At 42.1% G+C, this 576,716-nt stretch overlaps 12 protein-coding genes, 1 non-coding gene and 3 pseudogenes across 45 annotated transcripts in view; 7 read left to right on the forward strand and 9 right to left on the reverse strand.

Annotated features, from left to right (window-relative positions):
* Positions 1 to 20,741: 20,741 nt before the first annotated feature.
* Positions 20,742 to 92,470, reverse strand: PTPN11 (protein tyrosine phosphatase non-receptor type 11). 3 transcript variants are annotated; one of them, XM_019734066.2, is made up of 16 exons: positions 92,254 to 92,470; positions 75,122 to 75,244; positions 69,799 to 69,993; positions 67,649 to 67,841; positions 64,742 to 64,858; positions 63,986 to 64,099; positions 49,720 to 49,816; positions 47,340 to 47,419; positions 47,057 to 47,215; positions 43,121 to 43,252; positions 38,979 to 39,133; positions 37,967 to 38,034; positions 37,302 to 37,453; positions 27,404 to 27,516; positions 25,506 to 25,607; positions 20,742 to 24,782 (listed from the first exon to the last, which is right to left on the reverse strand). In XM_019734066.2, exons 1-15 carry the CDS (start codon positions 92,265 to 92,267, stop codon positions 25,538 to 25,540), a joined length of 1,782 nt encoding a protein of 593 aa, XP_019589625.1. In that variant the 5' UTR covers positions 92,268 to 92,470; the 3' UTR covers positions 20,742 to 24,782; positions 25,506 to 25,537. The 3 variants fall into 3 exon arrangements, with proteins under 3 accessions (XP_019589625.1, XP_074177727.1, XP_074177728.1); XM_074321626.1 differs by having other exon boundaries at positions 38,979 to 39,144; positions 43,120 to 43,252; XM_074321627.1 differs by lacking the exon at positions 92,254 to 92,470 and adding an exon at positions 91,555 to 92,200.
* Positions 92,471 to 92,539: 69 nt separating this feature from the next.
* RPL6 (ribosomal protein L6) lies at positions 92,540 to 104,251 on the forward strand. The gene is made up of 8 exons (XM_074321629.1): positions 92,540 to 92,852; positions 99,529 to 99,681; positions 100,612 to 100,848; positions 100,939 to 101,037; positions 102,109 to 102,252; positions 102,803 to 102,851; positions 103,431 to 103,615; positions 104,061 to 104,251. Exons 3-8 carry the CDS (start codon positions 100,612 to 100,614, stop codon positions 104,211 to 104,213), a joined length of 867 nt encoding a protein of 288 aa, XP_074177730.1. The 5' UTR covers positions 92,540 to 92,852; positions 99,529 to 99,681; the 3' UTR covers positions 104,214 to 104,251.
* An 8,814-nt stretch (positions 104,252 to 113,065) lies between these two features.
* HECTD4 (HECT domain E3 ubiquitin protein ligase 4) lies at positions 113,066 to 280,663 on the forward strand. 4 transcript variants are annotated; one of them, XM_074321579.1, is made up of 76 exons: positions 113,066 to 113,513; positions 158,355 to 158,872; positions 162,288 to 162,377; positions 163,112 to 163,242; positions 165,072 to 165,180; positions 165,812 to 165,950; positions 168,408 to 168,578; positions 180,182 to 180,374; positions 183,664 to 183,822; positions 187,763 to 187,876; positions 188,601 to 188,741; positions 193,009 to 193,241; positions 193,612 to 193,757; positions 195,190 to 195,260; positions 195,872 to 195,977; positions 196,542 to 196,662; positions 197,331 to 197,459; positions 199,395 to 199,519; positions 201,030 to 201,183; positions 201,688 to 201,788; positions 203,431 to 203,629; positions 205,824 to 205,970; positions 207,109 to 207,213; positions 208,306 to 208,469; positions 209,046 to 209,279; positions 210,291 to 210,483; positions 210,688 to 210,792; positions 211,313 to 211,401; positions 211,803 to 211,978; positions 213,671 to 213,806; positions 213,892 to 214,033; positions 214,141 to 214,307; positions 216,424 to 216,570; positions 217,505 to 217,689; positions 219,391 to 219,544; positions 220,444 to 220,724; positions 220,936 to 221,125; positions 222,304 to 222,385; positions 223,492 to 223,694; positions 224,369 to 224,504; positions 225,299 to 225,481; positions 225,928 to 226,092; positions 226,461 to 226,630; positions 227,567 to 227,682; positions 234,189 to 234,292; positions 236,121 to 236,282; positions 236,402 to 236,550; positions 236,799 to 236,878; positions 239,135 to 239,298; positions 239,882 to 240,119; positions 241,413 to 241,549; positions 242,007 to 242,133; positions 246,286 to 246,423; positions 248,340 to 248,476; positions 249,935 to 250,095; positions 253,911 to 254,092; positions 254,717 to 254,922; positions 255,201 to 255,331; positions 255,621 to 255,826; positions 257,670 to 257,849; positions 259,640 to 260,946; positions 261,952 to 262,159; positions 264,666 to 264,889; positions 264,977 to 265,128; positions 266,416 to 266,522; positions 267,223 to 267,346; positions 269,626 to 269,816; positions 270,563 to 270,709; positions 271,640 to 271,759; positions 272,446 to 272,601; positions 274,193 to 274,296; positions 274,470 to 274,691; positions 276,703 to 276,869; positions 277,177 to 277,372; positions 277,727 to 277,949; positions 278,481 to 280,663. In XM_074321579.1, exons 1-76 carry the CDS (start codon positions 113,337 to 113,339, stop codon positions 278,615 to 278,617), a joined length of 13,284 nt encoding a protein of 4,427 aa, XP_074177680.1. In that variant the 5' UTR covers positions 113,066 to 113,336; the 3' UTR covers positions 278,618 to 280,663. The 4 variants fall into 4 exon arrangements, with proteins under 4 accessions (XP_074177680.1, XP_074177682.1, XP_074177681.1 ...); XM_074321581.1 differs by having other exon boundaries at positions 205,851 to 205,970; XM_074321580.1 differs by having other exon boundaries at positions 197,331 to 197,453.
* An 8,928-nt stretch (positions 280,664 to 289,591) lies between these two features.
* On the reverse strand, positions 289,592 to 310,854 carry TRAFD1 (TRAF-type zinc finger domain containing 1). Of its 3 annotated transcripts, none has more exons than XR_012492552.1 (12): positions 310,710 to 310,854; positions 308,247 to 308,312; positions 302,140 to 302,275; positions 301,974 to 302,027; positions 299,348 to 299,750; positions 298,489 to 298,695; positions 294,793 to 294,869; positions 293,129 to 293,359; positions 291,998 to 292,147; positions 291,006 to 291,345; positions 290,685 to 290,757; positions 289,592 to 290,481 (listed from the first exon to the last, which is right to left on the reverse strand). XR_012492552.1 is itself a non-coding variant. In XM_019734094.2 (12 exons), the coding sequence occupies exons 2-12, from the start codon at positions 308,291 to 308,293 to the stop codon at positions 290,428 to 290,430; spliced, it is 1,743 nt and encodes a 580-aa protein (XP_019589653.1). In that variant the 5' UTR covers positions 308,294 to 308,312; positions 310,710 to 310,854; the 3' UTR covers positions 289,592 to 290,427. The 3 variants fall into 3 exon arrangements, 2 of the variants coding, with proteins under 2 accessions (XP_019589653.1, XP_019589654.1); XM_019734094.2 differs by having other exon boundaries at positions 292,027 to 292,147; XM_019734095.2 differs by lacking the exon at positions 308,247 to 308,312 and having other exon boundaries at positions 292,027 to 292,147; positions 310,710 to 310,837.
* LOC109448593 (protein YIPF5) lies at positions 302,723 to 303,527 on the forward strand (annotated as a pseudogene).
* A 107-nt stretch (positions 310,855 to 310,961) lies between the features above and the next one.
* On the forward strand, positions 310,962 to 388,405 carry NAA25 (N-alpha-acetyltransferase 25, NatB auxiliary subunit). 5 transcript variants are annotated; one of them, XM_074321048.1, is made up of 25 exons: positions 310,963 to 311,038; positions 313,653 to 313,776; positions 339,314 to 339,399; positions 339,841 to 339,979; positions 341,547 to 341,665; positions 345,764 to 345,838; positions 346,960 to 347,067; positions 347,439 to 347,517; positions 349,584 to 349,695; positions 350,241 to 350,330; positions 350,757 to 350,926; positions 352,862 to 352,974; positions 359,159 to 359,366; positions 360,257 to 360,346; positions 364,395 to 364,575; positions 365,409 to 365,508; positions 370,110 to 370,261; positions 370,770 to 370,895; positions 372,977 to 373,220; positions 374,549 to 374,672; positions 375,405 to 375,470; positions 376,824 to 376,921; positions 378,217 to 378,327; positions 381,527 to 381,673; positions 385,434 to 388,405. In XM_074321048.1, the coding sequence occupies exons 1-25, from the start codon at positions 311,030 to 311,032 to the stop codon at positions 385,554 to 385,556; spliced, it is 2,994 nt and encodes a 997-aa protein (XP_074177149.1). In that variant the 5' UTR covers positions 310,963 to 311,029; the 3' UTR covers positions 385,557 to 388,405. The 5 variants fall into 5 exon arrangements, with proteins under 5 accessions (XP_074177150.1, XP_074177149.1, XP_019589637.1 ...); XM_074321049.1 differs by lacking the exon at positions 345,764 to 345,838 and having other exon boundaries at positions 310,962 to 311,038; XM_019734078.2 differs by lacking the exons at positions 310,963 to 311,038; positions 313,653 to 313,776 and adding an exon at positions 331,396 to 331,536.
* Positions 388,406 to 390,918: 2,513 nt separating this feature from the next.
* ERP29 (endoplasmic reticulum protein 29) lies at positions 390,919 to 398,414 on the reverse strand. Its single transcript, XM_019734104.2, has 3 exons — positions 398,180 to 398,414; positions 393,898 to 394,036; positions 390,919 to 392,388 (listed from the first exon to the last, which is right to left on the reverse strand). Exons 1-3 carry the CDS (start codon positions 398,321 to 398,323, stop codon positions 391,886 to 391,888), a joined length of 786 nt encoding a protein of 261 aa, XP_019589663.1. The 5' UTR covers positions 398,324 to 398,414; the 3' UTR covers positions 390,919 to 391,885.
* A 150-nt stretch (positions 398,415 to 398,564) lies between these two features.
* TMEM116 (transmembrane protein 116) overlaps positions 398,565 to 576,716 on the forward strand; it is a 197,491-nt gene continuing 19,339 nt past the window's right edge. Inside the window, exons 1-14 of one of the 8 annotated variants that reach the window (XR_012492553.1) lie at positions 407,299 to 407,428; positions 408,016 to 408,062; positions 408,534 to 408,597; positions 415,020 to 415,151; positions 440,889 to 440,993; positions 443,608 to 443,657; positions 444,536 to 444,619; positions 445,412 to 445,550; positions 447,247 to 447,391; positions 447,987 to 448,060; positions 493,085 to 493,187; positions 512,509 to 512,908; positions 513,779 to 514,044; positions 525,307 to 525,400. Coding sequence is in view for 6 of the 8 variants with exons in the window: in XM_019733889.2 (XP_019589448.1) it covers positions 407,381 to 407,428; positions 408,016 to 408,062; positions 408,534 to 408,597; positions 415,020 to 415,151; positions 440,889 to 440,993; positions 443,608 to 443,657; positions 444,536 to 444,619; positions 445,412 to 445,550; positions 447,247 to 447,391; positions 447,987 to 448,060; positions 448,824 to 449,030 (1,095 nt within the window). In the remaining 2 variants the exon portion in view is untranslated. The other 7 variants (XR_012492554.1, XM_019733890.2, XM_074321059.1 and 4 more) reach the window with 7 other exon arrangements.
* On the forward strand, positions 408,317 to 408,412 carry LOC141569302 (U6 spliceosomal RNA; annotated as a pseudogene).
* On the reverse strand, positions 409,095 to 513,782 carry MAPKAPK5 (MAPK activated protein kinase 5). 9 transcript variants are annotated; one of them, XM_074321057.1, is made up of 15 exons: positions 513,112 to 513,673; positions 506,375 to 506,448; positions 505,793 to 505,868; positions 504,915 to 505,012; positions 503,350 to 503,458; positions 501,857 to 501,946; positions 501,048 to 501,143; positions 496,215 to 496,295; positions 493,760 to 493,947; positions 491,894 to 492,014; positions 489,476 to 489,606; positions 489,098 to 489,219; positions 488,015 to 488,119; positions 414,877 to 414,943; positions 409,095 to 410,610 (listed from the first exon to the last, which is right to left on the reverse strand). In XM_074321057.1, exons 1-15 carry the CDS (start codon positions 513,145 to 513,147, stop codon positions 410,568 to 410,570), a joined length of 1,437 nt encoding a protein of 478 aa, XP_074177158.1. In that variant the 5' UTR covers positions 513,148 to 513,673; the 3' UTR covers positions 409,095 to 410,567. The 9 variants fall into 9 exon arrangements, with proteins under 9 accessions (XP_074177158.1, XP_074177156.1, XP_074177157.1 ...); XM_074321055.1 differs by lacking the exon at positions 409,095 to 410,610 and adding an exon at positions 410,807 to 410,876 and having other exon boundaries at positions 513,112 to 513,674; XM_074321056.1 differs by lacking the exon at positions 409,095 to 410,610 and adding an exon at positions 410,807 to 410,876 and having other exon boundaries at positions 489,104 to 489,219; positions 513,112 to 513,667.
* LOC109448492 (disintegrin and metalloproteinase domain-containing protein 1a) lies at positions 463,494 to 468,279 on the reverse strand. Its single transcript, XM_074321052.1, has one exon. It carries the CDS (start codon positions 466,615 to 466,617, stop codon positions 464,026 to 464,028), a length of 2,592 nt encoding a protein of 863 aa, XP_074177153.1. The 5' UTR covers positions 466,618 to 468,279; the 3' UTR covers positions 463,494 to 464,025.
* On the reverse strand, positions 478,364 to 485,566 carry LOC141569138 (disintegrin and metalloproteinase domain-containing protein 1a-like). Its single transcript, XM_074321051.1, is given in 4 exon segments — positions 478,364 to 480,799; positions 480,802 to 481,097; positions 481,099 to 484,079; positions 484,545 to 485,566. Coding segments are annotated over 3 exon segments (2,772 nt in total). The 5' UTR covers positions 481,635 to 484,079; positions 484,545 to 485,566; the 3' UTR covers positions 478,364 to 478,859.
* LOC141569260 (small ribosomal subunit protein uS5 pseudogene) lies at positions 496,487 to 499,427 on the forward strand (annotated as a pseudogene).
* Positions 525,413 to 554,015, reverse strand: ALDH2 (aldehyde dehydrogenase 2 family member). 3 transcript variants are annotated; one of them, XM_074321053.1, is made up of 14 exons: positions 553,818 to 554,015; positions 542,915 to 543,019; positions 541,666 to 541,806; positions 540,491 to 540,570; positions 538,288 to 538,399; positions 537,658 to 537,786; positions 537,124 to 537,237; positions 535,010 to 535,112; positions 534,285 to 534,469; positions 532,311 to 532,475; positions 530,445 to 530,602; positions 528,939 to 529,053; positions 526,770 to 526,837; positions 525,413 to 525,754 (listed from the first exon to the last, which is right to left on the reverse strand). In XM_074321053.1, the coding sequence occupies exons 1-13, from the start codon at positions 553,941 to 553,943 to the stop codon at positions 526,805 to 526,807; spliced, it is 1,566 nt and encodes a 521-aa protein (XP_074177154.1). In that variant the 5' UTR covers positions 553,944 to 554,015; the 3' UTR covers positions 525,413 to 525,754; positions 526,770 to 526,804. The 3 variants fall into 3 exon arrangements, with proteins under 3 accessions (XP_074177154.1, XP_019589447.1, XP_019589446.1); XM_019733888.2 differs by lacking the exon at positions 525,413 to 525,754 and adding an exon at positions 526,397 to 526,556; XM_019733887.2 differs by lacking the exon at positions 525,413 to 525,754 and having other exon boundaries at positions 526,397 to 526,837.
* Positions 549,711 to 549,812, reverse strand: LOC141569297 (U6 spliceosomal RNA). Its single transcript, XR_012492803.1, has one exon. It is a non-coding gene; the product is annotated as a U6 spliceosomal RNA (small nuclear RNA).
* ACAD10 (acyl-CoA dehydrogenase family member 10) overlaps positions 564,274 to 576,716 on the reverse strand; it is a 40,791-nt gene continuing 28,348 nt past the window's right edge. For 4 of the 5 annotated variants that reach the window (XM_019733875.2, XM_019733873.2, XM_074321047.1 and 1 more), the window contains exons 13-21: positions 575,046 to 575,446; positions 571,487 to 571,627; positions 570,963 to 571,100; positions 570,758 to 570,848; positions 569,805 to 569,963; positions 568,988 to 569,160; positions 566,749 to 566,892; positions 565,645 to 565,722; positions 564,274 to 565,072 (exon numbers count right to left, since the gene is read on the reverse strand). In XM_019733875.2, the coding sequence (XP_019589434.2) occupies positions 564,932 to 565,072; positions 565,645 to 565,722; positions 566,749 to 566,892; positions 568,988 to 569,160; positions 569,805 to 569,963; positions 570,758 to 570,848; positions 570,963 to 571,100; positions 571,487 to 571,627; positions 575,046 to 575,446 (1,466 nt within the window). In that variant the 3' untranslated portion in view covers positions 564,274 to 564,931. Of the gene's footprint in view, positions 565,073 to 565,643; positions 565,723 to 566,748; positions 566,893 to 568,987; positions 569,161 to 569,804; positions 569,964 to 570,757; positions 570,849 to 570,962; positions 571,101 to 571,486; positions 571,628 to 575,045; positions 575,447 to 576,716 lie in introns of those variants that run through there. The other variant, XR_002137526.2, reaches the window with a different exon arrangement.

Consider the following 576,716-nt stretch of genomic DNA (forward strand, 5'->3'; position numbering starts at 1 on the left):
GAGTCCCTTCAGCTTTCCTTACATGTAAAATGAAGAAAACTTGGGCTCAGTGGTTGCTAAGATCCCTGCTCTAAATGACAGGAATTCTGGGGTCCACAGAGGACCCCAAACATAAGTCCCGAGGACCCCACACATCACTTTTCTGGTGACACCACCTTCACCTCGGTGAGCATTTGAGAGCGCATAAAGCAGCAAATGCTTAGTTGGGCGATGGAGATTAATCTGTATTCCAAGCACTGCAAATAAATATTCTTAAGCCAGTGGAGAGCCGTCTCCCAAACATGCAAAATTAGACTTAATTACTTTTAAAACAATGCTTTTCTTAATTTGCAAATGAGAATGGAATGCTAAGCAGAGTCTTATTTTGGATGCGAACTACAGTAGCTTTTCAATGGAAGGTTCTCATACTCTCTCCTCACACTTCCTCTCAATTGTTTATTAATAACTCTGCATTTTCCTTGGGTTTAAATTGTCCCTAAATATTAAACCTGGTGTACAGAGCGGTTGCCAACTTCTGTTTTCCATGAGTCACTTATCTTATTAGAATCCAAAACCAAGACCCATTTCCCATTTTCTCAAGAAATGCCTGGAGATGGTCTACTTGGGAGCTCTGGACTTCCAGCGCCCCTTAGACATGTCAACCCCTGAACGCCCAGGCATATCAAGAAATGCACATGAAAACCATGATGAGATACTATTTTATACCCACACAGTGGAGAACATTGAAATGTCAGATTATAGCAAGTGTTGGCAAGAATGTGGAATTCCTATAGAGAAGAAGGCAGTCCAGAAAGCGAAGCTTCATGGAGGCCCCTGGGGGTCACAGGGCCACGTTCTAATATGGAAAAGAAACATAAATGGGCTTGACCAGAGTGGACCCTAAAAAGCGGATGTCACCTGAACAACATAGAAACATGATGGGGTGCAGGCACAGCAGTGGTCTGACCAACAGAAGACCTGTTCTCAGCCAGAGACCAGGAGAATTCCCCTCCTTCCCTCTCTCCAGCCTCCGTCCGCCTCTCTCTCTGCCTCTGCCCGTCTCGTCTCCCCCTCCATTCACTGCAGCCTCTTGTTCTCCGTGGAGAAGGTTGGGGCTGCCTCTGATGGCCTTTCTGCACACTGAAGATGTGGAAAAAACAACATAATTACGCCCTGCCTTTCCTGGTATCTTTCAGCTGGAGACCCAAAGTGCTTTTCCAACCTTAATGAGACCACAGAGGCTCCCAGCAGCTGAGCACAGGGGAGGGGGGGAAGAATTGTCACGGACAGAGCCAGGGACAGGGCTGGCAGGGTCTCTTTCTGCCGCCTTGAGAGCCCTCTTGGAGGAATCTGAGCTAATTCAGAGGAATGTTCATCCGGATCTAAAAAGACGGGTGAATCTGCCCTTTGGGTCATTTCTTCAAAAAAAAAAAAAAAAAGGTAAAATTCAACACAGAAAAAGGAAGCCAGAAAACCTTTAAAATGTTTGTGGACGAAATCTTATGTAACTCACACTGATTACCAACAATCAACTTATCTGCTTCTGCCATAACCAAGCTGGACACCAGAGTAACATCATTAAGCCGATCAACAAACATTCCATGTCATTTCATGCCACTCAGACAAGCTTTTTCTGACCTCTGTATTTAAAATCGTTTAGAGCAGCCTCAGGCCAAATCTGGTTTGCTAATGGGATTTATTGGGTCCACACCATGCTTTAAAATCTTTACTTAATTAATTGCCAGTGTGTTTAAATCTTGAAATCTCATATTTGCAAAATCTGGGTTACCTGCTGCTCTTCAAAACTCAGAGCACCTGCCAATACGAGCCCACACCCCTATATGGCAGTTGTTGGCCAGAGCTAGGTTGCTCCCGTCTTTAAAAGGGGTCTGCACACTCCTCTCTGCCCACGTCCCATGACCCTTTGCTTCCCAACACTAAAAGCAGGCGTCCATCAGCCTGCACCATCACGCCTGGGTTATTATTTGCCTTACAAGAGGGAAATGTACTTTACCCACTGTCCCCCTTCCCCACCCTGCTTGTCACCCTGGAGGCTGCGCCTGTGGATGGCACCCATGGGCTTCTGTGCCCTCTGGATTTCAGTTGGGTTTGGCCAAATGAGGTGCCAGAGGAATCAGAGGGCAGGAAGAGTGTGCCGTTGGCTGTCTCCCTGTGGGGTTGCTCAGGGCTGACTCTAACCTCCACTGAAGGTCACGATTCCTGCTCATATAGTCCTCTCTATACCACCGGCTGTTCCCAGATTCCAGAGCCACTGTCCCCCAATCTTTTGGGGGTAGGAGCCATTACAGCTCTGCCACTGCTAGCCCTGGGGCGCCACACTAGCCCTCATGGTTTCCTACAGCCCCCACATCTTTGTAATAGTCCATTCATTAAACCTTCCTCCAAGTATCCAAACGAGGGTCTGCCATCGCCTGATGCACCCTGACTGATACGCTGCGTGTCTATCAAGAGTGAGGATATGAGAGGTGGACCGAGAAAGCCATTGCTCCCCTTCACACCACCTGCCTGACCCCTGAAGAGCCTGCGTTTGAGACCCCAGTGTAGTGTATCTTTTGGGTCCTGGAGCTAGAAAGGACATACAGCTATTGTGTTGTTAGGTGCATGGAAAGCGGAGAGAGACAGAGACAGAACAGGCTGCCCTGGTCCTCGGCAGCTTCCTGTTCTGGCTCCTGCCCCTGGAGAGGACTGGCCACATTCTCCAGCCTTCTGGGTCTGCCAGTCACCCATGGATGCCACCATCCCCACAGAGCCCTGCTTGTACTTCAGCTAGGCTGGGAGTGGGTTTCTTTTTTGCTACCAAAAGATCTGTAACTGCAGGAGAGGCTGGCAGAGACTTGGGTGGAGTGGACACTTGTCCTCTGCTTGCTGCCCAGCATCCATTTCCCTTTTGATTTGGGGGATCACCTCACCCCTCTAACATACAATCAAGGAAGCTGTGGATTTAGGTGCCACGCCACCCTGCCCTGGGGACTGCTCTAGTCCTCTGTTCACACCCCGCCCCATGCGTGAAGTTTGTGGGGACACGGGGAGGTGCCCACCCCGAGTTCACGCTCCTCCTTCCAGACCTCATTCCAGGTGCCCTGGACTCCCATTTCCAGGGCCTGCCTGGGCCTCTTTCCTGGCTTGTCCTCCCAAGCATGAACCATGCCACCCCTGTGGGCATCTTGAGGCCTGAGGCGGCCATGGGGCAGCTGTTGGGTGAAGGACAGAAAACAGAGCTTGGACATATAGGCTGGTGACCTACCTGAGGTGCAGGACAGAGCCAAGGGTTAGAAGAGAAAGGAGAGTGGGCCACGGGCCACGGGCCAGCTCTTCCCGGGGCACCACCTTCTGGCCCATCTGAGGAATCCAAGATTCTGACCTCAAACCTGGCCGTCCAGGTCTTTCTCCAGGTCCTCCTATATGTGCCAAGATAGGAGGATAGATCTTATTTCACTTCAGTTTGTTTGCTTGATTTGTAATTTTCAAATATGTCAACAAATGGTGTATGGGCCTCTCTCTGTACTCTGACCTTGGGGACTGCAAATGTCAGGGGTGGGCCTGCAAGGTGGCCCTGTCACCCCAAGCCAGGAAGTGGGCAAGGAGCCCAAGCCGGGCCGATTGGACGCCCCCTCCCCCCAGTCTGCACCCTGAGCCTTCTCACTGATGCCTTTGACTTAACTAAGCCCGGGTGGGTTTCTGTTGCTTGCAACCAAAGACCTCTGACAGCTACAGCGGGTGTGCCCAACCCCAAGTCCATTGTTCTTTCCACTGGAAAAGGATGTAAATACGCACCAAGCCACACAGAGGATCTAGAGAAGGAGGACGTGGAGGGTGGGAGGGCATCCTAACCGTACGTCTCACAAGACTACCCAGAGACTGAGGTGGACCCAAAGCTTGCTGACACACTCCTCCCTCCCTCCCTTTAGACCTAACTCTTAGGCCCCCCCCCCCACTGAGTCAGGGCGAACTGGACCTTAAGATTCACTGAGCCTCAGCAAAAGCTTCTGCTTTCCGCTCCAGCCCACACCCTCAAAATATCAAACAAAACCAAAAAAATAATCAAAGCCTCCACACTTGATTCTCTGTCTTGAAGTATGTCAGCCCCCAAAAGTGATCTCACTGAATGGATGAATAATCATCTAGAGAAAGGACTGAGGAAATTTACATCATTCGAATGAGAGCCTTTATTATGCAAAATTATTATTCAAATTATGCAAACATCCTCTCAACGGGTTGAACTTGCTCCAGCTGGGGGCAGACCACTCTTTGCGGGGTGGCGGGAACCGGGAAGAGAGATAATTAGGATGCTGAGAAGGTACTAAAACCTGGGGATGGTCCATGGCGCATGGGTCCTTGCACACTCTTTGCTGGTGCAACCCTCTCTCACTTAACAAACACAAAATTCTGAGTCATTCGCCTCACAAATCACAGGAAATGAACCCCTCAGAGGCTGTGGCTGTAGATCGAGGCTGCTGTAACAGCACCTCCAAATATTCCCAAATACGGGAAGGACAAAATCCCCTCCCATCAGGGTGTCTTGTAAAGATGAGACAACCTGGGGAAAAAAGTTAGCGTTCAGGGTAAAGGGGAAAAGGACAGAATGCTTGCTGTAACAGAGACCAGTATCCCCTATTTTTACTGTGGATATTGATATGATTCAAAGGAACCCCATTCGCTTGCCAGAGTTGTTTTTTTCTTTTCTTTTTTAAGGAAATTGGATGGTGACCTTGCCCTGCTTCCCATTCCACTCATCACACTGAGACCTGAGCTCCCTTCACAACCTGACTCTTACTTTTCAGGTTTTCCCAGGCCACTGGCCTCCTACAGCCACGCCTTTAGCTCCTGGAGTGCGCACAGCTTCCTGCCCCTGCCGTTTTCTCTGCCAGAACGCTGTTCTCCCTGCTCTCTGACTGGCTGCTTCCTTCTCATCCTCCAGGTCTCATCCTGCGCGTCCTCTGCTCAGAGAAGCCCCCACTGACATCCTAAAACAGGTGCCATCCGCCCCACACCCCTTAAGTATTGTCTGTCACTGCTGGGCGCACATGTCTCCTCTCCCCGCCTCCACCATTTTCTCCTTCACAAGATGCAGTGATATCCTTCTTTGTGTCTTGACTGATTTTTTCGTCTGTCTCTCCTACCAGGTGGTCAATTCCAACAAGACAGGGATGGTCTTGTTCACAGCCAAATTTCTGGCACCTAGCACAGTGCCTGGTACATAGCAAACAGGCAATACATAATGAATTAACTAGTTGATTAATAATCAATTCATTGGTGGGGCACACTGTAATTTCCAAAGCACTGTTGCAATGCTCTTGAACTTCGCAACAACGCTGTGCGATAAGCCAGGCAGCTCTAAATTGCTCCCATTTTGCGGATAGACACTTGAGGCCCAGACTTGCCCATGTGAATATGAGCACAAGGTAGGACTCAGACCTTCTGACCGATTCAAAATCCAGGGTCCCTTCTGCAGGCTACATTCTGGGCAAGTTCCACTGAAATCTAGTAAACCTTTTCTTCCGTCAGAGTTCAGATTAGTATTTGTAAATAAGATTGGAAACATTTTGAGGAATGGCGTGTTTTCAAAGGCCCTCAAGCACTTCAGAAGCATTCATTCATGCATCCATTCATCCATTCATTCAAGATTTGATGATCTCCAGTCTGTGCCAGGCACTGTGCCCAGGGCTCTAGATCTGAGCAACTGCCTGGTTGGTCCCGAAGTGCAGCCAAATCCCCCCTTTACACATTGGGAAACTGAGGCCCAAACAGGAGGAGAAGGAGGCTCTGTGCCCCAGGCCCCTCACATATGTGATTCTCACAACCACAGCGAGATGTCGGCATCACCATGTTACAGGTGGGAGGGACGAGACTTGTCCAAGGTCACGGAGTTAGTTAGTGGGGAGTAGGGGTGATGATCATCCATTGTCCCAAATTGAAGCCCCCAGAAAACCCAGTCTGAGACAGAGTTTAGCTCACAGGCTGCCCATTAAGGAGGCCCCGTGGGATAGATCTCTGTGGAAGGTGGGGGAAGGAAGCAGGAGTGAACAGAGGGGAAGCTGAGCTGTGACGCAGGCCCGACCACCTCCCCCGCCTACTCCCAGGGAGTCCTGAGCTAATTTGGTGATGTTCCAATTTGGGTCCAGATGGCCAGGCCTTTGTACTTCACCTTGGTGGGGCTTGAGCTGTGGGCTGACTTGGAAAGTTCGAGCAAGGTGAGTCTGCAGCTGAGGGATCTCTGAAGGGGTTAATAGGCGAGGGTCCATCTGATGTCTGCACCCCCAGTCGCTGGGGCAACAGGTCTTCCTTGTAGGGGGATCTGGGTGGCACATGGAACTGAGATTCGATGTGCTTATGAAACTTGCCTAACGTTTCATAGACAAAAGGCAGCGGAGTCAGGATTTGAACCCAGGCCTGTCTGATGCTGACATTTCCCCACCCCCTCCTTAACCCCCTACCTTATTTTTCACCACTAGTCTAGACTACTTAATAAAAGGCGGGGGGAAAAAACAAAATAATAGACTTTATAACTACTTGGCTAGAAGGAATAAAAGAGAAAATATTCAAAGACTTGACAGCCTGGGAGCCGGAATATGATGTCACCCCTGACAAATGGGAAAGTTGGGATGTGGAGTCACAGGAGGGAAGAGAGATGGCAGGTTCAGATCTGACCAAACTGCCTGTGGCAGAGATTGCTAGAAATGAAAACGTGCATTCAGGGAAAGATGACAAAACCACCCGTTTTTGAACTCTCAGAGATGGCAAAGGGCCAGGAAAGATAATCCAGCGTTTGTTTGGAGCGTTGCATGATGGGAAATGCTATTAACACTTGGAAAAGATGAAACGCAGGCAGAGAGATTAAAGAACACCACTGCACTTTCTTCCAGGGACTGTGAGGACTCGGGCTTGTCCCCAGAGAGAGGTAGCAATTGAAGACAGTTTCACAGATGATGACAAAATAGAAAAAGCACGCAATGAAGAAACTGGAGATCTGAAGTCCAGCCCTGGCATTGCACTGACAAATATGCTGTGTATCCTTGAGCAAGCCGCTCGCCCTCTCTGAGCCTCCACGAGAGAGTTACAGTGAGTACAGTGAGTTCGGCCTTACAGAAGCCAGACATAACGTAGAGCAAAATCAATTAGGTTTTGCTTCCTAACACTGTCTTAGATTATATTCTCTTGTCACAGGCACACTTTGTTTGCCCACTAAAACCCTTAGGAACAGCATTATTTCCACACAGAAAAATGTTCCTTCTTCCCCTGCTTCTAAGACAAAGCCCTCCCAGTCTACCCACGGTTCTTCTTCTTTTGAAGGGACATTCAAGAAAAGAAAGGTTTCCCTTTCCTCTTAACTCTGCTGTAACATGGATATGCGCTTATACATGGCAACTGGTGACACTCAGCCTCCTGGTGACACTCAGCCTCCCTGTTGCAGAGGCAATAGGCAGGGCAGGGTCTAAGAGCCCTACCTAGGGCAGGAGGCAGCGGCAGGGTGTTTCCTCCCCACCCCTCCCTGCTCTGATAACCAGGAGCTCCTATCATGGCCCCCTCCGTGTCACCTGTCACTGGGCACCCCCCACTCCCTTCCCTCCCTTCGCCCCCGAGGTAGTACTGTGCCAGGCCCTCGGGGCCTCCCTATACCCCCTTGGTTCCCTTGACCACACCCCATCATTATGAACAGTCCTTTAACTCAAGCCTCCTCGATTCCCCTGTGAAAGTAAGTGCGCTTTCTCTGTCCTGCTGGAACCAGGGTAGGTGCTCAATAAACATGGGTGAAAAAATGAATAAGTAGATAAATGAGTGGATGAAAATGGTAACTGTGAGGTGATGGGTGTGTTCACTAACTGGGGTGGCCATCATTTCACGGCGTATATCAAGTCATCACGGTGTACACCTTAAAGATACCTAACTTTTGTGAACTACCTCAGTCAAGCTGGGGGAGAAATGAGTGGATAAAGGGGAGCAATAGAAGATTCGGGTAAGGATTAGGGTCAAGGTTAGGATGAGAGTGTGGTTAAGGGACAAGTGAGGATTGGGGACGAGTTAGGGTTAGGATATGGACTTGGGTTAGGTTAAAGGTTAAGGTCAAGGTTAGGGTTGAGGCAGGGATTAGGGTAAGGAGTTTGTTTGCAAAGCGGAGGGAGATGGGACGACATAGAGGGCAAGGTGAGCTGCCCACAGCTGTCTCTGGCGCTGCATGCAAACTCCCCATCCTGTCTCTGTCACCCCAGGGGACAGGAGGTGACTGTACTGTGCAAAATGCCCATTAATTACTTTGGCCAAAGGTCAGCCGGCACACCGAAACTCATCCCACAGACAGTACATTAAACCACCTGCTAAATGAAGGCCCTTTGGGAGGTGACCAGCCCCTCAACTAAAGGACCTCAGCCTCCAGCAAGGTCAGCTGGAAGGAGTCCAGCATGCCGGGCGCCCTGAAAGGAAGTTATAGCCTCGGTGCTATGAAGGAAGACATTTCTCATTCTAGACAAGCAATTTTATAAGCTACCAGTGCTGTGGCTTCGAAGATACTCAGGAGCCCCTACCTGGCTTCATCTCATGCCCAATGCAGGCCTTTTCCTCATTTACAGAATTCTTGATCTCTAGAGTGTCCCAATATTTCCCAAGTTTCAGTTATTCGAAACCACTGTCACCATTTTGCTATATCCCTGTCATGCATGCTTTGTTCTTTATTTAACGTTTCCCTTTAAATTGACTCTCACCCAGTCCTCCCCCCCTTTTTTTCTTCAAGATGTTTTTAAAGGAAAATTATATCATGCCTCAGCAAAGTAGAATGGGGACGGGCACAGGCTCTGGAGGCCGACTTCCTGGGTTCAAATTCCACCTCTGGTACCGATTAGCTGTGTGACCTTGGCCAAGTGCTTTAACCTCTCTGTGATTTGGTTTTCTCATCTATAAAACAGAATAATAATAGTATCTTATCTCTTAAGAAAATTAAACGAGTTATTCATATAAAACCTTTAGAAAAGTACCCAGAATTGGTAAGCACTGCGTAAGTATGTGATGGTGTTGTTGTTATAAATGAAAAACTATGTAACATTGCTATCATGCAGGGTCTCAGCTCCCGCTCCCCGAACAAGAACGCAGGACATGGTGAGGCCAAAAAGGAACACCCACGGAGCAACAGATAGGGGAGTCATACCACTATATTCTCAATGGCGGCTGGTCGAGACACAAAAGTAGGATCCACACGATCCGCAATCCTCAACCCGCTTGCTAACCGCACTTGCTAGCCACAATCCACCATCCGCTTCTCTGCCAACCAACCCACCCCCCTTGCCTGTATAGCCACGGCAGCCATACTCGTGGCTAATGGCTAACCGGTAACAGCTGACGGCCATCTACTACCCGAGCCAGCACCTTTCCACGTGAGGCCGAGAGCCTGGAAATTGCTCTCTGGGACTCTGTCCCCAGAGTTGCCCAAATAAGGAGAAGGTAAGGGGGAACCATAAATACAAAATAAAAAAACAATGCTATTAAATTTTCTTTGTTAGAGAGATTAGCAAATGTGTTAAAGCCATATTAGCGGAAATTGTCTTCATAGGGAAATCAGAAGGATTGAAAGAGATTGAACAAGGAGGTATGTTTTAACCAAACGGTTCCATTTCAAGCGTCATCCTTCTATCATCTAAAGTCATCCTTGGTGTTATACACCCGAAACTAATATAATACTGTATGTCACCCGTATATTGAAAAATGTTTAAAAATCTATTTTAAAAAATTAAATAAATAAAACCATCTCTGTAGCACACACTGTGTCCCACTCTGGTCTCCTCACCAATTACAGGGGCAAACAGAGGTTCAAAAAAAGGAAGAGCCTGCCCAAGGTCACAAATTAATACAGAGGTCATTCGCAGCCTAGCTGGAGATTCTCTGGACAAAAGGACTCCTGGATCTCTCCTGGACATGAACGAGAGCCCAGCCCAGTTCTGTGAAATGGGTTCATATCTTTAGACATCTGACATGGAAAGCCCTGGGATGTAAACGAAGGCTTTTATACAATTCCATAAATACTTGAGAAGCAGTCAACGGCCGTTGTACAAAATGATTTGCAGAGAGGCCTCAAATACTTTCACCTTTGCCAAATTGCCTTTTTGAAAACGACAACCCTGTAAGTGAAGCCTTCAGCAGCCCTCCCAGGGGTGGTGAACACCGGCATATTGCAATCAGGGTTGCTGTTGGCCTCGGGAAACTCAATTGCTTTTGCCACTAAAAATGCCTGCGATGTTCCCCTTTGGTTTTCAAAATTAATTCACATGTGCCTTCCCCAAGACAAAGGAAAAGTTACAAATAAAATAAAATAAAAATGCCGTGCTGCAAGGATTTGTTACTGTGGGAGGGTGGGCCAATTATTTCTCCTCTTTCAGGGTTCCTCACCTAAAAATAAAAAAATAGGGAATTAAAACTAATGGTCTCTAAGCATGTACCACCTGCACCTCCTACACACACACACACACACACACACACACACACACACACACACACGGCTCTAAGGATCAAACTACCTGCTCCTCCCTCCCTCCCAGCCCTTCCCCACATAATTCTTAGTTTAAGGCAGACCATCCGCCCGTGACCCAGACTCCAGACTTGACCTCCAAGCTCCTTGTCTCCTTCAGCATACACATCCCAGGATGACGCCAAATACTGCTGACTCTCATTTTGTGACTTCTTTTTGCTTTTATTTATACGTGCTTATCTTGCAGAACAATGGACTAGGGGTACTGCTAGCACTATCTCCTTAAATCCTTACCACAGTCAGTACTGGGCATCTTTTATTTTGCTGCCCAGCACCCAAACCCACACCCCTTCTTCTGGTAACAGGACTGAGAGTGGGAAAAGCCAACACACATCCCTTCTAAGGGGTAACCACAAGACCATCTTCTTGGCCATAAGGACAAGCTCAGGAAAGGGCTTGTGACCTGTGGTAACCTAATTAAAGCCAATCTCATAATTTTTATAAGAACTATTAGAAAAAGGTTACTGTCTTTACACAGGAGTTGCTGAGGAGGTAGGAAGTGAGCCTGGCGATACTGGCAGCCGTCTTGCCACGATGAGGAAAGAAACAGCCCAAATAAAGCCAACACTGAGTCAAGAGATAGATGCCTAGTAACTTTATTGGAGCCTCTGGATCCAGCCATACCTGAAATTAGCTCAGTCTCTAGTGAGAATACAATACAAGTAGTTACCTTAGTGGGAGAATGAAGAAGAATCTTAGGTAGAAGAACAGTAAAGCATATGCAAAGGCCCTGAGGCAGAAGCATTTTGGTGAAACAGAAAGAAAGCCACTGTGGCTGGGGTTCAGAGACCACAGAGTGGAAGAATCTAAGGCAAGAGTAGAAGAAAACGAGGTCTGAGAGAAAGGTAGGAGCGAGACCATCCATGCAGGGTAGGCCAGAGAAAGTATTTAGATATTTATTCTAAGGACAGTATGCCAAGTTGCGAGAAAAAGAGGGTGACTAATCTGATTTGAATTTTGAAAAGTTCCCTGAGGCTGTTTTATGGAGACTGGACTGGGCTAAGGAAATGAGCAGGGTAGATGTTGGAGGGACCATTAGAAGGCTGTTGTAATCAGCAGGTGAGAGAAAGGGTGGCCTGGAACACAGTGGCATGTGTCCAAACTGCTGTCCTTGGAAAGACCATAGAGAGGAGGCCAGGCTGGCCACGTGCCATGTGTTTGCAGCTACACGATGTGAAAACTAATGCAAGTGTCAAGGCGAGATTTGCCGCCCCCTGCAGCCCGCCCGAACCACCAAATCATGGAGAGTAACACAATCATTGATCTACAGTGGCCGAGGAAGAGCATTGCTCCGTATACATATGCGATGTAACCACGAAGCCAGGGGCCGTGAGCTGCTTCTCCAGTTGAATTCAGTCACTCTGAAGCTTGTAAGAACCTGGAAGCTGGGCAAACAGCGTGTGCCAGACAGAACCCCTCGTACCTGTTTGTCTTCTCCTGTTTACACTCTTCAGTGACTTCTTCTCCTGAATGGTATTTCCCTTCACCACACAATCGAGGTTAACATCATCAATAATGGGACAAGTGATACCTCGTGCCTCCTGATGGGACCCACCGAGGACACACCACCAACCATATAGTATTTTTGGCAAAAATGTTTAAACTGAATCCAATCACAAGAAGCAATCAAACAAATTACGAATTGACACTTTGTACAAAACAAACAGCCCGCGCTTTTCAGATAGCAATGCCAGGAAGACAGAAAGAGGCAAGGGGACTATTCTGGATTCCAGGAGACGGAATTCAAAGGACAGCTCAATGCCATGCTGAGTGAGTGAGGGACTAGGAGCCAGGGAATTCCTGCCAAGCCATTTGGATCTCGGTTCAAAAACCAAACCAAACGAAAAACCCCCACACACAGCTCTAAAAGACATTCGGGGACAATTGGGGAAATTAAAATATTGACTGTATGTTAGGCAATCAACGCATCCATGTTATGTTTCGTGAGTGTGGGCCCCGTATCGTGGTTGTGAAGAAGGATGTCTGTTCTTAGGATGGTGCACACCGTGTTTAGGGGTAAAGTGTCATGCTGTCTGCACCTGGTTCTTCGGAAAATAAGGAGGGATGGATGGATGGATGGATGGATGGATGGATGGATGGATGGATGGATGGACGTGGCACATGTCAAAAATGGCTCCACCAAGGTGACAAGTATGTGAGTGTTCCTTGTCTTACTGTTCTTGCAACTCTTTTGCAGGCTTGAAATATTTCTAATTAAAAGCTGTGGGGGGGAAAATTAGTAACTTTGTTCAACACTCATGCACACGTGCGTGAGCACACACACACACACACACACACACACACGCCGATGTCCTGCTGTCATGATGGTGATGAATCATGTCCTTGGTGTGGAACACTGGAAGAACCATGCGTCCTGGTTTGCCTGGGACAGCCCCAGTGTGTACCTATAGTCCCAACAGTGTTGTTAATAGTACCCCTTAAAAAAAAGTGCTCACCTAGTTACGCCCAGGGTGGTGGCCTAAAGTGGAAGGAAAACGTCACCATCGTAGGACTTCTGAGACATCAGCTCATATTCCCTCATTCATTCATCAAGTGTGTACTAAGCACCTGGTATGTGCCAGAGGTTGATATATGATGCTGAACAAAGACAAGTTTCCTGCACCCATGGAACCGACGATCTAAAGCCACCCTTGGCAAATGACAGCCCACGGGACAGATCCAGGCCCGCTGCCTATTTTTTTTATGACCTGTGAGCTAAGAAAATGTTTACATTTTTTAATGGTTGGAAAAAGTCAAAAGGAAAATGATATCTTGTGACAGGAGAAAATTCAATGAAATGTAAAACCAGTGCCCATCCATAAAGTTTTATTGGCACACTGCCCCACGATTTCATTTATGCAAGATCCCTGGCTGCTGTCACACCCCAAGGGCAGACTTGAGCCATCATGACAAAGATCGTAGGGCTCACAGAGCATGAAATATTTACTCTCTGGCCCTGCAGGGAAAATGTTCACCGACCCCTGGTTGAAAGTTGTGTTTTCAGTGTAGTTCCCAGGGTTGCTGGAAGATGAAATGAGATAATGCAAGTATAACACTGCAGTACCTGGCACTTAAGGTGTGTTGGCTAGCTGCCTCAATTTACTCATCTGTAAAAGTGAAGATAATAATACCTGGTCTGGCGGTTGTGTGGATGTAATAAGGGAATTCCTGCCAAGCACTGTAGGATGGTGCCATCTCGTCATCATTCAAATTAATGGTAACACTGGCTGTTGCACAAGCTGACTCCAGCAACCCGCCTTCTATTTACAAGGTGATTGGCACATTGATTCTCTTAGTTAATCTTTTTAATGTTTCGTCCTGAACTATTTCAAATGTTCAACATTATATGTGGAACATATAACTTCTCCTCTAAACAGATTACAAAATGTTATAAAATCCATAAAAATATATGGAACTCATCTTATCATGTACATATATTACCTTATATAATTAGATATACAAATAACATGGAAAAATTAGCTAAAATAAGCATTTTTGAAGCCAGTGGAACCCCACTCGTCCTTCTCTGACCTAAGCTTACCATCCTCTTCCCTTCCTCACGCCATAGGAATAACTTTGGAAAGTGGTGGTTATCTTTCCCATACTTTCCTTTATAGTTTTACTACCAACGATTTTTTTCTCCAAACGTTGTACTTTTTTATTTTAAACTTTTATTCATTTAAGGGTGTTTTTCCAGGATGCATCAGCTCCAAGACACCTAGTTGTTTCAATCTAGTTGTGGAGGGTGCAGCTCACAGTGGACCATGTAGGGATCGAACCGGCAACCTTGTTGTTAAGAGCACCGTGCTCTAACCACCTGAGCTAACCGGCTGCCCCCAAACATTGTATTATTTGTTTTTGTATGTTGCTGAACATGCAAAATAACTCGTCTGATTCTGTTCATATTCTCCCAGGATTTGCTTGTCCCTTTGTTTGTACAATTCATCCCTGTTGACTTGACTCTGTCCCTCCGCTGTACCTCCGAAGCCCTACAATTGATTCCATCCATTCTTCTGTGGAGAGGCATTTGGGGGTCTTCATTTCATCCTCACAGCGGCAAGGCAATATACATGATTGTCGGCCCCACTCTTCAGGAAGGAAACTGAGGCACCAGAAGCTTAAGTTATTCACCAAAGTCACAGAGGCAAGACTGTGACCAGGTTTTTGTTCTCTGCCTCCCCCATTTCATCTTTGTCAAATCATCCCCTTCCTGAATGGCGGCACCTTCCCCTGATCCCAAGCGGAGGATATAACCAACCTATTTCTGTTCCCAGGATTAAAAACCAGTCGCAAATAAAAATACGTTTGCACTTCCCAAGTGTGTCTGAATTAAGTTTTGCATTTCATACCAGGGAGGAAAGCTAACTGAGGATTTCCAATACTAACTGTAATAAAAGTAAAAGGTTTTTGCTCAACAATTACCTCTTGGAAGGGCTGTGTAAACTCTAATGCAGTTCATGAATTTTATTCACATCTTCCCTGCTATGTGCCATCAACTGGTAAATTCATATAACACGGGAACAGGCTATATCAAGTGCCTGGAAGACATTCCTAAGACCTATAGGAAGAAATAGGTGTTCATTGAGCACCTACTATGTGCCAGGTCATCCACTGCCATTACACTTCTCAAAAACTCTTCACAACAAGGTAGGTACCACTAATTACCTCCATTTTCCTACAGAGAAATCTGAGGGTCAAAGACCTTCACTGACTTTTCCAAGGTCACACAGTTAGTTAAGTGGCAAAACCAGGAAACAAACCCAAGCCTGTGGGGTCCCAAAGCCCTGATTTCCTACTAAATCAACATGCCTAGAACAGAATACTCCATCTCCGCCTGAAGCCTAGGACTCAAACGTTATTTAACACCTTAAACTAAAACATATATTTTAACTTACTCTTAGCAGAAACCTGATGGTTTATTATTAACTCTAGAGGTAGGAATTCTATGGTCCCAAGCAAGGATTTCAGTCCATTTTCAAATGTGGAAAAGATATTAAACACAATAAATCAATTCACAACAGGGCACTGCTGGAGGATTATTTGTGTGGCTGAGACGTTTTTTGTCTGCAACTCAAACCTTTGTTGGATATTTTCTAAAGCTTTCATACAAAGTAACACTTGGAGGAATCAACCCTTTAGAAAGAAGGAAATTAATTTTAGTATGAGAAAAAAATAACGGTAACACCGAAAGCAACCATCAGAAGTATATGAAGATGAAAAAAGACAAAACTTTTTACGAGTCTAGAAATCTATCAAGACCCAGACATCTGTCACCTCCTGAACAGACTTTAATTTCAGAGTTTGCTTCCTTTAATTTTTTGCCTCTTCTCTTCCATCATTGGAGGGATCTAACATATGCTTGGGATATTACACACTTGGTTTTGGTAGGTGTGATGTCTAAGAATATCCAAAGCTGTTTTCAAGACACTGAGTGGTGACGTTTGCCTTGTTGAGATCCATTCTGGATTTTTCTTACTCTTTGTCTGTAGACATGAACTGACCCAGCAGCAGGGGTATGATTTCCAATGACCTTTATATCTCCACATGGAAACCCTTCAGTACAGCCCGTCACAAAGTACAAATGTACCTATGCATCTCTTGGTGACCCCATAAAAAATGCAGAATCCCCTTCAGTGGGGCTGAAGTGGGAGCTGAGACTCTGCATTCCCAAGAATCCCAGGTGATGCTGGTGGTGCTGGTCTGCAGACAGCACCTTGAGTAGCGAGGAGCCACTGGGCTTGTTCTTCATTTGCCCCAGCCCTTCCCCAGATCCATTCTCTGCCCTGTGGGCTGCAGCACCTGGACTTTGCAGATGTGATTAGGGTCTGGAGATGGGGAGATTATTCTGGATTATCTGGTTGGATCCAATATAATCATCAGGGTCTTTATAAGTGAAATAAGGAAGCAAGAGTGTCAGAATTAGAGTGATACCTGAGGAATGTCAGTGTCAGACTTGACCAGCCATTGCAGGCTTTGAAAATCGAGGAAGGGCCAGGAAGCCAAGAATGTGGGAAGTTCTTAGAACTAGGAAAGGCAAGAGAATACATTCTCCCCTAGAACCTCCGAAAGGAATGCATCCCCGCTAACACCTTGACTGTAGCCCATTGAAACCCATTTCAAATTTCTTAATAAGTGTGTATTAATTTGTTAGAGCAACAGTAGGAGACTAACACAAGTGCTGATGTGTTTCCTACTAACGCAGGCCCCTGGCAGTGAACAGGACAGACAGGACTCCCGGTCCCTACCTTGCAGGTTGAGAAATAAACTGTATGAACCTTCCAATAACGTTTGGCACGTAACTGTCATTTAGTGACTGGTGTATTATTGTCATTTCTTTGTTCTCTTGATCCAGGCCTCATCCATAGCTGTTTTATTTTCCATCTCGTATTCAGCTTGGGTTTCTCCTTTCCCTAAATGGGCCATAAAGTCCTTTAAGACAGGGATTAAGAGAGATATTTGTTTTGTATTCCCCGCAGCACCTTGGCCGAGGCTTGAGTCCTTGTACTCATTAAAAAGTGGTTGAATGGATGCATGCATGCATACTGTTTGGCATATTTGAATCTGAAAGAACATCCAAAGTAATTCTCAACTCACTAGTCAGTATAATTACGACTGGACTCACGTGCTGGCGTCAGCACCCTGGGCCCCCAAGAATGCGTTTCCCAGCCAGTTCTGACCCCACTGAGAATTACAATCACAGCAAGGCCAAAACCACAACTCACGGACAGGTGTGTTCCACAGGCACCAAGAGGAGTGTTTTATAGAAATTGATCCTGGTGACTCAGTTATTCCGGTCACATCTGTCGGACAGAATTAACTATTTTCATTCCTAAACTTCAAACAAGACAGATCCAGAACTCAACAGAAACAAATGTCAAGAGACCTCAAGAGTCCACAGAAAGGCGTGTACAGAGCAACTGAAAAGAGGCTCACCTCGTTTTTAAGAGGAATGCAAACTTAATTACATTGAACTATCATCTTTCATCTATCAGACCCACAAGGGTGAAAGTGTGACAGCACGATAATCTGATAAAGGTGTGGAAAAACAGGCAGAGAACTAGGTTCAGCCTCATAGGAGACCATGTGGTATTACCTAGCCGAGTGACAAATGTAAAGCCCTTGGAACCAGCACTTCTACAGCGGGGAGAAAAGTGCAAAGTTCAAAGTCACTTGTGGTCCTTGGGGTATAACGGGAAACAGTGTTCAGGGCATGGTGGAGAGATTTCCCACTGTACGCTGTTTTGAACCTTTTTATAAATTTTGTTCTAAGCGAATCTATTACCTATTCAAAAAATACACAAAAATTTCAAATTCAGAAGACCTTTAAACCTAAGCGGGTGAGGGGTGGCTTTTAAAACAAAGACAAATTGGTTAATAGATACAGTTTCCGTTGTAATGATGAAATAGTTCAGAAGATGGGTGGTGGTGATGGTTGTACAGCAATGTGAATGGACTTAATGCCACTGAACTCCACACTTAAAAACGGTTAAGGGCGGCTGGTTGGCTCAGTTGGATTGAGCGAGTGCTCATAACATCAAGGTCGCCGGTTCAATTCCAGTGGCTGGTGGCTAGTGTGAGTGGCCGGCAGCCAGCATGAGCGGCCGTGGGCTGCTGTGAGCGGCTGACCGATGACCGGTGACCGACTGCCTCAGCCGGGGGCAGCGCAAGGCTCATCACACCAGCATGGGCCAGGGAGCTGTGTCCTACACAACTAGACTGAGAAACAATGGCTTGAATCAGATTGGGGAGGGGGGCGTGGGGGTAGGCAGAAGGGAAAAAAGAAGGAAATGAACTATGAAAGACAACTGATTACTTATAAAACCAAATTGCAATTTAATTCTATTGACTTTGTGAATTTGTACAAAAACACAATGCAGTAAAAAAATCTTTTGCCCTACGACGTAAACTTGATTTTCCCCTTAAAAAAAAAAGATTACATTCAGAACGAAATGGCTCATTCCAAAGCATGCTGCATACTCTAAATTATACTAGGAAGCCCTAGGGAAACTGGCCTAGGTGACCCAAAATAGTGAATTTAGTGAACGAATTCCTGCAAGAACTGAATGGTTAAACATGCAGTGGCCAGGTGCATGGAGAATGGAAACACTAAGATATGTACTCTATTTTGTTGCAAAATGCATCCAAGAGCGCTAGAAAGGCCATCAATGTAGATCATGGTGAAGAGCATTATTCTCCATTGTTCGGAGATGAATGGAGAAGCAAGCACTGAACAGAGAAACAGGGACAGGCCTTGTTATGATCATTTCTAGGAAGAGATTCAGAGAAGAAACTGGCTTTGACTGAACCCATACACATACATTCCCCACTGGTCAAGAATAAGCTGGTGACCCCCCCAGGTGAATTCTAACTCCCGCATAATTCACTCCTCTATGTAACCATCAATTTCAGTTATACCCTGATTATTGTCTACTCCAATCAAATTATAACTATCTGTATCTACATCTGTCTCCCTGACGAAACTGAGCTTCTCAAAGGCAGGAACTGTTTTACTCCCCTGTGCCTACACCCTCGTGAGGATTTAATCTTTGCTGAACCCCCAATTCTTGCCAGTGGAGTGTAACTAGCTCGGTACAGATGACAAGTCTGAGCCGCACATGCAATTCCTTTGTCGGTAAACTGCCCATAGGATTTGCAGTATTGTACTGCTCTCTTATAATCTTTATTTTAGTAGCTATATTTTACATCGATTTAAATTGCCTGACATCAAATGACATGAATATCAACTCATTGGTAATTGTTGCTATTGATAAAATAGCAGATTTCTGTTCCTGGCTCATTACCATTTTGCAAATTCAGTGCTTGGAAGCTTAGCTAGTTCCTAGGGGGAAAAGACAACACCTGCAATAGCACGATTCACTGGAGGTCACAGCCCCTTTTTCACGACACCTAAAAGGGATGGGTGGATGCAAAGCATACGTGCAATGTGATCCAATACTAAGTAGGGGCTTTCTTCTGACTCTCTCCTTTACAAGATAGCCAAGCTGAATAAGCCCTTGGCTCTTTGTCCACAACTGATCTGTTATGGGGATTCTGCTTTGTCTTTAATCCACACATTTTGGGGAGGGGGGGTTCTTGTGAGTAGGAACTACAGAACTAGGTTTTTTTCATGATATGTCCAAGGCAAGATGTGGCCACGGCCCTCCACTGTCCAAGAGTTCAGGAAGGATTACGGGGGACAAGGCATCTCCGGGCCAAAGGTGTCCACAGCATGTCTTCTGAAATCCTAGAGAGTAACCACCACAGTATGTCGGTCTGAAAACCCAGCAGACATTCTCCATCTGTAGAAAGTTCCGTTCTCCGGTGACACATCCCCTCAGCCCCCCTTCAGCATCCTCATGCCATCTGGAATTGGTTGTCTAATTTTGGTCTTTCCTGCGTTGTCTTGGCACCCGGCCTCTTCAACAGTATAGCTCAGTAGTATAATATCCCAAGTATAATTAACTGCCTCCTGACTTGTACAAGGCCTAGCTCCCTGGTAGAATGTCACCACCATGACGACAGCCACCACGTCTGTATTGGTCACTGCTTTCCCCCAGTGTCCAGCATAGGTACACTGAGTGCCTTGCATTCTGAAGGTGCTCAGTAATTTTCTGAACGGATAGGTGACTGGTATAAACAACTAAACAGCTGCATCTGATTAGATGCATCAAGTAACAGCTGAGGCTGAAAGGAGGGAGATAGCGTTTTGTGGTGTAAATAATACAAATCACTCCTGAGATTCACAATAGGAAACAACTACCTTTTACTTAGAAAATGAATTCTTTCTGCCCGTGTTAACGCAGTGCTGTCATCAGAAGAAGCAAAGGGCCGTGTTCATGTGGCCTAAACCTACTGGAAAGGGAAGAGCTGACATCCTAGAGCACAGAATTCAGTCCTACAAGCTTCCCCATCGTATCTTCACATCATACCCCCACCCAATACTATTCACATTCAGGTCTGTAAGCAATCATTTCCTGCATATTTTACACAGACACACTTTTCATTCGACACTTGTAAGTTCTTCCAAAAAGAATTCCCTGTCTATCTCCCAAAGCTATTCATAGAGGAGGCACTCAACAAATGCTGGAGGAACTGATTCATTCATTCCGTGTTCCAAGTCCTCCTCTAGAGAAGAGCTGCTAGCTGTCAGCACTTTGCCAGGTAGGAGATTGAGTGACCTAGAATCCCCATTTTTCCTGTACATTTCTGATGAAGTAAATGACAAATACCATAATATAAGAAAATGGTTTTATTCCTAATTTTTAGTTCCCATACAGTTCACAAATACACTTTTCTCTGATAATAGGGCTTTGCAACTAGCAAAGCAGTTGAACTAACACCCATAAATACAGGTCAGGAGACAAGTAACATCCACTAATGTTTCTCTACATAAACTATTCTTTTAATGTCACTTTTTTAAAACAATGGCAAGTAGACTACACAATATACGTGGGCAAAAAGGCAATTAAGTGAATCTCTTGAAACACTAAATGTATAATAAACAGTGCATATTATCAACATTTACATGATTCACATCAAAATGATGACATCCTAAAATGTATTCCTTTTAAAGGATAGATTTATCAATAAAATATTACATATCTTTTAATACTCTGGTACAATACTTCATATACTGCAGGAAAATTAAATGTAGGTCTAGTCATCAGCTTAATAAAGGATCCTTTTCCATTAGCTTTTATTAATAAAAGAATCACAATTAGGTCATAAATAAACAGGCAAATTATTAATTACATGATTTGAGGTTTAGGATGAAAACTTGTAAGAATTAGTTTGATATACAGCAAAGTTATACAACACACTAAAACCAACTGTTAAATATTTTTGCCTTGTTTGAACTGCCCATAGTGAAAAAGGAACAAACTTTTTAATGATGGAAGGTACAATAAACTATATTTTGGAACTTATGTTTTCAAGAAGAAGAGGGAAAAAGATTTTGACACAATTAAGGGCTACTACAGATCCTAATAAAGGCATCGTGAAATCAGGGAGGCCATGTGCTTGCAATAGAAAACTTTATTCCCCCAACAATATACAGAAAACAAAAACTGCGCTGGGTTTGTACTGCACGTCTACAGTCTAAGTTTCCCGTATGGATTAATAAGCTACAACAAAACACTTCACAATTGCATACCTTTTTCCACATTCCCCTGAACTAGAAATAACCCAAGACCTTATATTAGTTCTTAAAATCCCCAGTAAAATAACCCCTAAAAAGAATCTTGATGATTTCCTTGGCTGTTCCAAAGCAACTGGGCTCTGTCAAGAATGCAAAACACCAAGAAAGTTGTACAAATATTTTCTCATCCCTATTTAGCCACGTTTGAAGAGTCATTGATTTCCATGCAACAGATGACCATAATTTTCAGGAGGGTCACACACTAGATATGAGGTGTCTTTTTATTTATTTTTTACAAAAGCTATTAAAACAGAAATTTGGCTTAAAAAAAATCCAATATCATGTGCCAGATAATTTCTTCACCCCCAAATATAAAATCCTATGTTTATAATTTTAAAATACTCAACCAGCTATGGGAGATTGTGCAAATTTCATTTCTGCCAGCACCCCGGAAGCAGACTGTGTACATGTGTCTACCACACCTATTTTCCAGGTAACCTGCTTCACTATTACTGACTGCTCTGGCCCTGGGCCCTTTGACTTCCTCAGACACCATCTCTTTGGAACTTTCATTCCCACAATTGTTTCAAACCCACATCTCAAGCTCCCCATCTTTACCGCCCCTCGGCCTGATTCCATCCCACAGAGAAATTTCATCTGAAAAACCTGCAATCACCTTTTATTAAACACACAACAAACTTTAGCAACCTAGGGACTCCTCTTATCCTGTCTTGGCCTAAGTTTACCTAACATGACAGCTTGCTGACTTCGTGGAGGGAAATCTAAGTAAGATCAATGTCCTATAACGAACAGAGCTAACTAACAAGGTCAGGTGTTCCCCTCCCCCAAGTGTAAAAACCACTGATCCCAAGCTCCAGGCAGAGATATAACGCAGCCGGTATGTTTGTACAATCAAACCCTTGTATGCTGGTGAAAGACTTTGGCCCCCGAGTCCAGTCAAAACAATTCCACAAAACCCAGGCAAAACGGAGAACCATTCAATGTGACAATGCAATAAAAAGAACAGGATTAAAGATCCTTGTTGCAAATACTGAACTGGAGTCTCTTTCTTTACAGGCTTGGCAAGAAGGCAGTAGTCATTTACATTCCTCTTATAAGGTAATGACCTTCAGGCCACACTTGTGTCTGAAGCAATTCTAAGTTCAAGAGATCGGGGACGTGGGGTAGCGGGGACACTGTACATTTTCTCGGTGACAATGGCAGCCACTGCTCTCCCCAACTGACCTCAGGGTTTTAAGGGCGGTGAAGACCTTAGGAGGGAGGGAACTACGACCAGGGCTGACTCTAGTCCTTCCTTTCAGGAGCAAAAGCAAGAATTCCAGAAGGGAGACCATGACTTAATGACAAAGCGGCCGTAGCATTTTATTACCTTCACAAAGTCAGCCGATGATATTTTAATTGAAATACACTCACCGAATGATGATTCAACACACGGGGCAAAGAGGGATGGTTTTGAAGGCACTTCAGGTAGGATGTTAGCAAATCTCACTGCTTGGTTAAAATAAAAATGAGCTACTGCTACTTCAATCTGATTAGCAGCCTCGTCAGGGCTGCTCCTCCTCACCGCGCGCGGCCTGGCTGTGCGCATGCATGGTGGCCCGACTGCGCGCATGCATTTAGAAAGCACCACATGCGCCCCCCTCTGTGGGTGCCGTGGTAAAGGGGTGGTCCTGCTTTTAGATGCTCTGCCTGCCCTAAACACATCCATCCTTACGAGACCAGTTTTCCCAAGTGATGGTTCAGAAAACAAGCTCCGAGCTGGCAGAACTGGTGCAGGAAGGCCCTCTCTTTCTCAGTCTGACTTCAGCTTCCCAAGGTCACTAGCAGCTTGTCTCCTTTGCTAGCAATAGTTGTCTTTCCATGGTATACTGGTTCTGACAGTCTGCTCCCTGGGGACTCCCAGTGAGCCACAACCACACCTCCACTCCATGCCCCCCTGTGTCCCCTCTTCCTGAATCTGGGCTGGGCCTGTGACTGGCTCTCATCAATAGAGGGCAGGAGAAGTGATGCTGTGACAGTCCCGGGTTTAAGTCTTAAGAAGGCCTGGCCACTACTGCTTTCTACTGTTGGGAGCTCTGAGCTGCCATGTGAGGGGTAATGCACCCTGCTGGTGAGGCCACTTGGAGAGATCCCATGGAAGAGGAGACCTGAGGACTCCATGCAGAGAGAGCGGCTCAGCCATCCCAGTGTCTCAGCCAAGCTGCCGACCAGCAAGAGTGGCACCGGTAAGTGACACCAGCAAGACAAGCAGAGGAACAGCTCAACTGAGCCCAGCCCAGGTAGAAGAATAGTGAGGGAAGAAGAAAAAGAGAATTGTCATTTTAAGCCACTATGTTTGGGGATGGTTTGTCAGCAGCAATTGATAACCAAAATACTGGTTATCCACAGATGTCCTTTTTTTCTAAATACAAGACAGTTATTCAAATGACAAGAAAACATGGCAAACATTTCCCCACCACAATCTTCTCGGTCAACAGGCTGATTGGCAACTGACAATCTGCTAAGAAGAAAACATGCCCTTTCTCCGAAGTTCCCATGATTTTTCCCCATGATTTTTTAATGGCAATGCAAAGGAAGATAGTCAACTTCTGACAGTCCGGGGCACTGACTTCATTATCATTTAGCCAAGAAAAAGAGGCCATCAAAATGAATTATCCACTACTGGATAAGTGATGATAAATGAAATTGTTCTAAAGGATGTGGTCACTTAATTTTCCCCGTTTTCCCTCTAACAAGTGCCCTATCATCCCCCACAAAGAGAGAAAAACATTAGATTTGTTAAGGTTATAAAAAGAAAAACATGCTAGAATTTGAATCACCACCTTCTGTAAAATATGGAGCACACTTTAACTGCTTCCTCAATTTAAAATAAAATTCTATAAAATATAACACTGTGTACATTGTAGAGATGATTTCTTCTTATCTGAGGAAATGAGTAACTGGAAATTGGGTATTGTTGAGTTAGAATACAGTGGTCTTTAAATGGTTTCAAATTTTGCTTATCCAAAGGTAGTCAGTTAACCACAACGCAAGCCTTCGAAATTCAAGTTCATTCTTCACCTAAACTTTCCTGCATCTGTTCTTGATCTTTTCTGGAGAGGGTGAAGTCCACATCTGAGAAAGAAATACATTAGAATTTTTAAGGAGTACACGTCTAAAAGTTTGACAAGGCTTTAAACCATTTTAAAGTAGATTTAAAGCTTTTAAATATACTAACTGGAATGAGAATTTCAACACGACATGCTGAAGCTATGAGTTTCTAACTTATCATTAAAACATAATCACACATGGGTCACTGTCTAAGAAGATGATTGACAGGGAGGAGATGTACATAGGAGATGAATTTCTCGCAATAGAGCTGGAAGGAATGTGGAGTGGAGCCTGCTGGAGGCTCGGGTTGTCAATGCCGTGTCACATAGCCAGTCAGAGGCCACCTGGGATGAGAAGTCAGGCATCCTGACTCCAACCATCCAGTGCTGTGCTTCCAGGTTTCCCGGATCCCTACAGATCATCTCCCAGCACAGCCTGGGTTAACCAATGCTAATAAAAATTGCAGGAATGGGGATATCTGGTGTTCTATCACCAATATCAACTATTTCTCCACAACAAGTGCTAACCTTGCCCTTCACAGTTAATTCTTCATTTGGTTTTGATGCTTAATGAACTGTTAAATAAATCCAGTTTGGAAAAAAGAAGTTTAGAGACACGGAAAAGGAAGCTGATTTGTAAAACTCAATTATGATACATTTTGCTGAAACACTCACAAATTATGGGCCTGCTTAAAAATACCACAAATGCTATAAACAATTAACCGATACAGAACTTCCATTTAAATACCTATTTCTGTGTCGAAGTCTCTGCGGGTCTTCTCATCTGAAACTTTTCTGCTGCTGCATCAGACCCACGTTTTCATAGACTCGAGCATTATCTTCTCTCATTCTGAAAAGAAAAGAAGGAAGATGATGTTAAAACTGCAGACCATGCTGCTTAAGCTTACGTATCTGTAAGGCACATACTACATATATTCTTTGGGGACCAGCTATGGTGCAGACATAGTTCCTGCCCCAGGAGCTGGCATTCTAAGACAGGATATAAGACATAAACCTACAGCAATGTAATTGTGAAGCTAACAGTGACAGTAGATCCTTGGGCCCCTCTGCTCTCTGGGATTTAGAGGAAAATGAGTTGTTTTCCAGGTGGGCAGAGCAAGGGAGGCCTGTACGATGCGACTTCTGAGTGACACCTTGAAGGAGGGGGGAACATGTACATATAGAAAGGAACAGTATTCATTTCAAGCAGAAAGATCTGCATGGGCAAGGGTTCTAAGAAGGGAAAGTATCTAGGAGCAGTCAGGCCCTGAATCCAGCCACGTAAAGGGGACCAGGGAACGTGAAGCTCAAGGTGGGTTTAGAGCCCTGAGATGGAGGGTCAGTGCATCAGAGCCCAGACTCTGTCTGCTGCACAGGGAGGGAGTAGTGAGCACAGCAGTCCGGGAGAACAAGGAACCCAGCAGCTATGGGTGCCAGCCTGAGAGGAGCGAGAAGAAACAAGCAAAAGGGGCTGGGGGTCCGGCGTATCCTGTGTCTGCACCCTACAAGGGGGCTGACAGGAACAGAGAGGCAGAGAACCTGTTAGTCACAGGCGCACGGGTAACAAGGGAGTCATTAGAGCTGTTGTGCCACATGTGGGGAAAGCCTTCTGGCAAGGACCCAGACAAGCTGGTTCCACTGCAAATTACTGCAGATAGCAATTTAAAATATCAACTTTCCCTGTCAGTCCACTGGGAAAGAAAACAGCAGGCAGAAGAGGAAGAGGCAGCTTGGTGGAGCGAACACTTTTGTTGTATAATTTCATTTCAATGTTAAATAGAAAGCAATTATAAATACAAGCCTCATATATGTATCTAAAATGTTTACATAGAGTATTAAAGTCAGCAGGGGTGTAAAAATCCACATCAGAAGCAAACAGAGATAAGATTGTTGGGGGCGGGGGAGACAAATGTTATACCACAGAATGACTTTAGAACATAAAAAATGACTTACAATTGCCATTCACATAATTGATTTAACAAATATTTTTCCTATCACATTGTAGTTTAAACAAAGAATCAGCAAAGTTTTTCTATAAAGAACCACAGGGTAAATAATTTAGTCTCTGCAGACTGTGCATAGTCTCTGTCATATGTTATTCTTCGTGTATGCGTGCGTGTGCGTGCGTGTGCGTGCGTGTGTGTGTTTAATAACCCTTTAAAAACCATTTGTGAGCTGCACAAAAACAGGCTGCGGCCAGGACTTGGCCTAGGGGACTGTAATTTGATGGCTCCTAGTTTAAACCCCAAAGTAGATTTCTGTTGACTGTGGGAAATTCGCAGATCGTAATTGTGCTGACACATTAATGGTCAATTTATTTGCTTTTACTTAGAAAAGAGTCTTAACACCTCAAAAGGGGGTCATCTACCTCTGCAACAAATCTCACCCCGTTGAAAGAAAAATGACGATTCCTCTTGGAGAACCACCACTTGATATACGTAGAGCCTCATATAATCCTAGCTTGTACAGCAATTGGCTTTCAGTGTAAGTAAATTAAAATTTAGTTTAGATAGCCACAGATACACTCACTCATCAGTTGGGAGACAATTATGTGCACCAATGAAAGGTGTGTGCTACAGACTTGTTTTTTAAGCTTTTCTAGAGGAGTATGTTCAGGTAAAAAGAATTTCCTTCATTACTACTTACTCTGCACAGGACGGTGTTGGGGTACAAGGCGGGAGGGGACTCTGATCTCCACTTGTCTGGTCCGTTAGGGAATACTTAATATTTGTATATTCGTGCCCTTTCCTCTTGCTTTTCTGAAAGATGAAGATTGCATATATGAGGAACTGTGACTTTTTTAAAGGAATAAAAGAATCAAAAAAAAGCATTTCACTAAAGAGGGAGAAAAAGAGAGAGACAGACAGACAGATAGGCAGACAGACAGATTGGACCCTGATTTAACACTAAAATACTGCCCACCTCCTCATATGGGCGAAAACTACTTTTGAACCATACAATTCATAAGCACAGAGAGTCATGCATGAACAACTTACTGTATTAAACTAAATGTACCTGTTTCTGGGCTAAGAGAGAAATCACACTTTCTTTGCCACATTAGCATCTAATCATTTCACAGTTCACTTGCAACATATGTAATAATTTTCAGGTAAACAACTGGGAAAAGAGTTCCATAAATACATTCGCTCCAAGTGAAAAATGGCACACAGGCACGAAGACGGTAGTGCTCTTATCAGAAATAATAATACACTTTATCGTATCTCTCCTGCCACCCCCATCTCACCCCAAAAGAGACCCTAGCACCTTTAAAACTTTATTTTCAGCTCTAGGTACTCGGGGCGGGGTGGGGGGGGGGCGGCAAAGAAATCTAATAGAATGTAATCTCATCTCAGATGCAGACTGAACTGTATTTGGTAGGACTCCTGTTAGATGATTTATCACTCTTCTCGACTCCTAAATTCACCTAGAAATAACCAATGCGGGAAATCCAATCCATCCAACTGCCATTATTATAATAACATTACATTCACTTCAGAGTTACTCAGGAAACAGCACCTATTAGAACGGGTACCCAAAACTAATACAGACATACATGTGGGGGACTTTCATTTACGGCAGGTAAGAGGGTAAATGGGTACCACCACGTGGGTCTGCAATTAGTCAGTACCGGCAGTCCTAACTACTTAGTATCTAGTACTAATGAAAAGGCATTATATCCTACAGCCATGAACATTTGCTTCTTGACAAATTCATGCACGTAAGCCTAAAAGAGCGGTGTACGGATGTCCAGGGACATGCTAGCCTTAATAATGGCCATCAAGAGGACAAATGAATGCGATGTATTCTTATCATGAAATAACACGCAACAGTGAAGAGGAACAACAAAAACTGTGTGTGTGTGTGTGTGTGTGTGTGTGTGTGTACGCACCAAAACAGATGTCATAAACAATATTAACTGGAAAAACACGAACTGCAAAACGATAAAACAGCGTGATACCATTTGGCTAAACATCCTAAACATAGAAAACAATGTTACATATTGTGTATGGATATCTGTACTTGTATTTTAAAATATAAAGAGACTGCAAGGCTAGTGATTGCCTGGGGTTCCGAGGGTGGGGGTGAGGGGTGAACCCGGGGGTGGTGAGCAAAGGGAACCTCATCTGAACCTCCTACACTTTGTTCCTTTTATGAAAGGAAAAAGACGTGAAAGAAATGTGACGAAACCACATGGTCAATTATAGGTGTGGTACTGTATTTTTTTAATTTTTCAAAATGAAAGATAAAGCATTAAAAAAAAAAATTTAAACCTACTGAAGTTTATTTCTTCTCACCAAAAACAAGAGTTAATAAAAAGTGAAAAATCTTATTACACATAAAATAAAGGAATGTTACAACTGCAATATACAAACCCTGAAGCATCTTAGCTGTAATACTGTGAAAGCTGGGGTCCAATCAGGAGGAAGCTGAGAACTGACACACATCCACTCAAACTGCAGCAAGACGAAGAAACCCCTGAATGTCCCTGTCACAGAAGCAAAAGGCCAGGCGGGAGCAGCAGGCCCAGAAGAGGTGGGGAAAGCCCATGAGAGAGCGGTTCTGCTGTCCGCCACCACCCTCCTAGCTGAGGCAGACTGGAAGTGGGCAGGGCTAGGAGGGAGAATTATTAACCCCCTGGCTACAAAGGCTTTGCCAGGAGTCACAGTGTCCCCTGAACACCAATACATGAATGTGTTCTCAGGGCAAAGGTGACAGGGCATCTGAGACAAAAAATGCAAATCAAAGCCATGGACCTCCTCAGCCACCCGCCCCCCCTCACTCTGGACCTACTCAATAATGGAAGGGTCAGCACAGGACCTATATAAATGGGGGATGGGGAAAGGTACAAAAGGGAGAATGAGGATAATAAGCAAAGGGCAGATGGAGAAAACACCTCACAAAAGAAACTAAACGAAGAAAGAAGAGATAAAGACAAATAGTTCTACATTAATATCGCACTTTACAGACATGTGCTTTCTTAAGAGATTATAAGATAACAGAGGCAATGAAAAGAAAACTGGCAAAGCAACAGAAACAGAAGAAGAAAAAAAACAAGAAATATTAGAAATTCAAATCCAATTAAAGGCAGTAAAAAATAAAATAACTAAAAACATAGAATGGGACATTGTAGACAGGTTACTGGAAAACATACTAAAAAACTATTAATAAAATACATAAAAATGACGGAAAAAGCAAATAAGAGATTTGGTATACATAGGGGAATTCTTGAAGACAGGAACAAATAGAACAGAAAAAATATTCTAACACATAATGCAAGAAAATGTTCCTGAAATTTAAAACAAACGGAAAAAAACTGAACCTGCATTTTAAAAGGACATATAACACAGGAAAAACTTCACAATCTCCCAAAACATCAACCATAAAGAATCTTCCTGGATTGGCTCTCCAGGTGGAAAAAGTCAGTCACATATAAAGTGGGACAACTGAATTGACTTTAGACTTATATAATATAGAATATAGTCATATAATTCTAAAAAATCTTGGGGTAGAAGGGGGGAAGATTATACCCTGAATCTTAAAGATTATACCCAAGAATCTTATACCCTGCTAAGCTATCCTTTAGCTATAAAACCAATATTCAGACATTTTCAAGCATGCAAAAACTTAGAATACAATATCTTTTTAAAACAACCACTAGATAACGAAATCTAGTCAACAGAGACACTAAACCAAAATCAAAATAAAGAATTCAGAGAAATAAAAATCATGATAAAAGGATTAGAGCTTTGATTTATATACTGTGCTAACACTAAACAACTGTGGCAATTATAAGTATAAATGTTATAAACCATGTCAAAACTCAGGAGGTAAAAGAAAAATGTGCTGTCTTTCACAAATGGAGTTAAATGTCAATTATTACAATAATAATAGAGCCAGTTAACATTTTCTAAACACTTATTTTGTGCTGGCACTATTTTGAATATATTGTCTCATTTTAATCCTCATAACAACCTTTTGAAAGAGATACTATTATTAATTCTATTTTACAGATGAGGAAGTGTGCAATTTCTATGCCATGTAAGACCTTAAAATGGGTTGGCAAACTAATGGCCTGTGGGATAAATCTAGTCCGAGGCCTTTTCATAATGCTGTGAGATAAGAACAGTAATCTACCTTACAAGTTTAACAGTTTTTAAAGGGTTGTAAGAAAAAAAAAAGATATGCAACAGGGACCTTATGCAACCTACAAAGCCTGTAAGATTCACTGTCTGACTCTTTACAGAAAAAACCTGACTCCCACATTAACAGGCAGCTTCTTGCCCTCCACTTTCTCCTGCAATCTGGGACCATGTGGAAAAGGAAACATCCTACAGGACAGTAGAACAACAAGAAAGAATGTACCTGGGTCCCTGGATGACACCATGGAGCAGAGCGGCCCTCTCTATACCCCCTCAACCCCAAATCACCTGCCAAATCACTTTTGTGTAGGAGAGAAATAAGCTTCTAGATCTTGTTTAAGCCACTATTATTTAGCCTCTGTCAAAGCAGCCAAACCAATTTCTTAACTGATAGAGCAGTCGTTACAGAACTTAGTCTCAGGGAACAGTTGCACAAAAGAAATCCAAGGAGAAATTGTGTTGTTTCGTCTATATAGTATTTAAATTTTGTGAATTGCTTTCAAAAATCTAAGGGCCTTATGAATAATCACCTCTGAGTAGAAGCCACACATTTTTTAGCACTGAAATATTGACTTACATAAGCAATTTTAAAAAATGATACAGTATAACTTAAAATGAGATATTAAATGGGAGAACTGGCAGAGAACGGTACTTTTTAAAAAATCTATTTTATTTTAAAGTTTAAAAAGCCTAACTCATTTTTTTAGAATAAAAATTAAAAATATAAAATAAAAACTGAAGCATAAACTTGCTTTCTACGCAATACTTCTTTTTACAATTTTGGTAGAAAAACACACAACACGAGATATGCTCTCAACAAAACTTTAAGTGTACACAATATTGTTAACTATGTGCCATTGCTGAACAGCACGTTTCTAGGACGTTTTCATCTTGCATGACTGAAACTATACCCATTGAACAGCAACTCCCCATTTCTCCCTCCCTACTAAGTACTTTCTTAAAATTCAAAATCAATATTTTACATACAGTGATTATGAAAGAATTTTCTAATGAGGAACAATTAACACAAATGGGACAGGAATTATTTCAATGAATCAAGGTAGCTCAAGGAAAAGTATAAAAAATGCTGGAGCTTTTTAGCTTACCTAGGAAGGAGAAGAGCTGAAACTGATCCAGTAATCAGACAAGTTTGGTTCTCCATACTGTGACAGCCCCGGCTATCTCACAGACCAGAAAAATTCTCCAGGGATAAGGGTTGTTTTATTTTGTTTTGTTTTGTGGGGATGGAGGGAAATTTGTGAAAGAGGCCTGAAAAATGATCTGAAATTGATCTGTCCTCCAACCGAATTCAATGACACAGCAGTTCCCAAGCCTTTTGCGATGTTTATAATAAATCTTATGGCCTTGCCAATTGACAAGGTTAAGAGGAGGGACCAATCACGAGGCTCTAAAATCATCTGGTATTAAATATCTTTCCATGTGAAGGAACTCCAGTTACATTCTTGAACTGTAAATTGCAAAAAAAGCCCCAACCGCCAACAGGAAGAGAGGGTAAACTGCAAATGCTCTTGTCCGGGTTATGAAGCAACAAGGCAACTCACCCAGTGTGCTCTAGGTTCAAATGTCAGGATTACAATCACCTTGATGCCTTCCACATCAATCACAAAATCTTCCTGGTTCTTCTCTCCGTGCTCACTATTGGCCCTGCCCACCCTGTCCAAGCCATCGTCAGTTGTCACCTACACTGGTTTCCCCTGCAGCTGCTCAAGCCTAGAACCCACCCATTCTTTCCTGTTAAGCCAGGGCCCTCTTTTTCAAATGAGATTGTTTTACGTCACTCCCTGCAAGCTCTGCCCCCTCAAAAATCTGATCTCTGCTTACTTTTCGAATCCCACCCATCACACCCCATACTTCCCTCCCCCTCTAATTCCTTCTACTCCAACCCTAGAGAGCCTGGCACATAGTACAACCCTACTTTAACTAATGCAGGAATGAATAACCAAATGAACAATCGTGAAAATAAAGGCCTTTTGTATTGGCTGGAGAAGATTAAGGAAGATATGTAAAGAAGCACAAGTCTAGGGAAACAAATAAAGGAGGACAAACGGGGGCATGCCTGATGTTAACTCAAACTTTCCATCGAGTGAAACTCAAGTGTCATAAGACAACAACCACGTCTGTCTTATTCTGTTATATCCTCAGCATCTAATCAGTGTCTAGAACAGAAAAGGCACCCAAATATTTCTTAAAGGAATAATACCCAACAAAATGTTGAATAGAATATAACAAGCTGAATGGTAATTGCCAAGCCAATTAAGTCTTGACGGCGACAACTGAAATTCAGCCTGCACGACTGCGTTTCTGTCCTGACTCAGTTGTGATTACAGAATTTTTAAAGGTAACTTGTGTCCTATAACATGGTTCACGCAGAGAGAATCCTGTCCAGGTCTCTATACACTGCAGCCTAAAGACACTCCCTATGGGATGCAGAATTTTGCCTTCAAAGGAGAGTTGCCTAGTGGGTAAATTCAATTCCCACAGGGGTATAGGTCAGCAATTCTGAAAGTAACTACTTTACATGTATATTAGGGTTGAGTAGATCATGGAAGCCAGGTTTCTCCCAGTTACAAACAAGCAAGTGGAGCATTCTACAAGCTATCTGGGCGAGTACTCTTCACAAGTATCACGGTCATGAAAACTAGCAAAGACTAAGAAACTATCAAAGGTCCGAAGAAACACATGGGGGATCCTGGACCAAATCATAGGCCAGAAAAAGGGAATCAGTGAAAAACTGGTGAAATCCAAATAAACTGTAGAGCTTAAGTAATAGATCTACTATCTATCTATCTATCTATCTATCTATCTATCTATCTATCTAATCGGTGTTAATTTTTTCATTTTGATAAATGTACCATGGTCATATAACATTAGGGGAAACTGGGTGAAGGAAGGGCATACAGGAACTCTCTACACTACCTCTGCAAGTTTTTTGTGAATCTAAAAATTATTCCAAAATAAAACATTTACTTTAAAAAAACCTATTGGAGGGGGGGAAGAAGTCTTGCCTATACATGGGAGGTTATAGAGAGAGAACTGGACTAGAGCAGAAATTCACTAGCTAATTACCAATCCAAAAAATATTATACCAGCACACACAAGCACATCCAGTGCCCAGATCTTGGGCTCCAAATACCAACTCTTCGGTAAAAAGAAACAGGACTCCTTTGAAAAATGGCTGGGAAAGCACAAGGTGAACTTGGATCATCTTCTGCTGTCAGAAAGTGTATGGAAGTGCTCGAAGTTGGGAATGTTATCAGAAGGACACAGGAACCAGCTTGAAAAGGTTCCCACTTGCCAAATTTGGGACAATTTAAGCAACAAAATAATACTAATAGATTACAATCCATTCTGACATGAACAAACAAATGAGTAACTAAGGGAGAAGGGAAAGCTTCAAACTCATCAACGAACAGGGAGGGATGGAAAGAGAAAATCACCACTGGCCAGATATCACCGGAGTCATTTTTCCAGGCAGTGAATGAATGAGTGTTAAGTTAGTACCAAAAAGTATGATGAAAAATTGGTTATGTATTGGCTACATTCTCCTGTAGCCACCTGTCAGACATTAATTAAAATAGGAAAAATAAGTAAGTTCACAGTGGGGCCATCTAACCGACACCTTCATCGAGTGATCAAAGTTAACATCGCCAGTAATGACACAAATCAACAGACCGGGCCCCTCATGTGAGGGACCCCCCCACTTCTGTGATAGTCCTGTCAAAAATGCATGACCTGAATCTAATCAAGACAGCATGCCCGACAAATCCAAACCGAGGGGCATTCGACCAAATGACTGGCTGTAACGCTTCAAAAATGTCGGGGTCACGAAAGATACAGACTGAGAAACTGTTCCAGAATAAAGGAGACTAAAGATACATGACAATTAAATGCACTGTATGAGCCTGGACCACATAAAGGATATTAGTAGGACAAATTGGCAAGTTTTGAATATGGGCTGTAGATTAGAAATTAGTATTACATCAATGTTAATGTCCTGATTTTGATCGTTTTACTGTGGTTATATAAGAGAATATCCTTATTTCTAAGAAATACACATCAGAGTATTTAGAGGCAAAGGGGCAATAATGCAACCTACAAAAATTTCATTTAAAAAATTATATCGATATATGGGGGGGGGGAGAGAGAGAGAGAGAGAGAGAGAGAGAGAGAGAGAGAGAGAGAGAAATTGGGGCGAATATGAATGAATAATAAAGTAAGTGTGTTAAAATGTTAACAGGAAGGCTGGGTGAAGGGAATTCCACATACTGATGTTTGCAAATAAAAAATTTTTTTTTAAATACTGTACATGGAAGTCAACAAGGACATCTACTTCCAAGTAAAGGCAGAGTGTGAGAACCATTTATGTAAACTTGAGAATTTTCTCAGTTTTGCTTCATTTGCATTTTCCCCTGGGTCCCCACCTCTGTTCCTGCATTTCCTCCTTCCCAGTGTTGTCTCTATTTCTCTACTTCCTTCCCCATTACTCTCCACCCATGACTCATTTTCTTTTTTTCTTTTTGCAAATTCTTGCACTCCCAAAGGTTCCTAATGCTTCACAATTTTGGAAATGACTTTATTTCAGTATAATCACTATTCACCTCAATGAGTTTTGTTCTTTTGCTTCATTTAAAAACCAGGTGGGTTTTGTGGTTTTAAGCCTTCTTTTAACCTTTTGCTAGTTGAAGGTACTTCTTTACTACGAAATCAGGTAGCAAGTTCCTACACTGAATCAAACAATACAATGCAGAAAACTACATAGTATAAGGATCCCATTTTATCTAATACTATAACATTTCTTTTTTGAAATACGAAGGCTCATATATCATACACTAGTTAAGGTACTTAGTACAGTGCGGGTACATATTGGCACCAAAAAAGTATTGGCTGAATGAATGCATGCACGCATCCAAGCTCTCTTGGGGTGGGGGTTACCAGGGACGTTTAGTTTCTATATTCTATATTCCGTAATACTTCGATATTTGCTTTTGTCTATTACCCGCACCCAAAGAAAAAGGGCAGTGACAAAATACATATTTTTTTTAGTTCCTAAATCCAAATTAGAACCTCAGATTGAGGGTCAGAGAGACCACATATGGTAATGAAAAGATCTGAAGTGCTACAAAAGCTGGGAGGGGAAGTCCCTAAACTCTCCGAAACAAGGATAAAAACCAACGCCTCTGAATGACAGAGAGAGTTTTCCCCCAGCTTTTCCTGCCAAGACCACATTATCTGCTTCAAGATTCCTGAATAGTTTCCAATTTGTACCACCCGTGCAGTAGCATTTTCTGTACTTTTTATGAATTCTTCTTTTTGGGCAACTATTCCTGGCCTAAATTAAGTATAACTGGAAGACAAATATACAATAGCCTAGAGTAACCACCTAAATATTTCATAGCACTCAGAATAACACAAAGTCCGATTTAAAGCATGGCAGCTCAAAAGCAGTAGCTTGTTCATTATCTGACCTTACGTTTCTACACATACACTGTTTCTAAAGATGCTCTGGTACAATGGAACAATCCAGTGAGTATTCTGGTGTGGACTGAGAACCCACTAAACTGATTAACACTGGCTGACCAAGCTCTGGGATGATGTGGCTGCTATTCTGCTAGGCTACAAATCTTTCAGTTAGGCGGCAGGTCCCATTTTGAGAAGAGCTTAGTCCCCTTTTGAGAATCCGAGTTTGCTGGGAGGCAATAAACAGGGTAAAGCAGGCAAATATCACTGATGATTAGACACAATTCTGTCTGCAGCACAGCAGTGAGGCTGGAGTGGGGGTGGGGAGATAAGCACAGCTTCCCAAAAGGGCCGTCTCCGCATTTCCCTCGTCTCAGCTTATTCCTAATTAACTCAGCTTTGTGTCTGCTGTGAATAGCTTCACATGGAAAGGCTCCAACTCCACATTCTTCCCCATTATGCATGCTTATTAAAATTGAAATTTCACTGTTTCCAACTCGACCAAATTGGTGGTTCAAACCACCGTATGCTATTAAGAGTGAAGCACTTGTTTAAGGGATGGAATCAGGATAAATATGGACTGGATCAAAACTGGAACGGGCTGGAAACTTTGAGGCTTTGAGTTCTGATCGTGCTGTGTGAGCTGGGAAAATCCTACCCTTTCTGTGTGGCCGATCCCCCATCGGTCAGGCCAGGATGACTGACAGCATGGGGCCCCTCCCTAAGCTCCTCCAGACTGAAAAATCAGAGCTCTGAAGTAGGGGCTAGTTTTCGGAGAGGCCCTTCCTGGTGGGGAACTCGTTCTCCATCCCGAAATAAAGCCAGTCACCTCTCAGAGCCTGTCCTGCTCCAAAGGAGAGCATTTGCAAGCTGCTCAGAAAAGAAAATTAAAATCCTCAGGCCCGCCGTCCCGGCTTGCTTGGTACCTGCTCTTCTTCAATCCTGCGCTGTAGTGTTTCGATATAATGCTGGACGGCCATATAGATGAACCGGTACTGGGCTTCCGTCTGCACCATCCCCGACCTCTGAGACCGCACCATCTGAATCGTTTTGGGAACGTCAATATCACAGTCGACGCCTACAAAGCAAGCAGCGTGGAGCCTCAGGAGAACATGCAGAGCCAGAGAAAAGGGGTGGAACGCACAACTTTCAGCAGACTCACAGGTAAGGCACATTTAGTGTGGAACGTTCTGGCCCAACATGTTCCACGGGCTACGGCCCTGGCGTGCTGACCGTTACCGGTGCTCGCAGACCGCACGATAAAGCGGCGGAGGTCGGGAGTCCCTCCTTTCCCGACAGCACCCACCCCATCCCGTCAGCAAGGAGGAGGTGCTGCGTGGAGACCCCCACTGTGCATTCAGCAAAAGGCCCCAGCCGTGGGACGGACAGAGCCTAGGCTTCATTTTAATCAAAAGCTCAAACAGCGTCACGTCTGTTCTCTGGCAAACGTACTGAAAGTTGGAGTCTTCAGCCCAGATTTTGTGCAAGTTTTTTAGCATTCAAATTTCCTTCCCCCGGCTGTTTGCACTAGCACTTTCCTTCCATAAACTGAAAACAGGAACTGTAGCTGCTTGCCCTCCAGATGACCTACCTTTCTCTCTGATGATGTCGATGAGGATATCAATCACGATGAATGTCCCTGTCCGGCCAATTCCAGCACTGTGGGCAGAAGGACAAAAAGCAATGACAACAGAATCATTCACGGGGCTTTTATGCTCAAAACCAAGCTATTAATTTCTACAGAGCCACTGTCTGCTCTTGGGAGTATTTATAAGACTGTCTATTTATATTTGAAAATATAATTGCTAAGAGCACAGGGCTCTGGAGTCAGGCCCACCTGCACTTGGAGCCCAGTTTGTCCAGTACGGTGTGCCTGAGGCAAGTCCCTTAACCTCTCTGACCCTCAGTTTCCTCATCCGTGAAATGGGGATGACAGTACATACCGTAGAGGGTTATTGTGAGGATCAAATGTGAATCATGTATGAAAAAACACTGGGCTCAGAGGTAACATAGAGCAAGTACTTAATAAACAGTAGCTTTTAAAAAATTGTTGAACAAATAAAGTTTCACACACATCTACTTGCCCAATATATGAACGAGATTTAGGAAACAAAACTTGCCCCAGTATAATTGTGAAGCCCAAACTTGGGCACCAGCAGCCTGTAAACTCTCAGGTGGAGGCCACGAGCATGGCTTCCAGAGGCCTGGGTGGGGAACAGTCCAAATCTTTTGAAGCAAACAAGTGTATTGTCAGGGGGAAAAAAACTGTATTATTTCTATGGTAGAAGAGAATAGAATCACAATCAAAGAGGTGGACCCTACATTACAAAAGAAAACTGAGCAAACATTACTAGATGAGGGGCTCCTTAAAGATAAGGACTGTGTCACCACCCCTATCTGCCACCCCCAGTACCTGGCAGTTCTGTAGGATCCATGAGAAACATACTTTGGGGTCAAACTGTCCCTTCATCAAGTTTATCCAGGCCTCAAATAGAAACTAAATTTATCTCACAGTTAAAAGAGGTGGGGGTGGGTAGGTAAAAGGAAGCCCTGAGCGTTAGGGTCCGGGACAGGCTGTGGCCTAGCGGCGGGACGGCCGTCACCTGCAGTGAACCACCACTGGTCCTGCATCCACGATGTTCTCCTGCTTATGATGGACCTCCTCCAGGAAGTCCAGCACGCCCCCGGGGTCACTGGGCACTCCGTGATCCGGCCAGGTCCGAAAGTGGTATTGCCAGACCGTTCTCTCCGTATTCCCCTGGAGTAGAGCCAAGAAAAACCAGAAAAGAATTAAATAAATCAAGGGGTTGAGGCATTGCCCGGTTTCGCTTTCTCAGCTCCTACGTGAGCCAAAGGAGCAGGCTGGCACCGAGGCACCTCACGCTCCATTTACAGGTCCTCTTATGAGTTCCCCAGATCGTGTCTCCTCTCAGACCTGGCGGAGCCATCCCGGAGGCAACTCTTTACCGCTGCCATAAGAACCCCGATGTCTAGCGTGGCAATCTGTTCTTCGGGAAAGGCCAACCTGAATCAGCCCTCTGAATCATGCGCAGCAGGGAACGTTCTCGAGCCTCCTCGTCCACGTGCACCTCAACTCAGGAGGCAGCTGCGGCGTCCGGGACCCGGGGCTGTCCCCCCACCAGACCAGAAAACAGGTATTCCCTCAAGTCACTCGTTCTTCCTGGTCCTTTCTATACCCAAACCTTCTCCCCTCCTCCAGCTGCACACTTTTATTCTAATATCCTATTTTAAACTTCTGTTGAGTGAAAAGTAGATAAGAAGACAAGCTTTGCAATCAGATGGCCGGATTTAGGCCCAGATCCCACCATGCACACTCACGGTGGTGCCTGGACATCGCTTGGCCTCAGTTTCTTCATTTGCAAATGGGAATAATAATCTGTCTCTCACAAAACCATGGCGGGGATTAAACAAGAGCAATTCAACACAGAGCCACTGCTCCGCAGACAGGAAGAGACTCAGCACACTGGTTCCTCTGAGGAGACTGGACACTCATAAAGGTCAACAATGGTCCCAAGACCACAAAGACCCAAAAGCACTGAGTTCTGGGTCCACCAGGTGAGGTCACTGAGTATCATTACTCATCGCTACATCTCCCAGTATATCTGGAGATAATCCAAGCTAAGAGAGATTTTTAAACAGGATTTTTTTTTTAAAAAAAAAAAAAAGGAGAGAAAAAGAGTAATTAGACCAGTGTCCACCACCAGTGCCCTTCAAGCCAGCCAAGGAATCTGAACCACAATTATCTTTTCTTGACTTGTTTGCTGATGTCATGAAAAAGATTTTTCTGGCTATTACCAGTGAGCTAATATCAAGGGGCGACAGTCACAGAAAGGCAGTCGGAGAATGAGACAGACCCAGTTGCCCTGTATATCCTTCCATGCCCCTTTCTCCTCGATAAAAGGTCACTGAGATCGCTGCCCCAACTCCTCCTTCCCAGGCAGTTACGAGGTGTAAATGAAATCATGTGATAGCACCTTAGCAAAAATGTAACCTGTTATAGAAAAAGCAAATAATATGGGACCAGCAATTCTGGAGAAATGACAGGTCCCATATCAGCAATTGCATCTGAGGATACAAAACAAAAAACCAAATGTAGACATTTCCCGTACCTGCTACTTAAAATTATCTGATAACGAGAAGATGGATGGTTTATCACTAAAACTGAAGAAAAATCCACCTGCTACTCAGAAACATCTGATAACGAAAAGATGGGTAGTTTAGCACTAAAACTGAAGAAAACCCTCTCTAGAATCTTTGACAACGTCCTCTAAATCGCTCGCATTTCTGCTCAACAGCTACGTTTTTTCCAGCTCCTCTCACAGTCTCTGCATTAGATTGAACCCAATCTTGTCCGCACCATCAGTAGAACTGCAGCCCACTGACACCAGAAGTTCCAGGATCTCACCCTGGCCCACGACCGTGGGGGTTTCCAGCTCTTTAGTCCCACCCCTCCACCACCCCTTTATCCAGCTCAGTCCCTCCCACTCTCCTGGCAATTGCTGCCCATCACACGCCTCCACCCCCTCAGCCCTCTCTCCTTGCGCTGCAGCCCAGGCCTGGAAGAACCCAACCACCCATTTTCTGTTGTGTACAGGAGGAACAGAGCAGAGTATCCATGGAATAAAATCACCCAGCAGGTGATCGGTGGCACTAAATACTCATGTTCACCCCCTCCATCGGGCACTCAGCTCTGCCCAGAAATTTACTGCATTTCTTGCCCTTTCTACACAATTAGTATTTCATACTTTTCCCACTTTCATCCAAAATTTCATCTCTTCTTAGTCCCTTCGAATGGCCTTGTCCCCTGCCTGATAAAGCATACAGAGAAAATCCATTTCGGCTCCCCTGCCTGCGTCGGTGCCCTTTCTCCTCTGCCCCCCGTTGCCACAGAAGAACTAGCCCTCCCCTGATCGTAACCGACCCTTCCATGATGCTCCGGAGCCCACCTCCCGTCCTGCCCAACCGCCATCCCTGCATCCTCTCCCTGGTATCTTCACTTTGATGTCTCAAAGGCATCTCAAACTTTACATGTCTGGGGGTTATTCTTCATCCTCCCCGCTCCTCAGATCCACGCCACCTGCCCCATTTCTCAAGCTAGAAAACTGCGGTCCCACTGAACGCCACCCTCACCCCCTATTTGTTCCATCCTCAAATCCCCTGTCTACCTCCCAATTACTTCGTCGGTCCTCGTTTTCCCGCCGCCCTGCCACCACCGTGCCAACTTGCACCTCCACAATTCCAGCCACACCATCGCATACATCGTCTTCCAGCTTTTCTGACCTCTGCCACAGCGCCACCATCCACTCAGGCCCAAAACCCTCAGATGTCTTTAATGCCCCCTCCTTGCCCTCCAATAGCCAGACTATCCCTTCATCTTGCTGTCGTCAACCCAGGGTATCTCTCATACCCATCACTTCTCTTCTAGAATTTATTCTGACATTTTAACATAATATTTATTTCCAAAGGGAGGACTAAGAAGTAAAACCAAACAAAATAAAACAAATGGCTGGAGTCTCTGTGATACGTGGAAAGGAGACGGTCAGACCTAGACCACCGTAGGGACTCCAAACAGGCCCCCCAGCCACCAGGGTCCCCCATCCCCATCCACCCCACCCCGGGTTGGGCTGTCAGACAGGTTCCCAGCACACAGTTCTGCGTGTGTGTTCATTTGGCACAAGAACCATTACGGGTGTCATGCTAACTAATACATCAAGTTCATATTTCTTAACATGACAGTTGGGACTCTTCCTGACTTGGTCTCAGCCTCCAGCCACGTTTATTCCCTAGATTCACCACTGGCTGTCAGTCCCTGTAAATCCCACTTCCCTACACTTTGCACTTGCGTATGGAGGCTCACAGTGACACCTCCATGTGGGATGCCCTGTCTCCACCATCTTCCCCCACAGAATCCCCATCCTTAAGGGCCCAGCCTCTTGGGAGACGGTCTCTCTGATGCCCCAGCTGGAAGGAAGCCCAGCCTTTGCAGCACCACAGCCCTTTAGACGTGAGCTGTAGCCCTCATCCACTCTGGAGCACAGCTATTTGTGTATGTGGCTTCTCGCGGCTACAGGATAGCATCCTTGAAGACAAAGGCTGTCTTATTAATCTTTGTATCCCCAAAAGACCTGAACAAGTAAGCCCCTCTCTAACCACGAAATTAAATGAATCCAAATGTAACCCTGCTTTGTAAAGTTAGTCACCCCAGAAGCAAACCTGAACGACAAACCTGAACGACATGCAATTAAGTTCCGAGGCCATGGAATGTGAGCACTAAATAAACCGTAGAGTCTTTGCACTTGCTGTGGCCTCTGCTTAGGATACTCTTCTCCTGACTCTGCAGATGCCTAGCTCCTCCACCCAGGTCTCAGCTCAGGTGACACTCCCTGAGAGACGCCCTCCCTGTCCCCCGCCCCTCAAGTACCCCATCCCTCTCTCTATTATCCTGTTGCCTCCACAGACAGCATGGTCAGAAAGCCGCGCCAGCCGTGCACTTTTTCACCTGTCTCCCTAGGCTCTGTGAGCGCAGAGGCTGGCCCTGTCTTGTCCGCAATGGACCAGTAGTGCCCCGACTGTACTGGCACACAGAAGGCACCCAATAACGGCCACTGAATCAGTGAGCGAACGAATGCCATGAATGTACGCAAGCCCCAGGGACTGCACAACCCTGGGTCACTGCGTACCGTGAACAGTTCCCACAGTCTCTAAAATACGACAATATACTTACTTGTCCAACCTTTGAAAGTTTAAGTTCTCTTAACGTATAGTCGTGGGCGGCACTTTCTTTGACGTTCCTAACACGCATGACCCCGTATTCTTTCAGAGCGTACTCGTCGGGCCAGTATTTGACACATTTACTCTGGAAGGGATCAGAGAAAGACAGTTAATCTCTGTGAACTCGGAAATAAAAGCCTAAACCTCTAGAAGACAAATGTTCAAGTCTTGCTTAGCGATCACTAACACGGAAAAATGGCCTCTCTAGCATTTAACTGTCAGATTTTCAAAGACAAGAAAAGAAGCGTTCATATAAGAAGAGAGGTGCTTGGAGAATCAGGGAGAAGGCGGATGAAAAGGCTGCCTTTGCGGAGTTGTCGGATCCAAGACACACGTCAAAGGAGCGTCACTGCCTGTATATTTATCTCTGAAGAATCAAAGGTGCAAAGAGAGGGACTGGCCAGCTGGAGAGTGCTGTCTAGCAACGACTGAGTTTTGAATTCTAGAGCTCTGCCAGTCACTCTGCAGGGAAGGCAAGCAAGGACTCTGGAGGTGGCTGCCCAACCAGCCAGACTGTCTGGTTCATTTCCGCCCCAGTGTAGGACGACACCGCGCCTGATCTAACCCAAGTGTGAATACCTCCAGCACAGAAAGGCAGCCGAGGAGGTTCTGAACCAGCTGCTTTTTCTATATCCAGATCCACTTGATACCTACTGCACACGTGACCTTCGCTTCACTGGGTGCCTGGGAATGCCAAGCCCGCAAGAGCTGCGGGCTTCAGAGCTGGCGGAGGGGAGAATATGGCACCAAGAAAATCATGCTTGCTGCCAAGGAGGAAGAGATTCCACTCAATGAGAGACGAGTCTGTACATATTTGGTGATGTGTCCTGGGCAAAGAATGATTTTGTGTTTGGTTTTTCTTTTTTTCTAGCCACAGTCACCTACACCCCTCGCTTTCCACAACCGAGACACAAATATCAGCAAGAGACATTGTCCTTGTATATTAGGAAGACAGAGAAATTCAGTTATAAAACTGGAAATAAAAGAGCAGCTGCAGACTATCCCCATAGTCAATGATAAAAAAACAAAAAAACAAAAAACAAACAAACCAGGGTAGGAGGAAAGTTCAACAGAAGGATATAATGAATGGTTTGACTTTTTTGCTTGGCACAGTTTGGGGGCTTTTAACTTATTATTATCTTGAATTCAGCTTTCCCTCCAGTATTTTGTAGATCCAAATGCCTCTTTGACAGCTTTGATACCATTTTTCCTCCCAAATAAACACTTTTAATATTAACTGCACTCCATGCTGTTATTGGCTAATCAACTCTAAGCACTGCTATCACTTAAGAGGACACAAAATTAAATCACAACTCTGAAACAGTTGAGCTGACCTTACACATCTGCAAACTACTGCAGCCCGCCTCCTACTTTACACTCTGATGGAAACCTTGACAAATTCTAAAAGGTGAGAACTAATACTTTGGCTTTTAAATTAAATCCCAGCAAACAAAGGGAACCTAGAGTGTGGGTTTTCTTCTGTGCAACGGCGGGGATACTGATACTGAGAGAGCAGGGTGTCAGAAAGGCCTGTGGAGGGAATAAAAGCCCATCATGTCATCCTCTCCACCCACCGAGTGAAGAGGAAGAGCAGGAAAGCAGGCACAGACTGGGATGTGAAAGTGAGGGGTGCGGTAGAGTGATTTAGCCCAATGTCTGTCTGTTCCAGGAGCTCCCAGCAGCTCTTCTGAAAGGGACCGATACTGATTCCTCTAAAGTGACACGAGCACCCTCTCTTCACAGCCCCCAAGTCCTCTGAGAACAGGTGGCTTCCTGGCACTACAATCAGGCAACATGCAGGGCAGAGGGTTCAGTTTTCCTTTCCATTCTTAGGGCAGGTGACACTCGCCTGAAGTGGAAACTATGAAGACATCTTAACTTGTCCATCAATTCAAGAACTAATGTTACTGCAGGCAGATATATACTGCAGGAGGCCTTTGTGCCACAGTGACAAGATCCGGCCTCAGAGGTATTCAGAAATGTACCAACCAGTAGCACAACTACGAAAATCTTATAAAATCACAGTGCCCCTCACAACTGATATGAAAATTACACTAGGAGGACTAAAATCTAATCCAAAGTCACCCATCCGTCTTAGGTTTAACATATATGTACAACTGCCATAGTCCACACAACTTTTATATAAACCAATTAAAGTACATCTAAAGAAAACTCCAACTAGAACACAAACCAAAACACTGAACTTTTCCATATTAAAAAATCCACGTGGATGACTCGCTTTGGGATAACACATAGAGCTATCACTCAGTGAGATTCATCTGCTTGTTTGTAAGTGTGAAATGTTACAATTTTTAAAACCTGAGGTATCATGAAGAATGTGGGGAGATGGGTACTAGGCATACGCTGCTGGGGGAGTGTACATGGGACAACGTGGAAGGTAGTTTATCAGAACTTCTATAAATTTACAACACGCACACCCTATGACCTAGCAATTTTTGACATCTAACCTAGAGAAACACTTGCCACATACACAAAAAAGCAAGAACAAGACTGTTCACTTCAGCACTGTTTAGAAAAGCAAAAGCTAAAACACTTAAATGCCCCAAACACAATGGTTCAATTATGGTACATCCATACCATAGGGTATCATGCAATTACTAAAAAGAATGAGATAGGCCAATATGTACTAGCAAACAGAAGAAGTGAGAACAGATATTTAGTGAGTGGAGAAAAACCAAAGCTACACAATAAAGTCACAGTATGAAAGCACTTTTTCATGTTTTTTCCCAGAAAATAGTACTATATATTTTACAGGTACATATATGTATATAAATATGTGTATATATGTAAATGTAAGTATGTCAGGCCCATCATAATGCCTATAATACATGCACATATGTACTAAATGCCAAGAAAACAGCGTAGAAGAATACATAGCAAACTGATAACAGGGTTTATGTTGGAGGAGGGGACTAAAATGGGTGGAAAACAGATGGTGACAAAAGCAAATTTAACTACCAGATGTTTGAATATTGACTATATTGTTTAGGTAATTCAAATTAATTTTTAAATGCTTAAAAGTCACGACAAGTACAGGTTATATGACCAGTGAAATCACTGTTTGTTTATTTGTACTCTAATCGCCTGAAAGCACTGGACAAGTCTTCTTACAACGCCCCTTTTTGACCAATGCTTCTGGATACAGTGAGTTAACAGGACTAGTTTACCTTCTCACCTTAAATGACTGAAAAACTGGAAAAATAAAATGACGCATGTAATAGGATTAGTAACAAGGACATTAAAATAGTCATTACAAATATATCCCATTATGTTCAAAAGGTACAAGAAATGATGCACATGTGAAAAAGAGATAGAAAGTATTAAAAAGACTCAAATAGAACTTCTAGAGATGAAAAGTGCAGTGTCCACCATGAGGAAAAAAACAAACAAAAAAACACTGAATAGGACTAACAGCAGATTAAATGCTGCAGAAGAAAAGGATTAACTTAAAGACGTACAGCAAAAGAAATACCAAAATCAAACACAAAGAGAAAAAACAGAACTGAAAAAAAATGAACAAAGCCTCCGTGAGCCGTAGGACAACTCCAAACAGCCTAATATACGTGTGATTGGTATCCCAGGACAGGGTGGGGTGGGGGTACATATTTGAAGAAATAGTGAACATTATCCAAATTTGAAAAACAAAACAAAACTGTAAATCCGCAGATCCAAGAAGTTCAATGAACCCCAAGCAGAAGAAATATAAAGAAAACTGCACTAAGGCACATGATAATCAAGTCTGTTCTGCTCCCTTTATGCCAGAGGGTCAGTTAGAGTAAGCTTAATTTGTTTAGTCAGTTCTTAACATGGTCAACCTGACGTGTCTGATACTTTAAACATTTCTATCAAAAGAGTATATATAGTATACCTTTCCTCTCTCCACTTCTTTTGTTGTCATGACAATCACTCGGGAGTTCTCCTGAAACACCATCCGCCAAAAGTCATTCACCGTATTTTGCAGACAGCCTTGTGTGGCAATATAACTCTTTTTGGGCTTTGAATTGTTGCACTTGGTTTCAAATTCAGGCTAGAAATTTAGGAAGAAAACCCTTCAGACATTTGAAAGTTGCTTTCAGGACACAAGGAACGATTTAAGATACAAAAACAGGCTAGCAATGAATGGTCAGAAAACACTGAAAAGCTAAGTTTACCATGATGATATTGGCATTGATGTAATCTGATACGGGCTCATTGGGATCACCGTCATGCAGAACAACCCTGGTATGGTCAACTGGAAGAAAAAGAGACCAAAGTCACAAAAATACTGAGACCTTTTCAGGACAAATCAGTTCAAATCAGTTTGTCCTCAACCTGGTGCAAGTTTTAATGATAAGACCACATAAAACATTAAATCCCAAATAAGCACCACAATAATCTGAACACTGGCTGATGCCTCATAATGCTTTCTTCAAGAAGAATAAAGTAGCAGTGTCACTTTCCCGGTTTTGATAATATACTACGGAATATATAAAATACTATAATCATTGGGAAAAGCGGGGTAAAGGGTGCATCCGTTCTATGTATTTTTGTCACTTTTTGTGAATCTAAAATTATTCAAAACAAAAAAGTTTGTTTGTTTTGTTTAAAGGGAAGAGTCAAATACAGATAAATGACATGATGTCTAAGATTTGCTTCAAAATAACCTATGGAGAGAGGAGTAGATCAGAGTATAGATGAAACAAGATTGGGCATGAGTCGACAATTGCTGAAGCTGGGTGGGTGACGGTACGTGTGGGTTCTTTATACCATTCTGTCTGCTTTGAAACACATCTGAACTTTCCATAATAAAAACGGTTTTATATGGTTTTTTTTCATGAAGCAGAATGAAATACAAGACTACCTAGAAGACAAGATTCCGATGGTATCAACTGACTAAATTGTGAACAAAAAGTATAGTAGCGGCATACAAATCTGAGTGGCTACCTAAGGACACATTTTACAATGGGAATTAGTAATACAGTTGCATGTCTTAATAGAATAATGTTCTTTTGCCTCAGACGCCGCATCTTTAAAGAAGTAAGATATTAATCAGAGGAAATGTCCGACTGGGATCTCAAAGGGAGGAAAGGACAATCATATTTTACTTAGAAACTGCATACTTCTTTTTTCTTCATCTTTCCCCATCTCCCGACGTCTCACTAATGAGCACCATTAGACTCCTGAGCAGAAATGAAAACTTCCACATGAAAAGGATGAGGCTGTTCCACGGTCATTAGGACCACGCTGGGGCTCAAACTGACTTCCCACAAATGCCGCACTGCCCTTTCCCAGTGTTATCCACTTTTTCCCATCCTCACCTACACACATTACAAATAATCCATATGGATGTGATCTACATATACACCATATACCATATCTGACAAAATGGCTTTGACCTGACGAGACATTACAACAATGCTCGTCTAATTTAATCATGCACCCCACTATACTTTAATAATAAAGTTTTTGAACACTGAAATATATACATATATATACAATTATATATACGAACAAGCCTTATTTTTAAGTTGGGTCAATACTTTATGCATGCACTGCCATCAATCTGTACCTCGGACTTAATTTTTTCTTTTCCTTTTTTTTTTTAAATAAAGGCTATAAATCCAGAGAAGTTCTAAATGTTCCTTCCCTTCCGCACAGTGGATTGCCCTGCAGGCCCACGCTGCAGACCGTGCATTAGAGTGTGGTGCTAAGAGCAGCGACCTAGGGGGCTCCAGTACTGGTTCTCCCACTTCCCCCTACTTGCGACCTTAATAAAATAGTCTATAAAATGGGGATAGTAAGAACACCTGCTTCATGTGCATGTGCTGTGGATGGAGATACAGACACAGAGAGTTGGGTACACAGTCAGCCCTCAGGAAAGGAAAGCTATGACAACTGTTTAGTGTCACTTCTGGGATCCTCGTCCAAGGCATACGTCCTTCCAGGCCTCTTTCCCCCCAAGGTTCAATCTGGGCTCTACCTGGCAGCATAGGGGTGTTAAAGGAGGTACTGCTTTATCACATGGTCCTCTTCTGAGCAAAGTGCGGTATGTGCCCAAATCTCCTGTCACTGGAGCTCAGGGCATCAGGGAGCAGAACAGTTGGAAGAGCCTCCAGGAGAAGCTTGTGTTCCCCGGATGAAGGAACAGAGTCTCAGAAGGAGGCGTGCCTTTCCCAAGACCCATAGGCCAGGTACTGCCTAGCAAGGACACAGGTCTGGGACCCCTGTGGCTCCGGGTGTGGCCGGACACTGGGAGATGGCAAGCCTTGAAAGGATCGCTCATAGGCAGACAAAATTAATTAACAGGAGGACACAGCCACACTCCAAACCTCCCAGTGGCAATTTCACTCAGTAACAGCACCATAGGAACTCAGGGAATGAGGCCATCAGTCGCCACCACAGTTAATTGTTTTGAAAACTGCTCACAATTAAAAGAGATGAAGGCCTCAGGTCTGCTGAGAAGGGCTCATGGCCCTCAGGAAAAGTTACAGGGATGCTGGGAATCAGAAATCTCCACGAGTGACTGTCACCGAGCAGAATATTGCTACTTACAGGGCAGGATGTTTTTATATCTATTTTTATTCTTATTTTCTTGCCTCTGACCCTCTTTACGGCTGTAGAGAAGTTTGCACTCTTGTTGTTGTAGTGTCTAGAGAGAAACAAAAATAAAATATTATTAAAAGTCTCAAAAAAAAAAGAAAGCTTGGCTTAGCATTTCTGCTTTAAGGAATTTATCCTAAGAAATATTCACAGTCATGTGCAATAGCTACAAGAATGCTCATCTTGATTGTAGCAACAGTGGCAAAACCATGAGAAACAACATAAATGTCCAACCAGCAAGAGCTGCCTAATGACACTATTGCTCATTCATACAAAAGAATGTCCTGCAGCCATTTAAAAGATGTTCTAGGAGGATATTTCGTGCCTTGGAAAGATGAGCAGAATAAATGTCAAGTGAAAAGAACATCAAACTTCCAAAACAATGTATGATGTAAGCCATATATTTGCATTCGCCTGTGTATATAAGAAATGGCAGAAAGAGATATACTAAAAAAGTGATGGGGATTTTTTTTCAGGGTAGTGGGATTATAAAGGCCTTCTTCTTTTTCTTCTTCTTCTCCTTTTAAAAATTCTCTTTTGCTTAAATTTTCTACAATGAGGAACTATTTCCAAACAGAGAAACCTTTTAACAATTATTAAGAATGAAAGCCGAAGGGAGGAAGAAGAGGGTAAAGGGGATCAAATATATGGTGACAGAAAGAGGCTAGACGTTCAGGTGGTGACCCCACAATAGAATACACAGCTGAATTATAAAGTTATACATCCAAAGTGTATAATGTTATTAACCAATGTTACCCCAATAAATTTAATTAAAAAACAACAAATGAGAGCCAGTGGGTACCGGTGTACGGTATACAAATAAAGATGCGACCCATGGACTTGAGGCGTTTAAGATCTGCCTCCTACTGTTGTTTAATTCAGAACAAGCTGGATGTCAATGCTCAGACCTGGAAATGAGGGGACAGTAGAAGTGGTCTGGGTACCACTGGATGGTGAGCATGCCAGCTTTGTTAGCCGAACAAAGTCCTCCTATGCCAGAAACCCAGGTCAGTGCCCCCGGCAGCCAGCCTTCGTCTACACAGGCACCCTCCTCCCCCAGGCTCTCCCTGGCCAGAGTGAGGACGAGAAGCCGGCCTCCAGAAGCAAGTGGTCAGGAAGGACGGCTCCGCGGGGAAGTTGCTGGGGCACGCCATCGGCGACAGACGAGACTCAGCCAGGCAGCCACGGCGGGACCGGCCCCACGGGAAGGGGGGATGTGGGGAAGTGGAGGAGGACCCGCTGCAGAAAGAGACAGGAAGGTGGGCAGGCCAGGCTGACGCTGAAGGGCAGGTTTCATTTTCAAAATTATAAAATGGTCCCTTAGTGTCAAACAAGGGACCATTAGTTTCAAATAAGCCTAATCAGTAATGGGAAATCGCACATGGGCAAATCAAGAAAGTGAAAGGCAGGCTAAAAAGAAAAAAAGAATGTGTGTGTTACATATATTATATATGACAATATTATACATCTAACAATATATGTGTGTTGTGTGTGTGTGTGCGTGTGTGTACATATGCCAAAATGGTTACTCCTTAAAGATTTCACAAGGAGTGACAGAGTCGATGTTTTCTAACACAGCAGCCCTGTTATATTTCCATTCCATTTATCTGAATTTCACAGATAGGTATGAAAGTCAGGATTTTAAATTGTTATTTGACTCTCAGTTTCAAAATGTAATATTCAGCCTTGACCCACAGCTCATAACAAAAGTGTTTGGCTAGCTGAAATCTGGGCAGAAATAAAATACAATGTATGCAGAACTCCGACAACGAAACAGTCATTCCAATTTTTTAAGTGAGTCCAGACTAATTCAAGCCATTTGCCTTGTGTGAGCTGGCATTTCCTTTCCATTGTGAGCCAGTCTCATAGAGCAGCATCTGCTGTGTTAGGACGAAGGTTCAATCCTGATTTGTAAACATTAAGGTAAAGGCTCAAAGTGAAGTTCAACCATTTGAACTGACTCAACCGTTTAAAAATCCACCAAGAGAAACAACATCAACAACAGCTACAATGGTGGGGGAGCTAGGAAAGAATTAGCTGCTTGATTCAAAACACACGACAGTAAAGCAAAGACGTGCTCACTTAGGACACACACGCCACATGACGCGTCACTTGTGGAGGGTGCATGGCCAGAACAAGCTCTACAAAAGCATATTTCATCCAGGCCCTCCGTTTCGTCATCTTCATTTTCTCCCTCTGCCTTCAAGATAAAGGCCAAGCTTTTCAGAACAACTCACAAGGCCTCCTCTTCTCTGAGCTAATGGTGGCCTGCCTCTCACTTCCGCTTCCGCTTTGCTAAGTTACTAGTATCCTGTCTGTGCCTCAGTTTCCTCAAGGGTACAGTGGGGATAATCCTAACTACCGCCCCCCTGGGGCTGGTGTAAGAGTTCAACGGGATTACTAGGCAAAGTGCAAAAACGTGCCTGGAGTACAAGGAAGCAGGCAGGCAGATGCCGGCCGCCGCAGTCGAATTATTATCGTTCCATACCCAGCTACTCCACGTGTGGTCCGCAGACCAGCAGCAGGTAGCACTGCCTGGGAGCTACGCAGAGTCAGTCTCAGCTCCTGCCCCAGATCTACTCAATCAAAATCTGCACTCCAACAAGAGTCCCAAGCGATTCACACGCACGCTCAAGTGCGAGATGCACTGCCTGTGCTCCAGCCATACTAAAATATACATAAGGGCCTCGCAGTCACTATTTCTTCAGGCTTTCATGCTCTGTACATGCTGTCCCCTCGGCCTAGAACGCCCTCTCTCTGCCTTGAGCACCTATGCATAGTTATGTTTTATTTATTCTTTAAGACCCACCTCGAATACTTCCTCCTCTGGGAAGCTTTCCCGTCCCGCTCAGCAGTGATGGGCATGGCTTCCTGGGCCCTGCAGTCATTACTCAGTGCACTGTCTGCAGTACCTCCCCTGCCGGGAAAATTTCCCGGGGTGTACTGGAACCGACCTCCAAAGGAGGGTGCGGCCAAGACTCAGAAGAAAGAGGCTGACACCTCCAGAATTAAACAGTTTATTAAAGGAGCTTATGGACAGAAGCAGAGTCTTGGGTGGCAGCAAGATGGTGGGTCTTCCCACCAGAAAGGGGATGGGGGCTTGATACACACACACACACACACACACCTACCAAGAACACAGGTGGCCTGTAGCCAAGTGGCATGTGCATGTTAAGAGCTGTATATTATAAGGCAGTAAGCAACTTAATGAGCCTACTTATCTACGTAAGAACATTCCTTTTAGGTGATATAAGCCTAACCCTCAGGCAGTCACTGAAAGCAACCTGCTTCTCAAGATGGCATCAGTCATGCCAAGCACTAAAAACCATTTTGCCTACACCCTCCAGAGTACACCTGTCACACGGAGTCCCACCTATGTCCTTCCAATCTGTCTCCTCTACTATAGAGTAGGGACCGCCTTGCTATGCCTGCAACCAGGATGGCATGAGGCACACAGGAGACACTCAGAATGTGTTTGCTGAATAAGCACATAAAGGGGAAGGAGGGAGGAGACAGACAAACCACAGATCTGCACGAGTGATGCCTCGGCCCCCCAGGCCCCACACTTACACTCCCATCCCGACCCTGCTGGCCTGGACTGCAACATAAAGGAAAACCAATGCAGGCAACACCCTAGCACATTTGCCAATCTCTAGTCACCTGAAAAGCATCTTTAAGATGCTTTGCCACCCTGGCACAGCACCTGTTATCAGTTGTTTTCTTAAATTCTCCTCCTTTTCCCCTTTCATAAAATATATTTCAAAGGACACCTCCTATTACGAGCACATATGTAAAGCAGTGTCACTTGCCATATATAGAAGGTAACCAGAGAAAGAAATACAATAAAAATAAAACGATCACATTCTACCTGGCTGCTGTAGCATGCCTGAGGCTTTGTCAGAAACGGACACTGGCAGGTATCAGAGGTAGATGTTAAGACATGTTAATACCCCACCAACACGTCTCCGAAGCCTCGCCAAAAGGATTGGATACGGTTAAAAGAGAAAACCTCTCTCATCCTCTCATTCAATGTTATTGCTGTAATGGGGTACAACCAAAAATCATCTCCCAGGGCAACCGGATGGCTCAGTTGGTTAGAGCGCAAGCTCTCAACAAGCTTGCCGGTTCAATTCTCACATGGGATGGTGCAGGCTGTGCCCCCGCAACTAAGATTGAAAACGGTGACTGGACTTGGAACTGAGCTGCGCCATCCACAACTAGATTGAAGGACACGACTTGGAGCTGATGGGCCCTGAAGAAACACACTGTCCCCCAATATTCTCCAGTTAAAAACAAAAATCATCTAGCCAGATGACATTCATGCGTACCCACGGCTTGTTGGCTGGACCGTCTGCTGGACCGTCTACTCAGGTCAGCCAGAGCCTCCCCCATCCTGCATTAAGTTCCCAATCACCTCTTCCACGTGGATTTGGGGTTTGAACAGCACACAAGAAAGAAGAGGCACAGAGGCCCTGCGTCCCAGGCACAGTCGGGTGCTAACTGCCTGCGGCTGGCAGCTGTCACAGATTAATAATGACTAACAGTGTGTCTGTCCCCCCCAGCTCCTTCCTCAGTGCCATTAGCCCTTTCTCATCTGAGCCTGGGGCCCACGTTGCCTGAACACATTTCATTTCCCGCAGTGGAAGGCTGCCATCCATCTACACTGAGACTGAAAATAAAAAGAACTCCGAAGTTGTGAGTCCGCAGAGGCTCCCCGACTATAATCAGCAACCACCTGCTAAGGGCTCGCCCTCCCCAGCACCAGGCTGATGGCAGGAAGAGGCAGAGAGCGCCCAAGGAGCCCTGCCTCCAGGAGGTTACAATTCCTTTCTTGGTTTATCTTCCACAATCTCCGTCTCACCAGCAGCCCCTGGGGCACCAAAAGCTGCAAATGACCTGTCAAGCTGAATGTCACTGTGTCTGCATCAATGATAAGGCTGGGACAAACAGCAAAAGGCTGTGTAAAGCTGGGACACAGGCTGCACGACACCCGGCTTTCCCAAGAAATAAACACAGCCCAAGGGTTTGCACCAAATGATGAACCCTCAGAAAGGGCCAGAGCTACTTACAGTCACCTGACTGCACCCGTCAAAGCAGACCTGGAGCCAAAGGGACTATATCAAACTATTAAACCTTAAAAGGCATCAAGAGAAAGTCAATCCCGACCCACCGTGTCCCTTTCAGAGTTCCAGCAGCATGCCCACCCGACTGTGGATGGGACACGTGTCCGCTGCGCACGACCTGCCCTTACATTTATGGCCAGTGAACATCCCTGCTCCCCACCCCAGGCCACTGCCCGCCCAATGCCAGCAGCAGCATCCCCAGTCACTGTGATGACCTAAAGAGACCCCACAGGCTTCCAAAGCCCTGACTGAGCACCATGAACCTGGCTCTTGACCAGAATGTCACGAATGCCAGTGGAGGAACAGGATCAAGCAGAGGCAGGCTGACAGAACAAGGTGGCAGAGCCAGGCATGCCCAAGCACCATGACAATGGCCCAATGACCATTTCGCCTGCACTGCTCTGAGCCACAGGCACGAATCACTCGGGGGAAGTAACACCACTAACCACGAGGCCCAGACGATGCTGTACAATCACTTTACCTTTAAAAACAAAGCTACGAGGGTATGTACATTGGATGGGGTAGGAGGGGTGGAGACGGAGGAAACAAGATTAACGAAATGTTGAGAAGTGTTCAACCTGGGTGTCGGGACAAAGGAGGTTCATCATATAACTTTCTCTACTTTTGGGTGTTTGAAAGCTTCAATAATAAAAAGCTTTTAGATATGAATTAATAATAAATAAAAAAGTAAAAGCTTCTACTAACTCCCTCCTCGCGCCCCCCCCCCCCCCCCCCCCCATGGCTGTGGCCTCCTGAAGGAGAGAAACGGAGCTGAGAAGGCTGTCAGACAGATGGCCTCTCTGGTTTGGATGCCATGAATAATTCTCCAGACAGCAGTAACCACCAAACCAGGCCCTCTACCGGGTCTGAATAAACTCCTGTTTTCCTTTGGCATCTGTCTCTGCAGAAAACACTGCCATTTCTCATTCCGTTCTCTTTACGGCGAACTCTGCAGTGTGACCAGGTACCACAGGCAGGTGAAAGCCCCCACTTCCTGACGCTGCATTGCACAGCCTGTCACCACTTCTCCGCCGTCGTCCTGACCAAGCCCCCAGCACCAATCAGGAATGAAGGGGCAGCTGGTGACTCTCCTCACCAGAGAAAGTCCCACCTGATGGACAAGCCCTGCCAAAGCACCATGGGGGCAAAAACCACCCGAGATTCGGTCCTTTCTTGGTGCTTGTAAACCAAGTTACCTCCCTCCTCTGATAAGGTGGAGTAGAAGCAGAAAAACAAATTAAAAGGCATGGTCCCTGGAGAACAGGTTCTGACACAGGAAACAGCGGCAAACAGCACGAGACGAATCTATCATTAAGTGTGGGATTAATTATGTGGTGTGGAATTTAGGGCATGAGATCCATGAAAACGAACTAAAGCAGGTCTCTGGAAGGAACAGGAGGATTTAGATGGGTGCAAGTAAGAAAGGAACACGTCCTGGCAAATTAAGGAATATAAGCTAACATGGCTAAGAGGCCAGAGTTTGTGGGAGGGGGAAGGAGACTGGCCGATGAGTCTGGAAGCTGTGTGATAACAAGTGGTGGGAAACGCGGTTAGGTGGGGAGAGTAAGAACATTGACGGAGGGCCTCGAGAATTGGAGAGAAGACCTTCAAAAGCTGAGGGAAAGGAAGCATGGTGTCAGAAGTCCCGGAAATTCAAACCACAGACAACCATTTGCCAGGCACTTTCTTGGGGGCAACCTTCTCATTTCTTCTGGGTTGCAGTCTCTTTATCTTCAAAATGAAATTGCTATAGGGAACCACTGAGACAGTTTGAGCAGAAGAGAGGTGACAGGAGAAATGCTGAGAGCCGATTAGCACAAAGGGTGACTGGAGGGCCAAAGGCAGAGAAGTAGAGTAAATGAGCAGCTCGTGTCTTCTGGGGTGATGACAGCCTGCACCCCGGAATCAGGCGAGACTCCCGATTCTGCTGCTGCCCACCTGGGCAGTCCTGGGCAGGCACCTTGATCGCTCAGAGCATCCTGGGCTCACTCTCCCTACCTCACAGGACTGGACAGTCACTGAGATGACGTGCCTGGCCCAAGATGCAGCAGCAAGCAGACAATAAAGGCTACTGTCCTGCCTGCCTCTGAGACCAGAGAGACATCAGGAAGGAAACCCAGCCGGGCTTGGTGAATGGCAAGGGATGGAAGAAAGAGCAAGATGAGTTAGGGGATGTTCCGAGGATTCCAGCCTACCGGGCCAAGGAATAAGCAGTACGACCACCAGAGACAGACCCATAAAAGGGGACATCTAGTTTGAAAGGGAAACAACAGGCCCTGTTTTGAATGCTCAAGTTTGAAGAGCTATGACAGCCAAGAAGAAAAGTGGAAGACACAATCCAAAAGATAAAACCAGAACTAGAAGCGACAGACACTTAGGGGTAACCGGACTAGGATGAGCATGGGTGTGCCCCCCAAGGAAGAGCGAACTTAAAGCACGATGAGAAGACGGCCCAGATCACGGACCTTGGAGAAGAACCACCAGAGTTAGCTGGTTGGGAGAAGAAAAGGCAACCAACAGCAAGACAGGCACAAGGGAGGGGAAGAAGGACTAAACCAGGCGCATGCAGAGAAACCAAGACGACGCGGGGAAGGGGAGCTGGACAGCTGTCTCAAGAGCAGCCTAAGGAAGGAAGAGGCTAAAGAAAAGCCTGTTCACAATAAGCAAGCCATGGGTGTTTTCTGGAAGTGGGATCCCAGTAATCGGGGGAAGTCGCATCCCGAGTTGTTAAAGAAGGAAGGAGCTAAGAAGAGACAGAGGCCACAGCACAAGCCCACTCGATGAGAAAGGCAGAAGGACAATGACGGACGCAGCAAGTACTAGCAGGGACATACATTTAAAGGCAAAGGGAAAAGGTGAGGCAGAGATACTGAGGCACCCTCGGTTCTTAAATTCTCTGTAATGAAGCCAAGCAGCTCCAGCATATAAAAACAACTCTGAAGAGAAAAGCTTGACGCTGGAGGAGCAAAAAACGAGGAGGGAGAGAGAGAACGAGAAAGAGCCCAAAGGAAACAAAGGCATGTCTCCAGGATGGAGCTTTTGGAAGAAAACCTCTACCCACCAGTGGGGAGCAGCCCTTCTATTAAGTGACTGGGAGCTCAGGCCTAGATGGAAATGCTGGTTACAGCTCCCGCTGCCATCCTGGAGCACTTTAAAGCCCAAGGCCATTCAAGGTGGCACGGCTTAGTCACCAAGGAGAAGATTTCCACTAGAGAACACCAGCAAGAATTATTATTCTACACCCAACTTTGGGGTGCAGTTAAAGTCCTGTTTCCATAAAGCCTAAGCACCTTGAAGTAGAATTTATAGCTCCCCTGAGCCGGACACAATCACTGGGAAGAAAGCAAACTGGACTGTGGGCTTGAAGACCGGCCCCAGCTCCTCCTGGAGACATGTCACTTGGCAGAGCTGCTGGTGGGAATCAGGACATCTGGGCAGCTGTCACGAAAGGACTTGATGCCTATGCGAACTGAAAACAGCTTCGACCATGCAGGAGAATGGCTTGCGTAACGGAAGAAGGCTGGGCATTAAAAACAAATCAAATTATCAAGGGAAACAAGCTTTAAGGTGCTGGAGGAAAATAACCCATTAATAAGGTGCTGTGTGGGGTCTGTGTGTGTGTATGTGGTGTGTTTGTTTTTGTTTTTTTAATCAGAAACAGAAGGTTCGAAACTAAAATCTTTCTGAAATTCACCACTGCGACTCTCCTCCTGGGCAAGTGGGTACAGGGGTGTCAAAGACTAAAATGTGTGTCCATCAAGCCTCAAACAGGGGCTGCTGATGAAAACAAACTAGATGGGAGCAGAGGAACATCTCAAAGCAAAGCCTGGAACATTCCTCCACCATTTAAGCATCGGAAAGCTGTCCTCTCTTGAAATATACACAAAGGGTCTGAAGCCAGTACAAGTCTAGCTACTGAAAGCGGCTCAGATTCAACACTCAGTACAAATATTTATTTGTACCTTCTGTGTCAGGCTTTCTGGATAATGGGGCTCCGGTGAACAAAACAGGACCAGCAGTCCTTGTGGGACCCACGGACTGCTCTGGGTTATTTTCTTAGATGACATAAAAGGCATAAAAGAGCAGGATAAAAGCGTATCCATCTCTTTCTTTGTTCCCCATCAGTTTCATTTTGAGCAAAAACATTTCTTTACTCCAACAGACCTAGTCAAGTTTTCTGCTTCTATGGATTCACAGTACAAGAGACAAACATTAAACCAATAACCACGCAAATTATTCATGAATTCCAAGGATGGTAAGTCCTGTACAGGAATGGATTTGCTGCTATGTATGTGCACATGTAACGGGAAGAACCAACCCAGGCCCGGGCACAGGGATCAAGGAAGGTTTCCCTGAGAAAAAGACCCTGAGGCTGGGAACTAAAGAGGGAAGAGATGCTAGCAAGGTGAAGAAGTGAGGAAGGAAGAACATTCTAGTACAATCCCGCCTGTAACACCATAGAATTAGTTGAAGAATCACAGTCCAATTACATGTCCAGTAGGCAGTGCAAACTTGAACGTGTCCAAAATGAAAGCTGATCACCTGCCCCCAAACCTGTTCCTCCCAGCCTTCCCCATCTAGGTTAAGTGGTAACTCCATCCTACCAATTGCTCAAGCCAGAAACTTCTCTTATCCTTGCCTCAGTTGTCTTCTCTTACCACACAATCTGCCAGCAACACTGCCTTCAATCCTGACAATTCTACCTCCAAAATATCTCCAGGACCCAGCCACCTCCACCGCTCAGCTCTGGTGCAAGCAACGGTCGTTCCTCTGCTTGGATGATTGCGTCTGCCTCCTTACGCGTCTCCCTGCTCTGTCCTTTCCTTACAGAATGCTCCACGCAGCAGCCACAGTGACACGTCTTCCCTGTGCTCAAAACTCCCGGAGACTCTACTTCCCCCAAGTAGAGGCCAATGGCCTTCCACTGACCCACAGTGCCCTGTGTGACCTGACCCCTCCATGGTCGCCTCTACATTTCCTCTTGTCCACTCCTCTCCAACTGTACTGGCCCGTGTGCTGATCGGGCCACATGTGAAGGGCATTCCCACGTGAAGGCCTCTGCGCTTGCTGTTCCCTTTCCCTGGAACGCTCTTCCTGAGCTTATCTGCATGGCTTGCTCCTTATTGCCCGCAGGTCTCTGTGTGTGCAAATGCCACAGAGATCTACGTAAAACGGTAATCCTCAGCGGCACACACCTTTATCTTGCCCTGCTGTATGTTTTCCCCCTCCCCCTCCCACCCCCCACCACTCCAGTTCAAGCCGTTGTTTCTCAGTTTAGTTGTGTAGGACACAGCTCCCTGGCCCGTGCTGGTATTGTGAGCCTTGCGCTCCCCCCAGCTGAGGCAGTCGGTTGCCTGACTGCCGGCCACTCACTCTGGCCACCGGCTGCTCCTGGCAGCACATGGCAGCTCACACCAGGCCACGGCGGCCTCAAGCTACTCATGGTGTTCCAGCTCCAGGGAGAGCCATTGTTCACTCTTAGCTGTAGAGGGCGCAGCTCACTGGCCCACGTGGAAATCGAACCCTTGGCGTTCGGAGCTCGGTGCTCCAACCACCTGAGCCACCAGGCCGGCCTGCCCTACTGTATTTTTTCCATAGCACTTATCACCATCTCACGTATTGAATATTTACTTGTTTCTTTGTTTAGTGTCTGTCTCTCCTAATTGACTATAAATTTCATAGGGACAGACTTTGATTTGTTCCCTGCTACATCCCCAGAACCTAGAACAGAGACTCCAGCACACAGACTGTGCTTAATAAATATTTGTTGAGTGAATCATAAACCATCGGTGTCTACTGTTTGTGGCAGATATTTGGGGAACATTTATTTACCCAACTCCCTACAACCCTCATCTCTGACAACTATTTTTCCCCAGACAGGGTGGTCCATGCAGACATATCTGTCCTCTCTGTGATCATGTCCTTGGCATTGCTCCTTGGACCAAAGATGGATGGCCTCTGAGCCGATGAGACTGAGACTTTGACGCAAAGACTGAAACTTGCTAGCTGCAATATCTGAAAGGGGCTACAACTAAGGTCTGTAAGTCAAGAAGCAGAGAAATCTGCTGAAGGAAAAGAAGGATGAAGCAGGGATGTGGAGAACGGGGCTACTGGAAACAGAGAGGGCAGAGAAATGGAGGAAGAAGGTGAGGGAAAGGAAGAGTGGGGCCCAGGGGCTGTCAGTGGCAAGATTTCCATCCTCGACTTGGGTCTTACAGTCAGATGCAGTGTCCAGACTCAGTCCACCATGCGCCCTGGCAGCTCAGGCCTGGAGGACTCAAAACGGAGGAACAGGCACAGAGAGGGGGCAGACTCTGTAATGCAGCCATGCACTGTGCACCTCGTCAGGATGAGCAGGTCTGACTTCAGGTTTCCGGTAACCGGCACATCCCAGACACACAATTACAGGACCGTAAACTGCCTTTCACTTAGTTGGTGTCAGTCTCGTGTTAGCAGAATTCCACTGCCTTTCGATAAATCTAGAAATATTAGCTGCCTCTTTACATTCAGGAGCAGAGGGACACAAGATGTTTACACATCAGAAACAGGAAAACAAATCAAAGACTTGGGTTCATAATGTCTCGGGCATACAATGTATCCGAGAAGAAAATCATCAACCTGAATTTATTTCAGCAGCAAAGGAGAAAAGAAGCAGAGCTTCACAAGAGACTTTGTATTTTAAGATGCGTCATAAGTGAAAGTAATTTATAAATGTCTTCTAGCAAAACAGACCTGAAGGACATACAGAGTTTTACAGATAAACAGGAGTTGGGCATACAGACAAACAAAACATAGCCGTCAGAATTAAATCACCAGTGGCACTGCAATTTAGAGCTATGGTTCACGTTAAAGACTCTCAGAGCACACAGTAAGATGGACCTGATCCTAAATTTACCACCTTCCAGGAAACAGCTAAGGTACAACAGCTCAGATAAGAATGCCTTGCTATTGTGAACAAACCCCAGTTTCAGAGGACTTAGGTTATAATGAATGTCTGCTTCCACGTATCTAATTTTTTCTATAATGGTTTGTTCTGTTTTCAGACTTATTCTACTGACCGCAACCTTAAAGGGCAATTTTTTTACATGGCCTGGATTTGAGAAGCAGGTACATAAGAGATCTAGAAAGCAGGCCATCTGCTATTTAGATCTAGCTCCAGTTTAAATGAAAGTTAATGCCCTGATTTAGTGCATGATAACTTACGACCTTGGCCTGACCTCTATGGAGAACTTGTCGAGTACAGAGGTGTGCTCTTATTTTTTTTCATTTCCCCCAAAAGCCAACTCAATCCCCACCCCCACCTTTTTTGTTAACAATGTATGAAAGATGACCTGACTTTGAGATGTCACAGAGTGCTCGCTTCGGCAGCACATATACTAAAATTGGAGATGTCACAGAGTGAAACCATCAGGCCAATGTTCTTTTTCCATGGCCAGAAAAGTCAGGCTAGGACTTCCTTCCAAGTTTGTATCTTGACCCCCACCAATGGAATCTCGAAAACACCTCTATTGTCACAAGCTCTTTGGGAAGGTTTGGCTTTGTTTCCCTAAGCATCGCAATATTCACTATTATTGTTAATAGTTTTAGCTGTGATAATATTCTGGTTACAATTTTTGAAATGAAAGTTAAAGATGAAATGACATCTGGGATTTGCAATAAGCCAAGGCTGGGGGAGTAACGGGTGCAGTTAAAAAGACTGCCATATATCAACAATTGCTAATGCTGAGTGACAGGCATACTGCTGTGATTATCCTATTCTCTCGGCTTTGGTATACATTTGAAATTTTACATAATAAACACTTTTGAAAAACAGGGTTTTCATTCAAATTTTATGTAAGGCTTCTACAATTTCTGTACTTATCCACCTACCTCATGAGGCTTTATAAAGACTAAATGAAATGAAGTAAATGTAATACAAGGAATGCTGAAATGCTGCCTTTTGTTATGGAGGCTGGCAGGATACAATCAAGAGAATCCTGAGCTTGACATTTTTAAATTCTGACTTATTCAGTTTGTCATCACTTTTTCGGCGGTGATGCTTTTCATCACTGCCTCCCGTCTCTCCATTGGAAGGGCCTTAAAGACAGAAGCAGCCCTGTCCATCTCGTCTGCCATGTATCCTCGGTGACTAACCCAATGCCTGGTGTGAGAATAAACCTGAGTCAAGTCCCTGTTCGGCAACGTTGAGCAAGAGCTGTGAATGTTCTATTCTGCACACATCCCCACTGCCACAAGGCAATCAATACTTGTGGGGAGGCAATTTACTTCACCTTCCTGAGCCTCAGGCTCCTCCTCTGTGAAACAGACACAACAGTTATCTCAGTAAGTTGACCTGACGTACTGTGGCTAAAATCACTTCATCTGGCCCTTCACTCATTCATTCCACAAATATGCATAAATTCTAAAGTCCTACAAAAGTTTGGAATCATGAACCATTTATGGAGTTTCTGTTTTTTGTACGAGGCTCTGCGCCGCGTGCTAGGGGTAATGATGAAGGTAAATATGGCACAATCCTTGTTTTTGAGGAAGTTTTCTGTCAAATGGATGAGAAGAACAGGAATGAGATTATATGATGGTAAGTGACATATCAGAGTACAACAGGAACAGCACATTCCCAGTGGGGACATTCTCCTACCTGAGCTGGTTTCAGGAAAGAAATCATTTCACTTAACTTCCCAAAGTTATAAATTTCAACGCCAAATTGAAGCCACCATGAGGTACTTCACTTTTACTTACTTATTCACTGCAATAAGGCTACAGATTATTTCTGTAGACCCCGGCCAATGCTGGAACTCTTCCAAAGGAATTAGATCCTTTTGTTTTTCTGGGTTTCTGCCAGCAAACCCAAAGAGCCAAATGCAGCTACTGGCTCATCCATTTCATATTAACTGCCAACTCCTTTCTCCAGAACACAGTGCCCTTCTATTGCAAAGAAGCCCCCTCAGCAACGTGTTCCATGCCAATCAATGGCCGAATTCAGAAAGGACACGGATTCAAGTTTTTCATATCCCACTGTGAACCTGAGACCAACTTTTCTTCCATTAAAAGCAGAACTTCATAACTCATGGGGGAAAAAAACTTTTTTAATAACTTACCTCAAATTCTTCCCAAAAGCCTTGTTTGACTTTATCTGTGGTCTCGGCTAATTTGCTTAGTTCTCGAACCCGGCTTTCTATTTCAGCAGCATTGATACGAGTTGTGTTGAGGGGCTTATGAAATTCAGCAGTTGGTGTGAAATGAAGAAAGTATTACAGAAGAAAGTGTTAACGCAAAAAAAAAAAAAAAAAAAACACAACCAAACTTCTATTTCGGTATTTATAAAAGCAAGGACAGGAAGTTCACAGGACCTAGTAATTCACAATAAACATTTTTCAAATAGTTTCACTTTCTCTTCTGTTCTACCAGGAAATATATCTTTTTCCACTCTCCACACACCCTTAACTCTGCTGCTATAAATTCAACCTATTCTTCTTGATAAACAGACTGCAACCCAGAGGGGTAACATCATTTGCCACTAAGTGATCAGAGTGAACTTTGAAATAGCAATAACTCCAATATGAGTCAGTATGATCACCCAAAGGTGCTTTAAAAACTCTGTGGCCTTTGGGAGATCCAAATGGAGAGTCATGGAAATGATGTAAATCTGGAATTTGTTTCCACATACCAGGAGGAGGGCAGTGAGTAGCGTAACAATTGAAATAAGATTTGATGCCGTGATGGTAACTGAAGCTGGGTGATGGGTACATGGACGTGCCTGATACTATTCTACTTCCGTGTTTTTGGACTATTTTATATTAGGATGTTTTCCACTCTGTAAGGAGATAAGAGCTTTAGCTTTCCAATACGCTCACCTGCTTGAGTTGTAGCACTGTACCCAATGTTTCTACCATGGGGTTCTTCTTGTAATGCTCCACGAGATCGGTCAGAGAGTCAAACCGTTCTCCTCCACCAACATCGTATTTCAGTTCCTTTCAAGACAAAAAAATATATATATGTTTATTACCTTGATGCTAAATTACTGTTTTTCCAACAGCTGTAGTAGCACAAAGGAAAGGATGCCACAGGATAATGAAAATGAAACGGCTGAGCCAACGTGAGAGAGTGCGTCAGAGGGAGAGAGGCTCTAAATAAGCATCCAGCATCAACTAGGCCACAAGAAAGTTTCTCCTTCGTAAGTTCACTAAATAGTTAAAGAAACGAAAAACAGTATTCTTTACTATTTTGTATTACTCTAGGTTAAGTGACTATACATAAGGCCGTTGAATAGAAGGTAAACAACTCTTTCTCTCTAAAACACAACAAGCTCCAAGGCTGGTGAGGCAGCACTGAAGCCCAACATACATGCCTTTACTTTCATCTTCTAATAAAAATTATAAACAGAGACCAGGAAATCTTTTCTGCTCCTCATATCAGAATAGGCTACTTAAGGGAAACAACAGGAAAACAGTTAAACTCAGAAAATACAAAACCCTAGAGATAACATATATGAAGATATGTGGGTACAATCTTTTATTCAAAAATAAAATTTTCAGAATGACAAAGTAAAGACCTCTGAAAAAATCTCCTCTTCCATAAAAGCAACAACAACACTGGCAAAAATTGCCATCCACTTTGTCAGAACTCTGAAAATTAAACAAGAACTTGCAATAGTCAAGGGAGGATTTATTCAAGAAAAATGGTAGCTCTTGGTAAAAACAGCAAACTGTGGTGTTTTCACTTGCCCTCCTCCCTCTCTCCTCTCCCCAGCTCCTCAGTCGATTTGAAAACCAAGAGCCTCGTGACCACAGTAGCTATGAAAACAAGCAACCGAACACAACGAGAGGGGATGGAGGGGATTTGGAGCTCTAGCAAAAGACCTGTCCCCAGAGAATAATCACTATTTGGCCTGTTTAGCAGCTTCCTGGAAAAGCCCTGTTTTCCGAACTTGTCTTCATTTGACTTTATTATCAGAGCTCACTCAGCCCTGTCTTCAGCGGATCTGCCAGAAACAATCAGCAGCAACTGCTTAATATCACAGCTGCCTGAGGTAGCAATACCAGTTGGGGTAAATAAGAGACTGACTAAAAACTTAAAAGGAAAATCTAGGCAATGGCCATAGGGGGCTCTGAAAACCTCCAACATATTCTTGAGAATCTAGAAGACCTTGTGCATGTAGAGGGCTGTGTGAAGTCCAAGAAAGATCTGAGAAGGCCCCAATCTTCACCTATGGCTGAACTTTCGGTTCTGCACAAGCAGGAAATGAAGGCTAAGGCGGAGTTTTAAGCTGCCAGAGAGTTAAAGGCATACCCTAACACATAACCCTTTGGCAAAGATTAGGAGACTTAATGGTTCAAGGCATGTGAGGAAATCTCTGTCCAATAACCAACTGACCACTAACTAACCAAAGACTTCAGTTGGCCACACATGACAAAGAATACAGACTTTACAGAGTTGCTCCAGGAAAGTCACTAAACACCCAAGCAGCAAAAATTATAGCAACACTAAAAAGTAGCAATAAAAACCCTGGGAAAGGAGGGTATCTGATTTCCAGAGTCACCATGTTATATTATTTAAAATGTCTAGCTTCCAACAAAAAGTATGAGACATACAAAGAACAGGAAAGTATGGCCCATACATAGGAGGAACAAAGCATTCAATAGAAAAGCCCAGACACAGACAATAAATCAGCTAATATAAGTATGTTCAAAGAATTAAAAGAAAATACACTTCACAAACTAGAAGAAAATATGAGCAGGATGTCTCATCAAATAGTAAATATTACAAAAACTTGTACACAAATGTTCTTGGCAGCATTATTCATAATTGCCAAAATGACTGTTACTTTTTAAAGGGTAAACAAAATGTGGTATATAATCCATACAACAGAATATCTGACAATAGTTTACTGACACAGGCTACAACATGGATAAACTTTGAAAACATTATGCTAAGTAAAAGAAGCCACGTATTATATGGTTCTAGCTATATGAAATGTCCAAAATAGGCAAATCCATAGAAACAAAAAGTGGACTAGTGGTTGCCAAGAGCTGGAGGGAGGGACAAAATGGGGAGTGACTGGTAACGGACACAGGGTTTCTTTCTGGGATGATGAAAATGTTCTGGAATTACATAGTGTTTGTGGTTGCATAATTGTAAATACACTAAAAACCACTAAATGGTCCACTCTAAAAGGGTGAATTGTACAATGTGTGGATTATGTCTCATTAAGCTGGGTGCTTTTTTTCGTTTGTTTTTTTCAATTTAAAAACTGAGGCAATAGTGAATGGACCGTTCCTATTTAGGAAACGATGCCAACACAAAGTTAACCAAGAATCAACCTACTTGGCCCCGTCACCACTTAAAAACAAGAACTAGCGAGTTCAATTCTCCCGTCCTTACTACAGGGTTTCTGTAACATGCAGGCGACTGCAGTCGCAGGCTAGACCGGGACAGTCCTAAGAAGGAGCTGAGGCCGTCACTTTAGAAACAGAGACGGAGGCCGACTCCGGGGGCCGATGAGCAGAAACAGATTAGATGCTGCAGGGCAGAAGGTGACACTGAGGCATGACTGAATGTGTCAGAGACTGGAAGTAAATCATTTACTACAGTTCTGAAATGATGAAGCGATGATAATGAACAATGTACTAAAAGTGGAGAAGCTCCTGACCACATGAGCGAAGAAAATCTGACTTTGGAAATAACGGCATCTGTCTGCTTCCAGCAGAAAAATCACCCCAAGATGACATTTTGCCAGACCCATAGTTCAACGGAGGCTTTACCTGGCAGCGGATCATGACATGGGTCACTTTGGACTTGCCGTCACTGCTTTCCCCCTTGTCATCACCAGTTCGGACAGAGAGAACAAAATCTCCAGGGTGGCTCTGGCTCTCTCGTACCAGAAAGCTCCCGTGTTTTCCTTTCTCGGTTAGTAACTTCTCTGCTTCTTTCCCAGAGAGGTGTCCATGAAACCACCTACGTTGTTTTTAATGAAAAGAAATTGAGTTCGGCCATGGGTTCACAACATTCTTTCACAAAACTACCATATAGAGTCAGCTCTCCTAAACACAATTAAAACACAGACACGTCCCCTCCAAGAGACTGAGTGATCCCGCAGAAGACAGAATTTGCAACCCAAGCAGACAGGAAAAATGACAAAGATGTCAAGAACGACTATTAAACTTCTTAAATGAGCCCAGTCATTTGGAGACAACTGTCCTCCATGTTTCCTACTTCTTTTACACCTCCCATCTTTTAAAAACATAATTTATCATTTCTCCACACCCAACACTAAAAGGACTAACTGTTTAATCACAGCCATTTAAAGAGATTATAATAGAAAGTTATGGTAGAGACAGAATCATTTGGAAGTTTGCCCTTGCTCTGGCATGTGAACCAAACTTACAAAGGATCTTCATTATAAATCAATTCAAGCATTTCCAATTTTTCCATATTTCCAACCTCTACTTGGACAGTCTCCAAGTTTGCTGTCAACATCTTTGGCCTGAACACTGGGTTATCATTTCAAAATGTAATGCATATAAGACTTGGAGCAGGGGTGAGGGATTTTGCTAAAAAGGTGAATTCCCATTGCTCACAATACGCTAATTCTGAATGGGGCCCAGCAATCTGCATGTTTAACCAGCACACCAGAGTCCCGCATAGGCCGCCGTCCAAGGACAAACTCTAAGACGTTACTTTAAGTTACTACAAAAACATCTTCACATAGTTATATTAATAATGTGGCCTTTTCCCTCGGGGTCTCGGTGAGAAAACAAGCACTGTCACGGCTGCTCATGCTGTGGCTCCTCACGACAGAGGTATACTTGTATACTTGGAGTCATTTTTCATCCACCCTCAACTAAACAGAGTAAAATTTAGAAATAAACTGCAGAGAGCTGGCAGATAGCCTTTTGCTTGAAGCTACAGTGGTGGCTGGAGAAACAAATTATCAGCATGTAATAGCACAGACATAGAGGTGCAAGTTGGAGAAAACTACCTGAAGACACAAAATATACAAACCTAATTAAGAGACCCTGCATTTGTACTGAGTCAGAGGAGACTGGAAATGGAGAAAAGCAGTAAAATCAATACAAATTAAGTCAAGCCCCAGCTTACCTCAGCTTAGATCTAATGGGCGGAGGGGGAAGAGCTCTGAAATAATATGATTCCCTCTAAGCAAGGTCATTCTCATACATTTGTGGATAACAGAAAAGAGCTGATGAAAACTCAGACCCTCGGGGTTCTCTGCTCTTCCACTTCTGAGCTTAAACTGACATCTGTTGGTGGCACTGCTGAATAACGGGTCGGGAGCTACTGCACAGAACTGCTGAGACTGGTGTCTCCAGCATCATTGGTTTTCCTCTCATAACTCTCCAAGATTATCAGCTGAAGCTCAACAATCTTAACATTACGGCTTGTACTAAGAATATACAGGAATAGTCTGAGAACCCTGTAGAATGAGCGTAAGTAACAGTGATGAAAGCTTTTGCAAGAAAAGGACACTGAGAATAACCTGATCCTGTTACTCTTTAGTAAAACTTTAAAGACTGAAGCTTGGGGTGGAAAAAGCAAAGGGATTAAGAAATACAGATTGGCGGTCACAAAAGTCATGGGGATGTAAAGAGCAGCTTTGGGAACATGGTCAATAATGTTGTAATAACTATATAGGGTGTCAGGTGGGCGCAAGATTGACCAGGGGGATCACTTCCTAAGTTACATAAATGTCTCATCGCTATGCTGTACACCTGAACCTAATATAGTGAATGTCAAGTATAATTGGGGAAAAAATTTTAATTAAAAGCAAAACAAAACAAAACAAAAAAAAGATTGCAACTCGAGAAAGATATAAGCCAAACCCCCATAATGCACTCACATAACAGCTCAGGCATGGGAGACACTCAGACTCTGCTGTTCCTCAAACGTCACTGACCTTTCAGAGGTAGGATCTGCACAGTTCAGAGGGTATTTGAGCTCAATAACGTCTCCATTCTTCTCTTTCAATTGCCCATGATGTTCCATGTAATACTGAACCAACTCAGCCAAAGTGGCAAACTTCTCCCCTCCATACAAGTCATAGTAATCACCAGTGTTCTGAATCTTGATGTGGGTGACAGCGCCATTTCTTCTAAAATAGTCCATTAGAAAGGCGGGGGGGAAAAATAAATAAAGAGCTATGCTGGTAAACATGGATCTCATATTCATTATCAGATTTCACCTAAACATTAATACAAACCCAAGGATGGAGTTTACAATTTCCCTGTAAGAAATGCAATGAGTGAAATAACCACACAATGATTTCAACAAAAAGAACTGTGCTTATTAGTTTCCTTCCCTTGTACTTCTACTTTGAAAGTCAGACCTATTAAACTGCACATATCATATGACAATGATTTTTCTCATCATTAATCAAGACATATAATCAAAGTGAAACAAACATATATCTACTGTATAATCCAGTAAATCCACTCCTAAGTGGATTTGGGCAAATCCTTGCCCCAAAGAAATGAAACTGCATGGCTACCAAATGACTTGTATAAGAATATTCATTGCAGCCTTATTTATAATAGAAAAAAACTGAAAACTCAAACATTTATCACCAAAATGGATAAGCAAATAATTGCATACTCATACAAGAGAATACCACACATCAATTTAAAAAAATCACTGATACATCAACATGGATGAATCTCAAAAATATTATGTTAAGAGAAAGAAGCCAGACAAAAAAGAACATATGACTTCATTTATATGAAATTGTAGAATAAGCAAAATTAGTCGATGGAGGTAGAAATAAAAATAGTGGTTGCCTCTTTGAAGGAGGGAGAGTAAAAAGGGGGCACAAGTAACTTTCTAGGGTGATAAAAAAAACTCCGTATTTTGACTGGGGTGTTGGTTACATGAATATATACATTTGCCAAAATTCATCTCACTGTACACTTAAGATGCTGTATATAATTGTATCTTAAAAATCATTTTAAGGACACATATAATTGACAGTTTTCCAGCATAAGATGACTAATGATTCCACTGAGTCAACATAACACTGGCCAAAAGTTTCTAAAACTTGATATTTTAATTAGCCTAGGCAGTCTTTGATTCCTACTTGGTTTTCTGAACTACTAAACACATCTCAAAGACACCCATTTATCACCTAGGTGAACCCAAGGGGTCTGGCAACCCCCAACATATATTTATTACCATCACCGACATATACGTATTTTTAGTCTGACCCTGTATCATTACTGATGAAGCCTCTGGGAAACATAAACACATTTCTGCTAAAGAAAAGGAAGATGGGAACTAAGGAATGTAAGAAAAATCATCCCCTTAAATGTTAGTGACAAGATCTACTTCTGATTTTTGGTGACAACCTTTTTCAGTGGGTAAAAAGGCACTGCAGGCCACTCTCCTCCAGCTCGCCTCACTCTATTTTAACACCTGAGCTTTTAATGTCTAGCCTTTACTTAATGACATAACACAAAGACATTCAGGTATGGACAAATCAATATACAGCGATACAGAAGGATCTCGAAGGCATCATGCTGCATGAAAGAGGCACAATGCAGAACGATATGCTTAGCACGGACCATTTATGAAAACTGAACACACACAAGTAATACTATACATTGGTCACGATACAGACATACATACACATATATGTATATTTTATTATACATCATGTATATAGTATATTATTTATTATATTATAAATATGTGGACTGTTTTTTAAGGAACTAGGCAGAAACTTATGATAATAGCCTCATCTGGGACAAAGGGAAAAACAGGATCAAGGGTAATAAGGGAAGTTTTGCTTTATTTTATATTTTATTTTGAAGAAAAAAATGACTGGCAATAAATATAACATGGGTGATTGTCCATACATTTTTGTATTTTTCTGTATTTTTTTCTCAAAATTAAAAAAGGATGATCTTCTGTGACTAACTGAATAGACAGCAACATAATCACCAATTTTTCAGCATGGGCACACAACAAAAAGGTTAGATCGCCTGCAGAGAACCAGAACAATAAACACACACACACACACACACACACACACACACACACACACACACTACAGTATGTATAACATATATCATATGTAAGGAACCATAAAAAGTAAAACTTCGTAATATTGCAGAGTTGTTAAAAGTACTAGTTCTAAGACAGTTCATGAAAAAGATATTACAAGTGGCCTTTTAACTTGATGAAAAGATGTTCAGCTTCAATTACAGGAGAAATGAAAACTAAAATTCACTGAGACAGCATTTCTCACCTATCATGTTGGTGAAAATGGAAAACTAGATAATACTCAACTAGTGACACTGTGGAAAAACAGGTACTGTACTTTCATACACCGCTGGTGGGAGTACAAATGATCCAGTCATGATACCACTGCGGGCACTACAGAGGGGTATGTGGAAAAACCACGCTACGTGTACTTTTACTCTCTGCCCCAGTCATCTCACTCCTGGCAATTCAACTTGAAAATACATTTCCGGAAGCACAAAACATATGCAAAAGTTTATTATATTCATTGTGGCTTTATATACCATTGTAAAGCATTGGAAACAAATTCCCATCTGTAGGAAATTGTATAAAGGTATATGCTATACAACTGATTAAAACAATGAGGAAGCGTACTAAAAGATTAATGTAAGTGAAAAGAGTAAACTACAAACAAATGTATTCAGTGTTCTACTTCGTGTGTAGAAAGAAACACAGAAGGATAAGTCAGATAACAGAAATGGTTACCCACAGGGACAGAGTGGAAATGAGGTACGAGGGGTAGGGATAAGAATGGTATTTCTGAGAATATGCCTTTTTATATAGTTTCCTTTTACATCTTGTAAATGTTTCACACAGTCAAAAAATAAAATTAAACCAACAAAGACCAAAAAAACTGAATACATAAGAAAAAGACTGAATACAAAATGAAAGAAATGAATCCAACTTTGTAGTAAGTTCATTAACTTCACAGAAAATGATGAATTCCTGTAACTTCTGAACATAGCGCTGATTGAAAACCCTAAGTGGGATATATTCAAAGAACAAAAAGACTCCAAAGAAATCCTGAGCTACACTTAATGGGTTTGTAATTAGAAATGATAATGGTACAGTGATTCTGAGTCTCTGTTTGTATTACAGGATTGGGCAAATGAGGTCATATATTGACAGGAGAAGAGAAACACAAACATGGAATGGAAAAAGGTGAGGAAGCTGCGTTGAACTGGAACTATCAGTATGAACACTTGGTTTTAAATATGTAAATATTTATTTCCCAGCTCTGTCTGCTGTAAGGGCCTAGAAGCAATGAGCCTCCAAGAGCATAAACACTAAAAGATGGGGCAAACAGATACTATGTGCTTCCTGATGGGAAATAACGGGATGGCTTCAAAAGCCTTTATTGCAGTAGTGAGGGAAATTTGAAAATGACTACACATTAGATAATATCATTGAATCAATGTTCAACTTTCTTTTATATAATGATATTGTAGTTATAGAGGAGAATGTCCTCATTGATAAGACATGCACTCTGCAAGTATTTAGAGGTAAAAATGAATGTCCTGATATCTGCAACTTATTTTCAAAAGGTTCAGGAGAAAAAAAGTATGTAACACAGACACACTCATAAAGAGAAAGAGCAAATATGGCAAAATGTTTACAGGTAAAGGGAGGGTAGGTGTTCACTGTATTTCCTCCTTCAACTTTTCCATAGGTCTGAAATTCCTCAGAATAAAAAGTTGAAGGAAAAAACCTCCACCATTTCCATAATCTTGGGTCTGCTGCTTAGTGTGTTTCCCTGAAAATAAGACCTAACTGGAAAATAAGCCTGAGCAGGATTTTTCAGGATGACATCCCCTGAACATAAGCCCTAATGCGTCTTTTGGAGCCAAAATTAATAGAAGACCCGGTCTTATTTTGGGGGAAACATGGTAGTAGCTATGAGACCAGCTTACTAACTTAACCTCTGTGTCTCCGCTTACTCACATGTAAGATAAAAGTAATAGTGGTTCTTATTTACAGGTTGTTGGGGAAATTAAATACAATGATGAGTATAGAGCACTTAGCACGTCAGCCTGGAGTACGTCAAGTCCTCAACAATGTTTGCTATCATCTTCATCATCATCATCGTCATTTAATCTCCATCCAAACTCTTACAGATCAAATGTCCCATAACTTTAGGTTAGAAGTCTGTACTGCCAAAAGCCCAGAAAATTCCTCCAAAAACTAATCTACACCAAAAAGGGACTTCCCAAGTCCCAAAGGGCTCCTAAATAAATCCTGAAAAACGCATTTTACTTACATCTTTATTTAAAAATAATAATAAAAGTGAATTCACAAAGCAGTTCATTTCTAGCCCTTGGAATGAGCTGGAGTAAGGAGACTGAGTATATAAGTGTAAGTCAATTTCTAGAAAACTCTTCCACACCTTCTCTAAGAGACATGTAAGAAGATGTTGGCTGTGCTGTTCAGAGAAATTGAAAGCAACCCAACATCCAGCAACAGGGGACGGGATCCACTGTGGGACATTCACACCATTCAAATATTATATAGCCATTAAAATTAATAATTAGACCTGTATGTACCAGCACAGAACTTAAAAAACATTAAAGGAAGTTACAGAATAATAACATACTTTATAAAGCCATGGATGTGAATTCTAAAAACACACAAACCAACTTGACATTGTTCCTACACCGTCCGAGTATGAAAACATGTTCAGGAAGGATATATGCCAACCTCTCGATGGCGGTTTCCTCTGGGGAAAGAAGGGAGGGGAATGGGACTGGGCAGGGGAACACACAGGACCACAACTTCCTCAGTGATGTTTTATGTCTTGAAAAAGACAAGGGATCTGAAGAAACTCTTTAGAAGTATTTTTCCCACTAAGAGATCAATAGAAGGGAAGGAAACATGCAGGACACCAGGGGTCAGGATGCGTGGAACCAGGAGAGGGAATCGAGCTTAGGAATCTGTTATACCCGGCTCCTACCCATCCTCAGCGTCAGGGGAGAAGAAATGCCCACCATCACCCCCTTCGGCTGAATTTCCAAGCCTCTCAGTCGCAGGAGTCCCCGTCCTGAGCCCCATAAGCAGGCTTGAATCACGTCTGATCTGTGGGCCAGGCCTCACCACAGGGCAGCGGGCAGGCCTGCAAACTCTAAAGGAGGGCAGCAAGTTGTCCACGCGGGGTTTGAACGTTTCCTACCTGGAAAACACTCTCAGGAGTCTCTCTTGGTCTTCCAACTTACCTAACGGAAAGTGTGAAGTCTCCAGGGTTACTTTTACTGGGCCTTGCCAAAAAACTGCCATCAACTCCTCTTGTCAACAGTAGGTTTTCGGCCTCCACGCCAGTGATATTTGGGTGAAACCATCTTGAGAGAGAGAGAGAAACAAAAAGCAAAGGATTCTGTCAGCACTAGTTTCCACACCATCACAGCTGAAACGCCTATGAGTAGAGCAGCTAATAAAAATACAAATCAAGACCCTTCTGCCCTCCTGCCTCCTCTCCTTGGTCACAGCCACAGTCACCCCCACCCCCTCGCCTTCCAGTGGTAGAGGCCTGGGATCCTGCCAACACAGCTGCTGGGGCTGGGGGCAGGGTCAGTGGGACTGGGGCTGGGGGTATGGGCATTAAGCCAGGCACTTGGTTGGCCAAGCCCAAAAAGACAGTCCACAGGGTCGGGAGACCGAATGCATGGAGTGGGATTGAACAAATAACTAAGTAAACATATTGAGGATAATGGGAGCCAGGCTTCGCACGTTTGGAGGAGATACAAACACGGAATAAACCCTGTGGTGGTAGATTCGAATTGGAGGTGTCATCACAAACTCTAGTTTTCAATACACATATGGAGATAGACATGCAGATGTAGAAGTACACATGTATGTTTCTGTGTATGTATATGTACTGTATACACACACACATGCATACATATTTTCCTGGCTCCTCTGAAAGGGCCTAGAAGCAGTGACACCCCAGTATCCATCAGCACACCTAGTACCCTTATCTTGGTTTCTAAATACCATTCTCCAATGAAAGGAACTGGGCTCCTTGGAGAAACAGCTGGTTCCAGGGCTGGGCAGTAATAGGAAGGTGAGCCTGAAACGTCTCATGGTGCCACAGTACGAAAGCGCTCCAATGAGAACATGTCAAAAGGATACAGGGCGGCCTCCCACTGGCAAATCAGAGATATTTGTACCTCAAAGTAAGCAATGATAAAACTAACTATAACCCATTGAATAAAATAGGAAACCAAGAGTCCACACAGAAATTAATTTAAAAAAACTACGGTTCCTCAAAAAATTAAGCATAAAATTACCGTATGATCCAGAAATTCTACTTCTGGGTGTATCCCCAAAAGAACTGAAAGCAAGGACTCAGACATTTGCACACCCACGTTCATAGCAGCATTATCCATAATAGCCAAAAGGTAAAAGTAACCCAAGTGTCCATCAACATTTGAATGAAGAAACAAAACATGATTATACACATTGATAGAATATTATTCAGTCTTAAAAAGGAAATCCTGTCACGTGCTACAACATGGGTGAACCTTAAAGACATTATGCTAAGTGAAATACACCCGTCACAAAAGGGCAAATACTATATGATCCTACTTAGCTGAGGCACCTGGAGTAGTCAAATTCATAGAGACAGATAACGGAATGGTGGTTGCCAGGGTGGGGGAGAAGGGGGAAAGGAGAGTTATTGTTTATGGGGACAGTGTCAGTTGGGAAGATGGAAATGTTCTTGAGACGGATGGTGGTGGTGGCTGCCAACAATGTGAATGGAATTAATGTCACAGAACTGCACACTTAAATACGGTTAAAATGATTTTGTGTTATGTACATTTAACCACAATTGAAAAAAAAAAAAAAAAAACGCATGAGGAGAAAGGGAAAGCCCTCTCCAGGAGAATCACAAAGAATCACATATAATAATTATAGAAAAAAAATAACAGAAAATCACCATTTGGTAACAAGCATATTAGTAGTTCTGGCAAGAATCATCAATGGATGGTAAACCTAGTGGGTGACCATTTCAGGGAGGACAGCATATTGACAGCAACTCAAAGCACCTCTCCAGAAAATGCTTAGTAATTACTTTTTACTTAACAAGCAAACACTACTAACTGAAGTTCACACCGGAGAATTTGACAGATACTATCTTAACCAACTGGTGAAAGTGAACATGACCAGTTATGGGTGAAACTGACATCATGTGCCTCCTGACGTCATGCGCTGAGAAGAACAGTGTTATTTCTGTGATACGCCTGCCAAAATGCACTGCCTAATCTAATTATGAGGAACATCAGACAAACCCTAAGTGAGTGACATTCAACTAAGTGGCATGAACACTTCAAAATTTGTGAAAACCGTGAAAGCGGGGGCAGGGAGGGGGGTTATCAAAGAACTATACAGATTACATGCCAGTAGCAAGACACAAGTAATACAACGCATGATGCTTTCTGTACTGTATGTATCATGGACCACAGGGAAGAGAGACAAAGGGAAGAGAAGGGCTTTTGTTACTTGTTTTGCCTTTTGCTATAAAGGACAGTAAAGAAACAATTTGAAAGAGGGATAGGAATTCAATGATGGCACTATCATAATGTAAATTTCCCTGATTTTGCTGAGGGTACTGTGATTATGTGTGTGAGTGGCCTGGTTTTTAGGAAAAACACACGGAAGTATTTTGGAGTGATAAGGCATCATGTCTGTAACTGCCTCTCAAACAGTTCAGAATAAAATTATATATACTGTGTGTGGGGGGAGGCATATGTGGTAGAACGTTAACTGATATATCTGGGTGAAAAGTAAACAGTTCTTTGTACTACTCTTGCAACATTTGTGTAAATTTGAAATTATTTCAAAATAAAAAGTTTTAAAAACACACTAATAATGAAATCCACCGTGGGTAGCATCTGCTTCAACAAATTCCTCTCTAGCAGTCTCAGAACTGTTCGTCTCAATTGGCCATTTAAGTTTAATAGTAAAAGACTGGTTAACGATTACAATGCATCCTTATACCTTCAGAAAGAAAGGAGAATATTTTGTGGACCATTTGGTTTATTTTTTTTGTATGGCAGTTTTTAAAATCAGTACTTTTAATGGAAACAACACGACAAAAAAATCTGTCCCAGAATTGTGAGACCCATTAAAACAACGTTTCATGAGGGGAAAAAAAAAAAATTCCTCTAGTTTCCAGCAAGATTTCCCTCATGAATTCCAAGTCACCATTTGTGGGAAGAAGAGTCATCTCTAAAGTCAAATTATCCTGGACCTTTAGAGGCTAATTCAATGCTCCCGGGAACATTAAGTCAATATTAAAAGTGGAGTCCTGGGACTGACAATCAAATGAACTTTTAAGAGACTGCTCAACAAATATTGGCCCAATTAAAGTGTTTTACAGCAGTGAAGCAGAAAGACAGCGCAAGGGAGAAGGGACCGCTGTCATAAACCGTGTGTTAAGGACAGAGTCCGACAGCGTTCTGATTAGAGCTCCGATCACACAGACCTACCGGTATGTGTACACCTGAGCTCTACCACTTACTAGCTCTGGGACCTGGGCAAGTTCTTTCCACCTCAGATTTTCTCATCTGCAAAATGGAAATGATACTTCTTAGGTTCATTTTAAGAATAAAATGAGTGGAGTCCCGTTGGCTCAGTTGGTTAGAGTGCAGTGCTCATAACACCAAGGTCACTGGTTCGATTCCCACATAGGCCAGTGTGCTGTGCCCTCCACAACTAGATTGAAAACAACGACTTGACTTGGAGCTGATGGGTCCTGGAAAAACACACTGTTCCCCAATATCCCCCCAATAAAAATTGGAAAAAAACAAAGAATGAAATGAGAATCCATACAATTGAACATTATTCAGCCATTAAGAGGAATGAAGTACTGATAAATGCTACAATTTGGGTGAACCTCAAAAACATGCTAAATAAGGCAGACACAAGAAGCCACATGTCACATGATCCCATTGATACGAAATGTCCAGAATAAGCGAGTCCATAGAAACAGAAAGTAGATTAGTGCTTACTTAAAGGGAGAGGAGGATAGCTAACAGGTACAGGGTTTCTTTTTGAGATAAAGAAAATGTCCTACAATCGTACTGATCCTTGCAGTATGTGGATATATTAAAAACCACTGAACTATGTACTTTAAATGGGTGAAATGTATGGCATGTGAATTATGTCTCATTAAAGCTTTTTTTAAAGCATGAACTGTGATAATAAAAGAGAAAGCTTATTACATTCATTCGTTCAGTAAACACTAAGCCCTATCCCAGGCAAGGCATCTAGGCACTGAGAACACCACAGTTAATAGAATAACATCCCTGTCCTCAAGAAGCTTTCTTTATGATGGAGGAGACAGACAATAAAGAATAGTATAAAAATAAATAAAATGCCAGATGGTGATAAATGCCACAAAGAGGAATAAAGCAGTGAGAAGGGAACAGAGACAGAGTGAGGTAGATGTTATTTAGATAGGGTGGCTGGGCAGGGCCTCAGCGCTAAAGTAACATTGGATCAGACCTGGCAGAAGTGAGGCAGCAATGTGCAGATATACAGGAGACAGGCATACGAGGTAAGGGAAGGAGCAAGATCAAGGGCGCAGGGGCGGACTGTATTTGATATGCCCAGGTACGCAAGAGACCAGTGTGACTGGAACAGAACGGGTAAGGGACAGGACATGAGGCCAATGAGATAATAAAAAGTCAATGATGTATGGCCTCGAGGTCCCCGTAAATCTTCAGCCTTTATTTTTGGGGAGGGTTTTAGGCAGGGGAGTGACATGATCTGACTTAAAATTTTAAATCATCTTTCAAGTTAGTGTGCAAGGAAAGCACACATATGGGTTAAGAAAGCTACTGTGATAAACCAGGCGAGAAATGACACAAGGACCACGGTGGCAGCAGTAGTAGTAATAGCCCAACTCGGAATCTTTTAAGCGCAGACAATGGAATTTCCTAATCAATTACACCTGGGATGGGAAAGAAAGAAAAAAAGTAGCAACGACTCCTAGGTTTTTGGCCTAGTCAACTAGAAGGATGGAAGTACTGTGCATGGAAATATGGAAGGGATATGGAAAGGAAAAACAAATGTTGGATTCTGTACGTGTTAAATTTGAGACGCTCAGTCGTCTAAGTATCTCGTACCTACTAAGCACTAAATGTCAGACATTATTATTGACAACCAGAATAATAAATATAAAACTGATTCTGACAAGAAATCAGAAAAAACAAGAATCCAGATGTTGTCTATTGACATCCCTATTGTTTATATTAACTGAAATTTATTTTACTTTTAAGTTTTCTTATGGCATCTTACTAGAGTTTGGGGGGGGGGGATCTAAACATCATTCTGATTGTCCTACAGAAAAATCACAAGGCTGATATCAAAAGGAAAAAAATTTATTAATTTGCTTTTTACTCCCTCGGAGAGCTTGTGAGAAGACAGAATTTCACCCAGGGAAAACTGAACCTCCACTTATATGATACCTATCATATCACTCCAGCATCCAACACATTTGCATTCAGTACGATCACTTACACTATCCATTATTTTTAAATCTTGTCCACAGCTTCTTTGATTTATGGTTCCCACCTAGGTCCCCACAGCCCTAGGGAATCAGAAATGAGTTAACAGAAAGCTTCCAGTTATTTATAACTTTTCAAAAAGTACAATGGAAATCTTACATTAACCCTCAATTTGTCTACCTATATCAGCTAATTAAAATGTCAAATCCCTTTTGCTTTTGGCTGCAAAACAATTGTTACTTGGTGGGGTAGTCTGAAGCTGAGTGGCATATACATCTTCCTCTACCAAGGGGAAAAAAAGGGGGGGAACTATTACATAATACAGTTTTGGAAACATTTTTCTTTTCAGAATATTAGGTTTATAGTTTAAAGAAAGAGAGAAAGAGAGACCCCTTGAGGTGACAAGGCTGGGAATCGTATGTGGCATGTGGTGGCAAAGCCTTCCTGGTAAGAGCATGGACTCTGGAGCCAGACTGCTTTGGTTCGAATCCCAGCCCTGATGTGAATCTACATATTTCCTGGGGAAATTAACCCAGAACAATCATCCTGACACATAATCTAATGAAACTATTAGACTTCAAGAGAAAGGGAAAAAAATCCTCAAGGCCTCCAGGAAAAACAATTAAATAAGTTACTACAGGAAACAAATTAGGCTAGCACCAGACTTTTCAAAGCCAGCACACACAGCAAGTTGACAAGTGGACCAGCGTTTTTTAAAAGCTTCATGAACGAAAGTGTAAACCAAGAATTTTATATGCAGCCAAATTATCCTTCAACTATCAAAGATATAAAAAAACAGGTTTCAACGTACAAGAACTAAAGGAATGTTGTACTTGTCAGCCTTTCCTAACTTATCTACTAGAGGACAAGCTTCATCTAACCAAATGATAACAAGCCACATCCACAAAATAATTGATGGTGAGCATTTAAGAATCTATAAAAGTATGTGTTAAGACTAAAATGAAGATGCAAATGAGGGTAGAAAACTAATGAACACGGTTATATATCGTAAGTAGAAATCCTGCAACTAGAAAATGGGAAAAGGAAAAGGTAAAGAGAGAAGAACTTGTACAGGCCACAGGCAATGGATGGGTGTTAAAGGATAAAGAAAAAATCTGATACAAGTCACACAATAAAAATTAGATAAGACAGAAGACTAAGCACATTCCAAAAGTGTAAGGACAAAGGTGACCAATAGAACAAAAATACAAGCCTTCTTACATACCCCCTGAAAAACTGTTTTCGACAAGCATAAAGAATGAACATGTCTTAAAAAAAATACATACATCTTGTATATATAAAAACACATTACATATAGTTATAAAATATTATGCTAGAGTTGAAACCAAACCTATCAGTCCTAACAGTGTGAGTTTGTTCTCTATTAAAACAAATCAACAACCCATAATGAAGATAGAACACTATAATTATCTATGTACCAAATAACACAGTAATCACCTTTGTAAAGCAAAAACTGCACCCTACTCCTAATTCTAATAAGATTCTAATTATTATTAAAATAAAATGATGGTTATATTGTAGTATTTCAAAAATACCCTTGAACCTACAATTATCAGGTTAATGAAATGAATAAAAGGAAAATAATTTTACCTCCCCCTTATGGAAGGTGAAAGGTTGTTGTTCTCTCCCAACATCTTACTCCATTATTAGTCTTCATTAAATGAAATACTGCAGGCTCGGCAGTTGCTTCGTTCTTAAACACTGGTCATCCAGCCTGGGCCCCACTATCTATTTGCTGATCTGTTCCCTTACTGCCATCACTGTCATCTCTTTTTTAAAAATAGGTTCTAAAAGAATTTCTCAGGTTTGTGCGCTACCACGGTGACGGCAGCCTCGAGCGCAATATTTACTGCTTCCATCAAGATCTTTTTATTCGGTTATCCTGATTTTCATCCCCATTTAATCTTTCCTTATCTTAGCCAGCTACTTTGGGCTCCTCTAATTTTTTTTATAGAGTCAATGTCCTTTTGGATCTTGCTGAGAACAAAAACACACACTTTCTAAAATCTTTTTAATTCATGTATTGTAATAGCACAGATAGGTATAAAATTCAAAAGAAAAGGCCTAAGCTTCTCTCGGGCTCCCAGTTGCACTCTTCAGAACTATAGTTAGCAGTTTCTTAATCTTTCAAGAAATGTCTCATGCATACACATATACTTACTTATCTACGTGTGCATATGTGCAAACACACTACTGCCTCCATGCCCGCCTGTGTAAAATACACATCCACACAGAATCTTCCTATTTTTTTCACTTACTTGGACCTGAAGATCTTTCAATATCAGTATATTCTTTTTAGCCTTACTGCTACACAATAGTCCATTCATAATTTATTCCCTATTCTAGGACATTGATACTATTTCTAAGTTTTTGTTATTACAAATAATGCAGGAGAATATATCCTTTACAACCATCTTTACACACTTTTATAAGCACATGTATAAATTAAATTTTTAGAAATAAAATTGCTTTGTCAAGTTTTTTTTTTTACTTTGACAAATTTGCCAAATTGCACTAAAAAAAAGGACCAGTTTCAACTTCCACAAACTGAGTGTGAAAGTCCCTGTTTTCTCTCACTTTTGCCAATAGTACATATATTAACAAACTTTTTCATCTTTGTCTATCTGATTAACGGAAAATTGTACCATTCTAGTTTGCATTTCTATGTGAAACTAAGCACTTTTTCATGTTTTCAGACCACTTTTTTTTTCTTTTCTGTGAGTTGCCCGTTTGTCATTGCTCATTTTTTTAGATGTTTTTTTCTTACTGACTTAGAGGAGCTCTTAATACAACCAAAAAATAACTCTTTATTCTATGCGTGACAAATATGTGACTTAGCTTTATTCCCGTTTTACTCTGTTTGTGATGGGTTCCCCCCCCCCAACAGAAACGAATCTGGGCCTGATTAAATTTATCAGATTTTTCTTTTATGGCTTCTGGGTTTCTTGCTATGTTTGCTATGCTTAGAAAATACTTAACTCTCAGTATTGTTGTGAGACAGAAATAAACTAATAAACTAATACACATAAAATGCTTAGCACAGACCAGTCTGCAGAGTTTCACCTTTGGAACTAGAAATTTAGTTTTCAGTCAGAATAAAATACAATAGTCACTGATGTTAACAAGACCCTGCGAGGTGTGGCCCCTACTTGACTCTCGTGTTCTGGTGACCTCTCTGTCTACTTCAAATGTATCACATGTGGCTTTTGCACTTGCTTTTCTCCACATTCAGATCCGACCTTCTCAATGAACCACATACTCCCTGTGGGTGATGCCAACACGGTTCTAATCACACATTTCTACAATTGCCAGGTTGCAGACTAGCCTGGCAGCTCTGTGACAGGGCAGAGAAGCTACCTATTTCTTCCCCAACGTGTACCTCCAGCGCCTAGCAACAGGCTAACACGTTATGCCTTAGGAAACACTTGTGGCTGAAAGGGAAGGAAGAGGGCAGCGCTGGGGTGAGCTTCCATCACTGCTCCCTCCCACATCCACGGTCCCCCGTCTGACCTAGGTGGTGTCACAGAAGGCTGTCAAAGATGACTCCCACACGCACGGTCAGGAAGAGGCACAGACGTCAGCTGGCTAAGGCTCTTGGTTAAAAAATCTGGTGTTTCCAAATGCATGAGGAAAGAGCCTTTGGGACAAGTTTTGGCTTATGCACAGGTGCCCAAGACATTCACTTTGGAAATTCTGATTAAAATGACTGCCATAGCACACAGATAGGGGAATATCTCCTCCTCAGCACCACACACGGTGTAAGAATTGACTGAGTACCAGAAATGACAATTGCTGGAGGTGAGGCTAGCTAAAGACCACCAAGACCCATTAGGTATACTGGCAACAGGAGATCGGGCAGGTGGCGGTCTCTCTACCCCTTTATTAAATAAACTCTATTATTCCATCTATGACTTATAATTATACCTATCATGTTATTCAGAGTGAACAGAGGTGAGCGATGTTTACAGGGAAAGCTCAGTAACCAGCACTTAGCACAAAGGCTGGACAGGATAAGGAAGGGCTTAGTAAACATTTGTTATCACTGTTGTTATCATTATTATTAGTAGTGGAAGATATGCAGGCAAGATTCTTCTCCTGCGTAATTATGTTAGTTTCACACAGGCCATTTTGACGTAAGTGTCATTTGTGTTACACGGCCTTGTCATAAACTTAACTTCACGGCTCAGGGGCTGTCCCTACATTATTTCAAAGAGCACATAATTAGAAATTAAATGTTTTTCTCCAGAACCCAGGTACTTGAATTTTGATATACTGTAAACTCTCCTTCCTTAGCTATTTTCTTCAAAAAGCATTTGTAATTACCAAAAACTCTTTCCCAATTATATGTGTAATATTTGTGTCCAATCACCGACAATTCTGTGATTTACAGTATGCTTGTCATTAACAGCAACAGTTAGAGCTCATTCAACCCGAGAGCTTAGTGAGGGTAAAGAGCAATGGAATTAACAGAATTAATATTATGTTATAGGGCTGGCCTCAAGGATTATAAACTTGTAACATTGGGAACCAAGGCCATACATCTCTAAGCCCGCCCCCGCCCCCAGTAAGAATGCAAACAGTGGAGGTTACTTCACACACAAAAAAGTTATGTAGATGCACCTATATTACCTAAAAGGAGGGGGAAAGGCAAATTAGCATGATCCCACCTGAATTTATCAACAAGGTGATTAATATAGTGGGTCCAGACAGGATGAGAAGAAACAGTCGCTCCCATGTATACAGTAGGCATTTGATGAATGGCTGTTGAATGAATGAATTTGAGGGAGGTGAAGAAAAACCAGGGAGGATAAAATACGGACAGGAGGGGGAAAGGAGGGACGCAGAGAAAAAGTCACATGGGGGAGGAAAGGGGCAGAAAAGTGTCCTCCTCTTGCTCATTCTTAGTATCTGCAAACCTGCCAGCCCCTGACAATCTCTTCTAATCAGTCACGCTCTGGGCATTGTCTATTATTCACTAAGGACGTCAGGTCATAACATGGTCCAGGTGGGTACCACTCATTTCATAGAAAAAGCTGAAAATGTGCGCGCACACACACACAAACACACACACACACACACACACACACCCCACCATCACCACCACAAACAACAACAAACACTTGTGAAGAGCCTCAAGTCAATGTCAAAAACAAAATAAATGTCTCAAACACATGAGCCCTGTGCTGAGGGGGCCGGAAGAAACGAAAGACAGAACCCTGCCTGCAAGCCAAACTATTTGCCAGGAAGTCACACCAGAAATCGAATTCTCTCACTGGTGAACGCAAATTCTGCAAAGGCTTAGCTCTCTGAGGCTAGGAACTGACTTATGTCAAGTGAGTCTTAAAAAAAAGTGCTGATGAACCAAAAAGAGAATACACTGATGCTGAATATTTTGTTTTATCTATGCACCCCTTTCCTTTCCCCCGTGATGTGGGGAAAGTCAAGCCGGCCAACAGTTTTAGGAACTTATTCTCAAGGCGGCTATGCTAAAAAGGGAGTTTAAACTGGGGATCCAAAGTCTAATTTCAGTTTATTGCCTAAATGTAAAATGATACTGGGTTATCCCTCTGCTCCAGAAAAATCATTATCTTTGTCCTTGGGGAAAAAGTTTATGGTTTGGTACTTTCTGCAGATTATAAGAATTTTCCATTTTCTAATTAAATTTTAATATTCTATAGGAAAAGGATAAGTCATGGAGAAGGGGCAGTCGATAGGGACAAGCATTCTAAGTAACAGAGGCTAGAAAAACGTTCTGGCAGCTTTTTCATGGTAGTGGATACCTATGTCCTTATAAATCACTACCTTCTCATGGAGTTTCATCGGTCAGCATCTGTGCCCTGATGACACGGCAATAGAAGGAAACTGCCTCCAAAAGTCTTTCCATGAATGGCTTCTACCCTAGTTCAGAGCGTTCCCTCGCTTGTTTGCTCTCGCTGACTCCATGCCTGACTCCGACTATCCTTCCTTCACAGGAGCCAGAGGGATATTTTTAAACAGATCAGCTCATGCCACTGCCCTGATCACGTCCTTCTATGGTTTGGCGCTGCTCTTAAAAATACAACCCCAACTCCTCTCCATGGCCCTGAGGGCCTTCCACATCCCTGGGTGTTCTAGTCCCCCCGACACCCCCAGTCCCAGAGCGCCCCCTCATGCTCCCTTCTGTTCTTCAAGCAGTCCAGAAACTTCCCCCACAGCAGCGCTTTCACACCTGCTGCTTCCTAAAACCAGGAACACCCAATGCCTCAGCACGTTGCCTGGTACCTAGCAATCTCACCGTAAACAGTTCTTGAATGGATCCATGTTCCATTACGAGAGTGTCGATGGGATGATGAAGAGGTGGCTCTATAGCCCATTATCTTTTAAATAAACATATCGCATGTGTGTATAAACAGACATAGACAGATGTGTACATATGTGTGTATCAGGTACGAGCATATATATAAACAGTACATTCTATAATGACAGATTTCCATTTCAGTTTGTACTACCTTCATCAAACTCATTTGAGGCTGGCGTACAAGTCTGTCTCCCTCTCTAAATTCAATGCTCTTTGCAAACACGAACAGCATCTTTCATATTTCAGTGTTGCCAAGGACCATTGAACACACCAGTCTGCTGAATGCACACAAGCTTCCGACACTCAGTAATGAACTGGGCAGCATTTTGGGATGTTTGAATCCATTTCAGGGGTCTCAAACCCTTGGTGGCAGTCTATAACTCCCACAGAACCTGTCAAACATCAGTATTCGCCTTTGTGTATCACGTGTTGTTGAGTGGACGCCAACTCCTGGCGACCCTGTGAAATGACTGATGTCCACAACGCCCTGTCCTCAGCAGCCCTGCTCGGCTCCTGTAGGCGCGTGTCTATGGCTTCTTTTAGGGAGCCCATCCTCTCACATCTGGGCCTCCTCCTTCCCTGCTGCCTTCTATTTTTCCCAGCATTATTGTCTTGTCCCAAAAGCCCTGCTTTCTCACGAGGTCCCGGAAGTCGGATGGCTTCAGTTTTGTCATGTTTGCCTCCAGGGATGTTTCAGGCTTAATTTGCTCTGGGACCCACTTGTCCGTCTTTCTGGCGGCCCAGAGTATCCCTAGAGTTCTCCTCCAACACCATCCTGCAAACAAACCCATTTTTTTTTCCTATCAGCCTTTCCTTTCCTTATTTGCCTTTCCTTTCCTTGAAAAGGTCAGCATTGAAAGGCAAGCGCTGTCTGCGCTCCCCAAGGGAAAGAGGAATAAGCACAGTGTCCGCTATTGTTCTGCAGAGAAACAAATACAAACACGAGTCGGCTCTGTTTTTCCAGGATCTTGATGCGACTCACTAACAGTCTCCACATTGACCATGTGCGAGAAGGGTAAGTAACCTTAGCCGTGGCCCCTGCACTTGAGCAGCTCTGGCCAAAAACCCAAGCTGACATTGGGACATGACATTAATAAAGACATCCCAGTTTCAACTGCAAAGACATAGAACTGTCATTTTTCAGCAAGGCAAGTTTATTTACTCCCACAGGAGATAAACAAACATGGCCACCAGGGAGAGCCTGGGACAAAATGTACTTGACCTGTCATAGATAAACCAAAAGCCAAGAGTCTCAGAAGCAGGGGGAGGGGTTGCCTCTCCTCTCAGCTCAAGACACCGCACAGTGTCTTTCAGAGGAACAAAAGCAAATGTAAAGGATGTGCCATCGGCTGAAGGAAGACGGAAAATACAGCCAGCTTTGCCAGCTGAACAAGGCAGAGGAAGGCAGACGAGCAATCTCAAAATCTAAATTCAGTACTCCCACCGCTCAATTACCTGGAGAAATGTCATTTAATTAAATGCCTTCCTTTCCCTCCCGATGAGGTAGAGAAGTATGAGTACACTGAACACACTGACATTTTAATTACCGAATGCACACAAAAGCTAAACCCTAACACATGAACCAAAAATAATTATTTTGATAATGAAGCAAAACAAAACTCACAATAGTACTTGTCATTCAGGAGTTGGCTCACATGATCACCTCTTCAGAGACTTTTCCTAAATCCCTTATCAAAACTAACCACATTCTTGGAGCTCCATGCTCCTAACTCCGAAGACAGCCAGTTCGATTCCCACATGGGCCAGTGGGCTCTCAACCACAAGGTTGCCAATTCGATTCCTCGAGTCCCGCAAGGGATGGTGGGCTGTGCCCCCTGCAACTAGAAAACAGCAACTGGACCTGGAGCTGAGCTGCGCCCTCCACAACTAAGATTGAAAGGACAACAACTTGACTAGGAAAAAAAAAAAAGGCCTGGAAGTACACTGTTCCCCAATAAAGTCCTGTTCCCCTTCCCCAATAAAATCTTAAAAAAAAAAAAAAACACATTCTCCCCATTTGGTTTTTTTCCCTCCCAGCAGTTACAGCTTATTACCTAAAATTGTCTTATTTATTCATGTGTTTGTCTAATCTCTCAGCCATAAGAACAGCAATCTTTGCCCATCTTACTGCTTTTTATCCTGCCTGGTTCAATAACTACTGGTTGAATGAATGAATACTGAGGTTAAAAATAATTTGAAAAAGAAGAATAAAGGTGGAAGACTAACACTATCTGATTTCAAGACTTGTTATAAAGCTCCAATAATCAAGACCATGTGGTACTAAGAAAAGGATAGACAAACGGATCAGTGGAACAGAAAAAGTCCAGAAATGGACCCACATATAAACGGACAACTGATTTTCAACAAAGGTGCAAATTCAATAAAGAAGGAGGGTCTTTTCAACAAATCTTGCTGAAACAATTGGACATCCAAATGTCAAAAAGAGAATATGTATCTACACCTCATACCATACACAAAAATTAACTCAAAGTGGATCAGAAACCTAAAACTATAAAACTTGGAGAAAACATTTGAGACCTTGGGTTAAGCAAAGACTTCTTAGGAATGACACCAAAAGCATTATCCATTAAAAAAAATTGGTAAACTGGACTTCGTCCAAATTAAAAATCTCTGTTCTTTAAAAGACATTGTTAAAAAAATGAAAAGACAGAAAAATTCAGACTAAAACTTTGAACTTTTAGTTAAAAAAAAGAAAGAAAGAAAAGACATGCCACAGACTAAAATAAAATATTTGCAATTCTGATAAAGGACTAGTATCTAGAATTAAGAACTCTCAAATTTCAATAATAAAACAAACAACTAAATAAAAAAGAGGGAAAATATTGTATCAAATACTAGCTATGTCGCCAAAGAAGATATACAGACAGTAAATAAGCACATGAAAAGATGGTCTACATGATTAGTCCCCAGGGAAAATATATATTAAAACTACAATGAAAATGAGATACCACGACACACCCACTACAATGGCTAAAATTTAAAAACTGACCACACCATCTGCGGTGGGAATGCAAATGCTGTAACCACTCTGAAAAACAATGTTGCAATTTCTGAAAAAGTTAAAAATACATCTACTATATGATCCAGCCATACCACTGATAGGTTTACGGAAAAGAAAAGAAAGCGTACATCTATACAAACACTTGTACCTAAACATTCAGAGCAGTTTTATTTGTGATAGCGAAACTCTGGAAACAACACAAATGTCCATCAACAGGTGGATGGATCAACAACTGGCAGTACATCCATGCAATGGAGTATTACTAAGCAATAAAGAGGAATGAACTATTTGACATATACTACACCATGGATAAATCTCAACATAATTATGCTGAGCATAAGAAGCCAGCCTTAAAATTCCATTTAGATAAAATTCTAGGAAATGCAAACTAATGTATGGGGACACAGAGCAGAGCAGAGCAGTGGTTGCCTGAAAAATAAGGGATTATGAAGGACACAAGGAACCATCTCAAGCAGTGATGGACATGTTTCTTATCTTGATTGTGGTGATGATTTCACGGGTATATACATATATCAAAACTTATCAAATTGTACACTTAAATATATGTAATGTATTGCGTGTCATTTATACCTCAATAAAGTGGTTAAAAATAATAAAACAGACCTACAACCTGAAAAATAATAATTCCCAATTATGTGTGTTACGTTCATAACTTGACTTTTTTGGTGGCACACATTTCTTTGTTATAATAGGTGAGTCAGGGAGGGCTGGAGGAGAGGAGGAATTACTCCATTTCAAACTGTCATGTTTACCACTTGCTGGTTGGATATCCCCACACTTCCCTGCTTCTAGACGAACAAGCTGGACAATGTAGGGTCTATTACTACCCAACCCCTTACCCACCGCCAGCCCCATCTTTTGTCTCCAAAAGCAGCAGATCCTTACTTGTCTGGAAGAGCAGACACAAGGAACAAAAGGCTCAATGACTATTTGACAGATTAAAGAATAGACAACTGTTTTATTTAAAAGCTCCCTAAAGAATTACATTTGAGGCTATACACTGCCCTGTTGAAATGCAATTATGTATTACCCAGATCTGCAAGCACTTGCCAACAGACCTGTCCAAGTCCCTCACTTCCTAAGTTTCCAGTTTTCTTTTTTTCTCACTCTTTTCCTTCCAGATCTGTGAATAAGTATTGTGCAGGTGTATTTTGAGACGACATTCTAGTATTTTGAAGTCTCTCATTCAAATAACCCCAACAGGCTAAACAGTTTTTCAAATGTCTAAGACAGTGACCACAACAGGGCAACCAAAGAAAGGACTAAACAATGAGCCTTGTATGTGAAGGGTATATAGAGTGACTATACAAAAAAGCAGATCACCATCTGAAAACAACAGATCACCCTACTGTTTAATAACAAAATTAAGACCTAAAAATGATTAGCAAGTTATAAAATAATAGCAGCATAGTGATTAATAGTGGAAATTCTGGCTCTCCCATGTGTTGGTTGAGTGACCTTACGCAAGTTGTCTAACTTCTGAAACTCAGTTTACCCATCTTTAGAAAGGGGATAACAGTACCCTACCTCGTAGGGTTATAGTGAAGATTAAATGTTTGGCTTACAGTAACAGCTTAATAAATGTCAGCTATTAGTATTATTATCCTGAACTTTCAAAGGACCTCATTAATTCGCTAATCCTCCTTCTGACTCTCGGGTACAAATCCTGTCATTTACTAGCTTGTTACTTCGGAGCCTCAGTTTCCACATCCGTAAAAAGAAGGTCATTAACGTTACCTGACTTTCCGGGTTGTGGTGAAGGATTAAATAACGAGAAGAGACACAACTCCCTTCCCTCCCATCTCTCAAAGCGAATATTGCAGAGGAAGGAAATACTTCTAATAGCTGCAGATACAGTCAGTTTTTCCATTTCTGGCACGTGAAGGGTGGGGTGGGGGGAAAAGGAGATGCAAAGACGCCGACAAAGGGGTCAGGGGTCCCGAGTGAAGCCCCCAAAAGCGCGCGACAGGCAGAGCGACCTCGAGCAGCTCCACCGTCGGGGACCCAGCCCGGAGCAACTCCCTCCGCTTCCCTCCCGCGTCGCGGGCCCAAGGAGCCTCCCCAAGCGAGCGGGGTTATTTCGGAATCACCATGAGGCAATTCTCATGAGGCAATGGGTCAGGAATGCGGCGCCGAGCCGGGCCGCCGGCGTCCGCGGTCCCCGCGGCGGCTCTACCTGCCCCCGTCCCGACGGGCATCCCCCAGGCTGCGGGAGCCGGAACTCCGGGAGGCAGGAAATGAATGGAGACCCGAGGGGTGGGAGCGAGGTGGGACCGGACCCCGGCCCCGGGAAGGCGAGGAGTGTGGGGGGGAGCCTGTCCCCCGACCCCAGGCGGACGACCGAAGTCCGCCCGACGCGCCCCCTCCCGGGCGAGGCTGACCGAACACGACGGGGGCCGGGCCGAGGCCCGCGCCGGGCCCCTCCGGGCTCCTCACCTCCGCGATGTCATGTTCCTCCCGCCCTCCGGCTCCGCGACGGACCCGCTCCTCGCTCAGGCTCCGCTGGGCCTGGTCACATCGGGATGGCCCGAGGGAGGCCCGCTCGGGACCGGACGCGGGGCAGAGCCAGCCGGCCGCGCGCAGACCCCCCTCCAGGCCTGGGGATCCCGGAGACTGTGCAGCCGCCCCCCAAGCCCGGTTCGCTCCTCCTTCGCCCCCGCCCTTCGCCGCCGGCGCCATCGTGACGTCACCGCGCGCGACGCCCCCCGCCACTTCCTGCTTCCAGGCGGCGGGACACCGGCCGCGGCTGGTAATGGCTCGTGGGGGCCGCCGCCTCGCAGTTCCCAATGTACCTCCATGTCCTCCTTTAGACGTCGGCTGCCGGGCCTGAGCTGCCGCTCCGTGTTGTACGCGCTGCCACAGACCGATAGTTCCCGTTCCCACCGTGTCAGTTTTCATTCCTGCGCTGACGGCCAAATCGAATCTCATTCATTTCATTCCTCACATCGCCGCTCCCCGTACCGAGCTGTATAACCTTGGGGAAGTTGCTTAATTTCTCTGAGCCTCAGTGTCCTCCATTCCTTCGTATCCGTAAGGTAAAGAGAGTCATTGTATTTTCCTCGTGGGATTATTGTGAGGCGTGAACATGTAAAATGCTTAGCGCTAAGCCTGGCCTATTTAGTGTTTTGTAATTGTTCGCTGTGTCATCAATGTAATTAAACATAGGTTGAGGGTTTTCTGTCTGCTAGGCACTGTTTTAGACCACGGGGACACAACAGGGAAGTGAAAAGACAAAAATGCCTGCGTTCTGGGAGGAGCTACGGTCATCAAGATAAGTAAAATACATACTCATGGTAATATTCCCATCCTTCCTTCTTGTCTTTTCCAAACAGCCCTTTAGAGTATCCTTTGAAATAGAGTAGTTAGGGAAGGTTTCCCTGAGGACTCGAGTGAAAATCAGATGCAGGAGCAGTCAGTGGAAGTAAGTGAGGGGAGCAGCATTTCAAGCATCTGAGGTAGGAGGCTGCCTCCCATTGAAAAACAAGAAAGAAGTCTCCAGTTGGTGGTGAAAGGAGAGTAGCAGGAGGTGAGAAAGAGATAGAAATGGTAGAGGATCCTGTAGGTTATTTAAATGAACAGTGAAAGGGAGAGCCCTTGAAAGATTTTTCGGCAGAGGAGGAATAGAATGTGTTTTTAAAGTATTACTTTGGGTTCCCTGTGAGGAATTGGATCAAGAGGGCAAGGCCAGTAACAGAAAGACCAGAATATAACATACTGTGGTATTCAAGGCTGTAGGTGATGGTAATTCGGAGCACGAGAAGGTAGAGTTTTTACCTAATGAATGCACGTGACTCGTTGAAGGCCACGGATCTAGTGAGTGAATTCAGCCCACATTAGGTAGCTCCAAAATCCTCCCAGTGATCCCCACTCACTCCTATACAAAGAACTTTCACACAGTGTGCTAACTGCGTCAGCATTAATGTGCTCCTTACAAAAAAATTGTCTTTAATATATGCAAATTTAATTTAGGTAATAGCATTCAGCAAGAAGTTGCTCAACCTGTTTCTTTCCATATTCTCCCTAAATCTTAGCCACCTGGACAACTCAGACAACATCCTAATTGATCTCGGGCCTGCAGGCTTTCCCTGTCCCATCCCTTCAGCACATAATATCGACAGTAATCTAAAATGCAAATCTAGTCACTCCCTAACTTGGAGTACTTCAAAGTTTTCTCACTGCTTTTAGGGTGAAGCAAAAAGGGAACAACAAAAATTTAACACCCTCCTGATCTGATCCCTGCTCACTTCACCAGCCCTACCTGTCCCCACCACTCACCTCGTTCCCCATGACCCGGTCGTGCTGAATGACTTTCATTTCCCCTCCCAGCTGAGATGCTCCCTCTCCCTGGAGGGTTCTTCCTGACCCCTCTTCCCCATGAACTCTAGTTTATGCCTCAAATCTCAGACTCGAAGTCATCTCCTCTGGGTTAGGAAGCCCGCTGTGATTCTCCCAGACCAGGTTATGTGGTCCCCAAGACACCTCTCCTATCTTAGAACCAAACATACTCCATTATAATTCGAAGACACAGTATAATACGGGGGATTAAATTCTTGATATACAAGCTCAGCCTGTCTGCCTGGGTGTCCTATGTTAGGTTACTTGACTCTGTCTCAGTTTCCTTCTCTGTAAAATGGAGAGATCAAAATACCACACACCCCATAGGATAGGTTCCAAAGAATAAAAGGTTAATGTTAAAAAAAAAAGTTAATGTTTGTGGAGTACAGTAAGTCCTCACTTAATGTCGTCAGTTCATTCTTGGAAACTTCGACTTTAATACAAATGACCTATAACAAAGCCAATTTTATCATAGGCTAATTGATAGAAACAAGAGTTAAGTTCCGAGAGAATATTTCTGGTCCCAAAAACATCACCACACGTCTAAATAAAGACCCAAAATACTTCTAATATTAAACATTGAAATAAATGTGAGCTATACATACATTTAAGAAAAGATTAATAAAAACAAGTGCGGTCATTATTTTGTAACCCACTTATTCCAGGTCAGGGCTGAGCACAGCTGAAGCCTATCCTGGCAGCTCAGGGTGCAAAGTGGGAACCAACCTTAGACAGGAGGCCCTTCCATCACAGGGTGCAGGGCACATCACACACACACACACACACACACACACACACACACCCCTACACCCACTCAGACTGGGCTAACAGAGAGGCCAGATCCCTTAACACGCACATCCGTGGGATGTGGGAGGAAACCAGACTACCTGGAGAAAACCCACGCAGACATGGGGAGAACGTGAAAACTCCACCCAGACAGTGGATGTGATTGGGAATGGACTTTTTATTCTCAGGAACATTAGGAAAAGAGTGAACGAAATGACGTTATTTTAGGATCTGCTGTACCCAGAACAGTTCCTGGCAAAGTAAGCACTTGATAAATGCTGTTTATCATATGTCTCTTCCAAAGTAAACTAAGCTCTTTGAGCACAGAAACCCTTGCTTCCCCAGTCTTTCTTATGCTTTGTACACTCTGCAGCAAGAAGGATCTTTCTAGAATACAAATCTAATCATGTCATTCTCTGCTTCTATGAGGGAGGTTCAAAGTCTTTAGCACTAAATTAAAATCCTCCCATTAGACTCAAAACCTTTCTAGATATGGAATATACCCACACAGTTTCATTCACCCCCACTCTTTTGCATAATCTGACCGTTTTCAAAGGCCTCTTGCTATTTCTTGCATCTCTGTCTTCCAAAAGTTAGTTTCTTCTGTCTGGAATACCCTTCAAACCCTTCTTCATCTGGAAAACTAAGTGTCAAGCAAGATTCAGTTCCGACTCAATCAGCTCCTCCACAAAACATTCTCTGTCCACACCCCTTGACCACATCCTAAGAATAAAATAGAGACCCCCCTCCCCACTATGCCTCCGGGCTGCCTGTCTATCCTCTCACAGCCCCCAACATCGTTCAAGGTCATTGTTGATTGAGTCTTTTGCCTCTTTCCCTAGATTACAAGCTCCTCTTAAAACAGTCATTATCTTCATATGCCCAGAGCCTACACAGTAGTACCTGGCATATAACAAGCTTAAGAAATTCATTTACAGATGTTTTATTTTTATTTATTTCTTAACTACAAAAGCAATACAAGTGTGTTGCAACAATCCCAATAAGAACAGTAGTTTCCCCTGCTCCTTAGTGGCTACATCCTCCCTATGGCAACCCCAGCAGGGTTAATGGCTTGGTGTGTACCCTGCCACACTTTTTTCTATACCTACACACACACACACACACACACACTCTCTCTCTCTCTCTCTCTCTCTCACACACACACAGTCACTCACATAACATATGTAGGAATTTTTTTCTATTTTTTTAATGAATTCATAATATGTGTATATATTTGTAGGTTTGTAATGTGTATATATTTATATATACACACATTTGTGTATATGTATGTATATCTATGTATGTACATACAGATATATATAGAAATAGATAAAATATATATAGAGAGAAATAGACACAAATATATATCTTTGTGATTTAATGTTTTCTCTTAATGTAAAATGGACATCCGGCTAAATCAGCACTGATTGTCCAATGCAAATATAATGTGAGCAAATATACGTGTAATTTTAAAGTTTCTAATATTCACATTTAAAAAGTAAAAAGAAACTGGTGAAATTAATTTGAATATGTTTATTTAACCCAATATATCAAAATATCATTCAACATATAACCAGTAAATATAAACAATTATTAATGAGATATTTTATATATTTTTTTCTTATGCTTTTAAAGTCCAGTGTGTGTTTTACACTCATGACACATCTCAATGTGAACTGGCTACTTTTCCAGTGGTCTATAGATACATTTGGCTAGTGGCTACCATGCTAGACAGCACACTTGGATGAAAGTCATTCATTTTCATACCTGCATAATATTCCATAGTGTGGATGTACATGGTTTGGTCAATTCCTGTGTTGATGGACATTCAAATTATTTCAAGGGCTTTGTTTTGTTTTGTACTAATATAGTGCTGCCATGAACTTTTTCGTGAGAAAATTCTTGAGTGAGTGAGTGAATCACCATGTTGACCTTAACACTAACATTTAAGAAAGTATTATCAATATTGTCAATATCATCCCCATTTTATAAGTAAGAAAACTCATGTGCAGAGACTTATCATAAGATCATATAGCAAGTGATCCCCCGGTTACAAGGACAGTACCCTTTCTGCAGCACAACTGCCTACTGGGTTTCTGTCTTTCTGTGACACAAAGAGACATGAGTCAATGTAAGCATATGTGTGACCTTGGATAAGTCGTTTATTGTAGTTGAGCCTCAGTTTTCACCTTAAACTAATACCTCACATGGATGTTGCTTTGAGACTTACAATAAAATGATTTAGTGTCTGCAAAAATGTCTGCTTTATAATTAATAAAGAACTGCACAAAGTTAAGAGTATTTTATATATGGCAGAACCAAGCACCTACTGTTTACTTTATAACTAATACTTACAGAATATTGATACAGTATATTTTGCCCAATTAATGAATGGTAAGTTTGACAATACCACAACATAACACAAGAGGGAGTACATTGATGTTTTTATTTCAATGACAGGTCATTTCACAGATACTTTGTGGCATTTACTAGGTGAAAGTCTCTGAGGTTGTCAGCATTTTTGAGCGGGTTCAAGTAAGCAATTCTGCACTTCATTCGTTCTTACACATTTTCTGAAGTAGCAATATCAAGAGGTGCTTTGATCAGAAAGCTAAACAAATAAAGCTGCTGACATTCCCATTCTCAAAAGAGAGCAGTGCCCAAACTCGTCCTTGAGAATATTACATGTCTGGACAGTGAATAATTTTTTATTTTACTTTATTGGGGAATATTGGGAAACAGTGTGTTTCTCCAGGGCCCATCAGCTCCAAGTCGTTGTCCTTCAATCTAGTTGTGGAGGGCACAGCTCAGCTCCAAGTTTTCAAGCTTTATTTTATTTTTTCCAAGTTTTCAAGCTTTAGTTGCAAGGGACGCAGCCCACCATCCCATGTGGGAATTGAACCGGCAACCTTGTTGTTGAGAGCTCGCGCTCTAACCAACTGAGCCATCGGTCTGCCCCGGATAGTAAATAATCTTGAACTGGTATAAAATACAGTCTTTTCAGATCACATTCATCCTTAATATGCATGGAAGGCAGACAAGCTTAGAAGCCTCATGTTTTAGCAGGCATGGCAACTCTGCATTCACTGTAGTCTGAAGGGTTTCACTGAAATTCCTGAGGCCTTCAGAGGCATCTGACCCCTGTATTTGCATCCTCAGTCAACCAGAACCAGAAAAGGGCTACATGATATCCAGGGACATAGCCACAAAGCAGGTGGTTTGAACCTGAAGAAAATTGAGGTGACAAGCTCTAGCCAGCACAACAAGAAAGTGGAAGAGAATGGAAAATTCAAGCCAAAACCTATCACAAAGTGTACCTATTTCCTTAAAGACTTTGATGCAGTAAAAATGTATAAGATATACTATGTTGTTTATTTTTAATTTTATTTTTTTACTGGTTTTTATTTTATTTATTTTAACATATTTTTTTAGTAGTTTCAGGTGCACAAAACAATGTAATAGACATTTATCATTTATATGCCTCACACAGTGACAACCTCCCTCCCCCTGTTGTTTATTTATTTTTAATTATTATTCTTATTTTTAATTCTAACACGAGCAAAGATCTCTCTTATTCATCTTCATTCGTCATCTCTTCAGTCTTTACAGACTGATGGTTAAGAGGGCATGCTTTGAAATCAGATCCATGTTGTGAACAAGTTACTTAACCTCTTTAAGGCCCAGATTCCTCACAATAGTATCCTTCACAGGTTGTTGAAAGGATTAAATGAGATAAAGCAAGGCACACAGCACAGTTCTAGGTGCATAGCATACAATGTTTCTCTTATTATCCCTGGTGCATAAACTTTAACAGAATACTTGGCACATAGCAAGATCTCATTAGCAACTATGATGTTGATGATGGTGGTGGTGATAACAAGAACTAATATTTACCTGGCACTTACCATGCATCAGATACTGTTCTTAATGATTATCTTTATATTAACTCATTTAATCTTCCCTAAAACCCTGTGAGGTAGGGATTATTGTTACCCTCACTTTAGAAATAAAGAAACAGACTACAAAGTAGCCAAAAATGCTTGGAGATGTGATGAACAAGCATGCCTCCGTGCCTCTTGCATTTGTTGTCCCAATTGCCACTTTCATCTGTCAGATTTGTAATTATCCTTCCAAATCCTACACAAAACGCACCTCAAAACGATCCCAAATCTCCCAGAAGAAATAACTTACAATTTTTCATTTTTCTGTTTGTTTTTCCCTTGAATATGTGTTCTTTGAGAACAGGAGTATATTTTATTCATTTTAAACTTTAGTTTTTCTGACACTCCGCCATTGAGCATGGTCTATAGTCTGATTAGGGAATATAAGCATTAAGGCAACTGTGGAGAAAATGTCCGTGTAAGTTTCCCAACTAGCCTTTCATAGGAAAGATTTCAATTTATTGGGGATTAGATCCTTCATCCATCTATTTTCTTAGATTGAAAATAGTAGTGTTTTCTAATGTCCTTAGTAAACAAAATAAAAGGTTGCAACTTTATGTTCGTTCCCAAAAGTACTTTGAAAATTTTACTGGTTTATAAAATGAAACATTATCAGACAAAATGTTCTTCCCTTTCGCTTTTTATAAAGAAAAATAGCTCTCCAAAGTACAGTACTTTCAAAAGAGAAAAAACCTACATTTCCCATGATGCCTCAGATCCGGAAGGAACTGAGACTCGACTCCTCCCATGATTGCTTATAGACCGGAAGCCGGGGCCTTAGTTCTCTTTCCCAACTTGCAAGGTAAGAATGGTGGCGCTTCTCTGCAAGACTTGGTTTCAGAACCCCAATCCTTCTCCATCCGAACCTGGAGGGTATCAAGTCGACACCTGTAAGGGTCGGACATGCTCGCGACCAACTGAGAGGGTTCCCAGACGCTTCATTTCTCTCGCTTGGGTTTGCTGTGGGGCACGAAGTGGGTGAGATGGAATGCCCAAGAGGCTTCGGGGTTCCGGCTGGTCGCGACCCGCCTGGGCTGGAGGAACGGGGTCCCTCCGGGGATCCGTAGCAGGCCAGTGGAACCGCAGGGACCAGGGCGACGATTCCCGCTCTGGAATATCTTGCCCGGTTTCCAGAAGACGCCGCTGAGCTTGTCTCAGCCACGTTGGGATTTGAGGCTGAGGCCAATTGCTGTTTTCCCGACTCCCCTACGTCCACGACCGGAAGTCGCCTCTTGGGCTTTTGGGCTTTTTTTCAGTCTGGCCTGAGTTTGGGCTAATTGTATGTTCTCGCCTCCTAAGCCGAATTTCTTGAATGAGACAGTAAGTAGGCAATGTGAAGAGAGCAAAAGCCCTAGAAGCAACCGGTTTCACATTTCAGCCTCTCTGCTTCCCAGCTATGGAGATTTGTAAGGCTCTGTGTCTTAAGACTTCCAATTATCAAAACAGGAAAAATGGAATTAGGACTTTTGACCACTAAATGTTTAGCAAACACCTAAAAGTTAAGATATCTTCCAAGCCTCAAAGACTTCATAGTGTGTTGGGGAGACAACCCCAAATTAACCATTATGAGGGTGTTTGCACGTTTGGGGTTTAGAGGAGGGCCTATAGGTTATAAGGGGAGGGATGAAAAGAGGGTGAGGGCTTGTCTGGGAAACCCATTTTTGTACAGTTAGGTAGTGTTTTGTTATGTGATAATTGGTGAATGCCTTTCTTAAAATACGTGTATTGATAGATGGCGGGTGAAAAAGCTGGGAAGCCGGACACTAAGGAAAAGAAACCTGAAGCCAAGAAGGCTGATGCTGGTGGCAAGGTTAAGAAGGCGAACCTCAAGGCCAAAACGCCTAAGAAGGGGAAGCCGCACTGTAGCCGAAACCCTGTCCTGGTCAGAGGAATCGGCAGGTATTCCCGATCAGCTATGTATTCCCGAAAGGCCATGTACAAGAGGAAGTACTCAGCAGCTAAATCCAGGGTAAGGGGTGAAGGGAACCACTGGCCGTTATGTCTTAACCTTCCATTTTTTGTCTGCCTCTGACTTTTTGTGACGTTTGTGTCCTGATAGATTGAAAAGAAAAAGAAGGAGAAGGTTCTTGCTACTGTCACAAAACCAGTTGGTGGCGACAAGAATGGTGGCACCCGAGTGGTTAAACTTCGCAAGATGGTAAGTTTTGGAGGAGAGACTGACTGTAAGTCGGAGTTTTAGTTGAAGCTTGAGTAATACTGTGAGGATTTTGTGTGTGTGCGCTCAGATCGTGTTTACCAGAGAATTACCGCCAATGGAACATAATGGCTTCTGGGTTTGCAACTTGGCTTTGTCATTTACTGTTTTCATCTTAAGTGTAGTTGCTTTTCTGTGCTTTTGTTTCTTCCCTAAGGCAGGAGTAAAGGTTTGCCGAACAGGGTGGTGGTGAGAGTTAAATAAATGATGCATAGAGCCTAGGATACTGTCAGGCCTGTAGAACGTTTGTCTCCTATAACTGTTTGAAAATTTGTCCTCTAGAGCAGTGTTTCTTGGCTCCTCTTTACCACACATAAGACCCAACATTTTCTTAAGGTTTTCTCTGTAATTTCCATTATAGAAATACCCCCAGATTTATTATACCCTTCACAGTTGAAGATGATTGTACCAGAGGGAAAATGGTACTTGGATTCCTTGTCACACGGGTGGTATGAGCTGGTTTTGCTATCAGGTATTAATGTATAGTAAATGAACTGGCAGTCCTGATTGAAACAGTTTTGTATAATTCGTTTTTCTTTGTGGATAAAATGGGAGAGATTATGTTAATACGAAGGGTACAAACACTATTTGAGCTGGAAAATAAGCCATGCCTCCTGTATAACGTGCAAAATGTTTGTCAGACATGTTTTTCTGGAGAAGTATAATTTACATTAAAGATCAGACCCCCGAAGAGCTTGAGAATCAACTGTTACACGACATTGTATAATGCTAGCTTGCCATGTGATCCCTAAAGTTTGGTTTAATCACCAGTTTACAAAGGTAATTTGCTTGGTGTTTTCTGTCTTTGCTTGAACACACAGTCTCCTTCAGTTAAATGGATTCCATGCTATGTTTTGCATGTGAAGGATAAAGTGTTGACTTTTTCCGAATTAAAAGTCTACTTAGGAGAAGTGAAAATGCAATAGTGCAAATAAAGTGTTTGAAGTAATGTAAAATGGCTGTAGGTAGCAAAATTTTGACTGACAATAAGTTGGGCCTATGGACTCTCTCCAGCCTAGATACTATCCTACTGAAGATGTGCCTCGAAAGCTGTTGAGCCATGGCAAGAAACCCTTCAGTCAGCACGTGAGAAAACTGCGGGCCAGCATCACTCCCGGGACCATTCTGATCATCCTCACTGGGCGCCATAGAGGCAAGGTGAGCAGAGCACCTCGGCTTACGGAGCTTCTCTGGTATCTGAGGTGCTTAATCATAACGTATGTGCGTTCCGGGTAGGATTTCTTTCTTTACCTGTGTCAACTACAGTCTGCAGGGGGGAGGTCAGTAGCCCAGCGACTAGCGTAACATGTTTGGCTCATACTACACAATAATTTATACTATTTCCTGGAGTTGGTAATATTACTTGTTTCAGATGATTCAGATATCCCTGTACCCAAAAGTGTTTCTGTATTTGAGTTATTTCCTTAGGATAGATTTGCAGGGATGGAATTACTGAGTTAAAGGACTTTGTTGTTGTTATTGAAAGTAATGGGTGCTCATTAAAAACAAAAAAAACAAGTACATAAAAGTATTGTTCCTATCCTAGTGTCACCCTGTTAGTAGGTTGGTATAATGGCTTCCAGAACTGCTGTGCCAGAATATATGTGCGTAAGAATTTCCTTTACCAAATTTAGAAACCTGTGATTTGACTAATTCAGAAGTCAGTTTCTAATTGCATAAATGTCCAACATTTTTGTTTAATTTACAGAGGGTGGTTTTCCTGAAGCAGCTGGGCAGTGGCTTGCTACTTGTGACTGGTAAGGAAATCCTTGGATTCTGTAGTCTCTGAAACTTTTTAAAAAACTGGCAACAATACACTTTTGCTCCCACCTACTTGGAAGTTTTAATGCCATGAGTTTCGGGGCCCCATTTCATTGCTCTATGTACACATGAGTTCTAATGAAGCAGGTATTTAAATTTTATGTGTTTGTATATCACCATAACTGTCACCTACAATGCAGAATGGTTGGCTGCTAGCCCCAAGGAATGAGTCCTGCATAGGATTGTAATTGGTCAGCCAGTTGGTTCTAGGATAGAGTCCCTGAACAGGTGAGACGTGACCTGATCACTTGGAAAGCAGTGCTCAATCTAAATTTGTCATCAGGCACCTGTGATTTTGACCAACCTGTATAGGTGACTTAAGGTTTAAAGGGGAAAAACCTTGGACAGACAGATCTTGAAAAGGTCTTGATGCTGGCAGTCGAAAGAGCAGTTTGGAATTTCTTCAGATCCAGAGAAAAGTTAGCAATTCAAATCACCAGATTTTTCCAAATCTAAAGTCAGTTCTTAAATCTTTGCTTCTGCTTTCCCTCATTTATATCCTTTTTTTTCCTTAGGACCTCTGTCCCTCAATCGAGTTCCTCTGCGTAGAACACACCAGAAATTTGTCATCGCCACCTCCACCAAAATTGATATCAGTGGTGTGAAAATCCCCAAACATCTCACGGATGCTTATTTCAAGAAGAAGAAGCTGCGTAAGCCCCGGCACCAGGAGGGGGAGATCTTCAACACAGAGAAGGAGGTGAGCTTCTGTTTCTCACTTTGCCTCTGGTAGCACTGCCGCCCCGATTCAGGAGCGAAAATAAACAAGTCTAAGAACCCTTAAAAAAAAAGTTAAAGTTGTAAGTAATGAGGAATATCTGGCGAGTAATACTGCTCCAGGATATGTTAAGAAACAGTGGTTCTTAATGGCAGGTGGGAGCCTAACTCAGAATCTTGAGGTTTTGATGGAACTCTGAATTCCTGCTACTGTTCTGTTGGGAATTCACCCTGATTTATCCTTGACGTGTGTTGTTCAAGTAGACAAAAGGATAAGAGCGGCTCCTTTTATTACATTAAAAACGGATTATATTTCACAGCCCTCCAAGGAAAGGGTTATCAAAATTGCCTACTAAATATTCCTGAGGTTGAGTACTTGTGCCCTACTTTTAAATGATTTTCTCTCTCTCTCTTTTTTTTTTTTTTAGAAATACGAAATTACAGAGCAGCGCAAAATTGACCAGAAAGCCGTGGACTCGCAAATTCTGCCAAAAATCAAAGCTGTTCCTCAGCTCCAGGGCTACCTCCGCTCTGTGTTTGCTCTCACAAATGGGGTTTATCCTCACAAACTCGTGTTCTAAATTAATTACGAAGAACCTAATTAAATGCCTGAACTATTTCCTTTGTCTTTTTTTTTGAACATCTACCTGGATATGTGGTTTGACTTGGGCAGTTTAACAGCATGTTCGCTTCTAAGAGGAGTGAGACTACAGGGCTGTCACAGCTGTGTGGCGCCTCTTTAGATCAGCAGTCTTAGCTTCCGTACTGTATGACTTGTCAGCTTCTTCACTTCACACCTACCAATATAAAAGAGCGTGTTTCTCAGTCATCACTGAACGAACCTGTACTAAACATGTGGATAAGAAATGACTTCAGGCCACAGACTTTCCTCCCTTTCAATGATTTAATATCTGTGTCTCCCCATCTGTCTTAATTCTCAGCTTCTCCCCCATAATCGTTAGTTTCATACACAGCAAATGAGGATAGTTATTTACCCTCCCATTTTAATGGAAAACTTAGTCCACTCTACATACTGTTACATAGGCAGCACTGTATTTTGATCATTCCATAAGAAGTGTCCATCTTTCCTGCTTAGTGTAGTTGTCCCCTCTTCTCCACAGGGGATGTGGTCCAAGACGCCCAGTGGCTGCCTGAAATCGTGGATACTACCAAACGCTGTGTGTACTTTTCCTATCCATACATACCTATGGTAAAGTTTATAAATTGGGCGCAGTAGGTCAATAATGGGATAATTCTGTAATGAAAGTTGATGTGGTCTCATACTGGACTGAACCTTTGTGATGAGGTGAGATGGTAAAACCCTGTGTGTGAGGTGAAGTAGGCGTTGGGATGAAGCGTTAGGCTATTGACCCGGCAGCTATCAGCTGTGTCATCTGCTTCAGGTCCTGAATCACTTGAGTCGTGAAGGGTCAATGGCTGGAGATCCTCTACAGTTGGTTTTTTTTTAACTAGCCTGCTGGGTAACAGCATGGATACGCCAGACGGGTAATTCGCATCTTGGGCAGGAAGAGCAAGACTGCGAGATTTCATCACATTACTCAGAATGGTGCATAATTTAAAACTTAGGAAATGTTGATTTCTGGAATTTTCCATTTAATGTTTTCAGACCATGGTTGACTAGGTAACCGAAACCACGGGAAACAAAACCATGGATAAGGGCTACTGTATAATCTACGGATATTTGGGTTTCTATCACTTATAATTATACACAATGTAGTAACTATGCATATAGATGAGCAAGTATCTACTTTTTGGTGTGTGAAGGATTTATATGCCTATTAATTTTGATAGGTGGTGCCAAACTGCACTCAGAGGTAACCAGTTTATACTTGTGTGCAAGAGTGCCTGTTTCCCCACAGGCTCCCTAAATAATGGGTCGTCGAAGTTGGGGTTTTGGGCACTAGAGAGGCGAAAAATGGCTCTGATTTTTTTTAACTGGTTTTATTGATGCATAATTTACATTTGGTGAAATTTAGTGTGCAGTTCTGTGACATCTGTACAGTTTGGTAAGCACCGCCATCACCCCAATTCCTGTATGCTGTTTTAAAATACACTTTGTTCTCCCATGCCTTACTCCCCATGCCCTTTGACCTCAATCAGCTCGCTCTATCTGGGTCTTTTTTTTTTTTTTTCTTTCCTAGGTTCCACACAAAAGTGAAATCTTACGGTATTTGCACGCTCTTTTCAAGTCTGTTCCCACTCCAGGCAACCACTGATAGAATTTCTATTCCTGTAGTTTTGCCTTTTCCAGAACATACAACCTGCTAAGTCTTAGCATATCTTTGAGATTGGTTCATGTTCATGGTTCAGTAGGTGTTTTTGTCTGTCAGTATTGCATTACATCAATGTATCACTATTCTCATTCACCCACTGAAAGACATTTGGGTTGTTTACAGTTATTGGAGATTATGAGTAAAGCCACTAAACATTTGCGTACAGATTTTTGTGTGGATGTTTGTTTTCATTTCTCTTGGGTGATGATAAACTATAGTCATCGTGCTGTACATTCCATCCCCATGTTGTCTTTCTAAACTTCTGGCCAATCCAATAGGTATGTAGTGATAGTCTCGGGTGTATTTTTGAAACAAATCCAAATGTCACTTCCAACTATGGCCCTTCAATGGCTCCGTATCACATAGTTTCCGTGCCACAATTATGGCCACAAAGCTTTTAGATGGACCCATTTCTCCAGCCTACTCCTCCACTCTGCTCCTCACCACATTGTTTCTTTTAATTCTTCGCATTGGGATGATTTTTCCTGCTTCAGAGCTTTTGCACGTGCCGCGTGCTCCACTGGACTGCCCTTCCCACATGGGACTGCCCCCTACTATGTTAACTAATAATGCTAATTTGACTTCCTGGGTACCCTACCCAGGAGCAAGAAAACATTGCTCAGGACAGTGTAGGCACCCGCCCCACTTGGCAGTTGTATTTATCATGATACAGAAAGATAAGGTTTTGTGGTAGATCAGAGCTAGAGCTCTTCAGTCTACTCCGCAATGCCACTCTGCCCTCCAACTCTTCAACTAGAAGGGCAGCTTCTGGTTCTGGTTTGGGGTTCAGAGGACCAGCTTTCAAACTGGCTTCCCTGGGTTCAGATCTCAACTCTGCCTCTACCTACCTGTGAGACCCTTCACCATTGTGTTTTTATGTCCCCATTTTGTAAAATGGGATAACAGCAGTGCCTACCCTCTCGGGTTGTGGTGAGTGTATGTGAAATGCTGAGAGCCTCGCTGGCACTTAGTAACAAATAGGAGCTATTATTATTCTGACCTCTAATTCACCCTTTTCTCTCACCAGTTGGATTTGCACATGCAAAAGGCCTGGCATGTACCTCTCTTCTCCTACCAGACTAACATCAGTCACCCCTTTGGATCAGCACTGCTGACATTTGGGGCTGGATAAGTTTTTGTGCGGGAGGAGCTGTTCTGTAGGATGTTTAGAAGCATCCATGGTCTCTGCTCATTAGATGCCAGGAGCACCCAACCCCCCAGTCATGATAAAAATCATTTCCAGACATTGCCAAATGTCTCCTTGTAGGTGAACTCACCCCCAGTTAGAACTGATCTAGATCTCCTGGCCCTCCAAGCCTCACCCCAAATATGAATCAGGTGCTATTGCTCTGAACTTCCCCATCACAGACAGGATTTCTTTTTATTTATTTATTGGGGTGACATTTATGAGTAAAATTATATAGATTTCAGGTGTACAATTCTGTATTACATCATCTATAAATCCCATTGTGTGTTCACCAGCCAGAGTCAGTTCTCCTTCCATCACCATATATTTCATCCCCCTTACCCTCATCTCCCACCCCCCACTACCCCAGACAGGATTTCTTGCACTGTAGCATAATGTCCTGATTACTTGTCTTCTCCCTCATTAGATTGTAAGCTTCTTGAGGACAGGAGGTATGACTTAGTTATAAGAGCCTATCAGAGAGTAGGAAATTAACTCCTTGTTGGATGAAAGATTTCCATAGGTAAACTTCTAGGAGTAGGATGATGGATCTACAGGCACGGTCCTTTTATAACTTTTCCATATGGGTAGCTAAGGTGCTTTCCCAAAAAGACCATGCTGATTGAAAGTGCTACTAGCAATAGATGATGTGTTTGCCCCAGAGCTTTGCCATCTCTGGGTTCAAATTGAAATCTTATTTGAACTGGTAGGTGAAAAATGGCGCCACATTTACTGACAGCTAACACTTATTGAGGGCTTTCTACGTTCCAGTCTTGGTGCTAATAGTCCTGTCCATATTAACTCCTTTAGTCCTCATGAAAACCTTATGAGGTAGGTACAGTTACTGTCATCCTTTTTAGATGGGAAAAGTGGCACATATGTGTGGATTAGCTTTTCCGATGTGACACACAAAGGAGCTGGGACCCCCAACCTTGGCAGTCCATGATTCAGGCACCACACACACCGCATTTAATGTAAATGCGTTTCTTTTGGTTACTAAGTTTCCCCCACCATCCTTCTGTTCATTTAGCTAACTCATACACATCAATTACCAGCATTAAATGTTACATTCTTACGTTCCCCACTTCTCAGACCAGGTCCCTGGACTTCTTATCCCCTCTGGAATTACCTGTTCCAAGTTGCTGCCCCATCCTAAGCTTCATGAGGGCGGGAAGCTCCCTGTCCCCAAGAGTTAGACGGCCAAACGTAACACTGCGCAAAGTGGGCACTCAGGAAATATTGAATGAATGAAAACAGTGTTTGCTTTTCTTCTTGTGCAAACTCTACGATCGTGTCTTTTGCCCACTTTTCTTTTGTGGGAAACACAGATTCTTAATCTATGTTTTTGCAGCCGGAGGGTGCAAATTTTCAAGTCAGAATTGGAAATTCTCTTCCAGCAAGGCCTCTTGTGCCCATAAGGGGGCGCTGGAGGACATGGCATCTTCCGGAGCTCCGTGGTGCTGATTTCTCCAATGAGACCTGCACTTAATGCAGCTGCATCTTTGGGCTTTTCATCAATGTAGAGGCTTGTCCCTCAGTTAGGGTACTTCAAAGACTCCAAAGAGACTTTCTCCCTCTTCGTTTTCAAATATCTCTGACATCCGATTTCTTTTCCTTGCTGCCTCATAGACCCACCCATGAGCAGAAAGAATCTTCCTTGAAAAAAAAGGAAAAGAAAAAAGAACAGGACCTACCAGATCACTTGGAAAAAAGATTTTGAGTAGGTGTGTGTGTTTCCTCTTTGAGACTGTGATTAGTGAGATGGAAATAATCAATCTCCCCGCACAGGTTCTGTCAGCGTGTGCGTCTACTTAGCAGAAGTGTGCGTGTGTTTTTCCCTCGGTGTTTCGAACATGGCTGCTTTGTTTAAAGCTATTTTAAGCTCTATTAAGGCTTATCAAGGACCACTTATCTTCACGCAACACTCGCATTTTTGTGGGCCGGGTAAGGATTAAAGACTCATTTTAGCCAGTCAGCTGGTGCAGAAAAGCCAGCAGAAGGGAGAGATACTGCAAAATCCCAGAGGGGCCCCCACTTGAGCCAAGGCCAGTGAACATCACGTCAGCAGTTGGGGCGGCAGGGAGATGGTCTCCGTCAACAAGCTTGCTCTCTTGGGGAGATGTCTCAAGGGAAAACTGAGGTCCTACCTCCTAAGAGCTATTCTTCCTGCTTTCTTATGCTTCCTCTTTGCTTCCAAGTTAATTTCCCAGCCAACACCTTCTGTTGCTCATTTTCCCATCGTGAACCCCATTCTTTAACGGAAGTGTAGAAAGGACAATTCCAAAAAAAAAGTCACAAACCATAAACATTTCCTTTCTATGAGTCTATGAATGCACGTTTCCTGTGTGCATTGTGTGTATGGTTTGTGTGTGTGTGTGTGTGTGTTGTGTGTTGTCTTGACTAAATTTGGATTCTCTGCCTCCAGGCTTCCAGCACAGAGTTCTTTTGACCAGGGATTTTCATTGTCTTGATGATCCGTTCTAGAAATTCCCAGTAAATGGTTTTTTTCCAGAGGGGGTTCTATAAATATTAATTCATCAGCTGCCTCATCATGGCAGCCATGTACTCCTATGACTAATTAATTACTGTTGCTAAAATATTAAATAACTACTCATTATGCAGCCTAAAGACTTTCAGCCTTGGCTATGTGCTGTTTTCACTAATTGGGTGAAGGACAATAGTTCCTGGGCATCTTGACTCCTGATCTTGAAATATAAACAATAAGAGCAGAAGAATTTTTCTTTGAGTTGCACAAAATGGCCATTTGGATCCCCAAATGTGAGCATTTAAAAATTGCAATGGTTGCCATTCGGTTTGGAAGTTGTGAGCAAAAAGAATGAAGAGACTTCTTTACAGCCAACATAAGGAAGCTGGGATTATAGAATGAGACAGACATGAGTTCAAATGTGAGCTTTGATGTTCACTGGCTGTGAGGCTTTCAGTAAAGTAGCCAACTGAGCCTTGGTGTCCCAGCTAAAGTGGGGAATAATAATATTACCTTTCTTGGAGGGCTGTGAGGATTTGATGAAATGGCCATTCTTGTCACATTTGCCTGTTTCATTGTTTTCATGGCACTGACCTACTCTGAACTGCTGGACTTTGCTTCTTGTCTGTCTTCCAACACTAGATTGTCAGTTCCTTGAGAGAAGACTTTTCTGCCTTGTTCAACCTGGTAACTCCACACCAAGAACAATGTCTATCACAGGGCAGGAATTGAGAAATGTTTGTTGAGTGAATAAGAGAAGAACAGCTATCTCCCTGTGGAACACTTTATACATATGCCACATTAGCTGTTCAGGTCTTTGAGAGCAGGAAGTCAATTTTTTATATATTATTTCAAGTATTCAGATAGATCGCCATTCTATATACCTCCCAGGATTTGACACCTATTTGGGCTTAACAAATGCTTGTAGAATAAATATCATGAAAATGAAATTAACAATCATTATAAGGAGCATAAGATTGTTGCAACAGTGCAATGTATTATGAATTATTTATTTGGGCGGGAGGCACTACAGGATGGAGCCAGCTATGGGTTAAAATCTCCATTCTGCCAATTCCTCACTTAATTTTGAGCCTCAGTCCCTTGTAAAATGGGGCTATTAATGAAGGGTGTTATGATGAATAAATTAATGGATGTACCTTGACTCCTAGGTGCTCAATAGCTGTTATTTTTTGCTTTTTTTTCAAAAGAAATACATGCTCTAGGAAGAAAACTTGTGAAACATTCCAAAGCACAAACCGCAATTTCCCAGTCACCTGTAAAAGCACTGCTGAGATTCACCCAAATGTTATCAGGCATGATACCTTCCCAGACTTTTATTCTATACTTGTAGCATATATCATGCATGTAATTTGAAAACTGCAATCATACTATAAGCACAATTAAATTTCAAAATTTTCTTATTATTTTAGTCTGATTTTTTTTCCATTTAGCAATATATCATGAACATTGGCTTGTGTTAATAATATTCTTCATGAGCATTATTTGGATGGCTTCATAATATTCCATCTTATGGATATACCATTATTATAGTTGATGAATCCCATATTGTTAGACACTTAGGCTGATTATAATTTTCCCTCTTATAAACAATACTAAGCTGCACTATCTAATACTAATCCCTGTATATATATATATCCTTGACTATGGGTCTGATTATGTCCTTCAGACAACTTCCTCAAAGTTGAGGGCGGCTGGATAGCTCAGCTGGTTAGAGTGCGACCTCTCAACAACAAGGTTGCTGGTTCAATTCCCCCATGGGATGGTGGGCTGCGCCCTCTGCAACTAAAGAGTGAAAACTGCAACTGCACTTGGAGCTGAGCTGTGCCCTCCACAACTAGATTGAAGGACAATGACTTGGAGCTGATAGGTCCTGGAGAAACACACTGTTCCCCAATGTTCTCCAACAAAATGTATAACACCAAAAACATTAAATTGCTGGATCAAAGGGTGTGTACCTTAATGTTTTTCTGATTTATTTATTCTTTATTAAAACTTTATTTTTTTTAGAGCAGTTTTAGGTTCACAGCAAAATTGAGTGGAATGTACAGAGGTTTCCCATTTCCCATGTACCCCGTCCCTACACATGCATAGTCTCCCCCACTGTCTATATCCCACACCAGATAGTACATTTGTTACAGTGGATGAACCTACATGGGTACGTCAACACCCAAAGTCCATAGTTTCCATTAGGGTTCACTATTGGTGTTGCATATTCTACGGTTTTAGACAAATGTATAATAACATGTGTCCACCATTACCATATCATACGGAGTATTTTCACCACCCTAAAAATTCTCTGTGCTCCACTTATTCAAGCCTCTCTTCCCGCAACCCCTGGCAACCAGTGATCTTTTTATTGTCTCCATAGTTTTGCCTTTTCCAGAATGTCATATAGTTGGAATCATGCGGTAGGAAGCCTTTCTGGACTGGCTTCTTTCATTTAGATAGAGCATTTAAGATTCCTCCATGTCTTTTCATGGCTTGATAGTCATTTCTTTTTAGCACTGAATAATAGTCCACTGTCTGGATGTACCACAGTTTATTAATCCATTCACCTACTGAAGGACATCTTGGTTACTTCCAAGTTTTGGCAATTATGAATAAAGCTGCTATAAACATCCCTGTGCAGTTTTCTTGTGAACGTATGTTTTCAAGTCCTTCGATGCAAAGGAGCACTTATAAAAGCAATGCAAAGATAATACTTACCTCAATCGTACTAGACCAGTCCCACTCTGCTTGGCAACTCACATTAACAACTTGGTATGTAGTTTCCCGCACATTTTTCTTTACACATATAGTACTTCCTGTTTTTATAAAAATGGGATGGCATGCATATTTTTAAGGCGCATGTCACCAGTGTTGAATATTGATGAATTATAACAATAGTTTTAACTTCCATTCAGGGAGCACTGATTCTGTACCAGTCAGTGGGCACTAAGCAGTGGGACCAATGCCTTATTTTTACCAAGTTTTGAGTGCTTATTGGATACTTGACTTTTTAGTAAACATGAAGCATCAACTGTGCGGTTCTACCAAGGACATATGAACGAGTTTGCAGCATCTACTCTGCGCTATATTTTTGCACATACCGGTATCACATTTAAACGTGAAAGCAAGGAATGAACCTCCATGCTTTGCCAGGATGGGGGTTCTGGTCTGAGCGAAGGGTATATACCAAAGTAGGGGAAGAAGAAGAGGGGTAGCCTCTTCCCCTGGTGGATTGCAGACCCAGGGCGCCCCCAAATGGCTAGGGGAAGAAGGGGCGAGAGAGGTCGGGCTGAGGGTAATATGGATTGAAAGGTGGCGTGGACGTCGCACAGACCTGTTTGCTCCACAGGCAGAGCTAGGTGCCCCTGGTTGCGGGGCGGTGGGCGGAGCCAGAGGTGGGCGGAGCCGGTATTGTCCGCTCCGCGGGGCATGCCGGGAGCCCCGCCCCCAACATGGCGTCTCACTGACAGTTGGCTGCTGAACGGCAGAGGCGGATCCTGCTCCTCTGGGTGGCGGCGGCGGTGGCGGTGGGGCCGGGGTCTCCGGGGCCGGGGGGTGGGGGGATGGCGTCTCGGACCGCCTAGGGCGGAGCTGCACGGGCGAGGAGGCGAGCGGCGTGTTGCAGGCAGGCGCGGCTGCTGCTGCCATGGACTGGTGATCGCGGCGGCTCCTGCTCGCGTCTCCCCTGGCCGGGCGGCTGCTCATCACCGTCAACCCCTCAGCCAGGGCCATGGGCTCGTCCGCGGCCGCGGCAGCTGCGGCGGCGGCGGCCGCGGACTCGGCGCAGTGGCTCTCGGTGAAGGAAGAGACCATCTTCCTGCACGACGGGCTGATCCGCGTCACCGACCTGGCCGAGCTGCCCAGCGAGATCCTCGGGGCCCCGGAGGCCGCCGACACAGACTTGGAGGTGAGCGAGGCTGCCCGCCCCGCCCCCGCCCCGCCGTCAGATTAGCCCACCCGCCCGGCTCCCCCGGTGTCAGGCTCTCCCCTCTGCGCCGCAGGCCCCCGAAAGCCGCCCCGGCAGGTGTGTGTGGGCGCGGGGCGGGCAGGTGGGGGCTCGCGGTGCAGGGCTGCCGACCGCCCGCCTCCCTCCCTCCTTGGAGCCTAACGCCCGCTGGGGATTTCATTTGTGGTTTCATTTTGAACGATCCGACACCCGGCGTTTTATTAGACTGTCACCCGCACGGCCTTCACGCCTTGGAGGAGCCACTGCCGCCTCCCCAGCCCGCTCTCCCTTCCCCCAGGCCCCCCGGACTCACTTCCAGGGCACACCCAGGTTGCTCAGCTTTGGGGACATTTTAATTTTAACGCTATACACCCTCCCCCCCACGCTGCTTTCCCCAGTTCTGTGTTTTTGGGGTTTTTTTGTTGTTGTTGTTGTTTTCCCGGGGGAGGGTAGTGGCAGCTGCTGGTCCGCGATGGGCAATCCAGCAACTTCTGTGTGTCATGCCTCGGATTGACACGGGGCCTTTGTCAGGGAAGCGGGCAGTGCGGGCAGCGAGGGGGATGCTCCCGCGGCCCTCCGTGCGCTCTCCGCGAAGGGTCACGGGCGCTTTAGGCCGCAAGGCCTTTTTGTGAGCTCGGGGGTCGCCGAGAAAACCAGGTGTGGGACCCGTGGCAGGTGCAAAAGCAAATCTCAGCAACTGTGCTGCTGCTTTTGGGGGCAGAAGGAAACCAAATATGCTCGGGTGATGGGAACTTTCCCCCGACTTCACTTGGTTTCGCGTTAGCCTGGCGGTGGGAATACTGGCGGTGTCGGTTCATCGAGGCCGCAGATGCTGACACTGCTCCTCCTCTGCTCCCCCTCGTTCCCCCCCCCCCCACTTTGTGGGATGACATTTTGATGTGTATAGGTGGCATGGGGTGTCAAGAAATTCTTATTGTCGCCAAGAGACTCTCTGGGGTAGGACGCAGAGAGGATGGCCTGTCTTCTGGCTATAAGCAGAATGCGAGGAATCTTTTGTGTTTTGAGGTTTTGCCTGCACTTTGGCTTTCCGCACAAGGCACATTTATAGAAATGGATTAAAACCCATTACTGTGTGTTTCTGGAAACGGCAGTGATCGGATCGCGTTGGCTGAGACATTTGGACGTGCTTGAGATGTGAATATGTTCCACTGTATTTTTGTGTCTGGATTTGAGGTTGAGGTTGCAGCATTCCCACTGTGAACTCTTAATTGACTTATTTTACAGTCTGGCCACCAAAAAAGGAAAATACAAGTTGGTAGGGAATTCCTAACATTGAATCAGAGTTTTATTGTGTCTCATTTGAGCCTATTTTATAAAAAGCAAGGTGTGTCTTATCTGCTTGAAAACTCAAGGGGTAATATGCTGTGATGGTGGAATCTTTTGAACTAACTGGCTGTTTGTCCTTAGAGACTAACGTACATCAAAAAATTTTATATATATGTGATTTATTTATTTTTAGGATTAAAAAGAGTAAGAGTAGTTAAAAATAACCGAGTTGTTAAGTGATTTTCCTAAGATGTTTACTGTAAAAATGTGTTGAGTGAATTTGTCAGATGTTTCCACAGAAGAATGATTTTAAAAGAAAGAACATCTCTGGCCTGATAGATTTAAAAAAAAAAAAAAAAAAAACAGAAGAAGAAGAAGAAGAAGGACCTTAAAAAAATTTATGGTCAGACCTCTCCGAAACCAATATGTGTATGGGTGATAAACATTTATGACTGGCAGTTGTGAAGAACTTTTCTTCATTTCTTTCCACATGTTACCCGGATGCAGGCTACATAGTATCAGGAGAAGTGGGTAGCTAAGAATGTTTTTGTGGCCATCAGATTTATGTTTGTGGAGGTGTATTAACACTTATTTAAGAATAACAATGTTGATTAAGTGTATCCTATGTGTCAGGAATCATCTTACTAAATTCCCCAAAGGATCCTAGTAGCTAAAAATTTCTCCCCGTTGTAACAATTGTAAATATTGCTCCCATTGTACAGATGGGGCAAATAAAGTACAGAGCAGGTATATGACTTGCTCAGGATCACACACAGTTAGAGAAAGGAGTGTGGACATTAACTCAGGCCTGTTGGTCTCAAACACATCTCCTAATCATATACTCTAGTGCCTTTATGCATCATATTTGTAATTATTTAAAATTTTATAACTGGGTAAAGATAGGGTAGTAAGCAGATATCTTTATTTCCTCTCTAATAACTTATTCTTTTTCATGTTTGAGAAAGATTAGAGGTTCAACTTTTTAAAAACTGACTTTTGAAATGCTACCACCCCTATGAGTGAACAATGGCCATTTTTCACCAGGGTTTTATAGTTCTATAGAATCCTCCAGTTAACAGTTTTGCATTTTGAGAGATGAGACTCGGACTAAGTTGACTAATTTATGGTTGGCAACCTTAATGCATAAGACAGCGTGTGCTAGCTGCAATATAGTCTCAGAATTTTAGAGCAAGAAGGTACCTTAGAGGTAATACTTTTTCTCATTTTAGAGAGTAGTTATCTGAGATCAGGAGAGATTATGACTTGGTTGCGGAAGCAGGGCGAAGGAGTAGACAGACCCTAGCTTTCCGGCCTTTGAATTCCAGTGTTCTTTTCACTCTGTAAGTGCTGCTCAAAGTTAAACGTCAGTATGAGAAAAAACCCATCCTGAAAAGTAGATCAACATTGATTTAGCATTTTAATTTAAGCAAGAACGAGCATTTGAATTAAAAATTTCCTTTCCAGTAAATTCTAAAAGTTTTTTTGTTTTTTAAATCAATAATAGTGTTTACTCAACAATTTTATTCAACAAATATTTGTGGAATTCAAAAGTGAGTTGGGCGCACTGTCCTGGGTGTTGGGGACATAGAGAGTGATTAAAAAAAACACACAAAAAAACCTTGTCCTTAACATGCTTTTATTTTAATGGGAGGATAGAGACAATAACAAATCACCAAATATATAAGGTGGCATATACTGTATATAAATGTCAAATGATAAGTGCTGTGGGGAAAAGTGTAGCTGGAAAGGGGGGTGGAGAAGAATGGTGGGGAAAGACTCTGTTTGACCTCGGATGGGCAGGGAAACAAGCCCAGGATGGCATTGGAGCAAAGACCTGACGGAAGGGAGAGAGTGGACCATATGGCTACTGGGGAAAGCGCATTCCAGACAGAGGACAGCAAGAGTCACGTCCCGGAGAGGGAAGCATGCTTCGTTAGCATCCTTAGTTTGGAGCTCTGAGCTCAGTAAGCCAAGGGGAGAAGAGAGAGAGGAGAGGGGGCAAGGTATGCAGATGAAGTAGGGCCTTATAGATAAGGACTTTGGACCTTACTCTGAGTGAATTACAAATGCAGAGCGAGGCTTCTTGGCCTTTAAAGTAGCTACCTGTATTTCCTTTTATATTGCTGGTGAAAGCAAAGACCGTGTAGGAAAGTATTTTTTTAATGTGGAAATAACTATAAATTTAAGAGAAATAAAGCAAGAGCTCAAAAACGACAACTCAAATATCATTGAATCTTGCACTACATTTCATAGAATGTTAATCTTTTTAAAGTAACGGGAATTTACAAGGGAAAAGCCCAACAGTTTATTTCTGGAAGTTCCAAAAGGTTTCTGCCTCCTGTCTTATTTTTCTTTACAAACTCCAGGTGGGGACAGGCATCATACACGTGGATGGTGACAGAGATGCTAATTGAATTGGCCAAGGTGGCTGAGATAGTTCTTACCCCACAGTTTAGGTTAATGTTGAATCCAGGCATTTTGGATAGTGTTTCTCATTTTTCATTGAGATACATACTATTCAAAGAGTTGAACAGGCGTGTTCATGGCAGCTTTATTTGTGATTGTCCAAAACTGGAAACAGTCGAAATGTCCATCAACAACAGGCAGATGGATAAACAAGGGTGGTCCATCTCTGCAGTAGAGGACCACTCGGCACTAAACAGAAATGCACTGTTGATAATTCACATCATGGATTTATGCTGAGAGCAAGAACCCCGTCAGACAGGGCTACATCCTGTAAGATGCTATTAATATGAAATTCTAGGACATGCAGACTAAGCTGTGGTGACAGAAAGCAGAGCAGTGTTGCCTGGACGTGGAGGTGGGCAGGAAGGGCGGGAGAAGGGGTTGCCAAGGAGCACGAGGAAACTTTTTGGATGATGGATATGTTCCTATTTCGATTGTGGTGATGGTTTCATGGTTGTATGGGGCACCTGTGTCAAAACTCATCACAGTGTACGTTTTAAATATGTGCAGTTTATTTTATGCCAGTTGCACCTCAATAAAATAAACAAAACCCACACTGGCCCCAGATGCTTTACTGATGTTATTATTTATTTATTTATTTATGTAATATTTATTTATTTATTTATTTATTTATTTATTTATTTATAATGCTTTCACCTCTTTGGTCATCTTTTTGTTTTGTTTTTTATTGGGGAATATTGGGGAACAGTGTGTTTCTCCAGGGCCCACCAGCTCCAAGTCGTTGTCCTTCAGTCTAGTTGTGGAGGGCGCAGCTCAGCTCCAAGCCCAATCACCGTTTTTCAATCTTTAGTTGCAGGGGGTGCAGCCCACCATCCCATGTGGGACTCGAACCGGCAATCCTGTTGTTCAGAGCTCACGCTCTAACCAACTGAGCCATCCGGCTGCCCCTTTACTGATATTATTTAGGAAATGAAAAAAGACTCAGCAGGATTTACTGTTTGTCTTTTGTGTTTTTGTGTTTTGCTATGTAAGGGGAGAAGCCTTTGGGTTTGGAGCTGATCAACTGACTAGTCCAGGTTGTGATTGATTGGTTTTGACACACGCAAATGAAATCTTTGAGACAATATTTAGATTTATACATGTTGATCTGTTCTCCTAGGAGGATACTGCCAGCCTGTTTATCCTTTGGTCAAAATTCTTTGGAAAGTGTGTATGTACTTTGATAGAATTCCAAATTCTAGACTTAGAAGAGTTAATGAGTTAATGAATAAACCCCCTTTGTTCACTAGTAGAGTTAATTACCATGTAATTCAGGAGCACCTGAATAAGAGTCCCTGAGTCTTGGTGTAGTGTCCTGTGAGCTTGGGCAAATGGCTGCCAAGCTCTCGGGCGTGGCTGGCCAGCTGCAAGGGCGATGGAAGCACCTGAGAACTGAGAGGCAGTATTGCCTAGAGGTGCAAGTCGGGTTTAAAGAGTCAGGCTGGGATTGAAACCCTAGCTCTGCTCTTTACTGGCTATGTGACCTTGGGCAAGTTCCATACCTTTAGTAATCCGTGGCTTCTTTTTCCACTGCACCTTCTTTGTCATCACTGTCACCTCTGCCACCACCATGACAAGAGTGTCAGCATATTGTGCACCAGACTCAGGGCTACGCACTTCCTGCCCATTATCTCATTTAATCCTCACAAAAAGCTTAGGAGGTTGGTACTGTTGTTACCTTATGTTACAAATGAGGAAACTGGCACAGAAGTGGCTTAACTTGACAAAGGACATACAGTTGGCAGCACAGAGACTGAAATAGAGCTGTAGGACTCCAGTGCAGGTCCCGGCTCTGAAACCATCATGTGAGAGCCTCCTCATCTGTGGAGGGGTCAGAATAGGGTTAATGAAAGGGTTAGACAGGGAGGGGTGTGGTCCTGTGTGCCCAGCGTATGGACTCTGTAAGGCGCTATGTTGCTGGAAAGTTCTTTTATGCTTATTCAGTCAGTTCCTATTGTATAGGAAAACAGACTATTCCATCAACAGAATTTTTCGTTCTCTAGTAGTGGCAATAGTGGTGTGTGTGTGTGTGTGTGTGTGTGTGAGAGAGAGAGAGAGAGAGAGAGAGAGAGAGAGAGAGAGACAGAGACAGAGACAGAGAGACAGAGACGGAGACAGACAGAGAGAGAAAGAGAGAGAGATCCCTCTGGAATTTTCTTCCTTCCCAGTTTATTTGCAATATGGCTAGGCAGATGAGATAATAGTCTTCATTTCAGTTTTCCTCCAATTGTATGCCTAAGATCTTGCTAAATAAATCAGTTTTGATTATTATCTGTCTTCTTGGCTTCCATATTGACTGTCACAAAATACCACCTGTTGGCCAGGGCTACCGGGTAGATTGTCGTGCACCTGTTCTTTCCTAAGTCATTAGGTGCCTGTGGTGATAATTGTGAAAGGACCGTCAATTCCTGAAAATGCCCCGTGCTTTCTCCTCCCTCCCCCTCTTTCCATCTTGTTTTACAAAGACGGTTGTGGGGTAAACACAAGGAGTGTGGTCTGCTTTGCAAGATGTTTAGTCAATAGTTATAGACAAATATAAATAACAGCAGGTGATCAACTATGGGACAAAAACATAGTTATTTCAGGAGGAGACAAGACTGCAGAAATTGTAAAACTTTTACTTTGATTGTGCGTTTTTAACACAGCTCGTGTATCCCGTACATTCTAAAAAGCTAACTTATGAACACATTCTTCTAAAAAAATGGAAATAACAGATGAAACTCAAGTTCCTTTTGACTGCTCTCCTGGTCCTGGTCTCCACTCACTCCACGCCTTGTTTAAATCAGGGAGAATGGCTTTCGTATATTCTTCAAGACTGTTCTGAATATGTATGTTTGCGTACATATACCACTGTGACGCTGGGCGCATCTTTCTGTAACCTGCTTTTTAAAAAACAACTCAGTGATTTGTTTTGCTCTTTCTGTGTCTTCATGTATAGATCTGTAGACTTTTAAAGTGCTGCAAAGACTTCAGAAATACCATAGCCCATTTGTTTAGCCATCGCCCTATTGATGGGTGTATTTGTTTCCTGTTGCTATGTTAACAAGTTATCACAAACTTAGTGGCTTAAAACAATGCAGACTTAGTCTCTTACGTTTTTGGAAGTCAGAAGTCCGAAATGAGTCACATTGGGTTAAAGTCAGGTGTGGGCAGATCTGGTTCTTTCCAGAGGCTCTAGGGGAGAATCCGTTCCTTTGCCCTTTTCACAGCTTCTAGTGGCCGCCTGTATTCCTTGGCTTGTGGCTCCTTCTTCTGTCCTCAGAATCCCTCACCCTGCTCTCTGGTCCGTCATCACACCGTCTTCTCTGATGGACTCCCCCCACAGCCCTTTTATGGGGACCCCTTTGATTACATTTAGAGCCCCCCTGGGTAACCCAGGCTCTCCCTACTGCAAGATCCATAATTTAGTCACACCTGCAAAGTCTCCTTTGCTATCTAAGGTCTCATCCACAGGTTCCAGGGATGAGGACATGGACATCTTGGGGGGCCATTGTTCAGCCCACCAGAATGAGTATTTTGGTTGTTTTCAGTTTTTCTCAATTAAAAACGGTCCTTTAGTGCACATCTTTGCATGCCTGTTTGTGCACATGTGAGAATATTTCTCTAGAGTAGTTTCCGAGAAGTAGAATTGCTGGGTCATAGGTGACCATTTACAATTTTAATAGCCACTGCCAAATGGCTCTCCAGAGCGATCATACCACGTCAGACGCCCAAGTAACAATGCTTGATAGGATCTCTTTTCCTCACACCCTCATAGAGACCATTTTAGAACTCATGGATTTGCTTAAATTTATCATTTGCTTAAGCCAATGGCTTTCACTCCAAAAATGAGTCCAGTCGACATAATTGGGTACCTGGAAATCACGCTGAGCCACGGTCCCCCGAAAGAAGCCAGAGTTTTCTGTTCATGCTGCCTCGATGTTGTCACATCACTTCAGGGGACTTCTCCTGTGGCTTGATCTCCTGGGCCTGCTGGCGTCTACTCATTTTGGTCAGTAATCCAGCTCGCACAGACCGTGTCCATATATAGGCAGGACAGAGCAACAGCTCCTCATGCTGATGGCCTGGGGGTGCTGCCAGAGGCCAGCAGAGCCAGGGAGGTGCCCACTCTTGGAAGAGACATGCTGGCCCCTGGAGTGTGTTCAGAGGGCACATAATTGTTATGCAGACTATTTTGACTCCGATTGTCTTAAAATTTTCTCTCTTACATGCCAGTATACGGAGCAGTTCTGTTTTCTTGACCTGTATGAAAACTAACTGATAGTAAATTGATTATATTTTTATCCTATACAAAACGTTTTGATGATAAAGAAGTAATACATGGATGTTGTAGAAAAGAGAGAAAACACCTAAAAGTACAAGAGAGAAACGAAATATCCTTTGATTGAACCATCCAGAAATAGCCATATTAATTAAATTTTTTATTATTTTCTTCTTTAATTGGGATGATCTGATTTATGCAGTTTTGTATCCTTTAATCACTTATTGGGAGCATTTTGTCAAATTAGCCTTCAAAACATAATTTTTAATGACTGCGTCGTCATTTATGGATGTACTGTAATTGTCTTCTTGTACATTACTGCTTTTTCTTCACATCTGCTATTGTAAAGATAATTTCAGCTTAGAGGAGGCCAAAAGATTTTTAGCGTGTATTGTGTTATTTGTTTGATAAAGTGTAGTACATTACAAATTTGTAGTAATTATTGAAGTGTGTTTCTGCAGCCCATTACTATTGACAGTTTATAATTTAAAGGGACTTTTATAGTGCTGTGGTATTTCTTTCCCAGGGATGTTGAATATTTGTGTGGAGCTTTGAGTTTCTAAAGTGCTGTTAAGCACAGTTGTGGAATAATTAATGTTCCATGGTGGGACACTGGGAGTAGACACACTGGAATCCCTCGTGTTTCTGCTGAAATCTGCAGTTGGCTGAATTACTGTGTTTCCCCGAAAATAAGACCTAGCTGGACAATCAGCTCTAATGCGTCTTTTGGAGCAAAAGTTAATATAAACCCAGTTTTATTTTACTGTAAGACCGGGTCTATAACATACCATAACATTACACCAGGTCTTATATTAATTTTTGCTCCAAAAGACGCATGAGAGCTGATTGTCCGGCTAGGTCTTCTTTTCGGGGAAACACGGTACTAGGTCATAGCATAGTGTACGGCAATTTTCGATGAACAGTAAGGAGAGGCGCAGTTTGCAAACGCAAAATGTAGACTTAGTAATGATAACAACTACAGATGCATCATTCAAGTGGTGGTTTTATACTAACAAAACATTAACATTCAGTGCATATTTGTAATAGATCTTTGTTTACCGTATTTTCTTTGTGCTCTGCAGTTTCCATCACTGATTTCAAACCAACAGTCTAATATAACAGATGTAGCTATTTACAGGACAGGCTGGCAAATCTGGACCTCCTATCTCTGTTGATATGTTTGCTTTTCTTACTGTTGAAATAAAATAATTAAGAATTTAAAAGGAGACTCTCTGTCAACGTACTTTTCATCAAAGCGGTGGTACATAATAGAAGAATTGCCTTCTCTATGTCTTGATACTGATTCCTTCCTGACGATCCAGATGTGGTGCAGTTGAAAGACAACTGCTTTCTATTTAATCTAGAAAGAAGCCAAATGAGTGGAAAGGTAAAAACACATTTGGGGAACTTTGAAGGAAGCATGTTTTGGATGAGATTATAATAAAGAAAGATTTCTTTTCCCTCAGGGATTCTGAACCCAAACAGGATTCAGAGATCCATAGGATCCATGGATAGAATTCAGGGTGTATGTGAACTTGGAGGGGAAAATTATTTCTTTATTACCTTTGGCATTTCTTTCAATTATGAATGTAGTTGGCAGACTCTAGTAGCATTGGCAATATCGGTGACTTTGTAACCAATAGAAATCATAGATATTTTCATATCTTATTACAGTTGTTGAACAGATCTTGAAATATTGTTTATGTGCACTGTCACTTAGAAATTATGTTAAGTATTACATCTTGTTATTCAATTTACTAATAATGAAGCTCATATGGACATCACAATTTTTTTTAGAAAGTATTTTTGTAACTATTTCATTCAATGTACTCTAATTGGTTTTTTATAATCCCATGTATTTATTTTGTGCATTTGAAAATGTTATCTGAAGGGTGGCCAGTTAACTCAGTTGGTTAGAGTATGGTGCTGCACCTCCTTTAAAAAAAAAAAAATCATTTAAAAAAATGTTACCTGAGATGGGTCGACAGGCTTCAAAACTGTAAAAGGTTAAGGGCCCCTGAGATAGACAGTCTTTCTCCAAACCCCTCCCCTCTTTAGCTGACGTTTGCTGAAGACCAGCATACTTTACAATTGTTTGAAATAAAAGTGGCCACATTTTAAAAACTACTTAGTATTTCCTGTGGTAGAAAATGTTATCCTCCTACAAATTTTTCCATTACCTACTGACTGCAAACTGTTAGCTAGTAATAGTTTTCTTGGGTGATCTGATTTTTGCCCATTTGCCAAACATGGTATCATTAACAAGGAAGCTATATTCTTAAAAGAAAATAGAATATCTGCTACAAAGTGACAAGCAATTCTTTGAAAATAGAAGTTTTTTGTTCACCACAGCTTTAGGTTTTTTCCCCTTTGTCTGGGGAGAATGTTGGTCAACTGAAGCTGTGTGAATAAGAATTCATTAACATGCTTTATATCACTATCTTATACTGCTGCTAACAAACCACTTTAAACAGGTGGCCTCAAGCAGTAACAGTTGCTATCCCAGGAGAAACATTGTTTTTAAAATCAAAAACTCATTTTGCTTTCATCTTCTCTATGGAATACAATTATATGCTTGTGGTTTCTTATATTGCTCAAATTGTTATTTTATGTTTGTATTGTCAAAGTTGAATAGTTTTACTTAAATAGCTTCTAGAACCGTGCTATCCAATTGATAGCTACTACCCACATGTGGCTAGTCTGAATTGAAATGTGCTGAAAGTGTAAAATACATACCAGATTTTTGAAGAATTCATGCAAAAAAAGATGTGAAATATCTCACTAATATATAAATTGTGAGATATTTTAATGATAGCGTTTGGATATAATTGGTTGGTTAAGTAAAATATACTATTTAATTTAAAACATACTAAAATTAATTTCACTGGTTTCTTTTTACGTTCTTAAAAGTGGCTACTAGCAAATATTAAACTCCATATGTGTTCCACATATTTCTATTGGACAATGCTTCTCTATACAGAAGTGAGCAAACTGTGGCCCTCACGATTATATCCAGCTGTCTGTTTTTGTAAGTAAAGTTTTATTGGAACATAAGTGGCCCATTTGTTCACATGTTATCTGCCTTCATGCTACAACATAGAGTTGAGTAGTTGTGACAGAGACCTATGGCCAGCAAGCCTTCCTGGGGGGTTTCATACAGAGGGTGCCAAAAAAATGTATACACATTTTAAGAAAGGAAAAAACTGTATTAAAATTACGCTGATAGTAACCACTTTGAGTACCTCTTGTAATTGCAGAAGTCAAATGTGAATTGTATTCATCTTTTGCTATCTGTGTGTATTGAGTATTATAATTTTAATGCGGTTTTTTCCTAAAATGTGTATATAGTTTTTTGGCAACCTCTGTATAAACCATTTTCACTTTATCCTTTCAGTGATTCTATGAGGCAGTAGAGGAGATACTATTTTTTTTTTTTTTTTTTTTTTTTCAACAATTACTTTCTTTTTTTTTTTTTTAATTAAATTTATTGAGGTGACAATTGTTAGTAAAATTACATAGATTTCAGGTGTACAATTCTGTATTACATCATCTATAAATCCCATTGTGTGTTCATCACCCAGAGTCAGTTCTTCCATCACCATATATTCAATCCCCCTTACCCTCACCTCCCCCCCCACCCCCCTTACCCTCTGGCAACCACTAAACTATTGTCCGTATCTATGAGTTTCTGTTTCTCATTTGTTTGTCTTGTTCTTTTGTTGTTTTTGGTTTATATACCACATATCAGTGAAATCACATGGTTCTCTGCTTTTTCTGTCTGACTTGTTTCGCTCAGCATTACTCTCTCAAGATCCATCCATGTTGTCACAAATGTTCCTATATCATCTTTTCTCACTGCCGAATAGTATTCCATTGTGTATATGTACCACAACTTCTTTATCCATTCATCTATCGAAGGACATTTTGGTTGTTTCCATGTCTTGGCCACCGTAAAACATTTAGAGATAAAGACACGTGTGCGCCAATGTTCATTGCAGCTTTGTTTACGGAGATACTATTTTTAAAAAAAGGCTTAGAGAAGCGAAGTGATTTGTCCAAGGTCATACGATTAGTTAGTGCTAGAATTATGACTCTAATTCAGTTCTTCTGAGAGATTTTCCACTATACTTCTGCTTTAGGTAGCATGTAATAACCTGTTATCTTGGAGACATTAGTTATTTTATTTTATTTATTTTATTTTAAAGATTTTATTGGGGAAGGGGAACAGGACTTTATTGGGAAACAGTATGTATTTTCCAGGACTTTATTGGGGAACAGTGTGTTTTTTTGTTTTTGTTTTTTCCTCAGGACCCATCAGCTCCAAGTCAAGTTGTTGTCCTTTCAGTCTTAGTTGTGGAGGGCGCAGCCCAGCTCCAAGTCCAGTTGCTGTTTTTCAATCTGGTGTTTCAATCTAGTTGCAGAGGGCGCAGCTCACTGGCCCATGTGGGAATCGAACTGGCAACCCTGTTGCTCAGAGCTCGTGCTCTAACCAACTGAGCTATGCTGCCACCCCGAGACATTAGCTATTTTAAATAAGAACTGCACAGCCCAGCCTTCACATGGCGGCCAGAGTAGTCTTCCTAAAGCACAGCTATGTTACCTCTTTGCAAAAACCTTCAGTGGCTTTCCATTTTCTGCAACATAAAATCATAATTTGAGGTACCTATGATTCCGCTCCATTCTACCTTTCCAGTCTTATCTCATCACTCCCTCCCCTCCTCTTCCCAGGGACCCTATATTTTACAAACTCACTTTCTACATTCTGTCCTGCAGTCTTGGTTCATGGGGTTCCATTGATGTGCAGAACCCCACCTCTACTTCGGAAGCCTCCTACTCTTTGTCCTTCAAGATATACCCTCTCTTCTGTATTCCCATAGCATGGCCATATGTAGATGTTATTCATTTGCATACCTTATTATTACAAGCGCTTTGAAAACAGTCACTTCATGTTGTACATCATTGAGTCCTTACTAATATAGTAGTTCAACTAATATAGAGTGCAAACATTGGATGTTGATTGAACTGAATGTTAAAAAGGGTGTTTAAAACGTAAAAAAGTGTGATTTAATGAATAATATCATGAGTTGAGGACATAGGTGAGGAAAAATTTGTCAATAGAAAATAAGATAAGAATAGGTAGGGTTTAAAAAAAATTTTTTTTTTAAAGATGAACTTTTTTTTTTTTTTTTTAATTTTTACTGGGGATCAGTATGTTTCTCCAGGGCCCATCAGCTCCAAGTCGTTTTCCTCTAACCTAGTTGCAGGAGCGCAGCTCATTGGCCCATGTGGGAATCGAACTGGCAACCCTGTTCAAAGCTCACGCTCTACCAACTGAGCCATCGGGCCGCCCCTAGGTCGTTATTCTTGATGAGCTAAAGTAGTTCAGGTGAGACTTTAGGAATTTTAATTGCAGTTATGCTTTGCCTTTTAGATAAGAAAAGAGAACACATCCCAAGAGTTGTAATAAATGTTGGTGATGCTGCAATGTGGATAAGCCATATGGGGTTAAGACCTTTGATTTTGTATAGAGCATAATGAATTTTAATTAGAGAATAATGCATTCCTGAGAGACTTCTGAAAACAGCTAGATTAGATGGAGTTAATTGAAAATACCTTGCTTTGATCATCATTTAAAAAACTTAGTGAATTTGAATGGATTTTTGTTCAACTTAGTTGCTCTGTGGTTAAATAGTGACTTGACCAGTATTCTATTTATTATGAACATTTCCATGTAGATTACTTTTTTCAGGGTTTTCAGTGAACTATGTCTGTTTACCAGCTTTTATTGACTGGCAAGGCCTTGAGTCCACGCAGGTGATAAAGGTAGTGTTTTTGAGATATTAAATATGAAAGAAATACTTAGACACTTACCATGTTAGAAAACAAACAGCCGTGTTACCAAGGGCTGCCTTAGCTCTGTTAGCAGACCAGTGGGGAAGCTCTGAAATGACTAAAACAATGAATCTTTATAAGCAGATACGTATAGTTACGTCCATAACCCAGTTCCAGAGAATGCAGATAGATATTTCAAGTGTCCTGCCAAAGGAGACAGGGGACTTTAGTTCAAAGGTTGTCTGGTTGCAAGACTGTGCAGTAATTCCTAAACAACTGGGGACATATAGAGTTAACTAGACCTAGAACAGTTCTCCCAAATTCTGATTCTGCAGACGCACCTTTCTCTAGATAGTTCTGTTTGGTGCTAAAATATTACCCTTTCTGCTTCTGGAGTTAAACATGCACTTACATCATAAACATATATGTTGCACAGGACTGGCTTTTAAATGCATACACAATGCTGTACGTATCGTGTGGCTCTTTCTTTGCCTGTTGTTTTTAGAATGCATGTGTCAACATAAGAAACGTCCAAGCCTGTAGAGAAGTTTAATGAGTTTATTTGAGCCAAACGGACAATTGCCGGGAAGCAAAATCTCAACGGATTAAGAAAATGCTCCGGAGAATGGCAGTTTTGCAGCTTATGTTATACATTAGATTCGAAGGAGGAGACAGAAGGGGGGTTACATGAAATCCATTGGTGGTAGATTAAACGGGTGGGAGAAAGCTGAGCGGGGAAATCTCTGGGATTGGATAAAAAGTAAAATGGAGAGACACATACTTCTTTTACATTCGTAGTCACAGGATAGTTAACAAAGAACATTTTGTAGCACGTAGAGAGGTTATTCGGGGAACAAGATAACAATGAGGGGTTCTGTGGTCTCGTGTTCTGGTGTGGAGGGTTGTGCCCTGAGGGGTCTGGAAAAAGGGATTACTCTGACATTCCAAGGGTATGGTCTCTTAGACACAAAAAGACAATAGACAGGTTCACTTAAGGTAAAGATTGACCTTTGTCGTGGAAGCTTCAGGCCCAGGATGTGACTACCGGCCATGACCTGCTTTTAGTTAGGACATTTTATGTTCAGACCGTCCTATGTGGTTACTTTCATTCTCTGAGTTTACATGTGACTTTCTAACGATGCAGCCCTCCCCTGCGCCTGTCAGGTTTAGTGTGTGGCCCCTTTTTTGTCTACACGTTAACATGTGGGGCTGTACAGAATATCATGCCCTCTGGGATTTAAAGAAGGATGGTATACTGCGTCAGTGACAAATACCTAGGAACCTCAAAAAGTAGGCGTCTTCAGGGGATGTGGACACCCAGAGAGCGAGCCCTCTTTGGCATTGACTCGGAGGCAGGTGTTAGCCCAGCTCTGCCACCTATCAGAACTTCCACTCCTTGGTTATAAAATGCCCTCCTGTGAGGGTAAATGAGAAGACTGAATGAGATAAGTTGGGTAAAGCACCCAGAATAACAACTGGCATATGGCATATAATGAAAATATGTAGGGGGAGAAATGTTTGACATTGAAACATTCACTCAAGTGTTGGATCCCTGATGCTTTTGTTGGATGTTGCATTCTGAAATCACGGTCATGAATGAATAGACATTGTCCCTCGGTTTTTAAAACCTAGAAAGCTAAGATGCTGTCTTTATTCATATAGTTGAATGATAGTATGTACTGTGTCTTGATCTTGTCTTCAAAAGGAGGAATATTATTGGTTATTTTCGCGAGAGACATATAGGACCAAGTATAAGTTATTTCCCCAGATTGAATTTAAATGATTTTTTTTTTTCCACAAAAGGGGTACCTTAATTATATGTTGGTGCAAAAGTAATAATTGTGGTTTAAAAGGTTAAAAATAATTGCAAAAACCGCAATTACTTGTGCACCAACCTAATATTTTTTCATATTTTCTCTTGTATACTCTAATATCTTCCCTTCTCCGTAGGCTTAACCTCTCATTTTTTTATTTTTATTTTTTTTTCTGTTGGGAATATAAGGTCAAGGAGGATTGACCCTCAGGAGTACTTTATTTTGGGAATGATGGATGCCTCAAACAAAAAGTCTTTTGGCACATTATTTCTTTGATGACGGAAACTTTGTAGAGCATAAAACTAGTTTTGCTATTTTTATGTTTTAAAGCTATACTAGATACTTCCTAGAATATGGAGGAAAAGAATCATTGCAACCTCTTGTCCGTGTGACTTCACTCATAGGAGAAGCCGTCCCTATTCCATCAATCAAGGAAAATCCATTGTTGCACCTCTGCACATTTCCTTACTCTTTCTCCTTGGGTTTTGCAGCAGTGCTGCTCAGGACTTTACGTACGTATCAGCCATCTAGGGATCTTGTTAAGATGTACAGTCTGATTCAGTGGCTCCTGGCTGGGACCTGAGATTGTGACTTTCTAACCAGCTTCCAGGTAATGTCAGTGCTGTTGGTCCAGGGACCCCCTTTCAGTAGCAGTTCTTATACTATAGAATCTACAGCAGGTGTGTGATGGGTAAGCGTCTTTCTTACCACAAGGGCCATGACACAAATGATTTCTTTTTAGCAAATGTAACTTTGGATCTCTGTCTCTTTTCTTGCAGCCTTATGAGACCGTGTTTCCCCAAAAATAAGACCTAGCCGGACAATCAGCTCTAATGCGTCTTTTGGAGCAAAAATTAATGTAAGACCCGGTATTGTATTATATTATATTATATTATATTATATTATATTATATTATATTATATTATACCCGGTCTTATACTAAAATAAGACTGGGTCTTATATTAATTTTTGCTACAAAAGACACATTAGAGCTGATTGTCCGGCTAGGTCTTATTTTTGGGGAAACGCAGGATTTTCTGGCATTAGTCACAGTGAGAAATTGATACCTCCTAAATTTTCTTTACACATGGTTTGAATGAATCTTTTTGGTATCACCAGTAATAATTCAAAGTGTTTGAGCTTCTTTTCTCTGGTCATGAGTTGGTCATTTTTCCTATGGCCAGAGACAAACATGCACATATGTTATCACCCCCTCTTTAATATTCTGTCATTGGCATCATACTTTATATGCTATGGGTCCCTTACGCTAAACAATTTATTTTGAAGATATTTTTCATATCACTATGAATAATGTACATAATGCTTTTTACTAGGTTATAATATTTTATTTTATGGATGAGTCATATTTTGTCTAACTAATCACATTGTTTTACTCCTCTGAAAATAATCTTGTGAGATACATAGCACAGGAATTATCTTTTAGAGATGAGAACAGTGAGGCTTTTGCACTTAAAGAGTAAAACACATTTTAGTAGATATTTAACGAGCTCCTACTGGAAGCTTAGAACTGTATTATTCCACCAGACCATACACGAGCATTTTATAAGTGACATAAGAGTAATATGATAAGGACTCTGAAACAGCGAATCTAGGAGTGCTACTTAATGTTTTAATTTCTTTGATAGAACTCTTACTTTTTTTACATATGTCTTTGCTAAACAATGTTCTTAAAAGATATTTTAAATTTTTTTCATGTCTTAGATTGAATTTTAACTGTGTCTGCTTTGCAGAGACTGATTTGTAACAGTGCTGCACCCCCACCCTGGGTGCCCCCAAATAAATGCTGTGGTGGTTGGTGACTCATTCCTCTTATTTGGCTACATCTCCTCGCTGTTGGTGTCTGAAGCCTATTTCATTCTTACTCCTTTTCTCTGAGCTTATTTCCCCCTCTTTTAATGGTCTTTCTTCTTGTAGTCACTCCGTTGGTGTGTCATTAGGCAACGAGCGTTTTATTTACCAGTCACATCACATCTTCAGCATTCAGAATCATAGAAATTGTGGGGCTGAAAAGGATCCTGAGATCATTTAACCCAGCTTTTTTCCCTTTAGCCTATTATGATCATTACTAAGAACTCAGAGGCTTTTAAAATTACTTTGGAAAATTAAATAGGTTGCATAAAGAGCAGTGCTACTCAGTGTGGTCCATATACTGTAAACTGTCACCCATAATGATAATAAGTACAGAAATTGAGTGTAAGCATTTAGAAACTTTGTAACAGTTGCTCAACTAATGTTTTATATGTTGAACATAATAAAACTCAAGACTTGTATTTCGTGTCTTTTTTTCCACTTTATTTTTGTCGTAATTGATTTTTATCCTGTTTTACAAAAGTGTTGTTCTGCAATGGATCAAAAACAAGGTCTTTCACCACAGATAGTTTGAGAAGTACTGATACAGAATACCTAGCACTGTTTGGCACATAGTAGGCTTTCAAACACTGATAGCTTCCTTTGTGTCTTAAAAGTTTGCATTTATTTTGGGTGATGATGTTAGATATCTGAGTAGCAGATAAATGAAGCATTTTATAGAAATGAAGTGATTCCGATTGGCACTGCTGGTTTTCAAATATAAGTAGTTTCGTTTTTTCCTTTTAAACTTGGCTTATGCTTTGAAGAGAGAGTTACACACAGTAGAAATGTAATGCATATTTGCACTGATTCTTGAGATATTTCATAACATTTAATGTGCTACTGTACCCTGAGCTCAGCAAGGTTGAAGGAACTTACACTTTTTGGTAGTTAGCCATATCCTTAAATATTTAAATATATCATGGCAGTATTTATGTAACATTTTCTAGGATAAGAGCAGGAAAAGATCTAGTGAGAATCACTGGGGCTTTTGTCAGTTTCTCATGCCATTCAGCTATTGGAAAATGCGTAGTTGTAATATTATTTAGCATTCCCATTTCGATGCAATTTAATGCCGCATGCAACGGCCCTTTGCTTTGCTAAGTTTTAGCAAGCCTTGGCTATTCTTTGGAATTAGAGTAATCTTGTCCTGGTTTTTTAAACTGAATCCAGTTGTAGTTGAGCTTATATGTAATATAATAAAGACTATCAAAAGCTGTTAGTTTCCTTTACAGGTGCGAGGGACATATTTTTCATCCAACTCAGGATCATGAAATTGCCACTCCACATTTAAGGTTAAAGAAAGGGACTGAGCCACTCTTCAGATGTCACCTCTTTAAAAATTTTGTTTACAATCCAAGAATCTTTAGAAATGAGATCTTTTTTACTTATTAGATCTCATTTTGGCAAATTTAAAAAATGATTTGAATATTGAGAAACCTGAAGGGATTGCTTTTTGCTTGGTGCTGTCATGCATCTCTATGTGATGCCATGTGCAGACTGTAATAGGATAAATCTTTATCCATATAATGAAATGGAATGACACATTTTATTTTTTTAAAATCCCATTTGGAACAGCCCTAATCTTATGCTTAGTTAAACATAGAATAAATATTTGATCTGTAGGGCAGCTTCCTCTTTGTTTTGAGCCTCATTTTTATTTTTACAAGGCACAAATTCTTAATGTCTGCAATATTTGAAGCTGAACTACCGTGTTTCCCCAAAAATAAGACCTAGCCGGACCATCAGCTCTAATGCAGCTTTTGGAGCAATAATTAATAGAAGACCCGGTCTTATTTTACTAGAAGACCGGGTATAATATAGTATAATATAATATAATATAATATAATATAATATAATATAATATAATATAATATAATATAAGGTCACATTCATTTTTGCTCCAAAAGATACATTAGAGCTGATTGTCTGGCTAGGTCTTATTTTCGGGGAAACACGGCTAGGACTTGAAATCACCAACATACACCATGGTTGAGAGTAGTTTTGTAGTGATGATTCAAAATAATTTGAGATTCGAAGTGTTGTTTCCTGGTTTTAATGGGAACATTTGAATCACACCCTGGTTTCCCCGTTTCTGTCTCTTTTAGGAGACAGGCTGAAGAACATCAGAAAAAAGAACCACTATTATTAATCCTGTCTTGTGCATATTACATTGTGGCAAATGCTGGCTGATGAGATTAAAATTACCCTTCACATTTTAAAAGTTATATTTCTGTAATATTATTAGCAAGCAGGTGGATCTAAGGGAATGAACAGGAAATGGAGTTTTGCCTAACTTTTCCAAGTCAAAGTTTAGAATTTATTTTGGGACTTTGCTTTGACGCATGAAAGGATCTGGTCATAGTTTCTTAAAATAACTCAGTTTATCTCTGTTCAGCAGTCATTTTTGAAACCCAAGGAAAAGCCACATTTTGGGAAATAGGAAAGACAAGAAACCGGCACTCTTTCCATGGTCTAGTAAGTTCTAAGAGAGAGATGAGCAGAACTAAGTCTGCAGGTGTGTTAATAATTTCAGAGCCTTTTCTCTCAGGTAGCATGTTTAGAATTGAGAGAAATAGTACGGGTTTGATGAAATATCCATTTGCCTAGGAAGGTACCTGTGAGATCCGTCACCTGTTCTTACGTTCCCATTGACTAATGAAGCCATGTGCTGGTCCTTGGAACTGCAGAGTTGGCAAGGTAACATTGCCGGCTAGAGAGGTCAGCATAGTTTCCACTGGAAATGGTGGCGGCTACTAGTCGGAGCTGTCCAGCCAGGTTCTCAGTTCTTAGGAAATCCTTCTGCTTGTTTGCATAGCGCTGTCGTTCATTCTGTTTTGGTCTGGGCTAAGGCAAGGACTTCCTCCGTGTCACGGATGTTTGCTGACATGAAATCCGTGATGCTTCCAGCCTTTTGGCAGCTGACTCGCTTGTCGAAATTCTGGGTTTCATCATTGCAGACAAGGTCTCTCATCATGAGCCACGTACCCGTTTCTGCTGTTGAGTTTTTGAGGATCAGTGAAAGTTACCCTCTGTTTTAAAACTCAGGTTGATAGTTAAAAACGTTGTTTTCCTTTGCTCCCGTGTTTCAAGTGCGTAAATAGAGCAGAGGATTTTTTTGTGACATGGCTGTGTTATTTTATGGCCAAATCCTTGTGGGGCTTTGTGTATTGTTGTGCAGATGACCTGAATGAGGTTCAGCTCTGGGCTGGGCCGGGCCGCACCCCTCCCTGCCTTCCTTTCTATCCCTTAGGAATGCATTCTGTAGACAGAAGGGAGGCCAGGTGATACTCATGTTTTAATGACTTAAAAAAAAATTGTATTGGGGAATATTGGGGGACAGTGTGTTTCTCCAGGGCCCATCAGCTCCAAGTCGTTGTCTTTCAGTCTCGTTGTGGAGGGTGCAGCTCAGCTCCAAGTCCAGTTGCTGTTTTCAATCTCAGTTGCAGGGAGCACAACCCACCATCCCATGCGGGAATTGAACCAGCAACCTTGTGGAGAGCTCGTGCTCTAACCAACTGAGCCATCTGGCTGCCCCATGTTTTAATTACTTTAAAATCCAACTTCTCCAACTTACATTTATTATCTGAGTGATTATAGCTAGTTTTTGTCTAGGATTTGAAATGTTGGTAAAATAGACATGGTACCTTTTCTGAATCTCTAGCTTCCTGTCCTGAAAGGGTTATAGTGATGGTCCCTTCCCCTCTCAGTTTCTAAACTAAATTGACACATAACCCAGTTGAAAAATAAGCCTTCAAACTGATCATTCATGTTAGTTACGTTTTCAGGTATAGAAAAGATGTGGTTCTAGTCAGACGGTGCTTTATGTGCTTTTTCATAGTATAGCCCAGTTTACCTCCAGAAGACAAATGAAGTTTCAGTCTCCCGAGAAGGTGTAGGGACGGAGTCCCAGAGAGCAGTTTCCAGGCTCTCGGCCTCATGTGGAAAGGTGCTGGCTCGGGTAGTAGATGGCCGTCAGCTGTAACCAGTTAGCCATTAGCCACTGATATAACTGCCATGGCTACGCTAGCAAGTGCGGATTGCGGTTAGTAAGTGCGGTTAGCAAGCTGATTGTGGATTGCGGATCATGTGGATCCTACTTTTTGTGTCTCGACCAGCCGCCATGGAGAATATAGTGGTATGAACCCCCTATCTATGGCTCCATTGCTGTTCCTTTTTGGGCCTCACCATATCCTGTGTTCTTGTGCGCGGAGTGGGAGCTGAGACCCTGCATTACAGAAGGCCAGGAAAATTTCACTACCTTATGGTCACACCAATTTGATATCATAAACAAGAGAAATAGAGCTTTTTTCCTTTCAAAAAAACTCCACGTTTGACGGATTCACTGTAAGATTGAACAAAGCTTTTAGGCCATAATCAGAAAAGCAAAGCGCTGTATAAAGAAAACTCATTTCCTGAAGAAATAAAGGCACAGAAAAAGATTGTCTGGAGCCAATGGAAGAAGACGGGAAGCCTCAAAGCACAGGCAGAAGGGACAGCACAGCTCCCTGGCTTCTTTCTCACTGTCATTGATTGTATCATTGATGCGAGTCTTACTGATCGAACGCTGCTCTGGGATATAGTAAGGAAAGACTTTGGTAGGTTAAGTTTCTCGAGTGAGGAATCGTCAAAAGATTTTGGGTTCTTGGGATTGGATTTCAAGGTGTTAAATGTTCTCAAAGTGTATATGGTTTTCTCCCCTTTCTTAGATCATAATCCATCCTGTTCAAGTTTCACAACCCAGTCCTAAAACTGGAACTTTGAATGTATTTTTTTAAATAATTAAAGTGAATCTGAATGAATTTTGTTCTGAGAAGTTTACGATAATCCTGCTATGAGGCAATAGGGGGAGAGATGGGTGTTTTTGCTCTAAATCACACTTTGGCAAGTCTTCGATCGGTGATGTTCCTTACTGTTTCCTCTCATCCTTTCTCAGAGTTTCTCAGCATTTTTTCTAACATATTTGCATGGTTGCAAGTAAATAGTAGAAAGAAATCAAGAAGAAAAGTTCAGATCGACGATAGCCTTACTGTAAAGTGTAGTTTCTGTGCGTATGGAAACTCCGCACAATATATCGCTATACCATCTAAAAACAAAAATAACATCCTCAGCAGCTTCATGAAGTAAAATCTACCCCCAAAAAGCATATTTACAAGTTTTTCCTTTTCTATGTAATGTAATGTTCAGTGATAGGAATTCACTCATCTAACATAGTAAGTCTTTTCTTTGGCTGTTTCTTTCCACCCTTCCCATTCTTAGGCTTTTTCCATTAACTTAGGAAGGTGAGGGTGACTAGGATGTTTAAACAGTTGACTTAAACTCCCAGGCTAACAAGCGTTGTACCTAGTGATCTTATTCGGAGTCATTCTTTTTGTTTTTTATTTATGTTTTCACTTTTAAAGGACCTAAACTGCACAGATGTCCTATGTGTGTTGATGATTTTCTTGTTTTCAAGTCATATTGAAACTGACATATACCCTGATATATTTTAAGAGCTAGGCATTCTATAATATAAAAACAAAAAGCTTCTAAATGGGAAAGGTTCTCAATTTCCCCGTAACTGTGTGTGTGTTTGTGAATGGGAGCTCCTCAGCCTTCTTGCTACCCACAGTGTGTTACGTTTTCTGAATATGTGTTCAATTGAACTCATGCACCAATGTATGAGAGAGCGCATACTAGGCATGCACTTTATTCACGTTTCCGAGAGGCAGCCAGTTATGGGTCATTCTGTCTTTGATGTAAAGACCAGGAAATCTGGGGAGCAGAAAGATTGGTGACTGACGTAGCTTGTATTAGGATTGTTGCCTCTTAAACACACTGAGTAGTATTTTATCTGTTAAGCTATGTTATTAAGTAGGTACATAAGATGCCCTTGGTAATGAAACCTTTCTTGTGCATTGTCACAGTTTAAAGCAATATGGCATAAAATATGTAGAAATACTCGGTTGTGATCTCCCATGATTACCTGTGGTTTTAAAGGGGAAAAAAACACTAAACATACTAAATTAAAACCTTTCCCTTTTACCTCTTTGCCTAGAAATTTCTAGTGTATAGATAGATCTAGGAATCTCCAGAGTCGTCTTTGTTGGGGTACCTGCTTAAATAGTCCTCTTTCCTAAACCACCCACCTGGTTTTTCACTATGAAAAGATGACTTACATTGGTCACCTAGGGTAGCTCTCCATGGTGTGGGAAGCTGCATTCTGCGATAGCAGGGGAGGCCCTGCTGTCCGCCCTTATCTGTGTCCTGGCAGACACTAAACACACCCCACCCTGGCGTGTTTGGTGAGCGGCGATAGTGTGTCAGAGCGGGTGCGGAGTCCTCTCCCCTTCGTGCATGTGGGCGTCCTTACAGTAAGCTTGTGTTACTTTGGAAGCAAGAGATTTGAACTCTTTGTAAACATGAATAAAGTGAGTCAGGCGGGGTGCGCCATGGCTGGCTACTGGATGCATCTACACAGAAACCTGGTCTCAGATCTTTCAAATCTGCAGGACAGAGAAAAATAAACCCTTCCGCGAACTGCTCTGACGGCTAGCCTGTGAAATGAGGTGGCTGATGGCTGCAGGTGATGATGTATGCCGCCGTTCCCTCAGTTGGACTTCTGACACAGAATCCTTCTCTTTCTTAGGGGAACGAAAAGGCCCTTCATGTAGCTTGAATCACAACTTAGCATTTGGTTCTAGTTGACTGAGCTGCCATGTTCGCCAAAAGAGTTGACCCAGCCCCTCAGCGGAAGGTTGAATAACCAGGAGAACAATGGCTGCTGTGACCTGTGGCCAAAAGTATTGGCATCACAAATCAGAGCAGACTGTTGTGGAGAATGAAATGGAACGGTGTGTCTTGCTGAGAGCCTTAAGCTTTTTCAATTGGCTGATTTTTTCCTTAGGATGAAATAAAGTCTTATTCACTTGAGGGACACTAAAGATGTTTCCTTTTTTGAAGCCTAGAAAAATGCATCCAAGAACACTGAAGTTCATTAGATAAAAACATACCGAGAGATTAGGCAGGACCTCTTATACTTTACGGGCTTCATTGCCTTCAGAAAGAAAAACAAGGTAGGCACTGTAAACCTCTAAGCAGCAAATTTTGGAACTTGTACTAGACTGCTTAGAAGCTTAGGAGAATACGACAGCGCCGCTCTCCAAATCAGTGAAATCAAAGCCAGAAAAGTTACACACAAAAATATTTTTTTCTAACAACATATGCTATTTCCTCAGAAATGATTATTACCTCCTATTAGCAGGTTTCGAGAATGGCATGCTTATTTTGGGTTTTGAGTCTAGAAAGACATCTGATACAAAAATAAAGCCTTTTCTTAATAAATAAATAAAAATTTTCAGAAATATAAAATTGTTCAAGGTATTCCCAGCATACTGTATTGCTTTTCTAGAATTAAGTAGGCTTCTTTAATCAAATTCGTTTTTCTCCTTTGTCCTCAGCCCTTGCCAAAAATAAAATCCTCCTACACTTGCTCACCCATTTTTAGTCCATAACACTCCAGGAACAGTTAACCTAGGAAAAGGTTAAAATTAAGAATAATGTATTTTCTGCTGACCACCATGTTTGTACTGCTGCAGGTGAATTCTGGACCAAGTTCTTTTGCCATCTGTTCTCAGCATGGACACATTGATTGAGATAACCAGAGAGAAACGAAACTCGATGTTTCGTCTGATTTCTTTTTTCCCAAGAAGCATGGCTTATCTTTGCCAGTTAGACCTCTTTGCAGAATAACTTGCCATGGAAATATCATGTGACAAATTTTTTTAAATGTTGATTTAGAGCTATTTCCTTCTAGGCTTCTGTATGTATAGTTTTGTGTGTTTTTTTTAAATTAGTGAAACAATTTTAGTTTTTGAATTGTAGCCTGCTTTATTTACCTAATGTTAAATTTTAAGTATTTTTCTTCCATGATATATCCATTCCCCCAACCCCATTCAAAGCAGTTTGTGCTTATTGAACACAGCTTGGAAACTAAAGATAAGAAAAAAAGATAAAAATCAACCATAATTCCTCCACTGTTCACATTTTGAACCTGTTTCTTTTCTCTCCCCCCTCTCTCTATAAATTCACAGTATCTGTACACACATACATTTATATATAAACCATAAATATGCATATTTTAAAAATAGAATTATGCGCTACTTAACATTTTAGTGAATATAAGTTTTTTGACCCACAGTTCGGTTTGATACAACTTTCAGGAGCATCATAAAATTTATGTGAAGGACATACTGGAATCTCCTTGATGAGGCTTATTTTTCATAACCATAAAACTGACCAGTTCCTTAATTCCTGCATTAAGGTTTGCTTACAAAAATAGAAAGAGGCCAGGGTCACCCAGATAAAATAAATATATGGTCCTCCTCGTGCATCCCCTTGTGGAACACTTCTTGTGTTAATCTAGTTTATTTCTTCATCTCAAAGCAGTCAGAACTTTTCTCTGTGCTGTAGTGATTTGCATAAATAAAAAAAAGTGTCCGCCTGCAATGAGAATCTTAGTCTTTAAACACATTCCACCTTTATGCTCACTGTGCACCACCGTTTTATCTCTAGGGTCTGTCCAAACTAAGAAGTGGACTATTTCTGCCCCAGCCTGGAGCAAGGACTTGGCAGAGCCAATGAGGTGACAGCCTGAAAAAGCTCGAGCAGGGAATTCTGTGTATTGTCCTATTACACGTCATCCATTTAAATGGAATGTGTTTATAGTTCATATGGCAAGCAATTGGCACGAGAGCAAACACAGCTTGGGCCAACATACTCTCCTTATGTTCTAAATCAGCAGTTCTTAACGCCTGCCTGCCACGGGGCCCCTCTCCTTCTGCCCCCAGCATCACAGCGTTAGGAAGCCCCAGTGACTGGGGAGCGTGTGCTGTGTATGGCAGCTCCGTTGGACTAGAAGGAAGCTTCGGACTCACAGCTCCAAGTTCTGTCCCCTGGGGTCCGGTGTCATTCCTAGTATCAGTGTGCATATTGATGGTTAGTGGTAGGTGAGTGAAGTGCAAGCTCACCGTTTTACCTGCCTTTCTCTGCAGCCACGAGGCTCGTCCCAGTCCGGGACTTGCCTATTTCAAAGAGCCTGCTTGACAGTTGCCAACTCATTTACCATCGGAGATTTATTTTCAGCTTTATGGAAGTGCAATTGGCAAGAGAGGTTAAAATTCAACATTTATTATATAAAATGTATATTTTATACAATAAAATATATATTTTATATAATAAATGTATATATTTGTGGGAAAAACCTGAGATAGGAAGAATGTCGGCCCACAGGATTGCAAACTTGTCAGAAGGCCAAATTCAGCCCGCAGATAGGTTTTGTTTGGCAGGCAGTTTTCAAAATACTTGAATTTGAATGCCTTTAGGAGGGGCATGCGTTTTCTAGTTTGCTGTGAACCTCACCAATTCCTGTCTATGTGTATATATGAAAATCTAAACCCAAATAATTGATAACCTATTTCTACTAGGAAAGCTTTTGTTTAGGAATATAAAATTCCAACGTCTCCTTTTCTCCTATTTTAAAAATGGGAGGGATTGAGTGGGGCTGTCATTGAACACATTCCCCCGCTCCTTTCTTCTTTCTCAACCTCCAAATTCATGGCTGGGGAAAATAAGCCACCAGTGACTCAGAGATGTAGAAACTGTGGAGGCTGTAGAAATTCAGGAACTGTGGCATGCTCACCACATAGGTTTGCCTCCTGCTTCACGTTATAGAGTGGTCATTTCTCTCTCTGCGGAATCCCAGAGGGAGCGTCAGCCAGTAGTATGTTGTCTTGGTTTTCTTTTGTTTTGATCTGGACAATGCAGTACCTGTCATTTAAACAGGTCATCCTAGTAATGAGGGCCAATGTGTGTACAGTAATAGGTGTCATCTTAAAAGAATGTTCGGGTGGCAGTCGGGGGTGGACAATGTGTTCCAAGTCATACCGGGTAAGAATTACTGGGATGCCTATTAAACATACCCATTCCTGGGACCTGTGATGGGTGGTGGAGGGTATGTGGGTGCAGTATGTTTTTCTGACCAGTGCTAAGGAGGTTCTTAGCATGTGTGGGGAACACTGGTGGTGTGACTTTAGAGACTGCCTTTTAATCCCATTTCACCCTTTACTAGAGAAGTCACCTCGGCCATTGGCTTAATATTCTAAACCAGCAGTTTACTGTTCTTTTTTGTATTAAGTGAAACAATTTTTTCCTTTGCACAAGTTTTTTTATTAAAATATAGTTAAAATACAATATGATACTCGTTTCAGATGTACACCATAGTTATTCAACATTTATATACCTAAAGAAGTGATCACCATGATAAGTCTAATAACCATCTGACGCCGTACAACGTTATTACAATATTATTGACAATGTTCCCTATGCTGTACATTACATCCCCGTGATTTATTTATTTTATAACTGGAAATTTGAACCTCTTATTCCTCTTCATCGTCCCTTCCCCTTTAAAAAATTTTAAATTACAGTTGATATTCAGTATTATTTTATGAGTTTCAGGTGTACAGCATAGCGGTTAGACATTCACATAATTTACGAAGTGAGCCCCCTGATTAGGCCAGTACCCACTTGGCACTATACATAGTTATTTCAATGTTATTGACTACATTCCCTATGCTGTACTTTACATCCTCTGTTCATTGCAGCACTGTTTACAATAGCCAAGGTATGGAAGCAACCTAAGTGCCCATCAGTAGACGACTGGGTAAAGAATATGTACAATGGAATATTACTTGGCCATAAAAAATAAAATCTTACCATTTGTGTCAACATGGATGGACCTGGAACGTATTATGCTAAGTGAAATAAATCAAACAGAGAAAGATAAACACCATGTGATCTCACTTACATGTGGAACCTAAAGAACAAAGTAAATGAACAAACACAACAGAAATAGATTCATAGATACAGAGAACACACTGATGGTTCCCAGATGGGAGGCGGTTTGGGAGGTTGGGTGAAAAAGGTGAAGGGATTAAGAAGTATAAATTGGTAGTTACAAAATAGGAAACCAGCAGTTTCTTGTCTATTAAATGGGGACAACACTGCTACTTACCTACCTCATGCTATGATTTTCCAGATTACGGACCATAGTGAATGGAAGCTTCTGAGAGAATTTTGAAAAACAAAAGAAAGAAAAATATAAATTAATGTACTCCATTAATTTATGAATTTACTTCCAATCTCTAGACAAATGTTACAATGTGATTAATATATAGTTACTAATTTTCTTTTGTAAAATACTTAATTGTCCTCGAGTTGCTTATTTTGCTATTTACCTTTATTTTTCTTGTATTATTAAGCTTTTGCTTTTTTTGGTTTGTTAGTTTTTGTTTGTTCTTATAGATAGGATTTAGAGTCTTGTTTATTGTTTTGGCATTGTTTCATTGTTCCTGATTTTTTTCTTCATCCAGAAATTTTCTATGCAGTAGGAAACACTTGAGGTAGTCCAGAGATTTACTACTAGTTTTGTTTCCAGTCTCCCATTACTAGTATATGTGTACCTCTGCTGTGCCGAGCTGTCTGTGAACTCGGAGTAAGCTAGTTTTGGAATTGTATTTTGGACAGAGGTATTGTTGGCTTGTTAATTTCTTACACTGTAGCTGTTTACCAGGCCATGTTCTTTACGTTTAATGCTCATCCAAGTTTCAGAAACCACACGACCACTTCTAACACTCCTGCAGATTATGGTTTACAGCTTTAGTTGTTTTACTAGAACAGGACGTTGTAGGGTATTTCTGTGATGGTTGTTGATTTTTCCCGCTAAAGCCATAAAGAGTTGGAAACACTTTGGAGTTAAAATTTTTTAAGTTTTCCCAAGAGTGACAGTTCTAAGTAAATGGAAATTAACATTTATTACTATAAATTGTTAAATGATCTACAAACTTGCCTCCAGGAGTCATTGTGGAGAGATATTTAGGATACTCTGTTCAAATCCCGTTCCATTGCCTCCCTGCCATCATTGGCCTCCGCCAGGCTGATTCACCTCAATTCAATACCTATAGAAGATATATAGTATTGTCTTTTTTAACATCAGTGTTGTTATTTGCATGTTTTTGTGACTTGATTTTTTTCTACTTATTTTAGAGCTTTATTCATATACTGTATTATATACAGAGGTGCCAAAAAATGTATACACATTTGAAGAAAGGAAAAAACTGTATTAAAATTGTAATATTCAATATATACCAACAACAAAAGATGAATACAAGTCACGTTTGACTTCTGCAGTTACAAGAGGTGCTCAAAATGGTTACCATCAATGTAATGTTAATACAGTGTTTTCCTTTCTTAACATGTGTATACATTTTTTTGGCAACCTCTGTATATATGTGTCTGTGTGAGTGTGTGTGTATAAATATGAATGAATTGCTCAACCTCATTCTTTTAAACTCCAGATTATTTAGCACTTATGTTGATAGATATTTTAGGTTGATTTCAGTTTTCTCTAATACCAATGATCAATATCTTTGTACCTCCAAATGTTTCTGAATCCTCACAGTGCTTATTAATATTTTGTACATCAGAAGGCACATCATAAATAAAGCCTGTTGAATTGAATTTGAAGACTACTGCTTTATTTATAAATAGAATTCAGTAGTATCTGTCAAAGTCATAGTAGTGTCAAAAAATTTGTAGTAGAGTATAGTTTTGAGAGAATGTCAGTGTCACTAGCTAATTGTGTGCCCTGAACTTCAAGGATGCAAGTTGAACCCTTTTACAACAAATCTGTGTAAGTAAAGTATTTTTAAGCCTTAGTTGATAGGACATTTTTTTGTTATAGTTGATACAGCGTATTCCAGTGTAATAAGAAAAATGACATCTTTGGATGTGATTTTGCCTGTAATTTAAAGAATTTTAATGAATTGTAAAATTCTAGTGATATAATCTTGCAAAAAAAAAAAAGGAATCTGATATTTCATTTTATCAGTAACCTCTGGGTAATATAGAGTGATGTAAGTAAAATGTGTATCGATGTGGTAAATTACATTGTGTTTCAAATGACTTTCCAAGATGTACACTCTTTTGGTTGTGGTTTATGCTTCATTTTGTTGTCTCTTACTTTGCTTACCAAGAAAGGATTCCTTTGGTAGAAAGTCATGTTGGAAAGAGAAATTGAACATTAGATATCTTGTGACATTTTAGAACATAGGTATAACATGGCATATGTGGCTTTGGCAGCAAGAATTAATCAAAAATGTGACAGAAGCAACTTCTGGCTGTTGAAATTCATAAGGCACTAGGTCTTTTTCGGTGTCGTAGAGTATTTTTGAGTGTTTATCCTGTGTCAGTTCTAGGCAAGGATGTTATAATTCAAAAGTGATAGAATTCAAAAGTAGCACGAAGAGGGGGCATTTTATGTATTTTGCTTTAATGATTGGTAAAAGTCTTAGAAATTGAATTCATAGGTTCCAGATAAAGGCCCGAAAAAGTGGATTCTTTTTCCTTACGTTTTTCTGATCATGGGACAGGAACAATAGCTCAGAAATGGCTAGTATAGATTTCAGGTATCAAAAGTGACGCTATAGGTTATGAGTCAGTTTAGTCTTTCTAATGTCCAACTGAGAGGAAAATGGATGAGCAAACCTTTGGGGTTGATAGTCATATTTTGGGTGAGTAATATTTGACATATGTTAATTTCATCAGAAAGTTTTGCCTTTAGACGTAAATACATTTTAGCCAAGAGTTTCTGGATTTGTCCCTGATTTGCTAAGGTCAGAGTTGAATATCTGAGTATCTAATAGCTCTGAGTACCTGATATGATTAAACTTTGTGGTACCTTCATTTTAGTGATTTGTCCTTATAATCCTTGCCCCCTTCCTCCAACAACATGTTAAGTTTTAGCTAGGAAAGGTACATTTAATTTTAGCTAGTTGGTTAGTTTTTCTGAACATTTGTTCTTTCCAGTCTGAGGGAGACAGATGGATTTGAATTGTAAAGTGGAGTCTTTTGATTTAGTAGAAGAAATAACCAGTGAAGTGATAGACGAGGTTTCCAGGCAGTTTTAATTAGTCAGGCACAGCTGTGAGCAGGAATGGACGAGGACAAGATTCCGTGGCATAGAAGATGCTGCATTCCCCGCGTTTCTTAGAGGGAGTTAGTGGTCAGCCATGACCATCGGCTGTTTTTATTGAGTAGTCACTGGGTGCATATTCACGTGCTCGCCTAACCCAGCCAAACAGTGACAGGCCACAGGTTTAGAACTAACGCCTCTGATCTCTAATCAAAGTCTGGATGACACTGATTTCAGCTTTCTTGTTCACATTGACCAGTAGATGAGGTCAAGTAGAAGAGCTGACCTGGGAGTGTGCTTGGAAGCGGAGCTTTACTGTGCCTGTTTCTTTCCTTGTTTTGTTTTGTTTTGTTTTGTTTGGGGGGCTGCACGTGCACTGCCAGGCAGCATGTTTAGTCATTTGCTCATTCAACAAATATTTATTGAGCACCTATTATGTGCCAGGTTCTCTGGTGCTTGGGATACATTAGGGAACTAAATAGACAAAGTTGGAAGCTATAGTGCCAGAGTTTGAAATAAATTTGAAAAGATTTGTTTTCAAATAATATTAATTAAAGTTATGGAGTGCTTACTACATGCCAGGTGCTGTGCTTTGTGCCTTATTTTTGGAGAAACAGTTCACAGCATACTGAGATTTTTAGCAGAAGATACAAAGATGAATGAATCTAAGTCTGCCCTCTTGAGGAGTTTACAATCTATGAGCATCCTCCTGGTACGTAAGAATTATTAATATCTGTAAAACTTATGTTTTAATTGAGAATATGATTAGAATCCCTCCTGGGCATGATTCTGAGAATCAACAAATTTTGCAAACTGGGGCCTGTGTGTCCCTCCTGGGAGAGTGGGCCATCACAGTGCACGTCAGATGGCAGTGGTGAGGTTTACTGCCTGCCCTCAATCCAGGGGTACTGTAGGCAGGGTTTGTCAACCTCTGCCAGGTGATTCTCCGTGGTGGGGGCTGTCCTGTGCGTCGTGTGTCCCGCGAGGGCCAGGAGCACCTCTATACTTGTGACAACCGAAACGTCCCTGGGCACTGCCACATGTCCTCTGGGGGTAATCTCTGTCCACCTTCCCACCCCCGCCCCCTTTAAGAGTCTCTGCTCTACACGTCTATCTCGCTAGACAACCAGAGCTCCTTCCAGAGGCCGGCGCGGCGACAGCCTCACCCAGAGCTTTGCTTGTGCATCCGCTTGCGCTGGTCCTAAAAATATGAAGCTATTCACACCTTGTACTGGGAGTACTGTCATTATACAAGGAGGGCATCTCTATAGAGAAACCACTAAGTTCTTAGCAGCACTGGGGATAGTGACCGTGGCCTGCTTTTCAGGGCTGGAATAATGATAAGAATTACAGCAGTTTGTTACTATTAAATATAGAATGTATTCAAAAATATACATGTAAGGTATATATCTTTTGGGTAGAACTTTTGCATATAAATAAATTATAAATAACATAAATAAATTAATAAATTAAGTAAATGCAAATAAATTAATAAATTAAGCACATCAAATAAATTTAATATATAAATTCATTATATATAAATAAATTAAAAATATATTTAAGTTAAATATATTAATAAATATATTTATATCCTGTGATCCCAGCACCCAACCCAGTTGAGAAATACATGGATTCTTACCCATCCCTTTTAAAGCCCTCTGTGTGTTCTACCATCCAACCTTCCCTCTGTCCACATAGGAAACCACTCTGCTGAATTTTGTGGTTCGTTTTCTCTTGCTTGTCTTTATTGTTTTATCATATTATGCCCACAACCCCAAATATCACAGAGCTTACTTTTGTGTGTTTTAAGTACATAAATGTAGTGTGCCTTATGTAATTTTTTGGTCTCACTTTTTTTCTCTATTCTACATGTGTGGTATGATCCTTCCATGTTGATGTGTGTAGCTATACTTCATTTATTTTCACCGCTGTGTCATTTTCCATTATTTGACTCCATCACAGTGTGAAACCAGTCTCCTGTGGATGGATATTTGAGTAGTTTTGTTTGTTACCATAAACAGCGCTGCTGTGAATATTCTTATACTTGTCATCTGGTGCTGGCGTGCAAGACTTACTGCAGGGAGTTAATTCCCTAGGAGCGGAGGCTGGGTTGCAGGCTGCCTGCGTGCACTAGGCCTAACCGTGGCTCCTCATCAGATGCTAATCCTTGGAAACCTGTAAATGTTACCTTGTATGGAAAGAGGCCTGATTAAATTAAGGACCTCGAGCTGGGGAGACACTCCTGGATTATCAGGTGGGCCCTAAAGGCAATCACAAGTGTCCTAAATAGAGGAGAGGCGGAGGGCGGAGGGGGCGTTCACGAGTATAAGAGAAGGAGGCCCGCAGGGGCCGGGATTGGTGTGCGGTGCTCACAGCTAAGGAATGCTGGCAGCTACCGAGAGGCAGTGTGAGCGCCAGGAAGCCCATTCCTTCCTAGAGCCTCTGGAAGGAGGGGGGCCCCCCCGCTAACACCTTGAACTTGGCCCAGTAATTCTGAGTTTGGACTTCTGGTCTCCAGAACTGTGAGAAAATCAATATCTGTTGTTTTAAGCTGGTAGGTTTGTGGTGATTTGTTACAGCAGCCACAGGAAACAAAGACCAAGGCATTTTCAATTTAACGGGACAATGCCAATTGTTTTCTAATTTATATTTCCACCAGGAATTCAAAAGAATTCCTATTGTTTCATTCTTTTCAGCATTTAGTACTTTTACATTTTACCAATAGGAGATTTTATGAAGCAATTTTATAAAACCTAGTGCAAATTTTGAAAAATTTAGGATGTAAAAACAAAAAATTGAGTACACTAATAAAGTGAAAATGTTGGTATTGAATACTATAAAAATGAAGTTGAAAGGCTTTGATAAATTTTTATGCTGTACATAATGTGTTATACCTGTTATTTCTCTACTCTCATCTCCACTGAGCATTTCTGCACACACTTCCTCCTCTAAAAAATAATCCCGTGAGATCCCTTGGTTCTCATTACATGAATTGGCATGCTCTTTAGTTTCTCTTTGGTTTATTTCTATTTTTACTCGATCTCATCTTACAAAATCTTTTTTGGCTAAACACAGATGGGTAAAATAGTATTTTGTGGGGATGAGGCAGTAACGATAACCTATCTGCTTAATAAGATAGTATATTTGTGCATGTATTTTGTGGGAACAGATGTTAGTCATCAATCCCAGAAAATGTATTACATCCGTGTCTCCTGAAGTATATTATTTGATGGGAAACGTATTGCTCATACTAACAATAATTGTACCTTAGAGGTGAATTGCATTTGGCACTTTAAAAAAATAACTGTAAAATGTATTTTCTCATTTGATTAATTTGTTTCTTGTGTTCCTTAAGGGTAAGCATTTAAGCAAATATATTTACTTATTGAGGAAACTGGTTAATAATACAGGCACACCTCGTTTTATTGTGCTTCACAGATGTTGCATTTTTTCTAATTGAAAGCAGGACCCTCCACCAGCAGAAAGGTTTTGACTCGCTTTATTGTGATAACTTGCTTTATTGGGGTGGTCGTACCTCCGAGGTATGCCTGTAGTTGTTTGTAAACAGTTTTGAGAGTCCTAAGAAAACGTTTCTATTAGCAAAATTAAATGGCGAATGGAGGTGATTTAGCTAGACCCGTTTGAAAAAGCTGCTTGTTTTAATAGTCCTAGCACTGGAAGAAGAAATCCAGTGTGTCATTTATAAGAACTGTAATAGGGCCGTCCAGTTTCTCTTTGATTATGGCCAGTGATGGGCTCTCACAACCTCTCACTATAACCTTTTTTGGTTTTGACAGTCTTTAAAAATAAAAAAGTTTTCTTACAAAACTTTATAAAATTGCCAAAGTATGTAATATAAAAGTAGACAGAATTGCATAATCAACCCCTATGTACCCATCACCAACTTCAACCGTTTTCAACTCATGGCCAATCTTGTTTCAGCTATTCTGCCACCTATAATACTTCTCTTTCCCATATTACTCCTGTATTATTATGAAGTAAATCCATGACATATCATTTTATCCATAAATATTTCAGTGTGTATCTAACAGATAAGGACTCCTTTTAAAAATGTAACCATAATAGTATTTCATATCTTTAAAAATGAAGGTCTTTAATATAATCAAATATGCAGTGTTCAAATTTTCAGTTGTCTTATAAATAATTGTGCTAATTTTTAAAAACGGTTTTGCGAGTCAGCCTATAAATAAGATGCAGACACTGAGATTGGTTGATGTCCTTTAAACTATAGGTTTCCTCTCCATCTTTTTTTTTTCTTGCCTTGCAATTTATTTGTTGAAGAAACTTGGTCTTTGTCCTGTTGTTTCCCACAGTCTGAATTACACTTACCAACCCCCATGGTATAGTTTAACATGTTTTATCTGTCTTCTATGAATTTGGATCTCTAGACCTTGGTTTGATCAGATTTGGGTTGTTTTGTTTTGTTTTGGCATGACTGCTTCATGGGTGGTGGTGTATATTTTCTTCGGTTGGCGTGTAACGTCTGCTTTTTTTGTGATGTTTGCAGCTATTAATACTAAAGCTCAGTGCCTAGATCTATTCCATTAGATTGCAAAATGGTGATAGTCTGTCGTTTCTTTATTTATTAGCATTCTATAAAGAGTTCTCTCTTATCAAGTAGGGTGTACAGTTCATATGAGAAAGGTGGGATAAATCTTTGAATCTTTCCCTGGGTTAACCAATTTTTTTTTAAAAAGATTTTATTGGGGGAAGGGGAACAGGACTTTATTGGGGAACAGTGTGTACTTCCAGGCCTTTTTTCCAAGTCAAGTTGTTGTCCTTTCAGTCTTAGTTGTGGAGGGCGCAGCTCAGCTCCAGGTCCAGTTGCCGTTGCTAGTTGCAGGGGGTGCAGCCCACCATCCCTTGTGGGAGTCAAACAGGCAACCTTGTGGTTGAGAGGACGTGCTCCAACCAACTGAGCCATCCGGGAGCTCAGCGGCAGCTCAGCTCAAGGTGCCATGTTCAATCTTAGTTGCAGGGGGCAGAGCCCACCATCCCTTGCGGTACTCGAGGAATTGAACTGGCAACCTTGTGGTTGAGAGCCCATTGGCCCATGTTGGAATTGAACCGGCAGCCTTTGGAGTTAGGAGCATGAAGCTCCAACCGTCGGAGCCACCAGGCCAGCCCCTGGATTAACCAATTTTTAAAATGGGTTGGTTTGCCTCTATCCTCCAATGGTGGTGATTTTTCTTTTTTGTAATGTCATTATAAGCTTGTGGAGTTTTGCAGTTTTGTTGAAATATAATTGACATAAATCACTGTAAGTTTAAGGTGTACAGCATAATGATTCGACATATATATTGTGAAATGATTACTGCTATAATTTTAGTTAGCATCCATCATCTCATATAAATGCAATAAAAAGAGGAAGAAAAAAGAGAAAAGGAAAAAGGTATTTTTCCTTGTGATGAGAACTCTTAGGATTTATGCTCCTAACTTTCATGTGTATCGTACAGCAGCGTTAACTATAGCCAGCAGCTATACGTTACACCCCACCACCTGTTTATCTTGTAACTGGAAGTTTGTACCTTTGACCACCTTTCTCCTAGTTCCCTTCTCTTCTCCCTGCCTATAGTAACCACAAATCTGATCCCTTTTTCTGAATTTTTTTTTTTAAGGTTCCATATATAAGTGAGATCTTACAGTATGTGTCTTTGTCTGACTTATTTCACATAGCAGAATGCCCTCAAGGTCCACCCGTGTTGTATCAAATGGCAGGATTCTCCCCGGCCTTTCATGGCTGAATAATATGCCGTGTGTGTGTGTGTGTGTGTGTGTGTGTGTGTGTGTACCTCCCAACTTCTTTATCCGTTATCTGTCAGTGGACACTGAGGTTATTTCCACGTCCTGGCTATTTTAAACAATGCTGCTGTGAACATATAGGTGCAGATTTTTCGAATTCGTGTTTTTGTTTCCTTTGGATACATTCCCAGAAGTAGAATTGCTGGATCATATGGTAGTTCTATTTTTATTTTTATTTTTTGAGGAAGCTCCATACTGTTTTCCATAGTGGCTATACCAGCTTACAATCCACCAACAATACAGAAGGGTTCCCTTTTCTCTCCGTCCTTTCCACAAGCTTGTGGGTTTAAACGTATCTGATGTGTTCCTGTCCATTGCAGTTATTTTTTTTTTATTTGGCAAAATCATTGTTTCTCAAAATGGACTAATCTTTATCTAAAGAAGAGATGCAAATGACCAGCAAGCCCTTAAAAAGATGCTGAACAGTATGAGCTATTGGAGACGTGAAAATCAAAACCTCATGAATTACCACTTCCCATCCACTCAGATGGCTCCAATCAAAAGACCCATAATAACAAGTGTTTGCTGTGACGTGGACAGATAGAAATCTTCATACATTGGTGGTGGTCATGTAAAATTGTGCAGCCACTGTTAAAAAGTTTAGCAGTTTCTCCAAAGGGTAAACATCGGTAACATGTGACTTAGTGGTTTCATTCTTGGGTATAGAGTCAAGAGGATGACAACATGTCCACACACAAACTCTTGTACGTGAGTGTGCACAGCAGCATTATCCATAATAGTCAGAAAGGGAAACAACCCCAATGTCTACCAACTGATGACAAAAAAATAAGATGCCGTGTGTTCATACAATGGAATATTATTCAGCAATAAAAAGGAATGAAGTACTGATACATACCATATACAACAGGGATGTATCTTGAAAGCCTTATGCTAAGTGAAAGAGGGCAGTCACAAATACCACGTTTAGTGCATGAAATGTAAAGTATAGGTAAACCTCTCGACAGTAGATTCGTGATTGTCTAGGGCTGAGAAGTTTGGTGGAAAATGGGGAGTGACTGCTAATGGACATAGAGTTTCTTTTTGAGGTGTTCAGAGCATTGTGAAATTGTAAATGACGGCACAACTCTGACTATACTAAAAGCCATTGAATTGCACGCTTTAAGTGGGTGGATTTTTTTTTTTTATATAATGCCAATGTGCCCACATGATCAAGTGCTATTTTTTTTAAAAAAGATTTTATTGGGGAAGGGGAACAGGACTTTATTGGGCAACAGTGTGTACTTCCAGGACTTTTTTTCCATGTCAAGTTGTTGTCCTTTCAGTCTTAGTTGCGTAGGGCACAGCTCAGCTCCAGGTCCAGTTGCCGTTGCTAGTTGCAGGGGGCACAGCCCACCATCCCTTGCGGGAGTCAAAACCAGCAACCTTGTGGTTGAGAGGATGCGCTCCAACCAACTGAGCCATCATGGAGCTCAGCGGCAGCTCAGCTCAAGGTGCCGTGTTCAATTTTAGTTACAGAGGGCACTGCCCACCATCCCTTGCGGTACTTGAGGAATTGAACTGGCAACCTTGTGGTTGAGAGCCCACTGGCCCATGTGGGAATCGAACCGGCAGCCTTCGGAATTAGGAGCATGGAGCTCTAACCGCCTGAGCCACTGGGCAGGCCCCAAGTGGGTGGATTTTATGGTGTGTGAATTATGTTACAATAAACCTTTTATAAAAGCGATATTATTTCCAAAAAGGATTACCCAGAATCCCCCAGAGAGCCTGCTTAAGACGCAGATTCCAGGGCACATCCTAGACTCTGGAAACAATCTTTAGAAGTGGATCCCAAGAATCTCTTTCTAAAGTAAATACACCCAGGAATTCCGATATATGCTGAATTATCATCAAAATTCCTCGTTGTGCTGTGCCTCCCTGTAACTTCCTATGTCTGCCTCTTCTGGAGCAACAGGGAATGTCTTCCTCTGCCACATGGCAGCCCTTCAATCGCAGGAAGGCAGCTCCGCCTTCCAACTCATCTCTTTTGTGGCCCACGCGTCCCCAGTTCCTTAACCATTTCTCATGTAACACGATTGCCAGATTCATCAAATAACCGTTTCCTGGACACACTCTAGTCTGTTAATCACTTCTTAAAATGAGGTCCTCTGAACTGCAGGGTATATTCCAGTTATAGTTTGACCATTGCAGAATCCACATGGGATTGTTACCTGCCTTGCTGCTGACCCTGGGATTCTCCTAATGCATTGTAAGTTGGCATTAGCATTTTTTAAAGTGTTGACTCAAACAAAGCCTGTGTTTAATTCAAACCTCCTTTACCCCACCCCCAACACTCCAGCATTTATCTAGCCAGGTCTTCCTTCTTGTAGGATTTTCTGGAAAAATTCCCTTTCTTGGTGGTGAGCTGCTCTAAAAGAAGGAAGTATCTGTAATGTCCTAACACTTGTTTAGCGGTTTCAACTTTTTCAGAGCACTCACTGTACGTTATTTCCTTTGATCTTAACAGCTGTGTAAAATGGAAGCAGGTGTTATCCTCATTTTACAGATGTAGAAACACAGACCGAGAAAGTTTAAGTAAAATGCCTACACGGAAACAGTTATTTGCAGAGGCTGGGCTGACCCCAATTCCCCTGACTCAGTGGTTTGCAATCTTGGCTGCCCATTTGCCCGTGGAGTTAAAAAAAAAACTCAAAGAAAAAGAGGCCTAAGTCCCATCCCCAGACATTCTAAGTTAATCAGACTTGGAGGTGGGGGGGGGGGGCTACTCGTTTGTTCTGTTAAAAAGCTTTCAAAGCAATTCCAATATTCAGCCTGGTTGAGAACAACTGCCCTAACTCATATTCCCCTCCTTCTATCACATTTATTTTCTTGATCTAATTAAGAGTCTCTGATGTGGAAGAGGAAGAATATTTTTTCATTGCTCCAGAAGGCAGAATTATAATCAGTACAAGTGAGAGAGGGTTACTCACATGTACAATGGGAACCAGATGTACGTCCTAAGGGAATTATTCTTGGAATTTATGTATCTCATTCATTCATTTATCAAGCATTTTTGTGCCAGACACTACCTTTAAGCTCTGCTCATACAAATGTGAGTAAGATATGGTTTCCCCCTTTCAGGACTCACAGTTGAAAGACAGGACAGACTGTAAATAAACAACATTATGGTAGATATGGTAAATGTTACACATATTAGAGTTGTAAAATTTCTTAATTTGTTAAATTTTTTATTTAAAAACTGCCAACAGTGATTTTCTTACTAAAATATATTCATGCTAAGCGTTTGAATATATCACTACAGTAATCTTTGTGTTAAGTATGTAAATCAAGCAATTAACAGATAAAGTTAGTCTTTTCCGAGATAGCTTTTTTCTTTAAATACTCCTAATAAAATTTATAATAGTGTTTAAACTCTTTTGAGGAGTTCATTCCTACATCTCCCTCCAAATGTTGTTCTGTTGGTTACTAGGCATAGGGAGATCGTTTGTATTGGTTCTGTCAAGAATTTATGTAGGTGGAAGAAATGACTTTATAACATGGAGAAACTTTTAGATATGGATTTAATGCCTTGGATCAACTTTCAAGAGCTGCTCTGTATACCACTCACTGCTTTTCCTTAATATACATCATTTATTAAAAACCAACCATTGGTACATTCCTGTTGAGACAGCAGACATTTTTTCTTACAGTTTGTGGCTGACGCTCTGATAGAGGTATGTGCTGGGTACCGTGGAAATACGGAGAAGCCAGTTCTGGAAACTGGAAGAAGAGAGAGAGAAAGAGGAAATTGGAGTTTGTCAAAGTAGGTGGTAAAGCTGAGTTTTGAAAGATAGGTAGGATTTAGACTGAGTGATATGGACATTCAGGCAACAGCAGGGAGATGGAAAAAATAGGGCCCTGGTCACAGGGATGTGACAAAAGATGAGACCTTAGGCGGAGGCCTGGACAATGGGGAACTTCCATGCAAAAAGAATTTGAACAGAGACTTCTGTGTTGAGTCCTCACAATTCTAACAATCCTGCTACCAACAGCAGTTGTATGAAGGACTGGGAAAAATCACCATGTCCTGGGGAAAGTGTTACAGGGCTGAGCCAAAGCGGAGTAATCTGCTAACAGGTCAGGGTCCCTTCCTAGTTTGGCACCAAGCTATGCGCTAAAATTTATGAATTAAAGTGTGAAACTTAATCCTGGTTATCAGTGGAGTTAAAGACCCTTTTTAAAACGAAATAGTGAAAGAGTTTGAATGAACATGTATTTCCAAACTTGGATAAGGTCATGTAACTTCAGGGTCTAATTTAATTGATAAGTGATCCACTCTTGATTTAGGCTTTCCTATTGGAGATAGAATTCCATCCTTCCATTCACAGTTCATTTACTTAGTTCACACGAGATCTTTCTGATCTTTGAATTCCCGTATGTAATTCAATTTGGCCATGATTGCCAACTTCATAATGTAAAAAATGGTAGGCAAATCTGTAGAAGGGTTTAAAAATTCACTCGAACATTTGAGAGGGTTTCATGATTCTATATCCTTTACTGAAAAGTTTTGTATTGGGGTTGCAAGTCTGGCCAGTTGATCTGCTTTGAAATAATCCAGTTATAAACTCTTTTTATGCTGACTGGTTCATAAAATGAATTGAATCCATTAATGTACCATACTAGGGAGTATAGTAGTAGAATTCATCTATTTGGAGATTGAGTGATCCTGAGTTTTATGTATCATTTATTCTTGGAGAGTGAAAGGTTTTATTGTTCGTTGATAGTTCCCAACATCCACGGTGGTCTTCCCCTTCCCAACACCCCACCTTCCCTCCTAATCAGGAGTATAACCAGCTCTGCATTGAGATAAACTGCGGCAGCCCAAGTACAACAGACGGAACTAGTGAATTGATTTAAAGAAAGCACTTCCTGTGGTACTTGTGCATGTTCTTTGTCAGATATGTCCCCCAAGTTGTAAATGTATCCACTGTGTAACCTTTTGTTTGACTACCAGTTATTTAAAGATAGCATTTGCTTGTGAAAAATATCAGCTCTAGTTAGGACTGCTTTTCTTAAATATAAAGGATTTAACTTGTCATTACTCTTTCTTTTTTTTTTTTAATAGGGACCCCCCCCATCTTTCTGTTACCACAATTACTAATGACATTTCAAACTTGAACAAACATGTTTTACGTAGTCCTAAATATAGAGCATATACAGTTTTATACTGCTTTTTATTGTTGCTGTGTGGCTTTAATTTTTTTAGTTATTGCATAATATTCCATTGTGATATGTTTTAATTGAACACTTCCCTTTTGGACATTGAGATTGCTTCCACTTTTTCCACTATAATAAATAAGACTGCAATGAACATCTTTGTACATTTCCTATTTCTGGAATAGTTCTTTAGGGTAAATTCTTAGAATTGGGATTATTTTCTATTCCTTTCAGGAGTAGGCGCTAACATATCTTTAGCTTTTTACTTGACCCTTTTAGAGAATTATAGCTCTGCTTTTCTGAACAGCAAAGTACATTTAGGGGAGTACAGTAGCTCATGCCTAATCCGGACTTTTCCGCTAAGTATTAGTCTAGTTATTTTACATATATATATATAATGTTTTCTACCACTTCAAAAGTCTGTGTGCTCATTCTCATTGCCACATTTACTTGAAATGCATGTTGGCATTTCACGTTTCACGCCATAGCTGGGAGGTGTATGTTGTTTGTTTTCCCAGATGGAAAATGGAAATAAATTGGCTAAAATGATAGAGTCCTCTATGACTGTTCTTATGTCAAATATTGGAGTCTTGTTCATAGCCAGATTTGGCTGGCAAAGAATATTTTGCCTACCTTCTATTAGCTTTCCAGAATGATTGTTGTTGCCTTAGCTTCAAAAAAAAAAAAGTCATGTATGGTAAAATTACATGATGAGTATGAGTTACTTTGAAAGTTCCTCCCTTAATTGGGGTGACTTCAGCATTATCACCAAAGTACAGTCAGTGACCCTTCCTTCTGATTAAGGATGACAGGGATCTTCCCTTTTCCTTAAATAACTTCTGTCCTTTTTAAAGAAAAGAATATTAGTTTTCTAATGACATTTTGGTCTTTTATCTTCTTGGTCAAGAGCAGCCACTGAGGGCAGTGGTTTTATATGAGGACAAATCATTTCATATTCATAAGTACCGGAATAGATCCTCCATAGCTGACTTACTAAAACCCAGATATGATGTCTTTATAAAATGATTTTAGGCCATGACCTTCAAACTTTAGAATTCTAAAAAAATGGCAGCATAGCAGATGGTTTTGAGTGCTCATAAGAAACTGTTGAAATGGATAATGCTGAGTAGTCTAATGGATTTCTGAAAGCATAATGTGCTTTAGATATGGCTAAATCAATAAACATAGCAGTCACTTAAGTGTATATTATATAATATTTGGTTAATTATATTGTAACTCAAATTGTTTCAGAATATTTGTCTTTCAAGTGGAATGCTAAAAATATAACTGAAGTACTTATAAAAATAGAACCATCAGAAAAATGCAGAAGTATATTATGGTTTTTTTCCGCTAATCTTGATATTTGGAGTTAGCTACAGATTCTGTCATGCATTTTATGAACCATGAAATGCCATATATTTCAGAAGCACGAATGTTTGCGATTGATAAGAAAAATAAATAGCTGGGTTTAATGGTACTGAGTTGTTCTTTGATTCTTTTTTTAAAAGTTACTGTTTTTCTTTTTTATATTCTTCAATTCTTGAGCCCAATAAAAGCCTGTATTATATTTTTTAGTAGTTGCTTCATGTAACATAAGTAGATGGTCAATGCACCATAAGTAAAAATGTCCTTTCTTAGTTGATTGAGGAGTTAATGGTTTTTATTATTCCCCCAGTTGCTGAAAATCTAGAGGAGGCTTCCTGATGTTTGTGTGTTTTGGCAAGAAAACAGTGGTGGTTCCTCTATGAATATGAACTGGATAAATCTATAGCATGTCGCCCATTGAAATAGTGGATTAACAGTAGTAATTATGGAGTATTCTTCAAAATCAAAGAACAATAAACAATCATTTATTAGTAGGTATATTAGATTTTGAAGATAAAAGAAAACTTTGTTCTGTTTTTAAGGAGAATCCACCTGGTAATAGAAGTGAGAGACTTACATTTATAACGCAAGAGCATTTAATAAAGACTTACATCTTCATTTTCTGAAATAAATTTTTTTAATTAATTTCTGACTTCTACACCTAACTGTTTTCATGATTTGGGTTCTTTCAGTTAGGTCTAATCTCACGTTTAAAGGGAGCATTAGCAGAAATGCCGGGGGGGAAAAATCTCCATCAGCAAATATCTGGCTTTCAGCCCTTGTTTTCATATGTGGTTGCAATTAAAATCCTTTTTGCTGTGGGCCATTTTTCGATACCATCAGATATATTTGCGTCTGTAGATGAAAGCAATGGAGAAAGCAGCACTTCCCAACTTCTCCTCTATCATTTCTCTCCTTAGATTTTAACATTTGAGACCAAGAACCCCACGGAATTAGCGGAACGATTGCGCTCTGTGTGTGGGAATCAGAGCAATGCCTATGCCCGCCTGCTGGAATACCGCCTGAACGCTTTGCGGGGACTGTGGAATGCCCAGCGCCAGCTGGCCTTGGAAGAGCAGCACGAGAGGGAAAGCTCGGGGGATGAAGAAACTCTGGCCCTGCTCAAACGCCAAGGCTTGCTGCAGCAACCCGAGCAGACTCCCTTCACGTCCCGCATGGGGCTGCTGCTCGTCTTCCCCCTAATTCAGTCCCAGAGCAGAACAGACCCCTCTCTCTGTAACATAACCGCCGAGGTGCTATTGAACTGCCTGCGTGACTGCCAGCCGTTGAGCTTGACCAAGGAGCCTGCTGACTGTCTCAATGGAATCGAAGCTCTGCTGTGCTCTTGGCTAGAGGAGACTTCGGACACAGGCCGGCACATCCCCCAGAAGCAAAAAGAGAATGCTGCTGCTGCCCTGGTGGCTTTGGCATGTGCCAGGTAAGGAAAGTCCCAGGTGCCCTTTGGTGACCCTGTGACTGCTGCTGCCTGGGCTGGGTGAGTGAGGAAGCGGGCAAGCAGATTTGAGGGGAGTCTTAACATTCGGAAGTCCGTCTTTGTTGTCGGTATTGAATTCACAATTCACAACCTTGACCGTGCATAGGATGCTTTCACCAAAACTTGGCCCAGCAGCCTGAGCTGGAACCCAAGTCAAGTTTTCGCTTTCTGTTATGCCATGATAACAGCTTAAACAGCTTAACGTGGAGACTCAACCCTTGCCATTATCTACTCACCCCTTAGATGGTTAGTGTTGTCCATCAGGCCATTGGTGGAGAATGTTCTATCTGTATTTCTTCTGGAAGGACAGGTAAACATTTTGTAGAGCTTTTACTATTTTTCACGCATGTCTGTAAAGAGTGATCAGCAAGCGAGTGGGTTATTACTCACCTGGACTCAATCACACAGACTTGGTCCAAAAATTATAATTTTGGGCCTCCATCCATTTATTTGGAAGATCTCTCTATATTTCAGGATTTAATAGTGTGCTGTCCCTGTGTGTATGTTGACAGTACTGAGCCACTGTAACAGGAAACGTCACGTGCTCAGAGTTCCTTTTTCAGCAGAGGATGCCTACATTCTCCTTCCCAGTCTCCTGCGTGACCCCTGGCCCACATCTGCGAGAAAAACGTTCACTACCCTTGTTGTCCTCCAGAGACCAGTGCGGACCATGTTCTGATGTATTAGTGCCACTCATCTGCCCCTCACCCTTCAGAATGTTTTCTTTGATGGGGTTCTTCTGTTTTAGCAAAGCTCATGTGGGAAAATTCTTCGTGGAGGATTATGAAGTCTTAGCTCTCAGACGTCTTCCCCTGTTTCTATGGTTTCGAAGTTCAATTTCAAGTGGTTGATCTCAAGCTATTTAAGGCAGAATGGCACCAGCATTTATTGTCAGTTTCTTTGCCCTGAGTACACTGTCATAGCGTAGTCTCCGGTCCCCGAAGACTGTAGTTGACTGTGGAAATCCTGCAATGAGCTTAGTTCTGGAGACATTACTGGGCGGTGCTGACATACGTTTCCTGTCAGGCACTATATTGGATTGACTTCTCTTTTTGCATAGGCAAAAGACAATTTCGAGCCATAAATAGATTTGCTAATGCATACATCCCATTTTGAGAAAATTGACTTTTACGTAGGACTGTCTTTAGACAGATTTAGGATGTTTTGGAATAATTGACTTTTCATTTCAAATATTTTTAAGTATTGAACACGGGATCATAGCTCACTTTTTAATTATGTGTTCAAATTCCATCTGAACCACAGGTATTGAAATGCTTCATGTACTTGAGATACCAAATTCTGTTTAGCAGAAATGTCGAAATGAATGTTTTTGTTTTTTGTTTTTTTTAAGACGGTTCCTATATTACATTGCTAATATTATCACTGTGTTCTGGACTTGGTTTACATCAGAAGTCACGTGCTTTTCAGCGTGAGACCAGTTCCTCATAACTGCATTAAGAAGTTATTAGGGGCATATTATTGAACTTTTGAGATGGGTGCTTTCAAAGACAAAACAACTTCTCCAAAACAACATTTTGAAGATGTTCATTCATTCAACCAACATTTATGGAGCATCTTGGATGTGCCGGGAGCCTTGCTAGGTCTGAGGGCCAGAGTGACTCGTGGTCTCTAACCTTACAGTTCAACCGACTCGGGGCGATTCATTTCGTCAATAATTATGGCTCACTTACCACATACAAGGCACTCTTCTCATCAGTGGGGCTACAGAGGGAGCGAGGTAGAGACTCCTTCCTGTTGCAAAATCTACTGAGAGCGAGAGAGGCAGACAACCAGCAACAAATAGATGTATATTTCTCAGAGGGCTAGTCACTGCAAGAAGACAGGGAGGGTATTTTGATGGAGAATGACTCACGGAGATGGGGTTCAGCATTAGCTAGAGATACCAGGGAAGGCCTTGCTGAAAAGGTGACATTTGAACTGAGGCCTGGATGAGGAGAAAGAGTCAGCCGTGCAAGAAAGCCCGTGGTCGAGTTTCAGGCGAGAGGAGCCGCCCGTGGCAGGTCTCTGACGCTCGCCCTGTGCGTGGGGCAGCTGAGGGCCAGCAAGGTGCGCTGGGCAGCTGGAGCGCAGTGGTGGGAGAGGGGCAGAGGGTGAGGCTGGCAGGGCCCCGATTGTGCAGGGGCTTAGGAACCGTGGAAGGAGTTTAAATTTTACTCTTGAAATCTGATTGATTAATGATAGCTTATAGTTGGTTTAATGGTTTGTATGTTCCAGTGTGCTTTTGCCCTTTTATTTTTCAACCTCACTGTAGCCCAGGGAGGTATCCCTGTTGGACAGATGAAGAAGCAAAAGTCCGTAGGAGTTAGGTGACAGGACTGAGATGGTGCCGCTGGTGAGTGGCAGAGCCAGGTTTCCGAGCCTGTGTGTCCTGACTCGCAACTTGTGCTTTTACACTCAGTCTGCTGCCTCCCTGCCTTATACTGTTCTTTGGTTTTGATCCTTTGAACAGCGGAGATAGTGAACGCGGCAGTTAAGTGGAGGACTCAGCCTACTCGGGCCAGTGTTAGGTATTCCATTTCTTTTGGGGTTTAGGCATATGATACCTAGCAATTAAAGCCTTGGCTAAGAGAATAAGGCAGCGATCTGAAGTCAGCCCATCTGATACAGGCGATCATTTAGTGCAGGAAATGTTCTTGTGGTGATTTATACTTGGGGTCTGGCCAGGTAAGCCTTGTGTATCATAAAAGCACCTTCTTTTAGATCCTGCTGACCATATTATAGACTTCCCAGAGCCCCAAGCCTTGGGATCCAGAAAGAAATCGAGAAGTGGCGAGCTCTGGAAGTATTATAATCACATACTTCTCAGAAGGAATACCTCTCAGCCCAAAGTATTAATTATTTGAGTGTATTCCTTTTCAGTCACATTTGATGTGATGGGGTTCGATGAGATGTTATGTAAAACAGATGAACTTAGCAAAGACAATAAAAAGTTAATCCTGGAAATACCGTTTGACTTTAAATAGAACCTCGTCCTATGAAATCCCTCCTCTCGACTAGAAACTGGCCTGATGATGAAAACAGTATCCAAGCTTCATAGACACATGTTCTTTGTACTTGAGCCGTATGTTTTGAGCTTTCGTGTTAGGAGACAATTATTTACCTTTACAAATGCAGCAAGAACATCACAGTTGGCATGATACCACTCACATAGTAACTTGTTGTATGAGCTGGTGGTAGCAGGTAAGAATCAAGTAGATTTTGTACAAATCTTCTGATTGGCAGAAGCAGATAGATACATTTTGGAACCCTCTCATGCGGTTAATAAAATTACCACTAGCAACCTTATTATTTGACTTTTCAATTTTGACGATTTTCTGTTTCTTCCTTTTATTTTTAGGGGATCATTGAAAACTTTTGTCCATACAGTCCATCTGTTACAGAAACAGACTGATCTAGGGTCCCTGCCTGTAGCTGATGTACTGTACAGGTAAGTTGTCCCTTTGGATCCTTACCTTTCCTCTACACAAGAGAGATTGCACATAAGGTCTCTTCTAATAGGTAGATTGCTCTATTAGGATTGCTCTTCTAATAGGTAGATTGCTGTTAGGTTCTAATAGGTAGAACTCTTATCAATTAATGATTCATATTTTTAAGTATATTTAGCATAGGTCTCTCATACACACACACGGTGCAAAAAAATGTATACACATTTTAAGAAAGGAAAAAACTATATTAAAATTGTAATACTCAATATATACCAATAACAAAAGATGATACAAGTCACGTTTGACTTCTGCAATGACAAGAGGTGCTCAACGTGGTTACCATCAGCGTCCACACACTTCTGATGACGGTAAACTACTGCTTGAGCAACGTTGACCAAAGTATTAATATCTCTTAAAACGTGTATACATTTTTTTGGCACCCCTGGAATACACACACACACACACACACACACACACAAATGAATATATATATATATATATATATATATATATATATATATTCATTTTGTACACAGCTGTAATTTTATTATAATATTTCTCTAAGCACTGCTTTGTAAATTTTAAATTTAGGAATATATTGTGAATCTTTCCAGATATATAATATCTGTATAAAACTGTTTTAGTTTCTGTTCTTTGAGATGGTAGGTAGACTTTTATTTTCTTGCTGAAATGGCTAGTCTCACTGTCTTTGTGATTCTCCATTTCCCCTTTTTAGGCTGTTGCTTTTGGAAGGGGGGCCTGGGTCCCCGTCCTGTTTGCTTGGTGGCAAACACATAGTATCATGGGGATATGAAGACATGTTGCCTGCACCAGAAAGCAACACTGGCTCCAGTTCTGAAAATAAAGGTAAGGTAAGGGTTTGGGCCTGTGATTCAAATTAAGATGTGAAAAGAATGGTTTTAGATCATTGTGGCAAACGATTTAGATATAACTCTGTATTCCTTTTAATTAAGAGCTTGAGGTTCCTGTACAGTGTGTTCATTGTCTGCTTTATCAGTCAAAGTATAAAAGCTGATACTCGGTGAGGTAAGAAAATGGATAGGTTTTACTATCGCAAGGAAAAGGTATCATCCGTACACTTCTGCCAGAGAGGCATGAATTACTTAAATTGGCTCCTGGGTATTTGAATTTGGGCATGGGAGCCTTAAGTTGAATTTTTATGTCCACGAACAGAGTATCATGTCTTTCAGCCTGATACTGTTTCTCTTAGTAATTTATTGCATGTGTGTTGATGAACCCTCCTGTCCTAAAAGCAAAAAAAAAAAAAAAAAAAAAAAAAGACATTGTTCCGGGAGCATGAGATGTTAAGTATCTCCTTTAAACAAAGTGGGCTGGATTCAAATGTTTTTACAGTTTCACAAGTACGACATATCAGTTTATTCTGTGATCTCAGCGAAAATGGCAGAAGCTGTCTTAGTTGACCTCCACTTAACTGACTTGGCCAGATGAATTCGACCTCTTTATTCACTTGGTAGATGTACTGTCTCTGCCCTGGTCTCCCAAAACCCATGATGCTTTCGCTTGTGGCGTTGCAGGCTGCTGGGAGTCCACCGTGGCCCAAACCTGTTTGTTACTGTGATTAGTACTTGTTATGATATATCATTAAATATTACCTAACTGATGAAGTAGGAATTTTAAAAACTCCAGGAAATTGTTTCCATTAAAAAAATGGAATGTCTTAAAAAGATTCACCAAAGTAAATCTCTAAGAAATTAGCGTTAAAAATGATTACCCACTTTAACTGATTGTGTTTTGGAGAACCAATAGGTACAAACTACACTTGTCTCCGATTAGTATACTAAATTTTTGAGATAGCAGCATACTTGGTATTAACTCGAGTACTGTGACACTGGATTTCCCCAAATATGACAAGCAGTAGACAAACTCCACTTAAACGTAGTGAGTGGAGTGATTATGAAAAGAAACACTGAAAATTTTATTTACAAGCTGTCATATGGAGAGATACTATTTATTTTGGTGTGGGGAAGATGCAGCTAAGGGGAAACATAATTGCTGTTTGTAAAGAGAAGAGATAACTTTTGTGCTGTGCCTCTGGATGGAAAAAACACAGAAGCAGATTTTATTTTAATGTATATCATTAGTCTGTCAACATAATATCATTTGCCACTTATGGAGCCCCAGCTTCGTACCAGAGTGCGATATGGGTGTTTACCTAAGTTATCTCATGTCACCATCACAGTAACTCTTAAGGTACGTATTATCCTCATTTTACAGATGAAGAAACTGCAGTTCAAAGAGGCTCAAGGTCAGCTAATATGTACCTAAAGCTCTTAAAAGCTCATGGCTTTTTTTACTACAAAATCATTAGTGAAAATCTTGTATTCTTAGTCATTTCAGATTAGAATTAGGAATGTGTAAGTTTGACTCAGTATTTTTGCTATTCAAAAAAAAAAAAAGGCAGGCCTAACCAGGTTTTCGTGCTAATAACTTTCTGACCTCTTTTCGTGATCTTGGTCCCTGATCCCACAAGCATTTTGGATGTTTGCTGTGGGGGTTCAAGCCATCTTTCCTGGAAGTCGCATTGAAGCACTTATTTTAGAAGTGGGAGATTATCTTTCTTCAGCCTCCTAATGGCTTTTTCATTGGCAAAAGCACGTTTATAATTTCATTAGAAAACTCATGTATATAATTTACCTGTGAAAAAACGATTTCAGATGCTGACTTGGGACGCTGTCTCACGGCAGACGGTCTTTACCTGTACACTACTAACTCAGCTGGAAGAGGAGTAAGCAAATTGGGGTCTGGATTACATGGTACTCTAAGGTCAGTTGCGTGCAACTTGCTGAATGATTTGGCCCGAACATTTTCCTCCTCACATAAATCTCTGTGAAGACACCTGGGGTGCATGCTGACTCCCCCAGACTGACTGGTAGCTAAATAAGTCTGAACGAGTTCATATGATTCCGGTTTTCTCTTATTGTCACCCACCCTCTTGTTTTGTTAGTGATTTCAGCTTTGTTTTGATTCTGAAGAGTTTGGTAGCGCTCAGATCATTGTTTTTAACCAGAAATTCCTCTCTGAAAAGATTTCCATAATATTAGTTTCTTCTCCATGTTGATAAATGGACATTTTTTTAGTTAAGTCTTTTTGACGTTGGATTAGCAGTGATTATGAATTGCTGTCAAAAGAAACCACAGTTTGAGATCCTTACATATATTTATTTGGGCCTTTTCCCCAGCTTCTTTTCCTCTCCAGTTTGTTGGGGAAAATTAATATTTGCCCCAGTATATCCATCCCAAAGTTAATGTAATATATTCGCTCCCCTTCATATTGTTTGCATACTCAGTCATTTTTAAAAATTAGGTGGAAAATGTTGTTGATGTCAGTTGTGGCTCATTGTGGGTTTTCAGACACAGTGAGGTGACTCAGCATGTGTGCCTTTCTTTTCCCACAGAGGTTTCGTGTACTGCCGGAATGAGGAGCTGGACCCAGGATGGGTTGCTTTTGGCAGCGGCTGTCTTCTCCACCGACCTGTATCTTTCGATAATAAACCTCACTCCCTTTTCCAGGTCATAGACCAGAACACCCTTCAGGTAAACAGAAAGCCAAGGCATTGTCTTTGTATGTTGGAGACAGTAAGGGAAGTTCCTGACATCATGAGAACTAATATTAACACCGTTGATAAAGTTTTCTGCCCGAGTGGCTCTTTTAAATTGTCATTGTTTTGAGCATTCTGTTTTTTTCTCTAATGTCTTAGAATTTTCCCACATGATTTGTGCTCCCTAAGAGTTTCTAAGGCCAACAACAGACTTTTTTATGATTAAGAAAAAAATTCTAGAGAGTCAATGATGGTATAAATACTAACTTTTTTTTTTTTTTTTTAACCAGACCTATTTTGGGAAAGCATCATTTCCCTATTCAATTTGTTCTAAACAGCCTTTCTGTGGGACCAGGAGCTTTGAAATGAGTTTAGATAAAATCATTGTGTGTTAGAGATTAAGAGCTCGTCTTCAGCGCTCTCATGCGCTTGCTGCATTATACCGTCATTACCTGCTCTGGTGTCTAATTCCTCCCCAAGACGTGCACAGTTTCATGTCTGGACCCTATCTTATTCATCTTTATGTCCCTAGAATGTAGCACAGTATCTAGCATTTGATGGATGATGATGATGATATAATAACAACTACCATTGATCACTGTCTCTCCCTGTGCCAGGCTCTGGTCTAGGCAATTTACATACACTTCCTTTCCTACCCGTGAGGTGTAACTGTGACAGTTTCTTCTTATAGACAAGGCAGCTGAAGCTAGGCCCATTGTAAGCAGCCAGTAAGTGTTTATTTTTGAATAAAGGAATGTAGCTCAGAGAAGTTAAGTAACTTGCCAAAGGCCACACAGTAATGACAGCATGAGAACTTGAATACATGTTCTCAGCTCTAGAGTTTGGGCTCTTTACGCTGTAAGTTTTTGCCTTTCAATCAAAGTTGAACTGAATGGTTAGAGTTACCATCTGTGGAGTGAGTGCCCTGACAGTAATCATATCCAGGAGTTAAGTGGTGTGTTACATCTCTTTTTGTCTGTCACTCAAACTATGTCTTACCTGGAAAATAGAGACTGAGTCTTGTTCACCATTGTATCTCCAAAGCACATAGTAGGTGCTCAGGAATTGTTAGATGAGTAACATGAACAAATTAGCAAGTAGATGCTCAATTGACTTCATTTCTTATCACTAATGCAGACAGATTCCCAGGCTTGTAACTCTGTTTCAAATAAACATCTCCTATATTAACCTCCTATATTTATTTGAAATGGAGTTATAAGCCTAAGAATTAAACAGATAAGCCTAAGAATTAAACAGATGTTAAATCTTGGAACACGGTTTACATATGAAGTGCTGGTCAGTTTCCTCTGTGTTGTTGCAAAAACTTTGATGTCTAAGAAAGCAGTGTTGTCTCTAACTAGATGTGTGCATTAGCGTAACTTGGCGGTGGCTTAGGCTAATCAGTAGCTGTCAGCTTTCTAAATTTCCTGGCACTACATGTTTCAAAGTGTGGTTACAGCAACTATGTGACTTTTTAGCTTTTGCGGTAGACAAAACAAGTCTGGAAGAAAGTTCATATGAAGTGAGTTCGGGGGTCTAAAGTAACCTGAGGAAAACTAGTGACTCACCCCACGAGGTGGAATAATTGAAAATCGTTCATTCTTATTGTTCCCTGACGGCGTCTGACCTTCTCTAATTATTTTTATTTTGGGATTTTCAGTTTTGCTCCTACTCTTGAATTAGAAAAAAAAAAAAAAATCAGCAGTTTTCTTGATTCTCAGTTTTTCTCATTTGAAATGCTTTTCTCTGGCAGTAAAAATTAGTATGCAACTACACATTTAATGTGAAATGATGCAAAACTTATTCATTCTGCTGAAACCGAAGTTTGTTTAGTATTAAAAGCACATGGCTTCATGTCTAATATAGGGAATTAGTGTTTGTCTTTTTCTTTTGATGGACTTGGTGAATGTCACTAAGCCCTCGTGTGCTAAGTTGGGATCTTCGCCTCTCCCTTCTCCTTTTTCCCTTTCCTTCCTTTTGCCTCTTCCCCCCCTTCCTTCCACATTTGTTATTTAACTTTGTTAGACTCTGAATTAAGTGCTGGGGCTATAAGGATAGATAAGATATAGTTCCTGTCCTTAAACTATAATTAATAGTCTTAATTCATTTACTAAGGAAATGTCAGAAAGTACTATTTCTCTAAAACTTTGTTTTTAATATTTGATAAAACACACATACAAAGCAGATTTCAAAGTGTTTAGTGAATACATTTTTTAAAAATGTAATTTGAATTTAATTTCAAGAATCTTTTTATCTGTTGCATGGCTGATTGTATGAACTTTTATATTTTTGTCATGTAATTTTCATGTATTCTTAGAGATAAAGATCAGTTTTATTTTGACCAGGAAGCCTATTGAGTTCTCACCTGGGACTTAATAGCATTAATGATGAACTGATAGAATTAATGAGACTTTATATGTCGCACTGATGTTTTCCTTCTTTTTGTGCCCAGGTGTGCCAGACGGTGCCAATGCCAGCCAATCACCTCCCCGTTGGCAGCACTATGAGCACCGTGCACCTTTCTTCAGACGGTACTTACTTCTATTGGATCTGGTCCCCTGCCAGTCTGAACGAGAAAACACCTAAGGGGCATTCTGTCTTTATGGACATTTTTGAACTTGTGGTAAGTTTCACTTTCTCACTTTGTGGCTTTGCACAGACATTTCTATTTGCTTTCTTTTTATATTGGTTTACAAAGGACGTAGGAAACTTGGAGTATGTACAGTGTTTTCACTCTTGCCTCAAAATTGATTTTTCTCTTGGGTATCTTGGAAAGTTTCTGTGTTTGGAGTTGTGTGACCCAGTAAAGCCAAGTTTTCTGAAGGTGAATGTGGCAACAGAGTGGAGATAACAATAGCTAATGTGTAGGCAGTGGAGTTTTTCAGTAGAAATGCTCGTGGGGCTTTTTGGAAATGTGGAACTAAATTGGAGTAGCAAAATTGATAGGTCTATTGATAGGTGTTGGGAATCCCCGAGAGAGATGACAATTAAAATTGTGAGAAGGCATTCATTTGTTCACTAGATACTAGCTGACTGCCTACTGAGAGCTGGGCAGTGGTGTATTTAGGTGGTGGGAATTCAGTGATGGGCAAGGTGGGCAGGATCCCTGCTCAAATGGAGCTTGTACTCTGGCTAGTTGGGTGGGTTTCAGGTGCAATGGGGAGACAAAAAATTTACTGATAAACAAATGAGCACGTAAGTGTACAACATGATTTTAAGTAGTGAAAGGAAAGTAGTCGTTAACCAGATGAAGAAGTTGGGTAGTAGGCTGGGGAAGAACATGCTAGGAAGAGGAGACCACAGGTGCAATGGCTCTGTGGCAGGAGTGAGCGTGCGTGTTTTCGGAAATGACAGCGGGCTAGAGTGGCTGGAATGCAGAGAGAAGGAGAGCTTGGAGCGAGACGAGGCTGGAGGCCACGGTAGTCTAGGCCTGCTCTGTCCAGTGCAGCAGCCGGTAGCCACATGTGGCTGTTTAAACTTAAATTAATGAGAAGTAAATAAAATAACACCTTTAGTTGCCCAGTTGTGTGAGCCACATTTCAAGTGCTCAATAGCCAGAGTGGCTGGCTAGTGGTTATCATACTGAACAGCGAAGATACAGAACATTTCCATCATCGAAGAAAGTTGTACTCGACAGCGCTAGTCTAGATTATATTTGCAGAGGAAAAAACTGTCCCAAGCCAGGTCTGTGACAAAACCTTTTTTTCATGGTTAAATTTACAGCCTTTTTCTGGGAAGAAATTAGCATTCCTGAAAAAAAAAAAAAGAACATTGAAGCAATTTTCTAATAAGTTTTAATAGGGTTAAAACTTGTTCTGGGAAATCGGTCACCCATCCTGCCAACTGACTGTCAGTCGGAGTCTGGTAACCTTAATGTACAGTCTTTTCTTTTTCTACCGAGTTTCTCAGTCTTCTCTAGTCATTGTCTTATGAAATGTTTTAGCTAGGCGGAATCTCTGAATTGGTCTGCTAGACATTGTACAACTTGAGCATGTACTCATAATGAAATTTTCAGAGAAGCTTGTTTTGTTTTATTTTTAAACAGACTTACTAGCTGGTTAAAAGATTTTAGGTCTTTATCCTCAGAATAATGGGAAAACGTTGAAGAATTCCCCCTTCCCCTGATATGCTTTTGTTAAATTAAAAGAAAAAAATTGTATTCAAAGAGCTACGTGCACGTGGGTTAACACTTCAGGTGGCACCTCCGGGCTCATTGAAAAGCGAGAGTCCCCTGTGCCACCCCCGGGCCTGCTTCTCAGAGGCAGTTACTTTCATGGTTTCAGCTTTTTGTTCTCCTGGTGATTCCTTTCATATCTCTAAGTAAAAGGTTTGCATTGTTGTTTCTTCATTTACGATCTCCATACATTGTGTGTTTTTTGTTTTTGTTTTTTGCTGTGATGAAGATTTGGTTCAATTCTTCCTCTTTCCTTATTCCTTCTGATGTATTTACTGCATTCGTTTTAATTTCTCTTTCGGTTATCGTTGTAACTTATAGTTAATGCTTTACTTCTTGTTCCTCGGCTGTAGGCAGTATGTGTTGTCTCCCTACTTTAGAAGATGGAGATGGTAGGGTCCTTTCCTGTCTGGCAGTGTGGGGAAAGCCCAAACTAAAAGTATGTGCAGGGGAATCCTGAGGGACGTGCTTCCCCCCACCCAGCCTTAGAGCACCTTGGGAACTGGGGGTGTCTGGGACAGTGCAGAGCCACGGGAGACAGCGTCATAGGCTGACGCTTCGTAAAAGACGCAGTCCACCCCTTCCTGGAGCACACGACAGTTGTGCTCAGATGCCATCTGCCCAGGCCAAAGACTGGACGTCGGTTTCCAAAGAAACTGAATGAGCATGGAAAAAGGACCCTGATACCGACATTGGGGTTCACTTAAGGAAAAGACTTGCTGCCCAGTGCATCACCCACAGTTGATATGTTCTAGAAAGCAAACCTCAGCCATGTGCACAGCTTTCCTGATTGGTGCTGAGCTGTTAAAAAAAGGGCAGCTACAAAAACAAAAAACAAACAAAACCCCCCAATTTGGAGAGGAATGTGTATAGAGGGGACGGGGATAGATTAAAAAGATCGGTGAAGCACTGATAGTTATTGAAGTTATTGAAGGCGATGCATTCATGGGAAGCTCATTATACCTTTCCCTCTTCTTTTGTGTACATTTCAAAATTACCCGAATAAAAAGTTTAAATAATTTTTTTAAAAAGCAGCCAACCAAGGATCTCTAGACAAGTGAGGAAAGCTTCTAATTTGAAAACAAAACATCAGAAAAGCAGCGAATAAAAGGAGTAGAATAAAGCTTTATAAACACTAACTAGTCTGTGAGATGTGAGAAAATATTGCATTCATAAAACAGGACAGGATGTCAAGAGAACACTATCAGCGAAGAGAAAGAGCCCCTGGAAGTGAAAACTATGATTGTCAAAATTTTAAAATTCATAAAAGGGTTAAAAATAAGAAATTTCCCAGAAAATAGGACAAAGATGAAGAACAGTAAATATGAGAGAGAAGATGAAACGTAGAGGAGTAATCCATGGAAAGTCTTACTATTAACAATAGGCGTTCCAAGAAGAGAATAGAAAAAATAAAGAGGGGAACATGATAAGATACAATCCAAGAAAAACAGATCACAAAGGTCACTGGCATCCACATGTAAGGTTATCCAGCTCAGTGAATGAAAAATGCCCACACTGTGGCACTCCATCCTGAAATTTCAGATTATCAGAAACAGAGGATTCTAAAGCTTCCGGAAATAAAATAAAATCTTGTACACATGATGGGAAATTCAAAAAAACACCAGGCTATTCAATAGCATTATTAGATGCAAAAATGGAGTAGTGCTTTCAAAATTCTGAGGGAAATTGATTTCCAAACGAGAAGTCGGTGGTCAACCAAAGTATCAATCAAATATAAAGGCAACATAAAGATATTTTTAGACATATAGTTATACAATCAAAAGCCCATACATGCCCTGAAGGAAATAGAACAACTGAAATAGCCTCTGCACTGGCATGAAATAATAAATTGGGGAGGAAGGAGCCTGCTCTAGATTCAAAGAATACTCTGACTTGTTTTTGGAATGTGAATCAAACAAGCCAACTCTGAAAACAACCTTTTTGGAGACAATTTGGATTTTGAATATAAAATGAGTGTTAGATGAAACCAAGGGGTATTCTTAGTATCATAATGGCATTGTGATTATATGAGAAAGTGTCCGTATTTTGAGAGAGATGTAGTGCAGTTTTCAGAAGTGGGACTACGTGATGTCTGGGATAAGCTTTAAAATGCTTGAGCAGAAAAAGTGGTGGATAGGTTAAACAGTATCTGGATAATAGTTGAACCTGGATGGTGGGTATATGGAGGTTCTTTGTACTGTTCTCTACTTTTTGCATATGTTTAAAATTTTTCCTCATTAAATAAAAAATTTAAGTATCACTGGCTACTAGTTTCGCAGCTTCTGAAATGCTGACTCGGGAGGCTAAACATACATGTCTGGCTCACTGCCTATGGTCCTTTCACAGAATGGAACACTAGCTGTTAAAAAGTATGAGGCCGCTCTGCATAGACTCAAGTCGATTAATTTCCAAGTTATATTGTTTAGCATGAAAAGCTAGGTTCAGAACGCTGTGTGGTTTTGCTGCCTGCAGTGTAATGCAAGTTGGGGAAGGACAGATTCTTTCTGCAGTTGCCCTTCTCCTGTGTGAACAGCTTTCCTCGTTGAATGGGTCGTTCGCCACAGCATACAAATACATTAGAGGACATCCTGTCTTTAAAACACAACTCCCTTGACCCGTACCCGCCTCCACTCCCCTATCGTTGGCTCCCTTTTCCAGCAAAACTCTTCAAAGAGCTTCTTACTGTTTTTATGTTCTTTCCTTCCATTGTCTTGAACTCACTCCAGTCAGTTTTGTATCCTGATCCCGCCACCAAAACAGCTCTTCCCAAGTTCACCAGGGACTTCCGCATTACTAAGTTCAGGGTCAACTCAGTCTTCTTTTCCCTTGACCTTTTAGGAGCATTGAATGTGGTTTATCACTCCCACATTCTTGGAACTGTTTTCACTTGGCTTGTGGGATACTCCCAGGACTTTCCCTCTCACTGGTGGTTCCTGCCCAGTCTGGCCTTCCCTACTTCTCAACAGTCACGTGACCGAGACCCATTGGAGGGCCCTTCTGTCTGCTCTGACTCCCTGATTGCTCCCATCCTGTCTTACAGCTTTAATCACCTCTATATGCTGGTGATGCCACACTGGCTTCGCAGCCAAAACCTGCCCCGGAACTCGAGACGTGCGCTAATGTGGGTGTTTGTTTTGTGTACGCACAGCATATGGGACTTTCCCATTGGGAAGTCTGATAGTCACCTCAAGCTCAGTATGCCCCCTTTAGTGTCACTCCCGATTCCTTTTTTTCCTTCCCAAATTCCATGTCCAGTCAGCACATGCTGCCTGCTCTACTTGCAAAGTGTATCCCAAATTGTATTACCTCTGTGAAGGCACTACATGCTTTGGGCCCTCTGCCACTCTCCTCCCTCTCATGCCACTTGAGCCACAGCCGGCCTCCTTGCTGACACGCAAAACACCAAGTGTACCCCCATCGGGGGACCCTGTGCCAGGACGTGGTCTTGCAGATAACCGCGTGGCTTGTTCTTGTACTTTTGTAGGTCTCTGCTCAAATATCACCTTATCCGAAAGACCTTTTTGACTGTTCCATACAAAATATTTTATATAAAATAAAATCCTGTCCCTTTTTATCCGTTTTGCCCTGCTTTATTTTTCTTCATAGCTCTTATTACTACCCATTTATTTGTTTATTCGCTGTCTCCCTTGCCTAGAATGTCAGCTCCAGGAGGGTAGGGATTTCGGTCATTTTTGTTGACTGCTGTGTCCCCAGCACCTAGAATGATGGCCAGCACACAGTAGGTGCTTACTAAGTATTTGTTGAATGAATGGGTGAGTGGAAGCATCACCAAAAAATGGCAGCATTGATTACCTCTGGGGAGGGGAAGTGGTGCGGCAAGACTTGTTTTTCATCATTTATCTTTTTTAAAGTTTTAAAGTGGGCTTTAACAAGTTAATTCAGAAACCAAGTAAGTTTTCATAGAAAGGAGAACTTAGTTAGCGGCATTGCGTTCTGCTGGCAAGTCAAGATTGAGCGTGAAAGAGGTTTTTTGAATGGCGAATACGAAAGCCCTTGCTGATACAGCCTTAGCAAGAACGTCGTGGGGCGTGGGAAGGTGGAAGCCAGAGGAGCTGGTCGAGGAGGAAGGTGGCGACGAGAAGGTGGAGAACAGGTCATTCTCTCCAGAGTTTTGTTAGAAAAAAAGGAGAGAAATTGGAGAGAGGTAGTCGATTGCGGGGACAGTGAAGTATTTTTAACTTTGATGTTTAAAATTTAAATTATGGAATAGATAATATCCCTCGCTTCAAAAGTCACAAATGATAGGGCTTAGCCATAGCTTTCTGATGAACTGCCTGGGCCAAATCGGACAAAGTTTATCTATAAAATGAGGGCTTTAGATTAGATGATTCAAAGGTTTCTAGACCTGAAATTCTTTGCCCCCTCCCAGCTTTATTGAAATATAGCTGACAAATCACACTGTATATTTTTAAGGTGTACAATGTGGATATTTGACATGTGTATATACTGTGAAGCGATGAGCACAATCGAGTTAGTTAACACATCCATCACCTCACGTTAGCATGTGTGTGTGTATGGTGAGAACATTTGAGATGTGCTCTCAGCAGATTCCAAGTGCTTGTGTACAGCAAAGTGTTATTAACTGGAGTCGTCCTGCTGTGCATTAGATCCCCAGGACTTACCTGCTGACGATAGTTTGTACCCTTTGACCAACATCTCCCCATCTCCCCCGCCCGGTAGCCCCGGGCAACCACCATACTGCTCTGTTTCTATGAGTTCAACTTTTTTCTCTTCCACATATTAGTGAGATCATACAGTATTTGTCTTTCTCTGCCTGACTTCACTTCACTTAACCTAATACCCTCAAGATTAATTCATGTTGTCACGAGGGCTAGGATAGCCTTTTTTTTTATGGCTGAATACTGAAATTCTTTACTTGGCTGATTCATGATACATTTTGGTTTCTAAATAGTATAAATATTTGCCAGTAGATGTGGCTAATGAGAATTATTGGAAAGAATTATGATTTCAACCAGATTCTTGGACGTACTGATAAGTTTCTCTCCAAATTTAGTGACAGTTACATTGTTTTAATGTTTTTAAAAATATTAATTTAAAAATAGATGATATATTCACATAGTTTCAAAACTCAAATGGTACAAGTCTCTCACCTACCCTACCCTGCCTCCTACCCTGCCTCCTAGCCCCAGAGATAAGTAATGTTAACATTTTCTCCTATATCCTTCCAGAGATAATATAAGCACATACAAATATGCGTGTATATTTTTGTTTTTTTATTTTTCCACAAATGGTGATTGATTATACACATTCTTCTTTACCTCGCTCAAGTGAAGAGATGAGAGGGTGAGTGATGGGAGATGGAGTTTGAGAAGTATCCAGGTCCATTTCTTGTAGGCCCTTGCAAGGGGTTTGGGTTTTATTCCAAGCGACATGGGAAGCTCTTGGAGAGTTTTGAGTGGAACCTGCTTTTAAAAGTCTATTGTAGCTTTTGGATCAAGAATAGACTAAAGCAAGACTTGTAGACTCTCAAAGAGACTAAACAACTATAGAAGAGACCATATATCAATTTTATAATCAGAAAAAATATACTAAAAACATTTTTGGAAACTTGAATACCACCAGTGCCCTTCCAATGTATTTTTCATGAAAAAATCAGCTATTTGATCTATAAAATAGGCCTCTTGCTACCTAGGATTGAGGGAAAACTAAAGGATTAAAGGATTACCTAAAATAAATGGATATCAGAGAGTAGGATCCAACTTGTCTCTCAAAATGATTTTTTATTAACTTAGAATGGAATTAGATAACTAACCATTGTGTAAGGTAGACTACAGAAATATAGTTAGGAGTATGATGTAAAGAAATGGAATGTAAAGAATACCCTACCTAATTAATTTATAAACTATTATTAATCTAAAACAACCTCTAACACTTGGATCACAGACTTCTTCTCATATTTGGGGTACTTCAATTATCTCCTGTTCAACAAACCACCGCAAAACTAAGTGCCTTCAAGCTGCAGCGATTTGTAGGTTGCCTGGGCTCAGCGGGGTGGTGGTTCTTCTCCACATGGTGAAGCTGAAATCACACCCGCAGCTTCATTCAGCTTGGAGCTTGGCTGGGGCTGTCCCGTTCCAGGTGGCCTCTCTTCTTCCAGAGTCTCTCTTGACCTCAGTAACCTAGGCTGCACCTCTTGGCAGCACAGAGACTGGCTTTCAGATGGGAGCTTTTCAAGCGGAGAAGTGCTTATCAAGCCGCTGCTTGCATCGTGCTTTCCAATGGCCAAGCGCAGAGTCCGTGTGAAAGGGGGCTAAACAAGGGCATGGATGCCAGGACACGTCGTTCACTGAGGCCACCCATGTGACAGTCTACTGCTTAGAGCACAGGCCTTGTGAGGATCTGAAGACTACAGACGAGTGAGGCATGGAATCTTCCTGCCTGGTTCCGTTACTTCCACACCGGACACGTCCCCGCCTGAGAATCCCTGTAACTCTGTTTTACCTTTTGAGATCCCAGGTTTTACATCTCACCTCTGTTTTGTTCTGAGAGTTCTTCCTGCCCCTATGTGCTCTCTATAAATGGCTGTTCTTTAGATAGAGTCATTGACAATTTGACTGCTATTTTGTCCTCGTTATGTTCTCTCCTAAACAGATGGTTGGCAGAGTACTGAACACATTAGGTTCCTTTCCCGTCTCCCTGGGGTTTAGTGTTTTCTTTGAATTACGCACGTTCTGGATGGCTGAGATGCCTTTCACTCAGCCGGTATTCATCCAGGACCTGCTATGTTGCCTATCTGGGTAGCATAGCAGCAAGGCGTTTCCAGTAGAGTGTGGGGAGTTGGACAATAAGAAAGTAAATAGCAAGAGCAAAGTAAGCTCAGCTAGTGATCAGCGCTGGGGAGAAACTCAAACAGGACACTGTGGTAGAGAGCGGGTCGGGTGGAGGTGGGAGCTGCTTTAGTTTGGCTGGAGATAGGGCCTCCTGAGGAAGGACATCTGAGCTGCGACCTGAGTGACAAAAAGCAGCTGGCCATCCTGTCGGGGTGACCACCCACCCCAGTTTGCCTGGGACTGAGAGAGTTCTCAGGACATGGGACTTTCAGTCCTGGGCCAGCCAGAACGGTTGTGTAGTCCGGGAAGGGGGAACAGCAAATAGCAGGCCCAGAGTGAGGAGGAAGCAGGGTATTTGCAGGAGGGATAGACAGAGGGCCGCTGTGGCTGACGGTGTGTGGAAGGGTGAGCCGAGCCGGGGCGGTCGCTGGGTGGTGGGTGCAATGGGCCTTAGCAGCAGTTTGGTTTTTATTATAAGTGTGTTGGGAAGCCACTGTGGATTTCAACGGGGAAGGACAAGGTTTTATTTACAGCTGTCAGTGATCATTGACCAGTGTGCAGAGCAGAAAGCATGGGGTGCCCAGGTGGAAATGGGGAGACCAGTTGAGAGGCTAGTTCAGTCGTCTGGCTGGAGGCGATGGTGGCTTGGGCCAGGGAGGAGAGCTTCTTGTCACCACTCACCCTGTGCTCTTCGTGCTCCTCGCAGCCTCTTCCCACCTTTCTCAACCAGTAGCTTTTCAATCCTGAAGAGCTGCTTCGCTGAGTACGGCAGTTTGACCACTTGTGCCCCAAACCTTGGTTTGCTTTGCTTCTCACAGGTGCTGTATCATGTTTGCAGTATGTTCAAGGTGCTTGAACACTATAATATAGTTTTTTAAAGTTACCCGTTGTTTTTCTCCTAGACTGAGCAATACTTTTGAATGCCAAGCTTAAGTGATTGATTTTCATCTTGGATGTCTTTGAAGGGGTATAGTTAGAGTTGCGAGACATAAATAGAGCGAGGCTTGGTAAAGGTTAATTTAGCAGGAAAGTAGGGGTGCCACGATGTGGTAAGATGTGAATGTGTTAAATTTGAGGCTACAGTAGGCTATTCAAGTCCAAATGCCGGGGAGTGGGAGGCAGTTAGAAAAGTGGGCCTGGATCTCAGTAGCAAGGATGGGTCTGTCTATAGAAATGTAGGATTGCATTTGGGGGAGAGCCCTGAATTGTTTATTCAGCAAGCCATCAAGTGTTTACTGTGTGCGCCTCTTAAGTGCTGGGCATGTTATGGTGAACAAGGCAGGCAGGACCCCTACGCTCGGGGAGCTGGCGGGGAAAGCAGAAGGGCAAGCAATAAATGAATGAATAAGGTAATTTCAGAGTGGTAAGTGTTGTGCAGATAACAAAACAGGGTGATTGAAGGGGTGCTCTGGCTTGAGGGGGTGGTGGAGAGTCTGTAGACTAGTAATCTAGTAATCAGGGAAGACTTCTTTAAAGAGGCGACATTCTCCCTGAGCCCGAATGGTGGGAAGTGCCGTCGACAGGAAGCTGGAGGTCTGACATCAGACTAGGTCTAATCCTAGGGAAGCTCTGTTAGTAGGTGGAGACGTGGAACCAGCAAATAAGAGGGAGAGTAAGGAAGGCAGGGACTGTATTGGCTTTGCTCACCAGCACAGTGCCTTGTACACAGGTTCCTGTGCAAAAAACAAAACAGCAAACCAGGACTGAGGTCTACCGCCTTTCGAGGAAGGAGAACCCCAAGAAGGCTGGCAACCATGTGGATGGTCCTGGGTTTAGGTTACTCGTGGACCATCAAGAATGTCCACTGGTTTGGTCGTGCGAGTTAAGGAACTTCAAAGGGTTAAGAAGCAGGGTTGAGGAAATAGAAGCAGCATTTTTGGACTCTAAGAAATCCTTTCCCTTATCATTTGTGAATGTGTCATAAAACTCTCCCCACTCTGTACAGCTCCTTCTGGGAATCTGTCCTGGCTGTGCTCCCGAATTTGCTTGCTTTCTCCTGCGTCTTCTGTTACCAACCTTTCACTTTGGACTCCATCTTTACTTCTTATTTCTTCTTCTAAGCCTTACCACTTCGCCCTCCTGTTCCCTCTGATCTCTGTACCCCACAGCAGCAGGCCAGTCCTGGCCACCTTCGCTGGTGGCACCAGTTTCTGAGACCCCAGCCCGATCCAGGAGCCCCGGTGTGGAAGAGCGTGATGCAGAGGCCATGTGACATATATTTGAGATATTTGACAGCGAATGGAAGTGGAGGAAAGGGATGGCATTTCCGTGGGCCACCGTGGTTTCGTTTAAGATTTCAGAGACTTGTGACGATGTGAAACCAGGGAGAAGGAAGTCAGTAGAGAGGGAGACACTGATGAGGAAGGGGCAGAGGGAGTTAATTAAGGGAGCAGTTAGGGAGGAGGCAGTGGGGGAACCGTTCACTTTAAATAACATGAAATGAAGTGCTTCTTCCTCTGTCTGAATTATAATCAGAGAAAAGGAAGAAAACACGAGGCTGGACACAAAGGTTCCTGAGTGGGAAGAGAGATGAGTGCAAGCAGCTTGCAGTGAAAGGTCTGGATCTTTCTAGCAGTAGAGCCAGGCGGTCTGCTTCACGTCAAGCTCAGCACTGGGAAAGGAATTTTGGAATTGTCACTGCAGGGCTTTCGCTGGGGAATAATCCAGTGATGAATGAGGGACTGCCAAGCAGCAGCAAGGATCCAGTCGACGTTGGCATGTATTTTTAGCAGACAAAGTCTGCCTTTCTCTCCGTTGCTCCGCCAGTACCCGAGCAGCTGGGGCTAATGTTAACTGCTGCTAATACAGAGCTTGGATTTTAGCCACTAATTATATTTCAAGAAGACATCCTCCTCATAATTGTACTTAATAGTAAATCAGAAACTGATTTGTTTTCCTCTCATCGTACTGGTACCTGTCAGAAGCTTGTAATTAGGGAGAGCTGCCTGTGGAATTCAATATAAGGAATTTTAATAATGACCTTTTGTAGAATTTATTAAACTTGGCTCCTTACTTTTAGAACCTGGGCTAGTATGTGAAATGAAAGCTCTCAAACTTCGCCTTTCTTTTGCTCTTAGTAGTTCCTGTGGAGCACTTAAGTTTTGAGGTTACCTCTACCCAAGGGCAGTTTTTGGAAATGTTTTTGAGGAACCAGATCACAATAATGCAATTTTCCAATAGAAATTGGCAACTAAATGGAAACAGATATCATTTAAGCACCTCTTTTTCTTTAAATATTAGGTTGAAAATGGTGTGTATGTAGCCCATCCGCTTCAGGAACGCACAATTCTAATGAGAAAAGAGGGTGAGTCTGCGAAAAGCATTAATGAGATGCTTCTGAGCAGACTTTCCCGCTACCGAGCTTCCCCATCGGCAACGCTGGCTGCCCTCACTGGCTCCACCATCTCCAACACCCTGAAAGAGGACCAAGCAGGTATGCTCCCTGTGGTCAGCACCTCTTAACCTGGAATAGCTCCGTTCAGCTGCGCGCGCGCACACACACACACACACATACACACACACACAGCGGTTTTAGGTTCACAGCAAAATTGAGCGGAAGGTACAGAGGTTTCCCACGTTCCCCGCCCTACACATGCATAGTCTCCCCCACTGTCTACATCCCATACCAGATGGTACATTTGTTACAGTGGATGAACCTACATGGATACGTCATCACCCAAAGCCCATAGTTTCCCTTGGGTTTCACTCTTGGTGGTGTCCATTCTGTGGGTTTGGATAAATGTACAATGACATGTGTCCACCATTACTGTATCATACGGAGTAGTTTCACTGCCCTGAAAATCCTCTCTGTGCTCCACTTACTCATCCCTCCCCATCCCCAGCCCTTGGCCACCACTGATTTGTTTATCGTGTTCATAGTTTTGCATTTTCCAGAATGTCATATAGTTGGAATCAGACATTATGTAGCCTTCTCAGAAGGGCTTCTTTCACTTAGCAATAGGCGTTTCAATTTCCTGCATGTCTTTTCATGGCCTGATATGTTCAGCTTGTAACTAGTGAGAGCTGCCTGTGGAATTCTGGCAATGCTTTTTATTGAGCGCTTACAATGTGCCATAAAAGCATTTGGCTTTACAGAATTTACCCTTTTATTTCTTTCCAGTCATTGTCCATTTTTTTTATTCCAAACTAATACATGTTTTTGTCTATGGACATGAGTTAGCATGACTCTGTAATTATTCAACATGGCTTTGTCTTTAACTGTAAATGCCTTCTCATCATTACCGTTGGTGTCAATTGATTGATTTCATGTTTAGCATAAGCTTCATGAATGTAAAACGCTCCTGTTTGTCATCTTCACTAAATGTAATCTTGACCAAGCAAGTAAGAGGCAAACCTTCCACAGCAGAGATTGCTTTTTCTAGAATTTATCATTTAGAGTTTGTACTTTAATGTTTTAAAATAGATAATCCATTTACAGAGTTTTAAAGTGAAAATAAAAAGGTATATGCAGAGAAATCTTACTCCCACATCTTAGTGCATGCTATATTTTGCCTCCACCCTGCCCCCTGTAGATATCTATATTTATTAGTTTTTATCCTTACAGAATTTCTTTACGCAAATACAAGTAAAGACAAATTTATGTGTTCTTATTTTCCTCCTTTTCTTAATAAAAGGTAGCTTACTAAACACACTGTTCTGCCTTTTTAAAGCAGAAGTTCTTAACTGGGATAAGCCTTTAAGGGGTGGGGTCATAAACGTGCTCTCCACCCCAGCTTTAAATAACATCTTCATGTATCCATCATAATTTTCATCAGATTTCCAAGGTCATCTATGGCCTCAAAAAGATTAAGAACTATTATTTTTGAAGAGTTTACAGATTATGTACCGACTATGTGAATTTATAATAAATCATCAACTGTAGTCCAAGATAACGGCTAGAAAAAGATGTTATATAGAGAAAAATGTATCTGAATTAATATATGTTTAATGAATTTAATGCAATTTTATGCTTGAATCCTTTTATATATTGACATATTAAGAAGAGAAAATATTTGTGATTAATTCATGAACTATCAAATTAAATACTATTAGTTTATATTAGGATTTAAGAAGGATAGTATTTTATTTCCACAGATCTCTGTTGTATGGAGTATAAGTGGGAGAATTACTAATAGTTGTTATGACTTGGGCATGTGGATAATTTGAGTTATGGGAATACTTTGAAGAGGACCATTCTTTTTACCTAAATAAACATATTCCTGACAAGCTAAAGGATTCATTTGGGTTTGTCCCTTGGAAGAAAATTGAATCCTACCCTGAACCACATAAATACTAAAGGAATGTTTGTTGGATAAGAAAATATGAGATAAATCAAAGAAAACTCAGAAGGCAAGGGTGTATTTAGAGTTCTGTGAAAACAGGAATTTGTAGTCTAAATGTGTTGTCTCATTGTACTTTCATGTACATTCTCTGTGTATTCGTTTCACGTGGTAGTGCTACATAAAAATTCACCAGTTACAAGCTAAGTGAATTTTTGGCTATTCAACATTCAGAGGGTCTGGAATTTTTTATTCTGTGATAAACTAATACCTATTACCATGTTAACAAGAGTAAGTCTACTTAAAATCTTGGTGCAAAAGTTATGCTCACAAACTTGCTAATTTTCCAGTCATCGCCCCTTTCGGGTTTCTGACCTATGGAAACTTATGCTCCTGAATTTGTCCTGAATGAAGAGTATCCTTGTTGGGGCTTGGGCTTTTTTACAAATGGAGCTTTTTAGAAGCACGGACATTCAAAACAAGTATCAGACAGATTAGATGTCATTTTTCTAGTGTAAGCCATCTAAAAAAGATTTCCCATCTTTCTGGGCTGGTATGTTTTATACCCTGACAGCTTATACCCTGGTAAAGCACTCTGATTGGCTTTCTGTTGCCGTCATCAGTCCTCACTCAACTAATATAGAAAATCCTTAAATTCTCTGTGTTTTCAGATCTGCCAGCGATTAAGGGAGATTAAAGTCATTTTTATACTTCTTGATTAGAGACATTCATTATTTTATTTTACTTATTTATTTATTTTTTTAAGGAGGGTGCAGCTCACAGTGGCCCATGTGGGGGTCGAACTGGCAACCTTGGTGTTATTAGCACCGCCCTCGAACCAGTGAGCTAACCAGCCACCCCACATTCATTATTTTCTTAATGATCGTTTATGTCACTGACCTTAAAAAGCAAGGAAATATATAATGGGTTATCATAAATCATGCAGGTATAAACTTATTTTGTGATAGATATAGTGAAAGCTTTTATTAATTAGCTATAGGTTAAAATTTCTGGCTGATTTCATGTTCAAAGCTGTTTGTAATAAATGTAATACCACAAACCTGTTGAGAAGCTGTTCTAGAAGAAATGAGAAGGTCTCTATTGGAGTACAGTTTCCTGGGGGAAACACAAACAGTAGGACTCTTATTTTGAGATTTAGTCCACATGAGGGTTCATCCTTTTGAACGAATTTTTAGAGACACAGGCACATTGACTCTTGGGGACACCTTTGAGAAATGTTCCGGTCATGTGACAGGAGGTTGGGGCAGGGTACGGAGCCAGAGATCATTGTTTTTTCCTTGGATTATTACTTCTTGCTCTATTTTCTAAATCAGGGTATATCGTTGTTTGAATTTGGGGCTCCCTCATTATCTCTAATCTTTTTGGTAATCAAATGAATCTGTGTCAAATGTTTCTACTCACCATTTTCATTCCTTTTATCAGCAAATACTAGCTGTGGGCTACCTCTAAAAATGCTTCGGAAGACGCCCATATATACCTGTGGCACCTACTTGGTTATGCTGGTCCCACCTCCAGGGGGGTCAGGCAGCTCTGCCACCCGCTCTCTTTTTGGTGGAACAAGTGGTTTGTCGTCTTTAAAAAGTAAGTGAATTTTATTTGTGGCACTTTTCCCGATTTGTCTCCAACTTTGAAATTTAAGGCTTTTCTGTTAATGATTTTAAACTTTCTCTATTAAACAGTTGTTTGCAGTAGGTCTTTTTTTTAAATTAAAGTTTATTGGGGTGACAATTGTTAGTAAAGTTACATAGATTTCAGGTGTACAATTCTGTAATACACTGTCTATATCTCACATTGTGTGTTCACCACCCAGAGTCAGTTCTCTTTCATGCAATAGGTCTTTGATAATAACAACAAAAACCTTATCAATATAGTTATAGGCCAGGAGGAATTAAAAATACAGTTGTAGTTGATATAATAGTGCATTTCTGAAAACTATCATCCTGAAAATTACTAGAAGTAATAGTGAGTTCAGGAAAATTTTAGGAAATGTATTGCCACATTATTTATTGTGACACAGCAAGAGCTCTACCAACTGTGATAGGATTCTCAAGGTATTAGAATAAATGTGAAATACCTTCATTTTAGGACACATACTGTGTGTCCCCGAAAATAAGACCTAGCCGGACCATCAGCTCTAATACGTCTGTTGGAGCAAAATTAATATAAGACCCAGTGTTATAGTATAGTATAGTATAGTATAGTATAGTATAGTATAGTATAGTATAGTATATATAGTATAGTATAGTATAGTATAGTATAGTATAGTATAGTATAGTATAGTATACTGGGTCTTATATTATATAAGACCTGGTCTTATATTGTGTAAGACCCTGTCTTATATTAAAATAAGACCGAGTCTTACATTAATTTTTGCTCCAAAAGATTCATTAGAGCTGATGGTCTGGCTAGGTCTTATTTTCGGGGAAACAAGGAATATGAAATGTTAAACAAAAAATATATAATGCAAAATAATATATGCAGAAATTCATTAATGTTAAGAGTACATATAGTTTTATAAAAGACGGAGGCAATACTAGAGTAATTACAGCAGCGTGATTTTGGCTTCAGAAAAAGCAAATGAGATAAAATATAGAACCAAAAATGTTTCTTTTACATTGCCATTTTCTAGTTTTCTTACCTTAGGGACATCATCTAACCCCTCTGAACCTCAGTTTTCCTGCTTGTAAAAATAAAAGGATAATGGTATCACACACTATTTTTTGGTGATCACATGCAATAAAGTATGTCAGCATATTTAAAAAAACTTAAAAAACAAAAAAAACCAAAATGTTCCTTTTATGTATAGTAGCTTTTTTGTGTGTGTGTTCTTATTTTCCTTGAAATTTGCTTAGGCATGTATAGTGTTTTAAAATCAGTTTACTTGTTTCCATTTTCCATTATTTCATATTCTGGCCTCTTAAAATAATTTGCTTATTGTAATTCCATTAAAGGAGTATATTTCAAATTTAGATATTTTAAAAAAGCATTCTTGCTCTAACTGAAGCCTGCAGATATAAATTTGACCTTGGCAGTTTAAAAAAATTATTTATCATCACCTAAACCTATGTGCCATTTCACATATTGCATGTATTTGGGACTTAGGTATTCACAACAACTTCAGAACTCTTTTGCCTATAAAATCAAATTGGTTGGACTTTTGTTCAACAGCTTGTTTTCTCTAACAGTTCATGTGACCAAGATGTCCCCTTTCGCTCTTGGGTAAATGATCTAAATTTCCTATTAGTCTCTTTAAAAAAAAACAGCTTTATTGAGATATAACGTCCATACTATTAGGTTGGTGCAAAAGTAATTGCAGTTTTTGCAATTATTTTTAACCTTTCAAACCACAATTACTTTTGCACCAACTTAATATAAAATGCACAACTTTAAAGTATATAGTTCAGTGGTTTTTAGTGTATTCACAGAGTTGTGCAACCAGCACCACTGTCTAATTCTAGAACGTTTCCATAACTCCAGCTAGAAACCCCATACCCTTTAGCTGTCATTCCCCTTCCCCCATCATTCTAGTCTCTGGCATCTACCAGGCTACTTCCTGTCTCTGTGGATTCACCTGTTCTGTACTTTTTTCATATACATAGAATTAGACAATATATGTACTTTTGTGACTGGCCCTTTTTTTTTAACTTAATGTTTTCAAGGCTCGTCCATGTTGTGGCATGAATCATTACTGCATTTTTATGATTGAATTATTTTCTATTGTGTGGATATACTCCCACTTGGGTAGTTTCTACTTTTTGGCTATTTTGAATAATGCTGCTGTGAACATTCATGTACAGGTTTTATGTGGGCATATTTTTATTTCTCTTGTATATATATATATATATATATATATATATATATATATATATGTGGAATTCTGGGTCATATGGTAACTCTATGTTTACCCTTTGGAGGGACTGCCACACTGTTTTCAAAGTGGCCCCACCAGTTTCCATTCTCATCAGCAATGTAGAATGCTTCTAATTTTTCTACATCACTGGCATTTGTTAATTTCCTTTTTTTAATTATAACCATCCTAGTGGATGTGATTTGCATTTCCCTAATGACTAATGATGTTGAACATCTTTTCTTGTGCTTATTGGCCATTTGTATATCTTCTTTGGAGAAAAACCTATTCAAACCCTTTTTCCATTTTTAAATTGGGTTATTTGTCTTTTTATTGACCACTCATCTTACTAAACTCTTTTTCCGTTTTCTTGGCATGGCTTTTTCACTCCGTTGAAATTGGCCCCATTTGATAAAAGCAGGGCTTCACGGTGCTATTTTTTTTTCATGAGGATATAGCTTACACAGTGATTCTATTTTAGACCAGTGAATCAATAAATGCTTAAATTCCTTCTGTGTCCCGTCCCACATCCGTCACCGTGGGGGCTGCTCAGTAAGTGGATGAAGTGGTCCTTACCTCAAAGAGCTCTGAGTCTGGTTGGGAGAAATGATGTAGGTGTGAGAAAACAACTAGAAAATGATGTGTGATGCTGTGTCACTGCCCGAGCTGGGGAGCAGATGTATGTGCTGCTGAGTCAGAAAGAAAGGGACATTGTGGAGTGGGGTAGGAGGGAGAGACTTCATGAGGTTTTGAGTTAAAGTCATGAAAAACAGGTTTTATTCAGATAAGTAGCCAAGTGGGGGGAAAGGCCTATGCATGGTCAACACAGTGAAAAAGAGATTTGGGGAAGATCATTTGGTTGGTGTGCAGGATGGAACAAGTGGAAAATGGAATAGACACAAACAGTATAGTTTAGATTATAGCTGAATCAGGTGTGGGGACTCTGAACCCTAGGGTGATGGGAACAAGAAGAACAAAGACGCTCAAGTGACACAGTGCTTGCATTTTGTGTTTGGAAGTGGAGAAAATAATAACACCAGCAGCTGGCACGTATGTGCCGCTGTACATCCTGGACTTATTTTAACTCTATCTTCACTACAGCTGTGTACGGTAGGTACTTCTATTCTCTCCACTTTACCCCTGGGGGAACTGAGAGGGTCAGGAAATTTCCCAGGATCACACAGGAGTGGGCGGGCCGGAACTCAAACCCAGACTATCCCATACTATCCTGTGTTAAGGAAAAAGGCCAAAGCATCTCCGAGTTTAGAGCTGCTGCCTGAAGGACAGCAGCTGAGTGTGTCTGAGTGGCTCCTGACCTGTATGGAACACCAACTACGCGTAAAATGTTTCTTGTAAATGTTGTTACCCTTGTGATGCTAACGATCATGTCCCATCCTGCGATGACCCTTGTGATACTGCCTTTATGCAGAAGTTTCCATGTAAAGAACACTTTAAAAACTGTGGGTCACTATTTAGGAAGATACTTTGTGCCGTTTTTCTTTTGTGGTCTTTGGTGTGTGTTGTCTCCTCATTGTTACCGTCAACAGACAACAGGAAAAAAAGGTGTGATTTTTCTGAAGTCTTGTGAAAATCCTCCAGTGGATCTTGTAATTTGGAAAAGTTACTGCACATCGTTTTAAGGCTTCTTAAACAGCTTGATGTTTGTTTCCACAGTCCTGGCCTCTAGCTTGGTGTATAATATTTCGGATGGTCAGTTCACGAGCCGTGCCGATCTCATAGATGCTGCTGGAAGCTCGCTGGGGCGTGGTGCTCTTGTCCCAGGATTGGGTAAGAAATAGATGCCCACGTGTCCTTGGAAAATTCCATTTTAGCAATTTGTCTCAAAAATAATCTTGCCAATTTCCTGTGATATTCTAGTGTCCTTGAAAGAAATATTTTATGCTACTATTTAATTTTGAGGATTAATATAGGAAATTGCCTTTTGGGAAATTCCTCTGCATATATTGCTATTGAAGATACTGTCCATTAGGTTGTGTGATGATGCCTGTAACATATTTTTCTTAAAGGTAACGAATGCCCTTAAAATGTTTGTTTTCCATGAGGAATGGGTATACTTATTATTAGAAAATGAGCATGATCTAATACATGTTCTCTTTGCCTTGGCTCCTAGGAAGCTCATATCTAAGTTTCGGGCTCAGTTACTAAGACTTTTATTGTGTGTTAGGTTAATTAGTCATATTTACGTGGGTTTTAATGTAAGTCACTTAAATCCCTTTTGGAATGAAAAAGGTCACCTATAAGTCAGTTACTAAGAACTCTATTCCGTGAGACTTATTCCATTCCCACATAGGAGTTAAGCAGTAGAAGCTGACTCCTGCCTTCTTGCTGAGCCCCAGTCTACTGCTTTGCCAAGTCAATATATGGAAATAGGCTATGGATTGTCAGGATTCGGGAGAATCCTTGCCCTTCCATTCTTTAGCCGTGCTTAAGAGAAATATGCACACAGGCAGATGACAACGTGACAGCTGAGTAGAGAGGGCTCTTTCTGCAGGTGCCTGTTATGACACAGTGAACAACATGCTGTGGACCTGCTCGAATGACTACATCGATCAGTGGTGTAATCCTGGGAATCAGGCTTTCCATTACGTCTGTCAGAGGCTCGGAGTCAGTCACGTCATCACAGAGCCCAAAGGTGAGGTGCCCTCAGTCTTACAGGAAAGGATTTCCTGCATGAAGTGTGAGTACAGCAGCATGAGTAAGTGGGACATGGCCCAAGCAACAAGATGTGTCAATAGCCTTCCCTCTCAGAACTCGGAAACCCCAAATCCTTGTTATCTGATTGGTTTATGATTCAGTAAATAGGTAAATATAGAGCTTTTGCGGTGGTCCATAGACTTTTTTTAAACAGGAAAATTATGTTCCTTCTGCAATTATCAGAACTTTGGTGCAAAAATTGATTCTTTATTTGTATTTGACATGGGATTATATGCTGTTACAGTGTTTTACATTGATACTTATTTGTGCACAAAGTTATAATTAGATTACTGATAAAGGACTTTTATATTTCTTAATATTAAGATTCTTAATATTAAGTTAATATTAACTTAAAATCTTGTGGCATCAAGGTCAGTGATAGTGGTATGGAGGAATGAATAGCTCAGCGAATCCTCTCCCCATAAAGCAATGATAAAATCAACAAAAATATCAAAAACAACTATTTCTAGGCCCTGGAAATTGACTACAGTCATACACCAAATTGAGAAGTGGGTATACACACACACACACACACCCTCTGAACTCTGGGTTAGAGCAGTGGCAGTCTGTGGTGTTCCTATCTCCCACCTCCAGCTTGGTCAGTACAGTAATCCCACCAGGGTGGGCATATTGTGTAAACCAGCAGCTTTGCTGCCAGAGGGGCCGGACTTGATTTGGAGCAGAGCATGGAAGAAAACACACACCCGGGAGCAGTGTCAGTAACAGTAGTCTTGATGACAAACAAGTAGAGAATACCGGTGGCTTTGTTAGCCTGAGGTTGTGCTCCTGGGTAGGGCAAGCAGTGAACCAGCAGGCTAGCTAGAAATCTACTGGTGAGACCTGCTTAGTGAGAAAGCAACAGAGGGCCTTGATAAGCTCCCACACATATGCACAGGAGAAGCTGGAGAGAGCCCAAGCTGTTCCCAGAGGCCTGCCTGAACATGAGCCTGCAGAGATGTGAAATGGGCCTGGCAGAAAGGGAAAACCAGGGCAGAGTTTAAAAGTGCTTGAACTGTGATGTTCTCCCTCCAAAATTCCCAGATCCATCCAGGATGGAAATTTTATTGGTTCAAGGTGTTTGAGCACACCTCTGACTCAGATAGAGTGACTCTGAGGAATGTAGGCTTAAAAATGAAAACAAGAATCTTTAAAATGAACAAATGAAAGGAAGTAAAAATTAAAATAAAAGCAAGCATAAAAAAGAAAAAAGACAACAATCAGTAGCTACACATGCTACAGGCCAAACGCAGATGTTGGATTTAAAGATAAGGCCTTTATAGCAAATTTTATAAACATATTCAAAGAACAAAAGGAAACACATTTAAAAGATTAAAGGAAAGTATGATGACTATGATTAAACAAATAGAGAGTTTCAACAAATAAATTATTTTTTAAAAAGAACCAGTTGGAAATTCTGGATTTGAAAAGTTTAGTGACTGAAAAGAAAAAAATCATTAGAGTGGCTCAACGGCAGATTTCAGATGGTGGGGCATTGGTGGATAGTTATCCTATCTGCATAACAGAAAAAGACACTTTCAAGGAGTTCTGGTCAGATATTTTTATAGAATGTCCCTCAGTTTGGGTTCATCTGATGTTTTCTCCTTTTAAACTGAAGTGACCGATTTAAGTTATTGCAGAGGTGAGGGGTTTTTCTCATTACATCATATCACAGGGCACATAATATCAACATGACTTACTTCTGGTGATGTTACAATTGATCACTTGGTTTAAATGCCAGCTTTCTTCACTGCAAAGCTTACACTTTTCCCTTTCCGTACTCTGTTTATTAGAAGCAAGTCGTTAGGCCCACACTCATGGAAAGAGGGAATTAAGCTTCACCTCCTGGAATGAAAAGCACCAGAGAATTTGTGGACATAGGTTAATCACCATAGTAACTAATAAATATTTGGGGGGAGGTGATACTTTGAGGCTGTGCATTTATCTATTCAGATGTTTCATTTCTTCTTGAGTTAGTTTTGGTCATTTGTGTCTTTCTAGAAATTTGTGCATTTCATCCAAGTTTTCTTAACTGTTGCTCATATTGTCTCCTTATAATTAGTTTAATTTTTATAGGGGCAGTAGTAATTTCTGTGCTTTGATTCTTGATTTTGGTATTTATGTAAATTTACTAAAAATCATTGAATTGTGCACTTATAATTTATATACCATGAAATTCATCTATTCTTTCTTGATAAACTGTAAAAAAAACAAAAACAAAAAAAGCAGCAAAAAAAACCGAAGAAAGTCAATTGTATATTAGTAACTCCCTAATTATTATCTCCAAGCCTCTTGCCTGAACTCTAGACTATGTATTCGTTTCCACTTGGGTATCTAACAGGCATCTTCAACTTAACACGTCAAAAACACGCCCAATTTCTCCCCCTCTCCAAATCTATACCTACTGAGTTCCAGTATATAGATTACTGTTCTTTCATTTGCTCAGACCAAAAACTTGGGGTGATTTATCTATGACTCTGTTTCTCTCACACCCCACACCCCAGTGGACATCAGCAAGTCCTGTCAGCTCCTCCCTTCAAAATATATCCCACATCCAGCGGCTTCCACTGCCTGTGCTGCTACAGCTCTAGTCTAGGTCGCCCACTTCCTCACCTGAATTAGGACAGTAGCCTCTTCACTGGTCTTCCTCCGTCCTCTGCAGCTGCCCTCCTCTACCCTCATCTCCACATAACAGCCAGAGTCTTACAATCTGAAGTAGTCAGATCTGTCACTCCTCTGCTCAGACACCTCCACTGGCTTCCCATCTCACTCAGTAAAAACCAGAGACCTCATTTATTTGGGTAGGTCCTGAAGCTGGCTTTCAAACAGTCTTTGGTGAACACGAATACTACTAACCTGAGTGCTACTGTTGTAAGATTGGGGACTCAAAGAGAGTGGGACCCCACCTAGCCCTAGGGTTAATACTGTGTTTCCCCGAAAATAAGACCTAACCGGACCATCAGCTCTAATGCGTCTTTTGGAGCAAAAATTAATATAAGACCCGGTCTTATTTTACTATAATATAAGACCGAGTATAATATAATATAATATAATATAATATAATATAATATAATATAATATAATATAATATAATATAATATAATATAATACTAATATAATATAACTAATATAATATAACTAATATAACTAATATAACTAATACAATATAATTAATGTAATATAATATACCAGGTCTTATATTAATTTTTGCTCCAAAAGACGCATTAGAGCTGATGGTCTGGCTAGGTCTTATTTTCGGGGAAACACGGTATGCAATTGGAAAGTTTAGTTTTGGCAATGTTTACCTTTCCTTTGGTTTCCTTGAGTCCTTTTCTCATAATTCCCAGTGCCCACAATTTTTTTGCAGCTCTAAGGTTTCCCCACCCGGGCCTGCCTCTCCAGGTTACCTATTTTCCTGTTCCTTCTCAGTTGTTCATTTCAGCTATTTTAAAGGGAAAAAAAAAAACCAAAAAAAAAACAATCTTTTTTTTTTGTACTTTGCCTATTTAGATTATTTTCATCCCCATTCCTGGGGTGCCTATAATCATCCATGAAGCATTTACGTTATTATTATATAAGAGGATGCCTGTCAACCCTCACAAGTGTTGAACTGATGGCTATTTAGGCTGTGGTGACTAAATGAAATAAAAATGTTGAGGTGTGTGGGAGGAAGTATTTCTGGATCAGGGAAGTGGGGTGGGGGTGGGGGGGCTCTACCATAGAGGAGCCATAGAAGATGGAGAGATTTTACCAGAATGATTACCAGCATGGGCTCTGAGCAGAGATGGCCGGGATTCAAATCCTAGTTCTACCATTTTTGGTAGCTGTGTGATCTAGGGCAAGTTACTTAACCTCTCTGACTCTTGATTTACTCCTCTACAAAACAGGGCTAAAATAGTCTGAGTTTATAATGATGTTGTAAGGTAATGCACATAAAGCACTTAGCCTGTTGTCAAGCATATAGGAAGGGCTCCCTGATGGTACTAGCTACTTATGCTCTAAAAAAAAAAAGGAAATTCCCAAGTGTTTTTGCCCAAGCACTCTGTGGTAGGGAGCAGGATTCTGCAGCAGTAGTGGAGGAGATTGGAGCCAAGATACTGTCTCCTTGTGTGTGTGTGCGCGTGCACCTTTTGCAAGTCAGAAGACTGTTCCTTGGGGACCGCCCACAGAGATGTCTTTCCTCACTGAGTTTCATTTTCATCTTCTAGAAGAGGCTATAACCACGAATGAGGTTATAAACCAGTTACTGCACCACGTTGGTGCCATGTGCATACACCAACTCAATCTTCTTGCTACGAACCCAAACCTTCCCATCACAAGTGTCTTGGGCAAACAGCACCCAATCGAAGCACACCATCTGAGCAGTATCTGCGACATCATGGAGAAGGCCATGGTTAATGGCGACACCTGTATTATCCGCTGCATTCTCGTTGTCTTTCAGGTGGGTACACTTTTGCGATAAATAAGATAATAGATGAAAAAGAAGCACAAACCTTGGCTTCAGCCACTGATTTCTACCAGACGAGAAATTTAATAACATTCCTGTTTTGCATCTCACCATATTCTAATCCTGTAATTAGAATTATCATCATACTCATTGCACGGCAGTTAATCGCCATATGTAGCTCGTTGCAATGAATGCATGTGAAATATTTACTATAATTATACCCTTACACAATAGAAGAGATTGTGGTGAAAAATCCACCTGGGTATCTATTCAAAAGAATATCTACCATGTACTTTTCTTCAGAGGGATAATTTTATCCCCAGTAGAATTAGCGTTTTTAGATATGCCCCTTATGTTTCTGTAGGTGGTGTTTAAATTTTTCTTCAGCCCACAAACTGAAAGGAATCGAGACATCATTCGACGGTCAGGATTGCTTCTGTGGCAGTTGTTGATGGCACCGAAAGATCACATTTGCCCTGAAATTCAGAAGGAAGTCTGTCTTGCCATCAGGTAATCAACAGATGACTTTCTTAGTGCTTCCAGCAAAATGCTTCTCTGCACTGCGTTGTGATCTTCCGGGCCAGCTGGTAGCACCGATGTCCCTGACCCGTCCCAGCCAGGACCTCACGCATAGAGGGTGCTTGAATGGGGCAGGGGTCTGTGGCCTCTTCCCAGAGGACCCAAGGCCCCCCTTTGCTCATGGTCCCCATCTCACCTTTTGGATCTTAAAAAGCAAAAGGAAAACACCCTTGAAGTAGATATTTTGATGGTTTGCGAGCAGATGTTTATCTCGTTTGGGGGAGAGAGTGGCAAGGTGGTTAAGAAGCAAGCTGGCCTTGGCAGCAGGCAGACCTGGCTTCTAGGCTTTGCTCTGCCATTTACTAGCTATGTGTGACCTTGATTTGAGGCTTCCATCTCCTCAGCTCTACATGGGCTTAAAAATAGTGCCCACATCATAGGGTTGTGAGATTTCAATACGATACGGCCTGACGCAAAGTTAGTGCTCAACAATATTAGCCTTTTAAAATCTGCTTAAAACCTTGTTCGATAGGAGGGAAGAATTTATGGGCTATTTTCTATTGTCATTTAATCCATATATATTTTTTGAGTGCAATGACCTTTTATCAAGGAACGTAGCATTCATGTGACCAAGTATAATTTAGTGACCAAGAAAGAACTGAGTGCTTGGTCTGGACGCACTGTATGACGGGTGAGCCGAGGGGGGGCGCGATTTTTTTCCTTCCATAATAGATTATGCTCTGGGTCTCTTTATGTTGAGAGCATTAAGGCAAAAAATTAAAATCTAGTGTCAGGGCACCTGAAACTAATAGAATGTCACCTGTCAATTACACCTCAATAAATGTGTTAAATATTTTTTAAAAATCTAGCGCCATGGGGACCCTTCTGGGGAGTGAGGGGTGTGTTCACTGTCTTGACTGTGGTGATGCTTTCATGGGTGGACACATATGTCAAAACTTACCAAATCGTACACTTTAAATGTGGGCACTTTATTGTATGTTAAATCATCAGAAAAGAGAAAGAAAAGAATTCTGGCACCATTTGCAATACGATTCTTTCTGCCCTTTTGGAAGAGCTGAGAATTAGAAAGTCCCCCTTTCAAATGATTCTTGGGGGCACAGTCTGCATGTATACCTAGCTTGATTCCACTGACCTTTATGGCTCCATTCTCCTTCACCAATTCTGCAGCTGATCTCACATAAGTTATGTTGGTAATTCACAGATAGGAGGCGAGGGAAACTGTCTATTAGGGAGGTGATTGGACTATATGACAACAGTGAATTTAGGTTCAACTGCTTTTTTAGTGATGAAATTTACCTCAGAGTTTTAGGTAACCAAAGTGGCATCTAATAAAAATTTAAATAAAGTTTGTATTTTCTAGAACGTTTGTTCAAAAGCTTTTTTGACTTTTCTGTCATTTCAGCTCTGGTTTAAATATCTTGTACCCAGGTGAAACTGAAATCAATAACTTACTTAAGCTGGTCTTAACAGAAGGTAAGATTTATCCTTTAATTAGCCTTGAACTACCATCCTTTTTTTTGTCCCCAAGGTAACAACTAGGTATTAAGATAATAGATTTTCTTTCTTCATATCTGTTAATTAGCCTTAATTTTTAAAATGTGTCTGCACATATGCCAATAGTTCAACCAGATTGAAAGCAGAAACCATGTTTTATATATCTACAAGCTTTATAAACCTTTCTGTCTCCACTGCCTAATGTAATATACCTGACTGGAGAGCTTTCATGAATGTTAAAGATAAGACTTCTTGGGGATTTCTACCCCAGTTTTTTTTTCACCCATTAAAGTGCAACTTTTAAAGTTAGACTAAACAACAAAATCCACCTTGTCAAAGACACTGTGTGTGTATAAGCCACTTCAAGGAATTAGAAATCATACTTGATGATATGTCAGGAGTAACTACATGTAAATCAGGACGCCCTGGTTAGAGAAAGTCAGGTGGGTCGGTTCTCGCTGCCGTTTCTTGTATCAGCGCCTGGTGCCCCTAGGTTGTCGACAGTCTGATTGTGAATACCTTTTTTTTAATAGCATCAGTTTTCTGAGTGTGATTACCAGAGTAGTTTATGGAGCTTTGTTCTGTGTTAGGAGAGAGAAACAGTGGCCTCTCCCAACTACGGGACGTGATCCTCACCAATTTAGCTGAACAGCTTCAGAACAACCGATTTGGCAGCGAGGATGACGATCACTACAGGTGACACCCGTTATCTTAGTCCCTGCTAGCTTTTTCTTTGTGTTTTTCTCAGTAACAATTTACAGTTAAATGTGTTCGATCACCTTTAGTCTCCTGTGATAGCTAATATAAATAGCATGTCAAGTCTGAACCGCAGATCATTTGAAAGATAATAAAGCCCACCGTTGCCCTAAGAAATGATAATAGCACGTTTCAGTTTTATCAGTAAAGTCACCTGGGCCTGGAGAAAGTGTACTTTGCAGAAATAACCAACAGAGCTTATTTAAGAAATCTTGGTGGAGGGTGTCCTCCAAATCGATGGTCTGTGAGAGAGGGTGAGGGTGCTTAGAGCTGGGGAGGGGAGGGAGGTGTTGGTTTCTTTACTATTTATAAATTACTTGGCCTAGGGGCTTAGGTACCATTTAATTTCTGTAAGTTTGATTTTGATAGTACACCTGGTTGTTAACATCTATACCGAGGAAGATTAATTTTATATCTTTGTCATCTTGTACCAATTGTGTAAAATGTAGCCTTTTATTACTAAACCACCAATATCTCATTGTTACATTTTTCCTGCATTTAAAGACTAAATGATGAGCTTTTACACTACATTCTGAAGATTGTTGTACGAGAATCCTGTATCTTAATCACCAAGTGCCAAACTGTCTCTAAAGATGATTTTCAAAAACTCCTTTCAACCGTGCCTGTAAGTAACAATGTGTTTCATGAAAGCAAAATTGTATTTCATTTTATTGTGTGGAGGTGTGTGTGTACACACCCACTTTACAAGGATAGACTTAATTGATGAAGGCCCATGGATGACTGTGCTTGTCCTAGAAATGCAAAACTAGACAAATCCACTAGAAGTACTTTCTCCAAAGACTACTCCTCCTGCTTTAAATGTTGTGTTGCAATAAATTATTTAACTAAATTTGGATGTTTTTGTTTTGTTTAAAATAGTAAGGATTTCTTTCTGTATTGATTTTAAATTTAGCTTTGTTTTCTAAACCATCAGTGTTTTACAGAGACTGATAAGAACCAAAAGATTCTTTTAAGGGTCTGGGTCGAGTCTTCTCTAATGGAGACACATGTGAGGGGAAGGAGGGTGGGGAAGAAGAATTATTAAGAGGCAAAAATTCAAGTAAGTATCTGAGTGATCAGTGAGAATTCTATAGTAGAAGGCAGAGAGTTCTGGTCAGTGTGTCAAATTATGTATCAAAAGCTTAGAAATAAGTCACCTGAGAAACTAACTTGGTCTGTTTTCTGTACTTTCTCTTTTGCTTCCCTTGTCGAAATCTTTTAAAAACATGAGGATTACATGCTCCCTTCTTTCAGTAGGACCAGGTCATTTAAATGCCCTTATTTGTATTAAAGGCTGCGTCCTCCTGCCTGCGCTATCTGATGGCAGTTCAGAACCATCTTCTCAGTAACACTGTTTTGATTAAACCTGATGAGAATGATGACAGTGACAACTCCTTGCAGGGAGAGACATTGAAGGTACAGGTAAACACCAAGCTTTATTCTGACGATGCTTTCTACCCAGTGTGTACAGCACAGCTTAGTGGGCGAAATTTCTGTGTATTATGATGTCAGATTTCACCATGTGGCTTATATTCTTGTGAGAGGGGATATTAGGTCACTCATTTCATAGAGTTTTATGTCATTGCACAGTGGTTACCATATCTGTGACACTCTCATAACGTGTCATCCATGTGCTCCTGTCAATCTTTTTGTGCCTTTGTTTATTTTCATCTTTTTCTAAGAACTATAATATATGGCACTTACAAGTGATCTCATACGCACCTGCAAGTTTTATTTATATGTCAATATATAAATAAATCCAGGAGCATAACATTTTAACCAATTTTGCCATTTTGGCTGGTTTATTATAGTGTCTTGATTCAAACAACTTTAAAAAGGTGAAAATTTTCTCACAGTTATCTCACAATTATTTATATTAACTAATTTATTTTCTAAACCTATAATTCATTTCATTCTCTGTAATTATTTTTGAGTAAGCTTCTGTGTGAACTCAGTTTGTTCCCACATGGCAATTTATAGCCATCAAAGATTTTTTTATAATAGTGGTCATTATCATTTTGATGGATGCTCAAGGCTGTTTGCATTGTTCCTCAGAAATCCATCTTTGTGGGAGAATTAGAGAAGTCAATAAATGATTCTTCCCTAAAACGTTGACTAAAATGCACTGAAAACTTAACCAAGGAAGCCATAGTGAAAGCCAAAAGCCATATAGTTTGTTTCCTTGCTCCTTTTATGTGGGTAATCATAACCCTGCTAGTTCATATTTATGAGTTTATCTCATTATGTATAATCAGTTTTTAAACAGGCAGAAAGGTGTGAATTAATCATTTAAATTGCTGCTACTATTTATTACCTTCTCTTGCCTTAGTTTCCTAATCAGTAAAAAGGGACAGTAACATCTGTATTATAGGTGGGTGCGAAGATTAGAGACGAGGCACGGAGACACCTGGCACGCTGCTGCCCCTGAGTGTGCAGTCAGTAGCTGACGGTGATCAGTGCGACCAAAACCATGATTTATCTTGTCTACTCCGTTCAGAAGCCTTTTCCTTGATCAAAACACCTTGAAACCAAAAATCAGACCCCAGAAAATTCCTGCAGTGAAAACCAGTGTTTTCTATTGGAAAGGCTACATTTTATAAATTCTTAATTAACCCATGGAAACAAATACTCTCGGTGAAGGCAGACTAGGCTGGGTTGTGTAGTATTTCTGGGAAAATTTTAAAAAGCACAGATCTCATCTAAACGGTTAGTTCGATTGTATTTTTTAATAGAAAATAATCGTAAATGGAACATTTCTATGATCTTAACTAGTGTTTCTGAACACGTTATTTAGTATTTGTACTCCCATGAACTCTCTAATAGTTATTCTTAATGTTTAGTAGTCTATATAACTGCCCGCGACTTGAATTGAATTTTTTAACGTGCTTGTTTTCAAGTGTAATGGCTTAAAACGTTAAGTAAAAAGGTCACTTGTACTGTTTCAGAATGTTGTGTTTCTGTCTCGTTTTACTCACCGCCTGCACACGCGCCTTTTACTGTTCTGCTTTTCTCCTTAGCTATCCTCATACCATCCAAGGCAGTCGTCCACCTGGACAGTTTCCGGGCTGGCCGCCGGGAGCTCCCTTGTGCTGGAGGGGACGGGAGAAATGGCATTTCTCCTGGGGACTCGGTGTGCTCCCCGTGAAATACTGCGTATTTCTGTCAGCACTCCCGACCTTAGCCTCCCAAATCAAATTGCTTGTTGCCATCCTAGTGGCACTTTGTGCTCTGGGCTTGTTCTGGCCACCTCATTGTTTAATTTGGAAATGCACCATATAAGACACCATTTCATGTTGTTGTTGTGAGTGTATATTCGTCACAAAGCTTAAAAATAACATTATGATATTTTCTACCTAGGAGCTAAAGGTCAGTATTTTGGCTCTTGCCACCCAAATCCTGACTGGCTGCGATGAAGTGCTGGAAATGCTACAGCAGGTCACCACTGCCCTCATAAATAGTGACATAGCTGACCGTGAGCAGAGGTGAGGAAATGGATTGTGAACTGTGCCCCGCTGCCTTTCAGGAAGAAGAATTGGCTTCCGAAAGCAGAATCTTTTAGAACAGAACGTCAATGGTTCATTTAATACAGAGGGAGTTTTGTGAGACTAGGTTGAAACGGCAAGTGTTTCAAAACCAAGTGCAATCGAACTCTTTAATGGTGCTTTTAGGTGCGATTGGGCTGACAGCCATGATCTAAGGGCAGCAGGGTTGTGGGAACAGCATCGTCTCTGACCTTGGGCCTTCCACCATCATTACGGCTAAACCGGCCTTTCCTTCAGGTATCTAGCGCAGCACACTATGCACTTAGTGACTCATGATAAGTACTTCAGGGAAGGAAAAGTGACTGAGTGACACGGATAATTAACTGTTATGCAAAAGATGACACTGACATGCAATCTCAAGATTTTACTGTCATTTTACTTCTCCAGATATAGGAGTGACCTGTATCGAGGGTAAACTTCTCATTCCCAGCATAAAGCTCCTTCTCAGTTCTCCCCGTTAAAATTCCTGCTGTGGTTTGCTGTTAGGGATGGCTTCTGTGCTGTATGTGTCGATGATTTTAATGTTAGAGCCGCTGCTCTAGAACAATCCTGCAGTGGAACTTTCCCTCCCATAACCCCAGCTGTCCCCATGTCACCGTCTCTTGGCCACTCCCAGAGAGTGGGCAGGTTGGAACTGAGAACAGTATAATCCAGACAGGTGTTGCATTTGGGCTTGCAAGACACCTGGGGTCCACTGCTGGCACGTGGTTCAGTCTGAGAGCTGGGAGGCATCAGAGCTGCTCCGGTTCCAACCCCAACCTCCTAGATGGTCTTAGAGAATTTACGTAACCCTCATCTTTCTTTGGGCAAGTCATATACTTCTTCTAGTGGAAGATTAGGATATTGGGTAATCATCCCACAATATGTAGCTATATCAAATCATTATGTTCAGCTTAAATTTATATAATGTTATATGTCAATTAGATCTCAGTAAAATTGGGGGGAAGAGAATGTGACCTGAAGGGCAAATTAAAAATCTGCGTGCCTCCATGCCCCACGTGAGCCTGTTCTTCTAGGCCAGAAGTGAGTAGCCCTGCCGTGGCAGGTGACTCGGTGTTGAAGCCATTCATTTTGTCGCTGTCAGAGGCTCAGGCAGCACAGCCACCTGCAGCCCCGGAGCCAAGGGAACATTGCAGGTGGTAACTACCTAGAGTGGCTGTTTGCATCTTAGGACCCATATGAAGTACTTCAAAGGTGCTATGAAATGCACCACGTAATCTTATTTTTGGCAAAAATCACAGGTTGAAAGTGAAATCTATGACCAGATTTCTGTTCTCTCCCTCAGTGGTAGAAGGTGGGAAATTTGTGGACTGAATTGCTGGAACCATAAGTGCTTAACTAGTTCAAGGAAATGCATTTTAAGAGAATTTGTCAGATAAAGGTGATGTCAGTTGCTTCTTCGCATGATTGGAAATTGCTTAAGCTGTGTGTTTTCTTGAACTTTTTGTAGGTTAAAAGGCTTGGAACAAGTTACTAAGGCTACTATGCTTGGTCACCTTCTTCCAGTGTTACTGACCTCCCTGATGCATCCAAATTTGCAGACTCTGACCATGGCCGATGCCCTGATGCCTCAGCTAGTGCAGCTGGTACTCTATACCAGTCAGGTATGCCTTGGTGTGTCAAAGCGAACTGCTCTCCAGCCACCCCACTTGTCATTGTGGCCGTGGGCATTCACGGACAGCAGAATAAATAGAACCACATCTTTCAGAAGCCAAGGGAAATAACGATGGGATGAAGAAAACTATCATGTCTTCAAAATAAACTGAAATATTAAGGGAAAACATTTGTTTGACTAGATTACTGCAATCTTTTAGCAAGTGTTAATTGCTGGTCAGCTGGAAAAATGCTAACGTACAGTGCTGCTGAGATCGTCCCGATACTGAGTCTCCCGAGTCCTTGCTGGCTATGGGGAACCAATATAAATATGCTCCGCTCCAGTGTTAAATAAAATGATGTTCAGTGGCCCAGGTAGCAAAGCATCTCTTAGCAAGAGGGCAGACTAGGATTGCGAAACGATGATTTACATGAGAATTCCAAGTGTGGCTCTGGTACCATCCAGATAACGGACAGTCAGCACTTTAGGGTGTGATGATGGTTTTGTGTTTCAGACGGCTTTGCTGCTTAAAACTCAGTGTCCAGTTTTTGCCGAGATGGGCTGTTCCCCATGTGGTGCCTCGGACCAGAAGGGCAGGCTGGTCCCCGATGACAGGTGAGGACACTGCTTATTTGCAGGAACCCCCGCCTTGTTTTCTTCTGGCGAAAGCCTAGTGCTCCTTTTACAAAACGATCTGTAGCAAGGACTCTCTAACTGGAAATAGAAGGAGAATTCAGGGTCAAATTTTACAGATCACTATTGAATTGCTTTGTAGACTTACTATAGGAACAGGTTAGGATAAATTTCCCCACAGATCAAGAGAGTCGTTCAAAATTGACAAATTGTTGTATACTAACGATGGGGATGCAAAACATTATGAGTTTGGCAAACGTTGGACAGTTTCTTAAAAAGTTACACATACACCTACCATGTGACACAGCTGTTTCACTCCTAGGTATTTACACAAGAGAAAAGAACGCATAGATTCTTCCAAAGACTTGTACATGAAGGTCATAACAGCTTTAGTTAGAATAGCCCAAAACAGGAAACAACCCAAACACCCATCAGCAGGTGAAGAAGGGATAAACACGCGGCAGTACATCCCTATAGGGGAATCCTGCTCAGCAACAAAAAGGAATGAACTATAGATATTCAGCAACGTGGATGAATCTCAGACTACTTACTCTGAGTGAAAGAAGCCAGATTCCCCCCAGAAATACATTCTACTTACATAAAACTCTAAAAAAATGTAAACTAATTTCTAGTGACACAAAGCAAAGAAAAATCCTTGCCTGGATTACCAAGGAGGAAGAAACTTCATGGGTGTATACACGTGGCCAAACTTACCAAGTTGTACACTCGACGTATGTGCAGTTTATTCCATGTCACTTGCATCTCACTAAAGCTGTCTTGAATAGCGCTGATCAGGAAGGAGGGACTGGCGGCTTTCTCTGGCGTGGTCTGCTATTACAGTGAGCTTTGTGCAGCGATGAACCGCTGTGTCTTTGTTGTCCAGTACTATTGGCCACAGCCACATGCTGTTACCGAGCACTTGCAAGGGAGCTAATGTGACCAAGAAAGTCAGTTTTAAATTGTATTTAATTTTGATGCAATTTAAATGGCCACCTTTGACCAAGTAGCTACCAAATTGGATAGCCCAGCTAAAGAGAGTAAGAGAATTCCACTGCAGCCAAGTGCAGCGTATAGGAGCTTGTATTCCACAACCTTGGGCCTGGGAGGTCCTTGAGAGTTCAGTTACAGTAGATAAGAGGAACTTCGAAGGCACTTTTCTTTAGTAAAAATTACAGTAAAAAGTAGTTGTGTAGACTCATGGAGTGCTTGACAATTGGCCTTTAGATGTCAACAAAAGGAACCTTAAAGGACGCTAATCCTGTGGGATTTGGAAAGGGGCCAATCTTAAACGTTCCGTACAATGTCTTTTTTTTCCTCCGTGTAACATTTTAAATGAGAGTTGATGGTGTCCTCTCCTGGATCTGAATTGGGCTTCCCTCTTGAAATGGAGTGGAGTGGGGGGATGCAAATGCATATATTGACTAACAACAAAAAAGGAAAAAGAACCTTAATTATAGGAATTTTTTTAATGTTTCTGATCGCCAGTGATACCAAGCATTCAAAAGCCACACTGTTGTCACACTGCGTGCGGTGGAAAACTAAAGCGTGACGTGTTAACCTTCTGTGTTTCCTTCTTCCTGTCCATGCTGCTAAGCTCCATCATTTTCTTTTTGTCTGGTTCTAGAATGCTGGAAGAGAAGGAAGAGCCAGGTTTTCTCACTGGTTTGAAGATTCCTGCTCCATGGGCTGCTGGGAAGACTGTGGAAACCGTCCACCCTGTCAGAGACAACTACAAGTTTAAAGAAACTGTCCATATCCCGGGGGCTCGCTGCCTGTATCTTAGATTTGATAGCAGGTGCTCGTCACAGTATGACTATGACAAAGTAAGCAAGACCTGCCTTAGTACTGGCTCCACCTTTGATAAGCTGATTCCTTAGATGCTTCTTATTTTTCTTTGCTGCTGGCCACCATCCTTGACTTATTTCTGTCTGCAGACATCTCTTAGGAGAACTTTCCTAAGATAATCCCTTGAAGGGTAGTGAGTAGGGAGTCCAAACGCCAGCGGCTCTGCAATCTAAGAACAGTGTTTTAATGACGTGTTGAAAGTGGACTTTTGTAAGCTTTCAAAGTTTAGACTGAGTCAAAGGAAGTTTTCCTTTCCATTCTGCTGACCTCCTGCCTTCCCTCTGTGCTTGGAATTGCTGTGGATGTGTGTGTCCACTCATCTAGAAAGGTCGTACTGCCCAGTTCTTGGGGCTGCTCATGTATCTTTTGGGTGAAGGTGGCCTTTAGAAAGTTTTTGGGTGTGTGAGTATCTGTTTGTCTATTGAAATGATTGTTCCTTGCCCTTACCTCAGGGCCCGCATAGATTTTTGAGGAAGTGTAGTTTCCATCCTGGTGGCTGGACAATTAGAACTAAAAGGAAGCATTTTAAGGCTTGAAGGATTCTCTTCTGTTTATAATTGTTGCATTGGAAACCATTAGTGTTGAACTTAGTAGGAAAGGCTAATGAAATTGTGATACGTAACATAAAAAAAAACAACTGAAGGATTATCTAATAGCTTTGTGTAGACACAGGACTATTTTTATGTAGATTGTTAGCCATCTGTTATAGCTCTCCTGTGTGAACTGCGTAAGGGCAAATGGACTTAAATCCCACCAGGGGAGATTGTTAGGTTAAAAATAAAGGCCTTCTTGGCTGTGTATACTGTGAGATGGTAAAATACATTACTGGGCAAATGACAGAATCTGCTTCCTCATTGCCTTTTAGGATAGTGAAGATTCCCAGATATCTGGAGAGGTTTAAGACTTGCCCCCAAAACTCACCTTAGCTGGAAGCAAGAGAATTTAGACAATAGGCTTTGGTGAGCTTTTCAAAAAATACATATGTCCTGGCATCAGTCTACCCCACTTTATAGCTCCTGACCGGAGCTACCCCCATTTCCTAGATTCAGATGATACGACTATTTAAATTGGAACTGGAAGAGGTTGCCATTTTAGTTAGTGTCATTCTGTTTCTTCTTTAAAAGCCAGTATTTACGTCTTCTGGTGTATGCTAACCTATACCTGCAGCAGACTGTTAAATGTAGAGGCACGGGGCCACTCACTGCATGGATAGAAGTGACATTTACTTTGCCAGTGGTCCCTGGCTGGTGTCAGCAAAGGTCCAACAGGGTAAGAGGTCACACGATTATAAGTGTCCAGGACCAAAAGTGCAGCTTTCAGATCCCAACGCATCTCTTACACAGTCAGAGGCCATCAGAGCTTTACACACTGAAGACAGGGCTGGCTATTTACTGAAGCCACTTCTTGTGAAAGGAGCTGAATGCCAAATGACTTCTAAATGTTCCTCCTGCATAGTAGAAAGTTGGTTAATTAGATATAAATGAATAACCTTTATCGAAGAGAAGTATTGATACATGAAAACTGACCCAAGAAGAAGCAGCTCCCTTTTTGGCCCAAATTTGTGTCATTTTCTTTTTATACCATTAAGCAATATTCTAAAAATACATGGCTTATTTTTAGTTTGTTGCATTTTAAAAATCCTTATTCATTGAGGTTTTTGTTTGGCTTTTCTTTTGTTGTATTAGATATAGCCATCTTTTCACCTGCATTTGCTCACTGCATTAATTTTGGGGAGGATTTAAGGGACAAGCTGTACCTGTTATTAATGAGTTATATGTCATTAGGATTAAAATAGTATTTAAAAAAATATATATGTATATGTATATATATATGTGTGTATATATATATACATATATATATGTGTGTATATATATATACATATATATATATGTATATATGTATATATATAAAATAGTTGAGTGTAACTATTTTAATGTGAGGTCCCCAAGTCAATTAAACTGTGATAATCGTAATTATTCTGTGGCTGCCCTGGAAATACCCATGGCTGATTGCACCCAAACTAGAGTATCCGTTGTTTAAAAAAAAAAAAAAAAATCAGGAGATATTAGTTATATTATAATGACACCAGTACCTGATTATAACTGTATTTTTAAACACACATTTTCTGCAGCCTTTTTATTTGTAGATGTTGTTTTTGTTTTTCTTTTACAGTCTAACAGTATATTTTCTGTTTTGAAGTTGGTGATATATGCGGGGCCTAACACAAACAGTAGGAAGGTTGCTGAGTACGGAGGCAACACACTGGGATATGGCAGCCGTAGTGTCTTAGGAACTGGCTGGCCGAAAGACTTGGTGAAGGTATGGTGTTTAGTCACATTTGCTTCCTAGAAAAAGAAACATGAACTTACGTCCCTTACAGGCCCAAGTATTACCTAGAATTCCAGAAAGAATGTGCCAGGGGGCTTTTGTTGAAGCGGGCGGCCTGGCCAGGCCTGTAAAGTCACTGTTTCATTTAGAAGGACCCTCCTGTCACTTGTAGGGCGTCAAACCCATGTCCCCTGCAGCACCTGTGTCCATATCTACTCCATGGACCACAGGCGTCACAGCCTTTCCTCCCCTGTCCATTAAAAGGACTGCTAGTTCTTTCAGCTTACTTCTTCTCTCTACTCCCTTATGATGAGTATCCTAGAACCACAGGATCATTGAAGTTTAAAAATGTGGAATCAATATTTTCAAATGAATTTGGGCCTGTGGAGCAAAAATGATGATCCATTCTCAGACTGATGAGATTTGAGCCATGCTTTGTCATTTGGGTCCTTGAACTACAACCTGTCTACCTAGAATATGAGTATGAACTGAAATGCCCACTGAAACCCCAAACTTCTCAAAAGGCTGTTCCCAGAGCCTTTGTCTCACATACTGTGTGTCCCCTCTCTCATTCAGTCATAGACAGCAAGTTACCTGTGGCAGGTGGAGGTGGGTAGTCCGGATACATCCAAAGCCGAATCAGCACAACACTTTTGACTGTTCTGTGATCTCCTGCCTTTTGTTTCTTACTCATGGTGGTGGTTCTACAATACAGAGCAAGGTCTTCTAACTCTCTCTGTGTTCTTCAGAGACTGGCCGTTTGCTTGCCTATTGGCACAAGTGAGGTGGTGAAGTGGAGAGGGGGGGCGGGGCAGAAAGAATAGAAATCTGAGGAATTTATCGCAATTTATTGCTCAAGATTTGAGTAATCTTGACTCTGATCCTGCTATTTGGGCAGCTGTGACCCATTTCACAGACGCCTTGTCCCCATAGCTACCTGGTCAGGAGAGAGACCTGAAAGGTTGGTGTCCAAATGAGATGGGGATGGAATTTGAATTAAAAAAGCAAGCGAGAAAAGGAGTGAAATATTGATGTGGTCCTTTTGAAAGTAAAGCTCAGAAATTCATTGCTCTCTTGAAAATTGTGTGTCTTGTTTTTAAAGTACATTTTCCCCCCCTTAAATTTTAAGGTGGAAGGAGATACAGTCACCTTCTCCTTTGAAATGAGAAGTGGCCGTGAACACAACACTCCTGATAAAGCTATGTGGGGCTTTGCTTGCACAGTTCGCGCTCAGGTACTTGACTCTACCCACTGCTGGGGGCCTCACGTCCTTTCTCCTCCGTGTCTTGGTTACCTACATCATATTTGCCTTGGAAACGGGGCAGAATATGAGCTCCTGTTTCATCCATCTCTTCCATGTGGCAGGAGTAGACTACTAATAGTCAGTAGTGGTTTTATGGAGTAAAACTAGCTGTGACCTCAAATCAGTTCAGCAGCACAGAGACTCCTCTGCTAGGGCATCTGTCTTCAAAGCCTGGACAGGTGATCTGCCTCCAGCATCTTTCCATAGGAGAAGAAGCCTCGAACGACTCATAGAAGTAAGCCCTTGGGTTCGGGGTGTTAAGAGGAGTAGGACCGGGTTGTTTTCAAGCCGTTCCCAAAGGCTCTCCTTGCTAGTCGAGGTCTGTCGTTGGTTAATTACTCATGTTACATGCTACATATAGGTTTAATCTACTCGTCTTAGCAGTGCCCGACAGATAGCACCCCCTCCCCGCCCCGAAATCTGTGTAACTAAATTCTTTTCCCACTTGGGAAAAAAAAAAAAGAGGGAGTAATAGGAGTTTACTAACCCCTCAAGTTGCCTGATTTGTAAAACATTTGTTAGACTGGGAGGTTGCTTAAGTTTAAGGCAGCTAAGACTCTATAGAGTGGAATTCTCTGCTAGAACGTAAGCTCCGTGAGGGTAGGGATCTTTGGTTTGCTCTCTGTTGTGTCTCAGGCACCCCGAACAATGGCTGGTCTGAAGTAGGCACTCAATATTTAAGGAATGAATTCAGTGTAATTATTGACAACATCTGGTGCGAGCACAGGATGGAGATAACAAACGAAATAGTGATTTATACCCAGCTAGGCACAGCTGAGAGGAATATCCCAAGAATCTTGGCTCTTCTCTCTGCAGAACTGGTTGAAATTTCACTCTGTGGTCATTCCAGTGCCACCATCTATCCACTCATGGTGCTGGGTGCTGTCCCTGTGTCCCATAGGCATGATACCTGATGCTGCTCTGTGAGCCCCTGCGGTTGGGGCCAGTGCAGTGTGGTGAGTACAGGTGGAAGAGCTCCCCCGTGATCACTGACCATGTGGTTTGCCCCTGTCTGCATTATAGGAGTCTTCGGAGGATGTGTCAGGGGGCCTGCCCTTTTTGGTAGACCTGGCGCTAGGTCTGTCTGTGTTGGCTTGTTCCATGTTGAGAATCCTGTATAACGGACCAGAAATTACCAAAGAAGAAGAAGCCTGTCAGGAGCTCTTGCGGTCCAAACTTTTACAAAGGTAACAAAAGGCTCAAATGGGGCTACTTTTGCTCACAAAGGAGAAAGGACTTTATGTGGAGAACTACTTTTAGGACATTGCCCAGCTGATTGTGCTTCCTGCCTGACAATCCCATGGGTGTCATTGTGTCTAAGAAATAAAATGAAAATTACACCAAAGTGCCTCCTGGCCCTTTCCTTACTAAATTTGAAATTGCAGCCTTGATCTGCGTGAGCTTTTCTCCAACCCAAATATCATGTAATTAAATTAAAGGATTCCCCAAAAGGATGGGCAGATGGGAGATAAAGCAAACCTAGCAAAATGTTTATTCTAGAATCTAGGTGATGGGTATATGGGTGTTCACCATGTAATTCTTTCAACTTTTCTAATTTAAAAAGTTTCTTAATAAATTGTTGGGGAGGAGGTAGATCCCCAAAGATGTGGTTTTGTATAACATGCTCATTTTTCTTTAGCCTCTGGAGAAGGTTTGAATAGTAAATACATAATGGGATCTTTCCTATGTTTGATTTATCTGCCAACTTTAAGTAGCTTTCCAAACAGAAAAGGAAGTGAAGAACATGTTTTCTGTCTGTTCAGGTGCCAGTGGCAGGTGGAGGCCAATGGTGTCATCTCCCCTGCCCTTACTCCAAGCCCGTCCCCACTGCCTCTGACCATAGAGGAAGACAGAGAATTCACCTACCCCTCTGACGTCCTTGTGCCTCCAATCGGAAGCTACTTCGACCTGCCCCGCATCAGGCTGCCTCCAGGAATCATGATAAAGCTCCGGGAAATTTCTGGGCGTGCTAGACCTCAGTTTAGACCAAGTATAAAGTATGTTGCTACGTGGCATTGGCATTTTAGTTCTCCCAATGGGGAAAAAAAAATCTTTAAATAATTGAAAGGGGTGTATTTCTCCTCATAGTCTAGCAACTAAGAGAAAAACTTTAAATTTTATGTTTGCATAATGACTGCTAGCCAGGTGGTATTCCAGGGCAGCTGGTCTCAAGGTGTGGGCCTTCACTTGGCAGTGTTAGCTTCACCTGGGAACTTGCTAGTTCTTGGGCCCCATTTCACACCTCCTGAATCAGAGCCTCTGAGGATGGGGCCCAGGAATCTGTTTTGACAATTTTTCCATATGATTCTGATACATGCTGAAGTTTGACAAGGTCTAGGTTTTTCTTAGGTGGTCTGACCTTCTATGGTGGTTATCAGCTGGTTTCCATAGAGTCAAGAGACATTTCTTTATTTTTGACGTCTAGAGAGATGACGACGGGTATTTATTTTAGAATGTGAAGTCTTGCAGTTATAAATGTCTTTGTGGTATTCTTCCTTAGAGTGTAATCTATTTTGCAGGCCTCTGCTCTGCCTTCTGAGTCAAGATGAGCCATTTCAGAGCAAACAATACAAAGAATAGATGATATTTAAAATGAAAAAATACAGAAGTACCATTGTTTTCAACCCAACATCCATACGCATGAAATACCACAAGCTGTAAACGACATGAAATTAATTGGCGGATAAATAGTGCCAAAAATGTTTTTTAGCCTTAGACATATTCCAGCTCTAATATGACTATAACTCAAAATATACAAGTCGTAGAAAAGGAAGTGTCTTTAATTTTCAGTTTTATCAGCCAATGTTTGTTTTATCAGTTAAATATATTTAATCATTGCCAATTTGATATGAAAGCCATTATGTAATGTTCATGCCTCTTTATTGTAATAAAGAAGGCGTGGTGAATATTTAACATATTTAAATCAAAGCCTATGATCTTCAACCTATAAAATACAGTACTGGTTGAGAGCATGGCATATACCTAACTAGTTTCCATTGTGATCACAGAGAAGTAATTCAGCCAGACGTGATGGAGGAAATGGTGGTATCATGTGTCATTAAGCACTTGAACTTGGTTGATGCACTGCAGTCCCTCATAAATTTCCAGTATCAAGAAGAACATGCCGAGGAATATGATTTACTGTGTAAAATTATGGGAGAGACTTTTAAGAAACTCAATGCCATGGAGAGACAGCTGCAAGTAAGTGAAAGCTACACCATTGAAATTTTTCTTATAACTGTTGGAAATCATTTCTTTCCTAGAAATGTAATGAAGTCTAAAAGTGATCGGTGTTTTAAAAAATTATTGCTGCTAAAAAATTTCAGAATTTATAGATTGCAGATTGCACTTGTTTTTATTCTGCATTTATTATCTCCTTATTTTATATTTTAATGTATCTGTTAGAGTGTTGCAGAATTGGAACAAAAATGGCAAAGTGAGGTTGATGAGGCTGTGCAGGGGAAACTGGAAAACAACATGCCTTTCTTCTATGATTACCATTTTAATGAGGTGAGCAAGCTGTGTGATTTATCACTGGGGCATTGCTATTTATAGTGCCAAGGTGTATTTGTGTGTGTGTGTGTGTGTGTGTGTGTGTGTGTGTAGAGATAAAATGTCACTTCTTAACATGTGGCACACCCCAAAATGTACCCATTCTTTAAAAGGGTTAAATAAAATCGATTCGGTCAACTTGTCAATAATACAAATAATAAATTACTCATTAGGTTGTTTTTTGACTGATTAATAGTTTTATACAGAAGTTACCATCATTATCAAGTTTTACTTTGAAGCTTTAACAAACAAATAAGAGGCAGAGTCACAAACACTGACGAAATCCCCAGAAAGTGGCCAATACCATCTTTAACCATTAAAAAATATCAACTAACTTACAAATGTGCTCCTGGCATAGAAATGTGGATCAAAGGTGGTGTTTTTTCCCCTGAAATTTTCTATTCCTTTTAACATGCACAGTAAAACTCAGTTTTTGCAAATCCTGCATACCATCTTTTCTTGATTTTTCCTTCTTTAGAACAAAATGAAAGACCTAGAACTTTTGTGTTCAATGAAGGAAGTCTCCTTTGATGGAAATGATCTTGAAAACATGGTCCTATCACTGAGGTTAGTGATGTTAATAACTAACTATGTAAAGCTAATTTATTACCTTGATGCTCAAAACAAGACGTGAAGATCTAGTGTCTTAACAGATATTTTTAAAAAGATGGTACATTCACTAAATATTTTAGAGTTGGAACTGTTTTGGTAATTTGGAAATTTTGATTTTACCCTTCAAAAGTTAGCATCTAGGCATTTGAAATGGGGCAGAAATAAAGAGCTAAAACTGGCCAGAACTTATAACACTGCTCCCCTCAGATGGGGAAAAAGGGAGGTGAGCAATATTTATCAGGTGACTTTTATTTAGTTTCCCTCTATCCTCTGTCTTCTCATACTGGTTGTAATTTAAAAACTTTGGTTTTGGTAAACTAGAGAACGACTAAATGCACATCAGCCTTTCTTTATAGGGAGAAGTTCCTACAAGAAGTGAATTCTCTTATTCAGAAACCCTCACACCCACTGGCTAAAACGAAGACGTTAGTGAAGAGTTTAATGAACCGAGCCGAGCTCTTGCTGCACGTCACCATTGCGGCCCAGTCTGGCCTCACCAGAAGCATCTCGGGGACCCCTGCGGAAACACCGGGTACTGCTCAAGGCCAGCCCTGCACAGGCTCTCTGTGCTAGTCTGTTCAAAACATGCACATCAGCTACTTAAAAAAAATCCCTCTGCGTACTCCCAGAAAGGAATACAAAAGGAATTTCAACATTTTTTATTTTGCCTTTTACTTTTTCCACCCAGAAAATGCTTTTCATTTAATTTCTGTGGTGTCTTGTGAGTCACCTAAGCATGAGGGGTGCCTTCTTGCCTGCCTCCTTTCTTTTTTCTTAGGAGCATCTAAGGAGGCCAATGACATGTATTCTTATAATTCCATGCCCCTTGTTTTTAGTTGATGCTTTATTATTTTCATGGTAACATATATAATTAGATAGTCCACACTGGGAATCTTCCACTGCATCATATTTGCCTCTTTACTTGATGCTGAGTTTGCATTTCATCTTTAGTAATTAAGTGGAAACTTCTAGCATGAATTTCCACTATTAATTTTTTTCCTGGTCACATTTTAATTGTTAGCCTGAAAGCACATGTCTCAGGGAAATCAATGAATCTTCTTACTTAAGCCAGATCCACACCACTGGGCATAGTCCATAATAACAGGTGTGAATTCTTCCCCTGAGAGAACAAGTTGAATAAACATGTTCTTAAATGAAAGACTCCCTGTTGCCTAGACCACGGTCCGTTGGACACTGCCGAGCAAGCAAACTCGTTTGCACCCCAGCCGATCACCCAGGGCTCTTCTCACTGGGAGAAGTCTAGGCTGACCCCTGGGTTTCTGACCCCGGTGATCGGCTTCCACTCCACGAGGCCATCAGGGAAGGTATGTGGTGTGATCACATCCCAGCGTGGTCTGCTACACCACATCTCTGGCCACATTAGCCCTTAGTGGATTAAAGGTCCCATATAAAGACGTCACCACTCGCCAAGGCTGGGGGTGCTTTCCAAGGGGCTCTTGGTATCAGAGGTGATGAGCCAGTAGTTTCCTGAGAGAGAACATCGTCTTCAAAACTCATGTTTTTTAGATTGACGCTGTCTAACCATTCTTAAGATAGATTCAAAGACGATGGCCTCTTCTCTACTTTCTTAACGTCTTTTAATCTTGGCTGGTCTTTACATGTGGTGTTGTCTTCTGCCGTTGAAGTATTCTTTTATAAAACAATGATTTCTCTGGATGGGGTTAAGGAATATATCTTGCAGGAAGGGGCTGGTCAGGTTCTAGCTCGAGCATGGTATTTACTCACACCAACTATGATCAAAGCAGAGAAGTCACCAGGTGGCAGTAAGTCAGCTAAATAAATCTAGGATTAAAGGGGGGAACAAAGGTCGTCTCTGAAAAAAATGGGTCTGTATTTATTTGGATTGAGAAATTTTGCTTCTAGAAATTACTTTCTCTGTCTTCTCTTGCTTTTTAGAATGTTTATATTAAACGTGAACATTGCTAGTTTATGAAATTAAATGAATTTTCCAGCCTTTCTTTGGAAACCCCATTTGATAAAAAGATTCTAGTTGTTCCAAGTTTAGGTCATTTTTAACTTAATATTTTAGGTTTAAAAAAATTGTCCTTAAAAAAATCAGTATGCTCTGCTAGCTGGTTCGGTGGCTGAACTCTCATAGAAAGCAAAGGTACCCTTAATGAGACTGTTTGGTAGGCCCTTGTTTAGCTGTTGCTGCTACCAGTACAAATAGACCTGTGAACCCGTTTATTCCTCTCTGTTCCAGCTTGTAAATCAGCTTCTGAAACGAAGGTGCTATCTCCTGCTGTGCGGCAGCCCGTGTTTCTTCGTAGCATGTCGGCTCCTTCTGACCTGGAAATGATTGGTAATGAAGATTTGGAATTTACTAGAGCAAATCAGAGGTAAGTGGCTAATGGCCAGGGATTCCCACTTGCGGAGGAAGGCTCTTCGCTACCACACGCCCTGAGGGTCTGGTTTTCCCCGTAGGCGGCGCCACGTGACCAGCCACCGCAGCAGCTCCTTCACGCTCCTGCAGTCACTGGCCATCGAGGACAGCAGGGACAAGCCCACCTACAGCGTCCTGCTGGGCCAGCTGTTTGCCTTCATCGGCACCAACCCTGACCAAGCTGTAGGTCACATTTCGGCTACTGCAGATGAGTAGCACCTGCCTGCCTGCACGAGGGGCCGTGGGCCAGGTGGCAGGAGTCAGGTGGGCTTCCTTCTCATGCGTTCCAGGTGTCTAGCAGCAGCTTCCTGTTGGCTGCACAGACCAGGTGGCGGCGGGGCAACACTCGCAAGCAGGCCCTGATGCACATGCGGGAGCTGCTGACGGCGGCTGTGCGCGTCGGCGGCGTGACGCACCTCGTGGGGCCGGTGACGATGGTCCTTCAGGGGGGACCCAGGTCAGCTGTTTCTGTTCCTTCATACTGCGCTGTCTGGAATGGGCACAGGCCCTTCCAAAGATGGTTCCTGGGGCCAAATCGTAGGCAGGGGATTTTGCTCATGGCTTCCCCTAAAATAGAAGTAGTACATGATTTTGTAAAAGATTCAGCATATAGTATAACAGAACATAAGTCTGTTCACCTTTCCTTCCTAAATTCCACGCTGTTCATTAAGAGCTTGTTGTATTAACTACACGTACATAAATATCTGTTTAATTCTTTATACACATAATTGTGTATGTGTGATATTCTTTTTTTTTTTTTTTAACTTAATTCAGGTTACAGTATACATTACCTTACTGTAATCTGAGTTGTTTTGCTCCGTACATCTTGGATGTCTCTAAGTTTTCATGTCAGTACATGTAGCTCTGCTTTATAGTTTCTAAAACTTCATGGACCTCCATTGTATGTATTGGATGGCTGTGTGTTATTTACCTCTCCCCCTTACTGATGGACACATAGGTTCATTCTTTCCTCGCCCCCACTCCCTATCTTTCCTTCCTTTTTTCTGTTTTGTTTTTGCATTAACAATGGTGATTCGGTGAACACCCTTCTACCTAAATTTTTGCATACTTTTGTCCTTTTTTTTTTTTTAGTGGATCAATTTCTAAAAACATAATTGTAGATACTGACTTTGAAGAAGGTTTTGTACCTTATTTGTGAGGAATTATTCTATACCAGTTTCCTACTGGGCTTCAAAGAACCTCAGGTAAAAATAGAAAAGACATTTTCCTGCAGGTCCTGGGCTGGAATTGCAGGAGGCGTCTTGTGCCTCCTGGGACCTCTCTGAGGAATTCTGGCCCACAAGCCAGAGCAGTGACGGGACGAAAACGTGCTAGCGAAGAGATAATGTGAATATCCTGAGAAATTTCTATGTCAGTCAGGAGAGGCCGAGTTATTCTTTGGAAACAAACAACTCCAAAATCTCAGTGGCTTAAAAAACAAACTGCTGGTCCTTGCTCGTGTCCATCGCCCGTCCGTCTTGGCTGACAGTCACGACAGAGGCCAGGCGAGAGGAGGAGACCGCCATCCCCAGAGCTGCCAGCTCTGGCTCACTGGCCAGAGCAGGCACATGCCCACCAACCCCAGCGGTGCCCTCAAGGCCTGGTGACGCTCACATTACCACAGCTTACTCCCAGAATAATGTCTCCATGACACTGGCAGCACTTTATCTTTTCCCCTCAATTACTCATGTCATATGTCAAACATTTGAAAAAATGCAGAAGATCCTGAAGTATAAAATACAAACCACCTGTAAATGCTGTAGCTTAAGGTAAAACGTATTGACATTGTAGTGTATCCTGTCTTTGTTCTAACCGCAGATATCACCTGTAATGTTTTTAGTAGCTGTATAGCACAGTATCATATTCCTGAATTTTTTTATTAAGCCAATGCCCTACTTTTAATCCTTAGGTTTTACTTATTTATTTTTGCTATTATGAACATATTATGTTGCAAATCTTTGTAGATAAATCTGGATAGTTCCAGTTCTCAACTAATAGTAATTGCTATAGAATCTACCCCAAGTGGTGTTTTTATTGTGGGAAAGTCTCATTTCCTATCAACTAGATTCGCATGCTCTGTTAATAATTGGAGTGTGAACTTGAAAATGACACTTAGCTAATCTATTTGTGCCTTGGTTTTCTCATTAGTACAATTGCATTTACAGTATTCAGTGCTGCATGGGATAGTGTAGGTGTGTCTACAATAAATGGTTTCATTATTCAGTGAGCTTGGGAAATGTTGGGTACCATTCTCCTGCTCTTAGAGATGCGATGGACTTGACCTTAGAAGGTTCTGAGCAGTCGTGCAATAGGGAGCCCTGTTCACTTTACCTAACCTAGGATTTCCCAGACGTGCCTGAGTGTGGGATTGCCTTTGAGGCACACTTAGAAATCCTGTCCAGCCATCTCCTGTGGTCCTACAGTTTGGGAAATCCCAGTGAGCTCTGAGATCCCTTCCCTCCTGGATTCATCGCGACACGCTTGGGTTTCTCAGACGAACTCTCCTGCTCTTATGCTCACTATCACTGTTCTTGACGTGGTTCAGAAGGCTGAGTTTGGGTTCTGTTTCATAGAATCGAAGAACTGACCTGTGGTGGGATGGTCGAGCAGGTCCAGGAAGCCTTTGGCGAGACCATGACCTCTGTTGTGTCTTTGTGTGCACGGTACCCCATTGCGTGTGCAAATAGCATTGGGCTCCTGTGTACCATACCCTATACCAGGTAAGCCAGGAAATGCTTTTTATTGTTTAAGTTACACCGCAATGTAGTTGATTAACTACAGATATTTTTAATTTGAAAAACTGGATTTTTTTGCTTTGATTATCCTTTGACATTATTGCTCTGATTAAATGAGTTTGCCTCCTGACAGCTGAAGTTACTATTCAGGTAAGTAAATTCCGTATTGTTGAGCTCCTACACGATCAGAAGTGGCCATTGGAGATCCCATTACATTGTCAGAGTGGAGAGGTTTGAAGGAAAGAAAAGGATCCCTAGGAAATTGCTTATATACTTGGCAAACATTTTTTGCAGATGCACATTTATTTCCTCTCAGTCACTTGATTAATAGTTTGAAGGTGTCAAGCACTTATGATGTCATCCCTTGAATCCCCTTATGATAAAATATATATGTAAATAACTGAAATAAATACACACACACACACACACACACACACACACACACACACAGAGGGTGCCAAAAAAATGTATACACATTTTAAGAAAGGAAAAAACTGTTAAAATTGTATTATAATACTCAATATATACCGATAATGAAAGATGAATACAAGTCCCGTTTAACTTCTGCAATTACCAGAGGTGCTCAGAGTGGTTCCCATCAGCGTCCAGACACTTCTGATGACGGCGAACTACTGTTTGAGCAACGTTGACCAAAGTGCCCACTTGTATACAGTTTTTTGGCACCTTCGGTATTTTCTATATGGCAATCTTGAGTTGATTCCATCAATTTTTACTTGGCTGTTCTGTATGAACAAACCAGGACGGGAAGCTCCTTATTTGTGAAGGAAATCCTCATTCTAAACAAATGTTTCTGGGTTACCAACATGTTTTATGTCCCTTTGATAACCGGAGTCTTGTGTGAGAGGATCCTGAGGGCTGGTCAGTTACGTTTATTTCGTACTCTTTCTGCCTGGCCCAGGAGTGAAGAGAAGTGCCTGGTACGCAGTGGCCTTGTTCAGCTCATGGATCGACTGTGTAGCTTGAGCAGTCAGACCGAGTCCAGCTGCAGTGAGAAGCAAACCAAAAAGCAGAAGGTAGCCACCATGGCCTGGGCAGCTTTCCAGGTGCTGGCCAACCGCTGTGTTGAGTGGGAGAAAGAAGAAGGTAAGAAGCAGGATTCCTCTCTAAAACTCCTGGATTTCTTCTGTTTATTATTTGTGCGGGTCGGGGGAGTTAAAAGCTGTGTTAAACGACATAGTCAGTTGGGTTTACTCAACTAATGATTTCGTGGCAGCCTCTTCATCAGCTCGGGTCTATGAAAATGTATAGCTGCACTGTGACATTGAACAGTCGCCTAACCTGGAGGGCGTGATGCTAAGTGAAATCAGCCAGATACAGAAGGACAAACCCTGCGTGATCTCACTTATCTGTGGAATCGAAAAAAGCCAAACTCAGAAATAGGACAGAAACAGAGTGGTTTTCAGGGCGAGTGGGAAATGAGGAGATGTTGGTCAAAGAGACAATCTTGAAGTTATAAGGTGAAAAGTTCTGGGGATCTAATATACAACCTGGCGAATATGTTTAATAAAACTTCATTGAAAACTACATTTGAAAGTTGCTAAGAGAGTGAATCTTAACTGTTCTCATCACACACAAAAAAGAAAGGCAACTATGTGAGGTAATGGATGTGGTAACTAACTTGATATAGTCATTTCACAATGTATGTGTAAGTTAAATCACGTCGCACACCTTTTTTTAAAATCGCATCATGCAATCGAAGTATATACAATTTTTATTTGGCAATCATACCTCAGTAAAGCTAGAGGGGGCAGGAAAGATAATAATCACCTTGCCGGAAGGAGTACAGTAACCCCAGGAAACAGAGATTTTTGTTTCCTTCTTGTCAACACTGCTAACAGTCTCCAAATAAATGTTTTCATGAAATAGTCTTTCAGTTGCATTTTTCAAGGTGCTGTTTCCCAACTATATTTTTAAAAGTATCCCATTTTAAAAGTGTACTTCAAGGATAATTTCTCCATAATGTCCTAGGTCTGTGTGCTATATGGCTTGTTTATCTGTTCTTCGTTCACCGTTCCTTTTCTTGTCTTGAGAGCCAGGCACAAGATGAATAAGGCATTGTTCTTCCTCTTAAGGCATATGGTCCAGTGGGGGAAACAGACCAATGAACAAATAATTACAGTGTCATCAATGCCATAAACAAGATGCATACAAAGTGCCATGGGACATAGAGGTTTCTCTAGACGAGCTGTGCTAGGGATCAGGCAGAGGTCCCCAAAGAAGGTGACATGTTAGTTATTCTTGAAGGATAACAGACTTCCAAGCAGAATAAACAGTGTGTGTCAGCACAGGGATCTAAGAGAGCATGGGCATTCAGGAAATGACAGTTTTTGTGGCTTTCACAAGAGATGCTTGGAGGGGTGGGGTGGGGGTCTCTGGAATATAGCGAAAATGGAAAGATCCAAAAAGCTCTTACTGTGTCTGAGAAGAGGTAGGGTGTGAGTTAAAAACTAAAATGTTTTCCATCACAGTCAAATGGTGATTCTTCCCTGTCAATCTCAGTATGTTCCTTGGTTTTGTATGGATTAATTATATTGTTTTAATTAAGAATAGTGTCTTTCTGCAACATTGAATCACATTGCAAGTTACTATTACCTTTTTGATGTGCAGATGTTATCTCACAAGGAGACGCTAATGGGGTGGCTAATAAAATACAGAGCAAGTTAAAGAGAAATGGGGCAAGGGGAGGGCTTTAATACAGGGAGGCCGAGAGGGAGGGCTGGCCACACCTGCAGGCTCGCCATGGCTTCCCTGGGTTTTCACCAGGCTTTCTCTTTGACTTTGAAGGCGGCTCCACAGAGGCGGTGCACTCAGGTCTGGCCCGTCAGGTATCCAGCCTTCTCACCAACCATCTTGCCCGCGCCACTGAGTGCTGTGGTAACCAGGCTGCTGGGAATGACGCTCTCCAGGACGTCCTTAGTCTCCTCAATGACCTCTCCAGGTACGGCAAGCCTAGCTGGGGCTGTGGGAGCCAGTGGCTTTCTTGAACGATTGGGGTTCCTTTGGGTGGTGGTTGACTTTTGAAACATCTAAATTACTAGGCTGTTCTGACATGCCCCTGCCTCAAGAAAAATAGTAGAGAATAAAGTCACTGAAAAATAGTATTTAGTTCCAAAATGCGAAGGTTGTTTAAGGGCATATCTACATCATAAAATACTCTCATTTGTTTTAATAGTTTGCTGGTAACATCTGCTAGCCTTTCATGTCCAGTGCATTTGTATTCAATCACCAAAAATCATTACTCTCATTCTAGCAAGATTAAAGCATAATCAGTCGGGACCTGTAATTAGCTCACTTTCTCACGCTGTGTCTTTCTTTAAATGAGGATATTCTGTGGAAGTTTAATCCCATTAAGTGTGTGAGCCATGAGGCCCACGAAATCTTGTCCACATGAGTCCGCTTGTTCTGTGGCTTCCGCTGGACTGCGCACTTTCTTCTTAGTGAAAGTCACAGGTTCAGCTGTGACAGATCGCAGGCTGTTGGGGCCTGTGCAATGCCGTGTGATGTTTGGTCCTTCAAAAGGAGTACAGGCTAAGGAGTCCGAGCCTGGGTTTCGAAGTCGCGGTGCCCTGGACTATAGGATCTCAAGGAAGTCAACGTCGGCGATCAGAAAACATCCCCAAATCTTTCTTTTTAAGTATTATTGGTCAATTGTGAGTTTCCATCAGATAATTACAAAAAAATCTTCATTCTCCTTCATCAAAACATAGCGCCAAACCCATGTCTTCTCATGAACCTGAAGTCGTCAGTTTGCGTAACCCCACTTAGGGAATTCTTGCTTCCGAATGTCTCTACCTCAGCATTCTCAGCATGGGGTCCCTCTTCTCCCTTCTTTTCCAGGAGCCACATAGGTAAAGCCATCCTCAGCCAGCCGGCCTGTGTGTCCAAACTGCTCTCCCTGCTGCTTGACCAGCGCCCATCTCCGAAGCTGGTCCTCATCATTCTCCAGCTGTGCCGGGCGGCACTCCCACTCATGAGCGTGGAAGACTGTGGGAATGTAGAGCTCCCCCCGTGGAGCTACTCTGTCCCCTCCCTGAACAGTGAGCAGGAGGATCCCAGTGACCCAGCATCCAAGATCGCCTCGTTGCTCTTGGCAAAGCTGGCAGATTACGTGGTGCCAGGTGAGCCGCTTTGGACGGGAGAGTGCGCTAAGGTGCCCACCGCCTGTGCAGAGTCACACTGAGCTTTCACATGTCCACAGTGGCAGCTGTGCTCTGCGACATCAGACGGAGTAGGGAGAAGGGACGGAGGGGCAGAGAGGGAGGAAGGGAGGTTCCCAAACCCGTGTTTTCCCGGCACAGACAACCTTGCAATTTTTCTGTTTGCTGAAAGGATGTCAGACAGTTCTTTCTCCAACCGCTTCCGAACCTGACACCACATTGACAAAAAGCAGTCCCAAGAATTCCTTAAAAGGAGATAAAGATCCCGGAGAAGAGAGTGAAGCAGTGGATGGCAAGCTGTCTATCTTCATCCACAAGCGGGAAGACCAGTCATCCCATGAGGTTCTCCAGCCCTTGCTAAGGTGACGGTGACTGTAATAGCTGCATGGCAGCCAGCACCTCCATGTCACACACACTGTGCTGAGCAAGCCCCTTACACACATCACCCATCTCCATCCTCTCAGCAATCCTTAGGTGTAATCACGGTTACTGCCATCCCTGGTGTCACCCAAGGAGAACCTGAGGCTGCGCTGAGGCGCAGGCCTCTCTCCACAACTCAGCACCATGTCTGCAAACCCAACTGAGCGAAAGCCCTGTTGAGAATGTCATTTGTGTTCAATGAGAGTCTGAGTGTGCCTTGGACCTTGAGAAGGAATGATGCACATGGTGTTTGGGGTCCTTCGGCCATCAGTAAATTTTAGGATGCCCTGGGCTGTGAGGTGGAGAAATAGAGGAACTTTTTTAAAGCTTTAATTCACTGAAGTATGAATGGTATGATTGCTGCACAAGGAAGTAAAAATATGCCCTTATTGTCCAATGATTACAAACCTACAGAGGCCCTGTTAGTGGGCTCTAGGACAACAGGACGCTTGCCACAGAGCACAGGGAGTTTAGAGCAGGTGTTTATGTCTCAGGGGGAAGAGTCCTCTCTTCAAATAAATGACTCGATGGAGCTGTCATCCTCATCCTTGGGTCCCTTGTCTGCCATCATGGCAACTGAAAACACTACTGGCCTACTGGCGTAAACTAAGGGTCAGGGCAGGTCAGAGCTCAGATGGACAAATCTCCAGGAAACATTCCTGGGCCGTGCAAAATGTCATAGTACGAATTTGGTGGCAGAGGGAGGTCAACTATCGGAAAGGGAGATCCAGTCCTTCACACCAAGGCATCCAATCTGTGTTGCTGGTATAAGCCCCTCACTTTGGGATTTAGATCACGTACTGAGTGTGGGCCTGGCCTTCCCTTGATTATAGGTTCAGACTCTCAGCTTCATTCAGCTCTTTAGTTGGACATCATTTTCACGTAGGTTTTTAATTATCATTAAACTCTAAAAACAGCTGTTGTTTTGATCCCTAAAAAGGCTATAATTAAGCAATAATAAATTATTTCCTTTGTGGAAAAATTGAGTCTTCTGTGGATTTTAAAAGCGTGCTGTGGCATATAATGGCAGCCTGGCCATTACCGGTTTGCCTCACGGCATACCGCCCCCACCTGTGATGGGCCTGTAAAGCCATTGCTTTTCTCTGCCTTCCCTTTTTAGTAGCTCAGAAGGACGGCCTTTCCGACTTGGTACTGGTGCCAACATGGAGAAAGTCGTGAAAATGGATCGGGACATGACGAAGGTAAGCTTAATATAGAGAAACCTGCTCTGACAAGACCCATGATGGAAGAACATTCTCCATGCTTCTGGTTTCCATGAGAATTTTTCAAGTTCCTACAAAGAGGCAGGGTAAGAAATTGAAGTCAGTGGCTTAGCTAAGGCCATTTTCCAGAGAACTAGTCAAAATCAATTTGGCATTAATGTTAAAATGCAAAAGAGAACTCTTGGTTTTGACCTAGAAATTTTTTCTTAGCTCTGTTAAAAATGTTTACAGCCTAAAAATACTTTAAAAGTGATAATAGATGAAAGTCAGTTAAAAGTAATAATAGATAATAAGAAATAAAGACAATTAGCCCATCAAAATGTAAAAATGTGCGCAGGCTCACAAATTACACAATATATAAATGAAGGAAAGGAATAAAAACAATAGTAATATGTCATTTTTTTACCTGTCAGATAAGAAAGAGTGCTAAGAAGCATTTGAGATCTTGCTTCTCAGCAGCTTTCATTAGTTTGGCTTAAATAAACTCTCATAAAAATTATCTGGGGAAAAAAAAAGAAAGAAAGATTGCTAATACCCAGTATTGTCAAAGTGATGATAAAAAGGCATTCTCAGGTATCCAGAGACAACCATGTTCTTCACAGTTGTGTTTGTAAAAAAAAAAGAATCTGTGTACCCATAAATAGGGGATTGGTTAAAGAAATTGTTACATGTCCATTATACCTCAATTTTAAAAAATTTAAAAATAAATTTTCAAGAAAAGTGTTATATTCATATAATGAAATACTGTACAACTATAAAAAAGAACTAGATATGTATATCTCAATATAGAAATACTCATGATATATTGAGAACTGATAAAAATAAGTTGGAAAACTGTGTAGTGTGATTCCTGATTATATATGTCAGAATTTGCATGGGGAAAAATATCTAGAAGACTAACACTTATCTGTGACTGGGTGAGGACATAGGATGTTTATGGAAATTTCACTTCCTACATATAATAATATTTGAATCTTTAAAAATAGGCCTGGATTGCTTTGGTAATTGGGGGAAACAGGTTTTACAAAGTATAGTGCTGAGAAGAGTGAAATGAATGTCGCGAATGTCTTCAAACTGACCTCCAGGGTGGCTGTTGTGAAGTGATCACAGAAGAGGCCGCAGCAGCTCTTCGAAAGGCAACCAAGTGGGCACAGTCGGGCCTCATTGTCAGCATCGGGCCACCTGTAGAATCAGTCAACCCAGAGACTGTGAGCGGACTATCCACGGGTGACAAAAAGAAAACCGCCCAAACCTCCATTTGCCGAGAGAGGAACTCAGAACTTGCGAGGTACAAACCTTCCACAGGGTAGGACCTAGCTGCACTCTTCTCAGATGTACTTTGTAATGGGTTTGTGCTTAGGGTTTTCATTTTATGTCAGCCCCTTGACCTGCTGGAAATCAGGACTGAGGGCTTAAAATACCCGTCTGGGGTTGTGATGGACGAATAGGGAGGCGCCCCTGCTGAATGACATCTGTAGCCGGAGGCTTGTTTTGCTGAGCAGGGCCACTGCCTGAAACACCAGCCATCGTTATTTTTGAGTATTAGTAAACTCTGGTCTTGCTACCTTACTTCTTCAGAACAATACGCCCCACCATCCCAACTGTACACATAAACCTCTTTCTAAGCATGGAAAGGATGAATGAGTGTTGCCTCTGGAAGTTGGAACAAGGTGTTCTGTGCTTGAGAGCCAGGCTAGATGCCGTGTCTTTCCTCGCATCCTGATGGCTTACACAATCCAAAGTTTGAGGTCCATTGCCTCACAGGATTCTTTAGTTACCAGAAAGAACATGAGAGAAGCAATTTCTTCCTAATGATGACTTAGCTTCTCTTTTTCTCAGTCAACAAAGTCTACTTCTTGTAAGAATAGAAAATGTTTCCATGAGAGGCTAACCCTCGAAGCCACTTCTCTGCATTCTTAGCCATCGCTGGGCCCTGACAGTTTCCCCTGTTGGCACTTGCAGGACCGACCCCGTCAGACCCTTCATCAGTGGGCACGTGGCCAACAGCATGGCTGCAGAAGTGATCGCCTTGCTTCATAGCTTGCTAACAGCACCCGAGTCAAATGCTGCTCAAATATGGACCACAACAGCAGAAAAGGTTAGTACAGCATTTACTGTTTAACCAAGAGAGCAAGAAGGCAGTGAGTGTTCTTTTGGAATCATGCCTAGCAAGGGACATTTTAGTAAAGAGAGATTTTCCAAAATGGCCAATTATACTTGTTAACTGTTTTTCCCTGTGGTTTGCTTTGGGTTAGTAGTTTCAGCTCTGGTCTCTCATATCTCCTATTGCCACCAGTTCTAATTTTGAAGAAGACAGGACAGTCTTCTCAGGAAAAGAGTGGCGCCCCTTGTTTCTCTTTCTTGCCTGTGTTTGGCTGGTACCGACATTAGGAAGTCACGTACCTTGATTTATTGGGTGTGTGAAGGGTACTTACTAAGTCCTAAGGAGGCCTCTGTGATTGAACATTCCTGAGTGCTCTGTCAGTAATTATTATTACAAACAATAGTTGTTGCTTGTAATCACTTCCCTTTCTCATAGTCATTCTTCAAGTGAACTCTTTATATTATGCTCTAAAGGTGATTGGATGTTGGGATGTAGGCCATATGCTGTCATGGTTTTCCTTCAGATAAAATTTTTTTTTCAGGGATTTTATTAACACAATGTTTGAGTCACCCGTATTTTGAGGTTGTGTATTTCCAGTTCTGTCCAATTACCTAAGGCGAATAAGGCGGGAATGTCGGTGGTCATACCTGATAGTTATTTCATCCCTCCCGTATCCAGAGGTGCTTCAATACATGGGCCCCGGGCACTGTTGTAGACATCTTATCACCGTTAGTACCCAAACGACCAAGGCTTTAACTCTTCCTACACGGGCTGCTTCTTATATGTAGGTTCTGTCTCGTGCACTGATGTACATTCCACAATTGGGAAAATATGCAGAAAGCATTCTGGAAAATGGGAGCAGTAGTGGCAGAAAACTCGCCAAACTTCAGAGAATAGCCCGCCAAGCCGTCGCCGCACTGTGTGCACTTGGAGGCTTCAAAGAGACGATCAAGATAGGGTCCGAGGTTCAGGTAACCAGCCCCCAGCACCCACTTCATTGCTTCCCCCCGTATGGAAGTGTCCATTGATTAATCAGTCATCGTAAGACAAGTATCGTCTGCCCGGTTGGACAAAAATCCTTGTTTCGTCAAGTGAAATAAGGCTTATGAGAAACTAATGAATTCTGATCCGCACGATGATACAGATTATTCAAACACTAGGACAGTACTGTATAGTGTTAACTAAGACGTGTGTCCTGCGGTGCCATTAATGTGGGCAGTATTTCCGAATTGAAAGTTGCAGATTAAATCATGTTGTAGTCACCTTGACACAAGGCTCGAGGACCTATTTTAACTCACGTTTAGAATAGACTATTCCTGCAATGCCGATAAGGACAGCTGTAAAGTTTCTCTTCCCACTTGTCCCAGCAGATAGTTGCTCGCACCCTCTGCCAGTGCTAATCCAGCTGTGTCTCTAGGTTTTAGGTAGAGGAATATCAGGAAGCATCGGAGTCGTGGCTTCAATCAATGAGCAGGAAGGCATAGCTACAGTCAGATTCCCACCCATAGACTGTAGAAAGACTTCGCAAGCATCAGACACGCTGACTATTCCATTGTCTAGACTCTGTGTTCCAAGATCAGAGGTAAGGTAATTTTTAAATGCACCATAAGATGTCACTGCCAGTGGTAACCATACTGTAACGAATGATATGCACGTGCTCGGTACAGAAGCACGAATTCTTGGTTATCTTAAATTTTACTTGTGTGTATTTATATATGGGGGATAATTATTTAATAGTAACCTTTCTGTGGAAATTTTTATGTAGATGTCAAAATTCGGTTCTTTTGTTAGAAATATTCCATTGTGTTGTATTTTTAATTATTTTGGTCTAGTTTGCAGTTTTCTCTATGGTGATTTTATGTTTTTGAACTGAAATTGTGAGAATTATCTCCAGACAATCACCCCCTCCTTTCTTAGAAACTAATGACTTGAATTTATCTCTGCCATCAGGCGTTGCCTCTCCATAAACTGTCCATTACTGAGAAGGTAGTCCAGGCAGTCCAATCCATGCTGCTTCCTCAGGAGGGAAGTCTCTCTATCCACACCTCACTTCCTGCAACAGGAGATGGGTCAGCTCCTGTGATGGCAGTCGTTCGGCTCCTGGCTGAAATAAGAACAAGGTGAGCATGCTCCAAGGACCCCCTAATGTACTGAGGTGGTGCAGGCCACAGGCAAGGGTCCGTGGTGGGCCCCAGCATGAAGGTCATGCCTAGAGGAGTAACAGAAGCCATTCTTTTGTGCCCTGTGTATTACAGTTTTTGTTGCATTTCCCAATTTCTGCAATTTTTGTTGCAGTCCCCAGTTTTTGCACTTTGGAATAAAGTTTAGCTGTTGCCCTAAGAAAATAATCAAAACGTGGTATATGGAATGTATACATAAAGCTCTGCCAATTTTCTTTGTTAAAAGCACTTTGTCTTATCACAGGAATTCCTCTGTCACTCTGCCTTTTTTAAATGATTCAGGCCACCTTAGTACATATCTGGTCCACCACTGTCCAGGCTGATAATGAGAAAACTAGGGAACACTCACAAATATTGACGTTTGAAAGAAAAGCAGTCTTTTCCTGAAAATACAGTTATTTATCATTAAACAACAGTAACATATTTCTCTTTTGGTAATGGGACTTCTCAGAAAGTTCTCATATGCGTTTTGAATCAGGTGAGAGAATAAGAAAAATACAGATTTTTCCAAGTGTTTAGGTTCCTCTTGTTCCCAGAACACTAATATTGCCCATGGAGCACAGTTTAGGAAAAGCTTTCAAGGGATACTGCAAAGCTGATTTCTCATCTGGCACTTTGTGTCTCCGTTGAGTGGCGATGGCATCCATTTTTCACTTTTCTGACTCTCCACGCAGTGTCAGCAGTTACTGTGTGGAGAAGAAGAATATATATATATTTCCAAACCAATCCAGCTCCGAACAAAAATGCAAGAGGAAGGGGGAGTTTGAATCTTGTCATAAATTAGGGGACAAAATTGATTGAAATGTTTTTCACAGTTGACTTTTTAGAGAATGAACATTGATGACTTTGAAATATTGTAAATCTTTTAACATTAAGAGCGTGCCTGGTCATGGCCCAGCTTTTAGAAGACAGCTCGTTTTGTGAAGAATTCATACAACAGTGTCCAGCCGCTGTTGAAGTTCTTAACCTAGTAGCCCAGGAATGCAGTGCTGGTGAGTACCTGTTGCTTTCCTTACCACCTTGTTTTACTGAGTCTTGTCTTCACACTTGCGATTTGGTCATGGCACGTTAACAGTTTGCATACACATACCCATCAAACAGCTGAGCTCTGTAGACAACACTCATCACAACTCACTTGCATCCCACATCTAGAAATGGAAATAAAAGGCTTTCAGTATATACCAAGTAGGACATCAGTATTTTTCAGGACCATGTCATAGTGTTTTCTTCTCTCCATTCACATTAATTCATTGCCTTGATTTCCCTATTAGAACTATTTATGAACTGTCCTTAGGGCTGCAGATACTTTGACTGTTGTCGTTGGCTACATTTGAATTCAGAGTCAAGAGTTTGCACTAACATCGATCTGTGTGTGTGTTTGTGTTTATGAAAAAGTTTAAGCAAATATAAAAATAGGACTAGTATAATGAACCCTTATGTGTGCATCATCCAGTTTCAACAGTTATCAACTCATAGCCAATCCTGTTTCTGTCATGCTCTACCCTCCTGGATTATTTTTAAGCAAAACTTTAATTTTTGTTTTAAGTTTTTAAAATAACACTTCGTTTTTAAAAGTTGACATGTGCATATAATAAGAAACTGAAAACACAAGAACAAAGTCATAATAACAAGCAGTTTAGTTTGGCGTGTCCTTCTAGGTCCTGTGTATATCTTATATTATTTTATCCATAAATATTTTAGTATGTGTCTCTAAAGAATAAGGACTCAAAAAAATAAATAAATAACCACAATACCATTGTCACATCTAAAAATTTAATAGTTATTCTGTAATATTATTAAATATCTAGTCAGCGTACAACTTTCTAATTTTCTCATGAAGTCATACTTGTTTTTACACTTGTTTATTTGAATCAGGATCCAAATAAAGTTCACACATTTTGATTCATTGCTATGCTTTTTACATTTCTTTCAAAATATAGATTCCCCTCAGTATCATTTTCCCCTTGCAATTTATTTGTTGAAAGGTTTCCCACAGTCTGGATTTTGCCGATTGTATCCCTGTGGTGTCATTTAATATGTCCTTTTGTCCTCAAATTTCCTGTAAATTGGTACTTGGCCTGGTTGTTTTTAAGTGAAAATTTATGCTTTGTCCCCAAGGATATAATTGGACTCTAAATGAAATTGTTCACAATTAGATTAGCATTCCTGCAATTTCTAGTACCAGCATTTTCATAAGCTATAAGGAAGAAATATCTTTAACTTCCTTAATGATGTTAGTTTTATCCTTTCTTAATTCTTCATGTGATTTACTATTTCTCATGCTGTTTGCTTTTTTAGTAACTCTCTAATCTTTTTTCTGTCCTTAAATATTTGTCCTTTTTCACATGGTAGTGATTTCTGTTGGTTTGTTTTTGCTTTTCATTATATATCTGTTTTACCTCTCAAATCTCCTCTTTCTAATGAGCTTAGTGCTGTGGAGCCAGTGACTGTTAATAAATGTCGGAGAGACCCTAAGAATAGAGAAAAAGAACCGAAGAAAAGGAGTTTGCTAGACTTCATGGGTGAAATTGCTTGTGACTAAAGTTCTGCCCGTAATTTAGTTTTGTGCCTGTGACAGGTCCTGAGTTCCCTGTCTCTGCTTTTTCATATGCTTGGCTTAGGTTGCATTTATGACATATTTGACCGATGTTAGCAAACATATAACTTGCTGAATTAATCACTTGCTTTTCTCTAGGAGTATCCTCTTTTATATATTTTATAAAATAAAAAGGTGTTAATTTGTGAAATTAACTTTGGTACTTAATATACAGACTAGAAATTGTAGTAACTTAGAGCAGTGATCTCAAATGGTTTTAATAATAACCTCCCTAAGCCTTTTCTCCTAGTGGAAAAGAACTGTGGTAATAAACAGTTGGAAAGAAACGTGTGGGAAATATCAATTGCTACAAAAGAGAAGACTATAAAGCTTATACACATTGATTTATAGACTAAAATAGTGTCTTATGTCAAGTTTAACAATCCTTAACAACTTACTTATTAGTTTACCAAAAAGAGCTGTGAGGTTTAAAGTAAAGTATAAAGTTGCTGACGTATCAGTTATTTACCTGTTAAACAAAACAAAACAAAAGTCACAGCATCTGGTATGTTGGTTACATTGCAGCCCAGCGGTGGATTCTTACAGCTTACAGTCTTCTAGACTGCTTAGAAGAAATGATGTTTAATAAGTAAGATTCAAGGTGGTGGGTAGAAGAGAAAGTTCTTTGATTTTTAATTTTAATGTGTTAATATCTTTTATTTCATGTATGAAAATGTTATACAATTTACAGGCAGTAATATATTGAGTCTCTAAAATGAAAAAATAATTCAGTGAATGTTGTTCTGTTTTACGTCATTGGGGATGAGTTAAGCGGCACGTTTGGCCATTGTAATGTTCACTCACTCATATCTAAATTTTATAGCTTCTCTAATCCAAGGGGAAAAATATCTAATTCCATTTGGTTTAGGAAGATAGCACTACAGAGCTCTTTCCCATGAATAAATATTCCTGAGAAGTTAACTTAATCCCTTGGTTGTAATAGCATAGGACACAGATTTTGACACTGAAGAAAAGGCATATAGACTATAAACCAAAAAAGTTCCCAATTTTATTTTATATTCATACAGAGGCCAGAGCTCTCAGGTTCAGCTATTTCCTCCTCTTCTCCCTTCTTCCTAAATATACGCATTCTCAGCCAGAGGTTTTCCTCAGACTTTGAAAGTTCCTAAGAATCTCTGGGAAGCATGTTTAAGATGCTTTCCATGCTGTATCCAAATACGGCTGAATAACATTCCAGTAAGCTGAGGGTGGGCCAGGGCAGTTGTGACGCAAGTAGACGTCAGACGTGGCTTGCGACAGTGCTCTAAGCTTTACCCTGACTCACCTGCTCTATCTGCCTTCTGCACTGTCACGCCTTCTGCTGTGGGCGGTCCTTCCTGAGATCCAGATCTGACGGCTTCTATTAGAAGAACACGAGACTCATGAATATACCGATTTCTAAACCATAGTCATTTTTTACTCTGGAATCAGCCCTCCTTTTCTGACTTCCCTGTTTTAGGTGATACTCAGACTATTTTTGACACTCAGACACTGAGTTAAATATGATGCCCCCTGTCTTTCCACATTCAGTCAGTTGCCATATCTGATTTTTCCTTTGAAATGCTCCTGAAATGTATCCCTTTCTGCCATTTCCACTACCAATTCCTTAAGTCAGGTACTTTTTGTCTCCTGTTTAGACATCTGCATTATTCTCTAAGCTTTACCTTCTCGCACCTTGTCTTTTCATACTGGCATCACAGTTACTTTCCTGAAGCCCACATTTGAGTGCTGATTGTCAGGGGCGTGGAGCTGTCACCAAGAGGCTGGCTTTCCCGAAGTGTAGTTACTACTGTGAGGTTGTCACTGATGGATTAGAAAGAGTTTACAGCCGGTTCTGGCGGGTACTTGTTACAATGGCGAAAGTACAGTCGATGTTTTCTTTCTTGTATTTGGAGTATAGGAGCTTTTGATTCTCACACTAGCGTCTATAAAAATCTCCTCTGACATTAAGTGTAGCTCGCGGCAAACATGCCTCAGGTTAGTCCTGCTCCCGTCATTCTCCGTAAGAATGGCTCTTCCCTTCTTATTTGGTGTGATCCCACCTGTCTGGATTGAAAGAGCGTCATGACTGTTAAGTCATTTTAACAAAAATAGTTGTAAAGTGTTTGTCAAAAATAGCTAGGCTCTTGATACCTAGTTAGTTTACATTTACGTAATAGACTCCATGAATCCTGTAACTGAATAGTTTTCCTCTGTGGTTTGTCCATTGGGAAGCACAGGCCTGGACTTGTGCCCTCCCGGGCACACACCTCATGGCCTGACCTCACTCCTGCATCCACGCTGACTTTGTTCTGTCCTTGCCTCATCTTTGCTGTCGCCTCCTAATCCACGTCATCGTATCAGGTGTCTAGTTGTCTGTAGGTCTGCTGTAAGTCAAATCTTTCTTGCTAAACAAACTATCCTAAACAAACTCTCTGCTTTCCTTTTAATGGGCTACATTTTGCTCCTCCTAAGACATCTTTTTTAAATTGAGCTATAAATGATTTACATACCTTAATAATTTACCACTTTAAAGAGCATAATTCTGTGGGTTTTAATGTATTTAGAGTTGTACAGCCATCACCACTGTATAATTCCAGAACATTTCTACCTCTACCCAAAGAGAAAATACCTCCATCTCCATTAATCAGTCACTCCCCATTTCCCCCTTCCCTCAGCCCCTGGCAACCACCAGTCTACTTTCTGTCTCTTTGGATGTGCCTGTTCTGGACACTTCATATAAATGGAATCATACAGTGTGTGGCCTTTGGTGTCTGGTTTTGTTTTGTTTTTTCACTTAAACTGCCATGTTTTCAAGGTTCATCTATGTTGTAGCAGGTATCAGTAGTTCATTAATTTTTACAGCTGAATAACATTCCAGTGTATGGATGGACCACTTTTTATTTATCCATTAATCAATTTATCAACACTTGTGTTGTTTGTACTTTTTGGATGTTATGAATAATGCTGCTATAAACACTCATATACAGGTTTTTGTGTGGACATATGTTTTCAATTCTGTTGCGTATATAGAGGAGTGGAATTGTTGGGTCTTACCGTGTGTGTTTAACTTTTGAAAAACTGCTTCCTTTTTTGAGGAACTGTTTTCCAAAGTTTCTGCACCATTTTATATTCCTACCAACAGTGTGTGAGTGTCCCAGTTACTCCACATCCTTGCCAGTCTATTGTCAGTCCTTTTAATTATAGCCATCCTAGTAGGTGTGAACTGGTATCTCATTACGGTTTTGATTTGCATTTTCCTAATGACTAATGATGTTGAGCATCTTTTCCCTGTATTTATTGGCCATTTGTATATTTTCTTTAGAGAAATGTTTATTCGAATTCCTTGCCCATTTTTAATCGGGTTATTTGTCTTTTGTTGTGAAATTATAACATTTCTTTATATATTCTAGATGTACTAGTCTCTGATCAGTATGATTTATAAATATTTTCTCCCATTCTGTGGATTATCTTTTCACTTTCTCAAAAGTGTACTTTGAAACACAAAAGTTTGTCATCATTGTGAAGTCCAATTTATCTAATCTTCTTTCATTGCTTGTGCTTTCGGTGTCATATCTAAGAAACCATTGCCTAATCTAAAGTCATGAAAATTTACACATATGTTTTCTTCTAAGAGTTTTATAATTTTAGCTATAGGCTTTTTAGGTCTTGGATTCATTTGAGTTAATTTTTGTGTGTCTTGCGAGGTACTCCTGAAACATCTGACTCCTGACTATTCTATTCTAGACTATTTTCATAGTGCCAAACCACCCAGAATTCCCTTTCTTCTGTGGTTATTGAAATCCTATCTTTTCTAAGATCTAATTTAATGGTGTCTCCAGTAAGCCTTTCTGGATCCTGAAATGAAGTTATCACTCACTCCTTTGCTCCCATGTTTTGCTTTATATCATATAACATACTACAACCTTGTACTGTGTTCTTTATCACATATGTGTATGCATGAGCATGCCTCCTGTGTCCTCCCAGACTGGGGACTTCAGCTCATACCTTTGTAGCCTCCAACATCTAGCACTGTGCCTTGCTCATAGGAGGTTTTCAATAGGTATTAGACTTTTTTCCCCACAATATTTGTTAATTATTTATAGAGAAACTATCCCTTAGCCCAAATACCCATGTTGCATAGCTCAGGAACACAGGTCAGTGACAAACTTCCCTGGAAGTCCACTCAAAGAAATTCTTGACACTCCGAAATCACTTTGCATACCAGCCTCCCTCATCTCCTTAAACTCTTTCATGGAGTGATAATTTCTGTAGAAATCTGCATATGCCTTGGTTCAGCCACAGCAAAGTTATAGAAAGCTGCATCCCCCAGGGATACAATGATCACTCCAACAGTATCAAATCAGATGCTTGGCCAGCAAGCCACGCATCTGAGGTTTCACCAACGCACTGGAAGGCATGGAAGCTATATGCTCCCTTAATACCAGTGTCCTTCCCGATGGAGAAATGTACAACGTTCAGTATTAGACTTTTAAAAAACCAATTGAGATGATAATAGCCTTCATTTATTAGATGATAATCATAGCTTTCATTTGAGTGAGTGCCCTGTGAAAGGGACTTGGCTAAGGCCTCTCCTTGTGTTATTTAATCTCATCTTCACAACCACCTGTGAGGCACAAGCACTGTAGTGACCCGCCAGGCTGGCAGTGAGATGGCAGATACTGAGGAAGGGAGCCAGATTCTGAATCCAGGCAGCCCAGCCCCAGAGCCCCTGCACTCGGCCACGTTGCTACGCTACTGAGATACGTGTAGCAGACAAAGAGGTCTCAGGGTAGTTGCCCTTTTGTAAGCAGGTGAATAACCTCCATAAGCGTTTTGTTGCTCCGACCCTCCTCCTGAGGAGTTGGAGCCCTCCTTGGCTTGCAGGACTTATTTACACGTGTTGGGTGTATCTCCCTTCAGGAGAGCGGCTGGCAGTTGTGGAGGTGCAGTGTGAACGTCTGAGGATGCTCTACCGGGACTGTGCTCGGCCCCCACCGCCCCCCCTGCAGGCCGACCGGAGACAGGTGAGGCCTGTGCTGTCTGCCGCACTGAAGAATGCTGAGCAGCCCGTTAGTGGTATTTAGAGTGAGCGTTTGCAAAGCCGTTGGGAGGTGTACGCTCTGCAGCAACATGCTATCATCTTGGAATGTCAAGGCACATTGATTTGACATTCTAAGTATTGAAAGATTAGACCAGAGGAGCAGAACTACTCATTAATTGGTAAATTTCTGTTATCAATAACAGAAAAACAAAACTTTTTCAAAATTTTAGTTCTGTAGTCCATCTCATAGTATATTTTATATATATATAAAGAGAGAGAGAGAGATGACAGACACAATGAAAGAGTGATTAAAAGTAAAAGTGGCAAAATGTTAACAATTGGCGTATCTGTGAATGTTCCTAGCAGCACGATTCATAAAAGCCCCCAAATGGAAACAATCTAAGTGTCCATCAGCTGATGAATGAATGCATAAAATGGGGTAAATCCATACAAAAGAATATTACTCAGCCTTTAAAAGTAATGAAGTAGTAATACCTGCTACAATATGGATAAACCTTGAAATTATGCGAAGCGAAAGAAGGCAGTCTCAAAAGACCACGTATTGTAAGATTCCGTTTATATGAAGTGTCCAGAACAGGCAAATCCAGAGACACAGGAAGTAAATTGATGGTTGCCAAGGGCTGGGGGAGAGAAGGATGGGCACTGACTACTAATGGGCAGGGATTTCTTTTAAGGGGAACAGAAATGTTCTAAAATTAGATTGTGGTGATGATTGCCCAACTCTGTGAATATCCTAAAAATCACTATATTGTACACCTTACAGTGAATTACATGTTTCATGAATTATATCTCAAAAAAAAAAATTGGTGCATCTAGGTAAGAGTATAAAAAATTGTGATATTCTTGCAGTTTTTCTGTAGGTTTGAAATTATTTCAAAATAAAAAAGTTAAAAATACATGAAAGAAGAAATGTCACCTGGAATCTCAACCTCTCCAGTTACCGTTAGTGACATATTCATGTGGTGTATAATCTATAATATTTTTAACAAAAATGGATTTCTGCTTTCCATACTGTTTTGCATCTATCTTCTCCCCTTCTGTAGGTGATGAGTGCCTTTCCACATCAATCAATAGAAACTTAATATCCCAGCGTATATTTGTGCCTCAGTTTATTCACTCAGGCTTTTATTGTTGCATCTCCACATTGTCTGCAGTTTTCTCCCTAACTGATCTGAATATCCTTGGGGTTGATCTTTACACACATCTTTTGGTTCTTTATTTAGGATAAAAGTAAAATTGATGGGTTTGAAAAAGGTGTATGCTTTTATCTGATAGAGAAGCTTGAAATTGTATGATTAGACTTACTAAAAACTATGAAAGTGAAAAACGGAGGCAATTAACCTAAAAAAAAAAATGGGAGTGTAACCATAGTACTCCTTTTTAGCTTTGAGCTGAGTATTAAGTCATAGTAATATAGATTCTGATGACTGAACTCAAATGTGTCCTTTTGTCCTGTAATTATACTGGGAGTGAGGGCTGAGGGCCTGTGTGTAAGCAGAAGTAGGTATGTGCGAATGAAAACCTCATGAAGGAGAAATATAGAGGTAAGTATCAGAATTAACAGTTTAAAAAGTTAAGAGAATGATTGTTTTTAGAGAGCAGGGTTGGTCATAGGGAAGGAGACTGCCTTTTTTAAAATAAAGTTTCCTTTGGAATAAAAGGTACCCTTTCTTTTTAAAAATATATACCTATGTTATTAGACCATTAAATGACTTTTTGTTTCTTCTTTGAGAGAATGAAGGGATTTGTGTTTGCAGTTCTATTGAATGCGGGTTTTTCCCCCTTTGTAGCCCAAGGAGATAACGTGGAACCCCTCGAGAGTGTTCCCACCTGTTCGAGCCTGCATGTTCTCTTCCCACCTTACTTCCGTCACCTTCCTGGCTGACCCCAGTGCTGGGGGCGGTCTGCCCCGGGGCACATTTATCTATGCCACCTCCCCACTGCCAGTTCAGGTGAGAAATCACAAGACACGCTGGCTTTTGCCTCTTTCCTTCAAATTTGAAAGAAAAAACAAGTTGAAGGTCCCAAGTTGAGCCCTCTGATTGTCTGCCCACTTCTGGTGTTTCTTCAGGCCCCATCTTTTTACTGGGAAATTGAAATTGTTTCCTATGGAGATACTGATGACGACACTGGACCAATAGTTTCCTTTGGCTTTGCTACAGAAGCAGAGAAACGAGATGGGGCTTGGACTAATCCAGTGGGCACTTGTCTTTTCCATAAGTAAGTGGCTATTACTGCTGTTATTTTTTAAAAAAAAGTAATGGGGGTGGGTGTTTTAATACTAAAGTAATATAATTATAATCTCTACCCCCCAAAACGTATAAAATACTAGTTGGAAAAGAGAATAGCTCTCAGGATTTCTCTTCTGATTACTCTTGGGCCACGGAAACCCCTCCGCCTGCTCACTGCTTAGCTGCCTCCTGTCGGCCAGGTAGCCTTGCCTTTGACTGCCCTTCTTTTTCCCGTAGCAATGGCCGTGCTGTGCACTACAATGGCTCCAGTTTATTACAGTGGAAGAGCGTTCGCTTAGACGTGACTCTCTCTCCTGGTGAGTGCAGTGAGAGCTGTTTTTCACTCTCTGTGCATCTGTTGTTCCCAGGTGTGGGTCTACATAGACTAAAATTAAATAAACATAGCAACTGGAAATGGGCAATTTGTCTTTGCTGTCCCCTAGTTTACACCAAACCTGTCATCTTATGAGGCCATTATCATTTAGAGCCTTCATTTGGTAACTTAGGAGTCACATTTACTCTTGTTGCCCCATCATCAGAAAAATCTGAGATTTTGCTTCTCTCTGCAGTTTGGTCTTTCACCAGCTTGTTATTGATGGGCAGGTAAATAGCTTCAAAACAAGAGAACTCGACCGCTAGCCACGAGGCACTCGCTCAACGTATTCCCAGTAGATACGTGCTGTAGGCTGTGCTCTCGGTAGACTAAACATCTGGCCCAGCTTCAACAATCATTCTGCCCAGATGTTTCAGTCACAGAAATAGTCAATTCAATTTAAAAAAAAATATTTTTCCCCTTCTTCTTTCTGGGCTCCATGTAGGTAACTTGGTCTGCACAGTAGATGAATCGGGACCAGTCCCACCTGCTGCAGCGGCAGCAAGAGTTCGGGATTGTCCTCCTGACATCAGAAGCAGCCAAGCATGTTGGCTCCTTATTTTCAGACAGGACCTTGTAGCGTCCTCTCTGATGAAACTGAAATGTTGCGTGGGATAGACAGATGATCTGGGATGCTCAGACAAGGAATACCAAGCCACTCCATCCAACAGATAGCCTCTGGTAGCTGTCTGGGGGGTCGTTTTGCCATCACTTACCCTCGAGGGAACTGCTTGTTAAATTGCACTTTTCTGGGAAGTGTTTTCCATTTTCCGTTATGATCAAGTTATGACTTGGAAATAATTTCCTGGCAAAGTTATTTCTCTCTTACTCTATGGAGCAGAACTCTGGCATCTCAGCTAAGTACTCACTGAGGTGCTGTGGGGAGGGAAGGGAACCCTCGTCAGGGTTTTTAGTTGTTTGCTGCTGTCGTTTGCTGTTTTGTTAGATCACATTTTGGTTTCTGAAAAAAATTTTGGACTGGACCTCAGGCACACATGGTACCCTCTTCTTAGAGAATGTGTCTGTGTGGGACTCGGGAACTCACTTTTTACCAGAATCTCAACCTCTGTGCCGACACTTCCGGTGTCTGTTTATCCCCAAATACTCACCGAACATCTCCTGCGTGCTGAGCACTCTCCTCCCCTGGGGTTGCCACGGTGACCCAGTGATGCCGTGGTGACCCATGACAAGTCCCCAGCCACGGGGAAGCCCATCCTGGTGGTTTCTAAGGCATAGGAAACCCTGAGATGAAAAGCAGAATCACAGAACTTCAAGCGCTTATGGCGAGTTTACGACAGTAGGTTAGTCCTAAGTCTCCAGGTGCTAGCGGTTTCCCCGGAGCAGCCAACATAAGAGCACTGGTGTGGTGGACAGGCTCCTCTCAGTCTCTGAGTTCTGTCCCCGTTCCCAGTCACTTCGTGAGAGCAGCGGGGCTGGTATCTCAGCTTCTGCAAAAGGCCTTAAATACATATGAGTAAGGGGACATATGTGCTTCACAGTGTGCCGTTAGTTTACATTGTGGGTTGAGTTCTAAGTTATGTGCATATATATTTGACATTATTTTTCAGTTGACATTTAGTATTATTTTATATTAGTTTCAGGCATACAGCACAGTGGTTAGACATTTCATTTATGCAGTGATCCCCCTGATAAGTCTGGTACCCACCTGGCACTGTACATAGTTATTAACAATATTATTGACTATATTCTCTGTGCTGTACTTTACATCCCTGTGACTATTTTGTAACTGCCCATTTGTACTTCTTATTCGCTTCACCTTTCTCACCCAGCTCCCCAACACCCCACCTCTGGCAACCATCAGTTTGTTCTCTGTATCTATGAGTCTGTTTCTGTTTTGTTTGTTTATTCTTTTATTGTTGTTCTTTAGATTCCACATATAAGTGAGATCAGCTGGTATTTGTCTGACTTACTCATTTAGCACAATACCCTCTAGGTCCATCCATGTTGTCACAAGATACTAGGCATTTTTCTAATCCTAAACAGTTTTTATTTGTACTGTGTTACTTTATATTTATTTAAATATAGTAAGTTACTTTATGTCTTTTTCAGATGTAACTGAAGGCACAAATAAATAAAGCCAGTGATATGTGGCTTCGTCACACTGGTTGCAGTTTGGAAGTTTATTTAATAGTCAGTAAGAGGGGGAAATGTGTTGTTTCCTTCCTGTTCTCTGCCATAGGTGACGTGGCAGGAATTGGCTGGGAGAGAACCGAGGGGACCCCGCCGCCTCCAGGGCAGCCCGCCAAGGGCCGGGTGTACTTCACATACTGCGGGCAGCGCCTCGCCCCATATCTGGAGGACGTCTCTGGTGGGATGTGGCCTGTGGTTCACATTCAGAAAAAGGCAGGTTATCTTGCTGGGAAGGAAAACAGATTCTCCTGAGTAATTTAGATGATGCTCACCACACTGGGGAGGGGGATCTACTGAGCCCATAATTCAAGTGCTAATCTCCCCCGGAAACACCCTCACGGACATACCCAGAGATAACGTTTGATCTGGCACCCCGCCGCCAGTCAGGCTGACACTAACCATCTCATAGACATGATGAAAGCAAGCACCAGCACATCTGGTCGTGTCCTCATGACCCAAAGAGGTGATGTTTGAGCCAGGTCTAGAATATTTACCAGTCTTTAGGCAAAACGAGGAAGGGCTGTTCCAGGGGAAGGGAAGAGCATTTGCAGTGGCGTTGGGTAGAAAGGAACAGTGTTGGAGTAGCAGAGTGTGGGGTGAGGGAGGTCGGGGCTGACTTGTGCACGTGCCCCCAGCCCCTCTGCCTGCTTTCATGTGCAGTCCCACAGCTGGGGCCCCTCTCTGGTCGGATGTGAGTGAGGTCTACCTCAGGGTGTACAATAAATAACTAAATGATCAAGGAAGCGAGCAGGCAGGCCTGAGTCCTTTCAAATCCTTCATTTGGTCTCCTTTCCAGAACACCAAGACTCGAGCTAACTTTGGCTCCCGCCCATTTGCCTATGCCGAAGGCCAGGCCCACCGCAACGCGGCCGACCTATGCACAGACCTGGCGGAGGAGATCAGTGCCAACTTTGAGGCCCTGCCCTTTGCCATGGCATCTGACAGTGACAACGACGCTGGCACCAGTATTGCATCAGACCCGGGCACTCATGGGCCACCATGTCGGATTGCAGCTGTGGCCACTGCTCAGCAACGTAAGCTGCCGCCTTCCCCGGCCCCCTGTTTCCGGGGACGTGAATGCTGTCATTATAGTTCCAGAAATCCATTTAACTGGGGCGCACTCGAGTACCCATTGGGAATGGGGTAGCAGGCCCAGTGAGAGGAAATGGGGAGCGGGAAGAAGCATGTAGACTGGAAAGTGTGTTCCCCATGTGCAGGAAGCCTGCCGGCCTGGTGTGGCCACGTGGCGGTGCAGGCCTGAGTGCCCACTTTTTATAAGACAGCTAAATCCCCAGAATTTTATACGAAATCACCTCATTTTAAAGTATTAATCATTTCTTAAGTTGTTTTAAAATTGAGGTCATCAAGGAATAATAAACCATGCTGAGTGTGGAGCGAGGTGGTGGGTACCCTAGATTGCCATGCACAGTGTATTCCCGTGTATAATGCACACCCATGTTTTTGGCCCAAACTTTCAGGGGAAAAATCTTTCGTTTTAATTTTTTAATTCAAATTTTTATATACGTTTAGGTATTTGTTTTTTGTATTATATAGGAAGTTTAGCATTTATTTTTTTAACATATTATGGTACAAGAAATTTTATGTAACAAATAATTACAAAACACAAGAACAGATACAAGGTACAAGTTAATGAAGGTACCGGTTAATGAATTTACAATATTTATCCATCACAGAAGGCCAAGAGCTCTTCATCATTACAATTCGTTGTAAGTTCAACAAAACCGATGATCGTATTTCAGGGTCTTATTTTGCATACGGATATCATTACTGATTTCTAGAGCTACACTTTTAACTCATAAGCATAAGTAAAAGAATTAAAAACATTTACATAGATACGGAATTAGTATGACCCATGTATAATGTGCATCCTTATTTGTCCCTCACAAATTTGGGCAAAATACCGTATATAGGTGTGTACTCAAATGCTTTCCTGGTTATTTAAAAAATTTCGTAATCAAATTGAAGAAAACTGAGCATCCTGAACTAAAGATGCCTGCAGGCCTTACGGGGCCCTTGGGATACTGGTTTGCAAACTCTGTTAAGTGTCTGTTTAATGTTTATGATGAAGAAAATTCCATATGCTTCTCTGAGTTGAAGGAATTATACCCATGAAATCTATTGCAGGATTCAGGCTAACTACAGTGATTAGTTAGTTATTCCTTGACCCTGCACTTGAAAATCCGTACAAGTACTAGGAGTCTCCTGTCACACAAATTAAGAGAAACTGGTTTGTCCAAGGGTGAGAAGTTCATGATTTTTCTGGCCTGCTCTCGCCTGGAATTCGCTGTTATTGTGCTTCATTACAGAATACGACAGTGACACTTCCTGTCATTACAAAGTAGAGCTCAGCTATGAGAATTTCATCACCTCTGGCCCAGACCCCCACCCGCCTCCCATTGCAGACGATGAAAGTGACGACGATGATGATGACGACATCCCACAGGTAAGAGACCCGCCACATTTGGTCAGCTCCCTGGTGTCCAGGACAGGCCGCGAGGAATGGTTTTGATCCGAGGGTGCAAGGCTGGAATTGTTACACTTTGAAATATGTCACTGGCTTTGAACAGTGACTCCAGAGTGTCCGTTTTTCTAAACCACACGTCAGTAGCGATGTCTGTTGGGCTCTTTTGCCCAGTACTGATCCAGATGTTGGAGAAATGAAGTGCTTTGACAGTAATTCAGCAGTAAAGGTGGCTGTAGAGGGAGAGGAAGAGCTTGCCCCGGTCTGGCTTGTCTCCCCGGGCCCTTGAGGTCTATTTAGTTGGGTGGCCCACATGGTGTTTCCATGACTGGCGTGTGTGTGGGGTGAAGACCCCAGGGCTGAGAGCTGTAAGTTAGGGCAGGACTGATGCCTACATGAGGCGTTCCTTCTCTGGTCATGAGTTTGCTTCTTCTTCTAGGAGGACCACTATGCTCTGCTGGTGAAAGCGTGGGAGACCAAGGTTTTTCCTACGATCCGAAGACGCTTCCGCAATGAAGCAGAGCGGAAATCGGGCCTGGACCAGATAAAGGGCGCTTTACAGCTAGGTCTGGTGCTTTACGTTTTCCTAAGGAGCTCACTCCATGATTTGAAGAGACATGTTTAGGGGAAACTCAGGATGTAAATGAGGAAAGAGGGCCTCATCCAACTAAAATTGGGGCAGACCCAACAGTGTCTTCTACCCAGGCCTCCACTGAACTCTGGTCTTTGCTTTCATTGTCAGCTGTTTCTTTGCTTGTCGGTTTCATTCAGTGTTTTGGTTGACGGGCTGCTGAAATGAAGCTGGTGTGGCTATACTAGGAAGCTGGGTGGCCTGCTGGTCAATAGCTTGGGCTATTTTACCAGCTGTGTGACCTTGGGAAGGTTACGTAACCTGTCCTCACCTTTAAAATAGAATGAATAATGGTAACCACCTCATGTGTATATGAGAAAGAAGAAATGAGTTAATGCAGATAAAGCTTCTAAGAGCGGTGTCTGGCACATAGTAAGCGTGCTGTTAATATATTGCCGAACTTTACAGTGATTAACGATGGTGAAATTTTTTTTCTCCCACTGGCCACGGTTTCTCTGCAAAGATGATGCAGCGTGTAACCGCAGACAGTGGGTTGTTATTGAGTCTTAAGTGCAGGTGGCTGATTTCTGTTTTAAGGCTTTTCCTCATCTCGTGAAACACATGCTTTTTGAGATGCAGAAATGCTTTTTCCCAACAGGCACAGCTGCCCTTCTGCTGGAACATCAGTTTGGTTTTCTGTCCTCGTGGCAGTCAGGTGGTCTGTACAGCTTAGTCACTGTCCCCGCGTCAGCAGTCTTGCTCCTCTTTTAACTTTTATCCCGACTGAGACTAGCACCAAAACAAGAGAAGAGCCGCCGAAAGACCGTTATTTCTTGGCCAACTTCTATGCTGAGTCCCTGATTTCCAGTGATAAATGAGTAATTCCTTTTTCTCATTGCTGCCATTGTGTGTGTGTGTGTGTGTGTGTGTGTGTTTTCCATGCTTTCCACCTCCAAAGCTTACACCTATCACAGTGGAATGGTCTTGTTAATACTTAGCCTGTGGGACTATCTGCACATTCTGTGACATGATGAGAATGCTTCCTGCTCCTGTCAGGGCCCTGTTTCAGCTGCTGACCCAAATTCCAGGAGAGATAATTAATATTCTTCTCTTCTCGCTGAAGAGTTTTGGGCAGAGGGGAAACATTAGGAAGACCCTCGGGAGAGGTGAGCGTGGGTGGTTGAGAGAACAGTAGTAAGGCCAAGCCAGTGTCTCTGAAGGGGAGGTGATGGAGCAGCGTCAGCCTCTGCAAGGACTTGAGATTTTATTCTATGTAAAAGAAGAAGCCATTGGAGGATTTCAAGTGAAAGAGCAACATACCCTGATTTAGTAGATCTCACAGACAAAAAGATAATTCGTTCCTCCCTGTTCATTCCCAGTATCTGCAAAAAAAATACTCTTTTTGTGTTATATCAGATCACAGAACAGAGCTTACCTGTTTTCAGCCAACTCTGACTTGAGAAAGTAATGGCAAATTCCTTACTGCCGGCCTCGCAGTACCAATGCCCAGCACTGGTTTTCAGAGTGAGGACGGCTTTGTTGTAGGTGCCTTTTTGTTCAGTCATCGATTCATTCACTTCCTTGTTCATCATGTATCATATGCCTCCCAGGGTTAGCCCCTGTGCTAGGGAATAAGGAATCTTCTGTGCACAAAGCGAGGCGGCCCCTCCTCTCAGAGCTTCCACCTCGTGGGAAGCAGGTGATGGTAAGGGCTGTGGTGAGGGTCCATCAGGAGACCACAACACAGGTGACAAGCGCAGCCCAACCCAGCTTGGCGCCTCTCACAATGCGATATGTAAGCTGAGACCTGGCGCTAACTCGCAACAGGAGGGTTAAGTTTAGATGTGAAGCACTGTCTGTTCAGGGAAACCGGTGCTGCTTCCTGCTTTGGGAGAGAGTAAGAAAGGGGGAAAGAGACTTTACAGTATGTGGATGGAAAGCTCTTACGTGATCGGTGCTTGCTATGCCTTTATTTCCACGTGGGTTCTGCTTAAAGTAGGATGTCGTTCACCATTTGATCCCAGAGCCGTCCTGAGTGTCTGTGGCCAAATGTGCCTTCTCCTCCGCTGCTCCCAGCTCAGGGGAGGGAAAGTGTAGACAGCACAGCAGAAAATGTGATTATCCAAAGGCGGCTGCTGGACCAGAGCCAGACCAGTGACTCCCAAAAGTGCCTATGGCCCTGACGTACATCTCGCCAAGGCATTCTCTTGGGATCCGTCTGCATGACCATGGCCAATCAGCTGAACTATATTAATTTAAACATAAAACATTTACCTTCCAAATACAGTATCCTTCAGTAGAGCAGTGGCAAAGGCCGAAAGGAGGCTAGGGAGATGGTTCATGGTGCCCAAGGACCATCTCCTGGGAATCAGCCGCCTGTTGTCACATCCCCCAAGGAAGGTTAATGAAACCGTCTCTGCTGTTTGTGGTTTAGTTTGGCATTCTCCCCATGTTCCCGGATTCCTGCTTAGTAAACAGCTGTGTATTTTCTCCTCCCCACATTACTTTGGAAAATGTGGCGAAGGTTATTTTTCTATAATCTTCTAATATCAGGCCCCATTTCTTTTTTTTTTTTTTTTTTTAAACAAATTCAGTAAGATAGTAGGATTTTTATTTTTTTTTTAAGATTTTATTGGAGAAGGGGAACAGGACTTTATTGGGGAACAGTGTGGACTTCCAGGACTTTTTTCCAAGTCAAGTTGTCCTTTTCAATCTTAGTTGTGGAGGGTGCCATTCAGCTTCAAGTTGTTGTCCTTTCAGTCTTAGTTGTGGAGGGCAAAGCTCAGTTTCAGGTCCAGTTGCCGGAGGCGCAGCCCACCATCCCTTGTGGGAGTCCGAACCAGCAACCTTGTGGTTGAGAGGATGCGCTCCAACCAACTGAGCCATCTGGAAGCTCAGCGGCAGCTCAGCTCAGGGTGCCATGTTCAATCTTAGTTGCAGGGGACACTGCCCACCATCCCTTGTGGGACTCGAGGAATTGAACTGGCAACCTTGTGGTTGAGAGCCCGCGCTCCAACTGACAACTGAGCCATTTGGGAGGCAGCTCAGCTCAAGGTGCCAAGTTCAATCTTAGTTGCAGGGGGCAGAGCCCACCATCCGTTGCGGGACTCGAGGAATTAAACTGGCAACCTTGTGGGTGATAACTAACCCACTGGCCCATGTGGGAATCGAACCGGCAGCCTTTGGAGTTAGGAGCATGGAGCTCTAACCGCCTGAGCCACCGGGCTGGCCCAGGCCCCATTTCTTGTTTATTCTGTCTAACACTTCTTTCTCTACACATCCTTCTCTAATTTCAGCCTTCTAAACTGTGCTCAGAAAATTGCTGTGCCCTCTCATTACAGCAAGGCCAGCAAGTAAAGGAGTGATAGAGATGTGTGATGGCAATGAGCCTTATGTAAAAGCAGATGCTGTCAACACGTGTTCTTTTACCCATCCCATCCCAAGCAGTGTGGGAGCTAAGGCAGCCACAGCAAATGGAAACATCGTGTCCCGTCTCGCTGTATTCGCCACAGTGCTGTTTTCTTTGTGGCTTTGGACGTTTATTTACTTGGTTTATTAATTAATAGTGGCTGTCGCTATTGAACATAATGATGTGTCCTCATTCTGGGAAGGAAGAACAGCTGATTCCAGTACTGGATAGAAGCTGATGTAGCTCTCTGTCTATTAAATAAGCATCTTGTGTTTGTTGTAAAAATCAAACTCAGTACAAAAATGTATAAGGTAGGAAAAAAAATTTCCCTCAGTTTCTTCTTACTCTGCATTTGTCCCACAGTTTGTTCTTTTGACTTAACTAAAATGAAATGACTGTATAATAATGTACTGTCATTTATGACCACTCTGTATTGATGAATACTTTCGTTATTTCCATTTTTCGTTAAGTTACCAGAAGAGCTGGAGGCTGTGTTCTTGAACCTTTGCATACACATGCTTGCATTGGGAGAGATTGGAGAGATTCTTAGAAGCAGGGCATTGAGTATTTTAAACTTGGTAGACACTGAATAATTACCTTCCCCAAAAGGCTACCCACCCCCACAAACTTGGTTTGAAAGATTCTCTTATCTCTTCACTCTAGGTATAAGTCAGTGCCATGGCTGATCTGACGATCGTGTGCCCCCTGGAGAGTTACCAGTGCTGTTTTATTTTTTAGGCATGGTGGATATTGCCCGACAAACAGTTGAATTCCTCTACGAGGAGAACGGTGGCATCCCAAGAGACCTTTACCTTCCCACCATTGAAGACATTAAAGACGAAGCAAACAAGTTCACAATTGATAAAGTTCGAAAAGGTTTTGCTTTCCCCCTTACTTTACCTCTGAAACTTCCTATGAAATGAGTAGTTGAGTTTTCCCAAACATGACCTTGAGCCAAGCAGCTGTTGGCTCTCTCTCCTAGGGTGACTTCCTTACTCTGAATGACAACCTCTTCCAGGCTCTCCTGTGTGAGGCCATAAAGCGTCCTGGTGGGGCACAAGGAGACGCTCATCTGTCCTCTGGTGTCCTCTTGCACGGTTCCTGCACTCACTAGCATGCACAGGGTGAGACAGGACAGTTGTACAAAGAAGGAAGTGGGGTGGGGCGGAAGGTTCTGGAGAGGCCGCTCAGGCTTAGTCCTGGCTGCTGAGCTAATAAACCAAGAATATATGGTTGTACTGTGCTTTCTGGAATTTTGATAGATTGTGTTTATTCTTTTGATTAGAACTATCACCTATTTTGAGGAAATGAAAATACAGAAAGGCATAAAAAAGAGTTTAAAATGACTCATTATTTCCCTGTTTCCCTGAAAATAAGACCTAGCCAGACAATCAGCTCTAATGCATCTTTGAAGCAAAAATTAATATAAGATCCAGTATTATATTATATCATATTATATTATATTATATCATATCATATTATACTATATTATATTATCCCCGGTCTTATAGTAAAATAAGACCGGCTCTTATATTAAATTTACTCCAAAAGATGCATTATTGCTGATTGTCCAGCTAGATCTTATTTTCGGGGAAACAAGGTAGACAGTCACAAAAATATTTGAACATCTTGGGCAGGGGCAGGAATATATATTAGGTTGGCACAAAAATAATTGCAGTTTAAAAGGTTAAAAATAATTGCAAAAACTGCAATTACTTTGCACCAACCTAATATTTACTTTTTTCTTTCTTTCTTTTTTTGAAATCTAATTTACATACCATAAAATTCACCCTTTTAAAATATACAATTTCACAGTTTTTAGTAGTCACAAATTTGAGTAATCATCAAACCATTGCCTCTAATTCAAGAACACTTTCATTGCCCCAAAAGAAATCCTATACCCTCACCACTCCCCATTCCTCCCTCCCTCTAACCTCTGCAGCCATTAATCTACTTTCTGTCTCTAGAGATGTACCCGTTCTGTACATTTCATGTAAATGGAGTCATACAGCATGTGGTCTTTTGTGTCCGGCCCCTTTCACATAGCATAATTTTTCAAGATTCATCCATGTTGTAGCACATGTTGGTACTGCATTCCTTTTTTATGGCAAAATAATATTCCATGTGGAATATTATTTGTATGGAATATTTCAATACCCCATACAGTTGTATGGATAATACCCCATTGTGTTTATCCATTCGTCTATTGATGGGCACTTGGTTTCTTTCTACCTTTGGGCTGTTAGGAATAATGCTCTGAACATTTGTGTACAAGTTTCTGTGTGGATACGTGTTTTGATTTCTCTTGAGCATATACATAGGAATGGAATTCCAAAGTGACTGCACCATTTTACATTCCCACCAGCAATGCATGAGGGTTCCAGTTTCTCCACATCCTTGCCAACACTTACTGTTGTCTATCTTTTTGATGACAGCCGTCCTAGTGGGTGTGAAGTGGTATCTCATTGTGGCTTTGACTTGCATTTCCCTGATGACTAATGATGTTGAACATCTTTTCATGTGTATCTTTTCATTTCTCTTTGGAGAAATGTTTATTCAAATCCTTTGTGCATTTTAAAATTGGCTTATATGTCTTTTTATTATTGTATTCTTGTATTCTTACAATGTTTTTTTTTTGTGTTATCTTCCAGATCAAGCTGTTTTCCTTTGTAGGTATAACTAAGCTAGGGTATTACTAAATGCTGTAGTGATATTTTAGACCTGAAAATAGAGGGTCCCAAGATGATAATGGTAGTTGCTCCTGAAAAAACTTCTCGCTCTCCCCTCCTCAGGTCTCACGGTAGTAACCCGCTCTCCAGACAGCAATAATGTAACCAGCAGTACAGTGGGAACTGCTCTGCCAAAATTTGCCATCCGCGGGATGCTGAAAACCTTTGGGCTTCATGGAGTCGTCTTAGATGTTGATTCAGTGAGTGCACTCAGCCTTTTATATGTACTGAGACTTTCATGCCCAGACTCCAAGTACCTTCAAAAGTGACTATACAGATGGATTACTCTTCAACTTAGGGGCAAAGAAACCAAGCCAAGTACTGTTATGCCAAGTGAATTGCCCGAGATGAGCCCAGATCACAGCTGATAGATCACAAACTCCTAACTCTCGGTGCTGTCAGCTCCGTCAGCCTGTCATTCTTTCTGTCAGTCATGTTCAGACTGTCCTTACCTTATATCTACCCAAGTTCCAAGGGAAAATGTCCTTGATGAATGGATGAGCTATCATTGTCATGATTGTTTCAGACACAAATCAGAGAAATAGTTTTGTGATTTCGATCACATCATCTCACTGGTTCTCTCAAACTCAATGTCCCTATATGTAAAATGAGTGTAAATGAGTGTATTAAACTAGACTGTAGTTATCTTCTCCATAATTACAGGGCCCTGTCATGGGGCTCAGAAAAGATTTGGGTGGGGGGTGGAGAGGAAGGAACAGAAGAGAGTGAAAATGGGGTCCTGTTTGAAAGCCGTGACTACGTGATCCTACGGTGGCATACCCATGCTTACCTTCAAGAAGTTTCCCTTGCAAGAAAAGCTGATGAAATAATGTGTATAGTTGAAGCCTAAGAGTCTTTGATAAAGGAGCATCTATCACCCCATAGATAAGCTTTCATGTCTATCTCGATAGAGATACAGATATTGTTAGGTATCATTAATGATTTGAAATTGCAAGTTTTACATCTTCAACTGACTGCATTTTACCAGAACTTATTTAAATCATAAATTTTTAAGAGAAGTTATTAGTGGTTTACTAAGGTGAACTTTCATGTAGAAAATTCAGTGATACTGTTGATCTCCTAGTACCTTCTGGTACAAACTTCTGACTCTGGTTATCATGAACTATATAACTAATAATATTTTTCAGGAATGGAAATGTGTGAAAATAAAAGTTAGAAAAATAGAAGTTTTCTTAAAGTAATAATTATTACTTGGATTCCCTTTATTTTAATAATAACCCCTAAATAAAAATTACGTTGGTATTTGAATCCAAAATGCATATGCATGAACTTAATTATTATTTTTCCAGCAATAAAATAGAGCTATCAGATTCCCTACTTTTACAAAGTTAGTAACACAAAAACAACGAACATAAATTTTTACCTGGCAACAACATACGTTGAACTATTGCTGAAATATAGCACTATTCTTTTAAAATTTCTAAATCACGATTACATTACATGGCAGTTCTTTAATTTATTGTACAAGTTAAAATTTTCCAACTGGTATGAAAAAGCTAAACACACTATCAATACAGTACTCAATCTGTGACATGCTGCTATAAAACTTTGGTTTGTATATACATATGTATTTTAAACCTTGGGGGGGAAAGTCAGTGCTTAAAAAAACGCACAGACATTTCCTTTTACTATTGTAGGTAAATGAATTGGTGCAGGTAGAAACATACCTCCGAAGTGAAGGTGTGCTGGTCCGATACTGGTACCCTATTGACATGTTGGAAAGGCCCCCAGCAGGTTACCGAAGGACTGCCACCAATGGGCTGGTCACGCTGGACAACACCAACCTTCAAATTCACAGGTAACATTGGGCCCTTCTTTCTAGTGGGTCACAGAAGTCCACTTACGCTGTTTTACCACATGTGCCATTCACTGTTGACAAGAAGGCTTTTCCTTCAGAGCTAAGAGTTTGAGAGAAGGCAGCTAGTAAAGATAACAGCAAAATGGCAAGAGTTGGGAAGAAAAGTTGCGGGATCCAGTACCACCTGGCACTCTGCTGTGAGTTGGCGGGGTGGAGGGGTGGCTGGAGGTTTGAAGAGTGTGGGAAACTTCTAAAGAGTAAAGCAAGGCAAGAAGAGCTGACCAAGAGGCAATGTGTGAGCAGCAGCTCATTTCTGCTAAGCTAACAAGGTTTTCCTTGAGTGCCTGCTTCGGGCCTAGCACTGCGCGGGGGTCTCTAAGGGAACAGGTGCTCTCGGTGGCTTAAAACCTAACGATCTGGCCAGATGCCCTCACTGTGAATGATTCAAAAAATTGTGCAACGATTCAGGAGAAAATGTAATAGTAAACAGTTCTCTGATAAGTTTCCGTAACGATTTCTCATGCTACTCACCGATAGTGTCACATTTCTCATTAGGTTGTCAGTTGTGAACCAACTTGAGCATATTTCCAGCTTAGACCTCTCATTGGAACTCCAGATACACATATCCAGCTGACTCCCTGTGATCTGCACTCAGATATAGGAATCACCCTACTTGCATGGTCTCAAATTCAATTTAACAATCAAATTCACAAGAACCAAAATAGGCCGCACTTGGCATTGGCTTCACTTAGAAAGACACAGGATGGGAAGCACGACATGCCACAGGGCAGTGTCATGCAGGTTTTTTCAGTAGGAGTCGAACACAGATGTTCAGGGGCTGTTCTCTGACCCCGCCCACCCAAGTGACAACCCAGGTGTGAGGGATGGATGTGACGTGGCAGTGTTCCCGCGGTGGCTGAGCAGCCCCATGTCCCAAACAGAAGCCACTACCTTTTGTAACAACTCCAAAGGCATGACTTCTAGGCATTTCAGCGAGAAGCCTCGAAGCCACATCCCACCGAGAATGTTCTTTCCAGCCAGCTGTTCCTCCCAGGCCAGAAGCAGCTTGCCAACTGGGAGTCATGTTGACCATAAGCAGTGTATCTGGTAGGATAGCTGACATTCTGCTTTTGTCAGGTTTTCAGAAGAACGGAGCTGAAAACAAGTTAACCGAAGTCAGTTCTTAAAGAGACGAGGAAGGAGTTTTGTTGGCCCTTTACTCACAGAAAGTCACATAGGCACCTAAATGTAGCGTGTCAAGTAGAATCTGGGTTTTCCCTAAACTCCTCCTCTACTGGTCTTCCCGTGTCTGTCAGGGGCCCCACGAGTCATCCTTTTTCCTCACTGTCTCATGCAGCCTGTCAGCAGGTCCTGTTGACTCGTCCTCCAAAATACGTCCCCAGTGTATTTGTCTGTGTTTCTGCCACCAGCCCACTGGTCTAGGCCCCAGCTCCCTCTTCTGCCCACAATAGCCAAGTGCTCTTTTAGAAACATAGATCGTTCACGTCTCCTCTAACCCAAGCTTCCCGTGGCTTTCCATTTCCCTTGGGGTAGGATTTACACCCGGACCCTGGCTCTAGGGGCCCTGCGTGAATCTGCTTCTGTAGCGTGCTGTCCTTCAGCAGCGCCGGACTCGCTGTTCTGCTCACACACTAAGCTTGTTTCTGCCTCTGCGTCTCTGCACGCACTTCCCTCTGCCTGCAGTGCTTATCCAGAACTTTGCACGCTGTCCCATTCTCGTCATTCAGATCTCAATGAATATGTCACCTTTCCAAAAAGGCTTTGCCTCACCGTCTAATCTAAAGTAAGCATGCAGTCACATATTGTCATAACACTATTTGTGCTCTCTTCCAGGATCTGATATGTTGCTTTTTTTTTTTAAATTTTTTATTGTGTGTCTCCTCCCTCTAGACTGTAAGTTTCCTAAAAGCAGAGACTTGGTCTGATTCTTTGCTAGAGCCCCCAGTGCCTGATCCAGGTCCTGGCTCATACAGTAGACTCAAAATAACTGTTAAAAAGGATCCCCAAACCTGTATGCTTAAATAGCAACATGATACTATTAAAAGCTTTTAAAGCTTCGTTAGTAAGTCTTTCAGCCGTATTTTTAGCAAATGTCTCTGATAAATGATACCTACTGACGATTGTCTAAGTAACTGAGAGAAAAGGCAAGAAAGTGCTTTGTAAGATCTGTCAGACTACAAATGTAGGACATTTATTCTCAGTATAATGTGATGATCGCGGTGTTGGGAGAAATGCGAAACATGCCACACCGTTTTGTTTGATCTGTAAAGTGATTTCTGGTCCTAGTGTGGATTTTCTTCAGAAGTATACTGTCTAAAGCACTTACATGCGTTTGAGAGAGAACTTCGGAAAACAAAGGGGTAGAGGGCTCATCAGTGACCGGTCGAAGCAGGGCTACCCAGGACCCAGAATCATCTCATTCCAGCCTCATCCTGGAATGTCAGCGTTTTCAGTCGGAGGAGAAAGCCGTGGGGAGTTCGTAAGGGCTTTCAGGTTTTACACTCAGACCTTGTCTGCTTTGCTGCCCTGGTCTCAGGAGCTGTGTAGTCAACAGAGGGATTCCGAGGAGGGAGGAGACAGGTGGAGGGGTTTGTTTTAGATGCTGGCACAAGAATGTTACAAACCGGTGGCGGTGAGAAAGAAACCACCCAAAACGCAGCATCTTCACTGTCTCCACTTCTTGTCTCTATACACTCATCGGGTGTCACATATGGGTTGTTGTTTCTTTAAGTGTCGTTATGCCCAAATCTGGTTCATGATAGACCAGCATTAAATTTAATTGGGTCAGTGGGCAATATCAAATGACCCCTGTTGGCTCTGAGTGGTTTATAGACCTAGAGATTAGGGCAGCTTCTAACTTGCCCTTTTAGTTAAGTACTTACTGCCAGGAGAGCTTTAAATTATGGTGATGAGCTAATAAAATACAGGGAGCCTCTTTGATATTAGCTAGATTCGATTCTTTACCAAGAGATGACAATTCGAATGAGACCTGCTTAGTCGCTAGTGAGCTGATATTCAAGGTGGATGCTAGTTACTTCATAAATTCATCACATTAAAAATGCTCACAGTGAATTTTTTATAATAGCTTTATTGAGATATAACTCACATACCGTACAATTCACTCATTTAAAGTGTACAAGTCAGTGTTTTTTAGCGTATTCACAGAGTTCTGCAGCCGTCACCACAGTTAATTGCAGAATGTTTTCATCAGCCCAAGAAGAAACCCCAGGCATTATTAGTCAGTTTCTCTTCTCCTGTCCCCTGGCTCAACCACCAGTCTATTTTCTGTTTCTGTAGATTTGCTTAATTCTGGACGGTGATCTATGTAAGTGGAATCATAGAATATGTGGCCCTTGTGTCTGGCTGTTTTCATTCAGCATCATGTTTTCAAAGTTCAGCCATGTTGTAGCGTGTCAGTGCTTCATTCCTTTTTCCTTTCCTGTTCTTTGCTGAACAATATTCCGTTGTATAGATTTATCACTCCTCCACTGATGGACATTTGAGTGGTTTCCACTTTCTGGCTATGAATAATGCTGCTATGAACCTACATACACAAGCTTTTGTTTCAATATATATTTTCATCTCTTCCGCCTTAGCGTCTTTTGAGTTGAGAAAATCCAAACATAACTAAATGTGGCTTTTTGCTTTAAACACAAGTGACTACCTTGGAGTACAGAGCATGGGGCCAGAAGAGAAGGCTGAGATGCGATGGTGTCCCTTCAGAGGCCTGCAGCCCGGCCCAGGGTGGGGCTGGAGCGCAGCTGCTCAGTGGCCTCCCCGCCTTGTCCTTGCAGAGAGCTGCTGCGCTGCGAGGCCGCGCTGGCCAGGCTGTACTGCCGCCTGGCGCTGCTCAGCATCTTCGCCCCCAAGCTGCCCCACCTGTTCACCCGCCTCTTCCATATCCGTGCTGTCCGTGACATCACCCTGGAGCACCTGCAGCTGCTGTCCAATCAGCTGCTCGCACCTCCCCTCCCAGGTAAACCTTGGCTTTGCTGCTGGTATGGCAGATGTCAGCAGCAGGGAGGGGAAGGCCTGGGAGGGAGCCGGGCGCCATGCAGGCTGGTGCTCAGGGTGCCCGTTGTCCACATGGGGGGACCGGTGCGGGGGTGTCTCTGGGCAGGACAGGTAAACCGCACTGAAGAGCCACGATGGTCTTGGCAGTGCTTTTCCCTCTTTGGAAATGGAAGTCCATCACTGACCTTAGCCATTAATCCACTAAGCATTGAGCTTCCCAAACTAATTGTGGAGTGTGCTTTACACCCTCCACTCGGAGCCACCTTAGCGGTTCTGCGGTCCAGTTCAGAGTGGGCTGGGCAGCCCAGTACATCAGGCTCTGGGAGCCCCTAAATCCAAGCAGCTCCACTCTTATTTGGGCCTCCACTTAAGATTTTATTTTAGGAAATCATTTTGCTGCTTAAAGGAAAACAAACTGTAAAGACCACCGATCTCCTGACTCCGTCCTGCCCCCATGATGTGATGGGTAATGCTGTTATCCCAGTCATGTCCAGGCCAAGCCATGCTGGGTATCTGGACAGTCTGCTCACTCTGGTTACTTGGGCTCTCACAGCCGTTGACTCTGTGGTTCCTCTCCTGTCCCCAGACGGCACCATCAGCTCCAGCTCCATCCTCCTGGCGCAGTCACTGCAGCATTGCGTGCGTTCCCAGAGCTGCTCGGCCACAGACCTCTTCTACCAGGGCAGCTCCCAGACAGTGAGAGAGTGGCTCAACGTGGCCATCACACGGACCCTGCACCAGGGCGAGGACAGCCTTCTGGAGCTGACGAAGCAGATCTGCTCTTTCCTGCAGGTAGAAGTCTAAAGCTCTGATGTCCCTGAACGGGGATGCCAATTTTTAATTGGATGGCTCATGGGCTTGCTGAAAATGACACTCTCTTCCCCACGCCTGCCCCCAGCCCCCGCGTCGGTCTCCTCTCTTTGATGCTCTCCTGTCGTGTCCCTTCTGTAGTGTCCTTCTTCTGGAGGGCTTTCTTGTCTCCTGAACCTGGGACAGCATCGTGTGGGCTCTGTCCTGTGCCTGGGACCTGGGAAAGCCTGTGGCTTTCCTTGTGAAATGTCTCTTTGCAGACAGCACCCGAGCAGTTCCCCTCCGAAGAGTTTCCAGTTACCGAGTCCAAAGTCAATATGGATGTTAATTTCCCTGGGGCGGCTTTTGTCGTGGTGTCTTGCAAAGAGAGTCAGTCCGGATTCCGCAAAGAGTAAGTTGCCTGTTCTCCAGAAGATGGTGATGGGGAGAGAAAAGTAAAGTGGATTCTGGTGAAATTGACGGAAGAAAAACTCAAATTGTTTTTTTTCTTTCTTTAATGCTTATTGTATTTGAAAATAATTTACGGTTCTTCCCATATTTCCATGTTTTGGAAATTAGTCTTTATAAAGAATGACCTTAAAAATGCGGTGGGAATGGCTTATGTAGTCTCAGTTCTCATGACAAAGCATCTGCTGACTCCCTGGTGTGCGTGGACTGTTCACACCATCTCTCCTTCTCAGCTCCTCTCTGTACAAGGCACCGTGGGCGCGTGTGCTCGTCTACGGGCTCGGCCACAAAGTGAAGCGAAATGGCCAGCTAAACCTCATCGAAGCCGTCTGCTACCCTCGGGATGCGTCTCCGGCCAACACCGGGCTCACGCCACCTCCCACCACCAACCAGTACCCTTCCGTGATCCTCTCCACAGACAAGGTCCACATCAAACTGGGTAAGTCCTGAGTTAGCTCCTAGTAACAAGAATGGCTTGAAGTCCTCTGCTTTCCTTCTTGTTCAGCACAGAAAGGATTTTGTGCCTTGTACCTTGCTGTGTTCCAATTTCTATGCGTCAAGACCGGGACAGCTTGGGGCAGCGTATCGTAGACAAAGTAGCTCCCTTTCCTGCCTGGGGAAGGCCTGGCAGAGGCTGCTCACACTCCTTTCACCGTGTGTGCTGGGCCGCCTACTATTTAGATTGGGCTGAACAGAGCAGTCTCAGCATGCAGCTGAGTAAGCCCATGACAGCCGGCATGTCTCAGGCGGGATACGGCTCCCTGGGGCACGAGCAGCGGTGAGCATCTGCTCCCCATCTACGTGAGCAACAGCCCGGTGGCCAGGCTGGGGGGCCCATTTGGTCGTGTCTCCTCAGCATCCTTTGCTAAGCTCCACAGGTTGAGGTTTGGATGAGGGTTCCATCTCTGTAAATGGCGAAGCCGTCGCTGACTGTCTGCCCTATGTACCACACGCAGCAGACTCTGAATAAACACAGAGGGAAGGAAGACCCAAGCTTAGAGTTCCACTGTGCGTCCTTGATACATTTGACAAGAAAATATGGACACGTGTTTGCTAGAGGCAATTACAAGCTACATGGGACTTGGGCTCTCCACAGCCCCGGTCCTAGAGACATTTCTTTAGGAAATGAAATGAAAGGACATTTCTTAAGTGATTTGGTCATTGCCAAACAACTTTATGATCTCTTTGTATTAGGGCCTGTTTTTCATAGTATCTTGCCTATAGTTGCTGTCTCTAAAACTCTACGTTAGGGGCGGCCGGATGGCTCAGTGGGTTAGAGCGCGAGCTCTCAACAAGGCGGCCGGTTCAATTCCCACATGGGATGGTGGGCTGCGCCCCCTGCAACTAAAGATTGAAAACAGCAACTGGACGTGGAGCTGAGCTGCACCCTCCACAACTAGATTGAAGGACAATGACTTGGAGTTGATGGGCCCTGGAGAAACACACTGTTCCCCAATATTCCCTAATTTAAAAAAACACAAAACATTCTATTTCCTCACCCTCATCCTACCATGTAAAAAAACAACAAAAAAAAACTTTACATTAAACATGGAGGATCTTTGTCTTAGGCGTCATTCCCCATTTATCACCATGTGAACATTCCCCCCAAAGTGCAGGCCGGTCACCATGGCTCCTCCTAACTGACCCCTGCTGCCTGGCTGGTGTCTGAGCAGTGCTTGCAGTGGGGGTTGGGGTGCCGTGCAGGACGAGGGGCATCAGGCCTCAGGACCTTTCCCCTCTCACTGTAGGCAGCTTTGGTCAGACTCAGGCCACGGCAGTGACGGAAGGTAAGAGAGAATGAGCCCAAGGTCCCGCCGGTGCCTCCTGCCCAGGGCCCCAGGCTGGTCTGCTCTGTAAACCTGGTAGAAGCTTGATGCTCTCCTGGGATTGCAGCCATACCAAAGGGCTGATCATTTCCTTACCAGGCTGCGAATATTCCAGTGAAGGCTCTTTCAGTCTGACTTCCTGTTTCCATGCTGGGTCATCAGGCTGGGTGGTATCTGACTGACTGGGGAATGTTTATCCTTCCCAGTTCCTGTTGCTGCCCTTTGTCCCATTGTCACAGCAATAAGTGGACTTCATGGAGGGATGTCCCTTGGCTCCTTCCATGCCTGAAGCTGACTCTGGAATGTCGGAGTCATGCTTCCTCTCGCCTCCAGCAGAAGCCGTTCCGGCCCTGTTTCTCCACTCAACACATGGCCGGCCTTTTGCTCAGGCTTCTTTTGGTCACGTGCTGTTGGTCAGGTGCCAGTCACGAGCTTTCCTCCTGGCCCTTCTTCTAGGGGTGTCTCCACCTCCCGGAGCCGTGCTGGTGTTACATTCTCTGCCCCTGGAGTTCCCACTGGCTATGGCCTTCGCAGAGCAGCTGCTGTCCTGGAAGTCAGAGGATGGCGAAGGGAAATCTGAAGATGAGCCTGACACCATCCCAACACCTGTCCTCCTGCAAGTGGTGGAGCTGCTGGGTGAGGCTTACCCTCCCTGGGGATCAGGGGCCCTGGGGGTGAGGGAGGAGCTTGTCAGATGGGCTGGGGGTGTCTGGGCAGCAACGGCCTCTTGTCAGGTTGCTGCCATGGGAAGTAAGCTTAAGGAATTGAGTGGACGGGGTACCCTAGGCTTCTGAATCTGTGAGTTGCAGATTATTTCCATTATTCTGAGGGATGGCAACTAACCATGACGATAAAATTAATTTTACCACACTTTACTTTAAAACATAAATATATGCCGTATTGTAACTTTGGAGGTTAAAGATGGCGTAGAGTAAACGATGTGGCAAAATCAAACATTATGACTTCACAGCTCCTGAAAGGTTAAAAAGGGGTTGCGTTTTGGTAAAACTTGGAATGGTTAGCTTAAGAGTTGGGCATTTACCATGTGTAAATTTACCTCAAAGAATTTCTAAGTAAATATTGAACTTTAATAATATGTCTGCTTAAGTGTTTAGGGATAAAATGTATTGATATCTGCAATTTATTTTGAAATAATCAAAAGCTAAGATGAGTTTATGGATGAATAGAGGGATAGACAGATGTGTAATAAAATCAATGCAGCAAAATGTTGATGGTGGAATATAGGTGGTGGCCATACAAGTGTTTACTGTGTAAATCTTTCAATTTTTCTGTATTTTTTAATGTTTTTGTAATAAAATATTGGAAGGAAAAAAGTGTTGCAAACTCAGATACCCTCAGTTGCCAGACGTCTCCCACAAACGTCAAATGGGAGGCGAAGGGTAATAGAGAGGAAACGAGCACCAAGGGCCTGGACCCCACTGGCCTGGGCTTAGACTTGTCCTCTGTGAATGGCTCGACGAGGCCCATGTCCCATGACACCATGAGTTTATTTCCAATTAGAATTATCAAACAGCATCACCTCTGGGAGAGCAGGAAGCTTAGCCCCCCACTTGGCAGGTGCTGGGCTTAGTCAGAGATTCTTGGTACATCAGCCAGGCCTGGCCCTGGGGACTCCTGCCTGATGTGACTGTGTGAACCTAAGACATACGTCTGGCACAAAGGGGACCTTGGTACAAATACATGGTCCGTCTTGTTGTTCTAGACGGTATTTCCCAAACTTCAGTCGTTCATAGTCTACCTTTGTGATTTCTTCCATGATTTAAGAAAACGTGATGTTGTTACTTTAAATGGAAAATTAGTATTTCTTGCCATACATAACTAGAAGATAATTATAAAATTACAAAGATAGTTACTGTTATGAAATTCTGGCTAAGTTCGTGCCTGTCACAGGCTCTGGGTCTATGGCCCACTCTTTGTTAAAAATTTATCAGCCCCACAGTAAGGCTTTCTTGTTCACAAAATTAGGACTAAAAAAAGCATTAAAAAGGGAGTAATTTGTCAGTGTGTGTTTCTGTGCTATCTGGTAAAATTGGACTGTACGCCCCCACCAGTAAGCATCCCATGGGTGGGAAACATTGTTCCAGTGACTTGTCAGCAACTTGCTACCTTATAAGAAAGAAAATAATGGGCTTTTTGGCCTCAACGACAGAAACCAGCTCTGTGTGATCATGTGCCACGGGTTAAGGCCGGCCTGCCCAGCTCTCGCTCTGGTAGCTGTGACCTTGGGCAAGTCCTTCAGCTATTTGCACCTGTTTCTTCATCTGTGAGATGGGGTGAATTGTGTAATGTCTGTCTCCCAGGGGTGCTGTGAGACTGGAATCCGTTAAAGTGCTTAAAACAGTGCCTGACGCAGAATAAACGCCGTGTGAGTGATGGCTGCTGTCACTGCTTTCTGTTTGCCTCAGGAAACTTCCTGTGGACCACGGACATGGCGGCCTGCGTGAAGGAGCTCGTTTTCCATCTCCTAGCAGAGCTGCTGCGCACGGTGCATGGCCTGGAGCAGAGAAAGCGCCCTGCTGGCCTGTCCTCACCCATCGCGCTCCAGCTGAACCCCTGTCTGGCGGTGCTGATGGCCCTGCAGTCAGAGCTCCACAAGCTGTACGACGAGGAGACCCAGAGCTGGGTCTCAGGCAGCACCTGCGGGGGCTCGGGCACAGTGGCGGCTCCTGACCAGGGCAGGTTCTCCACGTATTTTCACGCACTCATGGAAGGTTGCCTGGCGGTGGCCGAAGTGACCCTGCCTACCAACATGAGTGTCACAGCCAGTGGGGTGACCTCATCGACTGCCCCGAACCTCAGTGACTCGTCCTCCTCCTCGTCGTCCTCCCCAGGCCAGACACCGCAGAGCCCCAGCCTCCTGTCCAAGAGGAAGAAAGTCAAGATGAAGCGGGAAAAGGCCTCCTCCTCCGGGAAGCGCCAGGCCTCCCGCTCCGCGGACTCAGACCCCGCCCTGCTCAGCATCGGCGGCAGCAAGCCCGAGGACATGCTGTGGTTCCATCGGGCCCTGACCTTGCTCATCATCCTCCGGCACCTCACCAGGAAGGACCCGCAGGGGCTGGGCGTGACGAGCGACGCCATCGCCGACGCCTGCCAGGCCCTGGTCGGCCCCACTGCCCACAGCCGCTTGCTGGTGATCTCTGGCATCCCCACCCACCTGGACGAGGGCATCGTCAGAGGTGCCATCCGCAAGGCCTGCAACGCCCACGGCGGGGTCTTCAAAGACGAGATCTACATTCCCCTGCAGGACGAGGACCCCAAGAAGCCCAAAGACAAGGCCGAGGGCAGTGATGGGAAAGCCGAGCCCGAGAAGACCCTGGGCTTTCCCAGCACAGACAGTTTGGAGGTTAGCACGTCCAGCAGCCTGACCCCCGCCATGAGCGTCAGTGCGTCCGCCTCCACCAGCCAGGCCTCCATCTGCAGCTCCCAGGGCATCTCGCAGACGGTCAGCGACCTCTCTGTGGACCCATTGCCTGCAGGCCTCGAGCTGCCCATCCCTCCTGGCTTGTTGGAGCCCCACGTGGTGTCCAGCCAGGAGAGCCTGGACATCTCTCTGTGCAGCACCGGCAGCCTGGGCAGCCTGGGGAGCCTGGGGGAGCCGCTGGACAACGCAGAGACGGCCTCGGTGTCGGACGTGGGCTCCATGTACACAGCCACGTCCCTGGACAACCAGGCGCTCGCAGCGCGTCCCATCAAAGGCTTCGCAGTCGTGGAGGTAACAGTGCTCACGCCTCGGCAACCATGACACCCGGGAGCAATTCGAATCCCCAGACCTTGTTAAGCCTTTCCATCTTATTTCCCAGGGGTTGCCTACTGGGTGACACTGGGGCACGTGGGGGCTCCTCGAGGCAGCTCCTGGAAACAGCAGTGATTTGTTCTGCTGAGTGTCTGTGTTTGAGGTCACGGCTCTAAGAGAGCTGTGCAGTCTGATGTCACGGGTCAGTGCAGTTCATCGCTGCATGTGGGAGGCAGGCAGAGGGGCTTGGGGGCTGCCTTCCTGATGGATGCACCCTGTCAAGTGTATTCCAACTCAGGCCCCACCGATGTATCTGAGGGGCCTTGGGTTGCCACACACGTTGGCATCGCATGAGGGATCTTCACTGAGCAGTGAGAACAGGCTCTTGCCATGCTCTTCCAAGTGACTCTGAGTTTCAGGTGAGGGATGTGTAGCCGGGTCGCATTTCGCTTCCAGACCCCATCTGTTTCTTGTGCCTCCTGGTTTAGCAGTCCTGCTTCCTGTGTCTCCCTGTGCCCTTCCGTAATGCGAGTCCGGCTCAGAGCGAAAACTGCCCTCCCTCATTGGGTGTGGGGGGGGCGGCGCTGGGAAGAGCGCGTGCCCCACCTTGCTCTCTCCCCGGTGGGCTCTGAAAGGGGGGCTCAAGGGTCCAGCGGTCCAGCTGCTCCCTAGAATCACTTCTTTAACTAGCCGCCTTTTTCCTGGGGACTTTCTCTGAGCCCAGCCTGGACTCAGCCCCCTGAGCTTCCGAATAAAGCCACAGACCTGGCCAGAGCGTAGCGACAGATTTTCAGTTGCGTTGTTCCCTGAAGGTTACCACTGTTGGTCTGTGGGAGAGATTTTACCAGAAGGCCTGCTCGTCCAACAAAACACTCAAGACGAGGAGTGGGTTCCAGGGGAAGGCAGGAAGGCTGGAAAGGTCACTCCTGTTGAAGGGGTGGTCACTCTCTACTCCAATCCTGACCCTTTTCTCTGTTCACACAGATACGATCCCGAGCCAAAATCGAGAAAATTCGAGCAAGTTTATTTAACAATAATGACTTGATTGGTTTGTCAAGTTTGGATGGTGAAGATGAATTGATGGAGATGTCAACGGAAGAGATTCTCACTGTGTCTGTAGTAAATCAGAGTTTGTTTGATACTCAGGGGAGCCCAGGGTTAGAAGATTATTTCAATGATAAGTCAATTAAAGGTGAGTTGTGGGTTTTTTAAATTCATACTTTTTTGAGCAGTTTTAAATTTGTAGGGAAAAACGGAACGAAAATCATTTCCCTCTCCATTCCCAATTTCTCCTGTTTTTAACATAGAGGAACTCTGGGGACACTGCTGGGGTTGCAGATTTAAGAAATGATTTTGGGGTGTTGGGACAAGAGGTTCGTTGCTTGGCTAAGGGGAAATGCTTTGTATGCCTCTTCTTATGATGCAGAGACAGCACTCCTACATTGTCCCAGCTGTCACAGCTCGGAAGGCCGTGGGGTAGCCCCTGCCACAGGCCACTGTGTGCCACCCAGCCCAGGGACCACCAGGAATGGCTCGGCCACGGCCTGCTTCAGACTTGAATGTGGGCTTGCATTCCAGTCATGCTTTTCTTTTTGTCTAGACAGGCTTCCCCTTGTTCAAGCTCAAGTGCATTTCTTCTCTTCTGTCCTGTGGCGCTAGAATGTATCAAGTACATTGCTGGTAGTCATTTGGTCATATGCTTGCGGACAGTGAGTGCCTCACCTTTTAAAACTAATTCTTGGGGAAGAAACAGTTCCAGTGCCTTTTACACAAAGTCCCACTTTGTCATTCTGATGGCTTTTACGTGGGTGGACCCTGTCTCGCTTCCCCACATCTTTTGTTACGATGCTGAGGGTTCATCCAGGACCCCGAGTCTACCGAGGCTCCCCCAGAGTGAATCTAGCAGAAGACCCCACCTGAGGCCGGGCGCTCGCCCCAAGCTTCACTTCAGAAGCAGTGGCCATTTTTCTTCTTATAACTACAGTTCTCTGTGTTGTCATTTTTATTATGCACGAGTCTTTTTTTTTCATCCCTGTCCTTTTTTCTAAATCTTTGGTGTTGTTTGAAATTTCATAATAGATTGAGTTTTTCTTTTGTGTTTTCCAAGTACAAAAATGTTGAGTATAAGTTTTGTTGTTGTTTCAAATTTTTACTCACCAATCATAAAATTTTGAAATGTTTCCTCAGTGCTGTGACCATAGTGAGGTGAGGCCATGGGCACAAACTGTAAGGGGGCTCCAAAAAACTCAATGATCTAGATAAATAATATTTTAAGGCAAGATTTCTAAAAGTCAAAATTAATGCAAAATAACCATGAAGAACAAAATACTAAAATTGTAAATAAAGGCAAAATCAGTGTTACTGAGTTTTCCTTTTGCATCAGGCTTCCATATGGCTCGACACAGCAGTGTTAATGTTTTGCTCATCGTGGGTTGTTGTGTATTAACTTTGATTTTTTTTTTTTAATACTGGTTTAGATATATGCCTTTGTCATTGAGTTTTTGGCAGTCTTGTGCCTCAGGGGCCTGCCTTGCTGTCCTCGCCCTGCTCTTGGCTCTGTTCCCTTGTTAGTGGGGTTTTTTGGTGTGTGTTTTTTGCCCCCTCAGTTCTCAGCTGCCCACGTGGGGATGAATAGTGTAAGATCTGTGCGAAACCTAAAATCTTTGTCTGCCATAATTAATGCCTTCCCAGTCTTTTCATACTTTGAATTTGTTCGAGTTCCTGATTCTATTAGAGGCAAACCTTCCACATAAGGTACTCCGTCTTGTGGTAGCGTGTTTGCCATGTTACTGCCGCGAGAGTCCCAAGTTGTGGTTCTGCTGGGTCAGCTCTTAGGGCTCGGTCACCTCTTCTGCACACCTGTCCCCCCACCCTCGGCCTAGGTGTCTGCGTGGCCTTTGTGCTGTAGTTCCCACAGCTGGGGTGTGTGGGACCCCCAGAGAGAGAATGAGGAGAATGGGCAGGAAGGAGAAGTCAGTCAGCTCGTAAGTTGGGGCCGTCGGCCACGAGAGGCATCAGATGGGTTCCTGACAAACCCGTTAGGAAAGGTGAGAGCGCCTCCCGAGCGCTTGTTTGGGGACAATAATTAATTAATTAATTTTTTCCCCCATGCTGGTGGAGTTTTCTTGGATCTGAGAAACCTTTCTTTTTCCACCTGCTCGTTGTGTCAGTTTTGAAACATGTTCTCTAATAATATAATAACTATTTAACAACTTGTGCTTTGCACTAAAAATACTTGCAAGCTCTGTATCCTTTTGTTCCTTTGGGACCATCCGCCACAAATGTGTTATGTAAGTCACGGTAGGTTCCTCTGCCATGAGAAACAGACCCAAGAGTTCAGTGTCTCGAACCCAGTGGCAGTTTATTTCTCGTTCGTGTGAGAGTCCAGGGTGAGCGTCGAGGTCTGCCGTCCCAGGGGCCTTGCCATTTCCATGCAGCCAGTGGAGGGCACGAGCGCAGAGGAGAGCAGCCTGGCCCAGGAGGGGCTCCTGTCCCATGTCACAGGGCCACACCTTACAGCAAAGAAGGCTGGACTGTAACAGAGGTGTGTGCTCCAAAGGGGGCGAGCAGGTTTTGGTGGACAGCTCATCGTCGCTGCTGTCTGTTACCCGCTTTTAAAAATGAATTATTTATGAGAAATAAAGGCTGCAGGGCCTATCCTGGCACCGCATGCTCATGCCCTCCTCCGTCTGTAACAGGTGAGAAGCTGGTGCCTGGGGCCAGAGAGGTGCTGACGGAGATATTTAAGAGTTGTGCCCACTCAGAGCAGATGCTGAGCCTGACACCAGCAAAGCCCACCAAAGTGTCTGACATTTATCTTAGCAAAGAGCAGATCAACTCCCAGACGCCAGGCAACCTCCTCCACCTCTTCTTCACCAACGTCCGGCCTCCAAAGAAGGTGCTGGAGGACCAGCTCACTCAGGTAGCTGCCCCTCCCCACCATGCTGTGCAGGGCCCCCGGTGTGCCTCGGGGACAGCCTGAGGACCCGTCCCCCTTTGGCGCCCACAGATCCTGAGGAAATACGGCGTGCCGAAGCCCAAGTTTGACAAGAGTAAGTACAGCAAAGCCGGGAAGGAGCAGCACCCCGTGAAGGTGGTCAGCACCAAGCGGCCCATCACCAAGCCGCCCGCCAAGGACAAAGCCGTGCTCAACAGCGTCAGGTGGGCGTCTGCGGGGCTCGGACGGCAGGCAGGGCCAGGGGCACGGGAGCGCCTCCCGGCAGGTTCCTGTGAGGCCAGACATCCTGGCTGGGCTCGGTGTGCTGCTGGGGTCCCTGCTGGGGTCCCTGTGCTGGGGTCCTTTCAGTCCTTGGCTCGTCAACTGAAAAGTTGATTCACAGTAAAGTCTGGACCATGCAGGCTGGAAAGCAGACCAGTCCGAATTAATGAAACATCTAAAATGTACAGACTTGTTTCAAAATTCTAACTTCTTTTAACCACAAACAATACATAGTTATTGTAGAAAGACTATAAAATGTATTGTGTGTATTTAAAAAATGTAATTAGCCTATGCATACCGACTACTTTTCACACTTACATTGTATTTAGGCATAAGTGTTCTTTTCTGAAATTTTAAATGGCTAAACTAGTACAAAATTGAAAAGCATCTGCAGTGACAAGCTACTCCTCTTCCCCTGCACCCTCAAGCCTGTGTGTCCCCTCCCTGAGACTGCCAGGGTTTGCAGCCTTCCAGAACTCTTTTTTTACACGCTAGCAAATGCATACACACCCAAGTGTGGGAGCTATACACACTACCCGTTCCTTGCTGCTTCTGTTCACTACTAGTCTTGCACAAACCCATGCCTTTTTAATAGCTATATAATATTCCATGTGGATATGCATACATATTTAATAGAATTTTCTTTAGTTACGGCTTATGACTCAAATACTCCCAGCTGCAGCTGACAGTAGAGTGTTACAGAGCAGGAGTCTCTAGAGGAATTGTTCAAATGATCAGAAAAAAAAGGGGTCTTTTTGTTCGTTACATAGAAATGGTGCTCTTAAATCAGTACCGTCCAGCAGAATTGTCTGTGGTGATGGAACTCGGCTGTTTCTCTACCTGTGCTATCAAGACATATGTGAGCACTTGAAGGGTCGTGAGTGCAGCCAAGGAACCGAATTTGTAATTTTATTTAATTAGTTTGAACTTAGGTAGTAGCTACCTCTAGCTTGTGGCTACTTCTTGGATAGTACATACTTTCTAAAGTGTGTAGAAAGAATGTTGGAAACGTGTCTCTGAGATTTTTCACATTTGACAGCATCAGTTTGTCCTCAGAATTGGCTCAGTAAACTTTCCTCGGTCAGAACAAAGCTGTTCTGGAACCCAGCCCTGTCTGAACCCTAAGGTGTGGTTGGGGAATATAAAGTAATGCCTGTGTGAGCTCCTGCTTGTCCTGTCGGGAGGCGGCGTGGCCACAGGCGCTCTGATTCCGTTGCTTTGGGCTACAGCAGGACTGCCTTAAGTGAGAAGAAGCCAACTGTGAAGCCCAAGTCCCCAGAAAAGAGCAAGCCAGACGAAAAGGACCCAGAAAAGTCACCCACCAAAAAACAAGAAGGTAAGTGAGCAACTTGGGCCTGATTCGGACTCGGGGGCGACTTCCATCCTGGAGAGGGGGGCCCACCTGGGAACCAGCCTCTTTGCTCTCCCCTGACCGGCTAGCTGCCCTTGGGCCTTAGTTTAGGCAGGAGAGGCATTGCCACAGACACTGGGGCAGTATACCTGGCCGGTGCCAGCCACTGCCCCAGGATGCAGTCTCTGATGACCGTGACCGTGAACTTACAAAGTCAACAACATAGCAGCTCCAGAAATACCACACACCCAAGGTGAAGAATAGATGATTGTGACTGAAAGTAAAGATCTGACATCTGCTTAGAAACCCTCTTCCAGAAGGCTCTTTCTTACCTGGGGCATCAGAACTTTAGCCTTTGAAAAGAGCAGAGTTGGTGAAAGCTATTCTCATTGTCACAGAATTAGTCCAGAATGTTTCTGAGATTAGAGAAAGAAGGGACTGTGGGAAGAGCACTGCAGCACTTGGCCAGCCTGGCAATGTGAGGCTGCAGCCCAGAGGTCAGCGGAGACACGTGTACTTGGATGGTGGGTGCAAATGGCCAGTTAACCGGCTCCGGGTGACAGGAGACAGGAGGCAGGTTAGATGGACTGGGCCCCAAAAGAGAGGACGGCCCAGAACGTGTTGGGAGACACCGCTGTGCCCGGTTCTTACCAAATTCCTACCACTGTGAACGCTTTTCCATCAGTCCCTGAGGAAAAGTATCTAACCTTGGAAGGATTTCACAAGTTTGTTGTTGACCGAGCCAAGCAAGACATCCGGAGTGTCTGGAGGGCGATTTTATCCTGTGGTTACGATCTCCATTTTGAGAGGTAAGAGGTTGGTCCACAACCCATTTGATACGTTCTATAAAAATTGTTTTCAGCTCCTAGATGCATCCCCAAGAAACACTTCCTGGGGAGCCATTCCATGGGCCGTTTTTAATGCCTACTGAATTGCTTTCTCATTTTTCATAATTGTGAAACTGGGTTTTCTAACCCATTTGAAGACAAATCCTGTTCTAAACAACAGAAATGCATGTTGTCACAGCTCTGGAGGCTGCAAGTCCAAGTCGGGGTGTCAGCAGGTTTGGTTTCTCCTGAGGCTGCTCCTTGGCTTGCAGGGGGCTGCCTTGCCACTGTGTTCTCGCATGGCCTTTTCCCTCTGCAAGTGCGTCCCTGGGCTCTCTCTTCCTATAAGGACACGAGTCCTGTTGGCTCAGGACCCATCCTATGACCTCAGTTAACCTGAATGACCTCTTTACAGGCCTGTCTCCAAATACAGTCACCTTGGGCTTCAACATATGACTAGGGGAGGGGTGGTGACAGATACCTTTCAGTCCCTCGTGGGGACATTTCTTATTCCAAAGAACCTTTCTTCCTGGGAGTTTTTATTGCCCTCTGTCCCTCCCAGGCAGAGAGGTCACTGCTCACCAAGTCTCCAGGACCAAACAAATTGGTTTCCCCTTTTAGCTATAACTGAACCCTGAGCAGGCAAGATATTTGCCAACCAAAGGCAGCCACCCTACCCTCTTCCTCTGACTCCTCACCCGCAGGCCCACACCCCCTCACCCACAGCAAGGTACTGGGCAGCAGAGAAGGAATGGCTGCCAGAAGCAGGCTTTTTCGAAAGTCCGTTTGCAGAGTTGAGAAATTGTTCACTGCTTGGCCACCAGTGTTTTGTACCTTCCTTGAGGGCTTAGAGCTGATCTCTGGGTGGCCCTGGGCATCATGGAAGCAGCACCAAGTTTTCTGACTTGCTGTAGAAACCAGTGAAATGGATGAGTTTGGCGCTTTGGTTGAAAGTAGAATGACCCATTTTGGACTAGAAACTATATTCTAAGTGGGAAGGGAACAAATTGGACTGCAAACTAATTCCAAAGTGAGACATTTGTTATAGCTGGAAGGGCTTGTTCCTGTACGTCATGGGGCCACGGTGACGTCCTGACACCTTCTTCCCCTTTGACCAGACTGGTCTCAGAGCAGCCAAAGGCATCTGCCTGCATCAGCCCGCCTGGGAGGGGCTGTGAGGGAACCCTCCCGACAGGAAGCGCCCCTTGTGAAGGCGGTGGGGTCTCTCCAAGCAGTCCCTGAGCAGGACAGAGGTGGCCTGTCGTGAGGCCTGGCACCACACTTGACCACCTCCCCAAGGTTGGCCGTCCCTGCGTGACGTGCCCTGTGGCATGTGGCCCACTTGAGGTACCATGGTTTCTGGAACGAGATGAAAGCACCTGTGCCCACCTGCCTGCCTGCCTTTCTGGGTCTAGTGGCTTAATGTTTGTGGAATAGGGACATGTACACACTACAAACACGAAGGAGGTCCTGTGACTCTGTGCCCAGGGGTCATCACTGATGTTTAGTGAACGTCTGTCCCAACATTTTTCTGGGGGTCGGTGTTTTCAGGACTATGGCAAGTGGGGCCAGACGAGACACACTGTTCTGCTGTCTGCCTTTTTTCTTCTCCCACATCATCCGGTATTGTTCCACCAGATATTTTAAGGGCCGCCTTGTGGACCATTGTTAGGGCGTGGTGGGGTTTGTTCATCCGTAGCTGCGGTGAGCAGGCCGGCAGTGACGTCCTCACACACACCTGGACCTGTTTAGTCGAATATCTCTGTGGGCAGGCCCCGGAAGGGATCGCTTGGAAAGGGTCATGGCTTCAGTAGCACCAAGCTGGCACCTGTCGTGCCCTTTCATGTGCGTGCACCGTGCTGTGTGCGTCAGGCGTCCTGTCAGTGAGTTCCCGTGACAGCACATGAGGCCGTGCTGTGGCCAACTCCATTGTAGGTGAAGAAACTGAGGCTCCAAACGTAGGCATGCTGTGTGGCCGGGTCACTGTGGGAAGCCTGGATTCCACCCGAGGACGCCCAAGCTTCGCCATAACGCCCACTGCCCACGGGCAAGAGGCAGGCACGTGCGCGTGTGTGTCGCCAAACCCCCACCCCCGCCAGCCTGGCCAGCTTGGGCTTCCCCCTCATGCCAGCACCTTGGTCGCGCTCCAGAAAACCACTTGAGAGGCAGGGCCATCCTCGAAACGTCCTCCGGGAGCTGGACGTGGCCCCAGAGGAGTCCAGCAGGCCCCAATGTCCCCCACCTTGCCCTGTGCCCCCCAGGTGTGCCTGCATTGATGTCCGACATGCGCACAAGGCCTCCAGGAAGTGGACCCTGGAGATGGACGTGGCGCTCGTGCAGTACGTCAACCGGCTGTGCCGCCACCTGGCCATCACGCCCGCACGACTGCATCCCCACGAGGTGTATCTGGACCCCGCGGACGCCACCGACCCCAGAGTGGCCTGTCTCTTGAGTAGGTGGCCCCGGGGGAATGCCCTGTTGGGGACCCCCCATGACAGTACCAGGAACACACACAGAAAGAGGACGTTGTGAGTCCACCCCTGGAATGACTCTTGTCACGACACGTTGGCAAACGGCCCCTGGGCTTGTTTCTGTGCCTGTCCCCACGTGTACCCCAGGCTACTGCTTCGCCTGTGCAGCACTCAGCCACGTGTCTGGAGCCCTCGCTGCCTCCTGGATACTGTGAAGGCGATCGTGGGCAAGAAATTGTCCCGCCTCTCTCACTGTTGGAGAGGAGACATAGATGAAGGCAAACAAGTAAAGGACATTGCCAGTGTCCCAACTTCCTGGTTTTGATATGTCATGTCACATTGGGGGAAGCTGAGGAAAGGTGCTCAGGACTCTGCACTGTTGTTGCAACTTCCTATAAGTCTGTAATTATTTCAAAATTAAAAGTTCAAAATAATGCAGTACACAGCCCTGGCACGGCCCCAAAGGTGGGCTGAGGGGCCTGGGTTCCCCAAGAGACAGGGTCTCCCACTGGCCTGCCTGGGCCTTGCCCTTTGTCTCGGGCACTTTGGGGGCCCGCTCATCACGAACAGTGTGTCTGGGCCCCGGGGCTAAAACCCACTGCAGGAGCCTCCTGCCCCCCCTTGAATCGCCCCACTCCTGGCCGCCCTCCCCAGGGGTGGCGACCCCGGCGTGTGTTCACACATGGAGCCCCAGCCTGACCGCCCCCGTGCCCTGTGTGCCCCACAGACGTGCCCAGCGAGAGCCTGCGCCTGCGCTTCGCGCTGCTCCAGTCCCTGAACACCACGCTGGAGACCTTCTTCCTGCCCCTGGTGGAGCTGCGCCAGACGCCTATGTACGCCCACAGCATCGCCGCCCTGCTGAAGGAGGCCAAAGGTCAGTGCCCAGGCGCCCAGGCCCTCGCCTGGGCCATCACCCCTGACACCGCCAGCCCTGCAGCGACATGCAGCGGTCCTCCGGAGCAGCAGCTCACCCAGGACCAGTCGCGTTAACTATGCTCTGGAAACTTAAAGTGTTCGGATTACTTAGAAATGGGAAGTTAAAGCTCTGACTCTGTCTGCCCCCATTTCTGCATCCCAGAGATGACCATTAACAGATGAGTATCTGTCCTTCTAGACGTTTCTGTTCATGCACAAGTAGACACACACACAGACACTTTTTTCTAATCAAAAATGGGTATCATACATTCTGCCCAGCAACTCCCTTTTCTATATGGTGACCTGCTCCAGAGACTTTGCTGACGCACACACGAGCCCCTTGCACACACACATTTCCCTTGCACACACACGAGCCCCTCGCACACACATGAGACCCTCGCACACACGTTCCCCTCACACACGAGCCCCTCGCACACATGTTGCCCTTGCTCACACACGAGCCCCTCGCACACACACGAGCCCCTTGCACACACACAAGCCCCTTGCACACACCCGTTCCCCTTGCCTACAGTCCACGGTGGAGGTGCCCGTAGTTTATTTATAGCCTGTTCTCTATTGACAGACACTTGGGTGGTTTTTATTTTTTGCTGTTTCGGAAAATGTTGCAGCCAACTTTCTTGTCCTTGGTGGACTTGGGTTTGTACTTCTGCCAGCTGGGTCTCCTAGGCATGACAGTCCAGGGGTTTGTGCGTTAACAGGGGTAGATCCTAGATGGGATGCGAGTGCCCCATCAAGGGCGTCCCAGAAGGCAGCGGACAGACCCAGAGGGGACAGCGTGGCCTCAGCCGGGCCTCGGGTGACCGGGAAGCAGCCCCATTGACCGGGAAGCAGCCCCATCCCAGCCTGTCTCCCACATTCCTCCCTTCAGGGCTCATCTTCTACGACACGAAGGTGACCGTAATGAATCGAGTGCTGAACGCCACCGTGCAGAGGACAGCTGACCACGCGGCGCCTGAGATCACTTTGGACCCCCTGGAAATCGTGGGAGGTACGACCAGCTACACAGACCAGGGTGCAGGTAGTGGCTTGGACTAGTTTGTTTCTCGCACATAAAAGAAGCCGTGAGAAGAAGGGAGTCTGGGGCTGCTGTGACCATTCCTCATTCATCTGGCTGTTTCTGTCATTCTGCTCCAGTGTCCCAGTGTGTGGCTTCCACCCTCAGCGTCCCCCAGGAGCTCTGTACTTGCAGCGGCAGGAGGAAGGGGAAGGCCTTTCCTTTCCGTCTCCTTGGAGAACTCGGCTCCGTGGCCACACCTAACTGCAGGGGAGGGTGGGACGTGTAGACTTTACTCTGGTTGGCCATGGACCTGCTAAAACCGGTGTTCTGGCACCAAAGGAAGGGGCAGAGTGAATACTGGGGCGGCAGCCAGGACTCTCGGCCACAGCCCATAAACAGACAAACTAGAGGGACACAGGCGGAGCAGCTGAGGGGCCTGGGTGGGGGACGGCCTCCCCAGGAGACAAACGAGGGACAGGGCTGACCACGGAGAGAACGGCACCACGTGGCCAAGGCATGAAAGATGTGAGGATGTTCCCAGAGCAGAGTGAATGCTGGACAAGGGGACAGGCTGAGGGCTGAGAAGCAGGCAGAGGCCTGGCAAGACATTTGTCCTGTGCGGTGAGGGTCAAAGGCTGCCACGGGGAGATTTCATTAGTTCCTCTCTCTCTTTCCAGGGGAGATCAGAGCTTCTGAAAACTCCTACTTCTGCCAGGCTGCCAGGCAGCTGGCCTCGGTGCCGTCATCTCAGCTTTGTGTCAAACTGGCGAGTGGCGGCGACCCCACCTATGCCTTCAACATCCGCTTCACAGGGGAGGAGGTCCATGGCACCAGTAAGTGCAGCCACGCCAGGCCCTCACCGGCCAGTCTGGGGTGGATGGAGGCTGTGTTTACAATGTCAAAATTCCTGCGGTTGTTTTTAGCCTAAACTGCCCCAGCTCTCCCCCATAAGCAAGTGAAAAGGCCACGTTCTCATTACCTTCGGCAGAAGCCAGGGCTGCCCCGGGGGGACCGTCCTGTCCAGCCTCCCCAAATCCTGTCCCCAGGGGAACTGTTTTGGCCCGGTGTCTCCAGGCTCGGGGACAGCACCCCTGGGCTGTGTGGAGTGGTCTTCTGCTCTGTGGACCCGGGAGGGGCACCCTCAGTGCAGACTGGCTTCTTCCATGGGAAGACCCCTGGCTGAGAGATTGGTGGGGCTAAAAGCTTGTATTTGGCCCATGAGAGAGAGGCAGGGTGTTGGGGAGACCTTGATGGAAATGGCACCATCTGTCATTTCACATTGTAGGGATGAGGAAAAGCAGCTCAGAAAATTCTCCCTCATGGTCCTTGTGGTCAGTTTTATCCCCAGACATTCAGAAAATGTGTCCGACTCTGGGTGGGGGAAGAAATCCATTTCTTCAGCTGAGCGCCCTGGGGAGGCTGTTGGGGCAGCTTCCCTGCCCATCCCCGCTGTGATCCGGGGAACACGGTTCCAGCAGCAGCGGCACTGTGCGTCCTCTGCACACCCCACCCCAGTTCTCTGAGACCAGGGCCCAGAATGTTCCAGGCCCTACACAACACCCCACACTCCTCATAGCACCGAACGTCACAAGGTACCAGCGTTGTCCCACTTTACAGATAGGCAAACTGGGCCACCCCAAAGTAGCTGCCCACAGGTCAGACAGCTAGCTGGGGTTCCAGCCCAGGTCTGTCTGATTCCAAAGCCCAGCGCTTGGCGGCTTCAGCCGGCAGAAATGTCCTGCCGCTCCACAGAAGCTGGGTGAAGGCCAGGCCCTGACATCTGTCCCCAAGCAAGTCCTTCAAGCAGTGTGCGTGCACAGCTGTCCTCGGGGCTTCCTGACCTTGGCACTGACAGGGGACCAGGGAAGGGCAGAGGAGGCCCAGCCACTGAGAGGAGTTTGGCAAGAAAACCAAAGGCACCTTCGGAACGGCAGCAGTGGGAAAGCTGATGGCCCGTCCCTTCGCATATACTCACACGCCTGTCCATTCACCTCTGCGTTCACTGAGCACCTGGCCTTGTGGGAGGCAGTGCTGAGGAAAACAGGTGCCCTGCTCTGGGCGCAGCCCGGGACACAGACATGGCTCACGCCCACAACTCAGTGTAAGCTCGCAGCCGTGAGAGCTGCCCCACGTAGGCTCTGCATTTGATCTCTAGCCTGTGAGGTTGGAACAATTCCTGTCCCGATTTGATAAAAGTGACTGAGGCTGGCTCAGGGAATGAAGCGATTTTGGGGGGTTGCCCCCCTTGTAAGTGGCACAGCAGGATTCAACCCCTGGTCTCCCAGCCCTCGGATGAGTTTTCTTTCCATGGCTCCGCAGCTGCAGTCAGGCTGGCAAAGGAGCTGGTGTTCCAGGTGGGGACGGCGCCTGTGGGCAGGGGAGGCTGCGGAGTCCCGCGCTGATGCGTGTCCATCTGTCCCGCAGGCGGCTCCTTCCGCCACTTCCTGTGGCAGGTGTGCAAAGAGCTGCAGAGCTCCTCCCTGTCTCTCCTCCTGCTGTGCCCCAGCTCAGCGGTCAACAAGAACAAGGTAAGATGCCCGCCCGCCCGAGGCCTGGGCGCCGCAGCTCCTGACGGCCATGGCCGGGTCGCAGTGCAGGCCCTCGTCAACGCTGTGCCCTTTCCCAAGCCTCCTGCTCCGGCTGGGCCGGGTCTGGGCACAGCTTCCCACGTCGGTCACCTGACCTCTGCCTCCACTTCCAGGGCAGGTACATCCTGACCCCCAGCCCCCTCACCTGTGGGGAGGAGCAGCTGCTGCACTTCCTGGGCCAGCTGCTGGGCATTGCCATCCGAGCCGACGTCCCTCTTCCCCTGGACCTACTGCCCTCCTTCTGGAAGACGCTGGTGGGGGAGCCCCTGGACCCTGACCTAGACCTGCAGGAAGCAGACATCCTCACGTACAATTATGTCAAGAAATTTGAGAGTGTAAGTGAAAAGCACATTTCTTCTAGGGGACAGCAGGGCCCGGGAACAGGGCCCATGGGACCCCTGTTGCCGCCTCCGTGGCCTGGGCCACCCGAGCTCCCCACCTGAAGACTGGCTGGGATCTCCCAGGGAACATTAGGGAACGTAAGCCATCTCTGCCAGCAAGGCTTGCTGCGTGGGGACAAAAGCCTCTGCTGGCCTCCCAGGGACAACTCAGCGAGCAGAGGTGTTGGGGTGGGAAATGCTACCAGCAGACCCAGTTTCCCTTTAAAGAACTGTTTTAGGGCCTTGTCTAGAGCACAGATCGGTTCTTAGGGATCCCCTGAGATTGGCCAGGCGCGGTGGTGGGATGCAGTGGCACCCACACAGATAGCAAGACCGCAGCAGTCTGACCACCCCCCTGCACACACAGACCAGCCCCGCTGCAGAGGGATGCGGGCGGGGCCCAGGCTGCGGCTCGGCCTGTGGAGCCACTCGGCTCTGTCCGTTGGTTCCCGTCATGCCGCCTGCCGTGGGCCAGGCTCTGGGCTCACCGCCCGTCCTCAGGCAGCTCCCAGGCTGTTCTCCGTTTTTACAGCCTCATGCTGAGGGACTGTATTCAGAAGTCCTCGCGACAGGGCCAGGAGGGCAGTGAGGCTCAGCGGGGGGAGCTGGCTAGGAGTAGAGCCACCAGTGGGGCGCAGGTCTGTCCGGCTGAAAAGCCCGTGCTTTGGGGCACCACGCATTCTCCATGGCTTAGGGACTGTCCCGGCAGAGCGTGGAGGTGGCCTCTGACCCAGCCCCTCCTGAGGCCAACTGCCTTTCCTCACATGGGAGCCACTTGGTGTCTGAGGCCTGGTCGAGGCTGCTCTCCAGGGGACCTCAGCTGAAGGTCATCAGCTGATTGTGCCTCCACTTGATGGCCTCTCTGAGGGGCCTCATTGCCGGGCTCTCTGTAAGTTGTCCCCTTAGCTGCCACTTGAGGGCAGACTGTGCAAGGGAGCAGCAAGCCGAGATACTGGCTAGCAGTTGGCTTCTCAGCAGAAACCGATGACGATGCCTTGTCGAAAGGGTCAAAGCAGGATGTCTCCGCCGTGGGCTGGGATTTGCGTGCCTTCCAGGCACTGCTCTGAGAAGTCGTCCAGGGCGGTGGGTGGCAGCATGGGCCCAGGTCAGGGAGGGCACGTAAGACGGTGTCCAGGCAGATAGTCCAGCCAAGGCTCCTGTCCAAAGGGGATGGGCAAGGCCACAGAGAGTGCTGGAGCACCAGAACTACACCCGGGGTGGGGCGGGGGGCGGCACATGATCCAGGAAGAACCGCTCTGAACTTGTCAGGGGTGCCTGTAGCCTTCCCCGTGGCAGGGAGGTTACTGCTAAGGACACATATATGCTCGGACCCTAACTCCCACCTTCACCATCCCAGAGCTGCAGGCTTATTCATTCTCCTTGGGGTCAGATCCTGCCATCTCTACAAGCCCAGCATGCGCGTCAGCTACTTTCAGACCCTATTTTGTGGTGTGCCAAATGGTAGAGGGGGTAGCCTATATATCTTCCACAGATGGAATTAAGTCAGGGCTCTCTCTGTTGGCAAGTGACCAAAAGCCCAGCTCAGACCAGCTTAGGGCAATTTTTAAAAAATACTTTGCTCTTAAAACTAAATGTACGGATATAACTTGGGCTTCAGGCAGGGCTAAATCTAGGTGCTCAAAGGATAGCATCAGTAATCGATCTCAAGATGGCCCCCAGCAGGACAAGGTGTACCATCTTCCAGCCGTGCCTACACCAGTGAAAGAGGCTGCTGCTTCCAAACAGTAACAGGAAAATCCCTGCAACTGGGATCTCGGTAGCTCATGCCCAGTCCTGAAGTGTGGGCTGGCTCCGATGGGCCAGGCCCGTGCCATGTGCTCATTCATGATGCCGAGGGTAGCCTCCGCCCAAACCGTGCCGGGTGTTTGCCCAGCTGGAGGTCTGGATTCCGTCTTGCAGAGCGGGAGCGGGCCAGGCAGTTAGCCCGTCTGTCTCTGCCCTTCAGATCAACGATGAGACCGAGCTGGAGGCCCTGTGCGCCGAGATCACCTCCCAGCACCTGGCCACTGAGAGCCCTGACAGCCCCAACAAGCCCTGCTGCAGGTTCACCTACCTGACCATGACAGGCGAGGAGGTGGAGCTGTGCAGCCGCGGCCGGCACATCCCCGTGGCGTGAGTATGTGTGCATGGGGAGGGGCTGCCCAAGCTGGTGCCTGGACTTGGGCAGCAGCACAAGGGGCTAGGCCAGGTGACAGGTGGCCTTCACCAGTGGGGGGGACAGGAGGCAGGACGCTGGCACCAAGAAAAATAGGGGCTGTCTTCCGCAGAAGACTTTATTAGGACAACACCAGCTCTGCGGTAGGTGACACCCAGGCAGGAGAGGGATGCCCGGAGCTCCCAGAACTGGGGAATCTGGGTCACGGCACCGAGGAGCCACCCCTCGTCTCCTCCCTCACCTGTGTGGCCCTGGGCCCCCCAGGTGGGAGAACAAGGACATCTACGCTGCAGCCATCCGGAGCCTGCGGCTGCGGGAGCTGCAGAATGACGAGTGTGTGACGGCAGTGCGGGCCGGCCTGGGCTCCATCATCCCCCTGCAGCTGCTCACCATGCTCAGCCCGCTGGAGATGGAGCTGCGGACGTGCGGCCTCCCTTACATCAACCTCGAGTTCCTGAAGGTCAGTGGCCCGTCAGAGCACTTCCTGTCCCAGCTCGCCTGCCTCCGTGCCCCTGCCTTAAGCCACCATCTTGCCACGATGCCTCCACGCCTCAGCCTGACCTGCTCTTGCCCTTGCCAGCTGGGACACCTTGGCCCAGTGACTTTACGTCTAGTGGGAACAGTGGTACCATTCACAGAGCCCCTGTTGCTGGGCCTGGTGCCCTCACACAAACCAACGCTGTTACAGTTACCTTTGCGGTCATTGCCATCATCGTAATGGCCCTGTGTCCTGCAGCCACCATTTCCCTGCTGCACCTTGTCCTGGGATTGGCCCGACCTGGGCCTGCTCACGTCGGGGCCCTTTCTTCCCCAGGCTCACACCATGTACCAGGTGGGGCTGATGGAGACAGACCAGCACATTGAGTTCTTCTGGGGGGCACTGGAGATGTTCGCCCAGGAGGAGCTGTGCAAGTTCATCAAGTTTGCCTGCAACCAGGAACGCATCCCGTTCACCTGCCCCTGCAAAGATGGGGGCCCCGACACAGCCCATGTGCCCCCGTATCCCATGAAGATCGCCCCCCCAGATGGCACAGCAGGTACTGCCCTCCCCTGGTCATGTCCCAAGTGGGGACACACAGGCCCTTCTCTCAGTTTGGAGCTGGGCCCTGCATGAGGGAGGGACAACAATGGCCCAGGGACCCCAAACGCCAAAGCCCAGATGTAAATGCCCCGGGTCACGTGCCTCCCAAACCTGACCTTCACCACCAAGCAGCAGCACAGGCCCTATGGTGACATGGCCTCTGATAGTTTAAAAGCTTAGGGATGTTTTACTCTTTGAACTTTTAAATGCAGAAAAAATAATTCAGTTTAAAAGATCAAAACAGAACCCTCTGCTGGTCAAACAAACCTGTCTGCAACTGGACTCCCTCGCAGGTCAGCAGTTTGGTGCCTGTGCTGTACAGCAGTTGTGTGTCTGCCCTTTTCTCCTCTAGAATCTTCTCCTGCCCCATCCCAGGCCTCTGTGCCCTCATCCCCCACCCCACGGAAGAGGCCAGCCAGGCCTCCGTGGGATCCTAGCTGAGCCACAGGCCCAGCCCTCTAACACTGGCCCCGTGTTTTTCTGGTAGGTTCCCCAGACTCACGCTACATCCGCGTGGAGACGTGCATGTTCATGATCAAGCTTCCCCAGTACTCCTCTCTGGAAATCATGCTGGAAAAACTTCGCTGTGCCATTCACTACCGTGAAGACCCCTTGAGTGGCTGAGGGGAGGGAGCCCAGAGTTAGGCTGTCACCGAGGCACCACTCTGCCAGCTCGGGAAGCCTGCCACTGCAGGCACGGCCCTCTAGGGCCCTGCGTGAGGAGTTGGCGAGTTTGCTTTTCTGAACTTTTGTCCACATTCCAGGGCCTCCTGGAAGACTTACCCTTTCGTATTTGTACGTTTCGTGATGGGTTGGTTCTTTTGCTACCTGTTGATGGTATGGTTGTAGGTTAGTTTAGTTCCCAGTTAGTGTCTCATCTGATCTTCCTGGACATTGTCCTTTGTGGCCACCGGATTCTGTGCCCTAAGGTCCGTTGGTTCCACCTCCTAGAACCACCCAGCAGGAAGCTAGTGGTGAGATGCCGTCGGCCACACGCAGCGTGCTGTTCCTCCTGCAGAGCACCCCACAAACAAGCCTGTGGCCAGCCCGCCCCTCGCCTCGAGCTGGAGTTTCTCCTGGACGTGGCTCCTGCAGGCCGTCTTCCATCCTGAAATGGTCGGGCCAGTTACCCAGACATGGGAGGTTTATGTGTTCATCTTCCGGCTTTCGAACCTTGTTTATGGTCTGGGGCTTCCTGAGGGAAGCCGCAGTGGTTCTCGGTCCTCCCCACCAGACAACCTTGTCTACTCTCCGTCTCTCAGGCTGGGGCCTGCTCGGACAGTTTCCCCCCAGGGCTCATTCCCCACCTTGGCTCACAGAGCAAGGCCGGGCTCGTCCCCGCGTTAGACGCTGAGAGGACACTTGGAGCTGGAGGGACAGTGCCTGAGTGAGGATGTTTTTCCGAGACTGACTGAACAGGAAAGCACATGATTCAAGCCTACCTTTTGTGCTCAGAAACAGCCCTTCCTCACTGCAGTGTTATGATGTGAGGAAACAAGGAAAGGGCCGCGTGCCCATTTTTAAAAGAGCTGACTGTCTGAGGTGCTCTGCTCAATTCGGGGTCTACTTCAGTGACTAAGACCTCCAAGTCCAGATGGAGACACAAGGGGGGTTCGTCTGCCCCTCTGGCTGGGCTCGCCCAGCATCCCCGCTGCCCCATGTAAGTGTGTGCCAGGGCTGGGCTGCTCCAGAGCAGGCTCACCCACTGCCCCAGTGCATTTGTGCCCCAAATCGGTCTTTGTCCAGTGGTACTTTGTTCAAGAGCAGCATATGCCATCTTGTTGGACACTGTCATTTTGGGCCTTGCCAGTTCTCACAGAATCACATCACTGTATTTATTGTAAAATATTGTGAATATTGGAAGCTCTGAGTGAGTGCTGTTAGGCGGCTTTGGAGTGTGACTGCTGGAGAGAGACAAGGACACGCTTCCCTTCTCTACGGCCTTGGCCTGTTGGAAAGACGTGTGGATTTTAGCGTTAGAGCCGTTAGCGCCCATCTCCTTCCTGTTAGGAATTGCATCAAGGACCATTGTAGAAAAGATTCCCGACCTAAGGAAAAGGTAAGCCTGGAGTAATCGTCCGGTTGCATCACTTACATTTGATGCGGGATCAGTGTCTGGAGGTGAGTGCCTGCAGTTTCCCTGCTGGAAGGAAAATGGTTGGCCGCTGCCTCCCGGGGCCACAGCCCCCTTGATGGGGGTCACAGCAGGATGTAATCCTGATAAGGATCCTCTCGTTTCCTTTCTGCTAATGAAAGAGCCTTCGGATTTATTAGAAGTGGTTCTTCCTCCTGTATTTTTAAATTCTTGGTCCCCTCCCATCCTTCCCATCCCTTGAATGGACTCAGAATTGTCCGCTACCTCCCCCAGAGGGGTTTGGGAAGCTTCTGTTGGCTCATCACTTGATTAGATGACAGCTGTGAGTAAGATATCTGCTGCTAACATGGTTGCTTCTCCCAGAGAGCACATTGAGGTCCAGACAAATCCAAACCTTGGCTCTAAAAAATGTGTGCTGTAAAGTTACTTGATGTATATTTATTATAATTATTTATGGTTGCATTTAACAAACTTTTCATTCAATTTGATGCTATTTACACCGTTGCTGTGTAAAACGAAGCTCACTACAGGACAAAAGTCACACCAATAAATAACCTTCATCTAATTTTGATTTATCCTAAGAGTTGTGTGATCATCTACTCCTTTTTAAATTTTTAATTTTTCAAGTACAGTTGACATTCAGTATGTTTCAGTATGCAACACAGTGGTTAGAGATTTATATAACTTATGACGTGATCACCCTGATAAGTCTAGTACCCACCTGACACCGCATGTGATTATTACAATACTGACTGTACTCCCTATGCTGTACTTGGCATCCCCATGAATGTTTTTATAACTGGCAATTTGTACTTAATCCCTTCACCTCTGTCACTCATCTTCCCAACCCCCCTCCCATCTGGCAACCATCAGTTTGTTCTGAGTTTGTTTCTGTTTTATTTTGGGTTTTTTTTTCAGATTCCACATGTAAGTGAGATCATATGGTATTTGTCTTTCTCTGTCTGACTTATTTCACTTAGCATAATACTCTCCAGGTCCATTCATGTTAGTTACCGCAAAGTATAAGATTTCATTCTTTTTTATGGCTGAGCTCGTATTCCATTTTATATATGTACCACATCTTCTTTATGCAATCGTCTATTGAGGGACTCCTAAGTTGCTTCCATTACTTGGCTATTGTAAATAACGCTGCAATGAACCTAGCGGTGCGTTTATCTTCTCAAGTAAGTGTTTTGGATTTCTTCAGATAAATACCCAGAAGTGGGATTGGTGGTTCATATGGCAGTTCTACTTTTAATTTTTTGAGGAGCTTCCATACTGTTTTCCATAGTGGCTGCACCAATCTGCAATCCCAACAGTGCACGAGGGTTCCCTTTTCTCCACATCCTGGCCAACACTTGTTTGTTGACTTCTTGATGACAGCCATTCTGACAGGTGTGAGGTGGTATCTCATTATGGTTTTCATTTACATTTCCCTGATGATTCGTGATGTTGACCATCTTTTCATATGTCTATTGGCCATGTGTATGTCCTTTGCCCATTTTTTAAACAGATTTTTTTTTTTGGTGTTAAGTTATATGAGTTATTTATATATTTTGGATATTAACCCCTTATCAAATGTATCATTGGTGGTTCTCTTCCATTCAGTAGGTTGCCTTTTGGCTTTGTTGATGGTTTCCTCCACTGTGTAAAACCTTCATAGTTTGATATAGTCCTGTTTATTTTTTCTGGTTTGCCCTGCCCAAGGAGACATAGCCAAAAAAAAAAAATAGTACTAAGAGGAATGTCAAAGTTTACTGCCAATGTTTTTTTCAAGTTTTGTGGTTTGAAGTCTTACACTTTGTGTTTAATCCATTTGAGTTTATTCTTGTATATGGTGTAACAAAGTGGTCCCGTTTCCCAACACCACTTATTGAAGGGACTCACTTTACCCCATTGTATATTCTTGCCTCCTTTGTCAAAGGTTAATTGACCATATAGGTGTGGGTTTATTGCTGGGCTCTCTAGTCTGTTCCATTGATCCATGTATGTGTCTGTTTTCATGCCACTACCATGCTGTTTTGCCATTTAAGGCAACTGTTTCCTTGTTTATTTTCTGTCTGGATGAACTGTCCATTGATGTCAATGGGTTGTTCAAGTCCCCTACTATTACTGTATGACTGTCGGTCTCTCCTTTTGTGTCCATCATTTGCTTTATGTATTTAGGTGCTCCTGCATTGGGTGCATAAATGTTTACAAGAGTGATATCCTCTTGTTGGATTGATGGCCTTATCATAATGAGATGCCCTCGTCTCGTTACAGCCTTTGTTTTAAAGCCTATTTTATATAAGTATTGCTACTCCAGCTTTTTTTTTTTCATTGCCATTCTCATGAAATATCTTTTCCCATCCCTTTTTTAGTCTGTGTGTCTTTCAATCTGAAGAGGGTCTCCTGTAGGCAGCATATATACAGGTCTTGTTTATCCATTCAGCCACCTGTGGCTTTTGATTGGAGCATTTAGTCCATTTACAGTTAATATAATTATTGATAGGTATGTAGTTATTGCCATTTTATTTTCTGATTGATTTCGTAGTTCTGCTCCTTTCTTATTCTCTCGCTCTCTTGTATGGTAACTTTCCAGTGTTGTGTTTGGATTCCTTTCCCCTTATTTGTTGTATATCTCATAGATTTTTGGTTTGTGGTTACAATGTGCTTCATATATACCAAGCTATGTTTAGCTTGTGGTTTTTTGTTTGTTCGGTTTTGTTTTTTATGTAACTTACTTTTTATTGAAAAGTATCTTGCATTCATGATGGATGCTTTCTGGGTTTTGCCACATTTTAATGTTAAATTTCCTTTACATGCCAGTATTGTAAATAGTTTTCCCCACAGGGGATCACTGATTATAAAAAGACAACATACCACAAGGGTTCTTATTTTAATTGAAAAGCTAACAAACTATCTAGTTATATTTCCCCCTAAACCACAAACACATATATATATAATTTTTTTTTTAAAGAAGATGGTCACTTAAGTTTGAACACAGTCTGAAATTATAATTTTTACTCACCCCGTCATGTTTTACTTCTTTTGTGAATATTTGTATGTATCCTTTAATTTACATTGGTCTTCCTACTTTTGCCTTTTAACCTTTGTACTAGCATTATCGTTGGTTGATCCAGTGCTTTTACTGTTTGCCTTTGTCAGAATTTTCTTTCCTGTATTTTCTAATTCGTATTTTTTATTTTCTTATAGAAGTCCCTTTAATATTTCTTGTAATACTGGTTTAGTGACGATGGACTCCTTTAGCTTTTTCTTATCTGGGAAACTATTTCTTCTTCAATTTTAAATGATAAGTTTGCTGGGTACAGTAACCTTGGTTATAGATCTTTGCTTTTCATCACTTTGAATATTCTGTCACAATAGCTTCTGTTCTGCAAACTTTCTGTTGAGAAATCAGGTGAGAGTCTTATGGGGGGCTTCCTTATAGGTAACTAGTTGCCTTTTTCTTGCTGCTTTTAAAGATTCTGTCTTCTTATTTAACCTTTGGCATTTTAACTATGACATGTCTTGGTGTGGACTCTTCTTATTTGGGACTCTGCGCTTCTTGGGCTTGTATATCTATTTCCTTTGCCAAGTTAGGGAAGTTTTCCATCATTATTTCTTCAAATGGGTTTTAAATTCCAAATAGGTTTGCTCTTTCTCTTCTCCTGGTACCCCTATGATGCAAATGTTGGTATGCTTGATGTCCCAGAGGTCCCTATTCTTTAAAAAAAGCTTTTTTTCTTTTCACTGTTCTGATTGGGTGTTTTCTACTACCCTATCTTCCAGATCACTGATTTGATCTTGTGCTTCCTCCAATCTGCTGTTGATTCCCTCTAATGTATTCTTCATTTCAGTTATTGAATTCTTCATTTTGGACTGGTTCTTTTTTGTTTTCTACCTGTTTGTGGAATAAACTCATTGATCATCCTTATAAACCAGTGTTTTGAACTCTGTATCTGGTAGATTGCTTGTCTCTCTTTCATTTAGTTCTTTGTCTGAAGTTTTGTCCTGTTTCATTTGGGCCATGTTTGTCTCATTTCAGCTGACTCCCAGTGTGTGTCTCCCAGTCTTGGCAGAGTGGCCTGTGGGCCCAGTCTTCCTGTCACCTGAGCTGGGTGCTCCAGGTGTGTCCCTATGTGAGTTGTATATGTCCTCCCATTGTCGTTGAGCCATGATTGTTGTTGGCATATCAGTGGGTGGGACTGACCCTCAAGCTGACTGGCTGTGACTACAGCGGACAACTCTTGTGCAGGGACTGACCCCAGGAATAGGAGTTACTTCAGGAGGCTCTGGTGCCTGCCAAGTCCACCCTTCAGGTGTGTTGTTTGTGGAGTTGGGTGGGTGGTGCTCTGATGTTATCTGAAGGTGGTCACCCAGGTGTGTTGATTCTGGAATCTCTTAGGAGGGGCTCCAGTGCAGGACAAGGTCAAATGCAGTTTGAGTCCAGTGTGGGGCCGCCTGGTAGGAGTTGATTGCCACTTTTGCTGAGCTGGGTGGCGCTTGGGAGAGGCTATGCTGTGAACCGAGGCTGGCTGCCACTGTGCTGGGCTTGGGACTCTGGTGAGCACCATGACGTAAGCTGAAACCAGCTGCCACTTGTGTCAGGTTTGTGGCCATTTAGTTGAAACTACATTCCCAGCCAAGACTAACCACTGTTTGTGCCAGGCTTGGAGCCACTTAGCAAGAGATACAGGGTACAGGGCACAGAGGCCAGCCACTGCTTGTTTGAGGTTTGTGGACCTTTGAGAGATTTTAAGAAAGTCCACAGCGCAAGCCATTGCAGCCCGCTTGTATATAAAAGCCACTGGAAGAAGTAGAGCCAGGCATACAAATTGGGACAGGGTCATAGTTATCTACTCTTGCTGAGGAGATTCAAAGGCCATAGGTATGCTTGAATGGCTGATAACTTAAGTGCCTCCAAGTGGCTAAGAATTAAAGTATAATTATGGTCTCTTGGCACTTGATGTGATTCTTACCCCATTATGCTCATAAACTACCCATTCCCCCAACTCGACCCCTTGAGTCTGTGGTTTTCATATAGAACATATGATTGAACAGATGGAAATCCAAGGTCAAAGCTAAACCGAAGCCTGCATGTTCTGCCCGCTCCTTGCCCTGGAGCTGGTCTATGCTCTTGTGCTGGTGTGAGATTTGCCTCACGTGGACTGTTGCACTGGCAGTCTGGGCCCTCCTTACACTACGTCTGCGCCTATAGGACTATGGCTGACCCTGGCACAGTGCAAGGCCGACACGTGCAGATCCACTTGTGTGTGGATTTGCTTTTTCAACTGAGCAGTTCAAGCCCACTCAAGGGTCAACTGGCAGTTAGGGATCCTAGTGAGCTGAGGGCCGACTTAAGTTATATGCATTTTTCACTGCACAGGCGGCTGGCACACCTCACCCCCAAGTTATTCAAGAGTCAACTGTATTTTGTGAAAGAGGGAAATGCAGGGAAGAGGTAAACACTTAGCTCAGCACCACCTTCCGAGATCGACCTCTGTCCTCTTCTGGCACAGCTGTCCCCACTACCCGCCCCTCCCCACCCAGGGTGCCGTGTGACTTCACTGAGGGGAATCCAGTCTCCTCGACTCACATCTCCTCCTGCTCCACAGGAGTCCTCACCCAGACCCACTTAATTCTCATTCTCTGAACTCTATCTTTCTTGTACTTAGTGGAAGTGTCCCACATATGTCTTTATTGTAGAAAGAGCAAGAACCCTCTCAGGTGAGGACCAAGCAGCTCTCCTTCTCCTGTTGCTACAAGGTACTGGAAACGGAGCAAAACCACCCCTCACTGAAAAGAGCTAGGTCAGACATGAGGGGCTACGGCGTCAGATGCCTCAGCCCTCTGCCCAGCTGAACATAGCAAGGATTCTCCTGCTTGCCAGGATGGCTGAGGCCATCTCGAGTTGCGTCTTAAAAAAATAAGTATATTGAAAATTACACCAACTGGGGGCGGCCGCGTGGCTCAGTTGTTTAGAGCACAGCGCTCATAACACCAAGGTCGCCAGTTCAATTCACACATGGGCCAGTGAGCTGCACCCTCCACAACTAGATTGAAAAAAAAAGCTGATGGGTCCTGGAAAAACACACTGTTCCTCCCATTCCCCAATTAAAAAAAAAACTACACCAACCAAAACTAAAATTACAGCGAGATACTACACCACCAAATCGGGCTAGAAAGACCATACCATGGTAGGGGAAGATGTGGAACCAACAGAACCGCATCCTGCATACTGTAGGGACTGTAAGCTACAGCTACTTTGGAAATCTGGTACTTCTGTTACCCCAAAAAGAAGACCGAGCCGGACCACCAGCTCTAATGTGTCTTTGGGAGCAAAAATTAATGTAACACCCAGTCTTATATAAGACCCGGTCTTATTTTACTATTTTACTTATAGTAAAATAAGATCGGGTGTTATATTAAGTTTTGCTCCCAAAGACACATTAGAGCTGGTGGTCCGGCTCGGTTTTCTTTTCGGGTAAACACGGTACATATTCCCCAAAAGACATATACAAGAATGGTCACAGCAGCAATAATAGTAACAGCCAAAACTAGACACAAGTTGAAGATTTCTCAACAATAGACTAAATGATGGCACACAATGGAACACTAAGGAAAACAAATCGCTATATGCAACACGAGTGACTCATAAACACCGTGATCAGCAAAAGGAACCAGGCATAAAAAGAGGACTTGATGGTATGAGTTCATTTAAATGTTCAAAAGTCAAAAATAAGTGGTAAAAAGAAAGTGGTTATTTGGGCCCCAGAGCGAGTGCAGTGACTGGGAGGGAGCATGACACGTGTTCCAGTGTCTTGATACTGTTTTTGGATTTGGGTGGTGGTGACTGATGTGTCCACACTGAGCTGTACATGGCCACGCACTTTTCTGTAGAGAGGTTATACCATATGGATATGCGTTTCTTACAAGTACACCAACATGAGGAAATCAAGACATGCACGCATTCAATACTCATGAAACCAAAAGACATCTATCATTTCAAAACAATTTCTGAAAGAGGACAACTGATGCAGAGCACATCATGGGCAGCAAGCTTATCTGCCTTCACTTTAAAAAAAATAACCAAAACACAGTGTAAAGCGAAGGAACTGGCGGCCCCATGTGTCAGAGAAGAAAAGCAAGGACTGGAAATTAATGTAAGAAGCAGAAGTTCAAGTCTCCACCACCCTATAAAAGGCCAGAAGTTATATTCTGGAGAAACCACCCAAAAAGCTCATGATTCCAGCCCCACCCTAGGTTTATACAGAAGGCTCGAGGACCCTTCTCTGAACTAACCCAGAGAAAAGACCCACATGATGCAGACACCTGGGGCTCTCCAGTGAGAATGCCAGCCTATTGTCCTACCGTGAAATTGGACAGTTAAAAAGCATGTCTGATCACCTTTGGTGCTCCACTCTTAAACATACAGACAGCCAAGAAACATCTGAGGTTTGAGGAAATAAAATACCGAAACAAAAATAAAGAACTCCCAGGAAATAGACAATAGAGAGAGTAGAACAAGATATCCATCCAAGAAACAACTATGGCACAAAGTATAAGAAAAAGTATGACATCCATTAAGTTGGGGGGGGGAGGCTGTGAGAGGATAAAAGACAAAGGTTTTAGAAACTAATTATCAAAGAACTACAAAGATGAAAGGATATCAAAGAAATATAAAGAAAGGATAAAGTTGAGGGATCTCCCATAAGTAGGGCCAAAAAAAAATACGAAAAAAAATAATGATCAGCCTAAAACAACATCCAACTATAATTGGAACTGTGCAAAGAAATAAGAGAAAGCTGGAGAGAAATTACCAAAATACTATAAATTCTGAAAAACTCAAGGGGACACATGAGTTTCCAGAAAGTGCTCACTAAGTGTCTAAGCTATTTAAATGGAAAAAGAATCCACACCAACATGCAACATGGGAAAATTTCAAAATACCAGATAGACATCCTACAATGCCTCAAAGGAAAAAATTAGTTACGTGCAAATCAGAATGGCATCAAGACTTTATAACAATCTAGAAAGTAAAAATGCTTTCAGGACACTTCTAATTCTAATCTAACAAATGGTTCTCAAGGCATTGGACATCCGGCCATGAAGGACAGAGATCTGAGAGGAATGTGCTGGGCCCTAACATGGCCTGAATAGTTTTCAGATAGCAGCAAAGGAAGGGGACACTCAAGGTGCAACCCAACGGTCTTCCTAGGTTGAGAAGACAAGGCATCCAAGGCATCTAAGGCAGCTAGTTGGCAGGGCAGAGGACCAGAGAGAGAACTCTAGATCTGGGCGTCCCACTCAAGTACCCAGGTGAGTACCGAGAAGCTCATACATGTAAGGAAACTGCCAGAGGCTGAGGACAGACAGACCAGCCAAAAGAATTAGAACTGGCAAAGAACAGGAAATAGTTCCTGTTCCCAATAGCCAGTGTGGAAAACTGTATGGGGCATCAATTTTGCCTGAGTAGTGGAACAAAATCAGCCTCAGGCTAATCATTGCTCAGGTCCTGATAAAGCTTAAAAGTTTTATCCAAAAGGAGCAAACTGTCTCCAAGTAACCAAGTATGAGAACAAAGTTCAAGAATATTTATAGGAACACAAAAATACCCAGTACCCAAACTGGAAAATTCAGAACGTCTGGCATTCAATCAAAAACCACCAGACATGCAAAGAAGCCACAAAATAGGACCTAGAAAAATCTGTCTAAACTGACCCAGAAATTACACAAGTGATACAACTAGTAGTTATACAACTGGATTCTACATGTTTAAGCAGCTTCTTCTCTGCCCCAGCTGGGGAAACGATCCTTCCTCCAGATCCGTGAAGTCGCAGGGGGTTTGTGACGCCAGCAGTGGCCCAAGCTCAGTCAGTCCTGGCCTCTTGCACCTGAGCCGACCGCTGGCGGGTTTGATTGAGACGTAACTGACATACAATCAAGTATATAAACGTACAGTACATATTCTTTTTTGGTCCAGCTTTTCTTTCTCTTAGTGTAATTCAGACTTGAATTTGAGTCCTGGCTCTGCCATGAATTAGCTGCACGGCCTTAATGCAAGTCACTCCTTTCCACCTATGAAATGGGCCGATTCTGCCTCCCTTCTTAACCCCCCTAGGTTGTTGGGAGAAAAACTACGAGCTCACAATGACCTAAGGTGCTAGATGGCCCTGTGCAAACTGTGAGGTGCTGAGGGTGAGTGGATAATTCTGCTAGGGCTCAACTCCTCTCAGGATCGAGGCTTTGGGCGAGTCTGCCTTTCTCTACTGAGTCAGAGAAAGCTCCTGCCGGAAACCATCATCAGAGCTGCAGCAACCTGTCCGTTTCCTCCAAGTCCCAGAGAAAACTATATGTTGAGTGTCTGGCACTGAGGAGCTCACTGTGGATCTGCCAGCTTCCAGGAAGAACAGAGGAAGCCTGCACCTGCGCACCTTCCCCCACCCGGCAGGCCTGATGCCGTCCACTCCGGCCGCCCCGAGGTCTCCACAGAGCACACAGAAGGAAGCACAGGACTCAGCTGAACTCAAGTACAAACTTTATTTCTATTACAAGGATGTTAGTAGTTATAATAATAACAATAAAATTAAAAGAGGGAGATGAGGGCTCCGATACTTGGTTTTCAGAGCAAGCCTTGGAGCTCAAGCCTCCGTCCTGATCAGGGCAGTGCCCTGCATGGCCCTGGCAGGGACAGGAAGCCCCCCGCCTTCTCCATCAGAAGGCAGTGAAGACAAAGGAGCCATGCTCCCCGCCAGAAACCGAAGGCAACGATGCCAGATGCCAAAGAGGCAGACTGTTTTAATCCACTCAACTCTAGCTCAGCTCATCTCCAAAAGCCTTGTTCCTAACATATATTGCAACTGGCCTGAACACCTTACCAGACTCCTCCACACACAACAGAGGCCCAAATCCTAGAGTAGGAGGGACAGTACACAGGGGAGGATACCCGAAAGGTCCCAAATTTAGGCCCCTGTAGGGAAGAGAGTGACCACTGGTGGGTACCAGGTTTCCAGAACCCTCTCCTCTTTCCACCAGGACCACGCAGCACCAAGAAGCAATGAAGACAGTATGTCAAAAGATGGTGCCCTGATGGGCTGAGAGGCCACACTTATAGTTCTGTGTTGCCAAAAGGCAGCAGCTAAAGCTGAAACATTGCTCAACAGCCTCCCTGCTAACCCTCCCTCCAACCCCCAAACTCCCACAGCACAATCTCAAAAGACACAAAATGGCCATAACCTAGAAGAAGTTAACATCCGTACAAGCTCCCCGCCCAGAGCCCGAGAGGCGAGGCCTGCACTGCGGCGAGCGTGGCTGTGCAGAGAAGATGGAACCAAAGTGCGCTTCTCTGCAGACACCATTACTCTTCCTCCTCCTCTGCATCCCCAGCTCCCTGCTGCTTGGGGGGGGTTGCCTGTTGGACAACAGAACACAAACGAAGGAGAGAGTGAAAAGGCAGTACTTCCTTTCAAGCCCCGAAAATGTCCTGCTTCTACAGACACCTCCTCAACAAAAGCCAGAACAGTCCTTCGGCCACAGGCGCCCGGTGCCCTGCTCCCCTCTGCCCTGCCCACGTCTGACTCCTCACTGAGCACGTGTGGCTGGATCCCCGCTTACCTTTGCAGTTCTGTTGCGATAGCTGGTGGCTGCGGGGGTGCTCCGAGAGTTCCTGCCACCTTCACTCCTGCCACTGAAAGAGAAGCATTGGAAACTAGTTCCTGAGATGCCCCTGAGCAAAAGTCAGAAAACTCAGAGGGTACAAAAAGAGCTGGAACCAGCTAGAGCAAAGCAGCTCTCTGCGAGCAGACAAAACCAACCAACAAAATAAAACCCACGGAGAGCAAAAGAACGTTTTGGAAACAGGCCACAGGACAAGCCAAGTCCATACGCCCATGTTCTGAGCTGCTCAAAACCCCTCTCCTGGGCCACGGGTCTTACCTTGCTCCGAATCTCCCTGCAGGCCCACGGGGGAAAGAGGGCACAAGATTTTCTGGGTAGAGATTTCGCACAGGGTGAAGCACCGGAACATGCCCAGTGGCCACGGCCCCATTATGGCTGTTGTGACTCCGCCCCCGGACGTCCTGGCCGTCTAAGTTGTTGAGCTTCATTACCCCAGGGGGGCTGGGCTGGTAACCAGGTCTGGAGCCTGACGTGGACGTTGACAGTCGGTTATAGGCAGCCATCATATTATTGATGGGTTTGCTAGGGGGAAGAGGGTAGGTGGGCCCTTTAGCCGTTTCCTGCTTGATATCATCCATGTATCCAGAAGACAGGTCTCCTATGAAGAGAAGAGAGCACTAACTTTAGGGAAAAGACTGCTCTTGCTACCAGTGTTCGATTCAGGGCAGGAACAAAAAGACAGAAAAGGGCAGCAGACAGCTGCCTCACTCACACCTAAAGGCTGCTGAAAGCCACGTCTCCAGAACTGGGGTGGAAACACTTTGTCTACTGTACACCTGTTACTCAATCCGCAAACATAGCCTCCTAACTATTCAACAACGGTGTGCAAGCAAACCTTGAAAAGTAAGTTCTAACTGGCTTGGTAGTGGTTGTTGCAAAGGCAGTTTACGTGCCCAGGCACGAGGCTCTTTAACAATAATAACGGGATGGTGATAACTGAGGACCCTAAGCAGACTGCCACCCGAAGCAGAGGCCCAGAGCAGCCACAGGAAGGTCTAAAAATTATCTCCAAACAACCCACTAAGTACACAGACAGGAGTCCCATGCTGAATATGCACTGAGTACTACGCATGTCTCATGGCTATGCCCACGGCCACCCCCCCAGAAACCTCCGCTCAAGACCGCTAAGTACCACAGGACCACAACTAGCCCAGTGAGAGCCTCCTGAGCATGGTACTTGGGGATTCGGGTAACCCCCATGTGACAGTGGCCGATGAGAAGTGGGACAGGGGCCCGAGTCAGCAGCAGACCTGTGGCTTGGCCCAGCCCTGGCCAATACCCTGGTGTCTGACACGCCTCTTGGGCAGCTCTGGTGAGGTCTCTTGAGGCTGGAAATCCTGTCTAGGAATCCCCTCCGTCACATGGTTGTTTGCTGTGGCTGGGCGTTGGTCACACTGGTCCTAACAAGAAAAACCAAAATTAGTACCTCTGGACTGAGTCATTCCTAGGAGAGGAGCAGGGGGCGGAAAGGAACAGCTGGTTGGGTGAATACGTCTTATGGGGGGACTCGGACACCACCGAGAGGAAGGGCCTGGCACTAAGAGGAAATACACCGGGCACCACGGTCATCCCATCACACCCACGGCACGCTCTGATTTGCGCAGGGATCAAGGAAGGGCTGCTCTTGCCAGCCCAGAAACGCGTGTCTATATTTTGACTGTAGAGTATTTGCATGGTTGCTTATTTCATAGTCTCCCCCAGACGACTACAAGCAATAATCTCTCTACTGCTTGATCCAAAAGCAGAAGTCTTTATTACAGGAATGAAATGTGTGGTGTTCTAGCAACAGCTACATGGCATCAGCTACAGAAATGACCCTGAATACCCCTACAGTGTGAGCTTCCCCAACCAACAAGACGGGGCAGAAAATGGACTTTTCACTGACAGACTGGAGTCCTAGATTGCAAATGCTGAAAAAGGACTTCAGATTGTCTAGTCTAATTCCTTCATTTACCGATGTCTCCAGTGAGGGGTTAGGACCTCCCCAAGGTCAACCATAAGGGCAAAGCCAGAACTAGATGCCCAGGTTCTCCTGGAATGCAAGCCTCAGACGCCACAACAGGAAGAACCTCCCTGGTCAAAAGCAGAATGTGTTCGTGACGGTGACCTCAGGGAAGCTTTCGCCTAAACCCCTCTGGCAAGTGCTCCCTTCCTGCTTAATGGAGTCCTAGCTCCTAGGTCCTCAACTAGCGACATAATGGTTTCAGATGCCAGAAGGCAGAGAAAGTCTGAAGGCCTGAGGTACTGTCAACTTTAGACAGCTCATAACACCTGTGCATGCAGCTGGAAGGCTGAAAAAGCTTTCTTAGCTCTGAAAGCCTCAGGTTCACTCACAAGGGTCAGCATGGAGTAAAATGGACAGGTCCATCCGGGCCTCTTACCTGGTGATGGAACAGCACCTCCTCTTCCAGCTGTACCCCACAGAATTCGCACGGGATGATGATGCTGTCCTCCACAGGGGGTGAAGTACTCAGGCCCATCAAAGAGTCTAGCTGGTTGCTTGTCGCCTGCTGCACAAACTTCTGGAAGACGACATCAGGGTCCTCCATCACTTTAGGGGAAGTGCTGGCCATAGTGAACGAAGGTAAGGCACATGAAGAGTTACAGCTTGTCTGTCTCATAAAACATAGGATAAAAAAAAAAGCAGAGGTTGAGGACAAAACATTCCTAAAACATTTTCTAGAAGTCACAAAATTTTAGTAATACTTACTACTGGGGAGAAGAACTAGAAAGGGTCAGGGAATGCAGACAGAACACTCACTTTACTTTTATTTTAAACATTTCTGTGCTTTTTCTTTTACTGTGTTCACGTCATTATTCTTTTTAAACTAATTTGAAGATTCAAGATTCTTCCCACAGCTATACAGTAAAAGAGACCCAAATATTCTTTGTCGTCTGTTAATGAATTTTCTTATGCTGCCCCCAAACCAAAAACTAGGGGTATATTCAAATACTATATTACTCCACTTATGAGGTAATAAATATTTCACCCAGAGCAAAGGGATACTTAACAGTTTTAGAAATGCCAGACTAGACCAAACCAGATCAGAGAGAACTAGAGTATTGAGGGAAAAAGTAGTTCCCTTCACTGGGCAATCTTCAAACACAAAGGCTATTCTCTAATATTTCCTAGATGGTTCAAGAACTTTCAATCATTCAATAAATATCCAACACCTTTCATTTACCAGGTTTCAGAAACTAGGAAAACCCAGAACCTGTCCTCAATGAACTCGGCTTAGTGGTGCAGATGGCCATCTTGAATGACGCTCTGAAAGCGAGGTCTGACGTCCCACCTGTGTGTGCGCCAAAAGTCCTGTGCCCACTTATTTTTCAGCCTATCACACTCTGATGTGGTGTCTTGATCCCATTGTCAGCACCACTAGGCCGAGTTTCTTGAGGACAGGTTCTGGGTTTTCCCAGTTTCTGAATCTCAGTACCTGGTATATGAAAGGTGATGGATATTTACTGAATGATTGAAAGTTCTTGAGCCATCTAGGAATGATGAGAGAATAGCCTTTGTGTTTGAGGATTGCTGAGTGAAGGGAAGTTTCTTCCCTTAATACCCTTGGTCTCTCTGATCTGGTTTGGCCTAGTCTGGCATTTCTGAACCAACTCTAGGAATAAGAGGTCTGTGTATTGGGTGTGTTAAGGAGGCAATGGTGGAAAGCCACACAGCTTCTAGGCAGAAAAAGTCAAGTGCAAAAAGGACCCCTGACCCTTCCAGGGAACTGCAAGGACTTTAGGACAGGTCCAATAATCAAAGTGTGGCATGAGATGAGACCAGATTGTAAGATGGTCAGCAGAGATGCATACTAGTCACCACAGTGTGGAGGAAGCAAACAGGGCCTGCTGGAATGAACATTACTTTTTCCAAGAGGGAAAAGGCTGTTTGCATGCCCCTGTGCCAGTCACACCATGGTGAACACACAGTTGCTGTCCTTACCACGGGCATATTCCAGTAGTTTGCTCCAGACCTCACATGGCCTGCACCGCCAACGACGGCCTGCACACGTTCCTCCCAAAGCCCGAGTAATTCACTACCTACCTGATGGTCGATCAGCAGCTCCTCTGGGTAGAGCTCCTCACAAAATTCACAAGGCAACATGGTCTCGTCAGCTGCACCTACATATCAGAGGCCATAGTCAGACTCCAAATGAACAAAAACAAACTTGATTCAACGTGTTATCCCCCTGGTGGGGTTTTATATAGAAGTCTGACTTCCTTTGGCATTTCAGAGATGTAGCAGTTTGTGGGGCTGTATATGCTCAAAGGGAAACTATCTGAGAGACCAAACCCTAGGTAAAAAATTTGCCACTATGGAAAAAGAGACTTACTTGTCACCATTCCCTGAGTAGTAGTAAAGTAGTAACTTACCCACTAGTCTCACTAAGAAAGAAATTTAAATGTGTAACAACCCGAGGCACTAATCTAAAAGCCCTCTGTGCATTATTTCAATCCTCAGGAAAGACTTATGAAGTAGATCCTGCATTACCCTCATTTTACAGATGGAGAAACTGAGGCTTCTATATTACTGGCAGGCAAATAACATGAAAAATCTTCCCAGTACAAAATATCAAAAAAAGATGCTGAAAAAAAGTAACTTAAGTGAGTAAGTAAGAGCAATATTAAACTCAGGATTCCTAAAACACAACAGCCTCAATCAGACTGCTCAACAAATGGAGGGTGAACAATGAGAAGAGGTAAGGAAATGTGCCTAACTACGTTTTGGCTCTGGGTAGGAGAGAGAAGAGTCTCTAATAAAGAACAGTAACTAGAGTTTGGCCTTTACATACACGGGTTTGAATCCAGAACCTACATTTCTGTTTTTACATAAATTCACATTTATGATTTTAAAAAGCCCATGCCAAAAGCTCAATTTAAAATGATCCTAGTTAGTAGTATCCGTAAACACCTATATAATTTACACATGCATCTAGACTCTCAGAGGAATACAGAAGACTAATGCTAAGAATAAGAAGACGTAATGCTAATACATACCACAAACATACCCACACATACACACACACACACACACACACACACACACACACACACACACACAAAGGCAGCAAGCCACCATGAGTGAATCAGCAGAAACAGCAAATAGCAAAAAAAAAAAAATAGATATACTTCAAACATAATAGAAAAATAAGTATATTTAACATCATTAAGATATGTTAAAAAGGGAATTGCAATATGACGACGTATGGTATAAAAGACTATTTTTAAACTGATGACACATTGAAGAAAAAAGAATCAAACAGAATTCAAATAGTACAAATGAAAAATATATTATCACTGAAGTGGAAACTTCAATGGACATATTAAACAATGGATAAGAAGATAGATAAAAAATTACCCAGGATGCAGCACAGGACAAAGAAATGGAAAATATAAATTAAAAAACATGGAGGATAGAGTTCAGAAAGAGACTGCAGGGAATGAAAGACAGGCAATAATCAAAGAAATAGTGGATGATAATTTTCCATATAGATGAAAAATACTAAACTTTTGAATCAGGAAGGCCAGCCAATCCCAAGAAATTTAAAGCCAGAGAAAGCTTCAGGAAACTACAGAATCCCCAAGACAAAAAGCTCTTAAAATCAGCCGGACAGAAAAGAGAGTACCTATAAAAAATCCAAAGCCAAACACTGAAAAGCCTTGTTCTGCTCCCAAAAGTTTACAAAGTCTCCCTAATAAGACCAACTTTTAAACAATCCCAATTATACATTCACATCCTTTAATATACAGAGAACACAAGGTACCCAAAACTTGTTGGAAGTGGTGACCTCTGGGGAGAACTAGACTATTAGTGGGTGAAGAGACTTATGTTTCTTTTTATTCTCTTTAACTGTCTTAATTTCTTTTAATGATTCTTACCTGTTTTTTCTTTAACAGCTTTATTGGGATATGATTTACATACTATTACAATTCACCCATTTAATGTGCACACAATCGTTTTTATTACATATGCAAATTATCTATTTCTAAAAACCCTCTACAATACAAAAGACATTATTTTTAAGGAAGAAAATACAACCTAAAACAATTGTTTTTCAACATATTGGGGACATAACCGTCTAAGGAACCATGGACTCATCTTATGCACTCTTTTAATCTACATGTTAACCAACCACTGTCAAGAGTAGATCGTAGAAACAAAATATTTCACGTATATATTTACATTTTTCAAATTAATAGAATTATATAAATACAAAAATAGTTTAAAAGGAAAAATATGTCATTGTCTATCCAAGTTCCCATTAACACTCCTTTACCAGGAGTGTTATACCTCCTTTAAGCGGGCCACATGAGACCCAAACTGGGTCCAGGACCAGTTCCTGTTTTATCTAAATCAACAAAATGTTGAGTTAATCCTCCTGTTCTTGGAGTCATTATTCATATAGTGACATGAAGTAAAACCACAGCTGAGGGGGCAGCCGGTTAGCTCAGTTGATTAGAGTGCAGTGCTCTTACACGGTGCTCTTAACAACAAGGTTGCCGGTTCAATCCCCACATGGGCCAGTGTGAGCTGCGCCCTCCACAACTAGATTGAAACAACTACTTGACTTGGAGCTGATGGGTCCTGGAAAAACACTTAAAATAAATAAAAGTTTCAAAAAAAAACCCACAGCTGAGAGCTGCTTAATTTTCAGGTCCCTATAATCTCTGACACCTCGGGTGTTTTAAATATGATGTGCATCTCTCAAACATACCGTTCTCTAAACAAGAGACCCGAAGAGTGGTTCACTTTTCATAATCCAACTTTTATTTTTAAAAACTGAGTTTTAATCTATGAGTCCAATACTATTAAGAAAAAAAGAATTGTTTCTAATTGCGGGCAGGGATGAAACAAAGTTCCTTATAAAACAATGACGACTAATAAATATAGAACAAAAGATAGAAACAGAAAAGTTACCATTTTACAAATCACCATAGTAATACTTGATTCAAGCAAGAAACATCAATGAATACTAAAACTGCTAAAGAATGTATGAATATCCTGTTCCCCAACCATCTCAAAATAACATCCTGCATCTAGCTATTATAAGTTATAAACTGTATCCTATACAGTGGAGATATCAGACAGACCCCACTTTAATGAATAACAGAACAAACTGACACCTTGAGAAGAATAGCATTCCTGCTAAAACTGTAACCTGAATCTAAACATGGAAAAACAATGGGACAAATCTAAACTGAGAAAGAAATATTCTGCCAAAAAACTGGCCTGGACTCTTCAAAGTGGTGATGTCCTAAAAGGAGGAAGAGAGAGAGAGAGAAACTACTACCATAACCTAAAAAGAACTCAGCACAATGCATAATCCTGGATTTTGAAAACCAAAAAGCTCTAACAGCCATTATGTACAAGCAGGAAACTTACGTTAAACTTCCTGAGAGTGATATTTACCTGGGAGAATGCCCTTGTTAAGAGATACATGCTAAAGTATGTAGAGATAAAATGTTATGTCTGCAACTTATCCTCAAGTCGTTCAGGGCGAAAAAATTATATACATAAAGATAATAGAAAAATACTAAAATTGGTGCATAAAGACGAGTATATACATATCCAATGTTAGTATTCTGACAACTTTTAAAAATAAAAGGTGGGAAGAGCAATGAACAAACAAAAGAGGCAAATTCTATCACATGAAAAATTTTCAATTTTATATGAATTGTATAGTTTAAGACTTTTTTTAAAATGTAAAGACAGAGGCTAGTGCAGCATGAACACACCTACCTTTTATGTCATTCAGAGCGTTGGGCCCGTCGCGGGCCTGGTCTGCCGCGCAGATGGCCCTCCAGAAGTCCTGCTCTGCCAGGCGGGGGGCCCGGCCTTCGCTTTGCAGACTTAGGGCCAACATAAAGTCCAAATTCGTGCTGTCTTCACCGCCCTCTTTGGGGGACTGTCGGCTTCTATTCCTCTCCTGCCTTTCTTGTTCTTCCACTGGGAAAAAAACCAAACAGTCCTCAAGATACATTAGAGATGTTGCCATCCGTTAGCTCAGGTCCATGCCCACCAAATATTCAGGTATAGGCATCTATGAAGGAACAAGAGGCCCAGCCCTCCAGTTCTCATAAGATTCCAAATATGAAGATTGCCAAAGGCTCCATTACTATTCTATTTTGTAAATAAGCAGTATTATTGAGCTGTAACTATTGAGACAGGCATTGTGTTCAACAAACTTCCATATATTTTCTGCATTAAAGCAGAATGGTTTAAAGCATGGGGTCAGAGTCCCTGAATTCGAATCCCAGCTCTACCACTTACCTACCCTCATAAGACTGTTGTGAGAATGAAATAAGTTAACAATACATGCAAAGCGCTTTGCAAATGCCTGAAGCACATGGGTATACTCAGTAAATGTTAGCCGTTCACAGCACTGGAATCACCACCAACCCTCTAAATCTAATCCAGTGGCAATCCAACAGCAAAGAGATTCTGTTACTCCCATCTGTAGGAAAGTTAGGTATTCTTCCTAATGTTACCTAGCTACAGTCAGGTTTCTAGAACAAAGATCTACTTGGCCCCAAAGCCCTGTTCCCATTTGCCCTGAGATTTTGACACCATTTGTTTTCTAATCCCAAACACAACTCACCTAGATTATTCTGAACTGGAAACTGGGTTGTCATGTTCCTTTGGTTGGTAGTCCTACTATGGAAAAGGTCTGCATCAAAGGCTCTCAGAGGCCTTCGGAGAAGTCTCGTGGGTGCATCCAGAGACTGAATTTGTCTGAGCTGGGATGCAATCCAGATTTCATCTTGACCCCAAAACTCATCATATGCATTAGTTGGCATGGCCACCTCATCTCTCTTTTCCTCCCCATCTTTCCCACAAACTTCAGGGTGAGTCTTCAGATCTTTCACCAGGACATTGCGCCCACAACTGCCACATAACTCCGTCCGGGCACCACAGTAATCTTCATGGTCCTTCAGTTTGAGAACAGAAAGTTCCAAATCACAGTGCTGGCAAAGGGCAAGCCGTAGAGGACACTCAGTCTCCTGTAACACAGAGTAATGAGGCCATTAATATACAAATCTAAAAGAGGCCATATTTTAACACAGGGCAAGGAAAGCCAAAGGTATTTACTTCAATATTCTCTCCCAACCCAAGCTTCACCTGCCTGCCACGTTTTTCTATGTATTTAAGAATCACAGCTTCTCTCTCTGACCCTGCCACCAGGTTCTACAAAGGGAAGGAAACTCTTAGAAGGAATCTACTCCCTCAGCTACACTGACTTATCAACATTTTCTGCAGATTACAAAGTAACCTAAAATCAGCCAGAGAAGCCCAGGAGCAAACAGTAGCAGCACAGCAAAATCAGATGTTTGTCAAAGCTCCAGCAGCCCAATTTCCCCTTACTACTCCTGGTAATAAGGAAAAGAGACTGCCCTTTAGAAAGACACTGAGATTTCTAATCTGCACATCTGTATATAGCACTGGCTTTAAATTGACCAAATAAGCCAGGAATCGCCAGTGAAAATGACCCAAGAGTATAAATGTACTCAGCAGATGAAGGACAAAACTTTTATACTTAATTTGAAATAGTTACTAAAGCACTAAAAAAATTAAAAAGATATAAATATGTTACTGTGATATTTCCAAAACTTGAGAACTTAAGCTCAGAACTTTAATGTAATATCATTTCAAAAGTTTAGATGCTTTACAACCACTGTGCCAAAGAACAAGTTCCTTTTCATACAAATTAAATCCAAGTTCTATTCTAAATGCTACTTCAAACATTTTTAGCGATGCTTGTATGTGCTCTTGTAGAAAATGCAAGAAACTGATAAAGTGGACGCAAGAACAGGCATGGAAGGGAAGCAATTTTTAAATCTATGTTTTTGTGGCTTTAAAATAACCTACCAGGTATTTAACACCAATTCAGAAAGATGATTTTTTAAAAAAGCTTTATTAGAAAAATGTCACTGTTTTAAGTTACTCAACAGCAAAACAAGTAATTGTCCACACATACTAAATAATATATATAGTAAGTGCTTTAACAACCCTAAAAGGTGCTAGAAACTCACAACAGCGAATAATGTATAAACGTTTTTTAAGGAAGATTTTTAAAAACTCTTTAGTCTACAACTGTCATAGTATGACTTGCACGAAGGTTAGGAAATACTTTGTCCTTATATCTTTGTAATGACTGGTACATTACCATGTTAATTAATCCCAGAAATATCTGGGTGAGAAGTTAGAAGAGGGGACAAGTGATTGGAGGCTGTTTTATACAGCAGGTAGATGTCAGAACCAGAGAAACACACATTATCATTAATGTGACCTCAATCATAATCCTCCTTGCTGGTGAGGCTGAGTAAAACACAGGTCAAATGCTTAGAAAAAATAACGAAGGTAAGAGTACCAAAGTACTTATGAGACGTTTATCTCCGAGCTGTGAGGTTGAGTGATGCTTGTTTGCTTTCTATATTTTCCCTTTTTTTTCACTGAATATGAATCACCTTTTAAAATTATAAATGAATAAATTGCTCATTTTTTTTTAAGTACACAGAATGAAATGCACAAATCTTAAGTGCATTCCTTGATGAATTTTTACATAAATATACACACTCCTCTGTGATCACCAACTAAATAGTTGTTGGGATTTATTTGGGGAGGGGGATTTTTTAACTGACTCGTTTTTTAACTAATTCGTTCAGAATTTACATATATGTGTGTGTGTGTGTGTGTATATACATATATACACATATGTATATGTGTATATATGTATATATATACACTCATTCAACTATGGACAGTTTTATCTCAACTAGGGACCAAATGATACTATGTTCTTTCTCACCAAATGCTCTCTGAAGACTTTCTTTAGTGTAAACAGCATGCTAACCAAGTGATCAAGAAGTCAAAGTGAAATTACAAGATGTAAGTAAGGCAGGCTGTGTGCTAAGGGGGTCATACCACACGGGCTAGCCCAGACTTGGCTTTGCACTCAGTGAGGCTGCCAACAGCCGATCTCCAGCATGACAGATTCAGTTCCAAGGGCAAGGCTCTGCGGCCTGTGCCTGAGGCATAACAGCCATGCAGCTGAAATCTGGCAGCAAACAGCCGAAGGCTCAACAGGCTTTGGGAGGCGGTGTGCGTGGAGCTGATAGAGAACAAAGACTCAACCAGACTGGCTTTCTGCTCTGCATGTGGCTCTGTAATCTCAGTAGGGTTGACCCCCTGGTAACTCACTCCCTTCACATTGCAGGGAAACTAACCTCATGATTCTTTAACTGCCTCTTCTCCAACTTCTTGTTACATTTGCAGGTCACCTAGGGTAAGAAGTGAGAACCAATAAATGGGCTTTGTGGCAACATGTCCACTTGCTACTGCACAATAGCAAGCATAATACATTTATGAACATTTGAGTACTTGGTGGTTCACCTGACAGTGTTCTGTAGCCAGGTGAGTCTCCATGTCAGACTTGGGAAATGGTTCCTTGCAGATAGGACACATACCAATGTTCCTTTGACAGTGGATCTCATGGATGGTAAAATTACACACAGGAATTTCCTTTTTGCTACCGAAATAGATAAAAGAAAAAGGCAAGCATTACTGACGGATCTACTCAGTTGTATCACATGGAAATCTGTCCTGTACAAACTTTAGTCTCCATTATTTCTTTAGTGAATATCTCGACTATAAACTCTTATGCATGTTACTACCCCTGCTTTTCAAGAGTTAACAATGAAAGTTTTGAATCTTCTGTGCAACCCTATGAGTTATCAGTGCTGTGCACTTCCTCTAAAAGCTCAGCTTCACGTTCTAGACATCAGTGCTGATCACAACCAACAACATGAAGAGCTAGGCTTTTCCGAAACCATCCCTGCCCCAAAGCACAATGGTATGCCCCAGATTAAAAAAAAAAAAAAAGCCTACAATTTATTTTCACTCTCAGTCTAAGGTAGTAATTAATCTCATTGGCTTTTATTCTACTAAAAGTCAAACCAGGCTGTTGGTGCTACTGCCATTTGCAATGTCAGGCTTTGATAACTTAAACACAGATTTCTACCAGACAAGTTATAGCATCAATGTCCAATCACAGCAGTCCTATGATTGTGGAGGAAGTGGAAGACCCTACAGCAAACAACATGCTGGCTATGACTACTCGCAGCAAGGCCAATTTGTCCCTCCACAATAACCATACAGTGGGCAGATTTCCCAGTCAACTCAGACATACAATCCAACTGCATCTCAGCCAATCCTATGGAAACAACTTTGAGGATGAGCCACCTTTATTCTGACCACATCTGGCAAGAAACACTAACAGTATTATATCCAAAGTAGTAGATGGCAGCATCATGAATGAGACTGATCTGGCAAGAACAATGGTTTCTGGCCTTGCTTTTGGAGCCACATTGTTACTGGCTGGCAAAATCCAGTTTGGCCATGAATATGGATGGCATCAGTGCAATTGGATGTCGAGGAATGTTTTGTTTATTAAACTTACGGTATTTTATTTGGATGTGTGGCAAGTGTCTTTGGATATTGTCTTCTTCTCATGATCCTACCTTCCAGCTTTGCAGTGATATTTTCTTGGCAGAATGGTTCAGAAATCATTCTCACTGCTAGAATTATTAGATGGTGTATTTTTTCTGCTTCCAAAATTTTTATTTCTGTATGAGCTAGGGAAGGACAGCAACTTCTAGAAGCATATTGCTGTGCTTTGTTACATGGAATCTTGGCCCTAATTTCCGTTTTGTTTTTTTAACTGAATTTACCTGGGATGTGGACATTATTGGGCCAACAGAAAGAACTTTGGAACTCTTAAATCAGACCAGTAAACTGCTACAGTGCAACTGTTACGCAAACCTAATATTTGACTGGTGGAGCAATGGAAGTAAATATGCATCTTTTCTTCATTTTTATAGAACTTTTGAATACCATACTGAATTTACCTGCAATATGACCAGCTTTAAGTGTTTGTGCTCATATAAATAAGAACTTTTTCTTTCCTGTTCCTGCAGCCTTTGAAAAACAACTTTTTTCTCGGCAAATTATATTATGTTTTTGATAGATTTTTATCAACTGTGGGAAACTAACCACAGAGCTGATAATCTTTCTTAAAAACAACCCAGTATAGTGAAAAAGACCCAAGACTTATTGCAGAAATATTTTTCTAAGGAATTGGGAAAGAAAAATTGCCTGTATTCTCAAGTCAGAAGCACTTAAAACAAAAAAAGTGATCCCAATGTAGAGTTCTATGAGTTTGCACTGCAAAATTGTGACATTCCTCTAAATTAGCTCATGGAATTTTTGCTAAAATTCAGCTATACAAGAAGTTCCCAGTCTACCTTATTTAGACAGGAAACGTGGACACCTGTTTAGGTATCAGCATTAATAAACCACAGTGACTTAGACTGGCCACATTAATGCTCATAGTTGATCTCCATGTTTCCCAGAAAAAAGAAAATCCCTAACCTCCTTTGAGAAAAAAATATTTTAAATGTCAGTTTCAGTATTGCAGTCATCAATGTAAACTGCATTTGATGGTTATTAATTAAAAATTTCCCAATTAAAAAAATAAAAATAAAAGTCAAACCAACAAGAGCAGATGCCAGCTTTGGGATAGCCAGCAGGGTCGGGAAATTGCCTCCTTTATGAACCGCATGCTTTTCAAAGCAGGCTGCACGCTAGTCGGGACCATTTGCTCTGGCTGGGTTGGTATAAACTTCATGGCACAACTATACAAAAATGAAGTCCTGAACCCCTTTCCCCAGGCCTGTCTCCTCACTCACTTTTTGCAATTCTCCTTTAGTTTAAGGAATCCAATATCTAAGTTACAGAAAAGGGAGAAGAATGACAATGTTAAGTGAAAAAATAAGACCATTTAAATTTAATAAGAGTGGACTATAGTCATTAATATCGTAATAACTATGCACAGATGGTTACTAGACTTGTAGTGATCACTTCGTAAGGTACATAAATGTTGAATTACTATGCTGTATACCTGAAACTAATATATTTTATGTCAATTATAATTTAAAAATAAATTTAACAAGAGGACATATACACTCAAACTAGAGGCACATAGTATTCAAAGGCCTAACTTTTTACTCATCTAGATATGACCCCTGGTAAACTCCAATTTCACAGTCCAGCAAAGACTGCATTAAAAGAATGTGCCTGTAAGTATGTTACCTAGAATAAAATTTCAGAAAAATAAAATACCTAACAGGATACAGATATTTATACAACAAATCTTTAATAACCTACTTTGCCTCTGAAGCTGAATACTACAGGAACCCTTCCTCCATGCTAAGCTGTAGGTAGTTTATTTCTTTTACAGTTTTACTCTTCAGTCTAAGAAACATTTCAAAGGAGGAGGACTGATGTGCCTCAAGCTATAGTCATAACTCCCCATATGAAAGACCAAGACACCAAATAAATTCATTTTCACCCAATGATGGAACTATCAAGGAAGCTGTCATAGCAAAGCCAAAAGGTGACACAGAAGAATAACCAGCTGTGGGGGATGGGAAGAAAACTCAAATGGATAAAGAGGGAAACTACCAATGTCTTGACAGATTTAACTTCCCCTATTTCTCCAAAATCCCTAGCTTTCTAAGGAAACCACTGGTTTTAAATTAATTTTGTTTAAATTTCTTAAAACTGTAGAATATTAAAATATGTAGTGGAATAAACTATATACCAGTTATCATCTAAACCTATTAAATTAACAAAAATTAAAATTAGTGAATTCCACAACAGCCATAACTCGCTTTATTGCACTTCGCAGATGTTGCATTTTTACAGACTGAAGGCAAGACTTCTACCAGCAAAAAGATTATGACTCGCTTTATTGCCGTGGTCTAGAACTGAACTCACAATACCTCTGAGGTGTCAAACTGATGTTGTGAAACTAGCATTTTAACACATCACTAATGGTAGTATAAACTGCTTAAATGTAGCCTGAAAATGCATTTCCTGAAGCACAAGATGATATGCTCTTTAACCCAGTAATCCCACTCTTGGGATTAGGAAGATTTTCATCGTTATAAAAATGGTAAAAAAATGAAAATCATTAAAAATGTTTCAACAATAAGGAACAGCTAAGTTAAATATGGTACACCAACAAAGTGAAAACAGAACTATATCATTATTGTAAACCACATGTGCACAAATGCCAGGAAAAACTAAAGCCAGTAATTACTGCTTAGGGTGTTGAGAGTCTGGGTTCCTTTTTCATAATTTTGACAATAATGTTAACAGCAAATATCAAGAAAATAAATGTCGACAGTTTTTATTTTATAGGGCTATTCAGGACAATCTATTGACATAAAGCATTCTATATGCACAAGGCTACTTAAATTTTAGAATTAAAATGTTAAGGACCACATAACCGTAAGAAAGAATCAAAGCACTTGTCAGGTATGACTACAGAGCATTTACTATTACACATTTTCACCTCTTGGGAAACCTTGAAAGAAAAAGATAAAAGATATTTGCAATGATTACATGAAACAGTCGTCTGCTGGTTTTGTTTTCTTTTTCAATTGAACTGCCAACATAATCCCACCAAACATTCCAACCAGACAAAATACTAATACACTCACTTCCTACCTACAGATAAAACCAAGATGTTTTAAGTGAGAACACAATTCCATATAGATAAAACTGCTAGAATGCCCAAGAACTAGCAAGTTAAAAATGAAATTTCACTTTAGATAGAAATGACTGAAAAGCAAACCAAGACTTCCAGAAAAATTCCCAGCAGCTTTCCAAACAATACGCAAACAAGCCAGAGGTCAATTATTTAACACACGCAAAAATGAAAAACTGAATGAGGTTGTTTTCTACAACTACATGCTCCCTCTAATCAGAGGATACTGTAAGAAAGAGATAACATGCAAAAACATCTTCAATCACAACCAACTACTCTTTTTACTGGACCAGTGGGTCTAATCGCAGCTCATATTTTGACAAGTACCTTAACTTCTCTTACAGAACAATAGGAATACAGCTCTAAAGACAAAATTTTAAAACCTGGAATTTTAACAGGGCTACTTAGATGAGAGGTCTGTGCTGGCTCAGTCAGCCTTCCTTGCTAATCTGCTCTTTTCTTTAAACAAATTGTTTTGGCTTTGAATAACCTTGTTTTCATTAGCTTTCCATTAACTTACTCTTTTTAAAAATTCCCTTGGCATAGTTATTTATATATTGTCCTAGGTTTCAGATTCCTTCAGATGGGAGTGGACTGTTACAAGAGTATCTTAACTGATGCTAAACCAATGTTTGTTCTTATAAAATCAGAATAATATTTTCTTGTGATTATTTGTATCGATTACTTTGTATTAGTACCAGTACATGTTAAACCCAAACAAAGCTAAAATGGTGTTTTAATTGGCAGAAAGTGATAGTGGCACATAGTAGGAAAAACATGCCCTGTAAGGCAAGACACTCTCAGAGAAATGAAATCTTAACTCCATGCAGAAAAAGAATATTGTGACCAGCAGTTGCTCTGATTATATCCTCATTCTACCAAAAAGCTGAGCAAAAAAAGGCAATTAAAAAAAATTGTTATCTGGCCCGAACATTTCATTAATCTGCATCAAACGATGCATCAAACGATTTATTCAACTTCTCTTTCCTTCTACCACAATCTGTTAAATTACACATAACACAGACAGTGCTGATTTGCTTTCTTTAGCTTTTAGTAAGAGCACTCGTATTAGCACTAAAATACCAAGTTCTTGAGAAATCCCCACCAGGAATCAGATGATTAGTGGCTGCACTCCTAAGTTTCATTTCAGCAAGAAAGAGTTTCTTTCTTGTCTCTCACATGGATTAAAAACACCAAAACAGGAAGCTGAACATTCAAAGACTGTGCCCACTCTTCACTAACAGTTCTGGAATCAGAAAATGATAATGATTAATCTGGACTGCCAGAAGACTATAGACTTTTTATCTTTTTTAAAGCAGTGAAACATTCCTTCAGCAAAATCCTTTATAAAAACAGTTCAGCAGCTCTGGTTGAACTGCTCTCATTACTAGATGGAGAGCCAAGCTCACTAAACCTTGTTCCCAATCAACCCCAAGACAACCAGCCACTGTAGCCACTCAGGGAAATCCCTGCAACACACTTGGAAAAACATTAATCTAGTCCATACATTTTCAGTATCTTTTTTGAAATATATGATGACATTTTTCAGAAAGACAACTAAATTCCTTTATTTATAGGTCAGAAAAGTGAGACTCCAAAGCAAACAAGTAACTTGCCAAAAGCCATTAGCTAATTAAAGGCAGGAGCCAAAGCCCTGACTCCCACTTTCATCCTATCACTCCAGTCACTACACTATGATACCTAAACCAACCATCTTGTCAAAGTACTAAAAAGGCAATTTTATCCAAAAGTGTTAAAAAGGCTTGTCCCATATACTTGCACGACATATTATATGACTCCAATTTTAACCTGCCAATAAATAACCTAACTGTTTACAGAAACTAGTTTGTCCTCATTCCAATAACATTTCTTAGATTTAATTTCTTACCAGTTGTCACACAGTCTAATGTCCTGGTCATCTAGAAATTCAGCCATCTTTAGCTCTTCCTGAAAACTACAGAGAAAGAAGTGGTAATTTTCAATTTCATGTCTGCTTTAAGAGTGACAAGCAAAACAGAATAAAAAAGTACAGCACAGAAAATGTGCATTTAGAGCAATTTATTTAAGACCCAACACATGGGTTTTACCTTATTTTTTAATTTTCATTTTAAAATAATTTGACTTGCAAAATCAGCACAAAGAACCCCTATATACTCTTTACCCAAAACATCATAACCATAGTAAGATTATCAAATGTAGAGAAAACTTAATACTAATACAATACTAGTATCTAATCTATAGATCTCTATTTCACAAATCATCCCGCTAATGGTTCAGGATCAAATCCAGAGTCACACACGGCATTTAGTTATTTCTCCTTAGTCTTCTTTGATCTGGGATATTTCTTCAGTCTTTCTTCATCTTTCGTAACCTTGTCAAGTGTAATGGCTATTGTGTAGAACGTTCTTCCACTTGGGTTTGTTTGATGTCTTCTCATGATTAATATATATTCAGCAAGAATACCACAGAAGTGACGCTGTGTTCATCTCGGTGCGTATATCAGGAAGCATATGATGTCAACAGGCTGATTATTCCAGGTGATGCTAACTTTGATCACTTAGTGAAGATAGTGTCTGCCGGGTTTCTCCACTGTGAAGTTTTTCCTTCTTTTTAAACAAGGTATCAATGCAGAAAGCAAAGTGCCAGCAACTTTATCACCAATATGTACTTTATTCCTTTCCATGAAGCAAAAATGGTCTTAACAACTGCCCCCTAATAGGGCTCTTTAATGGTTTTGACATCACCAAACTTTTCAAAACCCGTATTCATTCATTCCTTCAACATGTTAATTAAGACCTTAGGGCCAGACACTGTGCCCTGGCACTAAGAATACTTTGCAAATTAAAAAAAGTGTCTGACTCAACTGATCAATTTAGTAAAAAAGAAAAATAAGCAAAGTAATACATATACCTTCAGGTGAGCATTTTGATGGAACAGTACCCAGACAAACGAAGAAGCGAGTGGAGGTAATCTACTTTAGGTAAGGGTGGTGAGGAAAGAACTTTCTTACCAGATGACATTTAAACTAAGACCTGAAGTTCGAAAAAGCCAGCCAGCAAAGAAAAAGACAGCAGATGGGAGTGGGGAAACACCTATCCAGGCAGTGGGCCTAAAAGGTAATGAAGGAGAATGCAAACGTAGACCTGAAAGAGCGTAATGAAAAAGGGAACGATTCAAGAAGCCTTATTACGTAGGACAGAAATACTGGATTATATTCCAAACTCAATGGTAAACCACAGAAGGGTTTTAAACTAAGAAGTGACATGATTCAAGAAAACCGCTCTGATATGAAATATGAACTAGGGATGGGAAGCACCTAGCTATGAAAATAAATCACGTTCCTAAAAGGGGGAAGCACAGGTACGTTTCCCAGGCCTGACTGATTCTAGGTGTGATCTAGTCCAGCCCATTAAACCCAGGCCAGAGCCTCGGATGAGGAAATAACGGGTTTTCTAGCTGTAAGGCGTTTGGGGATGGAACGCAGGGCTCAGAGTTGGCCACTCTGAGAGTCAAATTCTGCTTCTGCCACTCAGTAGGTACGTGATTTAATCTCTCTGGGCCTCCCATTGCTCACGCAGACCACTGACAATACTTCAAGGGCCGTTGTGAGGCGTGAATGTGCGAATGCACGGAGGTGCTTTGGTACAGTTAAGTCTTCAGCGTTAGGAGCTCCCCCCCACCCCCGGGACTTCGGGGGCCGCTCCACAGCCCGAAGGGGCGGAGCTACCACTTCAGGAACCAGACCCAGGAGGCGCTTTCCAACGCCCCTCCCCCAGGGAGGCCGGGGTAGCGTGTGGAGAGAACACCGAGCTTCGCAAAGAGCAGCCGTTAACATTTACGGTGCTTTTGTTGTTTGCTGAACGCTTTCCACGGCAATCTTTTAACCCTACTAGGTGCAAGTCAGTATCCCCATTTTAGAGCCCGCGAAAGCGGAAGTCCAGGAAGACAGTTACCGGCCCCACAGTTGGTCAAAGTGGGGACTCGAACCCGGATCTTTCCGTCGAGAGCCCGCGACCCCTCACGCCGGCAGCTTGAGGCTCGGACTAGCGCCGCCCCGGGCGCGGTGGCCCCGAGGTGCTCGGGACGACACCCGCCTCCCAGCCGCTAGGGACCAAGACTCGGCAGGGGCCATGGCGCCGCGGGGGGCTGTTGAGGCTCCGGTTCCCAAAGGAGAAAGCGCGGCCTGCCCCTCAGGCTGGGGGAGACGCCGAGACACAGGCATCTTTCTCCTCGCGGCCGCGACCCCCAGGCCTAGAGCCCCCTAGCGCACACCCCGCCCTCGGGATATCTGCCGTTCCCCGAACTAGAGGCTGCTGGAGGTTCCCCAGGCGCGGGCCGCCGCTACACTCACCTCGGAAAAGAAGAAGCACGTCTAGCCGAGCCGCTAGCCACGGATACTGAGCCCCTCAGTCAGCCCCCGCACTGAACAACGGCCCCTAGAGTCGCCTCACCACTTCCGACCGTCGCGAAGGAGCGCGGCCATTGGCCAGGGGCGGTCCAGTTGTCGGCCCATTGGATAGCATCGTTGTCGCTCCCAGGGCCCCGCCTTCTGCGCGCCAATTGGCTCCTCAGAGCTCCACAGGGGCATGTCCCTGGAAGTCCAGCCCCTAAACATCTGGAATGAGGAGCAGAGATTCAGCTGTGATCCTGGTCTAGGCCCAGCCCCTGCCCATGACACAGGTTAATAATATTTGCATGAATAATACTGTATAAACATTACTAATACACCTAATATATTAAGAAATGAATGTCATTTGTTCTCATGTCATGAGCTATTAATACTTATTAGTCATTCTTGTTGCTATTACAATGCCTTCCTGCAAGACAACTGCAAGGCTCTGCCCATATTTGAGCACTTCGCTTTTTGTGGTGGACGAGGGAGAGGCTGAGACATAGGTTTGAAGTCCCGGGATCTTCATTTGCTACCTATTGGATTCGCTGAACTTCTCTTCCCTCACGAATTAAAAACAAAAATAGAATATTCAAGTATAACCGAGAACATACTTAACAAATTTACAATACAGAAATTTAAAATCATTATTTTATTGTAGATGATTGCAAAATGTTCATGATATAATGCTAAGTAGGAAAAGCAGGTTACAAAGCATTATTTATTTGTAACAGGATAGACTATTTAGTTTAAATAGACAGTATATTCTGTGTAATTCCAAAGATATGAAATTCAAAAACAGCCAAAATTGGGCCCACCTGGTGGCTCAGGTGGTTGGAGCGTCATGCTCCTAACACCAAGGTCATGGGTTAGAGTCCCACATGGGCCAGTGAGCTGCGTCCTCTATAGCTAAGATTGTGAACAATGGCTCTCCCTGGAGCTGAGCTGGCGTGAGTTGGCATGGGCTATCGTGGGCTGCCAGGAGCTGCCAGTGGCCAGCGGAGCGCAGGGCTCATAATACCAGCGTGGGCCAGGGAGCTGTGTCCTACACAACTAGACTGAGAAACAACGGCTTGAACTTGAGTGAGGGAGTGGGGAGGAGGTGGAAGAAGGGGAAAAAAGAAACAGGCAAAAGTAATCTAAAATGAGTGAAGTCAGAATAATGGTTCCATTTGGAGGGTATGGACTACAAGGGAATATGAGAAAGATTTCCAACTCCTGGCAATGTTCTATATCTCGATCTGCAAAGTGGTCAACACAGATATATTAGTAAATAGTAACTAAGCCGTACACTTAAGATTTAAACACTTTACATTGTATGTTAAAGAAAACATACCATTCAATACTGTTCTGCACCTTCACTTTTTTTAAGTTGACAGTATCAATGGGTTTTTTGTGTGTGTTTTTTTTAACTTTTATTTTATTGTTTTAAGTGTGTTTTTCCAGGACCCATCAGCTCCAAGTAAAGTAGTTGTTTCAATCTAGTTGTAGAGGGTACAGCTCACAGTGGCCCATGCAGGGATCGAACCAGCAACCCTGGTATTACCAGCATCATGCTCTAATCAATTGAGCTAATTGGCCACCCCACACCTTGACATTTTTGTAATACTATACTATACTATACTACATAATCTGTCTTGGAGCTCTAGCCATTATTGGCACATCTATCTAGAGTACATTCATTCTTTTCCAATAATAATTCTATTGTGTAAATGTATCATGATTTATTCAACCAGTTCCCTGTTGTTAGACATTTTGGCTCAGAAGTGTTATTTTTGAATACAGCATAACCAATACCTGAAGTCCAGAACTGCTTCAGCACCAGTTTCACTGAAATACTGAGTAAATGTAGAATGCTCCCTATAAGATACTGGAGCTTCAATGGCAAACAACAGGACAAGCTCCTGCCTTCCCAATAGTTTATCCAGGAGACAAGCACATTGGTCATTACAATGAATGTGATACATGCTGTGGCATAATAAAGAATATAGAGGTTTACCCGCTATCCAAAAGTAGAGTGTTCCTATGAAACCTTTCATAAGCCCAAATGGCATAAAGCAAAGAAGTATTTACCTTAGGACACATCTTGCTAACAGGTGCACAAAATAAATTGACCATAGACACAGTTCAAAGCTACTGCAACTTGATGCTGAGATGCCAAGTGTAGTTTCCCCGGAAGGAGCATGGCGGTGCCACTCTCACTACTCAAGATGCAGGCTACCTCTATAACCACTCACTGCACAATAAATGCTGAATACTATTTTCACTTTTCACCTTTTTTTGTAAGAGGGAGACTGCTCTTTGAATTGCTTTCGGTTAGCAACAGCAGATACTAATGTATAGGTATTTTAAGGGAAGTGGTATAAAGTGAACTTTCAAAAAGTGGGGGATACCTGTATCTGGTTTTTGTTGTCCCTGGTTCCTGGCACAGAGCTTCAAAAAACCTGGGAATTAACTGAGTGATAGGAATGTCTTTGTTATGCTAATGAGCCGACACAGGTGGGACCCTGGGTAGCTTCAGAATGGTTGGCTGGTCACCAGAAAGACCAAGCACTTAATGAAAAGATTGGACCTTTACATCTCCCAGGAAGGGAGGGGTCTGGATTTGAGCTCAGTCACGTAAGCATGTGACCCATGATTTAATCAATCTTGCCTAAGGTAATGAAACTCCTATGAAACCTCCAGACACTTAGGCTCCACGAGAGCTTCTGTTGAACACATTGATGTGCCAGGAGCGTGACACACAGCAGCAAGCAGGCACAAAAGTTCTGCATTGCCCCTCAGAAGACACCCTAGGTGTCTCTTCACCTGACTGTTCCCGATCTACTTCCTTTATAATAAAGCTGTAACTTTAAGTACCCACCTTCCTCATTTTATGGTGCCTTGCTTTATTGCATTTCACAGGTGTTACATATTTTTTTTTACAAATTGAAGGGAAGACCTTCTACCAACAAAAGATTGCAACTCACTTTATTGCGATACTCACTTCATGACGGTGGTCTGGAACCCAAACTGCAACATCTCCGAGGTATGTCTGTATAATGCCTTCCTGGGTTCTGTGGGTCATTCTAGTGAATTATCAAACCTGAAGGAGTCATGGAAAACCCTGAATTTATAGCCAGTTGCTTAGAAGATAGTTGGCCTGGGGACCCCCAAGGAGGACTCCTAAGATCTGTTTTTCACTCACAACAGTTCACTTTTGACAACAAATGTGTAGTTTTTCCTCATACCAACCACCAATCCTCTAACTCTGGACTTCAGCTGGATATCCTGCAATTTAATTCAGTTCTGACACTACCTGAGGAGTTAGCATCCACTCCCACAAGTTAAGGGCTCAGTCCCACAACACTGCTCCCCACGGCCAGTCAGAAGTCCAGTTTGTCACCCGTGCTTCTGACCAATCCACTCTAAATCCAAGGTTCCCACAACCCCCTCCTCGGGTTTGATTATTTGCTACAACGGCTCATAGAAGTCGCAGAAACACTTACACGTTTACTGGTTTGTTGTAAACAGTATTATAAAGGATACAGATGAACAGCCAGATGAAGAGGTACATAGGGTGAGGTCTGGATGGGTCCTGAGCACAACAGCTTCTGTCCCAGTGGAGTTGGAGTGCATCACCGTCCTGGTACATGGATGGGTTCCCTAACCCGGAAGCCATTGAATACCATCATTTAGGGGTTTTTATAGAGGTTTCATTACACAGGCATGATTAATTAAAAAATTGGTCATTAGGGATTAATTCAATCTTCAGCCCTTATCCCCTCCTTACATAGAAGGTAGTAGGGTGGGGCTGAAATTTTCAATCTTCTCATCATAGTGTTGGTTCTTCTGGCAACCAGCACCCATCCTGTAGCTATGTGGGAGTCCACCAAGAGTCACCTCATTGACATAACCTCAGGTATGATTGAAAGGAGCTTGTAATATATAACAAAAATACTTTCTCACCCTTAACACTCAGGGAATTCCAAGGGTTTTAGAAGTTCTTGGGCCAGGAACTAGAACGAAGACCAAATATATACTTATATCACCGTATCACAACGACTGAACCCTTAAACCTGTGGAGTCAGGTGCTAACTTAGGTTGGTCAGCATCAGAACTGAATTAGTATACCCAGCTGGGATGAAACGGACCACATGCTTGCGTGGAGAAGCCCTGTTGGGGTATATAACCACCCAACCCACAGTGATGTTACTTGAAAGAGAGAAGTCACAGGCCTAAAAATGGCATCACTCATGCTAAAAGCCCATGACACCAAAACTAGATTTAATGCCTGATATAATTGGAATTTCAACTTCTCCCAGAAACATAATCTAATTCCACCAGTCTGGAATTCTCTGGTCAACACCAATGAGGTAATCTGTTATGGGTGGGGGGGAAATAATCCTTTCTTTTCTTTTGTGAATACCTCCCTTGTTCCAAACTTATTCCTATAAAAACCTTCCATTTTGGGCTGGCCTGGTGGCTCAGGCGATTGGAGCTCCATGCTCCTAACTCCGAAGGCTACCAGTTCGATTCCCACCTGGGCCAGTGGGCTCTCAAACCACAAGGTTGCCAGTTCAATTCCTTGAGTCCCACAAGGGATGGTGGGCTACGACCCCTGCAACTAGCAACAGCAGCTGGACCTGGAGCTGAGCTGCGCCCTCCACAACTAAGACTGAAAGGACAACAACTTGACTTGGAAAAAAGTCCTGGAAGTACACACTGTTCCTCAATAAAGTCCTGTTAAAAAAAAGAAGAAAAAAAAGAAAACCTTCTATTTTGTACAGCCCCTTGGAGGGCACTTCTACCATTTTTCCCGAAAAATAAGACCTAGCTGGACAATCAGCTCTAATGTGTCTTTTGGAGCAAAAATTAATATAAGACCCAGTTTATATTATATTATATTATATTATATTATATTATATTATATTATATTATATTATTTATTAGACCCGGTCTTATTTTACTATAAGTAAAATTTTCTTATAGTAAAATAAGACCGGGTCTTATGTTAATTTTTGCTCCAAAAGATATATTAGAGCTGATAGTCCGGCTAGGTCTTATTTTCAGGGAAACACAGTAGTCAGTAAATGGGATGCTGCCTGATTCATCAATTGCTTAATAAAGCAAATTAGATCTTCAAATTTACTCGAGTAAATTTTTTTTTCCCCCCAAGTCAAGTTGTTGTCCTTTCAATCTTAGTTGTGGAGGGTTCTGTTCAGCTTCAAGTTGTTGTTCTTTCAGTCTTAGTTGTGGAGGGCGCAGCTCAGCTCCAGGTCCAGTTGCCGTTGCTAGTTGCAGGGGGCACAGCCCACCATCCCTTGCGGGACTCGAGGGATTGACCTGGCAACCTTGTGGTTGAGAGCCCACTGGCCCATGTGGGAATGGAACCGGCAGCCTTCGGAGTTAGGAGCATGGAGCTCTAACCGCCTGAGCCACCGGGCCGGCCCGAGTAAATTTGTTTTTAACACTGTGAGTCCACAAAGTCTTTGATGGTAACAATTAATTAGGTATAGTCTCTGCTTACAGTGAATTTAGGTTATTTGTAAATAGGATTCTGAATTTTAAAACGGATTTTCCCAGAGAAGCAGTGTTACAGCGGTGATTCTAGTCTCAAGCTAACCCACAAAATGTTATTCAGTTTATAACAAAACTGTACAGCAGTCTTGTGGATTAAACAGAATCTGTTTACACGAAATCAGCCAGAGTTTGTTTTCGTGTCCTGTAATTAATAATCTTGTCTAATAAAAAAAAGCATTATAAGAACCTGAATCCCTGAGAATATATCTCCTTCCTCCACTCACATATCCTGCAGCCACAGCAACAAAAAGGGAATAATTTTTCTCTTAACACTGCTACACCTTTTGTCCAAGCAACTTGGTCAAGAAACTTCTAGGAAGCCAACTTATATACAGGAATACTCCTGCTGTGTAATAACAAAGATGTCAGTTACTGTTTTCAGGAATAAAAAATGGCAACAAATGGTCCCTTAAAAACAGACCAGTTAAATAAATTAAACTTCAATGGAACCATACAAAAAGTAAGCAGAATTAAGTATGGAAACAGATGCAAAATAAATTGTTTTATAAAAAAGAAAATTGAAAAACCAAATGTATTAATAGTATTTGATAGGATTCTATATTCGTAACTATAATATTAATAAATAATATTAGTAATATTAAACTATTTAACAATATATGTTGGAATAGGGTTAGAAATAAACTAGGGAATGACCATTCCCGTCGGTGACCTCTGAAAGGTTGGGTTATAAGGACTTTCTCTTCTAAAATTGAATATTTCGCAAGTAGGTTATTTTTGTAAGCAAGAAAAAAGAAAAAAAGGAATCCATATTTCTCCCTTTACTCCTGACTTGCACACATGTATTGATGAGAGAATCATAAACCAGATTTTTAGACCTGCTGACTGCCTTGTCTGCATTATTGAATAATCTATGACATGATATATATTTTCTTTTTTACCCTATTTTTTTCAATTTTATTGAAGTGATTTACAAACAACAAAGCACGATTTATTTCCCAGTGAAAGTCGTTTATTAAACAATTATTACATAATGTCAGTCAGTAATTAAATTATCTTTAATATTTTTATAAGTTTGAATTATTAGAGCCCATAGGCTTACACTAACTTTTCAATTGTGTTTTTATGAAGCTATATTATCAAGCAAGTTTGTTAACCTTTAAATATTTAGACAGATAATTCTGACTTGGTGATGGGAAGACTCATTTTTCCCTGAATCTTCCTTCTTTTATTTCCTCTCTTTATATTCTTTATTATGGCTAGATCAAATATACTTTATCTTGAATGTTGTAAACACCCAGTAAGTACATGTGTTTTGACATATAAAAGTGTGACTACAATCAAGATATAGATGAATTTTATCCCTCTTCTGTCAATCCCTGGCCGCCCCTAATATATTTTCTATTACTGCAGAGTGGAGTTCCATATACGTGGAACCATATGGTGTGTGCACTTCTGTGTCAGGTTTCTTTCACTCGGCGTGATATTTTTGAGGTTCATCTGTGCTATTGATAATATCAATAATTGAGTCCCTTTTACTGCCTAGTAGCGTTCCATACTATGGATATACCACAGTTTATGTTGACAAAGATTAGAGTTGATTCCAGTTTTTGGCTAAGGTGGATAAGGCTGCTATGAACATTCTGTACACATCTTTTGGGAAGACATGTTTTTATTTCTCCTGGATAAATACTTAGAAGTGGAATTGCTGGATCACATGGTACGTCTATGTTTTAATTTTACAAGAAAGTGCCAAACTGTTTTTCTGAAGTGATTGTACCATTTAACATTCCCACCAGCAGTATGAGAGTTCCAGTTGTTCCATACACTTGCCAACTTGGTATAAATACATTTTGAATAAATAAACAGACGAATAGTGATCCTGTCTCCCGGAAACAACTAACGTTTTTCTCTTGGGTGAGTGACCCAGAAGTTCTCCTGAATGCAGAATTTACAGGGGGAGACAACTTCGTTCAAGGTTGCAAGAAACAAACTTAACCCCCAGGGTGCCTTATTTTTATTGGCCTATATCCAGCAGCAGAAATAAAAAAGATTTACCAACATTTTATTTCTGACCGAAAGAGGCCAGCAGGGCGTGGTGCTTATAGCAGCAGCAGAAAGGATTTAGGTTAGACTTGAGAAAGAGCTGCTTCCAGGTTTACTAGGGGGACCATCTGTAAAAAAGGCTCAGATGCAGTTCCCCTTAGGCGGTGTTTCTCCAACTAGAGTTAAGGAAACACCCCCCCCCCACACACACACACACACACACATACCTCCCACCTCCTGGTACTGGAATCATTTGAGAGCTTGCTAAAATTTTTAATTACTGGTCCTGGACACCCCACCATCCCTCATACCTGCAAATACAACCCAAATTTACTGAGTCTGAATTTGGGGAGCACGGCCTGAACTTCCTGTCTTAGCTCAGGCAGATTCAGCATTGACTTAAGTGGAATGTTGATAACGCCCTGGGAATAGGTGTTGCCCTATCCTTCCCAGCTCTGCCAAACTCAAGTCCTATCCAGGATGGGGGAGGGGAATCCCTCTCTTGGCCAAAGTTGTCACTACTCTAAGAAGCCAGTGTGGACTTCACTCTCCCCTACACTTCCCCACAGCCCCAGTTCTCTCTCTCTCTCTCTCTCTCTCTGACACACACACACACACACACACACACACACACACACGCACCCCTCTACCCCAGCATCAGCCCCAGGGATTTTCCCTAACTGAATATCTACTGAATGCAGATTTTCCTTTCGTCGTTAGCGCCAACCTCTTCCCTTCCTCCCATGTTTACTTTCCAGCAGCTGCCTAGAGTCACATATTCCTGGCTTGGTTCCTAGCACAGACTCAGACACGTAGAAGGCACTCAATTCCTAGTTACGGAATGACACCAAGGCGTTCCTAATGGTTACCTCTGGTTTGTAGTAGTTGATGGTTTTCTTTATATACTGCTTCATAATAAACATTAAAAAGTAGTTTTTTGTTTCCCCAACACCAAATTTGTTTCCAATGACTGGATCCTATTTTACTTTCTGGCATCCCATCCTTGGCAATTCCCTCAGCCTTTCCCCAGCTCCATCTGTCTTTTAGTTCCTTGGTCCCACCCCTCCATGCTTGATCTTCCTGGCACTTTTTTTGGGTGCAGCAAGGAGCGGGCAACTCTGCCAGTGAGTGAGTCCCTGGCTCCCTGCCATTCTGCAAACCCCCACCCCAAATACCGTCTTCCTCTCTACTCATCTCAAATACCTCTGAAGGAAAGGACTGATTTTGTTTTGGTTTGGTTTTTGTTTTAATTTATATTGAGCTATAATGACACATGATAAAGTGTAGAAATCTTAAGGGTATCATGATCATGCCATGAATTTTTTAGAATAACTTTATTGAGATAGAATTCACCCATTTAAACTGTTTATTGGTTTTTAGTATATTCACAGAGTTGTGCAATAACTCTAGAATATTTTTGGAAGAGTCACTTCCTTATCCTCCCTTGTCTCCACTCCAGGCCTAGCAGCCACTAATCTACTTTCTCTCTTCATGGATTTGCCTATTCTGGACATTTTATACGAATGGAATCATGTAAAATGTGGTCTTCTGTGGCTGGTTTCTTTCACTTTGCATGATGTTTTCAAGGTTCATCCATGTTGCAGCATATATCAGTGCTTCATCTCTTTTTATGGCTGAATAATATTCCATATAATGGATAGACCACATTTTGTTTTTCCATTCGTTAGTCAATGGACATTTGGGTTTGTTATGAGCTAACTGTGTCCTACAAAAATTGTTGAAGTCCTAACTCCCAGTACCCCAGACTGTGACTGTATTTGGAGATAAGGTCTTTAAAAAGGAAATTAAGTAAAATGAGGTCACTAAGGTACGCTCTAATCCAATATGACTAGTGTCCTTAGAACAAGAGGATATTAGGAGGCAGACACACAGAGAGAAGACCACGTGAAGACACAGGGAGAAGATGGCCATTTACAAGCCAGTAAGAGAAGCCTCGGAAGACACCAACTCTGCTGACACTTTGGCCTTGGATTTCCAGCCTTCAGAACTGTAGGAATATAAATTTCTGATGTTTAACCAGGCTGTGGTACTTTGTTATGGCACCCTAGCAAACTAATCAAGGGTTGTTTTCACCTTTTGTCAGTTTTGAATAATGCTGCTATGACCATTTGTATACAAGTTTTTGTGTGGATGTATGTTTTCATTTTGCTGTGGGAAATTCCACCTAAAAGTAGAGTTTTCACAATCAGTTTTTACATGTGTATTCACTGATGTTACCACCATCCAGATCAAGAAATAGAACATTTCCAGGTCCAGAAAGTTCCGTTAGGCGCCTTCTCTATCTCTCTTGCCCCACAGAATAACCAGTCTTCTGACTTCTATTATTTAAGAATAGTTTGTGCCTGTTCCTGAACATGATGTAAGCAGAATGATCCAGTATATATTCTTTTATGTCTGACTTCTTTCATGCAATATATATATTTTAATTTGATTGGGGAAGATTGGGGAACAGTGTGCTTCTCCAGGGCCCATCAGCTCCAAGTCGTTGTCCTCAATCTAGTTATGGAGGGCGCAGCTCACTGGCCCATGTGGGAATAGAACCGGCAACCCTGTTGTTCAGAGCTTGCGCTCTAACCAACTGAGCCATCCAGCTGCTCCTCATGCAATATTTTGATTGTTATAGTCACCCATGTTCTCACATGTAGCCTTAGTTTGTTCATTTTCATCGCTGTATAGTATTCCAAGTACATTGTGAGTCTTTCCCAATGTATTAACCCATTCTACTGTTGATGAACACTTGGCTTGTTTCTATTTTGGCCAAGAATGAGTAGTCTTGTTCTTGGTTAGATATAACATTCATTTCTGTTAGGTGTACAACCACGAGTGGAATTGCTGGGCTGGGCTGTAGGTATACATTTATTATCCTTTGGTTATTAAAAGTTCCAGACACCCAAGTGTACATAAATATCTCCAGCTCTCATGAGCCAGTGATGAACAAGTATTTACAGTTAGCCCCAGATTCCCCCTTCCCGTTGGCCTATGAATTTCCACAACAAGCTTTGGGGTTCCATCTTCTTAACTTTCTCATTGTCCCTAGGGGGTGACTCAGGCATGCATCTGTTAGCTGGGCACCTGGTGATTACTCAGAGGGGCTTAGAAAATTGACCAGCTGGGAAGGGGAGCTAGGCCTACACCAGGGAGTAAGGGGTGGGGTAGCTATCAGGGAGGCAACCAACAGTGTCTGCCACAGGAGGGGTACTGACCACACCCACTAACACTGTCAATAGAGATAGGGCTTTCAGAGCAAGCATTACACATCCATTTTGTTTGATATTGTGTATAGTCACAAGTATATTCCTCTATTACTAGAGAAATACCTGTGAAACCACTGCTAGAAAACAGGTTCCTCGCAGAGGAGGCAGGCCCTAAAACATGCTGTGCGTGTGTCCCCAGGGGCCGAAATGTTTACACTATTTTGTCAGTTGAGAAGCAGGGGTGTAGGAAACTCAACTGATGTCTGAGGACTCCTTATATATTCATAAGGAACATGGAGATTGGACCAGCGTCCTCAGAGCCTGCTGGGAAAATTTCCAAACTGCCTGGTTACTAGGCAGAGTTCCCAGGAACGGCTACTCCCTTTCTCTGGGGGCTTCCTCATCCCTCAGATGCTTGCACAGAAACTTTCTTGTGTCCAGAGGAGGAGACTTCTTAGAATCACTTGCACTGCAGTCTGGTTTTCCAGAAAAGCTCTCCGTACTCTCACCTCTATGCCACCTAAGAAAGTACTTCCCCTTTCTCAGGGGGAAGAAACTTGATGCTTAATCAGTGTTTTTCAGAAAGTGGTTTGAGGACTGGCAGAATTAGCATCATTTGGAGAGGGGGGAGCGCTTATTAAAATGCAGATTCTCGGGCATGCTTCCTATCTATTGGCTGCAAATTTTTGTGATGGGGTACCAGAATATTCATTTTAGAAGTATGTCAGTGATTCCTGTGCTCAGTGAGGTTGGGGAAACCTCTGGCTTAACTGATCAATTAAAGGAAAATTAATGACACAGACATATTCTTGAAACTATATTCAGTCCCACCCACATGCTTCCATCAAATTACATTTCTTGCAGTTCTACCCTCCCACCTCTGTCCCTGCCAGGACTTTGCAAGCTCTTTTCCTTTCTGCTACAACCTGTCCGACTTTCCTTATCCTTCAAGGCTTGGTTTGGATGTCACATATTCCAAGAAGCCTTCCCAGAATGCTGGGTAGGGTGCCCCTCCTCTGGCTCCCATTGCCTCCTGTTATTAACCCAGAGCCCCTAGAAAGCTGCAGTATTGTTGCCTGAATAGTTAGTTGCCTGTCTGTCTCATTAACCTGAACCAGCTCCTGGAAGGCCGGACTGACATACTTTTTTTTTTTTGGATGGCCATGTCTGGAACCTAGTAGGCATTCAATAAATGTTGAAAAAAGAGAAGAATGATCTATTATGACTAGTGCTTTTTGTGCCCAGTTAAGAAATCTTTGTCTACCCTAAGGTCACAAAGATATTCTTCTATATTTTCTTCTAGAAGCCTTATTGATTTCCTTTTTATATTTAGGTCTATGACCCATCTTGAATTAATATTTGTGTATGGTGTGAGGTAGGGGTAAAGGGCTTTTTTGTTTTTTAAGAGCTATGCTATTGCTCTATTTACTGGGGTGGAGGGGATTCTTTCTTCCGTTGAATTGCATTTGTGCCTTTGTCGCAAATCTAAATGACCATACATGTAGGAGTCAATTTGTGGACTCTTCTACTAATCTGTCTACGAGTATTTGATGCCAATACCACACTATTTTAACAACTGTAAGTCTTGAAATCTGGCAATGTAAGTCCTCCTACTCTGTTCCTCTTTTTCAAGATTATCTTGGTTATTCTAGGTCATTTACATTTGCATATCAATTTTAGAATCAGTTTGTGAATTTCCTGACTGGTTCTAATCTCTTATAGGCTTTTTCTTATCAGAAAACTGACCACACAGCAATACTACCTCCCAGATGCTCCTTCATTCTAAATCAAAGGCCTGTTTTTGGCATTTAGTAGCTAAATGCAGCAGTAAGGCTCTCCCCAGAGTTTAACAGCTTAGAGGCTGTATAGAAAAAGTCAAGTTTCAGAACACAATCCAGCCATCTTTGAAGACTTCTGATTTGTGGCCGCCAGCTTTGACTTGGCCTTGAAAGGAGCCTGTAAACTGTTCCATGACTAGAAAGAACTATGGAAATTTAGTATATGATAACGATGGCATTGTGTGCTTTGTGAAAAAAATAAGTTATTTGATAAATAGATTTTGAAGCAACTGGAAAAGATAAAATAAAACTGGAACCCTACCTTATTATTCACGTTGAAATAAATTCCAAATAGACCAAAGATTTAAATATTAAAAATGAAACAATAAAAATACAAGGAGAATTCATAAAGTAATTTAAAAATAATATTGGGGTGGGGAAAGGCGCAAGAAACCCCAACATATTTCTTCAGTGCAAAAAAACCCCATATCCCCCAAATCAAAAGGCAAATAATACACTGTAAAAAATATTTGAAACACCTATTTATGGTATAAGGCTAATTTCCTTAATATATAAAGGGTGAATCTAAGTTAGTAAGAAAAGACTAAAAAAAATTGGCCACAGGACATGATCAGATTGATAAAAGAAAATAAATTATAAATTGGTCTTAAACAGATGAAAATAGGCTAAATTCATAACCTAAGCCACATGCATTAGAATTATACTGAGATATAATTTTTCACTATGAGATAGTCAAAAATACAAAGATTCGAGAACACACCGTGTTGGCAATGGAAACTGGCATTTTTACACACTAGCTGTGAGAGTGCAAATTGGGATAACCTTTGTGAGATGCAATTAGGAAATATTGACTTAAATATGAGGTGATAAGAGCAACTTACAGAAGTGTCATCAACAGTATGGTAACATTTATGGAGATTTGAAAGGAAACAAAATTATCATATATTTATGAATAAATACATATGCAATAAAATGTTAAAACATGGAAGGAAAACGTTAAAACAACTCTGGAGGGGCAGGGAGGTGGAGAGATGAAGAAATGTGCATGCAGTATCAAGTCTATGCTTGCGAAATGTTAACATTTGTTAGATCTGTGTGATAGGTATACGTGGGCATTATTCTCTTTATTTTTACAGATTTTGAAACATTTCATAATTTTTTTTCACTTTTGCAATTATTTTATTCCTGGTGTGACTGCATATAGTTTGGGTTTAAATGCCTTTTACTTCACTGTAAATTGTGGAAGTTCTTTACACAGTTTATATAGTGAGAGCTGAATTCTTATTGTGGTTTTGGATTCCATACTTTCAGACAAAAATTGAAGTTTTTTTCACCATAGTTTTTTACAATTTTTAAAAAAAATTTATTGGGGTGACAATTGTTAGTAAAATTACATAGATTTCAGGTGTACAATTCTGTATTACATCATTTATAAATCCCATTGTGTGTTCACCAGCCAGAGTCAGTTCTCCTTCCATCACCATATATTTGATCAGTTTTTTACAATTTGACAGTGAATTATTTTACATATAGAGGGTGCCAAAAAAATGTATACACATTCCAAGAAAGGCAAAAAGTATTAAAATTGTAACAGAGCGAATGACACTAGCATTCATTTGATTAATGCCGTCTTTTGAGTGAACATCATACTACATTGTTATCGTAATTCAATTCAACTTTGAAAAGTAATACATAGATAACATCTCTTAAAATGTGTACATTTTTTGGCACCCCTAGTATGTATAGACGTATTTGGGTGGGAAGTGTGAAAATTTATAAATTATCTGTGGTGAAACATTTCATAATTTTTTAAATGACAGCTTACAGAGGGATGTTATTCGGGGAATGGAACTGTTCTAAAATTGGATTATTGCAGTTGCCCAACTCAGTAAACTATACTAAAAATCATTGAATTGTGCCCTTAAAGTGGGTGAATTTTATGATATGTAAATCACACTCAATAAATTTGAGTATAAAAATTATAAATAGATAGCTTACAAATATTTCATATTTGCTGTGTTTGATTAAAAAATAATTTACATGAATGAGATCCATCCTTTCTGATTTGAAAAGTGGCCTGGGTAATTTGGCATTCATATGCCCCCTGGTGGACAAAATTAAAAGTGCTGGGGTGGACAAAAGCTGCACAGGGGCGATTGACAGGTAGAGGGGAACTCAGACCCATCTTCTGTATTCCTGATGGGGAAAATGAGGCCCAAGATCACATCAGGAATTATTGGCCAAATCAAGACCATAACCCCGGTTCTCCCAAACTCTTAGCTCCCACTTCTGTGTTTCTTTGCCTTGATTTCTGTCTCCCTTTGATTCTGTACTTCGTACTTTTGGCCTTCTTTATGCTAAGTATTGTGGGAAATTCCAAGATATTACTCCTACCAGGGGACATGTCAGATGGGGACAATTCCTTTCCTGGTGTCTCAAAGTATCAGGAGGTGATTTCTGCAATTTTAAAAGAGGGGAGTCATAACGTTATTACTGATATTAAAGATAGTAATAGCACATGACGATTGTTGCTTTCTTTCGGCCTGTTTCTTTACATGGACCAGAGCATTTATTCCTCACGTCAACCCTATGAGGTAGGTCCTTTAAGTATCATAATTTTACAAATGCAGAAACGGAGGTTCGGAGATGTTCAGTCACTTGCTTAGGTTCACACAGTTGATAAATATCAGAGACCAGACTTGGACCCATGCCCATTTGATTTCAGAGCCAGGGTTGCTTTTATCCTACTGTCAAAAGCACAGGAAATCAATTATGAACACGATGAAATATGTCACTGTTCTGTTTATTCTGTGAAGGATTAGGATTAGGTATTAGAACATATGTACAAGATGGAAAAGAAAAACTAGAAAAGTCATCGGGTGGAGATACCCACAACCACAACTTGCAGGTAATGCAGCCCCCGCCCTGTGTTCCCCAGCTATTCAGGCACAATGCACCCGTGTGTGTCACTGCCCTTGAGTGAGAGGGTTTCTCACCAGAGCATATCTCCCACCAAACAGGAGAAGAATGAAGGGCGTACTCCCTAATTCTAAATTGAGAAAATGGAAACCATCATTGAATGACCCAATGATTTTCCCATGTCCGCTCTTATACATCAGAGTTCTGAATTGTACAGCAAGAAAAATGGGCTTTTGGCTCCCTTGGGGGGTCATCTCATTTGTTACCTGAAATGATACATGCCTGCCAAAGGGTGTGGATGGAAGCTGCCTCCCAGGGTGCAGGTAAGGACAGGCCCGGAGCCAGGTCACTGCTTCAGCCTTAGGCTCTGAGGACAACGGGTAGGAATGGGACAAGAAAAAGGCCAATTCATCCTACTTGGATGCCAAACAGGGTTTCAGCGTGGAGGAAAACATATTCCACCTGGAACAGTGACTCAAGGATCTAGAGGCCTCTGTTAGGTAGGTCCATATGCTCTGGCCTGGCCAAGTTCATGGATTGGGGTGCGGAGCCTGTCAACATTCCTCTGGGGCCAGGCCAACAAAGGGAACCTAAGAATCTAGCTAAGTAACCACAGTCCTGGCCAGGAGCCTCCTCTGTGCCCCCTCGAAGGTGCTGTATTTTTCCATTCTGGGAAATTCTTGAAACTCAGGTGACTCACCAGCTCTTTCATTAGTGCCAAAGATGAACAAATGTTATTCCTCTAAGCCCAACCTGAGTTCTGGTCTCCTTCTTCCTCTCCCCTTTACAAGCCTAACCTGAGGCCAGTCGTACCTGGCCACACCATCTCAGAGTGATCCTGGGGTCAGCTTACCGGGGCTCCTGACTTTCATTCTCGCTGGTTAGCATGATTTCGGGAGCATGGATATCTCCTTGGGACAGGGTTACCAGATGTAGCAAATAAAAATACAGGACACCTGGTTAAATGTGAATTTCAGATAAACAATGAATATCATCTTAGTATGCGTACATCCCAAATACCACATTCTTTTTCACCTGAAAACTCTACCCTGGGAGTATTTAAGTGCCTTCAATCCATTATCCTAGAGCAGGAGTTGGCAGACTTTTTCTGTTAAGGGCCAGATAGTAAATATTTTAGCCTTTCTGAGCCACATGGTCTCTGCTTCAACTGCTCAATGCTGCCATTGTGCCAGCAAAACAGCCATAGACAATGCATAAATGAATAGGCATAGCTGTGTGCTACAAAATTTTACTTATGGACACTGACTTTTGAATTTTATATAATTTTCACATGTCATGAAATATTCTTCTTTTTTTGACTTTCCCAACCATTTAAAAGTGTAAAAGCCATTCTTAGCTGACAGGCTGTATAAAAACAGGTAAGCTACATTTGGCCCATGGCTCGTAGTTTGCCCACCTCTGACCCAAAGGAGAAGAATCAAACTTCTGTCTGAATGCAAATCACCAGAGGATTTGTACAAATACACATTGCTGAGCCCCACTCCCAGAGTTTCTGGGCGGTGTCTAAGGATTTGCATGTATAAGGAGTGATCAGGTGATGCTGATTTTGCTGACTGGGCACCACACTTTGAGACCTCTGCCCCTCACCCCCCAACGCCAACCTTTCTATCTGGGGTATTTTAAAGCCTCCTCAGCCATAGGAATAATTTTTCAAGAATTACAGATTATATCTTTATTGAAGGGAACTTTGTTCTCAACAAGAATTTCTCTGTGCACTTGCTACTGGAATTTTCTTTTAGTTAGCCTTGGGACAGAGCTGGGATGAAAGTTTGTAGTGCATTTAAAAAGCCCTCTCCCCGATTATTAAAAATGGTGTGTTTAAAAATCTTTTATTTTGGAATAATTTGAGATTTACAGAAAAGTTGAAAAGAAGGTATAGAAAGTTTCCATGTATTCCTCACCCAGTTTTCCTTAATGTTAACATCCTATATTACATTTGTCAAAATAAGAAACCAACATTAGCACAATACGTTGACTAACCTCTGGACTCTATTTGAATTTCAACTGTTTTCCCACTAACGCCCTTTTTCTGTCCCAGGATCCCAACCAGGATATCACATTATATTTAGTTGTCATGTCTCCTCAGACTTTTCTGATGTAAATTTCTCATTGTTTTCTTTTTCATAGCTTTGCCAGTTTTGAGGAGTATTCAAATGCCTAGTCAGGCATTTTGTAGAATGTTACTCAATTTGATTTTTTTTTTAATGATGTCTTTATCATTAGCCTGGGTTTATGCAGTTTCTGAAAAAATACTACAGAAGTCAAGTTCTCTTCTCATCATCTCATATCAGGGTACGTATGGACATGAATTTTCACTGGTAATTTTAACTTTGATTACTTAGTTACGGTAGTTTTTACCAGGTTTCTCAATTGTGAAGTTGTTAATTTTCCCTTTCTACACTCAACTCTTTGGAAACCGGTCAATAATAACAGCCCACACTCAAGGGAGGAGGGGAAAGTCAAGTTTTACCTTCTGGAGGGGGTAGTTTTTACACATATTGCTTAGAATTCTATAAGGAAAATTTGTCTCTTCTCCCCCACTTATTTATTCAATCATTTCTATCAGTATGGGCTCATGTATGTTTACTTTATACTTCAGGTTATAAGTCAATAATATGTTATGTATTTCTTGCTCAAATAGTTCAAGTTTTGGCCATTGGGAACACTTTCAGGTGGCTGCTGTGTCCCTTTGTCAGGCCCCTCCTCCCATCATTTTATTTTTTTGAGCACTTCCCTACTTTCTAGCAATGCAAGATGCTCCAAGCTTATCTGGTATATGTATTGCCCCAGCCCTAGAATCAGCCATTTTCCCAAGGAGCCCTGTTTTCTCTCATTGGACAGTTGATTTAGAAACCAAAGTCTGGGGGCTAGATATGGTCATTGCTACTGACATACAAATTTTTAAATAAACCATTCAAACAATAAGGACAAGTTGAAAGAATGAAGTAAATAGGCCCTTAAATTCCATCATTAAGAGATGAGGAAGCTTAACATTTGTTAACTGTCCTTTCAGACCTCTCTCTAGATGCATATGACATCTGCCTATGCTAGCTAGATAGCTACCGGTCCATATGTATTTTTTTCATGCTATACATACTCTTCTATAACTTGCTTTATAAACTCAATATGTCATGGGCATCTTTCCATATCCATGAATGAAGCTCTACTTCATTAATTGTAGTGGCTGGTTTTTTTCCATTTCATGGTGTATCATAATTTATTTCACCAGTCCCTATTGATGGACAGCTAGGACCTTAGGTTTTTTAGGAAACAATCTCTAGTTTATGATTTTTTTGCACTCTGTTGATTATCTCTTTGGAATAAAAGGATTTTATTTTGGACTAAAAGCCTTGACATTGTTTACCTTCTTGTATGTGTGATATTTTTGTAAATATAAATTTTAACTTTTTGAAAATTAAAAATGTAATAATGCTCATTGTAAACAAATCAGACAGTGCAGATGTATATGAAGTAAAAAGAGAAAACATCTGCCCTCCTAAGTGGTAACCACTGTAACACTTTGGTGGAATTGCTAAGAGTGTGGATTTGGGATTGAGACCACCACAGATGTCACCGCAGACTGCACTATGATCTTGGGCAAATGACCTAACATCTCCATGCTTCAAAATTCTCATTTTAAAATGAGGATCACAATGGTACCCTTTCCACTACTTTGTGAGAATGAAATGATATGACGTATGTAAAAGGGCCTTAGCGCAGTTTCTGGCACATAATAAGTGCTCAATAAACTTAACACTAGTACTATTATTGTTACTATTATCATTACAGTTTTTTTCTAGGTATGCATATTTAAAATTTTGATGACAATTGCTAACTTGCTCTTCCGGTGGATTTTAAAGACTTCTGGTCTAGATCCTTTAATTAGTAATTTTCACGGAGTGGTCTTCAGATTGAATCCGAACGTCTGGGGGTAGAATCCAGGAAACTCATGTTTATCAAGTTCCCCAAGGGATTTTGATGTTCACTAAAGTTGGAGCATCATTTTCTTGGACACTAAGAGGCCCAGAGAGGGAGAGGGATGGAACATCAGCAGAAGCGGTCAAATGCAGGGGGTCATGGCTGCCTTTGGGACATTGTACTGGGCCTGAGACAGCGTAGTAGAAGGGTTGGCTTCAGTTCTCTCCTCAGAAAGACCTCTGAATCACAGTGACTAGTGTGGCCTTAGGACATGACCCTGCCGAGCAGGTCTGGCTCCCTCCCTCTCCCACTTCTTTTAAGTCTTTGACAACTGTCACTTTTTCAGCTAGGCTTTCCCTTACCACATTGCTTATATAAAATTGCCTCCTCCCTTCAACTCCCAGTCCCTGTCTATTTTTCTCAGTATCATTTATTACCATCTAGATACATCTGTTTTACTCATTTGTCTGTTTCCCCCACTACAAGTAAAGCTCCACCAAAGCTTTGTCTATCTATTCATGTACCCTCCGTTCCTAAACCAGAGCATGCCACATAATAAGCACTCAACAATTATGTGTATGAATAAACCCATTGGCAAAAATGAAGATACTATCTACCTCCTAGGGAGATACTAGGGCTGTTAGGAGTATTAATAATACATTTAAAGACCTTGCAATACAGTGCCTATGGCACATACTAACTGAATTACTTTTCTCCTCCAGCTTTATTGAGGTATAATTGACAAATAAATTGACTGGATTACTATTAACCTAGGATGCTTCTTAGTTGGCTGAGCCCCAAGAGAGGGGTGAAGGGATCCCGGACTTTACTGGCAGATTTTTACTGTTGATCAGCCCCTTTCCCCTTCTGTCCCCTGCGTCATTCTCCAAGAGGAGTTCCTGGTTCTTCACCAATTAATCAAAGACAAGTCTAACTGGACCTTCAGCACAGAGGATAAATAGGATAAGCGCGAGAAGCCCAGCCCTAACTTTGACGAAGAGTTTCTCCCCTCCTCTACTCACACCCCAGTAGGTGACTCGGAAGAGACTTCATTAACAACAGCCGCCTCTCTAGCTAGGTGGATTCCACCATCACAGGGGAGGAAAAGATTGTATTGAAGAGGCTATTGGAGGGCGGAGGTAGGGTGGGGGTGTCGTCCCTCTGGCGTAGGTGCGTTGGGTCGCAGCTCCGCGACTATCGCGATAGACGAGCGAGATCGGCGCTGCCCCTTTAACAGCCCCTTCCCGGGGGCCTGTCCTGCGCGTGCGCACTGTGGTTCTGCGCTTGTCATCATGGCGACGCGGGGCCATGTGCAGGACCCTAACGACAGGCGCCTCCGGCCCATTTACGGTGAGTGCCTGGGGCCAACCTGGTCGCCGGCGGGACGCGCCGAGGGCTGCCGAGGCCGGGGCAAAGGCCCAGGAGGGGCGCTGAGGGTCCGGGAGTGGGGCTGGCGGGCGTGGGGGGCGGGCCGCGCGGGCCTCTAGGCCGCAGCCACGGGCCTCGCGTAGGCACCGGCCGGGCCTTCCTGAGCCCTGAGGTGGTAGCGGCGCGGTCACGGCAGCGTCAGGGTCGTGGCAGCGGCGGGATCGTGGCAGCGGCAGGTCGGTAGAGCTGGCCCGACCGCCGAGGATGCGTTGTTAGGGAGGCCTGAGATCTCCCCGCAGGTGGAAGCTGGCTCCGGCGTCAGGGTGGGACACTCTGCTTGAGGGAAAATACCTCACTATCGACTTTTTACTTATGGGAACGTGGCCTAGGGGGTTGTTTGACTAGCTCTGTTAGGTGCACGAGAAGAAACAGGTCCAAAGAGGGGAAGGGGCTGACACAAGGTCACCCAGTCGAGTCAGGAGCGGGCCCTCCCTATTCAAGGCTCCCAATCCAGAGCTCTTTGGTGGAGAAACAGCTGCTGTGGCCACACGTGGGAGGCGGCGGGGGGTGGGGGAGAGTGGAGGGTCTCGCGCCCAAAATAGCGGTGAAGAGATGGTGATAGCTCCTGTCCGAGAGGCTTGCAGGGCTGCTGCAAGGGCTTTTCCTTTCTGCAGCTTTTCTGTGTTTTTGTTTGTTTGTTTGTTTGTTTGTTTGTTTGTTTGTTTGTTTTCTGCAGCTTGTCTTCGCGGGCTAAGTGGATCCCCCTCCATAACGCTTCCTCATACCGCAGGAGGACCTTGATGTCATCCTGTTACCCTGGTTGTAAAAAGTCACAGATTCAGTCAGGCAGAAACATCTTCTCAGGAATCGAGACGTTCTGTAATTGAACAATGGTTCCTTTTGCATTTCCTTTGCTCTTAGATGTTAGTATGGTCTTGGTCTATCTCAGGTAATGGTGAGGAAGGCTTCAAGGTCAGTGGTTTTTGCAGAATTAGACCTCGTGTCTCTAGTGTGGATGTTACTAAATGGAGGCTTCTCCACATGGCCGAGATCATTTAACTTTTTTTTGGGGGGGGAGGAAGAGATAACTTTATGTTTCTGGCACAATTGGCCCTGCTTTTATTTTGTAATTTGTATGATGCCTTATTTACTCTGACATCTCATTGGAGCCTGGCAACAACTCTGTGAGACGGGTAATGATAATAGTAGCTAACATGCACAGACTGCTAATATGTCAGTCACTGTCCCTGGCTTTTTCATATATGGGTTATCTCGTTTAATCTTCACACATTCTCATGAGGTGGGTAGTTTTTTCTAGTCCCATCAACGCCCCCCCACCCCCATTTTTTTCACAGAGGAGGAAACTGGGCTTTATTGACACGGAATGTGTCTAAAATCACTCAGCTAATATTTGGTGGAGCTAGGATCTGAACCCCTCGGGACTGTCCCAGGCTCACCCTCTTAATCACTGGGCTAGAAACCATCTCACTTTGAGCTGAAGACACTGACTTGCCAAAGGTCACACAGGTGGTGAATGGCCGAGATAGGACTGTGATTTCCATTCCCCAGGGCTGCATATTCTTTTGCCCTCCAGTATATACTATTTTCAGAGAGAAAGGATGAAATAATGCAATGGTGATTGAGGGTAAGAACTGAATCCATGGTTCACAATTTGTGGCTCATTACAGTTCTGTGCAGCAGCTGCCTGAGATCTTTTTTCTTTTTTAACTGAAAAGATTCAATATTTAAAAAAAATTTTTTTTCTTTTATTTATTTTAAGTGTGTTTTTCCAGGCCCCATCAGCTCCAAGTCAAGTAGTTGTTTCAATGTACTTGTGGAGGGTGCAGCTCACACTGGCCCGTGCGGGGATCGAACTGGCAACGCTGGTGTTACAAATCGTGCTCTAACCAACTGAGCTAACTGGCCTCCCCAAGAGTCAATACTCTTAAGAATAATCGGGGTTCTAAAATTGTTCTTGAGGATCAAAGAAAATGCCTTTGGTGTTCCATAAGTCATTTAGAATTCATAGTGTTTTGAACTATCCAAAAAGAAAAACCTTGTCCATTTCACATTGCTAAACCTCAGGACACGTTAACCAGAAGTGACAAGTCATATTCTCAAAGCCGAAGCCAGAATTATGTAGCTTTTGTTATAGTTACATGGGAAGAGTATTAGAAGAGGCTTTGTTTAGGAATTCCAGGGCGATTACTATAAACTGGCAGAAATAGGAAAAGAAAAGGTACAGACTGTCCTTGACTTGAGCATTTTTGCCCTCCAGACTTTGGAACAGCCCCTGCTCTTGTGTTTAAATACATTAGTACCTCAAACCACTATAGTTCCTTGAATTCAGACATTTATTAGCTGACAGATGAACAAGTTCACCCCACAGTGGTGCTTGCTCACCAGCCAACAGTTCAATGTCAGCATTGAGTGCTTATTTGTGTGCTGACTATCCTGTTAGGTGGTAAGATGATTGTGTTGGTAGGGAACTGAAGGCCAGAGATTAACTTGCTCAGAGCTGCAGCTACTAAATTGTAGAGCTGGGATTTGAACACAGGCATTCTTACTGGAGAGGCCAGACCTTTGCCAAGTTTAGATTCAACAGCATCACCATCTTTGTACGGCATTATTCGAATTGCCAAGGTTTATGATTTTACAACTGTTGGAAACCTTGCCAGTGATCTCAGTCAGCTCTTGCTGAATATTGTTGAGGGTAGAAGTAGACAGGGTGAATAATTGCGAAATTGTGGGTTGATGAGATGTGGAGGGTTGACATTCTATTTTTGGTGTCTTAAGTTTGGAAATGCTTTTTCTGTGCAGAACGTTCATTAGTTGAAACATCTACAGAGTGCATCTCGTTACTCATAAATTGGTTAGTTTTGGTATCGTAGTTTTGGTTTTTGAAAACCACCCAGGACCTTACTAGAACATCTACTGTATTATTCATTCTCCTTTTGCTAAAATGATTCTCTTGTGCTATGTGGTTCTCAACAGAGTTTGTATTCTTGTGACTTAGTGGGCGCCAGTGCTTTCTTTTACCATTATTATCCATTTTAAAATGATGTTTTAGTGGTTAGGAAGAGTGGAGGGGTGGAAGTGATGGCGAGGTATGGCACTTAATAGATCTGTATAGAACACAGGAATAGCTAGGTCAGCATTCGCAAAATAGAAAGAGAAAAGTGTGAAAGAAAAAATATTCCCATCGTCTTCAGAACACACGCACACACATACATTTATATTTACTTTTTTGGTGCAAGATCCTTTGTTCTAATCTGTCTTACTAGCTTTTAGTCTTCCTCTAGTCAGGATCAGGTGTAACATTTCCAGGAGGGTGGCTTGCTCATTTATTCAACAAATTTTTGTAATCCCTTGCCAATGATTTAACCCAGTGTTTCCCAAATTTCTGTCATTCTTTTTTACCCAATCTGATGATCTTAGCTTTATTATAGTGTTATCTGTACTGTTATTTACTTAGTATTTTTTTCTAAGTTGACTTTTAAACTTAAATTTCTTTAAAAACAATCTATATCATTACCATTCATGGAAAGACTGTCACTGCTCTGAGAAAACAAAACCATAACAATAAGTACAATGAAAACAAAACAATGTTATTAAAGTCTTAACTAGATTCTGATACTTGTGAAACTGTCTGTGACCTGTTTAAAAAAAAAAAAGACATTAAATTAGCAAATATTAAGTGATAGGCTAGCACCAAACTGAGACTATCTCCTTAATATAAAGGAAGTATAAGAAAAGAGATCAACTTTCTCACTGTATTACCTAGTGCTGTCTGCAGGGACCACCTAAAAACATTTCAGTTGGCATGGTACCCGTACTTAGAAAACCATTGCTTTAACTGATGCATCATCATCTTATTGTTTTCTCTGCCAGATTTGTGGGTGGCTGATTTGGGTTTACTCCTGTTATTAAGGGAACAACAGCAATCTACATGGTTAAACCACAGTTACCCTTGAGTAAGTTTTAAAGACTTACTAAAAAGATAGACTTAGGATATTCTTTTTATTGGCCCGTTTTCTCCAACGGCTACATAATTTATATTCCAGAGTCAGTAAGTAAAATGAAAATAAACTTTTCCCAAAAGACTCAGCAACCAATTAATCAGTAGTCACTGAGGGAGGCATCCAGGAAAGGGGAGCCTGACAGCAGGCTGAATGTGTCTTAGTTAAAACTCTTGAGTGCAGGGAACAGAAACCCACTGACACCAACTCAGGTAAAGGGGGGTTGCTGTAAACCCTTGTGGGAGCAGGGCAGGAATGCAGCGAGCGTTCCAAGGCCTCGTGGAAACTGGAGAGCTGTCAGGATCTGAAGCTCATCTCTGCTTTGATCTGTGTGTCTGTCCTTTTTTCTGCTTGGTTCTTCAGACTGTTGTTTTCTACTTACTTATCAGTATACCCAGGGCCCAACACGTAGGCTTTTCGGCCACACCAAGCTGCGGCTAGAGGATGGACAGGTCTTTAGCCTCTCCTCACAAGCTTAATCAGTACTGCCCTGCCCCCATTTTTTTGGATAAAGATAACTGACATTTTCATTCTTTTTATAAATGTTATGTGAATGAAGTGGCAAGAGAGAACTCCTTCACTTCCCATCAACTAACTTGCACCCCCTAATGCTTCTTCAAGATGGAAATTCCGGAGCTGCTACTGATAACCTCAGACCTATTTATTGCCTTCCAAATGAGCTTTAGCTTTCCTAGAGCTTTCTGGTTCCGGCTTTCAGTGTTGCAGTTACAGATTACCAGGCAGAAACCTGATTTATCCAGGTTGGGCCAAATGTCCACCCCACTGGGCTACAATGACATGGTCTAGACGTGGTCATCCAGTCCTGCCCCTTCAGCAGGCGCAGTGGAAACCATTCCCATAGAGGACATGGGCAGGTAGGAACAGCAATGTCAGCCACAGAGAGAAAAGGTAGGTCTTGTAGTCCTGACCCCTGGTCTGATCCGTTTATGGGCAGATCCTCAGATCTGGGGTCTCAGCTACTCTTTGAGAAGGCTTCAAGATACGTTCTGTAAACCTGGCGTCTTGCAGGACTGAGTCCGAATGTCTTAGAACTGACTCAGAATGAGGTCAGCAGCGTGTCTTTAGGAAGAGAAGGTGTTACTTAGTGAGCTGAAATATCTCTGTCATATTCCGTGAAGGACAATGAAGGCCTATTGACTGAGCTAAGGATTTAAGAAAACTGGTATTAGATATTTGGGTATTCAGGCCAAGGTTGTATGCTTCTAGATTTCTGTGATTCCCCTGTCTCTACCTGAGTGTTGTCTTTGATCTTCCTTTCTAGGTTGTGATTCCTAAGGCTCTTTTTGACTTTCTCTCCTAGATTGTGATTCCTCCCAGACTATAAGGCTTCTTGATCTTTTTACCTAGCATTATTGGCTCTCATCAACATGAAGCCATTGAAGACTGAAGAGATGAAACTCATGTGTTCATGTGGCTATCTGTTACAAGTTTTAGTATTCATTGGAGACAAATTGAAACCATTAGGTAAAATGATAGTCTGTTTCTGTTATTTGGGCCGCCAGGGCCATAGACCATTTTGAGTTGTTTATGCCTTCTCTGTCCCTGGGCTGATTTGGGGCCTTGATGAGCAAAGAGGGACCAGTAGTGGTAGGAGATTGTGAACTGCTCTATGTTCAGTCGTCTTTCTGTATTTGTAATCAAGCTACCACCCTCTTTCCCATTTATTACGCTTCTCATTTTCCTTCTCTGGAAATGAATCTTCACTTTTATTATTTTTAAATTTAAATTTATTGTTTTTTAAATAACAGACTTTACTTTTTTAGAGCAGTTTTAGGTTTACAGAAAAATGAGCGTAAAGTACAGAACGTTCCTATATATCCCCACGCTCCTGCCTCTCCTTCCAGTTTCCCTCTATTAACATCTTGCATTAGTGTGGTTTCTTTGTTACAGTTGCTGAGCCAATATGATATGTTGTTATTAACTAAATTATTAATACATAGTTTACTAGTTTATATTAGGGTTCATTCTTTGTGTTGTATAATATATTCTGTGAGTTTTGACAAATGTATGATGACCTATAGCCATCATTACAGTTTCAATTACAATGTCATACGGAATATAGTCTCACTGCCTTCAAATCCCCTGTACTCCACCTATTCATCCCTCCCCCGGCCCCTGGCAATGATCGTTCTACTGTCTATTTCCAGAATGTCATATAGTTGGAATCATATAGTATGTAGCTTTGTCAGATTGGCTTCTTTCACTTAGCAATATGCATTTAAAGTTCCTCCATGATTTTTTTTTTTTAATTTTATTGGGGAATATTGGGAACAGTGTGTTTCTCCAGGGCCCATCAGCTCCAAGTCATTGTCCTTCAATCTAGTTGTGGAGGGCGCAGCTCAACTCCAAGTCCAGTCACCGTTTTCAATCTCAGTTGCAGGGGGCGCAGCCCACCATCCCATGCGGGAATTGAACCTGCAACCTTGTTAAGAGCTCGCCCTCTAACCAACTGAGCCATCTGGCCACCCCCACTTCATGATATTTTGTGGCTTGATAGCTCATTTCTTTTTATCACTGAATAATAATTCCATTGTATGGTTGTACCATAATTTGTTTATCTGTTAGCCTATTGAAGGGCATCTTGGTTGCTTTGAAATTTTGGCAATTTTGAATAAAGCTGCTATAAACGTGTGCGCAGGTTTTTGTGTGGAAGTAAGTTTTCAGCTCATTTGGGTAGATACCAAGGAGCTCAATTGTTGGGTCATGTAGTAAGAGTACGTTCAGTTTTTAAAGAAACTGTCAAACTCTCTTCCAAAGTGGCTGTACGAGTTTGCATTTCCACCAGCAAGGAATGAGAGTCGTTGCTGCTCTCTCATTTGCTGTTGCTCTCTCATTGTTGCAGGATGGATTATTTTGAGTTCTGCCTTGTGTATCCCTACGTGGAAAGAGGGATCTGGTGTTAGTAGTAGATTGTGGCTGGCCTGTTGTTAGTCATCTTTCTATATTTAGAATTGACAACTACCACCATTTCCCATTTAAAACACTTCTCATTTTCTTTTAGATCTGCTCATCTGGAAATTAACCTTTGCTTTTGTTAGACTTTTGAATGATAATTGATTGCTTTTTTTCTCCCTCTAACACAATTTTATAGCAGGTCTCCATATTCCTTAAAATCTGGACTGGACATACACTATGTAATTAGGGAACCTAGAAGTCAGTTGTTCTTCAAAGTCAGTGCTAGTTTTTGTTTCAACCAGTGTGTTTGAAAGTGCTGTTTTCCCCACAGCCTCGCCCACTCCCCATATTATTGGAATTCATCCCGCCACCCCCCACTGCGTGGGTAAAACTTCCTCTTAATTTTTTCAGCGAATTATACTTAACTCTGTAGTAAAGTAAGTACTCATTAAACATATTTTATTGAACTAACACGGCCCATTTGGTAGATTTAAAGCTTGAATATTAGAAAGGGTACTTTTTAAAAAAAATTAATTTTGGGGTGACTAAACCTGCTTATTTCCCATAGGTAAAAATATTAATGTCTATCATCTAAATACGTTTTGTCTTGAATCTTCGTTAAGTACTAATAGAACTGGGTTATAGTGCTTTTGGATGAGAGGTGACTATAGGTAAGGTTGTATTTTGGACCATCCTAGTCATTTAGAGTTAAAAAATGTTTTAAATATGAATGAAGGTATTTTCTGAAACATCTGATACCAGCCTGTGTGCTTTTCATATTTGTTGTTGAAGGAATATAACTATCATAATTTCTGTTTTCATAGATTATCTTGATAATGGTAATAATAAAATGGCAATTCAGCAAGCAGATAAATTATTGAAGAAACATAAGGATCTTCATTGTGCTAAGGTAAGTTCATTTGCCCTTGAGTTACTTATATTTAAGTGGGTTATATATTGTAATTTTACTTTAAAGGGAAAAGATGTTTAATTAATCTCTTTAGTTACTATGTGTGTTTTTTAAGTGTATTTTTTTAGGCCATTTATTTTCTTGATCACTTAAATGCCGTAAATAGTATCTAGGTAAAAGGTAGCTATTTATTTCTTTGGACATAACTTACCTAATTACTTATTTTATTTTTGCAGAGTTTTTTTTAAAGCAATGTTTTGCTTTCTTAATATGACTGAAATAGGAAAGAATCTTGATTTGGCCATGTTTTTATAAAATGGTTTAGTTGATTAGCAACCAAGGCAGATGTTATAACTTATCTAGTGCTCTCAAATCAGCTTTCTATGGTTTATATTTCCTTTTCTGTCCTTTTAAACCTGATTTATCTTTTCTTTCTGTCAGGTTTTAAAGGCAATTGGTTTACAGAGAACTGGAAAGCAGGAGGAAGCCTTCACCTTGGCACAGGAGGTGGCAGCCCTGGAACCCACAGATGACAACTCTCTGCAGGCACTAACTATTCTTTACCGGGAGATGCATCGACGTATGTTTCTTTTCATTGCTTTTAAACCTGAGTTTAAGGGTTTGGCTATTTCTGATTGAGTTCTCTATTTGTCTGATTTACTTATCACTGGTGATTTGATTCGGTGGCCAAGGTAAAATAATGCATTAACCATGATTTCTGAAGACTGTAAACAGAAAGGATATATTACGCGTATTAGGATCCTTGAATAGGAATGAGGACTTGAGTTTCATTTGTACATTTTGATTTGCTAACTGGAAGAGTTCGCTTTTTAATATGGAAAATTTCAAGCATAGACAAAAACAGAGAATAGCATCATAAATCACATTGTACCCATCACCCACCTTTAGCAATTAGTGACAGGTGGCCAATTTTATCTGTACCCCTCTCCCTGCCAGACTATTTCCAAGCATATCATAGATAGTCTGCCATTTCATCTGTAAACAAATAAATATTTTTATTGTTGATTTCTTAAATATTTTATTGTGAAATAATACATATTTTTTATAATATATATTCTAGAAGAATATATTTTATGTAACACTGTACAGTTTGATGTGGAATAATGAACATTCATGAACCTACCACCCAACTTAAGAAATAGAGCATTATCAATACTGAGAATGCTTTCTGTATGTTCCTCATCAATTTCATTACCCCGTTTACCTCCCAGGAGGTATTTGCTGCCCTGAATAATTTTTATTCTCTTGCTTTTCTTTAAATCTTTATCACATTTGTTTTTCTAAGTAATGCATTATTAGTTTTGCTTAATTTTGAACTTAATATAAATGGATTCATACTATATGTGTTCTGTGACTTGCATTTTTCATCTAGTATCCAAGTGGTTGTAGTTATTTAAGGATGATGTTGATTTCGGTATATGGATTCACTCCCAGTGTTTTTAAAATATCATTTATCTATCCCACAAGTATTGGCTGAGTGTTTCTCTGTGACAAGTATTGTATCAGAGTCAAAGATGAAAAATGTTACTCAAAGCCTATAAAGGGAAGTAGATTATGCATTATAGATTAACAAATGCTCTAAGAGTTATTTAAAAGATTTAAAGATGACAGAAGGAAGCAGTGATCAAACTGGGCTGAAGGAGTAGAGGTGGTGTTCAGGGAAGGACGACATTTGACTTTGCAGAGGTCCTTGTGGAGAGGATTGTATTTGAAGTGGGTCTTGGATGATGTTCACTGAGTAGAAAAGAGAGGAAAGGTGAGTCTAGGCAGAGGGAACAGTATAAAGGCTGGAGGCCTGACACAGCACAGGGAATCGAGTGGAACTCAAATAGTTGGATGTGGCTCGAGCATAAAGAGCTGGGGGAAGAGTTAGGAAGGAGACAGGCTGGATCCTAGAGGCTCTCGTACATTGTGAATGTGATGGGGAGGCCTGACCTATTTGATGTTTCACTGAATAACACCTACCCAAGAGAAGAATAATGATCAGATGAGGTGAAGTAAATACTTTCTTCTTCCTTAATGAGAGGAGGCATCTATTTCCTCCAAATGGGAAAAAAAATTAAATGCTGTTATGATTTAAGTTATACTTGAACAATGAAAGAAAATCCTATTTCTCTTTATCTTAGCGGAGTTAGTTACAAAACTTTATGAGGCAGCTGTGAAGAAAGTTCCCAATAGTGAGGAGTATCACTCTCACCTCTTCATGGCTTATGCAAGAGTGGGCGAATACAAGAAAATGCAACAGGTAACTTGACCTCCAAATCTCCTGGGCGGTGGGACTTGCTGTCAGGGGTGAAAGTCTCTTCAGTGTGATTTGACTGCAGTGGTGTGTGCATGTGTGCATGTGTGTGTTTGCATATCTGTGTAGAACTGAATTATATTATTTGTGTGTGGAGATCAGCCAGTTACTTTCTCTGTGTGTTTTAAAGATGAACTGTTATTCACGTTTTTAAAATGTTTTATTTGGGGAAATTTGATTACAGTGTTCTTTTGTGGCCTGATTATAGGTTTTGTTTGGTTCTGGTAAGTTGGCTTCAAAATGTCCCACTTCGGTTTGTTCCAAATTGCTGTAATAGTTTCAGACAATGGTCAGAAATCCCAGGGCAAAAAAATTAACAGATTATAGAAATATTAACTTTCAAGTTTACATCTAATTTGTAAAATTAACTGTTTATAGCCTGCTGAAGATTTTTAAATCCACCAGGGGTAAAAATCCCCATTGCTCGGGATACTTGTTTTTTTTTTAAGAAGGCAAGCCTGTTTGCCAGTTAGTACATTTTTAGGTGTTCCCTGTATACATGTGTAGGAGCTGCATTTGGACTCGTTTGGACTAGTGGGTGGATACAGCTGACAGGCGGGAGAAACAAAACCTGTGCTCTTAAGCCCATAAAGGGTTATGATGTCATGCTAGCTTTTTTTTTTTTTTTTAAAAGAAATGCTTTGTTTGTGGGTATAATGTCCTCTGAAGGCAGTTTTCTTACCTGGGTTTTTATTTTGTCTTATTTTTTCCTTTAAATATCAACTTATAACAGTAGATAAAACAAGGAGGGTGGAAGGTATTAATATAAATCCTTCTTAAAATTAATCTTTTTATTTGCTTATGCAAGTTTTTAAATTGGAAGAATTTTTTTTGGCCCAAGTATAATTCTTTGAAGAAATTTTATCATTGTTTTATTTACTGGTATGTATTCTCAGAAAAAGTATTCAGAGGTTATAAATTTTCTTTTGACACAAAATGGGTATATTTTTAAAAATTAGCAGCATTAACATATGCGTGTAAATCATAATGATTTTTACTTCTAGGGATATGTTTTGAGCAAAGTATATCAAATGTTCATTAATACTGACATAGTTCAAGAAATTGTGGTTCATCTATATGGTAGAATAAAAAGGAATATCCCGTCCTTCCCAAATGGTAGCGTGTCTTTATTTGCTGATATAGAAAGATGTTCCCAATATATGTTAATTGAGAAGAGCCTGTTGTAAAATGGCCCCCTCCTCCCACTCTCCTCACATCCACCCCTCCTTAATAAAGTATGTATCTCTAAGGATATGTACCAAAATGTTACCAGGATACAGAGTAACGGATTCTTTTCATCTTACGATCTTTTTTTAAAAGTGTGTGTTAATTTCATGATCTCACAAAATATAGTTTTGAAATTTATATATATATATATATATCACATATAAAATAACAAAAAGGACAGATTCATGCTAAGCAGTATTAAGGTAAACTTTGAAAGAGAAAGGGAAAAAATCTGCCTCTTGAATAGATTTTATTTCTGTATAATTTAACTGTACCTGTTGCCAGAGATACATACAATTTTGCATCTCATTTTTGGAAAAGTTGCTTTGATATGGCTTAACAGTTACAGTTCCTTAATATGATTGACCTATAGCTTGCTTTTGCATTATTCCATTCTCTTGTATTGAAAGAATGGAGGAGTACTCTAGTGTTAAATGTTTTCGAATATGACATCTAATTTTTATCCTATCTTTGTTGCTGTTTAAGGTAGTTACAATTTCTTAGCTTATATGTATGTTTATTTTGGAAGTATGGGGTAATAGGTGTCTTACAAATTAAATGTCATTGTTTCATGAAGGTGAGGGCTTTTGTTTTGTTCACTGCTGAATCCTCGGCTCCTTTAATAGCATCCGAACAATAAATATTTGTTAAATAAATGAATGATTTGCATAAATTGGTGGAGGTAGGAAGGAAGGAAGCCAGGGAATCAGAAAACTTAAGGATTTCTACTGCCCTAACTGACATCTCTGGCAGGTCAAAAACAAACAACAAAAAACCAAAACCATCTTGAAAGAAGAGTTGCTAGTCATTCACATGGTGATCAGACGTTCCTTTTTCTATAAATGACATTCCCATTCTGAGTCACCAGCTTACAGCCATTTTTTTTTCCAAACTTTATTAGCAGAATGTTAATGTCTATAAGATAGTAGGGTATGGGCATGAAATTTTTGTCTTTTCTATTAAAAATTCATATTTTATACTCTCTTCCTTTTATTTCTGCATGTCATTATAAAAGGTTTTCTTTCCCCCAAATTATCAAGTAAAATTGATTTTCTAACCCTTTCTGTTCCTTTCCTCCTGAGTGTGGTGTTGGAAGCAAGGCTCTCAAGCCGTCTTAGGCTCCTTATGTCCTGTGTGTCTGTTTTTGTCTCCGTTTTGATTCTACCTCTGCAGTGTCTTTGAAATCTCTTTTGTATTATATTTGATCTATCTCATCCTTGTTTAGTTCCTCATAGCCTCACTTCTTTCTTTCTATTTTATTTCTTCACTGCTAAATTCACTCCCTAGAAGAGTATAGATTTATACACATTGCTCCCTTACTCTGTAAGACTCCTTTTTGAATGTCTTACAACAAAGGTGCCTTTCAGCCTTTTTCCTTACTGCCTACCCTGTTTCCCCGAAAAGAAGACCTAGCCGGACAGTCAGCTCTAATGCGTCTTTTGGAGCAAAAATTAATATAAGACCCGGTCTTATTTTAATATAATATAATATAATATAATATAATATAATATAATATAATATAATATAATATAATTAATATAATATAGTATAAGACCGGGTCTTATATTAATTTTTGCTCCAAAAGACGCATTAGAGCTGATGGTCCAGGTAGGTCTTCTTTTCGGGGAAACAGGGTACTCCTCTTAATCCTTTGTTTTAGCTAAATGTCCTACTTCTTCATGTCAACATATGTCTTTTCTTTCTTTAATGTTTTTATTCGGATTCATTTTACTCCTACCTAGAATCGATGACTTACCCATTCACCTCAAATATATTTGTATGTGTATCCTTACCCCTCGTCTATGCCTAAAGACGTTCTGTTTGAACCTCACGGTCCGTCTGAAAGGCTGCTACTTCGGAGAAGGCTTTATTAATATAATTCCCTTTCCTACGTTCCCTTAAAGAATAAGAAAGGAATAAGCAAACTTAATCTTGCCTTCTTTGGAAACATCCTAGCATGATGTTTTTGTATAAGACATTTATTTTTATTACCAAGTGTATTTTAGTTGTTTGTGTATTTGTCTTATCTCTTTTCCTAGCTTTTAAATACCTTGGGACTAGGACTCAATCTTTGTATCCTTGGCAGGAATAGGCATTTCCTTCCACTTATTAGGGGCTCCGTGTAATTTTTAAAGTGGATTGAAGATAGCAGAAGATTAAAAAAAATATTAACTCTGATAATTAGCTGACGGAGTTCCTGGCATTGATTACTAGTTGGCTAATTATGGATAGGTTCTCAGTAATGTATGAGTCGGTCTACTTTCCTCCTTGTTATGTCCCTGCTTTTAAGTATTTGTACATTATACATTTCTCAATGAAAGGGTTCCATTCTAATTGATGGCACCTTGAAAGAACCTAACATTTTTTAATTATGTCAGAGTGATCTTTTCTGATTCTGAAGTTTAAATATGCTGTCTGGATTTCTTTGCTTATTTGTTTTACTACTATAACTGGTTAGTGTGATATCTTCAGTAAAGTTTGTTTACTGATGTACATTCATAATCCAAATGTTGTGTTTGCTTTGGTATTCTATTGAAACTGTATCGGATTGCAGTATTTTCTAGAAATACTGGGTTTTACTTTGAGACAATCTGGTTCAAAAGGTGAAATATTCTTGATGTTGTAAAAATTCATGTTTGTGATTACCTCTGTTGCTCGCCAATAGAGAATATCCATCAGGTAACTAGGTACTTACAGTAACTGGGGTATGTAAATGTGTTGCTATTTGCCGAGGAAACTTCCTGCCACATAGCTGGATCATTAATTGCCCTCTATGATGTTTTCTAAATTAAGTATTTATGGCTCTCTGTCTTTCAGGCTGGCATGGCTCTATATAAGATTGTCCCCAAAAACCCTTACTACTTTTGGTCTGTGATGAGCTTAATTATGCAAGTGAGTATGGCATTCAGAATGGGATTGAGATTTGTTTTTATTTTTGTATATAGTTATTGTCCTTAATGTGTCTTCTGAATGTCTTGGGTAATGTGCTGCAGCATGTGTCAAACAGAGCCTTTTCATATTGTTAGTTGACTTTTTGAGTTGGGGAGTTTTGGTATTCTTTATGAGTTGGTATATTGGTTTATTTGTGTGTAGCACAGACTGTATTTCCTCTGAACCTAGATCCGTTACTGGGTTATTTGATCAAGTATGAGCCCTGAAATGTTTGATATTTTGACTTGAGGTTTGTCTTTACGACAATATTGTTGATTAGTGAACAGACAATTGAACTGGGTGGCCTTGTTTTATCATTTCTGCGTTATGAGCCTTAGTTTGCTCTTTTGCAGAATGGAGATGCTCATCTCCCAGAGCTAATGTAAGGACCAAAATGAGACACTGTGTAGGAGAGGATGGGGTGGTAGGAGTTAAAATGTAACAGTTAAGAACAGAGAGGCTGTGGGTTCAGACAGGTATGTGTTCAAATATTGGCTTTACCACATGTCTTGGAGAGCAGTGGGGAATATTAACTTTATCTGTAAAATGTGCATAATAGCCATTTTGAAATGTTGTTTACAGGGGGTGAATGAGCTCTGAGCAGAATCTCTGGCAGTGTTAAAATTATTAATACCATGCATCAATTTTAATTATCACTCTAGGGTAATTGTAGCTAATAGTAAGCTGTATAACAATTGGCATTTTCCTTCTAATGTGTGAACATCTCAAAAAAGACATCTGAAACACTTTTTAAACACTTGATGATACCGTCTATATATATAATAATCAGTGTAGGCATACCTCCTCTTAACAGATTTCTAGAAAAATGTATGAGTAACTTATTTAAAAATTAGGTCATATTATGGAAGAATGCGTAGGATAATGCCTTTAATAAATAAATCTCCTGTAGAGACAACTACTCTCTAATGTATTTTATTGACAAGTTCAAATTAGGTCTGATAGTTGACATATTAATAGAACGATAATTATGTGCTGGAGTCACAGTAATGGTCTGCATGGCAATAATAGAAATAGTGCAAGCAGGGGACAAATTAGCACGAAACATTTTCTTTCTCTTCTAGTCTATATCAGCACAGGATGAAAACCTCTCGAAAACGATGTTTCTGCCCCTCGCTGAGAGAATGGTAGAAAAAATGGTGAAAGAGGACAAGATAGAAGCGGAGGCTGAAGTGAGTTAATTAAGCCCAGCTTTGTATTTGCATGATTTTGATGCTGCTACAATGTTCTGTTACAATATTATGAACTATTGCTTTATTCCAGTTAGAGAGCTGGGTCCTCAGTCTTGCCTTTTGTGTAAATGCAAAGCTCTGGAAGCCCCCAGCTTAGGTATAATGAACATGGAATTGTTTTCAGCAAGCACTTTAGTCTGAGATGTATACAAATAAGGGGAGATACTGTTGTCTGATTCTTACTGTTAATTTTATCTTATTTGAAAATAATGTTCTTTTCTAATAACTTTTTAAAAACACAAATGACCATCTTTTTATTATTGAAAAGTTTCAATGGTTGCACCTGTGTGTTTGTGGTTTTTTTTGGTAAGGTTGAACTTTATTATATGATCCTGGAACGTTTGGGGAAGTACCAGGAAGCCTTGGATGTCATCAGAGGAAAATTAGGAGGTAATTTTAAAAGTTTTCTTAAAGTATTTTTTTATTGTTTAAACATGAAAAATGTTTATTGTGGAAATTTTTTCCTCATACAGAAACATAAAGATATAAAGACATTAAAAAAAATCACTTGTGGTTGTTTTATGTTCTGGACTTTTCTGTGTTGTACATTTATTTCTTAAGAATATTTTTAAATTGAAAATAATTCGTGGATTTGTAACATTCAAGGAGTGTGAAAGATTCTACCCCAGATCTCCAACCTTCTACCCTCTAGGTTCTTCTCTAGGTACTTGTTCTGTATATCCTTCTAAAAATGTATCTCCCTCCAACACCTGTCTTTTAAACCACAAATCAGAACATACTGTAACTGGCCCACAGAGTAATCTTATTTGGTTAGCACAGGTTTTTATTTACAATTTTTTTTTTCTTTTAAGATTTTAAAATGTTAATGCTTCCGGTTAGGATTTGTGCTCTGATACAAACATTCTTTGTTTACCTGTCTGTCCCGTGAAGACATTTGAGTTTGTGACCTTTTTTCTGCATACTCTTATAGCCAATTGTTTGGGTTTTTTAACTTAGATTATGTCTTAGAGATACACTTCATTAGCGCACTCTTTAGTGACTGCCCAATGTCCCCTAGTATAAATGTAGAGGATTTTCTTAACCAGTCCTTGAAGGATATTTAAGCTTCTTTGCAAGAGGCATCTTTGCTCTAAACCAGGTTGCCCTCCAACAGGCTATTGTGTGCATTCCTCTCAGCTGTACTTATCAGTGCATAATAGGGCTTGTTTCTTTGCATACTTACCAACCTGTATTATCAAACTGATTGTCAAACTTTTCATGTTTTTCAATCTGATGGGTGAAACATATTTTATAATTTTTAATTTAAGAGGGAGACTAATTATTTTTTCATTTATTTAAAGCCACTAATCTTTTCCTCTTCTCTGAGCTGTTTTTCCTATTTCTAAAAGTTTGATTAATCTCCTTACTGATTTGCAAGAGCACTTTTTATGTTAAAGAAGTTAGTTCCTTTCCATTGTGAAAATGCTTCTTGTTGGAACACTGATTTGTACAAATTTCATAGATTGAGTTAACGATTCCTCTATTTTAGAAATTTATGACCATGATTTTGGTTCCTAACAATTTACACGTGTTTGATGATTTCCTTAGGAGAAATTCCTGGAAATGCAATTATTGTTTTGGGTAAACCTGGTCTTTTAATTGTAGCTTTACAGTCATTGGGAGTAACTAACTGTAGATGAGTAGTCTGCAATGTCTCATTAGGGATAGTCTCTAAAAAATCTTTGTACTATATGTACATATCCTTTACTAGACTGTGCCGTCATATAACTGTTGCACTAACTGATACTTAGCTACTTTAATTATATAAATGGAGGAGGGTTTTGTTTTTTTTTTAATGTTACTTGCTATCTAACTTTAGCCTTCTTGCAGATGGATACAAGTCAGGCTTTCTGTTTTTACTCATCTAGATTGTAGTTCTATGTGTAGTTAAAATTTAGATACTTAATAGGAAATTCATAATGTAATTGTCAGTATCCTTAATCTGCTAATCTGTTCTAAAAGGACAGGGCAAATTTAATTTGGTCAGAAATATAGTCCTAGTTTTCCTGTTCCCAGCTGTTGGGAAAGAGTTTGGTTCATTTCTATTGTTTTATTCTTTTTCGTAACATCTCACCTTGCTCATCCCATTCCAGTCCAAGCTTATTTGATATTTTGGAACTGTGTGGGTGGGAAGTCTGTCTGGACTAACTATACCAGTTCCGAGGTGCTGTTAGAGTTTTATAAGTGTATCCCACATACTAGATCCTCAACTCAATACATTCTGGATCCTCGTATTTTATAGAAAAAAAATGATTATAAAAGTTTAGGATCTGAAATATACTTTTCTTTTTCAGCAAAATAATCTTTAGTCAGAGAGTAGTTTGTATTAATAGTGGCTTAATTTTCTAAGAGAGTAAATAAGAAAATGTGATATTTTCCTTCTTGTGCTTGGACTTTGTTTTGGTTTCTGAGCAGAAATGAAACCAGCTTACCAACTATTATAACTTTAATTGTAGAGAAGTTGACGAGCGAGATTCAGAGTCGGGAAAATAAATGTATGGCTATGTACAAGAAGCTGAGCAGGTGGCCAGAGTGCAATGCCCTTTCCCGGCGCCTCTTACTGAAAAAGTGAGTAGATGCTTTTTTTTTTGGACTATGAGATCAGAGTGGGACTTTCAGGTGTCAATATTGACATTTTTATCTGTCTTTTGAGATTTCTGGACATAAAGTGAAAAATTATTGTAGTGTGTTCTGGATGTTTAAAAAGTTTTTGATGAACCTTCATCTTTCAATAAAGAGGTATTCGGTCTTTAGAATGAATGCTCAAAATCATTAATTTGTCAAAAATTTAATACTCAGTGTTGGTCTAAAATAGAGACCTCTCCCCCCTTTAGAAAGTGTTACTGGGGGGAGTTTTCTGTTAAGAATATTACTTTTCTAGACGTGGTCATTTTATTGAAGGGAAGAGTAGTCTCTTAAAAGTTTCTTTACTTTGTAAATACCTCTGGTGTGCTGCCCTTTTAGGGCTGCAGAGGAAACCCCGGGAGGGCGGAGGGTCTCTCCAAGTAAAGCCTAAAATATAACTTAGAAAATAAGTTGAATATCGTGGTTCCTAAGGCAGATTTGTCACAACTTGGGTTTAATCCTGTGTGCACCATTCAATCTGATTTTAGCTCAGATGACTGGCAGTTCTATCTGACTTATTTCGATTCTGTCTTTCGACTGATTGAAGAGGCCTGGACTCCTCCTGCTGAAGGTGAACAGTAAGTTGTCTTTCCTGAATTATAACAACACTTTTTAATATGTTGTAGCAAAACAGTTTTATTGTAAGCCTAGTTGAATTCTCTTTTTCTGTTTCAATAATTTATCTCTTTCAAAGTAAGATTTCTCCCCCATTTTTAAAATGGTAAAATAAATACATGTTCATTGTAGAAAGTACCCATTCTTTTTTTAAGAAAGAGGTAGAGGTGGTTAGTCACTACAACAATCAAATGCCAAAATTGGGAGTAATCATATGCCAGGTTATCTGCCAGAATATGCTTACAGCTTTCTTTTACTCCCATTTGTATTCTAATTATCGAAATGCTTTTTCTTTTTTAATTTGTTTCTTGAAATCAATTTTGCTTGACTTTAAGTTTTGGGAGGGACAACAGAGGCACAAAATACCTTTTTCATGTGTTTATACCTAGCTCTTTAGAAGGAGAAGTACATTATTCTGCAGAAGAAGCTGTGAAGTTTATAGAAGATCGGATAACAGAAGAATCTAAAAGTTCTCGCCACCTTCGAGGACCACATCTAGCTAAACTAGAGCTGATTAGACGCTTACGGCACCAAGGTTTTAATGATGAGTACAAACTGGGTAAGAAACTGTCATGATTTGGGGGGACCCTGGAGAAGGTACAGGAATGCTCTTGATACCCAAGTGCAGTATTGATTATCTGAGTCCTACAATGACTGACAGAGTCATGTTTGAGAAGCAGACATTTCAAAACCTGAAAATATTTACTAATGAATGGATCAGTTATAAAATTGACCCTCAAGCACATGTTCAATTTGACTTAACATTATCATTTCTCTCTATTCCATCAGTCTTCGTCAGGCATTCTCTTGCTGACCCAACAATAATATCAGAATCAATTTCAAAGTAAAAATAGCCAGTTTTTTAAAAGTGTCAGGATTTCATGAAGTGGACAAAAGGTTTCTTGAAAATCTGCTCCCAGCACTCACAAAACCATTGATGAAAGAACATTTGGCTGAGTTAGAGCGATTAACAGTTGAAGAGAAAATTTATAAGGATAAAGACAAAGTTGGAGAAAAGGATGATTTTGATGGTGAAACAGTAAGAGAGGCGTTCAGGAAATTTGATGACGCCCTTAGATCTTTTTGTAAAATGGTTCTTTTTGAGTTTACTACAGGAGAAGTGAAGGGTGTCATATTGTGTTAGTTTATAATTTTGTTGGAAAAACGTTAGCCCTTCCCCCCAAAAGCAGTGATTCTTTGCTCATACTAAGCATTAGCTTATAGTAATTATACTGTAAATTTTGTTAAGTTTCAGGTAATAAACTTTAAGTTTTCAATTTTATTTTTTAAGATAAAGCTTCAAAGAAAGCTTTTCTCCTACTCATCATTATAGAAATTTTGTTCTCATTAAAAGTTGATAAACTTGAAGAGGATGATGATCACTGCCAGTACCTAAAACCTATCCTAGAGCATCTCTGGACATTTCGATCATCTGATTAATGTTCTCAAACTAACTATGGGCTTGTCTCTATCATTCCCTTTGTACAGTATTCACAACCAATTTTGAATTCCATGTTGACTTCTTTCTTTGGGTCTACCTCAGGAATCTGTCTATGTTAGCACCTGAATTGCAAATGAAAATTTTCATGTGACCTTCAGCAAAATATTGTTAAAATAGATTCCAAAGCTGGACATAAAAGTATCTGGAACTGCTTTGACACTTGCTATCTTCTATCTTTCTCTTCCTTCTTACCAGTCCGCACCTTACAAATTTGTGAATTTGTGTAGTCTCCACAAAATTTGTTTTTACCAGACCAGTGAGTGATTCTCTTTTGGATCACAGAGTCCTGTGAAAATCTGATTAAAGCCATCGATCTCTGTTCCCAGAAACAGGAATTGGGACCTAAAATCTTACAGAAGCCCTGGATTAAAAATCTCTGCTTCTTAGATCTAGCTCAGTCTGAGAGCATTTTATTTTTATTATTTTTATGTTTTGTTTTTAATTTGAGGAAAAATAAAATGAACTGGTAGCTTTCTATTTCCAGGTTTAAATTTTACGTAGTGATTGACTTTGTTGGAATTACTGGCCTGTGGTTCTTCCCATGTATTTTCTCTTCTATTGGTGTGCCTGTTAACAAACATACACCTTTCATTTAGTTAACATTTATTTGATACTTATGAAGTAGTTTAGGAACTGTTGTGGTGAGAAGCATGTTTGTTTAATGTTTGCATATAAACTTAAGTCTTTATTTAAACTTTAATGAAAACTTTTTAACTATTTAAACTTGAATTGAATAAAAAGCTTCACATTTCCTAAGTGTAATAATAGGTAAACTGAGTTTGTAAGATTTACCTCCTTTTTATTTTGTTTGTATTTGTTTATTTTTAAATGGGCAAGCCATCTTCTAGGCCTTACTGTCTTTCTCATGCATTCTCATTCAAGCAAAATTTTAATTTAATTGAAAGAAATGTTTTTTAAATCAGACCTTTTACTTAAATTAGAAATTGCTTCAGTCCATGAATAATTTAGTGATTTTTTTTTTTTCTCTCTTAGGCGATCCAGAAGAATTAATGTTCCAGTATTTTAAAAAGTTTGGGGATAAACCTTGTTGTTTCACAGACCTTAAGGTGTTTGTTGACCTCTTACCTGCTACACAGCGTACAAAAGTAAGTACGATTCAGAATTCTTTTGGGTGCCTGCATTTATTGTAACTAGGTTAAGTGTTTAGGTTTCCTTTCTAAAATGTGTGAGAGTGCCGAACACGAGATATCAAGATAGCTGCGCTATCAAGCCAAGTACCTAGGGGCTATCAGATTAAAGGCATGATTTCTTGTTAAATTAAGCCACAGTGAGGATAAGCCCCTGGCAGATAATTGGATTCTCCTTTTTTGTTTTTAGGTTTTTGAGATAATCGTAGATTTACATGCAGTTGTAAGAGAAACAATACAGAGCGGCTCCGTATACCCTTCACCCATTTTGCCCCATTGGTAACGTTGCATAATTATAGTGGTATAATTAGGAAATTAACATCGATACAATCCACTGACCATATTCAGATTTCACCCGTTTTACTTACATTCATTTGTGTGTGTATGTGTGTGTGTGTGTGTGTGTGTGGTGTGGTGTGTTTTGTGTGTTTTTAGTGCAGTATGTAGTGCACATGGATTATGTGACATCACCACAGTCAAGATACAACCTGTTCACCACCAAGGTCCCATGTGCTGCTTTTTTGTACCCATAGTCACCTCCCTGCACCTTCCCCTTTCCCCATCGCTATACTCGAACAACTATTAATATGTTTTATGTTTCTATAGTTTTGTCATTTTAAGAATGTTATATAATGGAATCATATTATGTGTAACCTTTTGAGGTTGGATTTTTTTGCTCAACGTAATCCCCTGGAGATTCATCCATGTCGTTCCATGTATCAACAGTTTATTCCTTTTTATTGCAGAATAGTATTCCATGGTATGGGTGCACCAGAGTTCTTGAAACTGTTTCTAGTTTTTGACTATTGCAAATAGAGTTGCTATGAACATTTGTGTGCAGGTTTTTTGTGTTACTCAATAAGTATTTTTGTTCAATAAGTGTTTTTTCTCTGAGAAAAATGCACAATAGTGCAATTGCTGGACATTATGGTAGCTGCATGTTTAGTTTTCATAAGAGACAGCCAAACTTTTCTGCGGTGGTTACACCATTGTTAACTTCTATTACTGTATGAGTTATCCAGTTTCCTTGTATCCTCATCAGCATTTAGTGTTATCATTGTTTTTTTATTTTAGCCATTCTGATAGGTTGTGTAGTGGTGTTTCCTTATGGTTTTAATGTGCATTTCCCTACTGGTTAATGATGTTGAAATCTTTTCATGTGTTTATTTGATATCTTTAGGTTTTCCTCAGTGAATTGTCTATGTCTTTTGCTAATTGTCTGGTTGATTTGTTTTTCTTTTTCACTATAGAGCTTTGAGAGTTCTTGAGATAGTCTAGACACAAGTCCTTTGTCAGATATGTGGTTTCAAATGTTTTCTCCCAGTCTGTAGCTTGTCTTTTCATCCCCTTAACAGGATCGTTTGCAGAGCAGTTTTAAATTTTGATGAAGTCCACTGGACTCCCCTTTTATTGTCTTGTCTTGGATTTGCTTAAAACTATAAGTTTATTTCAAATCATGATTTAATCTTGCTGAAGCAGTTTAAAACACTAAGTGTTAAGGATTTAAGAAAAATAAACTTTATTTGGAATATTTTTAGATTTACAGAAAGGTCACCAAGGTAGTCCATGAAATTACACTGTACTTTTCACCCAGCTTCCCCCAATTGTTAAGATTTCAAATTACCACGGCACGTTTGTCAAAACTTAAGAAAACTGACATTGGCACATTACTATTAACTAACCTCTGGACTTGATTTGGATTTCTGCAGTTTTCCATTAATGTCTTTTTTTTGTTCTGGGATCTAATCCAGGGTACCACATTGTAGTTAATTGTCATGTACAGTAGTCTCTCTTATCTGCAGGGGATACGTTCTAAGACCCCCAGTGAATGCCTGAAACTGTGGATAGTACCAAACCCTATGTAAATACTATGTTTTTTTGCAATATACACACCTTTTCACTTAAAGGAAGCATATTACGACCTCTCTTTGGCATCTCTGAATTGCCAGCATTGCTACTCTTGTGTTTTGGAGCCATTATAAATAAAATAAGGGTGACTTAAACACAAGCGCTGTGATACCACAACAGTTGATCTGATAACTGAGTTGAGCACTAAGTGACTAACAGGTGGGGCGTGACTAACACAGAGTGGAGATGCTGGACAAAGGGATGATTCACGTCCAAGGCGGGACCTAGCGAGACCGCACGAGATTTCATCACACTACTCAGAATGGTGTGCAACTTAAAACTTATGAATTGTTTATTTCTGGAATTTTCCGTTCAACATTTTTGGACCTCTATTGATTGTGGGTACCTGAAACCGCAGAAAGTAAAGCTGAGGATAAGGGGGGGACTGTTGTATTGGGAGTTTTTGATGTGAGTGAACCAATATAAATCAGTTAGATACCGAGATGGAGAACTTTATCTTTAGGTTCCTCATCCATAGCAACATGTGTTTGATTATATCGCTTCACCATTGATGGCAGCTTCATACTCTGTTCCACATGAAAGGTTTTTAGCATTTAGCCCAGGTGTCCTTGGTAATGGGCAGTTGGAGTACTCTACAATTTGAAGAACAGAGAGCCCGAGGTAGGGTAGAGCACCATATAAAGACATATGGGTGTGGATAAAGAAAGCCTGTGACTGGTCAGCTTATTCAGACCTCTGTAATTAATGAAGGGTTGAAGTCTTCTTATCACAGGGCTGCCACCATCTGTGGTTCCAGAAAGCCTCTGTCTTCCCCTTGTGGGATGGACAAAGTGCATTGGGACACAGCGGGCGGTGACTGGAGTATTTGGTGGTGACTGTGTCATCAGTCCACCAGGGCTCGATAGTGTGGCAGGACTGGGGTTTCACATCTCAGGCAGATGGAATCGTGCGTTCCCAAACTGGTAAGTAGCCTGTGATCTCTCTGGGTTCTGAAATGACCGTCACCATTCACTTTGGTTTTAGGAAAGCTGTTCTTGGGATGCTGTGCTTACAGTCTTCAGGCCAAGGTTTAAGAAGCTCTGGATAAATTGTAACATATCCAGGGGTCTGGGTCGTAGGAGGACTTGACGGCATCTGGGAGAGAAATGGTGGAATGGAAGAGAGGTTTGCTCTGGTGGGGACAGAGTGCTTCCTTTCTCATCTTTGAGAAGCTCTCTTGTAGAAAAGGGTTGAGAACTGGGACCAGCAAGTTGTTACAGGGAATTCAGAATTTGGCTCAGTGAGAAAAAGATCTTTTTAGTAGCCAGAATTCTCTACAAATACAGTGTATGAGTTTCATGTTAGAGAAGAGATTTAAGCAGAATCTAGAAGCTTGTGGGAGAGATTCATTCATTCAGTGTTTGTTGCACATACGTATCATGTGCTAAGTGCTAAGATAGGGAACAACTGACCATGTCGTGCAGTGCTTACCATCTTCTAAGTTGAAGCATCAGCTGATAGGGCTGCAGTAGAGGAGAACTTCTATTGCCTTCAGCTGAGATTCGTAACGGTTTGCTAATACAAATCTAGTACCAGCAGCTCTCCTTTATTGGTGTGTTTGAAAACCTTGGGTCATCTCATGTGACCCCATCATCGTAACCTACTGAGAGGAAGTCTCTAGAAATGCTGGAATACTAGCAGTGTAGTCATTGTTCTGTGAGACAAAGGATTTCAAGCTGCTTCAATGAGTTTTGTAGTCCCACGTAAAGTTTTCAGTGAGAGGGGTAATTTTGCTGCCACAACCTTTTAAATGTGGGAGGGCTTCAATAGCTAAAAATTCTGCCGCTCAGCAGTATGTTTGTCAGAGGACTACAAACTGTCCAAGTAAGGTTCAAGCTGAGAACTTCGTCCTAATGAAATAGGAGCCAAGTCCTTTGAAAATGGGATTAGCCCCTAAGAGTGGGCCAATGGAGTCCAGTTATCTTGAAGTTGCTCACCCAGGGTGATGTTTTTATCTTTTGTTTCCTTTGCCTTGGCATTTTAAGCTAAACATTGGAATGATTCCAGTTTTTAAAGAAGCTTTTTGCATAGCAGTAAAACTGTACCAACTAGCATAAAGAATGAATTGAATGTATTGTTTCATAACAAAACCTGTTTGGAAGATTCTTCTTCAGCATTCACTAAAGAAGGCATTAATAATAAATGCAATATATAAAATGACTTACAAGAATGGAAGAGCTGGCAGTAGCAATTATGTAGACATTTAATCAAAAACATGACAACCAGTGCCGCAGTTTCTGTTACAAATGATTATTTGATCATAATAATTAAAATGCATACAATTGTAGACAAATTGAAGCAAAGTTGTTACAGATGTGAAACTGCATGATTTAGTGGGATGTTAATTTTAGTTTGTATCAGAAAATTACATGTATAAAATTGAAAAAGTCAAATAGTACTACAAGGCCTCTGTTGAAAAACAGTAGCAGCTCTTGGCCGTCTCTACCCCTGGGTCTGGGTCTCTATAGGCAAATCACTTTTAACTCTTAACTGTATCTTCTATTACGTACCTCTGTATGTCTAAATTAAAGACTTATATAGCTATTTGTTTATTTTTACAGTCATAATCTTCATCTATTGGTACCCCACTGTGGATGGTGGTCATTTCATTTATAACATTCCACTACTCCCCTCACATACTTCCCCCCGATATAGTTTAGTCATTATTCAGTATTTATATTTTTATGACAAAATATTCACAGCCAAGTCACTTTGTATATGGAGATTACTTTTTTTGCACAACTTTCTTTCTTGGAGTTAATATCTTTTTGTTCAATTCACCCCAATCAATCCAAAAGAACCATGGAAGTATACAACTCCTCTTAGTGTAGTCTGAAACTTGAGGTACTGTGTTTCCCCCAAAATAAGACTGGGTCTTCTATTAAGTTTTGCTCCAAAAGACGCATTAGGGTTCATGTTCAGGGGATGTCATCCTGAAAAATCATGCTAGGGCTTATTTTCTGGGTAGGTCTTATTTTCGGGGAAACACGGTGATAGATCTGTAACATTCTCCCCCAAGCCTCTCCCCACCCCATCTCTCACTTCAGAAATACTTTTCATAGAGCCTCTGCCATCATCTCTGTTTGGGGGCCTAAACATTTGCCTGGGATCTGGTTCCGAGTAGGGGGAGGGGAACTTGGGCTCTCATCACTGAATAAGCATTTGTGCTTTATCCCTGTTTCCAGCTATGCCTGCTGTCTGTGAGTCCATGGTGCCTCTGGTTCAGCTTCTGGGAGTAAAAGCCCAGGCTTCTGCTGGATTTAGGAAGTTCATCTGTGAGCTTGGGAGGGACAGAATGAGCACATTCTCCCATTTCAGTGCCACCAGCACTTTAGCTTTCAGAGGCCCCGGTGTCCTTTAATTTCTGAGTCTTTCTAAGTTCTGTGGCTGACAAGGCTGCTAATTGGGGTCCTCCCTGTTGCTTACTGTACACTGACCACCTGCCCTTCTGCTTTTTAGCTTGTTAATGGCTTTTATTTGTTGTCATCTGTTCACGTGTTCTTGATCCATGTGGGTTGATCCCTGTTTTGTTCTTTACCTTCATCTTAATGGGCAGAGAGCGCAAATAATCCTGTGTTTAATAAATGTGTAACTGGAACTGGTGTTAAAAAAAAAATTCTTGCCAAATTTAAAGAGTTAAAGACATGTTAATGCAAGATGTTGCCATTGAGAGAAACTGGGTGAAGGGGACATTTCATTTTCTTATATAGCACGCAAATCTACAATCATCTCAAAATAAAAACTTTAATTACAAAAGTGATTTAAGGCCACTGACATGATATAAGTATGCCTTTCAATGTATAACATTTCCTTTAAGAATTTACTTGTATGTCAGTATAATTGTAGATTTGTTTGTTTTTTGGTAATTTGCTCTTTTCTAGTCTTACTAAAGTTTTTCATTGCTACGTTATATATTAAGTTGGCGTGCTATAATTTATGACACATTTTCAAAGTTCATTTAATCTTTTAGTGCATACAATACAAGGTATTGACCAACTGCTTTTGGCCAGCAATGAATGAGTGTGCCAGATTCAGTGGAGTATCACCAACATTGTGTGCTTTTAGAAATTCTTTTTTGTTTTAGCAATTTTGGTAGATAGAAAATGGTATGCTAAAGGGGTTTTAATTTATATTTTTTTCTTGATGCCTTTTTCTAGACCATTTCAGTATTTGTTGATTATGGCCTACTAAAGACTTCTGTTTTGAGACCTGTCCTCCTTTTTCCACTCTGCAGTTTATTAATCAGTTACTTGGAGTTGTTCCTTTGTCGACACCAACAGAGGATAAACTGGCACTGCCTGCTGACATCAGAGCCCTGCAGCAACATTTGTGTGTGGTGCAGCTGACGAGGTTACTGGGCTTGTACCACACTATGGATAAAACTCAGAAATTGAGTGTGGTCAGAGAATTGATGATAAGGTACCAGCATGGACTGGAATTTGGTGAGCAATCTTTCAAAATATCCTTCCCTGATCGACTAAGGCTTAGAAGTCAGTTTTTGGTTTTGTTTTTTTTAAAGCACAGTACCCTGTTTTAATGAGTTTGGCCAGGAGAATATTTTGTCAAGTGGGAAGACTAGCCAAGTAATGAAATGCAAAGGCTTTCTGAAGCTTGGAGTTTTATTATTACTATTTTCTTCCACATTTCATTTTTCAAAAATTTAAGTGTAGTTGGCATACAATATTAAGCTTGGAGTTTTAAATAATTATAGTTGGCTTCCAGTTGTTTATATTCTTCCCAATCTGGTGAGCTAGCTCTTTGTTTAATTGGGGCTCATATGGATTGTATAGTTTATGATAATTGTCATGTTTTCTGCTTATAAGCCTTAATATTAGTAATATATAGACTAAGTGAACAAAAGGAATATTGTAAATAATGAGGTAAATATTTAGTTTAGAAGTAGAGGATCTTCAGATTGCTAGATATATGTGATAAAATATAAATTATCTGCTTAGATGATATCAGTATTTCTCTAACTGTATTCTAAAAAATTAGGTGAAGTAATGAGCGTATTACTTCAGTTATACATGGCCCTTGCTTTTGTTCTTTTCTTCACCTAAAGCCTCCTTCCAAATTTTGCTACTTTCCCTTTGGGACCATTTCGGATACCACCTCTGTTCAGAACCCTTCTGCTCCAGCTGAGTCTGGTCTCGCCTTCTTTTGAATCCTTTGATTCATGGCTTATATTTTTCTTCTGGTATTACCCCATTCTTATTTCATTTCCTCTCTCTCTCTGCTACTTCCTATCACTTTCCTGCTGTAAAAAACTTCTTTGGAGCAGTAACAGTTAAACAAATGTTAAAATACAGATATGATTTTTTTTCCCTTATAGGGAAATCCTGTTTGAAAACCGAATTGCAGTTTTCAGACTATTACTGTCTCCTTGCTGTCCATGTGCTTATTGATATATGGAGAGAAACAGGTAAGGAGCAGTAATTTCAGTTTAACTTTACTCTCTCTTTTTGTTCACTGTACATCCTTAGACTAATTTTATAATCTAAGAATTTGATTTATGCTTTTAAGTTTTTTACTTCCTTGCCCTTCTCCAGGGTGCTTCTAGAAGAACCCAAGTCTCCAAGTATTCCCCTCCCTGTAACCAGGAAAATCTTAAATCAGTGGATATCTGTTTTGTTTTTAAACATCTCTGAATAGTGAGTAATGATGGTAAACAACCTATTATAAAGTTACAATAATTAAAATACAGAGAAACTGATTCACAGATAGATGTATAGGCCCGTGGAATGGAATAGCCCTTTTATTCACTTAAAACATTTATGGGGCCAGCCCGTTGGCTCAGGTGGTTGGAGCGCCGTGCTCCTAACGCCAAGGTTGCCGGTTTGATTCCCACATGGGCCGGTGAGTGAGCTGCACCCTCTACAGCTAAGATTGTGAACAACAGGTGACCGACTGCCTCAGCCTGGCGACCGACTGCCTCAGCCTGGCGACCGACTGCCTCAGCCGGGGGGAGCACAAGGCTCATAATATCAGCATGGGCCAGGTAGCTGCGTCCTACACAACTAGACTGAGAAACTACGGCTTGAACCGGAGTGGGAGTGGGGTTGGGGAGGCCGGAGAAAGAGGGAAAAAAACATTTATGTACAGGAAAATGACCTCTTTTTGGAATGCAGTTCTAATTAGCCCATTTAAGATAAAAATATAGTATACAGTAAAGGAAGCATCATGTGTCATTGAGCAAGAGGATGGATGATTCAGCCGATGGCACTGAGATTGCCTTTTCTTTAGGTCACCCCCTGACATTTTCTCTTATTAGCAGTTTTTTGGGAAAAATAACGTTAGGCACTTACTGCATATTATTCACTGGAATAAACTATAGCAGAAATAAAGGGCTGGGGAGAGTGTGCAAGATAGACATAACCCCTGCCCGTGGGGGTCATTTCACAGAGAATCAGTTTTGATACAGTCATCCTCATGCTTACAATTCTCCAGAGGTGCCCTATTTTCCTGAGGACAAAGGACTTTTCAAGTAGAGTGCTCTTTATAATCTAGCCTTGCCTGCAACTTCAGATTCTTATGTACTTACAGTCCTGAATCTATTTTTTTTCCCCCCGCTATCACTGAACATCATGTTGCCTCTGTTTGAAATAACTTTCTTTACCTCTTTTATCTCACTTTTACTCAAACAGTGCCTCCGACAAGCCTGTCTTGATTCCATCCCCTCCCTCACTGCGGATTTTATGCCCCTTTTGAACTTTTGTAGAACATTGTATGTACCCAGATGATAGTACTTGTTACACTGTATTGTATTGGGGATGGAGGTAAAATCCTTTTTACCAGCGTATTTGTCATCTGAGCCCCAGATTCATGAGATTGCATAGGGCGGTAAAAGTCACCCTAATGTAAAAACCATTAATGAACTATTTAGCAACCTGGTCTCTACTCAGATACCCTTCCCCACTTGTCCCTAATGTCCATTCTTGCTCATAGTGACAGTGGCTTTGTTAATCTCTTGTGTTTTATCTTTGTTTTTTTTTAAAGATTTTATTGTGGAAGGGGAACAGGACTTTATTGGGGAACAGTGTGTACTTCCTGGCCTTTATTCCAAGTCAAGTTGTTGTCCTTTCAGTCTTAGTTGTGGAGGGCGCAGCTCAGCTCCCTGTCCAGTTGCCGTTTCTAGTTGCAGGGGGTGCTGCCCACCATCCCTTGCGGGACTCGAGGAGTTGAACAGTCAGCCTTGTGGTTGAGAGCCCACTGGCCCATGTGGGAATCGAACTGGCAGCCTTTGGAGTTAGGAGCATGAAGTTCTAACCGCCTGAGCCACCAGGCCAGCCCAATCTCTTGTTTTTTTGAGCAAGATATTTGACCACTTAATAATAATAACAGCTGATCATCAGGCACTTTAAAGTACTACACATAAATTAGCTAATTTAAACCCCGTAACAATACAGTTAAGATTGTTATAGTTTTACAGAGAAGGGAAATACTGCATAGAGAGAAAGAAGTTAGGCAAGTTGTCCAAAATTATACAGTGCAAACCCATGGGAAATTGCAGATATTATAAAGATGCAAATTTTCTTAAAGTCAGTGAAAGTGCTCCAATCATAGGCATTATCATTGTTCAGGGTGGATCTGGCAAAAATTAGAAATTTAGAGGAATTGGTAAGGATGTTGAAAGAGACTGATTTGAATATGAAAGGTTTAAGAAGAGTGCTTTAGGAAATTGATGATGCTCTCAAAAATGTTTGCAAAACGGTATCTCTTTATGGTTATGCCACAAAAGTAAAATGCAGAGTGAAGATGTCATTTTTTCCCTCTCCTATTTTATTGTGATATAATTGACATATTGCATTGTATTAGTTTAAAGTATACAACATAATGATTTTATATATATATATATAACGAAATGAGTACCACAGTAAGTTTAGTTGTCTGTCACCACACATGGCTATAAAAATTTTCCTTGTGATAAGAACTATTAAGATCTACTCTCTTAGCAACTTTCAAATATATAACACAGTATCGTTAACTATAGTTACCATGCTGTATGTTATATTCCCAGAACTTATTTATCTTGTATCATTTTGTTATATTACAAAATTTAGTTAGAAAAAATTTGTCCCAAAAAACTTCACCAACCTTTGGTGCTCTTTTGATTTGGTGAAGAATTTGTGTAGAGTTGTAGTTATAGCCTAAATTTTGCAAAATAAAGTAAAATGATAAATCTTCGTAATATTTGGTTTAATAGTTCAGAAAGAAGTAGAAATTAAACTACTTTTTTTTGCTATGTACTTTGAAATTTTGTTTCCATTTTAAAGAGATCTTTAAGAAAGTTTTTTTTTTCCTCATAACTAGTTATCTTTGATTAACCAGGACTTCTTAAAATGATCTATTCTCTGTATTGTTCAACTATCTCTTCTACTCAGTTCTGAGCCTCTTGAGGCCAGTAATCACCTGTGACTCTTATCTCTGGGTCTTATATCTAGTGTAGCACAGGTTTAGTTAAGTGAATATTGAATTAAATAAAATTTTGATTGTAAAGACCAGGTAGCAACATGGGAAAACACTTAAAAGTAAAAGAGCAGAACACAATATTGAATGTATGCTATGAGTACTACTGTGTAAAAGTAATTACAGTTCAAAAATAATAAGTCAAAATCCTAATGGTAGTTTAAGTAGATTTTGGGTAGTTTGGATGATTTGGATAGGATTATGGATGATAATTATCTAAAGCTACAATTTTTGGTTATTTTGTTTCTTTTCTGTTAGAAAAAGGCAGATAGAATATAATTTATTTTCTCTTGTTATTAAAAACTCTTCTTTAATGTCAAATGGTTGTATGATGTTTCTGTGTGTGGGTGTTACTGTAATTTATTTAATCATCCCCCCATTATTAGTACAATGAATATTTTTGCATATAAAACTTTATTTGCATTTCATATTATTTTCTTTAGATAGATTCATAAAAGAGAAGTTACTTAATTTTTAAGACTGATACATGTGACCTTTTTGAGTTTTGGTAGGCCAAAAAAACTATTATATTTTGATGATTAAAGAGCAGTTTTTTTCAAATATTGTTTCACATCCATTAGTAGAGTTACATATGGAAGGAAAATGATGTCTAGAGAAAGCGTCTGCTTGGAGTCTTACAGAGAAAATCCTGTACTGGGAAGGTTGGTGGACTCCAGTTCTCTTTCAAAGTCCATCTCTTCTTGGAATCTAGGATTCTTTGAGATTCTGTAACTTCTCTCCACAAGACCTGGCGGTTTAAAGTTTGCATCATTTTTGCAGATGCATGTTTAAGAATTGAGGTAACTATTGAGGGGCTCTTTGTTCAGGGAAATTCGCTGTTTTGCTTACATGTGTGTATCTAAAATTTGTTCTCTGCAACCTAAGCTCATTCTTAGAATAGTCAGGGGAGGTGATGATGTCATTAAGTTTTTGTTCTCTTCTTTTTGAGAAACTTCCATTTGCTCACAAGATCTGGGGATAATGCTATTCTATTTTGGTTCTAGGTGACGAGAATGCTGTGTGGCAGGCCTTGACTTTGCTGGAAGAGGGATTAACCCACAGCCCTTCCAATGCTCAGTTCAAATTGCTGCTTGTTCGAATCTACTGTATGCTGGGGGCCTTTGAACCAGTGGTGGATTTATACTCCAGCCTCGATGCTAAGCACATCCAGCATGACACCATTGGGTTGGTAGTATTCGCTCTGAATATTGAGCCGCCGGCTGCAGCAGGGTGGGCCCTTACACGTGCAACTTGAGCTTTCCAGTTTTAGCCGGCAAGTTGTTCCTGGTAGTAAGCCTTTTAGATGAAGTACTCACCTGTTACGACCCATTGCAAAGCAGAAAAAGTTTTAATATCTCCCAGCATTTTGTGGGAATTTAAAAATCTGCACAGTTTAGAAATAGTAAAAAAGTTTTCGTCGGAGACAGCAAATAGCTCTATACTTTGAACCCTTTTTCTTAGTACACAGGGTTTTGATGTCTTTACTTCTGCCTTGCAGTTGAGGTTGACACATGTACTTTATTTGTTGACCTCTGAGATCCTTTTAATTTGTATTGTGACTATGGTTTGTGATGAATCAGATTGTATTGTGACTGTTCTTTGAGATTTTTTTCTATCCCCTGTAGAGCAGTTTTAGGAAGATAGTCTTCTATTCTCTTACAACTTGTGTTCCATTAATCATCCGAGTGTAAGAAAGCTGGGTGGTGAACACACAATGTAATATATAGATGACGTATTATTGAAATGTACACTTGAGACCTATAGAATTTTACTAACCAATCTCACCCCAATAAGTTTAATTAAAAAAAAATTTAGGTCTCCCACAAAACTGAATTAACTTTGCTTTTTTTTTCCCCTTGACATTTGATTCTGTGCCTTAGATCATTTCTGTGGCGGGATGTTTTAACTTTTCCGTATGCCTAGCTATTTCTCTGCCATAGCAATTTGAGGTGTAGTATGTATATGATACTAGAGGTGGGTAAGTATAACATGTGTTTTTTTCTTTCCTTCTGACCTAGTTATCTTTTGACCCGCTACGCTGAATCCCTAGGTCAGTATGCTGCTGCGTCCCAATCCTGTAACTTCGCTCTCAGGTTTTTCCACTCCAACCAGAAAGATGTAAGTGAAAAAAACTTTTTTTAATATGGTCTTGCCTGCTGAATGCTCATGATTCAGAACATCTTCCCTCGTGTCGCCTGCGCACACGTTGAGGTGTCCCATGCTGCACTTGCCAGTGCCCTTGGGCCACAACTTATTGGCCAAGGCTGTTGGGTAGAGGTGAAGAGTTATTTGTGGTTGTTAGAATGGGCATGTTTAATAATAGAATCCATGCAAAGGTGAATTAATAACTGGGTATTAACAGAATAAGATTGCCTCTTAGATCTTTTAATCTCTAAGAGACTTTTTCCAAGGGAAAATAGCCCATAAGAGTTTATAGCCTGGGATGCCATATGAGATTCTGCGATAGCAGCTGCTTTCTGTTACCTTGATTTATTTCTGAAGTTTGTAACCACTGTGTTCTTTGTCAACAGCGAGCACACTTATATTTTCTTAGGAATATAAAATTGACTAATTGAATGACGTTTCAAGAAACTTTGGCCAGTAGCATTTTTTTTTAACTAGAAATAAATAAGATAGAGTTTCTATGTGCCATAATGAAAGGATGGGATTTGCACCATATTTTTCATTGCAAATAGACTTGGTCTCCACTTGTCAGTTAAGCAGAAGGTTTTGTGGAAAAACCATATATATATATATGGTCTCTACTCAGTTGCCTAGCTATGCAAAACCACCCAGGAACATATGTAAAAGCTAAGGCATGTCTTTAGGATGGTCGCTGCCTACTTGGTTCCCATGTGTTTTTAAGATTTACCATCTGGAACTGGGCCATACCACATATCTGCCCATAGCTTTTCATTTTCCATTTTCATGGTCTAACAGCAGCTAAGGAACATGGCAAGGAAACTGGTTTCTGGGGTTCTTTTTGGCAAACACTCATGAGGATTAAAAAAAACAACAAGCCCTTTTGTAACTGTAACAGCTATGGCTCATCTATCTTCCATCTAATTCTTTGGGAGTGTATTAAATAGAAGGCAGGGGAAGGGCAGAGCATTTCTGAACATAGAGTTTGTTGTGCTCAGCTTGCGATCATTATGTCCTGACAAGTTTCCGGGCATGGCCTAGAGGGCTGGTGTAGCACAGGGTGGTTAGCTGTGCTTCATCAATTGGCTTGTAAGCCCCTTTCCTTTCCTTTGGCTCCTCTCCCCCACAGTGCTGGTCTCTCTTTTCAGACCTTGTTTTGTGCCATAGCTGCAGATCAGGGAGAGAAGGAAAATGGACATCAGCATCTGAACATACTGCTTAGAAGGTGCTGGCCTGCCTTAGAGGGCAGAGGGCACCTCTAGGAACATGGGTGTCTAAAATCTCTTCGCACAATGGGCAGTTGAGTTACAAATCTGAGTTTTCATTGTGTGTTCAAGTATCTGTGCTTGCCCTTCTCTGTTTTCAAGGTGTTTCACTAACTCAAAAAAAGAAAAAAAAAAGAAATCAAAAGAAAAGTGTTCCTTAAATCTCATTATTCTGGCTCTCATTTCTGTATTTCTAAGGAAGAGATTAAAGAAACATTTGGTTTCTCAGATAGCTTCGAGGTGGGAGTGTGGTGGTAAATAAGGGTTGAGGCCAGGCCTGGCGGCTGGTTGTACTTGTTTCTAATCATCCAGCATTTTTAGAAGAACCATATTGTTCATGATTTGGCCAAGGAAGGCACATTATTTTTCACTAATAAAAATTAAGCTTTATTGTTTTCCCCCACAAATATTGCATCTGGATAATTGTTTTGAAAACAAAACAAGTACCCGCACACACACTCACACACACAAAACAACTGAAAGTATCGTAATTGGGAAAGTAGAGCACCAGGAGCGATTTGAGAGGGTATGTTGTCCTCAGTGGCTTTTTATATCTCTGTTTTTGATGTTTTGCTGATGAATGTGTGTGGCAGGTGTGATAATTCACCTGAAAGTTTGTGATGCTGAGTCTGATAAAATTAGAGTATTTTATTGATGTGGGACTAGGACTCTGCTTGAAATTTATTTTTATTGGTATTAACTAAGAAGACAAAGCTTATTTAACCATATTAGGTAGATAATCTTTGCGGGATTCTGGAGGCAGAAGCAAAACAATACAGTGAGGAAAACGCACCTTAAACTTTAGTGCCTCGTCTGAGTCCCAAAACAGGACAATGGGACCGCAGTGTGGACTGTTGTTTTCTATAGGAATTTGAGGCTAAGAAGGATCATGGTTGTATGGTGTGTGTTAAACCTTCTGATAGTATTAGAAATATCTTTCGGACTCTACGCTCTACATCTTTTATTCTTGGTAGTTTGGCGGACCTCCAGGTGGTTTTTCCTTGAGTGACCGATGTATTTCAATTTCTAAATAGCTCTTTGAAAGGGCACTTTTACTCCTGAGTGGAAAATCCGGTGTTCTACTTTGTAATGCTTTGTGCTATGGAATTGAAAGTTATATTTGGAAGGTCTGCACAGGGGTTTTCTTTCTGGAAAGGTCATTGTCTGCTGTCATCATTACTTCGGAATAAATTTTTACAATATGAGAATTAGAGCTAGATTTTTATATCTCCAAAAATTGCTTATATATTTCTACTTAAAAAATTAAAAAATCCCTTTAAAAGTCTCTATTTTAGGTATTCATGAAAGTCATTATTCAAGGTTTTGGTGTCCATGTATTTTGCTAATTTTTACAGTGACCAGGGTTCATTTCAGGAATCCAAATGGGATCTAAATAGCTTCCTTGGTTTATAAATAAGTAGAAATAGGTACGGACAACATTCTCTTATATTGAAAGGCTTTCAAGTGCCCGTGGCTTCCAGTTTTGCCTGCAGTTCCAGTAGGGGTGTTTCTTCACTTCGTAGTCCTTTCTCAGCCTTTGTCCTATTGGTAGCTGCCCAGGCCCTTTCCTAGCTCTGCAGTGATAGTTTACTGCAGCATTAAAGGAGGACTATCTTAAAAAGAGCAGCCAGAGAACTATATTTACCGTCTTAGTTTGTTAAAGGACTACTTTTACTTTCCCTCTGTTTCCCCTGATTTTTCTCTTTTAAAGTTATTGCCTTTTTTCTAAAGTGGTAGTCAGTGGACCACTCAGAAATTAAAAATGCTTCTACCCTCGGTAAAGCTGGGTCCTTTCCTTTAATCACAACATACTTTGGAACTGTAATTCATAAATTTGATTGGAACCACCGAAGTCCTATTTTTATCCTGATTAATTGCGGGATCATATGTTCCTAACCAGTCAATTTTTTCAATCTGTAAGTTCCTATTGCAAGGGCTGATGGTAAACCTTGCTGTATCTTCCAAGCCAAGAGGCCATCGGATAGGCATGTTTCGAGTATCCTGGCCTCTTCTCGAGGGCCCTATCACTGGCCTTTAATCAGGCTAGAAGGTACACTTGAGCTTTTGCAGACAGTCCTTCTTTAAACCTGCAGGATCACAAGTAATCTTTTTAATTTTCTTGTGTCCGTCCGTCTTTAATTTCTCCAGATACTGCAGGCAAACAGCTCGCCGAGGTGTCCCATGGGGGTTTAAAAGCCGCATCGAATGCAGTTGAATTAGCGCCCGTGGCGCAACCCCGCGGCCTGAAATGAACCCTGCGAGGCTGTATATCAGAGGGTATGTTGTTAACTATTGGCCTATTTTCCTACTGGGCAAATTATTCGGACGTGATGGAGATGGGGGCAGAGCTGACTGAGGCTGTGCAAAAGGACTGGCTTTTCTAGAAAGGATCTTTGGGGCAGACATCAGCTTTGAAATTAACACTTTCCTTGACCCAAAAGGGTGCCCTCCTGACTTCTGGTCCTGATGGCATAGGCCCAGCTATGAAATGTTCTTCCCTGAGATTGTCTTCTATTGTGCCAGAATGTCTGTTTAGAATTCTTTATCTTGCCTCTGTTCACAGTGGTTCATCTGTGTATGAGTATTAATCTAAAATTCAAGCACACGTGGTGAGAATTGCCTTCACTTACTTGTTTATGGAATTTTCCAGCAGAGGTCTTATGTAGTTTGGATGGACAAGTAACCTGGTTCTTGTAGTCTTTCTGTCCTCAGGATGGATTATGACATGAATTTTTATAGGTTTTTTGTTTGACGCCTGATTTCTATCCTGCTGTACCACACATATGACCTATGTTTGTGATACAGTATTCAGAAATAAACAAAACCAAGGAGGAGCCTTTTCTCTGAAGGAGAGTGATTTTTATTTGGGGTGGTGGTAGGGTGGTTATATTGTTCTGGTATTTTTGGAACCTTTGTATACAACAGTGTATCTTAGATGCAGAAAAACATGGAGTAACATCCCTTCCACAATGGCACGAACCAAATTTTTGACTGATGGGGTATAACAAAACCTCTAGTCCTGTTGAACTGAAAGACATAATTGCTAAGAGAAAGTCTGTGTGGTGGTAACAGCAGCTAGGTATTATTAGTAATAATACTAGTAAAGAAGACATTTGACTCTGGTATAGGAAAGAAGAAAAATAGCATTTTAACACTGATATTCTACTTGGTGACCAAGGCCTTTAAAGATTAAATTCAACCTCTTACTTAATTTTAGTTTGAGTGTTGTGTGTTTTGTTTTGGCTGGCAAGGTTTGCCTTCATTGTCTGACCTGTGAAATATTTATACCAAGGTAATGTCTTTCCTTCCCAGACCTCAGAATATATTATTCAAGCTTACAAATATGGTGCATTTGAGAAGATCCCAGAATTTATCGCTTTTAGGAACAGGCTGAATAATTCTCTTCATTTTGCACAAGTCCGTACTGAACGGATGTTGCTAGACCTTCTACTTGAAGCAAATATGTAAGTATTGCACAAGGGCTAAAAAGGAACTAGATCGGATGCTAAGAACCTTTAATGGGCTCCTGGGTGACACTAGCGGATTAACCTAGGGAAAAATGAGAAAAAAGCATGTGTGGGGTGGGGTGCAGGGAAGGGGGGAAAGGACCTGTGCATGTCATGGGGAATGAGAGAATACTGGCGGCACCATCTCCGGTCGCATACAGAAGCCAGCTGGGCCATGGCCAGCACCACGGTCCATACTGTGTTTACAAAGATCCCTGCAGACCCAGGATTCTAGGAATTAATGTCGATCCACTTTATTTTGGTTGGGCTTCCACATGCAGGCCAGCATGATCTGTGTTTGGTTCTCTTTTACCTTATATGAGCCTTTACTTCTCAATAATAAATTCTTCCTCCCTTCCTTCCCTTTTCCTTTCCTTTCTTTCTAGTAAAACAAAGTCCTAGCTAATATATCTTCATGGCTGTTTTACCATTGAAATAATACAGAAATAAACTTTCTATATCACAGATCAGTCAGCTTAGCAGAAAGTATAAAGTCAATGAATCTTCGGCCAGAAGAAGATGACATTCCATGGGAAGCCTTGCGAGACAACAGAGACTTAAATGTTTTCTTCAGCTGGGATCCAAAAGACAGGTAACTTGAAGTACCCCCAAGTAATTTATTTTTGAGGAATTAGGATCAATCTTAAGAGTTGTAGTTTAAAAACTTTTTTTTTTTTTTTTACACACAAATATAATAACATGTTTGTTGTAGGGATCAGAAAATATAGGGAAGCCAAAGGAAGAAAATAAATCACACCCTATGTTGGGATTACTGGACAATCTAAAAGTGGGATCCTCCTTTACAGCATACGTGAAAACAGATTCCAGATAGATTAGAGGTTATATGTTAAAACTCCTTAGAAATTCTAGGCGAAGATACAAAAATTTTAAAACATGGTTGGGGGAAGCTTTTCTTAGCATAACATCAAATCTGGAAACATAAAGGGTTTGACCTCTGTAAATGTTGGCCTTCTAAGTGGAGGGAAATTTGTTAACAAGTTCTAAAGGTATATGGTTAATTGGTAAATCTCATACATATTAATATCCTTCATATATGGAGAGAACTCTTAATAAATCCGTGAGAAGAATATAACTAAATAACAAATTGGGCAAAGGGTTTAATAAGTTCAAAGTAATGTATCATACAGCAATAAAGATTTTAAAAAACTGGACAAAGAGAAAAAAGATTAGTACTGTCCTCAGCAAAGTTGTGGGGAAAAGGGATGTGCCTCTACATAGGGATAAAACTTTATATAACCTTCCCTAACCAAGGAATTTTAAAGATATGTATCAAGATTGAAAATGCCATAAAGGGGCGGCTGGATGGCTCCATTGGTTAGAGCGCGAGCTCTCAACAACGAGGTTGCTGGTTCGATTCCCACATGGGATGGTGGACTGCGCTCCCTGCAACTAAAGATTGAAAACAGCAACTGGACTTGGAGCTGAGCTTCGCCCTCCACAACTAGATTGAAGGATGACTTGGACCTGATGGATCCTGGAGAAACACACTGTTCCCCAATATTCCCCAATAAAAAAAGAAAAAGAAAGAAAAACCATATATTATTTAGTTTAGCAGATCTGCTTCTAGGAAAGTGGAACCTAAGGAAATAAGTGCCTAAGCATGCAGAAATATGTGTATGAGGTAGTTCTGAATATACTGTGATTTGGGGGTTGCCAAGACTACCATCAGTGATTTGCTAGCACTCGTGGGACTCAACGTATAGTTGCATTCACAGCTAAGGTTTATTATAACAAAAGGATATATAACAAGATCAGCAAGGGGAAGGCATACAGGTGGAGTCTGGAGAATCCCATGCACAGACTTCCAGTGCCCTCTCCCTCCTATGAGGGGCCATACCGAGCATGCTTCTTTCTCCAGCAGCGAAAAATTCAGTAATGTGTGTGCAGTGTTTCTGCTCAGGGAAGCCCGTTAGAGATTTGGTGCCAAAGATGTTTTTCATCTGGCTACATAGGCATACTCTGTTTAGCATGTACCAACATTCCAGAATCCCAGAAGGAAAGCAGGTGTTCACTGTAAACCATAGGGTTTGTGCAAACAGTTTAGGCACTGTGAGCCACTCTTGTCATTTAGGGAATGGTTGGAGTGCCAAGTTCCCAGACATTAGCAAGGGCCAACCTTGCAAGCAGGTCCTTCTAAAGATAGTAGCCTCAGGCTTGCCGTGTGAACTTTTTCTTGCACACACTGTCATAAAAAAATGCAGTTTGGAAAATAGTATAAATACCGTGAACCCATTTTATTTGTGTAAAATATTTATGTAAATATTTTAGGTGCATTTTTGGACATCTTTATTGCAAAAATCTGAAAGGCTCTATACAGGCTTGTTAATATTATGGGTGCTTGGTTATCAGGGCATGTTTTCCTTCTAATTTTTACTTTTCTGTCATTTGATTTTTTTTTTTTAATATCATGTATTTTATCATCAGAAAAATAAGTCTCACTTAAGGGAAAAATGACCTGTTAGGTAAGTTGTCATTCCCATTTTATGGATACCGAAATGGGGACTTTGGTGATTTTGGTTTGTCTAAGATGAATCAGCTATTCAATGAAAGTTGGGACCATTCAAAGATGTCTTGTCTGATGAAAGTGAATTTTGAAAGATTCAAGGCAACACATGGAGTAAAAAGGTTGGTTTTGGGTGTTTTTTTTTAAAGGGATATTTCTGAAGAACATAAGAAACTTTCCCTGGAGGAGGAGACCATGTGGTTAAGAATCCGCTCCTTAACACTGAGGCTGATCAGTGGACTTCCTAGTCTTAACCACCCCGTGGAGCCAAAGAACTCAGAGAAGACCACTGAGAACGGCGTGTCCTCCCGGATTGATGTTCTTCGTTTGCTCCTTCAGCAGCTGGAGGTGGCCCTGGAGACAGGAAAGCGATTTATTGAGAAGGAAATTCAGGTATCATCATTATGTATTTACCATTGAGGTTGCAATAATCTATGACTGTCTTTTTAAAAATAGGAATTTTTGGGGGGGTGAATAATAAAGAATAGTGTTTTGTCCCAGTTTAGGGCATCTGTAGGAGAAAGGCAAATATTACAGACTCGGGGAATTGCAGGCTTCCTCAATATTCAAACTGTATAGTAAGGAAAAGCAAAATAGCTTTTTTTGTGATGGTAAATTTTTAATAGCTATCAACAAATTAATACAGTATTTCTATTTTTATCCTTAATGGTTTAGTTACTACAGGAGCCCATTTTAGCCATGGTTTCACTTTCCACAGTTACGTTTACCTGCAGCCAACCACAGCCCAAAAATGTTAAATGGAAAATTCCAGAAATAAGCAATTCATAAGCTTTAAATGGCTTGCTGTTCTGAGTAGCATGATGAAATGTCGCACTGTCCTGTTTCCTCCATGCAGTCCCTTCCTGCCTGAAGGTGAATTATCCCTTTCTCTGGCATTATCCACGCTGTGTACACTGCCTGCCCTTTAGTCACTCAGTGGCTGTCTTGGTTATCAGGGTATTGCGGTGCTTGTGTTCAAGTCACCCATATTTGACTTCATAAGGGCCCCAAAACACAAGAGTAGTGATGCCAGCAATTTGGATATGCCAAAAGGAAGCCATAAAGTGCTACCTTTAAGTAAAAGGGTGAAAGTTCTCGACTTAATAACAACAAATCACATGCTCGGGTTGCTCAGAGCTACAGTAAGAACAAATCTTCTATCCACAAAAGCTGTGAAAAAGGAAAAAGAAATTTGTACAATTTTTCTGTCACACCTCATACTGCAAAAGTTATGGCCACAGTGTTTGATAAGTGCTTAGTTAAGATAGAAAAGGTATTAATTTGCGGGTGGAAGACATGAACAAAACACGTTCGCCGGCAACATTTTGCTCCAGAAAGCACTGAGCCTATAGGAGGACTTCAGCAGGGCGTCCCCTGACCTGAGTGACCACATTCACATAACTCTTATAGTACATTGTTATAATTGTTCTATTTTATTATTACTTATTGTTAATCTCTTACTGTTCCCAATTTATAAATTAAGCTTTATCCTAGGTTTGTATGTATAGGAAAAAACATAGTACATACAGGGTTTGGTACTGTCTGTGGTTTCAGGCATGCACTGGGGTCTTGAAATGTGTCCCCCACAGAAAAGGACAGTTTGCTAATTAGTGGTTTGTAACTTAATCACCAAGATAGATTTTTATCCAGTAGTTATAGTCCCTTGTTTTCTTATTTTGTATGAATTTAAAGGACATCACTTTTTTGTCTTTCTTTTCCAGTATCCTTTCCTTGGTCCTGTGACTACCAGAATGGCTGGATTCTTTAATTCTGGCTGTTCTCAGTGTCAGACCAGTTCTTTTTATCTTGTTAGTGATATTTATGAGCTGGATATCAATGGTTTAGGTAAGTGTACTTTAGCATGAGTGTATTTACCCTGTCTTTGTCATTGTAACATTGCACTTAGTAAATGCAACAAAATATCTATAACCCTGCTTATTTGGAAAAATTTGGAGGAGATGGTAGCTGTTCTGGAAATGTCTGGTTTAATATACAAGAAAGTACATTCACAGGTTACAAAGTCATGTTTTAGAAGCTTAAGTCTTTTTCATGCTTAAAATCTAGTTTGGTTCAAAAGTTGAAGAAATTCTTGGTTTGTTGAAATATTGTTGCATTTCAGATTTAGTTTTTTACTTAAAAATGAAGCCCTTTGTGGAGAGGAATTTCTGTTTGTTTGTTTGTTTGTTTATTTTTTATAAGCTCTCAAACAATGAGTCACAAATACCTTATAGACTGTGGCTTTTTTCTTCTTCTAAATCATGAGGTGTGTAGTAGTTCCTGTCATTTAGAGTATTTGAAACACATAGATTTCTAGTTCTAGAGAATTGTAGGTAGTGCTTTTGACAGAAGGTAATTAATACCTTTTTTCTTTTGCCCCCCTCTTTCCCTTTCTCTTTCCTTTTCTCCTGTCTTTTTCTTTTCCTTTTTTTCATCTTTCTCTCTGTCTCTCAGTAATAGAATTTAGGTGCTGATGGGTATTAAGAGAAAAGAAAATGCCTTTGCCTATGAGTTGCTTGCAGGTATTGATCTTGCTAAAAAAAAAAAAAATGAACATTTTTCATTGTTTTTCAATTTTAGAGGATACAGTGGAGATCCAGGAGCGAGTAGAGAATAGTCTCAAGTCTTTACTAGAACAGTTAAAAGGTAAATGTTCTTAACTGTGGATTCCCATTTTGTAACTGATTAATAACAGCTCATTTTTAAAGTAGAAACTTGAAAGTAATGCATACTTTTGGTAGTTTTAAAGACTTGTTTTTAACTTTAAAAAGTTTTGGTTATAAAAGTAGTAGATATCTATTATAAAACAGTACACGAATGTGTATGGTCTTTCTGCCTTTCCTAGCCCCATTTCCCCAGAGATAAGAACTATAAACACTTTGGAGTCTGTACTCCTAAGATACCACCCAAACAGAGAGCCATGCGTGGAAATACATGGTAGTGATTGTTTTTAACATATGAAAAGGTATAATGCATGCTTTTCTGACTTTAGTTTTTAATTATGTTGGATATCTTACCACATCATTTATATACCGGGGGTGCCAAAAAAATGTATACACATTTTAAGAGATGTTATCTATGCTCAAGCAGTAGTTCGCCGTAATCAGAAGTGTCTGGACGCTGATGGTAACCACTTTGAGCACCTCTTGTAATTGCAGAAGTCAAATGTGACCTGTATTCATCTTTTGTTATTGGTATATATTAAATATTACAAGTAATAAAGTTTTTTTCCTTTCTTAAAATGTGTATACATGTTTGGGGCACTTTCTGTGTATACTCCATTCGTTTTAATCGCTGCATAATATTCCATCATCTTGATATGAGTTTACCAAATTTATTTATGTATCCCCCATCGAATGCATATTATGCACTTGAGTTATTTGTAACAGTATTTATAACAGTATATTTATAATAATGCTGAAATGACATCTTGGGACATAAGTGTTTAGGTACTTATTTTCTTTCTATTAAATTCCTAGAAATGGAATTATTTGGTAAAAGGGTACACATAGGCATTTTAAATCTATTAGGGTCTTTCTTTTCAGGGAACTGAAAACAGTCTTATTTCATGGCCCAAATAAAGAACGAGAATTTTAAAATGATGATTATAAGAATTAAATGTGGTACTTGGTATGAAGGTGCATTTCTATCCTACACTTTAGTCTTTTAGTACTTAATGTCTCAAGTTCTTTTAAGTCATTCACTTGGAGTCTTAATTTTATTGTGCCAATTGCGTCTCTGTGGAAAGGCTTAGCTAGTGTTTAGACCCTAGAATATGTAATTAATAAAGCCACCTTTTATATTTTGAAGACAATAGAGCACTAGTCATGTGGCTTTTTAAAGAGATTAAAATAGATATTCTTTGGTGTTTGGTTCATTGTGGGGGAAAAAGCTTTCTGGATTAAGCTTTTGTATTTGCTTGTTCTTGAGTAGATTGTGCATTGTGTTCCTAAAAATTGCGTTGAAACAAAACCTGAATAAATATTTTTCTGTTTTCAGATGTCTTCAGTAAATGTAAAGGTGACCTGTTAGAAGTTAAAGATGGTAACATGAAAACACACCCTACTCTTTTAGAAAATCTAGTCTTCTTTGTTGAGGTATGTTTAGTTCTCTTCCTGAAAAGCTCGATTTTCCTAAGTTGTATGCAGGATTAATTTTTCAAAAATGGCACCTTATACCTATAATCCCTCACCCCTGCCTTTAGTTAATTGAAAAACATTTCAAGTCGTTTTCTGAACCAACTCCTTCCAAGAATACCAAAAAGATTTTCATTCATAATGTTTAGGTAAAACTTCTTGAAATTTGCTTTCCTTATCTCTAAAGATTCCTCAGATTCATTCCAAATCTAGCTGTTTTATGTTTATTTTCCTTTTTGACTCTACTATTACGTAGTTTAAATTAATTCCCCCAGCTTCTTTTATTTGTTGTCGCTGTTTACTACTTACTGAGATTCTGCATTATGAAGGAGACTCCAGGCGCTAATGTTGCAAAACTCTCCTCTTTTTTAACAGAGAGGAGGATCACAAACACTCATAATCCAGTATCTTTCCTTTGATTTCTAGCACATGTTTGTTTACTTTTTTTTTCCCACTGTGTTCTCTTTTAGGGAGTTTTTTGTTTTGTTTCGTTTTGTTTTTTAAGGGGGGCACAGCTCACAGTGGCCTATGCAGGAATCAAACCGGCAACCTTGGTATTACTAGCACTACGCTTCACCAACTGAGCTAACTGGCCACCCTGTTTGTTTACTTTTCTTCTCTTACTAGTCTGTAAACTTCCTGAGGGTAGTGTTCTCTGTTCTGGTGACTGGCATATTATAAGTGCCTAAGATACATTTAATGAATGAATGAGTGATAATTGCACGTATATGTACATGTACACACCGGAGCATAGGAGAAGACGTGTAAAAACCTAACTTAATACAAAGGAGGACATGTGCCAACCAACTGGGGAGGTTTCTCCAGATATATTTAAGTTAAGGTTTGCAGGTAAGGCAGTATCTTTCCTGGCTAGAGAGGTGGGTGGTAAAAGGCATATTGTAATGAACCTTTGGATTCTATATCTAGGAATTTGGACTTGTCACTTGAGTGAAAAGGATGTTAGATTCCCACTTCCTACAGGGAAGGGAAAGGAAACTGGATCAAGTGGTTTAGAGGTGGGAGAGCGAGAAGAAAGGATCAAGATTTGAGCTGTTCCGGTATTCTAAGCAGGAGATGATGAAGGCCTGAATCAATTTGGTGATCATAGAAATTGGAGAGTGGAGAGTTGGGGGAAAAAATTGAAGAGATTTGTGTAGAACTGTCAATTTCTTTGTTTAATCCATTACATTTAACTGTTTCAGATAGATACCTTGAGTGTAATCCTTATTCTTGATTTGTAACTTTTCCTCTTTCAGACTATTTCTATTATCCTTTGGGTGTCCAGTTACTGTGAGAGTGTCCTGCGACCATACAAATTAAATTTACAGAAAAAGAAAAAGAAGAAAAAAGAAACCAGCATCATCATGGTAATAACAGAGTAAACACAAGTAATAACCTGACTGCATATTGCTTTTTTTTTTTTCCAGTTTTCCTGCATGTTGTACAGATCTTAGGATCCTATATTCATTTATTTTCTCTCCTTAACATTTCCTTTTTTTTTTTTAAATTATATACCTACAGGAAAGCTGAAAGACTAGTTAGTATAAGACACCCAAATATCCTTATCTAGAATCACCACTTGTTAACAATTTGCCATATTTGCTTTCTCTCTCTCGCTCCCCCCTCATTCCATTCATTCATTCATCCCCCACCCCCTGCTTGCTGAGCCATTTGAAAGAAAAATATGACTTTGTGATACTTAACATACCAGGATAGAACAAGGGCAGTCTCTTACAAAACCACAATACTCAAGAAATATAGAACAAGACCTGTCTCTTACAAAGCCATAATACTCAAGAAATGTTCACACTCAAGAAATTTAGTAATGATACAATAATTAATGTCCTTTATAGCCTTTTCAAAAGACTAGAATCCTACTAAGGATCTAGTAGGATTTTTAGTTATTTCTCTTTACCGTCTTTTAATCTTCCTTAGCCTTTCATTTTGTCTTTACTGTTGAAGAGTCTAGGTAGGATTTTGGTAGAATGTCCCACAATCTGGATTTGGCTAATTGTTTCTTCAGATTTAGATTAAACATAGGTGCTGTATCCTTTTTAGCAAATTAAATCAGGAAGCACGGATGTTGTGATGTCCCATTATTGGTGATTTCAGTATTAATTATTTGATAAAGGAAGTGTCTACTGGATATCGTTATTGTAAAGGTGCCTTTTTTCTCCCTGTAATTAATAAGTAATCTATGGGATGAGGCTTTAAGACTGAATATCCTATTTCCCACCAGCCTTTCACCCATTGGTTTCAGCATCCATTGTTAATCTAACTTGCACGAATCATTATTACATTGATGGTTCCACAATGGTGATTTAAAAAAAATTCTTTCAATCTACTATCTTTATTAGCTGGCATTATGCCATAAAATAGAGCTGTCCCACCTCCATTCTTATATATATTTGTATGTGTATTTTTAACATCACTGTCTATTTGTGTATCACTGTGAACTCATTCTTTTCTAAATTTACCTTACAATCCATTACCATTATTTTCTTTTGGACGTTCAAATTTGGCTAATGGGAGTCACTTTAAGTGGGTTCATGTCTTTGAGCATGTCCTCATCAGTTTTTGAACCCTTACTTTTTGAAACAGCAAACATCCTCTCAGCACTTTGTACTTTTCCGTTGAACTGACATCAGATGTTTTTTCAAGGAACCCTGGTTCCTTTATGGGGAATGGTATTTCAAAACCAAGATCTAGGTGTTAGGTGTACTAATTACTATTGGGGTTTCATTGCTTCTAGTTTATGGCAATGGAGAGAGACAGGAAGTTTATTACACACACAAACATACAGAGTTTTAAATAATTCCTACGAACAACCTCCAGCTTCCGTCCAACATCACTGTTCTTTCTTTTATTCCTTCCCTCATTCCATATTTGTAGCTTCATGTTCGCAAAGTGAGAACCCTGGTTCCCAAAAGCATCAGTATATTTGTTCACTTGCTGTTTTACAATAAATAACAAGTAATTTTGGAATTAGTACATGAGTTCCACTACTAGTTCCAGTAACAAATCCACTAAGTAAAGTTAACATTTCTTGCAGTTCTTTTTTGTCCTTAGAATATGTTGCAGTGAATGAATGTGGACAGTTGAGGACTCTGTAAAAGCACTGGAATTAAAAACAGATTATGTTATTGGTGGGATGTAAATAAAGTTCATTTATATCTGTTTATATTTAATTTTGGAGTTTCTTCCCATCTTTAAATTTTTGAATGTGTAAAACATTAACATAATGTGTATCTTTTTTTTAAAAGCAAAGTTATTTAGGAGTCATTCTGCACATGACATGCTCTTTTATTAATGTTTGAATTTATCCTATCATTATTAATGGGAGATTTTTGTTTACTGTAGCAATATAGTAGCCACTGTCACTTGAAAATGTTGATGATTTTAGTAGTAATAAGGATTTCATGCACAGTTCACTAAGAATTCAGGAATAACAAATTCAGGAATTGTTTAGGTTTGACACCATGCTTGGTGTTACCATTCATTGAGAAACAAAGTATACTTAGGTTTGGATGAGGAGCTAAATGAAGGAAGCTTCTCTCCTTCACTTTGTTAGTTTAACAGATCGGAAGTGCAAACTTTAAAAGTATAGATCAGAGTTGCTGTTCCTCTCTTCTAATGAAAGCCTACATTCCTAGAACTTGTTAGATAGCTGTTTGATATTTGGGTTTTGTAGTTGTTGCTTTTCTAATTTCCAAAAATGAAAATAGCTTTGCTATTTTTTTGATTATCAAAGTAACCTATAGGTGTGAATAAAGTAAAGGTCACCCATATTCCCACCGACCAGTGACAGCCACTGCAAACAACCCAGAATCATGCTCCGTAGAAGGTTCTGCAGCTTGCCTATTTCTTTGTTTTTGTTTTCATTTAACAGGATATCTTGGACATCTCATTTCAGTAAATGTGTGTGTGTGTGTGTGTGTGTGTGTGTGTGTGTGTGTATCTCATTACTTTTAATGGTTACATACCATTCTGTTGTGTTAATCTATCTTAGACTACTTTCCTTCTTTGGCAGTTTATATACCACTACCATCTGGGTTTAATGTAAGTTTATAATATACTCTAATATCTATTAGGGCAAATTCCCCTTAACTACTTTTTTATAGCATTTTCTTAGCTATTGTTACCCATTATTTTTTCAATTAGAACTTAAAATACTGTTTCTGTTATTAACCTCAGAGGAAATCTCAAAGACATAAAGAGAAGATATGAGATCTTAGTTCCTCTCACCTCCTTTAGTGTTCCAGGACATTCTCAGCCCAAAGTTGAGTAATGACCAACTAAGATATTTTTCTATTGGAATTTCATCTCCAGTTCTCCAGGGTGAACAAAATTTCATTTTAAAAAATGCTTTAAGTCATCATTGCTGAGTTAGCATTATTTGGTGACATTTAAATTTACCATAGTTTGAGAGACTGTGTTGACATCCAGAGCTCTGTTACTGTTAATAGCATTAAGTAATGCCTAGTATAAAATTAGCATAGTTTATATGATGTAAGCATGGGAAATATGTTTGGTAATCTTTCAACTTTTTAAAAATCTTTTTTCCAGCCACCTGTCTTTACCAGTTTCCAAGACTATGTTACTGGGCTTCAGACTTTAATTTCCAATGTCGTGGATCATATTAAAGGGCTTGAGACACATCTAATTGCACTTAAACTTGAAGAACTTATTTTAGAAGACACTTCTCTCTCACTGGTAAGAATGTAGGCAATCAGCAATAAGATATATAGATATTCAAATATCCTTATCTTTATCACAAGGACACATTAATTTTCAATTCATTCTCCCCTTATAGGAATTGTGATTAGAAGGTGCCTGCAGTAGTAGTTTGTTGTGTTGGTGGTGGGTTCCCTTCCTCCTTTCTTTCTGTGTATTGTGGGGGTTGTTCTTTTACTATGAAAACTAACAACGAATTGGCAGGAATAGAATGAGTACTGTCCCTGTTTTGAGCACCAGAGGAAACCAGCCATGTTTTTGCAATCCAGGGACAATCTCCTTGAGTGAGAACTTACTTGCTGCTGGGTTGGCTGGCTTCTTTACCACTCTAGCAGTTATCACCTGAAAAAGGAAAGATGCTGGACATCAGAAATAATTGTGTCAGTAGTAATTAGGCTAGAGCAAGTCAGCCAAAAAAGGAATGGAGCCAAGTCTGGAATCAAAGGTAGCAGTCATCCGATTTCTCTTGGTAATTATTTTAGGCCAGTTTCTTAAAATGCTGTTAGCAAAAATCCCCGTAAAGTCTGTGTGTAACATGTGAATTCTTTTAAAAAATTAAATAAATAAAAGCTTTCAGTCTGAAATAGCTGAAGGTTTAGTGGTGTCAGGTGAGTTAACATTCACCCTCCTGGAGCAGGTGTAGGATTTTGATAGAGGCCAGAAGGGCAGTGGTCGCACTACCCATTTCTATCTAGTTGCTCCAGTGATGAAAGTCCGATTGTGAAGAATGCTTCCCTTGAGTGTGTGTCCTAAGCCTCTGCTGATGAGAGAACTCGTCCAGTAATCTGAGGGCAGCCATCATTCTTGCCCCAGACTTGCCCAGGGAAGGAAAAGAAGGGAATCTTGCTTGGCACACCAGCTGTAAAAAATTGCAAACCCCTCTTTTGTAAAGTTTCAACACGCTAGAGCTTTCAGCGAGGGGCTTACTGGGGGAAGGGGCTCAGAGCATTTAACATTTCCAAAGTCTGGATAAAGGAAGCAGACATGTGTTGAGATGGGAAACTAGAAGTTTAATTCTAGCCAGGTAAGCTGTATATTCAACGGCTTTCCTATGTATATCAGAATGAATTATAGACTTCAGTGGTGATTAGAAGTACTCGTTGATGCATTATTTAATTCTTTAGTATTTTTGTCTTCCTTTTTTTTTAAGCCTTACTTTATTTTGAAAAGTAAAATATGCACATGGTAAAAAAACAAATTCAAACTGTAAAGAAAGACAATATAGTGAAGTGTCTTCCTCCCATTCTAACCTGTTCCTTAGTTCCCTTTCCCAGAAGGAACCACAATTATCAGTAGTTTCTTATGCACTCTTCCTGAGTTAGGTAACCCATCTACAAGCATATTAAGTGTATTTCCCTCCTTCTCCCATGTTCTCACCATTAAATATGAATGATAGCATCCTATACACATTGTTTTGTCTCTTGCTTTTTGTACTTGGTCTCTAGGGGACCATTATATATGAGTAATTATCTACTTTATTCTTTTTAACCGCTCTGTAGTATTTCATCATTTCTTTACATGGAAATGTTTGTTACAAGAGAATTAGAAAATAGAGACTAGCATCTCCCAGTTCCCAGCCTCACTTCAGTCCCAGTCCCACCATCCAGAACCATTCCCATCTTTCCCCCTTCCCTGTATCGCATTTGTATCTGCCATTAGCTTTTTTTTATGACTTCCGGGTACTTGTGAATCCAGTAAAGGCCTAGTAATTGAATCCTAGAAAAATAAGGTACATCCTGGGTAGGATTCTTGCCTTCTACCTCCACTTGAATGGAGAGACACTTGTTGGTCTTTTTGGAACACCTTTACACATATAAAGAATTCTGATCATTTGTGGTAATAGATTTGGAGCTGTTTAACTTTCTGCTTTTTAGAACAAATCTAAACTTATTCTTTATTCTGAACTCATGCCCTTTCATGAATACTATAGAAAAATGAAAACTCAAAATTATAGTACCTATTCTTAAAAAAAAGACCAAAAAAATCTTGAGGGTTGCAGACTTGAACGAATGTCACATGGCTTCATGTGGTTGAGCTTTGCTGGGTATCTTTGAGATTTTTACTAAGTACATACAAATTTATTGAGCTTGCTGTTGTTGGGCTTGTAGAAATGTAATGACCAAAAAGACCTGGCTGTAGAGAGATGCATAAAAATTAGTTTAAGTTGGAGATACAATGTAGGCACAAAAATCTGAGCTAGTCAAAATGAGTCACTGGAGAAGGGACATTTGAGGATTAGTACGTTCTCACCGGGCAGACAGGAATGGATGGAAGGAATTGCGAGCAGGAGGCAAACAAAAGCACAGAGGCAGGAAAGTGAATTGTGTGAGGCACCATTGGTCTGTTGGCAGAGCCCAGAACACGTGGTATGTGGGAAAGACTGTGGTGTGAGGGTGACAGGCACACCAGCCCTGCTGTAGTGACTGTGAATAGTTGTTCAAAGATTTATCTGCCTCCTGAAATGGGGAGTAAAATTTCTCTTTTTGAGTGTTCTAGAGGTTACCCTTAACTTTGGGCTACTCTCTAGATTTTCCAAGCCCTGAGTCTCCTCTTTTGACCTTGGAAAAGTTGCTAAACTTTGGGTCTCAATTTTTAAATAACTGTTTAGTATTCAAAATATGAATGCACCACAGCCATTGGACATTTTAGGTTGTTTCTATAATTTACTTTCTCATACAGTACTGAATGAAATGTACTTGTACATACTTTCTTATACACACTTGTATTTCTAAGGTAGGTTAGCTCTCAAGTAATAGTATTGTTGGGTCCTAAGATGTGCTTACCTGGTTGCTTCTGGGCTTTGCAATACTGCCAACCTCATGTAAACCTAACCAGTTCTCAGCCAGCCTCATTTCTGGGTTTGAACACTCCATCCCTTTTATTTTTTGTGGTGTCTACCCCAGGTCAAATGAGCAGCAAATAGTGTAGGCTTAGGAAAACTTTGGTTTTTTTTTAAAGTTAATACCATGTTTCCCCGAAAATATGACCTAGCCAGACCATCAGCTCTAATGCATCTTTTGGAGTAAAAATTAATATAAGATCTGGTATTACATTATATTATACCTGGTCTTATATAAGACTGAGTCTTATAGTAAAATAAGACCAGGTCTTATATTAATTTTTACTCAAAAAGAGACATTACAGCTGATGGTCCAGCTAGGTCTTATTTTCAGGGAAACATGGTAGTTGTTTGGCCTCCGGAGCCCAGGGACTTTTCAATATGGAGGGAGACCTGTCAATATTGTAACTAAACAAGATGATACTGGTAAATTTGATGTCTTTAAAAAGTGGCTGTGATGAATGTCCAAATTAATAAATTTCTGCTTTTTTTCTAATGAAACTAATAATCAGAAATCTCATTTTTTTTCACTTTCTACAGCTCATAATAGTGATTTTATGTCCAAACTATTTAGTAATAATTTTCTACTTTTTTTCTTGATCAAAACTATTAATACTAATCAGAAATGTCAGTTTTTTGGCTTTATATGACATAATAAAGGTTACTTGAAAGAATAATGATGCTAAAGCAATAGGGTATTAGTGAAAAATGATGTGGAAAAATACACATCTGTGATGGCTTGAGCCTTCTGTGCATTTTATGAAATTGAAAATGATCCAGTCTATTCTGATGGAGCTTGCAATGAGACCAAAGGTAATGGTAATTTCAGTTTATATCTGAGGAGCCGTATCCGGGGGAATGCTTTCTGAGCAGGACCACTAATTCTTGTCTCCTTTGTAGGAAGAGAGAAAATTTTCAAAGACTGTGCAAGGGAAGGTGCAGAACAGTTATCTGCACTCACTTCTGGAAATTGGGGAGCTGCTGAAAAAAAGACTTGAGACCACAAAGAAACTGAAAATTTAAGGAAGTGTGAACCACAGGCACTGAGACTCTATAGCAGAAAATGACATCATCTTCCCAGGCAAAATCTACATCTGGTTGACCATCATTTTAATCCAGAACTTCCTCATAAAATGCATGAAGGACTTTGATCGTGAATTAATTTTTTAGGTATTAAATGTATACAACTGATTAAATTATTGTATATAAACCAGAAGCAGGACCCTCATCTGGGTTTGACCACTTTTTATACATGTTCATATGCATATGGCAGCCACAAGAGAACCCCCCTTTTCTTCTTCCCTTCTATCACCAGAATCGTCTGGTGTGGGGAGGGTCCTATAAAAGCAGCAATAGAAATTAAGCATAAAGCATCAACCTCAGAGCAGCTGACTGGCCCTACCATTATAGCAGTGGACATTTTGGTCTGGTCCTGAGCCTTAGGAAGCAAAAAGGAGAAGTAGAGGGGACCATGACTGGAAGCAGGCCCTCTTCACATCAGCAGTTTAGTTTCGTGGCTTCAGTTGCTTGACTCCCACAGAACCCAAGGCAGGTATCCAAAGGGCCTTAGATACAATTTGGCGTAAGCACCTGCTGCTGAAGGGCACCACTCACGACCACAGGTGCTCATGTTGTGGCTTCATAGTTCCCTTAGCCCCTTCTGAGCCCTGTAGGAGTTCCAGCCCAGATAGGCTTCTGTTAACTTACAGCTGTTAGGAGGGAAAAGCAGTGCAGACCACTTACAAGCCTGCTGAGGACTAGCTTGCTGTCTTTCATCCATTTGGGAAAGATGGGAATCACTTTCAAAGAAGAGAGGTGTACATAATTTATGCAGGAAAGTCTAATACCAATGTCATTGGTTTTGTGAGATATATATATATATGTATATGCTTTTACATATATATGTATATTTTCAAGCATATATGTGTATATATATACATATATGCTTGAAAATAAAGATAATACTGTAGTGTTTTTTTTAAGCGGGGGGGTTGGGAAGGAAGGAAGAATGTATATTACAGACTTAAGGTAGGTTTTAAGTTTTAGGCAGGCAAAAGAAATGTTATCCATTGGGTTGGAGGATCAGTTTACTTTCTTCAAACTTGAGAATTTCACCAGATTGGTGTTTACATTGTTCACCTGGAGCTCCCCAAGACTATACAGCTTCAGAGGTAGGTCTGACAGAAGAGAAACATTGCTCTTGAAAATGTTACAGTTTATACAATTGCTTTGGCAGCCTTTTTTTGTGTTTGAATCTGTGCTTGTTTTTCGTCTTTGTTACCCAAATACTGTTAAACTTAGTGATTTTATAAGAGCAAAGAAATTAATTTGATCAGGAAATTCAAGCATCTGGTGGAGGATTGGTCTTGAAGACCTAAAAGGTCCTTTCTAACTCACTTCTCCAGTGAAATGTGATACTTTTTTCTTTCAACAGCAACCAAAAGAGAGCTTGGAAAGTCTCTATGCAAAGCAATTGCATTTTGTCTCCTCATCTTGACTTTCTTAGACTCAACAGTTTGATAGGGTGATTAATAACTTGAAACATCCAAGGAAATTTTTTTGAAAATTACTACATTACCTGTTCAAAATAAGACTTGTTGGAAATCCTAGTCCATCAAGTAATTTCAAAAAATTATTTTTGAAGTAAATTGGTAGCCACAGCTGTCACACCCCATCCCAAACGGAAGAACTGATGAACAAGATGAACTGAAAATTCTGATTGATTCCAAGTGACATCATAATTTTGTAAAACTGTGGCGTACATGGAATCTTGTGTATTTATGGGGGTGGGGGTATATGTGTATGGCATGTGTTGTTGAAATAATGTGTTTTTGAATGTCCAAAAATACTGTACATAGACATAGAAATGCTCTTTGAAACAAGTCTATCATTTGACCATGATCAATCTAGCGTATATGTGCGTGCTCAGTGGCTGGCCTTGGTCCGCATGGACAGGGCGTGACTCTGGTGGTCTGCCTACCTAGTCTCTTGCCCAGGGCCATCTGGCACCTCTACTAAGAACTCAAAAGGTGGGTGTTAGTGACAATGTTACATCGAGGTTATGCTTCCTTTGTTACTTGCTGATTTTCCTACTAAATGTAGCATTTCAATTAGATCCAACCTCTTATGTTTTGAGAAAATTGTAAAAAGAATGAAATTATGCAGAAATAGCCAATATCTTTTATTGATCTGTTCTTTTGGAAACTGTCATGCACTATAAATTGTGTACAGTTACAAATATATATATATATTCTTACATGAGTAAAAAGCACCCTCTCCAGCAATCGTATGTCATTGGTATTTGAAGAGAATTCCCAAATAACCCATTGCTGCTGCTGCTGTTTTTGGTTTGTGTGGGTTTTTTGTTGTTTTTGTGTGGTAAATTGCTATTTAAAAAAAAAAAAAAAAGGAAAGGAGAAAAAACACGACTACTGTTTACAGACTGAAAAATTACTGCTTTTTATACTACTGAGATCCTAAGTTAAGACTCTCCAAAGCAAACATTTGGTTTAAATCATTTATCTGATGTGGATAAAAGGTAGAGAAATTTTTAGTGTTCTCCACATAATGAAAAATGTACAAATGCCTAGTTGTGTTGCCCATCAATTTTGTATATTTTCATAATTTTAATTGTTTAAAATTGCATTATATTTTGCAATCACTATGTTCAATCTGGATTTGTCTTTCATTTTAACTTTTAATATAAAAAGGGGTTTCAGTGTTATCTACAGCCTTGTTGTTGAAACTTCCTACTTATTTGATGTGATTTATTAAATTGGGAAGTACATATTCTTCCTTCTTCAGAATTAAGCATAGCAAATATACTTTAAACTGGATGGGTTAATTTATATAAACACTTTTATTTTAAGTTGGCATTTCTGCCTGGTTCATTTTTGTTCAGATTTCTAGAAGCCACCTTTTAAATGGTATAATTCATCTCAATTTTGTATTGAGTGTTACATTCCTCAGCAATAGTATTTGTGAATTTAAAATTTACATTCCAAGGCCATTAGACTTTTTGTTTAATACCTTGCATGCTAGCATTAATTCAAGATATATGTAATGAGTACTTATTTACTATGTGCAAGATTCTATTTTAGACTCTCCTGATATAATGGTAAATGAGACCATATCCTAGTTAGTGGCTGAGGTGGGGAATGTGACAATAAAAATATTAGTTTGTAATTAAGTCCTGTTTAATATATCAGGGTATGTCATAAGCTGGGTCATGACAGGACCCATTGAGTGGTGCCATCTGACCTGAATGAGGGAGAGTTGGCCATGGAAAAAGGAACGGAGTCCAAAGGCCCCCAGGCAGGAAACAGCTAAGTATGTTCCTATGACTGAAATATAAAAGGCTCAAGCAGCTGGGACTTAACACGTTGCGTACGGCGGGATTTAAATCCCTCGTGAAGATTCTCGTGATCAGTACGCAACGTGTTAATGAAAAGGAGTGGAAAGGGGTAGGGATTGAGATAGAAGTGTGGGGATCACAGCAATAAGGATTTGTTGCCAAGGGAAGGAATGAGATTTCTAGATTTAGTGGGAAGTGGAGGATTTCAGACAGTCTGATGATTTATCTGAGTATATGAACTCACAGGCTGATGAGATCAAAAGTTTATTCAGACACACTGACAACAGTGGAAAGAAGAGATGTTTGTTTTTCCTCTCCTAGTTTCCTTTCTGTTCTGTGATACTGTGTTTCCCTGAAAATCAGATCGGGTCTTATACTGATTTTTGCTCCAAAAGACTCATTAGGGCTTATGTTCAGGGGAAGTCATCCTGAAAAATCATGGTAGGGCATATTTTCCAGTTAGGTCTTATTTTTGGGGAAACATGGTAGATACTAAGTGCTCTTATTTGAGCCCTGAAAAAAGTCAGTTTTTACCTGCTTCCATCCCAATGGTCTGTTTTCCTTTAGCAAAAGTTGGGTATCTGGATATACTTTACTGCCATTTTTAACTTTTTCCCCCAGATGGGCTCAGGGTTATACTTTTTCATGTTCCCTGTTTTTTAGATGCTGCCACTGCCTTGATGCAGACATGTATTTCATACAAGTCAAGGGTAAGCAACTATTGTATCAAATGCTTATAAAAATGATTTGTGGGTTACCTAATTTATGCTTGAGCACAGGGCTTTTTTACAACCTCCAGTGTCTACATATTCCAGTAAAAGTGGGTCCCAGATAATGTACTATTTTACATGAGAAAAGTAGTTGTTGCATACAAGGTTACTTAAGACCATCCAATGAGTTAAGGGTTGAGTAAGAATCAAACTTAAGTATTGATGAAATGAGCTAAAATCCAGACAACCCTCCCAACCCCCAATCTCACAGTCTTAAGTTTTGATCGCCGTGTTCAAATTCCCACTCTATCTTGGTTCTCTATTGAATAATCAGTCTCTCTTGATGTGATTCTAATGCCAACATTTTTTTGTGTGGCACCAATTACTAAGGACTATTTGTAAATTAAAATGATTCTTGGCACTATTTGAGATTACTTGCAAGTTGCTTAGAATAGAGTTCTCTGTTGGTTCCACGGTCTCATCTTCAGGTTATCTGGAAAGACCCTGAAAATCGTATATATTTGTTTTGATTCTGGGAAGCCAGTCCATAGCTTTCATTAGTCTGATTAGCAGCATTTGAGCCACAGTATTATTTAATTAGATGCTAAGAATTACAAGAAAGGAATCCATTTGTCTTAAGTGACAGGGAAGACTCAATTTTATGTAGCATATGCAAACCACTTCACTCTTAAACTAGAAACAGGGCTCATCTTTAATGAAAAATATTTGATACGAGCCTCTGATGTATAATCTATTCCTGCCCTACAGCCCATGTTTCTTCAACTGAAGACCGTGGGCTTATAATGATCCCCAGTCCAGATGCATCCAGTGAAGTACCCTGGGTGTTGCCACCTTTCATTCCTCTCAATTGAGATGAGACCACATTCAGGGACTGTGGATACGTTTAGTTTTAGAGTTCTTTCCCTATCTGCCATTTGTCTCACTCTTAATTTCCATAAAATAGTGAATAGTTCTTAAGAAGTGATTGTTTTAGATACATGAGAAAAAACTAGAACAGCTAAAGCAAGTTTACCAGTGAGAAGCATTGAAAAAGATCTCCCCAAATTTTGTTAGAATTGAAATAATTAGTAGGGGAAATACTGAAATTATTGGGCCAAATACATGTATTCTTGTCAAATGTTGAGAATATCTATGCTGGTTATGGGCAGGAGTTTAGGTTTCAACATTTTTTACCTAGTTGAATTGTTAGCCTAAGTGAACACAATTGTTTTTGGTCCATCCAATTCAACACATGAATTTTCCTCCATATTTTTTTTTTTCGTTTCCAGTGACTTTAAATAACAATCTGGGGGAAATGAAGGAACATAAACAATTTAAGATTTTATTTGCCAGCTCCATCCAACTTACATTTGTGTGGGTGCAACTAGACATATTTCAGGAGCTGTCTAGTTTGATAATTTCAAATAGTTAAATATGAAAGTAGGGATGTTACGAAGCTTACCATTGCAGGTCCTGCTCATCACTCCTGAGAACAGATTTCAAAGTCACTACAATGCTCCCTCTGTTTTAAAGTTGGTACTTACTGCGTGAACTGACAAAGTAACTTAAATGACAAACAATCCCCCCCTTTTTTCAACTTCCAAATCAGACTGCATTGTATCGTTTAGCTGTCTAAATCAAACTCGAAAAAAACATCAGATTATATCAATAAAACTAAGAATTTGCTATGTATCTCATGGAGTATGGAAAATAAATATACTGAGGTTCATTAATGTTGCCATTCAATTTTAAGGACAAGAAAATGGACAATGCAATATACAACCCACAATCAGTCCACTTGAGTCTGACATCAGTGGAAAGAAAGGTAGGCCTTGAGCTGGGGCCCATTTCCAGTGTTACCAAGATAATCTGTTACCCTGGTAGAGTGGAGTCCATACCAGCTTAGATTAAAAAATAAATTCAAATGAGAAAGCAGGTCATAGGCCAAAGTATAATTTGTAAAAGAAATTTGAATGGCTTCAGATCCACTTAACCAAAACACAGAAACTTTAATTAGATCAGAATTACACCTGTCAAGGATCTGGGCAGTACACTCTTTATAGCACCAATTCCTTCTGCGGGAATTTCATAAGCCATCTGAGTGCGTATTCCAGCTATACCCGGACTGGCTACAGAGATGTCCCAAGCATGGTCACAACATCAGTATCTGGGCATGCTGGTTTAGGGTCACTTATCCCACCACTCCCTTATATCCCAGGGTCTCACAGGCAGCAGGTAACTTTCCCTCCCCATCCCCACCAAACTCTGGAAAACCCTAGAGTGCCTTTTTACAGCTCCTCCTTCTCGGCCCCCTTCTTCTGAAAGGCAGTCAAGATGTTTAAGCTCTTCTGGAGCTCCTCCTTCTTCCCGTCGCTCATCTTGTTCTTCTCAATCAGCTTGGTGATCCGGGTCATCTCTGATGCTGGGAAATCCTCACCCTGGTCTAAGACCTTCCCCATGATCTTCAGGTACTGCTCAGCCCACTTCTTCTCAGTCTCCTTCACACCTGAGAGGTTGTCCTGCCCCCGCTGTAAGAGGGCCTGTCGGGCCTCCACGCTAGAGGCCTTGATGAACTCTGCAGCAAGGGTGTCATACGTAGGCAGGCAACCAGGCATACCTAGGTAGACCCCTTGCCCCTTTAGCCAGCGCTGGATGGCTCCAACCTTAACTGCCCCATTATACAGGACCGGGTTCTCAAAGTCCCCATCCCGGAAGAGGTAGAAGACCGGGTACTTGTCTTTGTCCAGCTTGTATTTCTCACTCAGTTCCATATTCAGCTTGTCACCATAATCTGTGAACAGAAACCAGACATGGGGTGTCAACCTCAAGGCACTTACATTCTTCTAAGGGTGCGAAGAAAGATAATAAACAAACCTAAGTGATCAGTGCCCTGAGGAAAATAAAACGGTGTGACTGGGTAAGAAGGCCCACCTGGAGATGACATGAGCTGAGACCTGAGGATCAAGGAGCCAGACGTGTGAGGATATGGGAACTGTCTCAGAAGAAGGACTGCAAGTCCTTCCGAGGCAGGAATGAGCTGGGTGTATTTAAGGATTACAAAGGCCAACCTGGCTGGAGTTGAGAGAAAGGGAGCCTGTGATAGGTCACATGGTCCCTACCACAAGGGCTGTTTTAAGGACCCAATGAGGGGCTAGGAGCCCTCCACCTGGAAGAGTTAAGCCCTTAGTATGTGGTAGCTGTTAGTATTTGCTGTGTCCTCCCTGAAAGGCAGCAACTGCTCCAAGGCTGACGCTGTGATAACTGGTTTTCCACACCCTGTCAAGAAGAAATGGCCCAGACCACTTATTCGGAGGCAGGAGAATAAGAAGCATGGGGTTCCAACCTTAGTTCTGCCACTAAACTCGACGATCTTGAGCAAGCATTGTTTCTTCATCTGAAAAATGGTGGTGGTGGTGCTCGGTCACAGCACTTCCTTTATAGTTTGTCCCAAGGATGAAATATGTATAAAACACTTAGCACAGTGGCCTGGCACACAGTAAACATTTGATAAATGTCACTTATTATTCTAAAAGCCCCAAGGGAGTGAACTTACAGCTGAGTGGGAATTGACTGACTGCCCTGTACCCAGGAACAGACTCTCGCACTTACTAGGGACTGAGGTATTTCAGCTGGGAGGAAGCTGAGAGAGGGAAGAACCCACTGCCCTTGGGAATAAACTCTTAGGTGGAATTCTGGATGAGCCACTTTGTACCCCACAGCCTTGAGCTTGTTTTCCTTAGGTATAAAATGGAGATAGTAGTACGTCTCGCTTCTCAGGTGGGGTTCAAGAGAAGATTAAAAATGCAATGTCTGTGTACATCTTTAGACTGTAAACCACTAAATGTTGGCCACTATTATTAAAGCTGTCATTGTGGTTGAGAGCTGACCTTGGTTTAGTGGCAGCTCTGGTGGATTTGAGCTAAAGCCAAATCCCCATAGTTTTGGTACAAACGAGCTGAAATGAAGATGGAAAAATGGACTACGCTGTCCCCTAGGGGGCAGGGCACCCCCTCTGCAAAGAGAGCTCCAAGTTCTCTATTAAGTTTGGTGTCAGTGGAGGGTAGAGGATGAAGGATGGTGGATTCCTTCCCCTCAGGCCCCTGCAAGGCTGCGCTGAGGTTCGGTGGTCACAGAATCTGCTCAATCTCATTGCCAGGGACACCAGATTCCTTGAAAGGCCATGACCCTGTTTACATGTGGGGTTCAGACAGAAAGGTGCTGGGATTCCCCCGACAAGTAGGGAAGTCATTCCTGGCTTCCTCCCTCTCTGCCCTCCCCAGTCATCTTGGACTTGTCATACCTGAGATCCCCACCTCTGCCACCAAGAGGTCATCACTGGAGGCCGAGTTTTCAGCCAGACGCTTGAACTCATCCTGCTTCTCACCGTAGGGGTACTGGGTGTCGAACTTCACCAAGACGAACTTGCTTTTGGGAATGACCTGAGGGCGTATAGAGCTGAGCAAGTGGGGGTTCCAGGGAACTTTGGGGCTGATTGCTTTTCCCAAAGGTTAAGAAATGGAGTAGTACCAAGCCCACAAGGGAGACAAACTCTCACATACCAATATTCATTCATTCATTCATTCACCCATTGATTCATTTAATAATTTAGTGGTTCCTGCTATGTGTTGGGTACCCTATTAGATAGTTGTTCACACTAATCAAAGACATATACAATCCAGTCTAGAATAAATCTGTAGATGTATTAAGGCTTTCTCCAGTGGCCCTTCTGGTAAGGCTAAGGAGACCCTTAGCACGCACTACGTTGGCCCGTAACGCCCATCATCCCAAGGGACCTTTCTCAGTAAGCACTGAATCAGAAACATGACAAAACCCAACCAACCAACCCACCACCCATCTATATAAAGGAGTTGGTACCATGGAGGAAGCATTGGCTAGGGAGTCCAGAGCTGAACTCTGCAGTTTCAGGATTCAAGGGAAGTTCCTGAGATGCCAGGCTTGGGACAGTGTCCCCTCCCTAGACCACTGTTTACTTTGGCTGGATTTCTAGGTCCTAAACTGTTGTTAGGGCCAAGATTTTTAATTGTAAAATTCACATGACCATTTTAGCCATTTTAAAGTACACAATTCAGTGGAATTTAGTATATTCACGATGTTGTGCAACCATCACTAACATCTAGTTCCAGAACATTTTCACCACCTGCAAAGGAACCATGTACCCAGAGCCATATACCCATTAAGCAACCATTCCCCAGTCCTCCTTCCCAACCACTAATCTGCTTTGTTTCTATGGATTTGTCTACTCTGATGGAATCATATAATACATGGCCGTCTGTCTGGCTTCTTTCCCTTAGCATGTCTTCAGGGTGCATCCATGTTGTAGTATGCACCAGTATTTCACTCCTTTCTGCGGCCAAATAAATATTCCATTGTATGGATAGACCACATTTTGCCTAAGCATTCATCAACTGATGGACATCTGGGATGTTTCCACCTCTTGGCTATTTGTGAATAGTACTATTATGAACATTCATGTACAATTTTTTGTTTGAACACCTGTTTTCATTTCTTTTGGGTACATAGCTAGGAATGGAACTACGGGGTCATGTAGTAATTCTACATTTAACATATTGAGGAATCCCAAGGACTTCCTTTTGATAATGTCTTCCAATGCACAGATTTTATCTAACAAACTGTCTTTGGTCAGTAATACTGCCTTCTCTTCCTCTTACATACAACCTTTTGTTCTTCTAATCAGTGATCACTGCTGGTCAGTATTTCATCACAGGCCATCATAATTAAGTCAAACCAACAGCCTCCCAGTTTTTGTAATTCCTTGTTCCTTATTGTGTGCTGATGTCCATTTGGTTTTAGGTTTGAAAAAAACATTTAAAAACTGCCTACACACACAAGGGAAGGGGCAGAAGCCACCAGAACAGGTAATCTTTTAAGTGGTCATTGACCCCAAAAATTCTGAGCTCTGGGGGCCTAAAAGCAGGGAAGACTTAAAATATAAATGAGATCACATCCCTCCGGCCCAAATGGCCTTATTTCAATTCAACACACCAAACTTATTCTTACTAAGGGCCTTTTCATTTGCTGTCTCTGCTGTCTGGAATGCACTTTTCTCAGTTCATTCCATGGCTGTCAATCATTCAAAGCTCACTTCAAATACCCCTCCTCCACCCACACTGTCCAACACTGCTTCATTTCCATCACACTCATCCTTTATCCGGCTCTACTTTCTGCATTAATCACTCTGAAATCCTTATTTGCTTGTTTGTCCTCCCTACTTGAATGTACATTTATGAGAATTAAGGACCTTGTCTGACCTGTGTTTTGCTATGTCCCTAGTGCCCAACAGTACCTGTGTGTAGCAGATGCTCCAAAAATATGTGCTAAAGGAACAAAACTAGGGCAGACTTTGGTAGCAGATGCTACATGTACAGGGGGAAAACAATTTAAAAAGCACAACACAGGATCCCTACCTGCAAGGGGCCTACATTTGTATTATGCAATAATATTAAGAATCATACAGTACTGTAACATTGAAATAGAATTAAGAGGCCACCATCTTTTACTTTCACCATTCTTACCCCTGGCAGAATGGTTTTGAATGGCAAGCATTTGCACAATGAATTTTTTCTTGTTTTTTAACTCAGTCTATACCTCTTAATTGCTTTAGGACTCTCTCTCCTTTCCTCATCCTTGAGGAATCGGCTCCACCGTAACATTTAGGCAACTTGCTTCTTCAATGGACAGATGAATTCATTATTCATTCATTTACTGAATAAAAAGATACTGAGGGCCTATCATGTGCCAGGCACCGTTCTAAATGAACACAGCAGGAAAGAAAACAGACAGGGTCTCTTATTTCTAGTGATGGTGAAGAGCAAGAAACAAAAAAAGGCATTGGAAATCACTGAAAGGCAAAGCATGGAATGAGTCTCCTGGACACAACACTACGAAGGTCTCCTTTTGTTCAATGGTATTAAAGAGAGTGAAATTTAGAAAGGGACTGGAGAAACATTTGTTCATTCATTCAACAGATTATTATTGAGCATCTTCTAGGTATGTGACGGGTAAACTGCTAGGTTGTGTAGTTGATCAGTGAACAAAACAGGCAAGGTAGTTTTTCCCAAACATATAATATTTTAGTGTGGGAATTGATATAATAGACAAGAAAAAAAAGGCTGGGGGAGGGGAAATCATGGAAGGGCTCTGAGAAGGTAACGTTTAACCTAAGCCTGAATGATAAGCAACCAGCCTTTCAAAGATGGGGCAAAGAATGTTCTAGTCAAAAGTGCAAAGGGCCCGCTGCAGTAACGAGCTAGGAATATTTAAAGGACAGAGAAAGTGTGGCTGGAGCAGAGGGGACAAAAAGGAGAATGGTTAGGAGATGAAAGAAGAGGGAAGCAAGATCAGGTCATGTAGGACTTAGGTAGGTTACTGGAATGATCGCCTTGACCAGGCTGTACCGGTAGCAGTAAAGATGGAGAGGCACCAACTGATTAGGAAATACTGTTAACTTTATAGTACACAGATTCCCTCTAAGTCACACTTGGTCTGTGATGTTATCCCATTTCCCAGTTTGAGAGGGTAGGAGTGTCACTTTGCCAATAAAGGCCCCCAAAGCATAGGTTGCTGTGGGGTGTGCCTGACAACAATACCTACACTTTTACATTCTTGAAACTGCCTTGAATGAGCCACAGGTGCCAAATCCACAAGAAACCCTTTTGAAAATAGAAGAAGCCAACCACCTGAGACACATTTAGAACTCCACTTTTTGGTTTCACTTCCTAGCAATAGGTACAAATTAAGAAACTAAAAAGACGGGCTCTCTCAAAGCGTTAGCTTGCCCATCTTGTAGGCAAAGTTAAAAGCTGCCAGTGGGTGAAGACAGGTGCAAGAGGAGGGGGTTGAGCCTGCATTCTGCCTTCAACATTTCCAACGACAATTAACCAGGCCAGGACCCCAAATTCTGTAAATAATGGAGGTAGAAAGTAGTGGTGAGTCCTTCCGTGCTTTGACCCGATTATATTCATTTTTTCCCCTCCAGGCACAAGATATTCTCTATAAAGGTGTTGAACCGAAGCTTATTCTTAACGCTTGCACTTTTCAAGGAGACTCAGGCTGTCTGGACGGTGTTTGCATATTGCAAATTAGGCTGCAATCCACGCCAAGGGAAGAGGGGCGCAGAAATGCGTGCCAACACGCCGGGTTCCCACCCCGCAGCCCAACCACAGCAGGAGCTGTGGCGTCCGCTTTGCGCCGCCCTCCGAATCTCCCACTTGGGACTCGAGGATTGGATCCTGTCGGGCACCGCCCTCTCCCCATAGGTGAGGGGAAGGGGCTCCCAGTTCCCTCGGCTCCATCTCGGCAGCTCTTTTGCAAAAGAGGAAGCAAGTACAAATACTGCAAAGGCAAGGGTGCGAGGGGACCGTGGAGCATGGTCATGATACGGCTTCGGCCCAGAGTCCATCAGCCCTATAAGATGGTGGGAAGCCCTGATCGTCGCCACAGACCACCACTGGCTAGACCTCTGTCCCCTGCGTCCCCCACAGGTCTACGCTCCCCTGGGCGCTCTGGCTGCACCTGCGTGCGATGTTCCCCGCCCCCGTTACCTTGTAGAAAGTGACTGTATCCAGGGGAAGGGCACCCTTGGTGTGCAGGCCGCTACCGCCCTGAGGAGCGGAGAGGAGCAGGAGGAACAAGAGGGGAGGAAATAGTAGGGAGAGAGAAGCGGCGCAGGGAACAGCGGCAGCCATAACGCCGGATTCTGGCAGTGGGAGCTAGAAAGGCTGTAGTACAGAAAGCGCGGAGTTGGGAGTCACGTGACCAGACGGACCAGCCCCGGAGGCTCGCGCGCGCCTAGGGTGAGAGGGAGGGGCCACGTGAGGGGCGGAGAAATGGGGCTGCCGCGCGCGCGCACTCCGCGAAGCTTGCGCCGTCCAAAGGTTAAAGGGAGGAGCGACGTGGGGAGGGAGGAGCGACGTGGGGGCGGGTCGCGGAGAAAAAAAAAGCGACAGACTGCCGCGCACGCGCACTCTGCGAGGCGCGCAGCTGGCCTGCGCTTTTTCCGCCCTTCGCGTGAGGAGAGGCACGAGGAGCGTGCTTGGCGTCTGTGCAGCTCCTGGTTCGCTATCTTTTCTCGTCTTCGAAGATGACGACGCCAGCCACCATTTCTTCCTGCCTTTGGTCCGTCAGGCAGTCGGCTGGGATCCGCTACCACCTTAGGTCAGTCAGTCAGTCTGACTATGCCACTCCCCCTCCCTCAGTTGGCCCAGTGTTTCCCTCAGTCAGTCATACTCCCCTTCCTCCCTTAGTCAGGCCCGGAGTTGGTCAGCCAAACTCTTCTGTCAGTATGGCGGTCAGGGCCACTCCTGCCCTCTGCCCAGTCTGATAGTTGGGCCTACCCTGAGGTGAGTTCCTCACCTGGGAGGCGCTAGGCTTTACTGAAAGCTCAGTACTCGCCCAGCTTATCTCCTAGGGCCCAGGAAAGAAACAGGTGTTTTTTTTAATCCTACTACTGTTATTCAACAGATACTTGTGCAGGGTATATACAGTTGGTTTACACCAGACGCTGGGTTTGCCTGCGAGGCGAATGAGATAAAGAGACAGAGCTCTGTAAGGAGTAATGCACAGTGGTGGGGAGGAGGAGACGTAGGAATAGTAATTGGTAGAAAATAAGACTATGAAAACACAAATGGAGGTTCAGTCAGTCCTGCTCAGGAGTGTCAAGGAAAGTGACAGACAGGAGATGACTTGAGCTGGCTCTTGAAGAGGCATTTACAAGGTCAACACCAAAGGATAGTTCTAGCAAGGGGAAAAGCATGAGTCTGTGAAGGTTACCGAGGGCACGTTGCAAAGGGTCTCATCAAGCTAAAAGGTTCGGAGCCATCAAAAGTTTTGACCGGGAGAGTGACTTCAGATTTGCTGTCACTCAGGAGTGAAGGGAAAGGATTGAAAAGAAGAAGGCTGAAAGCCGGGAGGGAAGGCTCTATTGCCGCAGTCTGGGTAGGAGACGTTGAAGTCCTGTAATCAGCCGGTAAAACAGTAGAGTTGGAGGGAGAGGTAAGGATGCAGTTGACAAACTTTTGCAGGGTAGGATTCACAAGACCGGATGAACAAATGGATGCGAGGGTAAGAGAATAAGTTAAATAACACATCACAAGGGGTTTAGCACCATAGTAACCATTGTGTGTGTCAAAAAAAAAAGTGTGTGTGTGTAAAATAGTGAATCATCAAAGATAATAGGATCCAATCTTGGGCAACCAGTTTGGATAAAAATTTTGAGCGGAAGACTGCCGTGTGTGTATGTTGGGGGATGTTTGGAAAATTTTATTTTGAGTTTGCCCTAATACATGATTAAGTGAAATGAGTTACATAGACAAGTAATAGAAGTTAGAGGAGGGGAAAATGACTGTGACCTGAGGTGGTTAAAGAAGACTACGTGACGTAGGAGGTAGGAGGTGGAAATGGAGTTAAGCTTTAGAAGAAAGAATATTTTAGGTGGAGAACAAGTGAAAAAGGAGCAGAAGTGGGAATGAGCATCATGCTTTGGGGAATGATGGGCTTGGCTGGAGGGAGTTCTCAAAACAGCCATTAGTAAAACACGTTTAAGCTCAGGTAGGGGAGAGTCTTGAAAATCAAACTAAGAATTTCCTGTTTTGTCCTGTAGTCAATAAGGAGCTATTAAGAGTTTTTAGAACCATTTAGAAGTCATTTAGACTGGTTTTTAAATGATTCACTTCTGAGTGTATAAATGCTTTGGGTACACCTAGTTAGTATGGTTTTGAAAAAAGTGAAGGAAGTGGATTGGTTGGAGAGGGAGGGCTTATATTGGTACTTTTTCTATGAGTTGCAAAAGTACAGTAATTATCTCTAAGCTTCCTTTTAATAGCACTCTGGTCCCAGTGAGTTACCTCATGATATGATTAGATTTTTGGCTTCAGGATCCTGACAGTCTACACAATAAGCCAGGTATAATTCTCCATATTTAGGAAGTCATAAAATCCCACATTTGACACCGATGTGGAAAAATCAAAAAGCTGGCACAGAGTTGTATGGAGGTAGGGAGTAGGAGGCGAGGCATGTTACATGAGTGTGCACATGACTCAGCACAGCCGCTGGAGTAAGGAGGAGGAAAAGGGGCATGGTCTGCTAAGGCAGCTGTTAGGCTGGTGCAAAAGTAAGTGCGGTGTTGGCAATTATTTTTCATCTTTTAAACCGCAGTTACTTTTGCACGAACCTAATAATATGTAAACTCTCCCATCTTTTTTCTGTCATCAAGCCAGTGAGTCCCCAGTCTCACTGACCTCTTTGCTATTCCTTGTATATACAAGGCATGTTTCTGCCTCAGGACCTTTGTACTGGTTTTCTCCCCCTAGAGCACTTTTCTTATGGCCGGTTCCTTCACTTCCCTAAGTCTTTGCTCAGATGTCATCTTCCTAAGATCTACCCTGACCATCCTTTAAAAAATTGCTCCTCCCTGATATCTTCCTGCTTTCTGTCTCCCTACTCTGTTTTTTCTCTATAGCACTTTTCAGGTTGTTAACATACTATATAATTGGCTTATTTTTAAATTATCTGTTTCCTATGAGGGGTGGGATTTGTTTTTTGTTTTTTTGTTTTTTTGTCTGTATCCGCAGCACCTAGGGCAGTGTCTGGCACATGGTAAGTGCTCAGTAAGTACATGTTGAGAGGAACTTCTCCATGGTTGTCTCTTAAAATTCCATTGTTCTTTCCTACATTCCTTTCTCAGACCCCGTACTGTTCTTCAGAGGTCCCTTAGACCTAATGGTTTTTCTCCTGCAAGGTTTTGTTGATGTTCACACCAATTCTTCTGACACAGATGTCTTAACACTTGAAGCATATTTCACCTGTTAAAAATTGTTATGGAGGGAAGATTTACTCCACAGTATGATTTTTCTCCAAGCCCCATCTTTCTTTAAGAATTATTTCAATATTTAACAACTACTTACTGAACATCTTTCATGTGTCGTACACTTTTAGAAGTAAGGGTTACACTGATGAACAAAGTAGATGTGTTCCCTGCAGTTCTAGTGGGGGAGACTGACGTTAAATAATTACACAAGTAAATATATAATTACAAATTGTGATACTTTCTAAGAGAGAAAAGTGGAGGGCCTGTGAAAGAATATGATGGGGGATTAATTTGGGTTAGAATTCATGGAAAACCGCTACAAACAGGTATATTTAAGCTAAGGCCTAAGGGATGAATAAGATTCAGCTCTCAAGGAACTTACACTCATATAATGAGACAGACATTAAATAATTATATAAAAATATAAAATGTAGGTTGTTTTATGTTAGGAAGCATTTTCGGAAAATAAAACAGCATGCGCAAAGGTTCTAAGGGGAGAAAGAGCTTGAAGTATCGGAGGAACAAAGAATTCCACTCTGGAATCTGTGCTTTAGAAATAAAATCATCAGCTCAAAAGATTATATGTGTAGGGATGTTTACTGCAGCATTCTTTGAAGAAGCAAAGAAGGAAGAAAAGAAAAAAAAATCTGAAAACAACCTACATGTCAATCATGAGAGGAAGTGTTAGATAAATGATCTTATGTGGAATATTATATAGCTATCAAATTAGTTAGAACTATTTCAATTAAAGTGAAGAGATATCCATGAAATAATAGATGAGAAAAGCAATATGTACAGAAATATATGATCCCTTTTTTAAAAACCTATTATCATAACAACAACCCCCAAATATGTATGTATGTGTATATTTGGGTATGTCTTAATGAGCGTACAGAAAGATGTAGACAAATACACCAGGCTGTTAGCATTGGTTACACTCCAGAGGAGTTGTGAGAAAGAAAATAAGACTCTAGCAAGAAAAAATATTATTATGGAATAATGTTGAGCAGAAATGTATAATATAAAATACTAGCTGTGGAATTACTACAACGTAAAAGTTGAACATTCATGTGGAAAAAGACAAAGTAACATCAATAAATAAGACATTATTTTGACTAGATGATAAGATTGTAGGAAACTTTATTTTGAATTTCTGTTATTTTTGTTTTTCCAGTAGTGTAGTATTAAAAAGCTAATAGAGATTTTTAACATCCTGGGATCAAATAATTTCAGCAGAGATATTTTTCTTTCTCCTTTTGTCCCACTTTCAATTCATGTTATTTTGTCTTTATGTATTCGTATAAGCCACACAAACAAACAGATATTTTAGAATTTCCTAAATGTTAACATCTCTGTGGTGAGGATATTTGAGCTGATACTTGAAGGATGAGAAGTAGCCAGTCATGTGATTCTCTGGGGGAAGAACATTCCAGTGAGAGGGAACAGCTATTACAAATGAGCTGAATTAGAAAAGTACTTGACATGTTGGATTACACAAGAGTGGTTGGCAGACACTAAGATGGCCCCCAATGAGCCCTGCCTCTTGTGTAATCCTCTCCCCTTGAGTGTTGGCAAGATCTGTGATTAATAGAATACAGGAAAGGTGATGGAATGTCACTTCAGTGATTTGGTTACATAAGATGTGACTCCATCTTGCTAGGAAGACATCTTGCAGAAGCCCACATAGCGAAGAATTGAGTGAAGCCTTTCGCCAACAGTTAGTTAGGAACTGAGGCTCTCAGACCAACAACCCTCAAGGAACTGAATTAGACCAACAACTACATGAACTTAGGAGTGGACCCTCCCCCAATTGAGTAGACCCAGCCCTGATCAACATCTTGATTATAACTTTGTGAGAGGCACTGAAGCAGAGAACCCAACTAAACTGTTCTTGGACTCCTGACCCACAGAAGGTGTGAGATAATAAATTAGTGTTTTAAGCCAGTAAATTTGTGGAAATTTGTTATGTAGCAATAGATAAGTAATACACACGATTTGATAAACATGCCTACTATATATTTTTTCAAGCCATTGATGAAAGTCTTTTACAGAACATTGCCAAGTCAGAATGCTGATTCACTCCACTGGAGGTCATTCCTAAATTAATATTGATCAATGAAGTAGCTCTCCCTTTGGTTTATTTGTTCAAGAAATGCCCTCAGTTGTGCTTTCACTTGATCTATCTTTCCTTATTTTTATATCATGAAATTTCTCACCAAATACTTTGTGAAAAGGCCGTATAAACTATGTCTAGTAATTGTATCCAAAAAGAGAATTGGGTTAGTCAGGCATGCTTATTTATAAATCCATGCTGACTCAGTCGTTATATTTTTCTAATCGTTTAAAAACATCTTTTGGATAGTTTATTCTAGAATCTTGTCTGGGATTAATGCTAAGATCTTTCACTTATGGTTTGCAGATTCTTTTGTTTCTCCTTATAAAAACAAAAAAAATTACTTATCACCAGTTTTCTACAATTTCTAGTAATTTTCCTAGTTTTACATGAACTCTCCAGATTTCATTGAATGGTTTATTGGGTTAACCGGCAAGTTTTATCAAAGTCCTGGAGTATAATTTGTTCAGGCCAGCAGTAGTGGGTTCATTTCGAGCAGTCAGGTGCTCTCTTATAATCTTTCTCTTCAGTTCCCTCTTGCAGTGTTTATTTTACACTTTTTAATCTAAATATTTTCCTTTTCAATAGGAAAGACAGAAACATGTTATCCATTAATTATTACACCATGAATTTCAGCAATGGGACATTTCCTTCTCTGTTTTGTCCCAAATATCATTTTTCTGGCAACAGCTTTATTGAGATATAATTCACCAACCTTACAATTCATCCTTTTAGAGTGTACATTTCAGTTGTTTTTAGTATATTCACAGAGTTGTGCAACCATCACCACTGTCTAATTTTAGAATATTTTTCCCCCTGGAAAGAAACCCTGTGCCCATTAGTAGTCACTCCCCATTCCTTCTCAAACTACCTTCCTAGCCCTAGACAACCACTAATCTACTTCCTATCTCTATAAATTTGCCTATTTTAGACATTTCATATGAATGGAATCCTACACTATGTGGTCTTTTGTGACTGGCTTCTTTCACTTAGCATGATGTTTTCAAGTTTCAGCCATGTTGTAGCATGTGTCAGTACTTCTTTCCTTCTAATTGCTGAATGACATTCCATTGTACGGATAGACCACATTTCATTTATCCATTCATCAGTTGATGGACATTTGTGTTGTTTCTACTTTTTGTCTATTCTGAACAACACTGTTAAGTTTTTGTGAGGACATATGTTTTAATTTCTCTTGGGCATATACCTAGTAGTAGAACCTAATTTATACCTAGGAGCTGAGCCATATAGTGTATGGTTAACCATTTGAAAAACTGCCAAAATGGCTGCAGTATTTGACATTCCCAGCAGCAGTGTATGAGGGTTTGTATTTCTCCACATATTAATCAACAACTCTTGCTATTATCTTTTTTATTATAGCCATTCTAGTACATGTGAAATGGCATCTCAATGTGAATCCCTGATGGCTTATGATGTTGATCATCTTTTCATGTGCTTATTAGTCATTTGTATATTTTGGGGCGACATCTGTTTAAAATTTTTGCTTATTTTCAAATTGGATTTTATTTTTGTTATTGAGTTGTAGGGTTCCTTATGTATTCTGCATACAAGTCCCTCATCAGATACATGGTTTACAAATATTTTCTCCCATTCTGTAGGTTGCCTTTTCATTTTTTTGAGGGTATCCTTTGAAGCACAGAAGTTTTTAATTTTGAAGAAGACCAGTTTATATCTATTTTTCTTTTGTTGCTTGTGCGTTTTTTGTCATATCTAAGAAACAATTGCCTAATAGAAGAATTCTCTTGATATCATCTTAATTTTTAAAATTATTTTTCCATTTTCTCCCATTAACCAGTTCCCTGTTAGGATACAGTAGGTGTTAAGAATGAGAAGTCAAACTGACTGAGTTTGAATCTTGGCATTACCACTTGATAACTCTGTAACCATAGGGAAGTGACTTGACTTCTTTAAACCTTAGTTTCTTCAACTGTAAACCTCAGTTTCTCCATCTGTAAAATGGGGAAAATAGTACTTCTTACCTCAAAGGTTGTGTTGAGGATTAAAATGCTTAGCATAGAGCATTACACATAGAAAGCACTTGATAATTGGTAGTTATTATTACTGGAAATCTTTAAGTTGAGTATTTTTGTTTAAATAAAAATATTTTACTAGGTAGGTGTTGTTCTTGACTTTGTATCCACTGCATTAAATTCCTCATTGTAGAAATTGAATGAATATCTGTTAACTTAAATTGATACGTAATATATATTAGCCCATTATGTGAAGTGAGAGCTGGGATGTGTTTGAGCTTGCTAAAGAGATAAGTAAAAAGAGGAGAAGAGAAACCGAAAATAAGTATCACCCACTTCATTTGGGCTCAGGTTAACCCTTGTAGAAAAGGAAGATTGGAAGATTATGTTTCCAAAGACATTTCAAAGGGGGACAGTGCTGAATATTCAGAAGGCAGAGGACTAATTTAGAGAGAAAAATGGAAAAGTAAATCCGAAATGTTGTCTGGTGGCATAAGACATTTTAGAAGAGATGCCACAAGAGAAAAGTTCTATGAAGAGCAGCAGACAGATTTGGCCTGGCTGTTTTCTGAACAATTTGAGATGTGTTCTTGACTGAGACAAGAATCCTTTGTCCAAAAGCATTCTCTTATCCCTTGGTGAGACTGTCATTAGTTCCCTCACCCTTATTATGTAGCTATATGATTAGGGGACTCAAAGCACTCCCTAAGACCTATGATAGGGATTTCTGATCCAGAAATTTACTGGAGTTTTTATTTATTTGTTTAATAATTTAAGCAAAGTGATTAGAGCCTGCCTCCACTTAATGTCCCATCTTCTACTCCACACTACACTTGTATTCTTAACCTCATTTGAATAAATGAGTCATATATTTAAATTACTCAAGCCATGCAAGTGATCTAATTTATGTTATCCATAAATATTTGTAGAATGTATGAAATACAGAAGTGAGCATGGTTAGATGAAATAAATGGTTACATAAATGAAATGTTCTTCCTTCTGCTTTCTCCTTCCCCCAATCTTTGTCCAAATTTTACCAGTTCTTACAAATACCATTTAAATGCCAATCAGTGTATATTATTTTTGTATGCAGATAATTTGAGATTTTGGTATGTATTTTCCTAATAACAGAATTGTTATAGGATGTGCTTATAAGCCATTTTTCCTACCGTATTATAAGCTTCTGGAAGTATGGGTCTGTATCTTTGTCTTTCTATCTTCCATAACACAAAGTTGACATATAAACATTAGTATATTAATTGAATTGTGTAATTATATAATTATATTTCTGGTGGGAATTTTGGGTACAGAATGTTGAAGATGTTAGTATTAAACAAATATGAGACAATAGTAATAGCCCCTTTTCTTCACAGCCTTTTCCTGGTACTACTAAAAATTTATTGAATGAGTGAATATGCACGCTCTCTTTCTCATCACAGGCTTCTGTCTCAAAACGGGCAAGTTTTAAGCAGATTTCCCTTCTTCCCCAAGTTTCTCTCTTTTTTCTGTTCCGTTTCTCTCTTGCAGCTCTATTTACCTTTTCACTATGACTTATTCTCTCCTTTTTATTATTCCTGCCTCTTACCCCTTCTTACAATTCCTAATGCTTTTTAGAATTTGTTTCCTTGTCACCTGTTCTATTTTTGTTCTTTCTACTTGGCTTTCTTCTCCACTTGTTGCCACCTTCTTTCCTTGCCCTCAAGATACAGGGCAGGATTGGATAGGGAGGAGCCCAGCTGGGGTAGGGGTGGAGCCACCTGTTTCACTGCTTGGGGATTCAGAACCTGACTGAGAAGGATCCGGCTGCTTAAGTATAGCTGGGACTCAAGTCCCTATGGCCTTCCTACTGGAGGCGAGCACTCTGGAGGACAGTTTGGACTTGGTGAGATTAGAAGCTGTCCCTCTCTTCTTTTTCGCTTCCCCGCTTTTCCTCCCTGTTCTGTATTTCCACTCACATTTTCTCTCTCTCTCCATGCTATTAACTTTTCTTCTTCCTATTTCTCTGTTACTTAGTATTCTATTTTCCTGTTTGTCTAGTTCTGTCAGTCCCTTGTATTTAGTACTTGTTTGCCTTTCCTGTTACCCTGTTACCCATTCTTTCCATGCATCTGTCTATTCTCGCTAAAAATTTAACTTTTCCTATCTCTTCTCCATTTTGTTCTTCTCTTGATTAATTTTCTCATTCAACTCTGTTTTTTTCACTCAGCCATTTTCTATCTATCTCTTTATTGTTTTTATCTTACTGTTTCACAGAGACGTAGCAATAAGGGAGGAAAAAAGGAACCACCCTGCCTTTCCATGGGCCTGTTCAGCCTTTCTATTTATTCTTAGACTTGTAATGTGTTTTGATTAGGTACTGAAGAAGAGTTTGTGCTCTGCACAGATAGTTAATAAACACTGAAACTGGAGTAAGGTTAAATATTAAATGTAAAAGACTTAATTTTATTCTCATTTTCTCCTTTTATTTAGGCTTTTTCTGCAGTACAGTGGATACAATTTGTTATGGCCACTCTGAGGTAAGTTTATTTAATTTCATGTGATATGACTGTTTAAACTAGTATTAGTAAACTGGAGAATTCTGAAGTTTCCGACATTGCCCCCTGCCCCTGGGGATTTGCTTTTATTCTTTAGTCAGAGAGAAATGCTATTCTTTATCATGTTGATATTTTCTGATTAATAAAGTGTAACAACGTTAATGATAATAACAATAAAAAAAAGGTGACATCTGAAAACCAAAGGACAACTTTGGTTGTCAACAGGATTGGCTTGTAAAATCAATTTTTTTGGTAAAACTGGAACGATACAGAGAAATTAGCATGACCCCTGCGCAAGGATAACACCAATTCATGATACATTATGTAGTTTTAAAAAATATGTACAGTTTATTTTACATCAGTTATATGTAAATAAAGCTGTAAAAGATTCAATAGCAAAAATGAAGGCATCCCAATTGTCCTCTTTTATTGATCATCCTTTATCTCTGTCAGTGTTATAGGTTCAAGCTCACTTATTGCCTACGCTGTATTCCAGAATATACAGAAATCTCCAGAGGTGAGCAATCTCTTTTTTCTGTTGGATTTAAACTTTTAGTGACTTAGCCTTTGATATAACTAAAAGAGGTGTCACCTATAAACGATGGAATAATTCTATGAATTACTTATATATTTGTCAGTATGATACATTGAGATATTTTAGACACTGTCAATAGGTCTCCCTTTTCTTCTAGGTAATTATTTTAACTATAACTTTGAATACTGAGGTATTGACTACTATATGTGAATTTCTTTTGTTATGCATTAATTATTAAGGTTAAGGAAACAGAGTGTTGTTTGAAGCCGATACTCGAAGCGTGGTAGAGTCCTGCTTGGAAATGAGTTTTCTGATGTTGATAGGTTGGTAAAATTGCTAGTGGGGCTAGGAAATAGTTCAAAGACTTTGCTATACAAAAGGTATATGTTTTGTCATTCTGGCCTTCTAGGCAATTACAATTTAAATGGTGAAAACAGAGCAAAAATACATCCTGTGTAAAACTATTCATTCCAAAAAGATGAAGTCAGAAACCTTCCTTTTATTGAGGCATAATTGATAAAAATTGTACATATTTAAGGTACAAAAAAAATAAAAACAAACAAAACACTGTCTCGATTCAGAAAGGACTAGAAGAGTAATGAATTTGCTAACTCAGAAGATTTTAAGAGAAATGTAACAACTGTTTCTCTAACCAAGCCAAATGGCACAAAGTTAGGCAAAATGTAGTTTAGGATACTTATGGAAGAACTTTTGTATGTGGAAAATGTCATTGGGTTTTATTGGGCTCATTTTAATAATAAAAGTAGCTCTGTTTGTTGAACACTTACTATGTTCCAACTATGCTGAGTGTGTTACATACTTGATCTTATTGGTCCTCATAATTCTCCTATGAGAAGGATGGTGTTAGCCCCATTTCACAGATGAGGAAATTGAGGCTCAAAGTCATGAGATTAACTTGTTCAAGTTACACAGTAAGTAGCAGAGCAGATTTTCAAAAGTCTAACTCTTAACTACAATCCCTCTTCAAATTAAACACAATTTTTAGTATGTATTCTAGACCCATGTGCTCAGTGTGTTTTCAATACATTTTTCATTTAACCCTTAAAACCACTCTGTGTGGTAGATATTATAAATCTGATACTATAGATGAGGAAATGGAGTCCTAGTAAGGTTGAGAGACTTTTCCTAAAATCTTATAGCTAGGAAGTGGTAGAGCTAGAATTTGAGTGCAGACTTTTCTCGTTCCAAAGCCTCTCCCCCCATACACTTTTTAAAGCACTGAAATATGCTGCCTAATGAAAAGAGAATTTTGAATTTCAGACGTAGAATGTGACTTTAATGTAAGTAAAACTAGAAAGTAGAAATCTTGATACTGTATTGTCATCACCTGCCAAAGTAATCTTAGGCCACACATCTTCCTGTGATTCAGATTGCCCTAATGTTTGTCCCTTTGCTGAAATTTGAGCTCAGATGTGATTAAGTTCATAAAGTATGAGTTACATAGTGGAGAGAGCTAAGCAGAGATTCTGGGTCTCGACACTGTCTGCCTTTTGGGCTAGATAGTAATTTGTAGTGGGACATTGTCCTGTGCATTAGGATATTTAGCAGACTTTACCCACTAGATGCTGGTAGCAATACCCCTCATCCCTACCCCAGCCCAGTTGTGACAACCAAAAATATCTTCAAATATTGCCAGATGTCTCCTGGGAGAGGCAAAATTGCTCCTGGTTGAGAACCACTCTTATAAGGCGACCTCTGACATGACAGTGGGTTAGAGCTTTATAAAAATGTAGGGTCTGCTTTGACTTAGAATGTGACCTTTAATTTCTCTGGCTTCAGTTCTCACACCTTTACATAACCAGAGCCTAAAGGACCTTAACAATCACTAGTTCAGTGGTTCCCACACATTCTATTTTCTTGACTAGGAAAAATTCCAATTTTTCCAGGTTAAAAATGTCAGCCATACGTTGCTGTTTTCCTTTATTTCTTCATTAAAGAACATTTTTAACAGCAAAAACACATGCAGGGCATAATCTGAAAAAGACAAAAATAGTCTATTAGAAAAATAATTATAGTAAATTGGGAAAATCCATGGGAAATCTTTGAGGGGACTAGCTGATTAGACAGTGACTCAGATACAACGTCAAGAGAGAAGAAAGTGGCTCAGGCCAGCCAATGTTAATAAAAAAATAAAAAAAATACTCAGGGCAGATACACTTCACTGCACTTACGTGACTTCATTTCCTCATAAAGGTCGCTTTTGATATTCTTTGTGACTTGATTTCACTTGACTAGAAATACTGGAGGAAGCAGGGTTTTAGAAGAGTATTAATATGAGTTGTTTTAAGTTTTTCAACTCAGCAGAACCTCCCCAGGGAAAGCCTTTCACACAGTGCATCCACCCCCTCCACCCCCCATTCTGCACTTGATTTAGATTAGACAAGTGCATGTGTATGTGTGTGTGTGTGTGAGTATGAGAGAGAGAGAGAGAGAGAGAGAGAGAGGTTTTTTAAAAGAGTTTTTGCTTTCATATTTAGGACCCTGTCTTATGCTTTTTTGTGTCTTCCTTATTACCAAGCACTGTGCTGACGGTATTTTCCTTAAACCATGGGCTGTATCATCGATTTCTTTGTATTACCTTCAACATAGTATTTTATTAAACAGATAGGAAGGGTGAAACTTTCCTGATTTCAATAATAGGTAATCAGTTAATTTTTGTTGTTTGATTGATTTTTATCTCCTGTTATAGAACTCATGGTTTTCCAGTCATGAGTGAAAGTATATAAGCCTCTGTTCCCTGACGAAGACTTTAGGTTGGCCCTAAAGTGCCAACAGCTCCCTATATATAGGCTATTTCTTCAATCAATGACCATAATTATGTTCTTGCTCACAAAAGCCACTTGGCTGCCTTTTTCCTTCAGAGTTTATTTTGTATTGTTTTAATTTTTTACGCATTAATAGTTATAAACTTGTGGTAGGTCATACGTAGGCCAGTTGAATCTATGAATGTGCCATCTGGCTGTAATTTTAGGAGGCTTCCCCAGAGCGAAAGCTATATATGGGGGAAATAATACTATTTGATATTTATTAAATACAGTTTAAAATGTTATTAATTCACTTGTTTTTGTTTCCATTAGCCGAGGCAACTTGACTGTTTACCCCTATTAGCAAGGTTAGGGTTAGCATTTGAAAGCAAGGTATGAGAAAAATTCCCTTTTGTACAGGTGAAGAGATTTGTTTTTATGTTAGGTAGTATCTGATGATAACTTACAATTTTTTTAATTTACTTTATCTTGGGAGATATACCAGACATAGATTAGAATGCATAAAACATATATTTACTGTTTAAAAAATGATTATAAACAAATACTAGGGACAAGAAATAGAAATTGCCTGTACCTGCTTATGCTCCTTCCCAATTACAACTCTCCCCCTAACCTCTAGAGGTAACCACTATCCAGACTTTTGTGATAATCATTTCTTTACTTTTATGTACAGTTTTACCAGTAATGTATATATCTGAACAATTTAGTTTTGCTTGTGCTCAACGTAAATGAAATAATACTGTATGTATTGTTTTGTGATTTGCTTTTTTCCTTTAATATTGTTTGTGAGAGTTATCCATGCTGTTGTATATAGCGCTGGTTCATTTCATTTTCATTGATGTTTAGCATTCTATATTATGAACATACCACAATTTATCTGTGTGCTATAAATAATCTTGACATGTCCTCTGGTGCACACATGCAAAAATTTCTGTAATGTATTTTCCTAATGACAGAATTGTTATAGGATATGCTTATCTCCTAGATAATGCCAAACTCTTCCAAATGATTCTGCCAGCAGTGTATGCAAGGTCCCATTACTTTATGTTCCCTTATACTTGATATTGCCAGACTTTAAACATTTTTCCCATGACTGTACAATTTTTTTCTTATTGTGGTTTTAATTTCCATTCCTTGATTATTTATGAGATCAGGCATATTTTCATGTGTTTATAACCATTTGGATTTCCTCTTTTCTTAAGTACCTGTTCAAATCTTTTGCCCATTTTTTGCTGTTAGGTTTTCTTATTGCTTTTTAAGTTTTTTGTTTGTTTTTGTTCTTAATATTGTTTGGATTTTGGCCCTTTGTCAGGTATATGTGTTGCAAATATCTCCTCCCATGTGGCATGTCTTGTCACTTTCTTTATGGTGTATTTTGACATACACATTTTTCATTTTAATGTGATCAAATTTTTCAATTGCTTCTTTTAGAGTTTTTTTGTGTCTTATTTAGGAAATCTTTACCTAAATAGAAGTTGAAGACAATTTAGGTCTTTAAACTAATTGGAACTGATTTTTGAGTGTGAGGTAAAAAGTAAGGGTCCAGTTTTATTTTTATCCATATAGATACCCAATTATTCTAGCATCATATTTTGAGAAGACTATCTTTTTTTCCATTGATCTAAAAAGCCACCTCTATCATATATCAAGAGTCTATCCGCTTGGGTTTGCTTTAGGTTCTCTAGTGTGTTGCATTGCTCTGTTTATCTATCCCTGTGCTTAGTACCACAGTATCTGCATTCGAGCTTTCTATTAAGTTTTAACATGTGTAGGACAAGTTCGCCTTCTTTTTCTTCAAGAGTGGCTTGCTTGATGTTTCAAGAGGTTATCTTGATATTTTGTATATCAGATTTAGAGCCATCTTGTCAAATTCTAAAAGAATGTTGAGTTATAATTGAAATTGCATTTCATCTACATATCAATTTAGGGAGAACTGACATTTTCGTAATAATGGGTTTTACAGTCCATGAGCATGGTATATTTCTTCACTGTAGAACTTCTTTTGGAGTTTCTCAATAAATATTTTATAATTTTCTCCATAGAGGGATCAAAACTATTTTTAGAAAAGTGGGAGTGGGGAGACTGAAAAGAGAAGGATACTAGAAAGTGAGAAAGACAAACTTCACCAATGTGGTCAGAAATTGAAAGATAACATACACAATTTATACCAATATTTTCCCCCACCCAGACTTTTCATTGATACGGCAACTCATGTTATAAGATAAATAAGTGTCGCGTCCTGCGCGATGAGGGTGTGGGGAGCGAGGAGGGCGGCGCAGGGTTAAGAAAAGACAGCCATGAATAGAGTTTAAGCGGGGCTAAGGGGACTCCAGCCTCAAGGACTGGGCCCCAAATTGGGCCTGCACATAGTTTTTATTACTTAGGTGGGGAAGTAAAGGAGATAAAGCTTGTCAATCTCAAGATTTGTGAATCCCACACATCATAATAGGAAACTGATTCAAGCCAATCACCCTTGCCTGCAGGCAGCAGAACCGTAAGTCTCAGGATGTATGTATTTCCCCAAGGGACAAAACCTTTATGCATATGAATAGATGGAGTACACATCATTGAATCTCTTCCCCTGCAGGTTGTGGGAAGGAATGCAGCCAAAGAGGCAGAGGCTCTCCTTAGCTGGGGGAAGGTGGGGGGCTGTGGGCTCTATGAACCCCGTGGGTTCTCCTGTTGGTCCCCACTCGACTGTGCCTGGCTTGAGTTGTCCGCCCCCCCCACATGGGGAATCTTACTCGTCATTGACTGACCAGCCATCTTTCTGGGGCCAAACAGGGAGACATAAGGTGCAAGCACAAAGTTGAAGCAAAGTCCCTGAAAGGATCTGTCTCACAGACTCTCCTTGCTTTAGGGGCAGGCACATGGACACAGATGGGTAGGCTGCTGCGTGGCAACAAATAAGGTCTGAGGATCTAGTGTGTAACATAGTGTAACTAGAGTTGATAACACTGTATTGTATAGTTGAAATTTGCTAAGTGAGTAGAACTTAAATGTTCTTAAGCTCCCCACACACAAAGGTAAATAAATATGTGAGGTGATGGATTAACTCGGGAAATCCTTTTACAGTGTATATGTATATCAAATCATCATGTTGTACACTTGAAATGTCTCATGATTTTATTTGTCAATTATACCTCAACAAATAAAAAAAGAAAAATGCACATTAAACTATATTAAGATTTAAAAAAACAAAACTGTTTTCATTTTCTTTGGGTCCTCAACCATATCCCTAAATGCTCAACTGATTTTGTATTGTTAGAGGATATTGGCTATACAACTAGAGCACTTTCAAGTTTTCATTTGTGCTATATCTCCATTACAAAATTTCTCATGTGTCCATTCTTTCCTTTGACCCTATATCTGAAGAAGGAGTGTCTCTATGAGGAAGAAGTTCCAATGTAATCCATCCATAAATACTCTGATTCCAGAATAGTTGGGATAGTTGTGATTACAGATTCTTTCCTACCTGGTGAATTTCTTTACATTCCCCACAGTCAGCCAGCGGAGGCCCCAGAAAAATGATGTCCAGTTTTCTACAAGAAAGGTAATACATAAAAATAAGTCATTGTTAGCGTCGTTTATGAAAAGAGGCTTTTGTTGCTTTAACAGATGAGGCCACTCTTTTATCTGAGCTTCTCTGACCTCCTCCTGGGGATATGCTGGCTCATTGAGGCACTTCTCTATGGAACTTCAACAGCGAATAAGGATATTATCTGCTATAACCTGCAAGCAGTTGGACAGGTGAGTACTACTAGATTGTGACTGTACCTTGTAAGAAAGGCACACTCTGATAAATGGGAAGCAAAGATAATACATCCTGCGAAGTGGGACCCTTTTGTATATTGTTGTACTTCAAAATAATGGCTTTTATTTTTTTTCCATTCTAAAAAACACTACTGGTTTATTATAGAAAATTTAGAGAAGCAAAGAGATAAATAATTAAAATCACCCAGATATACTCACTCTTTAATATTTCTTTTACATTGTATATCTTTGCAGTCTTTTCCCCTGGAAGAATATGCATTTTAAAACAAATACAATAATACATTAAGACTTTTTGTAATTGGCTTTTCTTATTCATCATATTGTGCCCATATTTCCATGTAATGAAATAGTCTTCTGTAATGTCTTTTGAGGTTACTGCATGGTTTTTTATTATAGGAATACAATAAACATTGGCTTTTGAAAATACTATCTTTGGTCATATATGGGTTATATGTTGTTCATAGATTTTATCAGGGGATTAATCTACACAGTACCATCGGTATATAATGTTTCTTCTATATTTCTGAGACTTGCAGTTTGAAAAAACTAGAGGTTAAAAGGCAGTCTGTACTCGGTGCTAGATGTTTCCTTTGGGATTTGTTACTAGAGGGAAAATTTCTTTCAATTAAGTAGGAAAATAAGAATATGTAATTGGTGGTATGAAGTCCATGTACTAATATATTACTTATCTCATATGAATTCAAATATCTTAGACACATATTTTACTCAATCCTGCTAATAACCTCATAAATTAAATAGAGTTAAGGTTGTATTGTTTTATCAGATAAGAAAAAAATATTTTAGTCTTTTTAAATTTGTTTCAGGTGTACAAAACAACATAGTGATTAAACATTTATATACCCCACAAAGTAATACTCCAGTACGTCTGTTACCCATCTGACACTGTATATAGTTATTAGAATACTGTTGACTATATTCCTATGCTATATAATATATCCCCGTAATAATTTTTTTAAATTATAGTTGACATTTAATGTTATTTCATATTAGTTTCAGGTATATAGCATAGTGGTTAGACATTTATATAATTTATGAAGAGATCCCGCTGATAAGTCTAGTACCCATCTGATACTATACATAGTTTTTACAATATTACTAACTATATTCCCCATACTGTACTTTACATCCCCGTGACTCTTTTGCAACTACCAATTTGTACTTCTTAATCCCTTCACCTTTCTCACCCAGATCCCCAACCCCCTTCCATTTAGTAACCATCAGTTTGTTCTGTGTATCTATGGGTCTGTTTCTGTTTTGTTTGTTCATTTATTTTGTTCTTTAGATTCCACATGTAAGTGAGATCATGTGGTATTTGTCTTTCTCAGTCTGACTTACTTCACTTAGCATAATAATACCCACTGGGTCCATCCATGTTGTCCCACATAATTTAGAAAGTAAAAAAAAAAATCTGCATTAGAATCCTGGACCTGATTAACTTTGTAACCTTGAGCCAGTGTTTAATCTTTCTGAATTTGAGTCTCCTAATCTGTAAAATGGTCATTAAAAACATTTACCTTGTGCTTGGCATAGATGTGATTAATGTTACTTTATTTTTTATAACTTTATTGAGCTATACATAAAACAAACTTTATATATTTGAAGTGTGCAATTTGATCATTTTTTACATATGTATACACTCCCATGAAATCATCACCACAATCAAGATAAAAAAATTTCCTATTTTCTTCAGCCCTCCCAAATAATTTTAAGTGTATTTTCCTTTACTTCATGAACCATATGAATTATAATAGTTGCTTTTTAAAATATTTTTTGGGTATTGCCAATATCTGAGTCATTTCTAAGTTGGTGTCTTTTGATTGTCTTCTTCCATGAGAATGAGTGACATTTTTTTTGTTCGTTGTATGTCAAGTAATTTAGGATTTCATCTTAGACATCGTGAATACTGTGTGGCATAGGCGTTGGGTCCTTTAATTCTCTGGAGAATGCTAATGTTTTTGTTTAGCAGGCAACCAAATTAGATTTAGAATTTGTATTTTGTCTAATCATCGTTAGGCAGTATTTCAAATTTTAATCTAGTTCTCTAAGGCTTGCCTGTGCTTGTTGGGGACTGTTAGGTGCAAATGTGATGCAGGGGTTAGGCTGAGACTTGCAGGGAATCATACACAGAATTAGGGCATCTTCTTTTCTGACTCTGTCACTTCTGGGATTCCCCGCCCCCTTTTGCTGCCTGAAAGTGGCTCTTCTCTGGTTTCTATGGCCTAAAAAAAGGGTTTCTGCAGTAGAGTTTCAGGTGCCTTCATCTCTGAGCAGCATCAGGATTAGGGTACACATTTGAGGCAAAGCTGTGAGAGAGAAAGAGTAAAACAGTTTGGGAAACTCATTTCTGTGCAGTTTGCTGCTCCATGTTTGACTCCCTTCCACAGTCCACCTGTCTTTGTTTCTGAGTTCTCAGGCAGTTGCTTTTTGTATTTTCCCCAGAGTTTTTGTTTGTAACCTATGGGAGAGATGGGTTGTAGAGGGCTTGGACACACTAGTTTGTTTTATTTTTTTAATTGTAAAACATACATAACATAATTTACATTTTACGATTAAAAAGTTATTAAATTGTGGTAAAACCACATAACATGAAATTTACCATCTTAACCATTTTTTCCCGTCGTAACCATTTTTAAGTGCACAGTTCAGTGGCATTAAGAACATTCATGTTGTGAATGTGAACTATCACTGCTATCCAGCTCCAGAAATTTTCATACTGCCAGAGTTTGTACCCGTTAAACAATAACTCCATTTTTCCCACTTCCCAACCCCTGGTAACCACTCTTCTACTTTCTGTCTCTATGAATTTGACTACTCTAGGTAGTTTCTGTAGTTTTACCTTTTCCAAAGTATGTAGTTAGAATCATATAGTATATTGTCTTTTCTGACTGGCTTCTTTCACTTAGTAATATGTATTATATTTAAGGTTCCTCCATGTCTTTTTGTGGCATGATTCCTCATTTTTTAAAATTTATTTTATGGATTTACCAGTTTTTTAACCCATTCACCTGTGGAAGGACATCTTCCTTGGTTGTTTCTAAGTTTTGGCAGTTACAAATAAAGCTGCTATAAACATTCCTGTGCAGGTTTTGTGTGCACATAAGTTTTTAACTCAGTTGGGAAAATAACTAGGAGCATGATTACTGGATTATATAGAGTCTGTTGAGCTTTGTAAAAAACTGCCAAACTGTCCTCCAAAATATCTACAGTCATGCTCCCTGTAATGATGTTTCAGTCAACAAAGGACTGCGTATGTGATGGTGGTCCCATAGGATTCCTATCGGCTAGTGACATCATAGTCCATGACCCAGAGGGTTTCCCACGATGAGGAGGTTGCAAATACCAACAAGGCTGTGGTTGAGACGGCGAAGGACTTGAACCAGGGTGTGGGTGAGGATGACCCTGAGGAGTCCTAGAGGCGGCGCCTGAGGAACTGACTGATGAGGAGGTGTTGGAACTGGAACAGAAGCTCACAGGTGCAGAAGAGGCAAGAGAAAAGGAAACTGCAGGAGAAGGAAAGAAACAACCTCCAGGACAATTCACAGTGAAGGATTCATCAGAAGCTTTTGCAGACCTCAGCAAGTTTGAAAACTTGGACCCCAACACTGAAAGATTTTCATTAATAGAGGGGAATGTTCATGGTGCAGTATCTGCTAACCAGCACATCTCTGATGAGAAAAGGAGCAAACCAAGCAAGCCTGGCACTTCTTCAAGTAGGGCCTCAGGCAGGCCCTTCAGGAAGTATTCCAGAAGGAGGCCTTGTTGTCATAGCAGATGACAACTCCATGCTAGTGCCCCTGAAGATCTTCCAGTGGGACAAGTCGTGGAAGGCAGTGATATTGATGGACCTGACCCTGTGTGGGCCTAGGATCGTGTGCATTTGGGTCTTAGCTTTTAACAGGAGAAGTTTAAAACAAAAAAGATCAAAAGTTAAGACTAGAAAAAGCTTATGGAATAAGGATATAAAGAAAGAAAATGTTTTTGTACAGTTGTACAATGTGTTTGTGTTTTAAGCTGAGTGTTATTACAAAAGAGTCAAAAGTTAAGAAACATTAAGAAGTTTAAGAGTTACAGGAAGCTAAGGTTAGTAAAAAAGTTACAGGAAGCCAAGGTTAGTTTATTATTGAAGAAAGAAAAATTTAGTGTAGCCTAAAGGTACAGTGTTTATAAGGAAGTGTACAGTAATGTCTTTTCACTCACCACTTACTTACTGACTCACCCAGAGCAATTTCCAGTCCTGCAAGCGCCATTCATGGTTAAGTGCCCTGTTCCCTGGACCATTTTTTATCTTTTATACCGTATTTTTACTGTACTTTTTAATATTTAGATACATAAATATTTGCCATTGTGTTCCAGTTGCCTACAGTATTCAGTATAGTAAGATGCTGTACAGGTTTGTAGCCTAGGAGCAATAGGCTTTATCATATAGCCCAGGTGTTAGTGGGCTGGACCATCTAGGTTTGTGTAACTGCACCCCATGAGGTTTGCGTAATGAGGAAATTGCTTAATGACACATTACTCAGAACATAGCCCCTCATTAAGTGACACATGACTACATATAGTTTTGCAATCCCACCAGCAATAAATGACAGCCCCTGTTGCTCTGCATCCTCACCAGCAGTTGGTGTCAGTGTTGTGGATTTTAGCCATTCTAATAGTTTATAGTGGTATTTAATTGTTTCAATTTGCAGTTCCCTAATGACTTATGATATAGAGCATCTTTTCATATGCTGATTCACTATTTGTATATCTTCTTTGGTGAAGTGTCTATTCAAATCTTTTGTTTTTCTGTTGTTGCATTTTAAGTCATTGGTATATTGCAGATACAGTTTGTGAATCACCTGTTTTGAGAAATATTTTCTCCCAGTCTGTAGCTTATCCATTCTTTTAACAGTGTCTTTTGCAGAACAGATATTTAGAATTTTTTAAATTAAATGATATTCACATAACATGTAATTAACCATTTTCAAGTGAACAATACAGTGGCATTTAGTATATTCACAGTGTTGTGTAAACATCAGCTCTCTGTGGTTCCAAAACATTTTCATTGCCCTAAAAGGAAATTTCATACCCATTAATCACTTACTCTGTCATCTACCCCACCTCTCTACCAGCCTGTGGAAACCACCAGGCTGCATTCTGTATTCTTTCTTCTGGATAGTTCATATAAATGGAGTCATACAGTATGTGACCTTTTATGTCTTTCTTCACTTGCATAATGTTCTCAAAGTTCATTTACCTTATAGTATGTATCAGCACTTTCTTTCTATGGCTAAATAATATTTTATTGTGTGGTTATACCGTGATTTGTTTTTCCATTCATCCGCTAATGCACATGTAGATTATTTTCACCTTTTGGATAGTGCTGCTATGAATATTTGTGTACATGTATTTCTTTGAATACTTGTTTTTTCTTTAATGGATCATGCTTCTACTGTTGTATCTGAAATCTGTTCTCCAAACCCAGGGTCACCTAAGTTTTTTTCTCCTAATTTTCATAGTTTTGTATTTTACATTTAGGTCTGTGATTCATTTTGAGCTATTTTTTGTGTGAAAGGTGTAAGTCTTTGTCTTCATAGTTTTTCATATGGATGTCCAACGGTTTCAGTACCATTTATTGAAAAGAATGTCCTTTCTCCACTGAATTGCCTTTGCTCCTTTGTCAAAGATTAGTTGATTGTATTACTGTTAGCATGGTGTATCTTTCTCCATCACTATTTTAAATCTATTAGGTTGGTGCAAAAGTAATTGTGGTTTAAAAGGTTAAAAATTGAGAAAATCGCAATTACTTTTGCACCAACCTAATACTGTACTATATTTAAAGTAGGTTTTTTGTAGAAAACCTATAATTGGATCTTGTTGTTTTTTTTAATCCACTGTGACAGTCTCTGTCTTTTAAGAAAGTTTTTGTTGAAATGTTTGACGTAATATTGTTAATTACAGGTATGCAACATAATAATTTGATATTTGTATATGACATTGCTAAATGAGCTCTACAATAAGTCTACTTAACATCCGGCACAATACATAGTTAACAAAAATTTTTTTTCTTAATGATGAGAACTTTTAAGATTTATTCTTAACAACTTTCAAATATGCAATACAGTATTTTTAACTATAGTCACCATGCTGTACATTGCACCCCCATTATTTATTTTATAACTGGAAGTTTGTACCTCTTGACCCCCTCCACCTATTTTGCTCATCTTTTACCTCTGCCTTTGGAAATGACCAGTCTGTTCTCTGTATCTAGTCCACATATAAATTAGGTCATGTAGTATTTGTCTTTTTCTGTGTGATATACTTCATTTGGCATAATATCCTCAAGGTCCATCTATGTTGTCGCAAACGGCAAGATTTCATTCTTTTTAATGGCTGAGTAATAGCCCATTGTGTGTGTGTGTGTGTGTGCACACAAATATACCAATTTTGTTTATTCATTCATTGATGGACACTTAGGTTTTTTCTATATCTTGGCTATTGTAAATAACGCTGCAATGAACATGGGGGCGTGCATATGTCTTTTCAAGGTAGTGTTTTTGTTTCCTTCATATAAATATCCAGAAGTAGAATTACTGGATCATATGATAGTCTATTTTTAATTTTTTGAGGAAGCTCCATACTGTTTTACATAGTGGCTGTACCAATTCACGTTCCCACCAACAGTACATAAGGGGTCCCTTTTCTCCATATCCTTACTTGTTACTTGTTGTCTTGTTAATAATAGCCATTCTAGCTGGTGTGACATGATACCTCATTGTAATTTTGATTTGCGTTTCCCTGATGATTAGTGATGTCAAGCACCGTTTCATGGATCTGTGGATATGTTGGCCACCTGTATTTCCTCTTTGGAAAATGTCTATTCAGATCTTCTGCCCACTTTTAAATTGGATTGTTTGTTTTTTGTTATTGAGTTGTATGAATTCTTTATATATTTGGGGTATTAGCCTCTTATTATATATATGATTTGCAAATATTTTTTCCCGTTTGGTAGTTTGCCTTTTCATTTTGTTGATGGTTTCCTTTGCTGTGCAGAAGCTTTTTAGTCCGATGTAGTCCCCTTTGTTTATTTTTGTTTTTGTTGCCTTTCCTTTTGGTGTCAGATTCAAAAAAACATCACCATGACTGATGTCAAGGACCATACCTATGTTTTCGTCTATGAGAATTTTGGTTTCAGGTCTTACATTCAAATATTTATTCCATTTTGAGTTAATTTTGTGTATGGTGTAAGATAGTGGTCCAATTTTATTCTTTTGCATGTAGCTGTCTAGTTTTCCCAAAATCATTTATCAAAGAGACTGTCCTCTCCCCCTTGTATATTCTTGGCTTATTTGTCATAGATTAATTGACCATATGTGTGTGGGTTTATTTTTGGAATCTCTATTCTGTTTCATCGATCTATGTGTCTGTTTTCATACCAGTCCCAAAGTATTTTGATTACTATAGCTTTGTAATATAGTTTGAAATCAGGGAACATGATGCTTCCAGCTTTGATCTTTTTTCGTGATTGCTTTGACAGTTTGGGGTCTATTGTGTTTCCAATTCAAATTTTAGAATTATTCTATTTCTGTGAGATTTTGATAGGGATTGCATTGAATCTGTAGATTGCCTTGGGTAGTATGGATATTATAACAATATTAATTCTTCCAGCCCATGAATACAGAGTATCGTCCCATTTATTTGTATTTTCTTCAAGTTCTTTCATTAATGTCTTATAGTTTTCAGTTTATAGGTGTTTAACCTCCTTGGTTAAATTTATTCCTAGGTGTTTTTTTCTTTTTGATGCAATCACAAATGGATTGCTTTCTTAATTTCTCACTGTTATTAGTGTATAGAAATGCAATAGATTTTTGTATATTGATTTTGTATCTTGCAAGTTTACTGAATTAGTTTATTTTAACAGTTTTTTGGTGGAGTCTTTAGGGTTTTCTATATTTAAAATCATGTCATCTGTAAGTAGAGAGAGTTTTACTTCTTCCTTTCTAACTGAATGTCTCTTATTTCCTTGTCTTGCCTAATTGCTCTGGCTAGAACTTCCAATACTATAAAAGTGGCAAGAGTAGACATCCTTGTCTTGTTCCTAATCTGAGAGGAAAAGCTTTCTGTTTTTTTACCATTGAATATGATGGTAGCTGTGGGCTTGTCACATGTGGCCTTTATTATATTGAGGTATGTTCCTTCTATACCCACTTTGTTGAGAGTTTTCTATTTGATCATAAATGGATGTTGATTTTTGTCATACAGTTTTTCTGCATCTATTGAGATGACGATATGATTTCTATCCTTCATTTTGTTAATGTGGTATATCACATTGATTGATTTGCACATCCTTACATCCTTGGAATAAATCACACCTGATCACAGTGTACAATCGTTTTAATGTATTATTAAATTCAGTTTGCTGATATTTTGTTGAGAATTTTGCATCTATGTTCATCAGGGATATTGCCTTTCTTGTTGTGTCTGTCTCATTTTGGTATCAGGGTAATGCCACCTTTGTAAAATTAGTTTGAGAGTATTCCTCCTCCTCCTCCTACTTCTTCCTCCTCCTTCCTCTTCCCTCTTCCTCCTCCTCCTCCCTCTTCCTGTTCCTCCTCCTTCCTCTTCCTCCTCTTCTTCCTCCTCTTCCTTTCTTCTCCTCCTTTTCTTCCTCCTCTTTCCTCCTCCTCCTCGTCTTCTTCCTCCTCCTCTTCCTCCTCCTCCTCATTATCCTTCTTCCTCCTCATCCTCCTTCCTCTTCTTCCTCTTTTTCCTCCCACCCCTCCTTTTGGAAGAGTTTGGGAAGGATTGGTATTCTCCTTTGAATATTTGGTGGAATTAATCAGTGAAGTTACCTGGTCCTGGATTTTTGTTTGTTGGGAGGTTTTTGATTACTTATTCAGTGTCCTTACTAGTAATCAGTCTGTTCAAACTTTGTATTTCTTCGTGATTCAGTCTTGGTAAGTTGTATGTTTCTAGGAATTTATCCATTTCTTCTTGGTTTTCCAATTTGTTGGTGTTTAATTCTTCATAGTAGTCTCTTATGATCCTCTGTATTTCTGTGATATCAGTTGCAGCATCTCCTTTTTAATTCTGATTTTATTTATTTGAATCTTCTTCTTTTTTGGTAAGTCTAGCTAAATGTTTGTTAATTTTGTTTATCTTTTCAAAGAACCAGTTCTTAGTTTCATCAGTCTTTTCTATTGTCTTTTAAATCTCTATTTCATTTATTTCTACTCTGATCGTTGGTATTTCCTTCCTTCAGGCTTCATTTGTTCTACTTTATCTGGTTCTTTGAAGTGTTAGGTCATTTATTTGAGTTTTTTCTTATTTCTTGATGTAGGCATTTATCTCTGAACATCCTTCTTAGAACTGCTTTTACTATGTCCCATAAGTTTTGGTATTTGGTATTTCCATTTTCATCTGTCTCAAGGTGTTTTTTGATATTTCTTTTGATTTCTTCTTTGACCCATTGACAGTCACTGTCTTATAATTGTTGTATTTAGACCATTCACATTTAAAGCAACTATTGACATAGTTGGATTGATATCTACCATATTTATAACTTTTTTTATTTGTTGCACCTGTTTTTTTATTTCTTTCTTTATCTTCCCCTCTATTTTTGCTTTCTCTGGTTTTAATTGAGCATTTTATTTGATTCTATATATATATATATAAAATTTCCCTCTGGGTACTTAAAATTTTTCTTTTAAAAGTGAACAATTTGATTATGATGTGATTTGGTATTATTTTCTTCATATTTATTGTTCTTGGGATTAATTGACCTTTTGAGTCTATGAGTTTATAATCTTCATCAAATTTGGAAAGGTTTTATGTATTATTTCTTCAAATGTTTTTTTTGTTCTCCTCTTCCCCACCACTTCCATTTCTTGCAGGCCTCCTATTCTCTGTATATTAGGCTGCTTGAAGCTTTCCCAGTTCACTGATGCTTTTTTCAGTTTTTGGACTCTTCTCTGTATTTTTCATTTTGGATATTTCCTATTGCAGTGCTTTCAAGCTCACTAATCTTTTCTTCTGCAATGTCTTGTCTGTCTGTCTGTCTCTCTCTCTCTCTGTGTGTGTTAAAATCTCATCTATTGTAGTTTTTGTGTCTAGCAGTTCAATTTAGTTCTTTTAAAGATATGTTCCATGTCTCTATTTAACTTACTAAAAACGTGGTATACAGTTATAATAACTTTTATTATCTTTTACTGCTAATTCTAATACCTGTTTCAGTTTTGGGTAGGTTTCAATTGATTGATTGTTTTCCTTGGTATGGGACATGTTTTTCTCCATCTTTGTATCCAGTCTTTTATTGGATGCAAGACATTGTGAATTTTATCCTTTTGGGAATTAGATATACCTGTACTCCTATAACCATTCTTGAGTTGGATTCTTGGGTGCAGTTAAATTACTTGGAAATATTTCAAATCCTGCTTATATGATTTTTTAGGTAGGTCTGGAGCAATGCTCCATCTTAAGCTAAATTATTTCTCACTATTGAGTGGCAAGCCTTCCCTAATACTCTACTCTATATACCCTATGGAATTGCCATGTTTTTAAATCTTGGTAGTGGAAAAAGGCACAATTTTTGGCTCTGTGTGAGCTCCAGATATTGTTCTCTCTAACCCTTTTAGATGCTTCTTTTCTCAGCTGTGGGTAGTTTTCTTACATAAATGCATCAACCAGTACTTGGCTGAACACTCGAGGAAGACCCTCTGTAAGTCTCTAGTATTCTCTGAGCAGCTCTTTCCTCTCTGGCATTCTGTTCTATGAACTCTAGCTGCCTTGGTCTCCCTAGATTCTCAGCCCTGTCTCCTCAACTCAGAGCCCGCCAGGCTCTGCCTCAGTTTACCTTTCCTGTACTGCAGTATGGAAACTCTCTCTAGGAAGTAAGCTAAGGGAGTCATATGGCTTGTCTTATGTTTTCCCATGTTTCACAGATCACAGTCCTTTGTTGTCTGATGTCTAGTGTCTTGAAAACCATTGTTCCAGATGTTTTATCTGTTCCAATTATTTGCCAAGAAGGTAAATCCAGTACTTTTCACTTCATCTTGGCCAGAAGTGGGAGTCCCAGTTAATTTTTAGCCACTTATGTGATGACATTAGGGCAGGTATCTTTGTGTCACTTTTGTAATATCAAGTGTTTTTATCAAAGCTGTTTGGTACAGATTTCATAATTAAAGCTCAGGGACTGAAAATATGTTAAAAGCTTCAGCCTTTGGGTATTCAGGGTTAATTTAGAAATATCAGGAGAAGGTATTGTTTAAATAATTCTTAATATCTAAATTATTCTGTAGAATAGAAAGTAAATATCTAGACACTTCCAGGTTAAAGTAAAATATTCCCCATTGTCTTTCCTCCTAATAAATTATGCCAGTTTGGAGGGAAAAAAATACTATTTAACATGGCTCTTTTCTTTAAAAAGTTGAGACCCACAGCTCAGATGAAATAGTTCAACTAGTCCATTTATTCAATTTTAGGAGAGTAATGATAGTAGACAATGAAATAGATCTAGAGTTAGGAGACTTGGATTCTTAGTTTCTCTGTTAAAAATCTATATGACTTTGAAAGTCATTTGATCTTTATCCCTTTTTTCCCCTATAAGCTGAAAACCATTATTGCTTGTCCAATCTACTCCATAGAAATTTTTGAAATATTAAATAGAATGTCTGTTCATATGTTTTGTAAAATTAAAGGTACTGTGTGAATATACATTTAACATGGCTTTTATAGATTTCACTGTTTGAGCAAGGGAATCAAGATTGTTAATCTAAATACTATACCACAAGTGGTTCCTCTTCCCAGTCCTGAAAGTAGGTTCAGTTTATTACTCAGTTAGCAAAGGTTTCTGAACCTTGTTTTGGGTAGTTTCCTATGGAGAGGTATGTTTGATAAGACAAACTTTAGTCTGACAAGATAGGTTTGTTATGATGATGTGTCAAGGAATTGCAGCCTCCTTTTCCCAAAATTGGTTTGTAAATGGTTGAAATGTTCTAGATGTTTTAGCTAGATATAAGAAACCTAGAGATGTTCAGGGAGGAGAATTAGCTCAGTACAGCCGAAGCACCTTTATGCCACTTCACTGAAATGGAACAGAAGAAATCAAAATCATTTACTCAAATCTCACAAGCCCAAGGTAAGCTGTGAGACGAGAAAGTATTCTCCAACTATATAAGCCGTCAGAAGAGAAATAGTAGTGCCCTGAACCAGAGATTATGAGATCTTGGTCAATACTGAACCAGAACTGTATTTTATATAGTTCAATGCCTCTTTTAAGAGTTAAGGCACTAAGTACCCAGCAAGACCCTTCTTGTCTCTGAATTCTTTTTTAAAACGAAATAGCAAAGCCTGAAACTTCTCAAGTCTAGCTTAAATTTAGTTTTCCACGAGTCCTAGGTAAATAGGCAGAGCCATTTTCTTATATAGCCTTTATTGAGCTTCTGATAATCCATTACTGTTGACCTATTTAACTTGACATTACACCCAGGCATCAGTTTTACAGAATCAAATTTTCCTAGAGTTAATTTTTAAGTCCCTGAAGAGATCACCTTAAGTCTGGTACCATAGCTGAATTTCTGCTTAGGCAAATTAGGATGAGAATAAATCTTTAGCGCCTAACTTTCACATGTACCTGCTTCCTATTTTTTCCCATTTTAGAGCAGAGTATTAGATGTTACAATTGATTATTCTATTATTCCATTAAAAAGCTAAAGGAAAACTGTTTCTCTGCTCATAACACTTTTAACACCGAATGTGTTGTCTCTACACCAACCAATTCCCCAACTCTCCAGATAGCAACTGAGTGTCCTACAATTCAATTTTGACACTAACAACCCGGAAAGTTAGCACAGATCCCACAGGTTAAGAGCTCAGTCCCACAAGACTGCCTTCTACTTCAGATGCCAGTTACAAGTAGTGGGTACCCAGCTTACCCACACTTCTGTCTGACTTGGCTACAAATCAAGGGTTCCCATGACCCCCTCCTCAGGTTCAATAATATGCTAGGATGGCTCACAGAACTCAGGGAAATACTTATATTTACCAGCTTATTATAAAGGATATAATTAAGAATACAGATGAACAGCCAGATGAAGAGATATATAGGACATGGTTTGCAAGGTTCCTAAGCGCAGCAGCCTCTGTCCCCATGGAGTTTGGTTGTGCCATTCTCCTAGCACGTGGATTTGTTCACCAGCCCAGAAGCTCTCTGAATCCCACAGTTCAGAGATTTTTATGGAGGCTTTATCATGTAGGCATGATCAATTATTAACCCAGTCTCCAGGCCCCTCCTCTCCCTTGGGATAGGGCTGAAAGTTTCAAGCCTCTAATGATGGCTTGATCTTTCTGGTGACCAGCCCCATCCGAAGCCATCCAGAAGCCCACCAAGAATCACTGTATTAGAAGAAAAAATGCTCCTCTCACCCAGGAAACTCCAAGGGATTTGGGAGCTGTGTGTAAGATGCTCCTATCACTTCCATCACTCAGGAAAGTCCACAGGTGTAAGGAGCTGTGTGTCAGGAACCAGGGGCAGAGACCAAATATATATTTCTTACTATGTCACAAAACAAACCCAAACTTGACTCTTTTCTCTCTCTCCATGTTACTGGAGCTTCCTGGTACCTAGTTCAATACTCTTTAGAGACCTCGAGACCAAGACAGAGATACATACTTTCCTTAAAAATGGAACATTTTCATTTTTTAAAGTTTTTCTATTAAAAGTCTTGGTATGTAAAAATAACATGTTTTCAATAAAAATTTAAAAAGAAGGGTATACAGGTAAAAGGTAAAAGTTTGCCTCTCTTTTTGGTCCCTGACTTTCACAGTTTGATTGGTTCAGATCAAATGTCTCTACTTTTCAAAATTCTCTAGCTGCTTCTTGAGAAAAAAGTTGGGAGTGAGAGAAGGCAGGGCATTCCTTGTTTGCACAAGCAGGTGAAGAGGTCCTAGATTTTCCAAGAGTCATACTAAAGAAAGAGAACCAGTCACCTGATCTAAACAAACAAGATATCCAAGTTTCAGTATCTAGATTTCCATTTCCATTCTTTGATCAGGAAGACGCTTTTTGAAAACTGGTGCCAATATTTGTAGAACATAGCAGCTATTAATCATTTCCATTGATTCGGAATGAAAGAAAATGGGCTTAAGCAGTAATAGGAAAGAATTTAGTTTGGGTAGAAACCTTGAAGATTGCTACAATAGGAATAAATAAATCATCAGGGTCACTTTGGTGTTTCCCTATCAGATGTGTCCATATTATTCACCTGTGTGAAATGTATTTGCTATTTTTACATGAAGTCCAGGTGATACACTAGATAAGTGGTTCAGTGCTTCCTAGACTTTAGGATTTTAGAAATGAAAAAATCTTTTTAAAAAAAAGTGTTGCTAACTTTATATTTTGCTAAATAGAGAACACTTAAAAATAAACTGTAATTTTAGAAAAGGAATAACAATTGATACTAAAAACCTAGGTAAAATATAATCTCAGAAAGAGGATGATTTCTTTAAACAAGTAAATTTAGCTATATGAAAAACTTATTACATTGCCTATATGTTTCTCAATATTTTTTAGACCAGTGACTATTTTGTCAGGGATCAGCACCAATTTTGGAACCAGCATTTAGAAATTATTGCACTAAATGGCCTTTTAAAGTCCTTTTCAGGTTAGGATGCTAATAAAGCTTCAGGACTCATGAATACTTTTCTGTTTTGAGTTTTTCCTCCTCTGCTGGGTGGGTGTGAGATGCAAATTAGAATCAGGCTTATTCACCTATTATAACTTCATTGTTTACCTGCAGTTATTGAGTTTCTCTCTGATTTAGATAGAAGAATTTTGTAGGAAACCCAGAGCTGATCAGGGGGTGGGGGAGGGGAGAGAACTGGCTCAGTACAGCTGGGGCACCCTTGTGCCACTTCACTGAACTGAAAAAGAAGAAATCAATCATTTACCAAGAGCTAGTCTTTTTTTCTGGAACTTACTAAGAAGACAGGTGAATTTGAGAACAAAGCCATCAGAAATACTTTCAGTATTTGATAAATAAGTTGAGATGTGTTTCTTTTGTGAACTCAGCTAACCAGATATGACAGTGCCAGAATAACATTTGGATCAGAAGGCTTTGTCTAGACAATAGCATCTGGCTCTGAAAGATGGAATCTGATCCATAGTCTAAGATGCTGAGATTTTTTTATTCTATTAGATGACAAGTTCTGTACTGAGAGGATTGATTTGGTTATATATGATTGTCCCCCACATCAGTCTTAGGGTCAGGAGCAAATTCAATCCTTTTTCCAAAAGGGTCTGTGAGTATTGTTGTAATGATATTTCTGTTTATCGAAGATAACTGCTATGGAGAAACAAGATAAGGGGAAAATGACTGTCAGATACGGTCCTGGTCAGCCTTTCTGTTTACTCTTGGCTGGTCTAGTGTTGATTTTGACACAGGTTGAAGTATCAGCAGTCATCTTTTCTTAGTGAATGAACCCAGTTTCATTTCCTGGAAGAATATGTTAGTCAGGTACTTTAGAAACACCAGTTTGGATTGCAAATGAGTTGTAGTCAAACATACGTTCAAATCCTAGCTGTGGCACCTACGGTATTAGCTGTGTGATTTTTAAGCAAGTTAACTTCTCTAAGTTTTAGTTTCCCCATGTAAAATACTAGGAATGATGATTGGATTTTTAGGGTTGTTGTCAAGATTAAGTTAGACAACAAATGCAAAGTGCTTGCTTGCCCTTAGTGTAAACTGTTGTTGTTGTTCTTATTATCATTATTTTTGGAGGAAAAATAAGATCTCTTCCTAACCTCCTTAAGAAGAGAATTCACTTGCAGGCCTTTCATTTCCTTCACATACTTATTGATCCATTACTTTAAGAATCTACCTGACAATAGAAAGCAAGGCCTATTAAAAATATTCTCTCGGCTAGGATTGGATTTAACTTTTTTTGCTTGTTAATGTATTCTCACTGCCTCTCTGACCTCTTGGACTTAGCCTGCCCAACTCCAAGGCCTAAATTTTACAGTGGCTCGGGGTTTATAGAACATTACTGTTGTGATTTTTAGGATCTTCTAATGGTTTAAATGTCATAGGAGTTCAAAGAAACTTTTGCTGATTGTTAGCTGCTTTCCCTGGATTTAATCCCATGCTTAGAGGCACTAGGCCCTTCTACATGGGTAGATTTTTTTAAATTTTTTAAAAAAATTTTGTTGGGGAAGGGAAACAGGACTTTATTGGGGAACAGTGTGTACTTCCAGGACTTTTTCCAAGTCAAGTTGTTGTCCTTTCAATATTGGTTGTGGAGGGCACAGCTCAGCTCCAGGTCCAGTGGTCGTTGTTACTTGCAGGGGGCGCAGCCCACCATCCCTTGTGGGACTCAAGGAATTGAACTGGCAACCTTGTGGTTGGGGAGCCCACTGGCCCATGTGGGAATTGAAGCGGCAGCCTTCCGAGTTAGAAGCATGGAGCTCTAACCGCCTGAGCCACCAGGCCGGCCCCTACATGGGTAGATTTCTGATCCTAGTCCCCTAGGTTCGCTTTTACCTCTTTTAGCCATAATATACTAACCAACATCTGATTAATGCCATGGCACCATGTCTGATCTGTGACAGAACAGAACAGATGTGTGTCATGACCAATCCCCTTTGTTAGGAGGGAGTACTCTTTTTTTTTTTTTTAATAAATTTTATTGGGGAATATTGGGGGACAGTGTGTTTCTCCAGCGCCCATCAGCTCCAAGTCATTGTCCTTCCATCTAGTTGTGGAGGGTGCAGCTCAACTCCAAGTCCAGTTGCCATTTTCAATCTTTAGTTGCAGGGAGCACAGCCCACCATCCCACGCAGGAATTGAACTGGCAACCTTGCTGTTGAGAGCCCACGCTCTAACCAACTGAGCCATCCGGCCACCCCTCTGGAAGCTCAGCGGTAGCTCGTTGTCTTCAATCTAGCTGTGGAGGGTGCAGCTCACTGGCCCATGTGGGAATTGAACTGGCAACCCTGTTGTTCAGAGCTCACGCTCTAACCAACTGAGCTAACCGGCCGCCCCAAGTACTCTTAACAGCAATAACAACAACAAAAGTCCCTTGTACCCTAAGTCCATGTATTAGTAGCTTTACCTGTCATCCTAAATATTTTGGGTCATCTAGAGTCTACTTTGGAGTAACTCTCTCATATTGTTTTCCGTTGCTCAGAAAATAGGTTCTGTCTACATAGAGGCAGGAAGGAAGTTGTTCAAAAAAATCTCATCAGAGTATTTTTATACTTGATTTGTATTATTCTATGATGAGCTTGAGCTGCCATTTTTTCAAGACAATTTTACAAAGAAGTAGAAAACCATATGTTTGCGATAGTTTTAGGTACGGTATGTTCATCTTATAAGCGAGTGAACTCAGTAAGTTATTGACATCTCATTTAGTCTCAGGAGTCAATTAAACAAAATAAGGTCTGATTTTAAAACTAGGACTCTGCTTTAGGATCCTGTTGGATCTGCTTTAGGCTGGTGTAGGGGAGATGTTAGACAAATAACTTCTTACATTAGTTTTTCATTCATTTAATAATAGAAGCAAAATAGTTTCTGCCATGTAACAGACCATAAATAAGAAAGTTTAAAAATGAATTCACTTATAGTTTTTGTTTTCTTATCCCCAAAATATTAATAGGATGAAATGTTAGCTACATGTAAAAGTACTTTTAAGTTATAAACATTATACAAATATAAGATTAGGTAGAAGGTTGTTGTTTGTCTTTCCTATTATAGATTCTTCTTAATACAGGGTAGTCATTCTACCTATTTGCCTCACTGGGATTTTAGGAGAATAAAGTTGATGAGTGTTAGGTTTCTCAAAAGAATACAAAGTAGTTAAGGTGATAAATTTATAATTAGTCACTTCTGTTTGATATTGAAGAATGTTAACATTAATCACAATGGTTAAGGTTATTAACAACAGTATCTTTCAGGCTTTAAGAAATTTTTAAATCTGAAAACTGCAAGAAAAGCCAAATTTAGAATGTTTATGTATCTAGTGTGATGGTAGAGGAATCTATCAGATATAATGACACCCTGGTTCCCTCTACTGGGCTTAAATGAAATTACCTATTGCTTCTTAAGACTTCTGTTTTTTCATCATAGAATGGTCAATCTGAAGTGGCAAGAGGAAGGGAAGGCAAAGGAATCAGATCAGGTTTCAAATTTTACTGCCAATGTTGGAGACACGTGTAACTTAGAGGACATCACTTCCTACTATGAACCACCACTTCTCTCACATGTTCACCTTAGTAACAATGGAAAAGTTTGGAGGCTCTTTCTCTACAGATTTTCTTAAAAAACTAAACTTGCATCTGCCTGTGGCCTTGGATAAAGGAACTCAAGTTATTAGATAAATATTTATTGAGTGTTTACAATGTTCCAGTCATTATGGTATACTCCGGACCACACATTGATGAACGAGATAGATAAATTTCCTACCCTCATGGAGTTTACAGTTCTAGTAATAATTCTTCTCAAGTTGTTGAGTGCCTGCTGTATATGAAGCTCTGAGCTAAGCTGCTAGGTGAGGATGGCTATTTGTATGATGATCTAAATATAGAAACAAAATGTGATTCCTCACCTCAGGGAGCTTAAAGTCCAATGGGAAGCTAGACATATATATATACTTTATATAAAACATTACAGCACAAAGCAAATTCCATTCTTTAATAAAAGTAAGAATTAACTAGGAATACAGAAGAAGTGATTGGTTCTAACTGGGGAGATTAAGAAAATTATCACAGAATGTATAATCAAACCAAAATTTCACCTAATCATAAGTTTCAGCCTCTCATTGTATCTCTTAGGAGCAAAATACATCTATCTGATGTTCCTTTTATTTTTTTTCCTGAGCAATTTGAGCAGTAAAATGGTCTAAAGTCAGGCAGTATAAGGAAGGAGGTCCAGTCAGGTCTCAAGGTCAGTGGTGATGGCAATTGTCTCGGTCTGCGCTGGAGTATGTGGCCAAAATGGAGGCCTGGCATTTTACTTAGTGAGCCTGTTCCGGATGATTTTATACCAACTCTTGGGTAATTCGCCTAAATTCTTGCCACTAAATCTGCTTTCTAATACTGAGTCAATACCTATATTTTCTTGACTCTCTCCGACATCCAGTATCTTCTGTTATTTTAAAAAATAGCTTCCCTGTTAGTTTTCTTAAATGTCCCTGTAAACAATGACACATATGTATTTTCAATGCTTAAACTATGTGCCATGTACTATAAAAAGTACTTTATGTGCTCGCTTCAGCAGCATATATACTAAAAGTACTTTACATATATTATTTCATGTAATTTTTACAGCAACCCTATAAATGTAGATACTTTCATTCTCATTTTATAAATTAGAAAACTGAGGAAATTTAGAGAAGTGTGGGTAAAATGTTAAGAAAAACTCCTTTCTCTGTCTCTGTGGACAAATTTGACCTTGGATTAACTTCCTACTCTGTTCTCCTGCAACCCTGATAAGATGGAACATCAGTTGTGTTACCAGGCAACATTATTTATGGTAAAAATTACCTTTGGTAGATAAAATGCACCTAGACTAGGAAGATTGTAAATAAAGTATAAATACCTGTCTTTAGGCTTCTCTGAATACAGTGAATCTTAGAATTAGGCATGTTCCTTACAGGGACCCTGGAATCTAAATTCAGAAGCATTAGTTCCTGTTTGGTACCTAAGCCAAGATAGCCATTCCCTTGATAATGGCATGTGATTGTGTCCTCTCATATTTAAGCTGTCACTTTGGGTGCCAGGAACTAGCTCCCCAAGTGCTGCAGAGACTTTCAATGAAGAGAAATGCCTGGGGCTGCCCTGCTGGTGCACTATGTCTCCTGGCCTATATCTTTCTGAGCCAGAATGTGGCTTGTGGTCATGTGAGTTTGATTGTTTGGTTGAGCCTAGTGGGCTGTGCAAGAGGTGAAATCATTTGACCCACAATATATGTGAATAGGCAGTTCCAGGAGGAAATACAAAGGCCAATAAATGAAAATATGCTTAGTCCCATTAATAATTAAAGTTTAAATTAAAATGATAATGAGATGGCAAAAATTTTAAAGACAGGTAATGCTAGCTGGTGAGAATGTGAGAAAACAGGCGTATTTTCTGGTAATATAAATTAGTAAAAAATTTTTGTAGGCAGTTTGGTGATATCTCTCAAAATAATTTTTCATATCTTATAGCAATTTTACTTTTAAGAATCTATCCTATGGAAATATTTGCACAACTGGGCAAAGATTTGCAAGGATATTCATACATTACTTTTTGTAATAGCAAAAAGTTAGAACCCAAATATCTGTTAGTTAGAGAATGATTAAATAAATAATGGTACATGCAAATAGTGGAATAGTATCCAGCCTTTTAAAAGTAATGATCCTCAAATGATCAACAGATGTAAGTATTAAACACTGACGGCTGCTTATATTACAAAAAGAGAAACTCTCTGATATTATGTGCCCCTTGATGGAAGCACACATCACAACCTATGAAGTTCAGTGGCATTTAGTACGTTCACAGTACTGTGCAACCACCATCTGTATCTAGTTCCAAAACACTTCTATCATTCCAAAGAAATACCCCTCACTCATTAAGCAGTTTCTCCCCATCTTCCCTACACCCGAATACCTGGAAACAACCAATCTGAATTCAGTGTCTGTGGCTATCTATTCTGGATACTTTGTATTAACAGAATCATTTAAAATGTGACCTTTTGTGTTTGTCTTTGTTCACTTCACATGTTTTGAAGGCTCATCCACATTGTAGCATGTATCAGTACTTTATTCCTTTTTATTAATATTCCATTGTGTATGTATACATCACAGTTTTCTTTTCCATTCATCTGTTTATGGACACTTGGGCTGTTTCTACCTTTTGGCTGTTGTACACAATGCTCTTATGAACATGCGTGTATGTGTAATTGTTTGAGTATTTGTTTTCAGTTCTTTTGGGTACATACCTAGGACAGAAATTGCTGGGTCATACGGTGATTCTACTGTGTTTCCCCGAAAATAAGACCTAGCCGGACAATCAGCTCTAATGCCTCTTTTGGAGCAATTAATATAAGACCCAGTCTTATATTATATTATGTTAGATAAGAACCAGTCTTATATTATAGTAACATAAGACTGGGTCTTATATTAATTTTTGCTTCAAAAGATGAATCAGAGCTGAATGTCTGGCTAGGTCTTATTTTCGGGGAAACATGGTATGTTTAACTACTTGAGAAAGCACCAGACTGTTCCCATTTTTGGTACTTGTAATTTGTTGTGTAGATCCAAATTTCTATGTTACCACAAGTTTTTGTTTTTTTATTTTATTTGCCTGAGAGGCTTTTTAAACTTTTTTTTATAGTAATGGTTTGCTTCAGTGTATTCTCTCAGATTTTGTTTGTCTGAAGAAGTCCTTATTTTTGTCATTTTTTTGAAAAGGTATTTTCTATTATGTATGGAATTCTAAGTTGACAGATTTTTTTTTCTCTTTCAGTATTTTAAAGAGGTTGCTCTTATGTTTTCTGGATTGCATTTTTTTCTGATAAAAAATCCGCTGTCATTCATATTTTTGTTCCTGTGTATATAATGTGTCTTTTTACTCTGGATACTATTGGTGTTTTCTGTTCATCACTGGTTTTCAGTAAGTTGATTATGATGTACCTTGGTGTGTTTTTGCATGTTTCTTGTGCTTGGTTTTGTTAAGCTTCTTGTATGTGATGGTTTACGTTTTCATCAGATTTGGAAAAATTTTTGTTATTATTTCTTCAAATATATTTTCTGTTTCTTCCTGCCTGTCTACTCCTTCTGGAATTCCCATCTGTGTGCATTAGCCTGCTTGATATTATCCTACAGCTCACTGAGTGTTCATTTTTTTAAAGTCTTTCTTCTCTAGGTATTTCATTTTAGGTTGTTCCTATTTTTGTCTCTTCAAGTTTACTAATCTTTTCTTGTGCAGTTTCTAATTTGCCATATTTTTTATTTTATGTATTATATTTTTCATTTCCAGAATTTTAGTTTCGGTCTTTTTTATATCTTCTATTTCTCTACGTGTCATGCTCATGATTTCCTCTACCTTCTTGGACATACGAGGTGTGATCAAAGAATATGGTGAATGTTTAAATAAAAAAAACAATTACAGTAAAAGACACATTGCCATTAATCCCCCTCAAAATACTTCCCTCACTTCAAACACACTTATCCCGTCATTCTTGCCACTTTCTGAAGCAGTTCTGGAAGTCCTCTTTCATGAGTGTCTTTAGTTGCGCTGTCATGGCTGCCTCGATGTCCTGAATTAATTCAAAACGTTTACCTTTTATGGTCATTTTGACTATGGAGAAGAGCCAGAAGTCGCACAGTGCCAGATCTGGTGAATAAGATGGATGAGGACACACCGTAAGGTTTTTATTTGACAGACATTGCCGTACCAGAAACGGTATGTGACATGGAACCTTTCCATTAGATCAAACAATATGGTGAATGCTGCTGCCTAGAGTCATCCGATGGAAAGGCAGGGGTCTCCAAGCAGCATGTAGCACGTTAGTAATGGTGTGTGACAAGTTTCAACTTATTCAGTGCAGTCAGTAAGTTGTGAGCTATGGTTGAGAGAAGATGTGTTTTAAAATGTGCCGTAAATCATCCTCCATCATGACAGCACTCCGTGTCACACATCGCTGCTGGTATATGGCAGTTTCTGTCAAATAAAAACATGATGGTGTTTCCTCATCCACCTTATTCACCGGATCTGGCACCATGTGGCTTCTGGTTCTTCCCCAAAGTCAAAATGATTCAGGACATCGAGGCAGCCATGATAGCGCAACTAAAGACACTCACGAAAGAGGACTTCCAGAACTGCTTCAGTAAGTGGTAAGAATGATGGGCTAAGTGTGTTCAAAGTGAGGGGGAGTATTTTGAGGGAGATTAATGGCAATGTGTCTTTTACTGTAGTAAATTTTTTTAAATGTAAACATTCACCGTATTTTGTGATTATACCTCATATATTTGTCCAAGTATATTTGTAATAATTCCTACAACCTCTTTGTTTACTAATTTTTATAATCTCTGTCATGTCTGAGTCCATTTCTATTGATTAATTTTTCTCTTGGTTATAGGTCATATTTTTCTGCTTTTTTGCATGACATAATATTTTATTAGATGCCACACATTGTTAGGTATTAGATTTCTATATATGCATATACATTAGATTGATGCAAAAGTAAATGCGGTTTTTGCAATTATTTTTCTTTTTCTTTTTTTTTTTTTTAAGATTTTTTTATTGGGGTAGGGGAACAGGACTTTACTGGGGAACAGTGTGTACTTCCAGGATTTTTTTTCCAAGTCAAGTTGTTGTCCTTTCAGTCTTAGTTGTGGAGGGTGCTGTTCAGCTTCAAGTTGTTGTCCTTTCAGTCTTAGTTGTGGAGGGCGCAGCTCAGCTCCAGGTCCAGTTGCCGTTGCTCGTTGCAGGGGGCACACAGCCCATCGTCCCTTGCGGGAGTTGAACCGGCAACCTTGTGATTGAGAGGTCGCGCTCCAACCAACCGAGCCATCCGGGAGCTCAGCGGCAGCTCAGCTCAAGGTGCCATGTTCAATTTCAGTTGCAGGGAGTGCTGCCCACCATCCCTTGCGGGACTCGAGGAATTGAACTGGCAACCTTGTGGTTGAGAGCCCACTGGCCCATGTGGGAATCGAACCAGCAGCCTTCGGAGTTAGGAGCACGGAGCTCCAACCGCCTGAGCCACCGGGCCGGCCCCTACAATTATTTTTCATCTTTTAAATTGCAATTACTTTTGCACCAACATATGTACACACACACACACACACACACACACACACACACACATATTAATGTTTTTTTAATTTGAGGGTTTTGTTTTGGATGTAGTTAAATCAATCTATTTGATCCTTTCAAGGCTTGCTTATTTTCACAAGCGTGCTTTTAAGCTTTGATTAGGACAGTTTTTCATATACAGCTAATTTGGTCCCATTAGTGAGGCAATACTCTTATTATTATTCTACAGTGCTGTCATTCCTTCATCTGTATTAGGAAATCTTTCTACTCTGGCTAATGGGAACACAAACTATTCCTTTGGGGATTCCATTGGAGATTGTTCCACCTACTCCTTTCTGGTGGTTCTTTTTCTGGTCTTCTGGGTTTTCTCTCTATACATAGATCAGTAGTTAATCAAAGACTTCAGGGTACCTCTGCAAATCTCCAGAGCACTATGTCTCTATGTGGCACCCTCCTCTTTGATAATCTGCTTCATAAATTTTAGTTGCCTTGGCCTCCCCAAACTCTGAACTCTGTCTTCTCAACTCACCAAGGCCTGTCTCTGTTTGGATTCCCCATCACTGGACTCACTTTTTTCAGCCAGTGAGCTGGGGCACTTGATAGGTTCAACCTGTTTGTTTTTCTTTTTTCAGGGATTACTGTTCTACACTGATTGTTATCCAGTGTTTGAAAACTTGTTCACAAATAGTATTTTTATATATTTTGTCCAATGTTTAGTTTTTAAGACTGAACAGCAAATTCTATTCCTGTTATTTCATACAAGATCGAAGCAGAAATTCCTTCCCTTAGATTTTGTCCTGCTGGTTTCTTGCTATCTTGTCAGTTCTTTGATGCTTTTAAAGATTTAAAAAGCATGGGAAGTCAAAACAGAAACAAAATATGTTTGAAGAAATAATAACCAAAATTTTTCCAAATTTGATTCAAATATAAACCATCATATACAAGAAACTTAACAAAACCAAGCCTCAGAAACATGCAGATAACCACTGTGCTGTACACCTGAAACTAATATAATATTGAATGTCAATTGTAGTTGATGGTAAATAAAATTAAATTTAAAAATAAAAACAATTACATTTGATAATATCTCAAAAAAAAAAAAAGAAACATGCAGAAAATACACCAAGGCACATCATAATCAAATTACTGAAAACCAGTGGTAAACAGAAAACATCAATAGCACCCAGCATGTTAAGTTCTTTTGAATGGAAAGTTTGGTTCATATAGCCTAAGCTATCATTATTAGAAATCGAAATCCGTATGGCCTTTTCAATTAAAAAATAAAATAGAAAAGATTCTATGATACCTTCATAAAAGTAGAAGTTAGGTGAGAAGAATTGGATTATGCTCTGGTTCCTCTGAACAGACAAAAGGATAAAATAAGGAAGCTGGGACATGTTTTAGGTAGGCCTGGATAGAATTCCCACATTTTACGTGGTATGGATACTAGGTGGTAAGTTAGTAATAGACCAGTAGGTAGGATTCTTTTTTTTTCCAGTGGGCAAGGATAATCAAGGAGATTGCATTTATTATAATCCTGATATCGTTAAAATAGGCATCTTTCAAATCATCATAGAAAATAAAGATGTACTAGTATATTTGAAAATCTCTCACAGATGGCAGGTACAAATGAGGAATTCATTTATGTCAATACGCTCAAATTGCAATGTCTTCAAGTCCCTACTTTCATTGTTAGAACTAAATGGAGAAGCAAAATTTTTCTCTAACAAAAGAGTCAAGGGTGACTGAATTAAAATGTAAATGAGGCATCTCAATGATCTAAATGATACTTTGACAGTTGGCAGGACCTCACACCGCCATTTTGATGACGTCTCCCAGTAGGAGTCTTATAGTAGAAAATAATGGAATAAATTGAAGGAAGTCAGAGTGGAGCAGTTATGATGAGTTGTTTTGTTTTCACCTAGATATTCTACATTTCCTCATTTCTCTACACCGTCAATTACATCTGGTATCTGTACAAAGAGCTTAGGATGAAACACAACCAGAGTGGACAGAGCACATTTCCCTTGGTAAGTTTTATTCAGAGCTAATGATTAAGAATGGTATGCTAAAACAAATCTATATATCTGTAATAAACAGTGCAAGCACTCTGCACTGGCTAGGTGAATTCATGGAGGTTAGTAAAAGAAAAACCATGTTCTCACTGAGTTTCCATTCTGTTGACATGATTTCCTCTTCTCTCATGCCACCAAAAAAAAAGAGGGGGGGGGTTGATTATAGGAAATGTTATTTACAGTACTGTCATTCCTGTTTGGGTCTACTCAGTAAGGGAAGTAGTCCTTCCTGGCTCCGTGCCAATCCATCATTGTTGCTAAAGACAAAGATCTTGGAGAAAGTCAGGGAAAGTGCTCAGTTTGCTAACATGGGATTTGAACTATGGGTACTGGAAAGGGAGAGTGTTTGTTCTGCTCTGCTGTATTTCTTCAGTATGTGTGGATAACAGATACTCCTGGTTTGCAGGAGGGCAGAGGAATTAATGTGTGGTAATCAGAAAACAACATTAATCCAGGGAGCGGTTGTCTTCCCTTCCTTGGTTCACAAAGAGTTTTAGGCACTGTCTACCATTACAATTATAAAAGAGGAGAACACTGGGTCAGTACATCTGGATTCTTTTCTTTGTATAGTTATATTTTACATAACACATAATTCACCTATTTCAAGTGTTCAGTTCAGTGGTTTTATTTCTTTTTTTGGTGTGTTTTTTTTAAAGAATTTATTGGGGAAGGGGAACAGGACTTTATTGGGGAACAGTGTGCACTTCCAGGCCTTTTTTTTTTTTCCCCAAGTCAAGTTGTTGTCCTTTCAATCTTAGTTGTGGAGGGCACAGCTCCCAGGTCCAGTTGCCGTTTTCTAGTTGCAGGGGGCACAGCCCACCATCCCTTGCGGGAGTCGAACCAGCAGCCTTGTGGTTGAGAGCCCACTGGGCCCATATGGGAATTGAACCGGCAGCTTCAATTTTTCATCATAAAATGATGTGTTGGTTTATGCGATCTTTAATGTCTCTTTCAGCTCTAAAATGCTATGATATTCTTAAGTCCTAATCTGACTGACTTCTTAAGAAGATATTCTTTTCTTCTTAAGAGAAGAATTACTTTTTTCTACGCTTGTTCTGGATACACAGAATGCTTTTAAAACTTTTTGTTTTTTGCTGTAAGGAGAAAGGACAGTGGGGAAATCATTGAAAAAATAACATAAAGAGACCCCCTTATGCAACATCCTAAATTATTGAAGTCTATACAAGCACTTCAATAGAATTTTCGCAGTGATCAAAATATTTTATGTATTGTCCAGTTCAGTAGCCACTAACCATATGCACCTATTGAGCACTTTAAATGTGGCTGGTGTAATTTAGCAACTGAATTTTTAATTCTATTTTAATTTTAATTTAAGTACATTGTATTGAACAGCACAGGACTATATTCTGGTGCCATTTTCTCCTGTTTACCTCAGGGGATTCAACACATATAATTTCTCTTCTATATTTTAAACTTGTATAGTTTCTAAGCTCCGTACAATTTAGAAATGACCCATGGCTATATATCCTTGTACATGTTTGTCTGCATAATCCTAGAATTCTAGAGCTGGAAGATACTACTACAAAGAAACAGTTCATTTCCCTCCCTTCAGGCAGATGAATGTCTAGAAAGTTCAACAGCTTTGTAGGGGTAGTATGTCGAGTTTTTATTCCTTTGTTCACTCACAAACTAAGAGACTGACTGGAATTTGGGAGATGTTATTCAGTCACAGAGTCATTCCCTGAAGAAGTTGCCATGATGAGACCGGAAGCCACGGATGGGGACAACGTGGGGGAGTACTTTTCCAAGGCCTAGGCTCCTGGCAGGAAAACTAATCTTTGAAGAAAAGGGAGGGAGAGACATTAGATTAACTGTTACATGTGGTATTCTATAGCTTTCTATGCATACAAAGGCACATACTATATTTTTCTTTATATAACGCATGCTGTGACACTAGTTCCAAGAAGATAAACTCTAGCCAAAAATTTAACCCCACTGCCTATTATTCTGTCATACTTTATACTAGGAGCCTTGAAGTTATTTTCTTTTTTTCTTTTTTGAGTCCTCTTTTAAATACCCTAGCAGGACTTCTGCCCTGAACTTTTATCAATAAGCTTTTTACCAGAGATTCATTGACAGCCAAGTAAGAACAAGAATTAAACACAGGATAGCCACCTGATGGATAGAGGATAGAATAAAAAGAGGAGGAGGAACGTGGATGAGAGAGGTCATCAGAGACTAATTTTACTTATTTCCTGTTTTACCTAAAGTCAGCACTGACTATCCTACTTGAAATCATTCGCTTTTAAAAATTTTATTGGGGAATATTGGAGAACAGTGTGTTTCTCCAGGGCCCATCAGCTCCAAGTCATTGTCCTCTCTGTAGCTATTGTTACTTTTTAGAACATAGTAATACAGATAAAATTATCTTAACCTCCAATGCTAAGGAACTGTCTATTTCATTGAATTTTATAGCAAGTATTGCTTAACTAAGCAAGCTGGTTCTTTGGAATTTTTTGTTCTGTCAAGTGGTAAATGATGACCTGGTATTTACTATAATATGATTGGCAATATCCTAAGACATTACTCACGTTTATTCTTTTCATAGGTTATAGATAATACTTGTCGAGTTGGTCAAGTAGCCATCATTTTGTCAAGGTAAGATTTTTGCTTTCCTTCCTAGCAAAGTGTAGACTTATTATTCTGGATTCTAGGTAGGAACAAATAGGAGAACAGTGCCCTTTGAGTCTGTCATGTGTAGGTCCTCGTGGAGACTGAGTAGGAAACAACAAATATGTGATCATTGGTTCCATTTTCTCAGATAGAAGGACAGGCAGTTTGAAGTTACAGATTTGGGTTTTAGCCCCAATTCTGTCATCAACTCTTTGTGACCGTCAACAAATATTTTCCTTTAAATCTTTGGACTCCTCCAATTCCTTTTAATATATCATAAAGAGTTGTGTTGGGTGGCTTTTACGATCTCATCCCCTTTTATAACATTGGGTGTTATAAACTCTTAAAAATTTTAAGCCTATAAAGGGTCTGGATCTCACATCAGAATTGGTTTTAGATTTTGTAACTTTCATTCCTGGATCTTTTCCTCTGGATAAATAATTAGTTATTTAAAAGTATGCTTTGGAAAAGTTCCCAGGAAGGGGCTGATGACAATGAAGTTATTCCTGGTCACCATGGAAAGTAAAACAGACTGAGTGAGCACAGAGCTTCTTGTTAGATTTTTTTCTTCCACTTCGACCCACTTAGATTTTTATCTGACCACACAACCCCCAGAGACTCTATGAAACTGTTAGGGTTTCATTACCCTGCGTATAAAATGTATTCCTCACTCCACTTCCCGGGAACTGGAAAAGAAGTTATACTTAAGGTTTTTGAGGTATTTTTATTGAAGAAATTACATGTCTAGTAGTAGTGGAGAGTGGTGGGGTGATGGAGGTGGGAGGAGAGCAAGATAATATTTTGCAAATGAAAAGTGCATGAAAAAGTCTGAATATTAGGATGATAAGTTTTTTTCCTCCCAGCCTGATACCTTTACTATTGATGATACCTGTGTTCTGTCTGGGAAATGCCAGTGAATGCTTCCGCAACTTCAGCCAGAGCCACAGGTAAGTAAGGACCAAATCTCTCATTTTCCTGGTGGACTACACCTATTCTTTCCTATAAAGAGAGATGGAAGAAGACTTTCTATATACATTTTGGCCAGGATGCTTGTATTAGAAATGGGCTGTGGAACACAGTCTAGTCAAGGCTGAAAATACTTAAGTAGAAATATAATGCAAAGTGACTAGAAGATAATGTGTCGATGAGAAGGAACAAGGTGTTATGGGCAAGGGTTAGCAAAATGATAAGTAAAATTGCATACTCCTTATCTTTCTTTAACACGATGCGTGAGGCGGGGTTTAAATCCCTCGTGAAGATTCTCGTGATCCGTACGCAACGTGTTAAAATAAATTTTATTGGGGAATACTGGGGAACAGTGTGTTTCTCCAGGGCCCATCATCTCCAAGTCATTGTCCTTCAGTCTAATTGTGGAGGGTGCAGCTCAGCTCCAAGTCCAGTTGCTGTTTTCAGTCTTTAGTTGCAGGGGGCGCAGCCCACCATCCCATGCGGGAATTGAACCAGCAACCTTGTTGTTCAGAGCTCACACTCTAACCACCTGAGCCAACCGGCCGCCCCTCAGGAAGCTCAGTGGCAGCTCGTTGTCTTCAGTCTAGTTGTGGAGGGTGCAGCTCACTGACCCATGTGGGAATCGAACAGGCAATCCTGTTGTTCAGAGCTCGTGCTCTAACCATCTGAGCCATCTGGCCACCCCATACTCCTTATCTTTAGTGCACTGATAGGCTTCTCTCTAGTCTTACATCTGTAACAATACTCTTGTCCATTGGTTCTCTTCCTAGGTGTATCCTGATATACTCACCACCATCAGCCATGGCTGAACTCCTGCCTTCTGCCAACACATCCGTCTGCAACACACTTTATTTTTATGGGCTCGCCATTTTCCTGGCCAGCTTTCTACTGAGCCTCCTCACCATTGTGGTATGGTGCCACCTTACTACCTTTATGAAAAGAAGGGGTGTAGGGAGGAATGAATCAGTATTCCCAGGGCCTGGGAAAGATGGGGTGGAGAGGCACTTTCTACAGTCCTAGAACTAAGAAAGTGGCTAGGAGAGATTGACAGTTTAATTACTACCTCAGTCTGTCAGACTTTCCAAGATCAAATGATAAGTGCAGAAAAGAGCCTGTATTCATGTTGTGGGAATTACTCTCATCGCAGATCAGACCAGAAAACTAGTATGTGTCAAGTATATCCTTTATCTAGAATGACACTCTGGAACATAGAACATGCGCTTTGGTTTAGTTTTCCAAATAATGAAAGAATTTTTTTTCCTCAGTTTTTTTATTGGCTATAAATTTGCATTTATGCTGTGTCTAACTGAGCTAAGTGGCTCAGGCAGTTAATTAAATATTCATTTGACCTCATCAGAATGATGTACAATGAAAATAATCAACTATGGAATGAGACAATACGTTATTTGTGTAACTGCCTAGTACAAAGTCAGTAAGCAAGCAAATATGCCTTTTTATTTGCCATATCTACTTTTTCAGTATAATTGTCTGCTTTCTTCCTATTTCAGGGATTACAAACTGTCTTCCTGCAGAACAAATTTATCCCACAAATATGTTTTGTTTTCTAGCACAGCTAGCACATGTGAACCACGTGTAATTGTGTAGAATTTCCTTTGACAACTCAAAAAGAAGTTATGGAGATAGCTCAAATCAGCAACTTTGTGAAGAGTGCATAGTGACTAATTTATATTGAAATGGCTTTGATGGTTGACATTTAGAACTGATGACAAGAGAGACAGGTAGCCTGGCACCCTGGGGATTCCTATTTTCTTCTTCGGAATAACCCAGGCATCAGTGGGCATTCAGAATTAACATTTTCTGATTCTTTGTAAATCAACAGATGGTGAACTGATTCTAATAGACAAATATTTTCAAATTTAAGTTCAAGCCTCCTTTTCATTCCTATGTGTGGGGAAAGGAAACTACATGGCTAAACTTAATTATGTATTAATTTAGAGAGTGGATCTGGATTATTAAAGAAAGGTTTCAGATTTAATCAGATTTGTTACCAGGATTATTACCTAATTTACTCCCCACAAAAAGCATATTGGACTTCTGAACTGATTTATATTTCTTTCATTTGCTAAACCCTGTAAAGATAACCCCCAAAAGGAAGGGAAAAACCAATCTATTTTCTATTTAAGCACAAGAAGAGAATTTTTTTTTTTTTTGCTTAGAGTTGAGAATTTAAGCTCGGCCATAATGCCAAAGTATTTATTTTAAGGGTATTAAGCATAGAACATTTTCTAACACAATCTCTAATAAAGTGTTTTAAGAGTCTGATTAGATCTTAGTTTTAACTTCTCATGCATATTGTGATTAGCTTTAGCGAGAAAAAAAGCCTGAGGGCTGATGTAAGGTTCATGTATTGAACATGGGAACCACAAGTTTGACTAATATCTGTCCATTTCCCTAGTCAAGCAAAAGTTCATTCTGAAGATAATTTTCTCTCAGAAGGAGCCTGGAATCAGATAGTAAAGACAGAAGAATGGACTTTCCTGCTGTCAGATCCTAAGAGAATGATCCCTCTAAAATGATAGGAGGATGGACGTGGGAAGTTTTACTAAGCCTTGGGCAAGCTACTCATTGCTGTGTCCATGTCTAGGTCTTACTCATCCAAGCCCAGATGCTGTATAAGAAGTTTGTGAAATCAACTGGCTTTCTGGGGAGTGAACAGTGGGCAGTGATTCACATCGTGGAGCAGCGAGTGCGCTACTACCCAGTGGCTTTCTTTTGCTGCTGGGGCCCAGGTGGGTATCTTAAGGGACAGAGCTGGGCAATGAAGAGGGCACCTGTTGAGTTCCAATCAAGCAAAGTGGTCTTACCCAGAAGGATGACTGCAAATTCCTGTCCAGCTTGTAAAATTTATGTTGGTCCATCCAGATTTCCAGATTTTCCCAACCTCTGTAACGTCTTTTCCTTTTTACGTTTTATAAATTAAGAGAATTAGACATGAGATGCAACCTGATTTAAGAGGAAATGTCCTGACATAACTCAGAGATATTAACACCTGCCCTTCCTACTACATAAAGTTGTGGTGAGGATCAGATTGGATAATGTTTATGAAAGAGCTTGGTAAACTCTAAAATGCTAAAAAGTGTAACTTATTATCTTGCTGTAATATGTCTTGCCACCACAGCTACACTAATATCTGCAAAGTTTAATCAACGAGGACTAAAGGTTGGAGACCCAAGGACCAGTGGTTTCTGTAACTGGTCAATCTCACTGCTAGCCTTTGTTATGCCTACAACTTCCATTCTCACAGGGTTTAGGTATATATACTGAAGAATTTTATGCTCAGGCAGCCAGGGCTGGCAACAAGATTTATACTTTGTGTTTTCACAGCTGTCATTCTGATGGTCATAAAGCTGATCAAGCCACAGGACACCAAGCTTCACATGGCCCTCTATATTCTCCAGGTAACACCTTCAACATCCAGCATCTCTGTTCTCACACCTTCTTAGCCTATTCTCTTGCACTGTCATTACTCAGCACAGTTTTTCCCCTCATGGTGTTTATTTCTACACTGCAAAAGAGACAATGTATGATTAATATTTAGTTACAAAGAATATGAAATTTTCCTCACAGATAAGGTATATACTTTTATGAAAATGCTGCCATGCATTTCAGAGCATATGTATGTCCGGTCAACTTCATTTTATTGATGTGTTTTTAAAGAATGAGTAACAAAAACCAAGATCTACCAGATAATGTTCTTATGAAACACTGATAGTGACATGATTCTCTCGCATCTATAATGAATTAAATGGGATTAAATAACTATTCTAGGTGAATGGGGAGGCAGGAGTAGAGGGGTAGAATGATTCTCTCTTTTCCTCCTTTATCAGATTTAAGAAGGCTTTTTGGGCTAACTATGCTGATAGGGCAATTTTCTCAAACCTAACCTGGGAAACAGGGCGATAAAGAGGGGCATTGAAACCATGCCATTGTCCTTTTGTGTGTGTATAGTAAGAAATATGACCAACTCTCAGTCATTCATGACAAGGTACAGTTGAAGAGTGAGTTCAGGAAGAGCTAGAAAAAGATTAAAAACTGACACCAGTTCTTGATGTATGAGATAGAGGAAATATACCAATGCTTTATAAATAAGGAGAATGGGGACTATTCCCTGGATCTCTGAAAACCTGAAGGATGGGCTCCATTACCCTTCATCTCCTCCAGGCTCTAACAGCATCATCCCAGGGTCTGCTCAACTGTGGAGTATATGGCTGGACACAGTACAAGTTCTTTCAACTAAAGCAAGAGGCTCGGCGTGATGCAGACACCCAGACACCATTATTATGCTCACAGAAGAGATTCTATAGCAGGGGTCTAGATCCACTGGAGTCTACCCTTACTTTTGCTACCAACTCCTCCACCGTTCTTTGAAACTATACTGCTGGAATATCCAGGAACTAGAGTATTCCACACTAAGGGATTGGGAAGAGTGTTGGAAAACAACATCTTAAGTCTTTTCTAACCACGCCTTAAACTATGAAAAGGAAAGGGAATTTATTATAGTACCATGGTTAGTAGCTATTTGGTGAACTGAGCAGAATCTCTTCATTCTCAGATTCACTAGTGATTCTTAAAGTCTTTGTTTAGGGAGATGAAGCCATTTTCCATCTAAGAGAGAGAGAGACTCATATTACCTCAATGAATATTAGACAAAATTAATTCCAGGTTGTTATTTTTACATGGCACTTCCAGGCTCTCTACTCCATGGTGCAAGGGAAGTAGGGTGGCATGCAACGATTTGCTCAGAGTTTGTCATTGCTATTACTGTCTCTGAAGCTGGACAAAGAAAGTTCTGGATTGCTGTTCTTTGAAGAGGTTTAGAAACTCAGAAGAAGCAAGGACAATAACTATGAAAAAAGTGGCATCCTCAGATATATTACACCCTACTCTTATATGGTCAGTGCTCTTCTAGGTCTTGGCAGTAGGATCCATCCTACTTAGAAAATTAAGGCCAGTCTTTTGAAGTTACAGAGGATAAGATTTAAGAGAAATCGTGACTAAAGGAAACTTTAGTAATCAAAACTCTAAATTGTCATTTACAAGCAGAAGTCCAAAGTAAGTTTCAATGCCGGTACATTGAATTAGGTTGAACCATATGAACTTGCCATTTTTGTAGGTGAAAGTGATCTAATATCATCAATTTTACATGGTTCAACCTAACAATAACTGCTAAATATGTTTATAGAATAAATGAATGAACAAATGAATGAATGCATAATAAGTAGAATTTGAACCTTGTGGGAAAGAAAAGATTCCTAGACTGCAGAGCCTCATTTATGAGTAAGAATATCTAATCTGGGATACCATCCTTCAACTCCTTATCATCCCTTCTATGGTGTAAGAAAACTGCACCCCAACACCATGTGTCTTGCATGGGGAACTGGGTGAGGGTTTGGTGTTTTTCAATGAATGGAAGCCTTTGGATTTTTTCACATAGCAGCCTCCCACATTTTATATCTTTGGCTTTACACTTGCTGAAGATCTTAAAAATCCCTTTAGATTCGCTGCCAGTTTCCAAACCTGTCCCTCTTGGTATTCATGTAATTATAGCCACTTTCCCAGGCAACCTTTGTGCCCTTTCCAAAGATTTTAACACACTGATTCTCTAGGCCTCACCACTGGCCCTGGTAACAGTAACCTTGTTATTTGCAAAGGTGCCATCTTGCTTGTAGGTATTTGTTTGCAACACTTGGAGGTACCATTACAGTATTCTTGGAGGTCACATTCATCCACATTGAGGTGGCAGGGTGTGGTTACCTTGAACAATTTGCAATTTTTGCAGCAGGATCCAAATGCACAATCTGAACCCTTCTTTAGCTGGCATGAGGGCAGACAATAGTAATCGTTTTGATAGTGAAGGATGCTGCCACAACCAAATCACATTCTTCTTTATCCATTCTCTTATTCCCACTGTATGGCTTTCCAAAGTAGCTTTGGAGCTAAGGTTTATGAAACAGGCAGTCCTCTCTGTGCTTATGTAACAGCTGGTGGAAGTAGTGGAAGCTGCAGTTGCTGAAGCCCATATCTGTAGTAATAAGTTCATGCATACTACAGAGGTTCTGGCCATGGCATTGCAGGCCACGTGGTCATGCTTCATTCTCAAGTTGTGGCCAAGCTCATGATCCATGAGGGCTGCGTAATGTGCTATAGCTTCCTGAGAGAAAGATGCGTAGCAGTGCAGATACCACTGAGAAATGCATGTCCATGGTACTTCCCGAGACTTTGGCCAATAATCACATGAACAACATCATGCTTCACCCTTCTCCAAAGATGCCAGTCTCTCCAGCAGTCAAATTTTGAAGTATTTCCTGCAAATTCGGGGAGATTTTTCACTCGGTTTCTCTCTGTCCGTATATCTAACCCAGTAAATTCTGCTTTCACATTTAGCTCCTTATGTACCTGTTGACCAGGGTATGGGCATCCATTATCATCTGTGTAGTCTTGGTAACATTATTATTTGGAATTGTTTATTGTCAACCACAGAAAACGTTTCCACATACTTGGGAAGTATCCACATACAGGGCATAGGAACTGAAATTGTGAAGTGGTTAAGAGCTCCTTCTGTTCATCTCCACCGGCTGCACAAAACTCAACCTGATTTTAAGGATAGGCTGTAAATCATATGCTCAAAATTCTTTGAAGTGTATATAGGCTTGATGTGAAAGACAGCGCCATGTAAGGTCAGCATTCCCTTTAGCCCTGTGCGAGTGCTGATAGGCACAAGAGAATCCAGGTCACCCTTTGAGTATCGCGTTATCCTCAATAAAAGGCATGTCCAAGTTCTTGACAAATAACCCTTTCTTTTGCTTCAAATTAATAATATGCCATTTTCCTTTTATAAGCAGGACATGGGCCACATTTTCTGTTTTTTCTTTCTGTTCTCTGAACATCACTAGGTTCCTAGGCATGACTATTTCATAATAAAGATATTCCCACTTACAGTGCATCCCTTGAAGTATAGTTGCTATCAGCAGTAACATGACATGCAGATTAATATGGGGAGGGCCCATTCTCAAGTGTCCCACCTAGGGATCCCTGGAAGAAAAATCACTCCAAACCTTACCCATGACCACTTGATTTCATGGAAAAAAGGGCAGGGGGGATGCAAAGTAACTAACTAGGATTGTCATTGTCATGGCCCAAGTGAAACAGCTAGTGATCCAGACCTCTGTCTCTCAGTTGCCTTCCCTGAGACCCAAATCTTTGTGACACAGTTGTTTGGCCAAAGCTCCAAGCTGTGCTGCATGGCAGAAGGACAGCTGCTCCCACCCCGAGTATTACATGACGACACCTGCCTTTTGGCTGTGTCTTTTTCTACTCCTGCTGTGTGCTCTCTCCTCAGGAGAGTCCTTACTTTGCAGTCTCCCTCGAACAAAAGTATTGTGCTCCTTAGCTGCACTCCTGCTGTCTTGGTAGGGTAGAGGGGTATACCAAGGGGAGGAAACTTTCAGAGGCCCAGCCAGTACTATGACCCAGAATCGGGCACTGAGAAAAGAGAAAATATAACCACCTTCCCTCAGTCCTTGGCCCCATGGAACAGCCTTCCCCTCCTGTCATCTGTTATTCTTTTCAGTCATTGAAACTAAAGTTTCCAGAGCAGGGGTTTGTAGATCCCTGGGTAGGTCACGGGCCTCTGCTGTCCAGTGCCTTTTGCCCCATTTCCTACTCCGTACCACACAGCCCATTTCAAACTTCGAATACTTTTCCTTTTTCCCCGTTATTCACAATGTGTTTATTTATTTGTTCAATCCTGTAATACATGTAAAGTATTTTTACAATAACTTACCCATGCATCTGTAAAAAGCAAATATACTAACTGGAGAACAATATTTGTGTTCAGTTATTTTTGTCTTTGGCCTTACTGTATGAGATCAAAATAACATCTTCCAAAATTATTTAGATTAGTACTTTTTCTTCTAGACCTATTCAGTGTGGTTATATATTTTCGTTTTTAATATAGTTAGGCTCACATATTACTGTTTGTATTTCCTTTTGGTTTGTAAAATGTTACTGTGATTCTAAGTGAGTACTATACAAAAAAGTGTACTCAGAGTACACCTCTTTGAACCTTTAATCTGTTCCCATGTCCTCATTCTTTCCACCCAATTCCTACCCACGGATCTCAATAGTACTTAGTTTATTTTTCCTGTATTCCTTTCTGCACAAATTAGCAGAGACATGTATATATTTTTTTACCCCCTTCTTTCTTAGGTAAATGTAGCATAACATTTTACACTTTCCTTTTTAAACTGAGAGATACGAGTATATCCTACAAATCACTCCATATCAGTTTGTAGAGATCGTTCTCATTCTGTTTTTACAGCTGTGTTAGTACTCCCATTTTGTGAGTGTACCATAATTTATTCAATCGTTCTTCTATGTATGGGCCTTTAGGTTGTTTACATTGTTTTGAAATTACACACAATGCAGCAACAAATAATTTTGCATGTATGTATTTTTTTGGAGGCAAATTCCTAAAAATGGGAAGGCAGTGCTAACTGCATATGTAGCATTGTTTGATATTGTCAGAATCCCGTTTAGAAAGGTTTTGCCAGTCCGCGTTCCCACTAGCAATATATTAGAGTGCCTGTTTCCCCACAGTCTAAGCAACAGAATATGTTGCTATGCCATACATTTTAATTTTCACCAAACTGATAGCTGAGAAGTGGCATTTCAGTGTTGTTTAATTTGCATTTTTCTAATTTTGAGTGAATTTGAACATGTTTAAACATAGTTAGGGACCATTTTTATATTTTTAAATAATTGTCTGTTCATGGCTTTTCCCCTTTTTCTATCAAAGTTTTGGTCTTTTTTTCTCAACTTTTCCCCAACGGCTTCATTGAGATACAATTCACAAATAAAATTGTATATATTTAAAAAGTGTACAACCTGATGATTTGATATATTTGTACACTGTGAAATATTTATTTATTGTGAATATAAATTTTCTAGAAGGCTAAGGAACTAGAATAGTTAAAATAATTTTGGAAAAAAATACCATGGGGGGAACCACTCTTTTGAGTTTCAAGACTGTGTAGAATTGATGGGATAGACACATAGATCAGTGAACAGAATAGAGAACCCAGAAACAGAGAACCCACACATGTCTGGCCAGTGGATTTTTGACAAAGGGGCAAATGCAATTGCATGGAGGAAGGACAGTCTTTTCAACAAATGGGTGCTGGAAAATTGGATATACATAGACAAAAAATAAAAATGGTCTTCAACCTAACCTCACACTTTACATAAAAATCACCTCAAAATGGGTAGTAGATTTAAATGTGAAATATAAAACTTTTAGAAGAAAACAGAACATCTTTAGGATCTAGGGCTTTGTAAAAAAATTCTTAAACATGACACCAAAAGCATAATTCATAAAAGAAAAACAATAAATTGGACCTCATCAAAAGTAAAAATTCTTGCTTTGTGAACAACTCTGTTAAGAGGATGTAAAGACAAGCTACAGACTGGAAGAAAATATTTGCAAACCACTGATAAAGGGCTCATACCTAGAATATATAAAGAGCTCTCATTACTCAACAATATCAAACAGTCCAAGTTGGAAATGGATAAAAGACATGAAGACACATTTCACTGAAGAGGATATATGGATGGCAAATAAGCACATGAAAAGATGTTTAACATTAGTAGACAATAGAGAAATGCAAATTAAAACCCGATGAGAAAGTACTACAGACCAATTACAACAGCTAAAATTAAAAATATAGAGACGGGGGTGGGAGATGAGGGTAAGGGGGATCAAATATATGGTGATGGAAGGAGAACTGACTCTGGGTGGTGAACACACAATGGGATTTATAGATGATGTAATACAGAATTGTACACCTGAAATCTATGTAACTTTACTAACCATTGTCACCCCAATAAATTAAAATATATATAGAGAGAGACAATGCTAAACGTTGGTGAGGATGCAGAGAAACTGGATCTTTCAGAAAATTGCTGATAGGAATGTAAAATTGTATAACAACTATGGAAAACATGTAGGTTCTTAAAAAACTAAACAAATATTCCAGTAAAGAATGGGATGTAGTCATAGGCTGCATAACGACATTTTGGTCAATGACAGACCGCATAATATGATGGTGGTCCCGGACATAAGATTGTAATGGAACTGAAAAATTCCTATCACCTAGTGATGTCGTAGCCACTGTAAAATTGTAGTGCAATGCATTGCTCATGTGTTTGTGGTGATACAGCAATAAGCTGTATCATATAACCTAGGTGTGTAGTAGGCTAGATCATCTAGGTTTGTGTAACTGCATTCCATGATGTTTGTGTAATGATGAAATCACCTAATGACACATACCTCAGAATGTGTCACCATCATTAAGCAATGCATAACTGTATACACAAAATATAATAGTAACAAGCTTGATATTTTATACACACACGATTTTGTTCCCTACAAAAAGTGCATTTTCTTTTCTTATGCTCACTGAAAAACTAACAATCAGTGATGGAAAAAATCATGAATTTTGCAATAAATAGGAAGACATTAGCAAGAGGGCAGAATACTAGCCATGGACCCTCAGTCCCCTCACAAACAAATCGATCAGCAATTTATAGACAGTTCCCTTTGTGAGAAATCCAGATACTAATTGAAAGGCTCCTGTACCCCAGGTGAACATGAAACTAGATTCACTGAAGCCAGTAGGGAGATTTGGGACACATTCTTGCCACAATCTACCCCTGGCACAGCGCTGTATGATCCAAAAGAGACCACTTAGTTCCTAGCTTCTGCCCCAACTTGAAGTGTGAAAAAGCCTTCCCAATTTCAGGTGGGTTTTTTTGTTCTGATTTTTTTTTTCCAAATTGGCTCACTAAGCTTTCCAGTCCTGTTGTCAGGTCCAATAGGCATCCCATTACTTCTGTCTGCGTTCTCCCTGATGAATACTTACACCACTTGGGTCTTGGAGCCATCAGTAGTTTTTCCTCATCCACCTGTACTTTGGGATTTATAAAATGCCATAGCACCTTATTTTTGTTGTTTGTAGGTTTTAATTTTACCACCCTAGTGCTTTGTCTGTTTTTATGGAGTGATTTGAGGAGATTTTTTAAAAACTACACTGCTGTGGCCACCTTCTGAAAATCTCCCTTTCTTCCTATATTTAAATTTTTTCTCTAGCCATTAAAAAACAGAATGCTACATCCTATGGTAAATCACCTTTTTCCATGGACTGTGATATGGAGATTTAGTAAAAAATAAATTGTTTTTTAACCTAGAAAACCCGAATTCAAGTCCTAGTTTTGTTATTTGCAAATTCTGTTATTTTTACCATTTAATCTCTTTGAGCATCGGCTTCTTGTTTGTAAAGTGGAAATAACAATATCTTTATGAGCTTCTCTGATGATTCAGTAGATGTGTAACAATGCTTTGTAAAGTAAAAAGTGATATACAAATACAAGCTATTATCATTACTTCCTTCATAGGTTCCCTATTGACTGAAACCCAGGATTTCCGCTTTCCCGTGCATTTTTATTTTCAAAAAGTTTTTTTTTTTAAGTGAAGATAACAAAGTTCTTGTCATCAGGAATATTTAACCCATCATAGAAGCCCAGGCATGAAATCCTTTGCAGAATGCCTTTCCCCAGATATCTTGATGCTGCTTTATTTGAATTACATCAAATATATAATAAGCATTTATAATGCCCAATATCCTACCACAGCACTTCCTTTGAAGAGCTTATGTATAATATGGACCCACATCCAAACATAATGACTTTTTTATAAAAAAGCATGATACTATTTATTATATGTATACACACACACACACATATATATATACATATACATATATACACTTGTGTATATAAAATAATATGATACATTTTCTACCTAAAAGAGGGTCTGGAAACAAATACACTAACCTGGTAATTGAAAGGGAACTTTAGCCTTATATTTAATTTGTTTTATACTTTGTAAAATAGCTTTATTGATGTATAATTAACATACTATAAAATTCACCCATTTAAAACTTAAAACTCAATGGTTTTTTTTTAGGATATTTACACATTATGCATCCATCACCATAGTCTAATGTTAAAGCATTTTTATCACTCCAAAAAGAAACCTGTGCTGGTTAGTAATCACTTCCTATTCTTCCTGTTAGCTTTTTCCACCCCAGCTTTCTCTATGGATTTGCCTTTTCTGGACATCTAATATAGATGGAATTATACAATATGTGACCTTTTGTGACTGGCTTTTTTCACTTAGCGTAATATTTTCAAGGTTCATCCATACTGTAGCATGTATTAATCCTACTTTCCTTTTTATTGCTGAATAATGGTCCAGTGGTATGGCTACTCCACATTTTATTTATCCATTCATCAGTTGATGAACTGCCTCAATGTCCTGAGTTGATTCAAAACGTTTACCTTTCATGGTCATTTTGACTTTGGGGAAGAGCTGACAATCACATGGTGCCAGATCCCGTGAATAAGGTGGATGAGGACACACTGTAATGTTTATGTTGACAGAAATTGCCGTACCAGAAGTGATGTGTGACACACAGTGTTGTCATGATGGAGGATGATACTGTTTGCCCATTTCATGTCAATGCATTGTTCGCGATCCATGATTTACAGCACACTTTAAAACACACCTTCTCTCAGCCACAGTTCACACCCAACTGACTGCACTGAACAGGTTGAAACTTGTCATACACTGTTACTAAGGTCCAACACGCCACTTCCGGTATTGATCCCTGCCTTTCCATTGGATGGCTCTCAGCAGCAGCATTTGCCGTATTGTTTGATCACACCTCGTATATATAATTATGTGACTATGGAAAGTTGTACACTAGGTTAGCAGTGATTGCCAAGAACAAAGTGAGGAGAGCTGCAGCCAGGCAAAGGGGTAAAAAGAGGAGATGGTAGGTGAAATAAATTTTAAGCCTGCATGTCATTCAAGGGAGGGAGTCCAAAATAAAAGGAGCATGTAGGATAGCATCCCACTTTGTAAAAGTATTTGTATCTGGACTTTCTAAGAAAGGGATTCCAGTTCAGAAAACAGGAGATAATGTATGCTTGACGTAAACGCTTCAAGCCTCCAAGGGTCTTTGTACTCCAGAAGGGTTACCTTACAGCATTCTTGTGCCTCAGTCCTTTACCTGGACCCTCTTAAATAAAGTCCAGGTTCCCAACCTCCAAATTTCATCTAAAAAAATTTGCCTTTTCAGTGATCAACATCACAAAGAACTCTATAGGAATGTAACTTTGCCTATAAATCCTAAGTTGAAGCAATTCATCTACAAATTTGTGCTATATAAATCATGTCTCAGGCACTCTAGTGAAAAGTAGGCCTTGAGTTTTACCTTTAAATAAAATCTCACTGAAAGATGCTCCCACAAATAAAGGAAAAAATTGCCTCCACCTCTTATTAAAGCAAAACTGAGAATTTGAAATGTCTGTAAATATAGTTCATTATGTCACAGGTTTCAAAGGCACAGGATCTATCTCATAGGTAAAGTCAAGATCAAAGTAAGCTCCTTTTCTCCCCAACAGACTCTGGAAATAGAATGATTTTTCCATAACTGTACATAAGGTGGTGGAGTATGCATATTTGTGGGGAGGGTTATGGAAGCTTCATCTTCCCATTGCAGATTAATCACCTGGAGCCATGCTACATATATAATGGGGGTGTAATAAAAGAGCTCAACATTTTGACAGCTTTATGTCAAGAAGCAGGGTAACAACTTGTTTTGAAGTTGTTCAGCAGTTTCACTGATGGAAAAAAATTGCTCTTTTTTTTTTTTTTTTTTTTTTTAAGAAAACACTTCAGTGAGACTTTTGGTCCACACCCCACCCAAAATGACAAAATTCTAGTCAAGAATGAAGTTTGAACCCACAGCTAACATCATAGTCAATGGTGAAAAGCTAAAACCTTTCCTCTAAGATCAGGAAAAAGACAAGGATGCCCACTCTCACCACTGTTATTCAGAATAGCATTGGAAGTCCTCGCCAGAGCAATTAGGCAAGAAAAAGAAATGAAAGGCATCCAAATTGGAAAGGAAGAAGTAAAACTGTCATTACTTGCAAATAATAGTATATATAGACAATCTTAAAGACTCCAGCAAAGAACTGTTAAAACTAATTAAATAAAACTAATAAACTAATTTAATAAAGTTGTAGGATACAAGGTTAATATATAAAAATGTTGCATTTCTATTTAAGAGTAACAAACTATCAGAAAGAAAAAGAAAACAATCCCATTTACAATTGCATCAAAAGGAATAAAATACCTGGAATAAATTTAACCAAGGAGGTGAAAGTCCTGTCCACTGAGAACTATAAGACATTAATGAAAGAAACTGAAGGGGTGGCCGATTAGCTTAGTTGGTTAGAACATGGTGCTGATAACATCAAGGTTGCTTGCACCCTCCTTAAAAAAAAAGAAGGAGAAATTGAAGAAGATATAAGGAAATGGAAAGATATTTCATACTCGTGGGTTGGAAGAATTAATAGTCAAACTGTCCATAATGCACAAAGCCATCTACAGATTCAGTGTAAACCCTATCAGAACTCCAGTGGCATTTTCACAGAAATATAACAAACAATCCTGAAATATGTGTGGAATTACCAAAAAATCCCAAATAGCCAAAGCAATCTTGACAAAGAACAAAGCTGGAAGCATCACACTTCCTGATTTCCAACTATATTACAAAGCTATAGTAATCAAACCAGTATGGTATGACATAAAAACAGACACATAGATTAATGAAACTGAATAGAGAACCCAGAAATAAAGCCATACGTATGTGGTCAATTAATTTACAACAAAGGAGCAAAAAATATACAATAGGGAAAGGACGTCTCTTCAATAAACGGTGTTTGGAAAACTGGACAGCTACATGCAAAAGAATGAAACTGGACCACTATCTTACACCACACACAAAAATTAATTCGAAATGAATTAAAGACTTGAACATAAGACCTGAAACCATAAAACTCCTAGAGGAAAATATAGGTGGTAAGCTCCTTGACATCAGTCTTTGCAATGATTTTTTGGATTCGACACCAAACACAAAGGCAAGAAAAGCCAAAATAAACAAGTAGAACTGCATCAAACTAATATGCTTCTGCACAGCAAAGGAAACCATCAACAAAAATAAAAGGCAACATACATAATGGGGAAAAAGTTTGCAAATCAGATATCTGATAATGGTTAATATCCAGAATATATAATGAACTCATAGAACTCAATAGAGGGAAAAAATCCCATTAATAAATGGGCAGAGCCTCCGAATAGACATTTTTCTAAATTCATACAACTCAATAGGGAAAAAAATCCATTAATAAATGGGCAGAGCCTCCAAGTAGACATTTTTCTAAAGAAGACATACGGATGGCCAAGAGGTACATGAAAAGGTGCTCAACATCACTAGTCAGGGAAATGCAAATCAAAATCACAGTCTGATAATTAAATTCATGAACTTGTTGCAACGATATTGCTAACCTTTTTTTATATCAGAGGGATTATTATGAATTTGTATCAACTGGACAAACAGTTAACCAGGTTTACTATTTGGAAGTGCTGAAAAGGCTGCGTGAAAAAGTTAGACGAAAACGACCTGAACTTTTTGCCAACAATTCATGGGTCTTGCATCACAACAGTGCAACAGCTCACACAGCACTGTGAGGGAGTTTTTAGCCAGTTAACAAATAACTGTATTGGAACACACTCCCTACTCACCTGATCTGGCCGCCAATGACGTCTTTCTTTACCCAAAGATAAAGGAAATATTGAAAGGAAGACATTTGGATAACATTCAGGACATCAAGGGGACTACGACAACAGCTCTGATGGCCATTCCAGGAAAAATTCCAAAATTGCTTTGAAGGGTGGACTAGGCGCTGGTGTCAGTGCATGGCTTCCGAAGGGGAAGAGTCCTTCGAGGGTGACCATAGTGATATTTAGCAATGAGGTATGTAGCACTTTTTCTAGGACAAGTTCTCGAATTTAATTGTCTAACCTCATAGATATCACCTCACACCTGTTAGAATGGCTATTATAAAAAAGACAACAAGTAACAAGTATTGGAAAGGATATAGAGAAAAGGGAACCCTGTGTACTGTTGGTAGGAATGTGAGTTGGTACAACCATTATGTAAAACAGTATGGAGCTTCCTCAAAAAATTAAAAATAGAACTGCCATATGATCCAGCAGGTCCGCTTCTGGGTATTTATCCAAAGGAAACAAAAACACTACCTCAAAAAGATATGTGCACCCCATGTTCATTGCAACATTGTTCATACTAGCCAAGATATGGAAGTAACCTATGTGTTCATCAATGGAGGAATGGATAAAGAAAATGTGATATATGTATATGCATACACACACACACACACACACACACACACACACACACACACAGTGGACTCTTATTCCACCATAAAAAGGGAAATATTGCCATTTGTGGCAACATGAATGGACCTTGAGGGCATTGTACTAAGTGAAATAAGTCACACAGAGAAAGACAAATACCATGTGATCGCACTAATATGTGGAATCCAAAAATACAAACAAACCACAAATGTACTCATAGATACAGAGAACAAATTAGAGCTTGTTAGAGGTAGGGGAAATGGGTGAATCTGGTCAGAAGGTGCAAACCCAGTTATAAAATAAATAAGTTTGGGGGATATAATATACATGGTGACTGTATTGTATATTTAGAAGTTGCTAAGAGAACAGATCTTAAAAGTTCTCATTGTAAGGAAAAAAATTGTAACTGTATGGTGATACATATTAACTAGAATTATTGTGGTGATCATTCACAATATATACAAATATGAATCATGTTGTATACCTGAAACTAATATATGTCGATTATATCTCAATTAAAATAAAAGAGCAAGCTTTAAAAAATGAACTTTGGACATACAAAAAATATGTTTTTGTCAAACTAATGTAATGCTTTGTTATCACTGTGGGATTGATTACATCCATGTGAGGTTATGATGATGTGATGTGGGTTTTCAGTAAATTTTTTTTTTTAATTTTTCCTTTCACTGGTGCCCAGAGAATGGAGGGAGTCTCATTCCATGTTATGAAAATATTCCCAAAAGCACTCCTACAGAAACAAGAAAGAATGTCAGGTCAGGTCAAAGGTGAGAGATGGCCTATCCAAGTCGCCCAGCGGAGCATGTTCCCTGGACTCTAGGAACATTAATTATTGGCAATGTCCAAATGTGTTCTTTTCCGCATTGTAATTTATTTTTGTTTTCCCCAACATCTGGATAGAAATCTAGAGGCTGGACTTGGCTGTGCTTCGAGGAACTAAGGGAAAGGCCTGGGTCTCTGCTGGCCTGAGGTAGCACAGAAAGGACAGTAGCCACTCAGGGAAGGCAGGTAAAGGGTAGCAATAAATCACCATCAGAGTTTTTCAGGGAGCAGCTGGCTGGGCGACTCCCAACGCAGATTATTGGAACACATGAGCATTCTTAAGAATCTTCCAAATATAATGAGGAGAGGAATCAGGTGAAAGTGTATGCTTCCTAGAGACAGTCACACACAGTGCCTTATGAACTATCGTCACCCAAGCTTTACAGGAAATGCTAACCCTTGGACATGGAAATTTAATGGGAGTTACACCTGCTCACTCGTACCCACATTAAAACTAGCTCCTACCCTACCATAGTCTATCCTAATGGGATTCAACCTTCATTTTCTGGAGTTGGGGGTTTTATAAACTTTCTATGACTTCACTGTTTATATTTAGCAATATTGCATGTGGGCAAGATTTTGGTTGTGCTAGCGTGTCAAGAAGCATCCTGCCCAGGGAATGAATCTGGCCTTATATTTTAAGGTTAGCTTTATTTAAATCATGTACTTGGTAAACATTTATTAAGCATCTACTCCACTCCATGGATTAAGCATCTACTCCACTCCATTAAGCAGCCTGCCACTCCATGGTCAGCATGTAATAGGAAAAAAGATATTTTCATCAATAATGACTACACAATTTGAGGATTCAGAATAGTAGTCAATTAAGAGCACACTGAGTGTCTTCCTCATCACTTTTTTACTGAAGGCAAAGGCTCATGAATTAGTAGAGAATGTAGATTGAGACACGCCTGGGGAGAGATGCAGGTTCTACAACTTTACAAGCTCTAGAGCAAATTCTCTTTGTTCTATTTCCTCATATGCACAATGGAAGTTTCATAGGTCAGTTGGGAGAATTAAATTAAGACAACGTAAAGTGTTGAACACAGTTACTGGCACATAATGAATAGTGTTAATGTTATACTTGCTTTGTGCTTTCTTCACAGAGAAGTATCTACAACCTCCAATGCTCTGTTACCTGTAATTGGAGAGGTTCCTTCTGATGTAAAAATCCAGCAAGTTATTAATTTCAATAAATAATAAAAATAGAAAAGACAAAATTTTAGTTTCATACATATACTCAGCACTGTGATAGGGCCTCTATACTGTTATAAAATTAGTATAAAGTTAGTTTTCTAACTCTAGGTGATATTAGCTAAACATGAGATAGCTGGATGTCTGAAAATCATCCCAGGAAGATTAGTAAAGAGGAAGGGCTATGAAAGCTGCTTTAGAAGAAAAATAAATCTTTTAGGTAGAAAGGGAGTATGGCTATAGGAAAGACCCGGAAATACTGGGAAGTAATAAATTGAATATACATAAATAATGTTAAACATCTGCCAGATTTCAAAAGGTGTGTGACTCCAACACTGGCTTCTTGACCCTGGAGTGGTCAGGGTCTTCTGCTTTATCAGATACCGTCCCTCCACAGAGTCCCAGAACAAAATGGACTCAATGAACTACACCACGTACAATCTGAAGAGATGTCTAATCTGAACAGGGTTTTCTTTATTTTTGGATATAAAAACTCCTTGTTTTATGAATGCACATTTATAGGCAAAGTAACACAATCGATCACATAAACAACTGTCATAATAGGTAGTTGTTACTTGAAATAAAAATCCAAGTGATGGTAATAAATGCAGGTACATAGAATAGTGTATCTCAAACAACTTAGGTGAAAGATAGCATGTCCTGAAAAAGTTTCTGGTGATTGGAAAAACTGGCCCAAGACAAGGACATTGATGTCAAAGATGCATGTGAAGAGTTCATATGCAATGTGAAAAAGCAAAAACTAGTAAAATGTTTAACATACTAAATAAATAAAACCTGAATTACTAAAACGAATAATAAAAATGAGAGAATTTCTCCTCCTGCATTAGTATATTTCTGTAGACTGTTTAATCTTAGTCATTTCAGCTGTCAGTTCCTACTTCACGTCTGTGTCACCAAGCCTCTAGTTCCCTCTCAGTGCTTGAGGTGTTTCATATATTTGGCTTCTTCCTCCCACTACTTGTTTTATGCCTCTGCTTCATCTACTTCTACCCCTTCTGGGGCAGACTCTTCTAATGGAACATCTTCTGGGGTAGCCTCTTCTGGGACAGCCTCTTTGGAGGCAGCCTTTTCTGGGGGAGTTTCTGTGGGGGTAGCCTCTTCTGGCGCAGCCTCTTCTGGGGCAACCTCTTCTGGGGTACCCTCTTCTGGCGCAGCCTCTTCTGGGGCAACCTCTCCAGGCTTGGCTTCTGGGGGCTTTTCTGCAGCCTCTTCTAGGCCCATTTCTGTGAGCTGTACTTTTGAACTTTTACAAAGGAAGTACATGCAAATAATTATCATTAATAATATTATTATAAAAAATATAAAGAAGACTGAGATCATCTTGTCTAACACATGTTCATCTTCGTCAGGTTTCTGAGTGATCTGACTTCCACTTCCATCTGTGTGTCCTGCACTTGACTCACCAGGGGGGCCACTGTCCACACTGCCTCCGTTACCTACGTTTTTGCAGTCAGGAGGCTCATAGCCATCGTCACAATGGCAGTGCTTTAAATTGTTGCATACTCCTTTCCCGTTACACATTTCCTCTGGTTTGCAGTCATAGTTGAGCTCAGTATAATCAGTGCAGGAGCTATTAATGCAGACTTTGGATAGGGCACAGAGAGTGCCAGGTTGCGTGTCCCCATCGTCAGGGACATCAGTAGTGTTATAGGCATCCATGCTCCAGCAGTAGTCATCTTCGTAAGGAATCTGGATCAGTGTGTGATCGGGTTTGATTGATGGTAGCTGTTTAACAAGTGTACATACAATCTTCCCACAAAATATATTTATATTTTCACACTTAACATATTGGTCGTTATTCGAGGTACGAAAACCACAGTTTCCAAACCGGTCCCCTTTGCGGTTTATCGAACTATAACACTGCTCTGGAGCAGACTTTGCATGTTCCCCAAAAATCTGTACACATTGATTATCAGGGTTCCTGCACATACCATCGACACAATAGAAATACCTATCACACGATGTGCCATCTTGCTTGTAGCTGTCTGTGGGGCATTTGCTAGAGGAACCATCACAATACTCCGGGAGGTCACACTCTCCCTCAGCAAAACGGCATGTGAATCCCTTTTCTTGAAATTGGCATGACATATTACAGCAAGGTCCAGGAATACACACTGCATCGTTGATCAGCCTGCACATGTTGTCACAGCATGAATCACTGCCACACTTAGTACCACAGTCACACTGCTCACTGTCCTCCACCACGCCATTTCCACACACAGCAGCCCGACGCCAGCGGCCTCTGCGCCGAGGGTTGTTAAACAGGCAGGCCCCTTTGTGCTCCCGCAGGAACTGGGAGAAGTAGTCAGAGCTGCAGTTGCTGAAGCCACTTTCTTTAGTGATAGTCTCGTGCATGAGGCCAAAGGGTCTGTCTTCACAAACGCAGGCCGAGTGGTCGTGCTGAATACCCAAGTTGTGCCCAAGCTCGTGGACCATGAGCGCCGCAAACAGGAGGACATCTTCATGATGGAAGGATTCAACGGCCGCTGCAAAGCCCCTCGAACAGGCACCACTGAGAAATGCCTGTCCCGTGCCCTCTGCAGGATGCTGTCCAACAATCATGTGGGCAACGTCATGCTTCACCCGACGGAGGAGCTTCTCCTGTCTCCAGCTATTGAAATTCCTGAGTGTAACTTGCAGGTCCCCTGGCACCTCTACGAGGTCCCCCTCGGTCCAAATCTCCATTCCAGCCAGCACCACCTCTGTGTTTATTCCCCTCGTGAAGCTGTTGGCCAGAGCAATGATGTCCACCACTCTCTGGACGGTCTCACTGACGTTACTGCCCCACATCTGGAACCGCTGGTTGTTGACCACGACGACCATCTCCACGTACTTGGTGTGTGACCACAAGGAGGACAGCGCCTGTGGACTGCCAGGCTTCCCGCTCTCGTGGTGCCGGCTGCTGGACGCCACCTGGCGGTCTTTGGCGGCGACACTGCAGGACACTGGAGCTTCATGTGCCATGGCGTACAACACGTGTTCAAACCGTTTGGAAGAGTTGATGGGCTGGATGCCGTAGGATTTTGCCTCCTTAATCAGGATGCCCCTGAGGCCTGAACAGGTGTTGACAGAAACAAAGGACCGCGGGACTCCTTCTATGTAGCCTTCATAGTGACAGTCGTGTGAGATGAAAGGCGCTTCCTGCCTCACGATGCCGTTGTGGTAGCTGAAGACCGGAAAGTTAGTCACAAAATAGTCTCTCTTCACCTTCAGGTGTATCAGCTGCTTCTGGCCCTGCATCAGTATCACGTAGGCTGCCTTTCCCCCTGGCTCTTCCCCTCCCTCAACTGTCAGACTCCTGGGGATGACTGTTTCATAGGCAGAATAATACACTGATGCCAGGTCACAGTACATGCTTGGCAGGAAACTCAGTACCAACAACAGCATGATCCTCACCCTGACATGTGAGGATCCTGGCTCTGGCCCCAGCCTCAAGCCCTTCATCTGCAGAGCCCACGTCTGAAACTTTATCTTACCCTCTTCCAAGGCCACTTGGTTCTTCCATAGAGAAGGTAGTATAGAGGCAGGCTCTGTCACAGAGGCTGCCACTGACATGGCCCCAGTGAACCAGTGGAGGATGCAGGGCCTGTGTCCATCAGCGGCAGCTCTCCCTGACACGCTGAACCTGTCACAGGTGTTAGCTCCTGAGGTACATATGCTGGCTGCATAAAGGGTGGCCACTGCCTACCTCTGAGAGCTGCAGCCTCTGGCTGTGTCCTTTCTAGCCTCTCGGATCCCTCAGTTATCCTTCAGAGAGTGTCCTTTTGCTGTGACTTCTTTCCGCAGCATCAGCTTCAGTGATCCTTGGCTAAAGTCCTTTTGACATCATGGTGATGTAACCAAGAAGGACTGCAAACTCTCAAATCAAGGCTATATATACCTTGAGAGAGGAGAGAAAAGCTCCATGCCTTCCTCAACTGTGCCCCACGGAACACCCCTGCCTCCCTCCCCCTCCTGTGTCCGTTGCTTGGCTAACTCCTAATGTTCCAGACCAGGAGGCTTGGAGATCATTGGCAGGCACACTCCACAGCCCATTTCCCCTCTTCTGAAATGGTTAACACAAGGACATTCGCAACTCAGGGCATTCTTGATCTTTCAGTGAGGCATTAGTCATATGTACATCTCGCAGGCCATACTGTTAGATAAGGCAAAGGGGTGGCTGCCCTTTGCCCGAGATAGACCCAAGCGTGTTAGTAACCCATGGGACAAGGAACAGTACTTCTATTTTTTAACATCATCAAAATTCAGTGTCTCAAGTTCTGTTGACAACACTGTCCAAAAGTCTGTATGGGAGATGCAAACAGAGCAGTCTTATGTGTAATTTTCATGGGCACATTGGCTGGTATCCTAGGCCCACACCCTTCTCAGGATGGCCCTGACATATCGGTGTCCTAAGATTATGCCTGTTGAGGACCCGATATCCTAAAAGTCTCCCTTGTGTTTAAAATACGACCTCCGTGTATTCACTGACTGCTTCTGTTCATTCATCCTTAAATGCCCAGGTTCAAGAGCAGATGAACAAGAAAATTTATTGAATGAATAAATGACTCCCAGCTAAGCGTGTTGTGATAGTTCATCTGTAGAATGTTATTTCTTTGTACTTGCTTCATGCGTGCCCAGAACGGCTAAAATGTGTTCAGAAAAACCCACCACCACACTGCCGAATGGCACATTCTTGATCTCGAAATGCACCTCTTTCTACATTTTGCTGGTCAGTTCACTCTCCTAATGAAGCCTCATATTTCACTGAGAAAAATAAAAGCAATACAAGAATACTTCCACACATAGACACCACATGAGTCCACCTGCATCTGAATTTCCCTCCGACTAACTGGATAGATTGTCCACGCTCCAGGCTAAGGCCAGTCCTTTTACTTGTGTGTGGGGTCTTCTTCCCTTTCAGTCTCATGGACTTCACTTTTCCAACTGTCCCTTCTGACTCTGACTTCTTAAGTATGTTTGTCCATTGGATCCAATCACATTATACGCTGTAATATCTCCCTTTTATAAATCCATCACTCTCAGCCTACATCAGTCTCCAGTTACCATCCAATTTCTCTTCTTGTTTTACAATGAAACTCTTTCAAAGTGTATATACATTCGGATCCAATTTGCATTATTACATTTTTCTTTTCTGAAATTTAAAAATTTGAATCATAGTACAATCATAAAATGTGCATAGTACATAAATGTATTTTTCAGTAAATTATTAAAAAGGGAAGAGCACAGCTAGACACTAAAGGACAAATGTGTTATGATTTCATTTATATGAAGTTCCTGAAATAGTCAAGTTCATGGAGACAGAAAGTAGAATAGAGGTTAGGGGTTGGGGAAAAGAGTAATGGGGAGTTATTGTTTAATGGATACAGAGTTTCACTTTAGGATGATGAAGATGTGGAAGTGGATGGTCATGATGGTGGCACAACAGTGTGAATGTACTTAATGCCGCTGAACTGTACACTTACATAAGGTTAAGGTGGTTAATTTTATGCTATGTGTATTTGAGAGAGAGGGAGATGGAGATGGAGATGGAGATGGAGAGAGAGAGAGAGAGAGAGAGAGAGAGAGAGAAGAAAAGAGAGAGAGTGAAAGGAACAGTTGTGTAAATATAACCTTGATCAAGTAATCAACAGTTTTATCTCGATAGAAGTCACCCATGTGCCACTGCCAATCTCACAGCCTCCTGCTTCAGAGGTATTCATGATCCTGTTGTTTATGGTGACTATTTTGTCACTTTCATTGTTTTGCTTCCTAAATATGCACCTCAAAATTAGGTAATTTTATTTCACTTTATCTTTTAATAACACCTTTATTGAGAGATAATTCACATACCATAATATTGATCCTTTAAAGACGTTTGTGGTGTATTCAGAAAATTATGCAAGTGTCAACACAATCAATTTTAGAACATTTCCTCACCCCCAATCAAAACTCCTGTATCTATTATCAGTCACTCCCATTCTACCTCCCTTCCCTCCCCCCACCATCCAGTTCATGGCCACCACTCCTCTACTTTCTAGCTCTGTGATTTTGTCTACTCTGGTCACTTCATAGCAGTGGAATCCTACATGTTATAGTCTTCTGTGACTTTTTATTTCACCTCGCATCATGTTTCCAAGGATTAGCCAAGTGGTAGATTGTATCAGTACTTCCTGTCCTTTTGGCCAAATAATATTCTTTTTGTATGGACATAGCAGATTTTATTTTTTGATTCAGCAAGTGATGAGCATTTTGGTTGTTTCCACTCGTTGGCTATTATGAATAATACTGCTGTGGACATATGAGTACAAGATTTGCATGGACATAGGTTTTCATTTCCTTGGGTAAATAGGAGTGGAATTGCTTGGTCATATAACTAACTCTAGGTGTAGCCTCTTGAGGAACTGCCCAACTGTTCTACAGAGCAGCTACACAATTTCACATTCCAGCCAGCAATGAATGAGGGTTCCAATTTTCCACATCATCACTGACATTTGTTATTGTCCATCTTTCTTATTATAGCCTCTCTAGTGTGTCTGAAGTGGTATCTCGTCATATTTTGATCTGTACTTCCCTAATAATTAATGATGTTATACATCTTTTCATATTCTTATTGGCCATTTATAGCTTCTTTGCAGAAATGTCTGTTCACATCCTTTACCCCTGTAAAATTGGATGTTTTTTTCTTGTTGAGTTGTAAGACTCCTTAATATTTTCTGGGTACTAGTCCCCATGATTTGCAAATGTTTTCTCACATTCTGTGGGCTGTCTTTTCACTTTCTTGATGGTGTCTCCTTACTTTTTTTCTTCCAATTTATTTTACCATCTTAACCATTGTTAAGTGTACACTCAGTTGTATTAAATACATTCATAATGTTGGCTATCATCACTACTATCCAGCCTCAGACTCTTCATCTTGTAAACCTGAAACTCTGTACTCAGTAATCTATAAATCCCGATGGCCTTCTTCCACCCAGCCCCTAGCAACTGCCATTCTACTTTCTTCTCTATGATTTTGACTACTCTGACTACCTCATATAGTGGAATCATACAGTACTTGTCTTTTTGTGACTGGCTTATTTCACTTAGCATGATGTTGTCAAGGTTCATTCATGTTGCAGCATGTTGCAGAATCTCCTTTTTAAGGGTGAATATATTCCATGATATATACATACCATACTTTGCTCATCCATTCATCCCTCGATGGACACTTAAGTCCATCGATGGACACTAGCTATTGTGAATAATGCTGCTATGATAATGGACATACAAATGGACATCAACACCCTGTGTTAGATTCTTTTGGGTATATACCCAGAAGTGGAATAGCTGGATCATATAATAATTCTATTTTTCATTTTTGAGGAACCACCATATTGTATTCCACAGCGGGTGTACCATTTTACATTCCCACCAACAGTATACGAGGGTCCCAGTTTTCTCCACATCCTCTCCAACACTTATTTTCTGAGGACTTGTTTGTTTTTGATAGTTGCCATCCTAATGATAGTTGCCACTATAGTTTTGATTTGCATCTCCCTAATGATTAATGATTGTTGAGTATCTTTTCATGTGCGTAGAGGTCATCTGTGTATCTTCTTTGGCAAAATGTTTATTTGAATCCTTTGCCCATTTTTTGAATGAGGTTTTTAAATTGTTGTTGAGATTTAGGATTTCTCTATATATTCTGGATATTAATATCTTACCAGATATATAATTTGCAAATATCTGCTCCCATTTTGTACTTTGCCTCTTTACTGTTCATAATGGTTTTCAATGCTCTAATTTTTTTTTATGAAGTCCATTTTGTGTATTTTGTCTTTTGTTGCTTGTGCCTTGGTGTCATATGTGAGAAATCTTTGCCAAATCCAGTGCCATGAAACTTGTGCCTTATGTTGTCTTTTAAGAGTTTTAAGAGACAAGTCCTGTAAATAGAGATTTTGTAAATTAGTAGCAATGCTATGGTGATAAGGCTTTTGAGCCAGCTCCAAACTTTTCTGCCCATTCCACTGGGTACGAGGCAGCCTGCTTTCCATAGCTACTGTAGTTGAGATGATGTGGTTTCGAAGGCTTGTGGGGACCGGAGGAGAGGGATACGGCTATAGGGCAATTAAAACTTCACATAGCATGGAAACAACCAAAGTGTCCTTCGATAGATGCTTGGATAAAGAAGTTGTGATATATAAACACAATGGAATACTATTCTGCCATAAGAAAAGATGAAATAGTACCATTTGCGACAACATGGATGGATCTTGAGATTATTATGGTGAGCGAAAAAGAGTCAGAAAAAGTTTAGAACCATATGATTTCACTGATATGTGGTGTATAAAAATGAAAACAACAAAAGAACAAGACAAGTAAATGAAGAAACAAAAACTCATAGACACAGACAATAGTTTAGTGGTTACCAGAGGGTAAGGGGGTAGGATGAGGGTAAAGGGATCCAATATATGGTGATGGAAAAAACAACAACAAAAAACTTCACATAGTCACTGCTGTTGCCAAGACTCGGCCGTCTTATTGTTTTTGTTTTTAAATAAACAAGTTTACTTGAGATGGTTCCGTGACTTTGATTCCTTTCCATACTTCCAAAAAAAAGTTGATTTGCACTATTTTTGCCAGCTTTTATGGAGAAGGGAATTTCTGGAGAACCTTACTTTAACATTTTGGAAGTGGTTCCCATGGTACTTCTTAACTTCATATAAACCCATATGAATGTAGTGTTTACATGTGGCCTCTTTGTTCCACAGAGTATTTAAGTTTACTAACAGTGTTGGTGTGCTGCTATAGTTCCTTCCTTTCCATTGCTCTACAAGGTATGCCTGTTAAGTTCACCAACTTGCCATGTGCATTTCCATTGGCAGCACTGTACAAACAGCTCAGTAAGGTTTCATAACCTTGGTATATTAGTGTCTCACAGCTGCGTTCATATCGATGTGTGGTGGTGTCTTGTTGAGTGCCGTTCATTATTGTTGTTGCGTGTATTTGTGTGCCCTTGTGAGAATGTCGGAGCTTGAATTAGAGCAATGAACACACATTAAATTTCCTGTTAAACTTGGAAAGAATGGAAGTGAAATCACGGATATGTTAGTCCAAGTTTATGAGGATAATGTCATGAAGAAAACCACAGTGTACAAATGGATTAAACGTTTTTCTGAGGGGAAAGAACACGTCACCGATGAAGAGAGGTCAGGGTGGCCAGTAACAAACAGAACTGAAGAAAGCATTGCAAACATTTTTCAAATTGTGCACCAAAATCGTTGGCTGACTGTGAGAAGCATAGCCGACCAAGTAAACATCGATAAACAGGAAAATCTTAATTGAAAATGTTGGCATGAGAAAGGTGTGTGCAAAAATGGTCCCGAAGGAGCTCACTGATGACAAATGCAAAGGAGAGAGGAAGTTTGCCAAGACCTTTTGGAGAGGCAAGATGGTATTTTGGGCCATGTTATCACTGGTGATGAAAGATGGGTGTACCAATATAACCCTGAAACAAAGCGTCAAAGTATACAATGGAAGTCAGCCAATTCTCCACGACGAAAAAAGTTCCTTCAGTCCAAATCAAAAGTCAAAACAATGCTGCTAACCTTTTTTAATATCAGCGGGATTATTAATTATGAATTTGTACCAACTGGAAAACAGCCAAGTTTACTATTTGGAAGTGCTTGAAAAGGCCGCGTGAAAAAGTTAGACAAACACGACCTGAACTTGTCGCCAATAATTCATGGCTCTTGCATCATGGCAATGCATCAGCTCATACTGCACTGTCTGTGAGGGAGTTTTTAGCCAGTAAACAAATAACTGTATTCGAACACCCTCCCTACTCACCTGATCTGGCCCCAATGACTTCTTTCTTTACCCAAAGATAAAGGAAATACTGAAAGGAAGACATTTTGATGACACTCAGGACATCAAGGGTAATACAATGACAGCTCTGATGGCCAATCCAGAAAAGGAGTTCTAAAATTCCTTTGAGGGGTGGACTAGGCACTGGCATTGGTGCATAGCTTCCCAAGGGGAGTACTTCGAAGGTGACCATAGTAATACTCAGCGATGAGCTATATAGCACTTTCTCTGGGGTGAGTTCGCGAACTTAATTATCAGACCTCATACACTCGTATTTCTCTGTGACTCCATCGCAGTTTAACATCCTTTTATTATCTGTGAATACAGGGTTCTTTCCTTTGGCATTACTCTGAAGAGTGCTCCTATGACCATTACTGTCCAGTAACAAAAAGCAGGAATTTCTAGGGCATTTACGTAAGAGTAAAGTAGCTAAGTTACAGGGTACTTGAGACTTCGATTTAACTAGAAAATGGAAAGTCTTAGTTCAAAGCGGCATGCCAGTTTACATTTCTATAGCAGTTTCTGAGAGTGTCCGTGTTCCACGGTAATACTTGGAATTTTCAGTCTTACACGGCCAGTCTTGTGGGTATGTAGTGAGATGTCTTTGTGGCTAAACAATCTGCATTTCTCTGAATCCTAATGGGGTTGAACACCTTCAGAAATGTTTTGGACTCATTCTTTCTATTCTAACTCCACTAGAATAAGCTTTCATCCCCACCCATCCATCCAAACTGCTTTACTCCAGGATACCAATGAATAACTAACTCTCTATCGTCAAATCAAATGATCAGACTCAGGCCTCACCTTATGGACCTGTCAGCAGCATTGAAAAGATAAAATAACGGGTATGTTCTGACTTACCTTTGCAAAGAATCACTCTGTCTGCTGAGTGGAAAAGAAGCTCCTGGGGGAGCCAGAGTGGAAGCAAAGAGAGCAGCTGAAGACTTCTGCAGCTGCCTAGGAGGGAGTTGATGGGGACTTGCAGTGCATTGGAGTTGCGGGTGGTGATCAGAGGTCACATTCTGGAGGTCACGTTTGAAGGAAGAGCCAAGAGAGTTCATGAATGGACTGGATTTGTAGTGTAAAACTTTTATTGAAACACTTTCTTCTCATGGTTTTCAGGACAACACTCTCTCTCGATGGTCCCCCAACCACACTGGCCCCTCTACCTCCCACTTCTTTCCTGAATCCTCTTCATGTTCTCAGCATCTACACATGGAACGCCCTGGAACCCAGTCCTCATGCCGTCCTGGGACCTCTTCCCTTCTAGCATCTCACTCCCTGGGCAGTATCACCCGGTTCCATGGCTGGAATGTCATCTATACTCCGACAACTCTCAAATACACATCTCTAGCCGACTTCTCTCCTGAATTCCAGAGTCACTCAACTTGCTGCCTGGCGGACGGGTCCACTTGGGTGTTTAATAGGCATCTCAAGCTAAACCTGTCCAACACCTGCCCTTTCCACACACATCCCCATCTCAGTAAACGGCACCTCCATTCATGCACTTGCTCAGGGCAAAGCTGCTGGAGACGTCCTTTTGCTGCCTTTTCTCAGTTTCCATCTGCTCCATCAACAAATCCTTTTAGCTTTACCTCACAGTAACCAGCTCAGCCTCTTCTCACCACCACCACTCAACCATCTCCTAAAGGCTTCCAACAGGCCAGCGTGGCACATTTCAGGACTGTCTAAGGGTTCTCTGCTGCTGCCCCTGCCTGTTCCTTACTTACGTAGCACATGGAGTGATCCTTCCATCCTTCTCACCTCCGGTCACTCCAAACCTCCTCGGGTCAGGTTTGTCATTTTTAAAATTTTTGTTGAATCAGTGACTTTGTCTTAATTCCTACTATTTCCACAGTACTAGAACAGTTCGTAGGTACAGATCAAGAGCAGTGGAAGAAAGAAAGAATGAGTGAATGAATAGCGAGTGGCAACATGTATCAGTCCCTTAGACTTCTGTAAAAAGCATGAAGCTTGGACAGTGGGCCTGGAATGTGCACAGCCTGTGCTGAGCCATTTGCACATGAAGGACAGATGATATGGTCAGACGAGGAGAAAGCTGGAATGCTTGATGTAGGATCCAAGAAGCAGGATTGCTTTAATGGTTAATGCCACCATGGTGTTGAGGGGGGCTGTGAGGACAATAGTAAAGTCCCTCGCAGTCTTCCCCGTAACGAGGCCCAAGGCAGTGATTGCACATTAACCACATCAGTTCCTCACCTCCCGGGATTTACAGTTTAGCAGAGGACATAGCATATGTTTGCAAATGACCATGTGGTAGGTCAGAATATCAAGGAAATTCAGATTTATGACTTGGTTGTGGATCAATCTTATCCTTGCTCAACAACTTATTATTAGTAATTACATCGATCATCCTGTTGGATTTTCGATCTTCTCAGCACTGGAGCCCGTGCTGTTTGCCAGGCTGTGCCCTGGATACCAGCACACACGGTACCTAATTTAACTTCTCAAGCACTCTGAGAGGCATCCTTTGTATAGCCCTTTCCCGAGGAGGAAACCCAGGCCCACAGATGCCAAGTTCCTTGTCTGAGCCCTGTCAGCCAAAAGGTAACACCTGGGACTTCGGGACAGCAATGGGAAAGCCCCATCATTCCCAAGAAAGATGACTTTCTTCTTTTAGAGAGGGCTATTTTCTGCTCTCGGGATTGGATTTGTTAGGCTGGAAGAACACAAGTCTCAAAGCTCACACAGATCTCATGCTGTTGGCATCCAAGGAGAACAAAAGAGCTGTCATACTTAGGACAGGTGCTCTGTTTTCTCTTAGGCTTGAGTTGTTTTGTCAAACAGTTTTAGATAGTTACATTGGTTATAAAAACATGTAACATGACAACAGAGATGATTGCTGGAAAGAAGGTTTGAATAAAACTAACAGATTCTTAGGTTGGGTGCTGTGTTATATAAAATGTAAATACTTCAGTGTAGACTCTCAGTAGTTGATACTGTGCTGTTGCAGCTGCTTTATTGTTCCTATAAAGACTCCTGTCTGTAAGCTTTCCTTACATCATGACATGGCAGTTACCTCAGTGTTTGTATCCATTCTCATTTGTAAAAAGCAAATAATTACTTGGTAGCCTTGCTTTATTTGGCATATTTGCATTTCTGTATTTTTATAAGCACCTAATTTATCCATGGAGCTCTGTGTAAAGGATGGCCTTGGGGCTTGGGTGGACAAGGGGAGAGCCTATTCTTCTGTGCCCTGGCACTGACACTCTGCCTTTTTCATGGGAAACTGTCTGCACGACCACCCAACCCATGATTATTAGGTGACTGAAAATGCATTACTAGGAGAAATGTGGTTTCAGAGTTTATTCCTTTGTCTCCTACAAAGTTTTCTTCCCATTACTCCACTGATGCATGAGTACCTCCAGAATTTGAGATTTTGAGAACATGTTCCATGAGTAAACACATTTCTCATTCTCAAAGTACCAATTGGAAATTTCACTCAACGGCAAGGATACTTATGTACTCCCTGTTCTACAGGAAACCACCACTTGATGGTCTGTTTCAGGTTGACTCTCCTATAGGTTCTTTCCATGAGTGTCCTCAAAGAGAACCCATGTTTCATTCAGAAGAGTAGAGAAAGGTGCACTTTGAAGAGCCTCACTGGAGCTGTGCGCGTTGCACTAAATAGGCCTGTGGAATGAACAGTAAGGTAGTTCAGTGGAAACAAGGCTGTGATGAAAAGCCTAGCATGGTAAGAAGATGTGGTGAGGACAGAGGCCATGAGGACAGAGGTTCTTCCTGTTAGACATCCTGATACGAATGAGGAAAGGCTTCCTTTCGAAAGTCATGGGGAACGGTTGGAAATGGACAAGAGGAGGCAATTGTCAGTTTTTGAGTACCACAGCAAGTTTACATTTTCTACTTTGGATAAGGGAGGGGGGCGGGGAATGATGGAAGTTCCTGAACTCCAGACCGTGGGGACAAAATCAGTGTGTGGGGAATCTTACTAAGGACATTACAGAGCCCAGTTAGATTACAGCACTGCAACAGGCATGAGGCTGCAAACACTTGGTCAGTCACGATTCCACCTCTCGTGTTTTCTTCTTAAACAATTTAAAAAATATTTACTAACTGTGAGAAGAGTCACTGTGGCTGTGTCACTTCACACAAATTGATTCAAGATTTTCCTATCCTCATATATTTCATTCCAGCATAGATTCATGCAAGACTTCCATAATTTTATTAAATAACAAAAGTGGAATTGGATCTGTTTAAAACTTTTCCCTACTTCAAAAACATTTAAAGCTCTCAAGTGACGACCAACTAATAGTGTGTTTTCATCATGAATCTTGATCTTCTGGCATACATTCTGAGATTTGGTTACAGCAGGTCTCGTGACCTGGAAACTTAACATAACTGAAGGCGTGAAGGCTTGAGTTTGGATTTTGCTCTGAAGTTTAGTTTTGTCCCACCAAAAGTAATGAACATGAGCTTCTTGAAAGCAGAAACCAGGTCTTACTCCTCTTTCATTTGCTCTTTTTCTGCTCACATAGGGTGGATAGTTAGCAGAGGGACTCAGCACCTTTGCTGCCAGGGACTGAAGCTCAGTAACTTCCCTGAGATTCAGAACAGCCAACCGGTAGCAACACTGCACCTGAGCAAGGTTTTTGTTGTGTCACACCTAGGGCCTTGCAAGTGGCATCCATGGAAGGAAGTTACCCTCCTATTTTAAGGGTGACTCTCGTTAAATCCTTCCCTTGGGCAACATTTACTGAGCTCCTCAGTGAGCTGGGCCCTCAGATACAAACCTGCCACTCTATGTCAGAATGTAATGGGGAAGACGCCACTTTCATCGATGACTCCACAGTGAAGTGGGTCACGACAGAGATCGGCATCCATTTGTAAGGCTTTTGTTTCATTAGTCACCGACGAAGAAGCCATGTTCTGGGCAAGTAAGGACATACTGATATTCTTCCCGGTCACTTACTTTTCTACTGAAGGAAAGGCTCAGGAGACAGTGGAGAACATGGATTCAGTGATACCTGGGGCAGGGTATAGGTTCCACCTCTTATTAGCTCTAGAGCAAAACTCTGGTCTCTGTTTCCTCAGTACAAGATGGATGTCACATAGCATGAATGGGAGGATAAATACAGATAACGAATAGAAAGTGTCTATTTAGTAGTGTCTTGCACGGATGAGTAATTTTATCACACGCACTTTGTGCTCTCTTGACAAATAACTACCATATCAAAGTATTGTTACCTGTATTTGAGATATTCCTATGAATTGTCAGTAAACAAAATAATCAACTTCAATGTAGAATTTAAGAGAAAAAAAATCAAGGGAAAGAAACAAATCCTCTGACGTGAACTCAGTACTTGCCTGGATTGGGTACTCCTGCCTCATGCTCCCAGACCCAGGGTGATCAGTGCCGTGAATCACATATAACCCTTTCCCAAGACTCCCAAAATAAAGAAACCCCATATACTAGGCTGCATGGAGTCTGAAGTGATGCTTCATCTGAAAATAACCTTTTATTTATTTATTTTAAATTACCTCTATGTCATGAATAGAAACTTTTAGGGCAAATTACTCAACAGATGGTCCTAAATTAACGCATTGTTGTCACTGGGGTGAATAATCCAGTGATAATAATATAAGTATGGATAATTATATCAAACAAGGTAGATGGAAGATGGTATGCCCCAAAAAATAATTTCACATCAAAAATTGGCCTACATGAAACAAGACATTGATAGCAATGATCCATGAGAAAGGCTTAAATAAATCATTTCATGAAATGAGAAAAAGCAAAAATATAGAATGTTATGTACGATTTCATATGAATATATAATCAAATTACTAAAATAATGCTTCTGTAGACTGTATGTATAGTCCTGTCAGAGCCTCTGGAGCCATCAATTCTCACTTCACCTTGGCCTCTCTAAGCCTTTCATTGCCACTCAGTGCTTGAGGTGTTTGGTATTATTTGGGTTCTTCCTCCATTACTCTGCTTCCTTTGGTTGTTCCTGTCCTTCACCTGCTACCTGTTCTGTATCAGGCTCTGCTGGGGCATTCTCTGGTGGTACAGACCCCACCGTTGAAAGGAACCCCTCTGCTGGGGCATTCTCTGGTGGTACAGACCCCACCGTTGAAAGGAACCCCTCTGCTGGGGCATTCTCTGGTGGTACAGACCCTACCGTTGAAAGGAACCCCTCTGCTGGGGCATTCTCTGGTGGTACAGACCCCACCGTTGAAAGGAACCCCTCTGCTGGGGCATTCTCTGGTGGTACAGACCCCACCGTTGAAAGGAACCCCTCTGCTGGGGCATGCTCCAGTAGTGAAAATCCCCCCAGTGATGGGGCCCTCTCTGTGACTGCTGATTCTATTTCTGATTCCTTTGGTAGGAGACTCTCTGACTTTGCGCTGGATTCTTCTGAACTCTCCTCTCCCCCAGGGGGCTCTACTGACTCAATTCCAGCACTGAGGGCAATGAAAAATATTACTATCAACAATATCAGTAAAAGAATTGACGGGAATACAAAAATCAAAATGTTCCAATATGGACCTTCAATGTCACGTTTAGCAGGACGGCCACTTCCATCTGCACTCTCATTTTCATCAGCTGGTTTGCCAGGGGGACCACTGTCCACACTGCCCCCATTACCTGGAGTTCTGCAGTCAGGAGGCGCATAGCCATCGTCACAATGGCAGTGCTTTAAATTGTTGCATACTCCTTTCCCGTTACACATTTCCTCTGGTTTGCAGTCATAGTTGAGCTCGGTATAATCAGTGCAGGAGCTATTCATGCAGACTTTCTTTGGGGCACAGAGAGTGCCAGATTGCGTGTCCCCATCGTCAAGGACATCAGTAGTGTTACAGGCATCCATGCTCCAGCAGTAGTCATCTTCGTAAGGAATCTGGATCACAGTGTGATGGGGTTTGATTGATGGTAGCTGTTTAAGGTCTGTGCATACAATTTTCCCACAAAATGCATTATCATCAGAACACTTCAGATATCTTGATGTTGCTGAGGTGGGACGGCCACAGTTTCCAAACCGGTCCCCTTTGCTATTTACTAAAATATAACAGGCTTCCGGGGCAGATCTTGCAGGGGACCCATATATATCCATGCATTGATTATCAGGGTTCTTACAGCGACCCGCAGCACAATAGTAAATTCTGTCACACGATGTGCCATCTTGCTTGTAGCTGTCTGTGGGGCATTTGCTAGAGGAACCATCACAATACTCCGGGAGGTCACACTCTCCCACAGCAGGACGGCACGTGAATCCTTTGTATCTCAGTCGACAGTTAGAACAGCAGAGTCCGTCGCTGCAGTGTGCCTGCCCCTTCAGCTGACACATGTTGTCACAGCACGGGTCACTGTAGCAGGCAGAACCACAGTCACACTGCTCACTGTCCTCCACCACGCCATTTCCACAGTAGGAATCCCGACGCCAGCGGCCTCTGCGCCGAGGGTTGTTAAACAGGCAGGCCCCTTTGTGCTCCCGCAGGAACTGGGAGAAGTAGTCAGAGCTGCAGTTGCTGAAGCCACTTTCTTTAGTGATAGTCTCGTGCATGAGGCCAAAGGGTCTGTCTTCACAAACGCAGGCCGAGTGGTCGTGCTGAATACCCAAGTTGTGCCCAAGCTCGTGGACCATGAGCGCCGCAAACAGGAGGACATCTTCATGATGGAAGGATTCAACGGCCGCTGCAAAGCCCCTCGAACAGGCACCACTGAGAAATGCCTGTCCCGTGCCCTCTGCAGGATGCTGTCCAACAATCATGTGGGCAACGTCATGCTTCACCCGACGGAGGAGCTTCTCCTGTCTCCAGCTATTGAAATTCCTGAGTGTAACTTGCAGGTCCCCTGGCACCTCTACGAGGTCCCCCTCGGTCCAAATCTCCATTCCAGCCAGCACCACCTCTGTGTTTATTCCCTCGTGAAGCTGTTGGCCAGAGCAATGATGTCCACCACTCTCTGGACGGTCTCACTGACGTTACTGCCCCACATCTGGAACCGCTGGTTGTTGACCACGACGACCATCTCCACGTACTTGGTGTGTGACCACAAGGAGGACAGCGCCTGTGGACTGCCAGGCTTCCCGCTCTCGTGGTGCCGGCTGCTGGACGCCACCTGGCGGTCTTTGGCGGCGACACTGCAGGACACTGGAGCTTCATGTGCCATGGCGTACAACACGTGTTCAAACCGTTTGGAAGAGTTGATGGGCTGGATGCCGAGATTTTGCCTCCTTAATCAGGATGCCCCTGAGGCCTGAACAGGTGTTGACAGAAACAAAGGACCGCGGGACTCCTTCTATGTAGCCTTCATAGTGACAGTCGTGTGAGATGAAAGGTGCTTCCTGCCTCACGATGCCGTTGTGGTAGCTGAAGACCGGAAAGTTAGTCACAAAATAGTCTCTCTTCACCTTCAGGTGTATCAGCTGCTTCTGGCCCTGCATCAGTATCACGTAGGCTGCCTTTCCCCCTGGCTCTTCCCCTCCCTCAACTGTCAGACTCCTGGGGATGACTGTTTCATAGGCAGAATAATACACTGATGCCAGGTCACAGTACATGCTTGGCAGGAAACTCAGTACCAACAACAGCATGATCCTCACCCTGACATGTGAGGATCCTGGCTCTGGCCCCAGCCTCAAGCCCTTCATCTGCAGAGCCCACGTCTGAAACTTTATCTTACCCTCTTCCAAGGCCACTTGGTTCTTCCATAGAGAAGGTAGTATAGAGGCAGGCTCTGTCACAGAGGCTGCCACTGACATGGCCCCAGTGAACCAGTGGAGGACGCGGGGCCTGTGTCCATCAGCGGCAGCTCTCCCTGACACGCTGATCCTTGGAGACTCAGGTATTATCCCCAGCTCTGTGCTGGTTCCCTCATGGGTGACTGCTGCCCAGCTCTGAGTCTTCCAGACTTGGGGGCTGTGTTTCTATTCTTGCTTCTCTCTCTCTTGGCCTTCAGTAGTTTCCTTACTATGTGACTTCCTTCCAACTGCAACAGCTTTAAGGCTCCTTGGCTATGTTCCCTTTACTCTCACAGACACACATACCGAGAAGGCCTGTAATGCTTCATCCAGTTCTCTAAGTCTGGCAAATGCTCCTTACCCTCGGTCCAGGGAACACCACTCCTGATATCCGTTAATCTGCTCATTCTCAGAAACTCAACATTCTGGTAGGAGGTTGGGGGGAGGGGACAGGGATTCCTTGGGATCTCTGAGCAGGACAAAGTTCTCCGTTGCCCACTGATACTTTTCCTCATTTCTGTAGTATTCGGGGTACTGTTTGTCAGTCCAACCCTTCTTTGTCAGTGTCTGATTTTTTTTTTTTTAAATCATATGTGACTACACAAATTCTCCCTCATTAGCCTTTGTTCATAACAGATGAATTTAGGCATTTTATATCTGCATAGAAACATAATTTTTCTCTACTAAGAAGTTTACACAGATACAGTAACTGTTAAATGAAATGAGCTGTTTCACTTAGAGGTATAGAAGTGACTAGAATCAAAGTTCAATTCCTCCCAATTGTCCCAAAGTAAAGTCTGATTAGCTCTGGGTATCTAGTTACTATTTCATCAAGAAAATAAAAGTGGACTCTATAAGACCTTTTAAAAAGATTTCTTCACTTTTGTAACTCAAATTGAACTGTAATGTCTGTGGAAGTCCTGGGATTTGGTTTTGATGTCAATTTCCTGGTATATTTAGCAGTACAAATTTAAAGGGAATGCCCTATCCACATTCCTTGCCCAGTCATTCTGCTGTGCATTCTAATAAGAAGTAAAATAAGACTCTACATCTCTTATCTTCCATAAAAATAATTTATATTAAGTCAAATATTTACAATATAAAACCTTTAAAATAAAGATTATGAGTACAAGTTTGACACTCAGAAATGGGGAAATGCCCTATCTAATTCAAAAAGGAATGGTATGCTACCACAGGATCTCAGATATAAGCATGACAGCATGTCAACTCATTACCCCACATTAATATTTAATTCCTAATATATTTGTAGATGATAAAATTTATCATTAGCATCTAGCAAGAAAATGTATACTGTCATATGACAACCCCATTAAAAAATTTACAGAAAACCAGGTGAAATGATTTCTAGCTGGATTTCTTTTCTTGTATTTTATATGAGGAAAGTCTCTTAAAATTATGTGATTTAGAAATTATCACAGATTTAAGGTGTTTCACTGTGTCTTAGCCAAAACAGGGAGGGCAGATTAGGTTAAGTCATTTTGTGGGATGAAAAAAAAGCAAATCAATAATAAAAGAACACCTCTATTTTTTAAATAAATAAAAATATAATTAAAATTAAATACCCAATTTTCCAATTCTCAAATTGAAACACATTTTCTTCAATAAATAACACGCGCACACAGGCATTCATACACAAGAGCTGATTTAAATCATTTGACTTCTTTAACCAATAATTCCTTCAACTTGTTCTTTCTCAAACGAATACAAGAACAAAACTCTTTTTTATGTTTCAGGCAATAAATTTCTCCAGATATTCTCCTATGCTTATATGTTAGCCAGAAAGATATACAAGTTGTTCTACATCAAGCAGATGTGTAACTGTGGTTTTAGTAAGCAGAGGGTTAGCAAATCAAGTGGCAAAACTGGAGACTCTAACCTCCTGCCTGAGAAATGATTCTATAATGTGAACTTCTCACAGGTATAGGCATTAGAGAGACAAGCCAGAAGAGAGAACGATTTTTGTCTCCTACTTTACATGTGAATTTTGCTTCATCAGTAAACATTACTGGCATGTTAAGGCAGGGCAGTATTTGGTACTAACATACAAACAAATTCCACAAAGAAAACTCCACTTTGAAGACCAAACAGTGCTGAGTCCTTTGGGAGCTATTGTTTTGTCAAGGAGCTCTGTCCAGGGTTGGGTAGGACCCACTTTTGAGTTACAACAGCTGGAGCATTGTCCAGAGAATTCAAACTTCCAGCTTGGTGCTCATCTGGACATGTCTGGACACAACACACATTTGGGGGCCAGATTCATTCAACCTGAAACAACTGAAACATGGGTAACTGCTGTTCAGAGTAAAAGGAAACATCATTTTGAACACCCTTTCAGATCATGCCTAAAATTCACTACACACTGAAGGAAAAAAATCATCCTGAGCCTTTAGAAGAAACGCAAATAAACTGGAGAAGTTGATGGTAGTCTGGGCATGCTAGAGGTTTACTCTGGAAAATAAAAAGGATAACAAAATTAATTACTGCCTACCTCTCCACAGTGAATGCTGAACCTTTACTCTAAGATAAGAAAAACAACAGGTGTTCAGTTGTTCTAGAAACAAGTAGTTTTTCCTGATTGCAAGAAGTGATATGTAGGGCATTTCACTGAAAAATAGAATAATTCAACTCTCAGCTGAGTTTTCTGGTTGGTAAATAAGAAAACATTTTGTTTTCCTCTGCTGCCTAATTCTTAAATTTTGCCACATTTAAAAGTATTAAATTCTCCTGATGGGATATCCATTTATAACAGTTATCAGTCACCTAAGATTAGTGAGCCTTACCTCAAAAACTACCTTGAATTACAAATTCTCCAACATAAAGGGAACCAATGTAATAGATAATTCTTAAAAGATACTTTGTATTATTATCATATATTTCCATAGTCAGGCACACACATACATGAGGCATACTAACCAGCTGTAACCTTGAAGACATACTCAGCAAAACGGAAGAGTCAGAAAATAAGTTAGCTCTGGGCGGCCGGATGGCTCAGCTGGTTAGAACGTGAGCTCTCAGCAACAAGGTTGCCGGTTCAATTCCCACATGGGATGGTGGGCTGTGCCCCCTGCAACTAAAGATTGAAAATGGCAACTGGACCTGGAGCTGAGCTGCGCCCTCCACAACCAGATTGAAGGACAACTACTTGGAGCTCATGGGCCCTGGAGAAACACACTGTTCCCCAATATTCCCAAATAAATAAATAAATTTTTAAAGAAGAAAACAAGTTAGCTCTGTGGAATAGATTTTGATTGAAGAGAATGTGATGGGGTAAAGCTGAATAACTGAGCCTACTCATCTTCCTGTTCTGCCAATTGGAGTCTGCTTATTGGCTCTTCTATTTACCAACACAGGTACCCACCAAAAAGGCTAAAAAGATAATTAAATAAACATGGTTTGTTATGGAAGCCCATTTCCACAACAAAAAAAACAGAAAAGCACCCAGCCTTGTTTTCCATTCAAACACCTGAACTCTGGACCAGAACTATGCTTCCTGAAAATGAAGGTTACAGACAAAATAAATACAGCCAGGGGATGCCAACATGATACCCAGGTAGCAACATTACCAAGAAAAGGGCATCTTTAAGAGAAAGAAACTGGACCATTTTAGATGCTAATCCAATAGTCTAGTTTTCATGATGTGTAACTTTCTCAAAAAAATCATCCCATAACGGGGCCAGAAGAACAGGAATAGGAAATAAGAAGCAATGCAGCTGGGGAAGGCTGCAGAGAAGGAGGGAGGACAAAGTAGGCTCTCAGGGAGAAGGAAACCGAAGCTTTGATTAAACATGAAAAGAATAAACTCAAAAGAGAATCCATCAGACTTAAGAAACATACCAATACCTTTTTAACAAATACGGCAAAAAAGAAATGTTACCACTTTTCTCTTGGGAATTAGGGACCAGAGAAATGAAGACTCAACTCCCTGCCTCTTCCGTCATGGTAGATGGCATCCTGTGAATTTCAGCAGGTAGTCTGCAACATGGATCCACAAAAATTTCTTGGCACCAGAGCTAATCTACCAGTAGTGCAGAAAGTAAATACACAGGGCAACTGAAACCAAATTCCACAGTATTTGATTCAACTGTTTACTAAGCAGAAAGATCAGTATAGTTGGTCCTTTGTCTACCGCTGGCAAATGGTTTTTGTATACTTTATTACAAATAAAACAATCTTGCTTGACAATATCATCTGTCATCTTACAAACATATGACTAAACAGTCCTAAAGTAACAGCATGTCTCTAGGAACTGAGCTTTTCTTATAAACAAACAAATGAATTGTACTATTAGTAAATACTGTATCTAAATCTATACAGCATCTTTAAGCAATGTGAAAATGAAATTATGATTTATTAATTTACATAAAAATTACTTTATACATTAAAGAATTTTTCAAATTGTAAAAAAACAAAGTCTGAAGCTGTCATTGGGATTCATGGGACGTGGTTTGCTCTTCTATCACCTGCTTCACAATTTCTGCCAGTTTTAATCGATCTACCTTATCTGTGAATCCACGACCTGAAACCCAAAAAAAGAAAAAGGTCAATCTCCAAACCATTTGGGAGGTCACAGATTCGTGATAGGGACCCAATAAGATACACGTTACCAGTGTCAAATTCACCCTCACCAATGAACTAACCATCCCTAACACTGATCAAAAGCAGTTCAGATCCCCTATTTTGCAGGAAGCAGTCGAGCAGTTCCATTAACCTGGCAGTAAAAATCCAATGTTCACTACAACAGCAAAGAAGGCAATCATGAAGAGAAGGATCTTTGTTATAGGTATGCTGACAAAGGACTCATATCCAGAATATATGAAGAACTCCGACACATCTCTAAGAAGGATATAACTCAATAGAAAAGGCACTTCACAAACGAGGAAATCTAAATGGCCAATAAACATTTTTAAAGTGCTCAAGCTCATCAGTCATCAGGGAAAGGCAAAGTGAAATGACACTGCAATGTTAGTACATACTAACCAGAATGACTAAAATAAAAAAGACAATAGCAAGTGTTGGTATGGAGGCAGAATAAATAGAACCCTCAAATACTGCTAGTAGAAGCATCAACCAGCACAACCACTTTGAAAACTAGTGGCAGTACCTACTAAAGCTAAACAGATGAAAACCCCCATGAACCAGCAATTCCAATCCTAGGTATGTGAGAAATAAGGTTATCAAAATATTTATCAAAAGATATACACACGAGCATTCATAGCTGCTCTTTTCTTCATTACCAAAACTTGACAACCCAAATGTCTATTCAACAGAATATACATACGTATATGTATATGTACATGTATATTATATGTGTATATGTGTTTATATATATGTAGATACATATGTATGGTGTATATATATATGAGAGAAATATATATTGAGAATATATGGACAATGAAAATGATTTGCTGCTACACACAGCTATATGGCTAACTCTCACAAATATAAAGTTAACTAAAGTAAGCCAGACACAAAAGAACACAGACTTGTCTGATTCCATTTACATAAAATATGAAACCAGGCAAAATTATAATGCTAGCAATCAGGATCATAATTACCCCTCGGGGAAGGAGGTAGTGATTAGAAAAGGGCCCATGTTCCACTGCACGTTCTGGGTGCTGTTACAGGGGAGTGTTCACTTTGTGAAAATTCATTAAAAGCGCAGACTTCATTTTCTTTTCTGTACTGGTATTTCAAAATCTTAAAGAAGAAAAAACCAAAACCCTAGGGAAGCTAATCTTTTCCAAGTATGGGAATGACCAGGCCAGCACTTTGGATTTCTCATGGCCGAGAGCCAGCCAGGCAATGAAGTCGAAGAGTTTCCTCACTTCCCCAAGCATCCTGTAGCTTAAGTCTAGTTAGGTCACTAAACTAGAAAGACAGGACAAAAAAGCAGTTCAAGAAATATAACTCTACCTTGTTTGCCTGGGGAAAAAATTTCAACAAGCAGCAGACTTGGAAAACTCTCTCCTCTTTAGTGAAACAACTCTTCTCTAAGCTTAGCAGATCAGCAAGGCGGACTTCTGGGTATTTTGCCCTTTCTCCCCTTCGGAGTGTACTGCTCCTGAGTGATCTGGGGAACAGCTCAGGTATCTGACAGAGTTCTGAGATCTGAGGGGATTTTGCCCAAGCTGTGTGTGACAGGGGCTCTACTGTTGAATCTGCAACACATAATTTATTTGAACTGTGGAAAATAAGTGAAAGGGCCAGATGTCCAGAGAGCCTGGACAGTTAATATAGGGCTAACCCTTGCCCCACAACACTCTGCTCACTTTTCAGCCTCATGTCGCCTGAAAATAGCCCCAGTTCAGCCCCCAGAGATTCTACATGTTCTGAACATAATCCCTTCCCTGAATTCCCGGGGAAAGGAGTGACGAGGCTCCTACCATTCCAGCTGAAGCTTTGCAGAGTATCTCTTAGGAGTTTGCATTCCCGGTTATACTTCCAAGCCTCTTGCATTACTTCATTCAGTTTCTCATCTTCATTCTCTCCTATTGATAAAGACAAAGAATAAGTTGCACTTCTCTGCAGGCTCCTGGGACTTTAGTGTCACAGATGGAAGGACATGATGTTCACCTTGTTGAGAATTGCTAACTTTACCAGATACTGTTGTCACCCTGCACTATACACAGACCACTTCTGGTCTTCGAACTCTTCTACTGGTACAGCCTCACACAAATCCTCTGATGGCCTCAGAGTCTTAGCATTGGGGGATGGGAAACAGGCAGTGTCAGACTCTACTGCTGAGCAAAGACAGCTCAGGTCTCTGGTTAACCTAAGAGACCAAGAAGGGAGGGAGAAAAGGCTAGGTAGGCTACCTTCTTTCTCCTAAGCTCATTTCTCATTTCTTACTCTGGAAGTCTATGTGACAGAAACTATGTGAGTTCTTTTAAAATGCAAGGAAGCTAGGAAGACAGGTCAATCTAACAGTTTTCTGGCCTATTACTTGAAGCACCTCATGCATCTGCTGAGGAAAGCCCATCACACCCTGCCGAGTGGAGAAAGAACATACTAAAAGCGAGCTCACACTCAAGAATCCATGTGTAAATCACACTCTACCCATGACATGAGTAGCAGCAGGGGCCACTTCTGACCTTGGGGGGGTATTCTCTATTCACAGTTAATAAAGGCTCTGGAAATGAAGTTTCCTGACCCTGTCCCCATTTCCCATTCTCCATCCCATGCCCTCATTAACAAACTAAGAAAGTATAAAATTACATGCTGTACTGGACATTGGCAATTAAACCTAAATTAGAAATTTCACAGAAAACCTAAGGAAGGGTAGAACTTACCACATTTTTGAGTTCCTACCGTCCACTCTTTTTAGTGGGCACAAACTATATTAATATAGTTATTTTCTTACACACAAAGATGAAACAGACAACCTCAAATTAAACCACTCCTTATGTCACGTGCACGTGTGCACGCACACACACACTCACACACATAGCATTCGTAAATGGTGTGACCTTTACCAGCCTGGGGGAGAATACACTGAGCAATCACATCTCGGAGCTTTTCCAAGGCAACATTTGAATCCTCGGCTCCATTCTCACGGTCGTGGATATAAACACCATCCTTTGGCTTGGTGCTTTAAAAGTTTGGGAGAAAAATAAAAACAAGGTGAGACCCCAAAACCCAATAGATGTTAGCTCTAAGCATAAGGCAACAGATTTTTCAGACAAATAATTAACTATAGAATATCTCCAATTTCTGACACTATTTAAAGAGCTTCTCCCTTCCATCCTCTTAAGAAGCAAAAGAAGGACAGACCCCTGGCTGACCTTTCCAATGTCTACTGAGCCACTTCAGCCATGAAGGAGAACCAACTAAATAAGCTCAGTTACCCGAGTAACTTCCTCTTCCTCAGAATGGGGTTGTTCACAGAGTGCAGGGGCTTGAGGCTGACTTTCAGGTCCTGGATTCGCATGTTGGCCAGCTGCTCTGCATGGGCCTGCTGGATGCCTGCAACCACCGCCTGCATGCAAACACTGTCCTCAGTTTCTCCCATTCATGTCTGAGCACCCACAAAGCCAATCTAAGAGTGGAAAGGAGCTCAAAAAGGGCAGTTTCACTCTTATGCTGGCTGTATACAAATTTAGATCAAGCAGAGGATTCTTCCCCGGGGATCACCAGGACCCAGGGAATACTAGCCCTTTTTCCCTGCGGGGGGGTGGGGGGAGGAAAGGCGGGGGGGCAGGGGGGACACGGAAATCAAGTAAGCAATGCTAACAAGTCATTGGCAAGAGCAAGTGTAAAGAAAGGCACACATGTCCACCAGGGAAAAGGCTGGCAGGTTATAGCCGGAGACACCTCCCAGACTGGCATTTACTCACTGCCCCCACAGTGTTGATAGGCACCTCAGCCCTGCCAGCTCAGAACCCCGACCGTTTCACACTGTGAGCGTGGCAGACCCTCAAGAACTGAGCTATAAGCCAGTCAATTAATTTACAATGAGAAGTAACCATCATGAAGTGTAGAAACTCTTGAAGTCTGTGTCTTTATGACCAGTACGTGCTCACTATGGGCAGACCAATGAGGGGAGGCAAATACACAACAGAAAGTTTGGTAAAAATGAGATGATCCTGTTTTCGTATTTTAAAAAAAGACAAACTCTGAGTGTGTGTGTGTGTGTGTGTGTGTGTGTGTGTGTGTCCCCAGAAAAAGATTAGGAAGGATACATCAAGCCATAGATTACCTCACCTCTAGGGGGTGAGATTGAGGCAAGGGAACGAAAGGGAACTTTTGCTTTTTATTTTATGTATCTCTGTATTGTTTAAATTTCAACAATCAAATTTGACCATTTAATAACGTAGCTCCTTGGTAAGCACACGTGAGATAAGGAAGAGTTCAGACTCATTTACAGGAACTGTAATAGCTGGCCCTCACTATACCCCTCTGGACCCTCACATCTATCTCTTCATTAGTGATGGCTCATCCAAAAAGATGGGAGTAGTTCAAGGTTGTAAACTCAGGCTCCATCTCCTAGGCAGGGCTTAGATGGACACTACTCAATATCTGCATAGGTGGCCATTTTTCTATACTTCCAAAGCTGACCAACCCACAGCATGACCACAACATTCTTTAAAAATAGGAATATACTGTCACACTGCAGTTTCATCTTACAGGCCCAAGAGCCAGTCTTTCTTATTAAGAAGATTCTGCTTATCCATATACTTGGCTTCATTATGCACTAATTTTAAAGTAACTACAGAAGGCAATTATGTCTTCATTTCCAAGATCTTGAAGAAGCTACATTGTAACCCACATGTGCTGATGACCAGAAGATCTAAGTAATCCCTCTGTATTTTGGACTGACCAACCCATTTTTGGACTAATAGGCATATTTAATCCAGGAAGATAACTGTATACAAATCAGGATGGCAGAGAACTCGGTTCCTTCCAGCTCTCCTTTCTCTTCCACATTCCAGCTAAATTACAGGAGGTCTTAGCATTCTCTTTTCCTATTAGCTTATTCTTTGTCACACTTCAACACCATCCCTTCTAAGCCGGTAACATTCAAGTCTGTGCCTTTGCCTCCTGGCCACTCTGGTTCCACACCACACATCTCATTCAAGTGTCCATCTGCCACTTTATATAAAACCTAGGAGACTTCCCTTCACTCAAACCAGCCTCGTTCTTGATTTCCCTGTTTGTCGATGGTTATCACCAAATGTGCCAACCCCTGCCCCCTTATATATACCTAACCAGTGACCAAAAATTGTAGAAATTTGTCTTCAAGAGTACTGAGCCTACTTATTCATCCATCACTACTTCTCTGCTCCTAAAGCCACTGTCAGCTTCTTGATTACTGCAGACGTCCTAGGTTGGCAGGCCTGCAAGTCTGTCTGACCATCCACCATCCCATACCTTCCCTGTGGCAAATCTCTTCACAGGAATCTACAATGGCCTCTGAATAATATCCTAAGACTACACCCCTATCTACTTTCAAAGCCTGACCCTGCCACACCTGTTCACCGACTTCCCATGAATGAAGCCAGGCCGTTTTTCCCACTGATGGTCATAGGGAGAGTCCTCCTTTGAGTGTTGTGTTCCCTTAGTGTATATTTACTGGGCTGTGATCTGGTCTTTTATGGAAAGAAGCTCTTTATTTCTGATCCTGATTTTCAGGAAACCAGAGATGATTCTCTGGGAATGACCGCATGCTCTGCATTGTTTTGTCTGCAACCCCTCCCTGAGTTAAGTCCCAGCATTCCTTCTCAACACAGCCTTTGTAGCTAACAAAAATAAGCGTCATTCAAAACCTTATCCATCATCAGCTGAGCAGAAGGTAGCACGTTATCCAGGGCCTCAGTTGAGTTTAGCCAGGGGTGGTCCAACACTCCCTCGATGGTGAGTCTTTCCTCTGGTTTCACCTTCAAGAGCCTGTGGAGAAAGAGCCAACAGGGCTGCCACGCACAGTTGCTTCCAGAAGGCCAGGAAGGTCCTGAGTGTGGCTCTAACCAGCTCTAGCTTCTGACTTTCTGCCAGCTCCTACAGGCCCAGGCTTGCCACCTGCAGGGCAGGGGTGGGGTTCTAGTCCCTCACCGTGTCCATAGGTGGTCCTTCTTCTCTGTACTAGATAAAGAGAGATCAGAGTGGTAGGAAAAGGCTTAGTCCAATGACACTTCAGACTGAGTTCTGGGTTCAGTAAGATAACCCTACATATGGCTTGTAGTTCCTGTAACCTTTAATCTCCATATTGATGTTTTCAGGACTAATGCACTAAGAGTGTTCTTTTGGCTGACAGAGGCTATCGAATTAGTCAAAGGGTATGGAGGTTCTAAAAATCCAGGATGTTACCATGTGGCAAGAAATGAACCCTTTACTCCAGAGACATAGAAAGCTAAACATCTAGAGTCTGAGAAGGGGATGGCATTTCCTTCTAAGCCTAATGTGGTGCTCTGATCCTGCTTCTTTACATGTCATCCATTCATGCTGATGCAATTCCTAGCTCACCTCAGCATGTTCCCTGGGCTATCTGCGGCATCTCCTTCCAACTACATATCCTCCCATCCCAAATGTCAGGGTCAGACAACAGTCCTACTTTCTCTTGCATGTTCTCTGGAAAGTTCTGGCTCATTCTGAACAAAAAGCTTCAGATGCTAAAGAAAAGATTAATTAAAGAAAAGAATCCCAAGGCTGAAAGAAGATAATGTTGCTCTAGGGACAGAAAATATATCCTACAGAACTGGCAGAGAACTCCTCAGAGGAGACTAATGTTTTGGTTAGGCAGGTGAGACTGTAGCATGGGAAGACAGATGATCTCTCCACCCTCCTAAAACACTTCACTTGTGTGTTTTAGAAATTAGTCCCTCTTTGTATACACATAGACTCCTAACCAACAGGATAAGCTCCCTTTCAAAAGGGAGGAATCTCCACAGAGAAATGGCTGTGCTGTCAGGAGACAGTTCCCAGGTGCTGCCCCTTTAATGCCCATCTTCATCACATTACAGATGAAGAAACTGAAACCAAAGAAGGAGAAATTGCTCAGTGAAACCCAGCAGTAGGAATACCAGAACACTGCCCAAATCGCAGGCAGCTGAGCCTCCTACACAGGTGAGCAGAAAAGGCAAATGTACCTCAAATTTAGGTCTGACTTTTTACCTACTCCAGGTACCAAAGGACTCTGAATGTTAACTCTCCGTCATCTACTCACTAGCCCCAATTCTAAATCTTCCCATCTTAATATATATCAGAGCAACCAACTAGCAGTGAGAAGGCCGGAAGGTGGGGTCCAGGCCCCATATCCTCAATCATAGACTCCCATAGCAGCCAAGGAATGAAAAGCCAGAAGCATCGCTGTCACCTTAGCACCCTAGTTCAGTTCCTGGCATCATGTCTGTTCCAAATGACTGGCTTACACGAAGAGGGCACACCAGGGGGGTCATCATTTAAGGTCCTACATTAATGCTCACAGAGGCACTGGCTACCAGAGGGAGCAAGGCTCCCTTTTCACTGAGGTGTGGGCACTGAGAACTCGCATCTCAGGCTCCAGGGATAAGATTTCTGTGATGCTAGACAGGAAGGAGCATGCCTGGGAAACAAATGACTTTTCCTACCCACATTCCCTTTTGCTCCGCCACGTTAAGGCCTCCTTGGTCTCCCTGCCCAGGGACCCGGGGACTCACTTCCTCACAACATCTTTGGCCATCTCTGAGATCTGGCTCCACTCTTCCTCTGGGAACTCAAAACTGCCTGTCATGATCTTTCTCCGCATATCCTTTGGGATAGTCCGACTGTGGTGTCTGGAGTAAAAAGGAGGGTATCCGCACAACATCACGTAGATAATCACCCCTAGGGACCACAGATCACAGCTCTGAAAACAAAAAGAAAATGGTCATTCATCACAGAGGCACCGCTCCAAAATAAAAGCCCCAGGACTGGTCCAGACATACACAGACTGATATCTCCAAGGAATCACTTAATAGAAACTGGAAAAGTTTCAGGAAGTCTTAGGAGAATAAACCTTACACTCCATATTTTTAATATGCCGCCAACACTACATATATATACACACTAGCACACAAGGTCAGTCTGGGGCAAAGTAAACAGTCACTTCAGTTGTCAGGGCTTCAGCCCAAGCTGCATTTTGATCCTTGGGTACAGATGCAGGATACTGTCCCCAGCCAGAGGGGTAACAGATAGAAGCCAGTTGGTTGTGAAACATATACTCTGTCAACCAGGGCAGGGTTGTGGGTGCAGGAACAGAGCAGGTAACATACAGGTAGGCTGACACCATAATACAACAAGTCATTTCATAAAGGCCCAAAGCAGTTTGACACAGATCAAAGAGAGGCATGAGAAGGAAGACCAGGAAAAGCATTCCTGAGATGCTCTGAGAGAAGCCTGGAAAATGGGGTGTCTCAGCTACTCTCACCCATGTTTTGGCATCAGACTAATGGATATCTGTGGATGACATGACCCATGCTGCAGAACATAATGATAAAATTATAGAGGTGAAAAGGAATCTTGAAAATAGTTCAAATCCCTCACTTTACACATGAGGAAACTGATACTACAGAGAGCTTTTCATCTCTAAGACCATTTTGTCAAAAGTGAAAGTAAGTGACCTAACCAAAATCTAGCAGCTCAGTAGTGCTAGAGCTAGAATAAGTTTCCTGGCCTACTGCCTCTTTTTTTCTTTTTTTTTAAATTAAGGTTGATGCATTTATTTAATTTTCAAATATTATATCTCATTACGTATTTTTTAAAAATTGTATAAAAATTATTTGTAAATGTAGAATTCAGTGCTCACTTAATTGCCAATATAAAGATCATATCTAGACCAACATATATGCACATTCAAAAGTAATATGAACTTTTCATCATTTCAACATTATTCATCTGGAGTGGGTAATTTTTATGAATGCCATGCTAATTCATGAGCACCAGTAGATTCACAAAATGAAACAGGAAGAGAAGAAAAATAATACTGGGAAATAACATATCACACATGAATCCACTGCGTTCATGCTGAGAAGATTTTAGCAAGTAAATTAATCTGTTACCTAAGTGCTTCTACTACCCAACTTCTGCTCACACTGGGAAGCAAGAAGGAAGCAGTTTCTGACTCACAGACTCAGATCAGCACAGCCCTCAGACCTCAGTACATAGGGGCCAGCTGCCCATAGTCTGCATTTAAAAGGCAAGAACCTGTGGAACAGTGATTACTTGGGGACCAAACAGTGTTAATCATGAAAGTAGATGCTGAAGGTTCTGGTCACGCTATGCCAGTGTTAAGTGCAGGGGCCTGAGTGGCAGAGGAGCGTGTGTGTGCGTGTGCATTAGGACTATGTGGGGCCCTGGAAAGTGTGGGACCTAGGAAGAGCTGGCCTACTGCCTTTGTACCATTCTCAGCTCCTTGTGTCATCTAAATCCAGCCTTGAGTCCCCAAGCAGCATCATTTTTTCCTGATCTATTCGGCAACTCCAGGACCTGTTTCAAGAGGGCCTAACTCTTGTGCTTTAGAACAGAGGTTTGATGTGTAGGCTACAGAGTAACAACTGTGATGGTACCAGGTAATGCTTAGGGGCACTTGCAACGTGTACTAGACACTATTCCAAGTTGGGTATTTTATGGGGTAAGAAAGAACGGTACTATAAATGGCTATGGAATGTTCTCAGAAATGGCCTTCACCTCAAAAAAGGACAACCCCATCTTTTAAATGTGGTCACTGGACCACTGGATGCACAAAATGGAACAGAAAGAAAAGAAAAATAATACTGGGAAATAATATATCACAGGAATGCATTGTTTCCTAATAAATACCCTACAGGTGACCATAGCCCTTGGTTCCTGCAGCAAAACCTAAATTGGTTAGAATCTTATTTCATCAGACAAAAACTTGAATTCTAAATATTAGGTTGGTGCAAAAGTAACTGCGGTTTAAAAGGTGAAAAATAATTGCAAAAACCGCAATTACTTTTGCACCAACCTAATACTATTCTGTGTGTGGCTGCTTGCCTCCATTTGGATAGGAATATAGAGGATAAGAATGGAATTAGCCACATTCCCAGAGGGCCACAACACCTCACAGAAGAGAGGGTACACCCAAGGGGTGAAGATAAATATCTCTTCCCCTACCTTGTTATAAGTGTAGGGCGTTGGCGAGGTAGGTATGATGCCAGATTTCTCCTTCTGATGCCTTCTCTGTGCCTCTAGTACCTGTCAGAGTCAAACCAAAGGGGACACTTACTGAAAATCACACCAGTGACACACAACATCAGACAGACTGCTGCTGGGAGGCTGAAAAGGGTAGACACTGGAAAGTCAACAGTCAAAAAAACTCCACATAAACACAGTATTTTCAAAACCTTTGCCCCTCTTACAACCAGCAATTAATCAGTGTTTGCCCAGTCAAGAACATTAAGATCAAGTCCCTGGAGGAGACCTGTATCTTGTTTCTGCCCATCGAGGCATCTGAGATCACTGACTTTCTCCTGGGGATGTCCCTTCTGCCTGTGTAAAAGCATACAGGTACTGGCCAGCAGATCAGGTTCACAGTACTTGTCGCCGCCGGGGACTGTAACAGTCCTGTAGTTCTGGGTGTTAAATGCTCTAAGGAGGTAACCACTGCCAACCATGGGGCCGGCACCCTGGCCAAGCTCTCCACTGTCCTGTGCAGTGGGACTCCTGGGGGGAGTAAGACTAACAAAACCCACACAGCACCTTGTGAGGTGACAGGGTGCTGCGGCTCTGTCCTGTATACTCCGTTCTCACACCCAGACCCACTGCTACTGTCTTGGTCCCCGTGCCTACAAAGCTGCTCCTGATGGCTGGTACTGACAACTGTTACACCTTGGACATGGGCTGCACTGCCACCAGGGACAACTTTTCCAAGGCCACCTTCAATGCTATCTCTAAAACCTACAGCTTATCTTCCCCTGACCTCTGCAAAGAGACTGCTCACCAAGCCTCCCTATCAGGAATTCACTGACCATCTCATAAAGACCCACACCAGAGCCTCCATGCACAGGACCCAGGTTCCAGCTGTGGACACCAAACAGTGTTTTTACACAAGAAGAGTAAAGTGAATTAATGCAATGTGAAAAGGAAAATGCCATTTATGACAGAATAAAAAATATTAAGGACAAATCTAACAAAAGATGTGAAAGACCAGTACACTGAAAACTACACAAATATTGCTAAGCAAAACTAAAGACAAAAATAAATGGAGCAATATAGCTTGCTCATGGGTCGGAAGGCTCAATATTGTTAGATGTCTGTGCTCCTATATTGAACCACACCTCTAAAACAACCCTCATAAAAAGACCAGCAGGCTCTTAGTGGAAATCAATAGCTGATTCTAAAGTTCATATGGAAATGCAAAGCAATTAGAATAGCCAAAGCAACTAACTATGAGAAAGAAGAACAAAGTTGGAGGGCTAACACTACCTTATTTCAAGAATTATTATAAAGCTATAATAATCAGGACAGTATGATATTAGTGTAAAGAGAGACAAAGAGATCAATGGAACAGAACAGAAAATCTAAAAGTAAACCCACACAGATACACCGAACTGATTTTTGACAAAGACTCAAAACCAATGTAGTGGAGAAAAAGCCGTTTCAACAAATGGTGCTAGAACAACTGGATATCCAAATGCTAAAAAATGAACTTGGATCCATACCTCACACATTATATAAAAATTAACTCAAATGTATCATAGATCTAAATGTAAAAACCTAAAAGTATAAAACCTGTAGGAGAAAGTCTTTTTGATCCTGAGTTAGACAAAGATTTTTTTTTACACAGGAAACCAAAAGCAGACTCCATAAAAAACTTTTAAATTGATAAATTGGTCCTCACCAAAATTAAAATCTTCTACTCTTCAAGAGACACTATTAAGAGAATGAAAAGATAAGCGACAGACTAGAAAGAAAATCTTTCCAAAGCATATACCTGATAAAGGACTTATATCCAAAATATATAAAGAACTCTCAAAATTCAGCAACAAGAAAACACACAAACTGATTTTTAAAAAATGGAAAAAATGTGAACAGACACTTCACCAAAGAAAATATACAGAGGGCAAAGAAACACCATGAAAAAGATGCTCAACATCATTAGTTGATAGGGAAATGCAAATTAAACCACAATGAAATTACCAGTACATACTCACTAAAGCGGCTAAAATTAAAAAGATTGTCCATACCCAATGCTGGTACAGATACGGAGGACCTGAAACTCTCATACACTACTGACGGGAATGTGAAATTGTACAACCACTTTGGAAAACAGTTTCTAAATAAGTTAAACACATCTACCATATGATCTAGCCATTCTACTTCTAGATATTTACCGAAGAGAAAAGGAAATGTCTATACAAAACTTGTACAGAAATGGTTATAATAAGAGCTTTATTTGTAAGTCAAAAACTGAAAATAACCCACACGTCAATCAATAGATGAATGGATAAACCAACCATGGTATATCCACATGATGGAATACTTCTCAGCAGTAAAAACAAAAACCATGGATATGTGCAACAACATGGATACATCTTAAGGTGATTACGCTGAGTGAAAGAAAATGTCCAAAAAGAAAATACTGTATGATGTGCTACTTTATATAAAAATCTACGAAAATGAAAATTAATCTATAATCCCAGGAAGCAGATCAGTGGTTGCTTGGGAAAGAGGGGATAAAGAGAGGCCAGAGAGGATTACTGAAAGGGCACAGTAAAACTTTTGGGGTAACGGATATGTTCACTACCTTGATTGTGGACATGGTTACATTGTGGTAATGAGTATATATATTTATGTCAAAACTTACAAATTATATGATTTAATTATGTATAGTTTATCATATATCAATTATACCTCAATAAAATAGTTTCTTTGTAAAGACAGCTTCTTTTGTAAAACAAATCTTAAAAAGAATAAGCACCAGCTATCTAAAAAACAAATGATACTCTGGCCATGATGGATTTACCAGTATGACTTGCATTCCCTCCATATGCAAGTAGAATACTGGGCAAAATATAAAAAATTGTTCTGACATTGAACAATAAGCAGTTCAGGTCAGTGAAGCCTGAGAGATATTACAAGCATATGTGGTGAGCCCCAGGATCTGCCAAGAGGCACTTTTCCGGAATGCAGTGCAGGGAAAGGGGGCACAGGAGGCTCATGGAGTTCAGCAGCATGGTTGAAATTTGTAGGGCAGAGTACTGACTGTGCGAAGGTTCACAAAAATCTGTGTAAGGATCCCTTTGAGTCTTTGGCTAAATAGTACGCTGCACACAGTAAAGCAAGACTCCGTGAGGCCAGGGAAGCAATCAGGTCCTAGAATGACCACTGGGGAGCTGTAAGCTGAATAATTCCCAGTTCACAGAAGTCAAGGAGATATCTGAGGTCCAACTAGCCAGAGGAGGCCTTTTTGAACACCTGAGGCCTTAAGAGGACCCAGAAGTTTCATCTGGGTAGTTGGTCTGAAGTAGCCCCAGAGTAAAGTCTAATCTAGAGTAGCCTGACAGAATTTAAAAACAAGTTTCAAAACAATCAAGCTGATCCACAAGTAACTTAACCACTCGCCAAAACAACCTTTAATATTCTTAAATGACAACAAAATCCAGACATTTACCAACATAATATTACAACATCCAACATCCAATCAAAAATTATTAGACATGCAAAGAAACAGGAAAATGTGAACCAGAATCAGGACCTGTGATCTATAACCAGGAAGGAAAAAAGAAAAAATCAGTCAATAAAAGCAAACTCAGAAATGACAGAGATGATGCAATCAGCAGACAAGGATTTAAATCAGTTATTAAATATGTTGAGGTACTTAAAAGGTAAACATGAACAAAATGGGAAGAGAAACAGATGATATAAAGCTGAAAGAAATTTACAGATTAGACAATGGAGAAGAAAAGAGTAGTGAAATTAGAAAGCTAGAAATAGAATGTAGCCAAAGTGAAGCAGATAGAAAAGAGGGATGAAAAACAATAACAAAAAAAGATAAGAACTTCAGTGCTCTGTGTGATCTAACATACATGTAATTGGAGTCACAGAAAAAAAGCAGAGAGAAGATGAGCTGAAAAATACTTGAAGAAATGTCTAAAAAATACTTAACGAAATGAAATGTCAGGAAAATGCTGTAATTAAATCCATAATGAAGTAACACCACATACCTATCAGACGACTAAGATTACAAATACTAACAAACGTGAGCTGGTGGTAGCAACGTGAAGCAACTGCACCTCTTTCTTATACATTACCGGTGCATATGTAAAATGATACAAACCATTTTGGAAAAAGATATTACTTAAGGGGGGAATATGTCGCCCAAAACTTGTAAATGAATATTCCCAACAGCTTTATTCATAATAGCCAAAAATGGGAAACAAGCCCAAATGGCCATCAGTCAGTGACTGGATAAACACACAGCTTAGTCACTGGCTGGAACACCACTCAGCAAAGAAGATAATGCAGCAACAGGGAGGAATTTCAAAAACATGTTGAGCAAAAGTGAAACACAAAAGTCCATGAATTCCATTCTTATGAGGTTCTACAAAAGGCAAAAGTAACCAATAATAACAGAAACCAGATAGGTGGTTGCCTGGCGCTGGGGGTTACGTTGGGAACAGAATGACTGGAAAGACGCACCGGCCAGCTTTCGAAATGATGGAAATGTTTTGTGCCTTCATTGTGGAGGTGATCATACATGAGTATCCATTTGTCAGAACTCATCAAACTACACTTCAAGGAGGGGTATTTTATTGTATCTAAATCATTCCTCAATAAAGCTGATTTTAATACAATACAATGCCTACACCAAATGAAGCTGCCTGTAGGTTTCTGAAGCTGAGTTCTCCCCTTCCCACTTGTAATACACGCCTACTTGTGCTATAGAATAAACATGAGTCAGGCAGCTTGGTGATACATCCTGTGGCAGAAACAGCACACACTTACCTGAGGTGCTACATAATAAGGGGTGAATTGGGGTGTCATCAAGTCACCTTGGTCAATTTTGGCAAATCCAAAATCACACAACTTCACTGGGGCATCCTGAAATAAAAGAAATAGTCCTCAGTAAACATTAAAGGAAAATTCAGGCGCAAGACATGTTACCTTGAGCTCTTACAAGTTCCTGGCTGAGACCTGGGCCTAGGTCTGGAGATAATGATTCATATTGAGGAATTATTCTTAGTAACAGAGAAGTAAGGACGTTCTACCCACTCACAGGTAGCCTTGTTTCATAACCTATACAGGCAGCACTAAAATCACAATGTTAGCCAAACACCCCGATTCTATCTACTGGCCCATTAGCTCTCATCAATCCAGGGTGCTGCTTCACTCGTCACACCAGCTTCATGACAGACTTATTTCATGGGACAAGGTGCAGGGGATATGGGGGATGGCTGGAGGAGAAAACACACCTTATCAGGGTTATCAGCAAATACACCTATAAGCTTTCAAGGTAATATATAACAGTATATAGATTCCTGCCTCCTCCCAAAGTCCCTCCAAATAATATCCAAAATCTTTAAGTCCTACAAATACATAGTAGCATTCAAAATTATCAATGCCAGGGGTATGGTACAATTTCTCTGAGCCTCTAGCTAAGGAACAAGTGAGAAAAATAAGCTGCTTGAGGCACCATGGCCTAAAGCCTCCTCACTATGGATTCAGAGCTCTCCAAACACATACACACCTACACACCCCTTCCTGAACTATGTGCGAGTGGCGGCGCGAAAAGGCAGAAAAGCAGGGCGTCTCACCAAAGAGTTATCCTTGAAGAGAAGGTTCTCAGGCTTGAGGTCTCTGTGCGCGATGTTTAACATGTGACAGTGCTGTAGAGCCAAAGCTATCTGGAAAAGGACATAATGGAGCAACCACATCTTAGAAGAGTTAACTCCTTAATGCCCCTGGTTTAGAGAACTCAGGATGTTTCAAAATGATGCTTAATTAAGTCAATTAAGACTGTGGTCAGTTTTCAGTTTTAAAGCAGAAATTAAGTAAGACTTTTTGGTACCAAGAAATGGACATGAATTAAGCTTAGTTTAACTGCAACCTGTATTTTGTTCAACAAAAAGAAAAATACAGCAGTAAAACAATTCTTTATCTGAATAAACTGAAGGTTAAATCTTGTACGAAATGGGGAAAATGAAATGTTTCCACTTCCACTCATCTGCGACGTGCCAAGCACTGCAGAGAGAACTGCCAGGCAGTCTTCAGCAGGCCTGGGGTCCCCCAGCAGGGCAGCGGGCACTAACACCTGGCTCGGAAGAGAGCTGTGCTCTCCAGGGAGATCAACATCAAGCTCTGCCTTCAAGAAAAATGGAAAGCAGCTAACTGGATTTTTCCATCTGATGTTCCAGTGTGCTCATTCCACTGGTTGAAATGTTGCCTGTTTAGATGGATTAGAAGGGTTTTGTTTTGCAGAAGATTATCAGAGCTCACCCTTAGTCCTTATATTTGAAAAAACACAAAGTATAATTTTAAAAATTAAATAGAAAGAGCAAATTCTACTTGTCCTCCAACTCTCAGTATGGATTCTCTTGGTTTTCCAAACCAAAAGGGAGGCATCAAAAACTGCTCACAGAAAATTTGGAAGAATTTTTTATTAAGAACCAACGGGCTATGCTTTCTGCTTTTCTTTGCCTTGCTTGCTTGGCCTGAAGATAAGCCTTGATGGTTTAGCTTTACACCTCCTCAAGACATTATTTCCAGTTGTATTCCTAGTATTGCTTGTGACATAAATCATTTCTCTAGCAATAAAATGTGATGTCAAAATAGACATAACCCCGAATTACAACGACCTTAGAATACTACGAAAATCTGATATCTGATGACAGAAAGGTGACTCATAAGCAAAGAATATCTTATATTCAACTGTCAGAACATATTTTTACACCATACAATCTTCCAGATGGTACCAGCAGTGTTTTATCTCCAAGTCCAATAGCAGTGCTTGGAAGCTATATGTCCAAAGATATCTACAGTCTACAGAAGAGTTAAGATTACCTTCCTTCCAGAGTTTATTTAAATCTATAATAAACAATTGACAACCGCTTAAGAATACAGTCCCCCCCAAAGCATAAAAGGGGTCACATATCTCCTGTCAAGGCATCTTTTCTGATTACATAACAAAGCAGGCAATGAGAGATCAAATAGAGCTCTTCTTCAAGCTTTCTTTTATTCCCCCCCCAATGAAATTGTGCTTGTTAACCAACATTGTTGGCAGTTTGATTGGTACCCGGGGTTAACTTGCCTGCTTTGTTACTTGGCTGGCTTGCTTCTCTGTAAAGTGCCGGTGCTGGCTGATTCTGTGAAATAGCTCTCCCCCTTCCATCATCTCCATTACAATTAAGAGTCGAGCCCTGTTTGAAAGCATTTGATTTTGTTAAGTTAAAAAAAAAAAAGAAAGAAACTGAAACATCAAGTAGCTAACCTAAAGATATCTCATCTACAAAGTGTGTAACTACTTCCTAAGTCTTTTCCTACCAAGCCCCTTGGAGTTGGACCCCTTGTCACTACCAATTGGACACTATGCATAAGGAACATCCCTGACCTAACACTTTCTAAGAAGCTAAAATAGGAGTAAACAAATAAGTTTTGAAGACAGTGTTCCTTTTGAAGCCACTGTAGTTAATTTGTTATTACTAGATGTTAAAGACAGGATAGGTGATCTTTTAAGTGACTTGTTTCCTATATGTATTTTAGGGCAGCTAGACTGAAAGTGTATTGAAAATAGAATGTGACTCTCCGTAAGACATGAATTTCAAGTCACCTGGCTGAGTATTGGGCTGTCTTAGTTATTCATTGTGTGTGTGTGTGTGTATGTCCCCATGTCTCCATTCCCCATCCCCACTCTACTAGTTTCCCATGTGGCCCACAGCATGCCCAGAAAGATAGATGGACAGGGTTACACAGCAACTAAATAAAAGCAAAAATACTGTTGTAAAAAAAAAATCTGAATTTTGGTTACCATCCTTTGATATAAATGCTTCCAGCTTCTATCCAAATGCTTTCACCAACAGAGCACAGTTGCAAGAAATAATCATTTCATTTCCTATTTGATTTTACAAATCCATCTTCTTTCTCCACCTGAAAAACTTCTACCTACCCCCTTCAACTCCCAGCCCCCCTACATAACCGCTCTGTGAGACAACTGCCTCCCCAGCCTACCATTAACAGCTCTCCTCCTTTGTAAGCTCAAAATATTTTATGGATGCCCCGCCCTGGTACCTGTCACATTGCTATGACAGATTTATATCTCAGTCCCCTCAACAGAAACCATACCTTATTTAATTCTGAATTCCCTGGAAGAGACTTTAGAATGCCACCCAATGGGCTTGCCAAACACTTCCTCCTTTAAAAGGAATGTCAGACTAAGCAATAAGGGCTTTTTGCCGTATCAACCTCTAAGACATTGCCTAGAATAATATTTGGTCTCCTTTCGCTAATTTGAAATAGAATCTGTTTTAATTCCACATTACATGCTTTTTTAAAATGAAAGAAAGTACTCAGAATAATTGGGGGCCGGGAGAGCGGATGGAGTATAAATGAAGTAAGACTGCAGTGAGTTGATAATTGCTGATGCTGGTGACAGGCACCTAGGGACTCGTAACATAATTCTGCCTGCTTTCACAAATGTTTGAAATTTCCCAAAACAAAACGTAAAGGAGAGAAAAAAAGAGAAAGGAGAAGGAGGGGGAGGCAGGCAGGGAAAGAGGGAAGGAAAGAAGGGGGTGGGGCACAAGAGAGGAAGACCCCACTATCCCTTGGCCTACATAAGGAGGGGTGGGCATGTGGCGATGACCTGTGTAGTCTTACCTGGGGCTGGACTCATGAGGAAACTGTACACTGTTAGCAAACACTTCAATGATTTGAACTATATTTGGGTGTGTGGCACACATCATGTGCAGACGTACCTTAAAGAGAACAGAGGAAATGTTTCTGTACATAGAGAATGCCAACATTTTCTCTCCAAACTCCACCCCTGCTCCCCAAAAAAACTGACCACACTAGGCACAAGGGGATAAGCCTATTACAGTAAAAAATCCTTACCATCTGGAATGATGTTTAAAAAAACAAAAAGAAAACTTTTCACAGATTACCTCCTTAATGCTCTTTCCACGAATAAAACTTAAACAATAGATTACTTTCTACTGTCCTATCTATTGGCAAATGAAAAAATTGGGCAAATAATTCATTTTATTTCAGATATTATTCATATATCTCTAAGCAAAAGAGTAAGTCCTTCACTGCACATTATTAACAAGTCATCACCATATCCAGATAACTTAAAACAAGTGTTTATTTTTAAAAACTAGAAATACATCCTCCTGCAGCACACTTTCAAGATACTTCACCAGCCCCTTCCTTGTATTATTTTATCTCCACTTTTCAAGGACTTTTTTCAATAAGCAAAAGCTGAAGTAAACCTGAATATTTCAAAGTACAAGAATCACATTAATTAAAAAGAACAAGAGGTGGCTGAAAGGAAATAAGACTCAGTACTAACAGCCTTGATTACCAATAGATACAGGGTTGCTTGGAATAACATGAATAGGGAAAAGGGGTACATATGGATTTTAAAAAACAAAAAACAAATTCTTTGTGCATCTCTCCAGGAACCTGCTTTACTGTAAAAAGAATAATTCTTAGGCACTTCAAATATCTGAACAAGTCAAGGCAATAAAGGATCATACCTCATTTCTAGCTTTTGGACGATCAAAAAGAATTTTCAGTGCAAATCGTTCTTGGGTAGAGTTCTTCACACAGACTCTAGATTTGGAGAAAACAATTCAATCAGAAATTATCCATGTTACAGTGAAAACTAATTTAACAAGTTTGTTCTTTGAGAATTGTATTCTTATCAAGACTATATCCCGGTGCATCAGAACAAATGGGCCCCCACGGCTAGCAGGTGGAGAGGCAGAGAAGCATCTCACCCACTTTTCACAGGCCTCAGCTCCCGAGCCTCCAGCCTCATGAAATCAACTCAAGGTTGGCAGAGAAAGAAAGAAAGAAAGGCCTCTGCTGGCTACATGCGAATCTCACAGTGGGTGGCTCTATGGAATCAACATGTTATAAGATTTTGTTACAGACCATGTGACTTGGTCATTTAAATATATTTCTAAATGGATGAGAAACAGCCTAACATAAATACTTTCACTTGTTAAATTAAGGCTATTTCACAAATCTGGCACCTCTGATGCTTCGAATTTAAGATGTATTTCCAATTGTACTTTTCAGAGCAATTTGTCATAGTTTGCACAAAGGTCTCTTACCTAACTGGACCACTAATTCCAGCTCCCAGTTTCTGAGTCCAATTGATATTATATTCCTCTAAAATGGAGGTTTCCTATTAAAATAAAAGAGGGGGCAGAGAATAATTCTGCGATTAAAAAGCTGAACAATTAAACAGAGGTGGGACAATAGAAGACCTTACCACCCAACATCTCATCTTCTGAGAGAATCTGATAAGCATAGGGTTTTGTGTCCTGTAGGGCTTTTAGACATTTTGTCTAAATGATGAGGTTAGGCATTGTTTTCCAACAGGAGAGAAAGCAAAAAGTTTAGGATAAAAAGAAATTCTTCAGCTCATCTACAAGGTCCATTTGAGTAGATACTCAGTGTTTTGTTTTTCTCTTTGGAGTGTTAGGGGAAGGTATCTTTCAAAATGTCTCACTAAATACTTATTTGCTAAAATGGTCAGGTGTATTCCCTGAGATTCCAGAAAGACTGGTCTGATATATGCTGCTACCACAGAAAAGCCTATATCTTTGAACAAGTTGATCAAATTATTGGAATAACTGAATAAATTAAGACTTAAAAAGTTCAAATAAAATAGTAGTAAATAACACTAAATTTATCAAATTTTCAACAGCAATATTTTGAGTACAAAGATGTTCTGTCATATTCATTTTGCAACTATACTTTTTATATTTTTAAAAAGATTTTTAAAATAGCTTTCAATAGTTCCAAATAGAGCCTCTCCAGTTTAATGACATTTTTCATGGAATTCCTGTTTAGTCCCTGTATGTGAAGCTACCGTTGCCATACATCATTTTTAGGCAAGAAAGCTATATATTTAAATTGTGGTAGGTTAAAACTCATTTTTCCGGGTTCCACATGTGGAATAGGAAACCAATTGTAGACCTTGAAAACTTAGGCCAAAACTCATGAGACTTTCAAATTGTTTTGGTTACAGTTAAAATCTGATAGACCGTATTTACCCCTAGAATCCCGATTCCCAGTGTATGAGAACAGGTTATTTGTCCATGTAACACACACTCATTGTGCAGATAATACGTGCCAGACACCAGACTAAGTTCAGAGATGAAAACAAAGCTTCTGCCCAATGAACATGCAGATGTCTAAAACAAGCTTAGAATAGCTTCATCTCCATACCTTTCTGCTGCCCAGTCTTGACAAAGGTTCTTATATAGGAAATGATCGACAATTGTAGAATAAATGACTAGAAAGGTAAAATAAGCCAGATGATGGAGGGATATTGATATATGAGGGTCCAGCAAGATCGTGACATAAACTCCCTTCTGAAAAACTGTACCTCGAGGTTAAGAAGCTTGTCAAAATCATACAGTACGTTACAGGCACTAACAAGGCTAGAATCTATGGCGTTGGCTTCTTCCCTAGCACCATTCCCGCTATCAAGGGTAACTGGTCCAGGCCTCGGCATGAACAGGGACAAATCTTGCCCAACGAAGGAGGGAAGTCCCAGGCACTGTCTCTACTAACCTCCTCCTAAACAGAATTCAAACCTATCCGTGTAATCTAGCTACCTCCTTCAGTTTCCATGCATGGCCTGCGGGTTTAGAAGATGGGGAATAATACACGACTGGGAAATGGAGTTGGAGCATACTCTAAGCTTCATGGTGGAGTAAAATCATTTGCCAAACCCCTCCTCTCCTCTACTCTAACGAAAACATACACTCCTCATAGGAGATTTGATGAAAAATAAAGATTTGTTCTACAGAATTGTTTGTTATGATCAGATCAAAGGACTGTTCATATGCCCAGTTCCAGAGATGTGAAAATAACATTAGACCAAATCCTTCACTGTACTATTGCTTATTAAGATGGCCCTCTACTTAATGGACAGCCAAGACAGTTCCAGGTGCAGAAGCTCTGACTGGAGGTTTGACACTTGGCTTTGCAGAAGGTAAGAGAAGCACTGCCAGGCCTCTGCGGTGCGCTGATTTCTGAACCCTGTTTTTCTTACACCTCTTGTCCTCTCCCAGATTTAATTCTGGCACATTTGTGGTTGGTGCCATAAATACTAATCAGTGCTGGGGCTTCACTAAGCTCAGATGGACAAAAGAAGGACCTGTCAACTCTTCAATGTGTCAATGGCATATTTTGTCACATATTTTAATGACAAAGGAGAAAGTAGGAAGACACAGGTCAATTAAAACACTTCTGTGCAGGAAATTAGGGAGTATTTCAAAGCTCCACAGCGACACAACACATTGTGACAAACACATTGACTGGTTCTGCTAAAGAAATACAAACATTACCTTAAATTAATAAGGATATAGACGCATGGAAAGAATTCTTGAGAATCCTTCTAGACCAAGGGTTAGCAAATTATAACCCACAGGCAAATCTATCCATTCCTTGTTTTTGTAAATAATAATATTTATAAAATAATAAATAAATAGATTTCTGTATAACAAACATCAAAATAAAACAATATAGTAAAAAATAATTTACTGGGTTAAAAGGAAAGATCCAACTATATGTGCTGCTATCTATGAGACATACTTTAGATTCAAAGATGTAAACAGGTTAAAATAAAAGGATTTCAACAAATGATCATGGGAAAACGATATCCACATGTAAAAGAAGGAAGTTGGACCATTAACACCATATACAAAAATTAATTCCAATGGATCAAACCTAAATGTAAGACCTAAAACAATAAAACTCTTAGAAGAAAACATAGGGCAAGAATTTCACAACATTGGATTTGGCAACAATGTCTTGGATAGGACACCACAGGAACAGGCAACAAAAGAAAAATAGACAAAATGGACCTCATGAAATTTAAAAATTTTGTGCATCAAAAAACACTATCAACAGAGTAAAAAAGACAATTCACAGAATGGTAGAAAATATTTGCAAATCATACACCTGATATGGGATTAATATCCAGAATAGAGAACTCCTAAAATGCAACAACCACCCCCCAAAAAAAAATCCCAATTCAAAAAATGGGCAAAGGAAAGAAAAAGTGGACAAAGGACTGGAATAGACATTTCTACAAATATACACAAATGGCCAATAGCACATGAAAAGATGCTCAGCATCACTAATCAAGAAGAAAATGCAAATCAAAACTATAACGAGATACCACCTCACACCATTAGGATGTGAACCACCAGAAAATAACAAGAGTTGGTGAGGATGTGGAGAAATTGGAACCTTTGTGCACTGTTGGTGGGAACATACAATGGTACAGCTGCTGTGGGATATAGTATGGCGGTTCCTCAAAAAAAATAAAAATAGAACTACCATATGATCCAGCAATTCCAAGTATATACCCAAAAGAAATGAAAGCAGGGTCTTGAAGAGATAGTTGTACTTCCATGTTCACAGTAGTAGTATTCACAACAGCTAAAACATGGAAGCAACCTAAGTGTACACTGACAGATGGATGGATAAGCAAAATGTGGTATATACACACAATGGAGTATTATTCGGCTTTAAAAAGGAAGTAAATTCTGTAGTATGCTACAACATGGATGAACCTTGAGAACATCATAATGTGAAGTGAAATAAGCCAGTCACAAAAAAGAAAACACTGTATGATTCCACTTATATGAGGTGCTAGGAGTCGTCAAAATCATAGAGACAGAAAGTAGAATGGTGGTTGCTAGGGGATGGGTGGAAGGAGGCAGTGGGGAGTTAGTGCTTAATGCGTATGGAACTTCAGTTTTATAAGATGAAGAGCTCTGGAGATGGATGGTGGTGATGGTCGCACAACATTATGAATGTATTTAATACCACTGAACTGTACACTTCAAACTGGTTAAGATGGTAAATTTTATGTTATGTGTATTTTACTATAATTAAAAAAAGAAAAAAAAGTAAAAGGATAGAAAAAGATACACCATGAGTAACCATAAGAGAGCTGGAGGAGCTAGCTATACTGACAACAGACAAAATAGACTTTAAAACAAAAGATGTTAACAGAGAAAGACAGGCACTTTTTATAATAACAAAAAGGTCAATTCACCAGGAAGCTATGACAGCTATAAACATATGTATGCATGTACCTAACAACAGAGTCCAAAAACACATGAAGCAAAATTTAAGGAGAAAAACAATTCAAAAATAACAGTTGGAGATTTCAATACCTCCACTCTCAATAATAAATAGAAAAACTAGACACAAAATCAGCAAGGACAGAGAAGACAACATTATTCACACCTTGACCTAACTGACATCTGGAGAGCACTCCATCAACAACAAGGGAATACAGGTTCTTCCCAAGTGCACATGGAATATTCTCTAGGATGAACCATAGGCTAGATCGGAAGTCTCAATACATTTTTAATCATGGTTAGAAGACAATGTTAAGACGACGGCTGTGCCCAAATTTACCAATAGATTCAATGGAATCCCTGTCAGAATCCCAATCAGCCTGCTGTCAGGTAGGCAGCAGAAGTTTTAAGTGCTATGGTTACAGCCCAGGAAACAGCTTTTCCAGCTGAACTCTAGAGGTCTCAGTTCTCACCATTTGAGGGACAGCCTCAAAAAATGCAAAACAATGAATAAAACATAATGCCACAGACCAAGTTTTATTTGATGTGATGCTGGCTTGCTTCCAAGGGAGTAATCCTAGTCAGTACTGGTTGTCAGTTCAGATATTTTCAATTCCACTCTATTGGCTGGGCATATCCAAATTGTAGGAAGATTTACCAATGACCTGTCAAGTATGCACAGAAAGGCTAAAAAGGCAGGAAAATTAGGTTGGGCAATAGTGACCACATGAAGAAAACGGTGACTCTTTCTGAACCACCGTTAAATTGCTATAAGCTAATACTTGTCAAATTTTACTAAATGTTAGCTATTGTTATAAGCACATTTAAATGTATTTGCTCATTAAATCCTCAAAGCAACTCTGAGCTGGGAGTGTTTTTATCCCCTTTATACGGATAAGGAAACTAAGGGACAGAGAAGTGAAGCTGACTTACTTAAGGATACAGTTAATGAATGACAAGGCTGCGATTTCAACCCATGAGTCTACCAGGAGAAACTGCTGGCTGCCTCCCTATTTATAAATTTGCCCACTAGTACAATGTCCGTCTTCGGCTCAGAACTCTTCCTGAGTTCCCCTGCTACTCAGGGTCAAAGCCAAAGTTCTTGCAATGGTCTATAAGGCCCTATGTGCTCTGGCTTCCCGTTGCTTCTCTATAACATAATCTACACAGACCCACTGCATCCCCACCACCTTGCTGCTCCTGGATCACACAAGACCTGCACCTACCTGGTGCCTTTGTACCTGCTGTTCCCATTGCCTGTAATATTAATCCCCCTAGACAGTGGAGGTTTGCTCCCTCATTCCCTCCAGAGCTCTATGAAAATGTCACCTCCTCAGAGAGGCCCTTCCTGACTACTCTTCCTAAAACAGTACTCCTCACCTTTTCCATACCTCTTCATTACAACCACTTGGCAATGTGTATTACCTAACTCCACCATCTAGAATGTCAGCTCCATGAGAGCAGGGACATCCAGGAGGCCGGCTTTGTACCAAGAGTGCCTAAGACAGCAGCTGCCACAAATGAGACAATACTTGAATTTAAAAGTCTGTCACAATGCTTTGATTCACAACCCAGTCATATAAGCTTAGGCAACGATTCTTGATCCTGTATTGATAAAATCCAAACCAAAAGAAAAAAATGGATATATCAAAGCAGTCTTTTAGAACCTTTATTTCTTTTATTTAAAATTTGATCTTCCTTAATCTGTACATTATATTTTGATGTCTTCTTTAAAAGGTGAAGTTTCTTTGGAATGATTGATGATTTCTATAAACTTTATCACCCCCAAAATTGTTAGAAGTGTAAGTACTTAGTGGTAATAGTGATTGTGTCTTGAAGGCAGAAATAACCCTAAGTTGCTAATGAATGCCTGTCCCTCTAGAGAAAATGAAGTTCTTAAATGCACTGAGTTGACTTAACACTAAAAACGTAAATAATGTCTATTAAACTTAAGCTTCATGTTCAGTTTACGTAAGACTCCAATTTCCTAGCTACAGCTACATGATAACTTTCTCTTTAATGCCTTAGTGCCTCAAAGTTTGCCTGTTTAAAAAAAAGGTAAAAATGAGGTTTTAGAAGACTTACTTTATTTGGGTCATTTTATAATACATATTTACTTTTCTTTCGGTTAACAGAGCAGTAAATTACAGGACACCGCTAGCTCTTCCTAAATAAACTCAATGCTCGCTAGGAGGAGAGAGGAGAGGAATGAAGAAAAGGGGAGAGGAACACACAGAAAGTGAGAACAATCTATTCGCCAAAGGACGGGTTTTGTAAGAAGGTGAGCCACCTCCTTCGGAAACTGCGAATTTCCAGGAGGCTGGTTTCAAACAAATCGGAGGGATGGGTAAAGTCCAGCTCTCCAAGTGCTGTTGCAGCAGATCATCCGGAAACATAAGCTGGCCGCCCTTTGGATCTCTTGGGGAGCGACCCAAAGAAGAGTAGTGGGGCCCCCTCCGCCCCACTCACATCAGTATCTCCACGCCACGCACCTTCCATTCTAGCTGAACATAAAGCACATCCCCGCTTCAGTCGGTTAGTTGGCGAAGTCGGACATCCCTCCCTACAACACAAATCCTTCGCCCAGGGCTGTAAAACGCAGTCCCCGGAATCCGGGGAGGACAAAACCCGGGAGTCCCTAGAATCTCTCACTCCCAGGTTCTCTCCGCTTTCTCGGTGGGAGCCGAGAGGAATGCCACAGGGACAAAGCGGGGAGGAAGGAGGCCTCTCCCTCTTACCTTGATGGCTTTCTCCATGTCGCTGTCCTCTGACATGCTCCGTGGGGCCCCTACGGCCCGGTGCGGCGGAGGCTGCGCAGCTGCCCGGTCCCACCGCAGCCGAGGGAGCAAGGGGCTTGGCGCTCCAGTCTCTGGGCCTCGGGGAGACAGGCAGCGGCCGCCCCCAGGGGCCCGCGGGGAGGAGGGCCCCGGCGCCGGCTCGGCTTCGGCGGGCGGCTCTAGGCCGGCGGCGGCGGCCCCTGAGGACAAGCCTTTGTGTTGGGCCCTGCGCGGCTGCCTCCCGGCCTCATCCCCAGCCGGGGAAGCAGGCTCCCGGGGCAGGGCTAGGCGGAAAGGGCCCCGGGCGCTGCGCAGGGGCCTCGCAGGGCCGCCGCTTAGGCCCGGGCTCGCCAGGTCCCGAGGAGCCTGCGCCTCCGCCTCCGCCGCCGGCACCGCCGCGAAGTCGAGGCCGAGCCCGCCGCCGCCGCTGCTGCTCCCGCTGCCGCTTCAGCGCCACACATCGCCGGGACACCCGCGCCGGGCAGCCCCGCCCGCCGGCGCTGTGCCCGCCTGAGCTCCGGGCAGCCCCGCCTGCCGCCCGACTCTGTGCCCCCACGGCCGCACACGCCCCTCGCTGCCCTCTGCTGGGGTTTCCGAGCCGCCCCCGAACCGCGTTGTTGGTTTGCAGGCGCCGGCCAGGGCCTCCCTGAGACACGCCATAGCCAAGGCAGGGCCCCGGGCCTTCCGCTGCGCTGGCGCCGCGCTGATGACTCAATGGTGGGGGGCCCGACGGGGCGGGGCCATTAAAGATGCCACCAGATTCGAAAGGTTGCCTGCGCGTCCGCACCTCGTCTTTTGTCCCCACGCCGCTACGATGCTAGAAACCCTGCGGAAAGGAGGCGGGGATGTCTACTCGTGCGAGAGAAAGGGAAACAGGCCCCGACGAGTCCTGCGGTAAGAACAGAATTGTGTATAATAATAGCTATAATAGTTCAACATACGGAGCGTAAATTTGACGTGAAGCTCTTTTCCTCCGTGCTTTTCTTCTTTACAAAGTAGGCATTTGGCGCTGTGAGGTAAGTATGTTATAGTCCCCGTTTACAGATTAAGTAACCGAGTTTCAGAGCCGAACTCACGCACAGCTGAGAAGTGGTCCAGGTTTGTGCTCCTCACTCTATGCCAGCAACCTATCCAAGGACCTTGCAGGAGCTTTTGGCTGATCACGTCTTCATGGTTCTTCATTCATTTACTTATTTACTGAGCACCCCTGTGTGAAGGCCTAGTCGACACTGGGGAAACTGTGGGAACGAGGCACAGTAGCTACTCACAGATCTTACTTTCTGGAAAGAGAAGCAGAAAATAAACAGGGATTGAAACCTTTGTAATTTTACTAACCATTGTCACCGCAATAAATTTTAATTTAAAAAAAAAAACCACAGGGAACAACACGGTTTGCAGATGCTAAGAAGAAAGTGAACCGGATGCTGAGGTAAGAGGGTAACTCAACATGGAGGTAACATTGAAGCTGAGACCTCTGAGCAATGAGAAGGAGCTGTCTATTGGAAATTGAAGGAGGAAACTTCTGAGCGGATGGAACAGCAAGTGCAGAATTCTCAAGGTGGAAATAGCCAAATGTGTTCAAGGAGCAGCAAGGTCATTGTAGCTAGAGCAGAGTAGGCGAGAGAGAGGATGAGGTTGGAGAGGTGAGCAGCATTTAGCGGTCATAGTGAGGGCTTTGGATTTTATTCTAAGCCATTGGAAGGTTTTAAAGTAAAGAGTAATATGATCATGTTTATGTTTTAAAAGGTCACTCTGCTCTAGAGAGAATGAGATATGAGCACGCAAGAATGGAGACAAGGGAAGCTAGTAAGAGGCTATCGGAATAATCCACATGAGAGATTATTATGATGCTTGAACTAAGGGAGTGGCAGTAAAGATAGAGTAGATGGATTTATGATATGTTTTAGTACAGTTGACAGCACTTCCCAAAGGATTTGATGTGGAAAGTGAGAATAAAAACTGAATCAAGAATACCTTCCAGGTGTCTGGCTTAAGCAACTGCATGGATGATGGTACCATTTGGTGAATGAAGGACTTGGTGCAGGTGAGGGTGGAGAATCCAGAGTTGTTTTCTGTCTAGGTTAATTTGAGGTTCTTGTGCAATATACCAGAGGATAAGTCAAGTGCGTAACTGGATATCGTGGTGCAGGTATAATTGTATTGTTTGTTGGCTATATGCCTATAGTATATTCCTCAGCACCCTTAAAGTAGGTGTGGCCATGTACCTATGCTCTCCCGGGTGGAAAGTGAGCAGAAGAGACGTGCAGTTTCCAGGCGTGGCCCAGACAATCCATCAGCAGGTGCTGCTCTGTGCTCTTACTTATTCTGCCAGCTGGAAGGTGGTAACCAGGTTCTGGAAAAGGCAAGGCTTCAAGATGGAAGATTCCTTGATTGAGAGGGAAACTCTGCTCCATCGACCTAAACATCCACTCAGGACTGTTGTATGAGAAGAAATAACAATAAACCTCTGTTGTGTTGAGCTTGTATGTATTTGAGTCTTCTTGTCATAGCAGCTTTGCCTGTGTTACCTAGTACCAAGAACAGTGATCCAGCAGTAAACTTTGGGAGAAATTTTCTAAATGACTTGAATTGACATTATCCATAACAGTTAGGAAATAGAAGGTGCCTTGGATTCATTCAGTCGTTCGTTCATTCATTGATTCAGTTCATTCATTGATTCAGTAAGAATTTATCAAGTGCTTCTCTGTGCCAGGCACTGTGCTACATAATAGAGATGCAAAGATGAAAAGAGACCAGGTCCCTGTCTTCAAACACTCTGAATCTGGCAGCTCAATTTATTGGCTGTTATCTGCACGTGCTTTCCCTCCCTCTACCTAGAAACTTACTCTCCCCTCCCAACATACATACACAGCCCTAATTTCTACTTCAACCACATTCTAAATACCATTTTATCAGAAAGATGATGCCTAACCCTCGTCCTCAATCTAAGTCAAATGTTCCCGTTATCTCATAACTTCTTTGTACTTACCACAATTTTTATTTCTATATTCATTTGTTTTTTATTCTTTACTGTCCTCTTCCCCACCAGACTGTAAATAATCTCAACAAGGAAAAGAATCTTATCTGTATGATTGGTCATATCCTCAACATTCAGCCCACTGCAGGTGCTTAATAAATATTTGTTGACAGAATCAATGAATGGAGAACGCAGAACCCTGAGGAAGAAGTTTCCTCCATTTTTTGCTAGGGAAGTGGCAGTGGTAGGCAGCCTCTAAGATGGCCTTCTGCGATGCCTGCCTTAGTGTTCATGACCTTGTGTAATCCCCTCACCCTGCTTGTGGGCTGATCTAGTGACTTGCTTCTAATGAAGGAGTGTCATGTCTAAGGTGAGGTTACAGAGGCTGTGCTTCCATCTTGGGCGCCCTCTCTTCCTCTTTTGCTCGTTTGCTCTGAGGGAAGCCAGCTCAAATGTGAGCTGATTGATTAATTTCCTGGGACTGCCATAACAAATTACCACAAACTGGGTGGTTTAAAACAATAGAAATTTATTCTCGCGCAGTTCTGGGTGTCGGCAGGGCTGTGCTCCCTCTGAAGGCTCCAGGGAAGCTTCCTTCCTTGCCTCTTCCAGCTTTGGGTGGCTCTTGGCAGCCCCTGGCATTCTTTAACTTATAGGTGCATTACTCCCGTCTCTGCCTCCATCTTCACATAGTCATCTTCTCTCTGCGTCTCTCTGTGTCCTTACCTTTTACTAGGACACCAGGCATTGGATTTAGGGCCCACCCTAATCCAGTATTAATTGCGTCTGCAAAGACCCTATTTCCAAATATCACATTCTGAGGTTTCATGTGGACATGAATTTGGGGGGGATACTCATCAGCACACTGCAGTTGCCTGATAGAGGGGCCCACATGACTCTCACCAACTGTCTTTCCAGTGGCCTTGGAAATAGAATGAAGTGATGGTTGCGTTTAGTGAATGCACTAAATGCCACTGAATTGTGCACTTTGAAATGGTTCATGGTCAATTTTACGTTATGTGAATTTTACCTTAATAAGAAAAAATACCCAATATGATGCTTGATTAACCTCATTACTCTCAAAAGATCTTTCCTTTTAAACTAAATCATTTAATAACACACTTAAAAGTCCGTTTAAAGTATTTACAGACCCAGGCTACCAGATGCATTCTCTAAGTGCTTAGAACAAGGGTGGTGAACTTCTGAGTCTTCCATGTTTCCCCGTCTGACTTACTGGGTAATCTGCTTGAGTAATTGCCGGGAAAGCCTGTCCGCTTCATTTTCCCCTGCTGATGGGATGGCTCTCATTCCTAGTGGAGCCTTTGAAGACTGGCAGTGAAAAAGCAGTTGTAAACCATACAGTCTTTCTCCCTCTCCCCTCCCCCATTTTCTTTTTCCCTCTAGTGGGTTTTCCTGTACAATTTCAGGAAGCATTGTATATGTCATTTTTAAGAAGTTGAACAATTGAGGAGTTAATGCAGAAAATGAAAGTCTCCTAGAAGCTCACCCCCAGAGGCAGGCTTTCTCCTACTGTTGTCTGAAACCAAGTTTGCATTTTCCTGTTGCTGCATAGCTCCCCATAACCGCAGCTGGCTTTGTGGGAGACACAGCATACCTCCTTTCCAAAATCTCCACAGAAACCCACTACAGCTTAGCCTCGCCTGCCTTAGACATGCACCGAACACTTACATTAGCTTACAGTTGGGCAAAATCATCTACCAAAAAGCCTATTTGATAATAATGTGTTGAATAGCTCATGTAATTTATTATGCGTATTGCTCTCCCACCATTATCAAGTCAAAAAATCATAAATCTGAACCATTGTATGTTGGGACCACCTGTATGTCATCTCAGGCCATTGGAACACACGTTCACTGAGCACTACTGTTGGGATACGGAGTTGGTCTCTACCTTCCAGGAGTTCACAGTCTAAGAAGGAAGCAGTTGGAGTACAGCATAACACAGGCAATATGTAGAAGTGTGTACCATGTACAGTAATTCAAAGGAGGAAGCGATGCAGTGGGGCTGGCGGGAGGAGACCCAGCTTCCCAAAGGAAACGAGCTCTTAGTGCCTTTCCAAAGGAGACGTGGGTTGGGACCAGCATTGATGCTATACAACGTTGTCATGACTAAACGGATCAACAACATGTTTGCTGGAACAAGCAGAATGAATGGAAAGCTCAGAGGCGTGTGGAGTTGTCAGACCTCCAGGAGAGCTGAGGCGCCATTGCAGTCAAGCTCAGCTCAGGCTTGGACAGGTCGTGGAATCCCTGTGGGCAGTTAGAGACTGGGGAGCAGCTCATCACCAGTCAGAACACGAGCACTTTGCTCCGTTGTGTGGAAATAACAGGCCCAGAAGCCCACTGATCCTCACACCCCTGAGGGACTCCTCCTCCAGGAACACGAAAGTTCCAGTAACAAACTGGAAACCAACATGAGAAACCCAGGGGCTTTCTGTTGTGGTAGTGATCTCTTCTTTTGAACTATGATTTTCAAAATGAACACCTCCCTATTGTGTTTGCTGCTTATAAAAATAATATTATATAACCTGGATATCTATTAATAGAGGGTTGGTCAATAGGTTGTGATATACAGTCATGCATTGCTTAACGACAAGAGGTATATTCTGAGAAATATGTCGTCAGGTGATTTTATCATGGTGCAAACATCACAGAGTGCGTTTACACACACCTAGGTGGTCTCGCCTACTGCTCCTGGGTAACAGGCCTGGACAGCATATTACTGCACAAAAAATGACATTAAATCAAGCACGAGAGCAAATGACGCAAATCAAGACACACAGTAACCTTGAGATGGGTGAGGCTGCTGCCAGCGAAACACAGCATACTGTTTTACAGCCAACTTGTTTATAAGTAGAAAGTACGCTCTAAAATAACGATAAAAAGTATAGTATAGTAAATACATAAACCAGTAGCAGTCGTTTATTACTACCAAGTATTATGGCCTGCACATAATCGCATGTGCTATGCATTTATACGACTGGCAGCGCAGTAAGTTTGTTTACACCAGCATCGGTACAAACACATGAGTAATGTGTTGTGCTACAATGGTGCAACGACGTCGCTAGCTGATAGGAATTTCTCAGCTCCATCATCATCTTGTGGGACCACCATTGCATACACGGCTATCATTGACCAAAGCATCACTATGCGGGGACTGTTTATACATGAAGTAACAGTGTAGCCATTGAAAGGAGGCCTGTTACATGCACTGAAATAAAAGACGCTCAATAGTAGAACAAGTGGGAAAAAGTAACTAGTCTGGATAAAGGCAATGCATCTTATTGTAAATAATGAAGGATTATATAAAAAAGAAAGTAAAGGTTTATTATGGACGCACAATTTACTGTTCTTCAGATGTCTTTATATGCACTTATAAATGTGTGTGTTTATTGTATGTGAGCTAATCAAGAATGTGCAGACTAATGGGAACTACAATTATTTGTGGCAGAAAAATGATTTATCATTTTCAACCATCACCATTCCCCAACAAGGGTCCTTGATTTGCTGACTAAGGTTGAGGGTGGGTGAGAGAGTGCGAATTATATATGACAGATGTGCTCTGCATTAGGAAAGGATGGAGCAGGGGATGCGGGCAGAGAGGAGGAGGAGGGGCTGTGTTGGGCGAACAACCAGGTAGAAGGAAACCCGGGGCTAGGGAAAGGGGAGGACACCCAGGAGAAGATGCGTCTCTGCGGATTGGGAAGGGCAGCAATGACAGGCTGAACCCCATGTGGTGTGTCACTCCCCTTTGACCCTCCCAAAATCTTCTGTAAGGATTCCTTTCAGGTGTGTGTTTACTTTGGAGAGGACCTGAAAAATTCTGAGTCCTGTTTTAAGGTCAGCACTGGGCATTATCCAAAGCCAGGGCCCAGTCACATCTGAGTTTCTGTCCTGTGAATTTTTTTTTCTTCTGAAAATGGAAGTCTAACCCAAGAGAAATGGAAACATCCACACAAAAACTTGTACACAAATGGTCTTAGCAGCATGATTCATAATAGCCAAAAACTGGAAACAACAGATGAATGGATACACAAAATGTGACATATCCATATAACGGAATAGTATTTGGCAGTAAAAAGGAATGAAGTACTGACATGCTACACTGTGCATGAGCCTTGAAAACATTTTGCTAAGTGAAAGAAGACAAACGTACACTGTATGACTCCACTTATAGGAAATGTCCAGAATACACAAATCCCTAGAAACAAAGTAGATTAGTGATTGCCAGGGACTGGGAGAGGGGGAGTAGGCGATGATAAGGGGCTGACAGCCAAGGAGTATGGGGTTTTTGTTGTTGTTTTTTAGGGCAATGAAAATGTTCTAAAATTGATTGTGGTGATAGATGCACAATTCTGTGAACATACAAAAAAAATTGAATTGGATACTTTACATGGGTGAATTGTATGGTATGTGAATTATATCAGTTAAGCTGTTTAGTAAGAAAAGCTAGGAGGGAAGAAAAGGAGGAAGGAAGGAAAGAAATGGGAGTCAACTGTCCCATCTTGCGCTAAACTAGTGTCCCACAAACTTGAATGCACGTACTAGCCCCTGAGGGTCTTGTTAAAATGTAGATTCTGATTCATCAGGTGTGATTGGAACCTGGGGTTCTGCGTTGCCGGGAAGCTGCCCAGTGGTGCACATGCTGCCTGTGGGTCCTGGACCACATTGATGGGGGAGTGGAGACACCTCCAGGGTGCCCATCACAGGACAGCCCTGCGCAGGGGTTGGGCCTAACTACAGGCGAGTGCCATGTGACCCCCACGGCCACAGCTGGCTGACTCAGGAGTGGCCATCTGACCCAAGCTGGCCCATCGGAGCCTCCTGGGAATTGAGACGGGAACATTAGGCCAGTTGTGGGTTGTGTTGTCCAGGCTGAGGCAGCCGTTATCTGCTTCATGAATATTAAAGTGGCGAAAGCCAGTCTGCAGAGAGAGGAGCCTGCTGTGGGAGAAGCAGAAAGGAGCAGTGTCCCTATCTCACTGCACTTCCTGTCCCATGTCCGCCCCCAAAACATCTTCCTTTTACTTGACACTTAGACTGATGTCTTGTCACTCTGAAGGCCACCAAGTGGTCACTGGTTTTTTTAATGGGCATTTAAGTTGTTGGAAGTTTTCTGCTATTACAAATAGTGCTTTTTCCTAATATGCTTTGCACACTTGTCCAGTTGTTTGTTTAGCAGAGGATTCCTACCAGAAAGGTCGTACCAAGTTATATTCTCCTCTAGTGTAAAAGCACACACAAGTGTTTCACCTGAATTTCAGAGTAAAATTTGACAGTCAGTGAGTGGAAAATTCTAGCATTTGCTGAACTTGACTCCGCTCAAATCCTTCCGCCTCTCAGAGTTGGAAGGGACTTGCAGTGTCCCGCGGGGCAGCTCTCCATTTGCTCCGCATCCTTGCCGGGCTCCTGAGGCGCGGCTGGAACACTGCCCCTGACCTGGCCTGAACCATCCCACACATGGCCTTTTCTGTCCGTTGCCAGACAACTCCACTCTGCTTCCCTCACTGTTCCCTGATGCTCACTAGGGCCTCTCCTTTCGGAGCCACAGAAACATCATTCCTCTCCTGGGACAGCTTCTCAGATGTCTCACTTGGTGGCCTTTTTGAAAAATTAGTTTCTTATTGTGTATAACATAAAATTTACCATCTTAACCATTTCTAAGTGTACAGTTCAGTAGTGCTAAGTATAATTCACGTTATTGTACAACCTATCTCCAGAACTTTCTAATCTTGCAAAACTCAAACCCTGAATCCATTAAACAACAACTTCATTTGGTAGCCCTTCTGAAGCCCAAGAACAAAGTGAGATTCTGAAGTCAAAATTCCCAAAGAATTATTATATCTCATTTGAGAACTGATTCCTACTTTCCATCTGAGGATCAAGAAACAAGATTACCTGAAATGTACAGGTACATGACATTTTCATATAGCTTTAAAAATAAACCATTAAATGCTCAGCTGCTGCTGCTGCTGCTGCTGATGGTGATTATTTACCAACACAACTGCTATCGTTCCCATCCCTGGCAATGGCATTGAAGAGAGGAGGTAGGAGTCAGAAATGAGTGAAAGTCACATGCTTCCTTTGTCTGTTGGGGCAGCTGTAACTAAATGCCATAGGTTGAGTGGCCCATAAACAGCAGAAATGTATTTCTCACAGTTCTGGAGGCTGCAAGTCTGAGATCAGAGTGCCAGCACGGGTGAGTGGGAGACCTCTTCCTGGTTCATAGCTAGGGTACAAGCGTCCCCAAGGAGGCAGAGTAGGACCAGGAAATGTCATCTGCTTCCCTGAGGATAATCCTGTCCCTCAGATATGTCCAGTGTTGTCAGAAGCTCCCACAAGGATCAAATTAAATTGCCAAATTTAGTAACTGAACTGTGCTTATGTAAGAGAATATCCAAGGTAAAAATTCCAACACAATCAAGTATTGAGGTAAACAGGCATGATGCCTGCAACCTACTCAAAGATGGTCCAGAAAAACAAGAAAATATCTATAGGAGGTGAGAAGGAGGGAAGGTAATAGAGCAAATGGGCAAAAATGCTAAAAATGGATGCATCTGGAGGAGTATATGAGAGATTGTTGTACTGTTCTTAAAACTTCTGTACGTTTGAAATAATTCCAAAATAGAAAGTAAAGAGCAAACAAACACAAACCTTTCTGAAGGACATCTTGATCCTTCATATTAAGGAGATGACGGTTTCTATGTGGAAGGATCAGAGAATGTGGTTCTTTCCCTGGGCTAGTGGTTCTCAGAGAATGGCCTCCAGACAGGCAGCGTCAGCATCTCTGGGCACCCGTAGGTACACAATAAATGTTTCTTCTTGGGGCCACGAGATTAGGAGCCGGATTTATATTTCACTGAATTGTTTTTTTACCATGTGTATTTATTTCATTTTCAGAAAAGGTTAGTAGGTAAATATCAGTTCCCTTTTCTCCTTCACAAAATAGCTGAATGAGGGCTGGGAGTGATGAGAGGGTTTGTAAGGAAATGGAGGCCCAGAGGTTATACAGCTTGTCCAAGTTACCCCAAACCGCTCTGTAGTCCTGGCTGCTTTATTTATTATTTTAGTTGAGGTGAAATTCACGTAACATGCAATCAACCATTTTCAAGTGAACAATTCGGTGGCACTTAGTATATTTTCACCATGTCGTGGAAACATCATCTCTGTCTAGTTCCAAAACATTTTCATCACCCCAAAAAGAAACCCAGTATCCATTAAGTAATCACTGTCCTTTTCCCAGCCCCTGGCAACCACCGATCTTTCTGTCTCTGTGAATTTACCCATTCTGGACGTTTCATACACATGGAATCATATAATATGTGGCCTTTGGTGTCTGGCTTCTTTCACTTAGCATGTTTTTTTTTTGAGGTTCATCTATGGTGTAGCGTGTGTGCGTGCTTCATTCCTTTTTATGGCTGAATAGTATTGCATTACGAGGATAGACCACGTTTTGTGTATCCACCGGTTGATGGACACTCGGGTTATCTCCATCTTTTGGCTATTGTGAATAGTACTGCTGTGAACATTCGTGTACAGGTTTTTGTTGTAGTCCTGTTTTTAAGTTATTTGGAGTACATGACCCTGGCCCCTTTATTCCCTCATTGCATTGCCTGCCAAACGTTGCCGATGTTGTGTGTAACACTGTCTTTGAAAGACACCGGCAGGGAGGTGTATCCTATCAGCTCTCTGAGAGGATAAGCGGTGTAGTTGTATGTATTGCCCACGAGGTGGCGCCTATACTTAGAAAACGCCCCGTCAGCCAGCTTCTCCAGGCTGCACGAAAAGCTCCTGTGTCCTTTATTCAGCCGGAAGTGGAAGCATTTCCTCTTGGGCACTCAGCAAGCCTCAGGGCAGACAGCAGCTTTACACCCAATACTCCTGTGACTGACCCACATCCAAATACCCAAAGAGATTAGGTTCATAACCTGAGAGCTTTGTTTTTGCTTCAGACAGCTTCTTAAGGTTCTAATTGGTTCCTGTCACTGAAAGTACAGGTTAATAAGCGTGTAGGATGTCAAATCAACATTATAGACATTTCTTCATAGCTGGCATTTCCTTTGTGGTCATCAGTTTAAAGAATGGATTCTCTTAAAATTGTAGTGAGTCTGATTCACAGAGATCAAGTGCAAGAAACATTACATTTCTGTTTTTTCCCAATTCACTCCTAAAGGGGTTCTTGGCAACGTAGTTTGGAGTACTGAATGGTTGGGAATAACTCAGTAGGGGACTTTCCAGTCTCCGTGTCCCCTCCTCAGGCAAGAACCTCAATTTTCTTTTGGGGATCCATCCCTCCCTCGATCTCAGCCCAGATATTATTGCTGGTTACCATAGAAGCACCTCCAGGCTACAGGGGTGGACGGTTAGGAGTCAGGTCTAAGTGAGTCACCACGTCTCATTCCTCTGACCACAGCGATTGGTCAGGGTAGGAGTGGGATGTCACATCAACTGGAACAATCAGCATGAACCACAAGGTCTTTGCCTGAGCTAGCAAAAATGGGTTTTTATTCCTAGCCAGTGGACTTGAGCCTGGCAGGGTATGAGCGCAGTTGGCTCACCTAAGGATCCACACCCACCAGAACCAAAACGGATGGGTATGGCCTGAAAACAAAGCCCATGTGGCAGAGGTGGAACCAACAGATGGAAACTTTCTGAACTTCTGAACCAAGCCATGGCCAAAGCCAAGATCCCAAGATTTTAAAATATGGGGGCCATTTTTTTCACACTGGTTTGAATTTGGTTTTCTGATACTTCCAACTAAAATATCCTTAAACGATACACTGTATTTTTTTTTAATTTCCCAGAAGTAATTTCACGTTATGAGAGTTTAGATTAATTCGGTGGTAAAGTTAGGCATAGGGAGGGCACCACCCTAAATTTCGAGTGAAGAGGAAATTTCTTTAGCTTAGAGAATATATTGAAATATAGATTTCAAGTGCCATGAGGGTCGGGACAGCCATTTCAGCTGACCAGTCTATCCCTGCAGCTGCCACATACCCCAGCTTGCAACGTGCCGTCCTAAACCTGGGAGGAGGCCGCAGAACAGGGCGGGAGAACGAGGGTGGGTTCAGAGCTCTGCACTTTGCCTCTAGATTTATGCATCATGGCATTGTTGCTGGTTACCATTGAAGCTAAAATTCCTTTTCATTTTATTGGCAGTGAATCCCATTTTATCTTGAAGCAACATGAACTAGAATATCCTGTTGCTGCCAACCAGTCCAGAAATTCCTAGTCTGCTGAGACACATTTCAGGTAGGAACCATGGTAGAATGATTATATTTATTTGTATTTCATTAGTTTACATTTAGCAACGTCGTTTCACTTTTATCTTTTATATAATGCCTTCTATTTATAGCAGTTAAATATTATTTTTTTATGTATGGCAATCAGGTGTGTTTTTTTTTAATTTTTATCTGAATACAAGAGTTGATTTAAAGAAAAAAGTAAGTAACAGTACAGTATATGCATGTATGACATAGTGTGTGAAGTGCTATTCAAAGAAGTCAAATTCGTCTTCGGTAGAATAGGGACGGTTTATCCAGATGTGGCTTCGCCTGAGTGAAATAAGGCGTGGGGCCAGCCAGAGAGCTACATCACTCCCGACACTCTGCAGAAATTATTACAGAAGGTGTATTTTTCATAAGAGAGGATCAAACTTCTCCTCAAATTCTTAAAGGAATCTGTGACTCAAACTACATCACTAACTTCACAAACTACTACTGTGATTCATCTCTTTTTGCTGATTCCATTGCTCACCAAGGAATTTTCTGATTCCTAATTTACTGATAATACAAATTACTTAACTAATTTGCCAGTCCCCTGACTAAAGGAAGACAGTGTTCTGGACAGGAGATTCAATAGGTCTGGTTACTGAAAATGTAGACCTCACTTAAAATGAGAAAACTGACATCTCGTTTCCAAATCAATCTGATAAACTTGGTCCAGCATGACTCTGTCTCATTTGGTTTAATCACATTTTTGAACTTAAAAAGACGGAGAGCCAACCTTGGATGTCAAGTGTCTCTTTCCTGGTTTACCTCCCCCTCTCTGAGGGCAGGGGCTGGAAATTTTGTGTAGGTGTCACCCTCAGTGCCCAGCCCAGGGCTGCCGCAGGTGGACAAGCCACAGGTATGTGTCAATTAAACACACGAAACAAAAGCTGTTTACCCACAGTAGGTGAGCGGTGGAGTTGACTTCTGAACACAGAGGACAACCTTCCTATTGAGATAAAAAAGAACTACCCAAAAAGTGAAGAACAGCACTGTTTTTTAATGAGTTTTAGTCCAGAATACAAAGCAAGGTGCTAGCTATGGCCTCCAAGTGAATACAATAGGAAACAATGGCTTTTTCTTCTCCTATGAGGGCGAGTTACAAAAGTGTATCAGATGTACGCGATGAGACATTTGAGTCTGTTTTTGAAAAATCACAAGAATACGCTGGTATTATTGCAGTTTCAAATGCTTCCCATATTCCCTTTACCCCACCCCCACCCAACAGGAAGTCAAATTCTGGGACCTTCTTGAACCAAGAGATTTTGTGGGAGAATTTCTCTTTTCAGACTTTTAGAGTGCAAGGGTCATTTTTCTTGATACTGTTGCTAATGTCACTGAGCTTTGTCTCACCGGGTAAGTCAGGAAGCCGGCGTGGTCGTGGTTCTTTACGAGTTCTTCTGAGGAACTTTCACTGTGACCTGGAAGAGGGGTGCAGAGAAGCTGGTGAATCTTCATGCTGCTGTGAGCTCGCTGTGGGCAGCACCTCCAGCTGGGTGCTGCCCCAGAATGAGAACGAGCAGAGGGCTTTCCTTCCCTCCAGCACCTTGATGGCCACGCGGCCAATCCCAGCAGCCACTAGGGCATCACACTCTGCCTCCCTTAACCCGTTTTTGAATGTCAAGGGATATTTGGGGGGAGGGAGGGTTCTTACTGGCATCCAGTGGGGAGACGTCAGGGCTGCTGCTCAACAATCCTACACTGCACAGCACAGCCCCCCACAACAAAGAATTACCCCACCCCAAATGTCAATATGCCAAGGTTGGGAGACCCTGACCTAGATCCATGTTTTCCTCCAAAACAATCAAAGCAAGGGACAAAATAATGTGCTGAAGCTCATAGGTGTCTCAGTGTGTTAAGTGGGAGAGAGTCCAGATTCAGAAGGATTTAGGCTTGAATCCCAGCTTTCCCCACTACTGGGTAAATATTTCCCTCTATGTGCCTCATCCGTAAAATGGGATAACAACAATATCTCCTTTGTGGGGTTGCTGTGAGCATTAAATGAGGTCACATACATAAGAGACTCTAGCACAGACTGACACAAAGTAAGCCCGCAGTAAAAATGAGTTTAAAAGAAGAAATGTTCTCATCAGTCCCCCTTGCAAACCTGACTGCTCTTCTGAAAAATCCCTCTTTTTGCTAGTGTCGTCGCTTGAGTTCCAAAGCTCACATTACAGGAATCTTTATCACAAGCACGAAGCAGTGCTTGGCACAGTGCAGGGGCCGGGCTGACGAATCAGGTCCTGCCACGTCTGTCCTCAAAAGCTTTCTACAGTTCTCCCAGCGTCTCAGCTCCCAGGGCCTCCCGTGTGCGCAGCGTGGTCCACTTGGCTTCCCTCACGAATCACCTCAACTCAGGCCTCCTCTTTACAGGCTCTCCCACCCCCCCTCCGCCCCCAGTCCGTCCTTAGATACTGCGATTCTCAGGCTCAGTCCTAGCCCTCCCTGTCCCCTCCCTCCACACCCAATAACGTCCATAACCATCATTTTGATGAAGTTACAGGCCAATGAAATCTCAATGTGAACTTCAAGTCTGGGTCTCACCTCGTGTATAGATGGGGAAATTGTCCCCAAACAAGCAATTATGTGTATTTTATTCCAGTGAGTCCCTAAGGACAGGTGTGTCTTAGTCATTTATTCTCGGCCTCAGCCCTGTTGTGCTGCACAAAGAGCACTGTTTGCCTTCGCTCCCCTGCTCCCCGCCCTCTGCTGGTCTGCTTGCCCTGGGCCTTTTCCATTCCTGGGAAGGCCCAGCTAGCCAATCTTTCTTTTCTTTGAATATCACTTGTGGGTATGTTTCCCAGTTAAACTGTAATTAGTGTTCATTGTAGCGAGAAAATCATTTGCACTTTAGTGTTTATCTTTCCTGTCTTCTTGATGTTTGTAAATAAAGATATCTAAGTTGCTACATATGGGCATAAATAGTTTTTAAATTGGCTTTATGATGCATATATTACTTTGCTACTTTTTCACTTTAAAGGATGAGCATTTTCCATATCAAATAGTCTACAAAAATATTTTAATGGCTATTAGTACTCTATGATTTAGGTGTTCCACAATTTACTGAACATTTAGGTTACATCTGATTTGTCCCTCTTAGAGAATCCTGTGATGACATTTATGGAAATAAGGCTTGCTTTGTATTTCTGATTAGTTCTTCCAGCTATATTCCTGTCACTGAAATCGCAAAATCAATGAGCATGGATTTGGGTTTATTTATGGCCTTGATCATCCACTGACTCATAACTTGATTTTATTAGAAGCTTTTTCTCGCTGCTTCAACCTACAGGGATCTTTACTTCGTCTCAGGTTTTATAGAACTTGGCGTCTAACCAAGCCCAGCAGCAAAAGACTATGTGGGCAGAGTGACGGCCAAGTAAGTCTCCAGTTATCTGTCAGAAGACAGAGCACAGACTGGGTCTCTACCCTCTTCTGCAGCTTCTCTGGCTTATAGTAAGAAACTAGTAATAAATACTGATGGACTCTCGCGGCGCGGAAGGCTGAGGAAGTGCCCAGACTCACGGTTTTCACTTCAGTGTACGCCTGCAGACCATACTCGCCCAGCTCCCGGCCATTCCCAGAAAACTTGTAGCCACCAAATGGCGATTGGGCCCCAAACACGTTATAGCAGTTGACCCTATAATTTGAAACAAGATTTCAGAAGTAACTGTTGGGGGTTATGTATCATTCATACCCCTTAGACCTCTCATATTACTCTCAAGTCTTATTGACAAAAAATGGATGGGAAGAAGCATAGTAATCAGCAGCCCCTTAGGAGTCGACAGCAAGCCACCTTCGTCCTTCATGATGTGGTCACAGAGGGAGATCAGTACCAGGGTGCGCCATGTCCTAGAGCCCTTTTAATGAATTGTTTTTGCTAATTAGGTGCCAGGCTTTTTTTTGCAATTTGTAAAAACTATTAAATTTCAATTGAATTTAAAACTCACCATTTTAAGGTGTATAATTCAGTATTTTATAGCATATTTACAATGTTGTCCAAACCATTGATTAATTCCAGAATATTTCTGGAATTATCAATCACAGAAATATTAATTCCAGAATATCAATTAATATTTCTAGGCACACTAATTAATATTTCTATTAATAATTAATAAAGTAATAGATATTTGATAAACATTAAATATTAATTAATATTTCTAGAAATGTTAATTCCAGAATATTTCTAACACCCGAAAAGAAACCCTGTACCCAATAAGCAGTCACTCCCCGTTCCTCCTCACCCAGCCCCTGGCGACCACTAACCTACCTTCTGTTCTGACTCTATGGATTCGCCTGTTCTGTACGTTTCCTATACATGGACTCACACAACATGTGGCCTGTTGTGTCTGCCTTCTTTCACTTAGTGTCACATCTTCAAGTGACATGTATGTATGCTGTAGCGTGTGTCAGTACTTCATTGCTGCTTAGGGTCGAATAACAGTTCATTGCATGGACAGACCCCATTAGGTTTATCTGTTCATCTGTTGATGGACATTTAGGCTGTTGCCGCCTTTGGCTGCTGTAACCTGCTGTGAACATGGAGGCGCACTGTTCTGTGAGGGCGTATGCCTAGGTATGTACCTAGGAGTGGCATTGTGGGTCCCATGGTAACTCCGTGTTTAACTGACTGAGGAGCTACCAGACTGTGTTCCACAGTGGCTGCACCATTTTACATTCCCACCAGCAACATGCGAGCGTTCCAATTTCTCCACATGCTCATGAACACTTGATGTTTTCCGTATTTTAAAATTACAGCCACCCTAATGGGTGTGAAGTAGGTGCTAAGCTTTGAAGACCAGGTCCACCTGCTTGCCCAAGAACAGCTGCACGGGCATACGCACTGGAGAGAAATTGAATCTCCTGGAGGAGAGGGGGCAGGAAAGCTCTCATCTGTCTGCTGCACCACACCCTGTGCCCGGAGGAACTGAGCCCAGTACTCCAAACTCTGGGACGTGAGCACTGGATCGCCACAGACCATGGCTCTGGGGATCCCTGCCTGGGCGTGAGGGGCTGCTCGGAGGCTCTTACCACACAGTACCAGCCTGCAGCGCTTGGGACAGATAATTCGCTTTGTCCAAGTCCTTTGTGAAGACAGCCGCGGCCAGCCCGTACTTGGAATTGTTGGCTCTCCCAACGACTTCCTCGATGGTCTTGAACTTCAGGATCTGCATCACTGGCCCAAAGATCTGGGGTGAGAGAGCAGAGTGGGAGGGCAAGGCAGACACGGAACCACCTGCTCTCCAGCTTTCACAGTGCTGAGCAGACGACTCCAGAGGTGGTAACGAGCCCTAGACATGCCCTAACGTTTCCAGAGGAGACGGCAGCTCCCAAGCTCACTGAAACACAAAGGGAAGGAAGCTGAGGGGATTGGTGACGTTCTATGTGCTTTATATACCATATCTTCTCTTCTAAACAATCCTGCAATGTAGGCGTTGCTGGCATGTTACACGTAGATTTAGTATCAAAACATTTAAGTCAGTCACTCAGCAAGGCACACACTAGATGCTGAAGAAACAACTATAACACAATACAGTCTCTGCTCTCAAGACATTGCAGTTTACCTTGTAGTTTCCCTGCCCTATTCTTGGAATGAGCCATTTTTTCAAGGAATCCTGGTTCCTTTCAGTGAAGAATGGGATTTAGAAACCAAGATGTGGGGGCTAAGTATACTTATTGCTGTTGGGGTCTGGCAGTTCTCAGCCCTCTCGGGGGACAGACTGTAAGCAATCATAATGTACTTATCATGTAATTAGAATGTGACCATTAGAAGCAGTGTAATGAGTAGTGGGAGCCCAAGGAGCCACCTGCCTGCCTGAGCGGTGGGTGTCTGGGAAGTCCTCACAGAAGTGACAGTCGCGCTGTGACATAGGAGCAGAAACTGGCCAAACCAGAGTAGGGATGAGGAGCAGGGACGGGGAAACAGTTCCAGGCAGAAGCATGCCCGGTGCCCATTCTCATGAAATCCTGAAGGAAACGAGGACTTCTTAAAGAAATGGCTGATGCCAGGGCTGGGAAGTGTCAAGACGGAGGTAGGAGCGACGTGCCAGGAGCTGAGCATGGTGGCAGCGAGGGCCGTGAGACAGGGCCTCGTGCACTCTGGGCACTAGCAGAGCAGTGACACCTCCCCCAACCCGTCCAGAAAATTCATATTTGTAATTTCCAAAAAAAAAAGCATCAAAGTATTCATGATGGGGAAAGACGCAGAACTCTGTTGGACTTTCTTACCCTGATTTTGCATTTTAGTATTATTTTACTTCGAATTATACATGAAAGGGGGAGACACTATCATATTTCCCCTGATAGGGCCACTGTAGGGCTGAATCCAGCTGGGGAAGTAGAGTGGGGGCAGAGAACGCATTTTGGAGACCCCTGGCTCTCCAGGGTCTGCGGAGTAGGCACTTGATGATATTTGTGAAACGAGTGAGTGAATGGCCAGAGCTCTTGCTCTGCATCCACAGTGAGTGCTGAGGGGGAGTCACGGGAGGAAGTCAGGCCTCGGGCTCGTACAATGTCCTGCTTACATGAAGACCACGAAAAGGCTGGGCAGTGCGTTCCTTGCTTCCTGGTTTGCAGGGACCAGAACTCAGTGGGCCTGTAGGCTGTGCCAGGGAATGTTGAAGTTCTCCCCAACAGTGGGTGGGTAGCCAGCCAGCCATAAGAGGCTGAAGAGGAGAGTGACAAGATCAGCTGTGAATTGTAAATATTAGGTTGGTACAAAAGTAATAGCGGTTTTGGCAATTATTTTTCATCTTTTAAATCGCAATTACTTTTGCACCAACCTAATCATTTGTCCTAGGCACAGAGCCATGACATTGGGTCATGGTGTCAGGATGCTGGATTGAATTGTCCCCTTCACCTACGAACATTCCCCAGAGCTGCAGGCCCCGGGCTGACCTCCTCCTTAGCGATGGTCATGCTGTCTTGCACGCCTCCAAACACAGTGGGCTGGATGAAGTAGCCACGGTCAGCAGCCGCCCCTCCACCACAGAGCAGCTTCGCCCCCTCGTCCTTCCCAGATTTGATATAGCCGAGGATCTTCTTAAACTGAGTTTCATCCACCTGCAGGAGAAGGAGCCCAGAGGTACAGAGATGCTAGGGCCAGACCTCTCCCAGCTTCAGGCGTTGAACCGCACTGGCATGGAGACTACTGGGAAATGGGCAATGGTCATGAATAAGCAAGATTTGGGAGAGGAAATCCCAAGGGCCAATAAAGATAAGAAAAACAGTTTAATCAAAACCTCATTAGCCCTCAGAGAAATGCACAGCAAAAGCATTGTTTTTATTTTTCAACCATGAGATTACTAAAAATTTAAAATAGTAAGGAAACACATCGATAAGGGTATGTTGAATACACTGTAATGTTCATACGCTTTTAGAAGGACTAATAAATACATTTTACATCAATTATATCTCAGCTTTAAAAAAGAAGGACTAAGCTGGTACAGGTCATCTGGCAAGTAGTCTGTTAGTACCAGTCAAAAAATGAAACGCTCCCACCCTTTGACCCAGCTATTTAACTTCTAGAAATTTGTTCTACATATGACAAAGGGACCTGAACAAGGATATTCACTGGGGAATACTTTGTGAAAGCAAAAAAACAGAAATAATTCTAAGTATACATTAGTAGAGGGGAAAGTAAATATGATTATGATACATCCATATATTGTGTTCATTGATAACAGATCTGTGCAATGACTGACTTAGAAAGCCTAAGATACTCTATAAAGAGGGGGAAGCTTATAGAATAATATATATGATATGACCCTCCTTTTGTTAAACATGCAAAAACGTGTGTGTGTGTGTGTGGGTGTGTGTGTGCGTGCATGTGTGCGACTGTATGTGTGGTTACCTATGGGGAATGGCCACGGAGGCAAGGGAGAGGTCTCATATTTTACTTTAAATACTTATCAAATTTTTATACAAATTTCTATTACCTTAATAATTAAATAGCCATAAACCACAAAGAAAAATGAGAGAAAAAGAGAAGTTGGGATTCACAGAAGCACTATTTACAATAGTCAAAGAGTAGAAACCATCCAAGGGTCCATCAGCAGATGAGGACATAAAGAAAATGTGGTACATCCATTCACTGGATTATTTACTCAGGCATAAAAAGGAATAAGCTATCAAGTCGTGAAAAGACATGGAGGAACCTTAGACACACACCGTCAAGTAAAAGGAGCCAATCTGGGGACGGGGGTTGGGGGGAAACAATCTGACAAGGTTACATACTGTATGATTCCAACTACATGACACTGTGGAAAGGACAAAACTATAGACAGTAAAAAGATCAGTGGTTGCCAGGTGTTGGGGGGGAAGGAGGGGAGAGATGAATAGGTAGGGCAGGGGATTTTTAGGGCAGTAAAGCTCTTCTGTATGAGGGTGGACACATGTCTTTTATACATTTGTCAAAACCCATAAAATATGCAACATCAAAGGTGAACCGTTAGGTAAACTGTAGACTTACATTAATAATAATGTATCCATATTGGTTCATCAGTTATAACCAATGTACCACACTAATGCAAGCTGTTAATAACAGGAAATGGCAGGGGCGGGGGGAGGAGTGGGGGGTATATGGGAACTCTATAGTTTCTGCTCATTTTTCTGTAAACTAAACTGTTCTAAAAAAAATAAGGTCTATTTAAAAAAAAAATGCCTTGCCCAGCCCTTGTGAGTTAGGAAGGGTAGGTGTTCAGGATGAGAGAATGACAGCTCAGAGACGGCATGTGGCTTCCCAGGGACACACAGCTGGTACAGGGCAGAGCCAAGATGTGAATCCACTCCTGCCAGACTCCGAAGTCAAGTCCCTTTCTGCTCTTCCACACGGGTTCTGGACACCCAGACCCACCTAATCTGCCGGCTTACCTGTGGTCCCTGCTCGGTCTTGCCATCAAAGGGGTTGCCAACCACCCGAGACTTGGCCCGGGTGACGCTCCGCTCCACAAACTCGGTGTAAACATCCTCCTGCACAAAGACCCGGGAGCCTGCACAGCAGCACTGGCCCTGGTTGAAGAACAGGGCTAAGTGGGCCTGCTCCACGGCCCAGTCCACTGGAGAGGCAGAAAGACGACCGTTAGGAGAGAGGGACGACCCTGGTGCAGTGGCTGCCTACCCCCTTCACCCATTCACACCACAGCAGCACAGAGCCTGGAGGGTGCCAGACTGTGTGCCAGCACAAGACACCCCATCCCTCCCTCCTGTGAGTGTGGAGACTGAGTGGCAGACAGAGACGAAGAACAGACGTCATAACGCACAGTGGGAGTGGAGCAGAGAGCAGCTGGAGGGCCGACCCCGCTAGCCTGTCTGTGGGGGTCCGGGAAGGCTCCCCCAGAGAGAGCAACTCTGGGGGTCCCTCAGCAGGGCCAGCAAGCAGGATGTGATGGAGGAAAAGTAGTCTGGTCTGAGAGAAAGCCTGAGGCACGGTGGGAAAACCAAGCAGCTCAGCGAAGAGAAGAGAGGCGGGGAGAGGCCGGGGCACGTGGCCGGAGGGACAGAAATGGGTCTGACGGACGAGGACTGCACGAGGGAGGGGCCTGTGCACCCTGCCAGTGGCTGCCTCCAGTCCCAGCCACCTCTCTCCGAAAACTTACTATCAGCATCTGACATGATGATGTTAGGGCTCTTCCCCCCCAGCTCCAGGGTCACTTTCTTGAGGTTACTGCTCCCCGCAGCAATCTGGATTTGGTGGCCAACCTGTAGGGAAGCAGAAACACAGACAAGCTCTCAGTGGGGAGAGAAAGAACCAAGCGCTCTCACAGGCACAGAAAAAGACCCCTGACTCGAGAGACTAGCTGGGTCACAAGAGGCCTGAAGAACGTCACCCAATCTGGCCACTCACAATCACCGTCACTGCCCCACCCCTCGGAGCTCCTAGGATGACATGACAAGAACGACACGAGTGGCTTCCGTGTACTAAGCACTGCCTACGTACCAGACACTGTGCTAAGTACTTTGTGTGCATTGAATCCAATCCTCACAGTGAGCTCAGAAGTAGGGGCAACTCTTTTTCTTGACTTAGAAGTATGCGAGCTGGGGCTCAGAGTGGTCAAGTCACTTGCCCAAAGTCACACAGCTGGTAAATGTGGAATCAGAATTCACTCTCTGACAGCCCTAGTCCAGCACCGGTTCAGACCTGTTATCCTGAGTCCTTCCCACGATGTTTTGAATGTGGTCCCCCACACACAGCACACTCCACGAGGGCAGAGGTGGGGTGCCTCTCACCTCCATATTCTCAGAGCCTGGCACAAAGCCACCCCTGTACTTATTTATTTATTTATTTATTTTTAAAGTGGGTCTATTCTCTATGACTTTTTTTTTTTTTTTTTAAGATTTTATTGGGGAAAGGGAACAGGACTTTATTGGGGAACAGTGTATACTTCTAGGATTTTTTCCAAGTCAAGTTGTTGTCCTTTCAATCCTAGTTGTGGAGGGCACAGTTCAGCTCCAGGTCCAGTTGCCGTTGTTAGTTGCAGGGGGCGCAGCCCACCATCCCTTGGGGGAGTCAGGGAGTCGAACCAGCAGGCTTGTGGTTGAGAGCCCACTGGCCCATGTGGGAATCGAACCGGCAGCCTTCAATATAAGGAGCATGGAGCCCCAACCACCTGAGCCACCGGGCTGGCCCTGTACTTATTTATTGAATAAACACAGGAAACCGTCCCCGTGGTGAGATTCTCAACGTCCCCTTGAGGCATTCATTTAGGCGGTGACTAAGCAAAAGAAAGAACCCAGGCCAGACCCTGCATTATCAGGGCCACTGATCTGCCCCCCTGGAACCTGGGTCACTGCGGACTGAATGCGTGAAGGTGTCTTTATCTCAGGGGGCACTGTTTAAAGATGACACTCATTACGCTATCCAGGCTCAGAGTGGTCAATGCAATGAAGCCGTCCAGGAATTCAGGGGAAGGAAAAAGCCGCCTCTTCAGGAGGAATCGTGTCCCTACTTTCAGGAATCACAGGCATCTTCTGTCTTTGTTTCTCCAGGACCTGACATGGAGCAGCATAATCGTGGCCCTCACTCACTCATTCACTCACTTACTCTGGGCTACACCTCTGCCCATTCGTGAGCCTCATCTCACACCAACCCTGTGAAGTGAGTGCAGTTATGCTCCCCATTTTATACATGGGTAGCAGGAGGCTCCAGGAGGCTACGTGACTTGCCCAAGGTTGCACGGCTAGTAAGAGCTGCTGAAACCCTTCGTTTGACTCCAAAACCCACTGTCTCCCCCACTACACCGCACAGTCTCCACTGCAGATACTGCCATCATCATTTCAAGACAATGAACAGAGCCCCAAGGACATTCAGTGAATCACCCCATGACATAATGGCAAGACCGGAATTTGAACTCTTCTTTCCGAAGCTCACCCACGCTCTTTAACCTCCAGGGCAGGGCTGGTCAAGGACCCCGAAAAGGCCGAGGTGCTTTGACCTTGGGCAGGTGATCAGCTCTGGGTTTTAAGAAGTCCAGACAGTCCAGCTTCTTTATTCCACATGGCTGGCCAGCCCCCCAACAACAGCTGGAGTGTCAGCCTACGAAGAGCTCAACCCTGCACAGTCGCTCCTGGCACATGCACTCAGAGGCAATACAGGGACAGACCCCCCCCCCCACACGCAGCACCCAGAGGCTAATCTCCAACACACTGTCCTCAGGACAGTGGGTCCTTGAGCTAAACACAGCACAAGCTTGAGGTCCTGGGGACACCTTACCTCAGTGGAGCCTGTGAAGGCCACTTTGTCCACATCCTCGTGGGATGCGATGGCAGCCCCAGCCGTGGGGCCAAATCCAGGAACAATATTGACCACGCCAGGCGGGAAGCCAGCCTGTGTACAAACAGCCAGGGGACACTGAGCATCATTCTCCCGCTCCCAAGGGCCTAGAAAGAGGGGTACACATCCCTTCCCAGAGAGGCGAAGGCAGTCTGCCCCGGACACAGGTGAGCAGCAGCAGTCACCACTCAGGGACTGTAAATGGTACAGCAAGGAACTCATTCCCCAGAGTTCCTGTGGCTGCTGCCCTGCCCCCATGGTATTCACTGAGAACAATTTTCATTCTTCAAAGGGTCTTAAAAATGAAGCCCAAGGAAGAAAAGAGGTAAGAGGAGGCCTCTCTGGCTGAAATGTGGTGACGGGGGCGCCTAGCCCCTGCTCTACAAACACCCCCTCACCTTGGGGCCCCTCCAGAACTCCTTGAGAGCGAGCCTGTACAAAGGCATTTAGAGGTCAAGATGGCCAGCCACGCACCTCCTTAATCAGGTTGGCCACGTAGAGACCGGTGAGTGGAGTCTGCTCAGCCACCTTCATCACAACCACGTTTCCAGTCGCCAAGGCTGGGCCCAGTTTCCACGCTTGCATCAAGAGCGGAAAGTTCCACTGCAAAAGATAACAGCCACTCCCAAAATCCAAGCCACAGAAAGTGGCTCCCTGGAGACTAGACGCAGCAGCAACTTCTCAGAACCCCTGTGTTCCCCCCACAACTCAATCGTAAGTTTAAGACAGACGGCAAGGCAGGTGGTGGATGAAATAAGGGACTCACATTCACAAGGCCTTTTCTGTATGAAGCACCACACTCAGCCCTCACATTCAATCCTCCCTCCTGCCTTAGCCAGGTTCTGTGTTCACTTCTGCTTTTCAGATAAGGAAACCCAGTCTTAGGGGGACAGGGGCTTGTCCAAGGTCACAGAGTTCATGAGTGGCAGGGCTGGGATCTGAACCCAGGTTGGCTCTGTTGGAGCCCATTTTCTCAGCCACTAACCAGGCCACCTTCCAGTGTCACCCCCCAGACTCACCTGTGCAACGAGCCTATGGGAAACGGCGGCATCTCAAGGCACCCCTGATAAGTGTTCATTTATTTGTGATGAGGCTGACACTCACCGGGATGATCTGCCCACACACCCCCACAGGCTCATGGCGGGTGTAGCTGAAGAAGTCCCCGTCGATGGGAATGGTTTTCCCATGGTACTTATCAGCCCAGCCGGCATAATAACTGAAAAAAACAAAAGTTCAGGCTTAATCAATGACTGTCAGGGACCCCTATAAATCCTGGCAGAAAGAGAAGACTCAAACTGTCCAGCGGGGTATTTCTGATCATGGTCTTTGTTCTTGGCTTGTTCCCAGAAAGAATTAACTTCTAAGGTCACAATAATCCACTCCAGGGAACTAACCTCAAAATCTCAGGATCACCAAATTCCAAGTGTCCACTTCCGACCAACTCAAACTGGCTCTCTGGAATGATGCCCAGGAATTGGTATTTTTAATAAACATCCAGATTTATTCAACGGTGACTGTTGTACCAGCCCAGCACCATAGGTTAGATATGAGAACCATGGACCAGACCCAATGACCAAAACACAAACATCAAAGAGCCGGTAACTTCCTATGTGCAGAGCACTGTTCTAAGACTCAGAGAACAGGCGTCAGAAAAACAAATCATCACCTCGTAAATCTTACTACCTAGCCACACAGGGACACAGTGACAGAGAAGCTTAGCAAATTAGAGCTGGAGAGAAAAGCACAGCATGTATTTATAGTATGTGACGGTGACATTTTCAGGGAAGTAGGAAAACTGAAAGACGGGGGAAAGATGAAATATGCAGGGTAGAAGAAAGATTTCTGAAACGAGTGTCTGGGAAGGTTAGCCTGAGACCAAAGTTGACCTGGGTATGTACATGGGCTTGTAACCCTGGGGAGAAAAACAGCCAGCATTGCCAACTATACAAGTTAAGGCATCGCTGTTCCTTTTCTCACAGGTCTATATTACGTGTGTTCTGCATGCGTCAGAATTATTACTGAATCCGCACAGAGGCACACTGCTAAAACTCAGGACGGGGTGGGGACCTGCCCGGCTCTCACCAGGCTGCTTTCTCGGCGGCGTCCTTACGGAGCGAGGATCTCGATTTTGGCACTGTTGACATTTGGGGCTGGATGATTCTTTGGGGGGGGGGGGCTGTCCTGTGCATTGTAGGATATTCAGCAGCATCCCTGGCCTCTACCCGCTACATGCCAGTAGCACCCCTCCCCACCCAGTGGTGACAACCAAAAATGTCCCCAGACATTGCCCAGTCCCCTGGGTGACATAACTGTCCTGGATGAGAACCCCTCTTATGTTGTCCAACCCCTCCTTTTCTGCTACAGCTTCTCCTTCTTCACCTCTGTCCACGTGGTCACAAGGGAGCAGCCACTATGTGCCAATGATCTGTCCACCTGGGCCACAGCTGGTCAGACTCAGCCAAGTAGGGTCCCTCTTCCAGGAATGTGGCATCAGGACTAAGGGACTGCAGCTTAGTCTGGCTGTGCTCACACATACACAAGCAAGTCCAGGTATGGGCAGCCGGGCTCCACCATGCACACTGGCCCTGCCGGAGGCTGGAGGTAGTTGAGGGAAGAACAAAGTGAGGGGCGAGAGTGGGGGCGGGGCAGCGGGGAGATTCGGTGGCCTGGATGTCAGAGCCCTGACTCTGTGTTGCCCAAGTCAGGCTGAGTCTGTTACTGGCCACCAAAGAGCTCCAACAAAGCTCTCATTCCTCACCTTGTATTTCCCGGTCCTTAAATGTTTATGATCAAACTAACCCAAAGCCAGCGAGAAGAAAGAAAGAATACAGATTAGAGCAGAGACAGATGAAATGGAGGATGGAAAAACAATAGAATCAACAAAACCAAAAGTTGGTTCTTTGAAAACATTCACAAAATCGACAAACCTTCAGCTAGACTAAAGAAAAACGGGAGAAAACATAACACAAATAATCAGAAAGGAAAGTGGGCGCATGATGACGGACCTTCCATAGGTAAAAAGGTGTAAGAGAATACTATGAACACCTGCAGCCAACAAACTAGATAACCTAGATGATATGGACAAGTCCAACACTAAAATTACCAAAATTGACTCCAGAAGCAAGAGAAAACATTTGTGACGAAATCACAATTTTGGCAATGAGGGATTTTCCCACGGGATGGAGTCTGATAGAACATGTTTCTCTAAGTCCTGTGATCCTTTTACATCCTTCTCTGTCTGCTTCCCAGCAATACTCCCTCGCCTTTGGCACAGCCAGAACAGAGAGCAGGAAGCCTGAGTCCTCACCGGAGACACTTGAGGACCATGTTCAAATCCGTCAGGTAGGCCATGATGTAAGGCTTGCCGTTATCCAGAGTCTCCAAAGCCTGAGAAAAGAGAAGAAGATCAGCACAGACAAGCCGGAGCAAGAAGGAATCACAGCCACGGGGTGACCCGCAGCACAGAGGCTCAGCAAGGCCTGAGGGGGGCTGGTGCGCCCCTGAATGCCTGCTGCATTTCTGGGCCATTGCCCCGCCCTCTCCAAAGGTGGGGAGAATGAGGAGGTGGTGGGAGGAATGATGCCTCCATCTTCTCCTTCGGTCATTTCACAAACACACTGGATTTCTGCTCTTCTGCCAGATCCAGGTGCTGGTAACAGAGACAAGCGAGGAGCTTACAGACCAAAGAGCCAGTGAAGAAAGAAGTGAATCATCAAATCTCAAGTGTTGAGAGTGCTAGAAAGGAGAGGGCCACGCTGTGCCACCTAGTCCGAGAAACTGCAACTGGAGAAGCACCCTTTAGGCTAGAACCTGAAGGACACTGAGGAGGTGACTGGGCAAAGGGCAAAGCACAAGTGACGGTGAAGGGAAGAGCACTTCAGGCAGAGCGAACAGCATGTGCAAAGGCCCTGGTGCTCAGAGAAGCTTGGCAGTCAAGAAGCTGAGGGAAGGCAGATGAGCTGAGTATGTGAGGGCCACAGCCCAGTATGAGTTGGGAGATGGAACCAGACCAGGCAGCGCCTTACATGCCATGGTAAGGAAACAGGACATTATCCTAAGGATACGAGACGCCATGAAGGCTTAAGAGTGGAACACTGTGCTATAATTCGCTTCCAGAAGGTTCACGCTGGCTGCTCCATGCAGAATGCATTGGGGAGAAGAGAGGGTATTACCTCCTGGTTGCTTCTACCTCTGGCAGCCAAGGAGAAGGCCCACGCCAGAGAGGGGGCCCCCGGAGGGTGTCCATCCCTGGGGGTCTCTCCTGGGAAGCTCCCCCAGTCTCCTTTCTTAGCCAAACCCACTGTATCACAGGAGAGGCCCAGAGGCTCCTCTGGAGTTGGTGCAGGGGCATACCCAAAGGTGTCCAGCCTATGCCATTCTGTCCAGTTACTTGTCAGCATTGTGGCCCCTTCCTGGCTGTCCACGGGACGCTCGGAACCCACGCGCTATGTGCGATGAGCAGGAAGGGGGCTGAGCACTCACTGCCAGGTAGGTCCGGTCCCGCTCGATCAGGTCGGCCAGGCGGTTCAGCAGCCGGCCCCTTTCCGACGCGTCCATGCGGCGCCAGGGCGAGCCCAGCTGGAAGGCAGCCCTCGCAGCCTTTACTGCCCGGTCCACGTCTTCCTGGAAAACACCAGCCAAGGCAGCTCAGGCCTTCTCAACAGCACCCACCTCCAAATACCGCCGCCCGCGGCCACACACGCACCCCCAGGGGCTTCAGTCAATGCCTGTGCGGGAACCTGCCCTCCTGTGGTCCTTCCCCACCTCAAGGGATCCGCCCCGGGGCGCTTCCCTCTGGTCTTCAGAAGTCACAGAAAGAACGAGTACCCTGACAGGATCCATTACTGTATCTTCATTTCAAACCGCCCCCCCAAAGAGTATTGGAGGGAGGGGCACTCCGCATCAGTGCTCCAAATTTGACCATTCCCCCCTCTTCCTAAGAAAGCAAGCCCTGCGAACTTAACCATTCCTTCTTAGACGACAGGCAGTCTCCAAAAATGCAGATTTACCCACCCTCCCTCTCCTTGGGGAAGCAGTAAAATCAACCCAGCCAGCACTTTTCAGGTAGGGAGCTGTGTGTCAGGAGGTGGGGAGCCGGTTTTCACTAATATTAAACACACTTACCATCAGACTGCCCTATAATTATGCCAGAAAAGTATTCACATTTGCTTCAAGGGAGCAAGGCCTCTTCCACACATGAATGTGGAATACTGTCTTAAAGCAGAGGGCAGGAGCCATTCTTGAATTATTTTTAATGACTTTTCTATTTTAAAAAATGAAATATTTTCACAAAAAGTCTAATTTTAAAATGTTAAAATTACTATTTCTATTGAATTACTACAGGTATATATAATTCAAACAAAATACACTACCCACACCAGAGCCAGTTCTTAGGAGACCCAAATTCTAGTCAACGAGATTTCCATCTAGCTGTGCACCTCCCTCCAGGTCTGGAGAGATTGGATTAGATGTTCTCGAATTCAGTTCCAAGTCTACCATCCACAACTGTGTGAATTAGTAAACATACGTACAGTCTAGCACCTTTGTCTGCAAGGAAGAGATGTTGTGCATTCATTTACTCAAAAATTTTAATTGACATTTTTAGTTACAAAAGGAATACACACACAGTAAAGTCTCAACCATACGAAAACAGACAAAGTGAAAAATGAAACTACCCTTGCCCGCCCCCATCCTGCTCAGCCCTGCCCAGAGGGAAATCACCCGTTCTCACCTTGTCCCCTGCAGCTACCTGGCAGATGACTTCCCCGGTGGATGGATTAACAGTGGGGAACGTTTTCTTGCTGACAGCGTCGTGCCACTCATTGTTTATGAAGATCTACAAGAGGAAGGCAGAAAGTTCTCAGAACCAGCTCTCAACCCCAACCTGACCACCAGTGATGTAAAATGGGAAAAAAAATCAGAAAGAACAGATACGAATTAACTTCAGTGATGTGGCCTCGAAGTTAAGACCACAGGCCTCGGAGACAGTCGCGTTGGAGTGCCCTCTCTGCCCACTGACCTTGGGTAAGTCATTTGACCTTTTAGTGCTTTGTTTTGATCTGAAAAATGAAGAGGGCGTTTCGACCTTATCAGTTGTCTCTATGGATTGCTGTGTAACATCATTTCAAAACTTGGTGCTTAAAATGATTTAGTATTCTCTCTCACAGTTGTGTCCATTGGTTGGGCTCAGCCGGGCAGGGCTCACCTGGGCTCGCTCATGTGGTGCAAAGTGAGGGCACGGGGGCTGGATGTGCAAGGTGGCTCCTCCACACGTGTCTGGCACCACCTGGCAGCTTGGGCTTCCTGACTGGCGGCGGATTCGGGCTAGTCCCACTTCTCACAAGAGGGCTGGCTTCCCCAGAAAGAGTATTCCAAGAGACCCAGGCAGAAGTGAAAGGCTTCTTGAGGCCTAGCTTCAGAAGTCACATGGCCTCATTTCTGACACCAAATTCCATTGGTCAGAGTGAGTCACAGGCCCCATGCAGATTCCTGGGGAGGGGAGAGGGCCTCCACCTCGCCCTGGGAGGAACAGCCATCTTTCCTCCAGCACACAAGTGCACTGGAGGACCGAGCTGTTCTCTTGTCCACTCAGCAGACATGGAGTGGACTCCTGCAGTGGGCCAGGACAGCTCTAGGGTTGAGGAAACCAAACTCAGTACGGCCCTTTCTCTCATGGAGCTGGCATTCTGGTGGGCACAGAAAATAAAGAAGGAACCAAATACACAAGGCAACCTCAGATTGCCATGGTGCAAAAGAGAAAAACAGGATCCAGAATGAGCACTAAAGGGGATAAAGCTACGGAGCATTAGCTGGGATGATGGGGGAGGAGCTGACCTTTGACTTGGACCCTGAATGATGGAAAAGAGCCACCAAGCAAAGCCCAGAGCTTAGTTCATGCCAGGGCCTGAGATGTCAGGGCCAGCAGGGCCCAGGGAGGGTTGGCCCGGCTCAGTGGTCCAGAGCAGGGTTTGAGACAAGAACCTGGAAGAATCCAGGCACTTCTGCTCCTAGTTGTGTCACGTGGGGCAAGGCACTTCACCTCCCCATGCCTTGGTTTCCTCACCTATAAAGTGGGAATCACCACAGTAGCCCCTCATGAAGGGGCAGGTGACAGCGCCAAGCGCTTGCACCGAGCTTTGCATGGAGTGAGCGTGCCATGCTGGGATGATGACAGGGCAAAGGCCTGCCACGGGTCCCTTTCCCAGGCTCAGATTTGGTATTTCAGGGCAGCCATCAGGGCAGAATCCGCAGCTGTGTACCTACAGTAAAAGGCTCTTGGCACCTGGCGGGGGGATATAGGTAGACATCAGTCAGATTCTTTGGAAATATGTTTGTGTAGTTTCATATTAGTGCATATTAGCTGGCTAATCATTAACGTTGAAGACATGAAGCCTTTGTTTCTTCCCGCAGGAGGGGCAAGAGGGCTGGGAAGTGGGTGATGTGTAGTTTTCAGTGTGGGGAACAGGCGTGGCACAAAGAGTACAGGCATGAAGCTAGGGCACCTGAGTTCAAGTTGGACTTGGCCAGGCTGAGCCCCGCACACGTGCTCCCTCCCCTCTGGGACAATCGGCTTCCTCCTCCTGCTGGTGAAAGTGGAGTCGGAAGCTCAGGGGAGGCAGAGCTAACACCCAGGGAGGAGGACGGAGAAGGGCTTGGCACAGGCTGTGCTACGCTTTGAGAGCATCTGTTCCCCTTGCCACCCTGGGTGCAGGCCCGTGTTTCACAGCCTCACACCCACCACTTCCTGAGCAGAGGTCAGGCGCCGTGGGTGGGAGCGAGTCGGCTGGTCTCACATGGTCCCAGCTTCACAGTGGACTTACAGCTCCGCTGCAGGTTGCATTTTGAGTTTTTATTCTGGATGCTGTAAAAAGCACCAGCCCCTAAGCCAGATGGACCTGGGTTCAAATCCCAAGTCTACCCCTCAGAGGCCGTGACGCTGGGCCAGTCTCTGGGGATAATCCGTCTAGGGGCTGATGTGAGGATGAAATGCAACAAGGGGTGTAAAGTTCCTGGTCCAGGACCACACACACAGTGGGTCCCACCACTGCGGTTACTGCAGCCTCACGCTAGATGTCGTAGCTGTCAGGTGGAATGTTTCTAAGAGCTTGGGCCACGTAGCTCTGTGTATTGCTTCCTATGTTGGTCTCTGCACAGCAGCATACTACGTAATTTTGCCCTGATAAAGTTTTAATTGCTCTTTTGCAAAGATCAGGAAGGATGAAGCATAGAGGTGGGTCAGTCTGGCTAAATTCCCACAGTCCTCCCCCCATCCTCACTGGGCAGGGCCACCCTGCCCCATAGACGAGAGCCCTGGGAAGCTGGCGCCCTGGCATCTGTCTGCTTTTCACGGCCCTGAATTTGCTAAGTCAGTCTCCGTTGTAGAATTCACAACAATCCGTCCTCCCTCCTAACTAATAAAATAATCCTGGATTTTGCAGGAACCTGGAATCTTCTGTTCCAAGTTCCTTTTTCCTCCTCCTAAAGCCAGACTTCAGTGGTCTCCCCTCCCTCGCTCCAGGAAGGCAGGGAGGAACTGCTCACTGAGCTTCAGAAGTTCTGCTTCAAGTGAGGAGTTTCACAGGGCCTTCTCTTGAATAATCACATGGGCAGACTCCAGGCCAATGTTTCTTAACGTCCTGCCCCAAACCCAAAGCTTGACTTACGTAACATGTTTAACTCAGTCACCCTGGGGGGAGGGGGGCTCCTCCCAGCTCACACTTCACTTCTACAGTTTCTAGAAGCAGCCACATCCTAACTACCTCAGGAGTTGACGCTTTGAATCTGCACTGTTGGCAAAACTCATAGAGCTCTTCCATCAAAATGCTCTATTTTCTGTATATTTTAATAGAAACATCTCTTTGGGCTTTGTAAAAGTTGGATTCACTCTTCCACACAGTTAAGTTTTAACTGAGTGCCGTTGCCACGTAAGACACTGAGTAAACTGTCCAGTCATGGCTCCTGAGCTCAAGCCCCGGGGAGGGCAGACTCAGTCAACAAGGAAACGCACGAAGAGAGAGAAGCAGAAACAGGTAAACAGTGAGGAACAGACCTCAGGGTCAGACGGGCGCCAGAGGGGGACCCGAGGGAGAGCTTGGGGCCTGAAAGAACCAAAAGGGCCCCAGTGGCTGCAGGGTGAGGGTGAGGGGAGAGCAGAGGGGATCCTGGATATATGCCAGGAACTGCGCTGGTGCTGGGTCCTGAAGGAAACCGGCAGATACGGGGCGTGTCCATTCTAAGTGGGGATCATGGACTTCTGTCTCGCAACTCGCTTTTCTCAATAGCAGTTTATCTTGCACGTTACTGCACAGGCGGACCCGCCTCATTATTCTAAGCAGCAATAGCATTCCTCAATACAAACCAGACCACAGTTGATTTAACCATTTCCTACAAATGCACTTTTAGGACGAGTTTTCACTATTCCCTACAGTGCTGCTGCAGCAAACATCCTTGACCGTCCATCTTTGCAAACTTGGGGCAGATTACAGTGTAAAAATTAGAATAGCTGAGTTAGAGAATAACGTGATCCTTGGCTGCCTCCAGTGTTTTGTTTTCCAGGCCGGGGTGGAGGGCTGCAAATGGAAACTTGGGAAATTGGGGAGTGGCTTAGAAGCTGGGGCAGAGACAGCAGAGCTGGGAGCAGGGCTGCAGGACCCCAAACAAATGATATTGCAGATATTCCGGTGCCACCTCCACCCTATGGCAATGGACAGTTATTTTCTGCCCAAAGTCCCCAATAAAAGGTGAAATGACATTCAGTAGCTCCAATTTAAGAAGTCAGGATACACACTCTCGGGAAAGATTTCAGTTCCAGCTTTGATGTATGAATGAATTAGGAATCCGTTACAAGGAAATCTACATCCATGGAATATGTTATTTTGCCCAAGAGTGAGTGAGGAGATGCTGTGGTTTTCTACCCCGGAGTGATTCCTGCTGGCATTTGCTTTTTCAGGGGCAGTTAGGGAGCTTATGTCTAATAGAAAGCAGATGCTATCTTTTGTGCTAAAGGTTCCCAAAGAGAAAAGTTCAGAGTGTCACACACATTCACACTTTCCCTTACAATCATCTAGGAAGCTCGGGTTACGTTGGGATTAAAGCCAAGGGCAGTCACCTCCCCCAGACTTGCTGGAAACATTCTGGCACCTGACCGCTGGCCTCCCCATTCCCCACACCCTTTCGTTTTACATTCCTGGATTTTCACCTCTTTCAAGATGGGAGGGTCGGTTCTACTGTGGACTGTTTGCCAGTCAGGTACGGTTTCAGTTTGTCAATGTCCCTATGGGTTCAGCGTCTAGCAGCCTCTGTCGTGCTGCAATCTCTTCCCTTAGCCAATTTTAGCATTCCCTGCATGTCCCCACGTTCCCATTCACATTAACTCCCAAATTCTTGGCAAAAAGGCCCTTTTGAGTGGAAATACTAGGTTCCTAGTCCTTGCTCCTGGAGCACAAATTGTAAAGATAGTTTCATAAATGGCAACCATTTGTTAAGGAAGGATTGTAATGGTAGCACTATTTATCTTCTATTTTGAGATTTGGATCTCTGGTGTAATTTGATTTAACAAGTGTAATTTAGCTTGGGACTTTTCAAAAGCTTTCTTTTCTTTCTTTGCCTCATAATGATTCTGTTTGCTGTACATATACTATGCAGGCCAGTTTCAATGTTTCTGTTTACTGCGGCCCAGTGCTGGCCCTGTGACTTGGGAGAGGTTTTGCATCTGTATGGGATCCACTCTGGGCTCCAACTTAAATCTACATAACATATGCAAGGGTTGCAATAACCAATTTAACTGTACCTTCCCCCACCCCGACGGACTAAGCCGAACTCAATAGAAAATTCCACTACAGGCTGAAGAGATTTACATCCTGGTTAGAAAATATAAAACTTGAGACCAAACAAAGACGACGCAGTAGTTTCCAGCAGACTCTACCCAGCCGAGCCCTCTCTTTAATAAGCCTTCCTTCTGTATTCCGACCTGACTCGTGAAATCCTTCACGGCCCGCGAGCGAGCGAGCGAGCAGCCATAACCGCATTCACGTCCTCAGTAAATATTTACTAAGCAACAATCATATTCCCATCTCCATGTAGGTGCTGGGAATGCAAATGTGAACACGTTACAGCTCCTCCCTCCTGATTTCGAACATCCGACTCCACTGTCCCTTAAGTATTCACATCCTTGTCTGACCATAGGGCCTGGTCATGAGGTAACATGTGGCTGAGGGCATGCGGATCAGAGCTGGACAGAGCTAAGTTTAAAAGCTGGTATGTGAACTTGACCTCCCGGAGCCCTGGTTTTCTCATCTGTAAGATGGGATCGATTTACAGAGTTGTTGGTAGGGTTCAAGGTGCAAAGGTAGGTACAAGTCTTCAGCACAGGACCCGACAGATCATAACTGACCAGTAGTCATGGTTCTTGGATCAGGGGATACCTGTGCATGTCCACAAGACACACATCTGGTCACACTCGACCTGATGACCGCAAACATTCTTATAGCCCCGTCAGTCACCTGTAACTCAGTGTGTTCCCACAGATTCTGGGTGGGTAGGAGGTATTTAATGGCACTTGTGTTCCTTTATAATAAACTGTTAGAAGTAACCAAGGTGAGGCCAGTGAAATCCTCAGATTCTCTATATGATTTCTACACAGGATCTTAAAATTTCTAAACAAGCAATAAAAACGGACAGATATTTCAGGATGGGAATACCATGATTCCCTGAAAATAAGACCGAGTCTTATATTAATGTTTGCTCCAAAAGGCTCATTAGGGCTTAGGTTCAGGGGATGTCACCCTGAAAAATCATGCTAGGTCTTATTTTCCGGTTAGGTCTTATTTTCAGAGAAACACGGTATTTCCGTAAGACGCTCAGGAGGAAAACAAGAAAAATCAAATCCTTATTTTGTATATACTAATGGCTAGCATGGTTTATCTGCAAGGGTGGGATATCAGAGAGCTATCACTTTCTTTTTTTCTTTTCATATTTGCTTACAAGCTACTCATTTTTACTAAAACAAAACATTTAAATAAGGCAAAGGCCCCTTTCATGGCTACCCACAGCAGATTCCCTGGGCAGCCCTGCCCAGGGGCTGCCTCCCTCACCCCAGGGAGCCTTTCCCTTCCAGAACATTTGCATATATTTCACATGGAGATATGTCTATCCACATTCAACAAGAAGTCTGTTTGGGGTAGTTTTAATTAGTTTCAAATCATTTCCCCCCCTTGAAACATTGTTTCTGAGCTCCATTCATCCTGCTCCAGCTAATTCATTGTAACTACTGCATGCATACAATTAATTATTCCTTCCTGTAACTGGAACAGATGTTGTTCCTCTGTTTCTCCATGGAGGGCAACCTGGCTTATTTCCTCGGTTTTTACTAGTATAAACCAGTGGCAACCAGTGCTTGCCTGTGTATATTTCCAGTGAGTCTCTACCTCACAGACTTCTGTAATGCTTGAGTTGTTTTGTACTGAGGATGTATTACTGTTGGGATCAGAAAATTGTATATAGGGAGATCCTTTCTTTTTCTTTTTTTTTAAAATATGGAACGTTTCACGAATTTGCGTGTCATCCTTGCGCAGGGGCCATGCTACTCTGTATCGTTCCAATTTTAGTACATGTGCTGCCGAAGCGAGCACGGGAGATCCTTTCTTAATTTCCTTTTTGTCAGTTCTCGCTGTAGTTCCTGAAAGTTGTGGTCAAGAGGCTAAGAATAAAATTAACCCCAAATTTAATTCAACTTCACCACAACCTAGCTCACACCTTCAGGAAACAAATGACACCTACAACAGCCCCCACATCAAGCAGCGTTATGTCACCATGATCTTCTAAGCTCAGTAGCATCACCATCATCCCAGCCGTTATCTCAGGGTGCAGTAAATGTGGAGGTACCAGCCCTATGAGCCAGGCACTTGCTAAGGGCTGTACAAGGATGACCCCACAGCAACCTTATAATGTAGACGAGGTTTTCACCCATTCTACAGATGTGGCAGCTGAGGCGCAGAGTTAAGTAATTGCACCCCTCTTCCCTGCCTTATTTTTCTCCACAGCACTGCTCACCTTGCGCCAGATTTTGCGTTTCATTATTTGTTTGTCTGTCTCTACCTTCCAGGACACAAGCTTCCCATGGCAGAGATCTTGTCTGTTTTGTATATTGGAACTGGGGTGCTGAGGAAATGTCTGTTGAATGAATGAACCCACCCAATTTGATATTCGCAAATGTCAGGCAGTCTGAACCCAGAGTGCAAAATAGTATCTAACAATATTCTCATCTTCATTATTACATCAACCAACATGGATTGGTGAAGTTGAAGGTGAAATGGTAGCCACACCCCACAGAGGGATTACTCTGCTGAAATCAGTCCCTTGGGGTTTCCTTTGAATTGTCTTTCCAGATGTTAATTAATTACTCTCTAAGTCAGGGGAGGAGAAAAGAATGAAAAATGAAAATCAGTTTCTTTGACAGAGGTGTGTCCCTGAATCCCACCAGGGATGACCAATGTTGATCTTCAGGAAGGCTGGCCATCGTCAGCTCCCCACACAGGTCCCTGCTGGTGAGTGGGGGAGGAGAACTCTCCCTGGGTTAGGGAGTTAACCCAACCAAGATGTTTACCCCACCCTGCAGCCCCAACCAGGCCAAGTGGAGGCAAGCGGACCCCAGGAAGGTGGACCAAACCCCCCCACTTATTTTCTTTTGGGTTGAGAAATAGAGGTGGGAAGCAGAAGACCTACTGCCTGTGGTTACCTGCCTCCATCCAGGTGAGACTTAACAAACCTGAAGTGCAACATCCCCCGCAAAGCTCAAAACCTCCCAAATGCCCTCGGAAGAAAACGCAGCCAGCACCTGCAAAAGCAGCTTCAAAGCCTATCAGAAAAGCTCCTTTGGGGAAGCTCCAGACTTTAGCCTCCAAAACAGTTCATTGAACTTCAAGGAACCAATAACTGCCAGGGAAACATTCAGCTGTATGATCAACTTCGTACACAGAGCCCCTGGTAAGTGGCTCAGAAGTTTAGGATTAGGCCTTGGAATTCTTGCCAGCAGGATGTGCAAAACACGACACTGCAAACAGCCCAAGGAGCTTTCAGAGGAGCCAGGTCCAGCATGGTGGAAGGCTCTGCAGTCCCAGGGAAGAATAAATAAGACGTGCAAGTCCGAACTGAGAAAGATAACGCAGATACATTGTTCAGTGAGACCGAGTTGCAGAGCAGTAAGTGCGAGGACCTCATTTAGGTAAAAAAAAAAATCTGGTCCACCTCCCTCACTCCCACATATGCACACACACTCACAAATGCAGAGAAAAGGTCTGCAAGGTCACACACCTATCTGCTAACAGTACTCTTGGAGGAATGCAATGGGCTATGTGTAAAGTTTTACAGTACTCTCTGCATTGTTATGCAGTGAGCACGTGTTATTTTTATGATCTCAAAAAAATCTGATAAAGGAGGCCGGGCGGGTGGCTCAGGTGGTTGGAGCTCCGTGCTCCTAATGCCAAGGTCACCGGTTTGATTCCCCCATGGACCAGTGAGCTGCACCCTCTACAGCTAAGATTGTGAACAACAGCTCTCCCTGGAGCTGGGCTGCGGTGAGCAGCCGGAGGTTGGCGTGAGCTGCCGCAGGCTGCTGTGTGCTGCCATGGCGGCTGAGGGCCAGCGTGAGTGGCCGGCAGCCAGTGTGAGTGGCCGGCAGCCAGCGTGTGTGGCCGGCAGCCATCGTAAGCAGCCAGCAGTGGGCGAGAGCTGCCATGAGCTGCTATGAGCGGCTGACCGATGACTGACTACCGACTGTCTCAGCCGGGGGGAGCGCAAGGCTCATAATACCAGCATGGGCCAGGGAGCTGTGTCCTACACAACTAGACTGAGAAACAACGGCTTGAACTGGAGGAGGGGACGGGAAGGGAGGCAGAAGAAAGGGAGGAAAAAAAAATTCTAAAAATAAAATCTGATAAAGAAAAGCGGTCTCAGGGAGATTTCACTCTGCTCCCCCAATTTACATTCCAGGAATAAATCTGGAGTACAGGCCTGTGTGTACATTTGGACCTCACCTCCATTGCCTCACCTCCACGTCAGCACAAAGGAGGAAGATCTGAATTAGATTCTGTGGCCACAAAGGCTGGGGATGCTGACACCTGTCCCCTGAGGATATTTCTCTGCTTGATCTTTTTGATGTTGAAGTCTGCCAAGCATGAACAACTCCTGAAGCAGCCTACCAGGGGAGGTACAGTTACTGCACTTGTGTTATACAAAGGACATTGTATTTTATCTTTTGTTGTGATTGTCTCGGAAATGACCATGTGTAACATCCCTTCAAATCACACCAGTGTGCCTTTACCCATCACATGTACAGATTTGCAGCCAAACTCCGGGCCAGACAAGCAGGTCCCCCTGTGAAAGTAGTCACCCCGGGGCCGGCTCTCCAGCACCCTAAGTCAGCAGGGACCCCTTTCTTCCCACCCAGAGATGCATCAGTAGCACCACAGAATGGTCTGGTTGAGTGAGGGCTTCCTGGTGGGAATCTAGTTGTGAACCTCAACTTGGGCACTGACTTCAGTCTTCAGGCAACTCACTAAACCTCTTTGTAACTCGGTCTCTTCATTTGTAAGATGGAGATATTCACAGTGCCTACCTCAAGAGGCTGTTGTAAGGATTAAACAGCAAAACAGGTAAATGCTCTGAATGGTCAGGGTGCCAAAGCTGGGCACAAGACTAAAACGCTTTTGTTTCTGAGGCTGGGGGGGTGGGGGGGTGAGGCCCGGTGCTGACAAAGGCATCACCCTCCCCGCTTCACAGAAGAAATTGAAGCTCAGAGAAGGGCGGCAACCGCAGTAGTCGCACAAACAAAACAAACTCTTTCGTAACCAATTTCCTTCTCTGAATTCCAGTACTTTACCCAAACCCAAAGATCAAAAGAGAAAATATTACAAAGTCTTGGCTGAACAAGAAATCGGCCCCTGAGAATCAGTGTTATCCTGGAAAGCCCCTGCTTTGCTCAAAGCCAGCTCCTTGGAAGGCAGCTCCTTGGGGGATTGGACGGGAGGTGAAGGTCCCCCATCCTTTTCCAGTTGCCAGCAGTGAAAGCAGCTGGGAGCGCCTAGTGGCCTTGGCTTCCCTTAGCGAACTGGTGAACTTTAGCTGAAAAGAACCGCTCCTTTCCTTGTTTTTCCTTCTGCAATTCCTTGGAGAAGGGCCTAAGTCGAGGGAGAAAAGATATGACCAAAGAAAAAGCTGAAAAGTTCCTGTAAAGAGGGGTTTGCAAAGACGTCGTTTGGGTGGGTGATGGTGAAGGCTCTACGCTGACACGGGCCACGAAGAGGCTTGAAAACCGAGGACTATGGGGCAGGAAGAAGCGGGGGCGAGAATGCAACCCCCAAGAGGTGGCGCTGCAAAACGGGAGGCGGCGTTCGGAGGAAAATCAATAAACGTACAAAGTCCCAGCTGCATAAAGGAATGCGGGCTGTCAGAGAGAGACGACTAAGGGGCCAAAATGCTCTCAGGAAGGGAAGCGAAGGTGTGCGCAAAGACCAACTGCGGCAAATTCCTCCAATCCCAACTGGGTAAACTGAGGCCTGGGGCCTTCCCACCCAGCAGGCTCCGTACCCTGAAGAAAACAAAGCGCCGGAGGGACAGGGCCCGGCCGGCTGCCTCACCTTGTTGTAAAAGACCTCGGGCTGCGGGTTGGGGGCCGGCACAGCATGGGCAGCGGCAGCCGACAGAAGGCGGCGGCCCAGGCGGGGCCCGAGGCCCGCGGCGGCGAGCGCAGCGGCGCGCAACATGCTGCAGGGAGAGCCGGTGTGCCGAGTCGTGGGCCCCCGGGGATCACTGCGCCCGCGACCTCTCCCTGCCCCCCGGCGCGGCCGCCAATGGGCAGGCGCGGGGCGGGGCGCAGGGGGCGTGCCCACCACCGCCTCGCCCCGGGCGGAGCTGCCCCGAGGCTCCCAGCTGCCAGTGCCTGCTCCCCACCAAGCGGAGCGGGTTTGGGTCGCGACTGGGGGCTCGCTGCCCTCGGGTGATGCCCCGCCCCCCGTGCCCCTTCTGTGCCCCGCACTGGCCCCCGCGTAGCGAAATGTCCCCACGTCGCGCATTCGGCGCGCATTGGTTGAATCTTTAATGTGTGCAGGCCTGAACCAGAGCGACCCTGGCCCTCCGGACTTCCAGGGGGCTGACACTCTAGTAGGAGAGGCTTATCTTTAACCAAACACGAGATGATTTCAAGAGTGACAGGGCAGTGAATGAAATGAATACAGTAAAGATATGGTTGAGGCAGAGTGTACGGGTTCTAGATCCCGGAGTCGGGCAGTGACACGTGAGACCTAGATTGTAAGTGTCTTACAAAGATCTAAGGGAGAGCCTTCCAGGGAAAGAGAACAGCAAGTGCAAGGGCCTTCAGATGGAACCACCCTGGCATGTGTTAGAGAAATGGAAAGAATGGGGCCCAGTGAACAAGGGGAGGTGAAAGGGGCAGTGTCAGGGCCTTTGACACCGTGGTGAGGAGTTTAGAATAGGATGGCTTGCTTAACTTGTATCTTAAACTTACCGGTTTCTCATTCTGTGGAGAATGGACTACAGGAAGGTGGGAAATAAGAATCTTGCAATCTGTTTTATTCCATAGACATTCCAGGGCTGGGCACCGAGGGAGGATGCAGGTAGGAATGAGAGGATGTTGGACAGAAAGGGGGCTGGGTACCGGATCAAATGTGTGCATTTCAACCAGATACCTAACTATCAGCAAAAGCTACAGGAGGAGGCGAAGAAACGTGGCAGGATGGGCTGAGCTGTGCAAAGATAAGTGCGTTTTTACAGCAGAGGAGCAGAGGAAAGGGACACTTCTAAACAGCAAGTGTCTGGGCTCCTGTTTGAGGCTGGAGCCCCTGAAGCTGACGCCAAAGCAGTTGACCAAGGCCCAGCTATGAAATCCCGGGTAAGGTGTTCGTCCATCCACAGTCCGAAAGGAACCAACAGAGAGAGAGACTTAGTTTTGTTGTGTTTTACTTTAAAGAACTAATACATCAAACGGATATCGTAATAGTTAACAGAGCTGCCACAACAGATAAGCCAGGACATTCCAATGACTAAACACAAAGTCGCTGCTCACTTTGTGACACAAATGTCGCCCTCCAGGCAGGAACTCAGGGACCCAGACCCTTTCCTTAGTGTGACTCTGAGGTCAACACCTGATTCCCAGAGTCACAACCAGAGGAGAAAAAAGCATTAAGGATGGCACATGGGAAGGTTTTATGGGCTGAGTCTGTTTCTTTATCCAGACATCAGTCTGGTGGGCATCCCTCCATATGTAGGAAGGAGGCTGGGAAGCGAGTGGAGCTGTGTGCCCAGGAAGGAGGGGAAAGCGGTTTGGAGGTCCTCTGCAGAGGTACACGGAGAAACGTGTCTCCCTCTCTTCTCTGAATGTAGCACTCCTTCCCCGAGACAGCTTGCTTTTTTCAGTTAATAATGTGTGGGGGAGGTGGGTCTACAGCAGCACACAGGGAAAGTGTCCCCTTTCTCCTTAACAGATACATAGAATTCCATTGGTGCATGTAAATGAATTTCCCATGGATGGACATTTAGGTGGCTTCCAACCTTTTCCCATTACCAGCAGTGCTGAGATTTATATCCTCAACTTACTTGAGAAATTCATAGAAATGGAACTTCTAAGTCAAAGGATAGTTACAGTTTAATTATAGATACTGTTATATTACCCTTCATAGAGGTTTGATTAATTTACACCCCACGCCCTGTCGTGTCTGGGTTTCCTCACACCCTCACCAACACAGTTTATCAGAATTCTTTTTACTCTGCTAATCAGAAAGGTGAAAAATAACACTTCACTCTTGCATTAATTTGCATTTCTCTTCTTAGGACTGAGCTTGAGCGTCTTGGCCGGTATGAAGTTGTGTTCTTCCTCTGCCACAAGCTAACTGTTCATGTCCCTATTCGTTTTCCTATTAGACTGGTTGTCTGTTTCTTTAAAATTGATTTATAGATGCTTTCTCTCTCTCTCTCTCTATATATATATAGATAGATAGATAGATAGATAGATAGATAGATAGATAGATATAGATATATCAAGGCAATTAACATTTGTTCTGTCATATGTAGTGCAAATGCTTTCTGCCAATCCTCATTTATCTTTTTACTTAGTTTATGCCTTTTGTTTTTGTTTTGGGAGGGGGTTTGTTTATTTTTTTGTGGGGTTTTTCTAGTCAATACTTTCTTTTATGCCTCCGGCTTTTATGTCATGCCTAGAAAGGCTTTCCCACTCGGAGATTATTTAAAATTTTTCTCCTACTTTTTTTCTAGTACTTTTTTTTTTCAACTTTATTGAGATATAATTGACATGTAACATTGTATAAGTTTAAGGTCCACAACATGTTGATTTGATACATTTACATAATGCAACATGGTTACCACCTTGGCACTAGCTGACATCTCCATCACGTCACATAATTACCATTTCTTTTTTCTTGTGAGAACATTTAAGACCTACTCTTGTAGCAACTTGCAAGTGTATAATACCGTATTGTTAACTATAATCACCACGCTGTACATTCAATCTCCGTAATTTATTCATCTTATAACTGGAAATTTCTACTATTTGACCAACATTCACTCATTTCCCCCACGCCCCAACCCCTGGTAACCACCATTGTACTGTTTCTATGAGTGTGGCGTTCTCAGATTCCACGTCTAACTGGGATCATACAGTGTTTGTCTTTCACTGCTAACTTGTCTCATTAGCATAGCACCCTCATGTTCCATCCATATCGTTGCAAATGGCAGGATTTCTTTCTCATGGCTGACATATTCCATGATGTGTCTGTACCATACCTCTTTATCCATTCATCTGTTGGTGGGCACTTAGTTTGTTTCCATGTCTTGGCAAATGTGAGTAATGCTTCAGTGAACGTGGGCGTGCAGACATCTCTTCGAGATCCTGATTTCATTTCCTTTGGATAAATACGGATCGCCTGATCATACGGTAGTTCTATTTTTAATTTTTTGAGGAACGTCCATACTGTTTTCCATAGTGGCTACACCAGTTTACATTCCCACCAACAGTGCCAGAGGGTTCTCTTTTCTCTAGTCCTTACCAACATGTTATGGCTTGCTTTGTTGATGACAGCCATTCTCACAGGTGTGAGGTGATAGCTCATTGTGGTTTTGATTTGCATTTCCCTGATGATTCATGATGGTGAGCCTCTTTTCATGTACCTGTGGCCATTTGTATGTCTTCTTTGGAAAAATGCCTATTTACTTTCTCTGCCCACTTTTAAATCAGGTTATTTGTGGGGGTTTTGTTTGTTTGTTTTTGCTATTGAATTGAGTTCTTTATATTATTTGGATATTAACCCCTTATCAGATATGTGATTTGCAAATATTTTATCCCATCCCATAGGTTGCCTTTCATTTTGTTGATTTTTCTTTTTTTAACTTTTATTTAAGTGTGTTTTTTCCAGGACCCATCAGCTCCAAGTCAAGTAGTTGTTTCAATCTAGTTGTGGAGGGCGCAGCTCACAGTGGCCCATGTGGGGATTGAACTGGCAACCTTGTTGTTAAGGGCACCGCGCTCTAACCAACTGAGCTAACTGGCTGCCCCTACCCAAGATTTTTAAGCCTGGAAGTGATGAGTTTGCACGTGTGCTTTTGAGGGATCCTTCTGGGGCAGCATGGAAAATTGGTTATATGGAGAGGAGACAGGCAGGAAGCGGAGAACGGGCATGAGAGGTGACGAGGACCTGGTTAGAAGCAACGGGGATGGCTGCGCAGGAGCGCATGGGGGTGGGATTGACGGGTTGCTGTGTGGAGATGAGGGTGAAGGAGGGGAAGATGGTGCTGAGGTTTCTACCCACTGCTGTACAGCAGGAAGGGGAAGCCAGGAGAAGCAGTACATTTGTTCGTGGGGAAGGGAAGGAGAAATGTGAGTGTTAGCTTGTAGACATTCATATATGTTGAGATAGTGTGCAGCGACAGGCTTGGGTCCCATGGTTGTGTGTCTTGGTATATAGCACACGTGTTGCTTCACAGGTTCATTTATTCTAGTTTGTGGTGCTCACCATCCCCCACCAGCAGCTTTCTTGGCCTCCCAGTTTTGGGAGCCCAAAACTTGCGGGAGTCAAGGAATCGAACTGGCAACCTTGTGGTTGAGAGCCCACTGGCCCTTGTGGGAATCGAACGGGCAGCTTTTGGTGTTAGGAGCATAGAGCTCCAACCGCCTGAGCCACCAGGCCAGCCCTCAATCTGTTTTCTTGCTCTTTTATTTTTATTTTTATTTATTTATTTTTTTAAAGATTTTATTGGGGAAGGGGAACAGGACTTTACTGGGGAACAGTGTATACTTCCAGGACTTTTTTCCAAGTCAAGTTGTCCTTTCAATCTTAGTTGTGGAGGGTGCCATTCAGCTTCAAGTTGTTGTCCTTTCAGTCTTAGTTGTGGGGGGCGCAGCTCAGCTCCAGGTCTAGTTGCTGTTGCTAATTGCAGGGGGCGCAGCCCACCATCCCTTGCAGGAGTCGAGGAATCGAACTGGCAACCTTGTGGTTGAGAGCCCAGCCAGTGCTCCAACCAACTGAGCCATCCAGGAAGCAGCTCAGCTCAAGGTGCCGTGTTCAATCTTAGTTGCAGGGGGTGCTGCCCACCATCCCTTGTGGGACTCGAGGAGTTGAACTGGCAACCTTGTGGTTGAGAGCCCACTGGCCCATGTGGGAATCGAACCAGCAGCCTTCGGAGTTAGGAGCACGGAGCTCCAACCACCTGAGCCACCGGGCTGGCCCTGTTTTCTTGCTCTTAACTAAATCTTTGTTCAGATTTTTAAGAAATCTTTTTCTCTAGGTCCAACTTTATCATTCACCACTGCCTCTTGTCTGTGGACTCATTGCCAGAATTGACAGTGACCAAAGTGAAATATCCTTAGAGGGCAGAAGAGTGAGCAGGGGAAGAAACTAAGCAAGCGGAATATACCTTCTTTTGAGGCTGCTGCATAGGGGAGACGCTTCGACGTGGCTAAATGGTACCTTCTCACAGCTCTGAGGTCCTGGTGGAGGCACCCAGTTGATAAGAAACAGTCACTTCACTCCTCTAGGAAAACATACATGTTCTTAGCTTTGAAAATACTCCAAAACAATGCCATTGTTAGGGCCCAACTGAGTGTTTTCAGGTTGAAAAAAACCTACTTTCACCTGCTCTCTAAAAAAGGTGGTAACTGAGGTGTCCTTCAAGGTCACCGAATGGTGAGATTTTAGATATTTATTTAGTCCCGTTCTGGGACACTGATTATGTCAAATGGAAGCGTTTTTTGTTCTTTTGTTTTTCTTTTTCCAAACAATGGATGTTAGAAGGGCAATTCAAAGCAGCATTTAAGCAGGAAGACATTCTCCCTTAGAATCAGGAGGAAAAATGTGGTCCAGCACTGTGCCAGGCTGCCCTCCACATTTGCGCACACACAGAAATGTGGGACAGACAGCTGGCTCACCACAGCGCACAAACAGCCAGGCCCCCAGGGCAGACACCGCCCCGGAGGCAGTGAGAAGGTGTTCCTGAGATGACCTGGCTTTGGAAATAGTCATCAGGAAGAACCCACGTACTTTATTCATGGCAGGACAGCTCTCCTTGGCTAGGTGGGATTTTTTTCCCTCCTCCTTTTCCCGGTGAGGCAGCCAGCACCTCTGGGAAGCCCCTTAGAGATCCTAAAAACTTGAGCCTCAGAGTGGAAAGAGCTCACAGTCTCTGAATTTAGGTTTGAATTCATTGATTGGCGTTGTGATCTCAGGCAAGTCATGCAACCTTTTTGAACCTCAATCTCCTTGCCTCTAAAATGCGCAGAAAAAAAGCATCTGCCAATTGTTAGAAAGGTTCAAAATAACACCGTGTTTCCCCGAAAATAAGACTAGCTGGACCATCAGATCTAATGTGCCTTTTGGAGTAAAAATTAATATAAAACCTGGTATTATATTATATTTATTATATTATATTAGACCGGGTCTTATATTAATTTTTGCTCCAAAAGATGCATTAGAGCTGATGGTCGGTTAGGTCTTATTTTCGGGGAAATACGGTGGGTACAGTTCTTGGCACTTGGTATTTCTAAGTACCCACTCGCTATGATGCCATCCAGGTGGTGCTGCCCCACTCCTGGGCAATCCAGTGTGGGGAGTCTGGCCATTCTCCTCATCCTTCCTTCCCCAGTGGGGTCCCCAAGCAAGCAGCATTGGTTGTGCGCCTGTTAGAAAGGCACACCTACTGAATCACACTCTGCATTTAATCAGATCCCCAGGTTAACTTTTTAAAATTAATTTATTTTCCAATTGCAGTTGACAAACAATATTATATTAGTTTCAGATGTACAACATAGTGATTAGACATTTATGTACCTTATAACGTGATCACCCCAATAAGTCTAGTACCCCCAGGTTAATTGCTTTGCACATTACAGTGTGAGAAGGTTAGCTGGTCCCAGCGGGTCCTAGGCCCTGATTGAAGCCCCCACAGGCTTGTATCTCCTCTTTAGCCCGCTGCGAACCCCAGGCACTTGTGAAAACCTGGCATGTCCTACTGGCTTCTTATAAGCCGTAAGTCATCTCATTTAATCGTCCAACAATCATGGAAGGGGAGTGCTGTTCTCCCCATTTTCTAAATGAGAAAACCAGCTCCACAAGATGCAAAATCGCTTCCCATCGTCACCCAGCGAATCTGTCATGGAGCCAGGATTCAAATCCTTGAATCCAGAAGCTCTCTCTTTGACCAAACTAGTTAGGCTTCTCGAAGCTTCCTTGTTGACTAGGCTTTAATCTTGGCCTGTAGAAACTGCAGACTCTCAGCACAAATTATTTAGTCCACCCCCACTACAATAACAGACTTAAACAAACACTAACATAGTTTCTAACAGCTCAAGGCCGCCTCCCTAGAATGACCTGACCCTGGTGAAAGTGCCTGCCTGAGAAAACTCAGAGCTACCAGAGGAAGTTGCTGTTTGTTCCAGCCAACACCTGCAGGTCAGACCCTGCCTCCCTGTCTCTGTGGGAGGCGAGGAGCCTAACTTCATAAGAGCCAGGTAGCAAGCCAGATGGATTCACACGGACTGCCCCTGCATCCTGCTTTTGATAAATTTAGCAGGAAAGTCCCTGCGCAGCCCCCACCATTCACCCTCCCTGCTCTCTCGTTCTCCCTCTGAAATGTCCCTGTACAAGTGGCAGTGGCGGTCAGTTCACACTGGGTCATCTTCCCTGTTGCAGTAGCACATCGCTGATTACTGTCTGTTCTTACTGCTTAGTAGTATGTCTTTATCTTTGACTGTCTTTACTGCTATGTTATCTGGTGGTTATCTATCTAACGCTGATATGATCATGAATCCCCTTGAAGCCATTTCTCTACTCAGCCATCTCGATGAAAAGAAACTGCTCCCAGAGTACTTGTCCAACAGACGGTCACAGGTTTGGGCCCCAGGTTGCTGGAACCTGGGACTCCTCCGTCTGACTGCTCTGACACTCACAATTGCTGAGGTCCATGGAGGGGAAGTCTGCAGCCACATCGCACCATGGAGGGCAGTATAGCTATGGACCCAGATGTCTCAGGGATGATAATCAATGCCTCCGCCCGGGGCCTGGGCCACATGTCGCTGCGGCTGCAGACAGGCAAGCTGCAACTCGGCCGTGGCATCCTCAAGGCGTCCCTGGGAAACTCTGAAGGTCTGGGTGGTGACAGGCAGGGGCCATCTCTAGGCAAGCACGGGGGGTTCTGAGATGGGCATATGTGGCGGAGAACACCAGAGCCTGTTCTTTCAGCAGCATCCCAGCTGCTGTCTTTAGGGGCCCCACCCAGGGGCAGTTCCAACTGAAGGTGGAATTCAGTCTCTTTCTTTCTGCCTCTATAGGGGTATTCTGGAATTATCTGACAGTATCTGAAATCAGGGCTTGGGGGCGCACAGGCAGCTTGGGGATGCCAAGACCACAATTTGCTGCATGGGGAATGAGGAGGGAGAGCAGGAAGGGATGAAAGCCCCCACCACAGTTGGTATCCTTGGTGGAAGCCTGTGCACCTGTGACTGACTGAGGAAGGCTCAGCCGCACAGAAATCTAGCCCCCGATGTTTGCTAAGAGAACAGTGAGGAATGTATGTTCAGTTGCTTTGGGATAGAATATTGCTGTGAGAAAAAAATCATTCGTATGTTATGATCACATTTGGTTCCCTTCCCCAAGACAGCTAATAAGAAGGCAGGTCCAACCACGTACAGGGATGGTGGCAAGATGCTAAGTGTTCCACAAATAAAACTGGTCGGGCACAATCATTACCAAACCAAGCTTACGCACCGCCAAGCATGTACCCACAACCACACGCTGACTTCCATTCCCCAGAAGCACAATGCCGAGGGCATCACTACATTACTTAACTGTTTGGCCACCCAGAAGTGGCAATTGTTTGCTGAAGGTGGGGAAAAAAATCAGATTAGGACCAGGTTAGATTTCCTTTATTCTTTGATTCCTTTGTTGATATCTTAAAGCCCTGATCCAGTTCCTTTTTTTTTCCTTTCCTTTTTTTTCTTTCTTTAATTTTATGGTTGGTTCTCTTGGAGCCTTCAGCAATGTAAGGGAACTTTGAACCAGCTCTAATCCACCTTTATTCTTTCTTTGTCCTGGTAAACTTTGTAGAGCAGAAGGATCTTTTCAAAACTCAAATCAAGTGCTGTCACCCCACTACCTAAACTATTTTGGCACATGGCGAGTCAACACCAAACTCTTGATCAACACCCCACACTACTGGCCCTCTTCCTGCTCCTCAACCCAGAGACATGGGCCACCTCCCTCCCCTCCCCCGGCCTCGGCATTTGCTGCTCCTTCCTCTGGAGCACCCTTGCCTGTTCTTATCATGCAGATCTGGCTCAAATGCTTCTTCTGGAGAGCGCCCTCCCCCTCCCCGCCCCGCTCCCCAAACCCCCAGCAATGCCTAGCACACCTCGGGCTCGGCACTCACTGCCCTCCCTCACTCGGGATGTGAACTCCCTGAGAATTGCAGCTTTGCCTGTTTTCCTGCACATCCCCCAGGGCCAAGAACGGTGCCAGGCCTAGAGCTGGGGGTCAGTTGAGAGTGGAATGACTGAACAGAACTGGAGACCCTGGAGGGGGGGCCGTGGAGGCCGCATCTCAGTGACATCACATTCTGCAGGCAGCGCTCACCATGCTGCCGAGTGCCTCCCACCTTTGCAGCAGAGTCTCTGAGGAAGACATGGGATCGCCTCGCAGTTCGACTATTTTCATCCTTGCAGCTGCACAAGCTTGTGAACTAGTTAAACAAAGTTAACCTCAGAGGACACAAGAGGAATTCTGAGGGTCATGTGATGTCAGGCCACTGGCCAAGGCACTTTCTTTTTAAAAACCACCCCCTCCCTCCTGAGGCCTGAAGCCGGGGCTTTGGCTGCTCGAACCCTGACAGATTCTGCCAAAGGTTGTTTGCCAGTGTGGCTGGTGTTGTGACAGCAGTTAGTGTTGGGGTTTGAATTTAACGTTACCTTCTGTGAGCAATGGGCAGTGTGGCTGAAGAGGGCCTGCCTCCCCGACGCTGGGGTGAGAAGAGCTGGGGAGCCCTTTCACAAGCCCCTCAGGACTATACGGTACCACGAGGGTGCATGGCCCGGCTGCAGCAAGTGGGCACTGTTTCAGGCAAAGCAGTTCCCTTGAGGTCAGGTCTGCAATGCAGCAGATGAGGGGACAGTCCCTGCCCATCTTGTTGGCCACATCGTGAATTATGAGATTAGCAGACTGAGTCCCAACCGCTGGTGGCATGCCGCCTGGCTCACGGGGTCCCCATTTCTCGAAGGACTCATTTCCCCTCCCCTCCCAGAGGAGGACACAGCTCTCTGCGTTGTAATGGCGTCTTGTCTACCACCCGTCCCTCCCCCACATCGGACTACAGAGCAGATGGAGGAGTGTGGAGGTGGCAGGGGCCCTCATACACCAGAAAGCCGTAGTCTGTTGGTGACATTCTCTTGAGCAGTGGTGAGACAGCCGATTAGGGACCAACCAGGGGTCACAGCATCTGTGCCCTCGCAGGTATGGGCTGTTGCACTGGACAGGGTCCCATGTAAACACACACGTCAGGAGGCAACTGTGGCACGAGACAGAGGGACTGAAGTGTGGACTTTATTCTGCGTTCCTTCTGTATGACGGAGACATTCCCAAAGACTCTGAGATGTCTTTTCTTAGTCCTTTGTGTTCCCAAAGCCCCTTTCCAAAATAGCATCTTAATTAGTGTTCTGTGTCGTGGACATTCAAGCGAAGAAGAGCAGATGGCAGTGGCTTCACGCTTCCGGTTCCATTTTCCCAGGAGCCCTCAGCCTAGATCTTTAGATGCAGCCCCTTGTGGCTGCCCCTTGGCTTGCTGGGGAGCCCCACAGAGCAGGAAGCCCCCCTATAGGGAGCACCTAGCTCCTAGCTGGGCTGCTAATACTTGTTCAGATTCCCACAGCCAGAGGGAGAGGGGGCGTGGGCTGCCCCCCCCCCCCACTGAGACGGAAGGAGAGCAGCTTTCCGGGCTCTGTCCCGAAACCTGCTCAGCCCTCAGCTCAGCCCCGTCCTCCTTGCCTGACACAGCAAACGCAAGGCTTCTCCCAGAAATGTCTCCTGTGGGGACCCAGAAGGTTGTGTGCACGGTGATCGTCCCAGGGTAGAGCTGCCGGGCGGGGCGAAGAATCACACATACCAGGCCTCTTGAAGTGCATCATGCAGCGTGTTGGGTGGCACGGGCCTGGCACAGCCTGCTGGCTCCCAGTCCTTATGCTCTAAACGTGGCGCTTCAACTCCATCTTGGCCACCGCCGCCCGGTGCACCTCGTCAGGGCCGTCGGCAAAGCGCAGCGCTCTGGCCCAGGCAAAGAACTGGGCCAGCGGGTAGTCACTGCTCAGCCCTGCTGCTCCGAAGGCCTGGCAGACAGGGCGAGAGGGGAGGAGGCTGGGTGAGCCCTCATCTGTGAGGGCCCGGGCACGAGGGCCTGCGGAATGGCAGCTGTCTGACAGCTGTCCTCCCAGGGCGGCCCCGACCCGTGTGATGACTAGTGTTCTGGAAGACTTCGGCTGGGGTGACTCTGCTAGGTGACTTCTGCCACCGAGAAATCTCTGTGTTGGGCCAGGTGTTAAGATTTGGGGAGGAGGTGCCCCACACGGTTAGGAGGTGGGGCTCCGGTATAGTAGGGACCAAGTTCCCATAAATCCGAGATTGGCTACCTGCAAGCTGAATGACCTTGGACAAGTCACTCCACTTTTCTGTGCCTGTTCCCTCACATTCACAGTGGGAGTAGGAACGTGGCCTTCCCTGTAGGGTTGTCCCGAGGAGGAACTCCCTGTAGGGTTGTCCCGAGGAGGAACAGGGAAATGACATGCGTGGTGAGAGGGTGACAAAGGGTGGCTGTCAGAGCTTACAGGTCGAGCGGCTGAAGGCGAGGGAGTTCTGCATGTGTTGGAAATGTCAGAGAAGCAGCCGTCCAGTCTGTGCTCACCTGAATGGCACGATCAATCACTCGGGAGGCCAGGGATGGGGCCACCATTTTAATCATGGCAATATCTAAAGCTGCAGCCTGTGAGAAGAGGAAGAGACGATGTTAGGGGAGCACACCCGAGGGCAGAACACTTGGAAGAATAATCAGTTTCACTGGAGAAGCAGAAACAAGGGCTCAGAAGAGAGACCTGAGGTCCTGCTGGACCACAAGCTCCGTGAGGCAGCCCCTGACTGGTGCTCGGCATGTGCCCAGCCCCTGGGGCATGGCGGGTGCAATCATGGTGACTAGGGATGTGATGAGGTGTGGGCAAGTGCCTGGTCAAGGGACAGACTCAGGCATACAGACATCTTCCCAGATGATGGGGGCATCGCCAGCACACACAGAAGGCAGAGTGGGGTGTGGCTTGTGCTTCGATCACAGTCACAACCAGCTCCTCCATCTCCAGCCCAACAGCGGACCAAGACCAGCCAGGACTCTGGAGAACCACGCTGCAAGAATCTGCCCTGGGTTGGGGCATTGAAGCCAGGACCCCCGAGAGCCTCGATGTCTGGTACTAGAGCCAAGGAACCGGGAATTAGAGCCTGGGTCACCCCTCCCGCCCATTACTGAAGCCTCTTGGCTAAGGGGTGAAGGCTGCTCCGTGGAGGCTGGAGAAGATGGGTCAGCAGGGCATCGTGCCAGGCTGGCCACCTGAGGCACTCAGAAAGAGCTGTTTGAGGAGGAGGATCGTCACGCTGGAAAACAAAGCCGCTCTTGGCGAACCCCTGTGCTGCGTCTTAGTTTGCAAACTACGGGGCCTGGTAGTCCAGGCGCAGGCAGGGCTGAGGCCAGGGGGCTGTGTGACCCTGTCAGGCCCACTGTCTTGCACCCAGAAGTTCACCAGGTCAGTAAAACAGAGTTCAGTCCTCTTTTGGTGTGCCTTTTCCATTTTTGAAAAGCTGCCCAAATAGTTCCAGCAAAGTTACTGTTGAAGCAAAGTTATTAATGTCAAGAAACCAAGCTCTTTCTCCGTGCTGAATGGGGAAGGGTCAGTGTAGATTCCCGGGAGGGATTCCCTCAGGCGACCTCAGCACCGGCCATCTGTGAGGCCCCTTGGCCTCCTACCTTATTTCCTGCCACGTCCATGAGGTGGGCAGCTTTCAGCACCAACAGCCGGGCCTGCTCAATCTCCACGCGCGACTGGGCGATATCCGCCAGGAGCGTGCCCTGCTCTACCAGGGGCTTCCCGAAGGCCACACGGGACTTCACCTGTGGACACGGGAGACATGGCTTAGACATGGGCTGGTGTCCTGCAGAGGAGGTAGGTGGAGCCACACAGGAGAGAGCAGGAGAGGGCAGGGAGTGGAAGCAGGAATGTGCCAGCATCTACGGGGTTGCCAGTGATTTCCAGGGAGACAGAGGTCCAGACACAGATACTCAGTGCACTGCAGAGATGGTCAGCGTGGTGGCTGCGCTGAGTACTTCCAGGAATCCCTTCTCTCCCGCAGTTGAGCTCCCTCTGGGCTGCCAGGCAGGAACAGTCCTTTTAGGTCTAAGCCAGCATCTCACCCAGGGCAACTCGGAATTACACAGTGACTGCGGGCGTGTCACACAGGCGGGGAGAGGGCGCCCTCTGCTGCCGAGGCCTGGCCTTACACCCCCCCGGGCGCCCTAGGGAGCAAAGTCTGGGTGCCAGAGCCCTATTGTGGGCAGCTGTTACTGCAACAGGCATTCTAGTGTCTTTGAAAGTCATGAGCCATCAGAAAAGATTGTAAGGGATTCTTTTTTTCACTTGTTTTGTTTCAGATTTTTTAGTTTTGTTTTCTCCTTTAGTTTTAACTAAAAATTACTACACAAGTAATTACCGGGGGTGCTAAAAAAATGTAAACAAGTGGACACTGGTCAACGTTGCTCAAGCAGTAGTTCGCCGTCATCAGAAGTGTCTGGGTGCCGATGGTAACCACTCTGAACAACTCTTGTCATTACAGAAGTCACGTGATGTGTATTCATCTTTTGTTATTGGTATATATCGAGCATTACAATTTTAATAGTTTTCCTTTCTTAAAATGTGTGTACATTTTTGGGGCACCCTCTGTATATCTCATGGCAGAAAAAGTATAAATTTTCAGACAAAAAAACTAGAAACACCTAGAATCCCATCTCTAGTTACTTACAGAAGATATCTGCTGGCTATCTTTCTAGAATTTTTACATGTATCTACATACACATGCAGTTTTTATAAAAATGGAGTCATACTCCACATACTGTTTTGTAGCCTCTTTTTCTCTTTTCAGAGTAAACAGTGATCATCCGTCTGTGTTAAGACATAGATTCCTCCAGCATCATTTTGGAATTTCACTGCACGCCTGTACCAGGTTTATCTGACCAGGCTCTGATTATTAGCCTTACACGTTGGTTGTTCCCAACACTTTGCTATTATAATCAGTACTACAGTGAACCTCCTCCGATCAAATCTTTTGTAGACTCCTAATTACTCCCTTGTGACCAAGTCCTATGAGTGGAGCTGCTGTGTCAGCGCTCTGCCCCTCCTGAAGACGTGTGACACATACAGTCAGACTGCAATGCGGGAAGACCGGTCCGAGTTGCAGAGTAGGACGGGGCTGAAGTACCACACTGAGCCCCCAAAAATAACTGATCAGCCTCAATTCAAAAGACTGTAACATCTCTCTCTCTCCTTCTCTCTCTCTCTCTCTCTCTCTCTCTCTCTCACACACACACACACACACACACACACACACACACACAAACACATGGTTGTAAATCACAAAAGATTTGCTCAGTAATCCAAATGCATTGGCCCATGTTCTTTGTAGTTTCCTGTGAGACACTGATTTGGTCTCAAGGATTTGTGTCATCTTTGTGAAATCGATACCAATGATTTGAATGATTGTTCCCAGCAATAGCTCTCCCTTGCTTGGGCTTTCAACCTGTGAGGTTACAGCAGAATAAAGTTTTCTGGACATACTCAGGGCCAGATTCTGGAACCCCAGGGACAAAAGCCACAACGCAGGTTTTTCCTGGTATCTGATTTTTAAAGATGGATTAGTAGCAGTAATGGTCCTCGGCAGCTGGTGACCCTTTGGACCTTGGACCCCTGCTCTCTGCTGCCGCAGAGCCCAGCCTTTTTCCCCTGGTCACCTCGACAGAGTGAGGCCGGTTCTATTCTGAACTTCTAACCTGAGCAAAGTAGCAGATGCAAAGCAAAGACAGGGACACAGCTTCTGAGCAAGAACACCTTGCTTCACCTGCTAAGTTGGCTCTCAGAACAGCTAGGATCTGAGGTCTGATAGCGAAGCATACAAGCGGCTCTGGGTCAGAGCCGGGCAGACAGGGAAGCACTCACACGGGCCTTCATGAGCGCCAGGGCCCTCTCCGAGTACCCGACCAGCCGCATGCAGTGGTGGATCCTGCCAGGACCCAGTCGGCCCTGGGCGATCTCAAAGCCACGGCCGGGGCCCAGGACCATGTTCTCCTTGGGCACGCGCACCTGCTCAAACAGGACTTCACCGTGGCCACCTGAAAGACCCAAACGTTGCCTCCTAAGCGATTCACCCACCCGTTTCCTGGGGTGTGTTTATCCCTTGCCTCAGTTCAGGTCACCTGCAGGCAATATTCCTGCCTTTTATTCAACCTTCTAACTAGGACATAGTTGGCGGGGAGGGCAGGAAGGAAACTATCAAAGATAGAAAATAAATCAGTGATTTACAATGTCAAATGAATAGTTTGCCATTCCCCCTCCAAAACATAATGACTCTACCAAAAACTGAAACTGCCTAGTAATATGCGACGCTAACGATGTGATCCTGTGGACACACTGAAAGTCCACCTGTGAATGCTGTCCGCAGCCAGAAGACGCCCTGTGAGGACCTCCAGGCCTCCTGCTGCTCAGCTGTCCATCGGGCTCTAGAAGAGCAGGTTTGGAATGTACTTCCTGCTACTGTCCTGTGTGGCCTTCTTATCTCACAGATTCTGGCTTATCTTCTGAGTTTAGAAGAGAAAAAACAAAGTATAAATGCCTGTCTGAAATGTGGTTGATCTTCACGGATGGAAATGAAATGCAAAAGCATGTGGCCCTCCAAAGGTCATCCTGCCCTGAGAGGTGTTGCGTGCTGAGTGTGTCCCAGGCTCAGACCCACACACAGGAGTGGCTCGGGGCTAACCTGGTGCGTCCTCCAGCCCATATACCGTCAGAGGCCGGATGACTTTTATCCCCGGGGAGTCCATGGGAACCAAGAGCACGGACTGCTGCTGGTGGCGTGGGGCATGTGGGTCTGTTTTTCCCATAAACACACAGAGCTGGCAGCGAGGATCCAGGATGCCTGCAAGGAAAGGAGAGAGACAGACCCCCATCATCTGACGCCAGGGCCATCACATCTCTTTGCAGACGCAGTCCTGGACCAGGAAAGCCGAAGCCAGCGAGCAGCTCTTGAACACTTTTTTTCTTAAAGTGCCATGTGGAGTAGAAAATATAAAGACAAGAGACGGACAACTGCTACTGCCTCACCAGCAGGCGGTCTGCTGTTCCCATAGGCGGTGTACACATAATGGCTTCGGGCACGGGCTTCAGAAACAGGCAAACCCTTCCTTCGGGATCCCCATTCTTGCTTGGGGCTGCGGGGCGGCGCAGTACCTTCAGTCACTTCTCTGACCTAGTTTCCTCCTCTGTGATATGAGGATACTAATATGTACCTTCTGGGGAGGTGTGGGGACTCAGCGAGGCGAGATCCACACAGCTCTTACAGCGGGCCCCGCAGACAACGCGTGATGAACAGCAGGTTGTCACTAAGCCTTCTGATGTAGTCCCCTGATCTCACATAGGGAGACGCCACTGAGGAAGTGACCGTCTGCCTTTCTAAAGGGAGATGCCCAAGGTAAACGAAGAGAGTGGGGAGACAGTGAAATTCCTAGAACTGTCACATGTGTGGTCATTGGTGACCCACATGGAACCTTTGGTTCCCCTAGGGTTTGCTGCCTCTGCTGGGAGCACAGAATCTCTTTTGCATCAACTGGCAAAGAAGCCACCCCTACCATAAATTCCAAGGGCAGAGAGTGACACGCTTATCAACATAGACCCACTGATGTGTAATTGAAAAAAGAATTTCAGGCCAAATACCTGAAATCCACCACTTGTGACCATTTATGACATAGAAGTTATCCTCCTCTCTGATGGAAGACTCAATGTTGGTGGCGTCTGATGAGGCAACCTAAGTGAAAGCACATGCTGCTGAGATGGCCAGGGCCCCGCGTCCCCTGGACGGTAGAGACCACGTTGCACCGGGCAAGGGTCTGGCCTGATAAGAAAGCCCTGGGTGTGGTACCTGGGGCTCCGTCATGGCAAAACAGGAGCGGGCCTTCCCCTCCAGCAGCGGCACCAGCCAGCGGGCCTTCTGCTCCTCGGTGCCATAGCGCACCAGAAGCTCCATGTTCCCTGTGTCTGGAGCAGAACAGTTAAATATCTGAAAAGGAAAAAAATCGTAAGTGACTCCCATGTCCATATTTAAAACTTCAAATACCCAGGAAGCGGGAACCAGGGTCCTCTGTCACCCTCGTGAGAGTTTGTTCTCTCCCCAGAGCAATGCAAAGCATCCGAATGCAGTGTTTCAGAGCCCATGAAGCCCGGATGGCTCCCATCTCCCCCGGAGACTCCCACCCTGAGCTGCTTTCCTGCTCTGCCTCCAGCCACCCGCCAGTAGCTGTCCTCCCTCGTTAGAAGTTTTTGGTTGTGGCAGTGCCCCTGAGTCCAGCGCCCGGTGGAGGAAACCCTGCCAGTGCGGGAGCGGGACTGGTTCTTATGGAGGACGAGGACAGCCTCACACTCAGAGGACAGCTTTAGAGAAGGTACCTCAGGGGCATACAGAGACGTGCCCATGCGTTCACACAGATGCGCATACTCCACGTTGGTCAGTCCTGCTCCATATTTTCTCTCGGGATCAGCCTCCAAGGGCAAGAAGAGGTTCCAAAGTCCTTCGGCCTTGGCTTTCTCCTAACACGGGAAAAGTCAGTCAGGGAAGTACAGTGGGTGCTGTCATGTTATTGTGGCCTGTGGAAATTAATGAAAGGGATTAGAGAGAAGAGGGTAGGCAGCCAAAGATGAAGTGTGCGCCAAAAACGACGCAAGTCCGCACCAGCAGGCTGGATGTGGGGTGGCGTCAGCACCGGGAGGCCAGGATGGCAGCAGACATCCCCTGCTGTGGAGTGAGGGAGGGCCAGCTGTTCTCTAGCCTGAAAACACTGTTCACTAACTAGACACCCCACGTACCTCACCTCCATCGCAGTCAGCATTGTTAGTATAATAATGAATCTTCGGAGAACACTCTCCGTGAGCACAGAGACTGGAGGATCCTTTATTTCGCGTGACAGGGCGAATTACACATGGCTGCAGCCTCAGCGGCCCTGACACGGTGCATAAGGAGAGGGCCCGAACCAGCTTCCTTTAAGAGGCACATCGCTCCCAAGACAAGTAACCCCGGATTTCTGAAGGTAGCGCCTGCCTACCATGTTTCCCCAAAAATAAAACCAGGTCTTCTATTAAGGTTTGCTCCAAAAGACGCATTAGGGCTTACGTTCAGGGGATGTCTTCCTGAAAAATCATGCTAGGGCTTATTTTCTGGGTAGATCTTATTTTCGGGGAAACATGGTAGGTAACAAGGAAGTCTTGCCTGGGGTCAGGAGCTCAGGCCTTCAGTTGGACCCAGCCCTGCCACCCCTGGCTGGGAGACCTTGGCCAAGACACTGAATCTGCATGTTTCAGTTTCCCCATCTGTGAAATGGGGTGTGACCACCCACCCACCCTATCGGTCAGGATTACCGAACTGTAGCAATACCAACAGACTGTGGCTAACGAAAGGAAAACAGGAACCAAATGGGAACGTTCTCAGGAGCTCAGATTAGAGAACAAGGCTCAGAATTGGACAGTGACCCAGGGAGCCTACAGGATCATGATAGGCCAGGATGCTCAGCCATCCTGCAGGGCTCCCGCTGTGGAATGAGTGAGTGCCAATTGTTTTCTATCCTGAAAACACTGTTCACTCTCCCAATTCCAGGAAGCGACTGGCTGGCACCACTTGGCTCACATGCTCACTTCTTGGCTGGGGGTGGCTGGGCTGGCCCCTTGACTGACAGTCTTGCATACAGCCGAAGCGGGGAGGGAATGCCCCCAAATGAAAGTGGGGTACTGCTACCAAGAGAGAGGGGAATGGACACCAGGCAGCCCAAACTCACCAACGGCCCCAGCACCCACCTCCCTGGGTGTTGTGAGGATTAAATGAGATAACACATAAAGTGCCTGACACTGAAGCTGGCAGGCTGCGCTAATTAGTCATTATGGATGTAATTACCATCACTTCTTCTTGCTGGGAGGAGCCAGCTGGCCTGATTGTGGACGTTTATATTGGGCCCGGTCTCAATGACATGTTCTGCTAGAATCAGTACATGACTTGCCTTGTATTCTGGGCAAAGCTAATTAGCTCAGAGTGCAGTGGCCAAGGAGAAGGGCAGGTTAGTTGGAACAAATAAAGTAGAATGGGAAGGGAGATGTAGGAAGCAAGGGAGTTCTGAGAAGAGGTACAATGAGGAAATGAATATAATTATCTTGTAGTTGGGGGTCGGGGGACCCACAGAATTTGAGCCCAGAGGTTCTGGCTTTGAATCCAGGTGCTTATTCTTTCTAGCTGTCTCCCTGGACAAATCCGTTTCCTAACGTTTAAATCGAGGTGAATAATGCTTCCTTCACAGGATGTATGAAATGCATTGCAAATGGCCAAATACTTTTCATTTATGGGTAGTAATGACACTGGATAAAAGCCAGGGGCTACAATTTCACCACTTCACCCCAAAATCCTAGTTACCAGATGCTCCTATTCCACTGTAACGAGAAGCAGAATGTTCACTAAGCTAGGTTTCTCCTAGGCATCTGATGTAGAGTCTGGGGGTGTCTGCTGCATGAGTGTTTGCTTTTCCAATGCCTCTGTGCTTATACCAGATGTGCGAGGATAAATGTGGGGGCCAGCAGGTGGGGAACAGGCATCTCACACGTTAATGATGGCAGTGTAGGTCGGTAAAACCTTCTGAATGAAAATTTGGCAATATTTATTAAAACTCTAAGTGGTCTCATTCTTGGACCAGTAGTTTTACTTCAAAGTTTATCCTGTGGAAACAATAAGCGTACACAGAAACAGATGAGAGCATTCAACGCACCAGGATCCAAACCCTGTTCTCATTCTGGGGGACTCCCTCACTGTATACATTTTGTTGGGGTCAAGGCCGAGTCTCCCACTGCCGAAGATGAAGGGGGCCAGATACGCCCTCCTCCCTGCTTCCTGGCACCAAAGCCATGGGACCTACACCTGGCCACCTGAAAATTCCCACCTCAAACGCCAAATCCTGAGGAGGCATCCAGGGGAGACCTCCTAGCTGGCAGCTCGTGTGGTAGCCTTGGCCCTGCTCCCTGCAGCCTGCCTTCCTGTGGCAGCATCTGCTGTCTTCTAATGCTGGGTCTTCGGCCCCCCTGTCCATGGCAGCAGCTAGCTGACGGCCTTGGCTCCTCAGGTGACCCAGAGGTGGCTTCTGGGTCTTTTACCTAGCCTGTGACTGAGACACCCAGTGTCCCTCAGCTGGGGGAGGGCAAATAAATCATGGTGCACCCACTGCAGAACCCTTCAGAGGTCGATCTCTCGGTGTGCTGGCAGGGGAAGGTGACATGTCATTAAGTTCAATGAGCAAGCAGGAGATTCGAATGAGCAAGCAGGGTGATCCATTACAACATAGGGATAATCACATATGTTAGTATAGAACTGAAAGAAGAAGCTGGCAGCCTAAGTACCACATTGTTCACGGTGGTTACCACAAAGGGTGGAGAATTGTAGAGAACGCTTTCTTTCTATGTTACGTACTTTTGTCACGGTTGAGCTTTGGTTAATTTTGCAATTTGGTTTTTAACTAGAAAAAAGTGATGATGCTACTTTTTTTAAAAGTAGGTGATGGTTGTATTATAGGCAAAATATGTGCTTCTGAAGACCTCAAATAACTTAAAAACTAAGACAGGCCAAGACTAACCGTGTCAAGAACTAAAGTGGTGTCGTCATGCAAAAACAGCACACAGTTTACAACTGATGTGGCCCTTTAGCTTTGACATTATGGGTTCTTTAAAGACAGACTTTATTAACTGATGTATTTAATATCATACTGTTTCAAATGTACATAATTCAAATCTGCATATTGGGCCCACCTGCCCCAATATGGTTATAAACCACAGCAAGGAATTCCCAGTGATGGTGGAAAGCAAAGGTAATTCAGCTCAGCTCTCCTGTCTCTTCACTACCTGGAGGGAGCAGGTGTGCCCAGGGCAGCTGAGGTGCTACCACCTTAATGAGGTCTCACCGACTCTCAAAAGGCCACTTTACCTTGAGCTCTTCAACCAGTGGGGAAGGGGTCCATCTCTCAGCTGAGGCCTGATGACTCCGCAGCTCTGGCTCAGCAGGATACACATGTCGCTCCATAAACTGCCCCAACCGCTGGTACAGCTCCCTGACTGGTGGGGAAAGGCCCTCTGGAGAGATAACCAGAGCTCCCTTTGGGGCATGAGCTGGGGAAGATTCTGGAAGGCTTATATAACTCCTGGTTCCTGGGCGGTTCAGCAGAGACTGTGGACCGGCCCATGTGTGGTAGGACCTCGTTAATGGTTTTGTGGCTGGCATCTCTTTGAAAATCCGGAACCCTTCTTTGACTGCAAAGTCCCATGCCAGATTGGACATAAATTCAGTCAGCTTTCCATTTTGTTCAGTGGTTGCCAAGCTTGCCTGCCCTGAGCAGAAGCAAAGAAAATCGTGATTACTCCTAAACTGCCCTTAGCCATAATGCTAACACATGATAATATTGTTATTATATCAGCAGCTACTACCACTTGCTGAGTATCTGCCATGGACCAGACATGGTGTTAGCGAGCGTACCGCTTTATGTGTGTCCTCAGAGCTCACTGAACTCCCTAAGCAGCATGACTGCTTTAATCCCCACTTTAGGGTAAGGATTTAAGTCAGAGATGGAGGAGACGTGCCTGAGCTTACATCAGTGGGCTGGGAGCCAGAAGTGGAACTCAGTTGGCCTGCTCTTGACCTCTTTTCCTAAAGAAACTAAATTAAATCAGTAACACCCCCAAATTACTTCTGCTGTCCCCAGTGGGTAACAGGCAGCCCTGCATTATCCTACACTGGCCCTGCTATGAAACTGACAAAACAGGCTCACACAGGATTAGAATAATGGCCAGTTTCTAGGCTCCATTTTGTTAGGTCGACACCATCACCAGCATCACAGAACTCACTCTAGTCATGCTCTCACTCTCTCTTTTGCTTTCTTTAATATGCTCAAGACTTTTTCAGAAAGGATTTTTTTTATTTAGGTATGGTGTACGTATACCCTCTTTCTAAAGTGTCTAATTCTGCAAGGTGGGTCAGGTAATCACCACCGCCACTAAGGTACACAATACTCCCACCATCCCCAAATCTCCAGTGTGCCTTTGTACCCAACCCTTCTCCCCAGCCTCTGGGGACACTGATCTCTGTTCCTACAGTTTGTTTTCCGGAATGTCACAAATACATCACAGGGTGTGTAGACTTTTCAGCGAGCCTGCCACTTCTGAGGTCCAGCCATGTGGCTGTGTGTACACTGTCTCCTTATGGTGGGCTTTTTTTACAGCAGGCTCTCTTGGATCATTTTTAGCATTATCGTGTTCTAAAAAGACTGTTTTCCCCATTCTCTTTGGAACTTCACAGAGGCCTGTTTTTCTTCCGGCTTCTGCCATGGCCAGCTTCTCAAGAGTCATTTTCATGCAGTTTTGGTGTTAAAGATATTCTGCTATTCCTTACAAACCAGGCACCAAATCCACCTGCTACACAGCAGACAATGCAGACCTCTGGGCCTCAGCGAGTCTCTACTCAGCACCTTCTAGGTGCTGGGATGGATCCGAGCCCTAGGGTGCACCCTGGGGACCAGGCAGGCCCTTCCCTGCGTCACTGATAATAGTGAGGGCTGACGAGCATGAGGGGGCCGACCTTTCCCCTCAGTACTCAGACTGTACA

Source organism: Rhinolophus sinicus, linkage group LG16 (assembly GCF_036562045.2).
Source record: "Rhinolophus sinicus isolate RSC01 linkage group LG16, ASM3656204v1, whole genome shotgun sequence".
NCBI classification, from domain to species: domain Eukaryota; kingdom Metazoa; phylum Chordata; class Mammalia; order Chiroptera; family Rhinolophidae; genus Rhinolophus; species Rhinolophus sinicus.

Excerpts from the sequence above, each read along its gene's own strand:
- PTPN11 (XM_074321626.1), bottom strand. Across the intron at positions 64,100-64,741 it reads CAGTGCTACAACTCAAGCAG|CCCCTCAACACAACTCGTAT; the intron begins GTGAGCGTATTG and ends GAATTTCATAAG. Across the intron at positions 27,517-37,301 it reads GCAGGATTGAAGAAGAGCAG|AAAAGCAAGAGGAAAGGGCA; the intron begins GTACCAAGCAAG and ends TTCATCTTTCAG.
- RPL6 (XM_074321629.1), top strand. The coding sequence starts at position 100,612 with ATGGCGGGTGAAAAAGCTGGGAAGCCGGACACTAAGGAAAAGAAACCT. Across the intron at positions 101,038-102,108 it reads TGGTTAAACTTCGCAAGATG|CCTAGATACTATCCTACTGA; the intron begins GTAAGTTTTGGA and ends GACTCTCTCCAG. Across the intron at positions 102,253-102,802 it reads CTGGGCGCCATAGAGGCAAG|AGGGTGGTTTTCCTGAAGCA; the intron begins GTGAGCAGAGCA and ends TTTAATTTACAG.
- HECTD4 (XM_074321579.1), top strand. The coding sequence starts at position 113,337 with ATGGGCTCGTCCGCGGCCGCGGCAGCTGCGGCGGCGGCGGCCGCGGAC. Across the intron at positions 226,093-226,460 it reads TCTGTGTTCCAAGATCAGAG|GCGTTGCCTCTCCATAAACT; the intron begins GTAAGGTAATTT and ends CTCTGCCATCAG. Across the intron at positions 226,631-227,566 it reads CTGGCTGAAATAAGAACAAG|AGCGTGCCTGGTCATGGCCC; the intron begins GTGAGCATGCTC and ends TTTAACATTAAG.
- TRAFD1 (XM_019734094.2), bottom strand. The coding sequence starts at position 308,293 with ATGGCTGAATTTCTAGATGACCAGGACATTAGACTGTGTGACAACTG. Across the intron at positions 299,751-301,973 it reads GGCAGTTAAAGAATCATGAG|GAGACTGAGTGTCCTCTACG; the intron begins GTTAGTTTCCCT and ends TCTGTGTTACAG. Across the intron at positions 290,758-291,005 it reads GCAGGGAGATTCGGAGCAAG|TGGCAGGAGTGAAGGTGGCA; the intron begins GTAAGACCCGTG and ends CTTCTCTTTCAG.
- NAA25 (XM_074321048.1), top strand. Across the intron at positions 350,927-352,861 it reads TAATGATGAGTACAAACTGG|GCGATCCAGAAGAATTAATG; the intron begins GTAAGAAACTGT and ends TTTCTCTCTTAG. Across the intron at positions 370,896-372,976 it reads AGCTGGGATCCAAAAGACAG|GGATATTTCTGAAGAACATA; the intron begins GTAACTTGAAGT and ends TTTTTTTTAAAG.
- ERP29 (XM_019734104.2), bottom strand. The coding sequence starts at position 398,323 with ATGGCTGCCGCTGTTCCCTGCGCCGCTTCTCTCTCCCTACTATTTCCT. Across the intron at positions 394,037-398,179 it reads ATACAGTCACTTTCTACAAG|GTCATTCCCAAAAGCAAGTT; the intron begins GTAACGGGGGCG and ends ATACGCCCTCAG. Across the intron at positions 392,389-393,897 it reads GGCAGAGGTGGGGATCTCAG|ATTATGGTGACAAGCTGAAT; the intron begins GTATGACAAGTC and ends TTCTGTTCACAG.
- LOC109448492 (XM_074321052.1), bottom strand. The coding sequence starts at position 466,617 with ATGTCAGTGGCAGCCTCTGTGACAGAGCCTGCCTCTATACTACCTTCT.
- MAPKAPK5 (XM_019733880.2), bottom strand. The coding sequence starts at position 513,147 with ATGTCAGAGGACAGCGACATGGAGAAAGCCATCAAG. Across the intron at positions 506,449-513,111 it reads ACATGGAGAAAGCCATCAAG|GAAACCTCCATTTTAGAGGA; the intron begins GTAAGAGGGAGA and ends TTATTTTAATAG. Across the intron at positions 501,144-501,856 it reads TCTTCAAGGATAACTCTTTG|GATGCCCCAGTGAAGTTGTG; the intron begins GTGAGACGCCCT and ends CTTTTATTTCAG.
- ALDH2 (XM_074321053.1), bottom strand. The coding sequence starts at position 553,943 with ATGTTGCGCGCCGCTGCGCTCGCCGCCGCGGGCCTCGGGCCCCGCCTG. Across the intron at positions 543,020-553,817 it reads CCGAGGTCTTTTACAACAAG|ATCTTCATAAACAATGAGTG; the intron begins GTGAGGCAGCCG and ends TTCCTCTTGTAG. Across the intron at positions 526,838-528,938 it reads CGTACACTGAAGTGAAAACC|GTCACAGTGAAAGTTCCTCA; the intron begins GTGAGTCTGGGC and ends CCCCTCTTCCAG.